This window comes from Ursus arctos, unplaced genomic scaffold, assembly GCF_023065955.2.
Source record: "Ursus arctos isolate Adak ecotype North America unplaced genomic scaffold, UrsArc2.0 scaffold_2, whole genome shotgun sequence".
Classification (NCBI taxonomy): Eukaryota; Metazoa; Chordata; class Mammalia; order Carnivora; family Ursidae; genus Ursus; species Ursus arctos.
Genome location: NW_026622874.1, coordinates 77,740,018 through 78,316,733, shown reverse-complemented (window position 1 = coordinate 78,316,733; position 576,716 = coordinate 77,740,018). Strand labels below are relative to the sequence as shown.

The 576,716-nt window shown below is 46.9% G+C and overlaps 4 protein-coding genes and 3 long non-coding RNA genes across 15 annotated transcripts; 3 read left to right on the top strand and 4 right to left on the bottom strand.

The window, feature by feature from the left end:
- Positions 1-279,970: 279,970 nt before the first annotated feature.
- On the bottom strand, positions 279,971-333,703 carry LOC113270754 (BOS complex subunit NOMO1). Its single transcript, XM_026520249.4, has 31 exons — positions 333,444-333,703; positions 331,035-331,124; positions 329,502-329,547; positions 326,649-326,749; positions 325,637-325,743; positions 323,464-323,536; positions 321,542-321,694; positions 320,875-321,012; positions 320,462-320,551; positions 317,520-317,625; positions 317,160-317,310; positions 312,642-312,816; positions 311,085-311,226; positions 309,904-310,035; positions 308,724-308,860; positions 307,147-307,234; positions 305,130-305,193; positions 304,165-304,260; positions 301,376-301,594; positions 301,205-301,287; positions 300,173-300,332; positions 299,922-300,048; positions 298,063-298,176; positions 297,064-297,191; positions 295,962-296,103; positions 292,617-292,700; positions 291,360-291,470; positions 289,416-289,517; positions 287,816-287,935; positions 283,377-283,469; positions 279,971-280,610 (listed from the first exon to the last, which is right to left on the bottom strand). Exons 1-31 carry the CDS (start codon positions 333,606-333,608, stop codon positions 280,479-280,481), a joined length of 3,669 nt encoding a protein of 1,222 aa, XP_026376034.1. The 5' UTR covers positions 333,609-333,703; the 3' UTR covers positions 279,971-280,478.
- A 2,544-nt stretch (positions 333,704-336,247) lies between these two features.
- ABCC6 (ATP binding cassette subfamily C member 6) lies at positions 336,248-384,223 on the top strand. 2 transcript variants are annotated; one of them, XM_026520257.4, is made up of 31 exons: positions 336,248-336,385; positions 337,491-337,673; positions 339,373-339,498; positions 339,632-339,760; positions 343,062-343,187; positions 344,362-344,423; positions 346,983-347,114; positions 351,384-351,587; positions 352,800-352,977; positions 355,734-355,895; positions 357,669-357,761; positions 359,235-359,438; positions 360,648-360,794; positions 361,443-361,530; positions 361,941-362,016; positions 363,724-363,850; positions 364,035-364,211; positions 366,335-366,502; positions 366,936-367,110; positions 368,622-368,697; positions 370,154-370,274; positions 372,026-372,233; positions 373,160-373,470; positions 374,406-374,605; positions 376,587-376,713; positions 377,465-377,566; positions 378,361-378,507; positions 380,260-380,418; positions 380,499-380,665; positions 383,163-383,357; positions 383,689-384,223. In XM_026520257.4, exons 1-31 carry the CDS (start codon positions 336,350-336,352, stop codon positions 383,795-383,797), a joined length of 4,515 nt encoding a protein of 1,504 aa, XP_026376042.2. In that variant the 5' UTR covers positions 336,248-336,349; the 3' UTR covers positions 383,798-384,223. The 2 variants fall into 2 exon arrangements, with proteins under 2 accessions (XP_026376042.2, XP_057171436.1); XM_057315453.1 differs by having other exon boundaries at positions 383,163-384,223.
- Positions 338,486-351,264, bottom strand: LOC113270757 (uncharacterized). Its single transcript, XR_008960483.1, has 6 exons — positions 348,316-351,264; positions 347,567-347,724; positions 342,030-342,178; positions 340,788-341,058; positions 340,329-340,482; positions 338,486-338,650 (listed from the first exon to the last, which is right to left on the bottom strand). It is a non-coding gene; the product is annotated as an uncharacterized LOC113270757 (long non-coding RNA).
- On the bottom strand, positions 358,321-361,161 carry LOC123002182 (uncharacterized). Its single transcript, XR_008960484.1, has 4 exons — positions 359,573-361,161; positions 359,206-359,471; positions 358,882-359,037; positions 358,321-358,528 (listed from the first exon to the last, which is right to left on the bottom strand). It is a non-coding gene; the product is annotated as an uncharacterized LOC123002182 (long non-coding RNA).
- A 4,590-nt stretch (positions 384,224-388,813) lies between the features above and the next one.
- Positions 388,814-520,028, bottom strand: ABCC1 (ATP binding cassette subfamily C member 1). 3 transcript variants are annotated; one of them, XM_026520254.4, is made up of 31 exons: positions 519,917-520,028; positions 481,277-481,453; positions 478,687-478,812; positions 474,184-474,321; positions 472,665-472,790; positions 461,197-461,258; positions 459,809-459,940; positions 451,179-451,409; positions 450,350-450,527; positions 448,847-449,008; positions 444,277-444,369; positions 442,286-442,489; positions 435,279-435,425; positions 433,534-433,621; positions 430,748-430,823; positions 428,481-428,607; positions 425,378-425,554; positions 423,195-423,362; positions 421,316-421,499; positions 411,920-412,010; positions 409,540-409,675; positions 406,454-406,661; positions 404,148-404,458; positions 399,793-399,992; positions 398,103-398,229; positions 397,440-397,541; positions 395,112-395,258; positions 393,090-393,248; positions 392,270-392,436; positions 390,988-391,182; positions 388,814-390,476 (listed from the first exon to the last, which is right to left on the bottom strand). In XM_026520254.4, the coding sequence occupies exons 1-31, from the start codon at positions 519,962-519,964 to the stop codon at positions 390,368-390,370; spliced, it is 4,596 nt and encodes a 1,531-aa protein (XP_026376039.2). In that variant the 5' UTR covers positions 519,965-520,028; the 3' UTR covers positions 388,814-390,367. The 3 variants fall into 3 exon arrangements, with proteins under 3 accessions (XP_026376039.2, XP_044247495.2, XP_057171435.1); XM_044391560.3 differs by lacking the exon at positions 519,917-520,028 and adding an exon at positions 502,833-503,063; XM_057315452.1 differs by lacking the exons at positions 388,814-390,476; positions 390,988-391,182 and having other exon boundaries at positions 392,428-392,947; positions 519,917-520,004.
- A 109-nt stretch (positions 520,029-520,137) lies between these two features.
- Positions 520,138-555,034, top strand: LOC123002185 (uncharacterized). 2 transcript variants are annotated; one of them, XR_008960481.1, is made up of 3 exons: positions 520,138-520,349; positions 521,236-521,396; positions 554,594-555,034. It is a non-coding gene; the product is annotated as an uncharacterized LOC123002185 (long non-coding RNA). The 2 variants fall into 2 exon arrangements; XR_008960482.1 differs by lacking the exon at positions 554,594-555,034 and adding an exon at positions 547,150-548,524 and having other exon boundaries at positions 520,144-520,349.
- Positions 555,035-555,131: 97 nt separating this feature from the next.
- On the top strand, positions 555,132-571,348 carry CEP20 (centrosomal protein 20). Of its 5 annotated transcripts, none has more exons than XM_026520258.4 (5): positions 555,132-555,215; positions 558,532-558,729; positions 560,739-560,823; positions 564,835-564,971; positions 569,358-571,348. In XM_026520258.4, exons 1-5 carry the CDS (start codon positions 555,188-555,190, stop codon positions 569,432-569,434), a joined length of 525 nt encoding a protein of 174 aa, XP_026376043.1. In that variant the 5' UTR covers positions 555,132-555,187; the 3' UTR covers positions 569,435-571,348. The 5 variants fall into 5 exon arrangements, with proteins under 5 accessions (XP_026376043.1, XP_026376044.1, XP_026376045.1 ...); XM_026520259.4 differs by having other exon boundaries at positions 564,835-565,011; positions 569,358-569,445; XM_026520260.4 differs by lacking the exon at positions 569,358-571,348 and adding an exon at positions 565,611-567,971.
- The last annotated feature ends 5,368 nt before the right edge of the window (positions 571,349-576,716 follow it).

Below are 576,716 nucleotides of genomic sequence, written 5' to 3'. Positions count from 1 at the left end.
GATGACACGAAGCACTCACTAAATATTATCTAGAATGAGTAGTAACATCTCTGGGAAGCCGGCAGATCTCCCTTTGTATCTTCCTTCCTCTGAGAAGACTCCCCTGCTCTCGCGCCCTCTCGGTCTGACGTAGATGCTCCTCCCACACACAGCACTCAAACCCAGTGCTCAGTGCGATCCCAGTCTCATTCAGCGTAAAAGCCAGTTCCTCCATGCAGACTACACGTAACTGACCCCCACCAGCTCTTCGACCCTCTTCACACTACTCTCCCCACCATGTGACTCTGCTTTAGCCACCCTGGCCTCCCTGCTATTCCTCAAACTTTCTTAGTCACTCTCCAACCTCGCCTACGACCCTCTCTTCCTAGGACCCACTTTGCCCCAGCTATTTGCATGGTTCCCGCCCTCCTTTCCTTCAGGAACTTGATTAAAACTCCATGAGTTTCTCCTTGGCTACTGTGTTAGGCTGAACATGGCTCCCCAAAGATGCCTACATCCTAATCCCCTGAACTTTATGTGGCAAAAGGACCTAAGTAGATGTGATTAAGAAGCTTATCCTGGATTATCCAAGCAGGCCCATTGTCAACACAAGTAGATGTGATTAAGAAGCTTGTCCTGGATTATCCAAGCAGCCCATTGTCAACATAAGAGGGAGGTAAGAGGGTCAGAGAGAGAGAGAGAGAGAGACTTCTTTCTGAAGGAAGGGGCCATGAGCCAAGGAATGCAGGTGGCCCTTAGAAGCTAGAAAAGGCAAGAAAACGAACTCTCCCCCACAGCCTCCAGAAAAGACACAGGCCTGCTGACCCATTTTGAACTTTTGACCTCCAGAATTGTCATGTAATACATCATACTATTTTAAGCCACTAAATTTATAATTTATTACAGCAGCAATGGAAAGGTCATATAGCTACCTAATCTAAAATCATGTTCTTCACCAAATGTGCATATACACACATATTTGCACGAAACACACACAAACACACACGTATGGCTGTGAGCACACAAAACACACACACACACACACACGCCTTACCCCTTTTTCCTGGATTAAAAGTTTTCTCCACACCACTCACCATCTGACAAGCAAAATAAATCAGGAAAACAGCACATATCTCCCGCACACATACACACAGAAATAAATGTTCTATGAAAACAGTGATTTTTGTCTATTTTGGTCACTGCTATATTCGTTGCACCTAGAAACAGGCCCGGCATTATTGAGTGGATAGACACTCACTAAATTTGTTGACTGCATGTCTTCTTCGTCTGAGCACTTATATATCCTGTTCTGATTAGTTATATAAAATCTGTCTCACCCCTCAACTTTCAGCCCTTGAAAGCAGGGACCTGTCTCCCTTGGTCACTGCTACATTAGCCCATCACTAGCACAGAACCTCGCCCCAACCCCCAGATGATCCCCACCAATGTATGGTGCATGAACATGATACCACATTCTATACTCCTGAGCCCCAGAGTTGTCAGAATTCCAACCTGTCAAGAACGCTCACATTTTATTTGATTGCAAATATGTTGAATTCCCAGCTCACTGAAGCAAGAAAAAAAAAAGAAGCCACTCAAGTCTGTAATTTACAAAGCAAATCTGCCCAGCAGAAATACTCATCTTCAGAAGACAGTGGATTCAACCATTTTTAAAAAGGGAGAAGAAAGAAACCCGCCCTGTTCCTCAGACTTTCCCGTTGTATTGTTTACAAACCTTCTGAAAGCAGTTTGAGGCCAAGGCTAATCATTTTGCTTCAAGGGGCTCATTTCCTGAGGCTGGTGGTACTTTTTGTCTGTGAGGAAGGAATGCAGCAGGCAGGAAAACTAAGACTGTGGCCAAAGTCCTTCTGGGGGAAAGGATATATGAAAATCCAGTTGATTCTACTTGGCTTGCTAATTAGAATTCTGGGAGTACAGGGGCAGTATGTCCCTTGGAAATCCTTGGAAACAATCAGATGAACAATTCAACTATCCCTAAGAGGGAATGTGCAAGGACGTATTTAAACTATATTATTTTCACTTTAAATAACCACGTAGGAAGAATTGGTGACCAGAAGTTAAATGAGGCAGGTCTGGGGGCGGGGAATCAGTATGCAATAGTTGCCTTTACTTTTTTATTCCCTTGTCAGATTTATCTCATCATGCCACGTTGTAAAGGACTCTTCCATGCCCGTTCCCAGACCCGTCTGTGGGCTCCTAAAGGGCAGGGACCATGTGTCACTTTTCATTGCATTTCCTGGCAGCTGCGATGGTGCCTGACACATTAAACTAGACACTGTGCTCGCTGGTTAACTAAATGAGCAGATGAGTGGATGAGCGGATGGATGAATGGATGCTTAAGCCAGGAATAAGTATGCTAGGTCCCCCCTTGCCTGATAACCATCACCCAGGGCACATGTGCAATCTACAGCATCTCAGACCTCCAACCTAGAGGCTCTGATTCCGCCTGTCTAGAGCGGAACCTGGGAATATGTTCTTGAACTTTTACCCCAGCAGCTCTGCTCCTCAGGAAAGCTTGGGCACCCTGTGCTGCATTCACCTGTTTCATGCGTCCTCACCTAAAATGCCCTTGGGTTATGCTCCCCCCTGCAGCAGCAGATCATGCTCACTTCAAGCCACTCGGTATTCCCTCCCGGCCACCATTCAACCGCTCCAACCTCAGCCTGTATTTCTGTTCTGGCTCTTCACCTGAGTGTTCAAAGGTTTCCAACCTAAGATGGAGATAGCGGGGCCCATGGCAATCTGCATTCTGCCTGACATCCACACAGTGACCACACTCGATTCCCTGGAAGACCTCGCATCCAAAAGCAGGGCCTCCCGGCTCCGATTCCCTTGCATACAGCATCCTTCCTCCCAGTTTAGTTGATGTACCAACTTGGGAAATGGGGGTGATCAGCACATGCATGTGATATGTTACAACTCAGGTCCCTCCTTTGAGGAATAAGGCCTACACGGTGGCTGTCAACCTGTGCTCTGAGGAGCCTTTAGGGACCCTTTTCATGCCGGGGTGACAGATCAAACTGGACATTAACTATCATCAATTCTTGGAAGTAGGAGGAACCTCAGAGGAAATTATCCTTTCTGTATTCATGGTCCATTGCTGCATAACAAATTGCCCCAGACCTTAGTGCAGAAAAAGTGTTTATCATCTCAGTTTCTCTGGGCCAGGCGCCCAAGCACAGCTTAGCTGGGTTCTTTAGCTCCATCTCTACGAGGGGGGAGTCATCGTGGGCTGACTGAGCTGGGGAAGGCTCCACTTCCTAGATCATTCACACGGTTGTCAGCAAGATTCAGTTCCTCAGTGGTACTGGACTGAGGGTGTCAGCTGATCTCTAGCTGTTGGCCACAGCTGTTGCCATGTGGGCTCTCCGTGAGACAGTCTATGACATGGCGCCTGGCTTCACAGTTGAGCAAGGGAGAAAGAATGTACAATCCAGATGGAAGGAACCTCATCTTTCTGTAACCTGATCTTAGAAGTGCCGTCCGATCCCTTTTCCTGTGATCCATTTATCAGAAGCCAGCTCACACTCGGGGGGGGGGGGGTTACCCAAGGATGTGAATACTGGGAGGTAGGGACCCTTAGGAGTCATTATAGAGGCTGCTCCCCATACCTCCTAAAGCACCCCCATCCAACAGCCTAGTCAGAAGCAATGCGTGTGATATGGTCAGACAGACCTACGTTCAGATCTTGGGTCTACCACTTACTATTACTCCTACTACTGAAAGTAACCATAAAAATGATGATTGTGTCCCCTACTACTTATTAGGCACTTTGCAGATCTTCACAAGCATCATTTATTTTATACTCACAACATGCCTTTGAGAAAGTGCTTTTATGATACCCATTGCACAAATGAGAAAACTAAGGCTTAGGAGAGCCCAGCATCTTGCCCAAGGGCTCCCAGTGAGTAAGGAAAGCAGCCAGATTCCAGCCTCTGTGCTTCAGGTGCTGCGAAGATTCCTCTGACCTCTCCCATGACAGACTCAGACTAACACTGACCAGCAAGGGCTAGCAGAGAGGAGGAAATAAACTAATCAAAGAATGGCACGTGGTCAGAGATGTATAAAGGAGATGTATTTTGTTTAACAAACATCTCTCGTGCACTTCATGTGTTCCAGGCACTGTGCTGATTCAGGGTTCACTTATGCAATTTGTTCCGTGATCATGCCAACCCTGTGACGTACGTGGTGGTAAATGCTCACGCTGGTTTATTAAAGCTAGACTGTTCTGAGAGCTTTATAAAGTTGGAGGACTCGGTGAGCCCTCAAAATGACTCTAGGAGGTAGGTACTTGGAGCAGATGCTGGGGGAGGCTCCCTTGTATCACTGGAGGACACGCAGGCCAATTCCCAGTCTCTAGCACCTGCTTCTCTGCCAGGGCTTTCTTGGGCTGTCAAAGCTTGCTTCACCCTCCCGCGTGGTATGCACTGCTGCTCCTCCCCTGAGAACATCCTTCAACAATGACTAATACCCCAGTGCACTCATCCTTCCAGAGGGCTAACTCTACACTGTGTGCTATGCAATGTCGACCAGAGTCACCTAGAGTGATTTCTGTGCTGCCTCAGTGGCAACTGGCTGAATACAAGACCCTTTCTGGCTGTCTTCCCTTCCCTGGCCCATATCCCTGCTGCCATATCTAGCTTTTCGGAGCCTTTGAGATAAATTACTTGTACACAAATCTTTGTCTCAGGGTCTGCTTCTGAGGAACTCAAAATGACACAATACTATTATTAACCTCATTTTCAGAAGAGAAACTGAGGCACAAAGAGGTTAAGTCACTTGCCCAAGGCCACACAGGTCACACAGATGGGAAGTGGTGGAGTCAAGATTCAAACCCAGGCTGTCTGGCTCTTAACATTACGCATCCTTGTGTTTTTCCTTCTGACTAAGCCAGGTAAATAGAGTCAGAACAGTTGCCTTATGGTGCCAGGGAGAACCCTACCCCAAACACTGCGTAACCAGTGGCCAGGCGTACACATACTTTCGGGTATGACTGCAAAGACCAGCTCCATTCTTCAGTGAACATGTCAGCTCCCCAACACAGCCAGCTGTGATCCCACTGAAAGATGTGATTACGGAAGCCATGTTAATAGTGTTATCATGTAGCAAGGATTTCTGGTGTGCCTGTAAACCTAAAACTGTAATTGCCAAAGAGAACTCATCCCCCACAAATCAAGCCCCTCTGTATTGACAATTACATCCGGTGTTGCATGGAATTTAATGCCTAAATAATGAAGTCAAAGAACAATGCTGGAGACTGAGCATTTGAATATACTTGATTGATTCATTTCTCGCTCCCATTTAATAACCCACTTAGTCAGTGACGGTTAAGTGCAGCAGACTTAGAAAGAACATAACACACCAGAGAGAAAACATTTCACAGATTAATAACTGGATGTGGGTACAAACTGGCGCTCCCCTAATAGCAGCACAAAAATAGGTTATCGTCAAAAATCTGGATTTAATGTTCCAAAATGGGGATTCGTGCTTTTCTTTTATACGGCTCCATACTTATCACCACAGGCTAATGAAACATAAATCAGAAATCGGGAGCTAATAAATGCAATTCTGGGGGAGTATTTTTTTTAATTTAATACCTTCCAAGATCGTGATCTTTGTTCAAGATCTTTAATGTTCAAATTACAATGTGTGAATATTAAGTATATTCGATTATGATTGAACTCTCCAAAAGGCTAATTTATGAACCCTGCAGCCTGACACATGTGCACCATTTAGAGGAGGATGTGGCCACAGTTCATTTATACCAATTTCTCCAGTACGGAGACAAACACTCTTAAACTGCCTGTACGAATAAAGTCGTGCGCATATGTATCTGGCTGGTTTGCTTGATTTGTGCAGAGGGATGTACAATTAAATGATATTGACTCAGTGTTTAAAGCAATTTTGGCAGGAATTTTGCTTTGGGGAATGTTCTCTTAAGCTTCTTACTTGATGTTTGAGTCAAGGAAAGAGGCGGTTCGCTCAAGGAAGGGTGCTTTCTCAGGTCAGACAGTGACAAAATGGGCTTCCTCTCCAGCCAGAATTCTCTCCAGCCAGAATTCTCTTCCTGAAATAATTTTATGATATCTGTGGGAAAATACTTTCCCCAGTGAACCCGGTTTTAATGTCAGCTGAACAACATCCCCCCCCTTTGATTTGTCATGAGATTTACCCTCATTTACCCTGTTTATCAAGGGATGGGCAAGCCCCTGGGTGTAATGAGAACTGCCTCATGTCATTCCCAGTGTCCAGCCAGCCCAGAAGGACACATTACTAAAGCAGCAGGAACTGGTGGAAGAAGAGTGAAAGTGTTTCCTGTGTGCTAGGAAACACTCTGTCCCAGGACAACTGGCTCCATTCATTCTCCAGGTTACTGCCTTTGGCCATAGCATTTTTTTTTTTTTTTATTGCCACAGAGTATATAGGATACCGACTTGGTAAAAATGAAACATGAAGTTAGAACTCAGAGGTTAGGGCAAGACTGGGTAAAATATAATGCAGAGACTTATACCTCAAGATCCTACACATTTATTCCAATGAAACCATCTGATTCTGAGCCCCCTGGCAGGCAAGGTATAAAAGGAAACTCATCCCTTAAATGATTCCCCAGGGAAGGCAGACATCTTCCTGGCCCTTCAACAAATACTGCCACTGACCTTATAAAGTGTGTCTGAAAGAACTGATAACCCTGCCCCCACACCCTGCCCTCCATATGCACACTCCTCCTGTGGGCAGGTTCTTCTTACTGAGCACACAGTGTCTTCATGCAATTTAGCAGTAAACTTATGCCTCTCTGGGTAGAAGTGGGCGCAGGCAAACTGATTGGGCCTAATGCAAGGGAGAAGGCACCCCTTCCTCCAGAAAGATGGAGCCAAAGAAAGGAAAACAGCTTGGCAAGCAAATGCTGGCTTGATAATAGCTTCCACGTACTCCTTTGTCTGGATGGTGCACAAGGACCGGGACTTAATTCTAAAACTTTTTCACACAGGGCTTCTAATGGGACCACAGAGAGATAAGATGGACAAAATTCTCAATAATGGGAATAATTTGGGGGTCCCTGAAGCAGTGTCTCAGCTTTTGGTGAAAGCCAAGAACGGTGTCTATGGGAAATTTAAGGGAAAACAATTCTACTGGGGCCAAGAAAACGTGGTCCTAAAATCCCCAGTGGTGTGTTTCAAAACTATCCTGGAGGGTATCGGACTGACTGTGCTTCAGCCTATCTTCCAAAGTACTACTTTTCTCAGTATATTCAAAATACTTCAGAATATATGAGAGAAATTGATAAACCATTCTGCTAAATCATGGTGTTAGAGGAAACCATCATGAGAACAATACCCAGCCCAGGAGCAGACCTTCCAGGATGGGTAAGAGACTCCTATCCTAAGCAAGAAGGTCCGAATGGAGAGAAGGCTGAAATACCTAGATAACAGCCACCTTCTTTTATTTCACTAAGCCCCCTCTTCCTTCCTTAATTTCATTTGTCTTGGGGGGCGTGATTTACTGAGCCATTCACGTGGGTTTTAGAGCACAGATACAGGCTGTAAGTAAAGAAGGCAGCCCAGAAACCATTCAGTTGTAGGGAGTGACGGTTAACACGAGTGGTAGTAGATTAAAGAGGAACGCCAGGGTTAAGTCCCGTTAGCCCTGGAGAAGAAAAAGAAGGGAGCAAGGGAGTAGAGGAATGGACCAAAGCTCTGAGACTTGCCACTTTGAAGCAGTCCTCTGTAACCCTCTGATAGTGAAAGGCCAAAGAAAGGCAAGTTCGAATATTAGGTTCTTATATTTTCCACAAACATCGTGCCACTCAGCGGGAAGGTTCCTTGTTGCAAGAATTCCTCAAAAGAGTCTCTCTCTCTGGAAAAAATCATTAGGAACACACTAATCATGAGGGGAGGGGTCTGTTGTTGGAAATAATTTATGCTGGCCATCCAGGAAGCAGTATGCAAATTTTGACTGTTCTGATTGGACAGTCTGGCAAGATGCCAACCAATGCCCACACCCCAGGATTTAACCCCTCCATCCCTGTCTTCATTGTCAGTGCGGGACCAAGACCCGCTCTACCTTCAGACTCAACTCAGTAAGCTTGCAGGAAATGTTTCACCATTGACTAGCTGGTGCTTGAGCTACAGAAATCCTCCCCTTGTTCCAGTTTTGTTCATGACCTCTCATATTATGGTCAACATCTGGAATGAACAACTAATAATTGCAGCAATGCCTTGAGGGGTTTTTGCCTATCTACATATAAATAGTGCTGACCAGAGCTGGCCACCAGCAACGGTTAATTTAATTTAGTATCCCTTGGCAAAAGAATAGTCATTGGTTTTCCAGCACTTTTAACCTTGGTAGACCCTTGGGAAATAAAAATTAGATTGAGAGAAAATTACCAGTGGTGGAGAACAGTATAAAAGTGACAGTAACATATATAAACCTCCGGCAGGAGTGGAATAAAGTGGCATATTGTTGTTCACTGGCTTCCAAAGTTCAATATTTCTTGTGTGATTTACACTTCCGCCATTGTTTCGCCCCCTGGAGTAATTCTGGCCACTCCGGGCAGCCTCTCCCAAGATGCACATCCTTGTTACTGTCAGAGAAGGGACAGATTACCTGGCTAAGTAGGGAGAGATGTTTGGACAAACAGCCATGAGAAAACAGGGCTCAACAAATAAGACTTTAAAGAGATGCCTGGAATGAAGCGGGTGAGTGTCTGGGACGGCTAAAGCTGACATTCCAGCTTTCACTACAGAATTCTGTGATCATGCTCCATGTGGGAGCTCAGCTCTGACCGGAGGTTCTGACTGGCCTGTGCAGCCCTCTTGGCCTCATTGCTCACCACAGTATGCCCCCCACTCCATGAAACTCCTTGTATTCACACACACACACACACACACACACACACACACACCTATACCACAGTTGTTTCTCTTCCCTGAACCTTTGCTCAAGTGGTATCCTCTGCCTAGACCACCCTTCTTCCCCTTCTCTATTTTACTTGTCTAGCTCCTAATTGCCTTTTAAAACTCGGCCTAGGCATCACCTCCTCTAGGAAGCTTTCCCTGATTACCTCCAGGCCATGTGAGTGCCTTTTTCAGGATTATCCTTCTGAACTTGCCACTTACATTATTTGTATTCATCTCTTTATGTCCTTCTATCTCACCTCCAGAACACATAATGAGACCACTGGGACCTCCCAAAGAACAGAAAATTTAAGTCCAGAGAGAGAGGTCAGGGTTCAAAACAGGAGATGGAGGCAGAGGTTAGGAAACTCCTGACATCTCTGACAAATTTCCTGGTATAGGGTTTTCCTTCAATACACATACCACAATTTTGTCCTTACTTTATCTGATTGATTAATACACACACACATACACACACACACACACACACACACGTAAGCCTGTAAGGGCAGGGGTCGCGTCCACCTTTCTTTCCCATATTTTCAGTATCTACCACAGTGCCTAGCACATAGATGGTGCCCTACACACATGTGTATAATTAATTAAATGGCTAATTAATTAATGAGCAGACATGAAATAGATCCGAGAGAAAAAGCAGAAATAAGGTCATAAATGGGTCTGAATTCCAAGGTTCATGTGTACGTGTCCACATGGCACAAGAACAAACAAGCATAGAGATGTATGGAGATGTATAGAGATGATGGATATTGAGTTCGAATTCCAATGAAATTACATCCAAGCCAGGGAGGGTCGGATTCTGAGACTTATGTTTAAACAAATATTGAAACCACCATGGAATTTCTTTTCCCCGAGAGGACCGAAAGCCCATAACTTATTGAATATAAACAGACTTAAATGATGAAGCTGTCTGGAATCCACGAACACCCTCATTTTACATGTAACGAGGTGGAGCAGGATTTTATTCACTTACCCACCGGGATGATAACTTCTCATGAAAAGAGCATCATATTTGTTTAGGAGACACTTTAATTAACAGTTTGGAGTGGAGCACGAGGCTCCAAAAGTCATGCACAAGTCACAACAGAGGAACACCAAAGTGCCTTGGATAAACGGTGATCACAGTGACCCTGAGGTTCTTTTATTTCCCCAAGCACTGTTGTGAGTTGAATTTGCAAGTCTGGGGCAGAGAAGAATTGCTCTGGTAATAGAAAAGAAGGGATCGAGGGCACTGCAGTGGGTGTGAGGAAAGAAAGACACATGGGTGATGAGACTCTAAGAGACTGGGGGATTTCTCACTCTGCTTGCTACAGGCGACATGATATAGACACTCGCTCCCTGTCTCCCTATAACATCTTCAGTAAATTCTCCTCGGCTTCTTAACGCTCTCACATGAGTAGATTTTTATTTGAGAGGTGTGAAGGGGGACTCAGAGACTAGTATACGTTAGTAGCTGACATCTGGATGTTAAAAGGATGAGGAAAAGGATTCTTAGCCGAGCTAGTGGACTTGCCAAAGAACCCTCTGCCAGCCACGGCCTGAACCATTCAGACCCATCAGAGCTTTATCCTCCTACATATTGAAGATTTCAACTAGCCCTTTAGCAGCGTGCTGCAGGCAAAAGGGAAGGAAGGATGAGTTCACTTTGGAGAGTTAATGTCAACATTTATTGGCACCTAATACATGTCAGACGGTTTACGTGGATTCTCACTTAAGCTTCACAACACCTCTATGGAATAATGTTATTCCTATTTTATAGAGGAAGAATGAAGAAATTTGGGACTAGGGAGGTAAACTGTTACAAGTGAGGCAGCCAGTAAGTATTACAACCAGGATTTGAATTCCCATAGGTCTTTCCACCATGTTAGGCCATCTCCTTATAAAAGCTGGATGATGGCTAAGGAAGGGGAAGGGGTGGAGTTGGGAGATGAGGCCACCAATTCAGGTAGAACCTTCTGGTAGAAACTGTTGCCATGAAGCACTTAACAGTACAGGGAGCTAAACAAGGTATGCTGGTAAGATAGATAATCATAAGCCTGGGAACCATGGGACTTACATTTGCCATAATCACCAAAGGGAGTCGGACAGCATGGTGCTGGAAATGCAGGCACTGGAATCAGGCAAATCCTCATTTGAATCATGGCTCTGATTTATTATCTAAAACATTCAACTCTTAATTTCCCTTTAGAAATAATAATCATAAACATAAATTTAACGATTAGTCAAAAGAAGAACAGCCCTTCTGAATTAGGGAACAACTGTCGCCAGAGAATAATAACCCTAAATCTCCCTTGCTGGATTTATGGCAGCCTCCAGTTCACAGAGCGTGAGAGCGCAACCTTGTCACTTCCTTAATTCCTAAAAATAAACTGAAATTTCTGCTGTCATTGGGATGAATCTTAATTCTGTGGAAGAGACAATGGCAAAAGTGGTAACTGTTTACTAACCTTGGGTAAATTATTTCACCGCTTTGAGACACGGGTCTGTCATCTGTAAAAGGGGGATAAGCATGCACAAAAGTTCGTTTTGAAGATGCTGTGAGATAAGCATGGAAGTGCTCAGCGTGGTGCCTGGCACAGAGCACACACTCACAGAAAGGGAGTGAGGGCAGTGACAGTGCCCATGATGACAACAATGACAGAAACAGTGATGCAAAGATGAGACCCCGATGAGACAATGATGTGTTGATGTTGATGTGGTAGTGGGTGGTGATGATGATGATGATGATTTGGTGATCGTGGTGACAAAGGCAACAGCGCCATGACAAGACCCTGATAAGCAGAGATCATGATGCTGATGTTTTGGTTGATGGTGATGATGTTGGTGAGGGTGACCGTGATGAAGGAAGAAGAAACAAAAAGGAGATAAGAAGGAAAACAGAAGAAAGGAGGAATTAAAAGAAGAAAGCCTAGGATCTCTGTAATGCAACAACTCCTAGGTGACTGGGTCTCACACAGCCAAACCCAAAGTGCTGTGTTCCCCCAAGAGATGTGCTCTCCCCGATCAGAGGAGCGGTACCAAGCACACCAATGGACATGGCCTCTGGGACCCTGCCCACTCCTCCCCCCAAGGAGAAGGGAAACTTATTATTTTGATTCTCTGTCTGAAGAGAATAATGCAGCCATGTGCTTTCTGTGAGGTGAAGCCAAAGCCATGAAGGCTAACAATATACAGGAATGAACCTCAAGAGCCTGGTTTCCAGGTGGACCGAGCCCAGGCCTGGCAGGACGTGGCCAAATCACCGTCTTGGTGTCATCATTCATGAAATGGAATTGAAGCCTTTACAAGCATTCAAAGAATACCAAGTGGATGAATAAGATCATATAAGAGAATGCGCTCCAAGTTCTCTCGAGTAGCAACTACGAATATCTCAAGTTTTAGGTAATTATAAAGTGCAGAATTATTCTAATGGTTGAAAGCATGACTTGTAGCGAGTTAATTAATCTCTCTGAATCTCTATATGATGAAATAGTAAGTTTATACAGCAGTACCTATCTTATAAGATAGTAACAAGCCTAAGTGAGGTGATCCATATAAAGACTTCAACATTGTGTCTTTCTTGCGGTAGCCTCCAGTAACATTAGCTGATATTAATACTAGCGTGGGAGACAATAAGAAAATAAAACAAATATATCCAAAATACAGAAGTGATGATATGACTCTCCAGCTTAAAACTTTTAGTGGCTTCCCCACAGTTCTAAGGACAGAGTCCTAATGCTTAATATTGGCTGGCAAAGCCCTTCATGACCTGAAGTCCTGCCTAACTCCCTCCACAACTAACCCTTCCCAAACTGCTTTTATGCCTCCCGGGCTTCAAACTCTTTGTGCACACGCACACTTCCATCACGCTGCCGGCCCTCCTAGAACACTCAGCCCCTACACTTGGGGGAGCTGCCTCTCTCCATGGCCCACAGCCCTTTGAATCTCCCAAGTTACAGCACGGTTGGGTAGTTTCCTGGTGATTTATCTGTTTCCACAACTACTTGGGATTGAGACGGGACACTGACTGTTAATCTTCGCCATCTATCAGAGCACCCGGCACAGAGCAGAGCCCTGTAAATGCTTGCCGAATGAAGGAATGAGTACCGTGATTGATGTTTGCATGGCACGCAGAGGAGGAGCATGGAAGGGGTCACAGGAAGCCTGATGGAGGATGATACCTGAGCAGGATCTTGATGGACAGGCAAGATTTATCCAGGCAGATAAAAAGAGTAAGAGCATTCCAGAAAGAGAGGAGAGCATGGACAAAGCACAGAAGCATAACCCAGCAAGGTGCATTGGAGAAACTTCCTATAATTCCATAGCACTGAAATCTAGGATTCCAGAGTAGGGTAGTGCAAGATGATGCTGGGTGGTGGGTGACATCAAAAAACTTGGCCTTTATGGTGTAAACATTGGGCAGCCATTGAAGAATTTAAAGCAGAAGATGAATTCGATCAGATTATGGCATGGGATTGGTGCCTGGGACCTACTATCTGATTATTTCCTGTTCTTCCCACCCTGCCATCCGGTTCTCCTTTCCTATGTCTTCCTGAATATATTCTTTCGTTTCCTACAGTTTATGTTTACACTTTTGTAGACCCAGGATGTCGGAGAATCATGAATGAAGCTAGGTCATCCCAACACCACCAACTGGGATTCGGGGATAAAATTCCATTCTGACACGGCTGAAAACGTTAACGGGCACTTCACAACATGAGGGCTCTGAAAATAAGGCAGATGGTCCAAAAATGAGCCAGGATTGTATTTTCCTGTTGACATAAAGGAACATGTTTGTCACTTGCTTAAAATAATTATTTACCTGAGCATGCCTGTGGCAACACAGCCTTTCCAATGATCAAAGCACTTCTTAAATTGTAAATACAACTCTTCTCATCTCTCCTCTTTCAGTGTAGAATACACACAATATCCATTGAACAGCATGGCTCATGAAGTTTTTCTAAGATGATGGTTACCAATTTCGAAGTCCCAGACTTCCCTGAGGATTAAGGCTAGGGTTAAGGTTTAAGTTTAGAGTTGGGGTTTAGGGTCAAGGTTTAACATTAGGGTCAAGATGAACTTCAAGGAAAATATTTTAGAATGATTATAATCTGAGCCACTTCGAAGGTCCAAAAAACGGGACCCAAGATTCAAGAGATTAGGTAGAAACCATGATATGAAACCGAGAATGAGAGGGTAGCTGGGGAGCTAATCATTGATTGAGCATGGAGACATTTTTGAGAATGAGGATTAATATCTTTCTACTAAGGCAGATGTCAGCAAAAATATTCTGTGAAGAACCAGATAGCAAATATTAACCACTTCGCAGGCTACCTACAGTCTCTGTCGCAGATACTCAGTTCTGTGGCTCAAGGGCAAAAGCACTCATAGGCCATACATATACCAGTAAGTATGGCTGTGTTTCAATAAAATTCTGTTTACAAAAAAAGCAAGTAAAATTTGGCCCTAGTACTAGGGTCTTTAAGAGCATGTTTGGTGATAGACCATAAAAGGACAGTCTTCTGAGAATTGAACGAATGTAGAGAGATGCAGAATGGAGATATTGGAAAGCAAGATCAAGGCTGCAGCATTATTACAAATCTAGATCCAGCCATACCTGAAACTAAATTCCCCTAATTTCTTCATTTATAGGCTCATCCTCCTCATCCGTGGTTTTGCTTTCCATGTCCAGTTACCCATGGTCAACCACAGACCAAGAGCAGATGATCGTCCTTCTGATGTATCATCAGAAGGTCAACAATAGCCTAAACACTATGTCAAAAGACCTACATCACTGACCTCACTTCATCTCATCATGTAGGCATTTTAACATCTCACATCATGACAACAAGAAGGGTGGGTACAAGACACTAAGATATTTTGAGAAAGAGACCCGTTCATAAAACTTTTATTACAATATATTGTTATAATTGTTCTATTTTATTATTAATAATTATTGCAGTAATCTCTTGCTATGTCTAATTTATAAATTAAACTTGATCATAGGTGTGTACGTATAGGAAAAACCACAGTATATATAGGTTTCAGTACTGTTACATCAGGCTTCTGCTAAGGATATTAGAATATACTCCCTGAATATAAGGAAGGTTGCTATATATGAAATAATAAATTATCACATTTGTTTATGCAGTATGAGTTGGGTTTCTATCCATTGTTTCTATCTTAAAAAGTCCTAATTGGCATACAGAACATCAGGGGGAAAGAAAAAAATTTCAGGTCTCATCCTAAATCTTCTGACTCCCATTTCAGTGCTCCTTCTTTTCAGGCAGAAATGAATACCCTAGTTGAGGTATCTTTTGTCCAGCCAAAGGCCAGTGTTGCCTCTGTGGGCTGGATTTTACTCCAAGAAACCCCTATTTCCTGGAGTATCATTAAAGGAAAGTATGTGCCTAAGAAATGCTGCCCATGGATGTGGAAAGTTGACCGAACAGCCCTGGAGGGCCAGATGGATTCCAGACAGCTGTGACTTGATGGAGGCGCTCCATTTGGCAGGGCCAGGGAGAGCCCAGCATGAACAGCATCAATTAGCAACCTCTTTTGAGAGAGGACGATTATAGCACATCCCTGCAATCAAGCTTCATGCAGCCACTACAAATAATGGTTATAAAGTCTCCGTAGCAACATGCAGACATGTTTGATATGAGTTTAAAAGAGAATAGCAGAATACACCAGAATTCTCATTCATTGCTGAAGAAATTACGAATTGGTACAAGTGCCCCAGAAAACAATTTTTGCCACATGTATCAAAAACCTTTAAAATAAAAAAAAAAAAACCCTCATGACGTTTGATTCAGTAATCACCCTCCTCTCCTCAAAGAATTTACCCCAAGAAAATAGTCAGAAATGCAAGCGTGGCTTTCTGTGCTAAGGATGTTCATCACAGCATTATTTATATTGGGGATAAAAGAAAATAGTGCCCAAATGCCAAAGGTAGGAAATTGATGAAATACATGACAGTGTAGAGCCACAGAAAGAAACATGATGACTGCCATCAAAATTACGATTAAGAAGAATCTCTAATGCCACGGGAAAATACTTACATTAACATGATAACCAGTAAACATGACGTGGTACAACTTTTCATTTTTACTTACCCAGATATGGTGAAGTGTTTGGGTTCGTGGACTCAGGGCTCCTCTTATGGCTTTATTTGCATGGGGATGCTTTTCTTGGGCTAAGGAGTAAGAAGGATTCCTAGAGAGAGAAGAAACGAAGGACAATTAAAAGGATGTCATAAGAGGTGCCTCGGTGGCTCAGTTGGTTAAAGTGTCTTGTCTTCAGCTCACGTCTAATCCTGGGATCCAGCCCCGCCCCCAGCTCCCTGCTCAGCAGGGAGTCTGCTTCTCCCTCTCCCTCTGCCCCTCCCCACACATGTGCTCACGCACGCACGCACTCTCTCTCTCTCATAAATAATTTTTTTAAAAAAAGGATTTAACAATGAAACTGCATCAGGTCCTCACAGTAATATTTTTGAGGCCTCCACTGAAGAGAAGTTCTAGGCAGAATTGAAGGATCATAAATGTTGCTTTTTGGGGAAGCCTTCTTCTTCCGCCAGATGACATATCATGCCTCTCATAAATGTTCTCAAAGCACTTTATATTTCTCATACAAAGCACAGAAGAGATGCTGTCAGCATATATTTAGACGATGCGCCACCCTCACTTACCAGTCCCGTCTGGTTGAATACGGCAGCAACGGTAAAGAGCATGTGGCTATTTAAAGTTAAGTGTAAATTAACTCAAATAAAACAAAACAAACATCAATTTCACAGTCACACCAGCCATGTTTTAAGTAGATGATACAGATAGGAAACATTTCCATCAGCACAGTCTTACTGGATCATGCTGTCCCACCTATGATTCCAGGTCTTGCTCACATTCTATCCCTAGTTCCTAGAGTCTGTCTGGCACATTACAGCCACTTCATAAACATTTCCTGAGTGAATACTGTAAGGAGAGGTCTTCATTAAAAGTAAGACCTTGGGGTACCTGGGTGGCTCAGTCGGCTGAGCGTCTGACTTTTCATTTTGGCTCAGGTCGTGGTCTGGGGGTTGTGCGATTCACCCCTACCTACATTGTGCTCCACGCTCAGCACATAATCTGCTCGGGAGTCTCTCCTTCTCCCTCTGCCCCTCTCCCCACCCATGCGCACGTGCGCTCTCTCTCTCTGTCGCTCTCTCTCTCAAATAAATAAAATCTTTATTAAAAAAAAGTAGGACCCAACATAGCAAGAGAAATAAAATCATACCTCCCCCTTAGATTTGTCCCATTTTCTAACAAAAACTAGTTATGAATACATTTCTTTGGTAAGCAATAAACAGAAGAAACAATGATAAAAGAGCTCTGAACTCAAACTTGATGTCCAGGTACATGGCATCAGCCCTGGCAGCAAAGAGGTCTGGGTGACACAAATCACGTCCAACTGCTCGGGACTAAATGTGAACTGGAAGCAGGCATCCCCATCCCTGGGACCCGGATGCTGGGGAGGACAGAGCCAAGGCCCTGCCCAGGGCGGGTCCATGTGCTCCTCATCACTGATGTTTTTCCTGAGAGCTAAATGAGAACAAAGCTAAAATCTTAATCAAATCCAGGGACATGAGGGTGGGGAGCTCCAGAGCTCTAGAAGACCCATGCTATTTAACCCCTGTAGGCTCCTCGCTGCCACACACACACACACACACACACACACACACACACACAAAGCGAACAGTTCAAGAATCTCAATGTGGACAGGCAAGAAATTGTACTCTCATACACCTCCTTCCCTGCTGGAGGTGCTCAGATAAATGCTGAATTAACAGCTAACTCTCAGTCTTGGAGAGCTGGTACCTCGTAAATAACATTCACTCATTCATTCAACAAACGTTGACTGGGCATCTACTGAGTGGCAGGCAATTTTTAGGCACTGGAGATAATACCAGTGAACAAAAGAGAAACAGACAAAAATGTCTGCCTTCATGAAGCTTACCTGCTAGGCAGGGTTTCAACTTTGGCTGAGTATTAGAATCATCAGGGGAGTTTTGAGGACTCCCATTGCTTAGGCCATACGCGCATGCGTGCGCACACACACACACACACACACACACACACACACACATTCTGAATGAAGTGGTCCAAGATAGAAAACTAGGAACAGGTAACTTGCCAGGTGGGCCCAGTGAGCAGGGAAACTGAGAACCACTGTTCTCAATCACAGTGGTTTTCAACTTGTGGTCCCAAGACCATGAGCACCAGCAGTATCTCCTGGGCACTTGTTAGAATGCAAGTTCTCAGGCCACTCCCCAGATGTACACAAACACTCTGGGAGGAGGGCCCAGCAAGCTGTGTTTTAACAATCTCTCCTGGTGACTCTGATGCCCGCAGAAGTCCGCAACCAATGCTCTAAGCAAAATTAACTGGGGAGATAAGTTTTTAAAGGTAAAAGACTCATGCACTCAATCTATTCCCAATCACAAGACGGGAATCACAAGAGCAGCCTCCTCAAGTTGGTACGTGACTGCCACACCACAGGGTTTTTAGATGCTCCCACCAGCTGCTCAAGGCCCTGCTCTGCTAACTGGGCCTCCTCCCCCTACCAGTTCCCCAGTTGGCAACTCCTCCCCAGCTGCCAACGAGCCTGGCATAGACGCCCTCTGGCTGCCATCCCCAGGATAAACTGCAGGTGCGACGGGCCGCCACAGCCATCTGAGGTCCTTATCTCCCACAGGGCTGCACAGACAGTGCCCACTCTCACACACTCAGGCCTGCCTCACTGTGGCACACACATAGAGAGCACCCCATTTTACACAACACACGTAAACACATTTTTCCTCTATCACAAATATCACATACACAAAAGCATTCACGGTCAAGTATACATTCACATCCTCGTACGTTGTTCTACACCCACGTGCACACACACACTGAAATCACACTGTACGAGTGATTCTCAAATTTGTCTGCATATTGGCCTCACCTGCAAGCTTTAAAAAATGCTGATGCCCAGGCCACAGCCCAGGCCACAACCCACACCAATTAAACCAGCATCTCTGGAGTTGGAACCCAGGTATCTGTTCTTAAAGCTACCCGAGTAATTCCAATGCAAAGCCAAGGCTGAAAAGTCCTGTTCTACACCATGACTAATAGAAAGAAGTAAGAGGGTCTCAGCTTCTTTCACAAAGGAGACAAGACCCATGGAGGAAACTGGAATTGACAGACTTCCAGAGGTCTCCTGGGAAGCCTCTGAATCACCATTATCTGCACCACACATCTGGGGTTTCTTTTTCCATTTCTTGTATGCCCGTGAGTCGAGGACCACAGGAACACACTTCGTCAAACAAGGTTGGCTTTACTGGCCCACTGCAATGAGGAGAATGGCCCACCATGAAGAAGATGCCATGAGGCATCTTAGTAAGAGAGTATTATTAGTATTAGCAGGAACTTGTTATGGGATCTGAGATGGTGTTGTGTGACTTGGGAAAGGTTGCAAGGGAGCAAGGCTTCACTCTGGACTGGATGTATCAGGAAGTGAGGATGATGATAATTCTATGATTGGGGGTCCTAATGAATCTTATCTGTGGTCAAGAGGAATGAAGTCGAGCTGAAGTTATAAGTGATAAGGAAGAAGTCACTCCCATAAGCCAGGAAGTAAGGATGCCTGGCTTTTTGTGGTTTTGACAGTGGTCCCGTTTTGTGTTCACCACAGGGTGGCCTTGTCTGATGTTGGTCATTTGTGCAACTGCCGATGTTCACCAGGAGAGCACCAAGGACCAGCTGTGAGTATGAGGTCAGCGCCTGACTGTCCAGGGCTGTTTTTCTCTTTCTCTACTCTCCTGTATCTTCCATGTTGACTCTATATTGTCTCTTTGCACTTTACATGTGTCTGCTTGTTCCTCTAAGAAATAACCCTCACCTTCTCAGCCTCCTCTATAATACACAGCACATACAATATACACAGCACATATAATACATGCCGATGTGTTGACAAGGGAACCTTCACTTTCTAAAAAGTATCCTGGTTTAGATTTGTAATCACAAAATCCAACTTTCAATTCCCACTTTCTACTTGCTAAGTGTACAACTTAGCAAATGGCTCAACTTCTCTGAGCTCTTCTCTGACTGAGGGTGACAGTCCCCGTCTGCCCCACTGGGTTTCTGGTGGGAACAGATGAGACAACTCTGAGAGCACAAGGGGGTGGCAAAGCAGTAGATTCTCATGAAAAGCACATAGGGCAGGTAACTGGAGTGGAGAGATGATTGGTTTGACCAATACCTTGGTTGGTAGCAAAAGCCAGTTGGCTGTGAGGGTCCTCTGAAGACTTAAGAGTGGGTACGGAAGCTGAATTACCAGGTAGAATGCCAGTCACCTAGGTGACCCTTCAGCTCTTAAAAACAGACTTCAACAGTAAGCAACTAGACATTGAACTTGCTTAGAAGGTCACGTCGCAACATTTTCTGAGTGCTTAGTATGTGTTGGGCATTATGATGCAGAAGTGGAAAAAAATACACTTTCTTCCCAAAGATGTTCCTAGTCTATGTGAGAAAGAAAGATACAAATAAACAACTGCAATTCAGCATAATAATAATAATAATAATAAAGAAGTACTTAGAAGGTAGAGTATAGCATACAGCAGGGAGGAGTTAATCCTATCAGGGGCTGGCGAGGAGTAACAAGGAGAGCTTAGGGAAAACCACACAAAAAGGGTACTGTGTCACCTGGGTTTTCTCAGGATGAGTAGGAGCCTGACAGGCAGATAGAGGAGGAAGTATTAGGAAAAAGTGACCCGTAGCAAAGGGGGCAGCAGGTGCAAAGACAGAAGAGTACTAAATACTCTGACGTGTTCTGGGATCTTGAAACACATTCCTAAATAAGTTATCAAGGGCCTATGAGACTGCCATGTTAACTATTACATCCCCAGGCCATAACAAATTGTCTAGAGCACTGTAGTTACTTACAAACGGAGGGAGCAATCGATGAACACTACAGCTGCTCCTATCAGAGAGGTCAGCCAATGTGACAGAATCCCAAACACTTACAAATGTATATGCATGGTATAGGCTTGCTGTACAGGTATAGTTACATTATATTTTCACTCTTCTGGTCCCATGTGTACAACTCTTTGGAATTAGCTATACGGTTAACTGGTTTCAACGCTCAAAAACCGGTTTTTTGAACAAAGATTGCACCAATATTGAGATTTCTTATTATTATTATTCAGTCCTTAGTTAGCTGCTGTCTTCAAATAACTTACTCAGGAAGGGTCTGACCCAAGGGCACAAGATTCCCTCCCCAGACTCCTCTTGAGTTTGGCTTCTAAAAAGTCAAGTTTAGTTCGCTATCTGTAAGATAACAGGCCACCAGAGAGCCCTGGGATCTTCCCACAGACCTTGCTTTTATAGGAGAGACTCAGAAGTGAATTCTAGGAGTAGCCGCCAAAAGACCTTTGGGCTTCACAGACCTCATGAGTGGAATCCCCCTGGGTGATTAAAACCGAAAGTGATCTCTCTGGTGAAATTTAGTGGGCGGAGAGGCCATCCTTTTAGGATATGCTCCCTACAGAGTAGAGGAGTGCGTACACTTCTACCGGGTCTGTAGCCCCTCTGTGCTGAACGTGCTACACAGCCAAATGGCTAACGAACCACTCCTGCACCCCTGCGAGTCAGCCATGTCCAGGGCCGGCCAGCCTTGAGACAAATGGGTCCCCACTGTGGCGAGCATAAAGCAGCACTCACTAACAGAACGAATGTCTCTTCTGGGTGGCTGAGGCAGTGGTGGAGACACAGACGGCCCAATGCATATAAAGAGTCCACATGAAATCATTTCATGAAATGGGAGCATGAGGAAAAAAAAGCTATGCTTTAAAATAACCTATTATTTTATTTTTTTAAGATTTTATTTATTTATTTGAGAGAGAAAGAGAATGAGCTGGAGGGAGGAGGCGAAGGAGAGAGAATCTGAAGGAGACTCCACACTGAGTGTAGAGCCCGACGTGGGGCTCAATCCCGCGACCCCAAGATCATGACCTGAGCCAAAACCAAGAGTCAGCCACTTAATGGACTGAGCCACCCAGGCCCCAAATAATGTGTTATTTTATACCCAAATTGAAATTGGCATATGAACTAAATAAATTAAACGTAAGTGGACATTTGACTTGTTTATCTCCATCTCTAGAAATTGATATTTTTAAGTTGGCCAAAAAAAAAAAGTATTTAACCATCTCATTAAGAAAATGAAAATTACTGTATATTCAGGGATACAGATATATCTCATACTGAGCACTGTGAAAGAGGACCTGGGGAATGAGTGGCTTTAAGACCCTGGTGCCATCCCCACATGCCACCTACACAGAGGACTCGGCACCCTTGGAGGGGTTCACATTCCTGGTCTCAGCTTCTCCCCGTGACCTCTCCTCTACCTCTTTGCATGAAAACTTGAGTTTCCAAGACTCTGTCCTTAATTATTTTTCTTTTTACTTTTTACATCAGGACCATGGAGGTATAATTTATGTAAAACAAAATGTATCCATTTTAAGGGTATGGCCTGATGAGTTTAGACAAGTGTATATGGTTATATAACCCCCATCCTGATCAAATATGAAACCCTAAAGAGTGTCCTCATGCCCCTTCATGGTCAGTCCTCTCTGTCACCATAGACTCATTTCGCTGTTCTAGGATTTAATACGCGTGGAATCAAACAGTATGTGCTCCTCCATGTCTGGCTTCTCTCCGTCAGAGTGAGGTTTCTGAGATTCATCCATGCTGTTGCACGTACTGGTAGTTTCTTCTTTCTCATGACTGCCATTATATGAATGTACTTCTATTCATTTATCCATTCACACGGTGAAAGGCATTTGGGGTTTTCCCATTTTTGAATATTATACCCACAATGTCTACGAACATCCAAAGTCCTATGCTGCTTTTGTCCAAAGTTGGAACACAGTTATTTCACATGTCATGTCAGGTTCTCGGACTGCCTACAGTGACTCCATTATGGGCAGGAGCACAACAGAATCTTCTTTAATTCCCATCAACAGATTTGCCTTCCTGCCCCAGACCTGCTGTCTTCATTTGCCTTGGGAATGTGCTATCTAACTCAACCCTTAGACACCCCTGCCTGCTGGCAAAAAGTATCCCATCAACCATGCTCCTGCCCTGAAAACAGAAAACAGGTATTTATGAATCAGGTGTTGGTGTTCAGGTTAACTTCCCCAGTGACCAGTCATGTCAATGGCACATACCCCCAACGTGATGCATGAGAAGGGCACTTCTCTCTATCTTTCCCCAAAGCCTATTACACCAGTCTAACCAGGAGAGGCCCAAACTGAGGGACAGTCTACAGAATGCCTGACCAGTACTCTTCAAAACTGTCAAGAAAAACAAAGACCAAGAAACTGTCACTGGACCAGAGGAGTCTCAGAAGACGTGATGACAAAATCTACCGTGACCTCCAGGACTGGATCCCGGAACAGAAAAAGGATATGAACAGAAAACCTGGCAAGATCTTCATTAAGTCTGGAGTTTGGATAATAATGATGTCCCTGTGATGGGTTCTGGGTTTTGACCAATGTACCATGATAATATAAGGTTTTAACAACACAGAAATCTGGGTACAGGGTATACAGGAATGATCTATGTCATCTTTGCAAATTTTCAGCAAAAATAAAATTATTCCCCCCCTCCAAGTTTTTTAAAATGTCAGACTTTAACATTTGAAGCATGTAAGGGCCAATCAGGTCATAAGCCTGAGACGTGTCCAACCCAGCTAACACTGCTATGCTGCCCACTGCACCTGCACTTCCTGGGAGAGGCAGGCTAGCCCCTGTCAGTCTGCACATCTTATCCACTCATACCCCCTTTGGGTAGATCTGCCTGGGATTTATGATTATTAAACTGCTGTCTTGTTGTTACAGCCAAAAATCCTTATTCTGCACAGACTGGCCAATAAACCGTCCCAACCAAGGAGAGAGAGGCAGGTCTAAGCCAGGAAGATATGTGTTGTAATGCACATTGAAGCCCAACTATCTCTGGGAAGAAGAGAAAGCCGGAGGGGGACACGTACCACCCAAAGCTTCTCCGTGGGCAGCAATACACAAATGCCCTGCCTTTTCCATCACTTTCCCTCTTCCCCTGGAAAACAAAGCACCCCGGTGTGGGCGAGGCGGGCATTTTACAAACCCCGCGCTGGACTCCAGTTTTATTTTCCAGGGTTAATGATCTAAATAAATCTGCCCTGCCTCACCTCTGCTAAGCTGCTTAAGAAACGATGCTTTACAGTCAACATAGATCAGATTGGTACTTTCTCCCTTTGAAAAGTTGCTGTCAGTAGTTCTCACTCTACCTAACGAACCAATATTAGTTTAACTACATGTTGTTGATTAAAAGCTGAGTTTTATGCAGGCTTTTTTTTCCTGGCGGGGGGGAGGAATATTGTGCTTGCAAAGCCCCCAAGTCCTAGAATTTATAGGCCTTCCTTAATGGATATGGTAAAATATCTTTTAAGGGTGTCCTTCCCTTAGGGACCTCATTCTCCTTCCGAGCAAGATCTGACCACAGATAACTTTCTATAGCCCGGGCCAAATGGCTTTCATGTGTGGGAGCAAACCTTTCATCCTGGGTTGTTAATTGTTTTTTCATCCCAAACCATTTTCTTGGCAAGTCAACATGAACTGTGTGCCCAAGAAGACAAAAGCCACAACTCCTGGTGGTTTCAGCCAAAGACCTAGGGAAGTGTCTTCATTTGGGTTCCTCCAGAAGCAAACCCTAAAATTAAGGATTCAAATGCAAATGATTTATTAGGAAGTGATCCAAGGACACATGAGTAGGGTGAAAAGAAGTGCGATAGGTAAGGGGAAGAAACCAGTATGAAGGGTATGTTACCAGGCAAATTACCACTGTGGGAAACTGGGGCTTAGCCATACTGGCAGACCTGGGACCAGTGTGGAATATGCACTGTTGAGTCATCAGGGCTGGAAATTGTTCCCCAACTTTCAGTCATTGTAGATTGGTGCCTAGTCCTGAGAGGTGTTAACTTCCCACTCCTTACAGTTTCCCATGAGCATGGGCAAAGTAGGCTCTAGGGACCACAAAGGCCCTTCAAGCAAAGCAGCCAAATTCCATGCAAATGGTGAGAGCAGAAGGGATGTGTGTGGGACACCAGAAGCACCTGCAAAAATAATGAGTCAAAGCAGGGATGAGATGGAGCCCAGCCTTCCAGCCCTCTAGCCATGTTGGGTAAATCCCATTTCTGCCTTTGGCAGCAAGAAAAGAGTCTGCCACATTTTTAACTATGGCAGGCCGGTAGTCCAGCTCCAGAAACTGCTATAGGTGGAATGCAATGTGCAGCGCTGTGGCTTCCCTTTCTCTCTGTGTGTGGTCCTAGGAAATGGCACAGTAGAAAGATGCCTGACCCAACGGGTCTGATTCTGCCAGTAATGGGGACCTTGGGAAAGCCACTTAACCTCTCTCAAACTCAGTTTCCTCCATCTGTGAAGTGGGGCTAATAAGAAGAATCTCGTTAATACCTGAATGAAAGCAAGTATTATCTCAAGTTTCTAATTGAGAAAACGGGAGCATTCAGTGTTACTGAATCAGATGAGATAATATATTCATAAGATAAATAGCAGCCTATGAAGATAAGGTAGTGTTAATAAGAACTTCGTAAGAGAAGTCTTTTCAAGACAGTCTTTTGGAGGATGGTTGCCAAAAATACAGCCATCCCAAGGCTGCTCTTGGGTTATTAAAGATATTGTAATCAATGTATGAGAATGGACACTAGCTGTAAAGGACTAATAGAAACGTAAAACCCAAACACAACCCATTATTCTTTTGTGGATCCTGTTTTGTTTTTCTTTTTAAGATTTATTTATTTCGGGGGGGGGGCAAAGGGAGGGGGGAGAGAGAATCTCAAGCCAACTCCCCACTGAGCACAGAGCTCTGACACAGGGCTCGATCCCAGGAGCCTGAGATCATGATCTGAGCTGAAATCAGGAGTTGGATGCTTAACCAACTGAGCCAGCCAGGCACCCCTGGATACTGGTTTTAAAAAAACAATAGTTAAAAAATACAATTTGAGAAAATTGTAAGAATTTAATTATGGACCAACTTAATAGAGAATATTAAAGAACGGTTAATTTTGTTAGGTGTGGTCATGGCACTGTGGTTACATAGGAAAATGATCTTAATTCTCTGGAGATGCAGAGTCACATATTTAGGGGTTAAGTGTTACGTGTCTGTATTTACTTTAAAATGATTGAGTAAAATATGGCAAAATGCTAACAAATATTAGGGGAAAGCTATATGGGTGTCTATTATACTGTCTCTTCTACTTTTCTATAAGTTTCAAAAGTTTCATAATAAAAACTTCCCAATGTTTTTAAGCAGTTTTTTAAATAAACATTTCAAGCATCAGAAAACTGGATAGCATACTTGGGATTTATCTATGCTATTATATACCAAACCCTCGTTCATTTATGTAGTTGAAATTTTCATTGAGATCATTGTAGGTTCACATGCAGGTATAAGAAATAACCCAGAGAGCCCCCACGTACACTATGCCGAGTTTTCCCCAATGGTAACATTTTGCAAAACTATAGTCTAATATCATAACCAGGTATTGATAGCAATGACATCTATTGATCTTATTCAGATTTCCCCGTTTTTTACCTGTGGGTATTTAGTGATTTGCGAATTTATCACGTGCGTAGGTACATGTATCCTTCATCACATCAAGATACAGAACACTTCTGTCACCCCAAGGATCCTTCATGTTGGCCTTTTAAACTACACCCACCTCGCTCCCCATCCACACCCCTCCCTGTCTCTAAGCCTTGGCTCCTCCCTTTCTAAACTTATGTCATTTCGGAAATGTTATATAAATGCAGTCATATGGTATGTAACCTAAAAAGTCAACAGGCAGTGAGAGGTAAGACTGAACTAGGAACCAGAAGATCTGGGTTTGAGCCCAAGTTCTGCCACTGGTAAATATACTTCTTAGGTATATTTCAAATATATTTATCTTGGCCTCTGTTTCTTCAACTGTAAAATCAAGCAGCCACTTGCCTTCAAGGGTACAAAGCTTGGACCAGGACACAAAAGCATGCCCTTGGCCAGAACCCCAATATGAATTGTGGCCCCTGGAGTTATGCAGGGCACTATCTGCACCTGCTTTCAGGCTGCCATATTTCCTCATTTTAAATGAATATGTTGGCATTTGGGTGTTTTCTCCATTTCTGCAAGTCTGCTTGAATCAAGCTCTCTCCTCCATACCTGAGAGAATATTCTGCTCTCCTGTGCTGATGTAGAACACTTCTAAGCCTGGGAGGTCCTGGACGGTGCACGATAAATCCACCCCCCAAATAAAGGCCACCTTGTGAGGCCCCTTGTCAGACAGTTAAAACTCTCCTGGTGACACCCCGACTTTACTGCCAACTTCTCTTACACTTGAACAGATGGTCTGACCTTTTCAGGGTCTGCATTTCACCTATGAAAAGAGGATATGCAACAACCAGAATTCCATGCCAGCAGAAAAGGGACGGATAGCTGCAGAGACAGGGTGCTTTGCACTCTTAACGTTTAAATAACGTGACATACTGCACCTCTCTTCAGCCAAAGTGTGACTCCAACGTCATCTAATTTATGTTCAATTATTTATTCTGCGGTAATGCCTTCTCCAATTACTAATAGATAATTGCATAAGAGGAAATGAAACCCAACATGCCAGGCTAATGTGAGATCATTTTATGGGCAAATTCCTGGCTTGGAAACACTTGCTGAAATGGGGCACAGGTGATTTAGTACAATGAAATCAGGGAGACAGGGCCCCCTTTAATTAGCTCCGTAACTTATTTAATGATGCATCGTGGATCTTGAAAGCTGTTATTGTTTAAGGGTTTAATGTGCCATACAATTCAGGGAAAGGAGGCTGGGAAAGGAAAAGGCAAAATGCTGACTTCCGACCCAAGGTCCCCGTGTCCCCTGCTCAGCACCACCCGCAGTCCCGGGGATGGTTAACTTACTTTCTTGCTCCCTTCTGTGCATCAGATGTTAGTGGGAAGATCCTGTGAGTAACTTCATGCTGCCATTAGCCTCAAAGTCTACTTTAAAACCTTGCCACTACATGGATTTCTACTTCCTGCCTCAACACATTCATAACCCACCACAAGGAACTCACTTTTCCCTCTGAAGTCATCCTTCATCTTTGGTAAAAATCAGAGTCCAAAAGAGATGAGCAAGAAATGTAATTATTTTTCTAACATGGAACTTTTTATTTCCAGAGTTCATTTCACAGGGAACAGCTCGGGAACTTTAGGGTTCTCCTTCCCCTGGGGTTACCGGGTTACCTCTAGGCATGCATGGCTTCATCTCTCCATGGACTGCCAGCCTGTTTCTCGCCCAGGTTTTCTAGGTGAGCGCTCAAGGGTAAAGTGCAGGCACGCCCTCCAGGTGAGCAGTGCCTGGACTCAGGCTTTCACTGTTTCCTGTCTGAGGCTGGCTGTGTTGCTGGCAGTGCCCCACTCCATAAATCTAAGTTCAGCTTCTCCTTGTACTCTCTTCTCATTCAAGTTAGGCACCTTTGGGTGGCTTTTCCATGTGAACCAACATATTGGGGATCACAGGCCACAGAATTTGAAACATGGAAGGAGATCTCAGAAAGAACTTGGCACTACTCCCTGTCCTTCACAGTGTAGTCAGTCAGGAGTGGCGGTCGACTACAACCACAACAGAAGAGCATGAGAGAATTTTCCAGGATACAGAACCAATGGAACGGTTCTGTACTCTGATTGTGGTGGTGGTTATAAGAATATATACCTATGTGAGAGTTCGTAGAACCTAGTCATACACAGAAAATTACTTTTTACTATATGACAGTTTAAAAGAGCAAAATTAACTTCAAAAATATAATAGAACTAGCAAGTTTGAGGGTTGAGATCCAAACCTTGGTCTCCTAACCCCTATAAAACTACTCCCCCAAACAACTACAACTTAGTTGGCAGAGCAGGTCCAGATGGCAGGAACACAGACATGTGAGACATGAAATGGGGCACAGGTGATTCCACACAAGTATTTATACAGGACATCATATAGATGACATATATGGGTGTATGTGTCCCTCCCATCTTGACCTGCTTTGTAATATATATTATATATATTCTTCTCCCAAGAGCTTAGCACAGAGTCTGGTATGCAGTGGGCACGCAAGAAGTAATTGTTGAATGAGAAAGAATGAGCAATTTGCATACAGGAAGCACCATGAAAGAACGCAAGTGAGATGCCAGGGACACAGTGCAGACAGCTTGAACTTCGGCCTCCAGCGCTCTACCTGCTGACTTGTACCATGCCCCTGCCAGGTGGGGGCCTGGCTAATTATCTGTGCTCATAAAATGTCAGTGCTGATGGAAGCTGTCATTTTTCTGCCCTTCAGCTTGGAGCCTTTCAAATCACCCATAGTGGTTTTTACTCTGACCCGCCCCTTGAGCTCCAGGCACAAATATGACTTGCAGCCTCGACAGCCCGATTTCAGTGTTTTCCAGGCTCTTCAAACTCCACATGGCCAACATGGAACTGACAAGCGCCCATTCCCCAGATAAAACTCCAAGCAAAAGCCAAGTGTCTCTTTCCCATTTCAGTAAATGGCACCACCCTTCCTGCAGCTACTTAAGCCAAAACCTCAAATGTCACCACTGATCACGTCCATTCTCCTCATCCTCCCATTGCCAATCCCTCCACTCCATCAACTGCCTCATCCTCTCTCCGCCCATCCTTCACCCCTCCCCTCCTGGTGTGCACCCCTGGCCTGGAGAACTCCCAGCTTCCATACTTGCCTTGCTGCAGGCCATTCTCTGCAGAAGGAACTGGTCTTTTAAATGTAAATCACAGCAGGACAGCAAAACCTACAGCGTTTCCCTTCATGCTTAGAATCCACTCTGGTGTCAGGCCCTCTGCGATCTGACCCCTGCCCTCTCTCCCATTCCATCTCTCTGCACTGACCCCTCTCTCACACGCCAGCCACTTTGCCTTTGAACTACACATCAAATATGCCCATCTCATTCTTCGGGGTCCCTCCCCTCACTGGTCCTTGGCCTGTACTCCTCTTCCCCTGGACTGTAGAGGGCTGCCTCTTTCCCTGCAGGTCTGACTTCAGATGTGAACTCCTCAGATAAGACTTCTGGAACCACCCACCCTGAAACAGCCTCTTTGAAATTGAAGAGTGTTTATTATTTTCATCACAGAACTGGATATTTTTGTTTATAAAAATAAGTCGTCTGTTGTCCTCTTTTGTGGGGTTCTTTGCTATGTTATTCTCTGTGATAGCTTCGTGCCAAGAACAGGGCACAGAGTAGGTATGCAGCAAATGTTTGATGAATGAATTGACAGGAAAGGAAATGCAGGCAACGCACACATAAAAAAAAAGTAACTGGTACAGCCACTTTGGAAAACAGTGTGGAGGTCCCTCAAAAAGTTAAAAATAGAGCTACCCTATGATCCAGCCATTGCACTACTGGGTATTTACCCCAAAGAGACAGACGTAGTGAAGAGAAGGGCCATATGCACCCCAATGTTCATAGCAGCATTGTCCACAATAACTAAATTGTGGAAGGAGCCAAGATGCCCTTCAACAGATGACTGGATTAAGAAGATGTGGTCCATATATGCAATGGAATATTACTCGGCCATCAGAAAGAACAATTACCCAACATTTGCAGCAACATGGACGGGACTGGAGGAGATTATGCTAAGTGAAATAAGTCAAGCAGAGAAAGACAATTATCATATGGTTTCACTCATTTATGGAACATAAGAAATAGCAGGGAGATCGGTAGGAGAAGGAAGGGAAGAATGAAAGGGGGGTAAACAGAAGGGGAAATGAACCACGAGAGACTATGGACTCTGGGAAACAAACTGAGGGCTTCAGAGGGGAGGGGGGTGGGGGAATGGGATAGACTGGTGATGGGTATTAAGGAGGGCACATATTGCATGGAGCGCTGGGTGTTAATACGCAAACAATGAATCGTGGAACTTTACATCAAAAACTAAGGATGTACTGTATGGTGACTAACATAACAAAAAATTTTTTTAAAAAATGAAATAACAACAAAAAAAGTAATTGGGATATCCTCAGAGAAATTCTCAAAGACTGCATAAGCTGGCTGACATATTCCAGAGAACACATTTAAAGGAACAATTTTAAGGCAAAAAAGATTTCAGTGAAAAACTATAGCCCAGGGGCAAGAATGCCCTTCTCTTTGTATGTTGTAACGTCAACACTCGACACTTAGGAGCTTCTTCCTTCAGCAAGTACGACACTTTCTCTGAGGGTAAAGAGCAGGGCATGTATTCGGGGAATAAATTAGTATGTTTATTGGGCTGCATCCTTGTAGACAGACCACTTGTCTCATCAAAGTTACAACTGTCTCCAAAGCATGGCAAAGGCTCTCCAATCGGCAATTTACATGGGCAAACTTAACATATTGTACGATGTTGATTTATGGTGACAATTAAGAACGTATTACCAAAGTCTATTTCACCATTAACATCCCTGGGGACAGGATAAGTTTTAAATCTTCCGGCTGCTTCCTCCCTAAAGGCTTGGATCTTGGCTAAGGATTTAGAGATTATAAATTTAACAAAGGATGAAAACTGCAAGAGGAGAGTCTTGAACAGCAAATAATGAGTTTAACCAGCGTCTCAAGTTCTCAGCAAGATTTATAATGCTTCCCTGCCTAAGGCCAAGGAATCTTTTCTTGTGAAGTTTATAGCGCTATCATTTGCTGTTTTAGATCCAGATGTGAGAGTCTGGCCCTGGGATGGGACTCTTTATGGAAGTCAGTGGTCACTGCTGCAGCAGAACTTTCCTTCTGAGGACCTTTCTGGAAAATAGTATAGTGACCAGGAGGCAACAGTTGTCACTTTCAAAGACCTGAAGAGGCACCTCTGGCTTAAACAAGTGGCTTGATGTACAGACCACTGTACTCATCTGATCAGAAAGCCCCGTGGCTACACTTCCAACACTCTGGGTTGTGAGAACTCTGGGGCGAACTGGTTCCACGATGACAGAGGATGGATTTTCACCTCTGGTGAGGTGGGGTCACCTTTGGGATCACCCATCACTGTAAAGGAATACTGGCAAAAGCCAATCACTATCGACTTACAAAGGAACTGACAAAGTCTGAAAGTCAACTGTACCTAGGTCAAACTTTCACAAAGTACAGCCCACAGACCACCTCCATCAGGATCACCTGAGGTGCTTTTAAAGGAAGAAAAACCACTATGCCAGACCTGTAGAACCTGGGGTTGAGGTCTAGAAACCCTCCTTCTTAACATGTTATACAGATTATTCCTATACACACTGAATTTTAGAAAATTCGAATCGAGCTTTATTGGGATGGATGAGAGCTGACCTCCCAAAACACCTGCTCTAGCCAAATCTCTTGGATGCCAATAGTAAGTCCTTCTCTTTGCATTTGGTTATTTTCCTCTGAAAATGCAACCATCATTAGGGCCTCATAGAGAGCAAGGGAGGTGAGATTCCTGAAGAATATTCATTTCTTCTGAGACATACACCCACCACTGGACCACCCACTAGCACAGCAATACTTCCATACAATCCTGCCCAGTTTTCACTTGAAATATGTTTCTACAGGATACTTGGCACTCCGCTAGGTGCTAGAATATTTTTAAAGATTAAAATAACTTGAGAACCTGAGTAATAAATATCCAGTAGAAGAATTTCAGGTACCATGAAGGCTAGTGGGGGGAAAGCATTTTAACTCTATTTATAGATAATACTACCCAAGAGAGAGTCATGTAAAGTTTGGCTTGCATGACCATATATTGGATACTAGAACCTAGCACATTCCGTGAGTCCAAATTCTCAATGTTGTCTGGTCATGAGCCTTTCAAAGCATGGCATTTCACCAAAAGTGAGAATCATCCACCAAGTGCAATGTGTATTATGTACGTACACACACACACACACACACACACACACACACACACACAAATATACATGCACGAATAAGCATAGGAATGTATTGTTCTGCTTGGTAGGGACTGGCAGAAGATGGTGGATACAGAGTTCACCCATTCCGATCACCAGAAGCTTAATTACAATAATCAGTAAGTATCAGAGTGCCTGGGTGGCTCAGCCAGTTAAGTGGCTGCCTTCTGCTCAGGTCATGATCCCAGGGTCCTGGGATCAAGCCCCATGTCGGGCTCTCTGCTCAGTAGGAAGCCTGCTTCTCCTTCTGTCCTCCTTCAACCCTGCTCATGCTCACTCGCTCTCTCTCTCTCTCTTCTCTCAAATAAATAAAATCTTTTTAAAAATACAATAAAAATAATCAGTAAGTATCTAGAAATACCAGAGAGCCATCTTTCATAACATAAATATTTACCTTACAGAATAAATTTTCATGACATGAACTGGACGTGATATGGCATAGGACGATGATCGTAACTAACATTTATTGGGAATGTACTTTGTGCTCACGAATTTTACATACATTGTGAGTGATTCTCATTCACTATGCTGAGTTAGGTAATGTTTTATCCATTTTACAGATGAGAGAACAAAAAATTTAAGTGACATTCCAAGGCTAAACAGCAGAGAAGTAAGCTTGGATTTGAGGCCTGACTTCAGAGGCAAATTTTTCTGAAAAGGCTAGATAATAAATGTTTTAGGCTTTGTAGGCAATACAACCTTTGTTGTAACTACTCAAGTCCACATTTCAACAGTCACTGGACAATAGGTGGCTGGTGCAAATAAGTGTGGCTGTGTATCAATAAAACTTAATTTATGGGCACTGAAATTTGAACTTCCTAGAATTTTCACACATTATAAAATATTATTTTGTGGTCTTTCCAACCACTTAAAAATGTAAAAACTATTGTTGTGGTTGATAGAAAAATGGATGATGGGCTAGATTTGGTCGGCAGGCTACGGTGTGCAGACCCTTGCTATATACCACTTTCAGGTCATGATATCTTGGGTGGATTTCTCAATGCCTTAGCTTCTTATTCTTAATCACCAGGCTATGACACTTTTATTGACAGTGTACAGTAAGTCATTTGCTCACCCACATGTTCAAATTTTCATTTAACAGATATTTATTGGACCATGCACTGGGCTAGAAGCTGAAGATGCTAGATTCAGTCCCATCCCTCAGTGAACTTATATTTCAATATAAGTAACAGACAGATAAGCAAGTGTTCTATGTCACAAGTGTCTGATGGCAAAGTACAGAGTGCTATGGGACAATAAACTTTGGAATAAGGAACTCAGAATGGCTCAAAAGCATCATGAGAAAGGCAGAGACGTTTGGGACATAGGTAGTTCCATACCAGGAGGGGGCCCCAACACATATTGTCACTCACGCTACTCTGGTTTGGCTCTTTTGGGAGACTGATGTATTATTTGAATCACAAAACCTAGGTCATTGCTCTGATTCCTTGACAAAAGATGCATTGCTTTGTGTTGCTGTGTAATACATTACCATACACTTAACAGCTTAGAACAACACATATTTATTATCTCACAGCTTCCATGGGTCAGGAGTCTGGAGATGACTTAGCTGGCTCCTCTGCTCAGGGACCCACTAGGCTGTGATCAAGGTATCAGCTGGGCTGAGTTCTCATTTAGAGGTTTGACTGGAGAAGAATCAGCTTCTGAGTTCATTCACATTATTGGTAGGATTCATTTTCTGTGGCTGTGGAACTCAGGGTGGCTTGCCTCTTCAAGGCTAGCAGGAGTGAGAATGATTCTTCTCAGAGTCATACAAATATAAGTACACATAAACAATTAAGGGAGTGACATCCCATCACCCTTGCCATATGACATAGCTTAATCAAGGAATCCATCACCTTTGCCATATTCTGTTGGCAGAAGCAAGCTGCAAGTCCTCCCATACTAAAGGGGAAAGGCTCTTCCGGGCAGTATTACCAGGAGGCAGAGGTCACGGGGGTCATCTTAGGATTCTGCTGCCATGAAGACCTCGGGCACATAGGACTGATACCGTATGTTGGTCATGTGGTCTTTGTGCTAAAAGGGCTTAGAACACACTGGCACAGAGGGGCTTGTTATCATTATCCTTATCATTTGCCACTGTCACTATTAAGAAGGTCCCATCCATAATTCATTCCACTCAGAGTATCATTCCTCTCTCCAAGGTGATCTGGGATATTGCTATGCAGAGAGCAACTTCTCTTCTTTTTCTCCAGGGACTTCCATGCATCACACTGAGTCCATATTCCCTTTGATGTCTTGGAATCTTTGAGCTGACCTAAAAGCTCTGTGCCATATCATTGTCTAGGCGGAAATGCTTCTGTCAGAGATGGGTTGTGTCAACTTGTGCCCATAGTCTCTAAGCTCCCAAATTCCAAATGCTAATTTGCTCTGATTCAACAAATTCATCTCAGAATCTTTTACTGCATGCCTCTTGCATGTAGGGGTTATGCTTTCTCCTTCTTGGTAGGTTCGCTCCAACTCATATCCCCAGAATTTTCTGCCATTCGACTGTTTTAATTTGTATTCAGTGTCACTGTTTCCCCCATTCTATTTAAGATTGACTCCATTTTTTACGAGCAGTATCTAAGGTTTGAAGTGTCAGAGAAATAGCGCACCTCCCTTACCCTCTCTCACACAGCGTAGGAGTGCATTTGACTAAGCTTTTTCCTCTCTCCCTCTTTATTTCCTACTACCTTTTCCTGCCATTGAGATTCAAAATTGCTCTGTGCCCCCCTCCTTAGAATCAACTCTCAAAAAAGGGTTGGGGGCACCTGGGTGGCTCAGTTGGTTAAGTGTCCAACTCTTGATTTCAGCTCAGGTCATGATCTTGGGGTCATGGGATCAAGCCCCACGTCAGGCTCCACGCTCAGTGGACAGTTTGCTTGAGATTCTCCCTCTCCTGCTGCCTCTGCCTTTTCATCCACTCACACTCACTCTCTCAAATAAATAAATAAATATTAAAAAAAAAAAGAAAAGAAGTGGAAAAAAAAGAAACCTCTGGTACTTTAGCTGACTATCTTTTCTTTTTTTGTGCTTCTGAGTTCCTGGGAATACTCCCTGATTCAAGTGATTGTTACTATATCATTAGTAATAATAAGATTAATATTGATGATATTAATAAAAACTGACATTGCTAGAGCTCTAATTATGTTCCAGGATCTGTTCTAAGACATAGATAAATAGATAGATAGATAGATAGATAGATAGATAGATAGATAGATAGATATAGAGATATGTAGAGACAGATAGATGATAGATAGATAGATAGATAGATAGATAGATAGATAGATAGATAGATAGATATAAAGCTTCTTCTACATGACACCAGGTCCTATGCTAAGCCCCACATGTAGAATGGGTTACCTAAACCAGTCCCATTCTTTTGCTCCCAGGGCTCACTCTCTGTTGAGCACTGAACCATATGATTGCCAATATTCAACCATTTTTTCATTTACAAGAGTGGCAATTTCATATGGTTCAACCTAATGACACGCATTTATATTAAATGATTATACAAACAGAAGTACAATTATTATCTAAGAGCCATGCAGAAAAAAATGTGGGGTTCTACGTAAAAGAAGAACAGGGGAAAACTGACTAAACCTCAGGTTCAGGATGGTGTTGGGGAGATGCTTCTTCTCCAGCCCTATGCTGCTTCCTGAGAGGGGAGAATCCCATTTATGCAACAGTCCTGCTCTCCCTCCAGCTTCCTCCACTGGTGAGTTAGGGAGAGGACTGTGACTGGCTCGCCTTCCTTCTCCTTCCTCTTAGCGGTCCACCCCCATAGAAATATCTGCTTTGCTTGCTCCTCCACACTTATGCTTTTCTTTTTATTGTGGCAAAATCCACATAACATAAAATTTACCATTTTCACCCATGTTAAGTATGCAATTTAGTGGCATTTAAGCACATTCACGCTGTTGTGCAACCGTCATCACCATCCATCTCCAGAACTTCTTCGTCTTCAGACTGTAACTCTGTCCCCATTAAATACTTCCCCATTCTACCTTCCCCCAGGCCCTGACAACCATCTCCACCTCCAGTCTCTAGGAGTTTGACTGCTTTAGATACCTCATATTAGTGGAATCACACAGTATTTGTCATTTGGCGACTGTCTTATTTCACTTACCATAATGTCTTCAGGGTCCGTCCACCCTGGAGCACGTGTCAGAATCCCCTTCCTCTTTAAGGCTGAGTCATTTGCCATCGTATGCACATACCCCATTTTCTTTATCTAGTCATCCATCCATCAGTGCACACGGGTTGTTGCTTCCTTTTGGCCAATCTGAAAAATGTTGCTATGAACATGGGGGTGCAAATATCTGTTCGAGTTCCCGCTTTCAATTCTTTTTTTTTTTTTTTTAAAGATTTTATTTATTTATTTGACAGAGATAGAGACAGCCAGCGAGAGAGGGAACACAAGCAGGGGGAGTGGGAGAGGAAGAAGCAGGCTCACAGCGGAGGAGCCTGATGTGGGGCTCGATCCCAGAACGCCGGGATCACGCCCTGAGCTGAAGGCAGACGCTTAACCGCTGTGCCACCCAGGCGCCCCAATTCTTTTTTTTTTTTTTTTTAAGATTTATTTATTCATTTGAGAGAGCGTGTGTGTGCACAGAGGGGCAGAGGGAGAGAGAGAGAGAAACTTGAGCAGACTACTCACAGAACTCGGAGCCCCACACCGGGCTTGATCTCACTACCCTGAGATCATGACCTGAGCTGAAAACAAGAGTTGGATGCTTAACCAACTGCGCCCCCCCGGGGGTTGCTCTAAATTTCAATTCTTTGGGGTATATACCCATAAGTGGAATTAATGAACCAGAAGGTAAATCTATTTTTAATTTTTTGAGAAACTACTGTACTGTTTTCCACAACAGCAGTACCGTTTTAAATCCCTATCAGCAATATACAAGGGTTCCAATTTCTCTATACCCTTGCCAGTATTTCTTTTCTTTTCTTGATAATAGTCATCCTAATGGGTGTCAACTGGTATCTCATTGTGGTTTCGGTTTGCCTTTCCCTAATGATGAATGACGTTAAGCATCTTTTCTTGTGTCTATCCGCCAATTGTGCATCTCCTTTGGAAAAATGTCTATTCACGTCCATTGCCCATCTTTCATCAGGCTGCTTGTTGCTGTACTGTAGAGTTCTTCACAGTATCTAAATATTAACCCTTCCACAAATAGAAGTTTTGCAAATACTTTCTCCCATTCCATGAGTTGCCTCTTCACTCCGTTGACAGTATATTTTGATGCACAAGTGATGAAGTTTGACGTGGCCCAATTTTCCTTTCGTTGCCTGTGCTTTTGGTGTCATATCATGCTTCAGTTTTACAGAGGTAGGCCCACCACTGGGGATCCTGTGAGGACCAGCGCCACCGGGGAATGCAGTTAATTCTGGGCTTAGTGTTAAGAATCTCACTTATCCACAGAATTGAGCCCTATTTTCCAACATCAGCTTTTCTGGTTTAACAAAGAGATATTTTGATCTCCAACAGAATTACTCCTTGCCTTTTTCTTAATTCATCTGGTACTAATGTATGCCTTTCTCCTAATGCCACAAGGATGTAGGAGAACGTGATTTTAGGAGGATATCGAAAGGACGCACAGAAGTTGATGAATTGAAAGGCGAAGAGAAGGGTAATTATTCGAAGCAGACAGAAGAGAATATACAAATGCCCTGTAATAAGAGAAATATAATGTCACTGAGCAAATGAAAAAAAGCATAAGAGGGGCTGGAAAAAGTAGAGAGAAGACAGCAAAGGAAACAGAGTAAAAGATGCAGTTCCCAGCCAGGAGCAGAGCCAGAGCCCCACATCAACAGGATCTGGTAGGATAGTGTGCCTGCCCTTGACCGGAGTTCAGCCTGTTTTCCATGATTCCTAAAGGTTTTCACTCATTGTTTATCCTCATTCCTGGGTATGAATGATGGAATCATGAGATATTCCCTAGAAGATGAGGATTCCTACTGAGTAACACAGATAAACATGTCATTTTACTGCCACCATACCTTAGGTCAAAAATGTCTTAAGTGGATAAGGAAACTCCCTTATGCCAAAAATGGGGAGGGGGGAGGGAATCACAGAAAAGAGGCAACACAAATTAAACTAGTTCAATAAAATGGTTGCACAGAATGGGAAGGAACTTTCTGAAACTGCCCCCTCAAAATTGTAAATGAACACCCAAAATGCATCCGGCCATTAGAAATATAAACACTTCCCACCGTATGAAGGCTCCTCAAGAAGTTAAAAACAGAACTACCCTATGACCCAGCAACTGCACTACTATTTATCCAAAGAATACAAAAACAGTGATTCAAAGGGGCACCTGCACCCCAATGTTCATAACAGCAATGTCCACAATAGCCAAACTACGGAAAGAGCCCAGATGGCTATCGACAGATGAATGGATAAAGAAGAGGTGGTATGTATATACAATGGAATATCACTCAGCCATCAAAAAGAATGAAATCTTGCCATATGCAACAATGTGGATGAAACTAGAAGATATTAGGCTATGTGAAATAAGTTAGAGAAAGACAAATACCATATGATTTCACTCATATGTGGAATTTAAGAAACAAAACAGATGAACAGAAAGGAGGGCAAACAAAAATAAAATGGGATAAAAACAGAGAGGGAGGCAAACCATAAGAGACTCGTAACTATAGGAAACAAACTGAAGGTTGCTAGAGGGACGGGGCGGGGGCTGGGGTAACTGGGTGATGGGCATTAAGGAGGGCACTTGATGGAATAAGCACTGGGTGTTATATGCAACTGATGAATCACTAAATTCTACCCCTGAAACCAATAATACACTTATGTTAACTAAATTGAATTTTAAAAAAAAGAAATATAAACACTTTCCAGAGCACCTGGGTATCTCAGTCGGTTAAATGTCCAACTCTTGGTTTCTGCTCAGGTCATAATCTCCTGAGTTGTGAGACTGAGCCCCACATGGGGCTCTGGACTCAGTGTGGGGTCTGCTTGAGATTCACTCTCCTTCTCCCTCTGCCCCTCACCCCACTCATGTGTGTGAACTCTCCTTCTCTTTCTCTCTCCCCCTCTTTTTCTCTCTCTCAATAATAAATAAGTAAATCTTTAAAAAAAAAAAAAAAAAGAAATATAAATACTTTCCCCCAGTCCTTGGCAAGGGGTTAGGATAGGTGAATTAGGAAGATCTTTTTCTTTTTTTAAGATTTTTATTTTTAAGTAATCTCTACACCCGACATGGGGCTCAAACCTACAACCCTGAGATCAAGAGTTGCACGCTCCACTGACTGAGCCAGCCAGGCACCCCAATGAATTAGGAAGATCTTAATAAACAACACTTCCCTCTGAGTGCTTCAGTCAATCCACGGCACCCAGGACTACACAGAGGTACATCATTTCTTTAATACTTGTAACTTCCGTAGGAGGATGGGTACCACCATCATCCCTGTCTTGCAGATGAAAACACCAAGGGATTAAAGAAGTGAAATGAATTCCCAACAGTCATCACACTACTACATAGTAGAAAGATTAAAAACCAGTTTTGTCTAATGCCAGAATTCACATTTCTAATAACTGTAACAACAGCCTCATTTGCATACCTTCTATTCCAGAGAATAGAAGAGGCAGCTTTGGCCAGCTTAGGTAAAAGACTTCTCCCTAAATATGAGTTTTTCACGTTGGTTTTTCCCCCTTTATTCAGCTACCTTCAGACCCTGATGATGGACCTCCAGAGTATGTACAAAGTTCTACTGAGTGACTGGGAAGGTGGAGAGAGAAAAAGGGAAGATGGACTAACTGTAAAGAAAGATGTGTGAGAACAAAGAAGACTAACAACGGAAGGAAGGGGAAGGGGTGCTATCCCCTCTCCAAAACAGCATCTATTTTATTTATTTTATTTTATTTATGAGAGAGAGAGAGCGCGCGCACTCGTGAGCACTGGGGAGGAGCAAAGGGAGAGGGAGAAACAGGCTCCCAGCTGAGTAGGGAGCCCGACAGGGGGCTCGATGCCAGGGCCCTGAGATCTTAACCTGAGCTAAAGGCAGACGCTTAACCAACAGAGCCACCCAGGTAACCCAAGAGCATCTATTTTAATAAAAGCTGGATAGCCCCAATTCTTTGTCATCTAGACATTAGCTTCTCCCACTCAAAAATCCAAAGGCAGAGTTAAAGACAGAGATTTAAAATAAGACTAGCTCTTTTTCATTCATTCACTTTTGACATTAATTTATGTATAATTAATTTATACCTGGCACTGTTCTAGGCATTTGGGATAGATCAGTGGGCCAGACAAGGATCCCTTCCCACATAAAGTCCTACTGAAGAGAAACAGAAAATAACCAATTACCAAAATAAATACAGTAGGCACAAAGGGTCTGAAATAAGTCTTTCTTGCCCCTCTATCACTCCAAATCTGGCCATTGTAATAGCATTTATGAAATGTCTGCTCTGCGAAGACTTGATTTTAGATGTTGATCTCATATAAGTCACAGGAGTGAATTTATCAGGTGGACACTGTTATAATTCCCATTTTACAGACGGGTAAGCAAAAGCTTACAAAGGAATCTGTCTAAAGAGCAATGACTAGTAAGTGGCAGATCCCAGATCTGAACTCAAGTAGCCTGATTCCAGAATCCGTGCTGTGAGCACTAGACAGACCAGCTCCTGGGAATAGGTTCCAAGTTATAAACAAGAGAAATGGACTCTATGTAACTTAAACAGAAAAGGCATTATCAGAAGAGTAGCCAACAGCTCACACAGTCAAAGAGGAAATAGAAAATTAGACTTTGAAAATGGGAAAGAATCAGGGGGAAACAGCCAAAATTATAGTTAAAATCTCACCCCAGGAGAAGCCCCGAGGAGTGTGTCTATCTCCTCCACAGTCCATGTCATGGTCTCAGTAGCTCTAGATTCAGGGTCCTAGGGAGGATCATGTTATAGGCTGAGCTTAGTCTAGAGCCCACCCTCTATCCTCTAGGAATCATGGAAAGCAAATACCTGGCCTTTCAGCTTCTACAGCAGAAGCAGTGCCCAGGCACGTCTCCAAGGCAGTCCGTAGCTAACTCCTTGAACACGGCAAGGGGAAAGTACCGTCTTCACGAGTTTCTGCCATATTGGTGCGCCACCTGCCCTATTTTCTGCTTAATATTTCTCTCCAAATACGGTCTATGTTTTTACTTAATTTACTTTAAGAGGAAACTTTATGTTACTGCTGAGGTTCGATGTGCTGGCTATATTTTGTCTTCTAATAGTCACTAAACTACACATAAAACTCTGCGAGTTTTTTCAGTTCACCCAGGAATCACCCAAGAGCATCCCGTGCTCCAGGAGATGCTGCTCTAATATAAGTAACCGCGTTCTCCTTTCCCAGGAGGATGTGTGAACGCCTGGTGACGTCCAGAGAGACTACAGGAGGCTCCGCGTTTAACGCCAGAATTCAGAGTCAGGGACCTCTGGGAAATCTGCCTCTGCAGGCTCCCTTGTTTCCTGGCCCACTCAACGGTGGCATTAAGGAACAAAGACAGTAATGCGGGCACAAGCCCCTCCTTGGGTTTGGGACATGAATGCCCTTCTCCGCATTTCCCGAAATGCTATTTAGGCTTCACATTTATTTCCTTTTGGGAAACAGCATTCAAAGTCTCTTGCACCCTCTTTATTTCCCTTATCCCAGACCCACAGACTTGGCAGACTGACCAAATAAGCAAATGAGCAAACAAACATAAGCCTTACCAAAAGCAGGGAGTGGGAATGAGAGATGGGGGCGATTTAGCTCAAGAAATGTACTCCTTCCCTTGCAGTTAAAGCGATGAGCAAATTTATTTACACAACATATATCCACCTAGGACTACCCTGGCACCGCAAGGATATAAATGCTGCATAAAAATGACTTTTCCTCTGCGCAGAAAGTTCTGTCAACAGACCTGCAGTGAATGCAAAGCAGGACACCCAGCTGGAAGGACAAGGGCCTTTGGAGGAAGCAGAGGAGGAGATGCCACACATCCCTGCCCTGCATGAGGATTCTCTCCCTTCCTCCCCCTCAAATCCCTCTTCCTCCTCCTCTTTTTACTCCTCCTCCTCTTTCTCCTCTCTCTCTCACTTTTCTCTTTCCCACCTCCTCCCTCCCTGTCCTCCCTACCTGTCCTAGAGGGTGCGGATGAGCAGGTGGTCAGGAGAATCCTGGACAGAGTTCCAGAGGGGCTGCATGGGAACTGGGGCTGCCACACTAGCTTCCCTGAACGGGGAGGGCTGCTCTCAGCACATCTCCTCTTCCACCCAAGACGCAGGCCGGCCACGGGAAATCATCTCAGCACATTTAGTCATAAATCCTCCTGCTTAACACAGTTGACTGAATGAGATAATCAATTAATTAATAAGTCGCACTGCTCTAGACTAATACATATGCCAACACAGCAAGAAACTGGAGAAGCACAAGGGGAAATGGAGAAAGCAAAGAGGCTTCCTCTGCAAGAGGAGAGTATTTACTTGGAGTGCGGCGCAAGTTCAGCAAACATCTGCTTATTCGGGATACGAGCAACCAGGGAACTCAAAATAAGCAGAAAGGTTTCCTGGAATTTTAAAAGAACAGTTGACGCTCTTAACCACAAGATGCTCAGGCCTTATAAGATCTTGAAGTACTCTCTGAATCAGAAGATTGTTTTCCCTATGGAGTTTTAGAATAAAGTGGGTTCCAGCTTTCTGAAAATTGGCCATAAGGGTATGTTTTCTGGGACAGTTTCCAGTTAAGGTGGATAATCTGTCCACCAAATACTCCCCTCTCAAGGATTCCAGGGCATGAGGGCGGGGCGGGGGTTTATGCTAGGAAGGCCGCCTTATGGTTTGAAGAACACTGACCTTGGCCTCTAGAAAACCCAGTGGGAACCCTGGTTCTTCACCTACCAGAGGTCGGAGGACTTGGGCAAGTTCTCAGAGCCTCAGCTTCCCAATCTGTGTAATGGGAAAAGCATTTCATCTTCACAAAGTGGCTGTAAGCATGAGGTAAGAAAGGTTGCCTCTGAGTGCTCTGGGGGTCAGGAGCACCGTTCAAATGCAAGGAACAACTACTGTCATTTATAACAACACACTGTCAGGTTTGAGTTCTCTTGTGCTCTCTCCCCTCTCTCTCCTTCCCTTTCTCTCCCCCTCCCAGGGAGCATCATAATATTCACGCTAACTATTACTCATGGAAATTACATCTCTCCGCTAGTTCTTCTTACGGAATAAATTTCATCAAATCCATTAAGATATTTTAGGCAATATGCCTCCTTTAAAGGTGTTATTAATCACGATTTTATTTCAAGATGTCGGTCTGAGGGGAAAAAAAGCAAAACCTTAGTCATTTGGTGAAGCAGTTTGAGAGTAGGGTGGGTTTCATCAGCCTTAGCCCACTCCTCTCAAACCGTCAGCAAATGCAGAAAGAGAGGAAGTCAAACAACCATGAAATATCTGATGAGGGAATAGAAGGCTGGCTGAAGACAAAGCAGAAGCTGACACCCTGCAACCCCCCCCCCCCCATGTATGCAACATTCCTCGGCACTCCTGGCTGCCCTAAAACTAAGGAAAGGACCTGCAGCTCATTGATAAGGACACAGTGATAGTGTGGACAGCCTTGGCTTGACGGTGGTGGGGCCTCCAGTGTCCTGCTAGTCTTCTTTGACATATGAAAGGAGGCTTTCTCAGCCTCCCTTTCTCCTCACCTCCCCCAACCCCATGATATATAATCAGCCACCTCTCACAACCCAGGACAGCAGCTCTTTCTGCCCATGGGTCCTGTCCCCATGCTTTAATAAACCATTTTGTACCAAAGATGCCTCAAGAATTCTTTCTTGGTCGTCGGCTCCGGACTCCACCCCACTGAACCTCACCTATATTCTACGACTTCATCATATCCAGCAAATAAGCCAAGGCCAAGATCTCTACTGTGCTTAGGAAAGCTGTAATAAGCTCAAAAGACAATGTCTTGCCCACAAACTCAATATCCACCCAAACGGCAAGTCTACACTCTGCTTAGCCTAAGGGAATGGGAATGTTCTGAGACTTTTTCCTATTACTCCTTAGTCGTCCAAGAATGGGCATCTGATCTGGGTAGAATACAGGCAGACAGACAGATGATGGGATAGATGCAAAGATGGATTCCATTCAGATGGGTTCTTTCTCCTATGCATGAGGGGTCACAAGACAAAGGGACTGAAGAAAAGTATGCGGTACGGCTGATTTAGAAGGAACCTCAAAATAATCTTGCCCCACCTTCTCATTTTTAAAAAACTGAGGCAGTGAGAGAAAACCAACTTACCCCAGGTCACAAAGCCACTACTATGACGGTTACTGATACCAGTAAATGGAATTTAGGTATCTACCGTGTGCCAGGTTTTGCACGGAGCTCTCTACATGTGGTATCTCATTTAATCCTTCCACAACAATCAGAATGCTGGTCTTAGGGATAAGGAGACTAAGGCTCAGAGAGGTGAAGCAGCACCCAAGGTCACTTGGTTGGTAAGAGGCAAAGACAGAACTGGAACCTGAAAGGTACCCTGGCCTACAGGGAACCCAAACCTCTGGTCTCTACTTTAGTAGAAGGTCTCTGTTCATTTTAACCTGAAATCGGAAAATTACCTTTTTTTTTTAAACGAACATATGGAAAAATATAATCTCCCCAAATCGTGCATTTCCTTTTTTCGAGTGAAGTCTGCTGCCAGCGCTGAGACGAGTTCGGCTGCGGCCGGGCTGTCCCATAAATAAGTCACGACGGGGCTGAGTCTGTGTGCCCGTCACTGTATATATAGTACAAGAGAGTGTCAGGGAACAGTCAACGCTCACCTCCATGAGCACATGTTTCCAAATTGCCCTTGACAGGTTAGGAGAAGAATGGTTCAAAGGGATGCATTAAATACCAGCACAAGTGCCTTGAGAGTCTGCCTTTCAGTTTCCTGGGGCTGGCACTTTGATTTCTTTCAATGCCATTTGCTTTTGCCTTTGCTTCCGTAAGGAAGGAAGTCCACAGCGACTCCTGGGGCAGCTGGTCTGGCTCCAGGGTCACTCTCCTTGGCCCTGGATACTAGCAGAACAGAACTATGAGTTGAGGAGGTACATGGTCTCTGAGGCCAAGAGAGGTGGGTTCAAATCCAGACTCTACCTTTTACCAGCCGTGTGGCCCTACGCAAACTCCTTAGCCACGCAGTTCTTCAAATATGAAATAGGGATGAAATGCTCTCCTCCAGAGGTGACAGTGAGGATAAATAAGTATATTGATAATAGCTCATGTTTATTCACTACTCATTATATTCCAAACTCTTCATTAAGCACCAAACATGTATGTATTACTCCTGTAATTCTCACAAAGAAATGGTGGTATTATTACCCCCAAGTCACAGAGAGGAAACTGAGTCACAGAGAGGTTATATAACCAGCCAGTTGTCTCCTAGCAGCCTTTGCTCCAGGTAGCCTGGTTCCAGGCTAAGATCCCTGATCTAAGACACTGTTAGTAGCACAGAAAGTGCTCACCAGATATTGGTTCTCTTTTGTCATTTAACAGCCTCCTAATTGCTCACCTATTCAGAAAGGACAATCCTCAGTGTCTTGGGGTAAGTAGAGCAGAATTACCATTTATGGACCCTCAGGTTTGTACCCAATGCTTTACTTACATTTTCTTATTGAATCTTCATAGTCCTACTGCATGTTAGGTCTTATTATCTCCTGTTGAATGTATGTATGGAGAAGCTGGGGCTCTATCCCTTGCCCCTATTTGCCAAGAGACTCTCCCAAGGCAAAGAGGGGCACCAGGACAGAAGTCCAAGTCTATCTCACTCTGAAGCCCACACCACACTGACAAACTGGGCAAGCCTTCATAACATACACCATCTAAATCAGCCAGGTCCTTTCCCCCTCCCCCACTTCACTGTTGTCCTGTAATGCAGAGCTTCCAAACTGCACCATGCATACGAATCATCCAGAGATCTTGTTAAACGCAGACTCTGATTCAGCAGGTCTGAGGTGGAAACTGAGATGCTGCATTCCTCATAAGCACCCAGACGACGCCATTGTTGCTACTGTGTGGACAATATTTTGAGTAAGGATGTCAGAGAGTCGTTCAGTCCCTTCATCTTTTCCATCTGCCATTCGAGACCCAAGAGGCTTCTAAGGGTATAGAACTGAGACTGGGAATTAGTTCCACCGTCTTTAGCTCAATGGAGTCAGTTTTCCCAACCTCCCCTGCCTCCCACCAATGCCAGCCTCACCACCACCATCACCATCATACGTGTATACTCGCGCATGGGGGCACACACACACACACACACAAACACACCCTCTCAGCCTCCCAAATTTTGTCTTTTTGTGCACATTTTATATGAAATCTTTCCATTATCAAATGAAAACTCAAATTGTTACTAGGCATATTTAACTCCAAAAGGAGAATTCCTCCATATGCAAAATGCAGCAGCCCTAGCAATTTACAAGTGAATAATGACTTAAGAAATGATAATCAGCCTGATGACATTTGGTTGTAGACAATTAAGTCTTTCGCAAAAAAAAAAAAAAAAAAAAAAAAAAGCCTTTCCCACTCTCAAATTTAAACCCAGGAGAAGTATTTACGGGGTTCTTCATAAAGTGGCCCTCTCTTGCTAGCCCATGATTTCATAGCTATGGTCCTCCGTCCAGCCTCATCTCTCTGTGCGTTCCCCCAAGACCTTCTCTGCCCAGCTCTGCTGGGCTTTCAGCTCCTTGATGGCCACGATCATTCCTACCTCAGGGCCTGACTGTACTCTCCTCTCTACATGGGGATTCCCTTCTCCCATATGTAATTCTCTGGAGATCTCTCTGTCCCCAAGCCCAGAGCTTCCTTCCATAGGGCAGGGTTTATGGTAAGGACATACTCACTGACCCTGCTCACCATTCCAAGAGGTTGACTTCACATCCTAGTCTCTCCAGGTGGGTCAACATTTTTTGGTGATCCAGCAAAAAAGTAAAGAAAGCAATCAAGGCGAAAGAATGTCACAATGGCTAGTAACCCAGGCCAGCTTACAAATCGCGCTAGAATAACCTCCATTATCACTCAGTCAAGGATTTCCTCCATGAATCAATGCCAAGGACAAGTGGAGCATTGTGAATTCACATTCTATTTATATATGCAGGTTTCAACAACACTAATAGAAGGTACTACCACCAAGAAGTTCTTGCATAAAAAACTAAACAAATTCTCTTTTGGTCATAGATTCAAACTTTTCAATGATCCCCATTATGGTCCTCTAAGAAAACTACTCCTGGACTTCCTTCCAGTGATTTTCTTTTCTTGTGACAGTGAAAATGTCAGAACTGCAACACCTCTTCTTCCTTACATGCTTGGCTCTCCAACCATCTCTCTGGCAAAGACTTCATCTATGAGCAGTTTATGACTGCCTAATTCTACTATTTCAATACTATTTATAATAACTAAACAAAATACACAAAATATTCCCTAGCACATAGAATCTCTCCCAGTTGTCACTCCCTGATAATAATTATTATAAGCAAACACTTAGTATGTGCCAGGCACGATCTTAAGCACTTTACATATACTAATTCACTAAACTTCAAAACAACTCTAGTGGTAGGTACTATTATTATCTTCCCTATTGTACCAATTAAGAAACTGAGACACAAAGAGGTAAAGTGATTTCTCCCAGTGTTATATAGGGGGTAAGTCTGAATTTGAACTTGAACTCAAGCTGTCTGGATCCCATACTCTTAAACCACTATACATTGCTACTCTTGTTTACAGATACCTGTCTACACATATTGTTTAACCTAATAATCCCTCATTTTAATTCATTTAACTCCTGATCAGCACGTTTCATCGTATATAATTTCAAATTGCCATAGAAATTCGAAGAACAAAGAATAGTATGCTATGAGAAAGAGAAACACTGGGGATCTAATTTTGATCAGGACAGTAAAGGAAGTGCTCTCTGAAGAACGAAACTTGAATGGGAACCTAAAAGATGAGGAGGGGCCAAGCACACGAGACCTCAGGTAGAAAAATGTTCTAAGACATGAGAATAGCTTAGCCAAACGCTAAAGACAGGAAAGCAACTGGCAGGCAAAGAACTGATCTACAAACTTGGTGGTTAGAACTGAGTAAGAGCAAAGTGCAGGGTGTGCAGGCAAGCAGTTCAAAGGATTTGGCAGTGAATATAGATGAAGAACCAGTAACCAGACAGAAGTGGAGTCAGAAACTATGGGGGGGGGTGGCGAAGACAAGAAGTCATTTAAATGTGTAAAGGGTGACAGCACAGGGGGGAAGAGACTTAGATACCCAACACAGATGGAAATGGTGTTCTATTAAAAGTTCCCCAGGTGACCCCAATGAGTACCACCTGATGTGATCCTTGAGGGACACTCATCAGAATGATAGAATTCCAGAATTATAGGGAGGGCAGATGAATGAAATGAAAAGGGAATAAAGGAAATCAGGCGATCCCTCATCCTCAACGCCAAACCCATTATTTTTCTCTCTAGACCTTTTCCCACCTTTTCCTTCCATCAATCACAATGGAAGTCCACTGGATGACAGAATCGCAAATAACAAAGCTGCTCATTGGACAGCAAGGGAACTAAGGATTGGAGTGGGTGACTCACACAGCCAGATGGCTCCATGGTTTGTCCCTGCCCCTTCTGTCCTACAGAACCACACATAGGAAACCCTGAAGTTGTGCTAGCCAGGGTGATACCCAAAAGTCAGCCATGGAGCCTCAACCCACATGGATCCCTCAATGGGTCTTGTTTGACCAACCTCATACAGCTACAAAATAAGGCTCCTCTTTCTTTTGTACTAGAAGTGTCAAGAGCCTCTCCAGCCATTTATTTGATGGAGAGGTTGCTAAATGTTACGGCGAACAGCCCCATCAGTCTGGGTAATAGCTGAGTGTTAGTGTCTGCTGAAACCCTAAGACCTCACCAACCTGCAAGGAAAAGTTTTCCTGACCTCCAAAGCGTGCTGCATGACTATCAGGAACATGAAGATCGTGTGCTGCGTGCACTCTGGCCTGGAGGTAAGAGGTATTCTACCTGAGCCGTGATTCTGCTGCTGACTTGATCTCTCCCGGGAAACTTTGACTAGAAGGGAAAAGGGGCTAATACAAATAACCCCACACATGGGTGCACAGCTTTTAGAAGCAAGTGCATCCTTTCAGAACTGGGTGACGCCCGTGAATTCCTTCACCCATCTAGCAGCTACTGTGGCTACGATTCTGCTTGCTGCTGAGTAACAACCGCAAAATCCCAGCGGCGCACAACAGAGAGAACTCACATAGCTGCTGCATCTGCAGGTCAGCTGATACAGGCTCAGCTGGGCCGGCTGATTTCATCGGGCTTGGCCCGAGTCATTGGCTCTGTTCTGTGTGGGTCTCATCCTCTTCTAGCTCTGGCCAACTAGCCCAGGTATGTGCTTATGATGACAGCGGGGATGCAAGAGAGCAGGCAAAAACACGTGAGGCCTCTTAAAGCTCAGGCTTGCAACCGGCACATTGTGACCCTCGTCTTATTCCATTGGCTAAGGCAGTCCACACGGCCAAACCCAAAGTTAAGGGACGGGGAAATATACTCCATTCCTTTGGTGCAGGGAGCTGCAAAGTCACGTGAGACAGGACATACACAGAGGGAGGAGCCAGTGAGTTGCTCCACTTGTCCAACCCGGTTTCCCCCTAGTTCCCCACTACATTGTGCCCCAGCTGGAATGAGCCCCCATCTACCTACCTAAACCCGACCTATTCTACAAGTCCCAGACCAACAGCCTCCCTCCTCCACCATATGGAGCCCCACAGCTGACCAGAGCTGTTCCAATTCTCTGGACCTTATGGAATGTGTCTCCTTCAGTGCCCGCGATGCTGGAGTTCAATCCGCGGGTTGGCGGATTAGGCTCTCCATGAAGGGGATGTGGTGCTGGTGCTTAGCTTTCCCAAGAAGAGAAGGAAGTGTTGATTGTCTCTGACAGAACTGTCTGACCTAAAACCCCTGGGGAGCTGAATCCTATGATTCCCTTTCTGGGGTCACAGTTGGAACCAATCTGTGGTCCACCAGTACAGGACGCTCTACTTTGTTGTGCTGGCCCCACAGCAGCACCGCTTGGGCACCAATGCCCACAGTGCCCCCTTCAGCTGGTGTCAGAAACTTCACTCTCCTGGGACCCCGAACATAGCGGGGCTCAGGAGCAGATATAATCGGGTCCCTCTAGAGGATTTTGAACCTCTCATGTCAGCCACGATACCTAAAACTTCCGTGTTGAAGAATGCTTCCCTCTATAAAATCAATGAGTGCACAGACAAGTGTGGGTTATAGACCCACACACCCAGACCTCAATTTAGATTTATTCAATCCACCTCCAACTATAAATATACTTTTTTAAAGTGAGAAAATTAGGTAGAAGAGACAAAAGTAGGAAAAAACCAGATGAAGCCCTAAGCATGACGAACACTCAACATTAATTACATTGCATTCCTGACAATACCCAGCATTCGAGGAGCTGGGAGGATAATAAAATGTGCGGATGGCCCCAGTTCAGCTTCTGCCACAGAGATCAATGGCTGAGCCTCCTTTCTCCCATATTTGGATCTTCCTTATCAGGCTCCTGGATTTTCAAGATCTTATTCACCTCTGGCTACAGGACCAGGCCTGCTGGGTCTCAAATACAGTCTGACCCCCACACAGATTCCCTCTCATCCCCCAGGGCCACCCTCTCAAAGTCCTGTTCTGCCACTTTCTTCAAGGCCGGAGGCAGCCCAGACCCCTGAACACCAGGCCATAGACTCTTACCTCTTCTCCCTCTTAAGTACCCAGGGACCATTTTGCACACACCTCTCAGCAGCAGCTGCAGCAGACACCATAAACCTGAGAGCAGGATTCATTAGCTCCATAACAGGTCCCGGTGCTCACCCTCCACAGCGCTCCGCTTCCTCGAGGTAACTGCGGGCTCCGGCAGAGAAAAGAGAAGAGAGAGTCCAGCATCCGCTGATACCCCACGGTGGCCCCAGTGGCCACTCGGAACACATCAAAGTGGGCTCCTGGCTCTGCAGGCACGAACCAGAGCCTGGTAGATGCACTTCCAGCCTGGCCGTGCTGCCGCTGCTCAGAGTACAATTTAGGACATTTTTTTCCATGCCGTTCAGGAAAGTGGGGACCTACAGAGATTTGCTAATTGGCATCGCAAGTCCTAGCATGCCCTGATCCCCGCAGAGCACCTTGTTACTCTAATTGTTTGGAGATCCATTTTCATACCCCAAGACCAGGGGCCAGAGACTCTGTAATAACCTGAAGACAAGAGGTGCTAAATGTTCTCATTGCATCTGCTCTGGACGGAATGTTGTTTGCCATTTGAGCCGTGCAGGCCAGGACAATTCTAGGGATACTTGTGATCTAAGAAATTCCTTCCATTGGGTCAGGGTCCACAGGAAGAAGGGATCCATCAGGGTTACCCCAAAGGGGGATGAGCTGGCGTGGGAGGCCATGGGCACTAGCGGCGGGGGCTCAAACTGACCCCCTTGGTCAGGCCAGAAACCTGACCATTACCTATAGTTCTTCTTCCTCTCTCCCTGACCAACTTATCAATCAGCAACGTTACCTGCTAACGTTCTAGAATCTGTCCCATCCTCCCCATTTCCATTACCGAAGCCTCAATTCATTTCTTACCTAGACTATTCTCTCCACTCACACCCCCCAGTCTGAGTCTCCAGCCCTCTAACCCAGGGAGTAGCAAACTATAGCTCATGGACCAAGTCTGGCCAGCCACCAGATTCGGTAAATAAAGTTCATTGGCACACAGCCACGCCCATTTGCTTGCATTTCGTCTATGACCATTTTTATGCTACATCAGAGTTGAATAGTTGCAAGAGAGCACGTGGCGCACAGAGTGAAAAACATCTACTATGTGGCCCTTTAAGAAAAAGCCTGCTGAGCTCTGCTCTCAGCCACCACCAACCGGCATGAGTTCAAGTCACTTGTCTCAGGATTCACCAACTGCTCCCCCTGTCAAATGGGAAAAATTAAATTCCTTGGTATGCATTCATCCATGCAACATACTTTATGAATCTTTACCTAGTTCCAAGATTACAAATCGGCAGCCCATGGGTTTCATCGAGCTGCTGTATGTCTCTTGTGGCCCACAGAGTCAAAATACTAAATTAATTGCCAGCTTTTACAAATCACGAGATTATACATCAAAGTTCAGATTTCTGATTTACCTTGGAAAACACGAACTCTGGCAACACGCAGCCCCTGTTCCCACACAGCATCCATCAGCCAGAATCAGTCCACATCTGCCCCTTTAGATGATGCCTGTGCTCTCCAGGTCACACAGACCCTACCACTCCCTAGTATCCTACACCAGGCCTGCTTCCCTCATGTAGGCAGATAAGTCTGACATTCTCTCTTTACCTTCCTTCTCTCTTTACCAGCCAGCCCTGGTAGTTCTCTCCCTGGAACGATTTACTATAGTTATACCCAAAGACTCAGAGTTCCCAAAGAAGCCATGCTCTCTCCCACCTCCACGCTTGTGCACACACGACGCCCTTGTATTAGTCTGCCAGGGCTGCCGCAAACGGAGTGGTTTAAACAACAGAAGTGTATTTTCTCATGGTTCTAGAAGCCGGAGGTCCAAGATGAAGGGGGAGAGCAGACTGGTTCCTTCTGAGGCCTCTCTCCTTGGCTTAAAGTTGGCCTTTTTCTCTCTGCATCTTCATATGGTCTTCCCTCCGTGTAGGTCTGCGCCCTAATCTCCTCGTCTTATGAGGACACCAGGCACACTGGATGAGGGCCCACCTAATGATCTCATTTCACCTTAAGTACCTTTTCAAGGACCGTACCTCCAAATAGAGTCACATTTTGAGGTACTGGGGGTTAGGAATTCAACAGACGAGTTGGGGTGGGGGACACCATTAGGCCCATACACCTCTCTTCCAGGAATGCCCTCCCCTACTTTAATCATCTGACAAATACTCACTCTTTCTTTAAGTGGCAGCTCAGATGCCCTTTCCATGGTGAGGCCTCCTCAGAAATCTCCTGCAGGATTTGCCTTCCCTCTTAGATTTCTTTGCCACTTGGGCATGCCCTCGCTAGAGAACTATCCCTTTGCACTACAATGATTTATATTCTCCCTTTTTTCCCCCACTGAACTGTGAGCTTCTGGAAATAGTAACTACTTTTTCACTTCTATTCGTTCAATAAATATCCACTGGGGCCCTACCTGTGCTGGGCATTGTTGATGCCACTGCAGATTTGACAGTGAACAAGACGGACTAGTTTCCTGCCTGCACGGAGTCCACACTCGAGCGAGGGAAAAGGGTAATAAATCAGAAAATAAACAAAAGCGGAAAATTTCACAGCACCATGCTTAAACCCCTGGGGACATTCAAAAGTCACTGAATGAATGCTGTAAGGGAAATGCATGCAAGAAGGGTCTAGACATCTCAGGACATTTTCAGACTTAGATTTCTGTGGTGTTTTGACTCTGAGCTGCTGAAGCAGTTATTACGTAGAATATCAGTCAGTCTCCACTTGTCCTGAAAGCTAGTGTCACTAGCTTGGGTCACTGCCTCCCTGTGTCCTTCCTTAAGTCGTGGGACCCAACACCAACCCCAGGAAGAGATGTAAGAACCAACACAAAGCCCACCAATGACTCACACTGCCCCTACCTCAAAACCCCCCAGAATTAAGGTCCGGTTGCCAGTGGCCAGACCCAGATATGGGTAATATTTTCCTGTGTGCAACTTCCAAGTAAATCTGGGGGGACGGGAGGGGTGGAGAGGGCAGGACAAAGGACTAGGCCTAAGAAGACCCCCTCTATGTAAACGATGTCCATTTCAGGAGCATCAGAGTCTATAACCATCTGTAAGGCAGTAATGGGTGATTTCTGGAAGTTCTCCACTAATACATGAGGAAAGGCACCAGCCACACCATAACCCCCACTCTGCTGAAAGCACAAAGCCAGTGGGAGCTCAGCATGGCCACCCATCATGTCCATTCCCTTCCTGTTTCCCACAATTCTTAAAAAGTGCTATTTGTGTATCACTGAATTAAAAAAATGCCTATTATAGAAATTTTTAAGTGGATTACAAAATTCACCCATGGATCTCCATGTCTTCTCATAATCATTCATACATATAAAATTCAGAAATCATTTCTGTCACATAAAAATTTATGAACTTATGGGTTAATGTTAAATTTATACATGAGTAGGAAGTGGCTTACAAATCCTAGGCACCTCACTCTAGAGCACATCTAGTGGTCTTTTATAACATTTACTGCACTTTATAAATATATTCCAATAGGGCCTGCATGTCAATTATCTATTGCTGGATGGTTTATATTGTTGGTGACCACTCTCGATGACTATATATATGATTATATTTAAATGATTATATTTTTTGGTATCTTGAGTTTCAAAGATTTATTTATAATATTAAATAATGAATTTTATTTATTTTTTTTGCAATTCTGCATTTGTTTTTTGTTTTCTTTATAATTTTTTATATTATGTTAGTCACCATACAGTACATCCCTAGTTTTTGATGTAAAGTCCAATGATTATATTTTCTATGCAACTATTGTCAGTAAAGAAATGGTAAGGCTCACCAAACTACCAAATTCTTATTATTTCTAATAGGTTTTAGTTCATTCCCTGAGATTTTCTATGTAGATATTCCCATCATTTTAAGTAATGATTATTTTGCCATGTCCTTTCCAATATATATCCTTAGTTCATTTTCTTCTATAATTACATTGGCGAGCAATCCCAGGGCACATGTAAATAATGAGAGAAAGAGTAGTTTGTTCCTATATTCAGTGGAAATGTCATTAGGGTTTCCCCACATTGACAGGCATAATATTGGTTAGCTGTTGGTTTGGTATAGATTTCTTTTTTTGGTTAATAAAAAATGCACTTTCAGATTCCAATCATCCTAATATCAGTAACAGATGTCAGATTTTATCAAATATTTTTGAGGCTCTACCATGATGATCTCAAGATTTAGAGAATACTTATTTCCTACACTACACATTTCCACAATCCTTTCTTTTCCCCATGTCACAGGGCCAACAGTAGAATTACTAGATCAAAGATATAAATGTTTGAAAGTTCTTCATACATTTTGTCAAACTGCATCCCCAAAGGATTGGGCCAACTGACACTCCCCACCGGCCCCTACCCCACAGGGGATGAAAACAGACTCTGCCGAGCATTGTGCTTCAACAACTAAAATCTCTGTCAACTGATAAGACTACTGAATGTTGGCCATAAAATATACAAGATATACCGCCTCTGTCCCGCTCTCCTACTGCCAACTCTTAAAAAATAATTGTTGGTCCTCAGGTTTATGGTACCTGCTGACATTTCATAAAGATTTTAACACAATTCCTCTGGAAGAGCCCTGAAGGAATATCTAGCACGATGATTGAGAAACACTTTGAGGTCACAGAACTATAATAATCTGAAAACGTTACATGTGCTTTTCCCAGGAAAAAAATGTGCACACGTGGTTTTTTTTTTTTTTTTCCAGAAATTTCCAAATACCTGCAGATCTCCTGAAGCTCATCAGGGGCGTGTCACAGACCCACAAGGAAGAAGTCTGACCTAGTCCAACACTTCTATTTTACAAATAAGGACAAATGAGGCCAGCAAATCCTGCTTTGGTTAAAAACGGAAATGAAGCCACTTTTGACTTGTTTTAAAGGCCTTTTCCAAAACTACCTGAAAAGAAGAGCATATATTAGTTTTCTGCTTTAAATAGATATTTTTATTTTTTAAAAGTAAAACATTTTGAGGAACAGCCGCATTACTGAACTTGCCGTGAAGCTTCCCAAGATAAACACTTTAAGGGAGTCCATATCCATTCTCATGGAGTAAATGGGTAAATGTGCCTGAGCAGGTTTGAGGAAATCCAGGGTCTGGTCCCAGCAGGTCAGAAAGTTAAAGGTCTATCCTGGAATAACTCATAAACCCTGTGAGTCTCATTTACCACATGTGTAAAATTGGGTAATAATAAGGTTGTAGGCTGTGGAGGGCTGTGTATGTGGGCTGTGTATGAGTGTATATTGTGGGTAATGGGGGGTTGTGAGTTATATGTGTGTTGCGGATTTTATGCATATGTGTGTATTTTTTGGGTTATGGGGGGGTGGTAGGTTGTGTGGAGGGAGTTGTAGGTTGGGTATGTATGGGGATTGTAGGGTGTGTGTGTGTGTGTGTGTGTGTGTGTGTGTGTGTGAGCTTGAGTGTATGTAAGGCTAACGGGGTAGGCTGGACCAGACTGTAGATGGCACAAGAGATGTTGCTGGTGCCCCAATGGTATCCCTTCTGCAGTGGAAGACAGCTGGCCTCCAAATGCCTGCACCAGTGTGGATTTCCTGAGGGTCTTCTCTGGGTCTGGGTCCCACTTTGGCCCCACTTTAGCAGGCCAGAAGGGCCAGCCAGTTCATGCTCTCAAACCCTAGTGGCCCCCAATCAATGACTGAAAAGAGTTGGAGGATAAATACCCCAGCTCTCCCAAGTTCAAGTTCTACACCCTTCCCAGGGGCTGCCCTGCAGGGTCTTACTTCAATTGCCCACTGCAGTAATGGGCAACAACGGTGATAACGTGCTTGAAAGTGATCTTCTATTGGTTACTTTCTTTTCCCTGTTTTACTTCCATACCCCTATCTGGGTGTTTCCTGAGATCCTTCCCAAATAAATGACCCCTTCTCACATCCATTATCACATGGTCCACTTCTGGGCAAACCCATGCTAAGACAGCCTTATAAGCCACTCTGGACTTGCCCCTGAGGGCAACGCACAGCCATAAGGGTTATCAGTGGGGGCATCACACAACCTGTTACGTGTTTTAAAAATTAAGTAAATAGGACCTAAGAGTCCAGGAACTTCCCGTAGCCCACAACTCACACCCCAAGGGAGGTGCCTATGTTGCTGATGCACAAAGTCTCCTAATCAAGGAAGGGTATTTGCCCACCTGCCAGGCACGGTGGTCCCATACTCCAGGGAGCAGGCGAACCAAGACTCAGATCCAAGCAACCTGCTTGACAGCCCCATTCACACTAGGATGCTTTCCTACAAACACCTTCAAAAGCGTTTGGCCCACACCAGTCAAGAAAAAGATCCTGGGCCAACTTAAAACCTGTCAGGCAGAGCTGTCATTTCCACTCAGCCCCCACTTGGAAAAGGGAGGCCAAAGCCACCTCCTGCCCTGGGATGGGAGCCAGGAGCCTGGTTTCTTTGCAAGTCAGGCAGCTGCTGGTGAACCTGCTTTAGAGGTGGGAATCTGGGCCACTAGAAGCTTCTGGTCCTGCCCGTGTGGCTCTCCAGGAAGCGTCATCGCCGTCAGGTGGGTAAAGAGACTGCCACTCTTTCGGTGTGATGGACAGCAGCCTTCTTGGCTGAGGCACCTCTGAAATTCTTCCCCGTCAGCCTCACCCTTCAGTGCGAATGAGAAAGGGCAGAGCCGCGGCCTCCGGAGAGCAGCGTGTGCACACATGGGAAGGAAGGAAACTGGAGGAGATGAGGCGCCTCTAAGCTGACAGAATGGACAGGACCCTCCCTCTGTGCTATGGTGGAGCTGTCCACCCCTCCCAGGACTGTTTCCTAGAGACCCAGTGAGCACCGGCCAAGCGGCAGTAACAGTGTGCAGCACGACACAGGCTCAACGCCAACCCCTGATAACCGTACTGTATACATATTCCTGAACAAACTACTTAACCCCTCCATGTCCTCCCTTATAAAATGAGGCTAATCAAACTTATTCCAGTGTTGCTGAGAGGCTTAAATGAGACCCAGTGTGTGGGAACCTGTAACAGGGTGCCTAACATGTACTGTTAAATATTCCTTTCCTTTCCCATTAGAAAAAGTAACACTTTTGCAATAATTCCTATATGCCAGGCACTGCAGAAAGTAAACTTCCCACACCCTGTGAAACAGGTCCTACAACTCATCCCATTTTATTGAATAGCAAACTGAGTCACGGAAATCATGTAACTGTCAGGAGTCCTGGCACTTCCGGTGGGAGCACCAGGGTTGGAACGCAGTGGCTCTGGCCCCAGAGCCCAAGTTCTCCCCCATTCCACTTGCTCCCCCCTTACAAGAAAAACAGGAAGCCCACCTGTCCCAGGAAGAACGCTTAAGTATCATCAGGCATCAATCGCATTCATCACTTGTTTATGCTAAGTTTCAAGGTGATGGGTGCATTCACTGGGGGGGTATATGCTGTAACTCTGGCTTCAAAACCAAACAAGCCAAAGTAAGGATGCCGTGCAGCAGTGGTTCACAAGGTACGACCCCCAGAGGAGCCGCATCAGCATCACCTGGGACTGTGTTAGAAATGCAAAGTCTCCAGCCCCCACCCAAATCTACTGAATGGGAAACTCTGGGGGTGGGGCCCAGGCCTCTGAGCAAGCTCTCCAGGAGGTGTCCATGAACACTAACGTCTGAGTGACACTGCTATAGTAGAATGTATGTTTCCTTTCTGCAGTAACTACTAAGCATGAAGAATGGATGGATGGATGGATGAATTGTAACACTGTTATGGTTTTATTCTCACCTGAGGTTGTTAGGAGACAGGGACAGTGGACACATAATGTCCACTGAGGACAAATTCATTCACGCATTCATTCATTCATTCAATATCCATTTTTGAGCACTGACTGGGCGAGGCAGTATGCTAGGAATGGCAGCATATAGCTAAAAAGACAAATGCACCAGCTTCCTACTTTTACAAGCAAACAATCTAGTAGGAGAAGCAGCTGTGTAACACATAATTACACAATTATTAAGTTGTGCTTGACGTAAAGAATATGAAAATGAAAAGGAAGGAGTCAGGAATGCATAGCAGGGGTCGCAGATCTCATCTTGGAGGTCAGGGGAAACCTCTCTGAGAAAGTGACATTTGAGTCAGGACACTGTCCCCTGAAGCAGATTAGAAGGGGGCAGCCAGCTGTGAGGGTGAGCAGGACCAACTACCCTGGCAGGGGGAGCAGCCTGTACCAAGGTCCTAGGGTAGGAAGATGCTCCCTGGGTAGTCTTAGGTGCACCCCCACCGGAGCCCTTTGAACCAGTTTTTCTGTGAATGCTCAGTGTTCCCACGCTGTGTGACTGGGCAAAGCCAGAACCTGCCCCACACACAGGGCCCCGTGGAATTCTAGCTTCTCTCAGGGGACTGTTTTCCCACCCACAGCGCCAGACAGAAGCTTGGCTTGCTTGCTGCACCCCTAAGCCAGCAGGTGGCGGTTCTGAGATCCCGTTTCACTGATGGGTAAGTCGTGCATGAAGCCGGGAGCTCCCCACAGGCAGGGGCGAGCTGGAGCTTTCTAGATCCAACTCCTGCTCATCACTTTCGCTCTGAACTTCCTCTAGCTTTCTACAAGTGCAGCTCTGCTTTCTTTCTTCTGAGCTTGGCTACATTTCTTTTTTCTTGTTATATCTTACCCAGAATTCCTCCATAATTAAAGAGAAGCAGTAAGAATGAATTTGCCACCTCAGCTCACTGTACTATACTCTTTAAATCCCCATGTCTACATTAGGTGTCACTGCGATGTGCTTCCAGAGGCTCACGGAGTTCCCATCTGACCCTGAACCGCCCAGGATTATAATCTCTACCTCAAGCTCCTCTCTGCCAAACTGCATGATCCCCCTGGCTTGCCTGCCAATATTCCCAGCAACTAAGACAGCCTGTGGCCTAAAACAGTGACTGGTAAATATTTTTGAGTGGATAAATGAGTTTACTGTTAACCTTCACACAATCCTACAAGGTGGAGAGAACACTGTTCCTCTTTTAAAAAGGGAACAGAGGCTCAGAGTGGGTGGTAACTCACCAGAAGTCCATCAGAGAACAGGCCGCAGATCTTCGAGTCAAAATCAGGGCTATGAGATCTCAAAGGCCTCTCCCCATCCACCACACTGCCTCTTCCACAGCCCTGAAACTCCAGAAGGGCTAGGCTTGTGGGTGAGGGCAACTGGATGGAGAATAGGGCTGCTTCTTTCTTCCAGCAGTGAGGACAGTGTTGTGTGATTGGAGGTGAAGGGTGTGAGCCCCGGGGCAAGGGGGAGTAATTGGGTAGTTGACAGAATGAGGTGAAGGCAGACATCCCCTCATTGTCGTAACAGAGAACACATGCTCTCATCCCAGAAATAACAAAGTTTAATCCCTCATAAAGATAGCACCAGCTCTGCCCTGTAATGTAAGGAGCAGCATGACCTTCCAGATGAAAAGCCAGCTCAGACTCGTGTGCCTGCCTTCAGGGTCATCTCCAGACTGAATGCTCCAGAGCTTGCAGAGAGGGCCTAAAAGGGACCAAACTGTCACCAAGAAAATCACAAGAAGGGAGGCGGACAATTCTCTGTGACTCTCCATCCAGGAGATCCACCCTAATTTTGTGAAATATTCAAAATTCTAAACCCTTAGCAGATTTGAAATAGTGGTTATTACCTCATCACCATGAAAGTTGAGCAAAGAAAAGCAGGGTACAGATTGTATTTCACAGTGATTTCGACCCTGCTTAAAAAGCAAAATAAAAATATGTGCAGCACGAAGAAGACAAAAACTAAAAGCAATAACATGAAAAACTGCAGGAGGAGTAGGACTCAAAGTGGGTTTTTTCCCCCTTTTTTCTATATTGCCATGAATGAACCTACCTCCTTGGAATAAAACAAAACTGCATCATAAAGAAATACAATGGTGCTTACTGAGTCTTGTTATCTATGTTGTCCCATTTTCCATAACCCAAGGAAACGCATATTATTAGCCTTGTTTTACAACAAGGGCAGTAACCTCTGATGGGCTACATAACTTGACCAAGTTATAGTTGATAAGTGCAAAGCCACATTTTAAAAATAAATGTTGACCTACTCTAAAGCATACTTTCCAACCTCAGCTGCACGTTAGAATCATATGGGAAGGTTTGGTTTCACTCATTTATGGAACATAAGAAGTAGGAAGATCGGTAGGAGAAGAAAGGGAAGAGGAAAGGGGGGGTAAACAGAAGGGGGAATGAACCATGAGAGACTGTGGACTCTGGGAAACAAACTGAGGGCTTCAGAGGGGAGGGGGGTGGGGGAATGGGATAGGCTGGTGATGGGTAGTAAGGAGGGCACGTATTGCATGGTGCACTGGGTGTTATACGCAAGTAATGAATCATGGAACTTTACATCAAAAACTAGGGATGTACTGTATGGTGACTAACATAATATAATAAAAAAATATTACTAAAAAAAAAGGAATCATATGGGAAGGTTTTAAAAATTTTGCTGTCCAGGCCACATTCCAGACCAACTAAATCTGAATCCCTCATGGAGCGCCTGGGTGGCTCAGTCAGTTAAGCATCTGCCTTCGGCTCAGGTCATGAGCTCCGGGTCCTGGGATCGAGCCCCACGTCGGGCTCCCTGCTCAGTGGGGAGTCTGCTTCTCCCTCTGCCCCTCCCCACCGTTTGTGCTCTCTCGCTCTCTCAGATAAATAAAATCTTTAAAAACAAAATCTGAATCCCTCAGTAACATGAGCTTGGTGCCGGTGACAGCAAGAATGTGGTCTTTAAAGACCAGCCCTATAGTGGGGTTCCTGGCAAGCCCAACCTCCAGCCCTTGGAGACAGTCTTTGTGCACCTTCAAGGCCTTCAAGAAACTCCTTTCTGCTTAAACTAGCTCAAATGCCTTCTGTTGCCTATAATCAAGAAAAAGTAACTTAACCCTTCTGAGCCTTTTTAGGAGGAATAATTAGCAGTATTAGGAATATAACAGAGATGTCCAGAGCTTGGAGGTTGAGGCTGGACTGCCTGCATTCAAATCCCAGCTCTGTCACTTCCACTGTGGCTTTGAACAAGTTACATCAGCTTTCTGAGCCTCCGTTTCCATGAAGTACAATGAACATAGTATATACTTTGCCCAGTGTCTTGAAGATCAAAAGGGAGAGTATAAATGGTCCTTTGCACACATAAAGCACTTTAAGTCTAGCTATTACTAAATAACTAAACTATTGTTGAGGTTGGCACTGAAAGCTCTTCCCTTCCACAAGACCACTACAACTCCAAGCTCCAGGAATGCTAATATCCATGCTTCTTAGAGGCCAGGCCATTCCCACCATCATCCCTCGGCCCTTGTGCCTCCTGCCTGGAATTGATGAGGGAACAGAAGGCTAGCTGAGGACAAAGCATAAGCTGACACCCTGCAACCCACCCCCCACACACACTCCTGGGTGGGATATGTGTGATATTCTTCCAGGAAGCTTCCAACTGTCTTAATGACTTGCTAGAGGGAAAAACAACTTTAACTGGACAATGGCAAGGCCTCCAATATCTTGTACGTCCTCTTTAACATATGAAAATCCTTTCGAAAGCTCCCTTTTCCTTACCTCCCCCAATCCCATAGTATATAATCTGCCACCCCTCACACCACCGGTGCAGCAGCTCTTTCTGCCCATTGTCCTGGCCCCGTGCTTTAATAAAACCACCGTTTTTGCACTAAAGACACCTCAAGAATTCTTTCTTGGTCAAGAATTCTTTCTCGGTCGTTGGCTCCAGACCTCATCCCACTGAACCTCCCCTATATCCCAAAACCCCATGGAATGACCGCACTTTTCTTTCCCACCTATCCAAATCTTTCAAAACCTAACTTCCCTCCCTTTTTCATGAAACCCACGCTGCTATTTCCCTTCTCTGAACCTACGTAGCATCTGGCAACCCCTACTGCATAATTTAGTACTTAATTATGCATTGCAGTGATAATCGCAGTATTCCATCCTAGATAAGTCCTGTCTCAACAGCTACACTGTAGACTTCTCAAGGGCAGGTTCCTTGTGTCATATATGTCTTGGTCAACCCCGCTGGGCTGGACACTTAGGAGGAAAGAAAAGAAAAATGTGTCATAATGAATTGATCAATTCAACAGATGCCAAATCAACGTCTCAGGTCACAGGCGTGAGGGGAAGGTCCGAGAGGAAGCCAGGAGTGGGTCTCCGGGCAGCCCTGAATTCCGCCCAGCTGACTGACTAGGAGGCTGTTCAGTAATTTGCATACAGATGACAGTCTACAAAATGCAGGTGCCTGCTTCTACACCACAGAGGCCAATTAAATGCTTCACATTTTAAAAGCAGACTCTTTAAGAAATGCCTGTGAGAACAATTAAGAGCACAAAACACAGTAAATGAAACTGGAAGTTATCAAAAGCTATTGAAAGAAGTTGGAGAAAATGGCCACAGTCCAGTGAATCAGGGGACAGACTATGGAAGCCAGGAGTACTGGCCCCGGTCCCTGCAGAGCCTCCCACAGGCCAACTGTAACAGAGATAATAACAGTGCTAGCCTCGTTTGGTAGTTGTTAAGATTGAATGTATTAATATATGTAAAGTAATTAAAACAGTGCCTAGCACTTAAGTGCTCAATAACAGTTGGTTGCAATGATTATGATGATTATTAATATGGTATTATATATGCTCCAAAATAGCAGGGACCTATTCCACCTTGTTTTCTCAGCACCCCAGCACTTCCAGAACACAGGAGGAAACTCAATAAATGTTTGTTGAGTGATCGAATTAAATGGCAAGCGAGGCTAGTGACACATTATGATCTGGAGCAGCCTGCAGACTGCCTACCCAAGTGCCTTATTAGCGCTCCCTCCTTCCTACAGCAAAGTCTCAGGAGCCCTTTTGTAAGTTTCAAGCCCAGTTTGATAGCCTCCGGGACCCCCTCCTGGCTCATCCACTCGGACTCTCCTGGCCAGGGGTCCATCTCCTCCACAGATCATCTGCTTCCTGCATCTTACCCAGCCCCCTTTGGACCTGCATGTTCTGAGCCCTCCCCCAGCTCTACGCTGGGACTCTAGAATCTTACCGGCCTGGGTTTAAATCCCAGTGTCTTGCTAACCAGTGTCCTTGGGCCATTTACTTCGTGTGTCTGACCTCAGTCTCCTCACCTGAAAAGTGGAATAATGAAACCCACTGATGGATATAAATGCCCATAGCGTGCCCAGCACAGTGTCTGCACACAAAGGGGAATGGCCTGATGTTAATTCCCTCCCAGTGTGCTACTTGCACAATATGGTGGAATCACCAGAGCCCCATAAAAACAACTGGACGAGCCATTTGGCTAGCAAGAGCCTGGTGATTGAAATCACGAGCATCAAGTCTGTTACTCCAAAAGAAAGCAAAACTTTGTCATAAAACTGAGTTGTGGTAGGATGCTAGGAAAAGCTGTTTGCCGCAGCCTTAACAGGCAAGACAGAAAGGGCACAGCCTCAGAGGCCAGGGGACAGGTTTATTAGTAGGATTAAAGCCAGGGGAGCTGCTGGAGAGTCAGGGTGGCTTATCAGCATGAAATAGTGTGTCTTCACAGATAAGTTCACCCACAGAGCAGCCAGGAGGCTACTTCAGAAACAAAAAATCATAATGGGCTACTGGGAGAGCAAATACCAGTAAGCACCCAGAGCCCTGGTCCATGATCTTCTGTAAGGAAGGCCACATCAGAAGCACCAGGGAAAGTTTTCAAGTACAGAATCCAGATCCCTCCTTAAAGTTTCTAGTGTAAGTGATCTCTAGCAACCTGTTCACAATTTTTACAAGAATCCCAGGAGATGATGCTAAGGACGTAGCCAAGTTTTGGACGGAGTTACAATATGAGGATTGTTTTATAATTAGCTCAGCAGCAATCCAGACACCTGGATTTATCCATCCATTTATTTAACAAATATTCATTATATGTTTTTGGTAAGAAAGAAAGAAGGAAAAGGTGGTCAGGTCCCTCATCAAGCTTACCGTTGACAAATGGAGACACTGACCAAAGAGCCTGACAATCAATCAATCATTCATTCACCCAAAAATTAAGTCTCTACCCCGCAGCGGGCCCTGTGCTAAGGAAGCAGGCCCTAAGAAAGTGGAGAGCAACAAGAAACTTAAGAGAAAGTAGTATTTTAGATCTTAACCTCTCCAAAGGAGACATCACTGCTTTCCTTCTCTTTTTCAGAATTATGTCCTATATTATTCTCTGAGAGGGGAAAGGAATATTTCCTAAAGTTCAGAGAAAAGATTATGCTTCTAAGAACACAGTCTGCAGGCTTAGGAGACAGGTTTACACAAATGAAATACTGACAGTATGTGCTCAAACGATACTAATGAGGTAAAAAAAAAAAAGTGAAGAGAGTAAAAATGAAAAATATTAAGAGCAGCAGTAATAATATCTAACATATTAAGCACTTACTACGTGCCAGGCATTGATCTCAGTGCCAAACAGACCTAAACAAAAATACATAGCCCTTTCATCTGCTACTGGAGCGAGCAGCAAATGCAGTAGCTCTTTGGAGAGGTAATTCCACAACAGCATCAGCAGTCTTAAAAAGCATTCCTGTCATTTGACCATGTTCCTTCTTTTCAGAAAGTGCATTCTTTGAAATTATCACAAAGGTTTCATGCACAAAGATGTGCATCACTGGTTTGTTATGGCACAAAACCTGGAAACAAACCAACTGTCCAACAGCAGGGGTTTCCTTAAATTATGCATCTGCTGCATCCACATAACGAAAGAATGAGGAGACTCTCTTTGTACTGACATAAAACCCCTGCCAAGATTTACTAGTAAGTGAAAAATGCAAGGTGCAGAAGAGTGTGTGGGATCTTTGAAATTTCATGTCACATGCATGTATCAACTTGGCAAAAATGATTTCAAGGATTTAAAGCAACATGCCAAACTATTATAGAATGTAATTCAAGGCGAGGACAAGAAAAGTTGGGAAAGAATGTGGGGAAAGTGTTAACTGATTTTGAGTAGTAGACCACTGGATTCTTTTTCTCCCATTTTCCTCTATTTCTAAATTTAGATGTGTGACAAAATGAAATATTTTTGTCATAAAAAAATTAAATAAAAGAAGTCATGGGTCCAGGCTAGGGATTTGCTTAAAACCTTACAATGCACACAAGAAGGGATTCATGATCAAGAAACAAACACCAAGGATTAACGGCAAAAAATGTCAAGAATATGGTCAGAAAGGCATAAATCCTAGAATAATATTAAAAAAAAAAAATCCCAAAAAGCCAAGGGCCTCTCAAAATTGAGTTTCGTCTCTCCAACAAATGGGAAAACTGGACAGCAACATGCAAAAGAATGAAACTGGACCACTTTTTTATACCATACAAAAAAAATTAAAAATGGATGAAAGACCTAAACATGAGAGAGGAAACCATCAAACTCCTAGAGGAGAACACAGGCAGTAACCTCTCTGACATCGGCCATAGCAACTTCTTACTAGATATGTCTCTGCAGGCAAGGGAAACAACAGCAAAAATAAACTACTGAGACTACATCAAAATAAAAAGCTTCTACCCAGTGAAGCAAACAATAAACAAAACTAAGAGGCAACTTTCAGGATGGGAGAAGATATTTGCAAATGACATATCTGATAAAGGGTTAGTATCACAAATCTATAAAGAACTTATCAAACTCAACACCCAAAAAACGAATAATCCAGTTAAGAAATGGGGAGAAGACATGAATAGACATTTTTCCAAAGAAGACATCCAGATGAAAAGATGCTCACCACCACTCATCATGAAAAAAATACAAATCAAAACTACAATAACGTATCACCTCACACCTGTCAAAATAGCTAAAATTAACAACACAAGAAACAACAGGTGTTGGCGAGGATGCAGAGAAAGGGGAACCCTCATGCACTGTTGGTGGGAATGCAAACTGGTGCAGCCACTCTGAGGAACAGTATGGAGGTTCCTCAAAAAGTTAAAAATAGAATTACCCTACAAGCTAGCAATTGCACTACTAAGTATTTACCCAAAGGATAGAAAAATACTGATTCGAAGGGGACACATGCATCCTGATGTTCAATAGCACCACTATCAACACCAGCCACATTATGGAAAGAGCCCAAATGTTCATCAACTGATGAATGGAAAAAGAAGGATATGGTATATATACACACAATGGAATATTGTGTGGAATATCAGCCATAAAAAGTATGAAATCTTACCATTTGCAATGACATGGATGGAGCTAGAGACTATTACACTAAGTGAAACAAGTCAATCAGAGAAAGACAAATACCATATAATTTCATTCATATGAAGAATTTAAGAAAAACAAAACAAATAAACATAGGAGGAAAACAAAAGAGAGAGAGAAATCATAAAACACTCTTAACTATAGAGAACAAAAGTGATGGTTGCTGGAGGGGAGGTGGGTCGGGGGATGGATGAAATAGGTGATGGGGATTAAAGCGTGAATGTGTTACAATGAACACCAAGTGTTGTATATAAGCACTGAATCACTAAATTCTACACCCGAAACTAATATTACACTATATATTAACCAGAATTTAAATAAAAACTTGAATCTAAAAAATTGAGTTTTAAAGGATCACTGAGAAGTTGTTTGGGGGGTTGTTTCTTTTTAAATGTGTTGGTTAGGACACTGTGTCATAACTTACAAGAACGCCAACTCCAACTGCATGAAGCAAAAGAGGGATTTATTGGGTTACAGAATTAAAAAGTCCAAAGGAAGAACTAACTTCTGGAATAGCTCACGAGCATCTTGACTTACTTTCTCTTAACTCAGTTCTCCACGGTATCAGGCCCCAGGTAGTGGCCCCTGGAAACCTAGGCTCACTTTACTTTACTACAAGCTGTTCTAGAAGAAAAGAGCCTCTGCTTCTTTCCCCAGCAGAGGCTAGAACATCTAAGACACACCAACTGGGTCACATGCCATCTCTGAACCAATCACTGGAGTCAAGGGAAAACGATGTCCTGATTGCCCAGGCCAAAACATACGGCATACCCTGGAGTCCAGGGTGTACTGAACACCATCTGAATCTCCTTCCGGAAGAAAAGCGGATACTAGAAGAGGGAGACTTGGGAGCAAAACAACAGGTGACCCCTGGGTAACAGAGAAAAGGACAAAATCATGCGTGACCATATCTTTGATAATAAAAAAAAGTGGAGCAAAAGATGAAAAACATACCATTAAGAAGAACAGGAAATCGAACATAAAGAAGAAGCTAGTATGGGCTCATTGCTTTAAATGAGTTCAGAGGCTAGAGGAACAAAGTCTCACAATTCATCGTTATGTCCATGGAGCTGCCATCAAAGATCTGGGCTTTGACATCTTTGGGAGAAACCAAAAAACTAGGGAGGCCCCAAAGGAGACAGAGAGGAGTTGAAAGTTGATAGCCGAGGACCACAGCCAACCACTGATTTCTGAAGAAATTGTTGGGCAGATCAAAAAACAGCAGATTTAAAATGCAGGCTTAGAGAACAGTTGATTAACAAAACTACTGGAAACTCACCAAGCGCTAAGTCTGCCAAATGCACTGTGTGGGATCACCAGGTTGGGACCTCTTGGGAAGACCATGTTAAAAACAGCACATGCAGTTTCCAGAAGAGCATTTGGGAATTAGAAAACAAGTTCTAGTGATAACTCTTTGGACAGGAGAAGAACATGAGTGTGACTGAGCAGCTGACTGGCTGGCTATCCGCACCAACTGAATGTCGGCATGGCTGTCCTGAGAATGGCTATCAAGTGTATTGACTGTGCCAAGAACCAGGCTGTCTCACAGCACCACCTCGTTTAAACCTCTAAGCAATGCAGAAGGTAGATACTTACTGGTGCCCTTTTACAGATGAGAACACTACGGCTTAAAGCTAAATAAAAATAAATAAATAAATAAATAAAAAAGGTCAAACTAGCAAATGATTGAGCGGGTATTCTGACCCAGATCTGTCCAACTGCAAAATTTTTCCTAATAAACAGTGTCTTTGGCTGATGTGGTATACAGTGAGTGTTCATAATTGGGAGCTGTTCTCATGAGCTGTTAGCATGATCCCAAACAAAACACTGCCCTCTAAGTGTGAAAATGTGCCCAGTTTACTTCTCTTCTGGGGGCACCTAAAAACTTAAAGGCGAAACCAAGAAAAGACAGCAGCCTTTTTGGGGCAGGAGGTTAACACCTGAGGTTTTGAGGGACAAAACTCTTGGCCAATGGCTTCTCTACCTGTGCCTGATATTTTTCTTTCCAGAAAACTGCTCATTTCTGTTCTTCTTCCTTCTTCCTCATCTTTTGTCTCCTTTTTCAGCTATCTACGCAACTCAAGATTTTATTTCTTTATCTTATTTGGTGTCTTAATCACCAAAATAATACATGCTTATCATCAAACTATCAAGCAACAGATAAGTGCATAGTAAAAAGTGAATGTCCCCATCCCTTAGGAAACTGCTGGTGACAGTCTGACACACAACCTTCCACAATATTTACTGTGTACATATAAGTAAACCATGTTTAATACAATGTTATATATGTATATAGAAGTAGTGAGACACACACCAGAAAGGCCAGCAGCTTTGAGCAGTCTCTGAAGCGTGCACCTCTCAGCGTGGACACCTCTCAGAAACCATATTCACTGCCTCTTATGCTCATTCCTCTACCAGTCAACAAATGTGTGAGTCCTACTATGTGCCAGCTGCCATGCCAGGTGCTCAGAATACAGCTGGGATAGGCACAGGACCATTCCTGGAGACAAAATCTGGATGGTGGGTCTCGGTTGCAGAAATACAATTGCCAAACACCTTCCCTGGGCCAGCCCTTGCAGAGGGTGTGGGATATTACAGTTAAAACAGACAAGGCCCCTGCTCTGAGGTGCTCATGAAATAGAAGAGACACATCAGAAAATTAGATTACTTAATGTCTGTTTTTTATTATATTATTATTAACTAAATTTACTGAGCATTTATTAGGTGTCAGGCACTACACTAGCACTTCATGCACATTAACTCATTTAATCCTCACATGGACCCTTTGAAGTAAGTACAATGACTATCCCCATTTCACAGATGTGGACACTGAGGCTCAGAGAGGACCACTGACTTGCTTGAGGTCTCACAACTGGTCAGTGACCGGGCTGTGACTCAAGCACTCAAAAGAAGAGGAGTCCTCCTCTTTTACTCACCGTGCTATTCTGTTCCACGGCATTCTCTTTTGCTCCGTCATCAGCAGATCCCTACAGACCCTACATGATTCTCCTCTGTTCCAATCAATTTGTGCCTGGGTCTCCAGATTTTAGGGAACAGCCTTGCTTGAACTATACTGATAGTCACAACAACTAAAATTGTGTCGCATACAACAAAGAATATTCCCAGGGTACCCAGCGAGACAGAAATAGATCTGTTAATAGTCTCCTGCATTCGACTTGAAAGGTTAACATTCAGGGTCACATTCCTCCCGAGCTTGAAGACCAGGGGCATCAACGTAATGAGAGGCGCCAGCACGCCGTGAGGTCTGGACTAGTGACCTGTGAGCTTCCATTGAGCCCTTAGGCCTTGTGATTTTTTTTGAGTTCAGCACGGCGAGAGAACTTAACGAGGATCTTGGTCAAAAGAAGTCTTGATCGTTTAATGAAAAAGGCTAACTGGTCAACATCCCACTATCTATTTATTTTCAGATCAACCTAAGTCATAATTCTATTCATTATCTTACTCCCATCACACCCCCGCCCCTGCCCTGCACCCAATCACTGGCGGCCAGCTCTACAATATAAATGTTCTACAGGGTCTCCCAGCCCTGCAGGATTCCCAAAATAGTGATGCCTTGACTGCAGAGGTGTCAGTAGCTAGCTCTATAAAAAGGTCTTTCCGCTGAGTCAAATGACTACTAGGTTGTCCCAACAGGACCCCTTCTTTCATCATGCCACTCCTTCCCTAAGCTCCTGTTCTCCATTCAGACCCTTCAGTTCATATCAACAATGCTCTATTGAGCTTCTACCATGGGCTGAGCACCAGACTAGGCTGGGGATAGAAAGATGAGACCAGGTCCTATAAGATCCACGGCACTCATCATCAGAAGGAAAGGGTAAACCGCGACACCAAAATAAAAACAGTACTGTGTTTTCCATGCAGTAATATAAGAAAAAGACAAGATAAAGGGGAAGGGTTATTTATTCTCTTACTGGCAAGGGTAGGAGATGACATAAAGAAGTTTCCACAGATGAGGGCAGCGGAGGAAACAAAGGAAGGAAACCGTTAAAGGACATGTTTGGTAGATCGGGGAGTGCGAAGAAGAAAAGAGGATCACACATAATTCAGGAAAGCTACCGTGTGTAACATGGGGGAGAAGAGTGGCAGGAGATGAGCAGAACAAATTGTGATGGTCCCCCAACTACTTTGCTTGCTTAGTCATTTGATTTTAGATTTTGAAATAATTTCACACTAACAGGAAAGCTGTCAGATTCACATAAAGAACTCTCAAATATACCCTTTCCACCTAGTTCCCCCAGTCAGTATTTTACTACACTAGCTACATCGTCTTTTTTTTTCTTTTTTTTTTTTTTAAGATTTTATTTATTTATTCGACAGAGATAGAGACAGCCAGCGAGAGAGGGAACACAAGCAGGGGGAGTGGGAGAGGAAGAAGCAGGCTCATAGCGGAGGAGCCTGACATGGGGCTCGATCCCAGAATGCTGGGATCACGCCCTGAGCCGAAGCCAGACGCTTAACCGCTGTGCCACCCAGGCGCCCCTACATCGTCTTTTCTATATACACACATTTTTGTGATTTTTTTTCTGAGCCACTTGAGAGTGAGTTGAGGTCATGATATTCCTTTACCCTCAACACTTCAGTGTGTTATTTCCTAAGACCAAAGTCACTTTCTTGTAACTACTATATAAAGTCAGGAAATTTATGTTGACTTAATACTTATTCATATTTAACCAATTTTCCCAGTAATTCCCTTCATAGCAAGCAAAAAGAGTTAACCGCCCTATTTTAAATTGGAACCCCAATACTGCCAACATGCGCTTGCCCTGATTTTTCTGGATAGCATTTACCACCATCTAACATACAACATACTGTTATTTTTAAAACTGTCTCTTGCCTCCTGCCACCCCACTAGAATGTAAGTCCTGCAAGGTCAAGATTTTTGTCAACTTTGGTAACATGGTCCCAACACCCAGAACAGTACCTGGCATGTGGTAGCTGTTCAATATTCTTTGAACGGCTGAATGGCTGAACAGCCAAACCTGGAGGTACCTCTTCCCAACCTCCAATTCCTTCTTTTTTTTTTTTTTTAACCAAAAATCAATGTGATATTCATGTAAAGAACATTGAGGCTCCATGTTACTGCTTTCCCTCCTTTAAAGTTCTCCTTTGGGGTTCTTTTGTCCCCCTGTAGGTATATGGTGCATATTTCCAGGGAGAGGGCTTAAACTATTCTATCCCAGAACAATTAGGGCTTCTCCTAAAGGAAGACCAAGTCAACTGAATCCCCTTTGGGCTCTCTGTATAGATGCAGAAGTCCTTGAAGTGCAATGCTATCCATCCCTCTGCAAATAGAGTTGGCATCTTTAAATCTAACTGAAAGATTAAAAGAAAACCCCCAACTAGAAGGTCAATGTATAGATTCAACAGTTAAATCAAGCCATATCCTTAAGCACATGGGACGCAAACCTTGTATTAAATCAAAGACTTAATCTAAGTTAAGCCACCCTGGCTGGGAAATTGAGCTGGAGATGTGTAATTAACATCAGCCATTCAGCACCAACTGCCCCATCTGACAGTCCGCGGCCTGAACAACCTTGTTATAATTTCCAGGGGACTTTGAGGATGTTCACCTTTTAGGTTACAGAGATGATGAGCTTGGCTTCATTCTACCTGACCTCATCTCCTAAGACTCACCCCTGAGCTCAAGACACTCTAGGCCCTTCGACTTCCTGGTGTTTCTCAAACATGCCAAGGACGCTTCAAGGTCATTTGTACCTGTTCTCTAGCCAACTTCTTGTTGGACTTTGCTCAAATGTCACTTTCTCAGTGAGAACTTCTCTCTTGCCCTATTTAATTCTGTAAGGCCCTCCTGTCCCTGTCACTTGTTATACCCCTCCCCTGCTTTATCTTTCCCCATGGCACATATTACCTGACATACCGAACATTTTACTTATTCATTCTCTCTCTTTCCTGCAGTAGGATGTAAGACCTATGAAGCAGGGGTTCTGTTTTTTCATTCATTGCTGCCTCCCCAGTCACTTAGAAGTGTCTGGTATATATCAGGCACTCAATACCTAATCTTTTAAATGAATTAATTAATTGGTTAGTTATTTGATTAAGTGATTAATTAAGTGGTTAGTTAATTCAGCTCATGTGTCTGGCCCAGTGTGACCAAAAGGTTAATAAAACTCCATTAAAGCCTGTGTTGGGTACTAGAGGTATGGAGTCAAAGAGGATCTACCTAGAAAAACCCAAACCCCAGATGTCTGTAATATCCCACCTGAGTCACTGATGTAGGTTGGTGCCGTTGGGACAAAGTTCACATTCTCTGTCCCTAGAGTTCTCATCTCTTAGACTCCCACCTTCACCCCCCCCCCAGTAGGTTCTCTAACCCTCCAGTGACCTAGAACTCCTTCCAGCTCCTCAAAGTCACCGGTTCTTCTCACATGCAACACCTCTTTTCCTGTAACAGTCTTCTTCATCATCCCCTGCTCTTCAAGCCTGGCCAACTCCTACTCACCAGGTGTATCTCCTACCTTGGAACTCGTCACACTCTACTGTAACCATCTCCATATGGGTCAGTCTGACTAGACTGTGGGTTCCACAAAGCCAAAGCCCTTCCTTCTTCTCTACTGCATCCCACGGTCCAGGACATTGCCAGACTCCTACTTGAATATTTGCTAATTTGGACAAGGCTTATCCTATTTCACCAATGGAGGTTAAGTATAGTGTAATGATAGCATAGTAGTGTAAGTATATAACTATAGCATAATGTATAGTAGGATACATTATACTCATAATAATACAATATAACGATAAGACAGACCATGGCCTTGAAACAGCTCTGAGTTCAAACCCCAACTTTTCCACATAATAGCCGTGTGACCTTAATAAAGTTTCTTAAGCCTTCTGAATTTTTTTCTCATCTGTGAAATGATGAAGATGGTAAATTCATAACCCATTCAACACCGTTCTCAGGGCTGAGGATATGACAGTAAACAAAGGGTGGTCTGCAGTGATATCTAAGCCAAGTCCCAAGTGATGAGAAGTTGCTGGCTCCCTTGAGCACAAAAGGACAAACATGTCAGGCACAAGAAAAGTCACACACTACGTCACTGAGGAAGGAACAACCTTGTAGTTTTCAGGGAAGAGGAAAGAAGTCCACTGGAGCATCTGACCTTCTGAAGAGCAAACCTCCTCTCTGCCCTGTGTCAGGCTCATCACCCAATCTGCTCCTGGTCTACCCAGCTTCGGACTCTGAGGCCCATCTCTAGCTCCCGGGAAGGGCACTGTTTCTCTGGCCACAGGATTCTCACTTCTTCCCAACCACAAGTCTCCCTCTGGTGAGTCCCCCTGTGTACTTCCCACCAACTCGGCCTTCTCAATCCCCGACATCAATGTGCCTTTGGGTGTCACTGTTAACCAGGTTTGCCTGGCTCTCGGCCTAAAAATCTCCAAGACAAGAATCAATGGGTAATGGGGAGATCAGTAAAATGTGGGAGACTAATAGTCCAGATCAAGATGCCACTGGGATCTAGTTAGGTCTGAGAATATAAAAATGTCTATGCTCCTCTACCTCCACTACCCCTAAAAGCTAAATTCTATGGTCTATACTACTGGATATTTTATCTTCATTAGTATCTGCTTTACTCTGGTCCTGTTACAGCACTGATTCTTAACTGGAAGCAACCCCCCCCACACACACACACGGTTATTTGGCAATGTCTAGAGACAATTTGGTTGTCACAACTGGCAACTAGTGGGTAGAGGCCAGGGATGATGCTAAACATCCTACAGCGCATGGGACAGCCCACTCCCATAATAAATTATCCCTGCCCCAAAAGTCAAAAGTGCCAAGGCTAAAATCCCTGCTCTCAAGTATCCCAGCCCACACACATATAAACATTAAGCATATATATAAAAAGATGCTAAAATGTATGTGTATGTAGAAAAATGCAAACTAAAATATTAATGGCATATTTCATACCTCATATGCTAACATGGCTCAAAAAGGACAAGTACAGGCAGGAACATGGGGATATAAGAACCGTCATGCACAGCTGGTGGGAATGCACACTGGCGTGGCCCAAGCAACATGTTACTATTTAATCAGAGCCAGAGTCGCAGATCCAAAGACGAGCAGCTCTGTAAGAAATTCTTACCAAGCTTCTTACAACAACATATATGAAAATAATCATTGTGATGTTATTTGTGGTTTTATAAAGTTAAAGGCCACAGGGTGTCCATCACTGGAGAAAGAGACAAGCAAAAGTAGATGAGTGAGCACCACAAAGTATTAGAAGTGACATGTTAGATGTCCATATAGCAGTAAAGATGGCCCTTACAACTATAATGCAAGGGAGGAGGGGGAGTAAAAAACAGCATGAGGTCATTAGGACAAGTCCACATGCATCAGTTTTTTGTTACTGTACGTATTGGGGAGAATCCATTGGCACAAGTACTTTGGAAAATTGTTTGCCAGTATTTACTAAAGCCAAATATAAACACTATGACTCAGCAATTATACTTCTAGAACTATACCCAAGAGAAATGAATGCTGTGTCTACCTGACGACATTTTCAAGAATGTTCATAGCAGTTTAATTCATAATAACCCAAACTGGAAACCCCAGTTGTTATTTATTGATGGATATACATACAATGGAATACTATACAGCAACGAAAATGGAGAAACCACAACTGAATGCAGCGCAGATGACTCTCACAGACATAACGTTCAGCAAAGAAGCAAAACACAAAAAGTATATAACATGTGATTCCTTTAATAAAGTTCAAAATCACACAAAACTGATCAATAGTGTTAGAGGTCATGACAGGAGTTCCCCTTGGGGAGGACAGACTTTAAAGATGCACAAGGAAGATTTCTGCAGTGCTGGGAATATTCTGTATCTTAATCTAGGTGGCAATTATACAGGGGTCTATACATATGCAAAATATCAAGCTACACATATAAAATGTGTGCTGTTTATGTTAATTATACCTTGACTAAAAATAAAACATGGAGGGGGCACTTTCAAAAGATACAGATTCAACTGACAATCCTAAGTCCTGGCAGACATGCAGTTTGGAATGCTCATATATTGCTGACAGGAATGCAAAATGACACAGCCAGTCTGTAAAACAGTGTGGCAGTTTCTTATAAAGTTAAGCATACACTTATAATATGGCCCAGTCAACCCACTCCTGGGTACCCTAAACAATGAAAACCTATGTTCACACAAAAACCTATACACAGATGTACAAATGTTTATTAGCAGCTCCACTGATGACCACCAAAAACTGGAGACAATCCAAATGTCCTTCAATGAGTGAACGGATAAACAAACATCCATAGCACAGAATACTATTCACCAATAAAAACAAACTACTGAGATAGGCAACAATCTGGATGAATTTCAAAGGCATTATCCTGACTGAAAGAAACCAATCTCAAAGTGTTACAGACTGCATGATCCCATTTATAGGACTCCCCTGAAAAGACAAAACTGTAGTGAGGGAGACAGCTCAGGGGTCACTAGGAGTTATGAGTGGAGACAGAGTATGGCTACAAAGGAAGAGCTGGAAGGAGTTCTTCAGGGTGATGCAAGTGTCCGGTATCCTGATCACAGTGAAAGGGCTAACGTGAAGCCATGCATGTGTTAAAATTCATAGAACTATACACCACCCCTCCCAAAAGAGTCAACTGTACTGCATAACCTAAAACATAAAAAAAATAACATATTGATTCAGAATCCTATTCCATAATTAATAGACAACTATGCTGAAATAAGACAAATAAGTCCTGGCACTCTAACATACCAAATGTATTATATACTTGAAAGTTGCAAAGAGAATAAATCTTAAGTGTCACCACAAAAAAGAAATAGTAATTTATATGACGTGACAGAGACGTTAGCTAACGCTATGGTGTAACCATCTTGCAGTATTTGAGTGTAGCAAATCAGTGCATCGTACACCTTAAATTTGTACCGTGTTACATGTCAATTGTATCTTGATAAAGCTAGAAACAGAAATGTATACGTGTGTGTGTAGTGTGTGTGTGTGTGTGTGTATACACACACACACACACACACATATATATATGCTACAGGAACATACACAAATAGAAAGATATCCATTAAGCACAAAATGGTGGCCTCCTAAGGGTATCAAATGTAAACGAATGAAAGCAAGATGTGGAGATAAAAGGCAGAAAAGCTTACAGGCAAATAAAACAGACACATTCATTGATGCGCCATAAAGATTAGCACCTAGGACTGAGAGAGGCACTTGTAGTCACGGCTGTAGTTCGTGATCAGCAAGGGGAAAAGACCATATCAGGCGGGTGTGGAGGGATCCATGAACAGGCCCCCCACATTCTCCCCGCCTCTCCCCAATCCCAGGGATCACATTGAACACGCTCCTACCTTGGGCAAAGATCAGCAACATGTGTGCAGTGTTTCTGCCCAGGGAAGCCAACTCAAAACTCAAAGTTCAGAGGTTTTATTGGGGGCTGGTCACATAGGCATAACAACCAGACACCGCTACTGAAATCTCAAGATTGTAAAAGGGAAGCAGGTATTCAGTGCCTCTGGTGGGCGAAAGAGCCTTACCAGCATTTGGAACAATCCAAAAGCTGAGTTCCCTGATGTCAGTCAAGGGTCAAGCCCAAAAGCATGCCCTTCTAAAGAAGGCAAGCTTCGTTCTGCTATGTTAACTCCTACTTGCTCTGGAGCCCTGAAAGACCAGTGCTGAAGCATAATGAGGCTTAGTCCAAAAGAAAAAGTAAAATAAAATCATCACTGTATCAAACACAACAATGGTTTGACCAAGATACAGCCATGGGCATTGTGCTGTGAGTCTGCTTTCAGAGCTGTAACCACAGGGAAAAGAAGCCCTACGAATGCTCCCACCTCAGCCCCATGAGGCAGATTATGGCCACCAGTGACAGGAGACAGAATGGACAGCCCTCCCCTTTTTTCATATTAAACCAGCACTGCCCTCAACAAACCGACCAGAATGTAGTTCTCTCTAACCTTTGCCTCACTATGTGACAGCCAAATTCACACCAAAAAAAATCCCTTAGCAAATGTTTAAAAACAGAGAAGCATAGAGGGGCAGAGAACAACTCCCAAATCTCCTCAAGGATAATCTAAAGATGGAATGATTTTCACCTCATGAAACAACCCACCCAGCACCACCCCCCCCCCAGTTGCAAAGCTTCGCAGATTAAAAGGAAAAATTCTCTGATGTTTGCAGATTCAGTCTTTTAAAGTTTCAGGAATGAAAGAATTTTTGCTCCCTAATGATAACTCTCAGTTAATAGCAGAGCCTGGGCTCTGTTTAGCAGAAGAACTGCCTTTATGTTCACTACAGTCTTGCCTCACCTCAAAGACAGATGCTCAGCAAGAACAAGGAGGCTGCAAAAGTCATAAAAAATTCTCTGATAGTAATTTATCTGTTCTGAGGTGTCAGTTCTTCTGATTATCATTTAAGTCATGTTAATGTGTTAACCAGGCAGGATCACAGGAAGGAAGGAAGGAAGGAAGGAAGGAAGGAAGGAAGGAAGGAAGGAAGATGGATACGTGAGTGGATGGATGGATGGAAGAAAGAACAGGTGAGTGGGTGGATGGGTGGAAGGAAGGATAGGTAAGTAGGTGGGTGGGTGGGTGGGTGGGTGGATGGATGGATGGATGGATGTTGATAGGTAGATACAGACAGGATTATATAGAGACAAATAGAGATAGAGATAAAGAGAAATGGAGAGAGGTGATTTATCCATTCATTCAGTAATTATTTGTTGAGTATCTACTAGGTGGTGAGGATGTAACAGTAACCAAAACAGGCAAACATCCCCTACCTTACTGGAGTCTAGAATGTCTTGGAGACATTCTAGAAAGAGGAGAGACAGACTATACACAAATAAATATAGCATATAGAACAACAGTTGGTGTTAAATGCTATGGAGAGGACAAATAAAAGGGAAAGGCCTGAGACTGGCTGGGAGGGGCTTCAATTTTAAATAACAGGACCAGGAAAAGACTCACTAGGAAAATGATTTTTGAATAGAGATCTAAAGAAGATTAGGGTATTCAGATTCAATTTTACTTTTTAAGTAGATAGACCTAACTACCTATAGAAAAACAGGCTTATGCCAAAAGTATCAGGACAATGAAAATCACGGAAGTTGGCTTAACACCAACTGGAATATACAGGAGATCATGGAATATAAATGCATAGTTGTTTGCAAGATTTAGATTGGAGAAGCATAATATGGCTAAGCCACAGTTGGAAGAAACTGATAAGCTATCACGAAGAAGGGCCCTCCAAGCTCAGGGTAACCAGATCTAAGTACTCCTTATGTCATAATAATGTCATCACACACAGATGGCTTCACAGGTGAATTCTACTAAACATTTAGAGTTAATACCTATTCTAGTCAACCTATTCCAAAAAATAGAAAAGGAAGGAAAACTTCCAAATTCATCCTATGAGGCCAGTATTACCCTGATACCAAAGCCAGATAAAGACACTACAACAAAAAAGAGAACTAAAGGCCAATATCCCTGATGAACACAGATGCAAAAATCCTCAACAAAATATTAGCAAACTGAATCCAACAATACATCCAAAAAAAAATCATTCATCGCAATTAAATGGAATTTATTCCTGGGACGCAAGGGTGGTCCTATATTTCCAAATCAATCAATATGATACATCACATCAATAAGAAAAAGGATAAAAACCATATGATCATTTCAATGGATGCAGAAAAAACATGTGACAAAGGACAACATCCATTCATAATAAAAACTCTCAACAAAATAGGTTTAGAGGGAATACACCTTAACATAATAAAGTCCATATATGAAAAACTCACAACTAACATCATACTCCATGGTGAAAAACTGAGAATTTTTCCTCTAAGATCAGGAACAAGACAAGGGGGGCGCCTGGGTGGCTCAGTCGTTAAGCGTCTGCCTTTGGCTCAGGGCGTGATCCTGGAGTTCTGGGATCGAGCCCCACGTCAGGCTCTTCCACTGGGAGCCTGCTTCTTCCTCTCCCACTCCCCCTGCTTGTGTTCCCTCTCTCCCTGGCTGTCTCTCTCTCTGTCAAATAAATAAATAAAATCTTAAAAAAAAAAAAAAAAAGACAAGGATGTCCATTCTTACCACTTTTACTCAACATAGTACTGAAAATCCCTACCACAGCAATCAGACAAGAAAAAGAAATAAAAGCATCCAAATTGGTAAGGAAGAAGTAAAACTTTCATTATTTATAGATGATATGATACTATATATAGAAAAACCTAAAGCTCCACCAAAAACCTACTAGAACTAACAATCAATACATGAATTTGGTAAAATTGCAGGATACAAAATTAAAATAGAAAAATCTGTTGCATTTCTATACATTAATAAAGAAGTGGCAGAAGGAGAAATTAAGAAAACAATCCCATTTGCAACTGTACCAAAAGTAATAAAATACCTAGGAATATACTTGACCATGGAGGTATACCTATACCTAAAAACTATAAAATGCTGGTGAAAGAAAATGAAGAGATGCAGCACGTGAGTGGCTCACAGTAGGTTAAGCGTCTGCCTTCAGCCCAGGTGGTGGTCCTGAGACCAGACCCTGCATTGTGCTCCTAGCTCAGCAGGGAGCCTGCTTTTCCCTCTCCCTCTGACCTCCCCCACCCTACTTGTGCTCTCTTGTTCTCTCTCTCTTGTGCTCTCTCTCTCAAATAAATAAATAAGATCTTTTTAAAAAAAATAAATTGAAGAAGACACAAGCAAACGGAAGGATATACCATGCTCATGAACTGGAAGAACTAATATTGTTAAAATGTTCATACTACTCAAAGCAATCTACAGATTTAATGCAATCCTTATCAAAATACCAACAGCATTTTTCACGGAACTAGAATAAATAATCCTAAAATTTGTATGGAACCACAAAAGACCCTGAATAGCCAAAGTAAACTTGAAAAATAAAAATAAAACAGGAGGTAACACAATCCCAGATTTCAAGATATACTGCAAAGCTGTGGTAATCAAAACAGTATGGTACAGGCACAAAAACAGATACACAGATCAATGGAACAGAAAAGAAAGCCCAGAAATAAACCCCAAATTATACGGTCAATTAATCTACAACAAAGGAGGTAAGAATACACAATGGGAAAAAGACATTTCTCTTCAACAAATAGTGTTGGGAGAACTGGCCAGTTGCATGCAAAAGAATGAACCTAGACCACTTTCTTATACCACACACAAAAACAAGCTCAAAATGGATTGAAGACCTAAATGTGAGGCCTGAAACCATAAAATTCCTAGAAGAAAGCACAGGCAGTAATCTCTTTGACATTAGTTGTAGATATATTTTTCTAGCTGTCTCCTTCAGCAAGGGAAACAAAAGAAAAAATTAAACTCTTGGGACTACACCAAAATAAAAGCTTTTTGTACAGCAAAGGAAACCATCGACAAAGAAAAAAGACAACCTACCAAATGGGAGAAGATATTTGCTAATGATATATTCGATAAGGAATTAATATCCAAAATATATAAAGAATCTAAACAAGTCAACACCAAAACACCCCCAAATAATCCAATTAAAAATGGGCAGAAGACATAAATAGACATTATTCCAAAGAAGACATACAGATGGCCAAAAGACACATGAAAAGAAGCTCAACATCACTCATCACCAGGGGAAGTGCAAATCAAAACCACAATGAGACAATACGTCATACCTGTCAGAATGGCTAAAATCAAATCACAAGAAACAACAAGTGTTGGCAAGGATGTGGAAAAAAAGGAACGCTCATGCATTGCTGGCAGGAATGTGAACTGGTGCAGCCACTGTGGAAAACAGTATGAAGTTTCCTCAAAAAATTAAAAATAGAATTACCACATGATCCAGTAATTACACTACTGGGTATTTACCCAAAGGAAACAAAAATGCTTATTTGAAAAGATATATGCACCCCTATGTTTATTGCAGCATTATTTACAACAGACAAATGATGCAAGCAACCTAAGCATCCATTAACAGATAAATGGATAAAGAATATATGGTATAATATGTAGAAATATGTAATATATATACATACACATACACACAATGGAGCATTACTCAGCCATAAAAAAGAATGAGATCTTGCCATTTACAACAACATGGATGGATCTAGAGGGTATAATGCTAAGTGAAATAAGTCAGACAGAGGAAGACAAATACCATATGATTTCACTCTTAGGTGGAATTTAAAAAGGAAGGAAGGAAGGAAGGAAGGAAGGAAGGAAGGAAGAAAAGAAAAGAAGGAAGAAAAGAAAGAGGAAGGAAGGAAGGAAGGAAGGAAAGAAAGAAAGAAAGAAAGAAAGAAAGAAAGAAAGAAAGAAAGAAAGAGAGAAACAAGAAAAGAGACTCTTAAATACAGAGAACAAACTGATAGTTACCAGAGGGGAGGAGGCAGAGGGGAGAATGTATGAAATAGGAGATGGCGGTTAAAGACACTTCTTGTGATCAGCACTGAGTAATATACAGAATTGCTGAATCATTATATTGTATACCCAAAACTAATAATAACACTATATGTTAAATAAAATTGAATTTTTAAAATTAATTCAGTAATTTTTTAAATGCTGTCACACAAAAGTTGGTGGGCATGTCTAATTTGGGGACAGAAATAGGTAGAAGCGTGGCACCAACCAGGGTTGATATAGATACCCTGGGGATGTACCAGGTGTGTCAAAAGATGGAACAAAGGGGCACCTGGGTGGCTCAGCTCATTAAGCATCTGCATTTGGCTCAGATCATGATCCCGTAGTCCCGGGATGGGGATCCAGTCCCACACTGGCTCCCTAATCAGCGGGGAGTCTGCTTGTCCCTCTCCCTCTGCTCCTCCCCAACTCATGCTCTCTCTCACTCACTCTCTCAAATAAATAAAGAAAATATTTAAAAAAAAAAAAAAAGATGGAACAAAAACAACAGGACAGTTGAAGTTCTATAAAAATATGGAAATCCAAGTTACAGGTACTTGAGAATCCCTGGGGATTTTGCAGGTCTGCTGCTTTTTTGGACTAGGAAACGACAAAGGTTAGTCTCAGAGGTACTTATGAGCCAAATTAGATTTATAGTGATCAATACAGGGGCCCCGAGTTCCTCCCATCCCTATATGCACATGCCTTTATAATGCAACTCTGCTCCTCTCCCCATAAAGGCAGGGAGTCTACTCCTCCGCCCTCTTTCACCTGAGCTGGCCAAGTGGTTTGCTTTGACCAATAAAAATCTCAAAGAGGTGATGTCATAGGAGTTCCTACCTAAGCTTCAACAGGCCTGCAGCTTCTGCCTTCTTCCTCTTGAAAGGCTCCCCTGCAGGGTGAGTACAACTTTAATTTTGCATCCTAGTATCCTGCATGCCTCTGCACTGCCAGGCCCTGCACCTTCCCTTCCAAGGCTTTGAAACGTGGGACAGTGAAAATCCTGAGGAGGAGCATGGGCCCTGTCCTCTGGGCCTGCGTCATGATTGGTGCCTCACCTTTCCTGTGCAGGTGGGGCTGATTAATGGCACTGTTAAAAAGAACCAGCTGCTACTCTCTGTTTCCCCTTCCTGCAGAGATCCTTAATTACTGGGCTTCACCTGTTGAGTCTCCTTAAGCGACGTGAGCGTGTATTTTTAAGTGGGAAAACAATTCATTAGCAAGTGCCAACATCCTAGAGGGAGAGCCCCCAATTAATTCGAGTACTGCTTTTATCAGAATGCCATAAAGCCAAAAAAAAAAAAAAGACCTTCAGCAGATGGTGGGGACTTGGGAGCCCACAGAGAAGGGGGAAGGGTCATGAGGTCAGACCACCCCCTTCTCATCTCCATCCATACTTTAGCATCCCCCCCTTGCTTCCCCCTTTAGCTTAGTACCTTGGGAATGACAGCACTGGCCAGGCATTCAGGTGCCACCCTAAAAGGGCCAAAACTGATTTTTACCATTTTTGCTTTAGCTTTGGCATTTTGTTAAAGAAATGCAAGGTCTGCAAAAGCCTAGCCTAGAATTATTCATACATATTTTGGCCTCGAATAATATGTCTGAAGGTATCAGAATTCACGTTCTAAGACAGTGGTTCTCAACCCTCATATCAGAGGAAATTTAAAATTTAGGTGTCCAGACTATGGATTCAGATTTAATTGGTCTGGCGTGTGGACCCAGGCACTGGAATTTTTTAAAATCTCCCATGACTACTCTAAGTGCAGCCAGAATTGCAAACCTCTCTAGCTTGTACTGCACTTGGATAGATTACGAAGTACTTTCTAAAGGATGGGTCCTACGCCTTATCACTGAATCACCCATGCCAAGCACAGTGCGCAGAGTTGGTCCCTGATACGTGTTATGGGAATAGAAATAATGTCACTGGATTCACTGATCATTTTTTTTTCAGTTATTTTGCCTTATACATAAATCCACGCATATGTGTGATCAAACAGATGCTGTGTGTGTGTGTGTGTGTGTGTGTGTGTGTGTGTGTGTGTGTGAAAAGAGGGAGAGAGGGCGAGCCCGTGCTTTTATTTCCTTATCATTTTTTGCTTGCTTGCCTTGCCCCCTCTCATGTCCATCCCTATCCCAAAACCCGTCCTGCCTGCAAACCCTCTATCAACAGTCCAATCAGTGATTTTCCATATATTCCCCGTCCTCATTTAATTCTAGGCAGACATATGGACATATATGAGCCTGGATGGTCACTGTGTGTTTTGTAGAAATGGGATCGTATCACACATACCAATTCCTTATAGAAAGCCCCCCAAGTCACCTGATACAGCCCTACTTCACTCTTCTTCATGGGCACAAACTTACTCATCCATTCCCCTATGAGAGGCACTCACTTTGCTTGCCATTTCCCCCCAGTCAGAAACCCTGCAGCAATAAACAAAAGGCTATCCAATGCTGGCAACCATCCTGTAAAGTACAAATGTCCACGTGGATCGTTCTTCCCATCCCCACACACAAAGCCAAATGTCTGCTGAGCCTGCTTTGACACCCTAAACCTCATCTCTGGCCAAGGAAGATTATAATGAATTATATGAGATCACGCATACAAAAACCACTCTACAGTCTACGGAATGCTTTGTATCAAAGTGGAGCATTCACATGGCATGGCCAGGTTCTCTGTGGCCAGCCCCATTCACAACCCAGCTCTGGCAGAAAGCTGTTCAATAGCATCATTAACAGCCCATTGATCCAATTACATTTCTTTCTGTTCCACTTCAGAATTACATTCTCTCGTTCCCCCCTGCAAGAGCCCAGATAGATTGCCGATGATCAGTGGAAGAGGTAGCTGCCATCAGGACTCGCCTGAAGGGCCCAAATGCTCATCTAATTGTGGCAAGGGATGAATTAATCTGGCTGACACATCAGGCCTCTCTCCTCCATGGGAATTTGCTATTTACTCTAGCCCTGTACTCTTTCAGGTGAGATGTAGGGGGGCAGCCAAGCTTGGTCAATCCAGGGGTATTGTGGGGCTACCCTCATCTGGCAGGTAGTAGGCACTTCATAAATAACTATTTAATTGGAAAATCCCTAGGGGATCATATACTGGGGCCCAAACCAGAGCAGATTGGTGGAATAAATGAAATTTGTCCAAAGCACCTCTTTGCAGGATAGGCCAGTATGGGAGCTGGAATCTGTGTCCAAAGGTAATGCATAAAATGAAAATACATTCTAGAATAACGCAAAGTCAAGACCTTGAGTGACACCTGAGGGCAAAGTAGAGGGAACTAAATACACATTCTAAGTCCAGTGGGAAAGACAATGAAGGAGAGAAATAGTAATTGCAGCAGAAAAGGAAGCATTCACTCACGTGACAACTATATATTGAATACCCAGCATATGCCAGGCACTGTGCTAAGTACTAATGATAGGGTGGGATAGAAGTCATGATTCCAGCCCTCACTGCTCATGGTCTTGTGAAGGAGACCAAAATATAAACGCACAGTCTTAACACAGGACAAGGAAGGACAGAGCTAAGGCCTAGGACAGAAGTAAACCCAGGGAGACTCGAGAGTACATGGGGAGGCACCTAAGCCAAAGAGAGGAAGCGTGGAAGGTGTCCTGGAGGGGGAGATGGATGTGAAAGAATTCAGACAGCTGCCGGGGAGGGGAAGACAGATTGGCAGATGAACAATTTACGCCATGAAAGGCTGCAGCCTCCTCTGCCACTTCATTCACCATGACTTCCACATTTGGACTCCTCACCAATGAGAATCCATGCCCATAAGCATATCCCTGGGTGCCACTGACCGGGTGCTTTCTGACCCCCAGGACTTTGTCCATGCTGTTCCCTCTGCCTGGATAGCACGAGCCCATCCTCCCTCTCCAATCTATGCAACCACCATCTCCACCTCCCAGCAAGGCACAGTCCAAACATTACCTCCTCTGTGAAGCTGTTCCAAATTCCTCTACTGGGAATTCATCTCTGCCTCTCTCCCTGAATTCCAATAACACTTTGCTTGTTCCTCTCTTTATAGTACACAGCACTCTTGACATTGTATTATAATTATTTGTGTATTTGTCTTCTCTCCTCTACTAAACTATGAACTCCACTGGGGCAGAAAACCTTGTCTTACCCACCTTGGTATTCCCACAGTGCTTTATCCAAGGCAGAGGCTCAATACATGTTGGATGAAGATTATGTTTACCAGATCCCAGGTAAATGGAAGGAAGTTAACAGACAGCACAGCTAGAATCAGTGGACAGGCATTATGGGCAAGCCCAACTTTCTAACACCTAAAATCGGCTGCTGGCTGAAGTAGGGTCTTTCTATCATTTGATAGATTCTTTAAAAATAGCTTGATCAGGTGACTTTCCAGCTTATCTAACCTTTACCAAGTTAGTGATGGAGAATGGTTGGTGAACAAAGATGAGAAAATCCCACAAACGGGTGAGCTAGGAATGGGTGTGAGTTGTCAGTGTTATAGCACCCGGGCTAGATGATACATGCAAGGGCATTTATTAGATTAGTAAATGCTTAAACAATTAAAGAAAATTAAAAAGAGTCATTCCTAGAGAAGTTCTGATGGTATGTCAAGAACAAGGGTTCTAATCAACCTAATTCTTGTGAGATCCATCTAAAGTGTATGATGTAGACCTTAACTGATCCCCAGGTCTGTTTGGTATGTCAGTCAGGTCAAGTGGTAAGGGCTTTCTAGAGCACAAATCTCACAATCTGCTAAAAACTTCTATGGCTCCCTAGTGCCCCAGGACATGCTCCGCAGTACTCAGCATGATGTCTGAGGCCCTAACTGATGTAGCTCATGCCAGCCTCCCCTCCACCTTTCCCCTGACACACTCAGACCAGGGGTCCCGATCTCAGTGGTCTACAGGGACACAGCAGAGGGGTCCTGGCCCCAGAGAAAACCATAAATGTATGTCCCAGTTCAAAAACAGCAATTTCACAGGCTCAACCCCTTCTTCCAATGGGAATACAGCCTCAGCATTGTGAGTGTTTCTAAGTTTTCAAATGAATTAGGAAATTCAGATTTTTTTTGTAGGATCTGCCATTTTTCAGTACTGGCTCAAAAATTTTTAAACAGTATGCAGGCCAGACAAACCCCTTCTGTGGTCCATGGATCCCCACCCTTTGCTTTACTTAGAATCTATTCTGGTAATCAACTTAGTGATCCTCTATAGTACTGTGCTTGCGCACCTCTGTAATTCCCTCCCTGATTCTTCTCTGCCTACATCACCCCTCCCACCTCCTTTTCCGGGATTCATTCCTGCTCCACCTTTAAGATTCCCTTTTGTAGCAGTTACTCCTACAGAATTATCCATTTATTTATACTTGTCTCTATTTTCACAATTTCTTACAATGAACATGAATAGCCGATGCTGTCACTGCTCTCCCACTCCTAGGATCCTTCTGATGTTGTCATGCACACCAGTCCCCAAGCCTATCTCAACAGCCTTGGCCTACTGAAACCCACTTTTTCTTTGTGCTTGGAGAGCCACAAGTTCCTGGAAATATATGTCCATAAAAGTACCCCTCATCCAATGAATGGCAGGTGCAGGGGTATAAATACTCCACCTCCCTTATCCCCTGATGAAGATAAATTCAAAATGTACTGTCTGCAGATCTCCTCTGTAGATTGAACACATGTTCTCCTCTGCAGGATTGTGCTTGTTATCACACACTTGCTTCTGTTTCTCCTGGAAACACTTCCTCACAGATCAGTTTAAAATGAGTCCTCATTCCAGGATCCACTTCTGGGATCTGCAAGAAACAGCTTCTGGCATGCCTCCAATGATCTCTACCTCCTTGTGTTCACGACATTGTGCAATCTTTTCCCTGGAGTACGACTTGCTTCTAAGTCTAAAGGTGAGAAGCGTGGCTTCCATGTTTAGGTTAGAAACAATTATAACTTCTATCTTGCTAGCACATTCTACTATCTTCCCATCTTGCATGCTTTTATAATGCAAGCTGCTTTTTGGGAAAAACCCATGTGACAAGGAACTGGGGGATGGTCTCTAGCCAAGAGCCAGCAAAGAACTCAATGCTGCCAACGATCACTGAGCCATTGGAAATGGATACTTCCCCAGTTGAGTCTTCGGATGAGACCAGAAACAGACCTTGAACAAGCCCATGATTGCAATCTTCTGCAAAACCATGAAGCAGATGACCCAGCTAAGCCACAGCTAGACTCCTGACCCACAAACACTATGAGATAATAAATGTGCATTGTTTTAAGCCTCTGAGCTTTGGGTGACTTGTTAAATAGCAATAGATAACTAATACAGGGTCTCAACTTTAGAAAGCATGTAATAGTTTTATAATTAGAAAATATTTTATTCCAGACATCTTCGCTAGAAAGCCATTTCTGCATCTCCAGGCCAGAGCTGTGTCCCCTCTGTCATGGTCCTTATCACATTGAATTTAATCACTGATGTCCCTTGCCCCTCCCCATATGTCTCCCCACCTCATCACCTTGAAGCCAGACCTCTAGGAGAGGAAAAGTCCAATATATGTCTTTATGTTACCACCTAAGCATAGTATCTGTTATATAATAAATGCTTAATGATGTTTATTAAAGTAATTAATTTCACTGTTAATTATTTCTACCATGAGGTTTTAACCAAATGACTCTCTATACTCTGTCATTCTCCAGATGCCAAATGAAGGGTAGAGCAGGCCATTGGTATTCAGCAAGATCTCCACTCTATGCATCCCCTGCATTACTATCTAAGCAGCTTCTCCTTCTCCATCACCAGGGTGCATATCAATTTCACATTGACACTTCCTCCCATCTGTTCGATTCATCTGTTGGACGGTCACTCGCTGCCACTTCAGAGCAACAGGGAGTTCACTCTTCCTTTCATACCCCTCTGGGAAGCTCAGGGAAATTATCTCTGATTGATGTGATTTCTTCTTTTGGTCCTAATGACAAAATTACAGTAAAATCCAGCCCTATTTTGCACCACACTTGGAAGAAATCTGTTCAGCTTTTGTCTGCCAACCACGACAAAAACTTGATTAACCAGGACTTAGCACACAGTGGTTTTGTTTGGGGGGCTTTTCTTTTCTAGTGAGCTGAGTGATAAAACTGAAAATGTCATTTATTTCCTCCCTTATTACTTGGAAAAAGAATCAATAGTTTAGCCCACATTGCTGCCCACTGTAAATAAATTCCCCCAAAGAAATTGAGTCTGAGAGAGATGAGCATCTTACAGGCCAGAGAACTAAAGATGCTGTTAGAAATTAGGTTGAATTGGCAGAGATCTTCAGAGTGTGGGGTTTTTATTTTAAAAAGTACTTGCTAACACTCATATTCCTTGTCTTTGCCCCTCTCCTAAAAGCAAAGGATAGAGTGTGTGTCCTGGTTATTCGAGAGTTCCAGATTCTTGAAGTCCAGCTCATATAAGCTGTACTGTATTTTAGTTAATATGGTGGAGACTCATTTACAGATCTCTAAATCCAAGCTGATTAATGTCTCATATTCTGCCTACTCATTGGGGACTCACAGTCTCCTATGCATCTTGGATCCTCCCTCCAAGACACATGAAGTTCCTTCCCCATTCCCTTCCATGGTCTAGGGCATGGTGAGAAAAGGAGATTTCTCTTTTACTAAACAATAGATCCTTTTAGCTCTAGGAGAGGAAGAAGAAGCCAGAATGGTAACTTGATATCTTGACCAAAATTCAACCTAAGGGAAATGGGGTGTCAAGAGGGGAAACAGATGATGAGCACTGACTCCGGGCCAGGCACCAGGGTGGAGAATGCAGGTTTTACTCCTGACTGCAGCTGGTGAGGTCTTACTTGATCTGGTCCCCTTAACGAATTTTCTGCCCATGCTCCTACATCCCTTAACATGCGACAGCCATGCTGGCCCTCTCCATATTCTTCCTACCTTGGGACGTTTGTGCTTGCTGTTCCCTATCCGGCAATGCTTTTCTCCAGATATTTCCACGGTTCACTCTTTGTCATCCCTCACTGCTCAATTCAGTGTCCTGTCAGAGAGGGTCTCCCTAGCTAAGTTGCCCACCCTCTATGCCCAGCCATTCTCCACCATGTTCCTTTACTGTATTTTCTTCAGAGCCCACTACCACTTTTAACCCACTTCTCTCAATTCTTGTCTGCCTCCCCATGAGAATATAAACTTCACGAAAGCAAGGAGGTTTCCTGCTTGACTGTCCTGAGACCACCATGTCAATACAAGCTTGCCATGTCCTGTGTAGAGTGAACTGAATAACTAACTTCCTCTTGAATCCTCCCCCAAGATAAGTATTTTTATTATCCCCACCTACACATGAGGGAGCTGAGGCTTGGAGCAGGGCAGTCAACTCCACACATTTAAACATCCAGGAGGTAAAGGCCCGACTTTTGACCACAGAACTACCTAATGCCAGAGCCTGAATTCTCCATCATACTAGGTACTGTGTGGGAAGACAGGAGATTATGCTTTAATCAATTGTTTTCCAACTTCCATAATGAAAAATGTCTGAGCAGCTGTGACAAGGAAAGAAAAAGTCTTTTATCAGCCCACAATCATGAGTATGTCATACCTGGGACGTGTCTTCCAAATCAAACATTGCTAATTTGTCAAATAACTGGATAGAGTGGAAATTTCAAGAAACCATTGTGCCTGTGCTTCTCTGCTTCATGCCTTTTCTTTGGGATCCCCTCAATAGGCAAATGAGGTCAAAGTAGAATAGGTGATGCAGGCATCTGTCTGGGATGGTTGTAGTAGATGGACCGCCGAGCCCTGTATTTGACACGGGCTATCTGCGCTCACCCCAAACCTCACTCAAGTGGCCACCCACCCAGCATGGAAGGAAGTCATGCAAAATAATGGGAAACGGACCCTTTGGTAGTTATTTTTCTGGGACCCTCTTCTTTTATTAACACCATTTGGGATAATATTCACCCCAGGGTCCTACCCTTTGCTTTACTTCTTGTCTCCAGCTCAAAGCTCAAAAGCCTCACAAGAAAGGATTGGATTTTACTTTGTGGATCTTGAAACTTGGGGCTTCCTAAAGATAGGGCCTGCATGCCACGCCCCCATCTTCCAGTCTTTTCTGAGCAGGACTGATTTTTGGGAACTGCTCCAACCGAGCTCTGGATCCCCAAACAACACACCCAGCTCTGGATATTCCCTACCGAAGTTCCACGTACAGAAAAATAATCAGTTACCTCACCATACTGACTATCCTGAAACTTCCCCACCTGAGTAAGGAACCTTATCTTGGGGACACAACAGTGGGGAGCTGCTTACAGCTACAGAACAAAGCGATACATTCTAGTTCAAAGGCAGAACTTGCACTATCTTCTCATTCCCATTTTTTCTTACTTTAAGTCTTTTTTATTAAGAGACTCATAATGTTCTCTATCTACATGACACTTTCCATCTTTAAACATTAACTAATTAATTGACTGAAATGGTATCTTGGGAGCATTTATCATCTATCCCATTAGCCAGAGAACCAGGCGACTGTCTATAAAAGCCGTTGAAGACTCAGTGGAGGCTTTGTCTTTCCACTTCCCTTCCCAGGAATGTTTGTGTGTGTGTCTGTGTGTGTGTCTGTGTAATGGAAAAAAAATAAAAAGAAAGGATTTTGCTTCTATAACCGCTATAAAAATCTACCTCTGGGAGACATGGAATTTCAATTGTGAAATAATCAGTCTTGGAAATTGTCCTGTCCTCCAGGAAAAGAAAAAATAAGTAGTTTAACAGTGATTGCCCTTCAAAACAATTACTAATTACAATGTCTATAAAGAAAAATACCCTCGATACCATTACTCCTAATAAAGCCAAGCGAATCTATAGAAAGGAATTAGCTGGCATGTCTAGAATCTGACAGGAGAGCTCTTGGGGGTCGGTTAGTAGGGGGCGGGGTGTGCTCCAACAGGCTTATAAACCTGAATCCAAAGCTTTAGGAAGCTTACCCCCTGGGGCAAGCCCCTGTCAGCAAATTGGGAAGATTAACACGTGCCTGGAGAGAATCAGGCCAGGACAATCAAGAGAGGAGAACCCAAGCTTCTTCCTGACCATCCTTGCAGGCCCTCCATCACACTTCTCCCCTGTCCCCCTCACCTCCTCCTCAGGCAGCTGCCACAGGGCCTGGGATTCCATTTACAAGGCACGTCTTAGGGGTTGAGCATCGCCTTCTCCCCTCGACCCACTGAAAGATGCAGAAATGCCTGGGATGGGTTACATCATGGCCTTAAGGCCTTGGAATGAGTTTGCCTGTCAGATCCCATCTGTTTGGAACAAAATGTGGTATGGGGGAAGGATATGGGAGGAGAGAAAAAGAGAAAAGGGGCCCACAGGAGAGAACAGGGAGCAGCAGGGAAGATGGACAAAAGGAAACAGCTGGTCTGGTTTCAAGTTCTCCACCCCTCACCTGCTGTGAAAGCAGGGTCAAAAGCCGGGTCAAGTCAAGTGAACCCTGATGCTTAGACCTCATATCCTCATCTGTAAAATGGGGGTTGGGAGCAGGGTGTGGGAAACCCAGTGTTTCAGGTGGTGATCATTTGCACACAACAGAAACCTCTCCAGCTACTTTAAGCAGAAAGCGGAAATTTATTAGCAGGGGTAAGGTGACTTAGAAAACCAATGAAAGCATTTCTAAGAACAAACCCCTGCTCACCAAATCTCCCTACCTTACCACGACTGGGGGAAAATACCACCTGCTACTAGAGGTCACCACGTCAGGAAGTGAATGGCTGCAGAACCACCCTGCCTCCGCAATGATCCACGCCAGACTGCGCCTTTCTCCCCTCTAACGCAGTCTGCGTACAATGTACAGCAGCACATCCGATTTGCGGAAGCTGAATCATAGCCAGGACCCTAGATGCAGGAGTCCAGGAAATGTGCTTCTTAGCTCCCCAGCCTCTGCAAGAAAAGATGGCACAGTTGACAGAGGCTGGAAGGGAAGTAGAATGAGACCGTGTACAGGGTTGTCAAGATAATTTAATGAGATGGTATTTATAAAGTGCTTCACAAATGCCTGGCCATTAGTAGGTTGTCAGTAAACATTAGTTTCCCTTTACTTTCCCCAAATCTTGCTATAGGCTGACCCTGAGAATCCTCCCAAAATAACAGAAGAAAAAAACCATAGAGCAGAGAATGGATCTTCCTAACTATGTATGAGTTACTTGGGCATCTTCAATTCAGCAACCTTGTCGAACTTCACAGTTATCCCCATTTAAGGCATTCTCCTACCTCCAAAGCTGCGATAATTTTAAACAATAACTTAGGGTTTTACACTTTGTAAACAACATTTGCAAAGAATCTTCCCTCTGGATAATTACATTTACTTAATCAATTTAACCAATTTTGGGCACCTACCAGATGCCAGGCAGATAGGATTCCTCCCTTTCAAAGAGTTAACAGTCTAGGCAGAATAATTGTACAAAACATATAAAATTACAAATTCTGATAAAAGCTAAGAGAAAAAAACAGGGCGCCATGAGCCAGAAAAAATAGGGTGAAACCAATACTGTTCAAAGAGTGAAGAAGGACTTCACTTAGAAAAAATATCTCAGCTTACCTGAAGGATAATAAAGGTCAACCAAGTCAACAGTGGGAGAGATGAACATTTCTGGCAAAGGAAACAGCAGGTGCAAAGACTGTATGTTTGAGAAACCAGAAGAATACCAACATGGCTTGAGTATCCTGAGTGAGGAGAGAATGACTGGTGCGGTGAGAATTACTGTGGCTGTATACCCCAGACTATTACCTGGGGGTGACATTTCCCCTGAGGTTAGAATCCAGACATGTTAGGCAATTAACATTTCACAAACACAACAATGGAAGCAATGTTCATGTACTTCACTGCATCTCAGTTGTCTCCTTGGTAAAAGAGAAAAATATTAATCCTTCGCTGGGTGGTCGTGCTAAACAGGCTAACAAGTATAAAGCTAGTGGAGAAGCTGAGCACATGTTCAGCACCAGCAGCAGCATCGTCATCATCATCCTCAGGGCCTCGCCACACTGTTCCAGAAAGGTCCATCAGTTCTGCCCCATCTGCATCCCTTCCGTATCCCATCCCCTAATCTAGCCTACGCATGGCAGAGGCACCCATGTGACACCCCTTACCTGGTCTCAGTTGACTGGACCGGACCAGACGCCAACCACCCCCTGGGCCTATCAGATTCTGACATTTGGAAATTTGCAATGGAGACAGAGGCTGAATTGGTCAGAACGTGAAACAGTAGAAGCTGGGACAGTAAGGTCATGAAGAGGAAGAGCCAGAGCCACAGGCAAGTGGAAAGCAATCAAGAGCAAAACGTGAGATCTTGATGGCAGACACTGGTCTACAGAGAGGAGGATGGAGCAGATGTGCAGAGATAAGCTCCAGAGAGCAAGATGGAGACAACGGTTGGTTAACAACATTCCAGGTCCCATGAGGTCCAGCTGCTACATTGGATTCCCTGAGAACCTTCTGTGTCCTGACAATAAAACTTCCTATTCACTTTACTTTCTTTGAATGAGTTTCTGTTCCTTGAAATTAAACAGTCACTGCCTGAGACACTCACCGAGGTGGCAAGCTGAGGCCACCCTTCCTAAAATCAGAGCTGAAATGCAACCCCATCTTGCAAACCATGACCATGCATCCCACCACCATTTCAAGGCTTTGTACAGGCTGTTCCCTCTGCAAAGAAAGCTCTTCCACCTACTTTCTGCAAAACAAGCTCTCAGCCACCTTCCAGACTACCCTCTTTGAGTATCACTTCCACAGACTCCCACTCTAAGGTGGACCTTGCTGGGGTTTCCATAGCTCTTGGAACCTCCATTTTGCAGCATGCAAATTTTTTGTCACTTGTCCAATGGCTGCCATGCCAGCAATGTTCCCCCCCACATGTACCTGCCCTATTTCCTGCTATGTCTGCAGGGTTTGACATGGTGTTGGGCACATAGTAGCCGCTAAATAAACATCTGATTCATAAGTGATCAATAGTATGAAAGGACCAAATTGACTTTTGAGCTATTACTCCGTCCTTCAAAAAAAAAAAAAAGTTTTATTTTAACCTACTGGGTGCTCTACCCTGTGCAAGGTGTTGGCAACACAAAGGTGCATTAGACAGAATCCCTGTGTTTAGGACTTCATCATCTAGGGAAACAGATGGGTATATATACACAGAGAATTTTATTATAATGTAACATTAGTATTAAAAGAGATAGAAAAATGATCATAGGAGTATTAAAAATAACTTTGGATGATGAGGAGGAAAGGGATGGAAGAGAGGGGTCCAAGTGTCCCCCATGCCACTGCTCCTCTGAATTTCCTAAGAGAATAAATGTAATGGACATCTGTTCTTTGGCTGCTCAGCATCTATTCTTTCCAGAAATAGCACCTCACTTTTTCTTTTGGAGAAACACCTGCCACCCTTTTTGTTCAAGTGGTTTAGATCCAACCAATCCAACACCCTCCCCCCCAGAGTCAGAGGCAGGTGTATGTCTCAGGTCTGGCCAGTTAACCTACTCTAATCCCACAATGATTGGTTCAGGAATAATGGGACAAGGGCTAGCCAAATGAGAGTCAGTCTCAGGATTCTTGCGGGGAAACCAATAAAAGACATAAGCTCTTTTTTCACTAGACTGAACCACTGAATCCTACCTTGGGACTATGAGGGAAAAATCTTCCCAAGAATGAAGCTTACAGGGAAAGTAGCAGGCCGGCGAGAAAAAGATGCTTCCGATGACACTGTTTGCACACCTGGGTCCAGCTAGATCTACCCTGGATTATTAAGTTATGGGTCAAAAAATTCTACTTTTTTTTTCCTAAACTGGAATTTCTCAACCTCGACACTACTGAATTTTTTTGCCTGGGTGGGGGTTGTCCTGTGCATTGCAGGATGGTTAGCAGCAGCCCTGGCTTCTACCCACTAGATGTCAATCAATAGCCATCCTCAGCCACAGCCGTGACAACCAAAAATGTCTCCAATCATTGCCAAATATACCCTGCGGGCAAAATCTCTTCCACTTGAGGACTACTGGTGTAAACCAGCTTGAATCAGATTTCTGTTGCTTGTACCCAAAAAGAGTCAAGACTGCAAAGCAACCCCCCCCCCCAATTCCCTACCTAATTTCCAGGAATAATTTTCACTCCTACATTTCTTTACTTTCCAGGGTACCTGAAAACATCTTTCTGTGGCCTTTGCTCTCCAAAGCCAGTCTATTTCACATTTTTAAATATTGGCGTAAATGAAAGTAAGTCAATCAGATCAAGAACAACTTAGATCTCTGTTCCACCGGTACTTTTCTAAGTGGCAGATTCGAGGACATCGATTACACCCTTTACTCCCCTTTAAAAATTTAAACATCATCCCTCATTTACTTTCTTTATTTTAGAATTTTCAACAGTCAATTTTCTGTTCTCCACAGACCTTGCCTTCGATGGGAAACTAATCAATAAGAAATTATATTTTTGCCAGGCTATTTTAAAGTAATGTAACCAACATATATTTCTCTCCCATTCGTGGCTTTATTGATTGTGAAATAAAAACAGAAAGCCGGTGGAGACTCCAGCCCACATCCCTGAGACTCCCACTTCATTACGCTTCACCACCAAGAGCTCAGCCAGTGGAGCCCGTTCTCCCGACGTCCTTACTTGTGTGTGAGGCTTGCATCCCACCACCGGCCTCACACTGTAAAGTGAAGCTCAGCTAGAAATGAGTTAGTCCTTCGGAATGAGGGATGGCAAGGTGGTAATTAACAGCAAAACTCAGGCAGATGGGTTGCACGCACTAATTCTTTTCAAAATTATTTTTTTTTCTGGAAGTTATTACTCTTATCATGACAGTGCTAACTCACCTTCTGGCTCCTAAATTAGAATATCCCTTGCAAGAAAATGTCACGTTGTGTTGAATAATACAATCAGAATGAAAGTGAATTTTCAAGATGAATGCAGCTACCATTGTTTCAACTGTCTTTTAAAATACCAGGCAGGATTGGGGTGCCTGGGTAGTTCAGTCAGTTGAGCATCTGTCTTCAGCTCAGGTCATGATCTCTGGGTCCTGGGATTCGAGCCTGCTTCTCCCACTCCCTCTGCTTCTCCCTGCCCCGCTCTTTGTCTCTTTTTCTCAAATAAATAAATAAAATCTTCAAAAGATAAAAAATAAAGTACCAGCCAGGAGAGCTTTAAAGACACAAGCAAAAGAGTCAGACATGTGGATCTATTTCATAGATGTACTTGTGTACCTGAAAACAAAGAAGATACCAATGAAGCAGGGAAAGACAATGGACAGGGAGTGCCTCTGACCAAGCATAGTAGGTGCTTGGTGCCTGGTGATCTCAGCCAGTTTCTCAGGGTGGGAGAGGGGCAGGGATTCTGCCGCTGAGACCATCAATAATACACATGGATCCTTTACTAAAGGGAGAGAAATCCATCCATTTGGGAATAGTTACTTGAGAGTATCTCAAGTCATTGAATAGAGGCACCTGCATGGGTCAGCAGAACATCAGGAACACGCTGACCAAACACCACAAAGCATATACATTCTTGCAGGCACCAGACCCACCTGGGCCCAGGACTCAGGTCAAGTTTGACCAAAGGAATCAGACAGTAGAGGAGGCCTGCCTGGATGTCTGGATGTGACAGAACTCCATTCCTGGCTGCCCCGCCTATGTACCACCCTCCATGATAATGATATTACAGCAAGAACAGGCACATGCAAATGAAGAGAGAAGTAACAGGACGAGACAACCTGACAGAGCTAATTCCATTTTGAGGGCAAGTACGGGATAGTGGTTGGGAGAGGTTCGTGCACTTATTGTTTCAACACAACGACTGAGCTCCTGCTCTGAGCCCCAGCACTGCCCTAGGCTCTTGGGATACAAACCAAAGATCGTGCACTTGAGGGGCATACTTTCTAAAAGGCAAAGGGTGAAATCCCGAGGGAGGTCAAGGGCTGTGGTTAAAAGGGACTACATTAAGCCTGAACACTTCCTAGGTCCTCTAAGCCTATAATAACTCCCACAGACTTTGGCAGAGGGGAGTGTAACAAAATGTTTCCTGCACCCACACGTTCTCCTCTACCTTACCTGCCAAGAAAGCAAACTCCAGGACAGGGAGATGGAAAAGCAGCTTCTCCTGGTGTGGCAGCAGTGAGCTTGAGCTGTGGCCAATTTTGGCAATTCTCTGCTTAGATAACTCACGCGTCCCTAGCTGCCATCAAAGAATTTGGAGCTTCCATGAAGCAGTCAGGATCAGTTCATAGGAGAGGTAGCCAAACAGTAAGAACTAGCCCATGCTGAGTGTGCTCCCTCCACCTCTTGAGCAGGTAGGCATGCATGCCCCCATCTCACAGATGAAGAAACTGAAGCTCAGAGAGAATAAGCGACTTGTGTAAGGTCTGAGTGACTCCGAAGTCTATGTCCTTTCTGCGTTACTACGCTGCCCCCTTCACTCAATACAACGCGACTCACTAGCACGTGAGCACTAATAAATCAGTGAGCTGAGTCTTTAACACTGCACCTATCCCCAGGTAGGGCACTGTGGGGACACGGAATTAAGGTAGGTGCAATCTTTGTTCTCCTGGGACTAACAGTCTAGTTGAAGAGACAAGGGGAGACAAGGGGAATAAATACTCATCCAATTTTTAACAGACAATACAGACATTCCACCACGCCCACCTTGTCTTCTGCAAATACTTGTGGCTCCTGGAACAGAGGGTGCTTTACACAAGCCTGCAATGCCCTACACCCTCTCCTCTCTCCCCCTCCCCAAATCCTCTCCATCCCCCACAGGTCAGCTCCTTTAGGAAGCTCCACTAAACAAACTAAGCTGGTCGGTTGCCTCTCTTTATGTACCCTGAAACCCCTAGTGCTTACCTCCACCAGGGAACATATAATATCCCTAAACAATGAGAGCATCAGTGAGAACTTCAGAAGTTAAGGAGGAAATAAAAGCCTGAGATGGGGAGGCAGAAAAAGATAAAGGCCATGAGGGACATGTATTCTGGTCCAAGGGGGGCCATCTATGAGGAAACTGATGGCCAGGTAAGGGACAGGAGGGAGCTGGAAACAAGGTAAGACATGGAAGCCAGTATACTCAAAAGCCAATTAATCCCAACGTTCTACTTTCACTTATTTTCTCTAAATGCTTTCACCTCAGGAATTATATATGATCAGCACAACTATGAGGTAGGCAGGAGATACTACCCTCCTCATCTGATGGAAGAAGAAACCGAGACACTCAGAGAGGTTAGGTGAGCTGTCCGAAGTCACACAGCATGAAGACCCTCAGGCAGCAGAACCACTTGGTTAAGATCACACAGTCCTGTGTCAGACAAAAAACCGCTCTCCGCTTCCTGGCTCTGTGACTTTGAGCAGGAGACTTACTTTCTCTAAACCTCTGTTTCCACAATTATAAAAAGGGACCAAAACTCTCTACTTCACAGAGTTGTTGGAACCATCAAATGATTCTATGAGACTTCAGTAAGCCCTTGACATCTGCCACAACAAACCTTTATCTTACCCATTACCACCTCAGCTTTTGTTTAGCTGAGTCCTCTGCAAAACCATTTATGTGAAACTCTGGTCCCAGCTTTCTCCAGAACCATTGGGGCTTCCTCTCAAAACGTGGTGGACAAGATGACTTTGGACCCCAAATTCCTGAGCTCTTGTCTGACCGCACATCCTCTTCCTTAAAAAGCCACTGGCTTCTCATTTCCTTCCTGAGCTGCCAGGAAACAAATACCAGAGGCTTGTTTTACGGAACGGTTTGGCAAATAATTAGTTTGCCTTCCACAAAGGCCAGAGTTCACTGCAGAGATATTTAAAACTCTACTGATGGCTTAAAATAAATATCACAATGGAGATGTCAAAATAGCAGTGTGTTCTAACACATGACATTTGTGGGGGGAAGAGAGAGTAAAAAATGTAAATGGATTTACCAAAATAATCTCAAGGTAAGACCTTTGAGGTTTTGCTACCATAGAAATGTCATATTGTTTCAAGTTTCTTTCTTTTTTGCGTGAAGTTTGTTTTCCTCCTTTGAGGGCAGTGAAAGGTTTGTCATGAAAAAGAATCAAAAACTTTTCTCAAAAAGAAAAAAGGTATAATTGTATTCTTTAAAGATCAATTGTAATAATTTTCAGCTGTTTCTCTATGAGCTGAACACAATTCCCAAATACAAATACAGCAGTCCGACCTTACCTTGCGGGGATTACATTCCAAGACCCCACCCCCACCTGCCGTGAATGCCTAGGAGTAGTACCAAATCCTTATACGTACCTTGTTTTTTCCTAGACACTGATGATAAAGTTTAATTCATAAATAAGGCACAGTAAGAGATTAACAATAATAACGAATAATAAAACAGAATAATTATAACAATATACTATAATAAAACTTAGGTGAATGCGGTCTCTCTCTTTCAAAATACCTGATTGCTCCGTACTCATCCTTCTTCTTGGGATGATGTGAGATGGTAAGATGCCCATGTGAGGACTTGAAGTGAGGTGCATGATGTAGGCGCTTGAGCTGATGCTAGGCTACTACTGACCTTCTGCCCACACGTCAGGAGGAAGATCGTCAGCTTGTGGACGGTAGTTGCCCGCGGGGTACCAAACCACTGAAAGCGAAACAGTGGATGGGGTTGGGGGGGCCTACTGTAAATGAATTCTCCAAATGGAAGATGTACTGAGTACCCAAGGGATGCTAAGTTCTGGGCTGGGTCTTTTAAATAGTTCTTTCATTTTAATCCTCACAGACGTTCAGTGAGGCAAACATGATTTTGGAGATTCTGGAAACCTCTGGTAACTACTCGAGAACAGGGGCAAATAAAGCATGCCAGGATTAAACAGGAGTCCATTTTATCCTGACTCAATGCTCTTTCCAGCACATCTCCAGAGCCTTCTGCTCCATCTAGACCTTTGAGGGCTAAACATCCTACATTATCAGGCAAGGCAACAAATACAATCTTAATAACTGTGGACTTTGTGGCTAGTATAAGTAAATAAAGGGTCAGTCTCAAAGAGAAGCAGCTCTAATAAATACCCATGAACTCGCAAATGTGTCTTCTTCCTCTGGCCTGCCTGGTATAACCTTTTTCTTTATCTCCTACCACTTCCCACTTGGCCCTTTATGCTCTATTAAACACCAAATCTCATAGACTACCCAGAGCTATTTATGTCTCATGTCACTGGGCCTTTGCAAATGCTGTTTCTTTTTTCTATTTTTTTTTTTAAAAGGACATTGAGTATCCTCTTTTTTTTTTTTTTTAAAGATTTTATTTATTTATTCGACAGAGATAGAGACAGCCAGCGAGAGAGGGAACACAAGCAGGGGGAGTGGGAGAGGAAGAAGCAGGCTCATAGCGGAGGAGCCTGATGTGGGGCTCGATCCCACAACGCCAGGATCACGCCCTGAGCCGAAGGCAGACGCTTAACCGCTGTGCCACCCAGGTGCCCCTGTTTCTTTTTTCTAAATGCTCTTCCTCCACAATCTACTTGGTGAACTCCTGTTCACCCATCAAAACCCTGCTGAAACATAACCTTGAGGAAAAAGTCTTCCTCATCCCTCTCCCACTCCTACACCCAGTGGAATTTATGAGTTACTCCTCTGTCCTCTCTCTCTATCATGCAATGCTCACATCTTTGTGATTATCACAGTGTTTGGGGTTTTGTTCTCTTGGTTGGATGTTTGGCTGGTTTGGCTAACAAATCTGTTCCCCTCACCAGAGTGACTTTCCTGCAGGCGGGAGCTTTGCCTTAATCTACCTCTGTGTCCCCCATACCCGGCTCAGTGTCTGAGTCAAAACAAGCATCTAATTGAATTGAATGCAAATTGGAAATGAAAACAAATATCGCAGAGAAGTAGGAGAAAGAGAAACAAGTGCTAATGTTGTGAACGTCTATTACAGGGCAATCAACCAGACCGTGTTTTCCTAATACAGATTATGAAACTGGCACAGAGGCAAGACGGCGCAGCAGTGGGGACTCATACTCTCTGGACATCTGCTGGGTGTCTCATCTGATCAATCCCCGCCTTGCCTAACTGATGATTTCATCTTTCACAAGTCGGAGGACGCGGCAGGGGAAATGGTTACTTGGCACTAAATCCTGGCAACAAGGAAACACTGGTTATAGGAAAGGGGTGGAATCCTTGGGAAAAGACAAACAGGCAGGGAATCTTGGAGTTAATGATGGTGCAGGAAAAGAAGAAAGAAAACAAGCATTCATTAAACACCTACTGTATGCCACCCACTTCGTATGCGTTACTGCACTTAATTCCCATGATCACCTCAGAAGGTGGGTCCACATCTCTTCCATGTGCAAAAAAGCAGAAAATGCACAAAGGAAAAATCACTGGCCCAAGGTCATCCTGTGCACATCTGTCTGCCTGCAAGCTTCTAGTTCTAACTTCACACCGTGTTGCTGAGCAAAAAAGGCAGGGCGTTGCCCAACCTGACAACCTGGATCTGAAGAGAAAGTGGCGTCCCTCCATATGGGCCAGGGGATGTGAGAGTGACAACACACACACCCCACAATCACAGAACCATGACACCGTAACTGTCCTTTCTTTGAGTCCGGGCAGCTTTCTAGAACAGGCAGCCACTGTCCTTTGGGTGGTGGCTCAGCTCTCGTGGAGCTCATGGGACCTCCTCTCACCAGACGCTTCGGGGTGTACCTCCATCAGGGAAAAAGCCCTGGGGGAGCCCCACACCACTGATGACACACCTACGCCTCCACCTCTGCGCAGAAGCAGCACGCATCACTTCCGTGCGCAGGACCCAATCTCCTGCCAGGGGCAGAGAAGCGCAATTCTCCGCCCAGGAGAAAGGACCACAAATGGTGGCACATCTAAAGTCCCTACCACAGCAGCTCTGTAAAAGCAAGAAAGAAAGCTTCCACGGGCAGCAATGACCACCTGACAAATCCCGCCTCAACATACTGGCCAAGGAGAAAGAAAACACAAAAACAAATATTAGCAACCGGACAGCAAAGCTCAAGTAAAGAGAAAGGGGACACTCTGCACGGGAGAATTTGGTAGAGATTCACAACCAAGAATCACCAAGCATGTGGCGAAGTTTGGGGCTTCGAACAAGGTCGCCTGGCCACAACTCAAGAAGGAAATGTGCAAAGTAAATGGGAATGTTTTAGCTCAGGTTGCTTTACCAAAAACCCCGTGGACTATGGGACTTGAACTCCAGTTCTGAGGCTGGAAGTCCATGATCAGGGTGTCGCCATGCTCAAGTTCCGGTGAAAACCCTTCCTGGTTTAGGCACTCTGGGGTTCCCTCTTCGTGGAATGCTCTTCTCAGGATCTGAGCGAGTGTCTTGCTCAAGTGTTATTTACTCATTGAACTCCCCCAACTGCCAACTCGAAAGGACAATAGCACTGCTGAACCCCCACCCTGCACTCTCTCTCCTCTTTCTTTTCGGTTTCATTTATTCTGCTTCTTGTGTGTTCTGCCCTTCAGGATGTTTGCCCAGAATTAGACGAACTTCCAGCCTAGAAACACCAGGCAAACAGTATGCACTTAGCATTATGTGTTGTTTTTGCTTCTGTTGTTGTTATAGTGACTTTGAATTTCTTTTCTCTGATCTGCTGCTTATTAACTTCCGATTTTAGCGACAGAGGATACCTTATTTCTAAATTCTGGACATCCCGCACCTTCTACACTTTTTACTCTGACTTTCCAAGACTGCAAGATGAGAAAAAATCTTGAGAGTTCAAAGAGCAACTCACTCTTCCCACATTATCTTGCTAAGACCTGTCCCTACTTCAACCTTACATCACATCACATCACATTACCTGCGCTTTGGAGCTGCCCAGACATCCACCTGTGGAAGGCGGCCACATCCAAAACTGTCCCAGACTCTCAGAATCATCAGCATACATTCCAGCTATTGTTATGCCTCTTCAACCACGGGTCCGTGTGTGGCTGTGAATGTCACCTTGTACCACCTCTGTGCTTTCTCAGGGGGAAAGGGTGCTCTTCAGTTAAGCTGGAATACAGCTCTGCACAAGCAGTATGGAGGTACACATACTGAGTTCTATCAAGTGGCCTTGCACTTGGTGAGAAGCAATGGTCTGCAAGTTACGACATCTAAATTCCTCGGACAAGTTCTGATTGCTTTTGCAACGTGAGGACAAAACACGGAGGTCATTTTAATATCAGGTTTTATTTCGACGAAAATATCAAAATTTCCAGAGGTCATGGAATAAGTATCCAGCTACAGATTATCTGGGAAATACACCTTTCATTCCTTTCAGGAAAAAGGGCTCTTAAACATTGGGCACTTTTCATTGTACCAGGCCCTATGATGATAGAAAAAAAAAAAAAAAAAAGCTATCCCATTTCCTGTCCACGATGAGGGAATGGCCAGATATGCTCCACTGGCTCCATTTCTCAGATCTAAAAATGAAGGTCCAAAAAGGTTAAGAGCATGCACAGAAGTGAGACTAGAAGCCAAAGCTGTGTCTCCATGACTCTCAAGACTGCTTTTTCTACTACAAAGGATGGGAAGTGGGAAAAACACACTGCTCAAAAAAATAAATGCACGGGAGTACTGGTAGACCTTCTCCTGTGTGATCCTTGAAGGAGCTGCTCCGAAGCCACCAAAGCCAGGACAAGGGGCTATGTTGAGTCCAGGTAGGCCCTCCCTTCATGTAGGAATTGACAGCTGTTCCTAGTTGACTTAGCTCATTGAAGGCATTCAATTGAATCCATTCATCCACAATTACTAATTGGTCTCCACAGGCCAACAAAAAAAAGGATCTGTTCATCCACTTGACCTTGGGACTAGCTCGTCCTTGGTCTCAGCACTCTCACTGGATCATCCAGAAGGAGAGCAATCCTCCAGGACATGCCTGAGAAACTGAGCACCTCTCCCCCAGAGCTGGCAGCTTTGGGAAAGCCATCAACTTAATATCATAAGAGATGGGGTGAGACAAATGGAGGGTACAGTACTAGAAAAACCCAAAAATAGACAGGGAGAGCATAGCAGCTTCTGTTTCCCACATTGCTCCAAAACAGTAGCATTCTCTCAACATGAATGTCTTAAGAACCAAAGTACCTTTTCCTCAGCCTTGATTTGTAAGTGGCTGGAAATACAGGGAAACAAGAGTGCTGAAGAATCTTGGCTGAGAGTCAAGTCTTGGCTGGGGTCTCACTCCCAAGCCCACTGCACACCAGCTTCAGGACTTGAGCAACTACTTCATGTCTCCAAGCCTCAGTTTCTTTATCTCTAGAAGAGGAATAAACCTAGCATCTCCCTGTCATCGGGTCGTGAGTGCTAAATGAAGAAATATAGGAAAGCTCTTGACACAGGGCCCAGCACACAGAAAGTACTCAATAAATGTTGGCTATTACTTTCAAGAAAGAAAAAGGTTAGCTAGTCTATAAATTTTATAGGCCAACATCAGCACTGGAAACAACTCTTTGCCATACCCTGAATCTTCTTTGCTTGATCGATATGCTTATGATTTCTGAATGTAAAGCATCTCTTAATTCACAGTTTGGGGGTCTGTGGGGTAGTTAATGTTCCCCAGGACGTTTCTTCCCTCTGCACCCTGCTTGAGTCATGTTCCTCCTGGACGATTTCATCCACATTATGGTTTTAGCCATCTACTCATTCCCTCAAATATTTATTATTTATTAGCCGCCAATCACTGTGCTCTGCACATGAAGCTAAGACACCATATATCCTGCTCATCTCCACCTGGATGCCCCAGATACCTGAAAACCAAAGTGTCCAAAACTTGACTTTCTATCTTTCTCTTAAAACCTGGCTTCTCTTCCTGCCTCCTTTCTTGGTCAGTGGCTCCACCAACCACTCAAACTGGAATCATTCTAGACTTTCTCTCATTCCCACATCCAACAGACCCTCAATTCTTACGGATTCCAGGTCTGAATGGCTCTCCCAGCCTCTTATTCTCCATTCCCAGCTGATTCTGACGCACACCCGGCGCTCAGAGCATCTTCTTTCCAACACTACGGCAGCCTCCATGTGGTCTCACTGCCTCCAGTCTCACCCAGCAGAGCCCCACATGCAGGGCAGAGTCATCCTCTGAAACATGATTATGAATCTGCCAATCTCCTGTTTAAAAACCCTCAAGGATTCAGGAAACCTCCAAAATAAAATCTCTGCTCCTCAGCCAGGAAGGCCCACGCTGATCTAACCCTGCCTACCTACCCAGCCCTCTCTGTGGCCACTTCTCAGCAAACTCCTTCCCGTGACATGCCACTGCCTATCTGCAAGTCCCCTGGAAGTCTCTTCCTACCTCTATGTCTTTGAATATGCAGTTCTTTGTGTTCACAATTCCCTCCCCCCTCCTTGGCTGCTCAGCTCACCCTCATCGTCATGTCTCATAAGTTCACATCCCCCCATAGGCCTTTGCAATTCTCACTCCCCAGGCTATGTAAGGCCTCCTTCCTATGTTCCTTCCAGCATGTTCCTTCTATAAGAAGCATGACCCAGTATTGTAACTTGCTCTTTTTTCTTTTTTTTCTATTCCCCCCAAACTAGACAGTCATCTCTTTAGGACAGACATACTATCTTTCTTATTTCCAATGTCACTCATTTTTTTAAGGATAAAAAATGTTTAAAAGTTTTTGCAACTGAGCAAACCCGAAATCTCTGAAAGCAAATGTTTTTTTTAAAGATTTTTGAAAGCAAATGTTTTATGCATATCAGGGGAATAATAATACTGATAATAACAATGCCAACTATTTTTAAGTGCTTAATATGACTAAACACTTTATAAGCATAGCTCATTTAATCCTTGTAACCACTCCATGAGGAGGTACGATTTTTGTTCTCTTTTTGGATGAGGCAAATGAGGCACAGAGAGATCACATGCGCACGCGCACACGTTTCAGAGTCAGGGTGGTACGGTTTCTAATGTGGTTCTGTCATTTACCTTCTACATGACTTCAACGAAGTTCACCTGGTCTCCATGTTTCTTCATCTCTGGGATGCAGATTTACTGTGATAATTAAAGTACTATTTATAAAACCACTGGCACACAGTGGACACTCCATGTGACTGCCTCTTTCCCCAGACAATGACCTCTGATAACTTGTCCAAACTCTCATTATTCGGGAACATTACTGCATTCTTAAAGGAAAAGTGGACATCTGGGTGGCTAGTTCAGCGCCAGCTCATCCAACAGACCAGCTCTGAATTTCTCCCCATCTCCGCTCCCCTGTTTCCTCCATAGCCTCCCACTGACACGAGCTTCATGGATAAAGTTAGGACTCAGGGTGAGTGATCTAGCATGGGATGAGAGTAAACCTAACACAGTTTACCTGATAAATACAAAAAGCCAAAAGCTTACCAGTTTGCTTTTGAGGTTGTGAAGCAAATGTGAAAGTGCTGGATGTGTATTTTGGTCAACCACATCCAAAAGGCCATTTCTACCACCACAGACCCACAGGGGAAGCCCAGAGATCTGACATAGGTGGAGATTTGCCGTGAGCAGATTTAAATGACAAGCTGTTTGTCTGGAGATGCGAAGCTGTCTTCCCATCAGCTCCAGTCCCCTCCCGTCCTGCCTCAGCCCCTCCCCAACTCCTCACAGAGGAATACATTGACATTTCGAAATGTATTGATTACAGGAGCAGACTAGATTTGGGCAGGGGAAGGGGGAGAAATTGATTGATTTTATTATTTGTGGGAGGAAAAAAGAAGAACAAACAACAGTGCTTTTGTTTGGAGGACAAAACCAAAATTATCGGTTGAATGGGGCTGAATTAAGCACTTAAAGTTCAATCTTTCCAGAGTGCTGACAATGCAGGTGGAGATCAATACGGAAACAATTTGCACCGTGGGGAACCTGGGCTCTGGTTATTAACAACTAATTATACCAAGTTTTCTGCAGGATTGGGTTAGTTCTCTTAAAAGTTGTGATACAGCGGGACTCACAGGCAATGTCCAGGGCAGAGATCTGGTTCCCAGAGCAGCAAGTCCACAGCTCAGGGCCAGGGAAGACACCTCTGCTCTGTGGAGCCCTCTTCACAGTTTGACACTCACAGATAAGGGTATAAGAAGCCCGCCATATTTTTAACAGAATTTTAAAATATGATTACCATTGGCAAGGCTGATCTTTAACCAGGAGCATCAGTATGGCCATACCAGTGGTTAAAATACTGAAATCCTTCCATACTTGTTAGTCAACAGCCATTCTTGGGACCTCCCAGACCCCTGCTCCACCCTGATCTAAGAACTAAAAGGTTAACACCGACATGGTAAGGGTTGGTTCTCCAGGATGCACCCCAACATCCATTCTGGGGAGTCAGTGTCCATATCCTATGGGTGGTTGAATATTTTGATTATGACCCTAAACACAGACAATGACTTTTTATGATCAGCTAGTTATTGATGTAGGAAAGATGTTGGGGTTTGGAGTCAACAGCCAAGAAAGAATTATTGAGACTTCTTTGGTGCAAAAAGGTGGCTTTTTTAAAGCACAGGGACAGGACCCCTCAGGCAGAAAGAGCTGTACTGGGGTCATGAGGAGTGGCCCATCATATACTTTTAAGTTTGGAGGAGGTTAGGGACAGAACACACTTTCAAGGTATTTTGTAAACAAGGTTTCCAGGACCCTGAGGGGGCTAGCTATTGTTAGGAAAAGGTCATTTATTACTGTTTAGTAAAAACTCAGTCATGAGACCCTTCAGATGTATATCTGTGGGTCCTATGCTTGGGGATGATGGCCAACACATATCTTGGGGGGTAGAGATAAAGGAAGGTTCCAAAGGAATTTTTATATGTTAAAGTAGACTCACAGGATCCTTGGGGGAGGGGGCAGTGTCAGGCTAAAATTGCCTTTTGCCCTTAGCAAAGCATTAACATCAAGGCAGCAGAGTCCCTAGAGAAAGGTACCTTTCCCTATTTCAAGGACTTGTCAATGGACTCTAAGGAAATTTAATTTTTTTTTCTTTTGCCTTTGTTTCAACATCAGTTATCAGCAGCCCGTCTACAAACCCAGATGCCTTCCTTTGGGGGGCATATTTATTGTATATACATAAAGTCATATACACACTATATGTATGCACACACATATACACACACACACATATATACATGTACACATATATTTACTTATATAGAGCTCCATGTGTAGTTATATACAATTACGTATGTATTACATATAGTTTTATATATATAAATATAGATCAATAGCTTAATAAACTTGGTACATTTGGGAGATATTTCCATGTTAGCACACATAAATTCCTCTCTTTAACAGCTACATGGCCCTCGATTGTAATTTAGCAACTCCCTTACTCATGGATATTTAATTTAGGTGGCTCTGCTTTTTCACTATTACAAACAACGCTGTAAAGAACATCTTGAACATATGTCATTCCACACATACCTGAACACTTCTGTAGAACAGATTCCCAGAAGTGGAAATGCTGGATTAATGGAGATGTATGTTTCTGATGTTGACAGGTCCTGAGAAACTCGTCATACTTTCTTTTATACACAAATGACAACACATGTGCCCCATTTACGTGGATGGTTTATAGAAATTAACCCCTCTCAAAGTGGTCTCTAGTCCACTTGAAGAGTGTCCACAATGTGTCCATCTGCATTTAACAATGAGAGTCCACCAAACTCTTTCATGTCTGCTCTGGCACACATTTGCCCACAAAGAGGCTGAGGGAAGCTTCACTGCTGTTTCAAGCCAACAGATTATACCAGATGCCCCCAAAGCTTCCAATCTGTTGAGCTGTCTGAGAAGAGCGAATGGCAAGACTCCCTCCAGAGCCTGGGAGAATGGCACCTCACTAACCTTGTGTCATCAATTGTTACCCAGGCCCTGAAGCTGCTTTGCTTGTCTCCAGAGCCATAAAGTCCCCCTGACAGTTCTGACAACTCCGGGCCACCACACCTTGACTGGGATACGCCAAGCCTCCCATGAAAAACAGCTGTCAGTTTCTGTCCCTCTAATCAGAGGACCTCAGACACAGCAGAGAGGGCTAGATAGAAAACGGATGCCAGTCTGTCCCTTCTGTTTCTCTCCTTCCCATAACAAAAGCTCCAGGGCCCAGGAGGAGACAGAGGAGGGAAGTATTGCTCACAGTAAAAGCATCTAAACCCTCAGCTCAGTCAGCCAAATGTCCCACTACACACGCATTTTTATTCATTCCACAAAGGACTTGAGGCAGCTTCTGAGAAGGTACACAACACAATAAAATTGGAAAATGCAATTAAAAGACAAAGCCAGGTGAAATATATATGCGATAAGAAATGAAGACCAAAAGGAAATGCATCTGGGTTCTGCACAATTTTTAGATACTTCAACTCCAACTGGACTCCAAGCTCTGTGGCCGCCAAAGAAAACAAAAGGCAGGGGGGAGTAGATTAGACTTATAATATCCAGACCCACAATGTGAATGAAGAGAGTTCCCATATTTCCCACATTTAGGCTTTAAGGATAATCATGAAGAAAAAAATAGAAAGTAAAGATGACACAACCCTCAGTTTCTCGTACAGTTCTGTCTTCTTTGAACATGGTTCTCAGGAGTTGAAAGCCCAGCCAATTTTCCTCCCCAACCCACCAGGCAAAACCCTTCTGAGCTGACTTGATGCACTGTGCCCCATTTTAGCTCCCCCCGCAATGTCTACTCCAATCAGACCATCCCTCACCCTTGTCTTCCCCTCCTCAGGGTGCTGCCCAAACCAGACAAAACCCTGAACACGTAAGACTCCCCCACCACGAACCCCTCCAAGACTCCCAGAGATCTGCTTAGTCCTCCAGTGAACATAGCCCTTCTTTCCAGCCACCTGGCTAACCAGGTATGTTTCTGGTTACTGTATATACATACTTCTCCTTCTAATCCTCCTACACACACACACACACACACACACGCACACATGCACGCACGCACGTGCACACAAGGATATGGCAGGAGGCCATTCCAGTTTGTCTATACCAGAAACCACAAAGAGTATTTTCACCAACCCCCTTCTTTTATTTTGCTGAGAACTGTTAAACATTAAGAAATATCATACAAAAATCCCTATTTCTCACTTTTTAAAAAATCGGGACAAAAAAAAATTTTTAAGTAAGCAATATGGTATCTCCCCATAGGTGGGGCTGAGTAACAGTTGCCCCATTAAACAGAGAAAGGCACCTTCACCCTGCCAGAGTCCTCACCACTCCCTATGCTTTACCTGTCACCCACTTCACTCATGTTTGCAAATCCCAGTCTAGGCAACTAATGCTTAAACTTAAAAAAAAAAAAAAAAAAAAAGAAAAGAAAAAGAAAAAATGGAAAAGGCAAATGGAGTGAGCAAAATTTCACTGAAAGACTGGAGTTGAGACCCATGACTTACCATCCATCTTATAGATCCACAAAATGAGGGGTCAGACTCCAAAAGAGAAACTCTCTCCACCTCTGACAAAATTCTTTCTTCTGACTGGCAGACGCCTTGCTTTCCAGGATGGGGGAATTTGCTGACATCTATAAACCATGGCAACTCTGATGAAAGGGTCAAGAAGGCGGCTCTCTATGATGGGGCCATTTCACTTTATTTTTTGCTGTAAAGGTCTCACCCTGCCAGGGCCCTCACCAGCACCGCCCCCCCGCCGCCCCCACACACACACAGGGTTGTGCCAGCACATTAGGCTGATGTAGCTACAAAAATGAACTGCAGGCTCAGAGGCAGTAGATTCCTTTTGCAGGCAGAAACAAAAACAAAACAGAGGAATTTTTTTTTTTTTAAGTCTCTTCCTTTCCTTAAAATAAATTGTTGCATAAAACCTGTAGCCTGTTCACCAGAGGTGGGCTGGAGTCCCAGGTGTGTCCTGGAAGCCAAGCCTTGAGCGCCATCTAGGTGCAGAGGGTGGTACCGAAGGCGACAAACCTTGAGCTTCACCTGCCAGATCTTGCAGACCCTTCCCCTCCACTATCCCATCTTCCATTGCCTGAAGGTATCAGGAGAAGCGATGTGCTACAGTGGGGGGCCAGGGGCGTTGCAGTCAGACCCTGTCACTTCATTAACTGTGGAGTCTTGGGCAATTTGATTCCTTATCTGCAAAATGGGGATAACTACGCCCATTTTACTGGGTGATTGGAGGATTAAGTAGGAAAAACTACATACTCTGGCATACAACATAGAATCAATAAACTTTCGTTCCCTTCCCCCACTGCCCTATAAATTTACTCAGCCCACAGCCAAGTAACTCTGGAAGGGCTGGTTTTGTTCATCTGCAAACCAAAGATGTGGGACCTCCAGGGTTGTTAGAAGCAGAGGGAACATAACTGATACAACTCCCGGCACACAGTGAGTGCTCAACTGCTAAGAACAGGAAGAGAAGGAAATTTTAAATCAGGCCTTGATCAGTTACAGGCACTGAGGTTATACAAATACATGAGATGGTTATAAAGGCAAATAAGACAGTCTTGTAGTGAGAAAGCCAAATGTAAGTAAAAATACTAGCTAATAAATTAGATGTATGAATAAAGTACATGTCAATATAGCCTTCAAGGCTGTATCCATTACTAAACTTAATTTCATATGCATCCAGCAACAAAGCATTCTCACTCCAAATTCTGAGCCAGGAGAGACTCAGAGAAAGTAAGGGGACACACCCTGAACTTACACTATTTATGTCCCTACCTCTCCTCTGTTCCTATTCCAGATCTGACCCATCCTCACTTTCTTCCCCTGAATGGATTCCCCATTTCTGCCACTGAAATAGAACAAATTTGAAATCTGACTCTTCCTTCCCATCTCTTGCATTTCCCCACCCGAGTACTTAATCGGCCTGGAGTCCAGTCTGTTCCAATTCTCCACGTCTCTCCCCAGTTAGACTTCTCCACTCCACCCGTGCAGGAGCCTTCGACCTGGGCTCTCTGCTCTCCTGCTCTTCTCCCTCCAATCCCTCCTGCGGGGACTTCCAGAGGGTCTCACGCTTTCAGCGGGTCCCACCACAAATCTAACCTCTCTAAGCTGCTCAGCTTCCTGCAACAAGCTTTTCCCAACTACACAACCTCGCAAGCACCTCTGCTTTCCCTAAACACAGACAGGTAGTTCCCAATTCTGCTTCTATAGTGAAATAACCCAAGAAGCTTTACAACACCGTTTGCCAATAAGCGCATGAACAGAGGCTAGACATCATTAGCCATCACAGAAATGCAAATCCAAGCTGCAGTGAGATACCATGTCCCACCCACTAGAAGGGACATAAAAAATACGGACAACAGTAAGTGCTGGTGAAGATACGAAGAAACCTGAACTGTCATGCATGCCTGGTGAGAATTTAAAATAGTGAGGTCACTTGGGAAAACAAAGCCAGCATCTCCTCAAAAGGTTAAAGCGCAGAGTTAACCATATGACCCAGCAACTCCACCCATATGTACATATCCAAGAGAATTAAAAACATATATCCACATAAAAACATATACACCAATGTTTATAATAGCATTATTCATCGTATCCAATCATACTGGACTAAAATTCCTGGAGTGCAGCCCAGGAATCTACACATTTGACAAGGGTAACTTTTCAGATATCTTGCAAGTTGACCTACAGAATCAAATGAGTCCAAGGTCTGTGTCACAGCCAGGAAGACCCGACCTTCAGGACCTGGCTGCATCCGCATCTCTGACTTCCTCTCTCACCACGTCTGCCCGGCCTGTGAAGCTCCACCAACACCCGGCGCTCCCGTAACAGAAATGACCTCTTCCTTCCCCTTCTCTTGGCTCCTCCAACTGGCTTCCAGGCCTCCACTCCAGCTTCACCTCTTCTGGCAAACTTTCCCTGGCCTCCCAACCTCCTACAAATGTACTTATGGGAGCCCAGTTCTTCTCAACCAGGAGCCACTGGGCTCTTCAGGGGACACCTGGCAAATATGGAGAGAATTCTCATTGTTCTAACGAGGGCTGGGGAGGTACTACTGTTGTCTAATGATCCTACTAACATCCCACAATACACAGGACAACCACGCGCGCACACATACACACACCCACACACACCAAAAAATTATCTAGCCCAAAATGTCAATGGTGCTGACACCGAGAAACGCTCCTACAGACTACTGTCATGTGAGTTCCTCAAGGGCAGGGAATGTCTAAGACTCAACCAGATAACCTCCCTACCAGGTACAGAGTCTGGCACACAGTAGAGGTGCAGTAAATATTAGTGGAATGGATCATCTGTTCCCCTCATCTAGCACTTAGGTGTGCTCATTTATACTCTACCTCATTCAAGAAAAGAATAGTAACTGTTAACAAAAACGTATACAATACAAAAAGGTAAAAGAAACAAGTGAGTGGGTCTTAGAAGATAAAAGGAAGCTATAGGTGGGCTACATCAGGTAAGCATCAGAAATGGTGATTACAGGGGCGCCTGGGTGGCTCAGTTGGTTAAGTGTCTGCCTTCAGCTCAGGTCTTGATCTCAGGGTCCTGTGATTGAGCCCCACATTGGGCTCCCTGTTCGGTGGGGAGTCCGCTCCTCCCCCTGGCTTGTGCTCTCTCACTCTCTCACTCTCCCTCTGTCTCAAAATAAATAAATAAAATCTTTTAAAAAAGGAAGAAATGGTGACTAGAGCCATAAGGTAGAGATGAGCTGAAATCTAACTCTGGGCTTCCTGCTGGCCATGGCAAAAAGGGAAACATGAGATTCATGGCATCCATCCAATAAAAATCCCTCAGCTCCTCAAGGGAAGCACAACTTCCTCTGCTGCTGACACGTGACAGACACTGGGAGAGAAGCAGGCAGCTCTCTCAACAACATCGAGACAGCGGGAGTCTTTCATGACAATTTCTTCTTACTCCCTCTGGGTCCTTCTCTCCTCCCTAACCTCACTGTCGTTGCCATGTGCTTGGTAGTTTCTCCCTACCCCTTGAGAAAGGATGAAGACAGGCATGCCACAAGCAGGAGACATAGAGGGGTTTCTGCAGCTGAATGTGCGTTGGGACATGTCCGCCATCACCATGAGAGGACCAAGCCCTGGCTAGCCCCCTAGTCCAAAGACAGTGAGACACACACAGAGTTGGGCAGACTCAAGCCAACCCACAGACCTGCGACCTGCCGCAGAACCACCCAGCTGAGCCCGTCCAAGCTCAGGTAAGCCCCTGATGACCTACAGCTGCATGAGCCAATCCAGATGCGTGTGGCAGAGCCTCCCCAGCTGTCTCCCCAGAGCCCCAGCTAAATTCATGTTCGACATGACATGGTTTGTTATGTGGCAGTATTCCAGAACTAGCTAACTAAGACATCTCCCTCATGCGAAGTTCCAGGACACCAAAAGCATGGCAAACGTAAGTAAATAAATAAATAGAAGCAATCTTGAGCTTATATTTAGGGAATGACTCCTTCATGACAGTCCAGATTCCCCGCCAAGGGACCACCACAGAGCTGGATACTTAGAGATAACTTGATGTAAACATGTCAATCAGCATTTGATTGGGAACATAACCAAGCCGAGGCATGTCAGCAAAAAGCTGCAATGAACCCAAGTCAAAATGCTTACAAAATGGGACAATCGACTGAATCAGTCTATGTAGACTCAGGTGTTCTAAATGCCCTCCATCATCTGAGATCTGCCAGAGGAGCTGAAACAGATGATGTGGCGGCAGGTTTCCCAGTCTCAGTTCCCATATCCTCCTGCATATGGTTGGGTCCTTTCCCACCACCTCAGACCCCTCGGGAAGAGATCCAAGAACTCTCTTGATCTCTCATTCTTGCATTGGCTCCACTTCCAATTCAGGGAGACAACTTCTGTACTTCCCTCCATTGGGTGACAGGCCTGGGGACTCTGGCTTGTCTGCTCAGGAATTAAAAGGCTCAGCCCCATCCACACTTATATTCTCTCAATTCCTCATGCAACAGAATGCTTAAAGGCATGAACTGTGTAGTCAGGGAGTCCTGGTGTTTCTACAGCAGCTCTGCCACCTTATGTGCTGTGTGACCTTGGGGAGGCACTTAACCTCTCTGAGCCTCTGTTGTCTTACCATAGAATGGACATGATAATACTTACGTACCTTTGGGTTGTTGGGCTTGAAAATGGTAAGATATAAAGTACTTAGCATAGCTCCTGGCACATAGTCAGTGTTCAATGAATGTGAGCTATTATCATTGGGCTTTGAATTCAGAGCAGACTGGTCAGATAGAGCTGCTGTGGGACGGAATGAGGAACAGAGGCAAGAGAACCTACTAGGAACACCTATTGTGTGCTGGCAGCTGGGCTGGGCACTTTAAATATGCTCTCCCACTAATCCTCACCACCAGGCCCTGCCTGGTTAGCACTGCTGCTGTAGCAGGAAATCAAGTGCGAATTTTCCAATTGTTCTGGAATTGATGACAGTGGCAAGTAGTTGGCTCCCAGCTCAGGGCAGGAGATCTCTGAGAAAAATTGCTCCTAGAGAGTATGATCATACATCCCATGCCTGCCCAGGATGGTCCCGATTTATACCTGTTGTCTTGGGATAACTATTAATAATTCCCTGCTCCCTTTCACACTCGGGAGTGTCCAAGTTTGGACAATAAATCATACAGTCAACTACCCTGGAGCTGGGCATGGGGATGGCCAGAAGAAGGGGGCCTAGCATCCCCATCCCTGAGCTACAGAACCACAAAGCCCCTTCAGTACTGTCATTAGAGCAAAGCCAAGTGAGGACTCTCGGAACGTTTACTGTAAACAGAGAATGCAAGAAAAGGATGAAGGGAGCATCCCTCCTCTCAGCCCTGTGCCCTCAGAGCTCTTCAGGGATGCCCGTGACTCAATGGTACAGGAGGAAGCCAGTGAAAGGCTAGGAGGCATCCAGGGAGTTTGGATCCATGGATGATGAAAGGAGCCCAAGACAATTTTACTTTTAACTTTTTGAGAAACCTGCATACTGTCTTCCACAGTGGCCGCACCAATACGCACTCCCACCAGCAGCGCACGAGCGTTGTTTTTTCTCTACATCCTCGCCAACACTTGTTTCTTGTGTTTTTGATTTTAGGCATTCTGACAGGTATGAGGTGATACCTCACTGTGGTTTTAATTTGCATTTCCCTGATACAATACTGTATGTTAATTATACTTCAATTAAAAAAAAAAAAGAAAAGAGGGGTGCCTGGGTGGCTCAGTCGTTAAGCGTCTGCCTTTGGCTCAGGTCATGATCCCAGGGTCCTGGGATCGAGCCCCGCGTTGGGCTCCCTGCTCAGTGGGGAGTCTGCTTCTCCCTCTCCCACTCCCTGTGCTTGTGTTTACTCTCTCCTGTCTCTCTCTCTGTCAAATAAATAAAATCTTTAAAAGAAAAGAAAAGAGCCAAAGGGAGGCAGGGCTGGCCCTCTCTTGGGGTCTCAGTGGCAGACGGGGCACAGGTAAAGCTGGAACCAAGCCCACCACCAAGGACAGAGCCACGGCAGCATTTGCAAGTCTTGAGCTATGAACAGACCTGGTGTCGGCCAGAGTGAGATCAGAAATGCCGGCTCACAGCAATGGCCTTGCCGAGTTACAGAAGGGATATGCCTGCTGGCTTCCTTCTCCCTCCTCCCCCTCAACACATCAAGGAGAGAGGTGAAGGCATAAAGGGGTGAACACCCCCCACTTCTTCAGGTCCCTGCCACTGGGAAGGGAGAGAACTTTTCACTGGATCTGAAATGGTAGGTTTAAGCTGGGCCTGACAGAGATTTGTAATACCTGAAAGGAATAAGAAAGATAAGGGACCTGCCACCCAGTGGGGTAGAGAGATTTAACACACAGTTGATAATAGGATAAAAAAAAAAAAAAAAAAAAAAAACTGCCCTGTGTGTGTACCCTGTGGAGTTGAAACTTCTTCCCAAATTACCTGTCATCTATTATATACAGGATAGTAAATGCTTTACACACTTTAGCTCGCTTAAGCCCCACAACAGTCCTTACCGCCCCCCATCTAACAGCTGAGGAAAAGAGCTAAAGTAACTTAACCTGAAAAACCAGCAGAGGGAAGATTCGAACCCAGGTCTGCCCATCTGCACCACCCAGCTCTTTCCCCAACAGCGAGCTGTTTCCTCCACTCCATCTGTGCCCGCCTCAGTCCCCAGACGTCCCCAGGGCCTCCTTAATTCCTGTCGTAGGCCATAGCCCCCACCTGGTAAATGGCACTCGGCCTCTGCGGGAGAAGATTCTAATTGCACCTGACCACAAGGTCTGCAGGGAGTTCATCAATTATTCCAAGAGAATATTTGCAATGAAGGCCTTATTGACTACAGTCCATTTCCTGAGCTGGCATATTTTTTTCTCCCGGTAACTGCTGCAGAGCAAGTGCAAGTACAGATCTTGATGCCTCGCTTCTAGGGCTCCTCGCTTACTGCCAAGCATACAACTTCGCAGTCTGCCTCCCAGTCAAGGCCATGGCAAAAGACACTCTGGTCAGAAAGTCCCATTCGGGGGTGCCTGGGTGGCACAGCGGTTAAGCGTCTGCCTTCGGCTCAGGGCGTGATCCCGGCGTTATGGGATCGAGCCCCGCATCAGGCTCCTCCGCTATGAGGCTGCTTCTTCCTCTCCCACTCCCCCTGCTTGTGTTCCCTCTCTCGCTGGCTGTCTCTATCTCTGTCAAATAAATAAATAAAATCTTTAAAAAAAAAAAAAAAAAGAAAGTCCCATTCGCATTAGGGGTCCCTGGGTTTCCACAGGAAAGGCACTTCTGTTCCATTCTCTGTGGGATTTCAAATGAATACCACGTTTCTTCCTCCCAGCCAAACCTTCTTCCCCACAACTGATTATTTGCAGTACTGTAATGCCCAATAAACAGAAACAACCCAAATGTCTACCAGTAGGGAAATGTCTGTATAAACCATGGTACATCCACCCCAAAAAGTGCTATAAAATCATAGTAAAAGAATAAGGAAGGGGCACCTGGGTGGCTCAGTCAGTAAAGCATCTGACTCTTGATTTTGGCTCAGGTCATGATCTCAGGGTTGTGAGATCGAGCCCCATGATGGGCTCTGTGCTGAGCGTGGAGCCTGCTTGAGATTCTCTCTCTCTCTCCCCCTTTGCCCCTCCTCCTTGCTCGCTCTCTCACACTCTATAAATAAATAAATAAACAAACAAACATACAGATTTTTAAGGAAAGAATAAGGAAGAGCTCAATACTCCCAATATGGAATGGTCTCCAATTTATAGTTTTTAAATGAAATGAACAAGGTTCAGAAGAGAGTATAGGATTTTATATAGGAAGGAGACGAGTAAATATAATTGTTTATATTTGCGAAATGAAATAGAAGGATAAACCAGCAGAAAATGGTCCCCTTGGGTGGAGAGAGTAACAGGAATGGAAGTGGCATGCTTGGAGGCAACGAATGGAGTAGAATACCAAGAAAGAAGGAGTGTGGGGTGGTCCACCCCACCAGATGCAGCCAATAAACTGCACTGTCTGTAGAGAATTTTAAATACAAAAATAAAACTCAGTACTAAACACAATGTGATGTCCTAAATTAGATTATGGATCAAAAAAGGGGGGCAGAAGGGGGCACATTAGTGGTAAAATGTGAATAAAGTCTATACAGCCTAGTATTCAGTAGTAGTATATCAATGTTGATTCCTTAGTTTTGACAAATGTATCATGGCTGCGTAAGATGCTAATCTTAGGGGAAACTGGATGAAGGGTAAATGTGGGAATTCTCTGTGCTAGATCTTTCCAGTTTTTGTGTAAATCGAAAATTATTCCAGAATAAAAGGTTTATTAAAGATATATGAGACACGCTGAATGGCATATGAATGAATAAGCATTTATGGAATGAGGGGGGGAAGCAACTCAAGGGCATCTGCTTTCTATTCCCACTACGTATTGGCAATGGTAAATAGTATTGGTGCCTGAGCGCCCCACTCCTGCCAGGGCAAACACTCACCCTGCACCCCTGCCTTGCACCCCCATGCTCTGAGGATACCTTTTTATTTTTATTTTTTTGAGTTTTTTTAAAAATATTTTATTTATTTATTTATTTGAGAGAGAGAGAGAGAGAGGGAGCACAAGTGGGGTGAGGGGCAGAGAGAGAGGGAAAAGCAGACTCCCCACTGAGCAGGGAGCCTGACCCAGCCCAGGACCACAGGATCATGACCCGAGCTGAAGGCAGATACCCAACCGACTAAGCCACCCAGGTGCCCCAGGATACCTTTTTATACCATTCTTGGTTTGGAAATATGTAAAGGCTTTATGTGTACAAAACTAAAACAAATTTTGAAAACAGAAAGGAAAGAGACATAATACCAGGCATAAATAACCCAAATCTGAGAATCATCAGCATGGACCCCGTGGAGTCCAGGTTTGGGCAACTCTTATGAAAATCCCATAGTGGTAAAAACCGTGGTGGAATTCAAATCCAGGTCCATCCAAGGAAAGATCCCAAAACTCTCAGATGGATCTTCTTGGGGGTGACAAAACACAAATAAAAGATCACAATGGGAACTTGCAGTTCTTCTTCTGGCCTTTGTAGAAGTGTCAACAGGGACACAGAGATTTCCTTACCGACAGGACTGGCACTTTGCCCTCACGTCAGCAGTCTGCTCTTCCAGAGAAATCAAGTTGGCAGAGCCTTGCCAAGCACTAAACCTAATGCCAAGAGGCAGTGGGCAGAGCAGAACAAAAGTGGAGGACAGGCCCTTTCCATTCAAGTCAACAAATACTTCCTTTGAGCATACTTATCTCAAGAAGCCCCCTCATCATGGAAACCCCCCATGAAGAACTCATCGCTGCCTCCGCTGCATGACTTTCATATTTAATTTCAAGACTCCTATTGTTGCATGTTTTATGATTATAGCCCCCATTTCTAAGCCCTGCAGATATCTGCCCACCTTGGAGCCTTCAAAACAGCTCCTTCCTCTGCCCCATTTGCCACGAGATACCTGCATGGCTCATCCCTCAGTGTATTCAGGTCTTTACTCACAGCCACCTGCTCAAGAGCCTTCTCTCATCACCCTATCAAAAGTGAGGCACCCACATGGCACCTGGGTGCCTCAGTGAGTTAAGTGTCTGACTAGTGGTTTTGGCTCAGGTCATGATGTCAGCGTCGTGAGATCCAGCCCCGCAACAGTCTCCATGTTCAGTGGGGAGTCTGCTTGAAATTCTCTCCCTCTCCTTCTGCCCCCCACCATTTGCATGCACTCTCTCTCACTCTTTCTCTCTAAAATAAATAAATAAAATCTTTTTTAAAAAGTGAGTCACCCACTCTCCATCCCCTTACCCACTGTTATTTATCCTCATAATGCTGTCTCTTGACATCTATCCCCACTTGTTGACAGGTTTTGTCTTTCCTCTTTGAAAGTTCCAGAAGAGCAAGTTCTGTTGATGATGCATCATTAGAGCCTGAGAAATAGTAGGTGCAAAGGCCCTGAAGTACACAAGACATGCTAACAGAGCAGGAAGAAGGCCAGTGTGGCAAGAGGGAGAGGGCTAGGCAGGAGCTACGGAGGTCCAGATCAAAAAGGCCTTTGTAGGCCATAGCAAGTGGTCTGGGTTTTATTCTGGGTATTGGAAACCAATGACCACTCTTCTCTTCAGAGTACAGTCTTTCCCCTCTGGCAAAAACTTTCTTTTTGCTTAGCCACGCCCAGTTTCCTTGCACAGAGAAGAAAGAAAAGGAGTCATTTTGATTCACAAAAGGACCACAACAAAAGTGGGTCTGTGTTAGATTTTGCACCAGAGTCCATTGGGTTCCTAGTTTCCAAAGATGACATTCTTCATGTGAAGAAGCGGGCCTGTTTTTCCTCTCCTGTAGGCTAGGCTTGCCTTATGAGCAGCTATGAGCATTGAATGGGACGGAAGTAAGGTGCCAGACCTTCTAAGCCTTAAGAGAACTGGCAACATTTACTTCCTGCCCATTAAAAACTAGCCGCCATGCTGGGAAAAGCCCAAGTCACATAGAGAAGACACATGGAGGAGAACTGAGGCACTTCAGCTGAGCTCCCAGCCAAGAGCTAGCACCAATTTGCAACCATGTGAGCAAGCCATGTTAGATGCTCCAGCCGAGTTGAGCTCCCACATGACTGCAGCTCTAGCTAACGTCACACGGAGCAGAAGGTTTGCCAGCTGAACCTAGCCAACCTCCAGAATCACAACAATAATAAATTAGTTTCAAACCAGTAAGTTTGGGGCTAGTTTACATGCAGCAATCGATAACTGAGACATTCAACCTAATAACTCCTGAGTTTCCTGGATTCCAGATTCTTTCCATGTAATTTAATAAGCCTATATTAAATGCACATCACAAACGAAAAATACATCATGATTTTAGAAACCTTAAAATAATCTGCTCAATGTATGTCTTAGAATCAAGAATATGACCACTAGATGACACACACATATACTCCAAGTTCTGTATCCTCCAGATTCCCACATTTACTTCAATTACATGCAGATAACGGAACAAATCTTTAGACAACTCAGACTGCATCTGCCTTATCACCTGGTTTGTTTCTAAATTTATTGCTTCTTCGGGGTGAGCAGAGGACATGGCCCCCTCTCTCTCCCCTCTCAGGGCATATTTCAATAACACTTCTTTTTGATGAACTAATACAAGACACAGAAGCAGTCCTAAAACTCAATTTATGGAAGTCAGAGTTTGGATTGAAACTCCTGATCTTGCCTAATTAATGACACATATTATTGCCCCTGCTCCCCTAACTTAAAAGCAGCCTCTAAACCTTGACGTGTTTTCCCAATGATAGAATGCAACAAATGAATTAATGTCCTAAGGGACCATGGCAGGAATAAAGGGAAAGCCACGAAAGATAGATGATGTCTCAACTAATTTTATGATTTATCGATCTCTACTTTGCTCATTTTGCAATGTGGGAGAGCTCATTTTTCTGCCAGGCCCACGCTGGTGTCACCCTTGCTAATAGATATGATTATCATCCCCAAAACTGTATTTGTGAGAATACAAAGTGTGGCTTCCCTTTGCTGCTGACCTCAGCAGTTTTTTTTTTTATTATGTGTGCCGGACCTGCCAAGAACCGAAATTGATGCACTTATCCGGGGACTCTGTTGGACGGTCACAGGCATTTTTCTCATTTTTCTTCCAAACAAGTTCATCTTTAAGCAAGTACAGATTCATGGTTTAAATTACTGAGTTGACACATCATCTGTTTTCGCTGTGTGTAACCTCACAAGGAGGATCTTTTGTGTGGTAGGAGAGTGGGAATGGGGAGAGATGTGTCTCCGCTAACCACTTCTGGCCCATGTGCCAACTTGAGTTTAAAGATGTATTTGTCGGGAAACAACACAAACTGATTTGGATGGTTGGACAATCCCATTCACCAAACGCTGACTGGGTACAGGTATTGTGCTAAGTATTCTGGGGGTGGTTAGTCATTCAATAAATACTTAATGGGCACCTACTGTATACTAAGTGCTAGGGTCACAGAGTGAACAAAATGGACATTGTCTCCTTTCTCATGGAAAATGTGCCCCAATGAGAATATATGAGACATGAAAAGCAATGACTAGAAGAAAGTGGAATAGCATGTATTCGTCAACTACCGTAGAGCTACGTAGCACACAGCCAGTGGCTCGCAACAATGGGCATTTAGATCTTGCTCGTGGATCTATGGTTTGGCCTGGGTTTGGCTGATCCATGCAGGGCTTGGCTACCAGCCACCAGTTCAGTTCAGTCTATTCCAAGCGTCTCTTCTGTGACTAGCAGGTTACTCAAAGTATGCTCCTCTTACAACCATGCTAGAGGTGAAGAGGGCAGGCCCAACAACTCAGTCACATCTCAAACCTCTGCTCATGTCATGCCCACTAATATCCTATTGGCAAAAATAAGTCACAGCCAAGCCCCAAATCATGGAGTGAGGAAGTAACCTTCACCGACAACCAGACGGGGAAGGGAATACAAATCTACTGGGCAATAATCCTAACTGTCACACAGAATGATGTGACTAAACATGGGCCCATAAACGAAGCACTCAGGAAACATAAAGAGAGCTGTGAACATTGTCTGACGGTGTCTGGAAAACTTCAGAGAGGAGGTGATGTTTGAGCTGGGCCTCAAATGAGTTACCTCAAATGGCACCAAGCTGGAAAGCAAGGAACATCTCAATCAGATTGGGTGTCACAAAGCCACACCTGTGATAAGCACACTCCCAAGCAGAGGGAGAACAAGTTCCCAGGAAGACACATTAGTGGTTTAAGAGTACAGGCTACAACGCGTTTGGGTGGGCGCACCTACAAGGATGCCACCAGGCATAAGGTGGGAACCAAGAAAATACCATTCCACATGCTATTCAGAGAGATCTGTTACTACCTCACACGTGTTAGGATGGCTATTATCCAAAGGAGAAGAGATAACAAATGTTGGGGGGTGGTGTGGGGAAAGGGGAACCCTTGTGCACTGCTGGTAAGAACAGAAATTGGTACAACCACTGTGGAAAATGGTATGGTTTCCTCAAAAATTTAAAAATAGAACTACCTGATGATCCCACACTTCCACGTCTGTGTATATAGTCAAAGAACGTGAAAACAGGATCTCAAAGATATCTGCACCCTCATGTTCACTGCAGTGTTATTCACAACAGCCAAGACACAGAAGCAGTCTAAGTGCCCCACAATGGATGAATGGATAAAGAAAATGTCACATACACACGCACGCACACAGAGGAATATTATGCGGCCATAAAAAGAAGGAAATCCTGCCACCTGTGAAAACACTGATGAACCTGGAGGACATTATGCTAAGTAGAATAAGCTAGCTACAGAAAGACAAATACCATATGATCTCACTTATAAGTAGAATCAAAAAAGCCAAACTCATAGAAACAGAGTAGCATGGTGGTTGCCAAGGGCTGGAGGGGGACAGGGCAGGAAAATAGGGAAATGTTGGTCAGAAAGTCCAAATTCCAGTTATAAGATGAATAAATTCTGGGGATCTAATGTACAGCATGGCTGTGACTACAGATGACAATACCAAACTGTATATTTGAAAGTTGCTAAGAGAGTAGATCTGAAAAGTTCTTGCCATACACATACACAAATGTTAACAATGCGAGGTGATGGGGGTGTTGACTAACCTTTTTGTGGTAATCATTTCACAATATATATGTGTATCACATCAAGCCGTCATGCTATATACCTTAAACTTAAACAAAGTTCTATGCCGATTACCTCTCAGTAAAGCTGGGGTTGGGGGAAGTTTCTGTGACTCAGTATATCCAAAGCGATCCTCTAGATTTGCCATGATTCTGCAACAGGGGGACTAGAGATTTGGGGGAGTCAGTCTGGCAAAGATAAAGCCTCAGAATTGAAGACCTGAAGGCACAGACCCATGTCTGCCCCCAACTAGCTTAATGATTTCTTTGCTCTTCAGCTCCTCGTATGTGAAATGACAGGAGTTGCACGACATAAGCGGATAGGTGCACCATGATAATATGGCGCATTACAGGCTCCTGAGTATCTGTTGAACAAACAAATGAATACCTAATGCAGCACTATTTATAATTATAAAATTGTAGAAATTGCCCAAAGGCCCTCAATAGGGCTATAATTAAATTATGGTATGTCCATACCTTGGAATATTATGTAGCTATGTAAAATTTTCTATTATAAAAATTCATTACTGAAAATGTGGGAAATACAGAAAGATGCCAAGAAGAAAATAAAACTCACCCCCCCCGAGATATGGAAATATGGTATTTTTTGAGTGTGTGGACATTATGTACACATGTGTAGTTAGCTAACACAACTGAAAGTGTAACAAACTTATGAATTTAGAGCCTGCTTTTTTCCCCTCTTAATATTATTTTGAGGTGTTTTCCTATATCTAAAGATTTTTACAAAAAAGGTTTAATGATCTGAGAAATTGGTACTAATTTTATGAGGGTGGAAAACTAGAAAACAAAATCACATATTCAACATGATTTCAATTATGTAACATTTTGTAGAGACAGGTATGTATGTGTTTTGTGCCTGTCTGCATGACTGAGTATAAGGAAGTATACCCAGTGTTAATGGTGGTTGTCTTTGGGTTTTGGGGTTACAGTTCCCTGTCTCCACTGGCTTCATTTCCATCTCCACTTGTGCACGCACTTACACACACACACACACCCAAGTGTCTGTACTGGTCAGGCCTTTGCCCATGCTGTTCCCTCTGCCTGGAATGCCTTTCCCTCATTTCTACTTATTTAAATTCTTCATATTTCCAAAAACCTCTTCCAAAAGGCCTTTTGAAAAACTACTACATGAATACAGTGAGAGCTTTGTTCAGACAAGTTCTACATAATATTCCAAGGTATGCACATATCATAATTTATTTAATGATAGTCCTATGGAGGGCCTTTGGGTTATTTCTCAAATCCAGGTCCCTCTCCTCACTGGCTGTGCCACCTTGGGCAAGTCAAATCATTCTTCTGATCCCAATTTTCTCATCAGTAAAATTATAATACTAGCTGCCTCAAAGGGTTGTTATAAGGATGAAAGGAGAGAATGTATTTCAAAGATCTGCGAAAAAGTGGTCAAGTTCATTTCAGTTAATGTCAACAAAGGTCAGGTCCCATGTCCTCCTTCCGAGCTTCAAATCTCTGTCCCATTTTCTGGGTAATATTTTGCCTATACATTCACTGTATTCTGCCAAAGTTTACTTTTAAGTCTCCTAGAATCAAGGATGATGCAATTGCTAAGAATATCACCTCCAAATTAGTCAGAGTTGGCTTGCATCCCAGCTCTGACATCTCCAAGCTGTGTGAGCTTGAGCAAATCATTTCACCTCTCAGAGCCTTGGTTTTCCCATGTGAGAAATGGGTTTAAGGTTTGACATTTGGAGGGCTCAGTGGATAACCTCTTAAATGAATAACCTCATAAAGCTCTTAGAACAACGTGTGGCACACAGGAAGTGCTAAAAGGGTTTGTAATTACTACCTCATGGGGTTACCATGAAGACTGAATGGACTTAGGTCTGCAAAGCCCACACTCAGAGTCCTGGCAGTAATGTAGCAAGCCCTCCATAAACATGAGTAGTATAATCCAGTGTTTGGTAAACAAATCCAATGTCCCTTTCCCCATGCCTTAAGCAACCATACAGATATTAGTCAATCCCTTTCAAACCAAAAAGCCTGTTTTCTCCAATTCTCTGGGGTCCTCCAGAGCTAATTTAGCCATTTTCCCCCTCCCCCGGACCCCATCCTAAATGGGCAGACTCCTGGAGCCAAGTGGGATGGTCCTCCACACCACAAGGGCCCAAGGGCCAGGTAACGAACGTCTGGCTAATTGGAAGCCAAGCAGAAACTGGCGCTGGAGGACAGCCGCCAGGCTTATTGCATTTCCTTCCCCCATAAAGGAACCCTACGGTCCAGCCCAGCCAGCTCCTCTCATCGACCAGCTAATGGGGTTACAAGATTCCACTCCCCAGGAAGCTGACTTTAATAATGGGATGCCAAGGAAAGAACGGCGCTCGCAGGGAAAGGGAGGGAGGGCAGGTGAGGGTATGAATCTACAGCTGAGTGACACATCCTATATGAAGTTGATTCATGTCGGAGCAAATCTGGGCAGGGACCAGCTGATTCCGGCGGTGAAGTTATTGCTCTGCCAGTTTAATATTTCGCCATCTGCTAACTGAAGGCTCCACTGCCTGCTGGGTCCTATAAAGACTTTTATTTATTATATTACACATGGCAACATCTGCCACCGGATGAGGCTGTACTCGGCGCCCTAATTAAACAAACACACACTCCGCCACGGCAGAGGGCCGGCTCTCACTGTGCATGAGCACAACTGCTGCAGAGAGTTAAAACTGTGAGTGTCCCGGCATGAGGAGTTTTCCCAAGAAAAGGCAGCGTGTGGGACGTTCAGCTCCCCTCCTGATGGTCGCTAAAGATTTACAGCCGATTAAAGCAGGCTGGAAAAAAAAGACTTAAAAGATAGTCTCGGTTTTAATCTCCTTCGCCCTGCCTCACTCCCCAACAGAACTTGAATGTTAGGACTTGGTTTGGCCAGCAGTCGGAATTCCTGGTCTGCTTTTCCTACCACATGGTCCCCGGCCATGCTACCTTTACATCCCCCTATGGCCCTCAGGAATGCCAAGTGTCCATGCTGAAACAAGAGGCCCAACAAGAGGCCCAAAAAATGAGTTCTAGGGGTTCCACTCAGTTCTTCACCCGTGTGCACTTGTCCAGTAAATACTGAATCCATTAAGTGACCTGGTGAATGAGGTCGACTACATTTCTGTCTCCATAAAACACACATTTGACTGGTGTCTTCGAACTGACAAATAAACAAGACAAGTATAGATTGTGATAAGTGCTAGGACAGAAATAAAGTGGGTGATGTGTTAGAGAGTGCCGGCCATGGGCTGGTATATGGTGGCATTCGTGTCCTACGGCTGCTGTACCAAGTTACCACAAACTTAGTGGCTTATAACAACACAATTTATTATCTTATAGTTCTGTAGTTCAGGGTCAAAATGAAGGTGCTGGCAGGACTGCGTTCCTTCTGGAGGCACCAAGAGAGACTGCGTTCCCCTACCTTTTCCAGCTCCTAGAGGCTACCTGCATTCCTTGGCTCCTGGTCCCTTCTTCCACCTTCAAAGGCCATAACGGAGCATTTCTGTGACCCTGTTTCCATTGTCACACTTCTTTCTCTGACTCTCCTCTTCTGTTTCCTTCTCCCACTGTTAAGGACTCTTACGATTCCATTTACCCTTTCCAGATATCCCAGAACAATCTCCCTAGTGTAGGGAGATTAGTAACTTTGATTCTATCTGCAATCTTAACTCCCCTTAGCCATGCAACCTAACATGGTCACAGGTTCCAGGGATTCTGATGTGGACATCCAGCAATGGGGAGTTTTATCCCATCTGCCATGAAGGGCAGGGGACTATTTTAGATACAACTGGACTTAGGAGGGCTTCTCTGAGATGTGACCATGAGAAGAGGTTGTAAGCGAAGGAAAAAGAAGTGCAAAGATCCAGTGGCAGGAAAGAACATGGAGTGTTAAACACTGTTAAAGAGAAGCTAGCTGTGGGCTTGAGGTCGTCGCACAGATTTGTGAGCGAGGGAAAGGTGGCCCAAGATAACCTAGAGAGGTAAAAGTGGGTGGGATCCTGCAGAGTCATACATGCCTTAACGGAGGCAGCCTGGTACAATGACTGAGACCAGACATCAGAAGGGTACTTACTTCCATTTAGCATCTAATTTTTAACAGACCCTGTGCCAGAACGTATAGGTTGATTATCTTGCTTAATTCCCCAAGTACATAACATATGCTTTGCCATTCCCATCTTATGGATGAGGAAGTAGTGACTTACACAGCTAGGCGATAGAGGACAGGACTTAGCCCTGTCTGACTGACTGCTGATCTGACTCCAAAGCCCAGGCTCTCCTCCCCACTGCAGGCTGCTATCCAAATGACTCGTCTTCTATGCATGTGTGACTATGAGGCCAGATCACTCCATCTCCCTCTTCTTCCTTCCATTTGATAGACAGGCTTCAGAACCCAAAGATAACATGCAAATATCCCACTTGTGTGTTGCTTGTTGCTACTTTATGAAGAGAGGTGCATTAAATTCCTCCTGTTTATCCTGAAGAGGTTGATTCATTGTGGAAATAGAGATTTTACGTTCTCCAATCCCACTAGGGAGGATATTAGTTGGGACACTTGGCTGAGTTGCTGGAATAAGTGACCCAAGACAAAATGGCTCAAATAGGATAGGGATCTATTTCTCTTTCACATATTGGGGCAGAGGTAAATATTCTGGGGCTGTCATGGTTCTTCTCCCCTTTGCAATCAGCCATGGACCCAGGTTTCTTCTCTTATCGGTCTTGTTTCTTCCAGATTATTGTCCTCATGATTGAATGAAACAGGCTTACCAGAACCCCAATGAATTCCCTGCCTGTAGGATTAGAGTAGAGAGGATAGAATGCAAGCATTTCCCTTTCAAATGACAGGACTTGAAGTCACAACATCACTTCTGCTTACATCCCATTAGTCATTACTTACTTATCCGTCCACACATAGCTGCAAGAGAAGTTGGGAAATAGAGTCTCTTGCTGGATGGTCATGTTCTCAGCTAGAGCTTGTGAGGTTCTACTAGAAACAGGAATAGGAGAAAATAAATGCCAGGGTATAAGTAGCACTCTCTGCCACGAAGGATGACTGCCCTCTTTGTGGATCTAAAGTCTAGTCCTTCCTTTTCCACTGCATATTGCTTAAAAAAAAAAAATAAATAAGGCAGTAAATGCCTATTGTCCAGAAAAGAGAAGCAAATTAATTTCTTTTTTTCTTTCAGAGATTTAAATAAAAATGGCCTGGCCCTGAGTTGATCTTCCTAATCCCCTGTCCCTGGAAACGGCACAGGAGTGGTGGATGGATACGCAAACCTGATCTGGAACGAGACCTCTTAAAGGGAGAGTCCTTGGAAAAAAAGCTCTGTGCATGAAAGAAAGAATGTGGTACCAAGAGCTGGAGCTGTGGGAGCCCAGAGAGTCAAATGCAGACGTGAGGGAGAAGGGTTACTCTAAGAGTTGAAGCAGGGAAGCCCAAAGGTACAGCTCAGTGCTCATCAGCGCCATCTGTGGCAGTGAGGAGCACTAACAGGCTGGCGAATCCCAGAGCTTTTTCTCTACTTAGGGGTGCTGAGGACTTCTTTGCTTAACAACGTAAGAACCCTGGTCTTACAGGGAAAACTTCCAATTTTTCACCACTGAATATGATGTTAGCTGGGGTTTGTCATAAAACCCTGGGATTCTCAGATGACCCATGGTAGAGGTTGAGGGAAGACCCAAAAAGGTAAGATGGGACCTCTGGCCAACCCAGGAGGTGGAATTTCAAGCAATTCTGATTTAATTTGGGGGAGAAGGGGCGCCTGGGTGGCTCAGTCGTTAAGTGTCTGCCTTCAGCTCAGGGCGTGATCCTGGTGTTCTGGGATCAAGCTCTGCATCAGGCTCCTCCGCTGGGAGCCTGCTTCTTCCTCTCCCACTCCCCCTGCTTGTGTTCCCTCTCTCGCTGGCTGTCTCTCTCTCTCTCTGTCAAATAAGTAAATAAAATCTTTAAAAAAAATAAAAATAATTTGGGGGAGAAAAAATGTGACAGTATTTGTTCTTGAGGTGTTTGTAGAAATGCTTATTTCAACAAATAAAAGAAGTGAAAATAAACATCCTCTGAAGATCCCTTTAAACAATTTGTAGAAACACTATAGGTCAATAAAATGTCAAAGATCTGGCTTATAAAAGCACCAAAAACCTCAAGAAGCACCAAGATGACCCACTAAAAACACTCCAAATGCAATCTGTGATCAAAATCCTACTTAAAAGACTGTTTACCTGAGGTCACTGGAGGACCAGGGCAGGGGAGTAAGGGACTTTCAGCGGGTCTTTGGGGCACATTTTTACAGTAGCATTTTCCTGACACTCACATAAGCCTGTGGCCTGTTCTCCACAAATGTCCATAAACGACCTCAAATGCTTCATCCACAAAATGGGATGAGTGCTCTAAGAGGTGGTCCATATTAAGTGTTCCGAGAACACAGGGAAGCACGAACCTGAGCTCGGCTCAAGCATGGTGTTACTGAGGAGGCAGCATTTGAGCCACATGTTGAAGGAAATGAGGGATTATGATGAGGAGAGACTGTGTGCAAAGGCAGGACGATGGCGGCATTCCCACTTCACTGAGCCTTTATCTCCTCAGCAGCAAAGTGGGCTACAAGGTTATGGGGAGGGTTAGAAAAACATCTGCCAAACACCCAGGACAGCATGTGTCATTAAAAAATATATATTTAATAAGTGAATATTCATTATTAAAATAACAACCAGTTATTGACTATAGCAAAGTGGGGCTCAAATCTGAGACTCCCACATTAGGCCAGTTCTCTAAAGGGAGACAAAGTATTCCCCAGGCTCCCCCCAGAAGCCAACTGTTAAATCATCTGTGCTGGAAAGATTTTCCTACGGAAGCCCTCAGGACTTTCCACATATTAAGATCAAACCTCCAAGAGCTCACAATCAAAGTCCACCGAACTCACTGGGAAACAAGCAACCGTGAGAATCAGCAGAAATAATAAACAACATATTTTTACCTCCACTGACTTCGGATACTGGGAACGTAGAAACAACCAGATACGTAATGTAAGATAATTGTGTTTAACATACGTATTTAAGGAAATGAAATGTGAAATATCAGAAAATGAGAAAGTAATCAAAGATGATCAAAAATGACCATAGTTGCAAAAGAACCAAACAAAAAGTTTAATAATATAAAAACAATGATAGACTCTGTTGAACTTAAAGACTCAGTTCAGATTTTTTAAAAATAGCAGAAAAGGGAATTGAAACTTGAAGACGCACCTGAAGACGTTCTCCAGAATGCAGCACAGACAGACAAGGAGATGAAAACTATTAACCATTTAATAGAGAGGTCAGACTCTCTATTAAAGAGGCTTACTCTCTACAGAGGTTCCTAAGAAGAGGTTAGAGCAAGACAGACTACTTAATACATGTCTCTTTGGAGTCCCAGGAGGAGAGAGTGGAGAGATTAGAGGAGATACAGTATATAAAGTGATAGTAGGGGTGCCTGCCTGTCTCAGTTGGTTAAGCATCTGACTCTAGATTTTGGCTCAGGTCATGATCTCAAGGTCATGAGATGGAGCCCCACATCAGGTTCCATGCTGAGTGTGGAGCCTGCTTAAGATTCTCTCTCTCTCTCTCTCTCAAAAAATTTAAAAATAAATAAAAAAATAATAAAGTGATAGTGGATGGGCATTTTCCAGAAATGGCAAAACATATAAATCTTCAGATACAATAAGCACAACATTATATAAACAAGAAAATAAAAAAGAAACCCATACGTAGATGGCAGACACACAGACTGCAACGAAACCGCAAAATATCAAAGATAAAGAAAAGACCTAAAAGCTCCCAGGGGAGAAAGATTTTAAAAAAAAAAAAAAAGGAAAAAGATTACCTTCCAAAGAGCAATCATTATGTCATCAACTGAGTTTTTAGCCTCAGCAATGAAAGCCAGAAGACTCTAGAATAAGATCTGCAAAGTTTCAAAAGAAAACAACCATCACTCTAGGAGCATGCACCAGGCAGACCGTCTTTTAAGAATAAGCGTGAGATCACATTTCCATACAAACAAAAACAGAGTTTTAACTACTAACAAATCTTCACTAAAGGAATTCTAAATGAAATGCAAAAAGAAAAATAGTGTAGAAAAAAGGTCCTGGGTGCAAGAAGAAATGAATAGTTAGCAAATAAACTCTTAAACCAGTAGGTAAATATAAAACATTGCCTTATTAAATATTAATAACATTCTAATTTGTGAGATTTAAAAAACATACAAAATTGGAACAATTGTAACACTGACATTTAAGTCAGGAGGAAGACACTGGCATTCAAGTATTGTGAAGTCCTATTATCTGGAAGGAGAAATATTTATAGTCTGATACCATTTTTACAAAGCTCAAAAGCCAGGAAAAATAAATATATAGAGAGAATAACGCATTTGTGATAAAGTTGCCAAAGCCAAAAAAGAACGAAAAAACGGAAAAGAGGATAGTGGATTTCTGTATAAGAATGGGGTGGGGATGGTACAGAGAAGTAATATCCAAGCAGATCAAGCAGTACTGATAATTTTAGTTATTAAGTGATTTCATGGATCCTCATTTTATTAACATGCTTTGTAACTTACATAACTCATATATGTTCTTTTGTGTGTTTCAAATATTGCCTTTAAATAAATTAAAAGATGACGCAATAAGAGGATAGGTTTCCTGAGGACAAGAACAAAACCAAAGTTCTTCTGTATCCAGCATCTGTTGTGCACACAGTGAGCCCTCAACAAATAATCTGCTTATGTTACTTCTACAGAATCTGTTCTTAGTGATTTACAAAAGGACAAGGAAAAACAAGGCCTCCCATAAGCAAATGGCAGGGAAGCAGAAGGGAGTCTAAATTCTATGATAATATAGTATATAATGTAGTGTCACAGGCATGATACTGGTAATATTAACAGAAGAATAAACCAGTTTCTCAGCCACCAATTACACTCTCTCTGTGGCTTTGGGCAGGAAGCCTGCCTGTAGCTTCTCTGGACTTCAGATTGTTAAATCATGATGGATGATCCCATAGGGAACCAAACAAGATCAGTGGAATGCATTCATTTGCCTGGCACCCTGGGAACTCTTTCATTTCCCCCAGCCCTGACGGCCTCCTTGCATTACGGTAGTAATGGGTCCATACCACGCAGACTAACAATGACATGGGAGAGAGACCTAGGACCACAAAGCTAGCATCCCAGGACAAGCCACAACAGCAGTTTGAGAATAAACACCTCTCGTGTAGTCCAAAGGAACAGAAGGGTGGCTGGGGGTAGCAGGGAGCGCACACTTAGGAATCACACACTGCGCCTGCAGTTTGCTGACTGTGTGTCTGGGGGTGGATTATTTTGCCTGTGAAAGACTCAGTTTTCTCATTAGGAAAATGGGAATAATAACATGTAATTCAAGGATTATACAGAAGACATCTGCTTGGTCTAGCACCTACCTAGTAGGTGCCCCCAAAATATCAGCTGCCTTTCCTTAGTAAGTTCCCTACCCATCTTCACCTCTGATCCCCAACTTTAAATAAAGAAGAGAGTGCAATCATGAGTGACAGAGAAAAAGAAATGCTATTTTAAAACTACTACTGACTGCAGCTGCTTCTGCCCCTAAGGGAGAGACATTATTTCTCTCCAGACTAAATATATTTTCTTTAGCAAAATTTTTTGATAGGCAGCTCTGGTTATGAAAAGTGAGGACCCCCCCAGGGCACAGTTTAGAAGGAGACCGTGAAACAAAGCGGTAGCTAAACAGCTCTGCATTATAAAAATGAACAGGAAGCCTGAGGTTTGACAGCATGCTGAGAAATGGGTGATGGGTAAAAACATACTGCCACCGCAACTCCCATCTCTACCAGACACCCCACTGTGTCCTCTTCCCCCTCTGTATCTCCCTCATTAGAAATCATCACCATCCTAGATATGGTACACTCTACTTGTATACTGTCTGTCTCCTCCACTAGAATACAAGCTTCGTGAGGGCACAATTTTTACCCTTTTTATTCACTGCTGCTTCCCTAGAGCCCACACATGTACCTGGGAAGTATGAGGTATTCGATGCGTTTTTCTTCAATAAATGATCAAAAGGGGAATACTGAGGCATTTGGAAGTAGAACTGCCACAGCTGACCCACAGATCAGTGGGAATAAAGGACTACTGTTTGAAGTCGGAGTGGAGGGGATGTTTGTTGTACAGCACTGCTGTAGCAACAGCTGACTGATACAGTTAACAACTGGGTTCACATATGATAAACATCACATTAAGGTTATGCGGCTGACTGAGGTTTTGGAGTCAGACCAGTCTGGATTTAATCCTGTCCCACCACCTCTGAGCTTTTTGTTTGCTCCACTATAAGGAGTAAATCTTCCCTAAGAAGCAATCAAATGATACATTCCACATGGGTACTGTAAGGATTAAATTGCCATTTTTCCCCATAATCACTCAATAAATGGCAGTAGCCATTGGTATCTGCTCAAACAACTCTGATGCTTGATGCGTTCACTTAATCTCCACGTAAAGGCAGTCCTGCTTTAAAAAAAAAAAAAAAAGGCATAGGATTTTGATCCTGTATGATATTTGAAATTAAAGATGTGGAATTTATGTAATATGTTCATCCAATAAATTTGCAAAATAAAATTCTAACACTCAAAGCTTATGAATCCAAAAGGTTATTCACTGAAAATTGGTGTTGCTTCCTTTTCTCCTTTTTTCATTTTTTTAAAGTAACAGGACCACATTTGATGAAGAATCATGAAAATTTGTAGATATTTTAACCCTTTATCCACTTTCTAGAATCTATGCTAAGAAAATTATCATAAATATTTTTAAAAGGGTTTATGAATGCAGATCTTTAATGAAGTATAATCGATAGGCATGCCATACCCTATTCAGAAATAGAAAATCACCACAGAATGCCATTTTCACCTAAATAACAACAACAAAAATCCAGATAAGCTACAAAACCAGTTTTTAAAAACCCTTCAGTGAGCTCAGGACACAGATAAATCCAAATGAACTAAATTCCAGAAAGCATGTATCCTTTTAGAGGAGAGAAGAAATTTACCACTGATCTTATCCCTGGCAGAACTACAGGAGGAAGAGCAGTGATAGATGGGGTAAGGAGAAAACAGCTGAACTCCCAGCAAACTAGTAATGGCCCTTCACAGGCTGGCAAGACAGATTAGAATCCCAAGGAACCCTGGTCATGGAGCAGGTCTTCACCCATCTTTGATCACTTTCTCAGAGGTCTTTACTAATACTTGGGGACAGTAGACCAAAGCAGGAGTGAAAGAAGCGAGAGACTTTCCCCTGAAACATGTAAAGCCCCCACAAAGTGAAAGGCAGCTGTTTTTTCTGAAAAGAAAGGAAAGAGTTAGGCAAGGCAAAAGAGCTGAGAATGATCCACCAGAAGCATTCTGGACAAGCTGTGAGGCAGAGATGCTCTGAAGCACACCAGACTTGCATCCAGCAAAGCACACCAGGCTTATACCCTGGAGGAAAGGCAGGAAAATTAAAAGAACATCTCCTCAAGGCATTCTGGACTCCACAAGGGGTAGAACTGTCCCCTTCGGAATACCTAGGGGCAGAGAACCAGGGCTAAAACAGATCTTACAAGGTTCAGAAAGCAGGGTGAATGAGACTGGAGAACAAGGAGAACATTCCAATGACTCCGAGGGCAGGCATCTAAACTTTAAAGCATGAGAAGTTCCTTATGGTGCCAAAAGCTAATGGCTCAGCTTTGACTCTCAAGCGGTTTTCTGTAATTTAACCAGTGTCCAGATCCCAGGACTCATTAAAAAGAAAGTTCTGATCCCACCATCAAAACAGCTGAAACCAGTAGTAAACTGAAAAAAACTTAAGCTGCAATGAAGTCCAGGCTGAGCTCAACTACGGGCCAGACAGATTCAGCTCCCACACTAATGGCCTAACACAAGAAAAGGCACAGTCTTTTCTGGAAGTAAATATTTTTTACTTTAGTCTTGTAGATATTTTTTATATCTTTGATATAAAACATCCACCAAACAACCAAATATTAAAGGACATTAATAATTTTTAAAAAGGAAAAAATGTGGCCCAGAGTTAAGAGAGCAAATAATCAATAGAAACAGACCCAGAAACGATCCAGATATTGAAATTATTAGACAAGGACCTTAAAATAACTATGATAAAAATGCTTTTAAGAATCTAATGGGGGATGCCCAGATGCCTCAGTCAGTTAAGCAGCTGCCCGCAGCTGAGGTCATGATCCCAGGATCTTGGGATTGAGCCCTGAGTCAGGCTCCCTGCTCAGCAGGGAGTCTGCTTCTCCCTCTACCTCTGCCCCTACCCGCCCCTGCTCGTGCTCTTTCTCTTGTGCACTCTCTCTCAAATAAATAAAATCTTAAAAAAAAATCTAATAGAAATGGTAAACAACATGCATAAAGAGACAGGAAATTTCAGCAGAGTTATGTTCAGCAGGAAATGTTAGAAATGTTAGTTGGAAATCAAATGGAATAATTAGAAATGAAAAATACAGTATTAGAAATGAATAATTTGTTAAATGAGCAACCTGGGGGGAAAAAACAGAGCAAACTATCCATTAACTGAAGGGAAGATCAATAGAGTACCCAAACTAAATCACGAAGAGAAAAGATGATGAAAAAATTAGAAGAGAATATTCAGCATCTGTGGAACAATATCAATGGGTCTAACTTGGTATCAAGTGGTGTGAAGAAGTCCCAGAGGAGAAGAGAAAAAAAATGGGGTGGATGATATTAGCTGAAAGCATTTTGAAATGGATGAAATACATAAATCTATAAATCCAAAAGTCTCAGTGAAATCCAAGATAAACATAAAGAAAATTAAACCTAAACACATCACAGTCAAAATCATGAAAACCAATGATAAACAGAAAATCTAAAAAAACAAAAAGAGCAAAATGACACATTATATAAAGGAAGGAAAATAAATAATGGCTGACTTTCTAACATAAGCTAGAAGACAGAAGCCTTTAAAGTACTAGAAGAAAAAGAAATGGAAGCAAAGAAATTGCATATAGCAAAAAATATCCTCCAAAACAGATGACATAATAATATCCTCAGAAAGACAAAAGCTGAGACATGCTGAAAGTTCTTCAGATTGAAGGGAAATTATACCAACTGGAACCCTAGATCTATAAAAAAGAATAAAGAGCATCAGAAAGGGTAAATATTTGTGTAAAAAGAAAAGACCTTTTGTGGACCTTTAATATTATGTCTATATTTTCTCTAATTATTTTTAATTAACATTGACTGTATGGACCAGAAATAATAATACTGTACTATGGGATTTACAGCTATATCACTATAGAAAAAAAGAAAACAAAAGCACAAAACACAGAATTGGACATAAGTGTAATTATACTGTACTATAGTTTTTACACTGTTTATGAAGTACTTAAATATTATTGGACAGTATACAGTGAAGAAGTACACTGTAATCTTTACAGAAACTTAAAAAATTACAAGAAAGATATAATCTACCTATCCACACAGGAGATAAATGTAATATTTAAAAATATACAATTTTCCCAAAAGAAGACAAGAGTGAACAAAGAAGTAAATGACAAATAAAATAAATATAAAACAAATGTCAAGATGGGAGACATAAACCTAATGATATCATTAATTACATTAAATGGAAATGGACAAACACTGTAATCAAAAGGCAGAGATTCTCAAATTGGATATAAAAAGCATATATGCTTTTTTTCAAGCATATATGCTTTTTTTCAAGCATATATGCTTTTTCAAGAAACACAAATTTATTATATAGATAGGTAAAAAGCAAAAGGACAGAAAAAATATACCATGAAAACACTGAAATTAAGAAATATGATATGACTTTGTTAACATCAGACAAAATAGCCTTTAAAACAAAGAGCCTGTGGATTAAGGACATTTCAAAATGATAAAAGGACCAACTCATTAAGAGGATAAAACAATGACAAACATATATTCACCTAACAACACAGTTCTAAAACTCATGAAGAAAAAAATGACAAAACTGAAAATAGAAATAAATCCACAGTCATGGTTGGACAATGTATGTCCTCTCCCAGTAATTGATAGAATGAGTAGACAAAGTATTCAGTGAAGATATAGAAAATCTGAACAATTCTATCAACCAAATTGGCATAATATTATAGGATACCACCTCAAACTGCAGAAAACACATTCTTTTAAAGTGAACTTGGAACATTCAGCAAAATAGTCCACATTGAGCCATATAACAAATTTTAATGGATATCAAGGAATTAAATCATACAGAAGAACACTATAGTATGAAATTAGAAATCATTAAAAATGAGATATCTAGAAAATCCCCCAAGTACTGGGAAATAAATAAACTTTCTTAACCCATAGATTAAAGAAGGAATCACAAAGGAAATGAGAGAATATTTTAAAGTGAATAATAATAAAAACTCAACAAATCAAAATTTGTGGAATAAAGCTAAAGCAGCTTACAGGAAAATTTATGGTTTTAAATACTTATATTAGAGAAAAATGTATTGAAATGATAATCTATCATGTCTATATAATATGTGATTTTGGCTACATCATTTAATCTCCGTTAAGACTGTTCCCTCATATATAAAATGGTGAAAATGACATTTCATAGTGTCATTTTGATAATTAATTTAAATAAAGCACTTAACATAAAAAAAGAAATGATAATCTACTCTTCCATTTTAAGTAAGTAGAAGAAAAAAATACTAAAGTGTAAATACAAAGTCTTAACAGTAATAAAGGGAGAGAGAAAAAGCAAATTATCAACATCAAGAATGAAAATAAAACACTGATACAGATCCTACAGATACTTTTTTAAAGATAAATATTATAACAACATTACGGCAATCATTCGATAACTTACATTAACTAAATGAAACCACACATTGCCAACCCTGAAAACAAAGAAAATAAATAACCCTGTATCTATTAAAGAAATTTAATGTTGTAATAGGAACCTTTCCATAAAGAAAACTTCAAGTACATATGGTTCAATAGTGAACTCCACAAAATATTTAAGGGAAAAAGAATATCAATTCTGCACAAATTCAGAAACAGAGGAGGAGGGATCACTTAACTTAATCTAGAAGACCAGCCTAACCCTGACACCAAAGTCTGACAAAGATAATACAAGAAAGGAGAATAAGAGACCAATATCTCTCATGAAGACAGACACAAAAATTCTAAACAAAATATTAGCAGAAGGAATCCAGCAATATATAAAAAGGATAATACATCATAACCAAGTAGGGCTTATTCCAAGAATAACATGAACGTCAGTAAATGTAATTCATCACACTAAGAGAATAAAAATCATGTGATCATCTCAAAATATGCAGAAAAAGCATTTGACAAAAATAACCGATCTTTCATGATAAAAACATTCAATGAACTGGAAATTGATGGGAACATCTTTAATATGATAGAGTCGTCTATGAAAAACCTACAGTTAATATCATAATTAATGGTAAAACATTAAACCTTTTTCACCTAAAATCAGAAACAAGACAGGGATGACCACTCCCATCACCTATGTTCAATATTTACAGAAGTTCCTAGCTAGGACAAAGGAAAGTAAAAGAAACAAAAGGCATAACGTTTGAAAAGAAGTAAACTGTAGTTTTTTATATAAATATTTCTTTAAACCCCCAAAGCAGAACTAATGCCCCCAAAATAATGAATCCTTTGAATAAAATTTGGTGAATTCATTCAATAGACCATTTCCCAGTAATCTGGCATAAAATTCCGTAAAAAGCATTAGTAAGATAGGAAAATGTTTGCTATAATCAGCTATAAAAGATGTTTCAGGGCAATTCTTTGGAAATAAATGGACTCATTATTAGATGATTTTTAAGGAATTATGTTTAATTTTGTTGGAAATAATGGTGATCTGTGGTTAGAAAATTTTAGAAAAGGTATTCTTTATAATTTGGGGCAAAGTTTTTCAACCTCACTGCTACCAACGTTTGGGGCCAGATGATTCTCCATTGTGGGAAGCTGTTCTGTGTACTACAGGATGTTTCGTGGCATCCCTGGGCTTTACCCACTACAGGAGCATTCCCTTTGTGATAACCAAAAACATCTCCAGACATTGTCGAATATCACCTGAGCAGGTCAAAATCATCCCCGGCTGAGTACCTGTGTTTTAGGGTTAAATATCATGATGTGTGTAATTTATTTTAAAACACTTCACTGGGGAAAAACAAAAAAACCACACACACAAGACAAAAGAAATAAAACAAATATTAGTGTTAATTCTAAGCCATCAAATTATGGGTGTTTATTATACATTCTACCTCTTTTTCTGTATGCTTAAAAGTTTCATAACAGAAATCAAAATAGTTGGGGTGCCCTGGTGGCTCAGTCAGTTCAGTGTCTGCCTTCGGCTCAGGTCGTGATCCCAGGGTCCAGGGATCTATCCAGCCCTGCATCAGGCTCTCTGTTCAGTGGGAAGTCAGCTTCTTCCTCTCCCTCTCCTCCAGCCCCCCCCTACTTGTGCTCTCTCTCGCTGCTCTCTCTCTCTCACTCTCTTTCTCTCTCAAATAAACAAAATCTTTTTAAAAAAAGAAATCAAAATAGTTGTAATACTCCATTGGGGGAAAATGCAAAACTCACAACTGTATCTGCACTAGGATTACAAATACGTAAAATTATGTGTAGAAAAATCCTCGAAGAAATCTATCAAAGTGTTGTGGATGAGTTAGAGTGTGGTTCATGGTTGATTTCCTTTCCCAGATTTTAAAATAACCTATAATTATATGCTCTTAGATGGAAAAAATTGACAAAGCTAAGAGTGTTGAAATGCAATATTATTAATCATTAGTGATCTAATATTAGAAGAGAATTAGCAGTAAACACAGCAGGGACAGGAAACTTTCAGGCTTGGAATCTCTCCTCCTTCTCCGCAAAGAAAGCATCTACAGGCACAATGGCTTTGAATGGGCATACATCTGCATAATGACTTTCCTTTGTTCTTTTCTTGCTGGCTAATTGAGTAACTTGTTAAACAAACATGCCTTCAGACTTCACACCAGATTAGAGCCCTTTGTAAATAAAATTATAGTTGGGAATAGGCTTCCCCTAGCTGGTAAATAAATTTAGGAATTTAGAGATTTGGCATTGCATGTCAGATGTCTAAGTGAATCTCACATTCTTCCACATTTACAAGTAACTGCCAAGCATCATCAGATGCCAAGAGCTCACGAAGCTGGCCTCACTCCCTGAGGCAGAGATGCCTCCAATCAAAACTCCCACCAGAAAAGTGGCCCCTTTCTCTCCTACCCGATTATGTGTGTACATATGGTCACTGATGTTGGGTGTGGTAGGGATATTGCCTGGTTTCTAGGACAAGAGCACTACCCTAATCTCTTAGGATTGTGCGGCAAAAGTTTCTTTCCCCTGAATGTAGGCATTTACCCGTGTTTCCTATGGAGCCAGGCATTTTTCTTATCACTGGTGTTATAATAGTGAACAAAACAAAAATCCCTGCCCTCACAGAGCTTACTTTTTAGTGTATTCTTATTTAAATTTCCCTAAGATCCCAACCTTCAGAGGATGGATCCTGGGTATCTTTAATCAAGAGCGAAGTTGTTTGGGCAGTGTATCTATTCTTCACATAAGGATAAAAATCTTCGTTCGATTTTGTACTCATCACACGCCATCAGTCTTGGACCATTTTGAGAGAAGCTGAGCAGCAAGTGAACCTTGAACTTTTCAGATCAGAATGGTATCTTCCCTAAGAGAGGAGGAAGGTGGACTTGGTCACTATGTCACGAGAAGGCAGCTGCCTGCTCTGGGGAATAAATGTTCCACCCACGATGTCCTCCATCTCTCGGGACAGCCAGCTCCTTACTTAAAATGCACCGATCAAGAGAACAACAAGTGGGATTAGCGGAGCCTTCAAGACAGGCTGCTTTGGTCTGAAGAAAATTTGCTGAATAATGCACTCACCTTCCGTGCCTCATTTTCGTCACCCATAAAGTGCAGATGAAAGGAATACTCCTCAGATCTGTCATGAGACGTAAGAAGAATGTTTCATGGGAAGCAGTAAGAATAGTGCCTGTCACATAGTAAACACTCAATAAATGTTAGTTATTCCTCACTAATATAGGATAATACAGGATAGCATATATAATATAATATAATATAATATAATAATGCTGGTTAGTTATGAATCATTATGGTCTTAGTTACTCACCCAGAAGCCCCAGTTACATCCTGAGCACCCACTATGTGTCAGGCACCTTGCTAACTGCTGTCTGTATGTTCTCCTTTAATCCTCCCGGCAGCCTGTGACAGAAATACTATCATCCCCATTTTACGGGTGAGGATACTGAGCTCAGAGAGGTGAAGCAACCCACCTGAGGCCACACAGCTATGAGTAGCATAGTCAAGATTCAAACCCAGGCCCATCTTACTTGAAATTCTATGCTCTCTTCCCAACACAACCTGGCTTCCCCATCTTCTGTCTTTCCAATGACGCTACTATCACTGAGCCTTCACCTTATCATGTTCTTTCAACAACTTACCATTCAGACTTTCTTAACTGGCAACCAGGTGTCTTAGTTCATTCAGGCCCTTACAACAAAATACCAGAGACTAGGTGGCTAATAAACAACAGACATTTATTCCTCAGAGTTCTGGAGGCTGCAAAGTCCAAGATCAAGGTGCTGGCAGATCTGGTGTCGAATGACAGCCCATTTCCTGGCCCATTGACAGCCATCTTCTCACTGAGTCCTCACATGGTAAAAGGGGAAGGAGTTCTCTGGGTCCCTTTATAAGGGCACTAATCCCATTCATGAGAGCTCTACCCTCATGACCTAATCACCCTCCAAAGGCCCCCTTCTAAATACCCTCATGCCGGAGACTAGGTTTCAACATATAAAGCAGGGGAGAGTGAGGAAACTAGCTGTGGCACCCCCAGCACCTCTGGACCTTTGACCACTGTCAGAATCACAAATGCACTCACCCTTCGATTCAGCAATTCTACTTTCAAAAATATATCTGACAGGTATTCACACACCTGTGCAAAATGACATACATGCAGTGTTATCCATTGCAACATGGTTTGTAATAGAAAAGGGCTGGAAGGAGCCTGAATGTCCATCAAGAGGGGGAAAATAAAATAAACCAAGATAAAGCCACAGAACAGAAAAACCTATCATTACAAATAAGAAAAAAGAACTCTTTCTGCACTGATGTGGACAGAGAAGGAAGATACATTATAAGTAAAAGAGGCAGCATACAGAACTGTCTGTGTCACAACGTAACGAAGGCATATATATTTGTATTCGCTTTTATATGCCAGAAATTCTACAAAGATAAATAAACTACTAACAATGGCTGCCTGTGAAAGGGGGTGTCAGAAGTAGGAGGGACATTTTTCACTGGATACCCTGGCATACTCTTATTTTTAAACTTTTGAATCATGTAAATCAATTGCCTACTTAAAAAGATGAAATAATTTTTAAAAATACATTTTAAAAGCATCATATTGGGAATCGGGGATCCGAGTAAGAGGAAAAACTTGGACAACTTACTTTACTCCCATCGGCCTCGTTCCTTCACCTCAGCAAAACCTCCAAGCTCGGTAAAATTGTCACCTAACAAGAGCATCACAGTTGCTGTCATTGCTCCCATTAATTAAATGCCCGCCATGAGCCCTGAAAAGACAGCCAGTATGTGGCAGAGTTAGCATCTGAACCCAGGTCTCTCTGGATCCAAGGCCTGTTTTGACCCCTATGGTTTGCTGCCTCCAATCAAACTGATAAACCGGCTCGTCGCCGCCCCTTCCACCAATGCCAACCACACGTGACCTGCTGCGCACTGTTGACTTCCACCAGGCCTAGCCCTCACTCGTTTCCCATCACCCTTTATCCACCATAGCTTTGGAAATGAACTGTTACTAATGGCTACTCATATGTCAGCCTAATGAATGGGATGCAGACTTCCATTAAAATAATGAAATTAGTGAGTTTCGAATCTGGTTACATCGCATGGCACACAGCCTCAAGTAATTACCACCCCACGCTCTTTCCCTCAAATTAAAGGCAGTTTATTTATTTTAGGTCTTTGGCTGGGCCATCTCTATTAAGCTCACATCATCTACATGGGGATGGATTTTTTTTTTTTTTGGCTTGTTTGTTTAAATGATGCTCAGGCTGCTCCCCTGATTAATAAAGTCGTCAACACAGCCAGAAGCCGCTTCTGAACTGTGCAAAAGCAAAGAATATAAGTCAAAGAATAATTCTTTAGGGGCTTGGGTTTTGTTTGTTTGGTGTGGGTTGTTTTTTGTTTTTTTGTGTTTTTTTTCTCTAAAGGATGGAAACAATGAGAAAGAAGCTCTTTGAGCTCCAGGAACTCCAATTATGCTGACATTTCTGCTGCAGAAATACACCAAGATCCATTTTGCAGGAACCCAGTGAACTAGCTAATCAGATTTCCTTGGATAATTTGCTCCAAAGGTCAGCTGCCTTAAAAAGTACCCAGTGCCTCATTATTTGGTGAAGCAGGCTGCACACAGACTAGGATTTGGAACTCAGCCTCCCATGGCAAGGAAGTAGATCTAGAATTTCTTAGCACAGACCCTGCTGCCCTGGCCTTGGCCAAAATTTCATCCAACTTTGTGATGAACCTACAGACAAAACCACCTCCAGAGAAAGCATCTGATTTGTGAGACCTCTGTTTCCAAGATGGGTCTCTCCAGGGTTCCAGAGGCACCAAAGATGGCAGACTCACCTGGAATTTAATGCCATTGGTAAATTTCAAGAGAGGTTCTCATTGATGTGGCGGGTGGGTGGCCAGACCTTGCTTAAAATCTCCAAATCCAATTCTACAAAACTCCTCAAATACAGTACTCCTTGAAACTATTGAGATTTAAAAAAGAAAAGAAAAGAAAAGAAAAAACAAGGAAAGACTGAAAAACTGACACAGACCAGAGGACACTAAGGAGGGAAGAGGACTAAGGCAACATGGGGCTCTGGCTAAGATCCTGGACAGAAAAGGGACCTTCACAGAAAAACTGGTGAAATCCAAATAAACTCTGGCTTTGAGTTAATAGCTAGTGTTGGTGCTTTAGTTGTGACAAACGTACCCCAGCAACGTAAGATGATAATCTCGGAGGAACTGAAACCGGGAACTCTCTGTACTGTCACAGCAACTTCTCTCTAAATCTAAAATTATTCCAAAATTAGAAAGAAGAATTTTAATTTTATATGCCATAAAAAACTCCACTGTGTATTATGTATAGTTTGATGAAAATAATTAAGTTCAAGTTTAGTCTACAATACACCTGACAGAGAGGTCAGAACACAAGACAAAATACATCAAATGCAGAGAGGAGGGCAACTCCTTTTATTCCTATTTATTTATATGTCTATAAATATTACCAAATATTTATCTTTTAAAATCCCAACAAAGACAAAAATAAACAACAAAAAGTAAAACCAAAATTAAAATACAATGGATGTTCACCCTCTGTCCAATGGGACAGGAAACACCCTGGTGAAGGAGCTGGGGTTCTCCGTGTTTGCTGAGCACTCCCAGCAAGCCTTGCCACCCTGAGGGATTACCCTAGGACGAGAAGAGCCACAAAAGCAAACGGAGCTGGTTCAGCTCCGAGCTTCATGGATTTATAGGACCTCTAGTCCCAACCCTCACCCTCTGATCCCTCCTCTCCCCTTTGAGCTACTTCGTGGAAAGAGATATATGGAGGCACCCACTGTGCCCCACCAGGTCAACAGACACCAGGTGCTGGTCTGAAGAAGTCATGGAAACCTCGGTGGAGGAGTGTCTGAGGGGAGTCTTGAAGGAAGAGCAGAGGAAGCTGGCCAAAGAAAGGGCAGAGGACTCAGGGAGAAAGGACAAGGCACCAAACCTCAAGACTTAGGTGCATTCGGGGAAGAAGACAAAATCGAGGTGGAAGGAGTAAGAAAGGGCTCCCTCGTGAAGGTATCTTAGTCAGCTTGAACTGTTCTAACAAAATGCCACAGGCTGGGTGGCTTAAACAACACACGTTTATTTCTCACAGTTGTGGAGGCTGAAGTCCAAGATCAACGTACTGTCAGATTTGGTGCCTAGTGAGAACCCCCTTCCTGGTTTCTTGGATGGCCATCTTCTCAGTCTCTCTTCACACGGTGGAAGGATCCAGAGACTAGCTCTAGGGCCTCTTTCATAAGGGCACTAATTCCATTCATGGGGGCTGCAGCCTCATGATCGAATCACCTCCCAAAGGTCCCACTGCCTAACCATCACACTGATGATTAAGCTTCAACATAAGAATTTTAGGGGGACAGAAGCATTCAGTCTGTAGCAAAGGTTTTGTGTCCTAAGCAGTTCAAATTTATCCTGAAGATGATGGGGAGTTCTAACCAAGGGAGTGAAAGGTGACATTAGTGTTTTAGAAAGATCCAACACATGCAACAGGGAGGGTGGATGGAAGGCAAGGCTGCAAGGAGTGAGGACACAACCCAGGCCAGAAGCACGAATACCCTACCCAGAGACAGCAGTAGGAAGTTTTCCACAAGGGATGTAGGGAGCTGCCAGGAGCAGAGGTTCCTACCACAGTGAGAAGTGAGGTTACTGTTGCTCTAGGAGCTTTGTAGCTCAACACCCATCCCTACTCGAGCTGCAACTGTCCCCTGCCACCCTCCATTCCACATTCCGAGTCTCTGCCCTGTACCATGCACCTTTGGCTGCCAAACATCTGACTCTCTGTTACACTGTACCTTAAATCATCAACCTAAAGATCTATTTCTGGCAAAAACCAAGGTAATCACACGGGCTTAACAAAGTTATTAGCAGTATCATATGAACATTGACTACATCTAGGCATTATGCTAGCCTTTAACCTGCAGGGAATGATATAGTTATCCCCATTTCACAGACAGGAAAACTGAGACTCCAAGAAGTTACACAACATCACTGCATAGCTCCAAATGAGGGCAGGAGTGGGATTTGGACCCAAGAATGTCGGATTCCAATCACCCATTCCTCATTGTCTCACTTTTGTTTTCTCCTTTCTCCTTTGTTGAATGTTTCCCTCTCCTTTGGATTCAAATACAAGACCATATGGCTAGACCAAAATAAAGTCTGAATAGCTACACCTAGCTGTTTTAGAAAATGCCCGGTCTTCCCTGACAGATCTCTGACATTCCAACACTCCAGCCGTAGAGCGGCTAGCCCAACAGCAAGGACAGCACTTCCAAATCTCTTTTCCAACGGATCAGGGGAACAAGGCTGGTCTGCCATCAAGTAATGTTTGCCTTTTCCTCATTCCTGAACAAACAAACAAACAAACAAACTATATGGATGGACGGATGGATGGACGAACAGATGACGGATATGCATTTACGAGTATTCTCTATTTTTAAAAGGGAACCTAGGAAACTATCAACAGTGGTTGTCATTCCCAGGAAGGAAAAGAGTAGTTGGCACAAGGGTGGGAATGGACACTACCTTTTGCTATAAAATCTTCTTTATCTTTCAAATGTTGAGCTACATAATTCCTTATAAATAAACAACAATAGAAGCACCTAGGTGGCTCAGTCTATTAAGCATCCAACTGGATTTCAGCTCAGGTCATGATCTCAGGGTCGTGAGATCCACCCCCAAGTCAGGTTCTGCGCTGAGCATGGAGCCTGCTTAAGAGTCTCTCTCTCCCTCTCCCTCTGCCCCTTCCCCCACCCCTGCGCATGCACATGCTCTCTAATAAACTAATTAATAAAATAAGATAAACAGCAATATAACAATAATTTTAAAATACCTTGTTAAATAGATATATGCATGAACGAGCGGCAGGAAGAATGAATAAATCCTAAAAACAGGAAACCTTTAAAATAAATAAGTTCTAACTGTTAAACAAATTTCCGTTTCTCTCCCATTGATTTTTCTTTCAGTCTTGGCACCAACTTCTACTAGGCTGTATAAGAATCCAACACAATGTGGTATCCAACTTGGCACATAATCAATTACAAAATTTGGTTATTTTAAGTCAAATCTGTCAATAATGTTGTGGTGTTTTGCAAGAGCATCTCGACTTCAAGGTTTGCCCGCACAAATCTACTCAAGGACCGCTCTGCAGATAGAGTGAGGAACAACAGGGCTGAGGCCTGGACATGTGATGCCACCCAACTTCTTTAATTTACTTTGTAATTTTCCTCTGGTGCATTAAACCCCACCTGCATGCTGGGCCTCTGAAGACTGCCCCCTGCACCCTTGGGGGAGCATAAGGAAGAGTTATGAGTAATCGGACCTTGCCAACGGAGAGACAGTGAGACAAATGACTTCCCCAGCCACCATCAATAGCATTTCCAGGAGGAAATGAAGAGAACTGGCTCTTGGCCGTAAAGGATTTATTGCTTTCCTTTCAATCGGTATGGAAATGGAGCAGAGTTGCTTCAAAGCATGTGGGGTTTTTTAGCTTTCCAAGAGGCTGCTTGGATTTTACACCCTAGAGAGGTTGACAACGTTCAATAAAACTTTATGGAGCTTCTACTGAGTTAGCATGGATCCCATGTCCTGCCCTCAAGAGATTCACACTCTAATCCAAGATATAAATACAATCCAAAAAAAGGGGAGGCGGCAAGTACCAAATTACTTGCAAGGAGGCAGGTATGTGACTTTCTCCTTCTGATTCCCCTAGATGTGGGGGTAATTTTTAATTTTGGTTGATGTGAATGGACTATCAGAGGTATGTGAAAACACCTGTGTTAACTGTGGAATACCAGACAGTTTCACTTCTTCTAGGACAGTTTGGAAGTCACAAATTTCTCATCAAGATAGAAAATGGAAACAAAGAAAAACCATGTTGGCCATAGGGTGTCCCAACTGACAGTGATGGCTCAATTGCGCCATCTTGTGGTGATCCCTGCCATCATCCCATGAGCAGTCCATGCCCTGGCCCCCCTCCCCAGCCTTCGCCCAAAAGTTTTGCTACTGGTGTGTCTATTGGTTCCAGCAAGCAGTGCAGAAGGGACCTGGACAAAACAGCATCCTATAGACTGTAACAATAACGAAAAGCATGTTAGAGTGGAGACATCTGAGCTGGGTCATAAAGGAACAGACATCCAGCCATTAAGGAGCAGGAAGGACGTTTCCAACGAGGGGTATGACATGCAAAGGTTGGCAGCTGGAAGAGGTCCAGTCCTATGAGGCAGGCAGGTCAGTCAGTCTGGGCTGGTGAAAACTCTCTTCAGTTGCTGTGGGTATGAGGCCTCCCTAGGGAGGTGTGGAATCTCTACTGTTTCCCAAGCACCCATCACCTCATGATTATGGGAGAGGATGTTTGCTTTCCTTCAGTAGCCCCACTCCCTTTGGGGTCTCCCATTCCACTGTCATGGTGTGTCTATGGATCTATACCATGCTAACCCATGTGTATTCATTAGTTCATTTAATTCTCCATCACCCGAAATAGAGGGATACCATTAATAACTCCTTTTTCCAGATTAAGAAAGTGAGGCTCAGAGAGGTGAAATCACTCACCCAAAGTGACTCAGCTAATAAGCAGCAGAGCCAGGATTTGAACCAAGTTCTCTGCCTGACTCTGAAGCATGCCCTTGTTCTTCATAAGGATGATCTCATGCGCAGGCCTCTGACACTGGGTGTGACAAAGACAACCATCCCATGTGAAATCACTCAATCCAGAGCACTTCTGTTTGCAACCTAAGCAGTGGCCAAATAGTCCTTCCGTGGAAAACTAAGCCTTCTGCTACAGCCCCGCAGGTTTGTGCCCTGGGCCTTCTTGTCACCTGGCCAGCAGATGTGGCAAAATGGGAAGGGCTGGGAGGCCTGAGCTCCAAATGTCAGCTCTGCCCCTGAGGAGCTCAAGCATAACATGTCTAAAACCGAGCTCCTGATCCCCAAAACCTGCTCCTCCCATGAGGACCTAATCACCTGCAACTCGTCCTCACTCGCCCTCCTCCAGCCGCACACTCTCCCTTATTCTTACTTAAACACAAAACGTTCCTGCCTCAGAACCAGCGCACTGGCCATTCTATCTGCCTGGAAATGCTTTTCCCTCAGATACACGGGCTGGCTCCCTCATCTCCTTCAAGTCTTCACGCTAACGTCACCATCTCAATGAGACCAAGCCCGGCCTCTACCACCCCAACCGTGTCCCCCAAACCCCTCTACTTGCTCTGTATTTTCCAGAGGGGTTGTCCCTTTCCACAGTACTATACAGTTTACTCATTTATTCTGTTTCCTGTTTCTTGGCTGCCTTCCTTCGCTAGAATAAAAGTACCCCTGACGTAGCTCTGATCAGTGAAAGGAAGGCAGAATGTACCTGTACACTCTTTGTCCTTCCTCAGCGTCCATGCCTGCTGCCATGATGCCTGGAGGTACAGCAGCTATTCTGCAACCATGAGGGTGGAAGCTGTATGGCAAAGCAGGAAGAGGAGAGAGCCGGGGTCCCAGATGGCATCTCTGACACTCTAACCAGCCATGGCCTGTCTACTGCCGAGCTTATTATTGCTCAAGCCAAGTGAAACCCTGCCCAACCACATTGTTAGAGTAAAGTTTTCCAATATTTGCAGCCTTGGGCAATGCTCTTGCCCCATGCAAGATATTGGTGAGTTGAGGGAATGAAAGTAAAATCCTTTAAGCCCAGAGCAGAGTATGTGCAAAGGCCCAAAAGTGCAAGTAAGCAAGGTCAAGTCAAGCAACATAAAGTTCAGTGTGGCTGGAATGGAGCAGATAAAAAGAAGGTGGTGAAGGATAAGGTTGCAAAAGTAGACAGGGCTCCCATCTAGTGGGCTTTTATAAATCAAATTACAGAAGCAGTGCAGAGCCGTCCTAAGTTACTAAGAAAAATTAGACTTAGTTTATATAAAGTGAACAATATATAGTGACTGCTCAAAAAGTGATAAGCATTATATCGCTTTTTGTTAGACCTTTTTACGGAGGTATGACTGACATCTAAAAAGCTATACATCTTTAATTTGTACAACTCGAGGAATCTGGGGACAAGTACATCCCTTGAAACCATCGCCACCAGAGAGGTCATAAACATGACCATCACCTCCCCAAGTTTCCTCTTATCCCCTTTATTACAATTGTCGATACCACTTTGTGTGTAGTAAGAACACTTAATATAAGATCTATTCTCAGCAACTGCTGAGCGTACAATATAGTATTATCAGCTAGAGACACTACACTACAGAGTCAATCTCCAGAACATACTGACTGATCTTGCATAACTCATATTTTATACCCTTTGACCATCACCTCCCATTCTGCAGAACAAATGAAACACTCAATAAAATGAAAAGATAACCTGCAGAATGCAAGAATACATTTGCAAACCATCATTAATATCCAAAATATATAAGGAACTCACACAACTCAACAGCAAAAGCACAAACAAATTTTTTAAATGGGCAAAGGACCAGAACAGACATTTCTCCAAAGAAGACATACAAATGGCCAACAAGTAGATGAAAAGGTGCTCAATGTCATTAATCACCAGGGAAATGCAAATCAAAGCCACAGTGAGATATTGCTTCATGCCTGTTAGAATGGCTATTATTATTTTTTTAAAAAGGTAAGTGTGGATGAGGATGTAGAAAAAATGGAACTCTTGCACACTGTTGGTGGGAATGTAAAATGGTACCACCAGTGTGGTAAACAGTATAAAGGTGCCTCAAAAAACTGAATAGAATAGCACTGCCATTAGATGTACTTCTGGGTATTCATCCAAAGGAACTGAAATCAGAATCTCGAAGAGATACCTGCATTCCCATGTTTGTTGCAGAATTACTCACAATAGCCAACAACCTAAATGCCCATTGGTAGATGAACAGACGAAGAAAATGTGGTGTATACATACGGTGGAATATTATGCAGCCTTTAAAAGAAGGAAATCCTGCTAGTTGCAACACCGTGGATAAACCTGGAGGACATTATGCTATGTGAAATAAGCCAGATGCAGAAGGACAAATACAAACTGATCTCATTTATATGTATCATTTTACCTCTGGATGAACACAAAGAACTCCTCCAACCAACTGGAGAGGCGTCACCTCATTTGCAAGCCCCCTGGAGATCACAGACACAGGCAGAGGGAATACAGTGCGGGGAGAGAAAGAAGAGAAACAACCGAGCCAGGACAGTCCAGACACCACTTTACTTGCGTTTGCCATGGTCAGGATTTATTCCCACACAGTGACTCACCCACAGCACCAACCTCAAGGCCCCTCTCTAATTGACTGTTCTGCCCAGTGACGTTCAAGATCGTCTCAGAAAACAGCAAAAACTCCAAGGCGAGCTGGCCTCCTTAAGCAGCCTTTCCCCTTCCTTCCTTGTCCCTGGGCTGTTTCCAGCAGCCGGCAGCAAGCACCTAAATGAGGGTTTGATCAATGGAGGCCAGGTTGATATTGATAAAGCGGCTGCAGTTTCTGCAAATCACCCAGCACTCATAGATACTGAAGATTAATCTTTACAAATACGGGGCAAAGGGGGAGAAAAAAACCAAGTCGATTTAGTTTCCGATTATTACTTTCTCCAGAAAGCACTGAAGAGTCAAAAGTTTAACTGATGTACATTAGACAGGGAGACAAATCCAGAAATATCACCCAATTACTCGGTAGCTTCTAGAAGGTATTTTTCATGACAGCAGGTGGGTTTGCCTTTTCTAAATTAGGAAGGAGACAAGACACCACTAAAAGGATGTTGACTTGGCCCGGTGCACAAGTGCTAACCTCACCGGACAAACTTAAGCCTGAATATCTGTCCTAGTCTACAGGGTGTCCTTGAAAACACATTTCCACTGATTTCCTAGTTATTTTTATTTTATACTGTATGTATCTTTAGAAACTCTACTGACTGTTCCTTCCTGGAACAAGATGGATTTTTTTTAATACAAAGAAATAATACATAAAAGTGCTTAGCCTTCCTTATGCCTCAGATTTCACATCCAGAGAGTGGGTACAAGCCCAGGATGTAATGTATAGCAGTTTCTCAACCCAAACACTGCTGACATTTGGGGCCAGATAATTCTCTGTTGTGTGGGGGGGAGGCTCTCCTATAATTGCAGGATGTCCAGTGGTATCCCTGGGCTCTACACCCACAGGTTACCAGCAGCAGCCACCTCCCCGTCACCAGTTGTAGCAACCAAAAATGCTCCAGATACTGCCAAATGTTCCCTGGGGAACAAAAGCACTTGTGTATAGTAATATGCAAGTACATAACAAGAGTTGGATACATGCCACTCGAAAAACCTTCCATGCTGTATTCACATAAGCAACAAAACCAAATTCCATACTTGGTGCCAGTTTTAACCCCTTCATTCATGTCCATGTCACAGCCAGAGAACCTGAAGAAGAAGTTTTGAAAACATTGATCACAATGCAGTTCCCTGAGGTCAAGTCCAGCTCCGTGGGGATGCATCCTGTCTAAGTGCACACAGCCCCAAGCTCAGAGGGCCCCGCTCTGCTGCTGGTGTCTTGAAATGCCCATTACTTTTTTTTTTTTTTTAACAAGGAGCCCCACATTTTCATTTTGCCCTGGGCCCTGCAAATTGTGTACCCAGCCCTGCCTGAGATATGTTTTAAACTCAGGTTCCTGGATGAAGTTATGAGCTCAAAGAGGTATCAGCAGCACCCCTGTACTCACTGCAGCATTAATCACAATGGCCAGGATATGGACCCAATCGAAGTGTCCACTGACAGATGAATGGACAAAGAAGATGTGATATGCACATGGTGGAATACTATTCAGCCACACGAAAAGGGAGGAATCCTTCTTTTTACAACAACACAGATAAAATTCAGGGTGAAATAAGTCAGAGAAAGGCAAATACTGTATGATCTCACTTAAATATAGAATCTAAAAAAAGTTGAACTCACAGAAACAGTAAAATGGTGGTTGCCAGGGGCTGGGAGGTGGTAGAAATGGGGAGATATGGGTCAAGGGTACAAACTTCCAGTTATGAGTACATGATAGGATCTAATGTACAGCACAATGACTAAGTTAATAATACAATTTTGTACACTTGAAAGTTGCTATGAAAGTAGACCTTAAATGCTGACCACACACACACACACACACACACACACAGGTAACTATGTAAGGCCATAATATGTTAACTAACCTAACTGTGCTAGTCATTTCTCAAGATACAGGATACCGAATCATCACATTGTACACCTTAAACTTACACAATGTTATTTGTCAATTATATTTCAATAATGCTGGAAATAACAAAAAAATAAATAAAAGAAACTCAGATTCCCAGATCCACTGTTTTTAATAGTTCCATAATAGTTATATAATAACTATAAAACAGTTATAAAATCCTACGAGAGATCTTCTCTGAGTCTCTGACTTAAAATGAGAGAGAAATTCCTCTTTAAAACCTAAAAATTCCAACCAAAAGTAATCTCTCATTTTCAATGCAGAATAAGTCCAGCAGACACACAAGATGGGTTAAAAGACAAAACTGTGACACCAGACTGAGAGGGTTAAGGGACTTCGTGGAAATGAATACAAAAATATTTAAAATATTTAAATTTTCTAACCTTTCCATTTTTACTTCTAAATGACCTAAGAAAAAAATCAGATCATTTGGAAAGAATGAAAAAGAACAATTTTTATAAAACCAAAATCAGATTCCTGAACTCTCCACTTGCATATAGGGGATGAAACTGACCTAGGATTTTCCTCATGGAAGAGGAAGAACCAGGTCCCTAGGATGAATATTTTGCTGGTTAGATTTTCCAAGCACAATTCACGTTGTAGAATTTGCTGAACCTGATTCCAGTTTCTTAGTATTAATCACTTTTTACTTGCACTCCAACTACTTCCCCACCCACCCCATTCCTTTCAAAAAAAAAAAAAAAAATGTAAAGCAAAGACCTAAACTCTTGGGAATTTTTATATATAGAGAGAGGAACTTTCCAAACTGCATTTAGATGCCACACTTCGTCAGCTGTCATGAAAACAAGACAGACAGTACTTCCCAGGAGCTGACCCAATGTAATAGTATCCTACTATACAGATCTAACATCATACTGGGTGAGACACACGGTCTCTGTTTTAGAAAGCAAAACAGGAGAGCATGCCAAAAATGTATTCCACTCACTTGACTGTATGAGTCCTGAAACCCATCTGGCAAAGGAAGAAATAAAACTTAGAGGATTTGGCAGAATCACAGAATGCAGGAAAATGTTTCCAAAGGGGGCCTCACCCGATACTGCAAATAAGAAGCGTGTTTTTGTCTAGAGGAAAAACATAAAAAATAATTTTGTTTTGTGGCACCCTTTTTTAAACTTGATCAAAAGTGAGTCCCTTGCTCTGCTGAGACCGTAGGAGTATTTAGGAAAGGAAACTGGGAGGTGGACACTGGAAAGAGATAACCTGTGTAACAAAAAACTAAAGGTTTGGGGTGCCTGGGTGGCTCAGTCAATTGAGCATCTGACTCTTGACCTTGGCTCAGGTCTTGATCTCGGGTGGTGAGTTCAGGCCTCGCATTGGGCTCCATGCTGGATGTGGAGCTTACTTTAAAAAAAAAAAAAAAAGAGTAAAGGTTTTGGAGCCCCATAAGAAAGGAGAGAGGGGCAGAGTTGGGGAGAGGAAAGAAGGATCTAGAAGCCTACATGTGCCAGTCTTCAGTGGAGTCCCATAAACTCACAACCTGTGAGTAGGCTTCCTCTAGGCATTGGGCAGGAACCCAAGTTCTGCACTGGGGCCCATATGGGATCAAACGGGCAGCATGGGGAATGCCAGAGCAAGAGGCAGATGGGACCCTGAGAAGAACCCCTTCCCTGAATTAGCAGGAACTAGCTAGAGTAAATTTTACCTAGGTCTTTGAGGATCAAACAAATCACAGCTGACATCCAGGTTACTCTCCTAAGTTATAAAATGTTTGGCAGTTTCCAACCTTGCGTTGGAACCATGCAGCACTGGAGGTCAGAAGCAGTTCTCAGCCACATCTGGATGCCTGAACACTGGTGCGACGGGCCTGCCGGGACACAGTCCACCCCGAACCTTACCATTAGTGTCTACACTTGCCCAGTCGCCAACAGCTAATATCTGCATCTCTTTGCTTGGAGCAGAATCCATTGACAGTGGCCCGGGCCCACTGTGCCTGTGCATAGGACAGGTCAGGAGCACCCGGGAATCAATACATCCCTGGGGAAAGGATTCAACTGGTGACTGACTGCAAGACTCCTTCACCCCTCAGGTGAGATAACTCCAGAGTGCATGTCCTACACTGGAGTCAGCAAACTTTTTGTGCGGTGGGCCGGACAGTGGAATTCTAGGCTTTCTGGGCCGTATGCTCTCTCATAGCCACTCAACTCTGCCGCTGCAGTGCAAAAGCAACCACACACAATACAGGCATGAACTCGTGTGAATGTATTCCAACGGAACTCTACAAGACCAGCTGGCAAGCCGGATCTGCCATGGGCCATAGTTGGCAAACGCCTGTTCTAGGCCATTTTCCAGAGTTAACCAGAGAGATTAAACTCTGTGATCCCCACAGTGGTAACAAACGTGTTAATGTACTAGTTTTCAGCTCCCTTCCCTTCCCAGCCTGTGCCCTCACCTCCTCTTCTCTAGCTTAATAGACTACTTCCACTCAAATCCTTCCTTGCCTCAGAGTCTGCTTCCGTGAGAACCCAAAATAAGACAGTTGGTTAGGGTACTTTTGGCTGCAAGTAACTGACAGTTGAACTAAAAGTGATTTAAATGACACAGGTTTATTATACCTTCCACAAAAAACCCAGGTGGTCCAGGCAGGTCAATTCAATAATGTCAGGGCATTGGGGGTTCTGATCCTTACAGCTTGCTGCCAAGAACAGAGAACACGCCAATGCCAAATGAGTCGCTGCTAAAAACCAGCGGGTTAAGCATGCCTGGATTAAGCCAATTGAGGCCCAAGCTCTGGGGTATGGGGAAGAAAGGAGTCCATCTTCTCTGGCCATAAAAGCAACTGGTACCTGAGCAAAATGAGGGTCCTCTCAGCAAAGAATGAGAAAAGGCTACTGGGTAGATAACTACTAACACATACCCAATAGCAGGTATTCAGTAAACGCTGTTTCAGTACACAAATGCATGGGTCAATGGATGTGAACAATGGACAGCAACTTTCCAAAAGAGAGATAAAGTAGAAGGGGCCATGCTGAACCTAGGAATGGTGCGGAATGCGCCCAGAGTGACTTGGATATGCAGGGGAGATCTTAGAGGCTTTAGATAGCTCGATTACGTAACTCAGAGCCATCAGCGCAAACTAAAGGGGGATGTGAAGGTGACTTCATTAAAATCAAATACAAATGTGTTCTTCCCTGGTTGATAATGGGTACAGCATTTTACAGTTCATAAAGCTCATGTCCATCCATTAATCTTACCACTTGATCAAAAAAGAAAAAAACAGGGAATAGCTGGGTCAGGTACCATAAAGCACAAAAGACTTCTGAGAGAGATTAAAGACTGAAATAAATGGTCTCAAGTAACAGAGAGTTCATTAATTGGAAAACTCAATATTGTTAAGATGGAAATTCTCCCCAGTTATCTATAGAATCAATGCCATCCTGCTCAAAATTCCAGCAGGTTTTTTGGAGGAATTGACAAAATGACTCTAAAATTAATATGAAAATGCTAAAAACCAAAAAGAGCCGAGGCCATCTTGTAGGAAAACAAAGCTACAGACTTATAATACCCAATACCAACATTTATTATGAAGTTTAAATAATTCACAGCAAAATGGCATGAGGGGAGACAGTGGAACAGAAAAGGAAGTCCAGAAAATGTGTGACAAAGACAGCACTGTGATTCAGTGAGGAAAGATCGTCTTTTCAATAGGTGCTGCAGGGTCAAGTGGATATCAATATCAAATAGCGACAATGAAATAGAGCGACTGGAACTTTCACACATTTCTCAGTGAAGTATAGATTGGTATAATCACCCCGGAAAACTGTTTGGCTATCCCTACTAAAGCTGAAAATATGTATACCCTGTTACCTAGCAACTTTCATTTCTGAATATATATGTAACAGAAATTAGTGCATACATCCACCAAAAGGTTTCATATAAGAATATCTGTAGCAACTTTATTAGTAATCGCCACAACCTGAAAATAGCCCAAACGCCCCTGAACTATTTACACAGTGGAATGATACACCATTAAAACAATGAAGCAGGGCTATGCACACAAAATGAATGAACCTTAGACATAACGTTGCACGAAAGATGCCAGACACACACACAAAAGTGCATAGAGTACATGTAGTTCAAGAATAAGCAGATCCACGAAGCGGAAGAAGTCAGAATCATAGTTACCTTTGAGAGATACTCACTGGAAAGGGGCTCGAGTGAGCTTCCTGGGGTGTTTAAAATGTTCTAGATCTACATGGTGGTTACATAGTTTTATACCTATGCCAAAATTTATCAAGCTATACACTTAGGGTTTGTACATTTCACTGTACATATGACCTACTTCACTACAGGAGATAAAAAGTCAAGGAGTATTGCTAAGGTCTGCTCAGGAGAGGATTTCCTGAAGATCTGGTACCTAGAGTCCTGAGGATTTAACTCCGTGCAGAGATAAAGCCTAGAATACTAGGAAAATAGACAAGGAGCACACCCTAAGTCTCGGCCCCTTGGGAGGTCATTGTTTGGTTCTTCTGGACAAGGTAGAGCACCTTGGCAGGCAACTGGGCAGTATGTAAGATACATAGACAGTGAAATAATCAGCTTGACCACCACAGAAAGTAGCCAGAAAGAGACACAGATCATGGCTAAAAGAGGAACCAACTTCTACACCAGAAGAACAGTATCCTTCACCAAATCACAGAGTAAATAATGGTAAGTGGCTTTTTAAAAGTGCTTGCTATATGCCCAGCATTTACAAGTTAGAATCCACTCATTGAAGCTTCGCAACAACCTAAAAATGCATCTAGTGAGTGGCAGAATTGAGAAGCAAACAGAAAGGTATGGCCCCACAAAATGCCCCTCAACAGGTGACTGGATTAAGATGATGTGGTCCATACATACAATGGAATATTACTCAGCCATCAGAAAGAATGATTACCCAACATTTGCAGCAACATGGACGGGACTGGAAGAGATTATGCTCAGTGAAATAAGTCAAGCAGAGAAAGACAATTATCATACAGTTTCATTCATTTATGGAACATAAGAAATAGCAGGAAGATCGGTAGGAAAAGGAAGGGAAGAATGAAGGGGGGGTAAACAGAAGGGGGAAACCATGAGAGACTATGGACTCTGGGAAACAAACTGAGGGCTTCAGAGGGGAGGGGGTTGGGGGATTGGGATAGGCCAGGGATGGGTATTAAGGAGGGCACATATTGCATGGAGCACTGAGTGTTATACGCAAATAATGAATCATGGAACATTACATCAAAAACTAAGGATGTACTGTATGGTGACTAACATAATCAAAAAAACACTAACAGGAAAAAAAAGGAAGGAAGGAAGGAAGGAAGGAAGGAAGGAAGGAAGGAAGGAAGGAAGGAAGGAAGGAAGGAAGGGCCCCAGAACTCATCCACCCAGCCCTATGCCACAGTTCTTAAGGATGAAGAGGAATCATGTCTTCAAGAAGCATTTCCTGCCCCCTTCTGTCCCTGCTGGGCTGGGTCTCAGGTCACACCTACACACTTCTCTCTTCCACAACACTCTTCACGCTCTCTTGTCCTTGTCTGGTTTTCTATTAGTTTCCAGAGGCTGCTGTAAGAAATCACAGCAAACTCAGTGGCTTAAAACAACAGAAATGTATTCTTTCCCAGTTCCCCAGAGGCCAGAAGGCTGAAATCAGTTTCACTGAGCTGAAATCAAGGTGTCAGAGGGACTTTGCCCCCAGGAGCTCCAGGGGGAATTTGTTCCTTCCCTCTTCCAGCTTCTGGTGGCTGTAGGCGTTCCTTTGCTTATGGCTGCACCAAGCCGGTCTCAGTCTTCATACTGCCTGCTCCTCTCCTGTGCGTGCAATCTCCCTCTGCCTTTCTCTTATAAGGGCACCCATGACTGGATTAACAACCCACTCCAATAATCTGGAATAATCTCCCTGTTTCAAGATTCTTAACTCAATCACACTTGTGTGTTCTTTTTCCTCACAAGGTAACATTTACAGGTTCCAGGGACTATAACCTGAGATCTCTGCGTGGCTCCTGTTTAGCCTGCTGTCTCTATTAACTTTGTCACTATCACCATTGTCTCTATACTACTATCACCATCTCTATATTATTATCCCTATCTCTATATTAACTCTGCACTCGTCAACAGCTGAGGCCATCTGTAGCCATTTTCAAATAGCCACACATATGGACACTCCTCCTATTAAAAGATGGGATCTACATCCTCTCCCTTGACTCGTGAATTCTGTGATTGCTTTGACCTATAGAATATAGTGGAAATCACACTGTTCCAGTTTCGGATCCAGGTTTTAAGAGACGGTCAGCTGTTACTTCCTATCTCTGGGAACGCTCATTCTTGGAACCCAGCCGCTATGCTATGAGAAATCCAAAGTATGTGATGAGGCCACATGAAAGTGCCCCAGGGAAACTGAGCTCCCAGCCAATAGCCAGCTCAACTGCCAGACATGTGTCTGAGCCATCCTGGATGGCCAGCCCAGTCAAGACCTCAGATGTCTCCACCCCCAACCACTATCTGACTGCAAGTGCAGGAGAGATGTGAAATGAGAAACACCTACTTCTCAGTCAACACAGAGTCATGAATGATAATACCAAATATTTGTTTCTGGCTAGTATGTGAGCAGGTCGGGGGCGGGGGGGAGGGTTATGCAGCAGCAGATGATCTAAAGATTATCTTTTTCACAGTTCCATACCAAGAACTCTGCCTGGAGGTCTTGACGCCCAGGGAAGGTGGAATAAATTAAAAACTACCAAACTCTAGACGGTATGGCCAAGAAGTTGGGCTGGAGATCAAAAACTATTGACATTAGATCCCAAAGAAATGACAAGGTGATGGGGTACAAGAGGAAGGCAGCGAAGAAACAAATTTTCTAGAGCCTTGTATTAGAGTTCTCCAGAGAACGAGAACCAATATTATACATCTATTACAATTATACAGTTCCTCATCATAATTTCCCGAGAGAAAGAGAGATTATGAAGAACTGGCTCACGTGATTATGGAGAAGCCCCACAATCCGCCGTCTGCAAGCTGGCGACCCAAGAAGGCCAGTGGTGTGATTCTGTCTGAGTCAGAAGGCATGAGAACCAGGGGAGCTGACAGTATAAATCCCAGTCCAGGGGTAGAAGATGAACTACTATGTCCCAGCTCAAGCAGCAAGGCAGCCTTCCTCCACCTTCTGTGCTATTCAAGCCCTCCAAAGATTGGATGAGGACCACCCACGCTGGGGAGGGGGATTTACTTTGCTGAGCCCACTGATTCACATGCTAATCTCATCTGGAAACACCTTCACAGACACACTAGAATAATGTTTGATCTGGGCATCCCGTGGGCCAGTCAGGTGGACACATAAAATTAACCATCACAAGCGTTGTTGGGGGTAAAGGCGAGCAGGGACAGTGTTGAGTGGGACCAGGTTCAACAGATTCTCAATGTTTACTGAGAGGTACACAGACTCTGCATATCGTTTCCTTTCCTTTTAACCCTTCTTTTAATTTAGTAAACAATGTATTGAGTACTTCCTGAGAGCCAAGCATTGGTTGAGGTGAAGGATATTCAGTGGTCAGAGAGTTCCTTCCTTCATGGAGCTCTGAACCAGAGTATTTAGGGAGACCTCAAAACCACAGGGAGGGGATTCAAGGACCCATTCCTGACCTTAATTACCTTCCTCGGCAGTTGTGCTCACCAAAAATCATTTTCTAAAATCATCAGACCGTTCAATACTACTACGTGTCCCTTCCAAAATGGATATGGTACCAGCAGTAAATCAGGAAGATTAACTTGGCAAAGTCCTTCCATTCATTCTGTGGCAGCTGTTACAATCTCCTGTCGTGGGGAGCTGGGGGGGGGGGCAGACCCCTTCTGTCCAAATGACTATGCATGCTGTGGGCCACAAGAACAGGAAACGATGGGTGCTAATGAGGCCAGCCTGTATGTGGGGAAAGAGTCAGCCCAAAGACAAGCTTCTCAAAGCCACTATGATGTGCCTTCCCCAAATGCTTCCACCATAATAATGCACCAGCCACGGCCTGCTCAGACCCTCCCCCCGGGGAACTTGCTCAAGGCAGAGGAGCTGACCAACGGTCTCCAGCGGCTGCACCTGTGGACCCACCATGGTGGTCATACCAGGTCACCCTCCCCAGGCCTTTTCCCAGTCAGTGACTGAACAGAGCAGGAGAGCTAGAACCAAGCTATTCTATCCCAGTGCTGAATTAGTCCAACAGGTAACTTTGTCTTGGGAAATGCCTACTGGCCTGGCTGAAACTTTCTCAGAACTATGCAGAAGTCCCCTTCCTTCCTCCTCTCCTTTCATCGGGGTCAGATGCGCATGATGACCTGAAGGCTCTCTCCCTGCCTACGCCTGCTCCCTCTCCTCTGTCCTCCCTAGGCATTTCTCCAATAAATGTCTTGCACAGTTAATTCCTGTATTGCCTCCTTCTCAGGGGACCTGAACTGACATACTATCTAGAGACTCGCTATTACTTTGCATTTTCTTTTTTTATTTCATGTATGGAATTTACATGGTTGTCACTTTGCTTCCTTTCCCCATTGTATATTACAATATGAGTGCTGTCTTATGTTATTATGCTTCTTGCATATTGTTTATAATCCATAATAGTCCATTGTATAGAAGGATCATAAGTATTAGCCACTCCCCTTCAGTTGGACACTCAGGGTCTTTCCAATTTTTTCCTAATTAAATGTTCCTGCAGTAAATGCTGTGTGGAGCTTCGGTAAGGTTTACTCAGAACATGTCAGTATACTGGGGACCTCTCCCCCAGAGGAAGCGAATTGTAGGGGCTGTCTGAGACAGAAGAAAAGGTCCTGCATGAGGAACCAGGAGACCTGGGTTCTTGTTCTGATTCTGCCATATCCGAGCTGCACAACCCTGGGCAAATCACTTTGTCTCTCTGGGCTTCTGTTTCCCCCATCCATCAAACAAAGATGACACTTGAGGACCATCTCCTGTGAATATCAAATGTATGTCATCATTTTCAAAAGATTTTGGTTACCAGGTGTGGGGAGGGTGGGTGAAATGGGGAGATGGGAGATGTTGGTCAAAGAGTACAAAGTTGTAGTTACGCAGTTCTAGAGATCTAATGTACAGCATGATGACTACAGTTAATAATACTGCATTGAACACTGGAAATTTGTTAAGAGAATAGAACAGATTTCAGATGCACTCATCAAACACACAAAAATGGTAACTTTGGGGGGAGATGATGTGTTAATGAGCTTGACTATAATAATCACTCCACTATGTATATCAAATCATGTTGCACACCTTAAATACATACAATTCTTATTAAAATATATATATAAATAACTGAAACCAGGGACCCAGAGAGCTCTCTCCCCCTCCTTCCACTATGTGAGGACACAAGAAGTCAGTTTCTGGTGTCTTAAGCCACCCAGCTCTGTGGTAATTCACGACAGCAGCCCACACAGACTCAAACAGTGAGAATCCAAGCAGGGAAATCATTGGGACATATTTTGCAATCAACCTACCACAGTGGGGCTCCGCATTACCGGCTCCTGGAAACGGTGCGGAAACGGGCTGTGAGAAGGAAGAGATATAGTGAGAGGGTAGGACTGTGGTGCTTGGGGGTGGAAGCTGCTGCTGACAAACCTGCCCCTCAACAGCATCTCACGGTAAGCCCTCCAGATGCAACATCAAGGTGGCCCCGAAGAACCACCAGCAGTGGCTTCCAGAGCCTGGGACCCGATCTCTTAGCTGGCCCAAGACAACCTTCAAGGAGCAACTGTCAAACCCCCTCCCCAATCTGGGTACAAAACCACATGCAGGAGGTTGCCCCCCAGGCTCGGAGAGCTTCCTGAGCCCTGCCCACAGCTATTATCACAAGCAAGTATGACATCCCTCCACAACTCTGTTGCTCATGTGTCCTCCATGCCCTTTCTTTTAGCAGTTATTTGGGAAGAGATGAAGCATTTTGCTTTAAAAAATAAAAAGCAACAGTCCTTTTTTGAAAATCAGCTTGAAACTCAGTAAACAGCCCTGCCGAAGGCAAAGGGAAAATGCTGAAAGTGATCCTGTCTGTCCAACTGCTCTGACCAAGACTCTTCGGAGCATGCTCCAAGAGGGAAAAACACACAGGGCTCTGGCACCAAGAGTCAGGGAACACCATCCGCTCACCTTTCCTGGGAGCAAGTTCATCAGACCATTTCCCTTCCACCTATCCCTTCTCTACCACTCCAAGACCCCACTCCCATTTAGCAACAAAAATACAGCCTTCGGTAGGGGAATAATTCTCTAAATAAAGATAACACCGTCCCTAGCACTCCCTCACCCTCTTCATCCTCACCTCTCTTCCCACCGTGCACGCACGCGCACACACACACACACACAAAATCTCATTTATCTTGTTGGTTTTCTCATCTTTTTCACACACCACACAATTGGGTAAATAAGTTCTGTGTTCAATCTTTTAACAGGGGTTATTCAATTTACTCAAGCCAATGTGAAATTTCCCCCTGGTTTCCATGACAACCTCTCAGCACATTCAGTCTTCACATAAATGAGTTATTGCTTTTATGTTCTCATACCCTAAGACAATGAGGAAATTAACATAATGTGGTCATACAGAAAAAAACAATCAAAACAATCACAATCCTCATATCCTCCCCAGAAATTCATAGATAGCGTTCTGTGAAAAAGAACCAAAGAGAAATGAGGCCTTTGCATCTGACAACACTGTTAACATTAGAGATTTCATTTCAGATGCATTTAAATGAAGCTAGACCATAGTGGGGTTCAAAAAAGTATATAGACAGAGAACCAAAATGAAGGAGAAAGACATGTAAAAGCAGAGACTCAAATCCACCTGCAGGCCATACATCCTCCCAACAGAGCTGTCACACTGGGCCTCACAGTCTGCACTCCGGCCACGTTAGCACTCCTGCCCCAGGACCTTCACACATGCTGTTCCCTAGGCCTGGCATTTTTTCCCATGTGATTCTCCCCATGCCTGCTTTGCTTAGATAATTCTTACTCATTCCTCAGGTCTTGGCTTAGAAAGTCACTGGCTCAGGGAAATCAGGTTTCACCACTTGTCAACAGTAGGTTGGATCCTCCCGTGTTATATATACCTTCATGGCTCCTGGTATTCTTCATTATTTCAGGTAGGTTTCCCCAGAAGCAGCTCCTAAGAGAAGGATTTGGAGGTAAGTGGGTTTATCTAGGAAATGATCCCAGGAAACACTGGCATGACAGAGGAGAAGCAGACAGGGAAGGGGAAGAAGCCAATCCAAGGTGTGTTGAGCAGCTTAATGTGGACAAGTGGAGCTCAGTCCCACTGGAGACTTCTGGGAGCCAGCACAGAGTATGCCTCAGCTTAGAGGTGAGGAAGGCAAGACAACTACGACTGGTTTACCACTGGTTGGGGTAAACTCTCCTGCGTGTGCATTTCCCTGCACTGCCAGGCTGCCCCACAAAGGCCAGCTGTAGAAAGCCCCAGCCACTATTGCAGGTACTTGTGGTATGAAGAGTGAGCTTCAAGACCTTATGGGCAAGGCACCAACAGCGCCTACCACATCTTCCAACGCAAACGACATAACTGTTATCTGAGCCTGGAGATCGATGGAATAGGAGACAAAGGGTTTGACTCAAAGCCAGCCAGCAAAATGGAGCCCAAATGGATACAGAGGCATAGGAACAGAAGAGAAACTATAGATTCAAGAGATATTGGATGTTGGAGCATAGGTTTTCGTCAAGGAGCTGCAGACTTTCTGGAAGGGGGTATCTAAGGTCCTCCCTGCCATCCTAAAATCCTCCACCATCTCTTTGGCTGGCCAGGGGCATATCTGGTAGACAGTTCAATCCAGGCAGTTCCAGCTCTCATGTCAAGAAAGAGCAATCTTTGGACTCAGGTGTAGGGGTGGCTGCTCCCCCAACAGACCTCAGAATTAACTCTCAACCTCTGTTTGGTGAACTTAGAGTCCTAAGCCTCTCCGCTTTTTGATGGTTCCAATTAGAGAAAGTAATCTGATGAACCATCAATAGGGAAATGCACCATTAAACAGTGATATAACCATTCAATCAAATATTATGCAACCACTAAAAATGATGGCTGCTTGGGGTAGGTATTCATAAAGATACGTATGTAACAGCATAATAACAGCAAATGTGAATTATGCTTGCTGTTTACTCATTGACTCCCCACACTAGCACAAAACTTCAACAACGGTGGGGATGTTTGTTTTGTTTGATGCCAGATCCTAAGCATCTAGGACAGGGACAGGCACAAAAATATCCAACAGCCAACAGGGTAAAATTCATTGTGTCTGGCATCCAATAAAAAACTACTCAGTCTACCATGGGTGGAGGCAAGGGCTGGCCTCCATCACAGCCAGCAGCTGCCAGGAGGGGCTGGGTGAGCCAAGTCAGAAGTACCGTGTAGAAGAGGGAGTTAAGATGGCGGAGGAGTAGGGGACCCCTTTTTCAGCCAGTCCCCTGAGTCGAGTTGGATAGGTACTAGACCAGCCTGAACATCCACGGAATCAGCCTGAGATGCAGGAAGATACATCTGGATCTCTACAAATGATCATCTCCAGCACTGAGTATTGAGGTACGAAGCGGTGAGCCATGAAACCACGCACAGATATCGGAAGATAAACGGAAGGGGGAGGGAGCCGCCGCGTTCGGGCGCTGGGAAGCGGTAGCCACCTGCATGGGGGAGTGGGTGGACTTGCGGACCAGCACCCGCGAGAGAGCAGACTGAGACCGTGAGCCGGGGAACGCGCACCACCAGACTGAAACGGAGCTCCGGTGTGCTCACTGGAACCAGACTGAGACCGGGAGCTCCAGGAGCACGCGGGGGCGGCTGGCAGTGTTAGAAACACAAAGGACAGAGACGCGCTGGCCCTGGAAGTGAGGGCTGGGACGCCAGGTGTGGGGCGCACATCCCAGGATGCTGCAGGGTTGAGCAGCACCAACAGAAACAGAGTTAAAGTGGCCAGAACATCAGTGGAGAACGGTCCGCGATCCCTCTGTTCTGAGACAGAGGCTGAGATTTGGCCACTGCTGCTCTGACTCTCAGAAGAGGCACAGCAAACCACCAGGGAAAGCCGCCAGAGAACAAAAGCCTGGAAACACCGGCTCACAGACACGGAGACTCTACCCAAACAGGGTTGCCTGAGTATCGGCATGGCAGGCCCCTCCCCCAGAAGGCAGGCTGAAAAATCAAGAAGCCCACATCCCTAGGATCCCTATAAAACAAGGGCACACGGCCTGGGTCCTGGTCAATAATTTGGGCTCTGGACAACCCCGCAACCCCTCCTTATCAGAATGACGAGAAGGAGAAATCCCCCCCAGCAAAGAAAAGACAATGAGTCTGTGGCCTCTGCCACAGAACTAATGGATATGGATATAACCACATTATCAGAAATGGAATTCAGAGTAACAATGGTCAAGATGATGTGTAGACTTGAAAAAAGTATTAACAAAAATGTTAATGAGAATATAGAATCTCTAAGGGCGGAAATGAGAGCAAATCTGGCAGAAATTAAAAATTCTATGAGCCAAATGCAGTCAAAACTAGAGGCTCTGACGGCCAGGGTGAATGAGGCAGAAGAACGTATCAGCGAATTGGAGGATGGGTTAGTAGAAGACAAAGCTAAAATAGAATCTGGACTTAAAAAAATCCACGCTCAAGAATGTAGGTTACGGTAGATTACTGACTCAATGAAACGTTCCAATGTCAGAATCATTGGCATCCCCGAGGGGGTGGAGAAAAACAGAGGTCTAGAAGAGATATTTGAACAAATTGTAGCTGAAAACTTCCCTAATCTAGCAAGAGAAACAAACATTCGTGTCTAAGAGGCAGAGAGGACCCCTCCCACGCTCAACCACGACAAACCTACACCACGTCACGTCATAGTGCATTTCGCAAATATTAGATCCAAGGATACAGTATTGAAAGCGGCCAGGGCAAAGAAATTTCTCACGTACCAAGGCAAAGGTATCAGAATTACGTCAGACCTGTCTACACAGACCTGGAATGAGAGAAAGGGCTGTGGGGGGCATTTTTTAAAGCTCTTTCAGAGAAAAACATGCAGCCAAGGATCCTTTATCCAGCAAGGCTGTCATTCAGAATTGATAGAGAAATAAAAACCTTCCAGAATCACCAGTCATTGACCAATTTCGTAACCACGAAACCAGCCCTACAGAAGATATTAAGGGGGGTTCTATAAAGGTAAAAAGACCCCAAGAGTGATACAGAACAGAAAGTCACAATCTATAGAAACAAAGACTTAACTGGCAACATGGCATCATTAAAATCATATCTCTCAGTATTCAGTCTCAATGTAAATGGCCTAAATGCTCCCATAACGCCACAGGGTTGCAGATTGGATAAAAAAACATGACCCATCCATATGCTGTCTACAAGAGACTCATTTTGAACCTAAAGATACATTCAGACTGAAAGTAAAGGGATGGAATATACCATCTTTCACGGCAATGGACCTCAAAAGAAAGCTGGGGTAGCAATTCTCATATCAGACAGATTGGATTTTAAACTAAAGAATATAGAGACACGGAAGGGCACTATATTATTCTTAAAGGATGTATCCAACAAGTGGATATGATAATTATAAATATATATGCCCCAGCAGGGGAGCAGCAAGATACACAAGCCAACTCTTAACCAGAATAGAGAGACATATAGATAAAAATACGTTAATAGTAGGGGACCTCAACACTCCACTATAAGAAAAAGAACACCCATGCAAAAAATCAACAAAGAAACAAGGGCTTTGAATGCCATACTCGACGAGTTAGACCTCATAGATATATATAGAACACTACACCCCAGAACCAAAGAATACTCATTCTATCCTAATGCCCATGGAACATTCTCAAGAATAGACAATGTTCTGGGATGCCTGGGTAGCAGAGTCATTAGGCGTCTGCCTTCGGCTCAGGTTCCGGGATCGAGTCCCACATCGGGCTCCTCCACTGGGAGCCTGCTTCTTCCTCTCCCACTCCCCCTGCTTGTGCTCCCTCTCTCGCTGGCTATCTCTGTCAAATAAATAAAAATAAAAAATCGTAAAAAAAAAAGAATCGACCATGTTCTGGGACACAAAACAGGTCTCAACCGATACCAAAAGACTGAAATTATTCCCTGCATATTCTCAGACCACAATGCTTTGAAACTGGAACTCAACCACAAGGAAAAACTTGGAAGACACTCAAACACTTGGAGACTAAGAACCATCCTGCTCAGGAATGATTCGATAAACCAGGAAATCAAAAATCAATTTAAACAATTTATGGAGACCAACGAGAATGAAAACACAATGGTCCAAAACCTATGGGATACTGCAAAGGCAGTCCTAAGGGGGAAATACATAGCCATCCAAGCCTCACTCAAAAGAATAGAAAAATCTAAAATGCAGCTTTTATATTCTCACCTCAAGAAGCTGGAACAGCAACAGAGGGACAGGCCTAATCCACACAGGAGGAAGCAGTTGACCAAGATTAGAGCAGAAATCAATGAATTAGAAACCAGGAGTCAGTAGAGCAGATCAACAGAACTAGAAGCTGGTTCTTTGAGAGAATTAATAAAATTGACGGACCACTGGCAAGGCTTATCCAAAAGAATAGAGAAAGGACCCAAATTAATAAAATTATGAATGAAAAAGGAGAGGTCACAACCAACACCAATGAAATTGGAAGGATTATTAGAAACCTTTATCAACAGCTTTATGCCAATAAATTAAGCAATCTGGAAGAGATGGAGGCCTTTCTGGAAATCTATAAACTACCAAGACTGAATCAGGAAGAAATTGATTTTTTAAACAGGCCAATTAATTATGAAGAGATTGAGTCAGTGATAAACAACCATCCAAAAAACAAAACTCCAGGCCTGGACAGTTTTCCTGGGGAATTCTACCAAACATTCAAAGAAGAAATAATACCTATTCTCCTAAAGCTATTTCAAAAAATAGAAACAGAAGGAAAGCTACCAAACTCATTCTATGAGGCCAATATTACCTTGATCCCCAAACCAGGCTAAGACCCCATCAAAAAGGAGAATTACAGACCGATTTCCCTAATGAATATGGACACCAAAATCCTCAACAAGATCCTGGCTAATAGAATCCAACAGTACATTAAAAGGATTATCCATCATGACCAAGTGGGACTCATCCCGGGGATGCAAGGGTGGTTCAACATTTGCAAATCTATCAGTGTCTTAGATTTTATCCAGAAAGAAAAATTCAAAAATCATATAATTCTCTCAATAGATGCAGAAAAAGCATTTGACAAAATACAGCATCCTTTCCTGATTAAAACCCTTCAGAGTGTAGGGATAGAGGGTACATTCCTCAATCTCATAAAAACCATCTATGAAAAGCCTACAGCAAATATCATTCTCAAGGGGGAAAAGCTGGAAGCCTTTTCCTTAAGATCAGGAACATGACAAGGATGCCCACTCTCGCCACTATTATTCAACATAGTACTAGAAGTCCTTGCAACAGCAATCAGACAACAAAAAGGGATAAAAGGTATCCAAATCGGCAAAGAAGAAGTCAAAATGTCTCTCTTTGCAGATGACATGGTACTCTATATGGAAAACCCAAAAGAATCCACTCCCAAACTATTAGAAGTTATAGAGCAATTCAGTAATGTGGCGGGATACAAAATCAATGCTCAGAAATCAGTTGCATTTCTATACACGAATAATGAGACTGAAGAAAGAGAAATTAGGGAATCCATCCCATTTATAATAGCACCAAAAACCATATGATACCTTGGAATTAACTTAACCAGAGATGTAAAGGACCTATATTCTAGAAACTATAAATCACTTTTGAAAGACATTGAGGAAGACACAAAAAGATGGAAAAATATTCCATGCTCATGGATGGGAAGAATTAACATAGTTAAAATGTCCACGCTACCCAGAGCAATCTACACTTTCAATGCTATCCCGATCAAAATACCGATGACATTTTTCAAAGAACTGGAACAAATAGTCCTTAAATTTGTATGGAACCAGAAAAGGCCCTGAATCGCCAAAGAACTGTTGAAAAGGAAAAACAAAGCTGGGGGCATCACAATGCCGGATTTTGAGCTGTACTACAAAGCTGTGATCACAAAGACAGCATGGCACTGGCACAAAAACAGACACACAGACCAATGGAACAGAATAGAGAACCCAGAAATGGACCCTCGGCTCTTTGGGCAACTAATCTTTGATAAAGCAGGAAAAAACATCCGGTGGAAAAAAGACAATATCTTCAATACATGGTGCTGGGAAAATTGGACAGCTACATGCAAAAGAATGAAACTTGACCAATCTCTCACACCATACACAAAGATAAACTCCAAATGGATGAAAGACCTCGATGTGAGACAGGAATCCATCAAAATCTTAGAGGAGAACATAAGCAGCAACCTCTACAACATCGGCCAAAGCAACCTTTTTCATGACACATCTCCAAAGGCAAGAGAAACAAAAGATAAAATGAACTTGTGGGACTTCATCAAGATAAAAAGCTTCTGCACAGCCAAGGAAACAGTCAAAAACACTAAGAGGCAGCCCACAGAATGGGAGAATATATTTGCAAATGATGCTACAGATAGAAGACTGGTATCCAAGATCTACAAAGAACTTCTCAAACTCAATACGCAAGAAACAAATAAACAAATCATAAAATGGGCAGAAGATATAAACAGACACTTTTCCAATGATGACATACAAATGGCTAACAGACACATGAAAAAATGTTCAAAATCATTAGTCATCAGGGAAATTCAAATCAAAACCACACTAAGATACCACCTTACGCCAGTTAGAATGGCAAAATGGACAAGGCAAGAAACAACAATTGCTGGAGAGGATGTGGAGAAAGGGGATCCCTCCTACATTGTTGGTGGGAATGCAAGTTGGTACAGCCACTCCCGAAAACAGTGTGGAGGTCCCTTAAAAAGTTAAAAATTGAGTGACCCTATGACCCAGCCATTGCACTACTGGGTATTTACCCCAAAGATACAGACATAGTGAAGAGAAGGGCCATATGCACGCCAATGTTCATAGCAGCATTGTCCACAATAGCCAAAGCGTGGAAGGAACCAAGATGCCCTTCAACAGATGACTGGATTAAGAAGTTGTGGTCCATATATACAATGGAATATTACTCAGCTATCAGAAAGAACGAGTTCTCAACATTTGCTGCAACATGGACGGCACTGGAGGAGATAATGCTAAGTGAAATAAGTCAAGCAGAGAAAGACAATTATCATATGATTTCTCTCATCTATGGAACATAAGAACTAGGAAGATCGGTAGGGGAAGAAAGGGATAAAGAAAGGGGGGGTAATCAGAAGGGGGAATGAAGCATGACAGACTATGGACTCTGAGAAACAAACAGGGCCTCAGAGGGGAGGGGGGTGGGGGAATGGGATAGACTGGTGATGGGTAGTAAGGAGGGCACGTATTGCATGGTGCACTGGGTGTTATATGCAACTAATGAATCATCAAACTTTACATCAGAAACCAGGGATGTACTGTATGGTGACTAACATAATATAATAAAAAAAACATTAAAAAAAAAAGAAGTACAGGGTAGGGCAAACTTTGACCAATAAACACAGGAGGCAGGAAGGAGTCAGCAGAACAATGACTCACCCTTCCTCCCTCACGATGGACAATTCCGAGATGCAGTAAGTCCATCAAGTTTCTCTAGAGGTGTCCCATCGGACAAGCTGTGTTTCTGTCAAGCTGTGGCCCACTCGGTCACAGGTGCCACCTTGCACATGCTTCCTCTTCTTCTCAGCCTCACTTCCCTCTTGCCATCATCTGTCCTTCCTTGGGATTACATAGCCCAATACAGCATTAGCGTGTACACTTTCTATCAGGTCCTGTTGCTAGGCAGAGATAACTCCTCCCAAAATCTGTGACTCACAGAGTATCTTTGGAAAGATACTGCTCTGGTTAATCCCTCAACTTAATGGCTTAAAACAGCAGCTATAGTTATTATTTCATGATTCTGAGGGTCAGGAACACAAGCAGGACCCAGATGGGCAAGTCCTCTGCTCTATGTGGTGTCCACTGGGGTCACTCAACGGTATTCAGTTGACTTCCAGGGCCCAAACAGCTTGGGTGACATGCTAGTTGCCTTGGTGGGGATCCCTGGAAGCTGGGTTCCACGGGACCCTTCTCCCTCTCCTGTCATCTCAGGGTCTCCGCACACATCTCTCCAGCAGGATCCTTGGACTTCTTACATGGTGGCTCAGGGCTTTAAGACCAAGACTTTGAAGAGGAGGGAAGCCCACTTAAAGGCTAGGCCCAGAGCCAGCATGGCATCACTTCTCTGGCACTCCTAGTCAAAGCAGTTAGAGGGCAGCCCAGGTTCAAGAGGAGGGGAGAAAGATTCCACTTCTCAATGGTGGAGTGTCAAAAAGTTTGCAGCCACCTACAGTCTCCAGACAGGCAGGCAGGCAGGCAGGCAGACACACACACACACACACACACACACACACACACACACGGGAAACTGGGAACAGGTGTGGAGTGAAGACAGAAGTATCGGGGTAGGAGGGATCCCTTCATCCTATTGGCAGGGTTTTCCATGGGCATGTATGACTTTTTTCAAAGAAAAAAATGTGGAGGAAAAGGAAGAGGAGAGAAACAATGTCAATACGCTGAATCCTCATCTTCTGTGGCAGAGAGTCAATAGAAAATGTCTTAAATTGATAAATCAAGAAACAGCTGCATAAGCATCTTATTTGAAGTTACAGAGATAAACACCAGAAGACCTAAAAATGGAAACAGCATTTCCAGCAACTGCCTCTGGGAGACAGGACTCAGGGAAGGGAGAGAGGAGAGAAGGGGCCAGGAACTGCTGCTTTTATTAGGAGCCCTTCCATTCCTGTAATTTTTACTATGTATACATACTACTTCGATAAAAAAAATTTTAAGGGGGAGAAAAGGAGGAAAAGTGGCAATGGTTCTTTTTAAAGCTATGTAATTAAACCCGAAAAAAGTCTCATTTTGCTAAGTGGGAAAAAAAAGTGGCAGGATACAAAACTATATTCATAGTACGGTTAGAAGTACATTTCATAAAGATAGAAAGAGAGGAAACATCTATATGGGGGAGGGGAAGACATGAAAGGAATGAACCTCCCCAAGTGATGGTGGGCTGGGCTTCTCTGCTGTGTTTCCCAAATTTTAGGCAATGTGATTCTCTTGCTTTCATAATGAAAAGAAATAAATTCATTACTTTAAATAAATGAACTGAGCAGCGATTAAATAAAAATGTCAGAAGAGTTTCTGAAGAACTCTCAGCTAGAACCTTCTTTAATTCCTGGGGCCTCCCAGCTGGGGTGATGGAGGAGGCCAGCTCTGTCCACAGGCTCTGGCAGACTCTACTCAACCAGGGCTATGGACTTGGTTATAACACCTTCCCAGAAAGAATTTAGTCCATGTACTTCTAATTCAACTGAACAATAACTTCTGTTAAGCCTCCAGTGTTTCAGTTCTGAATCTGAAATGCTTCTTCAGTCATTAAATAAATATTTATCGAGTACCGACTATGTGCTAGACAAAATGCCAGGGGCTGGGGTTACAATGATAGATGAGACAAGTAAAATCTCCATTACTCTGGAACCATAGTTTGGGGGAGGCAGACAAGCAATCAGGCAATTGCATTATATCTTAACAGATGCTTTGAGGTCATAATACAAGTGGGAGGAGATAACCCGGAAGGCTTCCTAGAAGAGGCCAAACCTAAGCTCAGACTCAAAGGATGAACCAGAGCAGATCAGGCTAAAGGGAGGGAAAGTATTTCCAGCATGGACTACACAGTATGCAACGGCTCAGAGACAAGAGAAAAGATGGCTAATTCAAGGAACCAAGAATGACCAAAAAAAAAAAAAAAAAGTCCCATAATCAGAACAGTCCCAAAGGACTCATCTCCTCTGGAGGCTCCAGGGCTAGACTGCCTAAACTAGAATTCAGCCCTGCCACTTACAAGCTATGTGACCTGAGTCAAGGTACATACCTCAGCTATGCCTCAGTCTCTTTATCTAGTATCTTAATCTGCTCAGGCTGCTATAACAGAAGACCACACACTGTGTGGCTTGTAAATCACAGAAAATTATTGCTCACAATTCTGGAACCTGGAAGTCCAAGATCAAGGAGCAAGGAGATTCAATGTCCTGGTTCAGATACAGCATCCAGCTGTCACCTCACATAGCAAAAGGCAGGAGGTCCCTTTTATAAAGGCACTCATCCCATTCAGAAGGGTTCCACCCTCCTGTCCTAATCACCTCCCAACAGCCCCACCTCTGAATACCACTTTGTGGGGTATAGGAGTCAACACATAAATTCAACAACAGACATTCAGGCCGTAGCACTGGGCTCTTTCTCTGTCTCCCCCCCCCACCCCCCGCCCCATCCTCTTTCCCTCACTTCTCTTCTCTCCCTCCATAAGCCACACCCACCCACATCCCGGTTTCAGACTTGGAAGGAGCCCAGCCTCAGTCACACACCTTGCAGGGATTCATATCCAGGCACCCCCACTCCAAAGGCTATGTGTTACACACCAGGCTACACCATGCACACTTCTCAGTCTACACTGTGGGATCAAGGATGCCAATGCCATGCCGGACACAGAGCCCCCTGCCCGGAAAACAGGTGAACCAGACACGGTTTCAGAGCGGGTGGGGGAGGTGGCGCCAATCTGAAGGATAAGGCAACAGAAGGCGACACAGCAAATCCCAATGCAGCCTGCTGCAGTCTGACTGCGGTGTTGCTGAAGAACGCTCCTGGGGGCAGAACGTGCACCGTGGAATCAGACCCAGGCCCAGCCCTGCAGGTCCTGTAACTTCAGTGTTTTCACCTGCATCGTGGTGAACCTCAGGTTCACCTCACAAGGTAAGATGAACTAGCCGGCCAGTGCAAAGTGTCCAGCACTGTGCCCAGCTCACACTGGGCACCTGATATGCATCCACTCCCTTCTCCCTTGTTCGAGGCCACCTAGTCATGAATGGCAGAGCTAGCCGCCTTCTTTTTTTTTTTTACCAAAATCAAAGAATGTCTGCAAAAGAGAAACAGCTACCCATAGCCCCTCCTGCCTCTCCCTTAATAGTTTATTTCTAAGTTATTCAATGCAAGAGACTTAGCCCAGCTAAAATTATTCAAAATCGACCTTGAGATCAAAAACAAATTGGCTACAGCAGTAAGCGATTGGCAAATGCAATCTAACTGCCCCAGGCGGCATTAGAGCCTTCCACGTTGACAGGAAGAGTCAAATGTGCATCTTGGAAAATTCCAAAAAAAAAATTAAAGGTCACCACATTTGTAGGCAGAATGGATTTTCCTGAGACCATTACAAACAGACTACCTAAATTACAAAGATTCTAGGTTTGACAGCTCCCAGGGGGGCTTCAGGTGAGGAGAACACCACTTTCGACTCACAAGCGTCCACACTGCTGCTGTCTGTGGCCATCTGAAGGTTCTGCCGTCACCCGTTCTCCCGCTGAAACTTCCCAACCTGCGCCTAATGGCCCAGGGAACTGGGAGTGCCAGACTGGGACCAGACCTGTGTTCCAAGGGTCTGACCAGGCAGGGAAGCCGAGAAGATGCAAATCGGTAAGATGGCTCCAAACATTTCTCTAGGGAGGGCATCAAGCCAAAACAGGAGGACCAAACCCCAAGGCCAAGTCTACAAGGAAAGGCTGGGCTTGTAACTGGGAGACAGACTGAGTTAGGGACACAGTCTGGGAGCTGGCAGGTGACAGGCTTGGGTAACAGCCTTGAGCAGCGTTAGAACACCTGCGCTGTCTGGTTTTATGGAGGAGGGGTACCAATATTAATAACAATAGCTACGTGCGCTCCAGAGCCAGGCACCATGCTAAACTTGTCCATGCATCTCTTCACTTAATCCTCACGGTGCCCGATGCATGGTGCTTGTTCCATCCCCATTTTACTCAAAATTGAGGCTCAGAAAGGCTTCTCCAAGGTCACACAGTAATCATGGAAACCCAGGAAATCTGGCTGCAGGGCTCAAGACCTTGTCAATGTCACTTAATTACATGTGGCAGCTCAGGTGTGTTAGCGTCACTCAAATAAATAGCAAAACTTAATTCTGAACAGAAGCTACAATTTGTACTTCGTTTTTTAAACAAGGAAACTAACACCCAGTAAAAGTAAGGAGAATACAGCTCTTCACGGAAGCTGGGTTCATGGGAGCAAAAAATAAAGACACATCCCAAATATGATATATTGGTATACACGACCATTAAGCAAGTATTTACTCCTTCCCATCCCTTCCACCATGGGAGGAATATAATTCCCTGCCCCATTAATGCTGGGCTTGCTTTGGCCAATGGGACATGGGCAGAAGTGACTGTGTACCAGTTTCCAGCTTAGGCCTTAAAAACATCAATTGTATTTGCTCACCCCCTGGAAGCTGCAAGGTTTTACCAGGAAACCACTGCTTCCCCAGTCTGGGCCTCAGAAGGAAACAGAGGGATCAGACCTGAAAGTAATCCTACAGTGTAAAGCAGACTCTCCACAGCCAAACCACGGACCTATATGTAAGACAGAAATGCTTATTTTTATAACCCACTGAGTTTTTTGTGGTTGTTTATTACACAGCTATCAGTGACTGATACATCTACACAAGGGTATGTATACACCTGTATGTATTATATAGGATATACAACGTGTGAAGACTGAAAGTACATCTCCATATATAGGAGATAGTATAGGGGCGCCTGGGTGGCTCAGTCGTTATGTGTCTGCCTTCGGTTCAGGGCGTGATCCCAGGGTCCTGGGATCGAGCCCCACATCAGGCTCCTCCGCTGGGAGCCTGCTTCTTCCTCTCCCGCTCCCCTTGCTTGTGTTCCCTCTCTCGCTGGCTGTCTGTCAAATAAATACATAAAATCTTTAAAAAAAAAAAAAAAAGGAGATAGTATAGGGCACTAATGTAGGATCAGGAGGAAGAATTAAGGTTGCATTCTTGCTCTGACATTTACTGGCTGTGTGTTTGGGGGGAGATTACTTGACCTCTCTGAGTACATTACCTCCTTTGTCACATGGGGATTAAAATTGTGCCTATCTCACTGGATTATTGTTGAGATTGAAGCAAAATAAAAGTATGCATAATGAGCCTAGCATAGAGCCTAACACATACTCATTTATTCATTCAACAATATTTACTGAGTAACTACCTTTGCCAGGCACTTTCCCAGGTTTTTAGAATACAGTGACTAGCTATAGAAAAGTGAGAACGTGAAACAGGGTAAGGACAACCAGCAGCCAAGGAAGACGAGGGAAGCGTTCCGTGTGAAGTACTCTGCACAATGCCTGGCACGCAATAAGTGCGATAAATAGTAGCCCCTTTTATTCTCAGAATGATTAGCATGCAAGAATGAGGTACTCAGATGCAGACAAAAAAGAAAATCAGCCTCTCGACTCCCCAGCAGACCCCTGTCCTTGGAAGCCTCAGTACACCACAGCAACAAATCAAGGACCCTCACTGGGTGGACACAGCCTCAGGCGCTTTTGAAGCTGACACACAAATCCTGCAAATCGCGCCAGCCTCATATGGTAGGGCTGAGAAGAGACAGGCCAGCTGCTGTTGGGAGGCTGGAGCTCCACCTCTCCATGAAAGAAGAAGGTTCCTGGGGCCTGAGCCATGCTTCAAATCCACTGATCACATCAAACACACGCTGCTGAGGAGGGGAGGGAGCAGCGAGGTGTTCAGAAGGTGGAGGGCAAGGTCAGCTGAGGGGGACCCTTCACACAGGTGCTGGGGAACCAGTGATGCTTCAGGTCCTTAGGTGGCGGAGAAACACACAAGCCTTTGCGAACACACTTACCGTGCAGTCCTTGAGGCCACCTCCTGTTTCTCAGTCCTAATTGGCATGTTTTCCCATCTCCTCAGAAACAGCCGCAGGAGATGGCATTACATAATAAAAGTGTGGTCTTCGGGGTGGGACAATCTGGGTCTGCATCCTGCCTCTATCACTCACCAGCTGGCTTCGTGGGCCAGTCATTTAGCCCAAGGAGCTACCCACTCCTATGTAAGGATTAAATGAGATAACCCTATAACACCTTATATGTAACATGTCTCACAAGCAAAGTGCTTACCACGGTACCTGGTACAAGGTAACTACTCAGAGTTGTGGCTCTTGTTAGTGACCCATTTTATGAAGGAGCACACTGAGACCCAGAGAGGACTCTGACCTTACCATCAAACCATGGGGTCTTTTTCCCCCCTCTACCACACCATCTCCAACTGATCTATTTCTCAAACAATCTCAAAAATCCCCTAAGGATGAATCTGGAGTTTGGTCCCTGTATCAATAGCGATTAGCACACAGTATGAATTCGGTGGTTGAAGAGCGTGATCAGGTCACAGGCTCAGCTGCTCAGAGTCTGGTGGTACTACAGCAGCCATCTGTCCTAGTTTGAGCACTGAAAGTCCCACATCCTGGGACACCAGTCAGAGCTGGGCAAAACAGGACAGCTGGGAACCCTGCCGGTAGCAGGCCTGAGTGAAGGAGGAAAAAGCCGTCCCTCCTCTGTTTGGGCCCGAGAAGCAATCCCAGGCACTGGTTAGGAGCAAGGGCCTGGAGCCAGTCAGTTTTACGTCCTGCCTCCATTGCTCACCAGCTCAGGGACCTTGGGAAGGATGACTGAGCCTCTCCATGCCTGTTTCCTCCCCTGTAAAAGGGGGGCTAACAGATTAGCTGACCTCTGGGGCAGGCTTTCTCACCTGCAACACTTCTGACATTCTGGACCAGATCGTTCTTTGCTGTGGGGGCCGTCCTGAGCATGATGCGATGTTTAACAGCATCCTTGACCTCTACTCACTGGACGTCCATAGCACATAGCCACCCCTGCCCCCAAGTTGTGACAATCAAAGATGTCTCCAGACATTACCAAATGTCCCCTGGGCAGCAAAACTGTCCCTGGTTGACAACCACTGGTCTAGTAAGTGTTGTGAGGATACATGAGGTGAGGTATGCATCAGAGAGTCTGTTTCTACACAAACAAATACACGGAAGCCCTGGCAATAAAGCAGGAAGATGGCAAGCCAAGAGATGAGCAGGTAGGACCCTGGATGGGCCAGAGGCAGCGCAGCCAAGCCACTGCTGGGTGCGACAAACAGCAAACGGAACCCGGCCTGGCCAGCAGCCCTCCCATGGGAGCCTGGACTTCGAGTTAGCCCCACGTGCAAAAGTGGAGAGGATTGCTCCTTGGTTGCTGGCACAGCACCATCACAGAGAGCAAATCCTCTTCTGTTGGATATATTCCTTCTCTCTCGGATGTGTATGTATCTCTGTGAAGTGAATTTCTTCATCAAACACTGACTGCTGGCTGTGCGCCAGGCAAACAGAAGTGAAAAAAAGAGACAAGAGGACCTGCCCTCATGGAGCTCTGAACATATTGTGATGGTTGACGTGCAGTGCACTTTTAACCAGGAGAAATCGTGTCGTGCAGAACTGACTCTGTCCCTGACGTTTTTCCCCTCAGCACTCTGCTTTTAAGATCCGTCCGTGCCCCTGCACGTACATCAGATCTAGTCTTCCAACGGTCGCGCAGCAGTGTTCTAAGACGGACTTCATTTGCCTTTGTGCCAGAGCTCTCTCCAGAATTTCTGTACCTGTAGACACTCCAAGGACTTGCCTTAAGGGGCCAAACCCCACTGAACTCACTAACATTGTGTAGACTTGAGAGGCTCTGCCAAAAGCTGCCACGAACCAAAAGCATCATGCCCCACGATCAGTGAATACCCTTGACCACTTTGCCCGAAGCGAACCTTGATTGCTAAGTACATCACAAAATCAGAGCCCCTGAATGCTGCAGTAGAGGCCAGCCCAATCTCCTGGCTTTACAAAGGGAAAAATGAAACTGAGGCTCAGAGACATGCAAGAAATGGCCAAGATTTTAGGCAGAGCCAGGTTTAGAAATTCCTGTCTACTGGCATCTTGTTCCTCTACAAAGCCCTCTCTGAGAGATCAGAAATTCACCCGTGATTTACAGGAGTTGGTTCACTTTACAGATTTTCCTCCATCTCTCCCGCCCACCACCACCTTCCCTATCTCATATTCCCCCCACAACCCCACCCTGCTTTTAAATTCTTGCTGGAACCATCCATTTTGCGACCAAGTGTTGACTTCAAATGATATATGAGACGATTGACATTTCAAATATTCCAGGCAGGATAGAGAATTCTGATCACAGCCCAGCCTGAAACATCCCCACATCTCCTCCTTACTCCTTCTGGGCAGTAACTGTCCCCCTACCAGCCCACCCCCTCCCCACCACCCCAACATTAATTTCCCCTGATTCATTTTTCATGCCTTTGAATTCTGCCTTTTCAAAGCAGAATATGTTTCTGTAGCTGTTTCTCATACCTCCCTTCCCCTCATGAATATTTCAAACGCAATAGTGATATGATCGCTCAACCTTAGAGGCACACCAACTTTATCTTATTTATCTTACCGAGCTGCTTCCGATCCCGGGATTAAGTCCAAAACATCCTTTGAGAGTTTGTTTGGGTTGTTTTCCCCCAGGCTGCTGCTGCTGCTGTTTATGTAAATTTTAAGGAGAAGAAGCCTGCCCCCTACCCCAGCCCCCACCCTGGGCACAGGCCCCGGGGCCCCAGATACCCTTCCTGTCCGTGCCCATCCTCCTCCTTGATCTCTTCTCAAGCCAAATGGCAAGTTTCCTAATGGGTCCCTGTAGTGGCATAAATCTCCCCTAACCTCCAGCCCAATGGTCCCTTGCAAGCAGGAAACTAACTCTCCATGTGACCTTGATTAGGTCATTTTGCGGTTGTGGGACCAAGTTTCCCTGTCTACAAACAAGGGATTGGACACGTGATCCTACAGTCTTCTCAGCTCTAAAGCTGCGTGAGATGTAGTGGAACAAAGAGCACAGGATTCAGAATCAGGCAGTGCCTGCTTCAAATCTAAGTTCTACTACTAAACTAGCTGGTGACCCTTAACTAACTGTGCCTATCACTAAACAAGCATGTGACCCTTAACTGTGTCAACCACTAACTAGCAGTAGGACAACTGTGTCTGCCTCTAGTAGAATGACTCTTACTTAGTGGTGTCTACCACTAACGAGTTAGATGACCCTTAATCCACCGTGTCTACCACTAACTGGCTGTGTGGCCACGACGTTGGCTACAGAAGCTCTTGGAGCTTCAGTTTCCTTCCTTGTAAAACACATTTGGTTACAATAGCTGCCCCTTGGGGTTGCAATGGAGTGATGGGCTGTCCCATTCAGTGTGTCTGGGACTGAGGAGGGTCCAGGGGCACAGAACGTTCTGTGCTAACACTGGGAAAGTCCTGGACCAGACAGGACTCGTTGGTAGGTTACAGTAAGAATTAGAAGTGAATCAGGTGACACGGAGACAACTGGGTACATGGATATAAATTAGAATATACCATTAATTATTGCTAATGGTTGTGGAGGAATTACTTTCACGTCTGATTTTTTCAAGAATTTTTACATTTCTCTTTTCTTTTCTTTTTTTTTTTTTTTTTTTTTTTTTTTTGAGAGACAGAGAGAGAGCACATGCACTCAAGGCGGGGCCGGGCAGAGGGAGAAGCAGACTCCCCACTGAGCAGGGAGCCCAACATGGGGCTCAATCCCAGGACCCTGGGATCACAACCCAAGCCAAAGGCAGACGCTTAAATGCTTAACCAACTGAGCCACCTAGATGCTCCCAAGATTTTTTACATTTCTTTTTATCAAAGCAATACAAACACATGAGAAACAAGACCCGAAATAAAAAGCAAAGCTCTCCTGCCAGGGCTCTGCTCCCAGGCCAGCCCCTCTCCCCAAAGGCAAGCGCTTGCAGCCCTTTTAGCTTCTGATCTTTCAGAGCTGAGCCTGCCACCCTCACACTCCATCTGCACCCCTGTCCTTGGTACTTCTGGCCTTAAGGATCAGCTACTCCAGGCACGGTGGTATCCTATGTGTAACGCTTCTATGGCAGGGGCACTGAGGACCAGAATGGGAAGTGGGAGCAGACCCTGGAGAAATCTCCGGGGATCTCTGGGGCAGGCATTAACTCTTTAGGTGCAGGTCATGGAGAGGCAGGAGGCATGGGCGGCAGGAGTAGCAGCTATTTACCGTAGGGTATTTCTACACTGGTGAACATTGGGGAGCAGCAGCTCTGCTTGTGAGGGGTTCACTGACTTCAGAGGTGAGGACATCTTCCAAGAAGAGAGACTGGGACAACACAAGCCGGACATGGCCCTCGGGGCAGAGCTACAGCCAAGCCACCCGGGACACATGCTTTGCGTCTGGGTCTCCCTGGCAACACCGTCTCCAGATCACAGTCAGTTGTTCCAGCTCAGGGAAAGGCCACTTGGAATGGGAGAGTATGAGCTCCGCAAAGTAGACGTAGTCATCTTCAAGGAACTGTCACCTCCTGGAGAAGTCCAGGTGGCAGAGCTGTCCAAGTCATGCCCTAGACAGGAAGAAGGCCTGGTACAGACCGTCAGTCCTCATTCGCATCACTGGACAGGTGAGTGGCCAGTTCACATTCCCAGCAGCTGACGTGTCCTGATGAGCACTGAGGAAGCGGTCACCCCCCAGAATCCAGAGCTGCGACTGAGAAAAGAGTCAAGCAGTCCCGGAGAGAAGCAGTCTCCCCAGGTGGGTCTTGAAGGGGGCAAAGAGAAGAGGGGACATTCCACACCCCTATGGTGCCACCTGATCAAACCAAAAGCCCATCCCAGAAAAGCCTGGAGTGTTGCAGAAGGACCCGTAGATTGGGAGGCCAGAGAAACAACTCTAGCCTTTATTCTGCTTCTGTTTTCTAAAGCTCGAGCACTTAAGGTTCTTTGGCTGCAAGCAAGAGAAGTAAAATCAAACAAAAATTTAAAAGTGGGAACTCACAGCATCAAAGAAATAAACAGAGTACCCAGACCTAAGGAGGTTCTAGGATCTCCCTGCCGGGAACACCTGGACCGGCTCTCCACAGCAGTGGTTCTCAGCCCTAGCTGCAAGCAAGAATCAACTGAAGAGCCTCTTAGAAACCACTGATGCTGGGACCTCCCCTTCAGAAGTTGGAGTTTAACTGGTGTGGGTTAGACTGTCTCACCCCAAAGATGCCCCAGTGATTCTCACGTGAAGTTAAAACTGAGAACCACCCTTCTAGGGATGCTACTCCAAGTGTGGGCCACAAACCAGCAGTGCCAGAGTCACCGTCACCAGGGAGCTCGTTAGCAGTGCAGACTCTCAGAGCCACCTGGACCTTCTGAATCCAAAGGTGCACTTTCACAGGTTCCTCAGCCAAGTTGTAAGCAAATTAAAGATTGAGAAGTACATGACTGGAGTGTCACGGAATGACCACTGAACATCCCGGAGAAGTTTCCTTGAGAGCAAAATCCCCAGAAGACAAGCATGTGATTGGCCGTGCCCTGGTCGCACTGTGACAGAGGTAGGGGAGCCAGCAACGATGCTTGGAGCCTCACCAGACCCACAGGCAGGAGAAGGGCTGCCCCTTAAAGGAGAGGATGCAGGGCACAGAAAGACTCCACAGGTCCAGCACAGCAACCCTGGACAAGTTCAGAGGTGGTGATGCCAGTTACCACTTATTAAGTGCTTACTGGATGCCAGGCACTGTGCCAAGGGCTCAACCAAGTTCATGTATGCTCCCTATAATCCACAGGACAGATGTCACCACTACTACTACTACTACTACTACTACTACTATTTCGTAAAGGAGGAAGGTAAGGTTTAGGGCAATAGTTCTCTACCTTGAGCATGCTCCAGAGTCCCCTGGAGGGTTTCTTAAAGCTCAGATTTCTGGGTCTGACCCTCAGAGACTCTGACTCAGTGCGTCTAGGACAATGCCAGAGAACCTGTATTTCTAACAAGCTCCCAGGTGACGCTGATGCTGCTAGTCCAGTCACACAATTCGGAAGCCAGGCATTAGCCCTGCAAGCCAGGGGAAATACAGTAAAAATCAAGTGAGTGACTTTTCAAAAAGCGCTAATGCCCTCCTAAAAAATAATGTCCAGTATTAGGCAAGTCCCCATTTTCACAAAGAGAAACCACCCAACTCCATTTAGAGAGCTGCTTTTCCCAGGAAATACAAGCATCTGGCACTTTGCGGAGAGGGCACCTTGGAGGGAAGTGGACCTGCTTAGAGATGTCATTAATGGGAATTGTCTGGAATTGGGAGAGTCGTTTCCCTCAGCCACACAACCAGCTGGGAGGGTGACAATTTCCTTAGGAGGAGGAGACTGGAAAACGTTAATACCAGAGCCCTGGCTTTTATTTGCAATGTGTAGCAATGCTCTTGCTCAAGTTACATCTTCAGCAAACTGCACGATGCAGCTAACCGTTGGATGGAGTTACCCTCAGCCAGTCACGTCCATCTTGCTAAAAAAAAAAAAGAATAACACTCGCAGAAGCCAGAATGCCCAGGTTCAAATCTAAGACCCAGCATTTACTGGCTATGGTAATTAGGCAAGTTGCTTAACCTCATCTACCCTCACCTGTAAATGGAGGAATCATTATGATTTCTAACCAATAGATTCCTGGAAGGAATACATGAGATAATGTGTAAAATTCTTTGTAAAAGAGCTGGAATATTACATGTTCCCAATAAGCCTATTCAACTATTACTATTGGTGGAAGTGCTACTGGTGTTAAAATATTGTTGTCAATACCTGAACTAGCTGGATCTCTATCAGTAACTGCAGTCATGATTCTAATATTTGACCCTCTCACGCTGCTAGTGGAAATGTAAACAGATTACAGTTTTCCTAGAAAGCCATTTGGCAGTATATATCAGGGGCCTCAACAAATACTCACACTGACCTAGAAAGCCTGCTACTAGGAACTTCCTCTAGGGAAGCAATCGAGTATGCGGACAAAGATGCATGCCCAAGGATGCTACCACATTCCTGCCAATAGTGAAAAATCAAGTATCTACCAACAGGAAAACATTTTTTTGAATTATGCTATGGTCATACAATGGAAACTCCTCAAATTATTAAAAATAACATTCACAACTTTTAATTGGAAATATCTCTGTTATAATGTTATAATTTGGAAAAATATATGTAAAAGTTCATGCAGACTACGAACTCAATTCGTAGTGTGGAAACATGCAGAAAAACAAAAGGAAGGGAATAATCCAAACGTTATCTACGCTGGGTCTCGGGACGGGACTTCTTGTGGTTTTGTCTATTTTTCTAGATTTTCATCAGCACTCATCTTCAGCATCAGAGAGCCTGGGTAGAATCTAGTACAGCACACTGCAGCAAACAAGATGTTTCTGGGCAGGTGCACCACAAGTGACAGGATCCCCTCGTAAATGTGGGTCACGTTAAGAGAGGGGTGTCGTGTTGGAGAGACAGAAGGGAGGTGAAGAGGAACAGGAGCAATGTTTCTCTGCATTCTGGAGAGAGACCAAGAACAATGAGGCAAAAGATAGCAGCGGGAGTGTTGAGCGAGCAAGATCAGAAGGTTCTGGGACGACCCCATTTGAGGTGCCACAAAACTGATCATTAACAGAATTAAAGTGACATAATACACTGACTGGGAAAGGAAACGGGGAAATATCCCATGGAAACACATGGCCTCTTTGAGTTTCCAAATGACAAAACCTCAACTCAAACTGACTCAATTAATTAACTCCGGGTGAAATCTGTCTTCGGGTTCAGCGGTGTATCTGTTCTTAAACAGTGCGGTCAGCTGGCTTTCTCCTCCTGCAGCTCTGCTTTCCTGTGGCTGCACCCTTGGGTGGGCTCTCCCCTCGACGTTTGAAGATGCCCCCCAGCAGCTCCCGGTTTCCCCTGCACCCGCTTTGCAACCCCCACAAAAAGAGAGCACGTCTTTCTGTGGTGATCTCACAGAAGTCCTGCGACTGACACTTGGGGGCCTAACTTACATGCCGGTTCCTGAGCCAGCCACTATAGCTAGGACAAAGGCATTCTCTGATATCCCCAACATGGGTATGAGACACCCCTTTCCCTGGAGTCACCCACACAGACTGAAAATGAAGAAGGGGACATTCCCCAAAAGAAAAGCGGATGCTGGCCTACGAAAAAGGGGTATGAGACTGAACAGCAAAATCAACAAAGAATCCCTATGCAGAGGATTTCCCCCCAGAAAATAAAGTACTCAACTTACCCCCAGATGATATGAGCAGGAAGGACTCAACCATGCCCTTGAGCTAGGGCCATGGTGGCGAGACAGGACTCCTCCCTCCATCCAAGGGACATTTGGCAATGATCTGGGGGAAGGCATGCTACCAGCATCTGGTGGGTAGAGACCACATATGCTGCCAAACACCCTATACTGCAGAAGACTAGCCCCTTAAGACAAAAAATCATCTAGCCCAGAATGCTGATCAATAGTGCTGAGGTCTGGAAAACCTGTACTAGGGTGATTATCTAGTTTACTGTCCAAACCAGAACGCTTCTGAGACAGACAAACCCAAAAAGCATGCATTTCAGGGACTGTCCCAGCAAACCAGGACATATGATCACCCCGCCCTCAATACACCATCCAAATTAGAGGTGAAAGCGCCATCGCTGGAGACTAAGACTTGGAGGCCATATTTCACCCTCCCATTTGGCAGTTACAGGACCACAAAGGTGTACCTCCCATGCAAGACATACTTCTTTACCCCTTCTGCCCTCTCCTAGTCCTCATGCTGCTGACAGTCCCTCACATCTACTTCTACGACGTTGCTAAGGAACACCAGGGTACACACACCAGCCTAGTGGGGTTGCCCAAAGGTCAGCCCAGAGGAGCAGCTTCAAGAAATTATCTCTGGCATGGCGTGCACTGCAGTGAGAGAGGCAGACTGCCTTGCCTGGTAGAAGGAATCCCACCCCAATTAAACTGCGTGAGCCCTGATGGGAAGGAGGCAGAGGAGCAGGGGAGCTGGGAGCCTCGCAAGCTGCTCCCGCCTTTCCCTTTTCATCTTGGAAAAGCCAATTTCAAACTTGCCTTGGGTCATAAAAGAAATTAACTTGATTCTCTCAACCTTGCTCAGAGTGGACACATGTCCTCCACTGGAGCATCTGCTGCTGGTAGATCCAGGGTGAGGAAACTAGCCCCTCGAAATGATTCCAGTTTCAGGACAGGCCAAAATCATTTACCTGAAACCTGAGAGGCAGCTGCCCAGAATTCTCTGGGCTGTAATTTTTGCTGCTAAGTTTCAAAAATGATTCTCTTAGCTAAGGTGAGTCCCAAATCAAAGGTTTACCCAAAGGGGCATGCATGGGTAGGACTGGTCCTTGGCAAACACCTGAATAAAATTCATCTTCAATGTCTGTCCATTCCCTCTTCATATTAATGAGCATGATCACGTTGAGCCCGGTATGTGCCATGCATGGTCCCGAAGGCTTTTACTTCCTGATTGTGACACCTGTTTGTGGCAGACATACCTAAGAACCCTCTTGTACAATCCTCTCCTCTGAGTGTGGGAGAACCTGTGACTTGCTTCTAACCAAGAGAATAGTGCAAAGGTGCCAGGTGTCCCCAATTATGTTTCATTACGTGTGGCTCCAGCTTAGCAGACTAGAGAGAGAGACTCCGTGCTGGCTATGAAGAAGCAAACCACCATGTGGTGAGAGAACCATGTGGCAAGGAATGCAAGCAGACCCTAGGAATGACAGAGGCCCCAGCTGAAAGTCTTGGAGAAATCCAGGACTCAGTCCTGCCACCACAAGAAAATAAGCTCTGCCAATAGCCTAAGTGATCCTGAAATCAGATCTTTCCCCAGTCTGTCCACCGATGAGACCACAACCCCAGCTGCCACCTGGACTGCAGCCTGGGGTGACCCTGAGCAGAGGACGCCGCTAATCTGTGCTCAAACTCCTGACCCACACAAACAAAGATAATAAATATAGGGAGGGGGTGTTATCTTAGGTTGCTAGGTTTGTGCTAATTTTTACACAGCAACAGAAAACTGATACACCATTTTCAGATGAGCAAACCAAGACTCAGAGATCAATGAGAAAGCCACAGCTAGCATACAGGTGATGAAGTCTGAGGCCACCCCTCTCCACCCTGCCATCACACATGTCCAATATAGGAGAGTGGGAAAAGCCATCTACATCAGGGTAGTTAGCCTGCAAACCAAGAGGCTTAATGTTCTGGTCTCAGCCCCGCCTGGTGTTCACTGAACACATCACTGCCCTGCTCTCAGCCTATATTTTGTTATCTATGAAACGGGTACAGAGCACCAAGCCCAGGGAACTTATTATATAATGCCCATGCTCTACTTCCCCAGACCAACGTTCCTATCTGGGCTTCAGACTCTGGGTCTCTCTCTCTTCACTCAAACCCTACTCTGAGCAAATGGTATAATCCATTTATGGAACACCAGCTATGTACCAGGGACTGGGCAGGGCCTAAGGAAATTCAGGAGAATCAGATACTTTCCCTAGGCTCAAAGCCTCATAATCAAGGGGAAGGGGAAAGGGAAATAAATACATCAGCAAACACAACTTGTATGTCAATTGAAACCTCCCCTTTGGTCTAAGTAGGAGATGGTCAAAGCCCATCAAGCATTCTGGCGCAGCCCAAAGCCCACCTCAGTGACTGTGTGAATTACCTGGAGTTTACACTCTCATTTATTGAGCTCCAGGAATCACCCAGGTGCTCCACAGTGTCATCAAGAACCCAAAGGCTTCCTGTCCTGCTCTGCCATCCTCTACATGGGATGAGGTCTCCTCTCATTGTCGCCAGATGGTGGCTGACCCATAAACTTCACATCTCCCACCACACATCTAAGGCAGGAAGGAAGGAGTGGGACTCTCTCTTCTCATTTAAACCTCTTTCTCTCAGGGAGCCCTTTAAAGCAGCCAGAACCCCCCCCCCACCTCATTCATCGGCCAGGACAGGATTACATGTCCATCTAGACCAACCACTAGCAAAGGAGAATGGCCTTCATGAATCATCCCAAAGGCTGAGGACAAGCCCCACATTCCCCAGGTACATTATCATCTGATGCCTGAACAAACACAGGGCTGTGTGAGCAAGGACCAAGGTGTGATGGCTTCTGGATCTGTTCAGTTAATGGTTCTCCTTGACACCCAACAGATGACCAGCTTTGAGGTTTTAAAACATCCCTCTGGCTGCAGCAAGAAGACTGGGATGGACAGGCCGAGAGTAAGCTGGGGACCAGCTAGAAGGCTATCCCACTAGTTTAGCAGAGGTAAGCAGGGATACAGCAGTGGACAACCCAGTAACTATCATGGAAATCCACCGTCTAAACCTGTTCACTGAAAAATAAAACCCTGAAAACCACACAAAACAAATGCATAGCTTATTGGATTATAAGGCAAAATCTTTGCAACCTCCTCTCACTGGCCAAGAATTGCAAATTTGTCAGCCCCACCCCCACTGGAAGGCCCAACTTTCAGAGTCATCCCTTCCTTACATTTCTTTATAGTTTTATTACCCACGTGTGTCTCCAGAGACACCATCATTGAGACTGGCCTAATTTTTTAACTTGATATGTCTTTCTTCTTTTTTTTTTTAAGATTTTATTTATTTGGGGGGGAGTAGAGGGAGGGAGGGAGAGAGAGAGAGACAGCCCAAGCAGACTCCCTGCTGAAAGGGGTGCCCAACACAGGGCTGGATCCCACGACCCTGAGATCATGACCTGAGCTGAAATCAAGAGCTGGACACTTAACTGACTGAGACACCCAGGTGCCCCTCTTTTTTCTTTTTTGAGTAAACTTTATTTTGGAATTCCGAATTTACAGAAGATCTGCAGAGATAGCACAGAGACCTCCCATTTTCCCCTAACCTAGCATCAGTTTCCACAATGTTACCATCTTGCATTATTGTGGCAATCTGTCGAAACCAAGAAGTCAATGCTACTATTAACGAAACCCCAGACTGCATTTGTATTTTACCAGTTTGTTCATTAATTTGTGTTTTTGCTCCAGGATCCCATTCAGGACACCACATTCCATTCTTTCTTTTATCCTTCCACCTTTACTGAAGGATAGTCGACAAATAAAATTGTATATATTAAGGATGTCCAACATGATAATTTAACACATGTATACATCGCAAAATGACAACCACGATTAAGTTAATTAACACATCCATCACCTCTCTTCGTTACTATGTCTGTGTGTGTAATGAGAACACTTGAGAACTACTCTCTGAGCAAATTTCAAGTATACAATACAGCATTATTAACCACACTCACCATGCCGTACCTTACCTCCCCATAACTTAACCATCTTATAACTGGAAGTCTACACCCCTTTGACCAGCATCTCCCCATCTCCCCTACACTCCGGAAACCACCGTTTTACATTCTGTTTCTATGAGTTTGACTTTTTTAGATTCCACATATAAGTGTAGTATGTAAGTAAGCTTTTTTCTTCTTCTTAGAGTCTACTTTATTTGATAAAATTCAAAAACTAAACCAGTTCACATCTTGCCCCATCCACCTCCTTCTCTCCGAAGAAGGCAGCTCCTCAGAGACATATAGGCTGTGGCTCAGGGATCATCCAGCATCTCCAGGTGGATTTGCTTTTCTCTGTCTGGCTTATCTCACTGAGTATAAAGCCCTCCAGCTTCATCCGTGTTGTGCAAATGGCAAGATATCTTTATTTTTATGGCTGAATAATATTCCTCTGTGTGTGTGTGACATTTCTTTATCCTTTCATCCATCAACGGATACTTGGGTTATTTCCATATCTTGGCTATTGTGAATTGACACTGGTTCTGGCAACAAGTTTTCTGGATATGACTCAAAAAGCATAGGCCACAAAACCCCCATTACATGTAGTTATCATGTCTCGTTAGGCTCCTCTGGTCTCTGACAGTTTCTCAGGCCTTCCTTGTTTTTCATGACCTTGGCAGTTTGGGGTAGTACTGGTCAGGAATATTGCAGAATGTCCCTCAATTTCAGCTTCTCACAATTATACTGGAGTTGTGCGTTTTGGAGGAGAATGCCAAAGAGGTGAGGTGCCCTTCTCTTCAGGATGCACCTTTCTGAGTTCCTCTTAATCTACAGATTTCCCCTCTACCCCTTTCTTCACCTAGTAATTGATCCATGGAAGAGCCCAGGGCATCTGGTTTGTAGTTACTCAGTCTGGCCTTCGCTGATCACTCACTTGTGGTACAGTTCAATACATTCCTCTGTCCTGTGATGTCACTGCAGGCTGACATCTGGATCTAGATCCTTAGATGGAGACAAACTCATTAGAAGGTACAGCGCTCACTCAAGAAGGATACAGCGTGTATTAGTTTCCTGGGGCCAACACAACAAAGTACCACAAACTGGGTGGCTTAAAATAATAGAAATTCATTCTCTCACAGTTCTTGAGGGCAGAGGTGTGAAAATAAGGTGTTGGCAGGGCCGTGATCCCTCGGAAGCCTCTACAGGAGGATCCTTCCTTGTCTGCCAGCTTCTGGAAGCCCCAGGCATTCCTTGGCTTATGGTAGCATCACTCCCATCTCTGCCTCATCCTTGCTGGTCTTCCCTGTGTCCGTGCCTGGGTCCAAATTCCTCTCTACTTACAAGAACATGAGTCAAGTTGGATTAAGGGTCCACCCTACTCCTGTACGACCTCATCTTCACTAATGACATCTGCAATGACCCTATTTCCAAATAAGGTCATATTCTGAGTACAGTGGGTTAGAGCCTCAACATACCTTTTGCGGGGACAAAATTCAACCCATAACAGGGTATCCCACAAAACCCAAAGAAGTACAGCAAGCCTTCATGGTAGAAACCAGCAGAGGCCAACACAGCCTGCCTCTGTCTTTCCAGGACTGCCCATCTGTCCTTCCCATGCCCCTGTTTATGACTTTCTTTCCCCACCCACCCCCTTTGCCCACCTCCACTGCTATAGATACCCATGGGCCAGACATGCCTGTGTTGTCATCAATCTTACATCCCCTCTACATTTAAGAACCCACCAGAGATCAGCTCAAAGACTCTAAATTCCAAGCTCTTGGGAGAGAGTCCACATGACCTGGCTTTGATACCGTATTTGCCCCCTGGTACAATAGGCCATGCCCAGTGCCAAAAGAATCCTATGTATAGAGTTCTGCATCTTCCAGCACTCTGGGAAGGGCGAGTTTCTAAAGAAGGAGAAATGGGGGTGGAAAAAAATTATCAGCTGAGAAAATAGTTGGTGGATGAAATGGTGTTCCTGGTAGAATGTACAAGACTGCTATATTCTGACACAGAAAGAAAACTCCCTGGATTCTCAGGACCATCTGAAAGGAATGTGAAAGCAGCTGAATTCTCACAGAAAAGGCAGAATGGAATCAGAAAAACACTGTTTTGTGACATTTGCTTCAATTCTATATCCCTTATCTTGGGGAACATGGTTTATATCATTATATATACTGTCCATGTTCTTCATCCCCCTGGACCAAAGTTCTAGTGTGTACAGTCCAAGCACTCCATTTCTGGAATGCAGTGTCAGGGACACTATCTTAGGAAGCTTGGGCTGTTATAACAATATAGCACAGCCTGGGGGGCTTAAACAACAGACATTTATTTCTCACAAGTCAAAAGGCTGGGAAATCCAAGGTCAAGGTGGCACCACGAGCAAGTTCTGGGAAGAGCTCTCCTGGCTTGAAGACAGCTGTCCTCTCAGTGTCCTCACAGAGCAGAGAGAGAGCATTTCTTCCATGTCTCTTCGTCTAAGAGCATGAACCCCATACATGAAGGCTCAACCCTCAGGATATAATCATCTCCCAAAGACCTCACCTCCCAATACTGTCACACTGAAGACTGAGCCTCAGCCTTCGAATTTGAGGGGGACACTAACATTCAGTCCCTAGCAGACAGTAAGGGAATGGAAGGCATGATGAGATTCATCTCAGGAAAGGCTGGCGCTAAACTGTCTGCATGATGGATGAAGCGCCATTGGTCCTCTGAGCCTGCTAGCTCCCCACAAGGACTCGTGCATCTGTTTCCTCCCCCAGAAGTGAGTCTAGCCCAGCATTTCATAAACAGCTGTTATCAGGAGCAAAAAGATACAGGAGGAGCTGCGGTGAAGGCTTAGGGAATGCTAGAGAAGCCAAGCAACCCAACCAGCACTTCTCCCTTAGCTTAACTTAAATTCATTCCACTATTTCCCCAGCAGGTGTGATGCATCTTCCAAATCACAGTTGGTCAAAGATTTCCTATGTCAAGGCACAGAGGAACAGGACAGGAAGAAGTCACTGCCAACATATTCTCCACTCCTCTCCACATGCGACAGACAGAATGAGATATTTAGCTATGTGCTCATATGTTACTATGGTGACATAACTTATTTACCCCTCATGCCAACTTTGTGTTATCCCCATTTTAATGATGAGAAAACAGAGGAACAGAAACTTTAAGTATGATGCCTAAGACTGCTCAATTGGTAAATGATGTATCTATTTGACTCCAAATTCCTTGTGCTTCTACATCAAGCCAAGCTGTCTACTGGACAACACTGGTTAGAGGAGACAGCAGGAAAATGGCAGATGCTGCCAACAGATGTCTCAGAAATAGTTTGTTGTAATTTTCACTGTGAACATCTCAGACGTAAGAATAAATGCAGTTGGCTGCATAATGATTTGCAATAGTCAGGATTTTCTCTGATGCAAATAAAACTCGAATCAAACTTGCCTAAACAAAGTACATATGGCTTCTTAACTTATACCTAGGGGTAGATTCAGGCATGGCTAGATCCAGGAGTTAAGATGAGTTCTGATGATGCAGACAGGAATCTGTACTTGACGTCTGAGCTCATTTTCCCTTTGTGAGGGCTTCATTCTCAGATAGCTCCTCCCATATGCCAATTCTCCTCAACAACTTTCAGCTTGTACTCAACCAACTTTGCAACTCCAGCGGACAGACACTTGGCTTGGGTCACACCAACTGATCCAAACCCAAGTCAATCACTGTGGTTAGGATGCTGGGTAAGTTGATGGTCCAGAACTGGATCCCACACCCACCCCTAAAAAGGTGGGTAAGAAAAAGTCCCTAACAAACCACATAGCCCAGACATATGGAAAGAGAAGGGTGACATTCATAGTTACCAACCAGCACGTCACAGGGACCCACCAGTCAGAGTGGACACTGGCTGTAAATAACCTATATGCCTGTGCGTGCTGCCTAAGTATGAACCCTGAGGACCAGTGATTGTGGGAAGTAAATATTTCCTACTGGGGGAGCAGCAGATGAATGCAGAACAAGCAAAAAGTACAGACGTCCTCTACTGAGCTACTTGGTGTGCCCTTCCCCCCACCCCATTTGCATGGCAAACTTCTGTTCACCCTCAAGAGCCAGTCAAAGAATCCTACCCTCCATAAACTTTTCTCTCTCTACCTCACCCTGCTCCACACGGTGCATTCCCTCACTGGGCCCACTTCTGGGCCTTATTTGCTACCTCTACCATACCACCTTTTCCACACTCCCTCAAGTTTTGCTTTACACATCCCTGAGTTCCTAGAGCTGGGCCTGCCTTGCTCATCACTTCTCTAGCATCTGGCACTGGGTCTTTCACATGGAAAATGTTCAGTGAATATACGATGAATGAATTAATGAATAAACATCTAAGTTACCCCATGGAACCACAGGGTAAAAAGAGAGGGAGGAGAATCATAGGAAGGAAAAAGCTTTCCTAGAAAAAAAAATGGTGGAGCAAGTAAGACAAATCAAAAGCAGCATCCAATACAAAAATAAGGTTCAAAAAGATGAAGGGGTTTCCCTAATTTTATAAACCTAGTAAATGGTGAGGTTGACCTTTCCCAAACATCCTATAGTGGAAGGAGGAAGGAGATTTCTGTAAAAATGTCAGGTTAATGACAAAATATTCATCTTCTGGAGTTAACCCCTGGAAGGAAACAGGAACATGTAGGGAGGGTGGTTGGTATATTCATCAGTATGTTCGTGTTACCCAGTAGAAAGCAGAGAACCCAAGGCCCCATCAGCAAAGAGAAGACCCTGGGGACACAAACGGCTAGGAGGGCCTGGGCATTCCCAAAGCAAATCCTCATAGGACTGTTTGCTGTTGTGTTGTTTTTTTAATTTGAGTGAGGGAGAGAGGGAGATAGATCATGAGCAGGGGGCAGAGGGACTGGGAGAAGCAGGGTCTCCGCTGAGCAGGGAGCCCGATGCGGAACTTGATCCCAGGACTCTGGGATCATGACCTGAGCTGAAAGCAGATGCTTAACTGACTGAGCCACCCAGGCACCCAACCCTCATATGTCCTGATGCCTCAAAGACGAACACACCAGGCTCATGTTATCTAACTTCAGCAAGCAAGAAAGGACTAGTCCGATAATATCAGCCCTAATCGCCTTGATCCCTTATGGCTGTCATTTTAGAGAATTAATATGCCACCCATGATTAATACTGCAACGCAGACACACAGCAAACTCTCACAAGTAATCCCAAAGCATAAATGCTGGGAAAACCCAAATTTGTAACAAATTTCATACATATTTTAGGTATTTGCTGAATTTGGTCCTTGGTAAAGCATGCGGCCACCCTCATCACAGAAATCAGCTTCCTCCCTGGGCCTAAAATTAGAAGCCACAACTGCCAGCTATGGGCATGGGGCTCACTACCTGCTGAGATCCCCCTCTTCTTCATCTTCTGTAGGAACATTTCAAGTTCTCACCAGCTCTCCTGACAGCTGCTCTGAAGGGAGGACAACACGCAGTAAGAGGGGCAAGTCAGCAGAGATGGAAGAGCCAAGCAGCTGAGGAAGGATCCTGAAGACAGTGGAGCCAGCTGCTCACCAGAATACCTCCTGCTAGCAGGTCTAGAGTCGAAACTCAGACACCCACAGAGAAGAACGTGATTTGGCAAAATTAGAGACAAGATCTAATGCCAGATTCTGAATTTTTACAGGGATCATAACACTTTACTTAAATGATTCATCTGGATCATCAACACACCCAAATTTCCAGTCACTCAGAAGAAGGACTGAAATAAAAAATAAGGACATTAGCACTGAGAAAAAGTTATGAAGAAAGAGTACTGCATGCTATGAGTATATTATGGTAGATCCAAATGGTTGGGGAGGGAGGGAGGATCCAGGTAGGTTTCCCTAAGGTCATGACTTTTAATTAAGAGTAGAAAGACAATAAGGAGTTACCCATGTAAAAAGTGAGAGAAAGCTTTCATTTAGAGATAACAATATGTGCAAAGGCCCTGGGGTGAGAAGGAGTGTCATGTGTTAGAGGACACTGGATGTTGAAAAAGATGGGAAGAATGTGGTAAGAGAGATAAGCTGGAGAGGCAATCAGGAGCTAGTTCACAGGATTGGGGAGACTCAGGTAAGTATTTTATAAGTTCACAGAAACTCATCAATTCTTCACAAGATGCTAATATGTATTTGTCGAGTTCTTGGTTTTATGTGTTTGGGATTTTTTTTGTCCATCTTACCCACTAGAACATAAGTTCCAAGAAGTCAAAGACCTTTGGTTCATAGCTCTATCACTAACACCTAGAACAATACCTAGAACTTTGGAATATTCTCCTGCTCACCACCACACCCATCACCCATGACCTCTCCCTCACTGGGAAGCTAAACAAAAGATGGTCTCTGCCTACAGTGACTATTATCAGGGTCCCCAAGATCACATTCAGGCCTGACAATTTGCTAGAAGGACTCACAGAACTCACAAAAAGTCATCATACAATGGTTATGGCTTATTACAACTGAAGAGATACAGATTGAAATAGCAAAGGGAAAGAGTGCATAGGGCAGATCAACATGGCAAAATAACCATTTTCTACCATCTTTCCTCCAAAGAACACCAATTCAGAAAATCATCCATGAGTGAGACAGCCTTTGTGGAAGTCCAGCTTTCCAGGGAGAAGTTCTAGCACAACACTAGAGGGGAAAAAAGTCTGAGATTGGATGTGTTGAAGAAGGTAAAAGGAACAATTTCACTTTATTCACATCACCCCTCCTACGGGGCAGCACAGCTCAGTGTCAGGGGGAATCTTCTTGGCCCGTGATTCCTCCCACAGGGGAAGTGAAAGCATATGAGTGCCCAGCTTCCTAAGCTGTGCAGGAGACTGCCAAAGAGTATCGCATCGTGTATTTGAAAGCCACTAGGTGAATAAACCTAAAAGTTTATATCCCCCTCCCAAATTTTTATAATAAAAATGGACAGAGGCACTGAACAGACATTTTTCCAAAGCAGACATACAAAAATGGCCAACAGGTACGTGAAAAGGTGCTCAACAGCACTAACCAACAGAGTAAGATATCACATCACACCTGTTAGCATGACTATCAACAAAAAGACAAGAGATAACAAAGCGATGGTGCAGATGTGGAGAAAAGCAACCTTTGTGCACTGTTGGTGGGAACGTAAATTGGTACAGCCATTCTAGAAAACAGTACAGAGGTTCCTCAAAAATTTTAAAGTAAAGTTATTATATGATCTGGCAATCCCACTTCTGGGTATCTGGGTACTTATCTGAAGAAAATGAAATCAGGGTATTTCACACAGATACCCACACTCCCATGTCCACTGCAGCATTATTAACAAGAGGCAAGGCATGGAAACAACCTAAATGCCCTTTGATGGACAATTAGATTCCACGAATATAATGAATTCAGCCATTAAAAAGTAGGAAATCCCGCCGTTTGCAATAACCTCAAAGGACACTGAGGGCACTATGTTAAGTGAAATAAGTCAGAGAAAGACAAATACTGTATGATCCCACTCATATGTGGAGTCTAAAAAAAAAGCCAACGTCCTAGAAACAAAGAGGAGAAATGGTGGTTGTCAGAGGCTGGGGAAGTGAGGTCATGTGGGTCAAAGAATACATACTTTCAGTTATAAGACAAGCAGGTTCTGGAGATCTAATACAGTATGGGAACTACAGTTAACAATACTGTATTGTATACTTGAAAGTTCTTAAATGTTCTCACAAGAGCAAAGGTAATGTGAGAGGTGACGGAAGTGCTAACTAAACTTACCGTGGTGATCATTCACAATACTCATGCGTGATATCACCACACTGTACACCTTACACATACCCAAAGTTATATGTCAATTATATCTCAAAAAAGCTAGAGAAAATGTTTAGAAACTTTTATAATTTTTTAATTTAAAAAAATAAAAGTGCATAGAACTGGGTCCAGGAGAGACCAGGTACAAGCTTCCCATTGTCCTCTCCCAGTGAGTCTTACAGATAACACCTACGTCTCCAAGCAAGGATGTGTGACAACACCTATAAAGTGTTGACAACCAAAGAAGCTCACCCAAGCCTTGGTGGTCAGAGTTTATACTAAGCGTCGGTCACACAGGCATGGAGCATCCTCATGGATGGTCTTAGTTACTCAGCCCCTTCAGAGGGCAAATAGATACCACCATGGGGCCCCAAGCCTGACACATTCACCATAAGTCACATTGCTAGCACAGATTATCTGGCATGTCCCAAAGACCCAGGTAAACAGAGACACTCTCATCAGGCAGTACATTCCAAGGATTGTGATAATCCAAGGATTATCTCCAGCAGCCAGTCAAGGGCCAAACCTTTCTTTGGAACATGCAGGATTTGAACACCCCAGACCTGGGGTGCACAAATGAGGAAGACGCTACACTCTTCAGTTTCCGGGCAGCAGAGCACACAACTGGAAAGCAGGTCAAAAGAAGACACATTCAGGTAGAACCCTCCCTACAGAGGACCTACTTCATGGGCACCAGAGACATTACCCCTTTTCAGGGGCACTTGGGGGCAGGTGTCTCTCAGCAGGCCAGCGGGGTAGCCCTCCTGCCCCATACCCACACCCTGCTCTGACAAGCCCATGAAAGGTCAGGTTTCGGGGAGACAAATGCAGGGATGGAAATCTGTGTGCAGGAGGTTTACTGGGGAGCAGTAACTGTAAGGAAGGAGGAAAGTCACACCGGGTAGAGGGAGGAGTGAAACTGTGGAACAGTTGCTACAGACATCTGAGGCAATCCCACAGGGAGTCTTGAAACCGGGGCACCCCCTTCAGAGGTATCCCAAATCGAGGCATGGGACATGACCTTTGTAACCCTCAAGAATCAGTCCCTGGCTCAAGATGTCTTTGGGAGGACAAAGGACTCCCAAAAACTATGTATAGTTCGGCAGAGGCACAACTGAACCCTGAGATGTCAGCGGCCAACTCTCCAGCAGCTGGGGCAAGAGGGCCGCCGTGGTCCGGCACAGGGCTGGTGCAGCACCCAGCAGAAAGCCCTACACCAAAGTGGGAAGAGAAAAATGCGAGAAATCTTCAACTGATTAAGGCTTAAAATTCAGGCTGCCTTGAGAATCCTGAATTGACTTTTTATCCAAGAACTCTAGGTTTGGGTTTAACGTGACTTGCCAAGACTGTGTGTATGAGCCCTGGAGTCAAAGGGGGCTTATGCAGGACTGGGATAAAGAAGGAAAGTACAGGGTAAAGAAGTTTAGGATAAAGGAAAAAACACATCAGACCTTGTGGAATGGGGAAACAGTAAACATGTGGGAGTTTGTTTTTCCCTGAGCGTAGGATCTCCATGGCACAGCGAAAAGCCCCAAAGATGTAACACATACACATCATTCCATCTCTCGGGCTGATGAAGAAGCCGGGACGGAGCACGATGGTCAGAGCATCTCTGGATGGTCACCGAGCTCCACCAACCTGATCTCCTTGAAGAAGGTGATGCTCCCTCCAAGGTAAATAAGAAAATGTTCCTTTTGAACTGAAGATGCAGTATTGTAAATGCCCATCCTCTGTACTCAGGGGCTCCGCGTCTAAGCATCCGTCCCACAGATGAACACACATCTGTACACAAGGTACGCTTACAGGCACAAGTCGCAGTGGAAGGCAACGGCAAACATCCCGAATGTTCACCATAAGGGAACCGGTTAATTGATACGCATCCCATGCTGGAATACTACACAGCCATTAAGAAGAATGAGGCACCTCCCCATGTACGGATGTGCAACAAATACATACTGTTTTGTGAAAAAATGAAGACACAGAATAATGTGTACAGTGTGCTGTTGTCTACATTTTTTAAAAAACTGGAAGGAGACTATATATACATGTATTCTTCTATATAAAGAGAGTATCTCCTGGTAAGTTTCAAGAGTAGCCACCACCACCTGTTAAGTTTGGGGAAGGGGAACCAGTGGTTAGGATGGGAAAGGAGACTTCCTTTTCACTGTACACTTCTTTTGTACTCTTTCAACTTTTTTTGCCATATGCACACATTCCCTATTTAAAGAAGAATTTTTTTTAACTGGAAACAATGAAAAATCTTATAGGCATGCAAACTAAATTAATTAGCCATTCCTATAGCTCCAACATGCATTTAAATGTGCGAGCATCCTGGCCTTCCAAGATTGATTGGCTGTAAATTGAGAACCTCAGCAATTTCTTTTCACCAGGACAGATGCTGACATTGTTCCTGTGATTTCACAGATGTTTGCCTTCCAGCATCTTTAAAATCGGGTTTCTCTGTCAATTTGGAAATCCCAAATTTCTCATATCAAATTGATATGACAGGAAAATTCAAAACCGTTATCACATTTTGAAAGAGTTTATAGTTGGCAACTAGCAATGGGAAGGGCAGGATGTTTAAGGAGCAGCCATGACATCTCCTCCTTAAGCCTTCCTGTCACAGCATGCCTCAGTTTACCTGACCAGGCTAGCTGAAGGGGAAGTTTGCATCAGTGTATCGACATGGGCGTTGGCATCTGGGCAGCAGCAGGTTCTAATCTTGGCTCCACCCCTCTCTAACTGTAATACTTTGAACCAGTAATTAATTTGGCCTCTTTCTTCTCATCTGTAAAATGGGAATTATCACCTACCTTGCAGTGTGGTTCTGCAATTAAGTGGTACAACAAAAGGAAAATGCTCGGCACCTGCCGAGCACTCTGGAGATGGTTTCTCCCTTCCCGCCTCCTTGACCACTTCCCCAAGCGTCTTTTCCTCCCTCTCCATGTCCATTTTTTGCTTTAAGACAGGGACTCTCATGGAATCCCTGGCTTTACCCACTGGTTAGACATTAGATGGAAACATTCCCCAATCCAGAATGCGACTTATGTCTCCATCCCCTTAGGACTCTGCTCTCCCTAAATGAAAGGAGGGAACACCAGCCACTAATAAAAGCCAAATCTCTGCTAATTATACATCTTAGCTAATAACGTCCAACATACATTGAACATTGACTGTATCAGGCTCCTGATAAGCATCTCACCTGCATCATGTCATAAAAGCCTCTCAACAATAAAAAGGCACGATTATTATTCTCATTTTATAGATGTAAAAACTGAGCACCAGAGGTGCTGTTAATACCTTTTTGAACATCTGAGTGGCAGATCTGAGAATCAAATGAACCTGAACCCCAACTACAGACACATCTTAAGGTCAAGCTGGGTCTCCCCACTTTGTTATTACTAATAAGGGACCATGCTCCCTTGATGAGTATGAGGCACTGATTAACTCTGCTCCCATGTTTGAATGCAATTATCCAGGGAGCGGCACCTGTAACTTGTGCAGCCATGGACGATGCAAGGCAACTCAACTCACGTCTTAGAGTCTTAATTTCCTCATTTGTTAAATGAGGATACCAAGGATGACAGAGGGGTCTTCAGGGAGATTTTTAGAAAAGAAAGTGCTATGGACTGCATGTTTGTGTCCCTTCACATTCATATGTTGAAGTCCTAATTCCCAGTGTTGGTATCTAGAGGTGGGGTGTTTGGGAGGTAACTAAGTTTAAATGAGGTCATGAGGATGGGGCCCCCATAATGGAGTTAGTGCCCTTATGAGAAGAGGAAGAGATGAGAGCACCCTCCTTCTCTGCCATGTGAGGACATAACAAGAAGGCCATCTGCAAGCCTGGAAGACGGTCCTCACCAGACATGTAACCTGCCGGCACCTGGATCTTAGACTCTACAACTGTGAGAACTACACATCTGCTGTTTAAGCCATCCAGGCTATGGTATTTCGTTCTAGCAGCCCAAACTGACTAAGATAGTGATAGATGGCTGGCCCTTCCCCCAACATTTCTCCTTTCCAATGCCCACCTGGAGGAAGACAATCAGGAAAGTGAAGGAAAGCAGGCCTCACAGACATGGGCATTCCTGTGCTGAATGCACCCACTACTGCTATTAGAAAGACAGCGAAGTCAAAGGAATTACATCCCTGAGAACATACAACAACTTGGGAAAACTCACTAAGGGATATTAGGGAGACACACACACACGCACACATACATGCACACATAAAATGAGAAAAGAGTTTTTTTGCTTGACTGAGTAATTTAGAGAACATTTAAGAGAACGTGAGCATGAAATCTCATAGCATGATTTTGTAGCCTGAGAGGTAATAACTGCCATTATAAAGCTGATGTTTACTGACTGGGTCATTTATGTCAAGCACTGGATCCTAGGCATATTCTGTGCATTATATCATTTAATCCTCAAAATACTACCACTACCCTTTTGCAGATAAGGAAAGTGCCTCTAGGAGAGGCTGAGTCACTCACCCAGTCACAAAGCTTCTAGTAAGTGGTGGAGGCAGGATTCGATCCCAGGTAATCTGATTTGAGATCCCATGCTCTACTGTAATTAATAGCAAATCCCAGTGGAAATTTCATCAGAATAAAATGCCTGCCCAGCCCAGCCAACCTTTCATTTATAATACCTCTGGGCCCTTTAGAGAAGAAAAACCAACCTAAAGAAGGAAGAGCTTGAGATGCCAGTTTTATCAAGGTCCCATGTGTAAAAGGATGGATGGTTCTGGCTGCCTAAAGAAGAAAACCAACAACAGTCATTTTCCAGGGGGAGACAAGATCCTCAGTCTCCCAGAAAGGATGAGTGGGTGTGGCCTGAGCTGATGGTGAACTCCAACTGTAATTAGACTGGGAAGTGAAGGCTGTCTTCAAAACGAATAAATGGAGATTTTGAAGCACTTAAAAAACTGTGTCCAGAGCAAGGGGCACCGATGCGGGAGGTCAAGGAGTCTGGCCTTACATGACAAACAAAAGGAAAACAGGAGGTAAGCAAGCGGTTGCTCCTGGAGGAAGCAGCTGTCTATTTTACTCTGTCAAGTGGCCTACAGTTGATGCTTTTGGGTCCCAAATATAATCAGGAACCCTGTCTCTGCAACACAGTCCAGCAACCTGAAAGTATTTGAAAAGCAGCTCCCCATGTATCAACCCAAAGAGTATCACAAGGCAGGTGCTCTTGGCTTCCTCAGGTCCAATGTCCTCATGCCTTAGCTAGTATTTTGAAAAGCCCTCTTTATCATCCTAAAAAGAAATTCATTGACAGTAGAAACGACCTACCCTTATTTTAACTAATCAACTGCTATTGTGCCCTGATTATAATAAAAAGGAAATATGAAAAAGGAATTTATAATGAAATAATTTATAGTGAAATAATACAGGTTTCCATTAGGAAGACAGAATGAGGTAGTCGGATGCTCACACCTATGTGTGGAGTAACTGGATGGGCCAATCACACAAACCCAAGAATGAACAGATATGTGTCGCTGTGGTGTGACTGCAAGTATCACGGTTTCCCAAAATGGCGACTCCTCCATTTTAACACTCCACGCAAAACAAAATGCAATCTTCTCTGGATGTACCCTGTAGCTCTGTTCCTGGGAACTTCGGTGTTCGTTCAGTGTTTATATGTAAAGCACAAGGTTCTAGAATCAGAAAATCATAAATAGGTTTCTAACTCAAATGAATGTCGAGTTTCTAACCCATTCAAATACCAAGCAGAATTTGGGTTTTTTTTGTTTGTTTTTGGCAGGACATCTAACAAAACTATCTCCTTCTACCTCCCATCACTAGGACAACCAAAACCATAGTTTTTTTTTTTTAACTAAGGTTTTCTTAAAAACAAAAAACAAACAAACAAAACAAAAAAACTAATCCTCAATGATACTCCCTAAAATCTCTTACCCGCATCCCCGGTTTACCTGCATTTCTCAGTTTCCCTAGAACAAACCCCAAAAGATCTCTCCTCCTCAGACAGCTGACATTATTTTGTCCCTTCCGTAACACCACTCAACCCTTTTCAAGCTTAACCCTCCATCTCTACTTTTCAGCCATCCTCACTCTTTTCCTTTCCTCTTTTCTTTTTACATCATAAATACCCCAGACACCAGCCAGGACAAGAGCTGGCCTCTCTTTAAAAGGTGGGGAAGGCTATGAATCCTCTCAAAATGAACCTTTCCTCCGCAGACAAAGAACGTTTGTGCCAGGCACCAACCTAGACCTTTGAGATACAATAGCTCTTGTTCACCTACAGGCGGAATGATTAAAGTAACGTGATTATTATTGAGACCAGGGGTCGGCGAGCTACAGTGTACAGTTCACATCCATAGTAAAGCCACCTGCTTTTCTATGGCCTTCAAGCTAAGAATCGTTTTTACATTTTTTTACATTTTAAATGAAGGAAAAAAATCAAAAGAAGAGGAATATTTCGTGATGCAAAAATTACATGAAACTCCAGAGTTCATCAGTAGGGTCTTGCTGGCAGAGAGCCACGCTCATTTGCTGACATGTTGTCTCTGCCTGCCTTCATGCTCTAAGAGCAGAAAGGAGTAGCTGCTATAGACACCTTATGGCCCAAAAGGCCGAAGAAATTCTCTACCTGCATCTTTACTGTAAAAGTTTGCTGACGCCTGGTTCAGATGCTGAACAAGTGCTTTCAATCACCTACAACGTGCCAGGCACTAAAATTATAGAAGGGGAAGGAAATCAACAAGAAACATTCCTTCTCAAAAAAAATTTTAAAAGCGTGTTATTCTGAATCATGTAGACTCGGGGTCCCATCTCAGCTCTACTGACCTTGAGCGTATTCCTTGACCTCATTTTCCTCATCTGTAAAACCGGGCTATGGATTGCCCACCTCACATGGATATGTGGATATCAAATGAGACATCCTGGGCCAAGCGCCTCGAAAACGGAAAGAAAATCCGCAAACAGCATTTCCTTTCTGGCTCCCCATCATTTGCCACGTTCGCCGAGAAAGCAGGCAAGAATGAGTGAGCGAGGTCATATCGTCCTTGTCTAAATGTTTTCTTGTTAGGAAGCATCTTTCTTCTTAACATCCTTTCCTCCATGAAAAATCCCCGTCAGAGGAATATTAAAAGGCCCTAACCTACAGTTAGATGGAAGGCGAGACTGTGATCTCACAGCTAAATCATTTCGGTCTGCCTCTATACAGATCTAATATCACCCCCCTCGAAAAAATAATAATAATATGAAAGTTGGAAAGTGGAAAACTTCATCCTCTGGAGTTTTCAAAAACTAATTCAGTTGTAATCACAAAAGATTGAAACGAGGATTCATGACACATTTTTCTTCCTCCTGGGCAGAGGAAATCTATGACTTGCATTTGATTTTAAATGTGATTCTCCTGCATCTTCAGTGGGCTTGATTGATAGAGCACATGAGGCCACTCAGTAAAATGATACAGTGGAGATCAAAGCATGAAAGATAATTTTTGCTGAAATGTCTGTAGCCGACGGTGAGTTATAAGCCTTTGTCTCCCACTTTATGGAACACAATTTCATTTAAAGCCGAAATCTGTCACTTCAGCATTGTTTATCGAAATGCATCCCATAATGCGGTCCCCTGAAGAACAGTGTCAAGTCAAAAGGTAGAAAATCAAATGGGTACAAACATCCCAGGACAAAATAAAGAAAGGGGAATGGCTTTCTATCTGCATAAATATTACCCACCAGTGATGCATCTGGGACAAGAAATGAAGTCATTCATCTGCAAGGTATATACGTGGTGTTGTCAGAGGTGCCTGACACAGCCCCATAAACCCCGTGAGTTCTACCTGGCAGCTCGTACATCTCTATTTGATAACTCTGCTTTATTCATGGGCCCACAAGGAGAGTCACAACTGGGTTTTTATCTCTGCACAACTTTTTTTTTTTTGGTTTGTTTTTTTTTTTTTTTTTTTTTTTTTTGCATTCATCCACTCCTTCAGTGCATCATGACTGAGGATCCACCCTGTAGAACTTACGGAGTTATACAGAAGGCAGGAAAGCAGATTACCGAGACCTTCAGTTAAAGGATCTGGCTCAAATCTAGTCACTCCCACTTTCCAGCAGTACGATCTTGAATAAAAGACCCTTCACCTTTCTGCACCTCAATTTCCCCATTATGAAGTGGAGGGCAGGTGAGACCACAGATGTCAAAACACTCTGTATGCTGCCAAGTGCCTCACAGATGAAAGCCCAAGGACAGCCCCATTCTAGGCACTGCCACCAATTTTGAAGGCTTAAGTTGTCACTGATTCCATGAAGGTGTCTCTGCAGCTACAGGTTGCTGGTCTCAGAAGAAAGGATTTGGGGAGAAAATGAACCCATTCTGGCGCCTCAACTTCTTGGCCACTAATTGAATCTATGATATTGGGAGAGTCACTTTTGAAATTCCTGGGCTGCCCTTAGGATGCCATATTCTGGAACCTTCCCAGTCTCTGGCCTCACGACTCACCATACCTCACAAGCTTTTCCTTCATTTGTTAGATGCTGCTATGCTTACCTAAGAAAGAGACCCTTCTTTGTTAAGGGAACCCCAATATTTAGGTACTGAACAGCCACATGATTCAGGAGAAGTGTGGCCCCTTTTGGCCCCAAGGAGTAAATCCTGACTAATCCAAACCAACCATGGTAATATTGACCCTCCCTTTCTGGTGACTGCTTTTGGAACAGGCATGTCACCACCTCTGACCAATGAGAGCTGGTGGAAGTATGCTGGGAGCTCTGGGGAAATTTCTCCCTGCTGTTAAAAAGGGATACAACTGGGACAAGTCTTCTCCTGTCTTTGGAACTGTTGTGTAAGGCTGTGATGTTTGGCACTATGGCAGCCATATTGTCAACATTGAAGACTGGGACAAAGGCCACACTCTACAAGTCAGAGCAGAAAGATGGCAAGAGTTCAAGTCTTTGATAATATAACTGAACTAGAATGTTGTACTATCCCAGAACTAGTAACAAGGAGGACCCATTCCCACCCCTAACGTGGAGGGCAAAGGAGAGGAAACAGTTGTGGAACCCAAGGAGAGGAGCTATAGCTGTCAGAGAGAGCTGCCTGGCAGGAGCTGTGGTCTCCAGGAGAGAGGCAGCTAACCCATGGCAACTCAACTGGGAAGAGCCAGAGGAATAAATACGCCAACATCTCTCTCCTCCCATCTTCTACTATCCTATGAGGGTCCTCCATTGGCCAAGCCCAACCAGCCACAAGAGAGTGAGGGAGCCCAGGTGATATAGTCCATGTAGGGCAGCCTGCTGGGGTACAGCAGGTCTGGGGCATGGAAAGTTCATCTGGAGGGGAAAATGTGAAACATCCAGCTCAGATGCTATCCAGAGAGAGGACAGACTAAGAGAATCTCTTTCACCCAGAACTCCTAGGCCTAGAGGAGCCAAAACTCTTTGGAAAGTTAATCCCACCTCACTGCCCACGAGTATCATTAACCAGCAGCAGGCTTACCCCAAACTCTGGTGTCTCCTTCGTCTGTACAGGTTTCCACCATTATTGTGCTCCTAAAGGAACTGGTCTCCAAAGCCCAGAGTAATCACAGAGCCTAGAAGTCTTGGGGCTTTCTGGCTCTGAAGCAGATTCAGGGCTCAAGAGAGCCAAGAAGCCATATCGATGCCAGAAATCTCGAGCCCAAGCAGACAACACAGTAAGCTGTCCCAACAGATGTGCAGGCTCTCTTCCTTACACCCCAAAAAAGCAGCAAACACATTTATTATTCACTGTGGCCCCTTCCCTTCCAACTGGTGGGTAGCCATTACTTTTAAGAGTTTAGTGGTATCCAATATCACAGTCTCTCCTTCATGCACAGGAAACAGAAACTCGCTCATTTCTGGGCAGGAAACATGGACTCAAGCACCCTTTCTTCTCATTTTGTGTCCACTAAGCCCTCAGGAAGTCATTTATGGCTTGTCAATTTTTAAATGGTTCCAGGAGGGGATAAAGATTTACCAGTGATAAGGAGTAAAAATGCAAAGGTTTTTATTGATGAGATATGCATGCAAAGTACATGACACAGTGCCTGATATGGAAAGAAACACTCAATAAATGCCAGCCATCGGTGTTGATTGTTATCATTCTTATTAACACTGGCCAGTTCTTGAGCATTTACTATGGGCTACGTATGTTATGGACGCGACCCTCATGCAACTCTGTTCCAGTATCTGTGGTATTTTCTGCCCTGTCATCTCTTTTCTAAGGACTGCCCCGATGGAGTTACTTGACCCAGGGACAGACACATCACCCAAGCTGGGCAAAAGGGTTCTGTGGGGTTTTGGACCTTAGGACCAAGAGAACAAGATTCATCTCACTCCTGCCGCTGAACCAATAAATAATAACACTTTAAATTTGTTTCATGGAGAATGTTGTTCTGCACAAGGGATGCAATATAATCCTGGAGAAGCGTCAATCCTAAAGCCAGTTGTCCAAGGCCTGGTGGTTGTCCTGCCTTTCTGGGGCCTCTTGTTCTCGTGCACTACCCAGGATCCTCCCACTAAGTTCCTCCTTTGCACTGAAGAGACTCTGATTTGGGCTTCTGGCACTTGCAACCACAAACATTCCAAATAATACACACCTTTTGAGACAGGTAGAAATGTCCCTACTTTGCAGATGAGAACAACAAGACTCAAAAAACAGTGAAATTAGTGATCTGCCCAAGATCTCCCAGGTACTAACTGGTAAAAGCTAGCATCCGAACCCAGGATCGTTTGGTTCCAGCGCAGGCTTTCTCCGCCCTATCATATCAGTTATCCTCAGAAGTTCTGGACTCACTTAGTTCCTCCTTTCCAGTATGAAATTTTTTAAAAAATGAAGAGGTAAGGGAGAGGCACCCAATACAGCCTTGCATTCAACGGGGTTGAACTGAACAGAGTTGAACTGAGTGTGTTTCCATCAATCTAAGCTACACACTCTTTCACATTTCATCATTTCTAAAACACAGTCATCTTACAATCAATGTGAGCATTTAATGTAGTGTTTCCTTTCCCCCAAAGAGCTGTTATCAAATCAGTGATCTAACCTGCAATCACTGGTACCTTATAAACAAATGGCAAAACGCTGTCACCTTGGGAAGGCACCCTACTTATTCCGACGATGCTGCCACTGTTGAAAACCCTTCTGGAATCCTTCAGGACTCCACTGCTTGCATGTTCACACACTGATGCAGCTCATCTTTGCAGCGAAAGAGACTCCATGTGCCCTTCTTGCTGCCGCTTTGTGCATGTACAGCTGTCGATAAATAGCATGTGGCAGCTGGTCTTCAAAGAAAAGTTGTATTTTGTAACCTCAGCACACTTGAGCACAGACGAGTCTCACTTATAAATACCCAATTTCAAAACCACTTAAATGGGGAAGGTTGCCTTAGTCCTAAGTGAAACAGTCTTTGGATGTGCGCTTCATCAGCTCATTGGAACTGAAGGATTTCATTTTTGAATCAGTTCAGGTCCAACCAGCGGCCAATGACTCACATATGCTGCTGGGGGAGGGGGCAGGGGGGAGAGGCAGAAAACAGGGGACTTGGTACAATCCCTATGGAAGGGAATTGAACAATATCGAAATCACAGATGTTCGTACCCTTTAGACTGAGAAATTTCACCCTGTAGAAACAGATATTACAAATGCACTTGCATACATGTGTACAGGATTAATAAGGAACCAGCTACACAAATTACAGTGTAGCCATTTGATGGAATACTACTCAGCTGTAAAAACAAAAACGAAAAACAAAACAAAACGGGGAAGAATTCTCTATACTTTTCTCTGTAGTTAATATCTCCCAAAAATATCATATTGAGGAAAGCAAGCTATGGAACAGTATGTATAATAGACTGCTTTGAGTGAAGGGGAAAAGAAGAATTTGTAGTTCTATTTGTTAGCATTCACTCATATAAATTCTAGAAAGAACCTAAGGAACTCTTGAGAGCGGGATGGACTGGGTATCTATTTGTTGAACAAATTCCCCACAACACTGCAGCTGAAACCACAAATGTTTACTGTCTCACGGTGGCTGTGTATCTGAAACCCACAAGCCACTGAGCTGGTGGTTCTGGCTCAGGGTCTCTCGTGAGGCTCCAGGTAAGATGGCGGCCAGGACTGCAGTCATCTGAAGGTTTTCTGGGCCTGAGAGGTAAGCTCCCAGGCTCACTCGTGGTTGCCAGCAGACCACAGTTCCTCACTGGCGATTAGCTGGACATCCCAATTCCTCCCCACATGGGCCTCTCCCTAGGGTGCCTGGGTGTTCTCACGATATGGCAGCTGGCTTCCTCCAGAGGAATGAATCCGACAGAAAGAAAGAGAGATGAGGGGGAGGAGGGAGAGAGAGAAGAATCCCTGAAGACAGACGGTGCAGTTTTTTATAGCCTAATCTCGGAAGTGACATGCCATCTCTTCTGCAACACTGGTTACAAACAGCGACCCTGTCACAACGTGAGAGAGGAAGCCACAAGTGTGTGAATGCCAGTATGCAGGGATCACTGAGGCCATCTTGGAAGCTGGCTACCTCAGGGGAGCAGGGACAGGAGCCAGACTTTTACTACACTTTTAATATCATTTCATTTTTGAACTTTGTATTTCCTACTCAAAACATTGGAATTTAAAAGCATGGGGAAGGGGGAAGAATGACCTCAGGGACAACCAGCAGCCTCAGTCACAGTTTGTGACTCCCTCTGATACAGCCATGTTTCTCAAACTGAGGCATAGGTACTCCCAGGGGAACCCTACTGTATCCCTGGGACACACAAAGCTATACAGTACAAACATGACCATCTTCCTAGAGCATCAAGAGACTTCACTGCATAAGTAATTTAAAACAGGACACAAAGCAGAATCCAGGATTCATAAATATCTAAGATAAAACCTAACACTTCAAAGGAACTTTCACCCTTGGTGAGACTGTTTCAGGTTATACTCCACTGAGCGTGAATGCATTCTCCTTTCTTCGTGGGGGCAGTTTGTTAAATGTTTTAAAACCACTGCTTTGGGCTAACTGCTCTCCAGAATCGCACAAGAAAATCGCTCTCATTACCATGAGGCAAATTTCATTTCAACAGAAGTGACAATAACAAGCTTCATCATCTGCCATTGTCACCTGGGTTGGCCACAAGTGACCTCCCAGCTGTTTTTTAAAAATCCAATCCACCCGCAGAGGGCCAACATGCTCTTAATTCTAAAGATTACTGGTAAAAGAGGCTGCTCAGTTCGTAGCTTTAGGGGCAGCAGCAGAGTAAGGCACATACTCCACAGTGGCTGCTTGGAAGTGGCAATTCTCAAGTGAAGGCATCAGCTTTGCTTTATTTTTTAAATCCAGCTCATGACCAGCAAATGGCGTTTGGTTTCCTTGCTGTTTCCCCATTTGGTACTTTTACTTCTCTCCCATGCTCTCCCCTTCAAACCCAAACTGAATCACGCTACCCACTGAACAACACATGGATGATAAAGTGCTAAAGGCCCTGGGGGCTGGCGTCTGATGGTCTGAACCGAAACCCTAACCTCCTCACTCAGTTCCTCTGTTAACCGTGGGCAAGCTCTTACCCTCCCTGAGCATGTTTCTCCACCTGGAGAAAAAGAAAGTAAATGTGTGCATGAGATCGTATTATGTAAACCTCATAGCCTGGACTCAGCATAGAACAACCATTCAATAAATATTAGCCAACATCACCATCACGGAAAAGGCTCCCGAAAAGTTAATTCTCATTAAACAATCAATGTCTATAACAGTAATGACTTCTGACCAACCAGCCCAATGGCTGACAAGAGCCTGATAAAACTTTACATTTGTTTTCTTTATAATACCCTAGAACCCCAATTCTCCAGAGTGAACAAGTATAACTTTTACAAGCAGACATAAAGCTGGCATTAGCTCTCTGTCTGTGCATCCTGAACCCCAGTAATGCGCCACTGATTTCTGGTTTAGCTGTTGCACCTTCAGAACATGGCTGGTTACTCCAATTACAGAGTGTCTCATTTTTTGTTGTTTTGCCTTACTTTTATATTTTAAAAAAAAAAGTAAAGTGAATACACACCCTCCAGACAGCGTGTAACTTTTAATGCTTGAGAGAAGAGAAAATTAGAAATGTTTCTTCTAGTTCAAATTCTTCCACTCTCTCCCATCTGTCTATTCTGGGCTCCAATATTCTGGAGAAAAAAAACGTAAGTGTCTCACTTTGTGTTTTCCCTCTGGACAATCAAGAGTAGAAGCAGGGGTGAGGTAGCCCTGCTACCGTGGAAGGATGGGAGAAATCAGGCTGAATTAGGGAAGTGTAAATTCTGCGGCACGTTTTACAACCCCATTAGTTATAAGCACATGAGGATTTCAAATCAAGAAGCATCCACATGCATACCCTTGGATTATTTAAGAGATAAGGCGTACCCAAAATTAGCATAGAGATCAGAGGCATGCAGTTGAGTGCTGCTAAAGTGGGCTATAAATGCCTGAAAAACAGTTGTTTTTCTCAAGAGAGCTTTACACCACTCCAAAATCTTGTTCAGGAAGTGTGAACTGTGAGTCAGATGAACCCCACTCAAGTCCTGGTTTGGGCACCTGACTGTAGTGTCGTCTTGGGGCAGCCCCCCCCCCACCTCTCCAAACCTTCGTTTCCACCACCCAGGCCTGCTAGAAGGATCAAAAGGGACATGGTGAGCAAATGCTCTCTAAATGGTAAGGTGCTGTGCAAATGCAAGACACCATTAATCCTTTCTTCTTAAGATTTATTTATACTCTGCCCCATTACAAAACAGGACTTGGGGTAGATGTCAGTAAGGCTCTTTATTTTATCTTGAATTTCAAGAAAGAAAGAAGAATCCTTGTTTCATGTGGGGGCATAAATACAATTTCCATGAGGACACACATATAATTACCTTACTTAACAAACCCTTGCTCAGATATAATGGAAAGATAAATTCCCCCTCAGTCTCATGGGGCTCGTTCACCCACACATTCCCAATTCACTGAACAAAAGTACTGCTGAGTACCTACTGTGTGCAGCACCCAGCACGATGTCCAGCACTGAAACACATATCACATACACCACCACCTACACCATCATATGCATAAAACACACCCTTTGCAAGTGGGAAGCACGTAGATTTTTGGAATCCCAGGGTCTTAATGCAAACTGGCTCCCAGCCCTATCTTTTCTCTTTGTGACTGTGCTTAAGCCTTCTCTGAGCCACCATTTGCTCAACGGAAACTGGAGAGAACCATCCTCAAAGCCTCACAGGATGACTGGAGATATGGAATGTCAAGGACCTAGCAGGGTACTAACAGATTTTCGACAATTGGCAGCTACTATCACTTCCCATCACTGCATATTTTGGTGCCTATTCTTAGAATACTTCAGACAAATCCTTTTTTTTTTTTAAGGCAACAAACAACAGCATTAACTTTTTTTGTTGTTTTAAATTAATATGAGTTCTCATAGTGTTTAGAACAGAGATCACAATGATGAATGCTTGCTTCTGTCTCTCTTTTAAAAAATTTACAGTCCTTACATGTGATATTTAATGTAGCACTTCGTGTCGTCCTACAAAGACTAAATTTAAATTGAAGGAGCAGAAACATGGGGAGACTCCTTGTTTAGGCTTAATTCGTATTTGAGTGTAATAAAATCCTATCCTAGAAGCTCAAGTCATAAAGCTAAAAGTCAGGAAGGAAAAGAATGGCTAATTAAGCACTGAAACTAAAATTTCTTTTTTTTATCGCTGTTTCGTTAAGACCTAACAATTGGTCAGGCACAGGGGCTTAGATGTGCCATTCTAGTTAATGGTTGGTTACAAATTTCCACCATAAACTCATCTTCCTTCCAGCGCCTTAAATTTCAGGCACTGGGAGCTAATAAGTAGAGAAAGCTCGTAGGCCCAGGGCAATCTCTCTCTCAATCCAATCTCCCTCTCAGTGCCCCCACCTTCCAACATGCCATAACTGTTTGTAAGAGTTCTTGATTGTGCGCCCAGAAATCCAACTCTAGCTAAATTAATCAAGAAAGGAATACATTGGGTTATCCAGCTGGGGTAGTAGTTTACATAAGGGAGAGATAAGAACCAGAGCTCCAGGGACTAGAAACAAAACTCACAGCCACCAACACATGGACTTTCTCTCCATTCCTCTTCTTCATCTTTGTTCAGCCTTATTCTCCATCTCTCTCTATAGGAGAAAAAGTAGATTCTGACAGCTCCATATTCACATCCTCCCTAACCTAGGACCATAATAAATTAATCCCAGAGGGAGACCCTGATGGACCCTGATTATGCTATGTGCTGCCGGTGGTCCAACAGACAGACCAGGCATGTGCCAACTGCCCATCACAGCAGATGCTGACAATGCCCATCCGTGTCCTTTGGGCCCTCATCATCCTCATACAAGCCAAAGGCATCCCACTGCAAGCACCTGAGACTCTCCACCTGAGGACTTGTTCTTGGCCAAGAGAAGTCATAGGAAGTAGAAGTCCCTAGCAGCATTCCTCAGGCAATGTCAGACAGGAGGTGGAAGATGGGTATCTCAGTCTTCTTACCATTCAGGGGGGACACTCTGAGGTGTGTTCCATACCATCAACCAGAGCTCACCAAAAGAAATGAGCCTCCGGTGCCCATAAAAGTAGCTTGCTCGTTACCACACCCTATACTGGCTTAAATTCCCTTATCTCATTTCTCCCTGTAAAGGTTAACTTTATGTGTCTGAGACTTGACTGGGCCACAGGGTTCCCAGGTATTTGTTCAAATATTATTCTGAGTGTGTCTGTGAATCGCTTCTCAGCCTTTTGGCTAAGATCAAGTGGAGTGTGTCTGTGAGGGTGTATCTCACAGATGAGATTAACATCTGAATTAGTAGACTGAATACAGCAGATTGTTCTCCCTAATGTGGTGGGTCACACCCAATCAGCTGAAGGTCTGAACAGAACAAAAAGGCCAACCTTCCCCCAAGTAAGAGAGGATTCTTCCTGCCCAACTGTCTTTGAGCTGAAATACCAGGTTTTTCCTGCCTTAGACGCCAACTGAGACATAAGCTCTTCCTAGGTCCTAAGCCTGCTGGCCTTTGGACTGGAAGTATATGATCGGCTCTCCTGGGTCTCCAGCGTGCTAACTCATCCTACAGATCTCAGCGCTAGTCAGCCTCCATAATTGTGTGACCCAATTCTGCATGCCAACTCCTTATAACAAACAAACAAATAAATAGATATTGTATTATATGTTTTATATTATAAATATGTACACAGGCTATATTATATCCTATTATGTTATAAATAAGTATGTGTGTGTACACATATCTTACAGGTTCTGTTGCTCTGGAGAACCCTAATACACATTCATGCTCACACCAGTGCTTCCTGGAGTCACCTTACACATAACCACTCTCACGCACATCTTCATTTCAGGGCCTGGTCTGGAGGAACCCAGCCGAAGACCCCCAGGCTGTCACAGGAGAGGAGAGATGCCTAGGACTGGCAGCATTGCTGAACCACACAAGAAGGGAGGAGTGCTACCTAAACTAATGGGTGCTGGGCAAATACAAGCTTAGATCTACCTTGGTCCTCATTGCTGCAGGGAAGGGGTGAAACACAGCTCTCAACAAGCATCAACCATGGAAGGTGACTCCTGGACTGACCACCTGATCACACATCTGTGTCAACTAAGATTTCTCCAGAAGAATCCATTCCTTTGTTCTCCGCCTGGGCTCTCAGTGACTTCTCCAGCAAGCACATGAGCTCCACGGGTCTGGCGTCCTGCTCTGTTCCTGTTTGGCCAATCTCTAGTCTTATCTCCCAATCTCCAGCTTTGCTCTTACCCATTCCATTCCATCGCTGAACTTGACTTTGGTAGTTTCAATTTATCAGGTGGCTTTAAGGCCAGGGTTGCAAACTTAAAAGCCCGTGGGGGGCAGATATGTAGTACAAACAAACAAAGAAGACTGGAGATAGGATGACAAGGCCTGGTGGGGACTACAGCAAACTGGACAGCATGTGCCTCGCCGAAGGAGACGCCAAGGACTCCATTCCAGGGGGCTTGCGGTAATGGAAGTGGAATATTGCCATATTGCCACTATTTTTTAAAGAGAAGCAAAAAAAACAGGTTTTTTAATATAAGATATACAGATTGTTGAATGCTGGTGACTAGTTTTTTATTTTTTATTTTATTTTTTTTTAAAGATTTATTTATTTGACAGAGACAGCCAGCGAGAGAGGGAACACAAGCAGGGGGAGTGGGAGAGGAAGAAGCAGGCTCCTAGCGGAGGAGCCTAATGTGGGGCTCAATCCCAGAACGCTGGGATCACGCCCTGAGCTGAAGGCAGATGCTTAACGACTGCACCACCCAGGCGCCCCCTAACTAGTTTTTTAAATGTAAATATTCCATGAGCCAAATCAGCTTTTCTGCCAGCCTGATGCTGCATGGGTCAGTGGTGGCCCTGAGAATGAGTCTCAGACTTCCCACTCTAGGGGGTGTAGCTGACCAGAAGCCCAGGCTGCTGTGCTCTGAAACCCATACGCTTCCATAGGCTGCTCGCTCCCTGTGATGACTGAGTACTGCAGGGATACTCCTTCCTGAGAGACACAAGGTTCCTGTCCCCAAAGATGGCTGGAGGACTCCTCAATGGCGATTGCGCCCTAACTTCCTTCCCTCTCTCCTTCACTGGAGGTGACATCTGCAGTGCCATCTGGGGGCTCTCCCAGCCTTCTGGCTCCATCACAGGCATTTCTCTTAATAAAAATCACACAGGTTTGGGGCGCCTGGGTGGCTCAGTCAGTTAAGCATCTGCCTTCAGCTTGGGTCATGATCCCAGGGTACTGGGACTGAGCCCCACATCGAGTTCCCTGCCAAGCAGGGAGCCTGCTTCTCCCTCTCCCTCTGCTGCTCCTCCTGCTTGTGCTCTCTTGCTGTCTCTGTCAAGTAAATAAATAAAATCTTTTTTAAAAATGTTTTAAAAAATCACACAGGTTTAATCCTACAGTGGAGTCTATTTTTCAGAGGAGCCAGACTAACACAGCATCTTGTAAATTCTTCCTTCAGCTCTGTTTACACTCACTTAAATCCTCTGAAGTCTGACTAGGTGGGTCTACTTCCATCCCAGCTCCCACTGCTGGGTTCTGACCACCACCCGCCCCACACCACTACAAAATTCCCAAGCTGACCCTCCACTCACATCTCAGAGGACTCCATGCAGGGTGATGAATTCGGCCCCTCCCCTGACTGCACGCAGGTCATACACATGGAATGACTCTGTTGCCCACACATAAGAACTTTTCACCAAAGACATGATCTGAACTTTCTTGCCAATACTCCTTGAGAACAAGAAAGCCTTCATGACTGCCTGCTTCTATTTACTTTCCAAATCCCTTATCCCTACACTCTACCTCCTGTGCAGACACTGTGAGGAATGTATTTCTGGAGAAACCATGCAACCTTTGTACTTGAACCTTTCTTTCATTTCCAGCCTTGGTAGTGTCTGCCTGTGCCCCATGAGGCCAAGAAAGGATGTAACATGCAACCCTGTCAGGACTCGACTGGTTACTTTATGTGACCAGAAATCAGCAACACAGTAGTGGACAGTGGAGGAAAAAAACACTGAATATGAAGTCAGAAGGATTCTCAGCCACTTGCTGTGTGATCTCAAACAGGTTACATAACGTCTCTGTGCAACCATCACATATCTATAAAATGGAGCTAGTGATACCCAGTTCTCAGAGTGAGTATGAGATCCAAATTGCATTCAGTAAAAATACTTTGCAAATGAAGTGCTTGGATTGACCCTTCCATTTTCAACCATCAGAAACAACCATTCAGCACATCAAAAGAACTTCCTCCTAGAGTGATGTCAGAAACATGGTTGAATATGTAAGTGTATCAAATCATCACGTTATATATCTTAAACTTACGTAATGTTACATTTCAATTACATGACAATCAAGTTTGGAAAAAAAAGAATTTATTCTTTTATTCTAATACTTAGCATTAGGACTTAAAAGGCTAAACACAGGCACAACTGAAGGAATAATGGGGGAATTCTAAACCTGGATTTTTGTAATACTTATACAACTCTACATATGAGCAACTGAAAATTGTTGAATTTTATGGTTACGGTGGGTAAAAATAATAGTATATATATTATACCTCAAAAAAGCTATCAGAGAAATCATAGAAAGAATGAGGATGACCTTCTCTTAACCACTCCTCACAATGGCCTCCCAGAGCTGTGTAATCTGGCCATTGCCTAAGTCCCCCGATATCACTGCTTACTATCCTTTCTCACTCACTCTCCTCCAGCACACTGCCCTTCTTTCTGTACCAGCTTATGCCTGCCTCAGGGCCTTTGCACTTGCTCTACTCTCTGCTCAGACATCTTTCCCCAGGTCATCACCCAATTGTTTGATTCCTCTCATTCAAGTGTCAGCTCACATTCTCCTAGATGCCTTCCCTGATCTATCTACCCCATCCAAGGGCACTAGCCATTCCCTACTGCAGATATTCTCCATCACATTGTTGCCAGTGTTGGTTTATTTAGAGTACTTCTTACTCTTGGAAATCTTTATATATTTGCTTATTTATTTTTGGCATCCCCAATGATTTTGTGAGCTCTATGAGCGCAGGGAATGTGTCTGTCTTGTCATTCCTGCATTGTCAGCACTTAGCATGGTACCCAGCTCATAGTGGAAGCTTACCAGATACTTGCTGAATGAATATCAAGAAAAGATGTGAATCTGATATGCTAACAGTCCAATATCACTAAGCTCAGTTTCCTCATCTGTCATAGGAAGACACCATCACTAGTCTCCCAGGGAATAATGTAAAAATTATATCCACTGTTAAAAGACTCCATAAATGCTGGCAGCCTTTCCTCCCAAACTTTGTCCCTTCTTTCCTTTCTTTCTAAGACTAAAATCAGAACTAAACAAACTATTCTTTAGAATGAGATTAGTAGCAAAAATTCAAACATAATCAACCAATTGCCAAATGACATCTGCTGATTAAATTTGCTCTTGTGGATGCTGCTCATGCTTCCCCGGGAGCGGCAGAGACATCGTGACCAGAAATGAGATTCAAGACAGGCATGGCCCAATCTCAAACCCCTGGGCATGAATCTGACAAAACCTTGCAAGCATCTGATTTCAACTACCAGTGTACACACCTGGTTTAACAAAATGACTTTTTCCCAACCTGAGAACAAGCATCGTTGACATGCAACAAAAGCTGACATTCTAAAGGAAAGCTAGAAGTCAGCAAGAAGAGTATCTTGCTACTTGCAAATCAAAAGACCAGACACTCAGAAACCTCTGAAATAAGACTGAAGAACAGACCTCTGGGCCAGCCCCTTTTATCATACAGTTAGAGAAACTGAGGCCCAGAGAGCGTACGTGATTGATGACAGTCACACAGCCAGTTTATACCAGAGCCAGGAATAGACAACGAGCTCTTCTGATCCCCTATGTAAGGTTCTTCCTCGTATTCCAGGCTGACTACAGATACAACCGGTACTTCTGTCCAATTTGCATCCTCTCCTTTGCTGGTAACAGCATTTCTGCTTTCTTTGGGGCCAAAAAAAAAAAAAACCTTCCTTCATTACTCATCCCTGTAGTTTGGGCAGAACTGACACCATTCCCTGGCACTACTTGTGAGCACATGACCAGGACTGACCAGTCACCATCTTCTACTTCCGTGGCCACGATAATTGGTTCAGAGATGGGCACATGACCCTAAATGTCTAACAAGAGTCAGCCCCAAAGATTCTGTCAAGGCTCTTGGCAATATAAGTGCTTTTTCTAAGTTTTTTACAAAGCTGATAAGAGGAAAGTCGGAGCTACTGATGACACAGGAAAGAGCCTTATAATGAAGTCAACATGAATGAAAACAAAGCTGAAAGCCACAGATCAGAGAGATTCCAAAGTACATCACCTAAACACCTGGACCCAGCTGTGTCTGAAGTCCAGTGCTGTTTGTGGGCTTTGGAGTTGCAGAACAAGAGCAAGATGTAACTGTAGAAGTTTGGCTAATATAGCACCTCACCTCTCATCCAATTTAATGGAATATAAAAAACACTACCAATTAAAATATACGAACAGCACTGATATACAAGTCCTGCTATTTCAAAAACAGAATTTTTTTTCCTCTTTTACTATGTGGCCTATGGAAATTCCTAACCCATTCTGGGTGTCAGCTTTTATCTCTCTCAAACGGAGCATGTACAGTATACCTTGCTTGCCTTGGGGGAAGTCAGATTACCTCATCCAGGAAAGTACAGAGAAAGGTATAAAATATTATTATTTTCCAAGAAATTCCAGTACATAAGTCCAAGAATATATGAACAAGGGCGTTAGAATCAGACTGATGGATTCAGACTCCAGCAACATCACTTACTTGCTGTGTGACCTTGGACAAGTAACCTAACCTCTCTCGCCCTCAGTTTCTTCCTCTTTAACAGGGAGACCCCGGATCAAATCTGCTGCATAGGACAGGTGTAGAAAGCAATAGATAAATAAAGTGCTAGATCACTTAGTGCTGGCAGAGCATAAACACTCAGATTTGGATTATGATTGTGGCTGATAACTATTTATTTGTTACCATAACAAATGTGGATGATACCATAACAAATGTTGCTAATGTTACTACTGTTGAACCATGTGTTCTACCACGAACGCAACTTCCTCCAGCCAAGAGGAAACTCTGTCCTACAATCCACCAGTCCCCTTAGCAGGAGCAGCTACATAGCTTACCAAGGAAATGACTTGAATTCTTCAATCAAGACAACTTCAAGGAAGAAAAATAACACACAACCAGTCCAGCTTCAACTGCCATTCAGGAAAGTTTCCCAATTACCACAACACTTCTGCGCATCAGATATGAATTATTTTAATTGCCCCATAAGACCGCACCGTTGAAACATTTGACTTGCCCAGAACTAATTGTCTGTCAAAAAGATATTTTGCAGCCAAGCAAATCGCTTAATTGGACATCTAATTTAATGGAAACCTTTTTTTTTCCTGCTTATTTCATGCTTTCTTCCCTTGTTTTGCCAAATTGCGAGTGCTAGGTGCTGCTTTCAAAAATCATTTTATCTTGGGTTTTTTTTTCCTATTATAAAAGTAATACATGTTCATTATAAAAAAACTGAAAAAAATTTTAACACAAAAGGAGAAAAAAAAAAAAAAACAATTGCCCCTGGACTCACTGCCCAGAGAAAGACTACTGAGATTTCAGCAAATTTCCTTCCCAATTATTTTCTATAATAGATTGTTCTACATAGTTAACAAAAACACATTCCGTTTTGTAGCCCGAATTTCCAGTTTATATTTTAAGTTGAATATTTCCACTTGCCATTCCAAGATCGTCAGAACATTTTTAGAAACAGCAGAAAATTTGCAACAACAGCCTGCTTCACCTCCCACTTAATGTTGGACCTTTGGGTTCTTTATGAATAAATTTTTGCTCATGTTTCAGATATAGTTTCCTTAGGAAAGATCTTCTCCTTACTGGAAGACAATTCTCCATGTATCTCTCATGTTTCTGCACACCTGGTATCAGCTTTTGTTCCAGACTATCTTTACAAGGATGTTTGTACAGCTAGCAGCGTTGGAAGACAGATGTAACAGAGCAGAAAGATTTGTTTGCTGGCCAGGATTATAAAGGACGTGCCTCCCTCCAAGGCTAAAACTGGGAGCACCTTTATGAAAAGACTGGGATCCCTCAGCTGCGATGCAAACCCACTGTGTGCACACCGTCACTGAGTCTACCTTCATGCCGCCCCTGCGGAGCTTAAGGGTCCGGGGGAACTGGCACAAACATGAAGCACATGCTTCTCACCATGCCAGCAATAATAATGCCCTTTGTCTCCGGCCCAGGAGTCTCATGTCTTCTGCCTGCATGCACTAAAACTGTGGCGGGATAATCTGCTAGCTTGCGTGGAGGTAATATGTCCAACCTTCAGAGTTCTTGACACTCTAAAAGTAAACTGGAGAGGTCAGGGGGCAGATGCACTGCTAAAACCCTTCATGCCTATTTCTAATCAGCTTTCCAACCTTCAATGTGAATCGCAGCCTAAAATGTGTCTTGTCTTCAGGAACAGATACACCTGCCTGACTTGAGTTCAGGGAGCCTCTCCTCTGGAGCCACGCCAGCCTCAGCCACCATTCCTCCTTCATGTCCTTTAAGATGTGTTTTCCTCACTACTCATGTCCCTCAGTTGAGCTGACTTTCTTTTCTGGATTACTCTCTTATGTAATAGAAAGTGGGTATGAAGGTCAGAATAAAAGAGAAAAGGGAGGAATCTGTTTAATTTCTACACAATGCGGAGAACATTTTGATGAGATAGGAGGCATCTGTTATTTGTGTCTACCAAGCAGCCCCTGCTCTAAGAAGCTCTCTGGGAACCCGCACTTTAGCCTCTGACCTGGCCACGTGGGCAACTATGTGAACTAAGCTTAGCCAATGAGAGTCTTTCTCAGGCACTTTTCACTGTAACCATGTGAAGTCTCTTCCATTCTGAAACAGGGCAGGTTACTGGAGCCATGGTTCTAGTTAAAGGGGGGTAATCAGAAGGGGGAATGAACCATGAGAGACTGTGGACTCTGAGAAACAAACTGAGGGCTTCAGAGGGGAGGGGAGTGGGGGAATGGGACAGGCTGGTGATGGGTAGTAAGGAGGGCACGTATTGCATGGTGCACTGGGTGTTATACGCAACTAATGAATCATCGAACTTTACATCAGAAACCAGGGATGTACTGTATGGTGACTAACATAATAAAATAAAAAAACATTAAAAAAAAAAAAAAGAAAAGAAAAGCAATCTGAAACAACAAGGCCACCAGAGTGAAAACAGATAGGAGAGGCACAGGGAATGGTTTACTGCACAGTTCCCATCGCCCCTCCTGCTCAAATGCACCCCTACCCTTCCCAGAGTTGGTTACTGGAGTCAGTGAATTCCCTTTTATTGACTAAATTACTTCTAATGACCTTTGCAACCAAAATGATCCTATTAATAGTAGCGGGAATTTGGTGAATGTCTCGTGTGCGATGCCCATTAATCCACCTAACCCATCTGCAATGTGGGAGCGAAGGTACTTATATCAACCACCAATTTACAAAAGGGAAGCTGAGGTTAGTGAAGTGAAATGACTTGATCACGGTCACTCAGCTTAAACCCAGAACCCGCACTCCTGCCCAATATGTTATAAAAAGACACATGACCTCTTTCGGTCTGCGGGGGAAGAGAGAACTGGGGACTGAAGGAGGAGAAGGAGCTCGGAGGAGCACTAATTAGGTCACCCTTCCCAAGGGGAAGAGTGTGGGGAGCGGTGACCCTGTGCAAGTCCAGCCAGCTCTCACATGCTCGGAGGCAGGGTGGCGCTCTCTCCAGCCATCCACGGTGCTATGGATTGAATTGTGTGTCCACCCCAAAATTCATACTGAAGCCCTAACCCCTCATACCTCAGAATGTGACTGTATTTGGAGACAGTGCATTTAAGGAGATAAGTTAAAATGAGGCTCTTTGGGTGGGACTCGAGCCCAATCTGTCCTTATAAGAAGACAAGGTCAGGACACACAGAGAGACACCAGGGGCTCGCACACACAAAGGAAAAACCACGGGAAGACACAGCAAGAAGGCAGCCACATACAACCCAAGGAGTGAGGCCTCAGAAGAAACAATACCTGCTGACCCCTTGATCTCAGACTCCCAGCCTCCAGAGAAAATAAACTTCTGTTGTTTGAGCCGCCCAGCCCATGCTATTTGTTACAGCGGCCCCTGCAAACAAATATATGTGGTAACTCATCACTGCTTCTGTCAGCTCCTGGAATACAGTAGGTACACACACACACACACACACACACACACACACACACACACACGAAGACTTTTAGAACAGAGAATCAGTGCACGCTGCTTCCATGCAGACAGGAGTGCACAAATAATTGTTCACTCAGGGAATCTGGTTTGTTTAGTTTCCATCCCACGAGGCCCTTCATACCCACTGGGGAAACACTTTGCGTGAACACCCTGTCACTCGAACAATCTACACCTGACAGTCGGGAGAAGCTTCCAAGTCAAATATAGACAGGGTGTTTGTCATCCAGCACCCTATCTGTATTTTGATACAGAAATAAATTCTATATCATAGTTTAACTAGAGTCTTGGCAAAGTCAAAAAAAAAAAAAAAAAGGAAACCAGCCTAGAAATGGAAAGACGTCAGGTAATGAGCAGAGGTGTACCAAGATACTGGTAGAGGATGTACCAACCAAGGGTTGGCCCCTCAGGAGTCAGCTCCCTTCTAACAGCAGGACTGCTGTGTATGGGTCTGTGTGTGTTTGTGTGTGTGAGAAGCACAAGATGACAAACCCTGGGGTCAGGCAACGTGATGGGGGGAAAGGTAGGGACAGAAGATTTTATGACTTTGGGAAATGGTTTTATATTGTCTGAAAAGCAGCAACCCAAAGCTTCAAGCTCACCCCAAAGGAAAATTAGGTCAGATTTCTATATATATTTGGATCTCATAAACATGGACATACATATATCCTTCTCAAAATTCAGAGGAGACCTCTGTTGTCCACTTCCTCAGAGAGCAGAGGTGAATTTACCATGAAGCTAGTGAAGCTTAGGCTTCTGGACCTTTCTCTTACGTGGGTCCCTTTACATGGTGTACCTCTGGAGAGCTCTAGGTGGGGAAGGAAAGCCAGGTTGCAAGAAAAAGCATCTCTAGATTCACATTTCTGATTAATTACCTATAGAGATCTCAGAAGAATAGAATGTAAATATCCAAAGGCTCCAAAAATTTGCTTTATTTTCTCATTCTAAACAAGTATTCCCTTTTGTGTCTAATTTTATATTCATAGTCTTGCGTTCTTTTTCCTGAAGAGAGATCTGTAAGCTTCAGGCCCCTCAAAACCTGGATCCACTTCTGCCAAAGTAGTATGTTCTGTGTGACATCTAGAGAAATCCTAGTAATTTCTGAGCATCTCAGATTTTCTGATACCAAGACAGCTTTGACTTTGAATATCCCATTGTCTAACTTTAAAGACCTTCAGGGGAAGCTAAGTCATAATCAGAGCCATAAAAGCTCCAGGCTAGATGGATTTGGGGATGAAGAATGGGTTAGCAGGAATGTCCTAAAATAATTAATTATACTGATGGGAAGAACAAAAGGTGAGGTTACTGTATACAGGTGTCTTGGTCCTCAAGCTTGTCAGTCTTCAGATAACTGTCAAATTCCAGCCATAAGTGGAGAGTAGAGGAGAATTAAAACCCATCACTGTTTGCTTACAGTTTATTTAATTAAGCCACTCTATCCTGAACTGACAGGTTTTTTAAAAATAGCCAAAGTAATCTACTCTTTGCTACATAATAGCAAAAATAATAGCTAACATTCATCATCATCTACTCTGTTACAGGTTTCCTATTTTAATACTCAAGCTAATGCCATGAAGCCGTTCTTACACTCCGATTTCATTGATGAGAAGGTGGAGCAAGGCGCAGAGAGGGTAAAGAGTTTATCCGAGGTCACACAGCTAGTGAGTAGAAAGTCGAACTTGATCCCTCTGATTTTAAAGTCTATGATCGTTCCTCTATCCCTCTCCCTCTGAACTCGATGACCACTTCCTACATGTGTAACAGCTGATAACCAGGATGCGCAGGGCTATGCTTCAGGAACAAAACACCTCTGATTGGCATTAACCTCAAACAACAAAATTGTATTTTTCACTCATACTACCTGTTTTTTACAGGTCAGATGGACGCTCTGCCCAGTGCTGACCTCACTCCCAGACCCAAGCATACAGAGCAGCCACTACCTGGAAAGTTGCCAGCAGCTACAGCAGAGAAAAGAGAGTGCAGTGCCTCACATACTGGCTCTTAAAGCTTCCACCTGAAAATCAACCATCACTTCCATGCCTATGTCAATGGCCAAAGCAAGTCACATACTCATGTCCACCACTAGTAGGAAATGGAGGGTCCTCCATGTGCCCAAAAGACAGAGAACCGGAAATGCTTGGTGAACAACATTAATGACTCCCCTGAGGCTTAAAAGACCTTACCATATTTTATTCCCATCCAGATAACATCAGATGGCTTTGTCTCTGGCTCCCCATCACAAAGGTGGGGAGGGGAGACACATAATTACCTACCGCTGTCCAGAAAGACTTATTAAAAAGTCTGAGTTTGGGGTGTTTTCCTTCTAAGTGTTTTCTATTTGTCAGACTCTTGTTCCAGCAGATAATTCTGTCAAGACCTATCAAAACCCAGGCTAAGATTTATCTATCCATAATGCCCAAATTCCTCATTCAGAAGAAAAATGATTCTACGAATATCTCCAACTTCATTTCCTTGAGCACGACCTATTCTGACCCTCCAACATTCCCCAGTCAGGGCTAAATATGCTGAGTCCTGAAGACGGAAGACGTCAGGACCCTGAGCTAATGGGACACAGAAGACAGAGGCTGCCCAAATAAACACCATCATGATTAGTCATTGGATATCCTATGTCTGACAAGTTATATCATTATACACTTATTCATTCAATCAATAACTATGTGCTGAATTAATAAAACACTACAGTTACAAGCACAGCTCTGCAGGAAGAGGACCTCTGTTCAAATCCCAGCTCCCCTGCTTATTAGCTATAAGATTCCTAAGTGCCTAGGTTTCCCCATCTAGAAAAATGGGGAACAAAATTAATGGTTATCTACTTCATTGGGTTGAAAGGATTAAATGAGCTAATATGTGTAGGTCACTTAGAACATCGTTATCTCCTTACAAAGTGCCGTGTAAATATTTGCTAGTATTATTACTATATGCCAGGCAATGTTCTATATAATAGAGAGACAGCAATGAATAGGACAGAGAAGACCCCTGTTCCTATGAAGCTTATATTCTAGTGAGGGAAAGACTTTACTAAACAAGCAAACCCTGATCCAGCCATACCTGAAGCTAATGCTGCATCCATGAACTTCCCAATTTCTTACCGAGTTCTTTTTCTTTTCTGATTTCCTGAAGGACTAGGGCCAGTTCAAGCTGAGTCTCCTTCATTTGTGAACAAAAGTTTCCTGACCAATGCAAAAGCCCCAAAGCCTAAGCTCTTCCTAGTCTGCCCGTCAGCCTCTTTTCAGCTGAGGGTCTGTTTGTACCTAACACCTCTCTGAGGGTCTCTTTAGCGTGTACCTAAGCCCACCCGTGTGTCAAATCTGTTACACCACCTGGTGAGGCCCTTGCGTATTCAAACCAGTCTTTAAACAGAATTAGAAATTATGAACAGTAAATTATAACAAGCATGATGTGAACCATCACACAAGAGAGCAACAAGATCTGTCTTGGTGCCTACAAGTTTTATGGAAACCATGACAATGTTTTAAAACCATACATACATATACACACATAGTAATTTACTAAGTAAATTATATCTCCTCATATTTTATCTAATTAATGCAGCCCCTAACATAAGAAGGATAACTTCTAATTGCCAGCTAATTCCATCAATAGAATGCATTTGTTTCACTCCTCCAGAGGCCCCTCCACATCCAGAGAATGCCTGCCACCCTGACAAGCAAAGAACAAGGAAGACAGGCGCGTCGGTGGGTGTTAATGAAATATGCACGGGTTTGGAGTCTGACGGGCCGAGGTTTAAATCTGGCTCCACCACTTATTTATTGTATGCCTCCGTTTGGATTTCCGCAGAAACAGACCCTGAGACAAGAATGCAAATGCAGGTGGTTCATTTGGGAGGAAAAGGAAACATGGTGGGGGAAGTAAAACAGGTGAGGGAGGGCAGGGAGTGGAAGGTGAACCATCAAGCACATTACCACTCTGGACAACCAGAGCTGAATCCTGCAGGAAAACCCTGGCTGAGACACAGCCAGTCATGTGCTGGTTTGCCTGCAGTGACGGACTGTCCAGAAAAAAAAAAAAAAAGAAAAAGCCCTGATGTGTCGTGTTTGCCCATTTCCATGGTGTAAATACTCCTTCCTTGGCCGATTTCACACTGATGACCTTGGGGAAAGACGCACGCAACCAGCCTTCGCACACTGTGGGCACGAGTGGGAGTAGCCATCCACAACACACAGCAGACCCTAAGAGAGGAACACTCCCCGGCAGAGGGGGGAGCTCCCCCAGACTTCACATGGTGGGCAAAGAAGGTACCAACCAGAGAAAGTCCTCAGGCAAAGAAACACAAATGCACTTGGCTGGGCAAGCAGACACACAAGTGCTGAGGGTTAGGATACGTGGGAGCATCAGAAGCACCCGCTACCTGTGTGACTGTGGAAGAGCTGCTTCATGTCTACCCCTCAGGAACTCATCTATAAAATGAGGGATCGTTCACTCTTGTCACAAATATTCATGGAGCACATACTATGTGACAGGCACTGTTGAGGCCCCCCGGGTTTTGACCTTGAACAAAACTCACGAAGTCACTGTCACAGAGCTTCCATGCCAGGGGGGGAAAGAGCCTCTAACCGTGCAAACCACAAAGTCACAAAGGCCATTTCAGAGTCAGAGACGGTGATGTGACAAGGATTAACTTGGAGGAAGGGGCGTGAATGGGAAAAACCCCCGAAAGGGTATGGTTTAGGGTGTGTGAGAACCAAGAAATGAACATGAGATGTCACGTGAAGGTGTGGGGATGAGCATTCCAGGTACAGGGCACTGCAGCTGCGAAAGCCTCGAGGTGGGAAAGCACAAGGGAATGGAGGCCAGTGTGGCTAGGGCGGAGCAAGTAGGTCAGAAGCTAACGGGGACAAGCACACAGCTACAGGAGGGATCAGGGCAGGTAGGGCCAGTGCGACTTCACGAGGGATGTGCAGAGCAACACACTCTTGAAGATCTGTTATGAGGGTGAAATGAGCTCCCCCGTGTTCACCAGAATGACTCACTTTGTTAGCCCAGGAAACAGTCCCATCTCAAATTTCACCAATTAATTTCATGCCTTCCTACTATGCTTCCAGGAGCCAGAAATCTAGTATATCCGTCTAGATTTCCCTTCCCATGGTACAAAAATCCTGAAGATGTAGTTAATCAAAAGGTCACTTCCAAGCTCAGGACAGAGAGGAACCGGAGGTGTCTGATCCACCTACTGGCCACCCCGTGTGCATCCCGCTCATCCCCAGGGCTGCCACAAGGTGTCGCTGCTGGCAGCCAGTTCCGCACAGCTGGGCTGTCTGCCTACTTTGTGAGGATACCCACGCGGTCCAGACCCAACACAGAACACAGCCATCCTCCTCCACCCTTCAGCTCCCGGGTGCCAACTCTTTCAACTTACATCCGAACACTAAAACCTTTCATTGTCTGTTTCCCTGTAGGGGCTCAGGATCCTATCTTACAGACCTGAGTTGGTGCCATCCCACTCTATTCCTGCTCTAGTGTAAATTGGGTCAAGGGCTAGGGCACCCCCTCTCCTCTGAGGTAATTTTAGTTCTGGAGTTTTGTTTTCTTTCTCTGCCATTAGGCAGTAGTTGGGAATATTCCCATCTCTCCAAATAGATTTCCACATCTCATAAAGATGGGGCTAGGAGAGGAATGAGAAACAACTGATTTTAATGACTGTATTTATTAAGCTTTTACTCCATGCCTGGCCCTATTCTGAGGAACATGAATACATATTTACATAAATGCAAATATAAATCCTCTTAATCATCACCATGTCATCCCATTTGACAGATGAGCGCACTGAGACACAGAAAGATTAAAATCCTTGCCCAAGATCATATGCAAATAAGTAACAGAAACACAACTTGAAGATAAGCAGTCTGACAAGAGAGCCCAAGCTTTTAAGCACTAGGCTAGCCTCTCTGACCCACCTCCTACTAGAAAATTCTCTATGCAAACTGATGCACCTTCCTCCCAGCAATCCTTTTGGGCACCAGAGATCTTGAAACGGCAGGCTTGCTCAGGTCAGAAAAGCTTTGTTGCACCTTCTTCTCAGAACAACTTACAAAACAAAGAGGGCAGACACAAGTGACTGACCAGGAGATTAAGCAACCTCAAGATTGTTTTCACCAAACATGCAACTCCAATTAATGAAAATCAATTTCTTGCAGTTTTTCTATTTTTCAAAGGCTGGCTAAGATTGTCTATAATGACGCTGAATCCTTGCATGACCCAAAGAAGACAAGTAATAGCTTTCTTGATGTCAGAGGAACCCTGTTATAAAGGACTGGCCAATTTTAATTAACACAACTGGAAATTCACTGCAGTATCTTTGTGAATCTGAAGTTATAAAGACTGGCTTAACGTGTCATAAGAACTGTGGTGGCATGCCTTCTTTTTGTTTATTTGGGGTGTTGTTTTGTTTTGTTTTGTTTTTTCAATTTCTTTGTGATAATCCCTAGTTCCGGAGAATGTCTGGTTTACACTGTTCCTTGCTTAGGGTAATTTGATTATTGGACCCCCTCACCTCCAACCAGCCATCTGGGAAGTGGTTCACTACACACAGAGCCTCTGCAACAACTAAGTTGTGGGTCAGCAACACCAATGCCATGGGAGGGCAACACACTGGGTACGCAAGACTAATTCCCTAATCCATTGAGCCTGCATTTTCTTTTTTTTTTTTTTTTTTTTTTTTTTTTTTTTTTTTAAAGATTTTATTTATTTATTTGACAGAGATAGAGACAGCCAGCAAGAGAGGGAACACAAGCAGGGGGAGTGGGAGAGGAAGAAGCAGGCTCATAGCAGAAGAGCCTGATGTGGGGCTCGATCCCAGATCGCCGGGATCACGCCCTGAGCCGAAGGCAGACGCTTAACCGCTGTGCCACCCAGGCGCCCCGAGCCTGCATTTTCTATCTATGAAACTGGATTAATCATGTTTTTCATTTTCTATATTTTATGATGCTCTGACATTTTGCAGCCTTCTGGACCCAGGGAGGGACTGACTGGCCCTCCCAGGATTAGCTAATTTCTATAGACAGCAAACAATTTGCCTTTGAGCATGCCTTTGATATGTGAACCAATCAATCCCCAATCCACATCCCCCTATCCACTTTCTTTTATCATATTCCCACAGTCTGGGACACTATCTCTCTGCCTTAAATCATACCAAGGCCAGGTATCACATAGGTACCTAGAGCCCACGCCTTCCAAGGTTATTCAAACTAGCCAATCCCATGTTTGCTCAGTGTGCCGACCCTGCCTTGTCCACGAAACCACAATAAATGCTTGGGCCCACACTTTCTCTTTGCTCCTCCGGCCTCCTGACTGACCCTGGTGCTTCTCCACGCAGCCCTATGTAGCAGGGCAGGCCCCTTCTGTTGGGAACTATAGGTAACAAGCTATCTTTACAATGGCAATCACTCTCTGAACTGCTGGTCTCACCAAACTTGAATAAAACCAAAATCCCAGGTACATTTTTAAAAAAGAAATGAGTACCACAATGCCAGCTTATGGTATTACTTGCTTCTGGGTAGCTAAAAGTGCCTAAATAAAGGGCAGATCTCTTTCAAAGAGGTTAATAAGGACACGTAAGATGGTACTGGGGGAAAGCGCTCTGTAAGGCAGAAGATCATAATTCTTATAACTCTGCCATTCATGGGCCGGGTCATCTTGGGCATGTCCTTTAATCTTATCCGTGCCTTTACCTCCAAGAGGGGAATAACAGTGTCTGCCCTACCTGTCCCACAGAGCTGCTGTGAGAACCACAGGAGAACAAGATGTGAAAGTTCTTTGTAAGCTTGGAAACACCACAGGGAGTAAAAATTCACAAGGCAGGAGCTCCTAGGAGGCAGGAGAGCCTAGTGGTTAGGAGCTGAAGCTTTTAAGTCAGGCTACTTGGGTCCAAATAACTTCAGGCAACTTAATTTCTCCAAGCCTCAGTTTCCCCACTTGTAAAATGGGTATGATAATAGTACCTTCCCACAGAACTGATTTGTGGATAGGATATGGTGAGGCATGTTCACCAGAAACACAGAGCAGGGTTGGGATTCACTGAAAAAAAAAAAAAAAAGATCTGGACCTCACTTCCCAGGAAGGATAGACAAGCTAAAGATCCAGAGAAGGGCTTTGCTCCCACACTCTCTTCTAGAATAAAGACTCCAGTGATTTGTACTAGTGTCTTCCAGCCATCGTCACCCCTGGAGCTCAGTCTCCACAGTATCTGACACCTGATCGGTACTCAGTAAACGTGAAGGGTTGCTGGCACTGAGAACAAGATGCTCAAGATCTCCCCTTCAGCCTCCCTTCCTACCAATGAGCAGAATCACTACTTGACCTCTCTGTCTACTGTACTGGTACTGAAATCTGTTTCCAGAGCCTGTGACCATAGAGAAGCCCATCAGATGTCCGTTGGCTACATCAAACTCAACTTGTCCAAAAATGAATTTATTCTGCCTCCCAAATTTACTCCATTTCTGGCCCCCTTTCTTAGTGAATATCGTCACCATTCTCCCAGTTACCCAAGCCAAAAACCTGAACGTGATCTCTGAGTCCTTCTTCCTTATACTCTACATCCAATCAATTGCCATGTTCTCCTTCATCTACTTCTTAAACCATGTGCTTAATTGGGGAATTCTCCTTTTTCATTTGGACTTGTCTACCTGATTGAATATGGCTTCCGGAGCTCCAGTCATTGCATCCAAATCCCAGGCCAGCAGCAGTAGGAATGGGCAAAAAAAAGGTATGCCCCTTCCTCTGAGAAAATGTCCATATACCCTTCTCTTTGCATTTCACTGGCCAAAACTAAATCACAAAACCATGGCTAGTTTCATCATACACTGGAAACTGTGGGTTTGGTGTTTGGGTTTTTTTGTTGTTTTTTGTTTTTTTAGCTGAGTCCATGCCACCCTAATTAAAATCAGGGTTTTGGTTTCTTTCTTTCCTCAAAAATTCAGTTTTAAAATCATTAAAAGGAATCAAGCAAGATAAGCATCCATGACAAGGGACAGAGGCCAAGCATGGGGTGTTGAAGCCTGAGATGGGTATATAATCTGAATCTAATCATGAGAAAACGTCAGACAATCCCAAAATGAGACACTTTATACAAAATAAATGGCCTGTACCCTTCAGAAAGACCAAGGTCAAGAAAGTAACAAGGAGACTAAGAACTCTTCCAGAATAAGACATGATCACTAAGTGCTACGGAGGACTCTGGACTGGATCCTTTGTAAAAGACATTATTGGGATAGTCAGCAGAACTTGAATGTCTGTAGATTAGATGGTGGCGATGTATCAGTGTGACTTTCCCGGTTTTGATGGTTTTATTATAATTATATAGGATAAGGTCCTTTGTTGTAAGAAATACACAGTGAAGTATTAGAAAATAACGGGCATCATGTCAGAAACTTATTCACAAATGATGGGGGTGAGGAAATATTTGTACTACAGTTGTAACGTTTCTCTAAGTTTGAGATCTTTAAAAAAAAAAAAAACAACCCAAAGAATTAGGGCTTTATTTCAGAGAAGAAAGAGAAAAAGGACTATGGATGTTTGGATATGCAGATAACAGGCTTTGCCACAGATGGTACTTAAATAATGTATCTGAGGAGATTATTCCAAGGAAGTAATATGTGAAGCCCAAGCCAAAGCTAAAAAGAGAGCCATCTATACGAAGAGCACGGAGACAAACTTTTCAGGCAGCGGAAACAGTATGTGCAAAGCAGCTGAGCTTGTTTCAGAGTTATAACCCCTGCATTGTGGTTGAAAATAACAAACAAATCAGCAATATGGTTGAAAATAAACTGTGATCCCTTCAGAAACCTAAGTAAGCGCCACAGTAAGCAGGCTGATCTATCAGTCAGCTACGGCCACACTAATGCTGTGTAACAAACAACCACAAATTCTCAGCAAGCATTTACTTCTCATTCATGCTTTTGTGCGTTAGCTCAGGCAACTGTGCTGAGGCTGCAGGTTGGCAGTTATGCGGGAGTAACTCTGTTCCATGAGTCTCTCAATTTTCCAAGGCCAGTAACTAAGTAAGGCACGTTGTTCTCACAGAGAAGGCAGAAGCACAAGAAGGCAAGCCTTATCACATAAGCACATTTCAGGCATTTTCTGGAGTTAGGTCTGCTCACATCCCACTCGCCAAAGAAAGTCACGATCAATTCAATAGTCAAAGGGTGGAGAAGTAACTGACACTCACCACCAGGACAAAGTTACGCGGCCTCACCCTACACCAGTGAGGTCAAGAGGGAGAGAATGAATATTTACTGAACAGTAATCTAATCTACCAGAAAGCTCAAACACTTCACAAAAGAGCCACGGTTACAAAAAGCTTCTATCTAATTTACTAGTGGGTGAGGAGGGAGGGTAGATAAATGACAAGGCCTTTTTAAGAATTTTGTATACCCCTAGACACACTTATTTTTGGAGACCTCAATAAACGGCATTGCAAACATATTACAAATTTACCTACATCCTGCATTAAATAGATTTTTTGCTATCAAATATTTTTTAGAAAATTTCTAAATTTTGCTTCTGAAATTATTTGGCAATAAGTGACTTAATTTTTGATTGGATATGATTTCTTGGCAATTTGCATATTCAGAAGCTCTTGAAAGTGGGAAACGTTAATCTACCAGCGTTTTCAGATGTAATGAAATCTCTATGAACACTAAATTTAACAATTAGCAATATTGACAAAGTAGCACAGCATGCAGGAAATTTTTTAAAATATTCATTAACTTCAACTTCACTGTTTTCTTTTTGCATTTTGGAGCCAATAATTTTTTGTGGGGGAGGGGGTCACAAACATTTTGGTAGACCCTTGAAAAACTCATAAATCCCAGAAAGACCCTGACCCTAATGGATTAACAACAAATATTTTGTGTGGAATCAAAGCTAATTGTCAATAGCCATGAAATGCATACCCTCCGACTCCAAACTCCTTGCCACAGAAAAATTAGAGCCACTAACTGCAATAGAGCCCAACCCATCCAGAAGCCTCTCTGCCTATGCAGGAGGGTGAATGGTTCGGGTTTGCTGATCTCAGAGGCCTTTATCACATTCGCAATGCCATTCACACTATATCCATTCCATTTGTAAGGCAAATAAAAATGTCATCTTCCAATCTTGGCTCATTTCATCTTATATGAGAAGTCTCCCTTCCCAATGCCTTCCTATCATTTCCCTGTTGTGATTAAAAAAAACAAAAGGTAATAAAAGTTGGCCTACCGATTGGTCCTCGAAGGACCACGATGTGATTGAAGGAGCAATAATTTACCCCAATGCCCTGAGGAAAGTTTGCTCAATAATGTAGCAGAGCTCAAGTTAATGGTGGCGGAGCTAGTTTCATTGATACCGCACCATAAACTGCTCGCTTTCAATTACTTATACACATATTAAAGGGGGGGCAACATATATTTGCAGCAAACATCTGTATGGACATGAGGTGTCACAAAAATTTAGCTCTCTGCCTCTCCCACTTTGGCAACATGAGAATAATCACCAACCACAGAGGAGATTCTGGAAATGTAATGAATGCTCACCTCTGTGGCTGTCCTGCATCGAGTGCCTGCTCTGTGCCAAGCACTTTGCAAGTGTAAATGGGATGGTGTAAATTCCAAATTTACGTTCCTTACAGTCCCCATCACCTATTTCAGCACATGGCACATGCTAGCCACTCAAGAAGTACTTGGGTGAATAAATGGAAGATTCTCTTTAACCACATAAGACCCTAAGGTGGGTAAAGCCACCCATTTATCAACACTCCATTTACAAGTGGGCAAGGTGGGAAAGAAAAAAAAAAAACACCTCACCAGCAGCAGCTCTATTCTCAAATAAAACTTCGTTCCTGAGTCAGAAGCCAGTCTAACCATAGAGAGAAGGAAGTCCATCAGTAGACTCAGCATGCTAACTCCCTTCACAAACCCTAACAGTCCACTTCCCAGGTGCCAGGAGCAACCCAATCCTACCATGCTATTTTCTGTCTTCCAATGATTTGTCTCTAGGCCCTTCTTAGAAAGTATTTTTATTTATTTTTTTTTGAGAGAGAGAGAGTGAGTGCATGCGTGAGTAGGGGAGAGGCAGAGGGAGGAGAGAGAGAATCTTAAGCAGGCTCCATGCCCAGTGCAGAGCCCCATGCAGAGCTCGACCTCAAAACCCTGATATCACAACCTGAGCCAATATCAAGATTTGGATGTTTAACTGACTGAGCCACCCAGGCATCCCTGTCTCCGGCCCTTCTTTAAGAGTAGGACTTCATGATCCCAAGCAAATATCTTAACTGCACACATTCTTAAAACAGCAAGTCATGTATTCACCCATGCATTCAACAAATATTTAGTGGAGGCCCATTCCAGGCCAGTCGCTAGGTCAGGTGCCAGGGATGCCGCAATGAGCAACACACACACTTGGACCCTGTTCTCACAGAGCTCGAAGTTCAGTGGAGGAATTAGACTAGAGATTAGTCAAATAAACACAGTAATAGATGTATGATCAGAAACCCGAGTCACTGCTCTGTAGGGAAGGGATACGGTCTGACAACAGGGAGTTATGGAAGGTTTCCAAAGATAGTGTCTGGGTTCTGAAGAATGAATAGGAGTTAAATGAGCAGCTAATGTGGATTAAGGTAGCACGACAAAAGCGGCAGCCTGTTCAAGGGCCCTCTGGCAGTATGTCAAACCCGAGGAGTGAGAAGAAGCAGGAGAGGAGGCCAGAGAGATGAGCAGGGACCCAACCATAAGCGAGCGTGTAAACCACGTTGAGGATTTCGGTCTTCATTCCAAAATCAACACAAAGCCATCAGAAGGTAGCAAGGCTTGATTAGCCAAAACCTTCAATTAGCTACATCCTTCTCTGCACTCACGTTTCAGGTAAAAGGAGCTGCAAAGTCAAAACACGAGGAGATGTGATTTCAGTTTAAAGGATTTCCTGGGTCTACCTCAGGTCAGTCGGTCTTTGGACCCATCTCAAACACTGTATTAATACACTATACACTTAATACACATTATCACATTTAATCCTCACAGTAAGATTTAGGGCCTATCACTAGCCCCATTTTACAGATGAGGAAACTGAGGCTCACCAGTCAGTAACTTGTCCTAAATGGTATAGCTAAAAGGGAGAGGACCCAGGACTCAAACCCACGGGATTCTGTCTCCAAGCCATTCTCCTACCCCTGAGCCACACTGCCCCACCAGGTGTCTTGGGAGCTAAGAGTATCAGAATTATAAAACCTGGGTCTCGGGATGGGCAAAACGGGTGAAGGGGAATGAGCGATACAGGGTTCCCATTATGGAATGAATAGGTCACGGGGATGAAAGGTACAGCATATACTCAATGGTAGTGTGTGGCATGCAGATGGGAGCTACACTTGTGGTGAGCACAGCATAACACAGACAGAACCTGAATCTGACTACACCTGAAACTAATAGAACACTGTGTATCAACTGTACTTCCATTTAGGAAAAAAAAACCATTAAAAACAAAAAACTCCAGTCCTGCAGACTCCTTAAACATCAAAGGACGTCTGGTAAGAGAGGAGATGTTTGCAGCAAGTCACAGCAGGAGATAACATTTGTATCAGACAGAGGAACAGCACGGAAGAGTGAACCTACCCAGTCCAGCCATAAATACGACAGGGAGGGAGGTCAGGGCAGACAGAGACCCAGACAGACAGGCCAGACTATGGTGGGTCCTGCATGTGCATTAAATAAAGCCTCAATAACATGAGAGTTAGGATCAGTAAGGCAGCCACAGACACAGTTATAGAAGACCATGTTTTCGAGGTGTGGCCCACTGGCGGATCACAGCAAGCTGCTTTATCAAACCTCTGCCTGTACTCTGAGCTTGAAAATGATGCCCTGTAGTCAATCGGCTTCAATTTGGGAAAGAGACAGACACAGAGGGAGAGACATTTCACCCACCTTTTAATAAATGTTACCAGGGGAGAGAGCTGGCCAGAATGTCCGGTATCCAAATTCTAAGACTCCACATCAGCTGTGGCAAGGGAGACAGTGGGACAAACAGGAGATCAGCCAGAATAACAAGTAACACCTTCAACAAGCCAGAAGAGTCATTTCTTTTCTTCGTTGACTCAGAGCCCTGGAGAAATGCCACAGCAATTTATAGAAAGAACAGTTAAAGGTAGACAGGGCCTAGATATTATTTCTGCCAGCTCACGTTAGTTCGTTTGGTAAACATTTTGCATTTGCAAGTTGACATGGTTTAATAATAACTGTCAATGCTGATGATAAATGCCACCATGATGGCGCAAATACCCTTCTGGGCTTAGGGAGGTGGTGCGGTGGGGGCTGACTTCCTGTCTCCTGTCCTTTTGGTTGTTATTAATAATGATGATGGTAATTCACATTTGTGTAGCTTTGTGATTTCAGAGAGCTGCAGGCTTTCCAAGAGCCCCTACCTACTGTACTGCATCTGTTCCCTCCACAGCAAGCAGTATCTGTTGTGGCCCCCTCTGGAACATGAAGCTTGACAAGGTCAGAAAAGGCCATACTACTTGGGGGTTTGCATTAAGCAGGAACCACAAACTAAAATGGCTGCAGAATACAGGCAGGTACATAAACAAAGAAGGAGGGAGGAATGAAGAGTAATAGGGAATGGTGGGGTCTGTGGCAAACCAGACTGCATGCCCCATTGAAAGGTGGGTCAGCTGTTTCTTAGCTTGTACCTGCCAGCTGTTTCCATATGGGAACACAGGCCCAATGCTGCCAGATCTTCCAATATACTAAGAGGAACTAAAAGGCCAGATACTATATACATCTCCCAATTGTTAAGTGATTACAACTGAATTTTTTTAAACATCATATCAATCAAACAAAATACATTTGAGGGCTGGAAATAGCCCTTGGGACCCCAGCTCGTGACCTCTAGAGGCACACCCAGAGGGGTTTAAGTTGGAACTTTATGGAATTGACAAAAGAGTTAATCATGATAGACAGAGCCACATTTAAAAGAACAACTCTTTACAGTTTTACATGTATTGGGATTCACTTGGTGGCCATTAACGGGAATCCAACTCAAACTGACTTAAGCAAAAACTGGGATTTAATAAAAGAATAGTTAAATGCAAAGTTAAACAACCACACCAGGCGGAAGACAGCTAAGAGGGTAGATGTCAGGAACAGCTGGAACCAGGGCCCTAGAGCTCACCAGGGCTCATAGGGCCATGTCTTTCACCTCTGTTTCCCTCTGCACATCAGATTCATCTCTCCCACTGCAAACTGGCCTCCTCCCCAACCACCAAAGTTCCCAAGATTGACATCATGGGCCTCCCGTCCTCAAGGGAGTGCTGAATAATATTCTGTCCTAAACACAACTTCTCCCCAAGGGAAGATTTGTGATTACACCGGCCTAGTGCAAGTACCCATAACTGCTCAATCACCTATAGCCATAAAGACAGGTATCATCATGGGCCAGCTTCACTGAGATGCCCTCCCCTGAGTAAGGCAACTCTGGCCAGGGGGGTCAACATGGAAGAACAGAGCAGCTGCCAACACAGTCATGCAGAGGGTGAAGCTGTTGCAGGAGAGAAGTTGGGTCCTGCACATCCTTGGGTCCAGACACCCATCACTAGGTCATTCTACATCAGAGACAGTGACTTGAAAGGAGAGGGACTACGGTAGGCACTCCACAAGGCTGCATAGCTCATTCCCCAGCTGCCAGGAAGTTGGCTCCTAACAGCTCACCATTGAGTCTTCCTCAGAAACCCCCGTTGGTCAAAGGGAGCTGCCTCACCCAAGGGGGAAGTCCCCATCTCATGATTAGTTAGTTAAGCACAAGGCTGAAGGCCTTCCCAGCTTCAGAGCTCCAAGTAGAATTAGCTGAGGCTTCCAGAGCCACCCTCTTCCCAGTCCAGCCTCTCCCTTTGCATCATCCTGCTTCCCTCACTCCTTCATAGAGTATCTCCCCTGTGAACTTCCTGCAGGCAAATCACCATCTCAGAGTCTGTTTCCAAACAACACAACCTAGGAGCTGCTATCAAGAAGGATCCCAGGAATTGTATTCTAAATGTGCTCTGGAGCAGCCTCAGTCACTGCTGGCTGGCAGGCAGAGCCCCCACGGTGGGTGGAATGCTGTGGCAGTACCATCGTTAGCCTTCCCACTAGACATGACCTGGGGCAGGGTACTTGTGGAAGGGGAGGTGTGACAGCTCAAGAGTTTGAGAGGTTTGGGAGAAGTCCTATCAGGTCCGGGTCTGAAATACATGGAGACAGAAAGGAAATGATTCAACCCCAAATCACTAGCACAGGACCTGTCCAGAAAATGGGGCTCAGTCATTGATGCTGAGAAATAGTCCCCCCTTTCAGGTTCGGTCTCTTTGCTCGCAAAAAGGGAGTCTCTTCCTGAAATTCCCTGTCTAAAGATAATAGGTAGATGAACAGATGGATTGGATGGACAGACACACCTGATGGACAGACAGTAATACTCCTCACTTTTCCATCTCAATGGGACAGCCAGAGGGAGGGCAAGAACCATCAATGCCTCCCATGGGCCCAACAGAGAGAGTACAGAACCCACAAAATAGCTTCAATTATGCCATGACCAGCAGATGCCCCCAGAGAGGCAAAAAGACCAGACCAGTGAATGACTTGGCCAAGCCTAGGGTGAAATGTGCATTACTCACTCCCGCCCAGGGCAGGCCAGAAGAGGCCTGGGGCTCCAGCCATGAGCCTACAAGCCCTGTTGGTCCACCACCCACTCAAAACCCCTCTGTGGACCCCCCAACAATAGGTTCTGATGCTCAGAAGATGCAGCTGAATGTCTCTACTCGTCACAAGGCACTTTTCCATCCATCATCACCCAAGACCTTCCCAAGAGCCATGTGAGGCCTACAGGCCATTTCCCCCATTTTACTAATGAAAAGCCTAAGGCTCTGGTAACTCAGTGGCTTGCTCCAGGTCGCAGAGCTGGAAAAGACGAGCAGGATTCCGAGCCCTATCCTCTGGCTTTTGTTCCTCTGTTCTTGAACACACCCAAGCCCACCTGGGTGGAGAATATGTGTATGAGACAACAGGTGCAGGGAAGCATTCAAGTTCCTATCTCCACCCGGTGGGTCCCTACTTGACTCACTGTGTTTTTATCCAATCCAGTTTCTATACCCCCACCGCCACCCCCACCCCAGGCCTTACCTGGGCCCTTCCACCCCGCAAACACACATCCAACCTCTATCACTCCACCAGGCTCTGCTGGAGGCCAACCTCTGCCCTGGTGGCCCCCCTAGGTTCCTGCCTCCCTCCCTGACCTTGGCTTTGGATTTCTGACAACCTAGGGTCTCAGGTTTAGATCAAAAAACCTCTTTGGGGCCCACAATCCCTGACTGTATATTTTAGGGAGCTTTCCTCATACTTCGTCAAGGCATAAAAGCTCCTGGCAAGACTAGCAGCTTCCTGCACACGGAACAGGGCTGAGCTACGGATCTGTGTTATGGACTGAATATGCCCCCCCTCCAAAATTCCTATGTTGAAGCCCTAACCCCCAATGTTATATTAGGAGATGAGGCTGTTGGATATTAGGAATAGATGAGGTCATGAGGGCAGGGAACCCACGATGGGATTACTAACCTTATAAGAAGAGGAAGAGAGAGATATCTCTCTCTCAGCCACGTGAGGACACAGCAAGCAGGTGGCCATCTGCAAGGCAATAAGAGTCCTCACCAGGAACCAAATTGGCCAGCACCTAGATCTTGGACTTCCAGACTGTAGAGCCATAAGAAATCAACATTTGTTGTTTAAGCCACCCAGTCTATGGTATTCTATTACGTCAGCCCAATCAGACTAAGAGAGGCTGCTTTCCATCTTTGAATGAAGCCCAGTACTGTACACACAGCCAATCTAGACTTTATTCAACACAGCATCCCTGCATCACCTGTGGGAGTCTCAGGCCAGGGAGATGCATATTGGGGATGGTGGGGGAAATGGGGGGAAGGATCAGACAGTAGCTGTCTAGACACAGTCTCCTGGCAAAGGCTCTGAAAGCCCTGAGTGCTGCTGGCCACACCTTTCTGGCACTCTGCACCTGCTCCCATCTCTGCCAACTCCCAACCCAACAACCACCCAGCCCTCCACCCACTCTCCCCTCAGACACTATGAGAATAGGAACCACTTTCCTTGGCACCCTCAGGACAGCCAGATGGCACCTGCCAGCAGCCAAGGAGCCAGACCCTGCCCACCTAGATCTCAAGGGCTGTCTGATCTCAGCCCAATCCACAAATCAGATCCTCAGGAGACCCAGAGAAAAACTGAGCTTCCCAGTCAGCTGGCCATGTGGTAGCCACTGGATGTTCAAATGTCCTAGAACATGAGAAAAAGGTAGGATCAGGCCTTGAAGAGACACAGGCCAGATCTCTCTCTTCCATCCATGTCTCCCATTAACAAGCCAGAGAAGGACCCTTGCAGGTCTGAGGGAAGAGGCTGAGGAAAGGCATTAATGAGAAACAGGGGTAAGGAGACCAATATGAAATATATTTGCTCATTATCACTCATATGTCTTGTGCTTTGGTAACCTTGTTTCAAGAAAATAAATTGTTTGGGGGCACCTGGGTGGCTCAGTCGGTTAAGCGTCTACCTTTGGCTCAGGTCATGATCTCAGGGTCCTGGGATCAACCCCATGTCAGGCTCTCTGCTCAGGAGAGAGTCTGCTTCTCCCTCTCACTCTCCCTCTGTGCTCCACCCCTCTCTCTCTCAAATATATAAATAAAATCTTTAAATAAAAAAAAAAGAAATTATTTGACCTACTCCCCAATCTTTCTGGATTTGCACAGGGTCTTTTTAAGAGTACTTCACTGGATAGAAAAGTCAGCTTTGCAGCCATGGAGCTGAGGCCATATTTATTGAGTTGGAAATTCACACAGCAAGGGAGCTTATGTTTCTGGGAGAAAGGGCAGTTTGCTACTGGAACCCCAAATTTGCCTTCACAAATGTCGCCTTATTTAACTCTTTTTATTCTGGTCACATGTAATTTTTGTATGGAAATATAATTGATATATAACACTGTATAAGTTTAAGGTATACAATGTGTTGATTTGATACATTTATATGTTGTAGTATAATTTCCACCTTAGCATTAGCTTATGCCTCCAATGCGTTATGTAACTCCTCACACTTTGCTTGACCTTTCTCAGGGTATGTGCTAAAAAGAGGCTATGGCTTCATTCTTAAATCCCCGCCCCCTCTTTGAGCAAATACCACGCCAGCACTCTGCCAGGTGAAAGCTGATATGAAGATAGAAAGCTCAATGGTCAAGGTCAATAATAAGGTCCAGATAATTCAGGAGACAGTGGAGTGCAATATTCTCTCAACTGGGACTTGCTGTAGATCCTCAGTGAGAATGTCTTTGCTTTGACATGGGTATTTAAACCAATTCTCTTGGGTGGTGGTGATGACCACGCAACGAAACAATGCCAGCAACACTGAGAGTCCACAGTGGGCTCTACAAGTCAGTCCTTGGCCAACCAACAGCAAGTGAGTAGCTAGTGTGGGCTGTAGGAAAGAGAAATGCTAACATACCCTCGAAGATCTTGTGCCTGCATAGGACAAAAAGAAGCCAATGACTGAGGAAGTGATTCTTGGCAGCAGAACTACTAAGGTAAATCTTGGGGAATGAGACTGAGAAAGGTAAAGAAATGCTTATTTTCACGGGCTGGTACAGAAAGGCTCTCCCCGATGCTACATGGGAAACAGGCCCTAGCAGACACCCAAGGGTATGTGGCCTGCCTGTGATGGACATGCAATTCTATTTAGGATCTGTTCTGATGCCCTCACTTTTTAGGCTTCCTGTTTCCAGCATCAGCTGACATTTAGGGTTTGAAAACTGACGTACAGTTAAGGAAGCCTTTCTGGCTAGAGCTCGCAATGACCAGATCTGTCCAGCTGCATGGTGCCTCAGCAGTTATGAATCCAGGTTTAGATGACCATGTACCATTAGTGCCGGCACTCAGAGTTAAGCAGGGGTGTGACTCCTTGAGCACCCACTGATATGGGAGGCCCACAGCAGTGATCCTGCAGGCAGGTGTCCCCCAGAGTAAGGGGGCTTCTCCCCCAGCTCCATTCTCTCCATGCCTGCCTATCACTATACTCATCTGAGATGCACCCAATTAGTAAGTTTGATCCTGTTTATCAGACTAGTACCAAACCTGCCTCCAGGCCCACCGCCTGCCATCCCCACCGAATGTGGAAGCAAGAGACACTGTCTGTGACAGTATGTCTCAGTGCAGTGGGCAATCTGGGCTTTGGAGGCATATGTCTGTGGCTAAATCCAGCTCTGTCACTCTCCGTGACTTTTTAACAAGTTAACCTCCCTGGAACTAAGTTTCCTTATCTGTAAAAGAGAACCTCAGTGGCAAGAAGCAGTGAGGGAGCTCCCCAAGGCCTCTTTCATCAGGGCACTAATCCCACTCACCAGGGCTCCATCCTCATGTACTCATCTCCCCCCAAAGACTTCACCTCCTGAAACCATCACTGCATATGCCTTTGTGTTTGGGGGCGGGGGGACACAAGAATTCAGTCAACAGCAGCAGCCAAGACTTTGAAGACAGGGCCCAGGGGGCCACAAGGGCATGGCAGAGGGAATACAGTGTGGACTTGGGGACTGCAGGGTTGGGGGAAGGATAGATAGACCTGGCTTCAAATCCCCGCTCAACCATTTACTGTCCGTGGGATCTCTGGCAAGCCCCTCAAACTCTCTGAGCCTCCACTTTCTCAACTGCAAAATGGAGATAGTAACTCAGGAGTGTCTGTGAAGATACGATGGGTTTTCTGCTTGTGGCACCAACCCAGGGACACATTCAGAGTAAACTTAGGGCTCTTTCCTTGCTGTAAAAACTGACCTTTAGAAAAAAAGAAAATGGGCCTGCCTAGCTATTACAGACTATTGCTTTTTCTCATAACCTGACATGATACACAAACATCCGAGGAAGCAGCCGGCGGGCACTGAAATGTCAATTGTAAGATAATTAGTAATCACTGCAAGTCCAGCCTTGGTCCCAAGGAAGTCCCTCCATCCCGGGGCTCCAAGCCAGGCTCCCAGAGCCCAGCATTCTGCTTTGGCTGATGCTGGGGCCCTGTCTCCTGGGGAAAGGAGTTTGGTACAAGAAAGAATCTTCATTATCTTTGCCCGGAAGCACCAGCAACTGCCTACAAAGAGCAGAACTAGGAATGAAGGGCGGTGAGAAATAAATTATTGCATTTCCTCCCTGGTGGATAGTCCATTTAGAAATGGGCAGATTCAGAGAAGTGTGTCTTTGTCTATTCCCTCTATTTCCATGATCCAAGAGACGAACAGGTGACCAACCCTGACTCCATCCATCAGTCAGCTCCCGTCACACATGTGAGGCAAAGGCTATGTTGGACCAAGTTCAAATGCAGGACCACATTTCCACCAGGCCTCTTACAACCAGGGGAAGCTGGGGGCTTGGGTGAGTCCATTGGGAGTGGGAGTGTTCCTCCCCACACCCCACAACCCTGCAGTTCTCTAGGTCTATAACTCCTTGAATCTGGAATTCAGTATAGTACATTTGTTCATTTACTCAGTATTTATCAAGCACTTACAGTGTGCCAGGATCAGGCTGAACAGGGAGGATTCAGAAATGACAAAGCATGATCCTTGCTCTCAAAGAACCTGTTCTAATACCGGGGTTCTCAAACTTAGCACTAATCACATTTTCAGTCAGATAATTCTTTGCGGGGCTGGGGGGGGGGGGGGCGTCCTGTGTATTATGGGATGGTTAGAAGCATCTCTGGCCTCTACCCACTAGCTGCCAACAGCAACCCCAGTTGTGACAACCAAAAATGTCCCTAAACACTGCCAAAAGCCCCCTGTGGGACATAATCCCCACTGCCTCCCCACAGTTGAGAACCAGTACTTTGATAGAAGTAGTATAGACAAAAGAGTGTAAGCTTTGGCGCTAGATGAACCTGGGTTCTCCCGCCTTATTTGCTGTGTGACCTCAAGGGAATTACTTACTTCCCTGAACCATAGTTTCTTTATTTGCAAATTATGGGTAGTTAGAGATGAAATGTATAAATACTGTAGCAGACGTTGTCAGTAGCCACCCAAAAGCCATCGTGTCCACCCCAATTCTTCTTGCTAACTGACGGAACCCCAGTTCTGTTCAGAGTCTTCTCTTAGGAATGATGGATCAGTCCCCTGTGGGGATGGGCATGGAGCCCAGAACTAGCCACTGAGATAGAAGAGGCATCTGGGGAAGGGGGCCCCCTGGGAAAGATCTCCCCTCTGATAAGAAAAAGGTTGATGAGGAATGCAGTGATTTTAAAATAGGTACACAAGTTCTTTGATACTCCTCCCTTCAAAAAATGGAAACTAACTCCCCTCCTCTTGAGTGTGGGCTGCATTTAGTGGCTCACTTGTAATGAATAGAAGGCAGCAGAGGTGACGATGTGTGACTTCCAAGATTAGAACATGCGAGGCATTGCAGCTTCCTACTTGTGCTCTCTCCATCACTCACTGTGGAGGACGTGGCTGCCATGCTGTGAGGACACCCGAGCAGCCCTGTGGAGAGGCCTGCAGCTGACAGCCAACACCAACTTGCCAGCCACGTGTGTGAGGCCTCTTCCTGCCCTGGTCAAGCCTTCAGAAGACCGCAGCCCCAGCCAACACCTTGAAAGAACCCTCACAAGACTCACAGAACGAGAACCACCCAGCTGAAGTGCTTCTGATTCCTGATGGCCACAGATACTGAATCTTTGTTCCTTTAAGCTGCCGAATTTTAAAGTAATCTGTTAGCGCAACAAATAACTCACGCAAGGAGAAGCAATCTGAACCTCCACACATCTCATCACCTCCCAATCCTGCCTGTTGACCTCACCAGACAAGGACATGAGGGGAGAGCCATGGAGGCTGTCTTGGGCCTCAAGAGGGAGGCCAGGAGAGTCTCGGGGATGCTAACCAGAGCCAAAGAAACAACCCCAAAGGCCCCACTTCCATCTTGTTATAGGAGGAAAACACCCATGTGCTTAAACCGTAGTTTCCTGGAACCTGTAGTTTCGTGCCTCAAGTCCAGCAAGTTCTAGGGAGACGGCCATTACTGATGATGCTCTGTTTGCTCTAACTTCCCAAGGCTCCTCTCATGAATTCCAGCCCTTCTCAACTCCGTGGTGCCTTATCCTGAACTGGAGAGGCCGGCGGTGATGAGGGATAGAAGGCACAGAACTGGGCAGTTTTGAGGCTGCCACCTTTCACCCTTTGTTCTGACATTCCCAGCAGGTCTGACATTCCCAGAAGGACCAAACTCCCATGCTCTTAGTCATCTTGGGCTGCCACAACAAAATACCACAGACTGGCTTAAACCAGAGGTTTATTTTCTCACAGCCCTGGAGGCTGGCAGTCCACGATCAGGGCAATGGCATGGCGGGTTTCTGCCAAGAGCTCTCTTCCTGGCTTGCGGACAGCCACTTTCTCCCGTGGTGGAAAGAGAGAGGCTTCTGGTCCCTCTTCCTATTATAAGGGTACTAATCCCCTCATGAGGGCTCCACCCTCGAGACCTCATCTAAACCTAATTACTTCCCAAAGGCCCCACCTCTAAATACCTTCATACTGGGGGTTCGGGCTTCAAGGGGACACAATTCAGTCCATGGCACGTGCCAAATGGCAGAAACTTCAATTCTCGATTCTGTGCACCAGGAGGAAAACAAACAAATGTTCCCCCTTCCCGCCCATCCTCTTATGTAGAGAGGGCTCTATATAGTTGGTTCTAAAATTTAAAAGTATATTTCTTTAAAAGAGGTAGGATTCTCTGCACTGTTTCTTATATTCCACGTATGAGTGAAACCATATGATAATTGTCTTTCTCTGCTTAACTTATTTTGCTCAACATAATACCCTCCAGTTCCATCCATGTCCATGTATATGGTAAGTATTCATCCTTTCTGATGGTTGAGTAATATTCCATTCCGTATATGAAACACATTTTCTTTATCCATTCATCTATTGATGGACATCTCAGCTCTTTCCACAGTTTGGCTATTGTGGACATTGCTGCAATAAACACTGGGGTGCAGGTGCCCCTTCTTTTCACTACATCTGTATCTTTGGGGTAAATACCCAGTAGTGCAATTGCTGGGTCATAGGGTAGCTCTATCTTTAACTTCTTGAGGAACCTCCATACTATTTGCCAGAGTGGCTGTACCAGCTTGCATTCCCGCCAAGAGTGTAAGAGGGCTCCCCTTTCTCTGCATCTCGCCAACATTTGTTGTTTCCTGTCTTTTAATTTTAGCCATTCTGACTGGCGTGAGGTGGTATCTTAGTGTGGTTTTGATTTGTATTTCCCTGGTGCCAAGTGATATGGAGCATTTTTTCATGTATTAAGTAGGGCACATGATGTGATGAGCACTGGGTGTTATAAACAACTGATAAATTTTTGAACACTACATCTGAAATTAATGATGTACTACATGTTGGCTAACTGAATTTAAATTAAATTTTTTTAAATTAAAAAAATAAAAGAGGTATGAGATGTCAATTAGTCAGGCAGAAAGCAATGAAAGCGAAACTAAACTGTTATGTCCAAGTCCAAAAGACCTGGAGCAGGGGTGGAGGAAGAATGGCAGAGGTAAAGTGTTCTCTGTATTTAATTTTACTTAATTTTATTTCAATTTAATTAGTTAATATATAGTGTATTATTAGTTTCAGAGGTAGAGTTCAGTGATTCATCGGTTGTGTATAACACTCAGTGCTCATCACGTCACGTGCCCTCCTTAATGCCCATCACCTAGTTACCACATCACCCCACCTACTGCCCCCCCAGCAAACCTCAGTTTGTTTCCTATGATTAAGAGTCTCCTATGGTTTGATTTCATCTTGTTTTATTCTTCCCTCCCTTCCCCTATGCTCTCCTGTTTTGTTTCTTAAATCCCACGAGTGAAATCATATGATAACTGTCTTTCTCTGATTGACTTATTTTGCTTCTATTTTAATAATGGGTCTCCTCCTACTAATTAATCAGACTTGGGCTCTGTGGCCCAGGGGCAGCCACCCACTCACTGGTGGTGATCGTGGCTTACTTCACCTCTTGGTGCCTTGCCTTCTTTACCTATACCGCAGATCCACATTCAAGGTGGTGATGTACAGAAGCGCTTAGGATGGCGTCTGGAAGACAGTGAGCACTTACTCACCTGTTGGAGAATTACGGCTATTGCTGCCATTGTCACCATTATTACCTTTTCCTAAGGAAAGAAGGAGGCCAGCAGCCAGACCATGGGACTGTCGATCCTCCAGGGAGTAGCCCAAAGAACTAGTATGAAGTAGCAGAATGGGGAAAGTGCAATGTAGCTCTAAACGCTGGGCCTCTAACCTCTTTGATACCTCCTTGCTCAGGTGTCCCACCTACAAAAGAGCAGATGGGATTTCCGTCTTGGGAGGACCACAAAGAATGTGTAAGATGTTTGAAACAGTGTCCTGAACACAGGTACTGCTCCTTCCCAGGCTCTGATGCCACCTGGGAAGAAGAGATGTGAGTTTCAGATACAAGAATGGATTAGGTCCAGGTTTTTTAGGACAGCGAAGACTGTCTTCAGTGAATAGATGAAGAATCTGCCTAAGAAATAAAACTAAGTCAAGACCTTAAAAGCAAGACATTGAATAAACTGGCTCTTGGAAGGAATGGTTCTGGGACCATCTGGGAGCCCTACTATGGCAAACACTACAGGTAAACATACAAGAGCTATGTGCCCTTTCTTCCTTATAAACCAAATTCCAACTTCCTTAAGAAACTGGGGCTCTCTGTGTTTCAAGTGAAGGAGGGCCCTCCCCAGTTTCAGAAGATGAATCTCAATCAGTCTTAGCCAGGGTTCGCAAACCATGGCCTGTGGGCTAAACCTGGACAGGCATCTGTTTTTGTGTGGCCCAGGAGCTAAAAATGACTTGTTCATTTTTGAGCGGTTAGAAAAGATCAAAAGTACAATAATATTTCCTAAAATTTTAAAGTTATGTGAAATTCAAATATCAGTGTCCATAAATAGGCTCGTTCCCTTAAATACTATATATGGCTGCTTTTGAACTACAACAGCAGAGCTGAGTAGTTACTACAAGCTGTGGCTGCAAGGCTAAAATATTTACTATCTGGTTCTTCACCGAAAAAGATCCCTGGCTCAAGCCAGAGTTTTTCAAACTTCATGTCCATCAGAATCACCTGAAAGGCTTATCCAAACATGGACTGTGGGCCTCAGCTCAGAGTTTCTGGGGTGGGGCCAGAGAATGTGCATTTCTAACCAGCTCCCAGGTGAGGCTGATGATGTTGGTCTGGGGACCACACTGTCATACTTCGAGAACTGCTGGTCTAAGCCAATCATGGTACATTCTATTGTCCTCACCAGTGACTGGCTGAGAAAAGGACATGTGGCACAGTTCTGACTAATGAGACTCAAGGAGGATTCAGCTGTGAGCTTCTAGGGCAGTGATCATAAAAGGGACAAGGGCAAGAGCTGCACCATCCTGAGACTGTGAGGAGAAGAGCAACCTGCTGCAAGCGACGAAAGCAGAAAAGTGGAAAGAGACTGGCTCCACCACTGCATAACTAATGTTGTGTCCCACTGGGTGCACTCACCGCAGGGTCACCTTCCACAAAACTATAATTGCCATTATTGTGTAAACCTCTTCAAGCTGGGTTTGTAGGAGTTGGAAGCCAAACATGTCCTACATGGTATCCCCACTCTGTGAAGCCCCACCCAGGGTTCCAACTCCACTCCCCACCACTGCAAGGACACCACCAATCCCAGGCCACAAGGGCTGCAGTCAGCATATGGGCCATACTACACACCATCCTACAATGGATAGGGCAGATCCAGGGTAGAAGAAAGAGCATTATTTTTGGAGCCATAAAACCCCAGGGTGAGCCTGAATTCCACTACTGTGTAACTGGGTGACCATTCACCCCATATTCCAAGATATGACTTACACAGTCCTCATTGCCTGAGGCACCCCTGTCTGTGGGTCTGGGCAAGGTCTTTTCCTCTCTAGTCCCTTATTCACCACCAGAGCTAGCATTTGGCAAAGCACTCACCAGGTCCCGGGCAGGGGACTAAGCCTTTCACCTACATGATCTCACTTAATCCTCAAAACAGCCCTAGGAAGTGAGCACCATCATTTCCCCCGTGTTACAGCTCAAGAAACAGAGGCTCCAGGAGGTTACGTGGCTTGCCCACGGTGGTACAACCCATAAGTGCAGAGAAAGTATTCCAGCTCAGATCTGTCTGGCTCAAGAATCCAAGCGTTTACATGCGACGTTGTAACACCAGGGTTAGAGGACAGGGTATGTGCAAGGGCCCTCAGTGCATACAGTGGCTCAGAAAACACTGCTGCATCTAACACAGGTCTCATTCCTCTCCTCACCTGCCGGCTCAGTCTAGAAAAGAGGGCGGGAAGTTAGCTCCTTTCAAAAGCTGGCCAGTTCTGACCAGTCAGCCAGAGTAAAGCTGACATGAGCATCAAGGAAAATATTGCAAGATCACTCAAGATGTGCACAATGAGACGGGGCCCCCTGAGAATTGTGGCAGCTGCATGACGGCCAGGGGCAGGGCCTGCCCGGCGTCTCGTTGGCTTTGGTTCCTGGGCTGCAGCCCGGCCTTACCTGCCAGCTTCCATGCCTGGCTGAGCATCCCCCGCCGCCCCCTCTGGCATCCAGCTGTCTCATCAGCCCCGCCGATTCCGCCCTGGAGAACTCGGAGGTTTGCCTTGCCCCTCTGGAGGGCAGGCGGAGGCAGTGGAACGGGCAGCAATTCCAGAGCCGTCACAAATTCTGGCTGAAACCAAACATGACAGATTTACCATTGGGCAGGCTGTTGCATTTATTATTTAACGCTTGCAATAAATATTTGCATGACCCAGCGCTGGAGGGAACGCTCTGTGATAACTCACTGCGTTTCCCTGCCAAACAGCACTGCAATCGGGTTCCAAAGCTGTGGCAGAGAATATTTTTACTATTCTAAGGAGCCAGGTGATGGCCCTCTGGTAGGAAACATTTTCTTGCCCGTCTCCAAAGAGGGAAAGGGAGAAGGGAGACCGTAGTTCCAAGAAGCAATTAGATGAGGAGGAGGATGAAGATGACAGCTAACATTTACCTCGAGCCTGCTGAGTGCCAGGCTCTGTGCCAAGAGCTTCCCATTCACTCATTCAACATGTGTCTTTGAGGGCAGGGCTGCCAGACTTGGCAAATAAAATACAGGACATCCAGTTAAATTTGAAATTCAGATCCACAATCAATAAAAATCCCATGTGATACTAGAAAATATTTGGTGTTTATCCAAAATTCAAACTTACCTAGGCACCCTGTTTTTCTCCAGTAACCCTCATCGAGGTTATGCCCATGACTGAACAGCAAAAGGGATTTATTTTCAACTGGGGGTCAGGGAAGGGACCTCTAAGAAGGTGACACTTGGACAGAGATGTCAATGAAGGAGATAACCATGACATAAGGTGCCAGAGCTCCAGGCAAAAAGAGCCCGTGCAAACGCCCTGGGGTGGAAAGAATGTTGGAGGGTTCTGCAGATAGATGTGGCCAGACTGGGGTCTGAACTTCTGAGGCCTGGACTTCTGAATCCAGATGTGACATGGAGGAGGAACAAGAAAAGGAGAAATTGCTTTCGACGAGAGCTGATCAGGTCTCGCAGAAAACACTCACGGAGTAACAAACCAGCTGCCTCAACAGAAACCTCCACCTCTTCCCTGAGTTGTTCCCCCAAGGCAGGCAGCAGAGGGAGGGGGGGCTCCCGCGGTGACAATGCTATCAATTTCCATTTTGCTTTTGCCAAATACAGAAAAGGACATTTCAAAGACTTTTAAAAATAACTTCCAAACAACTCAAGGGTGGGAAGGAAGAGAGAAATTACACTTGGCCTGCTCAAGAACAGTGATAATGACAATAAGTAATACAGATAAAAAGAAATGTATTTTCGCATATGTTATATCATTTACCCCTTAGCATTCTATAAGGCAGGCAGGGCAGATTGTGATATCCCTGAATCACAGTGAGGGGAGTGGAAAAACAGAGTCCAACAAGTAGGAAATGGCTAGGCAGGGTCTGAGGCTATGTTTGGCCCCAAAGCCTGGGTTCCCAAAAGCCCCCTGTGGTCTTGCCATGGACTGAATTATGTTCTCCCAAAATTCATATGCTGAAGCCCTAATCCCCAAGGTGACTGTATCTGGAAAAACAATTTAGGAGGTAATTAAGGTTAAAGAGGTCCTAAAGGTGGGGCCCTAATTAAATAGGACTGTGCCCTTATAAGAAAAAGAAGAGATCCCTCCCTCCCTCTCTCTTTCTCTCTCTCCACCACGTGAGGACACAGAGAGAAGGCAGTCATTTGCAAGCCAGGAACACAGCTCTCACTAGAACCTGCCCATGCTGCTACTCTGATCTTGAACTTCCAGCCTCCAGAGCTCTGAGCAATAAACGTCTGCTGTTTAAGCCCCAGTCTATGGTATTTTGTCATGGCAGCCTGAGCTAAAAGAGCTGATGTGAAAGCCAAACACAGCCCAGCCCTCGGCCAGCTCCTCTGGCTCACCCAGCTATGTGGAGCAAGATCCTCTCTTCCATCTCCACCTCGACCTTTCTGCCTAGCTGATGCCTAAAGGGTCTTCCCACCTGGCAAGCCCATCCCTTCACCCCCATAGGACTCACATGCCTCAGTGAACGTCAAACCTAAGTCCTGGCAGTAGAGGATTCCTCCTCTGCAAGGGAACACGGCGGGAGAACAAAGGGATCACAGCTTTGGCACTGAAAAACATGAGTTCAAATTCCAGCTCTATACTAAGTAGTTGTGTGGCTGTGAGAAAAAGACCTGAACCTCAGTTTCCTCTTTTGAGGAATGGGAATAACGCGATCCACCCCCCCAGGATCACTGTGGGAATTAAATGAGATGCTAAACATAAAATATCAGCACGATGCCTGGCACATAGTCAATGCCTGATAAGCAGTAGCTGTTAATTACAACAATGATAACACTCAATTTGTGGGATCAAATGTCCCTTCACTCAGCAAATTTTTAATAAGCACCTACTATGTGTTAGGCATTTGGGCATATAGCAGGCCACGAGACATACGATTCCACCTCCACAAAACTGCCAATACAATGGAAAAAACAGACCTATGGCACAATAAAAAAAGGAACATATTTGTAAAAAATCACGTATAAAAAGTTTTCAAGTGTTGAAGAGTGCTGTGAAGGAAGAAGGAGGCTTCTGTGAGATAATCATCTACTTGAGCATCAGAAAGGCCTCAGAGGATACTTCAGCCGAGATCTGGGGTGTGAAGGAGGCAGCCAAGCAAAGACCAGAAGGGATAAGCCTTCCCGGTACAGAGAGCAGCAGCACGTGCAAACCTCAAAAGGCTGGGGAGGACTGCTCTTGTCCTGGCGGGTGAAGGGAGGCCACTTCGGCTGGAGGCAGAAGGGAGATGCAGCTACAGGAGTCAGCCAGGATCACGACTTGCAGCATCTGCTAAGCCATTTCTAACTCACTCTGAAATGAAAGAGCAGCAGGCACTCAAGCTAACCTCGTAGCATGGTGGCTGGTACAGAGTAGGAGCTCAAGACAGGTGAGCTCGCTTCCCTCCCTTGGAACGGCCAAAGCAAATTAAAACGGCCCCTCTGCTTTGAATTTTTGGATTTGATTTTGCCTTGCCACCGTTTCTTTAAAAAGTGTCCACAGACTGGAGTTGGGGGGGATGAGATGGAGAAGGGGATGTGCGGGAACAAGCTCAAAATCAAACAAGCCAGAAACTCCTGGCTGGAAATTTTCTCTCTCCATCTCTGCAAGAATGGCCACATCGGTGCAACTACAGGAGAAAGAACTGAAGTCAGCAGAGCTTAGAATTCTTCCTCCAACCAAGCCCCAGATGCCAGGCAGGTAGTAAATCTGCCCCCATTCCACCTCCACCGTCACAGCCTGAGGACAGAGTCTGCCAACTCCATCCTGACACCAGACCAACCCCATAGTGCCATTCAAGGCGGGGCCACTTCAATGCCAGGAAAGCAAAGTATTGTTGGAAAAGAGCTGGGAGGGGGGAGATAAAAAAAGAGAAAGAAAGAAAAAACTGGCAATTGGTTAGGAGAGAGCCACAGCCTGAGTCTACGACAATATTCAGCATGAAGTTTGGTGTGACTCAGGCCCTTCTTGGAATTTTAAAATTCATTACATTTTATTTATTATTCATTAATTACCCACACAGAACTCACAGTAGACTCCAGGAATATGTATGACAAAATTATTTAATATAAATTTTAAATTGGGACTTGGAGAAAAATATTTTAGAATAAGAGGTAAAGACAGGAAAAGAAGAGGATAGAAGGTAGAAAAAAGATTTATAGGTCAGATCAGTTACTAGCTCTGAAAATACGGCTCTGAGTTCCCTGGAGGCCAAGTCAAAAAGGGCAGTAGAAGCTGTTGTCATGGTCTACAAGGAAAAAGACACTTAACTCTCTAGGACCGCACTGTCCTGCCATGTGGCCTCATATAAGTGATTTAACCTCTACCTGGACTCACTTTCCTCCTCTCCAAAAAGCTATGAGAAACTATCCCATCTTTGTGACTCCCTCATTAGGGAATAAAACACCAAGCTATAGTAAAAAACAAAAATGGATGATCTTCCTGTCTAGGCTCTGAAATAAGACTCCCAAACTCTAAAGTCTGTAAGAACTGGTCACTAGCAGAAATGATGGAAGCTGTCTGGGCATAACATAATAAGGAGTAGTGGTGAACTGAAGAGCCCATGCTCTGTCTAAAGGGGGCAGCTGCTTCTCACCTCTAGCTGATTATTGCCCCACAGGAATGCGGGCCCACAGTCTCATTTTTTTTTTTCACAGTCGGATTTTTAAGAGGAGCTCAAAATCAGGATTTTTAATGTAACCTCTTCTAACATGTAAATGGTTGCTTTTAATTCAAATTTACTTAAAACAGTGTACAGGTCTCCAAAGACAAGAAAAACAAAAGCAAAGATGAACTTTTGGGACTTCATCAAGATAAAAAGCTTCTGCACAGCAAAGGAAACAGTCAACAAAACTAAGAGGCAACCCATGGAATGCGAGAAGATATTTGCAAATGACATTACAGATAAAGGGCTGGCATCCACGATCTATAAAGAACTTCTCAAACTCAACAGCCAAAAAACAAATAATTAAGTCAAAAAATGAGCAGAAGACATGAACAGACACTTCTCCAAAGAAGACATACAAATGGCTGACACATGAAAAAATGTTCAACATCATTAGCCAACAAGGAAATTCAAATCAAAACCACGTTGAGATACCACCTTACACCAGTTAGAACAGCAAAAATTAACAAGGCAGGAAACAAATGTTGGACAGGATGTGGAGAAAGGGGAACCCTCTTACACTGTTGGTGGGAATGCAAGCTGGTACAGCCATTGTGGAAAACACTATGGAGGTTCCTCAGGACGTTAAAAATAGAACTACCCTATGACCCAGCAATTGCACTACTGGGTATTTACCCCAAAGATACAGATGTAGTGAAAAGAAGGGGCACATGCACCCCAAAGTTCATAGCAGCAATGTCCACAATAGCCAAACTGTGGAAGGAGCCAAGATGATCTTCAACAGATGAATGGATAAAGAAGATGTGGTTCATATATACACCGGAATACTACTCAGCCATCAGAAAGGATGAATACCCATCATTTGCATCGAATGGATGGAATTGGAGAGGATTATGCTAAGTGAAGTAAGTCAAGCAGAGAAAGACAAATATCATATGGTTTCACTCATATGTGGAACATAAGGAATAGCATGGAGGGCATTAGGGGAAGGAAGGGAAAGCCGGAGTGGGGGAAATCAGAAGGGGAGGTGAACCATGACAGACTATGGACTCCGGGAAACAATCTGAGGGTTTCAGAGGGGAGGGGGTCGGAGGGATGGGGTAGCCCAGTGATGGGTATTAAGCAGGGCACGTGCTCTAATGAACACTGGGTGTTATATGCAAATAATGAATCATGGAACACTACATAAAAAAACTAATGATGTACTGTATGGTGACTATCATAACATAAAAAAAAAAAATCCACAATGTACAGGTCAAACATAGGAAGGCCAATTCCAGAAAGAAATAGCAAATCTCTCTAGTGTCTTACAAACGGGTTTTTCTACCTTCAGGTTAAACTGCAGTCCCCAGACCCTATCTTCCCCCAGCTAAGCATCTCAAAGAAACATTTGCCCCACAAATATACAATTCTTTTTGAATCCCATTCCACACACAGTTGGGTTCCTACTGTGTTTTAGGGACAGTGAAGGATACACCAGGGTGATAAACAAGTGTCCAAGTAGCCAGACAGGCCTGGCTGTGTGCTCCATCAAGAGGCTGGCTGGCTCCCAGGAAGTTCTCAAGGTTTGGTGATGTCTGCAAAAATCAGCCTTTTCATCAACAAGTTCAAAGCATATTGCTGGATTTATTTCTACCAAGAGCCAGAAAACACCCATTCCTCTCCAAATCCTTTTCCCTCTGTCCAGCCTCCTGGAGGAAGTTTTCTTCATGGACCCTTGTCACTGCATCCATTGCCAATTCTATTCAACAAGCACCTGCCAAACGCCCATTGGATATGGGTACTGTGCTAAGAGTTGGGGAGTCAAGATGAATATGAGACCACTCGTCCATATTCCAAGTCTGAGATACAGATGCAACTGAACTTATTCTAGACAGTATTTTAACTGACAAACAGCTAAAGGATAAAATGGAAAGTGAGTTAACTTGACAGGGGTTTGAGCTGGAATTCTCCCACCCAGCAGCTATGTTATCGTGGGCAAGTCACCTACCCTCTCTGTGTCTATTCCCTCATTAAAAAAAAGTAAGGGACATAACATCACCTAACTTACAGTTTGCTGGAAACAGGACTAGCCCATATTGCAGCAAAGGTTGTACACTGCACAGTTCCAAGGGTGCTAGTCACAGACTATGCTGCAAATGGTTCCCTCTGGAGTTGTGCAGTAGCCAACATGGACAGCTGGTTGTCCCCAGTAGGGAAGCCCTGGTTAGAAGGAGTAAATACCCCATATAAAACAAACAAAGCAGAGCGTCTAGCACATTGTAGGGGCTCAACAAATGAAACTGTTGCATGTACAAAAACCAATGGGAAAATAAAACCTAGTTTTCTTAACTTCTCTTTTCCACTATCTTTTCAACAAGAACCTCACCACATAAAATGAAGCACTGCTGTAATCAGGGTCCCTCGGACTCAAGCTGAGCCCTTCTCATCCATCAGACGCTGCGCCTTCCTCCAAGGAAACACAGGTACCAGTCCTCAGCCTTGATTTATGCCGCTGCCATTCCTGGCTGTCAGTCTGTGGTGCATGTCCCTCCTTCCCCACCTGGCCCAGTCCAGCCTCTGGATTCAGGCTGATAGCAACTTGGCAGTCCACACTCTTCCTTGGTTCAGAGTGATTGTCCAGGAGGTGTATTTAAACGCTTAAATACAGCCGTCTGCGGGCTCTTGCCTGCTTATCTTGGAGGTGGTAAAGGCCAAGTCTCTTTCCATTGCAAAGCAACAGTAACACAACTGGAATCAGTTAAGCGAACGGTGAATTTGTTTCAGATACCGTCACGAGTCCGGGGGTAGAGCTAGGTTCAGGCACAGCAGGATTCAAGAGCCCAAACAATACTGTGGGATCGGCTTCTCATCTTTTTACTCTGCTCTCCTCCCCGGTGGTGCCACGTGGTGGTGCCTGGTGATCCCAGGTGTTAACACGGAGTAGATAACTCCAGCGGGGGGAGGGGGGGGCCGCAAACGGGAGTAGGCGGATATGGAGCAAAGACTCCGGGAGGGCCCGCCACCCTCTTCTCTTCATTTCGCCAGCTCAGCCCTGCAGGGGGCTTGCTTCTTAACCTCTGGGTCCAGCTTGTTGTTCGAGGTCATTGAGAAGGCGAGACAGCCGGCCGGGCAATGGCAGGCTACTCACCCCTGCCCAGTCCGGGGTGTGCCCTCCGCCCACTTTTCCGGCCCTTTCGAGGATGCAGCCTTGAGAGGGTAGAGTGGTGTTGACACCACGTGGAGCACAGATGTGACTGAACCCCACTGAGACCTCTAGAGAAACCGCAGGTGCTGGCCGGCACGTGCCAATCTACTCGTCTTGGGGCCGCCCAGGCCAAGCCTCCTCAGTAAGTTCCCTCGCCTTTTAAAACCGCCACCTACCCCTCTAGAGTGGCCTGCCTCTTCCTTCCGCCTCTCCTTGACTTCAAGGGCCACGTTCGAGTTTCACTGTGGGAACTGCTGGCCCTCACAGCTTAAGCCTGAGCTGCAGCTACACCTTCTCAAGCCCCCCGCCCCCCCGGAAGCCACCTCATCTCCCGCCCACAGCTCATGCAGAAGCCCCGCCTCTTCCTCTTTCCAAGGCTCTACTGCCCAGGGTTCATTTTCGGTCCCAAGGAAGCTGTCAGCCCTCTTGTCATTGGTGGAGCGTATTTGACTGTCAGTCCCTGCAGCCAATGAATGATCAAATTGGTTCCACTCTCAGCCCCGCCAACTTCTCCTGAAGGACTCATCTCTGGATGGTTTTTTTGTTTGCAAGTTATAGAAGCCCAACTTACCCGTAGCATACTAAAGAATCTGTAATTATTATTATTACTTTAATGGTTACTGTTATTACTAGATATAGCATTGTTATTGACATAATAGTATTATTAGTAGTATATTATTAGATTATTAGATGAAATAGCATCCTGTTATTTCTATCATTAGACATAATAATTAATAATAATAATAATAATTAATAATATAGTGGTTTCAGTATCAGCCCCACCAACTTCTTTTGAAGGACTCTTTCATCTTTGAAGAGTCTCTCAATGCTTTTTGTTGCAAGTGGTAGAGCCCAACTTACAGAATCCTTTTTTTTTAAGTAGGCTGCACGCCCACCATGGAGTCCAACATGGACTTGAACTCACGACCCTGAGATCCAGACCTGAGCTGAGATCAAGAGTCAGGTGCTTAACCAACAGACCTACCCAGGTGCCCCCAAAATCTTTAATTATTACTATTACTACTTTAATTATTACTATTACTAGTAGATATAATACTGTTATTTATTAGATATAATAATAGCATTTATTAGTAGATTATAATTATTATTAAATATAATAACATACTATTAGATATAATAATATTATCATTGTTGCCAGGTGCTGTGGGGGTAGAGGAAATGGGGACCTGCTGGGCAAAACCCACTAGGGGGTCAGAATGGCAAGGATGAGAAAGGGGGTAAAAGCCATTCTCATGAGAAGGGAGATGTACTAGGGACACTAGCATTTATTTCATCCTGAGAGCAAGGGAAACTTGCATGGAAGCCTCAATGGGAAAAAGCCAGTTAGCTGAGAATTGAGGCCCGCCCAGCTGTGGCCCTTCCAACATCTGGTCCAGATGCTGGCCATCATTCCTTCAGAAGTGCACATGCAGCTTTAATGAAGAACTAAAGCGAACAGTCCTCATGGACTCCCAGGAAAGGGCATTAGCATGCATTATCATCCTGCTCTGCCTGCCGGCATGAAATATGAAGGGGGTCTTTGAAGACACATCCGGAGTGTTTAGCAAATGCTCCAGAGCCGCTCATTTGAACGAATGCAAGACTCCTCATGTAATCTGTTACGTTGCACAGTTGTAGTTTGGGCAGGAGGTGGGATAAATTGACACTGACTTCCACATTATCCTATTTGTCCATTCTGCTGCCTTCTTCCAAACCTGCCCCCTCAATCCTGATTTACATCTTAAGATCCCCAGGGCTTGTGGGGCAAGAAAGCAGGCTCTACAATCGGTCAGAAGTGGGTTTGAAGCATAGCATTGCCACTTACCAGGTTGGCTGATCTTGGGCGAGCGCTCCAACCTCTCTAAACCTCAGTTTTTCTACCTGATAAGTAGAGCTAGGAATGTCTGCCTTGTAAGGCAGTTCAGAGAATTATAGATAACATACAGAAAGTTCTATAGTAGTCAGGGGAGAATGACTATGTTACCGTGTTGGATAAATCCCCAAATATCAGCAGCTTGGTGCCACAAAGGTTTTTTCTCATTCACTCTCATCCATGGAAGGAGCCCTTCCGTGATAGTAAAGAATAAAACCAAGTCATCAAGGGCTGTTAACACCAACAGAGGACAGATGGACAGACATACAAAGCATCTTGGTGTTACTGAGTCCCTAGTCTCTGGAGCATGCAACAACTCCTTCCATTCCATACGCCACTTCGATCTAGCTTTATTTCAGCCTGCTTTGGGTAGGTTTGGTCTCATGTAACGGAAGGAGATACACCGAGTCAGAGGAGCCACAGGGGATGCTAATGGACCCCTCGCTGAGTGCTCACTATGCACCAGGCACTGTCAATCATGTTTCCTGCACACACCCCAGGCACTGTTCTAGGCACTTCACAGTAGACCCATTTCTGCTCAGGCTCAGCTCCCCACTTCCCCTGTGCTGAATTAACCTTAAACTCTGCCTATGAGTCAATTATTAATCCCCCATGTCTAGATTAGGAAACCGAAGCCCCCAGAGGCAGACATGAGGCAAGGATTCAAGTACAAGTAGTTGATTAGGGAGGGGCAGAAGATACCTGTAGAGAAGTATGGACGAGACCTAGGAAAGAGAGGCAGCCAACTAAAGCCTATTCTTAAGACACCTCTGTTTGTGGGCTCTGCAGCCTCATTGTGTTGGGCAGCACTGTATGTCAGTAAGAAACATGTATCTCAGAGTCCTCCCAGCCACGAGGCAAGGGAGCCAGGTATTTACCCACCTGTCAGTCATGGGCTGGGGGATGCTCTCAGGAACATTAATTCCCAGATCCTGCCAGCCTGCCCCCTGCAAGGACAGAGTTGCATTCCAGAGCTTTGCAGAAAGCTCTCAGACAAGGAGAGACAGATATACCAGCCCCTGGAAGTTGACCAACCCTTACTGATGTAGCAAGGCTCGAGCAGGAGTGTGATGGTCAGTGTTTAACAACCGGTTCTCCTGGGGTGCCTGGGTGGCTCAGTAGGTTGGACTTCTGCCTTTGGCTCGGGTCATGATGTCCAGGGTCCTGGGATCAAGCCCCGTGTCAGGCTCCCTGCTCAGCGGGGATTCTGCTTCTCCCTCTGCCCGTCCCCCGCAAACATTCATGCTTTCTCTCTCACTCTCTGTCTGAAATAAATGAATAAAATCTTAAAAACAAAACAAAAACAAAAAACTGGTTCTCCACACTGGGGAGGAGGAAAAGTCCAGATTTGTAATGTTTGCTGATTTCTACGGTATAAATACTCCCAGGATGGCCAATTTCGAGCTACCAACGTGATGCCCATTGGCTTGCAACATTCCTGAAAATGTTCACAAAATTCCTGACAATTTACTAGTTGACTCTTGGGAGCCAGTACTCACCTACTCCAGCACACAGAGAAGCCAGAGGGACGTGGGTGGGGCAACAGGAAGGTCTGCTACACATGCCCGAGTCACACATCTATTGAGATGACACCCGGGATACTTCAGTACAGTAGGGTATGACCCCAAGTTCATGGTCCTTACATTCTACCATGGCGGGTATTGTTCATCCTTATTCCTTTTCAGCCTGAGGCTGGGCATAGATGGTGTGATGAACAAGCACTGGGGAAGAGAAAGGAGAAGCTGGTGCTAAAAAGAGAGGGCCAGGGGCGCCTGGGTAGCGCAGTCGTTAAAGCATCTGCCTTCGGCTCAGGGTGTGATCCCGGCGTTCCGGAATCGAGTCCCACATCGGGCTCCTCCGCTGGGAGCCTGCTTCTTCCTCTCTCACTCCCCTGCTGTGTTCCCTCTCTCGCTGGCTGTCTCTCTCTCACATAAATAAATAAAATCTTAAAAAAAAAAATTTAAAAAGAGAGGGCCAGAGCTATATATTAATACGGAGAGGGACTTTCCAAATCATCCAGTCTGACCCCAAATTGTATGCTGGGCTCTTCCTGATAGCATCCCTGCTCAGTGATCATCCAGCCTCTACTTGCACAACTCCTACGACAGGGAGCTCACCACTCCTCCAACAGAGGACCAGCCTTTGGAGAGTCCCACGTCACCAGCCCCAGATGGGGTTCAAGTAGCCAACTGTCTGTTAGGGAGAAGTCATTTCACTGTGTCCAAGGCAATGGATGGACTCGGCGCTGGAGGAAGGCACTTGAAGAATGAGCAAGCTGCTGGATCGGACACATACAGCAGATGAAGTGCCTGGTCCCCGACCAGCTTAAGCAATGGCTCCTTTTGTCAAAGCCACTCACCAAAGGGGAGACTATTACATGATAAATGCTGGCCCAGGTCAGACCAATGAAGCATCACATGCAGGGTTCTCTCTCTGACAGGGCTCCATGACTTCCCCCAGGCTGAGAAATAAAGGCAATGCTCCAACTTGCCTGTGCATGAGAATCACCAGGAAGCTTCCTGGACCCCACCCCCAGAGATTCCCGCTCGGTAGGGCTGGGGCAGGGCCCGAGAGTCTGCATTTGTCCCAGGCTCCCAGGTGGTGCTGATGCAGCCACCCCCTGCACCTCGACAGCACTGGCTGGAGCAGGGGCCGGGAGCCATCACTGGCCTGCCACCTCAGGGAACCCTGGAGCCCTAGCCCACACTACGCCTGAATGCCGTGGGGCACAGAAAAGAAAAAGCAAAGATCCCAAGCTTGAAGGAAACAAGCTTCTCCTAAGTGTTAATGTGAATGTGGTTCAAACAGTTCCGTTGTCATTTACTGAGCCCCTACTGTGTGCCAGGCACAGGACTAGGTGCCGGAGTGGGGAGAGAATCCAATAGTCACTGAGCTCATGAGGGCTTCCCTTGGGGAGTTCACAGCGAATGGAGGATCTTACATTCAGCCCCCATGTGCCTGGCAGTGTGCTGGGGGCCGGGCATACCGTGTTGAACAAAAGACCAGGCTCTGCTCTGGCACCGCTCAAACCCTCAGGAAGGAGGAAGACTCCTCCCCCCCAACCAGGACTGGGAAATAAAGCTGAACTGAGTTAACAGTAAAAACGGACAGCCAATGGATCAGACAGAACAGAGATGTTCAAAAGTCACAGAACGGCCCTTTTAAAGTATAAGATAGCAAGATGGAGCGGCAGGCTTGGAAGGAGTGACATCTTCGAAGGCAACATCAACAGAAGAATTTTTAGTATCAAGGGCCACCTGCCATCTTGTGAGTGAGTCCTAAGGCTGGAGGCTTACCTGGTCCTCCTGACAACACCAGAGGTGGGACTCTAGGCTGACCCTGATTTACAGTTAAGGAAACTGAGGCTCAGAGCTAAGGGTGACCTGCCCAATATTACACCGCCGGGAAATAGTGAGGCTTAGGGCTGTGTGGCCCCCAAGTTGTGCAGAGGCTGTAGAGAGCCTGGAGAGAACCCCAAGCATCAGCTGCAGGTCGGGCAGGGTGAGAGTCTTCCCCGGAGCTGGGTGGCGTAGAGCGTCATAGCTTGTGACTGAAGTCAGATTCCTGGCCTCGTCACCCCTTAGCTTGACTCAGACAAGTTACTGGGTCTCCAGACATGGAATAACCACATTTCAAGCATCCGATTAGCCCCCTCCAAAGACTGTAATATTAAAACTTTCCATACTTTCCTGACTTTTCTCCAGAGTCCTCTATGAAGAACAGAAGGGTCCCCCAGGCAGGGCAGTTCATGTCAATTCAACCTCCACAGCACATCCCAGATCCAACTGCCTCTCTGCGTTTCCACTTCCACCACTCTGGTGCAAGCCGCCATCGTGTCTCCTCTGGTTTAATCCAGTGACCTCCTGGCTGGTCTCCCTGCCTGGGCTCTTAATCCCCTACAGCAGAGATCAGCCAACGATGGCCCTTGGGTCAAATCTGGCCAGCCACCTGTGTTTATAAATACATATTTATTTTGGAACAAAACCATATCTTTTCACGTATGTACCATCTAGGGCTGTTTTCCCACCACAATGGCAGAGCTGAGCAGTTGCCATAGAGACCAGACATGGGGAATGAGGCCTAAAGTACATGTGTCCTGGGCTTTTGCAGGAAAAGTTTTCCAGTCTCTGCCCTGCAGTCCTTTCTCCCCACACTCATCCTTCTGAAATGGCAATCAGATCATTTTCCTCCCCTGCTTATAGTCAGTCCTCCAGTGGTTTCTAGGGCCATTAGAAAAAATCTCAGGTCTCTATCACATCTGCAAAGTCATAGGTGATCTCATCCTTGTTGATGTCACTGGTCTTGTCTCTCCTCACTCGTGCCCACCAGACTGCTCCAACTGCTATTTCTTGACCACCTCCTCCTTCCTACTCCTACCCTGGGGCCTCTGCATGTGCTGTCCTCTCAGTCTGGAATATTCTCCCCTCTGCTGGCTCCTTCTCATCACATAGGGCTCAGGTTTGAATGCCACCTTCTCAGAAAGGCCTTCTCTGAATACTGGCCCCAATCTAGAATAGCCCCAGTCACCATCCCATCACCCAGTCCTGTTTTCCTCTTGGCATGTCTTACTAACTAAAATGGTTTCATTTATCTGCGTGTTACTTGACCAATGTTGGTCTTCCCACTAGAATATAAAGGATGAGGTCTTTGTCTTTTTTTGATTCACCATATACCCAGGGCCTAGACAACTGCCTGGCACATAACAGGTACTCCCTAAGTTTTTGTTCCCCGAGTAAATGGCCTTGTCAATCCCAAAGACAAAAGAAAAGGATAATTACAGCAGATATGACTTAGGCTGAATACATACACACAAACACTTTCTACCAAATGGTTAAGACCTGGAAAACTAAAGAGCCATTTCACAACAATAAATGAGAAAAAAACAAAAACAAAAACTATTGCACCCAGTGCTGGCAACACTGCAAGCATCATTGTAGATGGCCATAAGCCCTTTGGAAAGCAATAAGGTAATCAGTGTCAAAAGCCATAAAAATGCTCACTCATTCAACTTGGTATCCCCACTCCTGAGAATTTAAAGAAATAATTCAACAGTACCAAAGGTTTTTTGCATAAAGGTGTTTACTGTTTTATTATCTGAAAAAACCTAGAACAAGTTAACTGTCCAACAATTGGTGCACACAGCCCATAACCATGATCATTAGGGAACTCAGTGGAGCCACACAGAAAAAGGATTATGATAAATGAAACAAATAAAACTAGAATATACGTTACAGCTCTGAGTACAAAAACTACTTATGAACAAGGAGCAGAAGAGAGCAAGAAATGATGGCAATACTTACTATGTGTGGCAGGGACTGTAGGCTACCCATCAGATTTGGTCCTTCCCTTTCTCACGGGGCACACAGCTGATCAGATTTCCCAGCAGCCCTTGCACCTAGGTGGAGCCACACAGCGAGCCCAAGTCGATGAAACGGGGTTGGAACCGATGTGCCACTTCCTCTGCTCTGGTCCATAAAATTCCACCACGTGTGCTCCACCATGCTGTGTCTCCAAGGTGACCTTAGAAGCCACATGTTGGAGATGGCACAGACGCTGTGAGCTTATGCCCCAAACAACTGTGTGTAACACAGACCAAGCCCTCCCTGTTCACCTGGGACCATCCTGAACCGTAACACGCGTCAGAAAGAAACTTATGTCCTGTGTGCGCCATTCGGTTTTGGGTCTATTTGTTACAGCAGTCTAGCCAACCCTAACTAATACCTTGATGCAAAGCTTGGTGGCTAATAGCTCAGGCTTTGGGGTTTGTGATCGTGGGAGGCCTAGCCGCTCGGAAACTCAGTTCCCTCACCAGTCTGAGAATCAACCAAAAAAAGACTATAAACTCCATAGTCCTGTGCCTAAGTAAAGAAGGAGCACAGTGGTTGGTTCCAAGGGTTCCATCTGGAAGCACAGCTACATCCTGCCCTTCCTTGGATTTTGGAGACATCTGCCTAAGCTAGGTCGAGCTGGGTCTCTAACCCTTGCAAACGTTGAGCGCTGACTAATACAACACTGCTCCAAACCTTAATATCGTCCCCCAACCCACCCCCTGGGGGGAGGTGGTCCAGACTAGGCAAACCCAGAGAGAGGCTAGCTTTCCCCTCGTGAGGCTTAGGATGGAGCCCGTGGCCAGTCACTGACCCCACCTCCTCTGAACCTTAGTGGCAGCGCCAGGTCCAGAAACCAAATTGACCCCAAAGCAGTCTGTCCCAAGACGTGGCCCCCTCCCAGTGCTCACTCAGGTCAGGCCGTGCTGTTTTCCTGGATGGAGAAGTCACAGACCAGCAGGCAGTGGTCAGTGGGCCGTGCCCAGGCTGAGAACATTTCCCAGACCAGATGGCATCTCAGGCAGGCTCTCAAAGCCAGCAGAGGCCAAGTGGTGCCCAAGAGGCCAAGAGGCCCAATATGGTGGGGATGGTCAAGAGTCCTGATGAACAAGGCATCCCAGTGCCCTCCTTCTTTGCCAGCTGGCCACCACCTGAGGGTCCCAGGGCAGCAGACAGGCAGATGCACTGGGCCAGAAGCCGGGCTCACGCGCACACCCCCACACACAGAGCCCCACACATAAATGCGTGTACTCACAAATAATTTCATTCACATATCATACATATAGATACGCTCCTTTCAAACTCAGTGCCTTCCCATAGCACAAGAGACAACAGAGCCATGGTATGGTGTGGAGGAAATCCTGGAGTCTGATCCCAGATTTTTTTATTTTTTTTGCATGTGTCAAAGGACAAAGATAGTTGACAAAACCCTTGAGTCACATCCCCCACAGAATCTCTGCCTGCCTGCAAACCCCACCAAACCAGCTCCATGCAGATGACCCCTCACACCCTTCCTCATTAGGACCCCAGGGATACCACTATTCTGGCAGAAAGATCTGGGTCTGTAACAACAAGGCACTGATGGCCTTGAGCCAGATTTTCTAGAAGCAGAGCTACAAATGGACTTGGGCAGATGTGGGTTTTTAAGGGAGGGCTTTCAGGAGAAGGAAAGTGAAGGCCACAAGAAGCAGAAGGGGAAGGAACGGAGAGAAAACATGCTCCATACGCCCTAGCCTTGGTGTGATGGGCCCCCCCTCCCCCCTGGGAGCCCTCGATCACAGACTGCGCCACCGTGAGGCAGGAGCCAGCAACCCCTCTTGCTATGTCCGTTAGTCACTGGAGCATGGCATCCGCTCTGGGGTGAGGCGGCTCCCATCTGGAGAGGGCAATTCTCTGGAACAGGGGACAGCTGTGAGCTCCTAGCAGCCAGCGCTCACGGCAGCTAGGGGAAGGGGGCCAGGGAAAGAGGAGCTGGGTGGGGCTCCAACTGGTATCTGCACCGGTGTAGACCAATGAAATTGTCCGACACTCTGAAAGGAAGAGGAGAATTTGTCTCTACCCAGGGATGGTTTCTCAGATATTGAACATCTGTCATGGTATGGGCACGGACCCATCAACCCCAATGGCTGGCTGTAAAACGTGGCCACAGCTACACCAGGGGATACCAGCCGACTGTCATCCCTCTGAGAAGGGATGATACCATGCAGTAAGCCCTGTAGCGGTTGCTCTGGGAGCATCACTTGACCGAATCCTCAGAAGCGTCGTGCACTACAACCATCATGCCCATTTTACTACAGAACAGCTTAAGACTCGGGGACATGAGGCAGCTCGGCCAAAATCAAACAGCCCAGGAAATAACAGACAAAGGACTTGCACTCGCATCTGACTGGCTCCAAAGCCAGTAAAAATTTCTACCCTGCGTCACTGGCTTGAAAGAGATTGAGAAAGAAAGCAAGCAAAAGAGCCCTGCTTTCAAGAGACAGGAGTGTCCCTTGGTGATGCTGGGATCATGATTTTATTATGTTCAGAGGGGAATGAAAGGGACAGGAAACAAGCAATGTGTGATCTCCTGTCATGTCAAGAGACGTTCTTTTCAGAGAAATGTACATTTCACGGAATCAATATGCTCTGAAGCCTCAGAAAGCCAATGAAGACATACAGCCCCGACCCCCGCACGTGGAAGCTCTGTTACGACAGACAGGAGAAATTAAATTGAATCATCTGGAGCAAGTAGGTTGTAAACATTCAATATTAATGATCCATTTCAGTCCCAAAGAACCTTGGGCTTTGCCCAGCTGTGTGCTCCGTTTTTAAAAGACCGACTGGTCCCGAGATGGGGATGCCTCGCCCTTCCTGTCTTCGGATGATGACAGAACCTGCGACCCTCTGCAGGACCAGACAGAGAGTAAATACTTTGTGGGCCATCCGATCTCTGTTGCAACAACTCAGTTCTGCAGTTATCACTCAAAAGTAGCCACGGACAATACAGAAGTGAATGAGCATGGCTGTGTTCCAATAAAACTTTATTGACAAAAATGGGTGGCCAAATGGATTTGTCCCTTGGGCTATCGTTTGCTGACCCCTGCCTATCTTCTCCTTGGCATTTTCGGGTACAGCAATGTGTGCAGTCTGCATGCTGGGCCATTTCCTGACTTGGGTTTTTTGTCTCATACCTCAGAGCCACTGGTTATGGCAGGGTCAGGTGACAGAGCTGAGAGGGCACGATACGAATTCACGCACACAAACTAAACCGGGTAACACAAGTACTAGGTTGAGCATACGACACTGCTGGTGTGCAACTTTTTTTTTCCCTTCAGCTAAGATGGCAGAAGAGATGATTTATTGTACACATGTTAATTCAGCCACCAACGAAAACAGAATGAGTCCCAAAAGTCACAGGTCCAGGGCAAAGGACTGAAAGGGACTGTTTTGGTATAAGCAAGGTCTCAAAGGTAGTCACTGCGGGGCACCTGGGTGGCTCAGTCGGTTAAGTGTCTGACTCTTGATCTCAGCTCAGGTCTTGATCTCAGTTAAGCCCTACAATGGGCTCCACGCTGGGTATGGAACCTATTTTTAAAAGGGGGGGAGGTGGTCATTGCCTTGGGATGGTGATGGATGTTACTGATCCATTGAATCAAGTTCTAGAAAGTAAGCATTCAGTCCAACAATTCGTAACAGTGTCCCTGCCCTTGGCTTTCCTTATTTCTGCTTCTGTGGCACGAACTGGCACTTTATTTGGACCTCTGCCTCCTCCTCCTTCTTTTTCAATTCAGCCTGTGCATTTGCTTCTTCCTCCACTTGGCTCTCATGGTTCAGAGGTTTCCAAGAAGATGGTGCTAAGGCTGAGAGCTCAACTTTTTTTTTTTTAAATCAATGTTTAAACTTTTCATTTTACAATGGTTTCAGGAAAATGGTGAACTTAGTACACAGAGTTCCCATGTGCCCCACTTATTAATTCATTATTATTATTATTAACTAAAATCCATATCTATTCAGACTTAGTTTTTACCTAACGTCCTTTTCTTTTCTATGCCAGGATACCACATTCATGACCTTGACACTTCCAGGGAACACTGGTCAGGTGTTTTGTTAGAATGTCCCTTGACTGGGATTTGTCTGATATTTTTCTCATTAGATGAGACTTTTTCGTTTGGAGGAGAAAGTTTGCAGAGGAAGTCTCAATGACATCACTTTGTATCAAGGGTTTGTACTCTCAAGATGACTTATCGCTGTTGACCTTGACCCTGACCACTGGGCTGAGGTTGTGTTAGGTTTCTTCACTACTCTTCTGTCTCCCCCTTTTTCACACAGTCCCCTTTGAAAGAAGTCATTACGAGAAGTCAACACTTGGGGAGTGGGGGTTATTGTCCATCTCCTGGAGGGTGAAGGAGCTACGTAAATTTGGAATTCTATTACAAGACAGATTTGTCTGTTCTCCACCATTTATTTACTCTTCAATCATTTACTTATGTCAATACAGAATCATAGGTACTTATTTTATATTTTGGATTATAATCCGATGCTACTTTATCTTGTTGTTCAGACTGTTCCGGCTTTGACCACTGGGAGCTCATTCAGTTGGCTCTTGTGTCCCTGGGGAATGCCCCCATCAATATGGCATTTTGTTTTGCTTTGTTTAGGACTCCCTTTTATGCTAAAGGAAAGCAAAGAAAGTCAGAAAGCACCTACTTTCTAACCCTGCAGGATGCTCCTGGCTCATCTTATGTATTTCCTACCCCTGTTCTAGAATTAGACATTTCCCAAGGAGTCCCCATTCCTTTTATTGGAGAGTGGTGTTTATTAGAGAATGAAGATCTGGGCACTAGGTGTTGGTTACTACTGGGATGGCATTCCTTCTAGCCACCCCCTCAGCTGAAAGAGCAGGGCACTAACCTATGAGTATGCACATACGAATAAATATTTCTCCATGCAGCCATCGGTATATATGAAGGTAAACATGAGTTCATACTGTGTCTCCAACTCTGATTCATTCCCACATGGATCATTCTAGCTCTTTGTAGCCTGTCACCTTCTACTTCAACAGTGAGAAACCTACCTCCCGCCATTCACTTGTTTAATTTCAGTATACATGTATGGTGGGTTGGCTATTCAACCATTTTTGACCTATAAAAATGGTAGTTTCATATGGCTCATCCTAAAGAGAAGAAAAGCATGAGTCGCTGACATGGTCTCTATATGAGTCCATGTGGATTGATCATGACCAGTATTATTACTAATGAGTACTCACTCATTCATCACTGAGTGGATGGAGTACCAACCACTCGCCCGCTACCCTCTCCTGGATTTCCCCCACCTCAGAAGCCACTTCTTGGTCTCTTTGGCATTTCCTTCCTCCTGCCCATCCTCTGAAGATTAACGAACCCAGGGCATGGCCTCTTTGGTGTTCCTCAAACTCACGAAGCTCATTTCCTCTTCAGGGCCTTTGCAGTTACAGACCCCTCCACCTGATGAGCTCTTCCTGCAGATCGTGGCGCAAGTAACCCCTTTCCTTCAGGACTCAGTTAAATGTCACCTCCTCAGAGGCCTTCCCTGATACCAGTCATCCTCTACCACATCACCTCTTCCACTTTTTTTAATAACACTCATCATTATCCAAGAAATTTCATTTACTTGTTCATTGCCCCTCCCTTCTTCCATCAGCATTCCGCTTCAGGAGAGTTGAGGCCTGCTTGTTCTTTCTCACCCCTAAATCCCCAGTACACAGAGCAGTGCCGGGCACAGGCTAGATGCTCAGTTAATACATGACTCCCCCTAAAGATCAAACCTTACAAAGCGCCCACTAGAGTAGAGGTCAGCAAACCTTTCCGAGAAAGGGCCTGATAATAAGTATTTTAGGCTTTGTAGGCCGTACAGTCTTTGCTACAACGCGTCACCTCTGCCATCATAGGGCAAAAAAAAAAAAAAAAAAAAAAAAAAGCCATGGACAATCTGTACCTGAACAGGGATGGCTGTATTCCCATGATGTTTTATTTGCAAACACAGGTGGCAAACCAGATTTGGCCCAGGGCCATAGTTTGCTGACCCCTGCAATTCACCCAATCCAAGTCTTAGAGCTCATCTTCCTGTGTGAACAGATCTTTGCCGTTACAACTAAGTATCAATTATCACTCAGGTGAGGCATTCCTGCAAGTATACAAGGAAAGAAGCATTTTTAGTAGGCAGCAAAATGTTCTTTCTCCCTATTCCTGCCCACCCAGCCCAGGAAAAGGAGGCAAGAGAGGCCCATCCCAACTGTGACCAGTCAGCAGCTGTTGGCCACCTCTTCCTTTCGGCTCAAAGAGCCATCGCACGGTGAAAATGCAGCAGCTATGGGCCTCCTTCCTCTTGCCAGCGGCTCCCCGGCAGAGACTAGACAGGGAGGGGCAGCCATCAGTCTCCAGAGGCCTGGATTCTGCACAGATCAGGGAACCACTTGTTCTAATGCATTCATCTGTTTTACAAAATCTTCAAATTCCAAAAAGCAAATGCAAGTGAGACTGATGTTTTCATCTACACAATGGAACAGTGAAAACAATTTCATCCATCCAAAAGGATATGTAAACAGGTGGCATCTTAAATGACCCCAGGTGTTCATTATAGCAGGAGTGCAGTTAAAATGTTCATGATCTAAACATGATCCCATCGTTGTGTCATGAAGCATAAACACCATCTCCCACTGACAGGCGGGGTGGTAGAGGTCACATCCTACCTTCCCCCACTCCACAAAGTTCTAAGGCTGGAAAGGAGCCTCCTGGCCCCTAGCACAATAGATTAATTTCTCCCTCCTCTATGTCATGATAAGGTCTTGGTCATTTTGCCAATGAAAAGATAACGCCCCAAATCGTTGAGTGACTTCAACCAGGCCTTGTCATCAAGTCTTAAAGAAAGTGGAGCTGGGGGGCACCTGGGTGGCTCAGTAGTTAAGCGTCTGCCTTCAGCTCAGGGCATGATCCCAGAGTCCTGGGATCGAGCCCCACATCAGGCTCCTCCACTAGGAGCCTGCTTCTTCCTCTCCCACTCCCCCTGCTTGTGTTCCCTCTCTCGCTGGCCATCTCTGTCAAATAAATAAATAAAATCTTTAAAAAAAAGAAAGAAAGAAAAGAAAGTGGAGCTGGTTTTTCTTGGTTTTGCTCACTCAACGCCTCCTACTTCTGTGCGGCTACCAATGGCATGATGTAGGCGTGGCTCGGGTCTGCCAGGCCCCAGCGATTCTGTAGTTTGCCCCTTCGCCAGGACTGACACCAGTGCCTCAAGATGAACTTCTCTTTCTGGTCCTACAAATGGGGATGATGTAAGGCCTGACACTGCTGGGTGACTATCTCCCAGAGAAGCACGACAGATCGGCCAGTCAAAGGCCAGTTTCCCAGATTCCACTCACAGTTAACTGTTGTCCTGTGTGCCTAGAGCCTGCCCCTCCCTGAGGGAGAGCAGTGACTGAGCAAAGGGCCTGGGGCCTGGTTTACACGTCTGTCAGTTTCCACAGACAGAGCCCATCTTGGAGTCCTGCCCATAGAGCCTTGATGGAGCAAAGAGCAAGGTCAACACAGAAAGGCAAGCAGAGCCAGGAGACTAAGACAGACCCTGGATCCAGCCATGTCTAAAGGCTGGATTTCTCAATTACATGATCAATGAGATGGCCCATGTTGCTTAAGCTAGTTGGAGTTATCTTTTACTTGAAACCAAAAGAGCCTGGACTAACACACAAGCAGAAATGCATCAGTTTGCTAGAAGTCTCTTAGTCACTGACCATCCGTGGAACAGTTCTGGCTATGTTAACACTGCAGAACAAGTTACCCCAAAACTTAGAGGCCTAATACAATCATGTACAGTACTCACAGATTCTGTGGGTCAGGATTTGGGAGGCACTCAGCCCGGCAGCACTCATTTGGGGTCTCTGAAGTGGCCGAGTCAGATGTCAGCTGGGGCTGCATCATCCAAAGGCTTGACTGGGGCTGGAGGGTCACTTCCAAGGTGCCCCACGCAGGTGGCTGGGAGGCTGGATGGGCTACTGACCACAAGGTTCAGCTCCTGTTCACAGGACTGCATGAGGACCCTCACGCGAGGCAGGCAGGCTGGCTGCACCCATAGACAAAGTGGGAGGCACAACACCTCTCCTGACCAAGCCTGAGAAGTCAGCATCACCCCCCATTTCTGCCTCATTCCATTGACAACACCAGGCCAGTCCCAGTTGGAAGAGACCACGTAGGGTCACTGGGGCCCCTCTTGAGGCTGGTACCCATCCCAAGCAACTACTACGTGCCGGGGGCTGGACATGCAGGTGAATGAGATACGGTTCTCACCGCTCATGCACACTCAGCCTCAGGCTCAACGGAATGCAACCACTTTGTCCCCCAAGTCCTGACCAACTCTTCCCATCAGGATGCTCCAGCTTTTAAGGAAAGGGAAATCCTATTAAGGAACTGGATTTAGTCTCAGTGTCCTTCTCTGTAAAATGGGAATGAAACATGTATGCCCCACAAGGTCATGAATATCGAATGAACCACGCGCATGGAGGGTGTAGCTCAGTGCCCGGCACATGGTGGCCACTCAAGGACGGCTGGTCTTTCCAGCTGGTGCTCTTCCCCCAGGACGGCACTCACTCACCTTGGCCTACTCTCGTCAATCTTCCTTCCTCCCAGGGAGACGGTCAGAGTTAACACAAGACTGCCTCTTCCCTCTGCCTGCCTGAGGCAGCCGCCACCCCTCCTCCTCTAGCGCACCGCACCTTCGGCCCTTCCCATCCCCCCACACCCTCGCTGGTGACTTGATAACATCCAAAACAAGAAAACCCACAAGAGCCAAGGGAAGTCAGCACCTGAGAATGACACTTCCCTGAAGGTCTTTGGGGTGTCCTCAGTGAAGTTTTATCGCCACTTCAGTAAGCAAAAATGTGCAAGCAGTGGAAGAACCCACCATTTTGGACTTTAAAAAAAATTGCCAGGGGGGAAAAAAATTCTCGGGGAACTTTGGTCCCATTCAAAACCCTCTAACACCATTAAGCTGTCCACCTCCCAGGGCGAATTGGAGGAATTCTGTCCGAGAGTGCCCAAAAATGAGAAAATCACAAACAGAATAAGCCCACCTTTCAAATGGACTGAGAAACGCACCCGTTTTCTACCCCCAGCCTGAGCAGAACCCTTTAGAAGCGCTGGCGTGTCGCCCGGTGACCCGCAGCCAGCGACGGGGGAACACTGCCACTTACCGGCAGCAGCTGGAACTGGCTGGACATAGTGACATTTAGCAGTATCTTCCACAAGCTCTTAACCTTTACACCATGTCAATAAAAAGCCCCATTAACATTTAAAAGGGATGTTTCTGGGTGTCCACTTGGAATAAGAGTTAGAAAACACTCCAAGAATTGGATTATGTAGCTCAACTATCCCAGATCTCAGAGAGTTGACTTCCTGCCACTGTAAAAGAGCAAACCCAGGAGGGGTGTCTGGGTGACTCCAGGGGTGAAGCATCGGACTCCTGATTTTCGCTCAGGTCATGATCTCAGGGTTGTGAGATCAAGCCCCATATCAGGCTCCACACTGAGCATGAAGCCTGGTTGAGATTCAATCCCTCTCCCTCTGCCTCCCCTCGCTTGCTTGTGTTCTCTCTCTCCCTAAAAAAGAAGAAAAAAAGCAAACTCATGACATGGCAAACAGCCAAGAGCCAGCAGCTAGACACGCGGCGACTCTGCAGGTAGCCAAGACTGGGGAATCCGCCGGCTGACCTTCTGCACTGGCAAGTGACACGCAACAAGACCTTGCACTCTCTTTTTCCTCTCTCCATTCCCTATCCTTCCGGACTTAAACATCACATCCAGGAAGCCCCGTAAGCCCTCAGGGGTATCAGACCTCTGCTCTGTGCCCCCAGACCCCCACGGCCACTTGAGCTTCCTCTGCCAGTAGGCCCTCAGGTCACCACATGGCCCTTGTCCCCTGAGCGGCCGGTCTTCCACTCAGTGATGGTGTGCTCTGTGAAGGTAGGCGCCTGTGCCCGCCGATCCATGCAAGCATGCATGCGCTCATTCACTGCTTACACATGCTCAGTACACGCCAAGCCTGGGATACAGGAAACGAAGCAGACGTGGTCCCGTCCTGAGTGTCACCGACTCCCCCACCTTCATACCCCCGGTGCCAGTCAACTGCGGCACTCAGTACATGTTGCGACTTCCTGCGGATCCCTTATGCAAACGCACAGGCTTCAAGCCTCGCCCATCCCACAGAGGCATTCTGTTCAGTTTGTGCGGTTATTTAATAAACTGAATTTGTCGCAAACATTTAAAACTCCAGTTTCACCCAAAACGTTGTCTTTCTGGCTTCTCTAGAACCTGAACGCACATTCCGACAGTGCACCGGTGAGCTGGAGCCCAGATGCTCGGGCTCCTTTAGACGGGGTGGGCACACGCCTCACGTTGCCACAAATCCTTCCCTCCTTTTCTCCTATGGCTGAGACCAAAGCCGGCTGCCGTGGGCCACCTCCCCCTTGCTGAGGACTTTCCTGCCCCGGCCCTTCACTCAGGACCTGTGTGCCCCTCAAGGCATCTGTTTATGACCCCTGCTTTATGCCACTGTCACCAAAGAGATACATCCGAGATGAGCTACAACACACATGAATGGGCGGCTTTATTGATTTTTACCTCCTCACAAGCCCTCCTAGTAGTAGTTACAGGTTGTGCAGTTTCCAGCAGGGATCTCGGACGCAAAGGGAGGTTAAGGGACAAGGCAAATCCGACAGGTCCTTCATTAGTGGACCAAAAACCTGTGTTTACTGGAATTCTAAAAAATGAACGCTGAAGATTAAGAGATACATTCTCACACCACTAGCACAGCTTAAATACTTTTTGACAAAAAATAATAAAAATAAATTATCTTCAACTCAGAAAATAAATTGTGCTCAGCAGAGTGACAGGAGGGTCCATTCATTGCATTGCACCGAGGGACTGGATGGGGGGAGGGGGGAGGGCAGGCCCGGGCAGCGAGGGTGATGGCAGCATGGGGCAGACAGCTCGTGGTGAGCTCAGTCGAACGCACGCTTGAAGCCAAGGGCGGGTGGTGGCCCCTTGGCGGTGGCCTGTCCTGAATGAGATTCACCTGCTCCTCTTCCTCCTCACGTCCGCCTTGTCTTCTGTTTCTTGGCTTGTCTCTTTGCATCTTCCGGGCCACTATTGTCAGAGGCTGTCTGGCCAAGAGCTCGGACGCCCTGCAGTCGACTTGTCAACTGCAACAGCAAGGGGATGAGCTAGAAAAAGAGAGAGAGAGAGTGAGGGGGGGGCAGTGCCAGGAGAACACTTCTGCCCAGGAGGACACTGGAGCCTCACATGTCAGTACACCTCCTTCCTCTGCCAGGCCATCACCCAGGTTCAAGACAAAGCTGAGACCGTTGCACCGGGAGGATCAGCAGGGACCGGCAACTGAGGTGTTAGGGAAGATGTCACAAGAGGTTTGTGGCCTTGAAAGGAGGCCTGGGGTTTGACAAAGTACAGCACCCTTTCTTGACAAAAACCCTCAACAAAGTAGGGCTGGAGGGAACATACCTCAACATCATTAAAGCCATATATGAAAGACCCACAGCTGATATCATCCTCAATTGGGAAAAACTGAGAGCTTTCCCTCTACGGGCAGGAATAAGGCAGGGATGTCCACTCTTACCACTTCTATTCAACATGGCACTAGAACTCTTAGCCACAGCAATCAGACAATGAAAAAAAAAAAGGCATCCAAATCGGCAAGGAAGAGGTCAAACTTACACTATTCGCAGATGACATGATACTCTATGTAGAAAACCCAAAAGGCTCCACCACAGAATTGCTAAAACAGATAAATGAATTCAGTAAAGTCACAGGATACAAAATCAATGTACAGAAATCTGTTGTGTTTCTATACACCAATAATGAAGCAGCAGAAAGAGAAATCAAGGCATCTACTCCATTTACAACTGTACCAAACACCATGAGATATCTAGAAATAAACCTAACCAAAGAGATAAAAGACCTGTACCTGAAAACTATAGAACACTTATGAAAGAAACTGAAGAGGACACAAAGAAATGGAAAAACATCCCATGCTCATGGATTGGAAGAACAAATATTGTTAAAATGTCTACACTACCTAAAGCAATCTATACATTTAATGCAATCCCTATCAAAATACCACCAGCATTTTTCACAGACCTAGAACAAACAATCCTAAAATTTATGGGGAACCACAAAAGACCCCAAATAGCCAAAGCAATCCTGAAAAAGAAAAGCAAAGCTGGTGGCATCCCAATTCCAGACTTCAAGCCGTATTACAAAGCTGTGATCATCAAGACAGTACGGGACTGGATCAATGGAGCAGAACAGAGAAGCCAGAAACAGACCCTCAACTCTATGGTCAACTAATCTTCGACAAAGCAGAAAAGACTATCCAAGGGGAAGAAGACTGTCTCTTCAACAAATGGTGTTGGAAAAATTGGACAGCCACACGCAGAAGAACGAAAAACTGGAACCATTCTCTTGCACCATCACAAAAAATAAGCTCAGAATGGATGAAAGACCTAAATGTGAGACAGGAAACCATCAAAATCCTAAATGAGAACACAGGCAGCAACCCCTCTGACTTTGGCCGCAGCAACTTCTTGCTACACACGTCTCCAGAGTCAAGGGAAACAAAAGCAAAAATGAACTCCTGGGACTTTATCAGGATAAAAAGCTTCTGCACAGCAAAGGAAACAGTCAACAAAACTAAAAGCCAACCTAACGAATGAGAGAACATATTAGCAAATGACATATCTACTAAAGGGTTAGTATCCAAAAATCTATAAAGAACTTATCAAACTCAACACCCAAAAAACAAATAATTCAGTTAAGAAATGCGCAGAAGACATGAACAGACATTTTTCCAAAGAAGACATCCAGATGGCCAACAGACACATAAAAAGATCCTTAACATCATCAAAGCATACAAATCAAAACTACAATGAGATAGCACCTCGCACCAGTCGAATGGCTAAAATTAACACAGGAAACAACAGGTGTTGGGGAGGATGCGGAGAAAGGGGAACCCTCATGCACTGTTGGTAGGAAGGCAAACAGGTACAGCCACTCTGGGGAACAGTATGGAGGTTCCTCAAGAAGTCAAAAATAGAGCTACCCTATGACCCAGCAACTGTACTACTAGGTATTTTACCAAAGAGGTACAAGCACCCTGCTGTTTATGGCAGCATCAACAACAGCCAAATTATGGAAGCAGCCCAAGTGTCTGTCAACTGATGAATGGATACACACACACACACACACACACACACACACACACACACACACACACAGAGAATACTACTCAGCCATCAAAAAGAATGAAATCTTGCCATTTGCAACAACATGGATGGATCTAGAGGGTGTAACGCTAAGTGAAATCAGTCAGAGAAAGACCAATACCGTATGATTTCACTCATATGTGGAATTTAAGAAACAAAACAGATGAACATGGGGAAAAAAGAGAGGCAAACCAAGAAACAGACTCTTAACTATAGAGAACACACTGAGGGTTGCAGGAGGGGAGGCTGCTGGGGGATGGGTGAAACAGGTGATGGGGATCACTTGTGATGAGCACTAGGTGTTGGGTGCAACTGAAGAATCACTAAATTCTATACCTGAAATGAATATTATACTATACATTAACTAACTAGAATTTAAATAAATACTTGAAACATTAAAAAATAATAATAAACTAAAAATTGAAAGAAAGAAAGAAAGAAAGAAAGAAAGAAAGAAAGAAAGAAAGAAAGAAAGAGGAAAGAAAGAAAGAAAGAAAGAAAGAAAGAAAGAAAGAAAGAAAGAAAGAAAGGAAGGAAGGAAGGGAGGGAAAAGAAAGAAGGAAAGACAGACAGGGGACAGGACTTGAGGCTTTCACAGACCCTTCCGGCCCCGAAACGTGCTAACTTCTGTAACACGGGCCCCCTCCCAGCTGTGCGGGAGGGCACTGCCCGGCACATGGCACTTTCTCACCAGGCCTCTGGGTTTCCTACCTTATCATGGTTGTAGCCAGCCAACAGGACAAGCAGCGTCAAAGGCAGGGCGATGTAGGACCCCTGTGCAATGTCTTGCTCAGGAAGTTTCCTCTGCAGACACCAAGAGCACCGTTGCTGCTTTACTGTCTCTCCACTCCCCCGCCACCCACCACCCTGCAGCCCACCCGGCCCACCTGGCCAGGATCCCAGCACCCCACGTGACCCAGCTCTTGCTCTCCACAGGCAGCAAGGGCAGTGACCTTGGTACATTTTCAGGTGAATCCTCTGCTACCCAAACTCTCCCGGCTGCTCTCTGCTGCTCTGGGGCAGACAGACGCCGGTAACAAGGCATGTGTCCTCCCCTACCTGAGCAAAGCAAGCGCTGTGGAGAGCAGGCAATTCCCGTGGCTGAGAAGGGCCACCTTGTGCCGAGTCCCAGCCACACAAAGGGGCTCTTTCCTACAAGGGAGTACTGGGAACACGCCGTGCTAGGCTCAGGTGCACAGTGACAAAGGAGCTGGTCCCAGAGATTAGCCCCAGTGAGGAGAGGAGGCAGGCTGCCACTTGTGTCCCAGTGGCCATTCGCCCCTTCTTCCAAAAGAACCCCCAACCTTCATCTGGGCCATCAGACTACACACACTTCCCGGCCTCCCTTGTAGCTGGGACAGCCGCGGAATTCTGGCCGAGGCTACACGAATGCCAAGAGTTCGGTAACACATCTGGGCTGTTCCCTAAAAGCAGTGGTGTGTCCTCCCCTCCTGCTTGCCAGGCATGCCACCTGTGAGAAGGCAGAGCTGCTAGGCGATGGCAAAGCCCCAAGAGGGGGGGAGGTTGGGTCCCTGATACTATCCCTGGACTGCACGGTCCTGGATGCTGAAAGAAGACAAACTTCCATCTTCCTGAAGCCCCTTAGATTTTGGGTCTCTGTATGAGCAAACAAACCTGCACCCTAGCTCACTCCACCCACACAAAGGAAACAAATAAATGGAGACTTTCAGATAATGATAGAACAAGTTAAGGGCACGGAGTACTGGTTTTCAAAGTATTGTCTGGAAACTCCCTCCCTTTCAGGAGATCTTCAAGGTAAAACCATTTTCATAACAACGCTATCATGTGTCTTTTTCACATTCGTGCTCTCACAAGTGAACTGTGGACTGTTTCAGAAGCTACGTGTGATGACATCGTCACTCTCACAGCTAATGGAATATAATAAATAAAGATAGATTACACACATATAAACTAAAACTCTCTCAGATTCTCCACAACTCTGAACAGGGTAATAGGGTCCTGTAACCAAAATATCTAAGAGTGTCTGGGCTGGAGAATGACTATGGGGCCATTTTACTCGAGATGGTTGAGGCAGAATGGGATGGTCTCTTAAAAGTCGAAGAATCAGGATGGGAGCCGATTTCCACCTCCAACTGCCTACTCCTGGATTATCTGACATGTCTTGGATCCCAGCACCTTTTCCCCAGAAATAAATACTTAATGGGGACGCTGCGGAGGGATGAAGACAGCAAGGCTCAAGTCTCGGGTCTGGCCACGTGACCTTGGGCAATCACAGGAAGCCTCAGTTCATTCACTATTAAGTGGCACTGATCCGAACAGCACCTACTGCAGGGGAATGTGAGGTTCAAAGAGATCAGCTACGTAAAATGCCAAGCAGTGCATGAAATAGTAAAAATGATGTGGTTCTCAGTTTGCACGTCAACAGAAGAGTAAAGCTGAGTCCTTATGCAGGCCTTCATAAATGCACAGTGCTGAGCCACCCATCAGGAAGCTGTAGTGTTCTAGAAACCATGTGATGTAAGACAAACCACCTCATTCTGAGTCCTAGCTCTGCTGATTAATCGCGGGGAGGTTACTTATTCTCTCTGAGCTTCTGTAAAAGGAACGGCACGTCCCAACAAGGCCTCTTGTAGGCATCAGCAGTGAATCCTTTGCACGGGCCCGGCAGGAACGGGCATGCCCTGCACGTGTCACTTGGCACCCTGGTCCCACATGCAACAAAGTGACAGAAGCATTCTTGGCAATAGCTATGGGGCATGGTGGCTGTTTGGCTGCCACCCAGCAGCATGTCTGTTCCCACCACCAGCTGCCCAAGTGTCTCCCTGGATTCAGATGAATCTCCTGGCGGGGGCCCTAGGGAATGTCGCAGACAGTCACCATTGGTGCCCTTTACAGGGACCCCTGCTCTCACTGGGCTGGCAATGTGCCTCCACACAGGGACAGATGGTTCCCTACATGCTCCTCTCTTTGGCACCTTCTAACCAGGTCTCCACTATGGGGAACGAGGAAAGTGCTTCCTCCTGGAGTCATCAGAAAAACTCTTTACTTCAGGTAAGATCATATTTGCCAAGTCACTGAGCACAAGCCCCTCATCAGAGATGCCCAGAAAGCAGCAGAAGAGCTGTGTTCAAATCCTAGCTCTGCTGTGCACAAGCCGGTGACCTAGACTGCTTAGTCTCTCCTTGGGTCTCATCTCTAGATGGCGGAAAATAATTCTTACCTACCTCCCACCTAGGATGGCACAAAATGGTAATTTGATTGCATGGAGGAAAGATAAATTTGGAATTATTCTTCACACGCTACACCAAGAAAAACTCCAAATGGATAGAGATGGAAATGTACAAAAGGAAACCATGCAAGTACCAGAGGAAAAAGAAATTCCTCTAAAAACTGGGAATGGGGGAGACTTTCCGAACTATGACTCAAAATTCAGAAGCAATGAGGAAAAGACTGACACATTTAACATAAAAAATAAAACAAATGTTTGCATAATGAAATGAAAAATGATAAAATGAAAAAACAAATTGGGAAAATAGGTACAACATATCTCACAAGGGGTGAGAATCCCTCCTAGACAAAGGGCTTCCAAAACAGATGAAAAAGACCAACAATCTAGAAAAAACTCAACACTTTCCAGAAGGGGAACAAGAAAATGATTCTTAAACACATGGAAAGATGAGAAATGCAGAAGACAGCCACGTGGAGGTACCATTTCTCATCCACCAGACTGCAAAAATTCTTTACTTCGACCACACTCTGTTGGGGAAAGGGGTGCTCTCATACATCGCTGGTGGGAATGCAAACAGGACGGCCCCATGGAGGGGAAGCGGCCCCATCCAGCAAGATGCCAGACGAATGACCCTGTGATCCAGCAACTCTACTTCTCGAGAGTCATTCCAAAGATGGACTGACAAGCATTCAAACACATGCACGCACAAGGCCGATCACTAACGGGTTATTTGTAACAGCAGGAAACCAGCAATAACCCGAAAGTCCATCCGGCAGGGGCTGCCTGAACATACTACGAATGGCCACACAGAGGAGTGCTATGTACCACAGCTGCTAAAAGGACCAAGGAGTAGCTAGATATGCTCCTCTGCACACAGCTTTTAAAAAAAATAGAATTCCGACTCTTCACGCTGGAAAGGCCTCCGACAGTGCCCAGTGCAGCAGCTCGGGAGCGGACTTCTGTTTTCTGTAGACGCGCAGGCTCTCCCCTTACTACCTACCTGTGTGTTTAATCCTCAGATGATTCTACCGCATGCCAGCTTTGGGAGGCACTGGTCTAAATAATTATCTCATGAATGTGTGTTCTGTTTGTCCCGTTGTTTTTTAGTCTGTTTGCTACGGGATCCAATGAGGTCTACATATTGCAAGCAGCTGATAAAACAAGCAAGTTTTGGGGCTCCTGGGTGGCTTCGTCAGTTAACCGTCTGCCTTCGGCTCAGGTCATGATCTCAGGCTCCTGGGATCGAGCCCCACGTTGGGCTCCCTGCTCATCGGGGAGTCTGCTTCTCTCTCCATCTCCCCTCCCCCTGCTTGTACTCTCTCTCTCTTCCTCTCTCTCAAATAAAAGCTTTTTTAAAAAATGAAGAAAAAAAATAAAATAGCAGAAATTCTTAAAATGGGCAAGTTTCTTTTAATCTACAGGTACCCCACCCATCTGTGTGAGTTTTTTTTTTCTCTCTTGCAATTTGCCAAATAAATCAAGCTCCAGGTTAATGTCCCGCAGTTTCCCACAACCTGTACTTTGTTGACTACATCCCTGAGGCATCCTTTATATGCTCTTGCGTCCTCTCTACTTCCTGTAAACTGGCACCTGGTTCTAGAAGTTTGGGCAGGTCAGGTGTCCCGTGCCTCCTGCTGAAGGACCACAACACCCCCATCACGACAACATGGTGACCCTTCTCCCAGAGTCACACCTGAGCCGCTGACCTAAACACATCCCCTGCCCTCACTGACAGCTTCCTCCTCAGAGGGAAATGAAGGCATCAGCACTTCAGAAAGCAGACAAGCGTTTAGGGAAATCCAGAATGCAAAAGGGACCCGAAGTTGGGGGCCCTCAAACAGCTGTCCTCCCTCCGCTAATAACCCCGGAGCACGGGTTGTGCGGTTTTCCTTCTCTCGCCGCCCCGATCGGCTGTTTCTAAACTCCCCCTTTTCCTTACCGTGGGATTAAAAATCAGGGTGATGTGTTTATGGTAGCCCACCGCCGTGAAAGAAACCTGAGGCAAGACGTAGTCATACTGGGACCTGGGGAGCGTGGAGTCCAACAGCACGACGTAGTTCTGTGCACAAGCAAAAATAAGTCACTTTTATAAAGGACTTTATGCTTTTAAAGAAATCCCCAAGTTCACACATCCAAACCGAGGTCAGCAACCTCAGAGCAGGAACCTCAGTGGGCTATTCCATCAGCGACAGCCGTGTGTCCCCGGCATCTCGGAGACGGCGTCGTCTGATAGAGCTTTCAAAGCCTGGGGCACTGCTGTATGAGTATATTCAACAGCGACGTAATTGTGGTCCTTTGAGGATCCGACTTTATGAAACACAGAAAGTTATTCCGAGCCATTTCTGATGAGGGAAATACATGATCCGACTGAGCAGACTGCTCTCAATCCAAAATGAGGTTGACTTTTAAGGGACGAAACTTAAGTGGCTCATTAGCCGGCAAATTCTAAGAACACCGCATCTCTGGAATGGTACCGGTGGCGGTCACAGCCCTGCGTGCGGAGCCCCAGCTGCGTGCTAGGCGCCATGAGCACTGCACGAGGCAGACGCCGCTCTGCTCTCAGCCACGGACAAGGTCGGGCTTACTGCTCCCACCTCACAGCGGGCAGTGAGCCCAGGTGGAGTCCGACCCTGAAGCCCATGTGGGTTCCCCAGAGCGGTGCTGCCTACGGTGGCGATTACAAAGGGCATCTCGAGAAATGGGGAGTGACTCCAAACGTCCACTGGAACCTTTTTCATTATTTTACAGCCATTTCCATTTCCATTTCCAGCCATTTCATGCCAAAAAAGGGCCACAGTTTATCATCCCTGGGGCAGGTGGTAAGAAGCCAAGACAGGGAACGTCATATGCAGGTTCACTACTGTCAAACACATGCCAGGCCCACGAGGAAAGAATCGAATTCTTTGCAAAGTTTGCTCTCACCATGACAACTACAATAGCTTGCTGTGTCCAAATACACTTGATAATAAACATTCTATAATCAGTAAATGATGTCCACCGTTAAGGCTTTGGTTAAATATTACAGCATTTCCTATATTATAGACTATCGTGCAACCATGAAAAACCACGTTATAAAGGTTTAATGATGGGGAAAAGATTTCTGATATATTCTTCACTGAAAAGTGCAGACTATAAAACAACATACAAAAGAGTCCCAGCCTTGCGTTATTAAAACAAATACACGTGTGAGTTTATATTTACACACACACAAGAACACACAATGAAAAAAGACCAAACAATACCTATCAGCAGGTGAACAGAGGTTCTTTCTAGATGATGGGATTGTATCTGATTCCACTCCCCCCCCCAAAAAAAATCTCCTGGCATGGATGTGCACTATTTTTGTAAACAGAAAAAGAGCAAATTAAGAAAAAATAAACCTTACAGAGCCCAATCTCCTTTGATTCTGAGAGCATGTCGACCGTTTCCGCAAAGAGGTATGAGGGGGTGGGGAAACGAGAGAAGTCTTTCCCTAAACTCAGAAGTGGAGTTACTCAGATGAAGACCCCGGCTGGAACGCAGCCACAGGTCTTCGTTACCTGGCCATCTCTGAGCAGCGGCGGGAAGTGGAAGAAGAGGGACTGGCCCAGGGAAACTGTCTGCATTGGGTTGTCAAGGTTTTCACTTTTATAAAGCTTTACCTGGAGGGCAGAACACAAAGCAGGGCATGCTTTTGAAATTAAAACGCAATAAACATTTCCTTTCAAACACTTCGCTTCTTCCTCGGGATGGCTTATTTCTTGGGAGGGGCGGGGGGCGGCGCAGAGAAGGCTCTTTGGCAACGTGGTTATTGGACAGAGAAACCACCCGCCCCCGGCCGGAATACATAATGCATTCCCCCATCCCCTGAGACTCACAGTTCTGTGACCTGCATAGAAATGCTACGATTTTAAAATCGATTCTGGCAACTCAGGTTAATGCTTAAGATGGTAAATAGTATAACGATAATATGAAGAGGAGTAGCTTCTACTATAGCTATAAATGCCGGGCAAGCAAGAGGCATGTTACACATACGTCGTCACCAACGCTGGCTCTGAAAGGCGTCACCACTACCCGACGGGAGGCCCCGAGCCTGCACCACCTAACGTGGCACGGTTTACATGTGGCGGCGCCTGGGGCTCAACCCACGTCACTAAGGGTCCGGCCCACCTGGCACAGTCTCTCCATATGCTGTACCCTCAACTCCACGAGTATTCCTTAAGCTCAAAACACATTCCCCTTTGGCATTTGGTTGTCCAGGCTGTTTCCAGAAGCAGTTCAGTCCTGCTTCTAGCCTTTCTCGTTGGCCTGTCTCATTCTCACGACCACAAGCAATGGAACAGGCGAAGGAGGTACAGTCCTGGCTGAGGCTGAAGGCTCTGGGGGCTCCTCCCTGCACCTGCCACAGGAGAAAGTCACAGTCGTCCTCTCCAGGGCCCAAGCTAACACTTTTATATAGAACAGACAAGTCATGGGTGTTTTCCTAAAATGAAAGTCACAGACTGAAGGCCAATGGGTCACATCCAAGACCACGTATGTGTTCTTGTGCCCTATATGGCGCTCTGAGCAAATCTGAATTCATTGCCTATGTTTAAAAACCAGGTGATTTCAAGTAACTCTAACTTCCAGCTTCTCTGGAAAATTGGGAAGTGATTCCAACCCTGGGCCAGGATTCCAACAGGACAACAATCACATGGAGACAGGGAGGGGGGTGCCATCCCCTCCCATCTGCTCCAGTTTGCCCCACGGCCCACCCAGTCCGCTTTGCTCTGGCCCTGCCCGCCTGGCCTCCATAGACAACATGCTTGCAAACCTGGAAGGAAGAGCAAGTTAAGAGGTAAGTTAAAACCTCAGCGCACATTCTCAGCCAAGTCTAACGTGTCATCGTGTATAAAATTACAAGCACCTCTGAGAAACACACTCCCATGGCAATTCACGGACATTTTTCAAGGGATCCTCGAGCAGGGTATAAACATTTCATCAACTGCAGACAAGATTTGGTTAGGACCTGAAGAGATCTTGACAGGTCACTGAGTCCCAACTCCTGTGTTTCACAGAGGAGGAAACCACAGTCTACGAGAATGGAGTGACTACCCGTGGCAGTGGGGTGAGCAGGACACAGTTCAGATTGCCCGACTCCTAGTCCCCTGCCCACCGCCTCCACCCTGGACAGAATTTTAAAAGTTACAAGGCACTCTGCCTTAAAATTACCTTTCCGCTTTAGACTCTAGGTTGTATGGAGCTTTCATTAGGCTGCTACAATGCTTCCAAAGATTTATTTCTAAGGCTAGCTAAACAAACAGTTATCTGAAAGTACAAAGCCTTTCTCTCCGGGCCATCAGCAACCACTCTCCCAGATGTACGCCAGGATTCTCAACCTCAGCCCTCGGCACCTCCACCGTCAGCAAGCTAAAGCGAGCGCCAGGCAGGCCCACACATCCCACTCCCACTCTTCTCAGAGCCGAAAAGAACACAACGTTCTCACCGTAAAAAGCCAGCCTTACCCATAATGTAGGGAGATACTCAGAGGAAGTGATCACGTTTCCACTTAAGTCAAATTGATTGATCTGCCGGAAAACTATGATGCTTACATCATCGATGTCGTTATTACCAACCTAGAAAGAAACCAGGAACAATGTTGGAGGCGAGGAAGCTGGGAGGGGAACTTCTACTCCAGCCGGTGACGTCCTAGGCGCTGTTTCATAGCAAACTTCATCTCTTCAATAGTCCAAGTCCAAGGGCACAAACTGACAGTAAGGAGGTGGGCTACGGCTGGCCCGCGACATGTTTACTTTGACTAGCACAGGATTTTTTTTTCTAAGTTTCCATTATTTGCCAACAATTTAAAGAGAAATTTCATACGCACAAAAAGCCAGATTTTCCAGGCTCTCTAGAAAACAGAGACAGATGTGTTTGCCCGGCAGCCATCAGCAGGAGCTGAGGCACAGCTGCCCCACGGGTGGGTGTGTGCCCTCCCGTTTGTCCCTTTTTCCATATCTGCCAACCCCTGGTCCCCACGACTGTCCGCCTGGCCTTAGCCACCATGGCAGGGAAACACGCAACTGTAAGATGCTGTCCTCATAGCCATTTCAAATGCCAAATGCCATAAAGACGTCAAGAAAATCCACTTCTCAGCCAGATGGTCCTAAATGGCCCACCCTCTCCTGCCCCTCATAACCTTCATGCCTAATGCCACCTAATCAAGCCACCAAGAGGCAGCAACCCACCCCCCCCACCATTCCACCCAAACCCTCCAGTCTAGCATATCAGAGTCACTCTGTGGGAGAAAAGCTTCACTTCAAATGATTCCCGGCTCCTTCTCGTGACCTGGAGAGAGAACTGCCTCTTTAGGGATCAATTAGCTAAGTCATGATCTGGAATATCCAGAGACTCCACCAAGTGGAAAAAACAAGGTCATCTGGATATAAGAAAATCGGGTGCCCTTGCCACCAATTAAGCCCATGCTGTCTTTATTACCCTCCCTTGATCTGAAATGCCACGTAGACCTTGAGATCCTCAACATGGAGAATGATGATCAGAGTTTGCCGGGGGGAGTGAGGAGACAACAGCTCCAATTTCCCCTCCGGATTCATGACAGCGTTGCTGCTCATTAAACCCCGCAGGAGATGCCGCTTGTGAAGACAGCACCATTCTAAGAGGACCCTTAATTAGGACCCAGAGCTCCCCCCACATCAGAGGAAAGGCAGGCAGCCAGGGGAGCGCTCATACCACCATCCAGCCGCCGCTGTTCCGTGGCTTACCGCGATTACCCGGTGGTGGGGGAGTGCCCGTTCGATGTGGTCGTTGCCTTCTGCCTTGAGCTGCACGTGGTACACACATCCCGGCTGCAAGGCAAACCCAGGGGTCAGGTCTCTAGCAGGGGGCTCGCAGCCCGGAACCTCATCCAAGCCTGCTCTGACCACAGGCCCTCACCACAACCACGTCGCCATCCCCACCCCACCCCCAGTCCCAGTCTGCGGCCCGTTAACCTTCTTAAGAGTCCCTTTTAGAAGCACCTGGTGAAGGAACATGTATCTGGACGTCTGCAGCTCCTTCAATCCCCAAGAAAAATTAGATTTGGCTTCCTACTTCAAAACTGCTAAGCACGATATGCTTATTCTGATAAAATCGTTCTTCCCTAGCCATCTACACCCGCCCCTGCCTGCCTATACTCGTGGGGTGACATCAGCGATGACATTCCCGAATAATTTCTGCCAAGTGCGATCTGAGAATTTTCTTCTTAAAAATACTTGTTCTCTCAAAAACTTTTTATTCTATTGCTCAGTTTTACAGGCATACATAAAGTTTACCAAATAAATCATTATTCTAAGAAAGCTTTCGGAGCAACCAATTTCTGATCAATAGCACAACTGACCCGCTCACACATTAGGATCTAAAGCATCAGGCCGAGTTCAGTGGTGTCTATATGCAGCTATCAGGGGACAACCCTAAGATGTGATTGTTTATTTTTAAACTAGCATGGATAAAAGAGTTCTGGTCTCCTAAAATAATGTGTGCTTTGATAGCTGTAGGGTCCGTTTTTTCCCCTTTCAAGATTCTGTCCATTTGGAATGTTGCCTGAGCTATTTTATAATGAGCACATGGCACCTTTACAAGACAATAAAGCTATTATTTTTTTAAAAACTGAGAACAAATTTATGATCGCCGGTAGACACATTCATTGACTTTACAGCTCAGTCAGGACTGGCAGTATCGGGTTCAGCTCAAAAGAGCTATTTGTACCCCAGAGAGGAAGGGACGAGAGTAGTCACTTGGGCAGAAAAGGGGCCGGCACTGCCTGCTAGCTCCCGTGGCCGGGCCACCGGGAGCCTGTCCGGGCAGCTGCTCCATCCCAACCGGCCCCGTCTTTGCTCAGGGCCCGGGCTGACGAACTCAGAGATTCACCCTCATCCTCTGGCAGTGGAATCTAGTGCCGCAGCTTCTCACCCAAGATCTCCTGACAACAGTGCGGGGAAAGGTGAAATGAATGAACGAATCCTGAGGCCGGGATCCTTAGAAAACCAATATGGGATCTCCAGCCTCGTGTCCTCTGGGAGACTGGCAAACTCGAATCCCAAACCCTGGCTGAGGAATGGCTAAGGATGTCCCCACAGAACTGTGGACTGGCACACGAAGGCATGGGCAGCCCCCAGGGCGACTCCAAAAACCAGTGAGAGCACTAATAAACGAACACCTATTAGAAGGAGGAGGAGGAGGGTGTCTTCAGAGCACCAACTAAAATGGAAATCTACTGCGCCGGAGAAAGAAACTATATTCGGCTTAATTACATAAAATGTGTTAAGTCGGTGAGTTTAGAAGAACACGTCTGGGCCAGCAAGACGCTGGGAGAATCCAGAAAGCGATGAAGATTTTGGGTCCCCGCAACCGAAAGAGTGAGGTAGGCCAAGAACACAGATAGAGTTCACCTGGGGGAAGGGAGGCTCTCCGAAGCCCGACCTCCACAGGCACCCACCCAGACCCCGTCTCAAGCTGCCGTCCAGCAAGCTATAAACCAAAACCTGAGCTGGCAGTTTGGGTGAGGGCCACCTCGAGGGAAGGTTCTGTTTGTCGACGTTGTCAACTACTCACTGTGGACAACTACTCACAAAGGACAAACCCCTTGCCTGAACGTAAACAGCTAAGCGATGACGGAGGCGGGATTCACACCGGAGCAGACAGAGCAGAAGGGCGTTCGTGCAGCCAACAAAGGACCAGCTGCAAAGGTTGGGCCTGCACTGAACTCGTGAGGCCAAGCACTGGCTCCCACGACCGGATGCTCCTCCCTGGGCCCTGGCGGCAGTGGCATGAGGCCGTGGTGTCCCGGCTGTCTGGTCTCCGTGGAACCACTGCCACAGGAAGGGAGCGGGCCTGGAGGCAGCACGCTCCTCGGGGGCAGGGCCCCCCCACAGGGCGGATGACAGCGAGAAAGGAGCATGGCGGTAAGGCTTGTGTGGACTCCTAAGCACGTCAAGGTAACCGTCACGTGGATGACTCTGCTGAGAACATGCCAGACGGAGGGAATGGTGGGCAGAGTGGGGTGCGCAGAACGCACCCAGTTGGTGTGCATCCAGCTGGACCATCAGAATTCCAGTCCTCCGCACAGTCAGAGAAGACACCCCCAAGTCCATCCTCCTCCTTCAGCTTGAACACCCCAAGCTTACCAGGCAACTTTCCAACCTGCCTCCCAGGTACCCCAGTTTCCGACACTGAGATGCCCCGGACATGAGTATTTTTATTTTGGGGAAAGAACAGTTTTGCCCCAACACATCTAAATACACTGGGAAACTGGCTTACGTTTCAGCTCACGTGATCTGGGCAAGCGTTAGCCTGTTGCGGACATCTGTGTGCCTGTCTCTGTGGTCAGCTAGGAACATCCTGTGTGTGAATCTGAAAGCCCGGGGACCCAAGCCCAGATCCAAGGGGCCCAATCCAGCAGGTGCTATCCAACGACACTCTCGCAGTGACCACACAGTACACGGGTAGTGTCCGCTGAATGAGCAAATGAATGAATGCACGAATACAAACTGAGGAGGCACCATGAATCCTAAACTGAATGTTGCAACTGAGCAGCCAAAAGGACAAATGAGTTGGTTGTGGCCCACACAACAAAGCTGTGGGTTTGTGGGATTTTTTTCTTTTTAATTAGTTGACACCTAAAAGTCAGGAGTTCTCACATGGAAATCTGAACTTCTGACTTGTCTTTTAACAATTCAAATGATCTGGCAGTGCTGAGCCTGTCTTCCCACGTGGCTATAAAGAGCTGGAGCAGAGCGGTAGCTGCCCCAGAGTTCTCTGCACTCCTCACCACTCCCTAGTGTCCACCCAGCATCCTTCGGCAGTTCAGACGCCTCTTCTGGCCCCAAAGGCATCTGGTCTACGAGCCCTGGCCTACGCCAGAACCGCCCAATGCCAGGCAAAAGCTGCACCAGACCCACTGTTTTCCAACTTTATTTTGCCACAAAACCCCAACCCAATGTGCTCAATGAAAGGTAAGCTGTGCCATGTAAGACAGGGATTAGGAGGGTTCCAGAGCCCTAACCCTCCAGCCCCAAACCTCCTTTCACAGTGTCAAAAGACCCACTAACAAAAAATGTCCAAAGTCTCACCAGCAATCCACGTAATCTGAACTTCCCCTCTTCATCTGTCACGGTGTCTTCTCCATAAATACTACAGTCGCTCTGTCCCACGGCCTCCACAGCTACACCCTGCTCTGGTTCTCCGTTCAGAGAAGAAACTGTACCGTAGCAACTAGAGTGACAAGAGAAGAAACGGAACACGATATCCCCATGGTTTCCTGACGCACATGAAGGATTTGTGGTCAAGTGTCCCGCGTGTATCAACAATTTACAGTACCAAACAGCCCAGGGGAGAACTGTACCCTGATGACCCAGGCACTCAGTCCCGGCCGTGTCACTTCCAAATCTGACCTTCCTGCCCGAAGGCTTGAGCCAGCCAAAAGACTGTCATCAATCTCTCTTCTTTTATGTTTGAAGGGATGCTCCAGAAAATTACAATTAGAAAGGGCTAAGCCTTATTTTAATCCATTTTATCTTATTTTCATTAAGCTGTATTTTAAATAATAACGCATCTAATGAAATGAAATCAGTTTCTCTCTCATGCCACATAGTCATTTGAAAATGGCCCATTTTTCTAAACTTTCTATCAGTCTTCACCTCAAGTGCTTCCGTATACCTTTACAAATACATGCGTGCGGTGGGTGAGTACGTAAATATACTTATAGCTCCGTAACACTGACACAGCTACGATACAGTATATCGTGTAAGTATACCAGCACTTGCGCAAACCGTCTCCGGAAGTGCTCTGAAACACTGGAAAACACGAACGGCTGAGACACAAGGAATGGAGGAAAACGTAACATTTTATCCTCTCTTCAACATTTTGAAGCCTTACTCGAGTGAGTTCATTTCCTCCTTCTTAAAATTTAATTCGAGTTTCAAGCTCTTGTAAAAATAAAATTTTTAAGCAACTAAACGGGCTCTCTCAGGCCAATTTCAGAATAGGGACTTTGTAAAAGAGCAGTAATTTGAAGAATCCGAAGAAAAAGGCAGCAGTTAAAACTCTCTGCACTTGCTCTCTCATCCCCTCTGGCTCCCGAATGGGGGTGAGGCAGAGTTCCCAGGAAACAGAGGCCCGAGTGGGACTCCACAGTCCAGGCCCAGAGGCCCGGGGAGCAGGCGGGCTGCGCACCTGTAGGCCGTTCGGTAGCCGGTGACGGTGATCTTCAAGTTCTGCCCCTCCTGCACCTCGATCATTTGTGAGGACGGCTCAAACCGGAACTCCTTCATCATGGGTTTGAAGTAATACTGGCCAGGGCTCTGCCGAGAACCAAGCACAAACTGAGTCTCTACTGCCACATCTAGCTATGGCTGAACCAGGGGCGACTACGGTCGTCGGGGACCGGAATGTGGCCACCAGAGCTCCAGGGCTTCCTGCACAGACAGAAACGGTGACTCTAACTCCCCCATAAACTAACTCTATCGACAACTCTAATAGTAGCCGGTGTTAGGTGCCCACAGTACCTCTGTGAAGCAGATGCCAATTTGAATTTTATAAAGAAACTGAGGCTCAGAGAGGTCAAGTAGCTCCCCTGAGAAGACACAGCAACTAAGCAGTGGAGGGAAGATCTGCAGCTGCACAGCGTCTGATCTTTCAGATACACCTCACCGCCTGCAGGCGATGTCCCTGTAGCCCTCACTTTATTCCCAGGACTCACGGAATGGCCAAGTAATATACACTTCCTGAGTCCCGTCGGTCAGGGCCCCGGACGACATCTCGAAGGGGACGGTGCTAGCCTCCCCCATGGGGACCGTGGTTTGCAGAAGAAACACAAGCTAACCACCAAATAAGCCTCGGCATTATCAACAACGGGATGCCGTGGTCTAGCAGAGGGACGCCTAGGAGGGGAGCTGCTGCGGCCAGGGTAATTAATGACATTGTCTTCGTGACAAGCCGGCGGCCAGAAAACAAGACATGTCGGCGGAAGGGAACATGAATCAGCAACATTAAGTTCTAGTAAGAGCAATACTCTAATTACATTTGGTCCCCTAAGCAACATAAAACACTCCACGCTGGGGCTCTGTTCTCACGTTGTCAAGCGATACATTAAGTCACGCACACCGTGTCCCCACGCTCTCGGGGGGGGGGGGGGGGGAAGACCAGCAGGCAGTAAATTATAGGACACCTTACCAGGTTGGAGAATGTCAGAATGCCATTGTCCTGAGTCAAGAGGTTGGAACGAAACACGCCACCGCTGAGGGATAAGAGGACCCCGGGGAGGGGCTGGTCATCTTCGGCCTTTATCTGGGGGCGAGAATGGAACAACAGAGCAAGGTGGACTCCTATTACCCACCGAAGATAACATTTCAAAAGTCAAGAGGTAACTCTTCTGGGTTGTGTTTCTTTTATGTGATCCAATGGGGGAAGAAGGTTTAGTCTTTGTCCCCAGGGTTAACTCATGTTAAGAGTTAGGCGTGCGGCCTTCCAGAACTGCCTCTACGTCCACACGAGTGTATAAGCATCACGGCTAGTGTTGACCGATGGGCGAGTTAACAGCGGGGGAGGGGAGGGAGGGCAGGTGGATCAAGCATGGGGCCCCACCACATGGCCCTGCAGCCCTAAAGCATCCTAAAGCAGGGGGCGACCGGCCACAGCAGGTGGACGGCCACCTACTTTTACAACAGAAAAGAGGGGACCATCGAAGCATCCTGGGACATGTGTATCTCTGTGCACTTAGGGTTTCCCCTAATCCTAGGGGAACGGTTGGGACATCATGCACTCCGAATTCAAGACGACACCACACGGCATGCCAAAGTGACTGTGACCACTTACAGTTCCGTGATTCATCCACACGCGGGACCCTACACGCTCTCCAAAAAATGGACATTGTCTTAACCACTGCGAATCTAACCTAAAACCCAGTGTTTCTACGGTAACTTCCTTTGCGTTCCTCAGTCACTGCTGAAGTTGGGCGTTTCTCCTATGTTCACCAGTCACTTCTACAACTCTGCGAACTGCCTTTTCCTATACTTAACTGTTCTTTTTTCTATGGGGTTGTCATTAGCGTATCGATTTTAGCAGTTCCTGATAATCTGGGGTATTACTTATGGTTTAAAGAGTATTTCTTGGTTGGAATGTCTTTTAATTTGCTTTAAAATGCATCCTGCACAAGAGAATTTGAAATTTGTACGTGATGTCATCTGTGTTTTTCCTTGAACCTCTATGTTGAAAATATTCACACTCAGGGACCTCCAGACTTGACTCTAGACACCACACACCATGTTTCTTCCCAAGAAGGACAGAGGGAAGAGAAAATGACATCAAATACCGCTCTAGGAACATTCTGTCCTTTTACACAGAACACAGTTAAGGATGAGAGCTTAAAACACTTGCCAAAAAGTATGCAAACAAGCTAAAGTCAATAAGTCTCCACACTACACTGGGTGAAAGGAAGCCCCCAAAAAGAGTACATCCTGTACAATTCCATTTGTGTAAACTCTAGAAAATGCAATCTGATCCACGGTGGATTGCATTCCATTGCTTCTGTCCAGTGTCGGGCCCCTGCACAGCGACCTGGAGTACACCGAACAGACAAGGCTCCTTTGAAATGCTTTTACCCTTCCATTCCTAAATAACATTCCGGTTGGTCTTACTGTGACAAGCATGTGCTGGGCAACCCATCACTTTCTCTGCCTTTCCCCTATTATTTCCTTTGCCTTGGAACCAACCTGAATTACCTTTTTATTTTCTAGGTTTGGCCTAGGCAAAGGTTTTTCTATAGTCAAACTCCAGGTCTCTACTGCGTCTTGGCTTAGATAAACTATTGACTCTTAACAATGGAATGCAATCCTCTGTGGATTAGAAAGCAGATCAGCAGGGAGGGGCACGAGGCGGGGAAGGGGTACAAGGAAACTTAGTGGGGTGCCAGATTGTCACTATTTTCATGGGTGTACCCATATGTTGAAATGATCAAATTATATGCTTTATGTGCAGTTTACTGTATGTCAATTATTATACCTCAATAAAACCGCTTTTTAAAAACATGTTACCTCAAAGCTTACGCCAGCCAAAGCATACGCCTTAAAGTCTCCGATGGTTCCTTCCACTGCGGTCAAAACGTAGCCTTCCTTCTGTGAGGATACGGTGTACTCCAGGTCACTGTGCAGGGGCCCGACACTGGACAGAAGCAAGCAGACGCTGGAGAGGGCTGTGTGTCACACCTGCAGGAGGCCTCGCCGGCCCCATGGAAGCCTGGGCTCCCCGCCAGGTCCCAAGCAAGTGCTTCTTCCTTGGGGCTTACCTGTAGGCACCTCTGTCATCAGTGAAGACTGTGATCAGGGGTGAGCTCGCCCCCTTTTCACTGATGACGATCTCGACTCCCTCCAACTCTGGGTGGATCTGGCCTTCCAGAAATAAGCCGGCTTTCCCATGGATCTCAATCAGCTTCCCCGGGCAGCTTTCTAAACAGGGAACAAACAGAAGAACAGGACTTAGCTGCAGTGGAAGGGGGCATTCTGGTTGGGGGCTTCCCACTAAAGAGGGGCCTAAAATGGAGGTATCTGAAGCTAGTTCCAAATGAGGTTAATATATAACAGAAACTGTAATAATCAGGGGGCGGAGGGGGGCCCACACCTCCCTCTATCCCTGAAAGGCCTTGCTCAACAGGTGGAAACATCAGGAAGCAAATCTAAAAAAGGCTTGGGGTTCTCGCTACCCCTCTCTCCGTTGTCACAAGGCCTTTCTGGCGGGTTAAGAGGCTATGTAGCTGGGCCCAAGGCGGAAGCTCACCCCAAAAGGGCTGCCCCCTGGAGAGCCACTCTATTCAGTATGCCCCCCTTCCAAACACGGATCACGTACATGCCCAAGATCTAATGAACCCATACCGCTAGAGGAAACGGTCGGAAGCCCAATAACAAATATTCCACCAGCCATCACTTCTCATTGCCTGGTCCTAAGAAGACCCTCCCTCGCCCCTACCAACAAATATCACACCACGAAGAGTTGAGACATATGATGGCTAATGCTCACGTATCAACAAGAGATGGCTTTGCTTTTTCACTTGCCTTTTGGTGGCAAATTAAAAATGCAGGGAAAACAGTTGGTGGTCCTTCTCCAAAGAGATGGCCCAAATTTTAATGACCAGCTACTTTCATCGACTGAGACCTTCCATTCACTCACTCACTCGCCAAGCAGTCACAGCTCTGTGCCGAAGGGGATTTAGGGAGCCTTACAAAGACAGTTACGTGATATCAACGACACGGAATACGTTTTTAAATGCAGGCAAAGGAACGGATGCAGAGACGTGTTGCGGGCTCACGGAGTTGACATTTACCTCCGCTGACGGTGGCTTCCATGGACGGGGGGTAGAAGAGCAGCTCTTTAGACGAGGGTGTGACAGTGATTTTCTCTCCAGACCTAAAACGATGAAGATACTTGCATGCGGCTGGCTCTGCCCTTTGTTAGGAAGGCCGTCAGGACGGACGGCAGCGTAGAGAGCACTTACCGTGCCCAGTAGGAGAAGTCATAGGAGAAGGGGCCCTGTAGCTCCTCTACCATCTCCTGGACGGGGGGCTTGCTCCTCCCTTCTCCCGCGTCTTCCTTGCCGTTTTTCTCCCGCTCCTGCCTGCGGCTCTCAATCTCGGCCAGCTGCTGCTCCCTCCGCAGCTCCTGCACAGATTTCAGGGGGCCTAGGACCAAGGCGGGTTCACTGTCAATGGAAGATCTGGAAGAAAGGAAGGAGCAGCCCAGAGCACGTGGTCACTTATCCCTGTAGTCGGTGGCAATCTGACATTTCAACAAGGAGTCATCCGTAAGGGAAAAAACAAACCCCTTATAACAGCACCACGGGGGCACACCCTGCTTCTGGTTTGAACACACCAATAGTTTTTTAAAAAATGAAAACTGAACTTCTCTGTGACGGTGGCAGGATCTAGTAGATCTTGGCTGGGATGAACTACTTTATGACTTGAAGAAAACATCCGACTTCCCGTGGGACGCAGAGGTCTTTGCATACCACCGTATTTTTTCATTCAACCTTAACTGAGAACACTGCTAGAGAACCGGTAAGCTGGACAGATGACATTCCCTAACCATGTGGAATCCATATTCCAGTGGGAAGAGGCAGACGATAGACTGAAAATGTCAAGGAAGTACAACGGAGAAAAATAAAGCAGTGTGGAAGGAAAGAGTGCTGGGAATGTGGGGGTGCTGTTCTTTATTGGGCTCCCTGGGTGAGGAGTATGGAAACAGCAAGGTCAAAGCCCTTGGAGCCTGAGAGGGAGCTCCCCTGGGGAAACAGCAAGGAGACTGAGGTGGCCTGGACAGAGGGACCCAGGGAAGAATCGGATGGGTCAGAGGGTCGTGGGGGAGCAGGTGATAGACTAGGGCTTCACAAGCCTTGGCATGGACCCTGGATTTCACTCGGAGTGGGATGGAGAGCCACTGGAGTTGCAGGCAAAGGCATGACATGATGTCTTCTTCCAAAGGCTAAACTCTGCCTTCCGCTTGGAAAACACACTGTCATGAAGCAAGAACCCAAACAGGGATGCCAGGTAGGATGGCTGTGGTAAAGATCCAGGCAACAGACAGTGGCTCAGACCAGAGTACGGAGGTAAAGCGCTGAGAAGGGACAAGATGGTGGGCATATTTCAATTGTAAAGCCAAGGATCTGTGCACGGACTGGTTGGGTACAGGATGCAGGAGAAAGGACCATCTAGAAAGATGATAAAGAGTGGGTCTGTGGAGGGCAACAACCAGGAGACCAGTGTGGGACCCGGGGAGCACAAGATCCCCAGGAGGGATCCAGGCAGCCATGTCTAGCTGGAACATGCATCTCATACAAGCCCCAGCACAAGCAAACAAAACCAAACCCCCTCTGAGCTTACAAGAATGAACTCAATAAAGACTGAAAATAAGGTAACACAGGGTCACGACTATAATTTCTAGTAAGAATATGAATTTCAAGTCCCACCAGTAATTGCTACTTTCCAAGCAGGAGAATAGTGAAAGGCATTGTTCCAGCACCAGGCACAGTTCTGGGCCCACAAGAAACATTCCCAAGTCCATCTTCTAGACACCTGGCTTCCTGGGGAAGGGGGCACCCCTTCAACCCATTCTCCTCAGTCAGAAGCCAAGAGCTGTCCCCGCCACTCATCCCGCCTGACCCCACTGGTCAGTGTGTTGCCACATCCTGTCAATTCCATCTGCTCAACAACGTCCCAGCCGCCCACTGCTCCCCAGCCCACTACCATCTGTCTGGCTGAACCCCAGCAGCTCCTACCTGGACTCCTGCCTCAAGGGATGTCCACTTGTGGGCTGCTTTCACCTGTTCACTCAGCAGCCAGGGGGAGCCTTCTGAAGCAAAAAGTCATCCCTCTACTCAAAACACACCATACTGTCCGTGCACAAAGCAAAGACCCTTACCATGGGTTGGCCCTACCAGCCTGCCTCCCCTGCGGGCCCCCCCAATCCTCAGGGGGCCCAATACAAAGTCCTCACCGTAGGTGCAACACCGTGTGCAACACCGTGACGACTATCGGTGTCCCCTGTGAGACCCTAAGTCCCATGAACACAGGGGCTGGCCCTGAACAGCGAAGATTCTCCAGACATTTTCGGCATGGATGGGGGAGTGGAAAAGGCGATGGACAGAGAGATGGAGACATAGGCGAAAAGGTCGCTTCAAGTAAGGAGGGAGAAAAGTTACTCAAGGTTTCCATTCTCTCTCACAAAGACGGTCATGTGGCCAAAATTCTTTCATTTCTCAAGAAAAACAGGGTGTCAGAGGCACCTCACCACACTGTAAAAATTCCTCTCAAAGGGAACATTCGCGTGAAGCTGACCCTCGGTGAGGGACTGCCTTTCATACACCTTCTCCCTCACGACCCTGTGTCTATCAGGTGCCATCTCTCCTTGCCCAGCCTTCAAGAAAAGGTCTCGAGAAAAATAGGCAATTTTTCTGAATTTGCTAAAACACTTGAAATACAGTGAACAAGGCAGAGAATTTTTCCCCCCTTAGCCAAGACAGGAAGTGTAAAGGGTTCAAACAGAAATTTAAGGCACTGAAACGAGCTGTCAGAAGGCTCTCCCTCAATCCTCAGTTAATTCCGGAATCATAAAAGGAGAGGACCAAGGCTGTGGTGAATTTACGGCTATGTCCAGTAAGAGGGAAGGCCATTTGTATACACACCTAGAGATAAGAAATCAAAAATAATTTCCCAAGTGTCTGTCAGAGAAGTCCCTGGGCCTCGTCCACCACCCTCCTGCGCTCAGACCACCGTGGAGCACGAGTCTTACTTGATCGTCACAGTGACATCCATCATTTTGTCAGTGGTGATAGTTCCAAGGACATGGTGGCGAATGGCTGTCAACGTCAAGATACTGGGTGATGACCTATAAATCAAGCGGAAAGAAAACACCAGCAACATCACCTAGTTGTTCCCAAAGGATCACAGACACACCCTTCATGGGCAACTGTTCTGACCCTGAAATATACTACATGAAATTGCTCTAAGTTTGGGGTGAGGTAACCCCTGACACACCTATCAGTGTTTTAAAGCATAAACTATTTTCGCTCTAAAACTTGACACCTCCAATTCCCGGTGAAACCCTCCAGGGTTTGTAAACAATGTAAAAATGGGAGGCTGGAGTTTGAGAAACTCCCATCAGTGAGGGCTGGAAGATTTAACCAAGATGGTATTTATGCCACTTGAAAACCTCAGCCTTCCATCCTGGGTTTACAGAACTCTGGGGAAAGAGATCGCAGCTCCATGTCCTCAATAATTTATCCAAATGTCGGGGCGCCTGGGTAGCTCAGTCAGTTAAGCGCCCAGCTCTTGATTTTGGCTCAGGTCATGATCTCAGGGTTGTGAGACTGAGCCCTGTATCGAGCTCCGTGCTGGGCAAGGAGTCTGCTTAGGATTCTCTCTCTCCCTCTGTCCTTCCCCACCCTCTGCTCACGCTCTCACTCTTTTTCTAAATAACAACAATAATTATATTATTATTATAATATCATATATTATACATATTATATATTTATAATATATATAAATATATATTATAAATATATATATTAATATATATATTTCAGATATATACATATCTGAAAATCCCTACATGGAAATTCTTTTTAATACCTAACTTTACCTCTTCCAGAAAAAAATATGCTTTTGTTTTTCAGAAATAACCAAAGAAGAGCTGTGTGCCCACTCTACTGCAGGGGAGGTTTACCCACGCCACGGGGCAGTGAACACCCAGCTTACGTGTCATAGGTGTAGAATGCTTGCTCAAAGCGGTGGCAGGAGCGAGGAGTCACCTTGTACACACCTGCACCCAGGAAATCAAAAGTCATTTTCAGAGGAGGGTGTCTATCACACTGAGCCCTCCCAGCACCGAAAGCCCACAGGCAGCGCCTCTCACTCGAACACACAACACGCGGCAGATGTGCTATTATGGGATCAGAGATGCTTTTCCACTGCCGGAAGCAGCTTCTTCTCAACAACCCGGTCCATTTCATGGCCCCTCACAAGCTCAGGATTTCATTTTCCGTAACTGAACAACTCACACTAGTTTCAACTGCACAGACCAAGCTAACGGGGATGCGCACACGAAGGAACAGGAAGTACATTTCGACCTCAAATGAGACCGAGAATTTTCCACTTAACAGATTCTGTTAAAGATCCAAAAGATAACCACAGCCTGACCTCCTTCCTAGAAACATTCCTAAAACAGAGCATGGAGCAGAGGAAAGCCCAGGAATTTATGGGAACAATCGCAGAGGACACTTTCATGCCACGAGTCTACGTAGGGTAACAGCTCTGACTAGGAGCGTATGTTGTTTGCCGGAGGAATACAGCATCGGGAAGGAGCGAAGCCTAACGATTTAGTCCCCCAAATGGTCACTAACCCACCTTTTGGCCACGCTTCCTACAGAAACCTGAAATGAGTTCCAAGTACCTCTGCTGTTTTCATCCCACCAAGGAAGCCCCCGTGCAACTCCTACCAGGAAAGAAATGGGTTTCTCCGTTCACTTTGCTCTTTCATCCTACAAATGTTGCCAGAGCACCAGCACCCACTACAGGCCAGGTATCGTGCTGGGGACGGCTACACAGCGGCAACGAGCGTGTACTCTACCTCGGGAACCCAGAGAAGTCACTGAATTATTCACCAGGAAAATGCAAAATAAAACCACCGTGAGCTGCCACTTTACGCCCACTGGGACGGCTAAAATCAAAAAAGACCGTAAAGGTCTTTTGTGAGGATGTGGGAAAACAGGAACCCTTGTGTGCTGCTGGTGGAAACATCAACGGGAACACATAGCCCCTTCAGAAAACTGTTCAGCTGTTTCTTTAAAAATGACACATAAATTTACCCTGTGACCCAGCAGCTCCATTCCTGGGTATCTAACCCAAAAGAAATGAAAACAGATGTCCACACACAGACTGGGATGCAAACATTCATGGCAACATTACTCATAAGAGCCAAAAACCAGGAATGTCCACCAACTGGTGAGTGGACACACAAAATGTGATCTATCCACGTGACAGAATTCAGTAACAACAAGGAACAGATCATTAATACCCTTCCCAACAGGAACTTCCACCAAAAATGTGCTAAGTGAAAGGAGCCACACAAAATACCACGATGGCAGGATTTCATGTACATGAAATGTCCAAAAAAGGCCAATCCATAGAGACAGAAAATAGATTAGAAGCTGCCTGGGGCTGGGAGCAAAGATTCCCTGTAAACATGCATGAAGAATATCACCAGGGTGATGAAAATGCTCTAAACCAGATTATGGTTATGGTCGCATAATTGGGTAGGTTTACTAAAAATCCTGGTATGTTGTAAATGGGTGAATGTTATGGCCTGCAAGCTGCACCTCAATAAAGTCGTTCCAAAGGGAGAGAAGCCACTGAAGGATTTTAGGCAAGGTGGGAGATGGTCCAATTTTTATCTTCAAAAGATCACTTTTAAGTCAGTTTTAAGGAGAGGTAACTGGCCCATGGTATAGTATTTTTCAAGGGGAAAGGGCCCAGCCGTCTCTACCCAACTCAAACCCCGGAGACCAAGAACGCTCTCCAGCCCCCAGCTCTAATTCTCTGGGTCGAAATATCACTCCCTCCAGCGGAAAGAGACAGAAAATCCAGGGTACGCTAACCACAACCGAAATTGATAGCAAGACACAAAGAGAACCCAGGGAGGAAAAAAGGCCTTTACCACAATCCTCGGTGCCTTTCCATTCTCTAACTCAGAGCCCATCAATCCTTCCAGACTCACCAGGCTTGGACAGGCAGAATCGGTTGACTCCTTTGGAGAGGTTATAAATCCCCACGTTCTCAGGTCCATTTCCATCCTGATAAAATTCCTAAGGGACCAAAGCCAATACAATGACTTACTAGGAGAGATGGAGACACCAAGATGATTAATAATATTTCTGTTTCTGAACCAGTCATGTGTTTTACCCATTAATCATTTGAGCAGTTGGGTGCCACAGGAAAATTAAAAACCTTCAAAAACTTCCCACAAAAACATGCTCTTTGTCATTCAATCAACTAATATTTATTGAGCACCTGCTATTCAACAAACCCAGGGCTGGGCCTTGGTGGCTGACGTGGCTCCTGCTCTCAGGGGGCTTACATTCTAATACAGGAAGACAGAAAATCAATGTGGTCAACAAAGAAAAGAGATTTCAGCTAATAAGAGCGGTGGGCAAAACAGCCAGGGAAGCAGGACAGAGCGGGAACGTGGCAGGAGCATCTCAGCTGGCTGGGCTCAGGGCAGGACCCCTCCTGAGTAGGCAACGTCAAGGATGCAGCCTGAATGATGAGAGAAAACCGACACGGGCACTGCTGGAGAAGATGCGCCGTTCCAGACAGAGGAACGCGCGTGTGCAAAGGCCCAGACGAGGGAACGAGCCTGGTGTGGAGGTGGAGAGAAGGCTGGTGTGCCGGGGCCTGGGCAGCAAGGTGGAGAGAGAAGAGCCTGGGGGTGAGGGAAGGGCCTTGCTGGCCACCGTTATGGAATGCGGATCTCATCCGGAGGGAAACAGAAACCCGCTGAACAGCTGAAGGAAAGGAACAACCTCCTAAATGTCCACCACTTCCTCTCGACTGGGTACCAGCTAACCCATCTCCTGCAGCCACGCTGCTTGTGGAGCCTTTGTCGTGAAGCAGTTAGGGCAATCGACTGGCACTGGAAACACAGGCTGCCATCCCTCCAAGGGTCTAACATGAGCGGTGGCTTACCTGCCACTTGGCTCAGTTTCTCCACCAAAACCTGACAATGACATCTGCCATTGCTAGAAGCCAAAAAGTTGAAACTCATGAATGGACCTAGACAGGCCTACACACCCATTCTCTTTCCTGAAACTCAGCGAGCACACTGCCTATCACGGAGACTCCGTCAACGAGACAGTAGGATCCGAGCCACTCTGTCCTTTGCCCCGGGATAAATATACCAGAGAAAATGACTCGGCGGGACCGACTGATAATAATAATAATAGCAGTGTACACCGAGGAAACCAAATACAGAAGAGGGCTACTTAAACTTCACCACAACCCCGAGAAGTGGGTATTATGATCCCAGGGCTACAAAAAACCAATGCGCTCCACACTACAGCCGTCCCAAATCACGCATCAGAGTTAGAATTTCACGTGGGGCCAGGACAAGAAAATCTCCCAATGAAGGCATCTTTCCACTAAGGGGTTTTAAAAGCTCCCTGACTGTGCTTTCCTGAATAGGGGGGTGAGTGGAGGGCAGAAAAGGACATCTGACTTAACGACGGTTATAATCTTCTTGGCATGCTAGGACCTTCCTGCTTTCCAAATAGGAGAACCCTCACGAGGCAGGCATACCAGAGTGATTGCGTGAGAAAGGGAACATCGCAGCATGTAGCCCGTCTGCCTGAACTCGATCGTTGACACGTCATCTTCCAGAACTTCCACCTCCAGACTCTTGTTTTTCCAGCACCAATCTTCATGCATGATGCTTACTGGAAAAGCCACGATACAGACACACATGGGCACAGAGCACACTACCTCCCTGAGTAAAAATTACAATGACTTAATTTTTTTAAATGTGTATGTGCATATATGTGCACGTGCGTGCACACACACACACACACACACACACACATATATAACTAGTAATGCTTAGAACAAGTAAGTACTGAAGAGAAAAATGAAACCACTGGTCATTAGCATCAGCAAGAAATTCGATAGTGTCTAAAGGGCATGCTCACAAGTCAGATATTTAAGGGACAGCAAACTTTTCTTGTAAAGGGCCAGGAAAGTATGTATTTCCAACTCTGCAGGTCGTGCAAATATTCAACTCTGCCTTTGTAGCATATAAGCAGCTGTAGATAACACAAAAGCAAATGGGTGCGGCTGTGTCTGAATAAAACTTTATTTATAAAAACAGGTAGTTGGCCCCCCGTCATAGTTTGCCAACACCTGACAGAACAGAAAATATAATTTCCCAGATAAAACAGCCTACTTTATAAGCTATTCACTGCCAGCTGCTCCAAACTGAGCTTCAAAAACGCAGAAAGACAGCCAGCGGGTGGATTCTCGAGAGCAGCAGGGAAAAGAGAGGAATGCTAGCCAGCACCTACTCCCCAGGCGCTGCACACACCGTATTTCATTTTGTTTTGCGCTCTACAGAAAGGCCGTATCACTGCTGTTTTAGAAGACGAAACTGAGTCTCAGGGAGGTCACACAGCTGCTATGTGGTAGGACACATCAGTGTTATTATTTCACGCCCTCTGTTCGGGCGCTTAGAAATAAAATGGCACGAATGAGGGCACGTTCCCCAAACAGAAGACGTACGTGGGCTGTCCTGACAAGGTGGCAGTGAGGGCAGGGAACAGCAGTTCTTGAATTATCACCCATTGCTAAATAACGCACGTTCAAGGTCAAGGGGCAAGGAAGACAAGTAAAGGTATGCAGCTGGCATGCAATTCGAGAGCTGAGTTTTGGAAAGTTTTGAAAGACAGGAAGTAGGTGAGGGCCACAAGATGCCGCTTTTGGTTCTTACTTTTGTATTTTCCGGGGAGCACGCTGTCAAAGGTGAACGTCATTGAGTTGACCTTGCCAGACAGCTGGAGACTCCGCTTCTCGCCCTGGCGGCTCAGCGACTGCAGCGTCACCAGCAGGTCACCACAGGTGTCTGCAGAGCAGAGACAGGAGAGCCTCGTGTGGCTGCCCTCGCCAGCCACAGTCCAGCTTCGAACCCTCCACCTCCGGGTGCTGCTTGCCACCGCATATGTCCCGAGGGCCGTGACAGCAGGCTTCCTTTCCAGCCAACACGCATCTGCTCCGCCCTAAGACGCATCCCCCTGTGCAGGCATCAGTACCCAACGACAGAGCCACCGAGGGTAAAAGTGACCCCATCATTTATGGAACACCCCCGTGTGAGCCGCAGAAGACAGGAGAGGGAAAACAGTATCATAGAGCACCTGCTAAGTGAAACGGAAGGTGAAATGGGGGAAGGAGTATTTATGGAGCACCAGAAGCCAGAGGAAAAAAGAGAAAGAGGATGGAACTTCACTGAATGCCCACTTCATTCCAGACACAGAACTGGGCCCTCTGTCATCGTAATCCTATCACTCAGAATAGCAAAGATTTACACGGCTCTTGCTGTGTTCCAGGTCCTCACATGGGCTATAAATACACTAATTCCTCTGATCCTCACAACCAACCTGCGAGGCAGGTACTGTCATTACCTGCGTAGGACAGATGAGAGACTCAAAGCACAGGGAGCTTAAGTGACTTGCTCCAGGTCACACAGAGAGGGGGCAAGCCCATGCAGTCTGGTTTCAGACTCTGTTCTTAACATCTGTGCCACACTGCCTGATGTGACTGTATTAAAGCCTCACTAAGACCCTCCGAGAGCCGTAGTATTCCCATTCTACAGAAGAAAAAACGGAGGCTGAGCTTACTATCTCACAGCTGGGGAGTGAGAGAGCTGGGAAAAAAGCAATCCATGTGTTCTTTCAGGAGCCAAAGCAAAAATACTCCAAGGGAAACGCATCCAGTGACTTGTGTGGCGCTTACTCAGAAAAAACTGTACACAATACAGACGCGAAAACCACTTCCGGGCGCGGATTCGGCAATTCACCCTGAACGCCACCCAACAGGGAAAAGCTCACCAAAATCCCACTTCTAACTGCCTACTTCTCTGAAACTATCTGTTCTCACTTTCAACTGACATCTTACCCAAACAAGAGACTTTCCCAGAAACTGATGCCAAGAACTGCACAAAGGCCACGTCCATCACGGGCCTATCGGTCACAGCAAGAGGGAACGTCTGGGGCTTCAAGGTCAGCCCTGCTCTGGTCTCCGCCTCAGGAACCATCACCTGCAGGGACACACGGGAGGACGTCAGTATCTGCGTCAAGGCTGCGGCTCCCCCCGCCTACAGGGCACCAGAACATTCACCAGAGCCTAAGGCTAAATATTTGAAGGACAGAAGTTTACTGCTAGACCTAGTTTTATAATCACAACAAATCCTCAAACAGGCCATGGGAAGAAAATGTGTTTCTACTCAGATCCAAAAGAACTAGCCTTCAGCCCTGCCACGAAGTGCGCAAAAGTCTATCTGGCATAACCCCACAGAGGCACATGGCTGTCATCAGTCACCTGTACACTGGGTGGAACCACACTAAGTCCCAGAACCTTCTCCTGGCTTGAGGCCACTCATGACGTAAGCTATGAACTTGTTAACGCTACGTGGATGTCCCCCTGGGGGAATCAGGCCACCTTCTTCTTTTTCTTCTGTGTCCTTTCTTAGGTTAAGAAAAGGGACTGGGGAACAGCCAGAGGTCACCTATGTCCTCCCTAGTAAAGATTACACCCCACAGTTGCTCCTCCTTGGAAATAGGTGGCTGGCTGTTGGAAAAGTCCCTTATGCTTCAAAAGGGCTTCCAAAGGCTTGTCAGTGGCCAACTTTACAAGAGCCAGCTGTCTGGTAAAGGACCTATGAACACACCTACACCCTTTGGTGAAAGGAGGGAAACCACTCTCCTCATGCCTCATCTCCTCGCAGGGGGCTCCCACTTGCTCTAGAGGACAGCGCAGTCTCGGGGGGGGGGGGGGGCGGCCTTTCCAGCCCTCTCCCTCCCCTCACCCGCTCTTCGTCAGGGAGGAAGAGCAGCAGCTGACTAGACATGTGGGAGCCTGAGTTCCACTGAGACACAGTGTTCCCTGTGGGCAGGGCCGTGGCACCGAGGCACAGTGAGCTGACCTCTGGCCCTGTCTCCTCTCTTGCCTGCTGCCCCAACCTGTGCTCAGGCCTTCAGCCGCCTGGTGAGACCACAGGCCAGGGTCCCCCCAGCTTCTCCACCTGCCTCAATGGAGAAGTCACATGGTGCCAGACCAGCCATCTTCATTTCAGGGCGAGGTGGAGAGACACCAGCTCTAGGCTGGCCTTGGGTGCCACAAGCCATGCTCTGTGGACTTGCCATTAATGAGGGTTAATTTGGGGACTTACGGATCTTCTATACTAGCTAGATGCCTAAGAAGGTGGAGGTGTGATTGGGAGCCTGGAGCTAACTCCTAACAAACATGGGGGACTGGAAAAAAAAGAGGCCTGTGTATCAGTTCCAAACTGGGTGCCTGTCTGCTCCACGGTGACATGCAGGAATGTAAAGACCTCAAAATAAGAAACTGGGAATAGAAATGTTCCTTCTGTCACCCCATTGTGGCTAAAAATAACCCTTTAAAAATCACTGCCTCTTCTTTCAAATATCTTAAATAGAACAAAACTCATCATACCTGGACTTTGTAGGTCCCTGGTTTTGCTTTAAAACAAAATGATCCGTGAGCATCCGTCTCCACGGTGACCAAAGACTTGTCCTTGTCTTGAGACGACAGGACAACTTTGTATTTACTCATCTGCTTGACGGAGTCAGGGAAGCGAATGATTGATATCTGGCCACAGACACTGAACCTGCAACAAGGGGACCATTCATTCCAGCATGAGAACTCAATTATCACAGGAAAGGCACTTACCAACCCAAACGACACATCCCTCTTCCTGCCCCGGTCCCGGGGAATAGTTTCGCCCTAATGAAGAGGCAGAAAAGCAGCCCAAATGACTCCAGCTTCAAAAAGCAACCGCTGCAAGGAAGACTGAGCCTCTCTCTGTGCAAGGGAAAAGGCACAGCGGAGGCCCACGGCGGGGCAGTTTCTGTGTTCTGGGTGACATCCGCAATCTCCCGCTGCGGAAGCAATTTTCAGAAAATCTGTCGATGATAAGAATGCTTCAGGTAAATTGGATCGTTGACAGTGCAGCAGCCTCGGACTGAGCCTGTAAGCAGCCTAAATCCCCCAGGCGAAACGGGGCAGAGGCATCAAAGACGCCTTCCTCGCATTGTGATCATATGTAATTCGTGGACAAAAGCGATCGGGGGGATGGGAACACAAAAGCAAATTAAATGTAAAATAATTACAAAGCCAAAATTGAACTGCTTACGAGCTAGGAGGCTCAGAAGCGACCTATGACTGAGAGGCCCCTTCAGGTAATGACCCGGATCGGAGGCTCTCAATGAGCAGTGCGCGCTGAGACGAAGGGCACGTGAGAGGCGTGTCCCCAAGCTGGGAAAGAGCCACAGAGACTGTCAGCCTCGAGTGACATTCCTCACTTTTTAGCAGCTGACGTGTTAAAGTGTAAGGAGACACCACAGCTGGAGGCCGCCACTGTATCCTCAGTTGACGAAAGATTATATTTTCTAATCTTAAGAATCATTTTGGATAAAAATCAGTTGCTACTTGTGACAGAAAGATGATAAGGAAAGGCAGCTTCAATGCAGGATAATTAGGGGGTACCCTCGACGCTGGAACACCCACCCTACTGTAAATAAGAAGGGGCGGAAAACAACAAAGGGGTGGGAGATAGTGTGTGTGAAATCTGAGAATGAGGACAAGCCAGTCACCTCTTTAGAGCGAAGGGACCAGTCTGCCACACGAGCTCACAATCCTGAGCAGGGGACAAGGAATGAGGGCCCATGTGCCCGGTCCAGCCAGCCACCTGTTTCTGTATGGACCGTGGGCTGGGAATGCTATTCCCACTTTTACTTCCTTTTTTTTTTTTTTTTTTGAAAGAGGCAGGTGGGCAGAGAGAGAGAAAGAATCTTAAGCAGACTCCCTGCTCAGTGGAGCCTGCTGATGCAGAGCTCGATCTCATGACCTGAGATCACGACCTGAGCCGAAATCAAGAGTCAGATGCTTAACCGACTGAGCCACCCAAGAGCCCCTACTTCCATACTTCTCAAGGGTTAAGAGGGGCAGAAAATCAAAAGAATAATAATATCCTGACACATAAAAAGCATACGAAATTCATATTTCAGTGTTCAAAATAAAGATTAATGGGAACACAGCCATGCCCGTCCATTTCTGAATTGGCTGTGCTGGGTTTTGTCATAGAGGCTGTATGGCCCGTGTGAAGCCTACACTATTTATTCTCAGGCCCTCTACAGAGAAAGTGTGCAAGTCTCTGATCTAGATTTGAAGGGCACACATTTTGGCTCTCACTTCCCCCTTCTGGGGACATTCAGAGTAAAAGGATAGAAAGGGAATACTGAAGAGTTATTAAGGAACTTTCATATTCTCTAGATTTGTGTACATGTCACAGAGAATGTCACAGTATTTGTTCCAAGCTGAACCTCTCTGCTTCTTTAAGTTTTACGTATTTTAACCATCTGGCCTGTTTCAGCTCATATTCTCAAAGAGAAGTGTCCTGTTATTCCAAACCTCAAATGTATATTGGTTTTGGTTTAAAAAAATAAACTAAAAAGCTGGTAGGATAGTGTTTGGTTATACTGAATCCCTTAAAAATTGATTTGTGTCAACAAATTCCTTCATCAGGGTTTAATACATTTATGGATAGAAATTGGTTAATTCTGGTGCATTGCGAGATTACTCTATTCTCATAATCATTTGGACAGAAGTCAAAGCATTTCCTTCTCAAATAAATTGGGAATTTTTTTAAAGTAAGAAATATAAATGAATTAAAAGCAAATGTGCTATGTTGGCCCAAAAGGAAAATGAATTTTCCCAAAGATGCTCGACGAATATTGTTTTTCTTTCTTTGACCCAAATATTTCACTTTAAGGAAAAAAATAAATACAAATATATTGCCCCATCTCCATGAATAGCACCTCCTCCATGTACACAATTGCTTAAATAAGAAATCTGGGACCCCAGCAGCACAAGGCCTGCTGACTGCCTCCCCACGTCATCAGTCAAATGCCATCTACCTCTCTCGCCCTCCCCTGCAGCACCCTGGTCCCGCCACCACCACATCGCCTCCAGACAACTGTCACCACCTCCTATGGAGTCCCTCCACTGTATAACCCTGGACTCCCTGCGATCTCTTCTCCACACCACAGCCAGGGGAGAAAAATTTTTTTTATTTTGAAAATGCCCTGATGCATATGACTCCCTTGCTAAAAACTCTTCAACGGCTTTCCACTGCATTTGGGGGGAAAAGCCCACCTCCACATCCGGCTGCAGGCTCTCCAACCTCACCAACTGCCTCCAGCTATGCTGGCCGCCTTTCAGAAAGCTCCTCTCCCTCCCCTCTGGGCCTTGGAACATGCTATTCCTGCTGCCTGGGAAGTGTCTCACTCAGCTAACTGTGAGTCCCCTGCGTTCAATAAACCAGTGAGGGTCCTCCCAGAGCCCCAGCCCTCTTCCCTGCACACCTACCAGAACCTACCATCACAGGTTACTCAGCTCAAGTCTGTCTCCCCAGGAAGATGAAAGCCCTGTCTCTGTCACACTAGTTGGGTTCACTGCTACACACCCAGGCTTTGTCAGAGGGCCTCACCCAGAGTTGCTCAAAAATGTTTATGAGGGAAAAGGAGGCAGGGCGTGAACCCAAAATGATTTTCTGAGCTCTAGTGAAACAAAGTACTGGCTTCCACCGGTGATGTACTTCCTAATCACCCAGTTGTCACAGAATCCCTGACCCTGACCCCCACCTGTCTACAGAAAATGTCACCGATGTCTCCTCAGTAGCCAAGCAACAGAGTGTACTTTCGGGGCTCAGCTCCTGGACCTCCCTGACCGTCAGGCACGACCTCATACCTAAACCCACTGCCTGGATCCTCCTGAGGCCACCCCTCAGACGCCGGCATTCCACTTTTGGCCTGCTCTTCTAGTTCTACCTGCTCTTACACATCTAAGGTTCTGGCTGCCACCGGGCCCCGACTCCCCAAATTACAATCTGTCCAGGCATCTGTCGAAGAGCGCCACCTAGTGGTCCTGCTGAACCCTTGGCACCTAACAGGCTCCTCTCCCTGCCTGCAGCCAGGGCACCACAGCCATTCCAAGTTTCTCAAACTGGGAACCCCTAAATACTTCACTAACCCACCCCTGACTTCCCTACAAGGCAAGCCCTCATCAAGTCTCTTTTCACGACCTCTATGCCCCAGTCTTGTCCCCTATGGAGTCGTCCCCCACCACGGCTGCCAGGGAGCCTCTTTGCAAACAATTATCTAAGCATGTCACTTCCATGCTCAAAATCGATTGCTGGCCCCCTGATCCCTGGGGGAGAAAGCCCCATTCTTCCAATGGGGTGTGACGAGGTCCTCTGAGACCTGCCCCTCCAGCCCCGTCACGCTCCTTGGCCTGCCCAGCGACACAAGTCGTATGCTCCCGTCCACAGACGCCGTGCTGCTCTAGACTGTGTGTGCCTTTGCTCATGCCGCCTCCCCCCAGGAAGATCCGCCCTGCTCCGCTCAAGTTAGAGTTCAGTGAGCACCCGGTGCCGTCTCAGAGAGAAATGGGGGCACCCCCGTGCTGGAGGTTACACACAACTGAGAGAAGGAGCTGAGATCTGACGCCAAGGCCTGGGTTCTTTGAACCACACGGTATCACTGTAGGACAAAACCACACAAATTCAACTACCGGATGTCCCCTCACATCCTCACAGTAAGTACAGCAAAGCAGGAAGAGCTGTCACATTGACCAGAAGCATCTTAAAACCTTCTCTCAAGCACCTATACTATCTTCCAAAGTCCTCACTTAAGCCATGGAAGGTCTTACAGATGTGGAGTCAGGCAGGAGACTTAGACCCATGTTAACTTTGAAGCAACACAACGCTCCCTAAGCAGCCGCATGGAAGTACCTTCCATCTATAAGACTTAGCACTAATCTTTCTCAGCCCGAACCTCTCACAGGTGTCGGAAACCCGATGTGGATCCCTGGCAGAAGCACAGTCAGACCGAAGGTAACCTTGTCCTCTAACGTCCACACTGGCACTGCCAGACCCGGACACGACGACCTCACCCTGTTGCAATGATGTCAGCCAGCTGAGGCGTGTTCGGTGCAATTTTGATGGTGACAGTTTCAAAGTATAGGTGTTCTTTCTGAGCATGGATGGTGTACGTCCCAGTGGTGATGTTCTCCAGGCGGAAGGAGCCATCGGCTTTTGTTTTGACTATAAAACAAAAAGATGCAAACGGAAGATGAGCCAAACACAACTGTACACCCCTCCATCTACACAGGAATGCTTGAGACAAAAAGCCGACATATTTTCACAGAGTCATTAAGGCTCTTTCCTTTCCGTTTCTCTCCGTGATCAACAACTAGCCCTAGGAAATACTTCCAGGGAGGGGGTGGGGGATGGGGAGCAATGCGGCTGCCCACCTTTGATTTGGTTATTCAGAGTGACTACTGCCTCCGGAACACCTTCTCCTTCGGGTCCATTCAAGACCCTCCCGGTGACAGAGAATCCCATGACGTGGAACACGGGCTGGAAGATGAAGAACAGGAAGGTTCACATGTGCCCGAGTGCAAAAGCCTTCCTCATTCACCCAGTGCTGCTCACGCTCGCCTGCCCAGCACAGCCGCCCACGCTGGAGCCCCGAAGGCCAGCCGGACCCCACCCGGCTCCCCTAGCTCGTGCTGTTCCCACACCGCTGCACTCTCCCCAGGGCTCTGTCTGCTTTCTTATACTGCAACACACGGATATCTGTCAAGTAACTGAATAAAAAAGACCTATGAGGCGCTTGGGTGGCACAGTCGTTAAGCATCTGCCTTCGGCTCAGGGCGTGATCCCAGCGTTCTGGGATCGAGCCCCACATCAGACTCCTCCGCTATGAGCCTGCTTCTTCCTCTCCCACTCCCCCTGCTTGTGTTCCCTCTCTCGCTGGCTGTCTCTGTCAAATAAATAAATAAAATCTTAAAAAAAAAAAAAAAAGATCTATAGGCTTACTCCCCCAGTTAAAGATCGTGGAGTCAAACTTGAGAGGGCCACCCCCCACCCTCGTTTTTCCCATCCCGTCTCCTCCCCTCCAGGTGCCCCCACTTTGGTGAACCGCACCACCCTCCCATCTCCTGACCTCAAACCCCAGCGTCCCCCGGGCCCCCTCCCCCCACTCCAACCTCAATCTGTCCTATGCATCCCACCCCACCCATGTAAGGTGTCCCATCTATTCCCACCACAACTCGAGTTCAAGTCCTTGTTCACTCCACCTAGGCCACCCTCCTCACGGTGCTCTGGGCTTGGTTTACCCACGTCTATGCCCCCACTTGTGAGCGCCATGGCTCTGCTCTCCCCAGGGTCGCTGTGGTCCAGCCACCCCGATCTCTGGGTCCTCAAGCTGACCACATGCATGCACCACAGGCACTCCTCATGTGGGCCTTTTACACCAGCTGCCCTCTCGACCTGGATCATTCTCTCCCACATCTGGAGAAGTTTGGGGAGGAGGCCGCTCCTTCTCATCATTCAGGTTTCAGCTCAAACCATCGCCACCTCCAAGAGGCCTCCCCTGACTATCCACCCCATCTCAGGGGCCCCCTGCCCCTGCCTCCCACCCTGGCCCCTCACTATCACACTAGCCCATCTTATTAGCTTCATTAAACTCTTACCAATATCTGAAATATCCTTGATTGATTTATTGTTTGTCTACCTCCTATTAGAATGTAAGCTCCTGGTACACAGTAGGCACTCAATAAATCACTCATGAATGAATGAATGAATGAATGCACTCATACCTACAACAGTGTTTGAGAGAATTTCTTAAAAATTAAATGGCATTTTAAAAACCCAGGTGGCCCTTCTTGATTCTTCTAAAAGATGTGGTTTATCCACGTACTGATTACTCTATTCACTCAACAACTACTTTTACGAGACGCTTACTCTGAGCCAGGCACTAAGTCACGTTAGGAATGCGTGAAGAATGAGGCACTACCAATGCGCCTGACCTCATGCAGCTTACAGGCTGCCCCCTGAAATTTCATTCATGTCTCTGCTTAGAAACTGGTGTTTGGTCGAGATCTGGGAATGTCCCTCCCCTGCCCCATCCTTCCATGCAAGCCCCTTGAAGCAAGCAAGGACACCTTCTCACCCCTACCCACCTCGAGTGTGCACAACCATCAAGAGCGCTTTACGGAATCTTAAAAGGCCGTCAGAACCCCACTGAGCATGTGACCTAAAAGCCTGTTCCTGCCAATTGCAGCTACTTCGATACAGTACTTCCAAATGCAACATTAAAAGAAAAGTGATTAAAATCTAATTTTTTCAATAACTGTAACACTGGGAGGTCCATTTATGAAAGACTGTTATTTTCTTTGGGGGATTTGCTCTATCTGGCAAATTTTCTACAGTAACCATTATCTCCTCCTGTAATTAAAGATATAAATGCAATGGAAAACACATTTGCCAATCTATTCTAGGATCTAGAGAGTTTTTTGGGCCGTGTATCACCCCAACCATCACCCCACCTCTCACTCCACCCCCCTGCAGCCCAAGCTGCACAGCCTCCCAACTGGTCCCTCGCTTGCACCTTGCCCCCTGCCAACCTCTTCCCAACATGGCAGCCAGAAGATCACACCTCTCCCATTCAAAACCAAACCCAGAGTGGCCCAGTGGGTCCCATACAATCTGCCCTCATCTCTCTCTGCCTCACTCCCTCCATGCCAGCTACTCTGGCCTCTTTGGGGTCCCCCTCCAACGCCCTCTAGGCACACTCTGGCCCCAGGATCTTTGAACCTGTCACTCCCTCCGTCTTAAACGCTCTTCCCGCAGACGTCAGTGGGGTATCCCGCCTCTCCCCCGCCCCCTTCAGGTGGTTGCTCAAACATTACCTTCACAGCGAGGACTCCCCAAGAACACCTGGGAAGACTGCCACCTGTCTCAACCATGGAACTGTGTCACCTCCTTTCTTGATCTATTTTTCTACGGAACACTTATCACCTTCTAATATACTACCTAATTTACCTATTTATAAGTATACTGTCTCTTTCTGCCATTAAGAGCTGGAAGAAGACAAGTTTGTGCCTTTTTGGGTCCCCACTGTCCCCCCACCCCTAGAACAGTACCTGACTTGTGTGAAACTGGCACTCAATAAACACACTTCATTGAACAAAGTAGGTATAACTGGGGCTCCACTTTCTCCACGTGGAGAAATTACATGAGAGTGGATCCCAGGCTAAAGTGGAACGGAGCACAAGATTCTGGTTTTTTCCAACAGCCCAGCCCTTCTAGATAAAGTATGAGTTGTTTGCTTCTCAAACATGTTTGCGACACCTGTGCCCAGGGATGGGAAACTCAAACACCTGTCCCTCCGAAGGCAGGGAGGTCTTACCTCAATTTTCAGGCTGTCATGTTCTACTGTAAAGTCACGTCTGGAAGGAGCGACATCAAAGGTAATCCTCTCCCCTCTATAGAAGGGAATCTAGAAAGAAGGGTCTGTTCATTACTAACAGCCAACAACGTGATTCAATATTAATACGACCCAGCAGGCCACAAATGACAAGGGGTTCAAGGCAAGCCCAGAGAAACTATTAATCATAACTGCTGCCGATCCTAAAAGAGGAAGGCCCAAAGTTTTTGCAGCTATTACTGCAGGGTCAGTCTCGTTCTAAATAACTACACTGAATAAAATGGTCACGTGACTGCAGGGCAATCATTTATTTCTCTTAACACTCCAATGGCATTGACTCTCACTGTGTCTTAAGAGTCTAAAACATACAAAGAATGCAAATCTCCTCCACTCACCACAGTATAGTCCCCACTTGGCAAGGAATAGAAGGAGAATGAGCCATCTTCTTTGGAGACCGCATAGCACAAATACACCAGACTTTCATCTTGGGGCTGGAAGCCGGGCACTGGTGAGATGTTGCAGCCCAAGACATCCTAAGCCAAGGCAGGGAAAGGAAAATGACATCCTTTTCCACTCGTATGTTCTGATTATCATCAAAGAGCCACACTACAGGAAAATTCTTACAAGTTTTATATCACAAAATACTTATTTCTGAACAGGACCTAGTAGTGGAGATAAAGCAAACAACGACTTTTACACTCAAGTTTGAGAAGTTAAAAACTGGCACAGTCTTATTGGGAAAAAATGACGTGATCATCATTTCCTACAACGGGCCACCATCCTGCAGTCAAGAGAATGAAGCTCAGGAAGGACAAGTGGCTGGCCCACGCAACAGGCAAGAGGCCGAGCTGTGATCTGTCGCACCTGGGTCTGACTGTGTACTTTCCACCACAGTCCACTCCCGCCACAGACATTCAATCTCTTGTGAGTCAACCAAGAAACGCAACGCTCTTAAATGTTGAGACTATACGTCCACTCTGACCTGTGTCTCAATAGTGTTCTTCGTCGGCAAGCCCCCTCCCCACCCCCAATCTCGTCTGTTCTTCGCTTTTCTTTACTTACCTCTTTGGAAACCACAGATGAAAAGAGAAGAAACTTCACCCCTTTCATGGGCTCCCCGTCGCTGCGGACAGAGCCAGACACATTGTAGCCGGCCACTATGAGGGGACTGGCGGCGTTGGCATTGGAGTTGGTTACCCGCACGGTGGTGCTCGCCTACGGAAGAAGGGGACTTTACCTTCCCAAATGACAAACCCTCAGTGTTTAACAACCACGAAGACGTGCTTAAGCTAAAATATTAATGGGAGGGGTGGGGGAGGAACACTTGGAAAATTGGGAACGTAGCAGGACCACACCCACGTGTTTGCGAGCAAAATGAACTGAAAGGAAATGTGGCAAAATGTCAACCATGATGATTTCCTTTGCGTGGTTAACATTTCACCTCTTTTACACTTTTCCACCTTCCAAATTTTCCACCTGTGTTACCACTCCTCTACGCTGTCTGATCTGTTGCGATTTTTGAAAACGAGCATGATTTACTTTTTTCCATGTTTAATGGTATATGTGCATATAATTTTAAAGCTGTCAAAGCACAGTTTACATACAGAAAAGTGCACATAGTTTAGGGGTACAGAGCAGCGATCTTCACAAACTGAACACGCCCTGTAACCAGCACCCCTCAGCTCATTTCCAGGAACTACTCGCCAAGGGCAATTGTTACCCTGACTTTCAACAGCGTGCTCTACTTTGAAACGCAATCTTATATTAATAGATTCAAATTCCTTTATACGTATGATTAACAGTATAAGCCTTAAAATTTCTTCGAATCGTAATGCATAAGCCGTGAGTTTTTAAAAAAAACATTCTTAACCCCCTGAAAACCTACAGTCATAAATAGTGTACAGGTAAGGCAAGGTGTGAAACCATACCATCAATTATAAATGCATAAAACCTACACCGGAGAAACTGAAGTAACGATTCCCATAGCTCCTTAGCAAGAATGAAACACAGCCTCAAAACTAATATAAAAGTTAATGTGTCGGAACGTCCTTTAAACCTTAACTTCGGTTTGTTTTCCTGTAGTGATTACAAACCCTCACCTGGTCTGTTTCTTCCTTTTTTGATCTTTTACCATAAACTACTTCCATCAAATGCTACTCTGAAGAACACCTACACAGACTCTAACCAGCTAAAGAAAGAAAAGCAGAAGTACAATTCAGGAGCCTTGCATACCTCGACATCCCTTTCTGCCTCCCTCTGTAGACATCAGTGTCATAATGAATACGGTGTTTGCCGCGCCATGCCGTCCTTGTACTTTTTTTTCTTACACAGGACTCTATCCATAAGTGCAAGTACCCTGAGTGTTTCTAATTACCGTATAAACAATACCGTGTTTTCTTACCCTTGGCAACTTGCCTTCTTCCCTCAATTTCATGTTTTTAAATGTACTCCTATTGATCCATGTAGCTCTGGTTTACTCGTTATTGCTGTCCTACAGGATTCTGGGTGACGAAACCCCACTCTGCTCTCCGCCTAATGGACATTGAGGTGGCTTGCGATATTTTGCTAGTACAAACAGAACTACAACAGACATTCTTTTACATTCTCCTTGGGCACACATACAACAGTTTCTAGCACGTTAAGTATATTTATAGATTGCTGTTTCAGGCTGGAAAAAGAACAACAAATAAATCTCACTAGGTCCTTCTGGTGTTGATTCAGCTTAAAATAGCTACAGTTAATAACAGACCTATTTCACAGCAGGAAGACAACATTGTCACCTAAAACCAAAAACAACAGAAGGAACATCTGCTACAGTGAGTTTTATCTTATAAATACCACCAAACCAAGCAGCAGCACCGTCTTTTTCTCATCTACTTCCAGAAAAACCATAAGCCCATTTCACATCCTGAACAGGACCCCGTATGCTTGTCCCCAAACCAGAGCACTGTTGGGACAGCTATCGACACAAATGAAATACTCACCTCTTTCAACGCCCAGGTTGGATGAGTTGCAAGAATTTCATAATCTCCGGGAAGAACCTTAAAAAATGCAAACCTAAGAAATACAAAATAACCAATTAACTTTCTTTCAACAGCCCGAGTGTTCTTATTTATGGCTAATACTAGAAGCATTAGAAAATAATGTTTGGATTATCAGAAACTTGCCATTAGCTGGTTAAATGAGCATAAACAAAATTAAATCCTCCACTCTATGAATCCACATCGGGGAGCACTTACTGAGTACTTTCTGTGTACAAGAGGTGTTCCGTGCACTGACAGGAAGGAGGTTTTACGTTTCCCTCAACCCAAGGATTTCTGACCTTAAAAACCAGTCACTGTGGTACAGCAGGGATCAGTGACAGAATATTCAAGTGCGTTGTGGCAGAAGTGATAGGCATGAATAGGCAAAGAGAAGGCAAGGAAGTGTCCAGGGGAACAGAGGTGGGAAGGGAAGAGTCCCAGGTGAAGAAGAGAGAACAGATCTGACAGGCCGAGGCCTATGCTAAGACAAGACGATGCTAACGGCGTGGGCAGGGTAAGTGATAACAAGCTCTGAATCCTAGGCAGAAGAGTTTAGCTCTTTTATCAGAAACAAACACAGTGTGAGCCATTCTGGGCTCCTGCACAAACTACAATGACCAAACCAGACTCCGATGAAGACCGGTTAAGTAACTATGGGCAAATCAAGACCAGAATGACAGGAGCTGAGGCTGGGCACACTGGCACCAGGATTCTGACACACTTAACTCTTCAAATGTGCAAAGCACCAGACAATGAGAGGGCTAATGCTAGTGAAATGGACTACAAAAAAATCCATCTAATTTCTTCTCCTGTGGTGGTATTTTATTATATCAAGTATTGCCTGTCATAATTGGACACGGCGTGGAAATCACTTCGCTACAATAAAATTTAAATTACTATTAGATTCTGGCCTTCGTGAGATTTAGCCTCTACTCCTGCAAGTTACGATCACTGTTTTAGTCAGTGACGATGAAGGAGATTCAACAAGTTCAAGTCCCTTTGCCCAGCGAGGTCAACAGCAAACTTCCGCTAGCCTAGAGAAGACAGAAGCCCCATGTTCCTCCTGCAGGCATCCATCAAGTAGAAATAAATGTTATCCCCACACTGAAAAAGAATTTCAACAATCCTCATTGAAAAACTGGATAGATAGCTTACTGACAGACTCATTATAAACTTGTAATTTGCAGTTAAGTCGGCTTTGTATATTGAAGGAGTAATGATTCAAATGCTTTCAAAATTATCAGTTGGAACTATTCTGAAATTAATCTTGGCACATCTGTTAACACTTACAACTCAACGATATAAATCCATTAAATAAATACTTGAAATCTGACTCAACAAGGTTAATTAAATATTGTCAGTTCCAACTACAAAATATTTTTGATATAATAGTGATAATATGATTTTTAAAAATCATAATTGAGGGGCGCCTGGGTGGGTCAATTGATTAAGTGTCGGACTCTTGATTTCAGCTCACGTCATGATCTTGGGTCGTGAAATGGAGCCCCGCATTGGGCTCTGCTCTGGGCATGGAGCATGCTTGGGATCCTCTCTCCCCCTCTGCCCCTTCCCTCTCACATGTACTCTCTCTCCCACTCTAGCAAAATTTTAAAATTCAAAAAAAATCATAATGGAGCAAATCTATATTGAGCTAACACTATTAAGCATGTATTCCATGCCAGGCAGTTTGAAATAATATTAATTTAATCTTCCTATTAACCTTAAGGGGAGGGTTCTACCACCATCATCATTTACAAAGAAGAAAACTGAGGCCCAAGGGCATTAAGTAACTTAGCCCCAGGTAAAACCCAGTAAGTGGGGGAACCAGGATTCAAACCCCGGTTTTCAGACTCCAGAGCCAGTCCCAACTGGCTACTATGATGGCCTACTATGTGCCAGGCTCTGCAGCAGGTGCTGTACAGACATTAGCTCATGTTTATTCATCCCGTCAACGCTGGAGGCAACAGGTCAGATGACTTCCATTTTACGGAAGAAGAGCTTGAGGCCCTGAGAGGCATGAACTTGTCTGCAGTTAAGAGGCCAAATAAGGATTTGAACCCAGGTCTCCCAGGTCCGGTCACAGGCTCCCTCCCTCCCCCGACCTGTGAGGCAGCATGACACGGGCATGACTCACTTTCCACCAGGCTGTGTCACTGTGGACTGGATCTTTGCTTCGGTCCCCGTGTTTCTCAGGGATACCTGGACTCCTGCAGGGCCCAGGGGCTGCCCTTTGCTGAGAACCTGCCAAGAAGAAGGAGGTCAGGACCCAGAACGGTAGCAAAGTTCTCCTCTTAGCAGCACTGTCCATCCCATTCCTGCTCCCTGCATGGAGCTTATAACCTTCTTTGGGTCAAAACTCCTTTGCAAAGATTACAAAGATTATGGATACCCTTCCTGGACATTGATAGGGGCTGAGTAAGGGAATAATACTCTGTTTCACCGATTCTAAGACACTATCAGCTAAAGATGCGCCATTATTTTCTCATCTACAGAGAAAGAAAAATGCCCATGATCCTCCTTGCTAGCCAGAAACTCACACATGAGGGCAGGACCACCTCACCTCACCAAGAGTGTGAAGGCAGAGAAGAAATGCACCTGCCATGAAGAAAAGGACAGCAAGGCAACTGGCACGGGTCAACCTCGGATGGAGAGAGGAACGATAACTCCCCTGAGAATCTGAACTCAGAGCTGCCACTCACACGGTTAGCCCTCTACACTCACACCACCGAGGGGCCCAAAAACTCCTGGAGAATCTAGTTTACTGCAACAGCTCCTGAGGGAGTGACCAAAGCAAATGCAAAACCTGTTCGCAAGAGGCCGGCTTCATTCACCCGCAGTGATTACAGGTGGCCGCGTGTCCTGGGGCCTGCGCTCCTCCCATCCTGCACCCCACACAAGGCCATCCCTGGCAGTTATCCACCCAGCCTTTACAGGGGATGACGAGTAACTTAGATCTGACCCCGAGAAACACCCACTCGCTTTGACACAAAATTTTACCTGTTCTCAGACTCTCTTGAACATTATTATCTATGGGTCCCTTGGGGGCTCAGAGTTCCCGTTAAAGAGTCCTACTTTTTTAAAGGTAAGAGAAGACTCATTACATAATACAGAACAAACGTGAAAACAACAAGGTTCCGAAGCCTAACCTTTCCGTTCACAGAGAACCCCGTGAACACGAAGTTGATGTCCCCGCCCTTCGTGCAGATGTCATTCACACCATCCACGTAGAGCTCCACGTTCGTTGGCTCTAAGAAATGAAGGAGGGAGGGCAGGGAACAGGGGACAAGACACGAGAGCCAGTTTAGTTCTGAGACAAGGTGGACCTGTCTAGGCAAAACACCTTTTCTTGGTTAACTTTCATTTTCTTTATTTTTGAGCACTTAATACACTCGCACTTAAAATCCAAAGGTACCAAGAGGGATGCAGGGAAGTCTACTTCCCATCTCTTCCTGTGGACACCCAGTTTCCCCCCAAAGTGAAACAGTGTGTGGAGGATACTATGCTTTTGTAACAGTCTTTCAGCTGAGCTGCAGCTCGGAGCCCCATCGAAATGCAGTAAGCACCAAACTGTGTCATTTATTGGATGCTTACCACAGACCAGACACGGGCTAAGATTATGTGCTCCTCACAGCTACTTTAACAGGTAGGTAATGACATCCACAACTGATTGAGGATTACACTGACACACAGAGGGGTTAAAGAACCCCCTCCCCAAAGTCACAGAGCTTGTGAGTGAGAGAGCCCCAATTCAACCTCCAAAAGCCTGGCTCCAAACGGCCCCCTGACCAAGTGCAGGAGGTCAGCCACATTAAACCAAGACCATAAACTCCAACACCCACAGGAACCAAGTAGGGGGACAAGCCACGTGGGGACTATGGTGAACGGGAAAAGGGAAGCCACTACTCAGCTTTTGCCAAATGTCAACCTTTTGAAGAAAAGACAGACCTCTGGATTTTATGTGCCATCTCCTGATTTTTCAATATCAGCAACTACTTCATTTTGTCTAAAAAACTGAAGAGGTCGTCAAAATAGGGTTAAAGTTTTTAAAAGGTTAGGTGGAGTATAAAGTGATTAAATAGAGAAAAAATGGGAAAATCAAGAGAATTTCGGATAAAATGAAGAAATAAGAGCGTGTGCGAGTGGGAAGATGCCAGTAAAAGAATGCACACAAGACTTGAACAGACACCTCACAAAAGAGGCTATCGAAACGGCCAGTAAACATACAAAAGAAGCATTCACTCTCACTGACCATCAAGCAAATGCAAATTAAAACCACAACGAGATACCACCCCGTTACCAAGGGCTGGTGAGACTGTGGGGCACCTAGGACCCTTCCACACTGCTGGAGAGCACAATCTGCTACATCGGCCTTGGATATTTAACACTATCTACTAGAGCTGGGCGTGTAAATGTTCTCTCGCCCAGCAATTTCCCTCCTGGTACAGACCCAATGGAAATGCAAACACACAAAACCAGGTACCGAAAGACAGGAACAAGGACATTCGCAGGAGCACCATACTTAGCGGCCAAATTCAAGAAGTGGCCCAGATGTCCATCAACAGAAGGGGTAAATCACTTTACGCTCACACAGTAATCGAATGAGCGAACTGAAGCCACACACATAATACAGATGAATGTGATGAACAATGGCGAGAGAAGGAAACCACACACAAAAATGTACCCCTTTAGGATTCCATTTATATAAAGTTCAGAATAGACAAGACTCATCCAGAACTTTGGGAGGTTGGGACAGGGGTCACCTGCGGGGTGGGGTGGGGCAGTTAGGCAATGCCTGGGATGGGGCCCTACTGGGTACTGGTTCCAGCTCGCCATCAGAGTAGAGGTTACATGGGTGCGTTCACTTGGGGAACCTTCAAGTGATAGCCTTATGACGAGTACACTTTTCTGAAAGCATAATTCAATAAAAAAGCTCCTCAAAAGAAAAAGCATGGGCAGGAGGGGAGGGGGCTCAAACAAAACACTCCTACAGGCCGCGGATGATCTGCAACCCCTGTGTGAGCACCGCATTGGGTTTCCTTCCCCTCCAGCTTTCTGGAATGCACGGGTCAGGTGCCCCCGACGAGAACTTCCCCCACAGAGCCAGATGAGCTGTGGGCTGACCTGAGCTTCACTTGGCTTCACTTCGTGATAGCAGGGACTAAATTCTTCCTCCTCCAACGCACGAGCAAGCCTGACACTAACAACCATGCCCTCCCAACCCCTCTCCCCAAGCAACAGAACTGGGATCGCGCACATCTACTCTTTGGAAACGTCAGCTGTGACAGAGCAGAACCCTCTCTTCGTATCTCAGGCCCATTCCCGTATCTCTGGCTCTGCTAAAAGGCAGATATATCAGGAAAGTTTTGAGCTTTTGTTTGTATGGGTGCAGAATGCTTTTAAGTATTTATTCATTGCTAATTATGTGCCGGTCTTTCTCAGTCACTGGCCCATTAATCTTCCAAGTTAGGTGTGAAGCAGCTACCGCCACTCTCCCAACTCCCTGGCAAGAAGGCTGGACACCGACCCAGGAGGAAGTAACTTGTCCAAGGTCATCGCAGAACAAGTAATGCCCAAGGTCGCCAGATCTTCTGATCTCTTTTGAGAAGCAGATCTGAACTTCCATGTGAAATCTCACAATGTTTAATACTGCGGTCCTAAAAAACACCAAGAGGGCTAAGAGACCATCCTGGGACTCCTGACTTCTAGATACTGTTCTGCCGTCACTTTCTGAATGGAACTACAAAAACAGAGCTTCCTGAGAAAGGTTCGGGAAAAGACACCTATTTCAATAAAGATGACGGAAAACCTCAGGGTAGGTCCAAGATAAATCCAATCTACTCTAAAGTAACAAGGAGGGGAAAAAGCTCTGTTCTGCACTAAAAATGAATCCTTAATATTTTAACAGCGTCTGCACTCCGCCAATTTAAATTAATATTTGGTATATAATCTAATCCTGTAAAGAGTATGTCTGATTATGTCTGATTATTCAGTTAACTTACCAAAACTCCAACCTAGGGGAGGCTCAATCTTCAGAATGAAATCTCCCTAAGAGAGGGGAAGAAAGATAAATGGATGAAAACTGATGACCTCTCAACTAGTTTAATACAGTTCAGCGCTACTGTTTAATCTAGCATTTTTACACCTGCAATGAAATTCTAAGCACACCCTGTGTTCTAAGTAGCTGTGGGCTCCCTGATTGCCTTCAAGGCCACAAGCTGAATCTAGATGCCCAGAAGTCCCCATTCAACCAATCGGGAGATACCAAGTTAACACCCATGGAAAAGTTCGAAAGGCATTATATTCAGCCACTCGTGTTTTATACCCTCCTATGCCCAAGGTTGCTAGTGTCCACGTGTATCCTTAGAAACGAAAGTCATTTCTTAAAACTGGCTGTTATTCACACACCCTGGTTTCTTGAGATTGATAGGAATAGTTAAAAAACAAAACAAAACATATTTTAAGACCCACCTCTGGAAGTCAGCCCTATGTACTGTGCCTAAAGATGTAAGTTCAAGAATATTCAGTGCTGTGCTGTCAGTAAGAACTTTTTAAACTGGGAAATGCCTCTATGCCTACCAACAGAGAAGTAGTTCCATAAATTACAGTTTTGATTTGATTCCGACGTGCTGTGCAGCCATTAAAAAGAAGGCAATAGATCCATACACGCTGACGTATCAAGATGCTATCATAAGGAAAAAAATTAAATTGCAGAATAATTCCTACTGTTTAATTCCATTTGATATAAAAAACAAAATCAAAAGTATTATGCATATTGATTATTTCTGTAACATGCTACAAATCTGTTTCCAAATAAAGAATTGAAATGGGGAGAGGAAACAGGGCGGGGGGTGGGTGGTAGGAGTGGGGGGGGGAGTGCAAGTAGGGGAAGGCATGGATACACATCTTTACACACATGCATATATGTGGCCATCTTTTTAATCTTAACACAGAGAAAGCAGTCTCGGGATCCACAACAAACTTTTATCAGTGGTTATCACTACAGAGGGATGAAAAACTAGGGGGTAAAGGTTAAATTTACTTCATGAACTTCTAAGGACCTTGTTTTGTTGTTTTCCACGAAACTCATAAATTCACGTTATCACTTGTATCATTTTTTTAAACAGTATTTTAAGGTGCTTACAAACTTAACCCTATTAAATCAGGGTTGCTCAGGGCTGGCACTGCGGACATCTGGTCTGTCCTCTGCAGCATGATAGGTAGCCCAGCTTCATCTCTGGCCTCGACTCACTAGATACTGGAACACTCCCCCAACCCCAAGCAGTAGGAACAACCGAAAATGTCTCTAGACATTGCCAAATGTCCCTGGAGACACTGAGAACCTCTGTATTCAATCAAACCAGTTTATAAGCTGTCTCCCTCGAAATGTGGCCAGCATTGTCAAATTCCACTAATAATTTACAAAAGAGACCAGCTTTTGCTCATGTGGTAAATCGAGGCTGCTCGGGTTAGTACAGTCCTGTGGGCCACATTAACTCCTTCCCATCATAAACCACTACAGCAGTCTCTCTTACCTTATCATACAAGGGGATCATAAAGTAACCATTATTAGGAGCACAGTCTGTCTGGTATTTCAAAGTCCCATGCTTGGTATACAACTTTATCTAGAAAGCAAGGAAAGCAGAAAAGTCATAAGAGAATTAGCTAAGTACATTACGCAGAATGCATTCAGTCAGTATGCATTTGCTGAGGACCTACTATATGCTGCTATTAACACCATGCATTAGGGACAGAGTAAATATTCCCAAAATAATGTGATTAGAGATTTTCCTGGTTAGAAACCATCTAAACACTACCCAACAAGTCAATTTTTTCAGTTTATTTTTAGTGATTGTCTCTACGTTGTCTCTATCTATACAAAATTTTCAAATTCACTGTTAATAAGGTGCTTATTAAAATGCAATCCCCAAGCCCCACTTCTGTTTCTAAACTAGAAGGTTTGGGGTGAGGGCCAAGGACCTGCATTATTACCCCAAATGATTCCCAATACTTGGGAGTAACACTCATCTAGAAACTTTTAATTTTCTCTTTTATTTTCATTCTCAGGCAAAAACAAATCAAAAGACATTTCATATATGTCTTCTCAAGGATCTCTAAAGCTCTTGCATCCCAGGCATTTCCAAACACAATCTGTTAACCTTTTAAGATGTTCAAGCAAAGTCTGGGTCTTCCATGTACTGTGTGACCTTGGGCAAGTCATTTAACCTCCTGAGGTCCAGTTTCTAAGGGGTAAGAAAAGAGCCACTCCCCTTCCTGGTGATTATACAGATTCTATGCATATTAAGCACCTGACAGCATGACTCAAAAAAAAAAAAAAAGAGTAGTATTCTTATTATTTTACTGTATTACTGCGTTGTACTACTAACATCTCTCTGCCTTTACTTTTCTCCCAGAGCCCCTAAGAAACTACAAGTTGCAAAAAGCCTGCAAGGCACTTTCTGAAACCGCCTCTGCCCACACACTGAGAGGCAATCTAGCAGGTGACATGGGCACCCAGCAGAACCTGGGGACCTTGCCACTGCCAGCGGGTAGATTCACTAAACACCTGACTTAAGATCGAAAACAGCAGAGAAGCCACAGACAGAGGGGTCTTGAAGGTGATAATTATCTTCTTTAGGAAATACACCGAACTGGGTTCTGCTGTTTCTGTCCCAACGCCATTCCACAGGAACAAAAATTGGGATCTGGAACAAGGCCAGGTGAAAAACCTAGTGGGGTGTGGAACCAATTTTCGACCAGATTTGCTGAGAACCTCAGCAACCAGATTTGTAGAACATACTGGTTTAACCCTTCACTGCAGCTCTTCAGCTGCCAGAACTGGAGAAGCTCGAATGTACTTTCATTCAGCTTTTGGGGTCTTAGTCCCCACCCCCCAGTCCCTTCTCTTTGGCATCTCCTAGACCCTTCCTTTTTTCTCTTTCAAATCTCCTTCTCCCGCCCCATCATCAGTACCCTCCTAAACAGAGGCCAGCCCTCTGGCCCATCTATCCTGACAAGTGACCTTCCTCTTCACAAAAGCTTTCTGGGTCACAATCCCACTGGGCTGATAATTATGTAACTGCATGGGGCTTTACAACTTAATAAAAAGACTTCTGCACAAATCTCTAGTGTAATTCCAATAACTACCCAGTAAGGCAATCAGGGCAGCTGATGACTCTCCATTTACAGAGGAAAAGAGAGTCCCCAAGGGAGGAATGGGGAGATTAAAAATAGAGATTCCCAGCCCCAGAGATGCCAACAGTCATGTACTGGGTCAGGACTTCTGGGAGGAGAATCAATGCCCTTTAAAAGCATCCCTGGGGGGGTTTGAGGAGGAGTGGATTAGAACCTTTGGGGGCTCTGAGTTGTGGGACTAGGGGATAAGACTTGCAGTGTCTAGGTTCTGGAACAGGGGTTTCAGGAAATCCAAGTTTCAGGAGTTCTGAGCTTTGAGGATCTGGGGTCTGGGTCCTGCTGAGAGTGGGTTTTTAAGAGATTTGGGGCCTGGATTCTGGGGACGGTCAGAGTCCCCTATCATCTTGGATCTGCATTGTGGGTTTCTGAAGGAGTTTGAGTTCTGAAGAACCTGGGGTCCTGATTTGCGGGATCCTTCGTTTTGAGTGACTTGATAAAAGCTATGAACTACCAACATCGTCACCAAAAATGTCCCTCACACCCTCCTGCGCGCACACCTCGAGGCCCCCAACCCCACTCCGCAGCTGACCCCACGACAGGAACCTCCACCCTAGCGCGACAGGGAGGGGACGCGATGGTGGAGAGCCCGCGTTAAGCGAAGCCTTCAGGGAGGCAAGGACTCCTAGAATATGGAGCAGGTGGCAACCGCCTGGTGGATGAGGCGAGGCCACCGCAGGCCGCAGAGGTTGAGCGACTGGCCCAGGGTCACACGGTGAGCTCCGGCCCGGGCCGCGGGGTTGGGCGCTCACCTCGATGAGCGAGTAGTTGATCTCCACGTCCGACTTGACGAAGCCCCCGCAGCCCACCACGATGTCCTCGGAGCAGCGCGCCGGACCCACGCCGCTCAGCAGCAGCACCACAGCGGCGGCCACTGCCACCGGCCCCGGCGGCCCCAAATCCCCGCACGCCCGCATGGTCCGGCTTCTGCCGCCCGACCCGCCGCAGGCCTCCCGGTCCCGCCCCTTGCTCCGCGCGCGACCCGCGGCTTCCTCTTCTGCCGGCGGCTGACAGCCCAGGCCCCGCCCCCCACCGCCGCGCGTGCGCGCTCGGGCCCCAAGCCCACCGCCCCACACAAGTTAACTACGACGCATGCTCAGCAACAAAAGGAGATCATTTGTGCCCTCTGGAGGTCTGGAGGACTCCGCGCACCGTCTGGCAGGTGCAGTTGCAAGGTGCCCGAGTACAGGCGCAAACTCCAAAGTTGAATTATACTTTGGAATTCAATATCGCTGAAACTGGAAATAACTAAAGACTGTTGATCTAAGTATCGAGCAACTTTTCTGAATCTTTTTGGCTCATATATTTCACAGACGATATATAATCTCAAAAAACCCTTTAGGAACTTAAGTCGGTGCATTTTTCTGTGATAAATGATCAATGCTTTTTTAAAATCAATATATAGGTCATTTAAGGTCAGCATAATGTTAGAAAAGGGCATTTAAAACTTATTTTAATCTCATCTCTAATAACATTTGTATAGGAACAAATTTGAGGGTTTTCCTCCCCTAAGCCACAAATCAAGCAGTTAATTTACTTGGCATTGTCTGTGACCAGAAGCATGAATTGTCGGAAAATAAGTTCAAATCTCAGCATGCTGTGTTTTTTCCCAAGACTGAATGTATACTATGACGAAAACTGAATTTAACTGCAAGTCACCACATCAAAATAGACAAAAATTGCTTTTCCGACCTGATATTGGAATTCTTCTCTCTTGTACTAAAAAAGAATCAAGTGCTTTATTTTGATAGTTTTTATATTTTGTTTCTACATGACCAGATAAGAGAGAAAATTTCCCACTAGAATTTGCCATTGTGACTAAGACGTAAGCAATGTACAACTATGAATCACAGCAAGTTTAAACTATGCAATGGTCAAAACTTTCATAATGGCTACAATGAAATGATACATCACTGAGTATCTCAATCGTGAGCACATCTGATCTCAGTTTCTCACTCTGCATTCTCGAAATACAGTGGAATTCTCAACTCTTTGGTTATAAAGAGAAACTAGTTAAATTATTTTATTTATCAGGGTTATTTACTTATTTATTTTAGAGAGGGGAGGGGCAGAGGGAAAAGGAGAGGGAGACTCTCAAGCAGACTCCATGCTCAGCTAGAGCCCAATGTGGGGCTTGATCTCATGACCCTGAGATCATGACCTGAGCTGAAATCAAGAGTCAGACACTTACCCAACTGAGCCACCCAGGCACTCCTGGGGTTTGTTATTTATAAGTATAATTGGAACAAGTGCCCCTTCTTCTCCCTAGCATGAATCCCTGGCTTGTCTTGGCAAATCCCCAGGAGGTTGAAAGCCGCGAATTAGGAAATGCTGGCCTGTGGAAATTTCTTACCTTACAGAATAGGAAACAAGGAAGGGGGGAGTGTGAAGGGACTTGCCTAGGGCTCTGCACACAGCCATGTACTGTCCAGAGAATGGTAAGTAGGCTTTGGGATGCCTGAGTTCTGTTTTTGGCTCACCCAACTGATTTCCTCTATGTTCTTCCTCACTTCCTAAATGTTTGCCTAAAATTTCCACCATTCCCCTCGAATTCCTCTTCAAATATACAATAAAATAAAGCACTAGGACTGTGGCAATGCCATTTGGGGGCAGGATCCCAGAGAGAGAGGGCTCAAGCCTCCCCCTAATTTCCATCACCCTCCACCAAAATCATCTCAAATAAAGACTTAACTTATAAATGTAAACAGCGGACCTGCCACACTCAGCTTCAAAACTGAGTTTGTACTTTGTGTCCCTGCTCTTCCAGAAGACCCAGCCAGGAGGACAGCTGAAAGGCGCACTGACTTGGGCCTCAGACCAGGGTTAGGAAACCCAAAAGGGGAGCCCACACGGTGGAGGGCATGAAGGAGGACAAGGGTAAAAACCTGCAGAGAAGAGACCGGGCAGCGTGGGGAGTGCAGATGGTTTTACTGCTTTGTCCAAACTGAGTACCAGGTTTGTCTGAAAAAGCTGTCTTTTCATTTCCATTGTGAAGGGAATGCATGTTTGTGGCAGAAAGAAGGAAAACACACTTTGCTTTAGGACCCAGGAGAGGAAGGCAAAGATTTGACTTCCTTCACTACTTTCCCCAACATAAGCGTATACTTTTTTTTTTTTGCAAAAATACCATAGCCTATTTTGTATTATAATTTCTTTTTTTCGTTTAGCATGTAGCTCCCATCTTTCCATATTATATTTCTGATATGGCACTGTGAACCCCTGCTTAGTAACCTATGCATGAAATAACAATACTAATGCTAATAATCGCTAGTTTTTATTGAACATTTACTGTGTGCTAGACACGGTGCTAAACTCTTTATTAGTGATCTGAAAATCTTCCCACCACCCTGCACACAAGTGTTGCTGGAGGGCTTTACAGGGATGTCACTGCATTTTCTGGGGCTCCAGAATCCCCTCCCCCAGTGCCCGCTCGGGCCAGCCAGAGCGCCCCCTCCAATCGCCTCTTCTCACCCCTACTCGCCCCACCTCTGCCCCGCGGCTGGACCTTGCCCTGGGTTTGGCAATCCCCGGGCTCAAATCTCAGCCGAGCATACCAGTCCCCGCCCCTTCCAGGACCCGGAGCTTGGCGGAGGAGGCTACCCAAAGACCGACGGACAGACCGCGGGGCGGACAGACGGAAGGGCAACGCGGGCGCGCCATGGCTGCGCCTGCAGAGCCCTGTGGGGGACAGGAGGTAAGTGCCCCCTCCTGCCCCACTCTTTTTCCAGGCTGGGTAGATCTCTCCGACAGCTCTCTCAGGCGGCGATACTGGGGAGGGGAGAGACCCCCAAATTCCCAGCCATAAGAACAGCATGGGAGGGCGACCCGTTTAACATATCCCGCCCCACCCCCCAGCACCGCTAATGGGGCGTCCAGACCTCCCATCTGCCGGTGGCCTTTGACCTGTATTTGCATAAAGCCTCAGGACACCCCCCCCCACCCCCCGGCCTCTCTGGCTGGCTTCCTCTTTCATCCTGGCTCTTAGCAAAGGACTCTGGGGAGTGACGTTCAGGGGGAGGGAATGAGAGTCGCCAGCCCCCAGGATTTCAGGGGCCAGATAGTTAAGGCCTTAATAATAGTTGATGTTAATTGAGGGCTTATTTTGTGCCCAACATCCTACTATGTGCTTTAGAATGCAACCCTTAGAGGTAGAATCTCTTCACACCGCCCCTCCCCTTTGCAGGGAAGGAAACTGAGGCACAGGGAAGTTGAAGTTCACAGTGTTGGCCAGTGGTGAAGTGAGGAACAGTCAAGAAAGATAATGGGCCCCTCCCTTTCCAGCTGGATGACAATCACCCAAGCTATTCACTTTCTGGTCCTCCACTTCCTTCTATGCAAAATCAGTATTGATTTTGTATTGGTAATTGCAGTGCAGTATTGATCACTGCCTCTACTTCTTGGCATTGATGTTATTAGCATTAAAGGAGTTGAGAATTTCAAGGTATTCTAAACAGTGCTTGGAGTTTTTCACATCAATGTTAGGAGTCCAAAAGTTTGGGGTGCCTGGGTGGCTCAGTTGGTTAAGCATCTGCCTTTGGCTCAAGTCATGATCCCAGAGTCCTGGGATGGAGCCCTGAGTCAGGCTCTCTGCTCAGCTCAGCAGGAAGCCTGCTTCTCCCTTTCCCACCGCCTGCTGCTCTGCCTGCTTGCGGTCTCTCTCTGTGAAATAAATAAATCAAATCTTAAAAAAAAAAAAAAAAAAAAAAAAAGGAGTCCAGTAGGTTGCCTTGCCTCCTACTCAGGTGGGTTTGGGACCCCTGCGTTGTACCATCACAAGGGGGACCCCGGTGTTCCCTCAGGTCTGGAACTGGACGGAGCCTGAGCCCACTGCTGTCCACCTCCTGAACGTGTGCTTCCTGAGAACGGCAGGGGTCTGGGTGCCCCCGATGTACCTCTGGGTCCTTGGCCCCATCTACCTCCTCTGCCTCCACCGCCATGGCCAAGGCTACCTCCGGGTGTCCCTGCTCTTCAAGGCCAAACTGGTAACTGCTGCCTCTGGGAGCTTGGAAGCAGACAGGGGGTGGGAGGTGGGGGGAGGGGAGCGGGCTGGCACCGGGCTGAAAGCCCCCAGAAGTGGACATTCCTCCTTTCAAGGAGCACGCAGTGTGGGGACAAGAAGGGAACCTGTTCGTCAAACACAGCAATACTCCTAAGGCTACGGAGGCAAATCTCTGTGGAACAAGATCTGCCCCAGACAGATTTCGTGATCATAAAATCCATGCGTCTGCAGACACACGCATCCGGACCCTCGTACGTTCCTGGCCAGTTTATGAATACCATAGCCTGGCATTGCCCCGAAGTGTGCAGTGTCTCCTCCTGGGGTCCACGAGGTGATCTGAGGATTGCGCTGGGGTGAACTTTTTCAGTTTTTTAACAGTCATGCGTTGATTTTTATGCTTCTCCACTGGGAGTTCTAAAAACCAGGTCTTAAAATTGTTATGTATTTGTCTTTGCGTGTTACAAAAACACTGGCATTCCACCTGTGAGCCTTTCTGGTCATCTGCCCCCTTCTCCAGACTTCTACAAGAATGTCCTTCAAGGTTCATTTATTCCTGTGACACCTTGTCAATTTTTGTCCTATTGCTGAACACTTGTCAAGTGGTTGCCACACTCTTCCTGAAAGGCCAGATAGTATATTTGAGGCTTTGAGGGTCTTGTGGTCTCCACCCCAACTATTCTGCAGCAGGAAAGCGGCTACAGACAACACTGAATGAGTAGACATCACTGTGTCTCAAGTCACATTTTATCGATAGTCACTGAAATTTGAATTTCATATAATTTTCACGTCATGACATAGTATACTTTTTTTTGAGTTTTATTCAATGATAGAAAAATGTCAAAACCAGGGGCACCTGGGTGGCCCAGTCGGTTAAACCTCCAACTCTTGATCGCAGCTCAGGTCTTGATCTCAGGGTCGTGAGTTCAAGCCCTGCATTGGGCTCCACGCTGAGCGTGGAGCCTACTTAAAAAAAAAAAAAAGAAACATGTCAAAACCATTCTTAGCTCACAGGTGATACCAAGACAGGCAGCTAGTCAAACTCAGCCTGCCGGTAGTAGTTTGAGCCCTGCTTTACACTAACTGAGGTGCTTGCAGTAGTTTTTTTTTTTTTTCCAAATGTTATGTTAGTCACTACACAGTACATCATTAGTTTTTGATGTCGTGTTCTGTGATTCATTGTTTCTTCAATGCGCCCAGGTCCCATCTTCTCTCTCGTCTGCGTGCACTGTGTCACATTCTCTCGTTCAAAAGAGACCACTGCATCTTAGAGAAGGGTCTAGGGGCGTACCAGTCCCAACAGAGAGTTTCTCCTTGATTTAATAGGAGGGTTCAAAAGGGACTTGAAGAGAGTGGACCTTATTCACCTGCTGAGTGAATGTCGTTTCATGCCACTTCTCTATACTTAAGGCGTCTCTCCAGTGCACTCTGGCGTACCCAAGAAACACTGGGTTGGCTCAGGCCCCTGTGGCACATTATTTATGGACACTTACAGGTCAAGATCCATCTGCAGCAGCCCTACTGCTTTTCCCGAGGCATCTCTACACCGGCACTGTTAAATTATAACACTGATACCCTAACAGGTCCCTCATCCAGAGCTGCTGTCCAGATGGGCACAGGGTCACTGTCCAGTTCGCCATCGCCTTTCTTCTTGCCCACCAGCCTGATCTAAGCCTGTTTCCCAGGTGCTCGGGCTCGCCCTCATAATCCTGTGTGCCTCCGGTGTGTCTGTGGCTCTCTGGAGAATCCAGCGGGGAATGCCCCAGGCCCCGGAATTCCTCATTCGTCCCACCGTGTGGCTCACTACGATGGTAATCATGACCCAGGCTTGTTGGGCTTGCTTCTGGCCATGGCTTTTCCCGCCCTGGTGGAGGGCGTGGGGCAGAGCGGGGCTCCTCTTCTCCCTCACCACTTTAAGGGGCCCATCCTGACTCTCCTGTCCAGACCTTCGCCATGTTCCTGATCCACATGGAGAGGAAGAAGGGCGTCCGGGCATCGGGGGTGCTGTTTGGATACTGGCTGCTCTGCTTTCCCTTGCCAGCTACCAGTGCCGCGCAGCTGGCCTTGCAAGGGGTAAGTGGAGGCCCGGGGGGACCGATATGCCAGTTTCAAGCCTTGTGTCCCGTCCTTCCTCCTCGCCTTTCCACACACGACTTATTGTCTACACAGAGACATACACCACAGTTGCTTAAACTCCAGCAATGCATCAATGCACTCCCTCACACAGGTGCACACATCCTCCCATACATTTTTCATGGACACAAATTCCCACTGCCTGACACGCGCACGTCACACACTTTACTTGCACCCCCAACACACACCTGTTTTGCCCCCCTTTGTGCATCACACAACCACAGACTAAGACCCACACACCTGCACACAGCCGTCCACACTTGCTGCCAGCCAGTGTGTCCGTGTCTTCAAACTCCCACGTGACTCAGGCATGTGTGTCCCACATTCCCACGCTGCACATCCATTCCCACATCCTCCCACATGCCCCCTCCGCCCCCCGCCCCGGGCACTGGCACACTGTTGATTCACAACCGTGGGAGTGTCCCCGTTGAAATCTGAAAGTGGCCCTGTACACAGGGCAGGGCGCTCCAGATGGTAAGGGGCAGGGTTAGTGAGCAAGAGGACTTACGAGGCTTGTCCCAGGTGCTGCAAGAGAAGTAGATCTCTGCACCTGCCTTCCAGAACCTTCGAGTATAGAGGCCTTAATGGGGTTCAGTCACATCTACGTCCAGATGGTCTCCACGACACGTTACTCTTTCAAGTGTGTGTTCTTGCAAAGGTTCCTAGTGCGGGAAGAGTGGGTGGAAGTTACGTTCCAAGGAAAGCGGACGCAGTAAGGAGCCTGGCATTGCCCCCCTCCTGTGGCCTCCTCCAAAACACACCTGCACACACTCTTTCTGTCCGTGCGTGCACATTTCCCCTCCTTCTCCCTTATCCTCACCCACACGCTCACCCGCCAGAATGTGCTCATTCTGCATCCCCGCCCACCATTCTGTTAACTGTCCTGCAAAGGCACATTTGCATGTGAAGGGACACATGGATCCTTTTATCTGCAAAGAGAAAAGTAGCCTAGGCCAGGGTTTCTCACCCTCAGGACACAGTGGGCAAGAAGAGACGGGTGGGGGGGGGAGCCCTTCTTGCACTGTGGTGTGTTGAACAGCATCCCCAGCCTCCACGCACTAGATGCCAACAGCACACCTCCCCTTCTGGTGACCCAGAGTGTCTACGGACAGAGCCAAACGTCCCCCGGTGGACAGATTTGCCCCAGTTGAAAACTGCTTGCATAGACGGCCACACAAGACATCTGCACAGGCTGTAGTTCACGATTTCTCCAGCTAAATGGTTGCTCCATCCTGCTCCTGAAAGGCAAAGCCAGAGGAACACCATTCTGTCCTCGAGGACAGATGTTTACAAAGGCATCTTTGTAACTGAGTTTGTAACTGATGGGAAAATTCCACAGGCCATCCACTGATTTGTGAAAAGCAACGCTCCCACAGTTGACGGACACAGCACCGAAATAATAATATTGCAACCACCCACACTCTGGAACCCCAACCATGAGCCAGGCCCTGCGGAAGGCTCCCATCATGGCTTCATTGGATTCTCACAAGAACGCGCTGTGGCAGATTCTAACAGTCCTGTTTTAAAGATGAGGCAATCAAAGCTAAGAATTGCTAACGGCTTCCTTAAGGTCACACAGCCCAGGAGTGCAGAGCCCAAGTCCATCTCCCCCAGATTCAGAACAAACTTCCTGATAGAAACAGTGGTAAAAATGGCAGTAGAGGGAAGGTGGGCCATAATGTAGTTGGAATATCAAATTGCCTACTCTCTGCAAAAAACAGAAACAGAAGAGTATAGAAATCCAGTGGAGGAATTGCAGTTTGAAACTTGGGCTCTTGTTTTAAGCCACAAAAACTCAACTCACACTAGCTTAAGGGAGGAAGAGTCCAAAGGAATTTATTAGCTCGTAAAGGGGGGATCTCCTGGGCTTAGCTGATGCAGGTGTCCAGATGACACCAGATCTCCATTTCACTCTGTCTCTTGGCTCTGCCTTGTTAGCTTCGCTCCCCAGTGGGGTGGCAAGAAGAGCCACTGATTGCTCCAGACCTATGTTCTGCCAATGTAGCAAACCGGATGGAAGATCTCCCAATGGTTCTAGCTCTCATGGGCCCAGTGTGGGCCCGGTGTCCATTCCTAACGCAATCACAGTAGCCAGGGGACGGGAACATACTCCTTGATGAGACCTCAGTCATCTGCCCAGCCTGGAATGGAGTCAGTGCTGCATAAACCACACACCTGAGCATGGGAAAGCAAATTAAGGTGCTCTCACCTGAGGGGCAGCGGATGCCAAAGCAGTCGTGGCATGGCGTGTCAGCAAAAGCTCGTGGTTTGGATCAGATCCTCTGCGTATCCTTGAGCAAGGTGTTGTTGCTTCTTTGAGCCTTGGTCTCCACGTGAATAAAGAGAACAAGGAAACTCCTGCTGGGGTCAGGGTGGGGAAGGACTTGGTGAGACAATGCCGATAAAGACTGCTGCACAGGGGCGCCTGGGTGGCCCAGTCAGTTGAGCATCTGACTCCTGATCGCAGCTCAGGTCTTGATTTCAGGGTCGTGGTTTAAGCCCAGCACTGGGCTCCACACTCGGTGTGGAGCCTACTTAAATAAAAAGAAAGAGTCCTGCAAAGGCACGAGGCAGAGCAAATACATGCTCAATAAAACCAGCTGCCTTCTGCTTTTTTAAAAAGATTTTTAAATTTATTGGGGGGGGCACGAGCAAGGGGAGAGGGAAAAGGGAGAGAAAGAATCTCAAGCAGACTCCCTGCTGAGCACGGAGCCCAATGCAGGGCTCGATCTCATGACCCTGAGATCTTTACCTGAGCCAAAATCAAGAGTCGGACACTCAATCGATTGAGCCACCCAGGAGCCCCAAAACCAGTTCCCTTCTCAAACCAGAAAACACCGGCCATGAGCAAGCAGAATGAGAGATGGCGGTGGGGGCTGGCGTGGAGAAAGGCATTCCTTCATGGCACAAGGAAGGAAAAGTGTCCCCCCAATGCACATTCCAGGGGCTGAGGCCAATTATCACCTGGCTAAGGAGAAACACCTGTCCACCATTTGTACAGTCAGAACGTGTGTAAGTCAGGTATTCATCCATCGGGATGCCAGGAATGCGGGTACCCTGGCTTTCAGACCCCCATGGCCCTGACTCCCCGCCTGGGCACTGCTCTTGGTCTCAGAAACCCCACTCAGCCTTGACCTTCTCTCCCCTAACAGGTATCCTGCCCAGTCTGTGCTCTTTGCTGGCGTCGGGCTCAGACTTCAGCATGCCACACTCAGGGGGCCCTCTGCTTTCTCTCCCACAGGGTTTCCAGAATGACCCCTTCTACCACCTGTCGACCTACCTGTGCTTATCGCTGGTGGCGGCCCAGTTTGTGCTGTCCTGCCTTGTCGATCACCCCCCCTTCTTCCCTGAAGACCCCCAGCAGTCTGTAAGTTGCCGTGCCTCCAGCCCGGTGCCTCCCTTGTCCCTGTTCTACTTCTGGTCTCAGTCACCCTGTGAGACAGAAGGGAGCGAAACCAAAGCACAAGCCTTTAATAATGTTTTTTTTCATTCTTTCATTTAGCAGAATGGGCGTTGTATATCTACTCTGTGTCATGGGTTGGCCAACTTTTTCTGATCAGAGCAAGATAGACAATATTTTAGGCTATGTGGGCCATATGGTTTCCATGACAGCTAGTCAACTTTGCTGTTGCGGTACAGACAGTACATTAAAGGAGCGTGGCTGTGTTCCAATAAAACTCTATTTGCAGAGACACACAGTGTGCGGGATCTGGCCTGGGGACGGCAGTCTGCCAGCCCCTGCTCTGTGCCCCAGCTAGGTGCCGAGGATCTAGGATGAACATGTAGATGGGGTCCCCGTCCCCATGCAGCTAACAGCCAAGTCAAGGGACCAGACATTAACCACATAATTCTACAAACACGTGTGAAATTATAACTGGGACAAGTGCCCTGCAGGAGAAGTTCATGGCCCCTGAGAGTTGACAACAGGTAGCCCTGAGCTAGCCTGTGAAATCAGGAAAGAATTTTCCGAGGGAGAGATTACCTCAAAAAAAAAGCTCAGCTATGTGAGTAATCAAGTGAAAAGTACGGTAGAGCTTTTCTGTTGTATGAGAATGGAAGAAAAAAATAAAAAATTGATAATGAGCCGTGATGGCAAACAGGCAGTCTTGTGCCCTGTTGGTGAAAGGTGTAGATGCATGGGAATTTTCTGGAGCAGCAGGCAAGATCTCAGGACCGATCCCTCTGCACCTTCTCGCCATATTCCCTGAGGGATATTGTCGAGAATGTTGGTGTCTGTGTCATGCATGTTCCTGCTTTGAGAACTTCTTGGTCTCAGTATTAATAATAGTTGCTTCTCTGGGAAACTGTTCTTGTGGATGCTGTCAGACTTGTGGCATAGTCCCTTTTCGCCTTGCCTGCTGGGAAGCACCAAGCCCAGTGGTGTCCGCGTCCGACAAGTAGGCAGGGCATGTCAGTGAGCCCTCTCAGTACCAAGCTCATGGTCCGTTCATCCCGTCTTCCTGACCTTGGTTCCCTTGCCTTACACCAGCCATGGAACGTGAGATCGAGTCCTCCCTCCACCCTGTCTCTTGTCTTTACAGAATCCATGTCCAGAGACTGAAGCTTCCTTCCCTTCCAGGGTCACGTTCTGGTGGGTTTCTGGGTAAGTAAAGTCAAAGGAAAGGGGGCGAGATGGTGCCCCCCGCCCCGCATCTACTGCTCTTATTCATCATCACAGCTCTCCCCCTGAGACGTTTCCTTCTAAGCCTATCCTCCCAGCCTCGTTGCTTTCTTCTTCCCAGCCACGTTGCTTCTCGGTCAGATTTCAATGTGCCCAATATCCACATCCCATTCCCATTCCCCCACTAGAGTGAGGTCTGGGTTTGAGTCCCAGCTCTTGCTCTTAGCCAGCCCATATGGCAAACATTCAGGGTCTCAGTTTGCCTCTCTGTATAAGGGGAACAACTCTACCTTCATTAAATGTAAATTGCTTAGTGCTGGTACACAGCAGGTGCTCAACAAAATCATATCAATTACTCGGCTTCATGCATTCCACCAACACCTAAGAAGCACCTACTATGTGCTAAACCCCAGGGCTGAGGAGGTAAAAGACCACATTTTTACTCCCCAGAGGCCCCCAGGCTGGTGGAGAAGACAGATGTTTCTCCAGGGCCAACGCTGAGGGTGTGCCCACCTGCTGGGTCCCCTCTTGGCAACACTGCAGTCAGATCTTGGTAGCATCTGGATTTGAATCCTAGCCCCACCACTTCCTGTCTGTGTGACCCTGGGCAAGCTACTTAACTGCTCTGTGTCTCAGTCCCTGTGCCTGTAAAATGAGGATAATAAAAGTATCTACCTTGTAGGGTTGTGAGGATCAAGTGAAGTCAGTCTTGTGAGGCACTTAGCACAGTGTCTGGCCCTTAATGAGTATTGTACAAAGTGGTTGTTAAATGCACGCGGAATAGGATGCCCTGGGGGGAGGAATGGGTGGGAGGTGTGCACAGGTTTGCTGACCAGCTCTAGAGAGGACCTAGCCCTCTGTCTCCCAAATGTGGCATTTATGGACCGTTCTTTAAGCTTTTTGCCTTATTGGGGTATTATTTTCCTCTCTTAATGTCTTTCTTCTGGAAATCAACTCACTTTTTCTACTTTCATAAACTTTTTTAAAAGGAAACTTTCTATCACTGCCAGGTTGGAAAAATCTATTAAATCACTCGCCACGTAGCTCTCCTTCCCCCAAAATTCCAGTGAAAACCAAGCCATGTTAATAACTTCTAGATCAGCACTAGATTGCCTGACTTTGCCCTGGGTTAAACAAAAAAAAGAAACTTGGAGGGGCGCCTGGATGGCCCAGTCGGTTAAGCGTCTGACTCTTGATTTTGGCCCAGGTCATAATCTCAGGGTAGTGACATCGAGCCCTGCGTTGGGCTCTGTGCTGGGCATGGAGCCTGCTTAAGATTCTCTCTCCTCCTTCTGCCCCCCCCCCCAAAAAAAAAAGGAGCTTGGAAAGTCTCAGACTGGGAACTAAGAACGAGCATCAAATAAGACCTTCTCCTTGGTATTATCAGAAAGATCACAGAGATCTGAGAAGCAAGCAACACTCCCGCTGTAGAAGTCTATAGTAATTAATTTCTTGGGTATGTGTGTTGGTTCGCAAACTAGCCGCCATACCTGGAGGGCAAGGAGAGACTGAAGAAGGAGGTAGGCGATTCCTATTGGCAGGTGGCAGCTTTAATAAGTGAGGGGACTTATGAGGCTTGTCCTGGGTGGCCACAAGACAAGTGGATCTCTGCCCCTGCCGGCCAGAATCTTAGTTTATGTGGAGGGCTCAACGGGGTTCGGTCACATCTACCGTCCAGACGGTCTCAGCAACACGTTGCGCTCTCAAGGCTGCTTCCTTGCAACGGTGTTTAGTGCAGGCAGAGTGGGCAGAACATAACCTTCCAAGCACAGGGGAGGGGTGAGGAGACTCCAATTGCCCACATCCACCTTATAGGACAACTGGAGGTCACATCTTCTCCGTGACCTCCTCCAACACTATGCCATCTACAGTCATCTCATGTGCTCGTCTTAAGTGTTGGGAAACTCTTTCATTTTCAAGTGAGAAAATGGAGGTCTACTGATAGGAAGTGACTTGCCCAAGGTCACAGAGCTGGTAAGTGGCTTCATCTGACAAATTTTTTGCCCTATGTCAGGTGGCGAGGATATAGAGAAGGAGAATAAAGGTAAATACTCTTTGTCCCCATGGAGCTTACCATCCAGTGGAGGAGAAAGACACTCAATAAATAATCAGACCAAAAAAGTAAATTAGAATTGCAGCAAGCATTATAAAGAAAACTCAGAAAAAAGTTTATAACGGGGAAAGCTGAGGGGGGAGTTCAGGTGTCCAACTCTGGGCTTCTGACCCCTAGGGAGGTTTATTTCCATTGCCACACAGGTCGTCCCTTGGTTAAGTCATTTAATCTCTCTGAACCTCTCTTTGTTTTCCTCACCTGTAAAATGGGTCAATAGTTATTGCATGAGATTTAATGAGATGGTCTTTGTAAACTGAGAAGTGCCCCACAAATGTTAGGTGTGGTTAGGTTAATTGCTTTCATTTTCCTGAGGGGCCAGCAGAGGTGCAGAGAGGTAAAGTGACTTACTCAGGGTCACACAGCTACCAGGTCAGGACCCTGCAGGGGGAATGGCAGCGGGACCTTGCCTTGGTGACCTTCTTTTACAGGCTGGTCTGGAGGGGCTACAGAAGGCCACTGGGGCCAGAAGACCTCTGGTCACTTAGCCGAGAAAACTCCTCAGAAGAACTTGTTTCCCAGCTCGAAAGGGAGTGGACAAGGCACCGCAATGCGGCCCAGCGGTGAGTGTGTGAAAGATGAGAGCGTGGCCCCATGCCTGGTCGGCAAAGTTCATCATCTGGCCCCAAATACAACCCCAGACACTACTCTGGGCTTCACTGCCATAGTCCTGCCAGCAGATCCCACTAAGCATTAACTGACCAGGGTCAAGGGACGTTTCCTCCCAGAGTGCTTTGCAGGCTCCCAAAGGACACAGTGGGTGCTCCTCAGGACCCCCAGAAGGAAGCTTGAATGGGGGGGATGTCAGGCAGGAAACAGGCGGGTGCGGGGAGTGGGGGAGTGGAGGGTTGGGTGGTGGTTTATAACATGCACGCAGTTACTTACTATTTAACCTGAAGTACTGGTTTCCTGGTCCTCAGTTTTCTTATCTGTCCAATGGGCATGCCATCAGGCCCTGGCTCATAGCTCATGGGGGAGGGAAAAAAAGGATTTTGGAAAAGAATTTAGTAAATACCTCAAAAATGGTAAAAGCTCAAACAGTATCCGTTATCCAGAGGATTTCAAGCTCGTTCTAGTCCTGTCCACTCTGCCTCACTCCTGCCCTCTGTGGCATCTCTGGAAACTTCTGTCGTCCCCTCTGACGCTGAGGTACCCAGTGTGGGAACCTCTGACCTACAGAAAAGAGCAGTCAACATAGGATTCGTTAAACGTGAGTTAAATGCAGTCTTGCCATTGAGTAGCTGATGACCTTGGACAAATCCCATGACCTTGGTGTTTCAGGGGACAGACAAAAGTGACTTAGCTCTGTGGGAAGAGTTACAGGGTTCCCCGGTATACGCTAGGATTTCTGGTGGTTGGTGTAGATAGCTGAATCCTCCAAATTAGAAAAAGGGAGAGAGAACCTGTCTATTGGCTCACTAGTGGAGAAGGTAGTCTAGCCTCAGGTGTGGCTGGATCCAAGGACTTGCATAATATGTCCAACTTCTTTCTATCTCTCAGCTTAGCTGATGTCTGTTGCGTCAACCTGTGTCATATCCCGCCAGTGTGGCAACTCCCACAAAATGAGTGTCTCTCCTAGCATCCATATAGAAAATGCTAAGGACGACCTCTGATTGGCTGGCTCGAGTCGTGTGCCAATCAGGGACCAATCCCATGGCCCGGGGGCAAGACACGCCCCCCCCTTGGCGGTCCCTTCAGAGCCACCGTAGGGTGTGATTCCACAAAAGCGGTAAATGATAGGAGCAAATCAAAACAGCAACTCACTCTCCAGGCGTCCAGGCATATCTTGTTGTCCTCCCCTCCACTCATGCAAGATTGTTAAGTGGCAGAATTCTTTCAAAAGGGCCCTCGAGGTCCTGCCCGCTCTCTCCCAGCTGTGACCTCCCCTAGGGGCATGAGAACTTGGGATAGCAACATTCTTCACAACAGTTTAAGAATCCGTAGCAATTGACAGAAAGAAAGGAGGAAAGCATGGCCAGACGGAGATCCAGCTCAGTTATTTTCAGAGCTGACTGATTACCCACAGAGAGAACTTTGGCTTTCTTTCCTAAGTATTTTGCAATTCTGGGGGGAAGGGAGAGGGTGTCATCCTGAGAGGTCAGGAACCAGCCAACTGCCGACCAGATGAGGTTCGTAAGGGTATGTTTGTTCCACTTGGTGTTTACTGTTGTTGTTATTTGGGACTTTTTTTTTTTTTAAGTTGCCAACATTTAAAACATTAGAGACTTCATGTAAAAATCTGGAATTCTGGTCTCTTTTAAAGTAGACTGGCAGGGGACACCTGAGTAGCTCAGTCGGTTAAGCGTACGACTCTTGATTTTGGCTCAGGTCATGATCTCAGGGTCGTGAGATCAAGCCCCGCATTGGGCTCTGTGCTCAGTGGGGAGTCTGGTTGAGATTCCCTCTCTCCTCTCCCTCTGCCCTTCCCCTGCTTGTGCTCGCTCTCCAAAATAAATAAATAAATCTTTTAAAAAAATGAAAAAATAAAGGAGGCTGGCAGTGCCAGGTCACATCCCTAAATGGCAACAAGGGAGTGGATCTGGGTAGCAGCTGCCCCAGTGGACAGGGCACATGCTCTTTGACTTGCCACAGTCTGCACCCCTCCCTTTTGTTGGACCTGGCCACTCGCCCACACCCCCTGCCTCTTCCTGTGGTCATTTGCTAGTCCTGCCATTCTAGAGACCTCTCATGATGGTACGTGAGACCCGCTGGGAAGGAAGAAGCTGGCTACTAAGCCTGCAGGTTGAACACAGCGATTCAGAATTCTGGGGCAGGCAGCCAGAGCAGAACAGAGCAAGACATCCAGCTGGAAAGAGGCCTTCACAGTCACCTCCTGGCCCATCCCATTTAACAGATGGAAATACTGAGGCTCAGAGGGGAGGGGTCCGAGCAGGCATTTGAATCTCAGGCTCCTGGCTCCCAGGCAGTTTCTGTCCACCAGACCAGGTTGCCTTCCTCCCTTCCACACATCATTATAACTTTATGCACCAGGCACGCCCTTGGCACATGTCACACATCTGTTTTTTCCCATTCATTTGGCAAGTATTTATTGAGTGCCTACTGCGTTCAGGAGCTGAATGTGGGGAAAATACGAGCAAAGTCCACCCACCTGGCGTTCTAACAAGATGCATAAAGGTGAGGGCTGCAGAGGGTGAGCACAGCTTTGAAGGGAATGAACAAAACGATGGGCTGATGGGGAGGGGTGGCCAGGTGACAAGAAGGTGACATCTTTTTGGCATTCAAGACCCAGACACCAATATGTTTCTGAGCAGCAGGCCATGCCCTGCTCAGCAACAGACCCTCCAGAGACGCCAAACCAAACAAGAAGCTGGGCCATGGTCAAGGGGCAAGGCCTTGGCTTAGTGAAGTTCTGGCCCCCAGTGCTCACCAAGATCAGGGTTTTTTTTTTCCCTTCTTTCTAAAAATGTTTGTGAGTGGGGTTCACAAAGAGGTGCTATATGCACCATGAATTGAGATCTGGGCTCAAATCCCTGCTCGGTCCTCACTGTGTGACCTCAAGCAGCTGCCACCAGCTCTCAGAGCCTCTGCGTCCTCCTAGGTACAACGGGGAGCCCACGACAGCCACCAGGCAGGGAGTCAAGAAAAATCGATAACGGGGACAGGCAAAGGGCTGATCCCAGGGCCTGGCCCCAGGTCCCAGCTCTGTAAACAGGCACTGAAATTACTGCTAACCCCAGAGGTTGTCAGAACGGGAAGGAGCGCAGAGAGTGGGACCAGCCCCGTCCTTTCAAGCACGAGGACACAGAGGCCCAAAGAGGGCAGTCGTCTGCCCGAAGCCACACAGCCCCTGGGCTATCAGCAGCTGAGGACCTGCCCAGCTGGCTCCCCCCACCCCCAGCTTCCACCTGTAGTTTCATCCAGACCGAGAGGGCCAGGGCCACAGACGTCAGCTGTAATTTTAAACTGGTTCTAGACCAGCTCTAAACCACCTCCGGGCTAGCCCCTTGTGGGAGGGAAGAGGGGGAGCTGCATCAGCGACTCACAAAGTGCCTGGGCTCTGAAGGCACAGAGTTGGGATCAAATCCCAGTGCTTCAACTTCCCCGCCACGGGCCCTTGGACAAGTTCCTTCTAAACCTTCATCTCCTCATCTGTGAAATGGGCATCACACCTGCCTGCCAGCTTCCTCGGAGGACCAAGGCATGCCTGGCACACAGGAGGTGCTCAATGCGTGTGCATTCCCATCACCAGCCCGAACGCCTTAGGGCTGCCCTCCTGCCCGGCCCCTCCCCCACCCAGTTGTCTCATAAAGGGGTCCTCGGGGGACAGAGAAGAACAGGTGAGGGAGCACAGCTGGATCCACACCCACTCGTCCCCCTTGCCAGGAAAACGGCCCTGTGATTCCTGGTCTTGCTGGACGCTCAGCAACCACCTCTGACAATATTTAAAAGGACCGTCTTAGTCCATTCACGCGGCTCTAACAAAGTACCATAGACTGAGCGTCCGATCGACAACGGAAACTGATTTCTCGCAGTTCTGGAGGCTGGGCAGTCCAAGATCAAACCACCACCATGCGGTGTCTGGTGGGGCCTGCTTCCTGCTTCCTAGACGGCTGTGTCCATGCTCTGTCCTCACTTGGCGGGAGGAGGAAGGCGCTGCCTGAGGCCTGTTTTATCAGGGCACTAATCCCATTCATGAGGGCTCCATCCTTGTGACCTCATCACCTCCCCAAAGCCCCGCCTCCAAATACCAGAACACGGGGGGGGGGGGGTGTGGGGGGGTGGGTGTTAGGTTTCCACAGATGAGTTTGGGGGGGGGGGGAGACATTCAGTCTATTGCGATGACCCAGAGCCAATATCTCATCTCCCTGAAGACGCACCAAGGTGAGAGCAGCTAAAAGGAAAGGAAGCCGTGGCGTAGAGACCCCAGAGACGGAGCCCTTGCTGCAGCAGGAGGGGAGCCAGAGGGGCCCGCTGCTGAGAGCCCTCTGGCAGATGTCCCGCTCCACCTTCCTCCTGGCGACCTTCAGCATTGTCATCTGTGATGTCTTCAGGTTCTCTATCCCCAAGCTCCTCAGGTGGGTCCAGGCCTTGGGGATCTCACTGAGGCCGGCGGTCCCTTCCTTAATGGTGTCCTTCCGGAGCCAGGGTGAGGGGGTGGGGGGCATCAGCTCTCCTTCTGCCTTTGCCTAGTCCCCCAGAGCTCAGAGCCCTGGAGGGTGGGTGGAAAGGATACTGAGGAAGGGAAAAATAAATAAATAAATAAATAAATGAGAAAGCGACAAACCTCAGGGAGAGAAAATGAATGAACTCTAACCTGGCTGAATTGGTTAGCTTTTGCCGTGTAACAAAACAGCCCCAGAGCGAGAGGCTTACAACCGCTTCTTGGGGTCATGATAACGTGGGCCAACAATTTGGGCTGGGCTCCGCTGGGCAGTTCTTCGTTCCTCAGTTGGGCTCACTCAGGTGCCCGCGGTCAGCTGGGAGGCTGGCTGGGGACTGGCTGGTCTCAGCTGGTCTCAGCTGGGACAGCTGGTCTCAGCCCCACGTCATCTTTCACGCCCCACACTGTCTGCTCTGGCAGGGCTCGAAGACACAGAACGAAAGCTGCATTTTCTCTTGACCCCTTAGGCTTGGGGCTGGCACAGTCTCACTCCCACTGTGTTTTCTGGGCCGAAGCTGCTTGTGTGGCCGGCCCAGATTCAGGGACTGGCGTACTTGTTTGCTGGAGCTGCTGCAGCAAAGGGCTATAGGCTGGGCGGCTTAGGCAACACACGTTTATCTTCTCAGAACTCCAGAGGCTGGAAGTCCAAAATCAAGACTGATTTTATCCGAGGCCTCTCTCTTGGTTTGCTGTGTCCTCACGTGGCTTTTCCTTTGTGTGTGCATGCTGAATGTATCTCCTTGTGCGTGCAGATTTGCTTTTAGAATGACACCAGTGGGATTGGACTACGGTCCCACCCTAACGGCCTTATTTTAACTAAATCAGCTCCCGAAAGGCCAGAGCTCCAAATACAGGTGCATTTGAAAGTACCAGGGATTAGGACTTAGCATAGGTATTTTGTAGGGGCACAATTCAGCCATGACAGGTGGAGATAAAACGCTCACCTCTTGGTCAGAGGAACAGCAGTCATGTTGAAAATGAGTGCAGATGGTGGGAGGAATCACTGCAGCCGTTTTGGCAAAAATATCTACCACGCTGTCTGATTCTCCACACCTTGCCAGGCTCGGGCAAAGGCAACAGCCACACATGCCTTCTCTCACCACTTGTACCCTCCCTCTCTCAAAAGCCTTTTTCTGGAGTTTATGGGCAATCCCACGACTCCCGCCTGGAAGGGGTATCTCCTCGCGGTGCTGATGTTCCTCTCTGCCTCCCTGCAATCGCTGTTGGAGCAGCACTTCATGTACAGGATCAAGGTGCTGCAGATGAGGCTGCGAACGGCCATCATGGGCCTGGTGTACAGAAAGGTGAGCCCTGGGGGAGAGGGGTGGGACTTTCCCATCCCCCCTGCTTTGTCCCGATTTCTATATAAATGTTCTAGCCAAGAAGGGTCACATGATATCATGTGTGCCTGAAAATGCACTCATTCATTACTTTACTTATTTGTGGTCACTCTCACTACACTCTCACCTCCTTGGTTATTTCCCTAAGACCTTGAGTGATCTGACCCTGGGACTTCTCCAACTCTATCACATCACACACCTTCTCTCTTGCTCAACCTACTCCAGCCACAAACATACCAGGCAACCTCCCACCTCAGGGCCTTTGCATTTGCTGTTCCTACTACCTGGACACCCTTTGCATTTCTTTTCATCTACCTACCTTCCCCTCGTCCCCCCATGAGGAGAAGGGGCTAATCTTGGGGCTGTGCAGAAACCAGACAGAGGTGGGCTGTCAGCTATGTTACCAGGCAACACTGCTTATGGTAAAAATGACTCCCGACCCATTGGTAAATTCACTAGGGCTGAAAATTCTGTCAGTGGAGTACAAATACCTGGCGGGGAGCCATAGCTTTGGGCTTCTCTTGGTGCAGTGACTCGTATCCCCTCGGGAGCCCTGAAAGTGAAGTTCATGAGACTACCCGCCATAGATATTGGCTCCTGTGGGGTCTGGAGCACCTGAGCCAGGGCGCGCCAGTCCCCATGAGTCTCCTCTTGCACCTGCGCTGTTCCCCGGGGAAGAAGCGGTGCAGGGAGAACAGCTCCTGGATGGCTGCATGGACGGCTCCCCAGACTGCCTGGCCGCTGGGTTTCAGATCCATGTCTCCCCACCAAGCGCACATGAGCTCAAGCTTGGTGTGGCCCGGGTGGTCTTGAGTCCACCTGCTGAGCTGAGGCTGAAAGGAAGACAGGGTGAGGCCACTGCTCATCTCCGGAGAGGTCAGACCCCGGCTCTTCCTGCCGGCCTGCCTCCACATTAACCACATTAACCGTGTCTTCTTATTTTCCGCATCCAGTGGTTTGATATCCGGGGCGTTGGCAACCTTGGAGGGACTCCTCCCCGGCCCAGGGCTAGCCCATTCCTAGAGGTAGTAAATGACTCATTGGGCGCATGCTTTTCGCGTGCCAACCAACCCATCCAGAGCTCACCCTCCCAACTGCCCCCTTCATGGGGCTCTCAACACTCTGGGCTGCCACACACCTGCCCTCATCACCCCAGGGCCAGGTACTGGACCATGAGGGACAGCTCCTGAGCCCCAGAGCCCATCACGATTATTCAGAAGAGCCAATCCTGCTTCCCCTGCCTGGCCCTTCCTTCCTGTGAAAATCACAAAAAAGGCCCTGGCCCACAGTCTACCTTGCTAATAGGTAACAATCATAGTAATTATTATTACTGAATAATATTACTAATATTACTGAATAATATTTTAAAACATTTCTTCCTAACACTCCTCATAATTGTCATTAAAGAATGAGCTATGGGGCACCTGGATGGCTCTGTCGGTTAAGCGTCCGACTCCTGATTTTGGCTAAGGTCGTGATCTCAGGGTCCTGGGATCAAGCCCCTTGTCAATCCCCACTGAGTGTGGAGTCTGCTTCTCCCAATCCCTCTGCTCCTTGCCCGCTCATGCACGCATGCTCACTTTGCTCTGTCTCTCTCTAAAATAAATAAATAAATCTTTGGGGGGGGGGAAGAAGAATGAACTATGTAAGTCTTTAATTTCCCTTTCCAGCTCAAACTCTGCTCCTGGGAGAGCAAGCTGCCAGCCTCTGTCATTCACAGCTATATTCTTAGTACTCAGTTCACTGTGAAGCCCAAAATGAAGTTTTGGGGTTTTGGGGGAGATTTTCTACTCATTCTGGGCTCACTCCTTCACCCCCTTACTTCTTCCCTCACACACTCAGCAGAGAGGATTGCAAATAGAACCTAGAATTTAACAGGCTGGATGGGGTCCACTGTGACCCCAGGGCCGGGGCACATCTGGGGCTGCCAGAGAACCAGGTTAGGGTGTGAGGGGCACAATAAATGCCCACAGGGTTAGTCTGCCATCCTGTCTAGCTCGTGTCTGGCCTTGGCCATATCCCAGATTCCAAGCTTAGCCTAGCCTTTAATAAGCCCTCCAACTTTGGGCAAGTTGGTCAACTTCTCTGTGCCTCAGCTTCCTGGCTGTAAAATGCAATGAGTCATTCTGCATTTCATTGATTCTCATCTCACTTTTTTAACCCTTCTGAAATCAAGACGTGTCTTGTGTGTTTTAAGTTAATTGCATTGGTTTTTTTTTTTGTTCCATTAGTGATACAAAAATAGAGCATTTTATCCATGGCATTGCAGATGGAATGAAATACGACAGTCCCTGCTCTGTCTGTCTGTGGGATGTGCTCCAGCCCAGAAAACAGTTACACTGCTCACGTAGCACAGGGCCTGGGACGCAGGGAGCACTCAGCAAAGGACTACCACTATCGTCATAAACCCCAGGGTTTGACGTGTTATGCTACTGACTTATCCCTGCAGGGCTCTAGGGATCTCAGAGCCTTTCCGTTTTTGTCATCTCTGAATTGTCACGACGGCCCCTGGGAGGGCGGCTCTGGAGGTTTACTGGCCCATTTGACAGATGAGTGCACAGAGACCTACCTGTGCCAGCAAAGGCAGACAAGCTTCGACTCAGGCCTGCCAGACTGCGGTGCCCCTGCTCCGTCTGTGCGGTGGGCCCCCCTGCCATCCCCCACTGCACTCGTCCTGTCCTTCCCTCAGACTGAGGTCTCGATCCTCCCACCCTGCCCAGGTCCTGGTCCTGTCCAGCGCTTCCAGAAAGACCAGTGCCGTGGGTGACGTGGTCAACCTGGTGTCCGTGGATGTACAGCGACTGGTGGAGAGTACCATGTACCTTAACGGGCTGTGGATGACAATCATCTGGATGACTGCCTGCTTTGTCTACCTCTGGCAGGTATGCCGTAGTTCAGAGACCCTGGGGCGGGGGTACCAATGGCATATTGGTGGTGAGCGTGGAATACTCCCCAATACCATTCAGTGGCATTAGGTCACTGTACATCATGGTCACTCTACATCCCCTCCTACTGTCCCGACCCCGTGGGGCACAGGGCCAGGACCCCGTCTGACTTGCTACCTTGTGTCCAAGGCCCGGCATGCAGTAGGCACACCTTCAAACAGTTCCTGACCTGGAGTACATAAATATTAGATGGGAGGGGTGCCCGGCTGGCTTAGTCAGTTGAGCGTCCAGCTCTTGGTTTTGGCTCAGGTCAGGATCTCACAGATCACAGGTTGTGAGATCGAGCCCCAGGTCAGGCTCCCCACTGAGCAGCGAGCCTGAGTGAAGATTCTCTCTCTCTGCTCCTTCCCCCTCTTGAACATGCTCTCACTCTCTCTCCTCTCTCTCTCCAAATAAATAAATAAATCTTTAAAAATAAACAAATAAATGTTAGATGTTATTATCAGGAAGAGAGAGGGCAAGGAAGGACACTCAGGAAAATGCAGAGTGTACGATTGGGCAGACCCCCTGACTCAAGCAAATCTGCAAAAGTCTCACCCATCGCTTCCCTGGCCTTTTGGCAGATGGTCCCCTGACATTAGAGGGTCACCCTGAAATCTGGCTAACGGGGGAGTGGTGGACATCAAAGTTGCCACAGTTAGCATTTGTAGTATGTTTTCCAAGTGATACTATTTTTGCCAGAGAAAGCTTCACCTTCTCTTCACCTTTCTTGGATTATTTTCCCAACCCTGGCTGGGGGCTTTTTGTCTTCTGGGCACTTCTCCACTTGGCCACTAGGTGGCACAATTGTTGCATAAATGAAACTGGCTTGGTCGGTTGTCAAGGAGATTACGGAACTGGTGTCCTTACAGACACAGAAGGGAAACTGAGGGCCTTGGTCTGAAGAGGAGTGGGGTTTGTCTAGAAACTGGGTGCAGATGACCTCGGGTGGAATTTCAAACAGTCACAACCCCCTAGAAATCACTTACCTCATCCGCACCCCATTTTCCAGATAGAGAAACCAAACCCAAGAGGGAACATAACTGTCCCAAAGTCACAAAGCTGGGGGGGGGGGGGGAGGGCTGCCAGACAAAATACACGACGTCCAGTTAAATACAAATTTCAGAGAAACTGAATAATTTCTTAGTATAAGTATATCCCAAATATAACACGGGACATACTTACACTAAAAAGACATTCGTTATTTCATTTGAAATACAAATTTAACTAGGCATCCTATGTTTTGTTTTGTTTTTTGCTAAATCTGGCAATCTTGTGAGGGGTAAAACGAAGACTAAGATAATAATTGACTGTATGACACGGGCACTTACTATATGTGATGGGCAACGATTGCCCTTTCACAGACGAGGACGCGGCAGCTTAGGGAGGGTAAGTAACTTGCCCAAGGCCACACCAGTAAGTGCCAGGGCCAGGATTTGAACTCAGACCCTGATTCCCGAGATCCGACTTCACCGTTCTGGCCAGGCATGCACCCTTGCACTGTCCTGTCTCGAAGCATGACCTACTCGAATATGCCTCCAGCAGCACTGGGGGAGGGGCACTGTTCCCCTCCATGACAGAGGAGGACTCCATCCTCAGCAGGCGTCCGGTGGCTGCTCGCCTCAGCTTCCCTGGCGTCCCTTGCCTTAGGACACAAGTCTGACCAAATCCCTTGGGATCGTCAGCTGGGCCCCTGGGGATGTCCTGTGGCATCCCACCCTCTGTCTCCAGCTTCTAGGACCCTCTGCCCTCACTGCCATCGCTGTCTTCATGAGCCTACTCCCTCTGAATTTCTTCATCACCAAGAAGAGGAAACAGCATCAGGTGTGACATTTGGGAGAGGGGACACGCTGGGCGGGCAGTGGGAAGGGGAAGCCAGCAGGTCATGGGACTGGCATTGGCGCAGGTGCAGGGAGTGAGGAGGGGAGGGGGGACATGGTGGTGTGAGCCTTTCCCGTCACTCAGACCTCCGCCTTCCACCCAGTACCCCCATCTCGGTGGATGGCAGCTGCACCCCTCGAGCCTTCAGGGCACAAGCCAGTCATGGGTCAGCTTTCAAATGCATCTTTTTTTCTCACATGCCATCTGTCAGCAGATGCATCCAGAATGTTGCCCCTGCCTCACGCTCCCTGGGGCTCTGCTTCTGTCCTCATCCCTACCTGGGCCTCTTCACACACCCCTCTCAGCTCAGAACCATGATGGCTCCCATCGCCTTCAGAGTCCAAGCCAAAATCCTGTGGTGGCCAGTAGGCCAGCTGTGATCTGGCCTCACCTCCTGGCCCTCTGCCCTGGCTCACTCCACTGCCCCGACCCTCAAGCTCCACTCAGGGCCTTTGTGCCCCTGGCTCCCTCTGCCTGGAACGCCCTCCTCCAAGACGTCCCTGTTTCCCCCACCCCAAGCCCTCACGGGCCCCCAGTTACCATAGCAACGTGTCCTTCCCTTAGCACTCAGCTGCTCATCCACTTGGCCTGTGATGTCTGATTCCAGAGCACTTGTCATTTTGTACCTTGCTCTTCCATTTGCTGTCTCTCTTTCTTAAGACTGGAACCCTCGCACCAGGAGGAAATATGCACTGATGTGATCTCAGCTTCTAGAATGATACGTGGCACTTAGAAGGAGGGAGGGAGGGTAGAAGGAGGGAGGGAGGGAAGGAGGAGGGAGATCGGTCTCACACTGTTTCTGCAGCCTCCTGTCTGGCCTCCTCTAAGACATTCTCCACACCTGCCCCTCCTTGGTGAAACACAGGGAAACAGCCTGAACTCCTCCGCCTGACTTCCAAGTCCCAATATGGTCCAGGCCACCTCCCCCTCCCCTACACCACACTGCCTGTCCTCTGGGTCATGCTGTCCCCTCCATCTTCCCCTGTCCACCTCATCCACCCATTCTTTGTGCACTCAGCATGCACAAAGCACCTCCTCCTCATAGCTCACATGTCACTCTCACCTCCAGGAAGCCTTCCAGATGGCACCACACCCAGGCTGGTTCAGGGCTCCGACTCTTCCACCCCTTCCCTGGTCTTGGGGAGCTTCCCTCTGTGATGGCACATCATCTGTCACCCACGATGAGGGCAGAAGCACGGGGACAGAAGGGAGGAGACACCTGCAGTGGTTCAGGGGCAAGATGACAGTGATTTGGGCCAGGATGGTGGGGACAACGATGCTGAGAGGCAGACAGCTTGGGGCCAGGCATGGGGGAAGAATCAACAGCATTTGCTGAAGGTGGGGTGTGATGGTTTTGCAGAAGGAGAATTCTTGAAGTTTCCCTCACCTCTGCCCTCCTCTTCCCTCCGGTCCTAGGAAGAGCACATGAGGCAGAAGGATTCTCGGGCACGGCTCACCAGCTGCATCATCAGGAATATGAAGACAGTCAAGTCCCATGGCTGGGAAGGAGCCTTTCTAGAAAGAATCCTGAGCATCCGAGGCCAGGAGCTGGGCGCCTTGAGGACCTCCAACCTCCTCTTTTCTGTGTCTCTGGTGTCCTTCCAAGTGTCCACGTTTCTGGTGAGCTCACCTGGTCTCTCAGCAGAGCATAGACTAAAAGAGGAAGTGCTTAGGGGGATGAGGTAGGTGGGGCCCCCTACCCTCCAAGATCCTGGAGCTCCTCTTTGCAGACCACCCCATCCATCAAAATGTACCTCTCCTGGATCCTTCTCTCTGCCAGGGATCCTTGCTTTGTGCTGAGTTAGCTAACCAATTAGACCATTCCCCTGAAGGTGGCAGTGGCTAATAAGGTCCGTCATTCTCCTGTAGAAGGTTCCAGGAATCTGGAACTGTTGCTGCTTCTGGCACGAGGATGAGGCAACAGGGGCAGGAAGCTGCAGGGGGAGAACCCCACGTCCACATTAACGCCAGCTGACCCACGGCCGCAGCGGCCCCGCATGGGGCACAGTGCCTGCCCTGTCCTCCAGTTCATTCCACAGATTGCCACCTGATCTGCTTCCTAAAGCACAGCTCTGACTCCGCTCATGCTGTTGCCGACAAACTGCAATGACTCACTGCCACATAAATAAATAAATGACCCAGACTCCTCCTAAGATATTCAAGGCTGGTGGCAGGTGGGCCTTAACCAGTATTTCCAGAAGGATTAGAACCCCCCACCCCCGGGGGGGGGGTGCATCTGGTAACACTCAGAACCACCAGTACCATCACTCAGAACCGTGAGAGCTCCCCAGGCAGGATCACTGAGTCACCATCGCACCAAGTGACCATCGTGTCATCACCAAGTGACACCTAGAACCGAAACATCACCAACACCTAGAACTGACATCACCCAGTGACACCCAGAACCACAGACGCCACCAATGCCCAGGGCCCTCCCTTCGAGTGCTGCGGATACCTGCAACTCCAGGGTCATCTCCAAGGCCTTCTAGGACCACAGGTCCCACCCATGTCTAGAACCTCCCACATGCTACCAAGATCAAACGGCATGATGTCCCCAGATGCCTGGAACCCACAGCTGCTGGTCCTAGAACAGGGGCTGCACACGCAGCTCCCTTCACCAAGACACTTGTATTTTTTAAGAAACACTTGCACAGCTGCATGAAGTAGGAGTGAGGCCAGGGGGACTGGCAGACTTTGGGGTGAGGGGCAGATGGAGGAGACCATTCCAACATGGTGGGCTTGGCCACACAGGCCCTCGGAGATGTCCCGCTTGCTCGGGTTCCTGGGCCAGGCCCCCAGCTCACTGTTACCCCCGGTGTGTCCCCGCAGGCTGCACTGGTTCTGTTTGCTGTCCATACGCTGGTGGCCGAGGAGAACGCCATGGACGCTGAGAAAGCCTTTGTGACCCTCACGGTCCTCACCATCCTCAGAAAGGCTCAGGTTTTCCTGCCCTTGTCCATCAATTCCGTGGTCCAGGTGAGGCAGCGGGGTGGGGAGGCCCTGTGGGGGGAGCCTTGCAGGGGTGTAGCGGGAAGGCCCGACGCCATGCCGCCCCACACTGCCTACACTGGAGGAGGCCGGACAGGGGAGGGAGGAAGAGGCAGGGAGACAGAGCAGGGAAGCAGGGAGGGGCAGAGGATACAGCGTCATGCCAGGCCACCCATTCCCTTTTCACAGCAAGCATTTTTATGTGGATTCTCTTCCCTTGCTGTCTCTACTCACACTGCGCTGTGATGGCGATGAGAGCAAGTGGTCTCGCTGACGCGTCCCTATCTAAACGGCCGCCCTAGGTGGACGAAGTTTGGAATCATTTCTGATAATGGTCTGATGACTCCCTTGGAAAAGCTGCCATCCTCCTCCTGGGTTTCATCTGCAGGATGGCAGCCCGATTGTCCTTATTATGCTAATTAGGGGAGAGGAGCTGGGAGGTCACTGTCACCATCGTGTCCCCACCTCCATGCGCACCATTTCCTGTGACCCCGAAAGCTTTGTGCTAATGCCTTGCAAATGCATCAGGCTTGGGCCACCAGAAGCTTTTCCACATCCTGAGGCATCAGACACCCAGAGCCTGAGTTCCTTTTTTGCTCTTCAGGCATCAGTGACCTGGGGCTTTGGTCTCCGCAGGCCCGGGTGTCCTTTGACCGTCTGGCCACCTTCCTCTGCCTGGAAGAAGTAGACCCTGGGGCTGTGGACTCAAGTCCCTCCAGATGCTGTGAGTGCAGAGTTCAGCTGGAGGGGTGCGGGAGGGATGGCGGGACCAGCAGCACCCCTGCAGCCCCCCCCCCCCGACCAAATGCCAGGGTCCTAGCTGGGGGGCTGCTGGCGCCAGGATGGCACATGCGGATGAGGCCGTCAGCCACGTACTGTGGAAACAGACACAGTGATGCTGCTTTCTCCCCATGATTCAGCAGCAACTCGTGAGCACCTACTGTGTGCCACTCTGGGCAGATGGCCGCAAACCCTCTAACCGACCAGGCCCTTGCCCTCATGCAGAAAGGCCAGGCACATAAGCATGGCCATGTGTTCCTCAAGCTAGAAAACAGACTGAGAGAGGGCATGGCCCTGTTGCGCGATGAGACTCACCAAACGCGGCTTGGCTGGCTTTCCCCTTTCTGCCCGCAGCTGCTGGGGAGACGTGCATCAGCATCCACGACGGCACCTTTGCTTGGTCCCGGGACAGCACGCCCTGTCTGCACAGGTACAGCACAGCCTCCCTGGTAACTACCTTCCCGTCAGCAGGAGGGAGATGCCAGAGGTTCCAGCAGCTTCCAACAGCCGGGCGCTGAAGGGTGGGTTAATCTGAGCTGGGGCTGGCGGGTAAATTGGTAGGACCAGCCCCGGGCAGAGAGTTTTGGGGAAGCGAGACTCCTGGAAATAGAAGAACAGGGAGTATGAGCCTCCCCGGTCAGGGAGGAGACACCTCCCCGCTCCCCAGACTGGCCAAGATGACACCGAGAGGGGCCTGGCCAAGAGGAACCCCACGGCCCAGCCTTACCTGCCATATCTGCTTCTTTGCCTTCTGTGTCGGTCCCCGGGTTCATTGTCACCTCCAGCCCCCAACCTTGGCTGGGTCTCTGTGACAGAAAACCCCAGCCCAACCCCGACACTCTGCAAGAAGGGAAAGAAAATACACTGGGCAGTGTTTATGTCGATTGTCAGTCACTCATTCTGTAATCTTTATTAAACGCTTGCTGTGTGCCAGCCGCTGCTGGAGGCCCAAGGGACAGAGTGAAGGAGACAAACACAGGCACTCTTCCCTTGGGGCTGACCTACCTTCTGATGGGAGCACACAAATGAGAAATCAGGGTAAGGGAGTGATGTCGAGGGAGAGGTGTGATAGTAAGGTCATGATAAAGGGAAGGAATGAGTCTTGCAGCTGTCTGGGAGAAGAGCTTTGTAGGCGGTGGAAACAGTAAGTACAAAGGTCCTGAGGCAGGAGTGTGCCTAGATCAAGTTTCCTCTGTCTCAGCACTGTTTATACTTAGGGCTGGAGATTTCTTTGTTGTAGGGACTGTCCTGTGCTTTGTAGGATATTTAGCAGAACCTCCAGCATCTACCCACTAGCTTTTAGCAGCAAACCCCACCAGGTGTGACAAATGACACTTGAGGGGGGGCATAATCCCTCCAGCTTGAGAACCACTGGCCTACGGTCTTTGAGAAACGGGAGGTCAGTGTGGCTGAGGAAGAGCAGCTAAGGGACAGAGCAGTAAGAGGTTGGACATCCTTCATGAATTGCTGGGACTTTACCTTTTCTCCTGAGTGAAACGGGGAGCAGAGGGCTTGAGCCAAAGGAGCCTCATGATCTGCCTTGGGTTTTAACGGGTCCCTCTGGCCACAGGGTGGAGGATGGGCTACGGCACACGGGCAGGGGCAGAGGGCAAGTGGTGACCAGCCTAGTGCAGTAACCTAGACAAGAGCAAGGCCGGTAAACCGCCCTGCCGCAGCAGTGTGTGCGTGTGTGTGTGTGTACATACGTGTATGCAGGTGTTCATAGGTGCAGGTGCGTGTACACATACAGGTGTGAGCATATGTGTGCATGTGTTAGAACAGATGTGCTTGTGTGTTTGTGCAGATGTGCGTGTGCACACGTGTCCGTGCTCGCGTTTGCACATGTGTGGTATGTGTGGTGTGCATGGTGTGTGCTTGCCTGACTTTGTGTGGGAGGCTGCGTGCGTGTATGTGTGTGCTGTAGTGTGTGTGTGCTTGTGTGAGTGCACGTGTGTGCATGCATATGCATGTGCATGGGGAAGGATGGCTGCTTGAGTCGCCAGACAGGGACCGGGAGAGGGAAGGACCTCTGGATGAGTCTCCAGCGGAAATGCTGGCTCCGTCTGGGGTTGCCCAGTCCTGTGCAGACTCAGACTGGGCCCTACCCAGGAACATGTTTCCCCTCCTGTGTTGCCAGGATCAACCTCACTGTGCCCCAGGGTCATCTGCTGGCTGTTGTCGGTGCCGTGGGGGCAGGGAAGTCCTCCCTGCTGTCTGCCCTCCTCGGGGAGCTGTCAAAGGTGGAGGGATCGGTGAGGATCAAGGTGAGGCTGCCCCCTTGCCTGTCTACTAGAATGTCCCCCATTATAAAAGCCCTCTGGCTCCTCCCCATGCCCCCCACTCCTGCCCCCTTCCTCCCTGCCCCTCCCCACTTCTCCACCTTCTCCGAAATCGCTCCTACCTCCATCCCTATCAGCCTCTTAATGGCCAAATGAGTTTGCATTGTAGGGTTCCGTGGCTTACGTGCCCCAGGAGGCCTGGGTCCAGAACACGTCCGTGGTAGAGAATGTGTGCTTCAGGCAGAAGCTGGACCCGCTGTGGCTGGAGAGGGTTCTGGAGGCCTGCGCCCTGTGGCCAGACGTGAGCAGCTTCCCTGCAGGGGTCCACACCAAAATTGGGGAGCAGGTGAGGGTCTTGGGGACTTCTTGGCACAGAGAGGCATCAGAGCTCCGGACCATTTGCCTCCCTGACCTGTGGGGCCATGTGGAGGGAGGGACAAAGAGGAGACCAGGGAGCAGGGAAATGGGGCAGACAGAGGGCCTCGCTCAGGGCTGAACACATAGGAAGAGCTCAATCAATAGTGACTAATGAGCGAATGATTGCAAATAGAGACAAAAGCAGAGGTGTGGTAGGGATTGGTGGAAAGGGGTTTTCAGCAACAGGGAGTCAGGAGACCTGGGCTCCCGTCCTGCCCTGCCCTGCTTTTCTGGGTGACATTGGTCAAATAGCTTCCCCTCTCTGGGCCTCATCAAAGGGTCTGGGGCAGAAAAGTCCAATAGACAGGATATAAGCATCTGGAGTTACAGATTGGGGAGGGGTTAGCAAACTATGACCCCCCAAGTCAAATCCAGTCCACTGTGTGTTTTTGTGCATGAAGTTTTTTTGGGACACGGCCACACCCAGTCATTTACCCAGGGTCCATGGCTGCTTTGCATGACAGGGGCAGAGATGAGCATTTGTCATGGAGACTAGGGCTTAAATAGTTACTGTCTGGCCCCCTACAGAAAAAGTTTGCCCTGCCCAGGATTAGGGGATTAGGGAGGGGAGAGTGAAAAGGTAGGAGCAACTATTAAGGGAATGAGTGGGTTTCCTGGCTAGAAGAGGAGAGGGCCCAGGAGAGGGTCTGGAGGAGCCCGTGTGCAGCTAAGGAGTGTCCAGGGAGGAGGACGGGGAGGGTATTTCAGAAGGAAGGAAGGTTCCTTCACCTCTGTCCTGCTGTCACATCCTAAACCAAACCAATGCTCCCCCAGGAACTGCCCACCCCCATCCCCAGTGACCAGAGCTCCATCCTTCCAGAGCTCAGATCCCAAACCTTGGTGTCATCCTTGATTTTCCTCTTTTCCCTACACCCATACATCTGATCATCAGCAAATCCTGCTGAGTCCACCTTCAGGGGAGACCCAGAGTGTCCTGGTATCGTTCACCATCAATCTTCCCTACATGGCTGCCCTGCTTGTTTCTGTCTTCACTCCAGGTACGCTAATCCGGATGCAGCAGCTAAAGGGATTCTGTTCAAATATAGGGCACACCACATCCTTCCTCTGCTTGGAATCTTCCCAAGGTCATCCCACCTCCCTCAGAGTCAAAGCCAAAGTCCTGACAGTCGGTAACAAGGCTTCTCAAGGTCTGGCCCCACTTATCTGACCCCATCTCCTATCATTGCTCCCCCTTTCCTGTTTCACCCCAGCCACATGGATCTCCATGCTGTTCATGAAACACCCAAAGCACGTTTCCTACCTCAGGGCCTTTGCACCTGCTCTTCTCTCTGCTTGTAAAGCTCTTTCCCAGGGGTCCACATGGCTCATCCCTCACTTCTTTCAGGTCTCAACTCAAATGTCCCCTTAGTGGAGAGGCCTTACCTGACCACCACCTTACCCAGCACAGCAACCCTCCTCATGCTGGTTCAGCATACACACTAATTCTACTTTCTTAGTCTTCATAGCACATAACACCTTCCCGCAGGTGATATATTTCACTTGTTTGTTATTGATGATGTGTCTCCCACCCCACCCTCATTACAGTATAAGATGCATGAGAGCAGGGACTGGGTCTTGTTCATTGCTGTATCCCCAGAGCCTAGTACACTGGGTGTATAGTAGCCATGTGGAAAATGTGAGTGGAATGAACAAACGAATGAATGAATGAAAAAAAGAAAGAAAGAAAGAAAGAAAGAAAGAAAGAAAGAAAGAAAGAAAGAAAGAAAGAAATAGAAAGAAAGAGAAAAAATAAGGACTGGGTTGAACAACAGGGAGATGACTGGTGTCCCTGAGGAAGGCGGGACCATACGATGGGGAAAGGAGAACGCAAGCCAGATTCAAGGGACAAGTGGGTGGGAGGAGAGGACGTAGGTGCAGAGCGTGTGGACAACTCCTCCGGGAAGCGAGGCTGGGTGGAGGCCGAGGGGGACGCTGGCTCGAGAGCAAGCGTGTGAAGCTGGCAGGTGGCCCCAGGGGACAGGCACAGCGAGCTGGCCCTCACTCTGATGAGCAGTTGTACACCAGGCCCCTGTCCCTCTGCTGTGGCCACAGGGCATGACTCTCTCTGGAGGCCAGAAGCAGCGGCTGAGCCTGGCCCGGGCCGTGTACAGGAAGGCTGCCGTGTACCTGCTCGATGACCCCCTGGCGGCCCTGGATGCCCACGTTGGCCAGCACGTCTTCGACCAGGTCATTGGGCCCGGTGGGCTGCTCCGTGGGACGGTAAGTTCGGGGAAACGTGTCAACGTTCACAGGGCAAAGGCAGGGGACGTCCTGACCCCCGTCTGCCCGCCGTGCTCCTCGAGTCTCATTTTCCTCTACAATGGTCAGCTCTGGCTCTGACAATGCCGCATGACAACCGACCCCCAATCTCAGTGGCTTATGACAGTTAATTCTTGCTTTCGGGTCATGGTTAGACTATTCCAGCTCAACCTCAGGTCACTGGCCAGGTTTGGGGGAAGCCTGTGTCTCCTTGTTTTGAGACACCGCTTGAAGGAGATCCTCTGTTGCTCTGCTGGGCCGTGGAGAAAGGGAGCAGGAATACAAGGAGGGGAGCTCTCCCCGCGCTGAGCCCCAGGACACTGCCTGCCCCTCCCCCCAGCTCTGGAAGACTGGTCAAACACAGGAGTGTAACTCCCACCCCTTCCCTGCCCAGACACGGATTCTCGTGACCCACGCACTCCACGTCCTGCCCCAGGCTGATTGGATCATGGTGCTGGAAGACGGAGCCATCGCAGAGATGGGTCCCTACCAGGAGCTTCTGCACAGGAAGGGGGCCCTGGTGGGCCTTCTGGACGCAGCCAGACATCCAGCAGGCAGTGGAGATGCAGGTATTGGCTGTGCTTTGCTGGCTGCCTGTGCCTGGCTCCTGCCACCCGAGGGGAGAAGGCTCCCAGGATCCCCCTGGCGTGACTAGAACCCTCTGGCCACAGCCTCCGTGGGGGCCCAGGCCTGGAAGCAGACGGCTCTCCGAGGAGGACATCCCTCCCCTCAGTTGGAGCCAGTGACACCTTCTGTGAACCAGGGATGGGGCTGAGTGCGTCTACGGATGTTACTTCGTGAGATCCGGGCCACTGCCCAATGAGGCACGTGCAGCCTCTGCTGCCCTGTTACTAGTGAGCACACTGGGCAAAGACGAATTTTCTGAGGTCACAAGATTAGAATGTGGGGGTGTTCAAATCTGACATCTGGGTCCTAACGCTGCAGAGGCAGAGCAAGGTGGTCACCTGGTGGCTAGAGACCAGAAGGCCCACGACACACTAGCTGGGGCTTTTGGTTTTTTTGTTTGTTTTAAGATTTTACTTATTTGTCAGAGAGAGTGACCTAGCACGCACAAGCAGAGGGAGAAGCAGGCTCCCCGCTGAGCAAGGAGCCCAACACGGGCTTCAATCCCATGACCCTAAAATCATGACCTGAGCCGAAGACAGACGCTTAACCGACGGAGCCACCCAGGCGTCCCGTAGCTAGAACTTCTAATAACCAGAAAACACAATGCGTGCTGCAAAAATGACCACACATCAGAAGTGAAGCCGCTGATGCGAGCCCCCCCACGGTGACTGGCTCCTCCCATGCATGAGCTCATTTAATCGTCGCAATGCCTCTGCGAGGCCAGAGCTGTCTTTGCCTCCATTTCACAGATGAGAAAACCAAGGCCCAGAGGTGAAGGAACTGGCTCAAGCTCACGTGGCTTCTAGGTGGTAGCGCTGGCCATTTGAACCAAGCAGCTTGACGCCAGAACATGTGCCTTTTCATGAACAGGCTGGATGCTGCCCTCACCCCAACCACCCCCCCACCATGACAAAGCAAGGACACACAGTCAGGGGCCCCCAGCCCCAGGCTTTGCCTTGGCTGAAAACATCTGTTGAGCACTGGCTCACCCTGGTAAAAGTCCAAAACGTTGACTCACCATGTCACCCTCCTGGAGCTTGGAGATGGAACCCATCTGGCTTGGGGGACGGTCGGATGAGGGTCCTTCCTCGGGGAGGTGACTCCTGGGGTTGGCTGGCAGTTACTAGAAAAGAACATTCCAGGCACAAGAAACTGCTGGGGCAAGGCTATCAGAGGGAACATGGAGCAGTTCACCATGCATAGTATTTGCTACTGCTTTCCAGCCCCAAGTTCGTAGCACGTGTGCAATCATGTTTGCTGAGGGAAGGAAGGGAGGGAGGGAGGAATAATGTTCCCAGAAGAACCCAGGGAGGGTGGAGAGCAGTTGCAGGAGCCAGGTCAGAGGAGAGATGCTCAGACAGGTGAAGGCCATATAGCCAGCAGATGTCAAAGCCAGTGTCTGGACGCCGAGTGCTGACCCCCATCACGTGACGGGCCTCCTTTGACCTTGCAGAAACAGAACTCACGACCGAGTCCATGGACCCCAGAGGCTCTGCCGGACACGGGAGGCCCGCAGGTGGACCTGAGAGGTGAGTCCGCTGTGGTGCTGAGTGCAGGGAGGGCACGGGCTGAGGCCGTGGGGCAGGGTCCCTGGGTCACCAGCTGCATCTCAGGCAGCTAAGGGCGGCCCAAACTATTCCGGACCCCACCCCTGTTCAGTGCCCACCGTGGTGCTCAGCTGCGGGATTCTTCACTTAAAGTATTTGATAATCAACCGGCCAAAATGATGAAGTCCTCAAGCGGCCAGTTCATAGAATGCCCAGTGTGCCCTCAAACATGACGAATGCCTTACAGTTTGTCAGGTGGGCTTGTTGCCAGAGGGGAGCAGGGCTGGCTCCAAAGAAAGCTCCTCGCCACAGGTGTTAATGACCTGCTTGGTCATCGTGCTTGACAAGCTTGCCGCACAAAGGGCTTGAGTCTACACTCATGGGAGCACTTGGCGCAGGCCAGAACACACGGGGCAGGGGGTTCACCGGAAGGCCTGCTGTCCCCTTCTCTCCAGCCCCCTCTGGCCAGGCCATAGCTGGACTCATCGGGGGCTGCCTGCCACAGAGGAACCGAGCCACCCGGTGCTCTTGCTTTTCACGAAAAGTGATTTTGTAAAACACAACAGTGGACCCCTGGGCGCTAGGCAGTGTGAGCTTAAGTGTCAGTTGTCGGGGGACCCCAGGGGGATCTGGAGGGGCCTTGGTCCCTGGGGGTAAGTAGAGGCTGGGCACAGCTTCTCCCCATGCCAACTAGCTACCCAGAGTACGTCTGGGTCACACAGTGGACAGTCCCACCTGTCTTCACAATAATCTTACGTAAGATCAGATAGATGATAAAAATAGATAGACAGACATATAGATAGATATTCACAGATGAACATATAGATAGATGATAGACTGATAAATGATGGATGGGTAGAAGATTGAATGGTAGCTAGACAGGCAAACATAGACTAGCCCCATTTGACGGCTGAAGAAACTGAGGCGCAGACAGGATAAGTCAGCTGCCCATGGCTTCACAGTCAGCAGATGGCAATTCACGTTTAAGGTTAAGGCAGCCCACTTGTCCACAGATGAAAGGAACATACAAGAAATCCTCAATGTTGAATTGTGCAAAATGGACATTCTGCCAAACTGGACTGATAAATCTGAGGGTAAACAGCAGGGGCAAACAAAATGATTGTAGCAAAACTTAAGCCAAAACAAAGACTCGGAAAAACCACATTCCAAAGTTGGGCAAATAAGTTCATTCAGTGGGACAGCATCAGAAGAATAGGCTGGCTCGCCTCTGGGGTACGAGGTGGCATTTCGCCGGGCACCACAGAGGGAGGACAGAGCACGACGCCCCGTGGTGCTCAATATGCTAGTAGAACGAACGTGTGAGTGAACAAGTGAGTGGAGAGTGTAGCTCAGGGTTCATTGGCTACCAGTGGCCTTGAGGGTCCACACACAGCCCATGGACAGACACTGATTTGTCCTCCTTTCCTCTCAATGGCAGGTCCTTGAAGTTAGTCCCCGAGAAGGACGGCACCACCTCAGAGGCCCAGTCAGGGGATGCCCTAGAGGAGCCCGAGTGGGCAGGACGGCCAACAGGAGAGGACGGCGTGCGGAAGGGCAGGGTAACCACCAGCTGCTCCCTCCCCTCTGTGTCCACTGCTACAGCTGCCCACCCCCCTCCACCCCTCAGGGCTCAAGACCTCCCATCAGATACAGCACTGGGAAGGGAGCGGGGAGACTCACCTTTATTGAACACCTGCTGTGTGCCAAGTAAGACTCTAGACGCTTCATGTTTCTTAATGCTTACAACCACCCTATACTTAGATGATGGTAGCCCCATTTTAGAGATGAAGAAACTGAGATCTTAAAGAGTTTGTCTGTGTTCTCATAGCTAGCAAGGGAGCAACCTGGGACTCAAATCTAGGACAGTCAGAATCTGCAGCTTATACTATTTCTTTTCTTGTATGCTGCTTTGTCCACCCATCCATCCACCTACCCACTCATTCATTCCTCACCACCCACCCAATCCATCCTGCTTATCCATCCAGCCACTTACCACCTAATCAGTCATCTACCCATTTCACCGAACCTCCCACCCATTCACTCATCCATCTATTTATTCATCTTCCATCCATCCACCCGTCCACCTACCCATCTTCCATCTATCCATCCACACACCCACTTATCCATCCACCCACCTCCCTATCCATCAACCCATCTTCCATCTATCCACCCATCCACTCAGTTAACCATCCATCCACCCACCCACCCATTCATCTACTCATCTTCCATCTATCCACCCACCCACCCACTTACCCATCCATCCATCAACTCACCTATGCACCCACTCATCTACAGACTCACTATTTATCCATCCACCCATCTATCCATTCATTCACCCATTCACCCACTCACCAATCACCCATTGTCCCACCCAACCATCCACCCAGAACACATTTATAGAACCCCCATTACATACCAGGCAATGTCTCTGCTCTGGTGGAGACTGTATACTAGTGGCGGGAGACAGTCAGCAAACAATCGGGCTACTAAGCAAGGTAATAGCAGATAATGATAGAAGCTATAAAAAAAAAAAAAAAGAAGGGCAATGAGATGGGGATCAGCCAACTGAGGGTCAGGAGCCTGCTTGGATTAAGATGCTCTGAAGAGTGACACTTGAGGTGAACCCTAAAGCAAGGGACCAGCCGCAGAAAGAGCAGTGGGAAAGCATTCCAGGCAGAGGGAACAGCAGGTGCAAAGTCTCTGAGGTGGGAAGGAGCTTAGGGTGCCAGAGAAAAGAAGAGGCTTCCCATGAGACCAGCAGATAGTGAGTAGGAGGTAAGGTCAGAGAAATGACTAGAAGTTTGGAATTTCTTCTGAGAGCAAGAGAAAGCCACGAGCAGGTCAGCAACAGCAAGATGGGGTCGGGTTGATGTTTCCAGAAGTTTGCGCTGGCTATAGCCATGTGAAGAACTTCAGATTCATGGGAGCTGGACCTCAGGCAAGGGTCTTAACCTCTTCGTGCCTTGGTTTCCTTATCTGTCAGGTGGGAATTATGATGGGGGCAGAGACACATGCCTGTCCTGTAGCCTGTGTTCAATAAATCACTCCCAAGCCAGGAAGGGCCACAGCCTGTCCCCTTTACGGCTCTCACGGGCCCTCTGAGGGTTCTGCAGGGGAAGGGGTCTGGAGGCGAGGTGGGGCCTGAAGGAGAGATGGCACTGCTGGTGGGAGGCACCGAGAGAAGACAAGTAAGGTCTGCATCGTGGTTCCATCTGCCCTGTCGATGTGTTTTGAGGGCCTCACGTGGTCTTTCCTCCCTTCCTTCCCCCGGGGCCTCTCTCTGCCCCTGTCTCCCCTCCATGTGCTACAGGTGAAGGCCACCATGTACCTGACCTACCTGCGGGCTGTCAGGGCTCCCCTCTGCCTCTACGTACTCTTCCTCTTCCTCTGCCAGCAAGTGGCCTCCTTCTGCTGCGGCTACTGGCTGAGCCTGTGGGCGGACGACCCCACTGTGGACGGGCGGCAGACACAGGCGGCTTTGCGGGGCTGGATCTTTGGGCTCCTGGGCTGCCTCCAAGGTACCCCTCGCCGGCCTTCCTTGCCCTTCATCCTCCCAGCCCCCTCCAAGATGCTCAAGGCTCCCTGCTCTGCCCGTCCCTGGATTCCCCTGTCCTCCCTGGACATCTGGGCAAACATCCTGGGCCCAAGTGCAAACCTGCATCCTTCAGATAAGACTTGGGGGAGTGGGGGATATGGCACATCCCCCCCTCTCCTGGAGCCCCGGAATCTGTACCAGACTCATCAGCAAATAAATGCAGGATCTTGGCCCCCCGTGGTTGGGAGCAGCTGAGGACTCAGGCGGGGAGAGGCCATCCTCGGCGTTTGGATTGGCCAGGGATAAGACAGGGAGGGAAGTGAGCCGCACCCTGAGCACACGGATCAGCATTGGGAGGAAGGGGGTATATTAGCTTCCTAGGACTGATGCAAATTACCACCAACTTGGTAGCTGGGAACAACAGAAACTTAGGTCTCACAGTCCTGAAGCCAGAAGCCCACAACCAAGCTCTCGGCAGGACTGGTTCTTCTCAGAGGCTCTGAGGGAACATCGGTCCTGGGCCTCTCTCCCAGCTTCTGTTAGGGGCCAGCAATTCTTGGCTTGCAGTATCTGTACCTGTCTTCACATCACCTTCTCCGTGCCTCTGGGTGTCTCTTCTTCTCGTAAGGACACTAGTTGTTGGATTTAGAACCCCCTCTAAATCCAGGGTGATATCATCTCAAGATCTTTCATGGAAAACAAATCTGAAGATCCTCTTCCCAAATAAGGTCACATTCTGAGGTTCCTGGTGGCCTTGAGTTTGCAGGGTGGGGAGGCACACTATTTAACCCACTGTAGGGTGGTTCCGTCAGGGGACTGTCAGGGTGGTCAGATCATAAGGTGGCCACCATGCGGTGGTTGGGGGGTGGTCTCAGCTCTCATGCTCTGATACCCTCTCTCTCTCCCCAGCCCTTGGGCTGTTTGCCTCCATGACCATGGTGCTCCTAGGGGGAATCCGGGCATCCAGCCTGCTTTTCCAGAGACTTCTGTGGGATGTGGTGCCGGCTCCCATTGGCTTCTTTGAGCGGACCCTCTTCGGGAAACTGCTGAATCATTTCTCCAAGGAGACAGACACAGTCGATGTGGACATCCCAGACAAAATCCGGTCCTTGCTGATTTATATCTTCGGACTCCTGGAGGTCATCCTGGTGGTGACGGTGGCCACCCCACTGGCTGCTGTGGCCATCCTGCCGCTGCTGGTCCTCTATGCTGGGTTTCAGGTAGGGAGAGACTGAGCAGGTTCCTGGGGCCAGCTCAGGTCAGCTCAGGCAGTCGTCTGTCTCTGGGCAGGATTCCCTGTACAAGCTTCTGCCCAGTGGGCATCTGGGCACCATCCCTAGAAGAATTCCCAGAGGCAGAGACACCACAATTTGAGACACCACAACCTACAACCACCGCTGTCTTCTCTCCAGTCTTCTTGACTTGGCTTGGGGAGGGACAGTGGAGGGGGCAGGCAGAGGTGGGTTCAAATCCAGGCCCTGCCACTTACTTGCCATAGAGATCTGAACCTGCTTTGTCCCTCCAGGCCTTAGGTGTTCCCATCTGTCAATCGTGAAGCCCATGAACGCTCTCCTCACGTTAATAAATACTATTTGTAAAGAGCCTAGCACACAACCTGACGCCAGTCCTCCTTGCCTGCACACAAGTGGCAACTCAAACCAAATAACATTGCGGATTACTTGTTCCCAGGGCCTGGTATGGGGGCTCTGGTTAAGGGAATGCATTCCACTTGGCCAACTGCCTTCCGTGTCCTTTATGGTTTTGTTCCCACAGGGACTGGCCCTAAGTGAAGCAGGTGGCCTCAGAGCTGGGAATGAGACATTCACACCAGGAGTGATTTCTCAATCCTGGCTGTGTCTGAGAATCACCCAGGTTTTTTTTTTTAAACATACCTAGGCCAAGGTGACCCCACCAGAGATTCGGACTTACTCGTTCTGGGATGAGGCCACGGGAAGGTTTTAGAGCTTCCCAGGTGATCTTAAAAAGGACAATGTAACTCTGATTCTGCAAGGAGATGGGAGCCCAGAGACAGGAAGCAACTAGGCCAAGGTCACAGAGCAAGCTGGTAGCAGAGCCTGGTCAGAAAGTCTGTCCTTGAGGCTCCCCTGTGCTTCTGTGTCTGTGACTTCTCCCCTCCGCACCTGTCCCACTGCAGAGCCTGTACACGGCCAGCCTGTGCCAGCTCAGACGCCTGGAGTCAGCCAGGCACTCGCTCGTGTGTTCCCATGTGGCCGAGACCTTCCAGGGCAGCGCCGTGGTCAGAGCCTTCCGGGCCCAGTGCCCCTTTATGGCTCAGAATGACACACACGTGGACGAAAGCCAGCGAGTCAGTTTCCCACGGCTGGTGGCTGAAAGGTAGGAAGGGCCTGGGGGCAGAGAAGACACCATACTCCATCTCTGTCCCCACAGAGTAAGACCGAGGGTCCTACTGTGTGGCCAGAGAGCTCAGTGGCCTGCCTAAGGTCACACGGCAAGGCGGGGATAAAAGTGAGACTGCATACCAGGCATGCACTTGCCTCGCGCCGGGAGTGGGTGGAATGTGGCCTGAGGCATCCCCCGCAGCAGGTGGGCAGGAGGTAGAGATGTCCACAGGAGGGAAGAAGCCTCTGTGGCCAGGCCACTGGACCAGCCTCTGTTGCCTCGGTGATAGAGGAGCTGCACAAGCCTTCTCAGCCTCCTTTCGGGAACGCAGGCTTTGAGCACAGACAGGCATGGGCTCCAATCCCAGCCCGGCAACTTCCTCGCTGGGTGATCTTGGGCAAGTTACACACCTCTCTGAGCCTCCTTTGTCAAAGGGGGATGGCTTTCGTGGGGTGGCCGTCAGGATTCAGGAAATCCACTTGGCTGGTATTCCTAACAAGCTTACTACGTGCCCCACACAGTTCTGAGCCCTCTACATGGATTTATTCATTTAGTCCTATTAACAACTCACCAGGCAGAGACTGTTCTAGAGATGTTGAGTCTCAGGCACAGAGAGATTCAGGAACTTGCCCAGGGCCACATAGCAAATGTGTGGTGGACTCAGGCTTTGAATCCAGGTGCCATAGTGTGGAGAGGGCCAAGCACACAGTAGGCACTCAACAAATGTGAATTCCTTTCTCCTTCATGCCCCGGGTCCCTGGCCAGCTGCAGCTTTCAGGCCGTGTGGCTGTGGGCAGTGCCCCACTCCCATATGCCTTCTGGGTGACCTGTCCTGCCTCTTCTTGGGGTCCTAGCCTAGGGAAGAAGGAGCTTATGAACATTTAGAAAGCACCTACTATGTGGGTGGCCCAGTGATTTCCGTGCTACATATGGCACATCTCATTTAATCCTCTCAACTCTAAGAAGCCAAACGGTACCTCATTCCACAGATGGGTAAACTGGGGTTTAAAGAAACAAAGGAACTGTCTCAAGGTCAGCCGCCTAGGAAGCGGCCTATTTATTCATTTGTTGGCTGCCTTGTTGAAAACCCATGATCTGTTGGAAGAGGTTCGTGCTTTCTGGTATCTGGCAGGGCGATGTGGCTTCAAAGACTTGTTAACTTGACAAGTGAGGACAGCAATAATCCACTTTGTGGGGTTGTTTGGAAACGAGATAGTGTATGTAGTAAAGCTCAGAGCTCCCTGAAGACAGGGATTTTAAAACTGGATCACACTGTGTCCCCAGCGCCTCCAGCATGCACAGCATACAGTAGATGCTTAATATGTGTTTGTTGAATGAATGAATGGTAGAGTAGGAATCCAGTAGGAGGGGTTGCATATTTATTCATCCACTCAATATATTAGTCATGGAGCACCTACTAAGTGCTGGGTCCTATGCTAAGTTACTGGGGACAGAGTCATGAACGAGACAAAGCCACTGCCTGCGCCGAGCTCAGTCCGCCGATGGAGACTGATGGTCACGGACTGAGTAAATAGTTTTATTATAAAGCGTGGTAACTGCTATAAAGTTATCAATTACATGTGAGAGAGAAAGGGAGGAACAGTCCAGGAGGGCTCTTAGAGGAGGCAACATTCAAGCCGACGTGGCCATGAAGATAAGATGGAGGTTGGGTTCAGGCAGGGGGAGCACAAGGAATATGGCCAGGCATATCCCAGGGACAGAAAACTGGCACCATGGCAAAACTTCACTTGAGCACCTACTGTGTGCCAGGCTCAGAGCTGGGCACAGGTGAGACAGGAAATCGTCAACCTCCCCCATCCACTGAGCTTGGGTGGGGCCTGGGGTGTGGAGGGGGCCACTGCTGGGACCCCTGTGGGACTCAGGCTGGTGCGATGACCAGTCCCTGTGCCCCGAGAAGCAAGTCCTGCACAGAGGGCCCCCCGCTGACCCGGCTCTGACCTGCCTCCCCTCGCAGGTGGCTGGCTGCCAACATGGAGCTGCTGGGGAATGTGCTGGTGTTGGCGGCCGCCCTGTGTGCTGTGCTGAGCAAGGCCCACCTTAGCGCCGGCCTTGTGGGCTTCTCGGTGTCCGCCGCCCTCCAGGTATCCCAACACCCAAGACACACAGACCCCTGCCAGTGGGACCTTAAAGGAGCCGAGTCCAAACTGCCAACCAGTGAGGAAAATACAGCTCTGCAGAAGCTTAGCTGGGGTGACCTTCCTGGACCTTGAGCCAGAGACTTCCCTCACAGAGCCTCAGTGTGCTCATCTGAACAATGGGGCAGTGATCTCCTCACACATTGTAAAGAGTAGTTGGGATAAAGTATATAGAGTACATTACCCATGCACTGCTAAATTCTGTTAACTATTAATGACAATATTTAATGTCAGATCATATCTATGAAGCAAAAATATATATCTAAGTAGCATTCTTTATGAATGAAGTGTTGTTCTAACAGCTTTACATATACTAACTCATTTAACTCTGCCCACAACCCCATCAGGGATACTCTCGTTAGCCTCATTTTACAATGAGGCAAAATGATGGGAAATCAGGGGATAGAAACCTCTCTGAATGGAAGTCAGCAGACCTGGGTCCTGCTGCGTGTCCTTGGGAGGGCCACGCACCCTCTCTGGTCCTTTCTCCCCACCCGTATCAAGATGGGTTGGACAAGTTCTTTTCTACTCTGCATACTCCAGTTCTACTGAAGGAAGAGGGGGGTCCTGGCAGCTGCAGTCAAATCCCATCCCCTCGTCTGTCCCAGGACCTGGGGGGCTGTCTCCAGGGGCACGGCTACTGCAAGCCTGTGGGCTGGCCTGGCTGAAGCCAGCCTGAGGTGTTCTCTCCCACCAGGTGACCCAGACAATACAGTGGGCTGTTCGCAGCTGGACGGACCTGGAGAGCAGCATCGTGTCGGTGGAGCGGATGAAGGACTATGTCCAGACACCCAAGGAGGTGATGGGTGGAAGACGGCCCGGGGGTGTGGGCCCAGGGATAGATCTGCTCCAGGCGTGAGAGCCCCGAGCACGGGAAGCTGGAGCTACTGCCAGGGCAGGAGTGATGGCTAAGAGCAGAGGGTCTGGAGCCAGGACCAATCTTTGTTCCTTTGCTTCTTCCCTTGGGCAAAGCAGACCATTCCTCTGAGGGACAGGGGACCATGAGTGAGAGCACTGGGACAGCAACGTAACAGCAGCATGCTAGCAACATGACAAAGGCATCCCAGCGAGATTACAGGAGAGAGGAGTGACAAGGCGAGGCGACAGTGTGGGCATGCTGGGAGGGGCATGAGACATCCCACGATGAAGGACTGCGGGTCAGGCACACTGTGGGCACTCCATACGTGCCCACTGCTCTTACGGGCCCCCTGACACCTCCAGGGGGTGGAAGGCCCGTTCAAGGTCACAGAAATAGCCCGCGGCAGCTAATGACCCCTTCCTGCACAATCTCGCCTGCCTCACAAAGACAAAGGGGAGTGTCTACCCCTTCTAGAGGAAGAGAGGATATTATCTGACCATTAATAGCAGCTAATAATAATAATAATAATGGAGTAGCCAATACCAGCATTATTTTTATAATCCCAGATACCACTTGTTTTTAGCTCTGCTGTGTTCCATGCCCCCCACGACCCTTGAAAAAAGCAGTAAATATGCCCATTTTGAAGAAGAAGAAACTGAACCTCAAAGAGGTGTGCCATTTCGTGAGACACCTCGGAGAGAGGCTCCTCTGACCCCCTGCCCCTCCTGCCCCAGGCGCCCTGGAGGCTGCCCACCTGTGCAGCCCGGCCCCCCTGGCCTCACGGAGGGCAGATCGAATTCCGGAACTTCGGGCTGAGATACCACCCCGAGCTCCCGCTGGCCATCCGGGGTGTGTCCTTCAAGATCCACGCTGGAGAGAAGGTGAGCGGCTCTCGCACATCTTCCTCCGCAAGGAGGCCAGACCCAGGGTGAGCACTGCCCAGGGTCCAGGCCCTGAGCACCCACTGCCTCCTCCACACCCCACCTCAGCTCCCCTTGTCTGCAGACCCACCACACCCTAGCTGAACTGACAGTCTCCCACAAAGCTGCCACCATCTTGGTGAAACGCACCACTCGCCCACCTTGGTGTCCCAAAGAGACATCTCCGCGACTCCCTTCATTCTTTTTGCCTCTGACATTAGTTGAACACCTACTACGTGCCAGGGCAGAGGGCTGAATGCTCCACATACCTTATCCAGTTTGCATGGCCTCAGCTCCTGGCTTTGCTGTGGCTGACCTTGGGCAAGTCACGTCACGTCTTAAGCTCAGTTTTTCTACCTGTAAAATGGAAATCAGAATGTCACTCTCCTAGAGATGTTGTGAAGTTTAACTGAGTTAATACGTAGAAACTGTCTGGAACAGTGCCTGGAACATAGCAAGCGCTGCAGAAATGTTTACCAGTGCTTTTATTAATTATCATTTGCAGTTTTACTCTGACAACAACCCTATGCAGGAGTACTAGGATTATCCCATTTTACAGATGCTTAGTCCCATCAACTCCCCACCCGGTTGCACTTCCCTCCTGCCTCCCCCTGGATGGCTCCAGACCCCTAACTGAGCCCCCAGCCTCCCATTTCACCACCTCCAGTCTGTTTTCCTACGATCTTTATTTCAGTATGTCATTCCTGTGCTTGAGACCTTGCGTCTGCTCCCAGCTTCTTTTAGAGGAAAGCCCAAACTCCTGACCTTGGCCGAAGCCTCCGTGCATCGGCCTGCTGGGGCTTAGCCAACACTTGTGGAGCAGCCAACTCACTGGGCCATGTGGGCACCCGGTGCTGCCCTCGGGGAGTTTACAGTCTAGCACTTAGTGTAGTTTACCTGGACTCTTCCCCCTCCCCAAACTCCTATTCATCCTTCAAGATGCCACTCAAGAATCCCCTCCACCATGAAGCCTTCTCTGATTACCCCATTAACCCTCATCCCACTCCCAGGCAGCTTCAGGCCCAGAGTTTGATTATAGAGGGGGCTGGCTCATCACACTGTATTCAAATGAAGTGTGCTCAGCTGCACTATTTCCCAGAGCAGACAGGTAGCTCTTCGGAGCAAGGACTCCTTAATTTCGGTGCTCCTGGTGGCGGGAACAGTGCCTATCCTACAATGGGTGACACGTCATTCACTTCTTAAACAAATCGTGCTGAACCTCTGTCGGGTGTCAGACATTGAGAATGCAACAGTAAACACTGAGGGAGGATGGGGGGGGGATACAATGATGGGCGAATGGGTGAGAGGAGGAGCTATGGCTGGGCTGGGACGGGAGATGGATGGAAGGATGGGACACCGATAGGTTGGGATGGGGATGGAAGGAAGGATGAGGATGGAAGGAGGGAGAAACGGAAGGGTGGGGGGATAGTTTGAAGGGTCGTGGAATGGAGGGAAAGATGGGAGAAATGAAGGGACGATAATGATATACAGAAAGAAGGTTGAATAGAATGGGATGGGTATACGGAAAGGTAATCAGATGAGAGGACACAGGGACAGATGGAAGGACGGATGCTTAAAGGATGATAGATAGACAGATGGATCTCGGATGCAGGGTAAACATCTCACAGAGATGCTGGGGTCTCTCTGGCCTGTGGCCTGCCTTCCTCTGGCCAGGCCTGGTCAGAACAAGCCTTGCCTCCCATCCCCTGACAGGTGGGCATCGTTGGCAGGACGGGGGCTGGGAAGTCCTCCCTGGCCGGAGGCCTCCTGCGGCTCCTGGAGGCGGCTGAGGGGGGGATTTGGATCGACGGGGTCCCCATCGCCCACGTGGGGCTGCACACGCTGCGGTCCAGGGTCACCGTCATCCCGCAGGTGAGGTCTGGGGGAAGGGGGTGGGCAGAGGTGAAAGGCACGGCAGGGCCCGGCTCTGACCCACTGCCCCTTCTGGCCAGGACCCTACCCTGTTCCCCGGCTCTCTGCGGATGAACTTGGACATGCTGAATGAGCACACGGACGAAGCCATCTGGGAAGCTTTGGAGACGGTGCAGCTCAGAGCCGTGGTGGCCAGCCTGCCGGGCCAGCTCCAGTATGAGTGTGCCGAGCAAGGTCACAACCTGAGGTAGGCTTGCCCCCCCACCCCAGGACCTGGGAGGAGCTAGGGGGAGAGGGGAGCGTGGCCAAGGCTCCCCCCAAATGCCTCAGCCCTGGGATAATATGCCCTGGATATCTGCCTCCCCTGTGGGACCGTCAGCCCCGTCAGTCAGTACTCACAGTATGAATCCCATCCCTTAGCAGCAATCCCAAATGCCAACACAGTCTCTGAAGAGCCAGTTTCTTTTTCCTAAATTCAGTCCCTAAATGTATTTGGGTGACAAAACCCAGCTTTACCGACACAAGGCTACCGTCTTTCTTTATCCCGCTCAACATTTATTTTGCTGTAAAAGTACTGTGTTTGATATTGGTGCTAAGGCCACATTTACTGAGGGTACCAAGTAACATATGGTATATGTTTTTTCTGTCTTTGTGAGAGAGAGAGTGCGTGCGAGTGGGGGTGGGAGAGGGAAACAGAGAGAGTCTCAAGCAGGCTCCACCCCCCAGTGCAAGCCCAATGTGGGCTTGTTCTCATGACCCTGAGATCATGACCTGAGCCCAAATCAAGAGTCCCACACTTAACCGACTGAGCCTTCCAGGCGCCCCTGGCCTATGTCCTTTAAAATAAATTTTAATTGTGGTAAAATACACATAAAATTCAGCTTCTTTACCATGTTTTAATGTACAACTGGTAGTGTTGAACTGTTGAGTACATTCCCACCATGGTGCAATCCATCTCTAGAACTGTGTCACCTTGCAAAAGTGAAACCCTGTACCCATTAAGGAAACCATTCTGTTTTCCCCAGCTCGCAGCCCCAGCAGCCATCATTCTGCTGTGTCTAGGAATTTGGCTACTCTGGGTACCTCATTTACGTGGCTGGCTTATTTCACGCAGCACAATGTTCTCCACATTGTAGCAGGTGTCATAACTTCCTTCCTTTTTTTTTTTTTTTTAAAGATTTTATTTATTTATTCGACAAAGAGAGACAGCCAGCGAGAGAGGGAACACAAGCAGGGGGAGTGGGAGAGGAAGAAGCAGGCTCATAGCGGAAGAGCCTGATGTGGGACTCGATCCCATAACACTGGGATCACGCCCTGAGCTGAAGGCAGACAATTAACCGCTGTGCCACCCAGGCGCCCCAGAACTTCCTTCCTTTTTAAGACTGAACGATACTCCGTTGTATAGAGAGACCACATCTTTCTTCCCCATTCATTCATTGATGGGTACTCGGGTTGCTTCCAACTTTTGGCTATTGTGAATAATGCAGCCAGGTGTATAGGTGTGTGCTTTTTTCAAAATCAAGACATTCCGGGGGTGCCTGGGTGGCTCATTCGGTTAAGCATCTGACTTTTGATTTTGGCTCAGGTCATGATCTCCGGGTTATGAGATCGAGTCCTGCACTGGGCTCTGTGCTCAGCAAGGCATCTGCTTGAGGTTCTCTCTCTCCCTCTGCACCCACCCCCACCCCAGCTCACATGCACGCGTGCTCTCTCTCTCTCTCAAATAAATACAATCTTTGGGGAAAAAAAAAAAAACAACTAAGACGTTCTGGATGCTAAAACCCATCTGCCCCCAAAGGTGTTAGGGTCAGGGGCTGGGGGTGCTAATAGTTTCCAGACACTGGAGATGTAGCATAGCTTGGTGGTTAAGTGTTCAGACATGCTTCAAATCCAGCCTCCCCCAGTTAGCAGCTCTAGAACCCTGGGCAAGTTATTCTTCTGGGCCTCACTTTCCTTATCTGTAAAATGCAAATTGCAGTTAGTATCTCCTGGGGTTCATGCATCAAGTTGCTGAAACAGTGCCTGGATATAGGGAACAAAAATTCTTCCCTGTAGTCCTCAGAGGGACATTCTCACTAATCCCATTTTGCAGCATTTGGCAGAGGAGGCCTGAGACTTGCCCGGGGCCCCCAGCACGGCCACAGTAGCTCCTGGTTCTCCAGAGACACTGCTGGAAGGCCTTGCATTGAGAAGCAGCAAAGCACGGCAGGAAAGAGCCCCAGACACCCTTGGGTCTCGAGGGTCAGGGGTCTGACAGACCGTGTGACCTCACGCTTCAACTTCCCCGTCTGTAATTAGAGTAGGAGAAGCTCCCGGGTGCTGAGGGCTTTCTCCGTGGTAAGCACACTGCAGAGCACTTTTATGGGACTTACGATGTCCTCACACCCTCATTAGCCACAAGACTCGTTAATACAGTAACCACCTTGGTGGTCATCGTGAGAAGTGACTTAGCTTATGCACACGCACTCACTCGTGTGTCCGACACCAGGTGAAGACCCCAGAATAAAAATAGAAATAGCCGTTTCACCGCTGGGGTTTGAATGTCTTGCCTCGAGTCACCCTGCTCAAAAACGGCAGGATGGGGATTGCTACCAGCTCTGTGGACCGACCCACGTGTAGATGTGCACGTGTACCCCCCCCCCCACTTTTGCAGCTGTCGGGGGAACCCCATCTGTGGGCAGACCCTGCCAATCCTGACATGCAGGCACACAAATGTCCACCCTGACTCTCCCACTCATTCCCAGTGTGGGCCAGAAGCAGCTCCTGTGTCTGGCGCGGGCCCTGCTCCGGAAAACCCAGATCCTCATCCTGGATGAGGCCACGGCCGCCGTGGACCCGGGCACGGAGCTCCAGATGCAGGCCGCGCTCGGCAGCTGGTTCGCCCGGTGCACGGTGCTGCTCATCGCCCACCGCCTGCGCTCCGTGATGGACTGCGCCAGGTACGCACCCCTCTCCCGGCTGGCCCTCGGGGCTCCCCGGGCCCCTGCCACCCCCGCAGCGGCAGAGGAAGGCAGCAGGGTTTCGAGCCGGGGTGGGGGGGGGGCGCTGGAATGGATTATCGAGTGCCCAGTCTGCAGGAGTTGATGCCCAGAGGGGAAGGGAGGAGGCCAAGGACTCATGCCCAGCAAATGCGTCCACCCTGCGTGTTGGGGTCTGGAAACCACAGGGGAGGCCAGACTCAGCCAGAGCAGACACGCTTGGCTTTCGGCAGCAGAGCGCCCAGGACCGACTGTGCTGGTAAGAGCTGCTCGTTTCCCTCTACGCCTGCAGGATACTGGTCATGGACAAGGGGCAGGTGGCAGAGAGTGGCAGCCCCGCCCAGTTGCTAGCCCAGAAAGGCCTGTTTTATAGGCTGGCACAGGAGTCAGGCCTGGTCTGAGCCCTCAAGCCTTGCCTCGTTGTATCAGCCCAGAGAGACTGCTGTGCCCTGGGGGTGCCAGTGACCGGGGTCATCAGTGGCACTGCAGGGTTGGGTCTAGACCCCTCTGCTCTCTGGGAGGAAAATGGCAGAGGAAGTGGCCCATCATCACAGATCCGGGAGGACACGGCAACGCCCAGGTCGGTCTGATCCAGCTCCGTCCACCCGGTCCACCCCGGAGCTAAAGTTGACGCTGGCTGCCCAGGGGCCTCACCTGAGGGACTCAAAAACCCGCCCATGCCTGGGTGCCAACGCAGACCCTGGAAATCAACATCCCTGGGGCTCAGGCTTGGGCTGGGGCAATGGAGCGTGTACCTTTTACAAATAACCCCCTTTATTTTGAGATGGTTGTGGATGGACAAGCAATTATAAGAAATAATCCAGAAAGTTCCTGGGTAGCTTTACTCTGCTTCCCCCCAATAACACCATCTTGAAAAACGGTAGTACAGTACCATAACCAGAATGCTGACGTTAGTACCACTGGCCGATCTTGTGCGGACTTCCCCACTTTAACTAGGATTTGTGCACGGGTGTGCACACACGTGTTTCTGCACAAGCTCCTGCACTCGCCACCACTGGTTGGGATGCTGAACACGTCCAGTACCACCAGGACCCCTCCGGTTGCCACGTTGTGACCATACCTGCCGCCTTCCTCCCGCCCGCGGCCACACGCTGATGTGCTATTTCTTAAGTGTTTTTAAAGCTCCCTGTAGGATTCCAGAGAACTCCACACCTCCTGCTGCCGTTCCTCCACACTCATCAATGAGCCCCAAAGGGTGTCTTGTCTGAACCGACACACAAGCCACCACCCCCCACACCGAGAAACAGGTCCGAGGCCAACACCAGCACATTCACTGCCAAAAACAAGATTTGCGGAGCCAGGGACTCCCGGGCCCCCCATGGAGAGAATTTGCTCAGGGCACACATTTCATGTGTGTGAAAGACCAAAATTCAGCTCCTGGGTGGGGCGCAGGGGGAGCCCCAGCAGCGGGTGGAACAGCTGGAGAGTGTCCGCGGGAGACCGCTAGAAGCCTGAGGACCCCGGCAGAGATGGTCGGGTGTTTGCTTCCACGACGGGGAACAACACAGCACTGCTAAATCTGGCTGCAGGCGCGGGAAGAGGGAGCAGAGTCTAAAATAGCCTGAGGTCACACAGACACGCTGCGGTGAAGGGCAGCATGAGAAATGAGTCCACGCCTTGGATGGGAACTTTCTGGCAGCCCGGGGTTCCTCCGGACCTCATGGCCTTGCTACGGGGATAAAGTTAATACGTGGAAGTGTTCAGAGCTGAGCTGGGCACAAAGTCCTTGCTCAACCAACTTTCACTGTTATTGTCAACACTATTCTGTTTGAGGACCTCCTCGGGTCCTCCATGGGGGAGAGGGTACAGACGCCAGGATTTTTTTTAACCGCATCGCTGTTGACGTGGGGCTCATTAATTCTGGGTCACGCATTGTGAGATGTTCGCCAGCATCCCTGGCCTCTTCTCACTAGATGCCAAAAGCATGGTCATCTCCAGTCATTACAAAGATGTCTCTAGATGCTGCCAAAGGTCCCCTGGGGAATCAATCACCCGGCAGAGAGGTACTGGGCTAACCCAACCCACCGAACATCCAGCTACATGGACAGTGGCTGTGTGGGTGTATCAGGAAGGGCCGGGGGACACCTCCCCCACTCCCTGTCCCAGCCGGGCCACAGGTCCACCCGGTGGAGGGTTTTCAGCCCGGAGGTAATGAAATCTAACTCTAACTGCAGCTTCTGCATACGTCCCTCTGCCAAGGTGTGGCCAGCAGCTCATCTGGATGCCTTCCAAGTGGGGTCAGAGGGCTGTATTCCTTGCCCGCCCCCAGACCTGCCTCCAAAGCCTGCCCCCACCATTACTAGCACCTACCAGCTCCGGTTTGGAAATGTGGAAAATGAGGCTCAGAGTTCATGTGACCTGCCAAGGTCACCCGGTTTGTAAGGGGCAGAGCAGGGGGTGGTTACTGTCCTGGGTCTATTTAACACCACGACCCAAGGCATCGCACGGGGGTTCCTGCGCAACCTGGAAGGACAGGAAGGGACCAGACGTGGCACTTTGCCTGGAGCAGGGCCCCTGGCATCCGGGCAGACTGACCGCAGGCAAAAGCAGCAGCAGGGTGTTTGGCAAACGCACTCGGGGTCATTCGAGGGCCACCACAGCCTCTTTCTTGGAGGGAGGTGGTTTGCCAGCAAGCGGAGTGTGCGCCATGGGAGCCAGCATTGACGAGGGTGCGGGGGGCCCACACCACGGCTCCCCGGAGACCGTGCCACAGGCTTGGGGGGGGGGGAACACAGCTGCAGGAAAAGCCGTGTACAGACCTGTGGTCAGTGCCCGTCTCGGTCGGTCCTTTAACCTCCCGTGTCCCCTCGTGTCACTGCAAACGCCCACCACAGCCTTTCAGTGAATCCTTACAAGGCAGGGAGGAAGGTACCATGGTTATCACCTTACCAGGATGCGTTCATGAGGCCCCTTTCGCAGACGAGAAAATGCAGACAGAGCATAAGCGGGTATCTGAACCTGAGTGGCCTGGCGCCAGAGCCCATGTGCTAACCACCTTGCTGCCTCGTGCACACTTCTTTAGGTCTAGAATGTCAGCTCACTGACAGCTGAATTCCACTTTGGCAACACCCCCTGAAGGGAAGGAATGAGCTCCTTTCCTTTTCTGAGGCAAGGAATTTGTTCATATGTGTTCACTCTGCTTCCCAGCCCCTGGCATGGTGCATAGCACATGGGAGTGTTCCATAAATAACGACTGCATGGATGGATGATAGACAGATGGATGGATATAGGGACGGCTGGATGGGTAGAGGGATGGATGGATCGAGGGACAAATGAATGAATGAAAGGCATCACCATGTAGGACGGTGTCCTGAGGGCCAGGCGTGGCGCTGGGTGCTTTACCTGGCTCGGCTTCCCTCCTCACAGCCACCTGGCCAGGTGAACACAAGGATCCCAGCTGTACCCACGAAGAAAGCGCAGCTCCTGAAAGGCACGTTCTAGAGGCCCCAGTGACGTCACACTTGGCCCAGGGCCCGGCATGGAGAGTTGGGTCTTGGATCAGAGAATGCAGTCACCGGGTGCGAGCTGTGTGCCCATGGTGGGTGTTCATTAAGGAGTAAACCAATCAAAGCCTTGTTCTCGGGGAGCTGCCACTGTAAAAGAAAACAGGGAAGCACCCAGCCATGCTGACATCTGGGGAAGCGGGGAGACACAGGGCAGGGCAGTGCCCAGATGCTGGAGGAACAGCAGAGGGGCGTGTGGCTGGAGGACCTGTGAGGTGGCTGGAGGGGAGCTGAGGGCAGAGGTCACGGGAAGCTGGGGTAGCTGGCTGTCGCCAGATGGGGACCACTGGAGGGTTATGATGGAGTGTTTTTACAGGTGCATGAGGGCTACTGGGTGAACAGACTGTATGGGAGTGGGGTGGGGGTGTGGCCAGGGCAGCAGGAAATCGCTGAGGTGGCTGTCCAGGGGCAGGAGGGAGGTACCCACAAAGCAGCAACAGGAAGGCAGGGAAGTGGTCAGATTCTGAGTGCTTCGCTGGAGTGTGCTGAGGGACCCACACAGGAAGCATCACACCAGTTCTCCACTCCTCTCTGGCCTGGGGATCCCTTTCCACGGGAGCGAGGCTGAGCACCGAGCCCATGGCCTGGCACATGGGAGGTGCCCCCTTTGCTCCTTCCACAGCAAGGAAGCACTTACCTGGACGAGCGGGGGATCAGGCGCCCCTGCCCCCGCCTTGGGGCTTCTGACGCCACCCTCTCCGGGGTTAAGGCTGCATGCGGCCTCCTCTTCAGGAAGCAGCAGCGTGAGCTTCAACCCAGGCCAGCAACCCTCCTGAGGACCGGTTGTCCCACAACGCACACCCACAGGCACACACCAGGTCACACGCTTGGGCCTGGTTAGGACCTGACCTGGGACCGCACATCTAAAACTGACACCCCAAGTGGCACGTCCAGATACTTCCCTTCCAACGGGAGTAAGCTGACCAGCTTCTCTTTACTGAGCATGTTCACGCTCCAGTCGCGGACGCACGGCAACGCTGGACAATGGTGTCAGTGGTGGTGGGGCGTGGCGAGGGCAGCAATGCTGGAGGGAAGCCCGGCAGCGCCAGAACGCCCCCTCGCGCGGTTACTCAGTACGTAGTTTCAGGGTGCAGCACACATGGCTTGTTCCCCAAATACAGCAATTCTTCACTACCAAGACTCACCCAGTGCAAACTCAAAAACCTAACACGCCGGCCTCACTTCCCCGCTAGCCACAACTCAGAAACCACGGGAACGACCACGGGAGGAGGTTCTGCTCTTCCTTACGCACCCCAGCATCTCCCAGCTTCCTTTGCGGTGCGGTTGCGGCCACGTGACTGATCCTGGCCAATCAGCTGAGTGGAACGGACTTGCGTAGCTTCCGGTTTGGGGCACTTAAGAACAGGGGTGCGTCATCTGACGCTCATCAAAAAATGCACGGGAAATAAACCCTGGCTTTCATTTCCTAAGAGTTCAGGTCTGGTTCGCTACCACAGCATAGCCTGCCCTATCCTAACGCAAGGAGATTTTCTAGGGTAACTTTGGCCACGTGGGACTTTTGCTTGACTTGTGTCTTAGAGGACCAAGGCTGTGCGTGCCACAACAATCCCGCGGGGCAGGTGTGATCAGCCCCATTTTACAGACAAGGCAGCTGGGGCACAGACGTGCAGTGACTTACACAGGGTCACACAGTCAGCAAACCGTGAGGGCAGAGTTCAAGCCCAGGCTCTGTCTACCGTGCCATGCCGACTCCCTGCTAAACCCCACCTGCTTCTTCACCTCTAAGGTCTGGTTCCTGGACAAGAGCTCCCACTGGAGACAACGGTTTTGCCAAAGAGAAAGAAAGAAGCAGCCAAGAGGATAACCCCGTCCAGACTTCTGAAGGACATGGCAGAACTCTCTGCTAATGCCCCAAAGAAAACAGAACAATTATTCAGTATGAAACAAAATAATTTTTTTACTGTAAATTATTTGCAAATGTTCACGTTTCCAGTGTTAAGTCATTAGAAAAAGATCCCCAAGAAAAACTTGGTTTATCTAATGTGAAAGAATGGTATAACTTACAAAAAAATAAATATATATTTCCACCTAAAAGAAAAAAAAGATGCTTCTCTGGGTGTGAAGTCAGCCATGTAATTCATAGCGAGTATGAATCTTGGAGCAGCAGTGACCTTCCTCTGCATCGTGGGTCTTGCTTTGGTCTCTGAGAAACCTCGAAGGACTCTGCTTCTCCGTTTTCTTCCAGGAACACGTGGACCACCTGTCACATGGCGGCCGCTGTGGCTACTCCCTGGGAATGCTGCTCCCCAAACAGCACCTCCGCCCAAGAAATTAAAGTCGAGACTGTTTTCTCCCTTGGAGCAGCACTTAAAGCCAAAAAAACAAAAAAGCCAAAAAAAAAAAAAAAAAAGAGAAAAGAAAAAGCCATCACTGATATTCGTGAATGGGTTCTTTTCTTGTCCTGGAAGTGACTCGGTCAGGAAACGTCAAGTTCTCCACACTGCCATCCTTCAAGCTACCCAGATGCCAAGGGCGAGAAAAGAAATCTGAGAGACTCAACAGGGCTTTTTTCAGTCCCAACCAGTCGTACCTGGGAGGTACCTAGCGCTCCTGGCCTTGGCCGTTTCATCACTGCCGGCAGATCTTCTCTCTCAGGGACTAGAGCACTAAAGCCATCCTAGCCATGGGCAGAAAGAGGAAGCAAGAAAGCAAGGAGACCGGAGTGGATGAGGAGCTGAGCGGCCAGGCTGGGGAGTCGGTACTGAGATGATCTCCGGGTCTGGACAGCCCAGAAGTCCTGCCGAGTCCCATTAGTGAGAAGTCCGTGGACAGGAGGGTACCCCAGCCTGGGAGGCAAGTACCAGGAGAGCAGAGCTGGGACGCGGGTTCCCAGCGTCTAAGCGCATGGAAGACCAGACGGTGGGTAAGAGGAGCGTCCTTGGCCCTCGGGGTACTGCCCGAGGTGAGAGCAATCTTCCCAGGCCCCTCACCTCCCACCTGCAGCCCCAAGGAGACAAAGCACTCTGGGGGGTGCCGGGGACAGCCGTCGGGGGCCGGGGAGCTTCTCAGAGACAGAATCTGTTGACTTTGGCTGGAGAGATCTGAGGCAGTTGGCTGGATTTGGTCACTAGCGTAGTTTATGAAACCAATTTCTCTGGCAGTCTGGCTGCCGAAAGGTCCTCACGAGCACCAAGAGCACGAGCGTGCATTCCCAGGGGCGGGAGAACATACGTGTGTCTTGCAGGGGCAATGGAGGCAAGGGCGGGAGCGTTCTGGGTGGGCTGCATCTCTGTCTCTCCTGCTTCTTCACGGCCAATTCCAGCCCGGGGGCCACACGGTGGCTCCTTTGTGTGTTTTGGTTTTTTTTTTTTTTTCCGTTCAGTATATAGGAGGCTTGGGCTCCCAAGGACGGTGCCTCAGTACGTCATCCCCGGACGCTGGCGTGTTGGCCCTGCTATTCTGACCAGATGCGCCCGCTCTCCAGGCTCACACCAGGCCAGCGTCTTTGGCCATGCTGTAGAAAAGACCCCTCTGCTGCAGGAGGGCGGAGGGCTGGCCGCACTCCCGGATCTCTCCCTTGTCTAGGACGATGACCCTGCAAGAGGAGGAGACACAGACGTGAGGGCAAGGGGAGGGTCGGCACCTTGTACCCTCAAGAGCCACCTGAACAAATCCCTGCTTTGGGTCAGTCGCCTCACACCTTCTGTTAGGACTGCTGCAGTAGCCTTCTGACTGGCTGCCTTCCTCCACGCCTCCTGCTCAGAGTCCCGTAACGCCGACCCCAAGACTGGCTCTCACCTTTTCTACTTCGTTCCCAGCACCATTGGGTGTGTTCCTGTGTTTACTGTCTGTCTCCGCACCCAGCCCCCAACTGTTCTAGAAGGTCCCTCAGGCAGGCTCCTTGTCTGATACCTCCCTGCTGAGTCCCCAGTGCCTAGAATAGGGCGAGAATGTGGCGGGCACTCCACACGTGTGTATGGATTGAATACATGATGGAGTGATGTCAGAAATACCCAGGGGAAAGGAAGGGCTGTCACTACACACAGGACGGTGCTGAACGAATGGGGACATCCCCAGGACCAGAGTGTCTGTGCGGGGAGCATCACCTTGTGTAGTCCATGATGGTATTGAGCCGGTGTGCAATGGTGAGCACGGTGCAGTCTTCAAACTGCGTCCGGATGGTAGACTGAATGAGGTCGTCCGTCTCGAGGTCCACGGCCGCCGTGGCCTCGTCCAACACAAGGATCTTGGTCTTCCTCAGCAGAGCCCGGGCCAGGCACACAAGCTGGCGCTGCCCAACACTTGACCAGCACAGAAAGACCAGGAGACACAGGGTCAAAACCATCCCGAACCCTGAGCCCAGGCCGGAGCTGGGAGAAGAGGGAGGGGACACTCGGTGTGGCCAAGACCAGGAGAGCCCTGCAACTCCCCGTTCCTCGCACCTGCGGCCACGGCAGACATCAGGGACCGCTCAGGACAGTCTCGCTGTGGAGCTAGAGTTGGGCTCGGCATCGTGCTCAGAACAGGGCTCAGAGGGGAAATCCAAAATAAGTGACCAGCTGAGCACGGCGGTATGACAGGTCACAAAATGGTCCCGTATCTGTGCCTTCTCTAGGGTCCTCCCACTTGACTCTGGACTCAACCATGGGTCTTGCTTTGGTCAACGGGATGCTGGCAAACAAGGCGACAGAAGCTCGCAAAGGGAACGCACACCGGGGCCTGCTCACTTGTGAGCCTCTGCTATCGCCCTGGCAATGTGCTGGGGCTGGTCTGCTGGTGGATGAGGGACGTGGGGAGCCGACCCTCACGGCCCCAGCAGACCCCCAGCCATATGAGTGAGCTGAGGATAGCAGAGCTGCCTGGCTGACCAGCCCTAGTGTCTGAGCAGTGGAACACATGTGAGGACTGGTGGTTGGCTGTCACAGGGACGGATGAGGCATGGAGGGCACTGGGGCAGGACTCAGGTTCCCTGTGGCGCCAGGCAGGGATACTTGAGCTGCTGGGTCACGGGGGGATCCTGGGGATCCTGGGAGAAGGGCCAGGGCAGCTGGGTCAGCGGGTGGCGACTCGGAGGGCTCAGGAAAGTGCTATTTACTGACCGAGAAGGAAGTCTTTCAATAGTTGAACAACAATCCCTCTCAACTGACTAAACCTAGTGTAAGAAAGGAACCATGTCAGCCATCCTGGTTTTATACCTCATGGTGCGATGAGAGTGGACTGAAACCCATTTTACAGATGCTGAAAGTGAGGCTACAAGAAGTGAAGAGAAAATGGCTCATCTGCGGCAGAGCTGGTACGCAAACCTAGGCCTGACACAGATGTAAACGGACAGAATCTTTAAACACCTCGACAGAGGAGACCCGGTCCGGGGCTCAATCCCCTGCCTACCTCAGGTTCTCCCCGCCTTCTGCACACTCGTGGTTCAGCTTGTCGGGAAGGCCGGACACAAAGTCCTTCAGGTGAGCCAGCTCCAGGGACGTCCAGACTTCCTCATCTGAGTACCGGCTGAACGGGTCCAGGTTCATGCGGAGGGAACCCGAGAACAAAACAGGGTCCTGTTTGGGGAGAAGACAGCAGATGGCAGGTGAGGCTCACGTCATGATGCCTACACCTGGGGCAAACAGGTGCAACGTGAACAGTTCTAACCAGAATCGCTCAAGATGGGGTTCCAGCGTTCCTTGGGATCACTATTTCTGGAGATGTTAGTAATTGGGGGAAAAGGTTTGGAAAACTCTGGGTTAAGTGAAATAAAATAAACTTCTTTTGGCAAGACTTCCCAGAGCTTCCAATACACGGAAACTTCTGGAAGGGAGAAGCAGCACGGGTAATTCCTAATCGTAAAGTACTGTGGATTCCTCCCTGTTCCCTGCCTCCTAAAGAGAATCTTAGAAGAAATTTTAGATAAAATAACAAGACAAGGCAACACATGAGGGAATCACACCTACAGCAATCAGCCTAGAAAATTCCTATTTCTTGCCTGGCTCTTGGAAGGCTTATTCCTGTCCTGAGTGGAGCCGGCAGGAGTGAAGGAATGATACCCGGTTAGTTCCCACTGTGATTTATATCCTAAGAGGAGATTCAATGGCAAAGAGACAGTATCATTTCAATGAAAATAATAAAGGAGGAATACATCTACATTTGTCCCGAACACATACACACATACATCATAGTGCGCCCCACTCCCGCCCTCGGTGCACCCAGACCCCACCTGCGGGATGATGGTGATCTTGAAGCGCAGATCATGTAGGCCAATCTTGGCAATGTTGATGTTGTCAACAATGATCTCCCCCTCAGCAGACTCATTGATCCGGAACAAGCCCAGGGTCAGGGACGACTTCCCAGCTCCCGTCCGCCCCACGATGCCAACCTGTGGGATAGGAAGGGCCCAGGGTGAGGTGAGGATGCTCGTGTCTGGGGGTTACCTCCCGCCTGCCCCCCACACAGGGCCCACATTTCAGGTGTCTGCCCTAAAGTCGTTCAGTCATCTGGCTGACCCGATGCCCACCATATTCCTCCCTGTCGGCAGCTTCCCAGGGACACTCCTCCAGGAGCTGTGTTGGCCAAGGGTCAAGGACTTCCTTCTCGGGGAGCCTTCCTTCTCAGTGGGTTAACTGTCTGCCTTCAGCTCAGGTCATGATCCCAGGGTCCTGAGATCGAGTCCCATGTCGGGCTCCCTGCTCAGTGGGGATCTGCCCCTCCCTCTCCCTCTGCCCCTTCCCCAGTTTGTGCACGTGAACTTTCTCTCTCTCTCAAATAAATAAATAAAATCTTAAATTAAAAAAAGGGCTTCCTTCTCTGTGCCTCCTCTTCTTATAAGTTAAAACGATATTCAGCTCTTTTGATAAGTTAGTACAGACCTCCAAAGGCGACAGGGCTCAAGGAGAAGGTATTTTCAATAAAGCCTTATTATTTTCAACTCTAAATAATGTTAATAATCAGGCATTTTCCCCCATACTGTTTTTCAATCCTTTGATGGTGAGTTTCTCATCCCGAGCTGTCAAAGTAGCTCAAAGATTCAAGCAGATACCCCTGCACACCCTCCCTCCATGCCAGCTGCAGAAGCAACAAGACGTTAGGGACAGGACCCGGTCTCCACTCATCCTCTCTTCAGGAAATGGGGCTCCCTGCTCAGTGGCCAATGACTGACATTCCTGACATCCAATTACAACTCTTGCCTTCTCATCTGGGCTCTTGAAAGGCAGGCCTCCTCCAGCCTCTAACAGAAATGTCACAGAGCTGAGTCTCATGATGGAACATAAGCCATACAACCTCAGCGAGAACACCACCTACTCTGTTCATCCCCTTGTTATAAGTTAGAGAAATTATCTCATGGGAATGGAACATTCTGAGCCTTGGGATAAGAATGGTTTAGCAAACACGTATGTTCAGAGATGAAAGAAACCCTGTCCTCTCCTCTGGCAGACAGCCAGGAAGACCCTTCGTCTGATTCCTGAGGAGGGTCTAAGGGTCTCAGAGGAACGACATCTTCCAGGAACAGCTTGGGACTAGGAATACATTCCAGAATTCTGACAACTTCACACGTTCACTGAGCCATCCCTAGTAGTGATGATGGCATCTTTCTATTCTCGAGGTGGCAAACTCGAATGCCTACAGGGGCCAAGTAGGCACATATGTGAGCTGGGGAGGGACCGGGTGAGCTGGGAGGCTCTCGTCTAGAAAGAACCAGGGAGGGAGTAAAAGCCCAGTGTTGTTAGATGTACTGATGTTTCAAGGAAAGCAGGAAATTCGGGCGCCTGGGTGGGCTCACTTGGTTAGGCATCCAATTCTTGATTTTGGCTCAGGTCATGATCACATAGGGTCATGAGCTCCAGCCTTGCGTTGGGCTTCACACTGGGCATGGAGCCTGCTTAAGATGCTTTCTCTCTCCCTTTGCCCTTCCTACCACCATAAGCGTGCATGCTCACTCATTCAGAAAAAAAGAAAGAAGAAATGGATTTTTATATAAGACATACCATATTTCAGTATTTGCAACGCATTCAGATCTTTTTCAAAACGTACCTGCAGGCCTCATCTGGCTCCCCACTAACAGTATGCAATGCGGCTGGGAAACTCTAGCAGCTTCTACTTCCACAAGCCCCTCCCAGAAAAGGCCACGCTACCCCACGGAATTGGACTTTGATAAACTGAGGAAATGATGTGCCTGGTTATACCTGCCTGGTTGCAAGCGACGCCCTGCTATGAACGGTTAGGGGAAACGAGGTGCACCCACCTTTTCCCCTCCATCTATGGTGATGTTGATGTTTTTGAGAACCAAGTCCAGGTTTTCTCGGTAACGCAGGCCGTAGTCTCGGAATTCCACTCGGCCCACCTGAGGCCAGTCACTGGGCGGAGTCATCTCCTCCACTCGCCAGGGAGCCTGTGGGGGGGGGGGAGGGCAGGGTAAGGAATCTGAGGTCCGTCTCAGGAGCCTCAAGGCTACAGGTGAGCTGGCTACACATCCGCTCTGACCTCATCGCCCTCCTCTGGCTCCCTCTGCTCCCCACGAGGCTGCACTATTCCTCAAATGCACCTGCGTGCCCTGCTTCTGGGCCTCTGCACCCTGCCTGGAAGGCTCTTCCCCAAACTCCCCTCTGGGCATGCTCCCTCACGTGCTGCTGATCTCGGGGCTATTCAGCCCACCCCCTGGCTCTGTGCCCCCATCACCTCCCCTGCTCCATTCTCCCTTACACCACGTGGCACCTCCTAGCACTTGAGGTGTGCTTTCATTTGCTTATTCTGTTCTCCATGCCCCCTGGAATGTCCACTCTATGAGGACAGGTTCATTCACTGTTCACTGCCATACTCCAGGGCCCACAGCACACAGCAGGGACTCCACGAATATTTACGGACTGAACTGATCAATGAGTGGTCTTCTCTGGACAGACACAGGGGGAAAGGTGTTACTCCAAATGCCTCCTGTGTGTGGAGGGCACTATAAAAGGAATGGCTAATGCTTTCCAAGATCACTGTCACATGACCTCATTTAATCCACACTATAGTCCCATAAGTGGGGTCCTTGCACAGGAGGAAACTGACACAGAGAAGGTAAGTCACTTGCTCAGGATCACACAGCCCTTATTTCTGAAGGGCTTCTTAGCTCAGTTCAACATTTCCTTAGCGCTACAACTGGATGTGCTCTGGGCCAGGATTGGGGCTAGCTTAGGGGAAGCTGAGAAATGGAGAGGATGAAAGAGAGCTTTCATCCTTTCTCCCCCATAAACTTGCTATATTAATTTTTCTTTTTTTTTTTTTACAACAAGCATATATCCCTTTTATAAATTTAGGTATATAAACGAAGGGAATAAGCTGTAAGAACATGGAGGGCACTGGAGAGAAGTGGATGGAACTTTCTAGCTAGAAAAATATATTCTATATAAACACATAAATATATATTTTTAGCAGTGGTAAGACCCTGAATGATCTTTACTTTCTTTTGTATTTTTCAAATATGTTATTCTAAAAACATAAAAATAAACAATTAAAAGAAATAAAAACATGGTACTTTCTAAAAAATAAACTTTATTTCATATTTTAAATGATGAACTACATGGCAGGTGAATTAGATCTTAAAAGCTGCTGTAAAAAAAAAAAATTTGGTGCAGTGGGAAAACCCCTTGTGTAATACATACTTATTTCCACAGGGGGCGCTCACACCACTCTGAATAATGCTCTCTGATGAAGTGGGACCTGGTTCACCAGCGTGAGAGCGTTAAGGATGGGGCATAGCTCATCTCTGCAGATCCCTCAAGACAGTTTTGACCAGGCCCCTGGTCTCATTCCCAAGGGGCACTTTCTTGGGAGGCAGTGTGCCAATGGCACAGATGCAAAATCTGGGTGGGCCATTTACCAGCCATGTAATCTTGGGAAAGTAACATAACCTTGTTGTCTGTTTCCTCACCTGTAAAACAGGGCTCATGACAGAATGGGAGTTACGAGGCTACGGGAAGGCTGTATGAATTACTCCATGTCAATGTGTGCTACAGGGCCTGACACCCCTCCGAGGGCACAGTATGGGTCGCTATCATTACTGGTGGTGGGGGGGATAGTGGTGTCTCCCCAGGCATTATTGTCCTATGGTTATGATCACTACCATCGCTGCAGAAAAAGGCAGTTTCTGCCAATGCAGCGCTGAAGTCTGGACACTGGGGCCCTACTCCCAGCTGTGTGACCTTGGGTCAGCCATTGTCCCTCCCTTGGCCATCCTTTGCTCCATCTATAACATGGGGACATTGGTTGAATAACTTCAGGGCTCCCTAAACTTGGGTCAAATCCTTACCGCTGGCGTCATTTTTACAATATCCACGTACTAAGCCTCTTGTTAGTGACTTTCCATGCTTTGAATCATCTCATGGGTACTTAATTTTTAAACTTAAAAGAGGAAACGAGTGTCTCATTTTCCATAACAGAAGTCCCCCATACAAATACGTGACAAGTAACAGAAGACAATTCTTGCTGAAGAGGACGCCCGTCGAAGGCACACAGGTTATGGCTGTGTGGACTGTCCGGGTTAAGTTACACAGAAGAGGTCAGGAGAGGCCAGGCCGGGGGCTGGCTTTACCTCTTTCTCCGTTTCTGAATACTCCTTCAGCCTCTCCACCGCCACAATGTTGGTCTCCATCTCGGACGACATGCGAACCAGCCAGTTCAAGTACGTGGTCACCTGCGGGTGGAAGGGTCACATGGAGCTTCTAGAGTGAGCACAGGTTGCCTTATCTTAGGAAAGTAATTATGAATTATGGAATGTGTTAGGTAAGAAAGGTCCAGAAAACATCAACCTTACGTATCGCCATCACCCGGACGGGCTACACTGTACTGAGTAAGTAAACACATTTCAAAATAACCCCTGGGCCACATAAGTCATCAGAAAGGTCATCAGAAAATATTGCAAACTAGATGGTAAAGGGAAATACCATGTATTCAAATTTGGGTGACCAAGCTAAAGCCGTGACAGGAGGGAAAGTCATAGACAGATCTGCATTTTTCCTACAGCTGGAGGCATCCTGTTGGGTCTTCAAGGGGTTTCCTTGACTAATGGGGGAATCCTGGCCACGTGCCTCATCTCCCCCCCAGCGCCAGTGGGTCACCGGACTTCTCAAACGCCACTCAGCCCCCATCCGCTCCCCCAGCTCCTGCCCAGATTCAAAGTAAAGGTCCAAGAACCTGACGACTGACTCCCCCATGAAGAGAATTAGAAAATCCAGCTGAGAGCCCCACCTCTTACCTGCAGTGAGTATGACACGGACAGGCCCACCAAGCCGGCGCTGAGACTGTGCCTGGAGATCACGGCGAATAGGGCAGCGAACAGGACGATGCAGTTTCCTACACACTCCAGCCGCACAGCCAGCCACCTGTCCGCAGACACACAGGTGGACAGACAGACAGACAGACACACACACCTGGAGTCAGCTTTCCAGAGATCCGATTTCTGGTTCAAGTTGGGGGGGAAGGGGGCACTTTGCTAACTGCAGTAATTTCCCTTAGAGTTCCCGAGAAAGGCCTTCTCTGTCCGCTCACAGGGGAAGGGTGGCTAAAGGGACACGGCCTTGCTACTTCCTCATTAATCGGACAACCCCAGGGATTAAAACAGAGTTCTTCAGAATCCGACTTCCCAGGAAACTGGAGCTTGCCTTGTTAAGAACCAAGTTTTTCTCACTGGAAGCTTTAAAATATACCCATGTATACCCATCTTTAAAATGATGTCCTGGAAAATTCCTAAATACTAAGAAGTCATCAACTGTAAGAGGCACCACTGATTTAAAATAGCCTTCCCTTGGGGATGCCTAGCTGGTGATCTCATGAAGCCAGATCGGTGGAGCGTGCGACTCTTGATCTCGGGGTTGTGGGTTCGAGCTCCACACTGCGTGTAGAGATTACTTAAAATAACCTTCTCTTGGCAGGAAAGGGGGGGGAGGGAGAGAAATAAGCTACTATTTTCAACGTAGCTGTAATGTTTCCAGAGCCAGATCATCCTCCTTTAAGAAATGTTAAAATGTATTATTTTACCTTTTAAAGTATAAAAAGATATATTATTGGTTTAAAGCTAACTTCTGTAAGATATCCCATGGCATTAAGAATACTAACATTCTGAGGTATAAAGCAGTTTAGGGAAATGGGGATGTTGATCTTTTTGTCACTCTAGCCCTTAAGATCATGTGACTGGTCCTCCTGGGGGTGTGGCTTCTCCCAAAGGCAGAGCCAGATCTGACAAACTCTCTAAGAACTCTTCAGAGGAAGGCAGGGTCTCCGTCAATTCATGGTCTCCCTGCCTCATCTTACATTAGAGGGTTATATTGTGTATGACGGGCTGACGGCTGGGTAGGATGGGTCGCTTCCAGGGTGCTGTCACCCCCTCCCCAGAATTTTCTATCCCACGTCTCAAAACACATATCAGGACTTGAGTGAAGAAGGTACCCTTTTAGGGATCAATCACACACTTTTCTGAATTTGATCAACAAGGAGCAAACTTCTGTCCCTTCTTTTTGGCTGATGCTATTCATCCAGTCATGATCTTTTGGGCACGGCAATTTCACGTGGGCCAACCTAAGACTGGGGAATGGCTTCCCGGGCTCATCACACGGGGGTGGGCGTGACCACCCCTCCACCGAGAGCCAGGACACAAAAATACTGGCTGAGTCTGCCCGTCACAGATGAACTTGTATCTTCAGGACAACGGCTAATGGAGAGCTTCGGCAATATTTTCTGACTCCGGAACAACTTGGCCCCGGCCCTTACCCAACGCTCGGAGCTGCAGCGCTCCTGTCTGCTTTCGATGGTCATTCTGTCCTGTCCTCCCGCCAAGTCTAACCAGCCTGTGTGTGAGGGCCTGAGCCTGGCTTCACACGCTCCTCCTCCAGGGATGAGGGTGAAGCTCTTAGTCCTCCACCTCCCCCCACGGGGCCTCGTGCGCCCACCTGTTGGCCACGATGCTGGGGTAATAGGCCTTCTGGTTCTCGTCCACTTTCAGGTCACTCTGGCGGATGAAGCGCTCCTGCTCCTCGAAGGCGCGGATGATGCTGACGCCCAGCAGGGTCTCGTTGAAGTGCGAGTACACCGGGGAGCGGCTCACCGACTCGAGGCGCTTCAGCTGCCGCGACGAGGCCACGTAGAACCTCTGGGGGACAGAACGGAGTCGGCAAGGCCCCCGTGGCCGAGTCCCTGGGGCTGCGCCGGAGACAGCCTGGACCAGCACGTCACCTCCGGGAGGCGAAGCGCCGGGGCCGGGCTGCTCTTCGCGGGCGGCTGTGCTCACTGCATGCACAGGGGTGACAGCAGGGGCGGAACGGGGACAGCAGCAAAGGCACAACCGTGACAGGAACTGAGGCTCACGCAGAGCCCACCCTCCTAGCAGAATTGTTTTTAATTTTTTTTCCCCAAGATTTTATTTATTTATTTGAGAGAGAGAGAGAACGAGCAGTGGGGAGAGGGAGAGGGAGAAGGAGACTCACCGCTGAGCAGGGAGCCCGAGGCGGGACTCGCTCCCAGGACCCTGGGATCATGCCCCGAGCCGAAGGCAGACGCTTCACCGACTGAGCCAGCCGGGCGCCGCAGGCCTAGCATGGTTGTAAGTACTTTCACAGACATCGGCTCACTGAGCTCTCACCAGAGATCCAGCAGGCGCTCGCTCCTGCTGACGCTCAGTAAACCGAGGCACAGAGAAGCTCGCTGACCTCTCCCGAGGTCATGTCGCTACGAGCGGCCGAGCTGGGGCCTGGACTCGGACAGGCGGGCTGTGAGGGGCTAACCTGTGTGCTCTACAGCCTCCCCGAAGCCACTCACCTCCAGTGTTTTATGGCCCCAGTGGCGTGGCTTTCGGCACAGGTTTTGAGGACAACCAGGCCTCAGTTCAAACCCCGACTCCACCTGATGCCGTGGGCAGATGCCATCTGCTCTGCTCCTGCCCTAAGCAGGGCAGAAGGAACAAAAGCACCTCGCCCACTGGAAGCTTCGAAGAGCCATGAACAGAGGACAGCCTGGTCATCTGAGGACACAGTTCTTGTGGCCTTAGTCTCCCTATCAGTATCCCCATTCCAGACGTGCGCAGGATCCCACGTAACTGCAGCCACTCCACAAGCGGCAGAGGTAGACAGGTGAACAAGACCTGGAAACACAGGGTGGACAGCAACACGGCCTCCCCGCCTCCCAGAGCCGTTCTGGGGCAGAGACCTCCCACAGAGAGCAGGAAACCTAACAGGGGTTCTGAGGTCAGCAGCTTCTTTCTGGACGGCAGTGCACGCGGTAATCTGAACCCACACTTGGGCGGCCTCCTGGGCCCCAGCAACTCTGTAAGCTAACCCAGGACTATGCCAACCCGGGCAGCCCCAGGACGGTGGCTCTGCCAGTCCCCGAGGACAGGTCAGGTGACCTCTCACTGCCGTGAACAAACCGGTCGCCTCGGCCCTGCGGGATGTGCCGTGTTACCCTCAGCTGTGACACCGCCTCTCCTAGGCTTTCTTGCTAAGCATCCCGGATGGAAGTCATTCCCAAGAGCTTGCCCTGCTCAACGCACTCCACTTCTCATGCGCTCAGAATTGCATTTACTATACAAAGCTAACCTGAGACGTATTTGTGTTTAAACTCAGGTTTGTTTGTTTTTTTTTTTTTTAAATAACTATTAGCTTCCCTTTTAAACTCCATTCCAGGAGACATAATCCACCCCCCAGACTCACCTTACTCTTTCAGAGACCAAGTGCCCAGTGCTCGTGAATAAAAATAATGCTCAACACGCACCTGCCTGAGCCACTCAGCGGGCTGTGAGCTAAGGTACCCGGACCTGTGGCTGGGAGGTTATCATGGAGGCCAAAATACTCCCCAAAGCAGAAATGCCTCCTTCCGGCAACAAGGAAGCCCCAACACAACTCCACGTCGTCTTACCTCTTGCATCACCTTTATATAAAAATGACTTGCTTGTGAATTAAAACAGTAAGGGATACCCATTTAAAAATTTGGGGGGATGATATAGATGGAAAGATTAAATAAAAACTAAATTATGGGGGTGCCAGGTGGTGCCGTCAGTTAAGTGTACAACTCTTGGTTTCGACTCAGGTCATGATCTTTGGGTCCCTGGGATCGAGCCCCAGATGGGGCTCGGTGCTGAGGGCAGAGTCTGGCTGGGATTCTCTCTCCCTCTGCCCCTCCCTCCCAGTCTCTCTCTAAAATAAATAAATAAATCTTTTTTAAAAATTACATTATGTCTATTATTCTGACATAAGCACTAAGATTATGACTACATAAGACTGAGATTATTAGAATCTCAGTGTACAACCTTTAGATCTTTTCTGAGGAAAGAAAACATATGTACATCTAAAACCCACTTTTTAATCAAGATAGAACATACATTTCCATCACACTGGAAAATGTACCAAATCTTCACAGCGTGATGAATTTTACATTTATTTACAACTGCACACCCACTACCTGACCAAAATCTAGAACATCTCCAGCATCCCAGAAAATTCTTGCATCCTCTGGGTCAAAACTCCCAAGCTGTTTCTAGTTTAGGGCTACCACAAACCAAGACGCTAAGAGCATTCTAGCACCTTTTTTTTGTCCTGGATGTATTCTCTCATTCCTTTTGCATATACATTGAGAGGAGACTGCTGGGCTGTAGAATAAGGGTATATTTAGTTAAAAACCATTAAAGAAAACCACAAGCAGGGCACCGGGGTGGCTCAGTTAGTTAGGTGTCCGGCTCTTGGTTTTGGCTCAGGTCATGATCTCGAGGTTGTGGGATCGAGCCCCGCATCAGGCTCCACGCTCAGTGGGGGAGTCTGCTTGAGATTCTCTCTCCCTCTCTCTCTCCCTCTCCCCCCACTTGCATACTCTAATAGATAAATAAATCTTTAAAAAATAAAAATAAAAAAATTTAAAAACCCAAATTCTCTCATAAACCCAACCCTTATTTTCCTTTCGCTGCTTCCCTTCCCAGCCATGCACATGCGCATTGTGTTTGCTTAGAAATATTAACAATGCGTATACAACAGGATCCTTTGCTGAACTGTCTTTGTTTTTTAAAAATAAAACCGGTGGTATTACAACAGCGTCTCCCTCATCGTCCCCGTTAACGGACAGCAGACCCGGCCACGCAATGGCTGCACATGGGCTCCAGGTGTCCTGCTGCGGCAGCTACGTGAGTCGCCGCTAACATAGCGTGTGGCTTGTTTTGTTCTTTTGACTTGGGCCCCTCAGGGAAATGTACGGCCAGGGTACAAACACGGGTCATATTTTCAGTAAATGCAGGATGAGTTTCCAAAAAAGCTGGTACCAGTTTAAGGAGAACACAACGAGGGCACGAGAACCAGACCCACTCACTCTGGTTCCACCTGTGTTCATGCTCGCCAGCCACTGGGCCGCAGCGTGCTGGAGTCTGGGGGCTGGCCGGCTGGACCAAGGCCTCCAGGCCCCACGTGAGCAGCCACAGCGCAGCTTGATATAGGGGGCACTTCGCGGTTCTCACTCTTACTTTGTGCTGCAGTCATTGGGTTCCCATCTAATTTGCTGTCCCCCACCAGGAACTGTGCTGCAGCTAAGCTTTTCAGGGCAAGAAGGGGCAGGGCAGCACCGTGGTCACCAACACAAGCTTTAGGATCAGACAGATGTGAGTTCGCACTCCCAGCTCTGCCACCAAGGCCTTAACACGCCCACCTACAGCTGCAAGCACAGTTTATGCTTCAGTAACCTAAGGGACCATGAGGACTCAGCTGTCACACACTCCCTTGCTCTGTTCCCCATCCTTGGTCCTCTTTTCTGAACTACAGATTGATGGCTGGAGCTCCAGCAGCCATCTTGGGCCATGAGATCAACTTAAGAATGAAGTCTTATACAAAGATGGGAGGACAAAAAAAAAGCAGCGATGGAGTCCAGGATATTAACAGACTTGTGGAAATGCTATACCAGCCCTGAATGGCCCACCTCTACATTTCTACCATGAGAGAGAGAGACAAACATCTATCCTGTTTAAGGTGCTGTTATTCACATCTCCACTTTCTGCAGGGGGCTTAGGACCTAAAAGTTTTCTGAGAACTCTCTTAATTTTAATAATCAATTTTACTAACAGTATTATTATAAATTATTAATACTATTATAATGAATTATAGCTCCGCTCCCTTTGATAGGTAGTTAAACCTGACAAAAACAAATTGAAGCCTCCTCCAGCAAATCCCCAACAGCTCCGCACTAGGGAAACGGCCAGATGAAATGACCCCTTAACTCACATAGAAGTAGCGTACACAGCAGGGCCCCTCCTGCACGCCGAGACCCCACCTCTCACCTGGACGAAGAAGTAGATGAGGCCCAGCGGCGGGATGATGATGGCAGCGATGGGGGTGGCCAGCAGGATGATGATGCAGGCGCCGATGACGCTGAACAGGGAGCCCATGAACATCTTGATGACCTGCGGGATCATGGAGTCCACCGTGTCCAGCTCCTTGGAGAAGCGGTTCACCAGGTTCCCGCTGGGGGTCCGCTCGAAGAAGCTCATGGGCGACCGGAGGACGTTCTGTAGCAGGTCCACGTGCAGGCGGCGGGAAGCGAAGATCCCCCCAATGGACACCGCCATGGAGTAGCCGAACACCGAGATACCTACAAATACTCTCAAGGTAAACACCACGATGGGACAAGGGCCAAGCTGGGGGCGGGGGGGTGGGCGGGGAGCAGCCATGTGGATGCAACAGGCCTGGACTCTCAGCTTCTAAGAATGATGATGAGGAGGAAGAGGAGGACAGTAGTGGCTATTACTTACTAAGGACTCACTACATATTAGACACTATGCAAGAGTGTTACATGAATCTACGTCTCACACTGACTCTGTATAAATCCTCTTAGCACCCCTTTTACAGAGAGAACAACACTCGTCAAGACAGGTGAACTCCTTTGCCCTCCAGAGAGTCAGCCAATCGGAAGCAGAGCTAGGGTTCCGACCCAGGCAGCCTGCTCCAAGGTCATGCTCTGAATCTGTGTACCACACTCCTCTAGACCAGTGCCATGCAAAGAACTTTCTGTGATGACGCCAGCGTTCTGTATCTACGCAGTCCTGTGTGGTAGCCTCTAGGCAGCTGTGGCTACCGAGCACTTAAAAGGTGGCTAGTGGCTACCAGAGTGGACAGCTCAGGTCCTAGAACAGATGCTGCTGCTGTGTGAGCCCAGGTAAACATCACACCCTCCCTGTGCCCCACCTTCCCGCAGTGACAGCTCGAGGCCAGTCCTTTGCCCTGTGGTTAGGGATTAAGAAATAGAAGAAATCCATGTCTGCTCTTCTGGAGATGATGAGACATCTGTGGCTCCCCCACACCACCCACAGCAGGGCACCTGTTCTTTGCAAAGATTTCACAGGGATGGAGAGATTTAACTCAAGGAAGCAGAGGCTAAAACGGTGGGCTCTGAAGCCAACAGGGCCAAATCCCGTCTTTGCAACCTACCAGCTGTGCGATCTTCCCACAAGTCACTCAGCCTCTCTGCACCCCAGTTTATCTGTGAGATGGGGACAATGACACTTAGCTTATAGCACAGTCCAACGTAAAGGGCAACGTGCTTAGTGCACAGAAAGTACTCAACAATATCAGATACACGTGTTTATGTCTATCCTTACGTATCAGACACTGAATGTACGTAGGTATGTATAGATGCCCGCTGTTTCACGAGCACCTGGACACACAGCTCACGTACCGTGTAGCACAGTGATTACGAGCACGGGCTCCTGGGCCAGAATGCCTCATTCGATGCCAGCTCTGACATGTACTTGCTGTGTGACTTTGCGCAACTTACTTAACCTCGCTGAGCCTTAGAGTCTCAATTTCTAAAATGGGTAAAATAGCTGCTACCTCTTGGCCCCGTGCTGCAAAAACACAGAGAAGTGTTGAGAACCTAACCAGGCACCAAGGAAGGGCTCAGCAGACATCAGCTCTTACTAATAATGCTGACATGTTTGGGGACCTTCCTGGGCCCACAGAAAGGGCGAACAGGGTTTCTCAACTTCGTCACTGCTGACATTTGAGGCTAGATCATTCTCTGTTGTGGGGGCTGTGCTGTGCACTGCAGGGGTCTGGCGACATCCTTGGCCTCTGCATGTTGGTAACGCTACCCCCACTCTAAAGCTGTGATGGCTCTAAGTACCTCCAGACGTGGCTAACTGTCCCCCGGGGACAGCACAGTCTGCACTGAGAACCACCAGCATAAACCAATTCCCACCCTCAGACAGCAGGTAGGAGTCCACAAATGAGACTTTACAGAAGCCCCATCACCCTCGCAGAGCAGCAAGAAGCAAAGGCCCTTGCTTGCCAATGCTTGGGGTGGGGGAGCTGCCTTTCTCAACTTTCGCATCTGTAAAATGGGCACATTAGACCTTCTCTCTGTCTCCCAGGGTCCTGTGAAACAAAGCATTCAAGAAATATTCACTCTACAATATCTGACTGTCTATTAAGGGATAGGTACTGTTCATGTGACTTCAGCTTAGTTTGGGGGTCCACGAAACCCTGACAAATGGGGGGACTCGACTCCATAATAAGACACAGAAGAAGAAACAGTTTCAAATGCCTAAATTGGGCAGGCAGGGCAGGATGGGAAGGGGAGGGCCCTCACCTTGCGAAATGCCCAGGGCTCCATAGACACTCAGCCGGACTTTAGTGTGCTCCTGGGTCCCATTGACGATGGGGTCATCTGTCCAGAGGCTGAGCCAGTAGTTAGAGGCCAGAGCCGCAACGTTGTTACACAGGAAAAGGAAGATGCTCAGAAAGGAGATGAAAAGTCCGATTGCCTTCATGTAGTCCCAGTACACGGACAGCTTGACCTGCAGACCAGGCGAGAGCAGGCACTTTGCAGGCTGCCCACACCAGCGCCCCCCCGTGGTCAGGGACTCCAGCAGCAGCTGGGCCATCCTGTCCCCCCAGCCTATGCTCATACTCATGGCACATTCCCCTTAGTTATCCGGCAAACAAAGTCAGTAGGAGATAAAGTCAAGATCTCTGCCCTCACGGAGCTTCCAGTCAAGTGGCAAGACAGGTTTTCGGCAGCCAGATAAATGTGTAATTATGGAGAAGAGCTGGGGCAGTGCAGGATTCCACAAGAGTATAAAAGTGGGCAGCTTGACCTGAGAGGTTTTCCCTGAGGAAGTGATGACAAAGAGTTAACTAACCAGGTGAAATGGAAAAAAAGGCACTCAGGGCAGAGGGAGCGGCATGTGTAAGGGCCCTGGGGTAGGAGCGAATGTAACATGTTACGGGAAATGAAAGGAGGCAAGTGTGGCTGGAACAAGATCGAGCTGGAGAAGTAGTGCTCAGACAACACAGGGGCTAGGAGATCCTGTTTAGGATTCTCAGCTTTAGTCCAGGACCATCAGGACGCCATCAAAAAGCAAATGGGATAGAGTGGCATGTTGCCAAGCACCCAAGTGTTTCCTCCCCTCATTTCCTCTGAACAGCGAACACCAATTCCACATCATTTCCACTGGCTTCCATTGGCTGGTGCTCACTTAGCCTGTTCCCCAGCAACACGAGGTGCCAAGACTTCTTCCACCCCCATATTCCCTGGAAGTTCCATGAGGGCTAAATAATGATGTGTGGTCGTCCAAAGGGCTGCCTGATCTCAACACCAGAGGCCACGGCCACCTGCTTTGGGCCAACACTACACCCACCTGCCTGGCTTGGCTTCAGCCAACACCAGGTATCCTTCCTTGTGTATGTGCTCATTGGCATTTCAAGCTTTTCACGCTGAATTTTGGGTCACAAAAATCATTTGTCTGAATTACAGCCTGGTTGAAAGGTAACAGGTGAAAGGCCAGAGGCCTCCTACGTCACTGAGTGCTTCTTTCTGACTTTTCTGTTTTTCAAACTGAAATAGTGGGGGGAGGAGGTGTCCCAGAATTGTGATGTTTATTGTCACCATTTGGCTTCGTCACGAAGCCAAGCAGCCTGCTGATCTGCAGATCCCAGAATTACACTGCAGGACTCGGGGACTCCTCGTGAGCAGCAGACACGGCGGGCGTGGGCTCAGAAATTTCTGAGTGTGAACTCTGGGTCCGACTCAGACAAGTGACCAGTCTGTGTTGCTGGTATAGAAAAGGCAGGCAACACTGGGACCCAGCTCCTCTGGGTGGTGTGGGATTACATCAGGGTGAAACAGGGCTGACAGTGCTTCTCTGGTCCTTGATTTGTGGTCGTTACTCTGGCTCCCGAGAGGACCAGCAAGAGCAAGGAGGGAGGATGCACTACAGCCACCTCTGCCCCTGGCCGTGGTTGTGAGGGGAAGAGGAGAGAAGCAGCCTGGAACAGAGGGTTCTAGAAGGTTCTGGATGCATCCAGGGAGATCCACGAAAACAGTGTCCCAGTCTCTCATTCCTGTTCCACTTCTCACGGGTGGCTTGTTTATGCATGTACTTCTTCTTCTTCTTCTTGTTTTTTTTTTTTAAAGATTCCATTTATTTATCCGACAGAGAGAGAGAGAGCCAGCAAGAGAGGGAACAGGGAGAGTGGCAGAGGAAGAAGCAGGCTCCCAGTGGAGAAGCCTGATGTGGGGCTCAATCCCATCACGCCCTGAGCCAAAGGCAGACGCCCAACGACTGAGCCACCCAGGTGCCCCTGCACTTCTTCTTTGAAAAATTCCATTCCCTATTTTTTCAAACATACCACATGTATTTTTAAAAATAAACTTTGGATCATTACTATCAACGGAAAATTACTGACATGTGCCAAAAGTAGAGGACTGTAAAACACATACAACAAAACACCAAAACAAGAGCTTGACACCAACTGTCCCTGTGACAGAGACAAGATGGCAATGTGTTAGTGCTCCGGACCTGAACGTTGTGTCCCTCCCAGTTTGCACGCTGAAATCCTAACCTCCAGTGCGATGTACACAGAGGAGGGGCCTTTGAGGAGCAGTCAGATCGTGAGGCTGGAGCCCTCACGACGGAATGAGTGCCCTTAACAAAGGGGCTCCAGAGAGCACCCTCGCCCCTTCCCAACCCTGAGGACACAGGGAGCAGATGGCGGTCTCCGAGCCTCGCTCTGAGCAAGCCCTCACTAGACGCCACATGTGCTGGCTCCGTGATCTCGGACTTGCCAGCCTCTAGCAAGTGTGAGCAATGAAAGCAGGTTGCCTGAGTCACCCAGCCTGTGCCTTCCGTGAGAGCAGCCCCAATGGACCCAGACACTCAGGAGATAAACGGGCACCAAACTCAGACTTTCTTACAATGGAATCGTTAGGGCTGAAAGACAAATGGAAACAAATCAATCCCGCCACACACACACACACACACACACACACACACACACACACACACGGTCACATGAGGTGAAGTGACAGAGGTGTTATCTTACAGACAACTTCATCGGATCTACAAGGCAGTGGAAAGGTGTGACTTAAAGCACCCATGTCACCTCCAGCCAACAAAAGCCCCCAGCCGCTCAGAGGAGGTGAGAGTCAGCCCTGGAGTCAGACTGCCAGGGTTCCAATCCTAGCTCAGCCGCCCCCTGGCTGTGACCTTGGGCGAGTCATCTAGGCTCTGTCGCCGGTTTCTGGTGCTGGAAAATAGCACTTGCATAGGCTCGTTGAGAGAAAGACATGATTTAACATCAACGAAGCATTGTGCACAGGACCCGGCACGCAGTGACCCGCAGTGATGCGGGGTGATGCTGGCCACAGCCCTCACTGGGGGAGCCAGCCCTCACCTGCCCCGTCTGAGCCTTGTCTGCCTCCACCAGCTTCCACGCGTCCTCATTCTTGGCCCCCGCTTTCTGCAGCTCAGCCGTGCTGGTGTGGTGGCGGCCAACGTCTCCGCTGTAGGAGGAGGAGTTGCTGAGCTGTCTGGGGAAACCAAGGCACATGGTGTCAACCAAATGGAAGCCTTGGGCAGGTAGGCAACTGCAACAAAGCACCAAACTAGCTCAATCTTCTGATTTTACAGCTGTGACACGCAGATGGGATTGGTGACACATGGCCCCACGGAGGAACCGTTCCGTTACGCAGGCGCGATTCAGAAAGCACCTCCTGCCCGCCAATGGTGGTCATCAGCTCTATACAGACGACACACTCTCACAGATCATGTGGCCCCACCTTCTCTTTAGAGACCTCCTCAAGATAGTCCCTTCCCTTCCTGGGGACTTGGAACCCTAGAGAATGACACAGGTGGATGGGTGTGTGTGTGCACGTGTGCACACACGTATGGGCATATGCGCAGAAACACCCTCTCTCAGCCGCAGCTCAGAGCCACACAGTCAAAGGACAGCGTGTGACTTCCATCCTGCTTGCTGACGCTCCCTACCACCTTCTTGGCTTGCATGCGTCAATGAAGCGAGCATGCAGCCTGGAGGCCCGGGATGCTGGGAACGGAGGGCTCCAGTTAGAGACTGAGGAAGGTAATACAGCCCCTGAGGAACAGAACCCTGCCAACAGCCATGTGAGCTTCGAAGTGGATCCCTCCCCAGCCCAGCTTTCAGATGAGACCCCAGCCTGGCGGACATCTGTTGCGCCTTGTGTGGGATCCGGAGCAGAGGAGCCAGCTAAGCGTGCCCAGACATTCCAAGCCATGAGCTTTGGTCATCAGTTGCAAAGCAACTGATATGCCCAGTGTTCCCTACGCTCCTGCTCAGTCCACCCATGGTTCTCCCTGGCAAGCCTCCCACAGTCAAATGCCCCTAAGTCCCAGGACCACCTGCAGGGGCTGCCTCATCTCAGCCGTCCCCACAAGTTCTTAGAGGGCAGCAACCATGAATGATCACACTGGCCACCTGCCTGAATCCTGGCAGTGCCCCTGCACGCCTGGGGCGAGGCCCTATCCTAAGTGATTTACACACATACACCTAGCTCACCACCTTGACAGGGCACCAACAGAGCAGGAAATATATCCACCTGTCCCACATAATAAAAATCGGAGTCAGGAGCACTTGGGTGGCTCAGCTGGTTAAGTGTCCGATTCTTGGTTTCAGCTCAGGTCATGATCTCAGGGTGGTGAGATCAAGCCCCACATCGGGCTCTGCACTAAGTGCAGAGTCTGCTTGAGATTCTCTCCCTCTGCCCCTCCTAGCTCTCTCCCTCTGCCCCACTAGCTCTCTCTCTCTCTCAAATAAATAAAACCTTAAAAAAAAAAAATCAGAGTCTAGGAGGGTACTACAGGCAGTGTTCTAATGGGCAGAGCTGCTCACGCCAATTTCCTTCCCAGCCCCATTTCTGTGAAAAGTCCCTACAACAGAGAAGTAACTGCAGGTAGCCCCAGCTCGTGCAATAATAAGTGAGTGCTCTTTACTGGGTGCTGATGGAGGAAAGTACTGTGCTAAGTGCTTCACATGCACTACGTGGAGTTTGTCCCACTACAGCCCTCTGCGGTAGGTACACCACAGACCCTGTCTGACAGATAAGGAAACTGAGGCACAGAGAGGTTAAGCAACAAAGTCCACGGAATGCTGCTCCTCTAAATCCCAAACGACCGAGCTGAAAGCAACCTCCTCTAAAGCAGCAAAAGCACAGAGCTTTGGAGCTCCGGCTCAGAGGCAGGGCTTGGGTTCAAGTCGCAGCTCAGTTTCTGACTCGCTGCATGACTTAGGGAGAGCATTCCATTTGTTCTCCTGTAAAATGGGAAGACAGGAGTAACTACCTTCAGGTTCAACAAACTGCACAGGGCTTAGCACCGTGCCTGGCTCCGCAGGGCACATAAAACGTGATCTTACCGTGACTATTTCGGTTCAAATGCCAGCTCTTAAGACCTGAACATTCTAGGCCCCTCTGAATGACTTGAGCAAGGACCCACATCTTGCAGGGAACTTGAGCGTCAGAAGTGCAGATAGATGGTTACATCCTGAGGCCTGTGTGAGTTGTGCCCCCTGGTAGAGCAGTGCCAGGCCCCGATCCCCTTCATGCCCCTGAAACTAGAGGTCTCCTAGCGATTTGGGAAAGGAGACAGAAAACCCTCATCTTCCATGCCCTGGGAGCTAAGGCGTTTTTCAGAAGCCAGCAGCTTGTGTGACCTTGTTCCTCTTCTCTCCCTCCAAGCAGGGGGCAGAAACACTGGCGCCTGGAGAATCCACACGAATGGGTCTCCCTCTCTGCTCATACCTCTTCAGCTGCTTCCCCGCGACATCCGTCACCAGCATGCCATTCTCCATCTGCTTCGCCTCCTTCCCTGGACTGCTGACACTTGTTAACCCTGTCACAAGAGAAGAAAGGGGGAAGGTGTGGTTTCCAGAGCTGGATGCCAAGACGCTCAGGAAAACCGGTCACTTGGACGGGACATGGTGGATAACCTGGCTACCAGGAAGCTCAGAAAGCAAGACGTGCTTGGCTGAGGCCACAGACAGGATCCTGGCACAGGGGCAGGAGGTCTGTGGGGCTAGCTGGCTCCCTTGGGGCAGAGATGGTGACTTGCAACCAACCTGAGGACCCCATGAGCACAGGGAACTGGCTGCCAGCAGTGACAGGTATAATGCAGTTCAGCACAGAGCATGAGAGCTGCACGAAACTTAGCCCAAGGGGCCAAAATGCAAGGAGCCATGTGGGCAACAGCGCACAGAGCCCTAGTCCCCAAGCATCCCAAGCAAAGGGGATACCCAAAATAAGTAACGACCCGTTCTGACAAGGGCATCAGCCAACAGGAGTCGTCTGAGGGCACCCCACCCCCACCTCCCAGAGCCAAGGGGTAACCCAGACCACGGGGAGGTCCAGAGGTCTGGGGTAGGGGGTACCTGGAGCAGTGCCATTTACCCTGACAACTGGTACGGCCACCCTGAGGCATACCAGCCAGCCAGCCAGCTGCCCCAATCCCAGGAATTACACCCCTGCATCAACACTAATCACCATTACCTCAATGACAGTGCCTAACATTTATTGCATGAGTGGTGGCCCCGTGCTGTGTTGAAATACATTATCCCTTTCATTTCCCCGACTACTCAGCGATGCGTTATCATTACCCCGGCCTAGCCCTGATCTCATGCTGGTGCCAGGAAGAGAGCCTACAGGAGAGACGCACAGCCTAGGGCTCCCCTGGGCTGGCCCGGAAGAGGAGGGGAGGGCACGCAGGGGAGACGTGGCAGAAGGGGACAAATACACAGCTCTAGGGGCAAGAGGGTAACCCCAGGAACATGCTGATAGAACTCGAACTGAAACCGAATGCAAAAAGGCAGGCTCTTTTGGACGATGACAGTCACAGGAAGAAATGGAAAACAAACAGCAGAGCGGGGCAGGGAATCATTGCCAGGTTGGGGGCGGGCGATTCTCCATCTTAGCTGTGAACGATGCAAGCACCCGGGGATGCCCCTGGCCGAGCTCTGGTCCCTGCAAGCACTCTGCCTGCGGGGAGGCCGGGCCACCATGCTGAGTCAGAGCGCAGTCAGGAATGGAGTGTTCTCTTACTTCCTAGCTGTGTGTACTAGGGAAGCAATAAAAGTCTCTGAGCCTCAACTTTCACATCTGCCAAGGGCAACTGACCACAGCTACTCCCTTTCTAAGTGGGATGAGTGAAGCCACACATGGTGCTTGGGAAGTGACAGACCACGGTGGTGCTTAGCATTACTCGCCTTTTTAAACACATTCTATGGATAATTCCGGGGTGCAGCCAATAGGGAGAATCACTGCTTTACAAATTTCTTTTAATGGCAGCGTCTTTTATTCTTAAAAGAAAAATAAAAGCACTAAACTAAATCAAAAAGAAGACTGCGACGAGCAGGACTTTTCATGCAGGTGCCTGCAGTCAGGGCTCATAAACGCACACAGCACTGGAGACCCAGGCCTAGCCTTGAACAAGCAGTGGGGGAAGGGATGCTTGAAAATATTCCCGGAGACACGGCCCGTGGCAGGGGCTTCAGAGAGCTCCTCGCTCCCACCTGGCTATGCAAGCCAGCCTCAATAAGCTTCAGACTTCCCTTCTGCTCCCTACTCAGGATGAGCCCTAAAGTCTGGATGGAAGACCTCAAAGTGGCCTCTCGTGACCCCCTTCTCCATCCAATTAGCACACAGGTTGATACACAAGCGGGGGTAGCTGGAAAGTTCTTTTTTACAAGGGGAGGGACAGAGAGTCTTAGGAAGGCAATGGGAACATGGGTTGGTCTACCACTCTGCCTTCTTTGCAAGGCATCAGCTCTTTCCTCTTCCTACAGCCTTTGCAGGCCACAGGCAGGGAGGTGGGGAAGGGCGCTGCCCAAGGTCAGCCCATCAGAACCCCTTCCCCAGAACTCTGAACCATCAGCGGCCCCCTGAGGCCCAAAGACAGTTCTGGCCGATCTGTCCTAAAGGAGTCTGATTCCCGGAGTTCCCATTTCCTGAGTCCTGATTGTTTGGTCTGGCCTCTGATTTCTGGGTGATCTGCTTCCCCTTCCAGTAAACACCCTTGTTGAAGCGGCAGGAGTTGGCTTCCGTGGCTTACAAAAGAGCCCTTTGTCTGGACCCTCAGCCACACCCTGCTCTCAAGGAAAGCAGGAGGGATGGGTCCGCTCCAGCAGCTGGTTCATGCCTTTACCTCACCAGAGGGAGCCAGGGCAGCCTTCCACAGTGAAACTCGGCTGAAAGACATCCCTGCCCCGGGTGCCCACAGCCACCTGCAATGACTCCGTCAGGCACACATCACCCCGCATTGCCCTGGCCTGCCTAGGTCCTGACCATGCCCAGGAGGTGAGGGTGGGATCGTGAAAATCAAACCGTGGGCCCTGCACTGTCCACCCACTATGTGCCAAGCACTCTGCAAATAGGATCTCCTCCAAGGCATGCTGGGTCATGGTCTTTTGACCTATAGGACAGTAAAGCTTAGCCCAGGCCACCCAGCCGAAGAGCAAGAGATCAGGCGATTCAGACTATCTCCCCAAATGCCCACCGCAAAGCCTGGCACACAGTAAGTGCCCAATAAATGTTCGCTGGATGAACAAGGGAAGGGGGTAGAAATGCAGACGGTAGAGGGCCTCTTTCTGAGCACCCAGCAACAGGCCCGGTCTGTCTACAGCCTCCTCCTGCAAGCACAGCTACATCTAACCCACATGTCACTGACCTTCCCCCTCCTCGTCCACCACTTTGCCACCTGAGAATTCACAAGATCCAGAACAGTGCTAAGAACCAAGGCAACACTCCCTCCCGGAACCCCCATTTAAACGCCCAGAGGGGATGGATGGAGGTCCTCTCCTAAGGATGAGGGGCATGGATGGCCAAGGGACCTGCAGCACCTGTGCCTCACTATCCCCACCCCACGCGTGTTGGGTAGATCCTGACAAGCACACCACATGGGGCCAGCTCTTTTGCCAAACACTATGAACGTGTTTAACCATAAGAAGATCTGGAAAACTGCAGGCCAACCCTCTCTCTACACCTGTTTTCATGGCAGCAGAGGGAAAAAAGTCAAGTGTTAGAGCTGGGCAGTGCAGGTGTGGTGGCTGGGAGACAGCACGGGTCTCGGCTCTAGCCCACAGGCTTCAGATCCTCGATGACAGATGCTACTCCTGAGGGGCCTGGGCCGCACGCAGCCTTACTCTAAGCCAGAGGCACACAGAGCCAAGGAAAGGAGAAGAGAAGGTGACTCGGCTCAGATTTCATCATGGCCCCTCCCAGGCTGGGATGAGGATGCCTTCTTGGGGTTCTCATACCCCCCCACGTTCACGTCCATCACTGCATTTAGCACCACCATGTCCTTGATTACTTGGTGTTTGTCTCCCCCAAAAGAGGGGAGACACCCTCAAGACTGAGCTCTTGAGAACACAGAGTACGTCTTACACACTACTCTATTCCCAGCACCTGGCACATCAGATGGCCAGGTGTGGTTGCACAAGACGTGCACTGTACAATCAACCTCATGGCACACAGCAGGCACTCTGTATACACCGGATATGCAGATTAACAAATGAATGGCCAGGTGAACAAGCAGAGCTGACCTTCCAGTGCCAGACTGGGCACCCCATGAGCCACCATGATGCCATCTCATAAGCCCATACCTGCAAAGCTGGTTTCTAAACCAGCCCTAGAGAAATGGGTAAAACTGGTGCATATTTTCCTCTAATCCGGAATATTTATATAGCTCTCTTAATGTTCAACGCTTACATAGGACATGTCTTAAATAATTAAGGCATAATGTATTCATTTGTTTAACAAATTACACTGAGCATCTACTGTGTGCCAGGCACTCTTTCCAGTCCTGGGGATACAGAAGTGACTCAAAAGCCCTCATGGAGCTTAAATTACGAGAGAGAGAGAGAGAGAGAGAGAACACACAAAGGAGTAGATCCAGCATTAGCTGTCACGCAATGTTTAGAGCTACAAAGAAAACTACAGCAGAGGAAGGGGAAAATGAAGGGGGCCGGGGCTGAGGGATGCTGGAAAACAGTTAAGAATTTTTTTTTAAGCAAAGGCCCAAAATCTGTAATCTAATAAATGTTTCTCAAGTGCTTCTAGGTATCAGGTATGGGCTGTCATGCTGACAAGCCTGGCACTGTCCATGCTCTTGAACCTCTTAAGTACCACTCCCGGGTCTCCGTGTCCAGCCAGTCATTGGCTCTTAAAGCCAGCACCTCAGAGCTCACTGTTTATTCTCAAGAAGGTTCTGGAACTCTGCTTGGGCATGGGCCAGCAGGCCAGCCTCCCTCGAGGGAAGAATCCAAGTCACTGCTTTACAGTCAACGCTTCGTTTTTGACCAAAAACGGAATTGACCGGCTGCATCACCCAGCCCAATCCACCCACGTAGGCCCAGAAAGTTCTCCATACTCAAGTGGAAGAAATACGGCCACTGAGAACAGCCTAAAGGAATGTGCTGTGTGTACGACGGACTCTCCAGCAGCTGTTCGGTGTTTATGACAGATATTTGTAACGGGGGGAGGTGCTTATGACCCACTATTCAGAAAAGCAAGCAAGCAGTATTGATGGCTGAGAGCGCGGTACGATGCTACTCGTCTCAAGAAGGCCGAGGCAGGACAGACACAGACAGCTCCTCTGACGGGTGGGTGAGTGGACGGACATTCTTTTTCCTGGTTCTCTGCGTTGTTCTGCACTTTCCAATGGTTTAAAGTGAGACATGCTGATTTTATGATCAGTAAAAAAAAAAAAGAAAGAAAAAGAAAACCTTTCGGCAAAGATCTGAAAGATGGAGAAAATGAGTCACGAGCTTGCGAGATGAATCGAGCACGGGTCTGAGAAGTGGGTACACTGTCGGAAAAACAGTCTTTCTCCCAAGACGACAGGGAAGAACGTGGTGCAGTGTGAAGCCGGGGCACAGCGGCTTTCCCAGCCTTGGCACTACGGACGTTGGGGCCAAATGATGCTCTGTTTTCCGGAGGGGGCGGGGGTGTGCTGTGCATGGCAGGCTGCTTAGAGGCATCTCTGGTCTCTACCCTCCACCTGCCGGCAGGGCCCCTCCCCCCTTCACCCCAGTTGTCACAACCAAAAATGTCTCCAGACATTGCCATGTGTCCTGGGAAGCACAAATGTTCCCCAATAGAAACCACTGCTCGAGACTTAAGGTTCCTAATAAAGAAACCCGAGTAAACAGAAATGTTCTTCACCTTCCAGGTACAAAGGCTCATGAGTGAATCTGTAACTCTCTTGGCCACCTAGGAAAAAAAAAAAAAAAGAAAAAAAAAGTTTCTGACCCATCAGTGTGATAAATATTCCTGGTGGGGGGGGTCAGCATCTCCCCATCTGATGCCTATTTCCTGGTACATCTGCTCTTCCCTACCCCAGTGGGGAAAGAGTCTCTCCAAACCAAGCACTCTCCCCCTTCAGCCTGGGTGTTCTAAAAAAGACCTGATTAATCCAACAAGGAAAAAAAAGTTTCCCTTTAGAAGAAGCCAAAAATGTGGTTCAAACAAATCCAAGGTCACAGGCTCTCGGGAGCTGGCTACGGCGGGGCAAGAACGGGCCCTGGTGCCAAGCTGTACCACCGTGCCGCCCCCAGCCCGAGAGAGCCAGAGAGAAAAGGGGCTGCCCCGTCTGAGTTCAGACCCGCAGGCTGAGGACCTGGGTGCGAGGCCACGTGGCTGCATTGGGAAAATGCCCCACAGCAGTGCGAGGGTGGCACATGGCATTTTCATTGCCAAATTAAGTGCTGACGTGGCCAAAGGAAAAAAAGAAAAGGGAAAAAAAAAGTAACTGGCAGCATTCTGCGGTTCTGCATCAACTGCTTTGGATCTGCTGGCAGCGGAGGAAGGGAAGGGGAAAAAACCATCTGTGGCCAAGAGTTTAAGGACGCTCCCTGTGCACCTGGACAGAAAGGAGAGAGACCGCGTCCTGGGAAAAAAGATTCAGTTGAACACATATGTGTCACTTGAGCAAGCACACGGGGTCTTTTTCACCTGACTGAAGCAAGTCTGTGAGCTACAGTGATCCTGAGGTTGCCCCACCCAACATGTGACCTTGGCTTGCCCATCAGAAGTTGTGGACTCGGCAGCAGGAGAGAAGCAGGCTAGACTTAAGGCAGAACTTCCCAACCTCGAGAGCTCGGACATGCAGGAACTCATCCTGATTAGGAATGAAAAGCTGAAGGAACTTCTTGCCTCAGGCTGGCAAAAGGAAATGCTTTGCTTTTAAAACCACTAGGGTTCACAGCAGCACAATTTATACCAGCCACAACATGGAAACAACTCAAAAGGGCATCAAGTGATGAATGAAAAACAAAATGTGGCATAGCATTCCCCAGCAACGGACCGACGTGAAGTGCAGACTCATGCTACCTCATGGGTGAGCCACGAAAACCTCACACGGAGGGAAGGAAGCCAGGCACAGAGTACCACACAGTCTAGAATTCCATTTATGTGAAATGTCTAGAACAGACAAATCCCGAGGCAGAAAGATGCGTGGGTGCCCAGGAGAAAATGTACAGGGATTGGTAACGGTTACAAGGTTTTCTGTAGGGGCAATGAGGATGTTCTGAGGGTGATTCTGATGATGGTTGCAGAACACTGAACATAACAAAAATCACTAGACTGTATGCTTTAAATGGGTGAATCGAATGTTATGTGAATTCTATCTCAATAAAGCACTTATTACAAACCTCTAGGACCCATATAGCAAACCGGAGCAGAGGAATAAATGAGCCCCCCACCCCCACCCTGGGAAGACACAGAGGCAACTGAAGGAAGGAGCAGAGGACTGAAGTTTAGAGGCCAGACTTGAGGTCCCGACCCCTCCAGGAACCACTGTGTGTCCTTGGACAAGCTGTTCCCCCTCTCTGACATTCAGTGGCTTCCCACTGCATGGAGACTAAAACCCAAACTCCTCACCCTGAAGGCCCATCTCCCACCACTGTCCCTTGCCCACCACGGTCTGGCCACACTGGCCTCCTTTTTGGTCCTTCAGCAGACCGATCCCACACAAGGCCTGAGGGATGTGCACCTGCTGTTCCCTGTGTCAGAACACTGTTCCCCAGATCTTCTCCTTGCTGGCTCCTTTCCAGGCCACTGTCACCTCCTCAGAAAGGGCTCCTCTGACCACTCCACCTGGGTTGCCCCGTGCCGCCAACACTCCACTCCTTAGCTCATCATCTGCGGTTTTTTCTTCAGAGCGCTTAGTGCTCTATGAAGCCAGTGCTTCCTTGATTCGTTTTTGCCCGTCTCTCCCACCAGATCCTAAGCTCCACGAGGGTAGGGACTTGTCTAGATGTTGTTCACTCTGTCTCCCCAAAACTGTTATGGGCTGAATTGTACCCCCGTTCCAAAGTCATAGGTTGAAGTCCAAAGTCCCCAGTACCTCAGAATATGACTGTATTTGCAGATGTAATTAGTTAAAAGGAGGTCATTAGCAGGGCCCTAATCCCACATAACTGATGTCATTACAAAAAGGGGAAATTCAGAGACGGGCACAGACAACACTGGGTGAAGACGAAGGCAGACACTGGGGTGAGGCCTCTATAAGCCAGCGAAGGCCAGAGAGCGCCGGCACACCCACAGAAGCCGGGCGGGGGGGGGGACACAGACCCTCCCTCGGAGCCTCAGGAAGAACCAATCCTGCCAACACCCAGGTATGGGGCTTCCAGCCTCCAGGACACTGAGAGATTACATTTCTGTCATGTGAGCCCCCCAGTCTGTGCTACTTTGTCAGGGCAACCCTAGGAAAATAACACAAGCATTTAACACATAGGAGATGCTCACTAAATTCTACGGAATGACTACATTGATGAACAATAAATAGCTCTTTCTCAGGGACCAGCCCCAGTCACAGAGACGGGAACCCAGCCGCCCCTGGAAGAGAAGGGACAGGTTTCCCTAAGCCTCGGCTTCCTTACCAGGTAACTGAGAGTAACAATTCTACTCCTTCTTGAGTCGCTGGAAGGAGTCCAGGAGGTAACTCCTGCAGAGAACAGGAGCCCCGGTTGGCCCTCGGCAAGCACTGGCTGTGTCTTAGCCTCCCATCACAGATACTTCCAGAACACCAGCACCGGTGCGAATGGCCCGAGGGGGCAGCCCTGCCCCTCTGGACAGTCTGAGACCTGCCTGGGGGCAGAGTGAATAAGGAACGTGCCCCGAAGGCTCGGGGAGTATGTCATTAATTAGCTCCAGGGGGCGCGAAATCAGGGCAGGACCAGTGACCTCTCTCAGCAACAGCTGAAGGCAAAGGAGAAAAGGTGTCAGATGACCTCTTCCCTCTCTGTGGGGTAAGAGCTCCAAGAAGAAAGGGGAGCAGAGGAGGCTTTGAGACTCCAGTCTGACTGATGAAAACACAGGGCAGCCTAAAGGTTGCAAACCAATCCCCTGAATTTTAAGCCAACCGAGAAGAGAGAAAAGATTCTCAGAAGTCTCTGCACAGAAGCCTTCAAAGAGGACAGGGTGAGGCCCTGGCTTTCAGAGCCCTGGCCTGGGTGAACAGGCAGGTGCAGTGGCTGGGGAGCGGGCTGGTCTGTGGTGACCTGGCAGGCACCGAGTGCACGGGGGTAAATGATGGGACTCCTCCCAGGGGAGTAATGACAGCAGTTGTCGCGTACAGAACACTCTGTGCCAGGCACCATGCCCAAGGCTCTACGGAACTGAGCACATTAAATCGCCACCAAACGCCAGAAGGTTGTCCTGTTGTTATGCTGCTTTATCAGTGAGGAAATTGAGGTGCAGAAGGGTTGGGAGAACCCTGGCAAGAGCAGCAGTGGGACTTGAACCCAGGTCTTGCCAACTGCCAGCCTGCACGCTCAGCCACGATGCGTCCCCCCCCACGACCCCAGCACCTCTTCTGGACTATGCCACATAGGTCACTGCTTCCCACAGCCTCTTAAGAGCCAGGACTATAATTATCACTGTCCCCATTCCTGCTATGAGAGCCCTGAAGCTCGGCAGGGCAGAGCCACCTCGCAGCAAAGGATGAGGACTTGGGCCCAGGTCCACCACCCTGGCTGTAAAGCACTGGGACCCCCTCCTAAGTCAGCCCTGAGAGCCCGAGATGGTCCGTCCACAGGGGTCCTGAAGGGGCTGGCCCAGCACTGATTAGGCATGCCGGAGAGGGGCTGGGGGAACCTCTGGGAGGCAGCGGGGGGGGGGATCAGCGAGGCACCCCGGGCACCCTACCATCATCGTGCTCGGCCTGCTCCTGCTCGCCGCTGGCATATGTGCGCAGGAACTCGGCGAAGGCGCCGTCCCGGGCCAGCAGTTCCTGGTAGGAGCCCATCTCGGAGATCTTGCCACCGGTCATGACGAGGATGACATCCACCTGGGGCAGGTAGCTGATGCTGTGTGTGACCAGCAGCCGAGTCTGTGGGCAGAACGGGGACCGGCGGGTCAGCGCCCAGGTGCGACTTGCATGCCCGGACACCTCGCTGGCCAAGCTTGGGCACCTGGGGAGCCTGGGGCGCTCTGATCTGTGGGTGCCTTCATTCAACACGTGCCTGCCAGGAGCTGGGGACAGCGGCGAGGGAAACGGGTCCCTGCCTCACACTCCTCGGATGGGGGAGAAATGATGGATAGAAGTACAACAAAGTGCGTGCTGGGTGTCACATGAAGCAAAGGGGACGGGCTGAGGGTGGGAGTTGCAATTTTCACAAGGGTGATGGCAAAGATGATTTGTGAACAACCACGGAAAGGATGAGGGGAAGGCACTGTGGCTGAATAAAAGAATGAACCCGATACAAAACAATTCACATGCAATGGATTAAATTTTTTAAAGTAATCCTCCCATCACAACCCCCCCAAAACACCCGCTACAAAATTTGTACATGTGTATGTATTTTATCCAGTTATGTCATGGTTGGGGACATTCAGCAAACTGCATGAATTGACCAACTTTTCCTTAAAGGGCCAAATGGTTAATATGTTCAGCTTTCTGAATCCTCTGGTCGCTATGGCAACGACCGGCTATGTTGCCACAGCGGGAAGGTGGCCGAACACAAGACAGAAAAAGATGATCTGGCCGTGTCCCAATGAAGCTTCATGTATGGACACCAGCATTTCAATTCAATGCAATTTTCATTTTCATAGGTCTCAAAATACTATTTTTCTTTGGATTTTTTCCCAATCACTGAAAAATGTGGAGGCCTTTCTTAGCTTAAGACAGCAAACCAGACTGCTGACCCCTGCTCTCAAGACAAGAACTCAGGTGCAGGAAAAGGGAGGGCCTTTTTTTTAAAATTTGCTTTACATATATTCTTACACCCTTTGATTTTGTTACCACGGGCATGTATTATTCTGTTAACAAAAATTTCTTTAAAAATTATGTTTGTACAGAATTTTTAGGGTGTGTATGGGAACACTTATGATAGGTTAAGTGGCACGATGCCTATTATATATATATATGATGTGCTGACCCTATTTAAAAAACCTTCTAAGACTTGAAAGAAATAAAATCTCTATAAAGTGGGATTGTGCACAATTGCTTGTTTGTTTCTCTTTCTCATGTTTTTCTGAATCTCCTCTGTTTTCCCCACGGGCATGTGCGTTACTTTTTTCTCCAGAAGAAAAAGAAAAGAACCAGTGCTCCCTCCCAACCACCCTGTAATTCCCCTAAAAATAATCATCACCATCAAGAGGTGAAGACCCATTTCCTGTCATGTTACGGTGCTATGGCAGTCTTCCTGCTCCCAACCTCTATCCCTCAGCCCACAGCCACCTCAGCAGGGAAGGGGGGGCTGCCCGCTCAAAGGGGATGGGATTTCCCTCTGTGAGGCCACCCCTGTAATTAAATCAGGAAGAGGGGGCTCTGTTGGCCACATGGAGACAAGGACTGCAAGCCAGTGTCAAGGACTTCCCCTAGAAAGACAAGAGCAAGAAAGCTGTCCTGGGAAGGTATCCAAGGGAAGCATTAGAAATGTGTTCTTAAGTCCAATTTAAAAAAAAGAAAAAAGAAGAAGAATCCTGGAAAGTGGGAGGTGAAGGAGTGACCAAGGGGACACATTCCGACTTCAGCGAAGAGCAAGCCAGCCAGACACCCGAGCCCTGCCCCTTCCGCAGGCACCTTGTTCCTCAGCATCCCCTTGGGGCCAATCACGTTTTCAAATATGTGTTTTCCCACATGGGCATCCACGGCCGACAGGGGGTCGTCGAAGAGGTAGATGTCGGAGTCACAGTACACGGCCCGGGCCAGGCTCACGCGCTGCTTCTGGCCCCCAGACAGGTTCACACCCTGGGGAGAGACACAGCAGAAGGGTGGGTTTCCCGGGGAGCCTTGCGACCTGCAGACAGGGAGCCCCACTCAGGGTGCAGCCGACACAGGCTGGCGGCCCTGCAGTGCTACACCGCCTCCTCTCATTGGAGCAGGAGGCAAAGGCGTGAGATCGTATCTGCGTGAACTGGGTTCAAGGCCCACCGTGGGGTCTAGCCTCAACCCTAAAATAAGCAAAAGAGAAAACCAGAGCCCGTGTGAGCTGCTGAGCAGACACGCAGCACAGAGTGGCGATTCAGCAAAAGGCTGGCTGGTGGCGGCAAATAATGGCAGGCTAAAGGAAGGCACCAGCAGCTGCGGGAATGAGCCTATTGTGGCCGCTGCTGTTAGAGTGGGTAACAGCTGACATTTTTGCGAGCTTGCTGTGATCTATACCACTCTCCGTGGAAGCACACAGAGCCGAGGCAGGCTGTGCTCTGGGGGTGCCAAAATCCAGCCCCACTCACCAGGAGGAAGGGCACTGATTTCTTTCTTTCTTTTTTAAAGATTTTATTTATTTATTTGACAGAGAGAGACAGCCAGCGAGAGAGGGAACACAATCAAGGGGAGTGGGAGAGGAAGAAGCAGGCTCCTAGCAGAGGAGCCTGATGTGGGGCTCGATCCCAGAACGCCAGGATCACGCCCTGAGCCGAAGGCAGACGCTTAACGACTGCGCCACCCAGCCACCCCAGGGCACTGATTTCTAATTCACAAGGAAGCACTCCATGGAGCCCACAGCAGCAGTCCCAGCCCTCCCCTGGCAACAGATTACTGAATGTCATTTCCACATGTGGGTGGGGAATCAAAGTGGACCCCCCGCCACAGGTTAACTGCCCAGTCTCCTGAGAGATGCCCGCCCACCCTAGGCACCGAGCTGGGGTCCTGGCAGCCAGGGTTCTTCTGGATGGCCCCTCTGGCCACAGCTCTTTGGCCCAGGGGCAGACACCAAACCCATTATAATCTCTCGCTCTAGATTTTGGTACTGGGACCTAGATAGGGAGTCTCCAAGGAGCAGAAGCAGATACGTGCATTAAAACAACAAGAACAAAAATTGCCCAGGCTCCTCTGCTAACTGCAAACCCAAAGAGCCCTACTAACAGTTGTTTTTTTTCCAAGGAGCTGTAGACTTCCCTCAAAAGAAATTGTTCAGCAACTAGAAAGCTGGGGGAGTCACCGGCTCGTAACTAAAGAGAAAGGAAAGCTCCTTGGTGCTGCCGTGGAACATTTGTACTCCCCAAGCACACACCAGATAACCATCAGCGGTGCTGGAACAGGCGGCCGGGCAGAGGAAAAAGCACATGCAAAGGCCCTGAGGTGGGGAGGGACTCGGGCAAGTCACTTAGCCCCTCCTATGCTTCTTCCTCCTTAGCCACCAAATGGAAATAACAGTAACTCCCATCTCATGGCCTTGCTGTAAGGATGGAATGCATATAAAATCTTTATCACAGTGCCTGGCGCCCAGTAAATGCTGAACAACTGTTAGCTCCTGTATCATTACTTTTACTAGGATCCTTGTTTTGGAAGGGACTGTGGACCTCTGAATCACTGATATGCCTCCCCTCCTTGTAGAGTGCCCTCTGTTATGTGATTCTGCGGTCACATGACTGCAAAGGTAGAGGGCACTTCCTGGTGCTTTGTCATTCAGTTTAGATCAAGTGAAAACGACAGACAATATGCTTTAAGGGATATCATGTGGGGTTTTTGTTTGTTTTTTGTTTCTTGCTCTCTTGGGCTTCACTGTGAGAAGACCTTCCCCCTGCAGAGCTACCATCCCTTCAGCTGAAGCCCCAGTAAGGTGCGTGGGGCAGACCCCAGCCAACCCCACAGGCTGGAACTGAGCTCGGCAGGCCTGCGCTGTGGAGCAGAGCTGCCCAGCTGAGCCCAGTGTGGGTCAGCCACCCACGGTCAACTCGCACACCCTCAAATTGGAGAAGTGTTTGGCATCAGCTCCTGGAATTCTGTGGCTGATACAGGGGCCATGCTGAAGCCGTACTGACCTTCTCACCGATCTCTGTCCGGTCCCCACTGGGCAGGATTTCTAGATCTGGGAGGAGGGCACAGGCTTCAATGACAGCATTATAATACCGTTCCTGCAGCTGGCGGCCGAAAAGGATGTTTTCTCGGAGAGAATCATTCTGAATCCAGGCCTGCTGGGGGACGTAGGCCACTGAGCCCTAGGAGGCACATACAGAAGGCAGCAAGACAGACAGACAGCCTTGGTTAACAAGATGGCGGCCAGCCAGCGCACCCACCGAGAGGGCCCTACTTCCCAAGATACTTTCAGCGCACCCATTGTTTCAGAAGGGGGGACATGGAGTCACGACAGCCTCAGATGCCGGAGCTGGGATCAGACCCCACACTAGGTCAATTACAGACTCTAGTATCAGGAATTCAGGAGTGGAAATCCACATTGGTGAGATTATAGTTCCGTGTTTACTAAGTATTCACTGAATGACTCCAGCAGAGAACAAAACTCCTGCTTCTCAAGAATAAGTCCCTGAGATGATTTAAAAAAAAAAACTATTTGATTACAGTTATGGTTAATGCTAAGAGAGAAAAATGTATGAGTCCTTCAAGAAGTCCTTTAGAGAGAGACCAAGTTTGGGTCATCGGGGAAGGATTCCTTGGGGAAATTTCCTTGATGAAATTTAAACAAGGACTTCAGTATCAAAATCGTCCACTTCCAAAGTTTAGTGCTGATTTCCATGTGCTAAAGTGCCCGGAATGTCATGAGAATAAGGGCTCGGGTGAGGGCATCTGTTTCACGTATTTGAGTAAGAAAGTTTTAAATAAGGACGGCCAAGTAAGGATACGTTGCTGTGACAAACGAGGTGGAAAAGCATTCCGGTCAGGGGCAACAGCATGGGCAAAGGTCCAGAGGCAAGAAGAACCTGGCACATCCCAGGAACAGGAAGGCCAGTATGACTGGAACATCGTGTGAGGGGGAAGACGGGGAGGAACGAGCAGGTGAGCAGGGGTCAGCTCACACCAGGCTAGGGGTCCTGGTGAGGAGTGTGGGCTTTACTAAAAGGGCAAGAGGAATGAGTGAAGATTCTTACCTAAGAGAATTCTGGGGGGGACAAGGTTGGGAGTGGGACCCAGGTGTCCTCAATCTTAACCTTCTTTCTCAGATAAATAACTAAACTGCTGACTCGAATACTCTAACTTACAAGAGGCCAAAACGTCACAAAGTGTCACCACAGAGCCCACAGATAATTCAGACATGGTGTGCACAGCCCCACCAAATAAAAATATTTGGAAAAAATTAATATTTTAAGCACATTTCTAGCATGCTCCTTTGCAGGGCGAAGCAACCCATTACAAATCTGTCAACACAACAAACCAAATACTCAGTGCACCCACCCTCAACTTCTAGATGCATCATTTTTGTATTTAAAGGCTTTTGACTTTAAAACAGTGGTTCTCAACCGGGGGCAATTTTGCTCTCCAGGGGACATCTGACCATGTCTAGAGAGTGGAGGATGCTACCAGCATCTAGTGGATAGAGGTCAGAAATGCTGCTAAACATTCCACAAAGCACAGCACAGCCCCCCACAGCAGAAAATCATCCAGTCCAAAAGGTCAATAGTGCCACGGGGGTAGAAACTCGCTAATGAAACAAGAACACAATGTGGATGGTTTGGAGTTTTCTTCCATCAACCGAGGTCACACTGCTCATTAATCTTACTTTAGTAACATGTACTTGAAAGCAGTGATGGGACATTTCTTAAATTAACAGCTAAATGTCATTAGTTTAGATCCAACGATTATAACGTGTACTTTTCTACTAATGCGTACCCGGCTAAAGGGCCTCATATAAACAAAGAAAGGATTTTGCTATGAAATAAAAACAACTGCATAAACTAGCATTCCCAAGAGGAGATTCCGAGAGACATCATTTCTGGGGATGCAAACAGTTGTTGAACAGATAATAAAGAGTGTGGGAAATACGTCTGGGACACACTGGGTTAACTGAACTAAGTTTTCTTCTCCTTGCGGGACTTCTCAGAGCCTTTACTTTTTTTTTTTTTTTAAAGATTTTATTTATTTATTCGACAGAGATAGAGACAGCCAGCGAGAGAGGGGACACAAGCAGGGGGAGTGGGAGAGGAAGAAGCAGGCTCATAGCGGAGGAGCCTGACGTGGGGCTCGATCCCATAACGCCGGGATCACGCCCTGAGCCAAAGGCAGACGCTTAACCGCTGTGCCACCCAGGCGCCCCTCAGAGCCTTTACTTTTTAATGTTTACTTTTAAGTCTCTGAGAGGGAGGGAATCTGAGTTTGCAGTATCTCCCAAGGCTGTTGGAGCCCAGAACTCTACTCCCCAAACAACTGCAAGACGAGTTTGCTGTAGACCATGCTCCAAGAAATGCTGGGTCAGCAAAACTTCGAGGGAAGCTTCTTACACCAGGGAAAGTCCTTCATGGGGATTAACCTAAATGCAAAACAAGGCTCTTGATTTCCAAGGAGACTCATCTGTTCACTAAGGCCACCTTTTAAACTCTTTCCTGAGGAATATCCCAACTTAGTTTAAAGTATGCCGTATTTTTAAAAACCAATAAAAACCATAGTCCTTCTTTTAGTCCCATATTAAGAACCCAAGGAATGCTCAGGATTTAAAAAGTTCTCTTAAAAACAATTCTCTGAGAAAATATCCCCAAGACACAAATAAAAAATTTTAAGTTTTGCTACATTTATAAAACAGAGATACAGAGAGAGATCCATGTACAGTAAGAGCAAGCCAGAAAGACTCATGCATGAAGAGAGACCACGAGGTGCACACTGAGGGCTAGAGATGCAGAGAGACCAAGAGACCGCGGGGGACCAGGGAGTACCATGTGTTTACTCAGTACTTACTGAGCGCCTACTACTTGCTGGGCACGATTCTTGGTGCTGGGATACAGCAAGAAATCAGTGACATCAACTCTTGCCTTCCAGGGGGCCCAAGAGAAGAGCAGAGAAAATGGGAGAGGAGGCAGTTCCTCGCTACTCTTATTTCCTGCATAGGGGCTGTTGTGAAACGGAACAGCATCGCGCTCGCCCTTCCTCTCAGGCCAGCAGCACCCCAGCTGCCCCCCACCTGCCCGGTCCTCGTCCTACCTTGACAGCCACGTGCCCCTCCACCTTGTCCATCTCGGCCAGGAGTGCTGAGAGCAGAGACGACTTTCCACAGCCCACCTGGCCCACCACGGCCACCAAGGAACCTTCCGGAATGGAGAAGGTGATGCTGAAATGACACAAGGGCTCTGCCTCAGCCACGCCCCCGCCTGAACAGGAGGCGGCCCACCACAGCTGGATGTACCCCGGGTGAAGAGAAGCGGAAGGCAGGGCTGTTACGGGCCCTGAAAGTCTGGAAATTACTTCCGCTGTTTTCCTCCCGCTAAGCTGAGTTCACTGACTGGTCTCAGCGGGCCCAGGTGTGTGAGGCTCTAGACAGGCACTGGGATGCACGCACACCTCAGAGAAGCAGGAGCAGCGGGAGACACCTGGGGCTGGGGTGGGGGGGCGGTCAGGTCACAATAAGGGAGCCGGATGGTGGAGTATTAACAATGCGGGTGCCCTGAGGGACAGACACCTCAACATGAACTCTGAGGGAAAGCGGCACCAGACACGGAAACCTGTGAACAGCTGAAGAGAAGGCCCGAAGGTGTGAAAGAAGAGGTGTGGTCAGGGACTGACATGTTGACGACACAGGACGAGGCAGGGAGAAGTAAGGCCGGTCCTGAGGAGGGGGCAGGGGGCAGCCACACCCGAAGACATCAAAGTTCGAGGTGCTAAGATGCTCACACCTCGGGACCTGACATGGATGACTGAGTCTCGGAAACGGGTCTGTACAGAAATCACCCTCTCACAGGTGGTGGTGCGCAAGTACCATGAGCTCAATGCTCGGCCAGCAAGACTGCCCGCCCGAGGACATGGGGCGTCGCTTGCTGCCAAGTCAGGGCTGATTCCATGCTTCCGGGGAGTGGCGGGCACCCCGAGCCCAGGGCCTCGTTGGGTTTACTTCCTTTGGCTGTGCTTTTCAATGGATGCTATCAGGTCTCAACATATTAGTGGAAATGCTGTCGGATTTTGCAGTGGTTCCAAATGGTCCCACCAATTACGCTTTTGTTCCCAGGCTGAGGGGGGAATGGATGATAGGGCCACAAAAGAACACAAAGCCCAGTGAGGCAGCCCCTGTGACTGTCCAGGTGGGGATGGGATATTTTTATAGGCTGAGGAGAGGAAAGGTTTGGATTGGGACAAGTTTTGGGAGTTCCAGGGTAGGCGTGGGGTGTGTGACTAGAACAAAAAGGCAAGAGAGACAAAGAGACAAGAGAGAAAAGCTAAAACTGAAGCAGGCAGGAGTTAAGTGAGACATAAGGAAGAACTTCCCAAGCATGCAGTCCCACCAGGAGTTTTCAAGGGAGGTGTTACAAAGATTCTTTTCTCTAGAGAGTTTTTCTCACCTCCTCCCACTTCCCGAGTTAACACACAGCAATAATTTGGCCACCCAGTGAGGGGATAATTGTTAAGGGGCTTGGAGGGAAAAATGTGGTCCCTAAAAAGGTCCCTGCGGCCCTGTATTTTGGGGACTCTTCTGGGGAAGCTTGACAGAGCCACCAAGCAAGGCCTCCCCAGTTCAGAAAGGAGGAAGAGGTGCTGGACCACTGGCCTGGAGAACCAGGTCAACTCCCCGGACACTGTATGCTTTGGGAAAATAAGGGCTGGGTGGGCAGGGTCCCAGACGGGGACATGGCAAGAAAGGGTGACTCAGGCAGCCAGGGACCCTGAAGGGGACAGAGAAAAGCGATTCCATCCCAAAAGCAAATCCCTGCTGACTAGAATTCCTTTCAGCAGACCCAACCTGGCCAATCCGTGTGCTGTCTCTCCTGGCACGTGATTGGCTCACGGAGGGGCACATGACCCAATCTGGACCAATAAGAGGCAGGTGGGTCTCCAGCCCAGGTAAGAGGTACACTCCAGGCTGATGGGGCTATTTACCATCATGAAGGGAGAGTCAGCTTGAGAAGGAAGCACCACAGAGGGAAACTGAACAAAGACAAGATGGCGGGGATCCTGAGGGCACTGAGTCCTTGGATCACGCTGTACCTGAGAGTGGCTCTCAGTGATGCAACCCAAAAATTTCCCTGTTTGTTGCCTAAGCCTATCCGTGTAGCGTTTCTGTCATTTATAATCCAAGGGAACTCTCTGTGCCAGCTCCTTCCTGTAGCCCAAGCAGGAATGACTGGAACTATTTCCCAGATGGGTAAACTGAGGCCCAGAAAGGCAAAGTGGCCTATGCAGCGTCAAAGAGCTAGAGCGTGGCTGGAAGTCAAACCCACATTTGACCAGAGCCTCGTGGCTCTCTCCACATCCTGGCTTACCCACTTAGCGTCGGAGGTTCGCTCCTGGCCCACGTGAACGTGGCATTCTTCACAGAGATGCTGTTTGCGCCCCCGCCTGAAAAACACCAGCAACAACATGTCAGGCAAAGACGGAAGTCCGGAGACGGAGCATCCACGGGAGGCTCTCATTTTTTTCCCCTAATCTTTTTAGTTCAATGCCAGATGCTAGACACTTGCACTAGGGCTTTATCTCCTTTCATCACAGCTGGTTTCTAAAGAACCCCAACCAGACCCACAAAACAGACGGAAACCACAACAGGGCTCTGCCCTGAACGCCAGGAGGTTGCACCACCCAGATACCCATCTGGCAGAGGTGGGGGGACCCCTTGGGGTTTACTTAAGGCTCCAGGAACTCCCTCACCCCATCTTGGCAGCTCTGGCTGGGGGGTCGAGCAGAAGGCAAGGTGAATAGGGAACAGGCAGTTCTTTCCATCAGGCTGACCCTTGACCCTGGGCCCTCACCCCATCCCAAGCCCTTCCCTTATGTTAAAGGTGGGGTCCTCAGCCAAAGCACCTGGATTGTAGGGCTGTCTCCTAACGCCTCTCCCTGCATCCCTTCTCCCTCCTGCCCTGCTCACATCACACAGCAGGTCAATCTTTCTGAAACACAAGTCATATACACTGAAACTGGAGGCTGTGGAACAGGAGGTGGGGTTTCACGGGGTGGATGGGGGAGGGAAGAATGATAAGACAAAGCCGGCTTTCTACGGACAACAGCAGCTCCGGAGTCTAAGCTCCAGGCCCTCTGTCTTCGTTTAGTTTCCCTCCCCTTCCTGTCCTTTTACTTCGTGTTAAAAAAACAAGTTCTGACTCTCCGTCTTGAGCCTCCTTGAAACTACCTAGAGATAAGATGGGCGTGTTTTTAAGCTATCAAAGAGAGAGAGAAATTCCCCTGTAACCCAAAGAAACAAAAACTCCTGGCAAGAGGCAGTTACTGGTTAACCTGACCTCACCTCCCTCACTCGCGCCCCACCCCCTGCCCCCTTGCAACACAGAGCAAGGAGGAAACGGGAAGGCGCTATTTAAGTAATTTAAGGAAAGCTACTTGAGTCAGACAAGCTAGAAAACCACCAGACGGGGCTGGGAGCTGCCAAGGTGACCCTGTCTGGCACCCACGGAGTGTGGATAAACATCTCAGAAAGTCAACCAGCCTAGGAAGGGGGTGCTGAGGCCTGGGGGTTTTCCAACAGGACACCTGCAGGGAGCTGGGAGCAGCTTCAGGAGCCTGCAATCACCCTGGGCTGTTCCACATGTCAGCCCTGTGTTATGCAGAGAACTGTGACCCAGGAGGAGATGGCACCGGGCCATCTACAGGACAGTGGGGGAGACTAGGTCCTCGGGATGCCACAAACCCATGAGCAAAGGCCAGGGATGTTGGGAAGAAGATTCCAGCATCCCCTGAGTAGGGATTCTCAACTGGGGGCAACTGTGCCCCCCGACAAAGGACATCATGTCTGGCGACAGTTTCGGTTTGTCGAAATTGGGGTGGGTACTACTGGGATCAAGTAGGTCGAGGCCGTCCGTGCTGCCCAGCGTCCATTACCCAGATAGGGAAACTGAGGCTCAGAGCAGGCAACTGACCTCAGGACGGCCCCAGACAAGAACGCTTGGGCCTCCAATGTCAGTAGGGCCCAGGCTGAGGAACCGGGCCTCTAGGGTTGAGCTGACAAGGTCCCAGATCCCTTGTCTCTTCACACTAGGGAAGTAACGACCACCACATCTGGGGAGCAGGCACTGCGCTCCGTGTTCAACACACCATGGAAGAGATCTGAAAGCCTACTGGGTGCCGGGCACTGCTCACACCAGTGCTTATACACCAGCGCATACACACATTCGTTCCTCAGCATAGGGTCCAATCCCTATGCTGCCACTGCCTAGCTGAACAGCCATGGGCGAATTACTTAACTTTTCTGGGCCTCACTGTCCTCATCGGTAAAGCAGGATTGATAATAATGAGATGGACCTCATACAGCTGTGGTGCTAGGCACACAGTAGGTGCTCTATAAATCTCCACAGGGCAACACTGTACAGTGGGTAAGAGCAGATTCCACTGACTGGCGATGGGTGTGAATCCTACCTCTACTTCTTATTAGCTGTGCGATCTCAGGCAAGTGACTTAGGCCAGTTTCCTCATCTGTAAAACGGAGGGTTTCCACAGCCCCTCTGTGTGCTATGCTGAGCACGGACGTCCTTAAAACACAATGTGCATGACGGGAGTGTCGTTTAAGTGAAAAGTAGTCACGGCTGGTGATGCATTGATATTTACTATTAAGTGCTTGGAGACAGAGCTAGAAATAAAATCCCCAGTCAGGGAGGTTGACTAGGAAAGGATAAATTAAAATAAGCTACAAAAGAAAGAACCCTACCAATAAAAATCCACATAACACCCTGACAAGGAAAAGCACCTTCATTTCTATTACCCAGATAGGGAAACTGAGGCTCGGAGCAGACAACTGACCTGCCCAAGTACACAGAGCTGGTGGGTTGGAGCTGGTCAGCCTCCAACGTCCTTGTCGTGCCTTCCCATCTGCCCAGAACAGAGTCAAGATCTGAGCCCTGGAACTGGCCCCTCGGCGGGAGGCCTCACCCCCCTGGCTGCCTCTCAGTGAGAAAACACCAAGAAAACAGAAGTTGAAGTTCACCCGCCTGGGATGTGCTAGATAAGGCGCGACGCCCACCCGGCTCTGCAGAGCTCCTGCTCCCTGGGGCCTCACAGCCAAACCCGAGGGGAGCCTCCGTGGCACAGAGGGACCCAATGCACACACCGTCTTTGATGGGCCTTCGCTCAATGCTGTCAGGCTCCAGCTCCTCGTGAGACAGAAAGATCCTGAGGCGTTTGAGGGAGACACTCGCCTACACAAAAAGCAATCGCAGGGTACAGTTATTTTTAAAAGTATTTTTGCAAAAACACAGCCTGAGGCTAACTTTCGGTGGTTTCCCTTGGGTGTCGAGGGGCCCACATCCTCCCTCATCTCTGGCGGCTCTCGTTTCCTACGAGAGTGTTCCGTAGAACGGGAAACAGAACGGGTTTTGGTTCTTGTCTGTTCTCCTTTCAAAGCCCATAACGGGTATTAAAAAGAAGGCAGGGGGATGGTCGTAGATGACAAGGGACTTCAGAAACAGTAACCAAACGCAGCAGCCCCGAGTAAGGGTACCAGCTTGCAAGCGGGGAAGAAAGAAGTCCTGGGGCTCTGCTGCAGGGTGATGACGTTCACCACACCGTGAGCTGCCTACAAGAGAGCATGTCATGGCCGCCACCAGAAAAAGGAAACGAACATCACGTGATGTGGCAGAGGCGCTAACGTTCCTGCAGTCATTCTTCTGCCACACACGTTGGCTACCTTAAATTCACACAGTGTGATACAGCAGTTCTATCTCACACAAGTAAATTAAAAAAAAAAACAAAAAACAAAAAACCACCAAAGAACAAGAGCAGAAGAAATGCACACTGAAGGATTTATGGGTGAAATGTCAAGAGGTCTGGGATTTGCTTTAAAATTCTTCAAGGGCGCCTGGCTGGCTCTCTTGGTGGAACATGTGACTCTTGATCTCGGGTGATGAGTTTGAGCCCCAAGCTGGATGTGGAGATTACTTAAAAATAAAAAAATCTTAAAAAAAAAATAACGAAGGAAGGAAGGAAGGAAGGGAGGAGGGAAGGGAGGAAGGAAGGAAAGAATTCTTCAGCAAAGAAAGGAAGGAAGGAAGCAGGAGAGGGGAAGACAGAAAAAGGATTCGATGAGCCAAGTGTGGCAAAATGTCGAATCTGGGTGAATGCTACACAGAGTTCGTTATTACACTATTTGTTCTCTAACTACATTTGTGTATGTTTGAATTTTTTCATAACAAAAAGGGGTTTTATTTGCTTATTTATTTTTTTAATGAAAGCATACAGTTGTACAACCAAATCTTAAGGTTCATCTGTCTGTGTAGCTGAAAATCGGACTTTCAGTATGAATGCGTTCAAATGCTGAGGAGAAAAATACGAAAAAATACCACGAGTTGGAAAGTGTAGGAGTTTCACAAAGAGTACAAGTGTGACTGAATGGACAGTTTCCTCACCTTACAGAGTCACTGCCATGGTCTTTAGGATTTCTGGGGGGTCTAGGTTGGGGTTTTTCCAACGGCTGGTTGAGGCCTATCAGTGGGTTATGATATCGGTTTAGTAAGTCATAAGATGCCGTTTTGAAAAAGCAGAGTAAGAGCGGGGTGGAACAGACTGCATCAGAACAGGCCGGGATAAATGTTTCAGAATCTTACAGAGCTCGGGAAACCTGGTTGTATGCAATATCCGTGTTGTACGTTCAAGTCTGAGCTCCCTGTCAAGAAGTAACATGCATTCCTTTCTTTGGGGCGTGACCAAAACAGCACGAAAGCCACTGCTGCCCAGCCTCTGACTCGGCACAGTGGGACGGGTAATGCAGACGGAACTGTATGGAGAGGGATCCATGTGCCCTTTTACTTGGTTTCCCCAGAGAACCCTTCCCTCCAGTCCCTCCAGCTGTGCCTGTACCTGCACGATGCTGCTGATGACCATGGGCAGAATATTCAGGGGAAATCGGAGGATGTTAAACAAGGCCAAGGACACGAAAGCTTTCTGGGCGTCCAGGATGTTGTTCTTGTCAACGGTCACGTAGACGGCAAATGTAGACAGGGCCACCTGTAAGCAGAGCATCCAGCACTGACTTGTGTCCCTGCGTCACAGACACAATCGCAGGAGCAGCTGCACTCCCCCCAACCCCCTGCAGAGTTCGAGCCCGCCCTGCAACAGGCCGCTGGAGGAGCAGAAAATGCCTAAAGCAGTGTCTAGCACACAGCAGACACTCACTAAACACCCAAAGACCGAACCAGATAAATGGGCAACCAGGAGCTGCAAGTCCCGGCCCCTGCCCCAACCTTCTCCAAAGCACGCTGGACACACATTCTGGGGACGCCTCAACACCACCCAGCGCAATTCCACCTCCGGGCCTCTCCCCTGCAGCCTCTCTGCCTGAAACAACCTTCCCATCGGATGGTGGCCTGGTTCCACCCTCCGGTCCTTCAGAGAGGCTGCCCTACCCCTCCACCCAAAACACCCCTGCTCTTGCTCTCTCTCCTTTTATCCTGGCTTATTTTTCTTCAAAGCAACAATCACATCCTTTTACTGCAGTACCGTATGTATTTACTGTCTGTCTCCTGCACTACAGTGGAAACAAAGGCAGGGACTTTGTTTTGCATACAGGGGTATCCTCAGGGTCTAGAACAATCCCTGGCACACAGGAACACCTTGGGCAAGGTGCCTCCCCGTGCCTCACATGTCTCATCCATGAAATGGGGTTGGAGGTGGGACAGTTAACGGCACTATTTAAAATTCATCCCAGCTCACAGAATAATTTTATACCCCCAGGAAAGGAACATTAAAAAAAAGGGGGGGGGGGAAGCAAAACTAACAGGCAAAGGTACTCCCTTCCTCACAAAGTTAGACTCGCATTAAGCCCTGTGGTGGTTTCTGGGACTCTACTACCCAGGCTCCCAGCCGACCGAATTTGGGTTCGGATGTTTGAGACAGCAGCTCCTCACCTCCCTCGCCAGGGGAAAGGGAGGACACTCCCAATAATCCAGGGCCGGGCAGCTCAGCTTGGGAGGGAGGTATGAGATCAACGGGTGGATTCCCGTGACTCTCCTTTACTGCTAGGGACAGACAGGTGCCAGGTGTCACCAGGCGAGGCTAACAGCAGGCATCCCACGAGATCACCCAGAACATGCTATCGGAAGCAATCTGCACAACCCCGGACCCCGAGAGATGGACGCAAGTCCCCACGCCCACATTATCCCCAGGATCCCAGAGCCATTAAAGAAAGGCTTTCCCTGTGAGAAATCAACTGCCCAGGTCCTGCCTTTCTGAGCTCAGAGCAGAATGCCTGGAAGTCAGGATACTGGCGTTTGAGCCCTGCCTCTGCTGTGGATGTGGCCCAGTGCACTTGCAGGGTCACAGTCACCTCGTTTCCTTATTACCTACTGGAAGGTAACACAGCTTAAAAATGAAAACCAACAGCTCTGTCACGTATCAGCTGTATGACCCTGGGCATGTCACCTCCCCTCTCCAAGCAAGCCTCGGCTTTCCTATCTACAAAATGTGAATCAGGATACACCTTCGCAGGGCCGCTGGCAGCAAGAAATCAGGCACTTATGCCAAGTGCTTAGCACACTGCCCGGGGCACAGCAAAATGCAATATATGGCAGCCGTTTTTATTCCTGGCTATAGGACTCAGTCCAAGCTCCTTGGTCCATTCTTCCAAAGAAGCTGTTAGCTGGGTCCCAAGAGCTGGGCGCTGTGAAGTCGAGCTGGTTCCTTTCTGGCTCTGACATTAACAAGCTGGATGACGCACCAGCCTCTCACCTAAAGATATTCTTAATCAGAACGCCCCGAATATATCCCCACAAAGGAACAGTATTCAGCCATAAAAAGGAATGCAGCACGGAAACCTGCTATGACACAGATGACCCTTGAAGATATGATGCTCAGTGAAAGAAAAGCCAGAACACACAAAAAAAACACGTATTGTGTGATTCCAATTGATAGGGTGTGTCCAGAACAGGCCAATGCACGGGGACAGAAAGCAGATGAGCGTGTGCCTGGACAGGGGGAACGGAGAGTAACCGTCAATGACTACAGGGTTTCCTTTTGGGATGACGGGAACGTTCTGGAATTACAGAGTGTTGATGGTTGTACAACCTTGTGAATATATTAAACACCACTGGGTTGTACACTTTAAAATGGTAAATTATAGCTCCGTAAAAATAGTGAGAACAAAAAACCCCACCTCTCTAAAGTCAGTCCATTTTACTTTGTAGGGAAGCCAAAGTCTTGACTCTGGCCCCAGGGCCTACCTGGTTTGTAAAATCCCTTCCCTGAAACTGGCCTGAGCTCCTCTCCGACCATTCTCCCCCCAGCTCCTGTTCTCGTCCCACCAGCCTCCACGGGGCGGCACCGTCCTGCCACAGGTTTTTGCACGTGCTCCTTCTGCTCACTGGTAGAAGCCCCCCCCCCCCCCTCCACTGGGCGCTCACTCAAGCGTCACCATCCTATGTAAAACTGCAAGCCCTCCCTATCACCGTGGCCTGAATCTTTTTCTTTTTCTTTTTTAAAGATTTTATTTATTTATTTGACAGAGATAGAGATAGCCAGCGAGAGAGGGAACACAAGCAGGGGGAGTGGGAGAGGAAGAAGCAGGCTCATAGCAGAGGAGCCTGATGTGGGGCTCGATCCCATAACGCCGGGATCAAGCCCTGAGCCGAAGGCAGATGCTCAACCGCTGTGCCACCCAGGCGCCCCCCAATCTTTTTCTTTTCCATAGCCCTTCTGACAGGTTAGTGTGCTCCATGGCGTATTTATTATGCCTACCGTTGATGGTCTGTCTCTCCCAACTAGAATGAACCGCCACTCCCCGAGGGCAGCCATTTCTGTCTGTATAGCCACGGATCATGGCCAGATACTCCGTGAACGTCTGCGGACGCACACACAGGTGCACAGATGGGTGGGCAGGGGCTGGATGTGCCTGGAGGCAGAAGAGCACACACCCAGAGGTGTCTCCTCAGGAGTGGGGAAAACCAGGCCCCAGGCGTCTCGCCACCAGAACACACCGTCATCGGGGTGGCCGCTGGCAGCACAGAGCAGACAGAGGGAGGAACATCACGTGGCCCATCAGTTCCACAGCCCTGGCTTCTCCAGGAAGTGGAGGCCATGCTTCATCAACAAATAACTGGGCGCCTACTGCGTACCAGCACCATGTGGTGAGGAGCACGGCAGGCTTGGCATTCCTGAGACTCACGGTCTAGGGGAAACAGGTATCAAGTGAGTTCTCTTCAGCAGGGGGTATTTGGACGTGTGTGGACATGAGTGCCCCGTGATGGGTGAGAGTCAAGGATGTGACAAGTTTTTTGCAAACAATGAAGAACAAGTCCCACTCCAAGAGCTAACGGTGCCTCCCTGCTGAGACACGCGGCAAACAAATGTACCATCTACACCAGCCCAACTCCTAAGAAACCTGATGTTTCTTTGCATGGATGTCTGTTTCTTCAGTCTGCCAAACATCCACTCCTGTTTCTGCTAACAATACTCCAATTTTCTTCTGGGGGACAGAACTTTCCCCCATCTCAGTCTACGAGCTTCAGCCATAGATGAACTGCTCGTGCCGCACCCCAAGCTCCCACAGAAGCCACACAACCCTCGTCTACCCAAGCATCCCGTCTCCTTGGCCCCAGTGATTCGGGGATAAGCATGTGGCCAACTGCAATGCCACAGTGGGATCCAATCCCACAGCTTTGTGGTGACTAATGGGAAAATGGGCTAATGGGCCCTCTCCCCAGAGCGGTTACTCAGATGACAGGATGAACTGTAATTATGTGGTGAGCAGCTCCCTGACAAAAGAAAACACCATGGAGAATGCAGAGCTGAGAGACAGAGAGGGGGGTTATTCCCTCTGGAACACCTAGATCCAGCCATGCCTGAAATCCCAGTCATGCTCAAAACCAGCGATTTCTTATACTTTTCAGTTTTGTGACTCAAAAATCCCACTTTCTTTTTTTTCACTCTACTCAATTTGAGTGAGGTTTCTGCCAATTGCAACATAGTTCCTGACTAAAACAGTTTATTCAAATCTTTGACTCATTCAGTTATTCCCCTATATTATATTACATTTACTGAATGTGCACCATTTGCCAAGTTCCCTGTTTTAGGAATACAAGGATAAAAAAAAAAAAAAGATAAGGTCCCTGTATGATCTAATCAGCAGAGAAGTACACAATGGTAATTACCATTCTACATGGTAATTATCCTTATGAAGGGAGATAAGGGTAAGTAGAAAGCAAGAAGCTCAAGAATCTTCCAAGACTCAAAATGCTATATTGACGGCTGTCTGGGGATACTATTTTAGGAAAGTGCATTAAGTGTACATGATTGATGCCAGGCTCTGTATTTCAGAAAAACAGTCCCATCAATCCCACCAAAATGGCATCCCCGCTCTTGTCTGACCTCCCCGGGCCTCTGTCTTCCATCACACCTACCGGTGGGTAAACACCTCATCATCCTTGAAGCACAGGAATTCGCCAGTGGAAAGAACATGCAAACACCTTTCAAGGGAACCAAACGCTACATATTTTATCCTAATGTAGTCAGAGGTTTCAGTGTCTCAGCCAGAGCCAAAGTCCCCAACTGACACCCAGGCTCATCTGTTTCATGCCAAACAGCTTAACAAACTCCATCTCTGGAAGCCTGTTGCCCCTGCCCTTCTCCCCACCCCCATACTGAGTGGCAAATTCAAGGTCAAGAAAAGCCAGTCGTGCTCTTAAGCATTTGTTGCCATGGCCTCCTAATGGAGACTAGGACGGGAGATGTTAAGTGAAAGGTCAGCACATTCTGGTGACAAGGTAGGAAACCGGACACTCGGTCAGAGGACCCAATGTGCAGAGCCAGGGGTTATGGGAAAAGACCCCCCCACCCCAAGTGTAATACAACCCAAGTGTTAAACCCTGTCACTTTCTCTCTCTGGCTGCACAGCTTTTCCTATTAAAAAAATGCAATTCAAAATGCTTTGGATTTCTGCATGACTTGCCATCATGTGTGTCCAAGTAAATAAAAGAGACACATAAGTTTCGTTACATTTACGATGGATAGTCACTGTTATGCTGCAAATACGCAGAAGAAACCGGTACAGAGAGAGAAGCTAGGTGATGGAGATCTGTGGACGAAGACAGACCTGCGGTTCCCAACTGGAGGGACACCTGGCAATGTCTGGAGATACTTCTTGTCCCAACTGGGGAGGTGGGGGAACAGGTGCCACTTGGTGTCTGTGGGGTTGAGCCCAGATCCGCTGCTCAACACCCTACAATGTGCGGGACAGCCCCTCTCCACCCAAGAAACAAAGAATTATTGGGTCCCAAACAGCAACAGTGCCGAGGTGGAGAAACCCTGTCCTGGACCGTTTGAAACAGCTTTAAACAGCTTTAACTAGTTTTACCAGGGGAATGCATTGTTATGCCTAAAACAAAACCTATCACATACACAAAGGAAAATATTTCACAGTTATAAACACACTGAGACTATTTCACAGTTTAAAGGAAAATAATCAAATGAACACTCTACATAACTACCACGCAGTCTGATGCTTTTTACTTCTACAAATCAAAGGAAGCCATCAGAGATCCGGGAAAGCTGGGGAGACCAGAGTGTTCTCAAAGAATGACCTGGCAGAACCTTCTAGCCTGGAACATTGGCATGTGTGAGCCGGAAAGGATCTAAGAGAACTCAGAGTCCCAGACCGGCTAAAAGATGTCACTTCGTGTGCCAGTTCCAGTCAGCTGACAGTGGTCACTGGGAGGGTGGCCCGAACAGAACTCGGTAGGAGAGAACCCCACGATGGGTTGTGGATGTCTACTGTGGGCACGGGAGTGGGGGGGCGGCAGGCAGGGGCCTGTGTGACACCCCCGTGGCCCAACCCCTTCATGTTCCATATGCGAGAATCCAGAGGCAGGGAGGCAGACTGACTAGCTTCAGGTCACACCATGAGTGGGCAGCCAGGTTCAGCAGGTACCCCAACTCTAAGCCAGGGGTCCACACCTGTTTCAAACCCACCACGGGCTTTGAATACTTTTACATAATTAGATAATTTTTTCTAAATATCAAAATATAGTATTTCATGACACAGGAAGCTTATGTGAAATTCAAATTTCAATATCTATAAAGAAATTTGTACAGGAATGCAGGCACACCCGTGCACGTGTGTATTACGTACGGCTACACTGCAGGAAAGAGCAGATGCAACCGAGAGCCTACAGAACATCTACAATGTTCCCTGGCGGGTCCTTGGTAGAGAAGTCTGCTCACTTTTGCTCTTTGCCAGTGTTTCTCCAACACTTTGGAGGAAAGGCACAGACGGAAGGGAAGACAATATACTTTTCATTTTATGACTTTCTGTATGGTTTCAATTTTTTTCTACCAACGAATGACAAATATTTGTTGAGCACCTACTATGAGCTATTTTAGGCACTAAGGGTATAGCAGTGAACACAGAAGACAAAATCCCTGCCTTCCTGGAGCTGCCCCTGGAGACAGACAGACAGACAGTAAGTACATTTTAGAGTGTGTTTGGCACTGCCAAATCCCCGGCTTGTGACTGGTCGGCAACACCACAATGTCACTCGACTATGGCATCAAGAGCACAGTTTAGTTCTGCTGCCATGTTTTTCTTACCAAGACTTTCTCTGCGAAGGAAGCAGAGAGACCTGCCTGACGTTCTGGCACAAATTTCTCATCTCATGAACCTATAAACAGGCAGATCTCGAACTGGCTACTTCTAAGTATCCCTGGGCTGGAAGCTAAGTGCTGTGAATAAAATAAAGTGGGGGGGGGGGGGTGGCCATTTTTCAAAGCAGTGGTAGGAGAAGGCCTTGCTGAACTCGTGACCTTTTGAACATATTCAAGTATGAAAACACACCAAAACCCCCAACGAGGTGGGCCAGGGTGAACGTGGCTTCACTCACCAGGAAAGGTGTGCAGACCCAGGTGAAGGTTCCCACAGCCGCCAGGTAGGCCGACTTCTTGAGCACCTTCAGCTCCTCCTGCCTGATGGCCAGCACCTTGTCTTTGAAGGCCAGCTCCCAGGCATAAAGCTTGAGTACTTTGATCCCGTTGAGAATCTCATTCATCAGCTTGATCCGATTGTCTTTGCTCTTCATGTGGGCCACCTTCGCAGAGAAGAGCAGTCAGCACCACAGCGGGGGACCCACTTCTGGCCCCAGCAGCAGGCCAGCACATCCCCATCCGTGAAGGAAGGGTGCAAAAGCCAACCCTGAAATCCCTATGAACCTTCCTCCTCTTGACCCTGAGAGCACAAACGACTCTTCTTACCAAGGGAAAAAACCGGCTTTGGATCATGTTAAACGGGATGTGGAGACACCTATTAAATTTAGATTTGAGAAGCAGAAAGAAGAAGAACCCCTCAGGTGTTCAGGGAAGGAGGGCAGGGACCCTACTCCGCTGATCGAAGTGGAAGAGAGGTAACGATGCTGGGTTTTTTTGTCCCCCCCCCCGCCTTCCTTAGTTTCTCTACTGAGCCATACTGCCTTTTGCACTTTTCTAAGCATTGGACACGCATCTGGCCACTTCATGCTCACAAGAACCCATCACTCAGGGCTCTGGTCACTCCTGGGTCACGGATGAGGCTGCTTTTTAAGTCCTGTGAGGTCGAAGCCAGCGACTGACGCTGTTTCAAAAGTGGGCCACTCAGGGAAACCTACATGGCATCGGGAGGACGAAAGGTGACAGGGCCCCTTCCTTGCCTAATCTCCTCCCACCTGCACCTGTTGAGGTGCACCTCGAACCAAAAGGCCCAAGTCCTGGGACTCATCTCCCCTCCTGCATCATCAACGTGGCCACGTGCTCTCACTTCCAATTCCACAGGCACATCATTAACAGCCATCAACAGGGGAGCAGAGAAATAAACTCTGGCCCCTCTCAGTTACGGACCATTTGGCGCCAGTTCAAGAGAATGAAGTCAGATTATAGGAAAGATCCCTGAAACGTGGTGTCAAATGATCAGACCAGGCTGCCAAACGGACCCATGCGTATAAAAATACACGCGGTGGTAACATCACAAAGAAACACACTTAGGCCCACCAAACCTAACTGTATAATCAGCTCTCTCTATAAATACACGGAAAGTTCTAGAAGGGTTTGCTCCAGCATGCTCACTGGGAGGGAGAGGATAGGGAAGGGGATATCCCCTTTTAATCTATACACTTTTCAACGGAACATTTCTTATGAAGAGAAGGCATGAGCTCTGTTACTTGGACATTTAAAAACTTAAGAAGTACGAAACATTTCCAAAAATAGTTGAACACTACGCCTAGCATAAGGTAAGAGGGGAAAAAGTCAGAGTAATTTTTATTCAACTCTCAAAAATGCACAGAAAACACATAAATGACTGGATTCCGTGGGAAATAAGAAACTTCTCAGAGACTCACAGATGTGATTTTGGGCACTGGCCTGAGATCTATTTCAGGAGCTCTCAACCTTGGCTATCCATTGGAATCACCCAGGAAGCTTTAAAAACTGATGCCCGGAGTGCCTGGGTGGCTCAGCCTTTACGCATCTGCCTTCGGCTCAGGTCATGATCCCAGGGTCCTGGGATCAAGCCCCGCATCGGGCTCCCTGCTTGGTGGGAAGCCTGCTTCTCCCTCTCCCACTCCCCTTGCTTGTGTTCCCTCTCTCGCTGTCTCTGTCAAATAAATAAATAAAATCTTAAAAAAAATAAAAAACAAAAAACTGATGCCTGGGCCCCCCCCCCAGATGAAGTGAACAAGAATTCCAGAAATGGAGCCCAGGCATCAGCATTTGGGAAAGCTCCTCAGGGGATTCCAGCAGCCATGCGGGGCTGAGAACCCCGGGGGGCTGCGAAGAACTCAGCTAAAACCCAAATGGAAAGGCCCCAACAAGAGCCCAGCCTGGAGCCCTACGGAGACAGACACCCTACCTGGTAGGTCTTGGTCTTCATGGCCATCACGGCATTGAGGGGAACCATGAGGATCATCACAGCCACCCCAGCCAGGACGGATGGGCCCAGGTTCTATGGAAGGAAGAGAACAGAGGCCTTCAACACAGGGCTTCTCTGGCTGAGCCAGCCGACGCCGACCCTGCAGACCTGGCTGATTGCCTTCAGGGAAGCTATGTCACTTTTACCGGACGATGGGCTGTTAAGAATTTTCGGATTTATTCCTGAGCATCTCCTGGGGTCTCACAACCCCTTTAAGAACACGCAGGTCCCTTACCTGAAACCCTGGAGGCTAGGTGAGTTTTGGAAATTAGAACTTTAGAAAGGTGGGGCGCCTGAGAGGCTCAGTCGGTTGAGCCTCCAATCCTTGTTTCGGCTCAGGTCATGATCTCGGGGCCCTGGGACCAAGCCCCATGTGGGGCTCCCCGCTCAGCAGGGGGTCTGCTTGAGATTCTTTCCCCTCTCCCCCAGTCCCCCCCACCTCACTCATGCACACACGCTCTCTCCCCCAAATAAATACATCTTTTTTTTTTTTTTTTTTTTAAAGAACTTCAGAAAGGTAATAAGGCGTTGAACAGAGAAGAGTCAACAAAGCCAGCCTGATGGTTTATCTTGTTTGAAGGCCTGCTTACAAATTTGGCCCTTGGCTGGCATCTGGGAGCTTGGATTTGGGGAGGGCTCCTGCTATTCTCAGAACTGGTATGAGTGGTTCACTGGGATTCAACTCTTTGTACAAACAATAATGGTTTATGCTGAACCCCCCACCCCCTTTGTCTTCTGGAAGTCTAGAAGTCTGGTATGTGCCAGGCAGAGGCTTCCTGTGTGACCAACCCCCAATAAAACCCTGGGCATTGGGTCTCTATCAAGCGTCCCTGGCTGACAACATTTCACACGTTGTGAGAACTGGTTGCTAGGGAATTAAGTGCATCCTGTGTGAGTCCGTTGGCAGAGGACTTTTGGAAGTCTGTCCTGCTTCCCCCTGATTCCTCCCCTTGCACCTTCGCCCTTTGCTATTACTGCTGTAATAACTTAGAGCCATGAGTCCTCCTAGCAACTCATCAACCTGGCATGGTCGTGGGGACTGCTGACACAGGTGTGTCCACATACTGCATTACACGCCCCCTGGGGCCCTAGCACAGCACTCGGTAATCAAACGTATTGATTTCTCCGCAGCAAAATAGGAATATTCGCACTGAGAGGATAATCAAGATCATAAATACTTCCCATCAGGTCAGGTCAGGTTATGGTACCACATGAGTTAAGGAAAACTTTCAGAGCTTTTGGATTTGGTGATATGCAGACAAGAAGTTGTAGACTTGTTCTACTACCCCAAATGCAGACAAGGAAAGTACCCCTGAGATAGGTAAGAGGCCAAGATAAGATACAGATCTCTGCCTTTTAACTTCCACACCTAAAAAGAGACAGCTTTAGAAACTGGCCCAGTGCACGTACTCAGGGGATACACACAGATGGAAATAGAGGGTAATGTGATTTTTATCTTCACCTTAAGCATTCGGAAAACCAGGAATGCTAGTCTCTTCCAAGTCATCACACACAGGGGCACCACTCCTAGTCTCCCCAAAAATGCTGCTGTTGCTCATAACGGTTTCTGCGAAGTATCTCCACCCGGTGATGATTTACCCACCTTCACGAATGAAGGTGATTTCTACCAACAATCTAAAGCCTTCAGAATGAACTCTGAAAGCAAACACTAATTAAAAGACACTGAGTGGGGACGCCTGGGTGGCTCACGCCTTCAGCTCAGGTCATGATCCCAGGGTCCTGGGATGGAGCCCCGCATCAGGCTCCCTGCTCGGTGGGAAGCCTGCTTCTCCCTCTCACACTCCCCTCGCTTGTGTTCCCTCTCTCACTGTCTTTCTCTGTCAAATAAATAGATAAAATCTTAAAAATAAAAAAAAAAAGACACTGAGTGTGTCTATACACCAGGCACCATTCTATGAACGTAACCTGCACTGACTCACACCTTCATCGCAACATCCCTATGATGAGAGGTACCATTACCAGCACCAACTTGCAGATGAGGACACAATGAGGCTTAGCGACAGTAAGTACCAAGGTCACAAACCTAATCAACAGATGAGGCAACATCTGAACCCAGGCAGTCTCACTGCTGAGCGCACAGCACCATCACTATCCTAGACTGTGTTTTTAATGATCGAACGGAGAAAGCCTATTTTCTATCGAAACCAGTGGTTCCCAAACAGGGAAAAATTGCCCCCAGGGGACATCAGGCAATGTCTGGAGACATCTGGGTCACAACGGCCAGGGTGGGAGGGAGGGAGGGGATTGTGTTCTTGGTATCAGTGCAAACAGACCAGGGATGCTACTGAACGTCCTGCAATGCACAGGACAGCCCCCCACCAACAAAAAACTACCTGGCCCCAAATGTCAATAATACATTCAGCACCCCTCATCTGAAACAAAACAATGTTCTTAACGGTTCATCAATCAACTCTGGAGGCTGATTCTAAAAGAAGTGTTTCAAAAATATTTCACCCGTGGCTGACATTTCTCAAGTGGATACCCCAAGATGTCGGCCCAAAAAGACATTTAAGTTCTGATATTTATTTCTAAGTTTCAGTACTAGAAACAATTTATAATCACTCATCTTCTGCTGTACAAACAGACAAAAAAATGTAAACTACAGTCAAATCAACGGATAATTTGCTGCACACCTAATAGGCACCAGGCCCTGCTGGGACCACACTCAAGGGAAATAAAAAATAAGGCAAAAACAAGACACTGAGGGGCACCTGGGTGGCTCAGTCAGTTAAGCGTCTTGACTTAGGCTCAGGTCATGACCCCAGGGTCCCAGGATCCAGCCCCGCATCTGGCTCCCTGCTCAGCGGGGAGTCTGCTTGTCCCTCTCCCTCTGCCCCTCCCCCTGCTCATGTGCACACACGCTCTCTAATACATACAAAGAATCTTTAAAACAAAACAAAACACCAAGACACTAAGCCCATGAGTAACCAACACACTTATCAGGAGAGGAGGGGCAGCTATACCGAGCAGCAAAAAAAAACTATTCTAGAAGGTAATATCAGAGGCGCTCCTATACTAAATTATTGGGATTTTAAAAAGGAAGAAATCCATCTAATCGAGAGGGAAAAGAATTTGGATATGGCAGTTGTCACAGCCTTGAAAGATGGTAGAACTTCATCCTTAGCGAAAGAGAGAAAGGAATTCCTGGCAGAAGGAAGGCACACGGAAAGGCTCAGAGGTGACAAAGGATAAGGCATGTGTTGGGGAGGCCATGAGAACCTCATTAACTTTTCATTTTGGGAACTGCCCCTCCTCATAAGGAGGGGCTGTCAATCACACCTCCACACTATCACCCGGGGAGAGGGCATGTGGCCCAGGCTGGCCAATCAGAGAACTCTGCCTCCTGGTTCACAGTGATTGGTACAGGGATGTGACTGGGGCTGTGCCCAGTCAAGCAAAGGGCTCTGTGGGACTCGGGCTCAGGAAATGAGGAATGCAATAGTCTCTTTTCTCTGACACTGCTCTTGGGAAAGATGATAAAAGCCTGAAGGTATGGAAGCCACCGAGGGAAATCCCACTGAGAATGAAATCACCTCAGAGGCAAGTAGGGCCAAGAAATGATTAAAGAGTGAGCCTGAGTCCTTACAGTACTGTGTGAACTCCTGGATCCATCCATGCCTGAAGCCATACCCTGTGCTTTGCAGTAAAATGCACCCACAAAATTCCCTTTACTTGCTTAGCCTATTTTTTTTTAAGATTTTATTTATCTGACAGAGAGAGAGAGAGAGAGCGTGCCCACATGAGAGAGAACACAAGCAGGGTAGAGGGGCAGAGGGAGAAGCAGACTCCCCGCTGAGCAGGGAGCCCAACGCCAGGCTCTGTCCCAGGACCCTGAGATCATGACCTGAGCCAAAGGCAGATGCTTAACCAACTGAGCCACCCAGCACCCTGCTTATGAGATTATTTTAAAATGGATTTCTATCCCTTGCAGTTCAGAGAATCTTGACCAACACGGTTCGAGACTAGTGAATAAAGGAATCTGGTTAGTGTTTGGGAGGAAATACAGTGGGAGAAATATGGTGTTTATGTTATAAGGTTGAACGAAGGACAAATACAAATAAGTGTCATGCCACCAAAAAGAGCGTAAATCCAACAACCAAGGAAACAGATAAAATATCCAGGAATTATCCAACAGACCAGAAAATAAAATGTGAATGATGTCAAGAAAAAAAACCCCAGGGGCGCCTGGGTGGCACAGCGGTTAAGCATCTGCCTTCGGCTCAGGGCGTGATCCCGGTGTTATGGGATCGAGCCCCGCATCAGGCTCCTCCGCTGTGAGCCTGCTTCTTCCTCTCCCACTCCCCCTGCTTGTGTTCCCTCTCTCGCTGGCTGTCTCTATCTCTGTCAAATAAATAAAATCTTTAAAAAAAAGAAAAAAAAACCCAGTGAATTACAGAGGTTCTTATCACCAACACCCACTCCCTCACCCCCACTGCCCACGTGAGGTGGTCCCTCCCTCTGTGCAACGAGAACGACGTCAAACACACACCAGCCACAGGAGGTAGAGAGCAAGGATGACTTGCAGAGGAGCCGACCAGATCATGTTAATGTACGTGGCCAGGTCCATGAATCTCTGGGCGTCCACAGACATGAGGTTGACAATCTCCCCGACGGTGGAGGATTTTCTGGCTGAGTTGGTGATCACCAAAGCCTGCAGGACAACAGAGAGGGAAAGAGAGTGAGTGTGGCAGGCGAGAGCCCGGGCCCTCCCCCCAGGCCCATGTGGGAAGAAGACAGCTCAAGAGTGGAAAGCCTCTCTCTCTTCTCCAGCCTTGCAACATCTGAACCCAGGCAGTCTCACTGCTGAGCCCACACCACCATCACTATGGAGACCCCTATTAGGTCTCCCAGCTCACCTGTCCCAGCTGAAGCCCCAGCTCTTATCAAGGACGCTCACTCTCTTGTCTTGACTTCTGCAATACAGAAGGGACCCCGAGGCCACCTAAACCAGGGCTTCACACACTTTAAGGTGCACACACATCACCATGGAAATTTGTTAGTGTCATTTCAGATTTGGTAGGACTGGGGTGGGGCCTCGGACACGGAATTTCTAACATGGTCCCACATGATGCAGATGCTGCTGGTCCACAGGTTTCACTCAAGGACCAAGATCAAGGTCAGGGTTTCTCAACCGTGGCATTACTGACATTTGAAGCTGGATATGTCTTTGTGGACTGGCCTGTGCCTTGTAGGGTATTCTAGCATCCCTGGCCTCTACCCACTAGATGCCTCCGCCTCCAGTTAGGACAACAAAAAACATCTCCAGCCATTTTCCAAACATTGTCCTGGTTCTCAAACATGGTTTCACACTATCACCCGGAGAATTTAAGAAATTGGTGCCCAGGTGCCACCCTCAGAGATCCTGATTTTGTCGGTCTGTGGTGCAGCCTGGGCAGTGAGAGCTGCTGAAGTTCTCCAGGCAAGTCCAACTTACAGACAGGGCTGAGAACCAATAAACTGGCCCACATCTCCTGACTATCTGCTAGGCAGTCTCTTCTCAACACATGGGGTCAGGCAGTGTCTTTGCCCCAGAAGCTAAGAAACTGAAAGAACCAAGAAATTCCCTCAGAGCTGGACGTGCACGAATGCCTGCTAAGTACTCCACTATCCAGGGAAAGGACCACCTGCTCAGTTCAAATGCAGAGTTGAAAAAGCTCAGAATATCAACACCAGAACGACGATTTGAACCTGGATTTTCCCAAGCCGAGTGCCACCTAAGAAATTCAGTTTCGTGCAGCTTACACAGGCGTTAAGGAGCTGCTACACATTACCTTTGCTAAGGTCTCTTGCCTGATGGTCAATCCTTGCCAGCTGCCGTCATGTGGGCCACCCTCCCACTACTGCTCCAGAAGCTGGGCTTGAAACCCTCACGGTGGCCCTGGGGTGATCTAGCCAAGTCCCCAAAGATTCTGAGGCTACAGCAGGAGAGGTCAATGTGAGCCCCCGGGCGTCAGGCCCCGCCTTCACCTGCCTTCCGGCCGACCGCACCCACCTTCCGGTAGACGGCCCCGATGACGGCCGTCTTGATCCTCATGCCGCTAACGAAGCAGATGTGGAAGTACTGGTGCAGCACGAGGGTCTGGAGGCAGGCGCTGACGAACAGCAGCACGGTGTAGAAGTAGCCCTGCCAGTCCGGGGCCTTCTGATCGTTCACGAAGTTGATGAGCAACCTGTACGGGAGCAAGGACAGAACGATGGGAGCCTGACGCACACGCACAAGGGAAAAGTCCTCACACTTCCGCATCTCGACTGTCTCCCGAGCCAGGTGAGGGGGGTGTTACTCGTTCCATTTCATGCGTGTTAAAACAAACCCACAGCGGTGATGGGACCGTGCAGGTGGCCCAGCCGGCTGGTGACAGGGTGCCCGAGCCTTAGGCTTGTTGTACTGACTGCTCCGGCTCATCACCAGTCGGTGACCCGGAGGCGACCAGAGAATATGGCAAAAAGAAGCAGTATGTGGCGCCCAAGAGACAAAAAGAGAGAGGTAAACAGAGGAGGGAGGGGACCTCCTTTGTGACTTTCTCTTTTCAGGCTGCAGTTTGATGCAATCTGGCTCATTTTCTTGTTCTTGATTTCCCTAGACAATCCTTCTCTTCTCTCCTTTGGCTTCAGGGGAAATTGGTTTCTGTTACTTGCAACCAAAGTGGCCTGAGTTCAGATGGTATCAAAGCAAAGCATTAGGCAAAGCGGGTGAAGACAGAGAGGCCTGGCTTTAAGCCCATGGGAGTGTGCCGCGTTACCCCAAAGCAGAGGTTAGGAGTACTGTCAGTGGAAGGTCAAGAACACAAAGACTTGCCCCGCTGAGCGGGAAGGGGTCTTACTTTAAGATCTCTGGGCCAGCAAACATCATCAGGTCATGGAGGGCCTTGAATAAGAAGCTCATGAGGAAGTAGGGTCCAAAGGTCTTGTATAACACCTTGAAGAGAGATGGCTCCCGCTCCTTCTGGGGGGACTTGACAATCAAAACCTCAGCCTCCTCATTCACATCCACCTGCGAGCCCCCTTTGGGCTTGGCGGGATCCTTGGAGGAGTACGCCATCTTCGCCTGCTGCCTGGAACACAAGGAGTGTGGAGCAGTTGTGGGGTCTTCCAGGGACTCTGCCAGCTGGGGGAAGGGGGCCAGAGCACTGCGCCCCTCGGGGAGGCCCCGCCAAAGAAAACCAGTCACTGCAGAGAAGGAGCTGAGCACGCTGCTGAGGAGCACAGACTCAGGACCCTGGCCAGCCAGCTATGTGACTGTCAGGCAAGTTCCCTAACCAGCCCAGGTTCATCACCTGCTAAATGGGGATACAAGTACGATCCCGCTCAGGGCTGCTGTGAAAATTAAATGGGTTAATATACACAAAGGGCATTGAAAAGGGTGAGGTCCAAAGTGATCTACAGATTTGATGCACTCTCTTCTCAGAATCCCAGCTGACTCTTTTTTTAAATAGAAAATGATAAGCTGATTCTAAAATTCATACAGAAACTCAAGGGACCCAGGATAGCCAAAACAATCTTTAAAAAGAAAATCAAAGTTGGAGAATGCACACTTTCCGATTTCAAAACTTACAACTGTGATCAAGATAGGCATGAGGAGAGGTAAGCATTCACACACACAGACACACACTATCAATGAAACCAGAAATAAACCTGACTGAATTCTGACAAGGGTGTCAAGACCATTCAATGGGAAAAGAATAATCTTTCTGGGGCGCCTGGGTGGCTCAGTCCATGAAGTGTCTGCCTTCAACTCAGGTTACGATCCTAGGGTCCCTGGGATCAGAGTCCCAAGTCAGACTCCTTGCTCAGCAGGGAGTCTGCTTCTCCCTCTCCCTCTGCCCCCACCCCGGCTCATGCTCACTCTCTCTCAAGTAAATAAATAAAATCTTTAAAAAAATTAAATAAAAAAGAGCAATCTTTTCAACAAATGGTACTGAGAAACCAGACAGCCATGTGCAAAAGAATGAAGCTGAACCCTATTTCACTGCATATACAAAAATTGACTCGAAATGGATCAAAGACCTAAACACAGAATTACAACTACAAAATTCTTAGAAGGAAACAAGTGAGGGCACCTGTGTGGCTCAGTCAGTTAAGCATCCAACTCTTGATGTCGGCTCAGTTCACGATCTCAAGGTCATGAGACCGAGTCCTGCCTCAGGCGCCATGCTCAGCAGTAAGTTTGCTTGAAATTCTCTCTTTCCCTCTACCCCTTCCCCAGCTTGCACACACATGTGTGCACTCTCTCTCTCCCAAATAAATAAATAAATAAATAATAAGGAAAGGTGAAAATCTTCATGACCTTGCATTTGGCAATGGATTCTGAAATGCAACACCAAAAGCACAAGCATATAGAAGAAAAAATAAGGTCAACCAGACTTTGTCAAAATAAAAAAAAAAATGTCATGTTTCAAAAGACGCAATCAGGAAAGTGAAAAGTCAACCCACAGAATGAGAGGAAATATTTGCAAATGAAATATCTGATAAGGGACTTGTAACCAGAACATGTCAAGAACTCTTACCACATAATACAGAGGAAAAAAACCAACCCAATTTAAAAAGGGGCAAAGAAGATACGCAAATAGGCCATGAAGTGTTGCTTGACATCATTTGTCATCAGGGAAACATAAACCAAAACCACAGTAAGATATTACTTCACACCCACAAGGTGTATCATCAAAAAGCCAGATAATAACAAGTGTCTGCAAGGAGGTGAGAAACTGGAGCCCTCACACAGGCCCCTGGCATAATCCCCTCTCACTCAGACGACAATATAGCAGAAACAATGGAGTGTGTGCCACTTTCAAGATTAGGTCATAGAAAACACAGTGGCTTCTGTCTTGCCCTCTCTTGGGTCATTCACTTTGGACAAAGCCAACTGCCATGAGAGGAGGACACTGGAGGAGCTCCATGGTGAGACGGTGCCAGGAGCCAGCACTGACTTACCAGTCACATGCAACCTGCAAGCAGAGCCTACAGCCCCAGTCAAGCCTTCAGATGATGCGGCCCCAGCTGAAATTCTGAGTGTAACTTTAGGAGATGCTGAGCCAGAACCACCCTGCTAGGCTGAATCCCTGACCCAGAGAAACTATGTGAGATAGTAAATGTGCTGCTAGGTTTGGGGCAATGTATTATGCAGCAACAGACATACCTCCTAGTTCTTGTCTCCCAAATTAAAGTCAAGTCAACATCTTCAAATGGCCTGCCATGGGCTCCACTACTGAAACACATGCTTCATCCTCACCTAACCAAACATTTGTAATTTACAGGATCCTTCCATGGCATGAGTATATTGAACAGTATTCAATTTCAGAAGGCTCTCCCTTGTCACGTCGATGCCACACACTTGACTATTTAAACCACCTGACACTCTCTTGGCAACCATAGCCTTCCAATCTGCCTCGGCTCATCCCCCACCCCAGGAAAGGACCAGAAAAATGGGAATCTCCTCCATGCTCTGGGGTTAATTAGGCGTATGTCTTATCTGCCCCACTCCCAGGATATGTGTGCACATCCATCCACTCTGTCCACATCCCAAAGGCCCTGACCCATGCAAATGACCACCACTGGGGTCTCCTCCCTACTCCCTCATTTCCTCCCACTCTTGTTCCCTGACAGCCAAGCTCCTGCACAGCAGCCAGTGGGACCTTCCTAAAAACACATCGTCCCCCTACTTCAACTCATAGCTTCCCACTGAATCCAGAATAAAACCTAAACTCTGTGAGAAGTTGTGTAACTTCCGATGTGTGCTGTCACAAATGACCACAAACTTAGTGGCTTAAAGTAACACAAACTTACTGTCTCACAGTTGTGGGGGTCAGAAATCGGAAGGGGGCCCACACAGCTACATTCCTTCTAATCTGTTTCCTGGTGTTTTGCAACTTCTAGAAGCCTCCTACATTCCCAAGCTTGTGGCCCCTTCCTCCAATTAAAAGCCAGTTGCAGCTGCAGAGCATCCCCCCACTCCCCGACCTCCTGTCTCCTTTTACAAGGACCCGGTGATCTGTCAGGCCCTTTGCTTTGCCATGTAAGGTTCTGGGGATCAGGACATGGACATCTTTGTGTATGCATTATTCTACCAACCACACTGTCAATGTCACCATGGAAGATCTTCCCTACTCCCTTCACCGACCTGCCCTAAAGCTGGGTTTCTGACTGGGATTTTTAGTATAATTCCTTTTAGTACATGCAGGCCTCCTTGGCAAGGAAGAAAGAGGGCCAGGCAGAGAGGAAGGGAGTGGCTCAGCCCTCCCTGTTCATTCTCTGTACCACTTCCTAAGCCAGACCTGGCCCTGGGCCTGCGTGGGCTGCTGGTGACCCAGGGCTGTTTCCAGTGGCCAAGAGACAGGTGCCAAAGGGTCAGGGGGAAGGTCTCGGGCAGGCAGAGAGGAAGAAAGCTCAGGCCTGGGTGGACAAGGTCAAGAACAGTGGGAAGGATCAGGTAAGGCCAAGTCAAGAAAGAAAACTATCCCATGAACAAGAGACCTACAAAGGAGGGAAGTGCTCCAGGAGGGGAGAGGAAGCAAGCGGGGCATCTGCGAGCTCTGGCTGGGAGGGGAAAGGAAAGTTGGAGGGGAAAGGTCTGAGTCAGGGGAAAACCGTCCAGAGCAAGGGAACAGAAAGGGGTGGGTAAACTGAAGGCTGGGCAGAAAAAGGGCCTCTCTGAGTAGATCAGATTCCAATGTGGGCAGAGATGCCCATTGGTCACTTGTCCACTAATGAACTAAACACATGTTCTGGGTCAAACTCTGGACAGAGCCCTACCATCACAGAGCCTCATGAGATGAAAGAATTAGCAAGCATGACTTCACAAGACTCTGTTACTGGTGCTCTCTTGGGGGCTTCCCAGTGGAGGTGACATCAAAGCAGTGACCTGCAGGATGAGAGAATCAGGAGAACGAAAGGGTCCTGGGCGGGGGGGAGCAACAAGATGAGCAAGGCCTGGAGCTAAGGACTGGAAATCAGGTTTAGCAGTCCTCCCACGAACAGGCAAGAACCTCAGGGGAGCCTAACAGCACTGGGAGCAGACTGCAGGGGGCTTGAACCGACCAAAGAGCAGCGAGGCGCTACTGAGGACTGTCTCACTTGTCGCGAAGGCTTTTAGGAAAGGTCAAATCTCAAGCTTAAAAAAGGTCTTAGCTCAACTGAAATTTCTACATTTCTGGATGTCCTCTAAGCGTCCTCCTGCTCTTCGACCCGTAATAAATATCCAATATAACACGGAAGAGCAGACCTGACCTACAATTGCAGAGAATGGATTTTACAAACTTGATGCCCATTTTCTCTCTTCTTAGCACTAAGGATATAGGGAAGGACAGTTTTCAGGGACAGCATGTGTCGTGTGTGTGTGTGTGGGTGTGTGTGTGTGTGTGTGGGTGTGGGTGTGGGTGTGGGTGTGTCCCCCCCCCCACCCCCTGTCCCCAGGTAGCCCTGCCAGGATTTTAAATGTGTTGCTTAGGAATGCAAATGACTCAAGCTTTCCTCTACCACCACCATACCCATTTCTCAAGTCCCCCCCTCCACCTTTCTGTTTCTGTTCCTCAAAAACAGAGCTTCTCAAAAGGGGTTGTTTTGCAAATGACACATTCTGATTGGCAATTGACTGGGCCAGACACCAGACCTTCTGTCTTCTGTAACCTACAGAACTTCAGTCCCCCAAAAAAGAGCCCAAGAGGAGTCTATGTAAGTTGAAAAGCCTGCCTGAAATTACCCAGGTGTGGAATCTAACTCTGTTTTCAGACATAAACCCATAGTGTGTATTTTATTGTTGTTGCAAGTTGAAATACACCTCGAATTTTTTTCAGGAATGCAACTACTATTGAAAGGAAGGGGAGAGGGGCACCTGGGTGGCACAGCGGTTAAGCGTCTGCCTTCGGCTCAGGGCGTGATCCCGGCGTTCCGGGATCGAGCCCCACATCAGGCTCCTCCGCTGTGAGCCTGCTTCTTCCTCTCCCACTCCCCCTGCTTGTGTTCCCTCTCTCGCTGGCTGTCTCTATCTCTGTCAAATAAATAAATAAAATCTTTAAAAAAAAAAAAAAAAAAAAAAAGGAAGGGGAGAGTGTATTTCATGCAGAACTTTGCCAGGCGTTGGCCACGACCCTGCAAAACCTCTTCGTGAGGGGGCCGAGGGTGGTTCTAGAGATGTGGAGGGATCTGCAGCTGTCACAGGGGCAAGCAGCGACCCTCTGTTCCGTTCTCCCAGCGGGTGCCTGAGCATTTACTCACTGAAATAGACGTGGTCTTATTACAAATCCCTTGTTTCCGTTCTCCTTTAAAGCCTAATGAGGGCATTTTGTTAATTTTTATAATTTTAGCTATATGGGTGCACTATTTTTATTGACATTATTACCTTAAAGTAACTGCACTGATGTTGGAAAATCTTTATATTCAAGGGAAGAGTGAGTCTGCTAGGTTCAGAACCACAGTTCAGCATGGGCGTGTTGGCGGTCTGTGTTGTTTTTTGTTATTTTCTGTTTGTATTCCTTTACAAAATGGAGACAATTAAGCAAAAATGGTCACCCTGTTTTTAAGCACGTTTTCTGCTTTTTAAATATATATGTATACAGCTTTATTAAGGTTTAACTGATGTATGCTCAATTGCACATATTGGAAGCGTATGAATTGATGATTTTTGACCTATATGGATACATACATCTGTGAAACTGTCCACAAATTCAAGATGGTGAACACATCCATCACCCTACAAGGTCTGTCAGGGCCCCTCTATAGCTTCTCCCTCCTACCAGCAGCCTGTTCCCCAGCTATGTGAAGAGGCCTGGCCACAAGATGCCACACCAAGGAATCCCAGCTGAGAACAGGACTTTCCCTTCGCCCACCATGTCCATAGGGGTTACAGGTGCCAGATCTGGTTTGTGCCTCTGCAGCAGAGCCAATGACTCACCTGCCAGTGACCCAAGACAGTGAACCCCCAAGCTGAGAACCAAGGTATTAAGAGAGCCAGTGCCTCTCCGGGTGGCCCGTGTTGGAGCCCAAGGAGCCAGAGCTCACCACGTCCTCACAGGCAAGATGGGAACGCCCAACCTGGTGCCGCGTCCAGATGAATCAACACAACTTGTATACTACTACCTGCCCAGGGTTTACCCAAGCCCATGACAGGGCTTATCCATGATGTGTATCTCACTGAATTGTCAGAAAGCCGAGCAGAAAACAGGGGCTCTGGGGCACAAAGGGACCTGAGCGACAGCCCCTAAGGCCCCCACCCTGGTTTCCCTGCCCCCTCTCTCACCTTCCCCAGGGCAGCCGCAATGGTTATAAAACAAAACTCAGGACATGCCACTGGCATGCATAAAACCCACCTGTGACTTCTCACTGCACTTAGGATCAAACCTTAACTCACTGGCACAGCTGGTGAGACCCCTGCAAATGCTTCTCCTACCTTACCTCCTTCCATTCTGGCCCTCACACACTCCACTCAGGCCACACTGTCCCCCCTTCTCCATAAGCACGCCAGACTCACCTCTACCTCAGGACCTTTGCATGAGCTGTTCCCTCTGACCATAAACCCTTCCCACACACATGCACTCGACCCACTACCTCCTTCAACACGAAATTCTGCTCAAATGTCACCTTCTGAGCAAGGCCATCCCCAAAGACAGCCACTCTTGCCCTACTTCCTTGCTGTAATCTCGTAAAACTCGACGTTCTCCAAAACTTTCCCCATCGGTGTATGTTTGACTCCTGTCCTCTCTGTCTCCTATAAGGAAAGTAAGGTGGCCCCAAACGAGGAGTCTGTTTGGTCCCACCGTCTGAACACAGAGGGCCTGAACAGACCGCACTGTAGCAGGAGACGTCAGATCTACTGAATGAATCAGTTAAGGGCTGGGCTGGCGCTAGAGCTTCTTGTTCAAGCCCAGTCCTCCTTCCATGGAGCCTCGGGGGCAACCTCTCCCACACCATCTGTAGCAACCTGCTCATCAAGGATGCCACTGGCCAGGCTGGGGATGGAACCAGGGACCCGCCCATCTCACGATGCCTGCCCACAGAGCCTTATGCTCAACCTGCCTCCCCTAAGACAGTGTCTCCTGTGTCCATGGCCACCCCAAATGGGCCACCACCTCAGTGTCACAAGGGCCCCTGCTCGTGTCCTAGTGGCCAACGGCACAAATGTCCCCAGTTCCCACCCGCCAGCCAGGCCTGACCCAAGACCTATAACTTGGGTGTTCTGGCAACTGAACCTCAAGCCCTAGGTTTTTCTTCTGGAAAGACAACTGGTCTGTGGGAAACGCCGTACAGCAGGCTGGCACCATCGTCAGCCACTGCTAAGAGGTCAGCAGTAGGCCCACCCCTTAAAACCACAGGAGTAATGACAGGCACTGCTTGTCCTGCTCCTACCACCACCCTCTACTGTCCCCATGTCACTCACAAGTTCTCAAATGCCTCCTCTGGACACAGGACACACGCTAAGTCAATGACCTACACTCCTGTTACAGCCACTCTACTTTCTTACCAGCATGTAATACAATGCTGTTTCATATAACTGAGGACGTCTTAGGTCTGACGAAATCAAGTATGTGCTGGGGAGGCCCTGGCCTGATTCCCAAAATAAACTGATGACAGAGGTCACACGATGGCACACAGCTAACGTGGGAGGAGTGTCTAAAACTCAGGATACCGGGGCTCCTGGGTGGCTCAGTCGGTGAAGCGTCTGCCTCCGGCTCAGGTCATGGTCCCAGGGTCATGCGATCAAGCCCCATGTCCAGCTCCCTGCTCAGCGGGGAGCCTGCTTCTCCCTCTGCCCTTCCCCCTGCTCAGGCACACCTTCTCTCTAATAAATAAATAATCTTCAAAAACAATACATAAATAAAATTCAGGACACCAAGCGTGAACCATAATACAAACTACGGGCTCAGGTGTGATCATAATGTGTCAGCATAGGTTCTTCAATTTCGACAAATGTCTCATTCTGCTGGGGGACACGGAAAATGAAGGAGGCTATGCACGTGTGCAGGCAGGGGCTACACAGAACCCTCTGTGCCTTCCACTCTAAAAACTTTAGTCAAAAGCACCTCTGATGGGGGCTTCTTTGGCAGAACACCTGCTCAGGTGACGGGCTTGGTGTGTTGAAGCCAAGACACTGAGAAGGGCAAGAACACTCAGGACGCCAGACGCTCTCAGTGAGACCAGCAAGGTGACTGCTGTCTCGGGCAGGGTGGGGTCGCGCGCCCCAGGCACGCACTTGCCGAGGGCCCGAGCAAACAGCATCAACAGCCGCTCCGTGCACATCTTTCACTCTTCTTGTCTACCCACTGCCTTAGCTACGTGGAAGGCTCTTCCTGGATTCTGCACATGAGCCAACCATGGCTAGGAAGAGCGAAGCAGCTCACCCAGGACCATGAAGCTAGTAAGCGGTGATGCCGCCACCATTCCGAGCCATGGTGGCAGGAAAGGGGTGACCGGGTGGTCCTAGAGAGGGCCCGGCTCTCCCCTGTGGCAAGAGGCTCGCACTTACCTTTTGGATTTGGCACACTCCTTCTTCCAGTTCTTTACCAAAACGGGCACAACTTGTTCTGACGTGTCCTCCTTATTCAGGGACCAGAGGTCAGTGCTCTCCAGGGGCTGGCGGTAGCCCCGGACCATCAGCCTGGGGCCAAAACACCAGGGGGAGGCGATGAGAGTCAGGAGGAAGAGGATGATGACCCTCGCTGCCCACACCGCCCCCTGCCAAGAACAGCAGCACTCACTTGAGAAAATCGCAATATGCACGGGACGTCTGGGCACATTAAGTCATCAACGCTAATTCTATTAGGTCGCCTAGGGAACATGGCCTCATTTTTTAAAGACACACAATATTCAGGATACAGATATGACAATGGCTTCCATTTACTTTGAAAAAATGTGTTTAAGACTCAGTGGGGCAAAGCATTAATAATTGTCAAATCCGAGCGATGAGTTCACTGAGCTTGATTAGACTAGTGTTTCTACGTGTTTGGACGCTTTCGTAATAGAAAGTGAACCTATCACTTTAACTTGTTTTGAAATCATACCAAACTTACAGAAAAATCCCATGAATCGTATGAGGAATTCCTACCTACCCCTCCCCCAGCTCACCGCTGCTAACGTTTTGCCACATCTGCTATACTATTCTCTGTCTCTATGTATAAACATCCACATACAGACTTTTTTCCAACCCCTTCAGAATAGGCTGTGGACTCTATGCACCTCCACACCTCAATGTTAGTGTGTAGCCCATTCAGGAAAAGGGCATGCTCTCACAGAGGAGAGCGATTCATCAAAATCAGAAATACAAGCCAGGATGACATGATCTGCGGACCACACTCAAATGACCCCAACTGTCCCAGAGATGTTCCTTAGCTGTTAATTTGAACAATATCTGATTTTTTAAAAAGTCTGTGCAAAGTTTATAAAGATAAGGAACAGTGCTTATGAGGGGGAGAAAGATTCATAGAATCCTGGGTAAGAATGCTGACAATGTGCAGAAAAAAACGGACAAGAAGGGAGCTTAAACTGAGTGTTGCCGCAGGTGTTTTTGGTTGTGGGTCAATGCATGTTTCCCTTACCCACCCACATTTCTTATGGGGCACGGGTATTATTTTTCTAATAGCAATTTTATTTCTCTGAAACAATGCCAATAACTGTATTTATACCTGACATTAAAAGAAAAAAATACCCAAATCCAAAAGCCAAGAGCGCACGGCTTCTAAGTGCCCTGGGTGAAGCCACGCACAGACGTGTAAACCGTGTATGGTTCACGCACGTCAAGTCCGTGCACTGGGCACAAGGTCAGTGTCTGAGCCCCAGGCGCGGGGCAGACACGCTCAGCACACAGGTGAAGGGTGATGGAGGGACAGCGGGCCCAAGGCACCAGGCTGGCCTTACCCTGTGATCCACCAGAAGGTGACTCTGGAAAGGAAGGAGGCGCTGGATTCCGGGCAGGGATTCTAGTGGAGAGAACACACGGGGTGGGAGGAAATAGGAAATGGTCAGTCAAACTTCTCATCTATGCCGGCGCTTGGCAACAAGCAGGTGAGCAGAGCGGTCTTACTCTCCAAAGGACCAGGAGTCACCCTCACACCGATGACTCACACCCCTAAAGGGTGTCTCTCCTGATCCGCAGTAACCTTCAAAGAAACACATGGCAGCTCCCCAGTTTCACCCAGGAAATATATCCTGAGTGTCTACTATGTGCAAAAGTGGTACCGTGTGCCACCTACCCGCCCTGTCTTATATTCATTCCCACAACAACCCGGTGAGTGTGGTGTGCCCATATCCCCCGACGTTACCCCATTCATTCACTGATCATTCATTCAACAAATATTGTCTGAACACCAACTACTCTACAAAGTGCCAGCATTATCCTATATCCTCGCAGAACCTTATGAGGGTGCTAATTACTATTATTCCTGTTTCATTCATTCATTCAACAAATATTTTCTGAGCACCTATGACATGTCCAGCACCACGTATATAAATCTGAGCAGACACAACCCTGCCTTCAGGAGGCCTGTAGTGTATTAGAGTAATAGTAACACCTGCTAACTTCTCTACTAGCTAGCTCTGTTCTAGGTGCTTTACACGAATGATCGCATTTAATCTTTGCAACCATCCTACTAAGTAGTTAAAAATATCATCCTCACTCTGGAGTTAAAGAAACAGAAGAGCAGAGGGACAGAATGATCTCGCCAGGCTCCCGCAGCTAGAAGCAGGGGACACAGACTGTGAGCCCCTAACAGGCTTCAAAAAGAGACATCAATCAAATGATCCTGTGAGCAAACACACAACCCCAACTGCAGTGAGGATCGTCCCCTGAAGCTAGGTCAGTGCACCAGTGAGGTCACTGGTATCTTAGGGAGATCACAGCAAGAGAGCCGATAAGTGGATGGCGGCTGATCCAGCCGACAAAGGTCAGAGAAGGTATCCCTGAGCTGGGGTCTGAAAACCGAGTGAAGGAAAACAAGGAAAGGGGAGGAGCAAGGCGGTCTCGGCAGCGAGAGAGTGTGTGCAAAGGTCCTGCTGCAAAAGGGAGCATAACCTACTCCGGGAACCAAGAGGCAGCTGAGCAGTCTACACTGGAGGCCATATAAGGGATTTTGGTCTTCACTGCAAGTGCAAAGGGAAGTCATCAACACATTCCAAGCAAGCTCTCACAGAACCTCTTTCCCAGAGGCACAGAGATGAGCTCCAACAACACACACACACACACACACACACCAGGAAAGGGATGTCAGCATGGAGCCTCTGAGACCACACCCGAGGGCCAACTTTCCACATTGATACATTCAGGTCTATATTGTGAAATACATGCTTTCGTGAAGGGGGGGGGGGCACCATGCAGTGATGAGGTCTCTAACAGAGGAGGCCGCTCCGCATTCCAGTATTTTTCAGAGACCGCACTGGAGAGCCGGACAAGCGCACACGTTCTACCAGAGTGCTTTTCCATCCAGGATGCAGGTGTTTTACAAACAACACCACACCTGGTCCCCACCTCCGAGAGATTCCGATCAAGCTGGTTTGGGGTGGGACGAGGGCATCAAGTTTTTCTGTTTGTTTTTCACTCCCAGAGTCTCCTTGGCAAAGTGGCTTGGCAGGAAATGTCCCAGGTAAGCCTTGAATGTCCTGTCACACCTGATATACCACGGAAGCTAAAGACGTGTGGAGTCAAAAGGCCTCAGAAACAACCAGAAGTGGCTCCGAACTTGCCCAAAAAGGGATGATGTGAGCCTCGATCAGGAAAGTAAGTAGAAGGGACTGTGACGATCATATATGTTTAAAGACACATTCTCACAATGACACCGAAAAACAAAAGGCAACCCCTTGGTGCCGTTTATGAAAAGATGCACGTGAACCAAGCCGCCGTCTTAGAAAACAGGGAAAGGGCAGGAGACAAGCGTGTTCTCCACGTTTTCTAAATGAACTTCACTACAGGGTGACCAAAGAGATGAGGGGAAGTGTCTGCATAGAAATAGTCCAACCGGGACACCTGGGTGGCTCCGTGGGTTGAGCGTCCAAGTCTTGATTTCGGCTCAGGTGATGATCTCAGGGTCATGAGATCAAGGCCCGCATAGGGCTTTGCACCGGGTACGGAGCCTACTTAAGATTCTCTCTCCCCCTCTCCCCCTTGGCCCCTCCTCGCCTAAAAAATAGTCCAGCTAATACACGAAGGATGAATGACAGAATATTAAGACAATGAGCCATTTTGCAACCACAGTGGATTATTGGAATACCTGGCGATACCCAACAATTATTATGAATGCTTTTAGGCCAGAGAGCGGAGTCACTGTTATACTACTTAAAATCCTTATCTTTCAGATATTCTCACTGGGGAGAGCTGGGCGAAGGGCAGACAGGAATTCTACTACTTCTGCAACCTTTGGTAAGTCAAGTTTATTTCAAAATAAAAAGTTACTAGATATGTTTAAATCCCTATCTTTCAGAGATATGTACTGAAGTGTCTCCACAGTGAGGTGCGTCTGTTATACGCTGCTGTCTACTTCTGTACATGTGGGGAAGCTTCCAGCATAAAAAGCTAAATGACAAGCTTCCCCAGTGACGCCAACCCGCATCATGGGCCCAGAACCACCGGGCTCCACTCTGGGGCCACGGGGGTGTCAGGAGGTTCCCAGTCCTGCCTGCGCCGGATTCCAACCTGTGGAGCTTGAGGAACACGGGTGGGCCAGGGTCCCACCCCATGCCAGCTTAGATCGGTGCCTCTGGGCTGGGGCCCTGGCCTCAGGAGATTTATAATAAGGAAATCAGATGCTGTTTGCCTCAAAGACCTGTGTTCCAGACCAACCTAAAGGAGAGTAAGTTCAGACTTTGGAGCCAGGTTTCAAATCCCCGGGATGCCATTTTCTCGCTGAACGACCTGGGGCACGTCCCTCCACCTCAAAGCCTCGGTTTCGAATCTGGGAGATGGGAGTGGTGCGTGTGGCTGCTCAGCCGACCTCACACGACTGCTAGGAGGGACAAGCGAAATGAGTCTGTGGGACTGTGCTGTAAGCTGGAGCTTTTCCAACCCAGGGCGGCAACGTTATTCTCAGGGGAGGCGGTGCCATTTGCTCTGGAGGCTGGTGGTGGGTGGGTTATCAGGTCAATCTCAAATGCTCCTCAACTGCAGCCCAGTTCCACCCCAGTGTGACAAGGTGGGGTCCCAGCGGGGAAGGGGAAGTGGAAAGGGGGTGGGACACAGCTGACAATGACTCATTTATTTCTTGAGCAAATATTTACGGAGGGCCTACTTAGATGCCAGGAGGTAGCTCAGGGCTGGGGACAGAGCTATGCATGAGACAAGACAGCGAGGTCCCCACCTGATAACGCTTCTCACCTGGGGGTGGGGGGAGCGCGGGGTGGGGGGGGGATGGGCAATTAGCAAGCCAACGGGAATAAATATATAAGGATCAACGGGAGCGCCACAACAGAGAAGAGAAATGAAGGTGCCAGAGAGAGCTGGGGGCCGGGGACTTGCTTACGCGGGAGGTGGCCAACAGCAAGGAGGTCAGAGGGAGGCTCTGAATCCCAGGCCGGCCACTTACCAGCTGTGGAACCTTAGCCAAAGTACCTGGTGATGAGATTAAATGAGATGAAGCACGTTAAGATTCCTTAACATGTACCTGGCACACAGTGAAAGCTGGAAGACACAGTATTAATACTAAAATCTGAAACAATAATAATGTCTTCTATTTCTCGCAGCCCCACGACACACCAAGCACCGTGCCAGATGCCTTCCATAAGGGCTGGCAAAGAAAGGCCCACAGGCTGGCTGCTGGTCAATAAAGTGTGATTGGCACACAGCGATGCCCGCTCATTTACATACTGTCTACGTCCGCTCCTGAGCCACGACGGCAGACGTGAGTAGTTGCAACACAAACTACGTGGTCAGCAAAGCCTGAAATATTTACTGTCTGGCTCCTTACAGAGAGAGCTGGCTAGGCTAAGCCCTGCTCACATCACAGCTCACAACACCCTGAAACAGGGGTCACTAAGGTCACTAAGGCATAAAACCAGAGCTCAAATGACGGCCTTTTGCCTCCAAACCTGGTCTCTCAGTCTCGGCATCAACGTGGAACATCGCTGTGCGAGTTACAGACCTTGCAGAGATGCCCAGTGGAGGGGCAGGTGGGGGCCGAAATGCAGCCTGTGTCCACCTCAATGAGACCCCCCCGCCAAGTCCCGTGCCTGTAAGGGGCTGCATCAGCCCAAAGGAGGCAGGGCCGTGCCCCAATTCATCCACCCACACAGGGTACAATGTCTTTTTCTCATTTGCAAGGCGACGCGGAGCGAACAGCAGGGTGTTAGGCACACGCACAACAGGCGAGGTCCCCAAATCCTGGCATTCTCTCAAAATTAGGCAACTCCAGCCATCGGGCAGGAACGAAGCAACGTTTTGACTGTGGAATCGAAGGCAAATTCATTCCCTTTCCACCCTCCCATATACAAACGGAGTCGTACCCCTGAGACTGTAAGAAACGATAGCCCTGAGGGAAAAGATTAATCCTCACTCTGGCCAGTGAAAATCCCAGCTGCTGCGAGAAAATTCTCCCAGCAAATGCAATGAGATCGCATTGTTTACAAGACCATTTCACAGTTCCTAATTTGCATGCTCCAAGAGCTTTGTCCAATTCGCCTCCTCCCTCCTTTGGATCCAAACAGGGATTTTCAGATTATGAGAAGCCACACCAGGCCGACAGAAGGCCCACGTCACCAGCACAGAGAAGGAAACCTCTAAGTTTGGTAGCTGGTTTCTGGAAGTCCCTATCTGACACTGAAGGCCTTCTATGATCATAGACAATTCGAATTCTGAAGTAGCCAAGAACTGCTAACTAAAGAAGAACAAAGGGCATGGGTGCTGGATGAGAACCCAGATGATATCCTGTTCAACTGAAACCAAGCAAAACATTCTCAAAGCTGCCAGCTCCGGGCATCCCAGCCACAGAGGCTGGAGCAGAGTAGCTCCCAAGCCAGGATGGGGGAGACTTATTACCGGGTCCCCCATTCACTCAGAAAGGAGAAAAGTTCGGACAAGCCCTGAATGAAGGGCAGAGGGAGAAGAAAGTCTGATTTATGCAACGTACGGAGAAAGCCGCATTCTTTGGCATCTGTATCTGGCACTGGCTGATTTGGCAGAAACCATGTGGCTTAAACCAATTTGGTACAATAGCCCCAGGCACTGGTTCTTCGAGGACCAGTCATTCATGAGCTCACACCAGGCAGTTTGGGGACGCTGTCTGGGTCCTTCAGCACTCTGGCCTTCTTGTCACACCGTCTCTGGATCCCTGCACCGCTTTTCTGGTGTTGATTCTGCTTTTTTTCTTGTTTCCTGCTGGTTAACTCCCACTCTGCACTGCCTTCACACCCAGCAGGAAGGGGGTGCGTGATACAGCAGGACAGCTCAGGGCAGGGGTGCTCCAATGTGGCCCCCCCCACCAGGAGACACGGTGCCTGGGGAATCCGTTAGAAAAGCAAAAGCCTGGGTCCCACCAAGATCTACTGATGCAGACTCTGGGGGTGGGGCTCAGTGGTCCATGGTGTACCAGGCCTCCCAGGTGATGCACACTCCGGTGAGCTAACCCAAGAGAAGGGCTTCTGATCCAGCCTTGTGAACGCCACCACTCTGGCCCTCTGTATTCTCACCTGTACAATGAAGGGAGACTCACAGTCCTGCCTCATCCAGATGCTTCGAAAGGACTAAGTTTAAAAAATAAATAAATAAATAAAAATAAACCAACATAGAGGGTTGCTGTCCAGCTCAGCCTCCCTCCCAACCCACTTGCGCTGCTGGAATGGCTGTTAAGTGCCACTAGCCTCTCCATGTCCCACGCACCCCCCTCCTTTCAGCCGGGGGGGTCCTCCAAAATACCTCCAACCTGAGCATGTCACTCCCCACACTGAGAATCTTCCATCAGGTCAAGATCGTGAGTCCTCACGGTGACACACAATTCTCCTTGACTTTGCACACTCGGCTCCCTGGCCCTTCCAGCCCAGCCAAGCAGACCACGCAGCTCCCAAAACCCACAAGTTCCTTTATATGGGGGGGTTTCTGCACATGCTCAGTCCTCTGCCGGGAGCACCTTCCCATGCAGCCTTATTGGCCTGGCCGATGCCTCTCACTTTTTGGACGCGGGCCCCTCCTCCCCCGGACGCTGGCCCTGGAGCCCCAGGCTGAGTTGGGAACCCCTCCTCCGGCCCCTCCGCCCCCAGCACTTTCCTGCCTCAGAGCCCACTGGCGAGCCCACAGCCCTCTCCTCGATGGTCAAGTTTGTTGATTTCAGTCCTCAGAGTCTGGCTGAGCACCGGGCACCACCCCCAGCCCCACATGACAATGAATTACTAACGACCGAAAGCATAAAGGAGAAAAGCCTTAAACACGGGGTTTATGACGCTTTCCTAAACAGTCCAAGCTCTGTGGCTGCCTCTGGGGTGTGTGGGGTAGAGACGGACCAGGAGGGGCGGCAGGGAACTTTCTGGGGTCCTGGTAATGTTCTAGATCTTGATAGGGGCTTGGATTACTCATTTGTCAGCACACGTCAAACGGTCACTTCACACTCAGGAATTTCACTACGTAAATCCTGCTTTTTAAGGAAATACGAGAGAACTGTTACACAGACATGGAACTCTAGCTAATGGTTTGCACGGTGAAGTGCTTGGGGGAAGGATACTAAGGACTTTGGAGTAAGTTTGAGATACCAAAAAAATTTAGCCGGTTGGCGGGCTGGTCGGCTGGCCGTCCAGAAACGTGATCAAGCAAGGTTAGCAAAATGTTAACAGTGAAATCAGACTGGTGAGTAGATGGGTGCTGTGTCATTCTTTCAACTTTTCTGTGAGTTTGACATGTTCCCAGCAAAATACCTGGGGAGGGGGGATATACTCCATTTATGGACAGGGGTAAAATTACCTCTTACGCCAAATGAGCGGAGCACTTTTCCTAAACGTGCTAAACCACACTTTTCTACTGTGAACCACCCATGGATCTTGTTAAAATGAGACTTTGACCCAGCAGGGCTCAGTCGGCCCAAGACTCTGCATTTCTTTTTTTTTTTTTTTTTTTAATGATTTTTTATTATATTATGTTAGTCACCATACAGTACATCCCCGGTTTCCGATGTAAGGCTCGATGATTCATTAGTTGTGTATAACACCCAGTGCACCATGCAATACGTGCCCTCCTTACTACCCATCACCGGTCTATCCCATTCCCCCACCCCCCTCCCCTCTGAAGTCCTCAGTTTGTTTCTCATAGTCCATAGTCTCTCATGTTTCATTCCCCCTTCTGATTACCCCCCCTTTCTTTATCCCTTTCTTCCCCTACCGATCATCCTAGTTCTTATGTTCCATAGATGAGAGAAATCATATGATAGTTGTCTTTCTCTGCTTGACTTATTTCACTTAGCATTATCTCCTCCAGTGCTGTCCATGTTGTAGCAAATGTTGAGAACTCGTTCTTTCTGATAAGACTCTGCATTTCTAACAGCACCTGGGGCCTGCTGATGCAGCTGGTTCGAAGACCCCACTTTCAGAAGTGGGGGGGGTCTACGGTATGACCACGTTTGCCTCTGATGCCTCCAAGTGCAAACGGAAACACCCTCCTTCCACCTGCCCCACCCTAAGCAGGGGCCTCAGGGCCAGCAAGCTGAAGGATCACAGGCTGGGGCTGGACAGGAACCCCAGGGGAGCCCTGTGAGGCTTGGTCAGCCACTCCCAAATTCCAGGCAGCCCAGGGCCTGGAGGAGAGAGGGGAGCAACCCCACCAAAAAACCCGGGCCAGAAAAGACATCTGAGTCATGCAAAGGGCACAGGGCCAGCTGGGGAGGACGCCGGCTTCGGTGACTCAGCAGGAGAGAGCCCAGAGAAGCCCAGCGCTGCCAGCTCCCCTGGAGGCCCCGCCTGATCCCGGCCACGCCGGAAGCATGGCTGAACGCTCCCTCCAAGGACAAGCAGCATATGACCGAGGCTCCGACCTCAGGAGAGCAGCTGGGCTAGACTCTCCGCATCTTCAGGGCTCCACTGTGATGCAAGCCCTGAGGGTGCTCGGGATACAGGCCGAGAAAGCACCCGCCAGTGTCCTCCCCTGCTGATCACAGGCCTCAGATCCCAGCGTGAAGGGGCTGTGGCGAGCACCAAATGCAGCCTCAACCCATTTTCAAGAAGGCGGCACTGAGGTTCCGGAAGGAGGAGGGACTTGCCTGAAGTCACAAATCTAAGTCACAGATCCTGATTCTCAGGCTTCCCAGGCTTCATCTCGACTGGAGTTACACGGCTGTTTGTCCACTCGCCCGTTCGATGACTGTCCCCTGCGAGGCCACAAGCTTCCTGAAGATACCCCGTAGACTGCACTGTCCAAAGACAGCCAGACATCATCGGCCATCCCATGAGCTCTTCTTATGACAAGAGCTGACCTCTCCCCCATCTAGAGGTGGGGGCTGTGTCCCCACCCCTTGAACCCCGGCCGACTTTTGGGATGGCCTCCATCGAGAGAGTGTGGCAGCAGTGACACTATGGGACAGGACTGGGTCATAAGCAGTGACACAGCTTCCACCTGGCTCTCTGTCTGGAAACACTCGTCCTGAGACGCAAGCCACCGCACCGTGACCTCACCCAGGCTACAAAGACATGGACCGTCAAGTCCATTGGAGGCTCGGGCCGGGGGCCAGCGCTAACCACCAGACACAGGAGTGAGGCCGGCTACTGTCGGAGAGACCCCACAGGGGAGCCGCCCAGCTGAGCCCGGGCAACACCCAGCACTATGAAACCTGATAATACACTGCTATTGTTTTATGGAACCAAATTCAGGGTGGTTTGTTATAAGTAGTAGATAACTGTAGTAAGACACGAACCACACCGACCTCACACCCCGCTGAGTCCCCAGAACCAAGCACAGTATACAACAGGTGCTTAATGAATGTCTGTTGAAGGGATAAAGGGAGCCCGGGTCTACCCAACTCCAACAGGGGGCTCCTCTTCCGTCACACCGTGTTGCTTCCACCATCAGATTTAGGGTTAAGTTAGAGTCTAACAGGCCGACCATCTTCTCTAAGCTTAGATTCTTAATAAAAAGAATGGCTCGGGACAAGAGTCAGGGTGTCCCCGGCCCCTGCAAGCCCAGCCTCCAGCTGCCCAGGTGCGGCAAAGCAGGCCCCAGCCCCGGCTGCTGGGAACGCAGAAAGTACAACGGGAGGAAGAAGCCAGCTCTGCGAGCATCCAGGAAAGAAGCAAAAGGAACTTACTCAAATCCCCAGAGGGAACCAGAAATCAGAAACTCCCTCCCCCATAGAGCATCTGAGACAGTCCCCTCTGGAAGGCAGGTTTTCAGGTGTTACAGGGAGCCTGGGGAGCCAGGTGAGCTCCAGGTCGCCCTGCCAGCTTTCCCCGGGCTCAGTTTACCCTCAGAGCAGCTCAGGGTCTGCACCCACTCAGGTGAGGATGACTCGTCCTGTGTGCTCTCCAGCTCCCCAGCAGAGCCTGACATTTAATAAAAGTTTCCTGATAGGGACACGCCACTGACAAACACCCACACCCAGGTACGCAAACACTGATGTACAGGGGATCCAACAGCCGTAGATGTCAGAGCCCGTCCTTCCTGCCAAGCGTGAGCTGGGTTCCAGTGGGTGCCCCAGGCATGGTCACTGCCCTTGTGAACTTTATACACAAGCACACACACACACGCACAAGAACACACAAACGCACACATGCACGCAAACACATTTTCGTGCAAACACATGAACATAAATACATGCACGCACACACACACAAACACGCACAGACAGCTATGTGCACAAACACGCACACACACACACACACAAGCACACACACACTTTGCAAATTTCTCCAACACCACTCCTCCTTGAGCAGGGAAGTCCAAGATTGGGGCCTCTCAGAACACATACTGGGACACGGGTTTCAACAAACACGTTCGCAAGTGTCAACCTCTTCCGAGCCGATTCCCCACAGGTGCCTTCATCACCCACAAAGGCAGCCTCGGCCTTTTGCTGAGGCGCAGGCCAAACCCAACAGAACCACAGCAGCTGAAAACTGCTCTGGCTGCAATTTCACCAGTTAACAGCTGACTAACCACGAACAAAGTGTCAAATAAATGCTCCACAGGTTCCCCTCCCACTCAGACTAAAATACAGTGGCTCAGGCAAACACAGGCAACTGTCCCCACCTGTGAGATGCCATGTCTTGGCTGTCTCTGGCCTCCCACTGCTCCAGCCATATCGGCGTTTCCTGCTGTTCCCTTGACATTTCATGGCAGCTCCTGCCCCAGGGCCTTTGCACTTGCCACCCCTCTGCCTGGACCACTCTTCCTCTGGGTATTCACTCAGCTCACTCCCTTGCTCCAGTGAGGTTTCATGAGGGAGGCCTTCCCTGATGGCTCCTATCACATCGTAACTGCCCATGACCTTCAACCAACATATCAATTTCCTTTCCATGCTTTCTTCTCCTCCACAGGATTTACTGCCACCTAACTGACAATACTTAGCTCCTGGGTTACTATTTGTCCACACCCCCACCTACCCGCATGACAACACAGGCCTCAGGTGGGTAAGAACTGCTTTATTCACTACCACAGCCCTGCGCCCAGATTGGGGCCTTGCACGTGGCACTGGACAGAGGGAGGGAGGGAAGAAGGGGGAGAAAGAGGGAGAGGGGGAAGGAGAAAGGAAGAGAGGGAAACAGGAAGGAAGAACAGAAGCAGCAACAGGAAAGGACTATGTTCCCTTTTATTTCACCAGCTAGAACACTGGCCCTATCTCCACCCCACCCACTCACATCCATGGGTACATACAGGATTTCCCTGTGCCCCAAACTGACAGAACAGACCAACTCAAATCCCTCAGGGGCCTGACACAGACAGCAAAAGAAGGAAGCAAGATTATATAGTGCAAGAGGGAGTGGTGGGGATTGCAGTACTTTAGTAGGGCCATGCACCCCAGCTGAGGTCAAACTGCTGCTGTGGGGGATAATGGTCCTAACACTGTCAGAACTTCTCGTTTTTCTAGAAAACGTGCATAGTTACAATTTATGGGAAATTTCCTACCTTTTAAATGTTTGCTCACATGTTCTAAAAACACTATGGCCATCAAATGAGAAAACCTACATGCCTGCAAGACACAGCAGTTTACAATTATGAGTCCGATTCCCTCCTTAAGTCCCCCTAGCCACAGCTAGGCCTCTGTTTTTCCATCTGTGGAATGGGACAATGATAGGACCTCTCTCTGGGCCTTTTGGGAAGATGGAATGAGATCCCAGGTGGACGATATTGGCACAGAACAGATGTCTAATCCACAAGAGCTGGCAAGGTGCAGTATTTTCACACGCATGTGCACACACACGTCTCTGATCACACTTACGGGGTCGTGGATGGTTTCAGAGAACAGGGGCGGTCGGTCCGAGATGCAGGACAGCACGAGCTGCATCAGCACGAGGGAAAAGTAAATGTAGAAAGTGACATCGCGAAACACGTCGATTTCAGCATCCTAAACGTAAGCCGAGGAAGAGAAGATCACTTTCTGGAAGCAGCCTGCCGAGGCCGGGGGAGCAGGCAGCAGACCCAGGAACAAGCCCTCCTGCCCTGAGCCACCTCCCCCAACAGAAGAGAGGGGGTTAAATCACAGTGCAGTCCCGGATGCCCGGTGAGGGCGGCCCACGTGGTGAAGGGAGGCTCAGGCGTGGGGATGAAGCAGGCCCACATTCAAGGCCTGGCTCCACTCCTATCGGCCCCCGGATGTTGCCAGCTCACTCAACCTCTCCGCACTTCAGTTTTCCCGTCTATAAACAAATCGGCGGTTCTGAGTCGGGGGCGATTTTGCCTCCCGGGGAACCCAGTGAGTGGAGGCCAGGGATGCCATGCTCCCCTCCCCTCCACGACATCCTACAAAGGTCAGGACAGCCCCTTACGACAAAGGCATCTCTGGCCCAAAACATCAATGAGTGCTGAGGCTCAGAAACCCCGTCAGAGTAATTGTGAGCAGTCAATAAGATTACTCATGAAAAAAAACCTTAGTCCCTGCCTGGCACCTTGGAAACATGACCTCAATAAATGTCGGCTACCCTCAGTACTAACCACCATCCATACTGAACACTGCAGGGGCTCAATAAAGGTTCAGTTACTGACTAGCTGGAAGGAGGCGGAGAACAGCAGGGTAGAGGGTAGCGTCTGAAAAAGCACACTCCTCCGAGTTCCCAGGAGCGGCGTATGGCAGCCAATGGGAACGACTTCTTAGCCAGAGTGCTGGCTGATGGCACTGAGGTAACACAGGGACAGGTATCGGGTCCCATAGGGGGGCAGCCGCTCTGCAAACACCACTCCCCACTCAGCTCTGTTCCAGACTGACGAGATCTAGAGCTGACTTGCCTTGCTGTTCACGGCTGACAGAGGCTCAGAGGGTGGGGTGCATTTGCCCATGGCTCCCACCTCTGGAGAATCCACATGGGCCCCTGAAGCTACCCAAGTAAGTGGGGCCTTGAGGAAAGAAGGTTCTAGAACAAAGTCTGGATGAGCTAGGGAAATCCCAGGTAAAGAAGCTGGGCCCAGGTAGCAACCAACCTCTAGTTCCCATAGCAATGCACAATTTCCACATAAGCTGGAAGGAGCAAGCATCTCTTCCAAGGGGCCACTGCAGTAAGATGTGGAATAAGGGGGGCGCCTGGGTGGCACAGTGGTTAAGCGTCTGCCTTCGGCTCAGGGCGTGATCCCGGCATTATGGGATCGAGCCCCACATCAGGCTCTTCCGCTATGAGCCTGCTTCTTCCTCTCCCACTCCCCCTGCTTGTGTTCCCTCTCTCGCTGGCTGTCTCTATCTCTGTCGAATAAATAAATAAAATCTTTAAAAAAAAAAAAAAAAGATGTGGAATAAGGCCACCACTTACCTCTTTTAAGGCAGTCATGATTTTGGATCTCAAGATGGCAAGGGCACACAGTAGGGCTACAAGCCAGAAAGTGAGCATGATCCCCGAGGACTGGACTCCCTTCCTTCTCTCGAGTTGAATTAAAAAGGTAGCAAGCAGCTGCAAGAGTGAAACATACAATAGGAGTTGTCAGAAGACCAGGCCCTCATAGTCCTGGAAGATGTTAGTCCTGGAATAGGGCTGCCCTCAGCTCAGTGGCACCAAAAAACAGCCCGGGGAGGAGTGGGCTCCTGTACCAGCTCTGCTCTTGCCTTGCCTGGGTGACCCTGGACAAGTCACTGAACTTCTCTGAGCCTCCGCTGCCTCGTCTGCAAAAGAGAGAGGACTATATATAGCACCTAACGTGAAAGTGGTGGGAATTTAAGGAGACCGTGTATAGATCTGGGATAGGATGGCAAAGTGGAGGGAAGCTCAGTTTACAAGAGAGAGGCCCGCTTTTTCCTGAATGAATGAGCATGGCTGAGCACCAATAAAACTTTATTTACAAAAACAGGCAGGGGGCCGACCCTTCATTTACAGGTAGTCCCAGCCCTGACAGAGACTAATTATTGTCCTTCGGGCAACAGTGAAATCTGTTCTCTTTCATAGGAGATAAAGGTTCTGTTATCTGCCTATATTTATACATCTCATCTGCAAGGAACTTTATTAGAATGACAGAGGGTGGGGGGAGCTGGGATTTTATTTCATTCCTAATATCTGAAGCTATTACTCCATTTCACACACGACTTCACGATCAGGGAGAGAAAATAAGCAATAAGACGGCTTTTTCTCAAAAGAAGGAGAAAGGCCACGGCCATTCCCCTGACAAGCAGAGCTGGCCTCAGGAGAATCCCCAAAGCTGGTCATGAGGCAGACTTCCGAGGAGCTAAAGGTCACCCACGGCACCTGCCCTTACTCCCCAGAAGCACATCCGCTTGTCTGTCCTCATCCATCCTCCTGGGGGGCCCCCCATCTCCCTCACTTCCCACATTTAACCCATCAGCAACTGGCACTGCCTCTGCCACCAAGGCCGATCCTCAGTTCGCCCACTGCTCACCCTGGCCCCAGCTCCCTCCCCTTGTTCTGGGTGACCCCATGGGCCCCCCCACTGCTTCCCAGCTTCACCTCTTGCTCCAATAATCCAATCCGTTCTCCACTCCTCGGCTTTTCAATACACAGAGCCAGACATGCCACACCCTTGCTCCAAACGTCTCCCTTTAAAACTGGGGGTATTAACTTGGGGTGCAAGGACAGGCTGTGGCTAGAACCCAGAGGTCCGTGAACTTGGATAGGAAAACAATCACATCCTCACTCTCCCTCAAATCAGCACCACCGGTCATTAAGTGAAGGCAATAAACCACACAGCATTAGTGGTCCCTGGGGCTCTGTCACCATTAGAAATTGTATCTGAAAATATACAGGTGAAGATGTCCCCCACGATCATATACGGTCATCACGACTTGGAAATTAAGGAGGCATCCTACCTGCTGGTAGACCTTGATTTGAAATGCACGTACGTTTTTACTTTTTTAATCATTTGCTAACTGTGTTTTTATGCAGTTGGTTTTCCAAACCCGGTGCCCTGCGACTGAACAATGGATGACAACGTGTGATGAAACCACACCATCAAACACACAGTACGACTAAACTAACAAACACCTCTGGACACACACAACGGGGCTGAACTGCAGGTCTGAGAAGTCAGCCTCACACAGCCCCAGGCAGCAGGGCGCCATTCATGTGACATTCTGGAAAAGGCAAAGTGACAGGGGCAGAAAACACACCCACGGTTGCCAGGGCATGGGGCCGTGGAGGGAGGGGCTGACCACACAGCGGGGGCAGCACGAGGGAACTTTTTAGGGCAATGGGACTGTTCTAGATCTCGACTATGCAGCTGGTAGTTACCTGACAGTGTGGCTTTGTCAAAACTCATGAACTTGTATTTAAAAGAAAGTGAGTTTTACTATATTTAAATTAAAGCTCAAGTAAAAACACAGACGTCATCACAAAATCTTCACATATGTACGTGTGTGTATGACTGGTTTCCTTTGTGATCCTTTGTATTTATGTTAGGAACATGATCGTCAGACCTGACTGGCAAAGGAGAAAGGGGCCTGTGGCACAAAAAAAGTTTTAAAACCCACGTTTGGGAATGCCAAAAGAAACAAAACAAAACCCGCTCACCCTGAAGCTCAAGGTCCTACAGGGTCAGCCCTCTGCCCTTATTGCTGTCCCGCTCTCCTCCTCTCCTTCCTCCCTCTTCCTCAGCCACAGAGACCAACTCCTCCATTTCTCCCTCTGACCCCAGGACTTTTGCACGTGCCATTCTCTCCAACTGGACAGTCCTCTGTCTTCAGCCTCTTCAACCTTTTAATATCCTGCTCATCGTGTGGCCTCAGCTCCATCACCCCTTCTTCTCTAGCCCCCAGACCAAACACATTTGCCAAACTTCATCCCCATGGCACTTCGCACAAGAGCAAACACTTTGTGCCTTTTGGGGGAATCAATGAGTATCCGTTTGCACAAATGGACATATGTTCCATGAGGACAGGAACTGTATCTGTCTTATCTCCAATTCCTGGCACACGGTAAGGATAAAAATATATCTGCTGACTACTGGCATCCCATATTCCTAGTACCTGTATACTCCTGCCCCTAGGGGTGTAGAGAGAATGTCACCGTAGCATGAACAGCAGGGCTGATCCTTTATTCTGCCACTGAGCCCACAGGGGAAGAGAGATACTGAGGCTCTCACAGGCCTGTTCACCTCTTAGCTAGCTCAGAGCCTCAAATGGCATACAGCTCGGTGACCCTCAGCCCATCACACGTGTGTCCCCAGAATCACATACTCATGAATGAAGAAAAGACCAGGAACAGGGAAAATTTAGGGAGTATGAGCCCCTCCAGCCGCAGCTAGTCTACCTCTGCACCTTCTTGCCCAACATACAGTCTAAGACCTTCGGGCCAGCAAAGTCAAGCTCTTCATTTACCAATTCCCTTGACATGTTTATGGAGTCTTATTACATGCTAGGCATGGTGCCCGGCTATGGGGACACAGAGGTGAACGAAGCCCACAGGGAGAGCCAGGTATTGGCAAAGAACCCCACAAACAGTGGTGCAGATGCCGGGGTATGAAGCCAGTTCTACCACTTACTGGCGGTGTGACCCTGGGTCAGTTCCTTCACTTCTCTGTGCCTCAACTGGCTTATCTATGAACATAGAAATAATGAGCAAAAATCCCTAAATGAGTTAATATGTAAAGGGATAAGGAATGTTATCAAGTGCAATAAAGATTCACGGCCACGGGGTGCCTGGGGGCTCTGTCCGTTAAGCAGCTGCCCGTGGCTCAGGTCAAGATCCCAGAGTCCTGGGATGGAGGCCCGCACAAGGCTCCCTGCTGAGTAGGGAGCCTGTTTCTCTCTCTGCCTGCCACTCCCCCTGCTTGTGCTCTCTCTCTCTCAGATAAAATCTTAACACAAAGGATTCACAGCCCTCCGCAATCTGGCTCCAACTTGCCTTTCCTTTCCCATCTTCTGTCACCTCTGCTGTCCACCCCCTAAAGCCCCACTCCACATTCCGGCTTCACAGATGGCCACTCCTTCAATCCCAGCCTCTAACCCTTCCTTGGACTCACTGCTCTCCCAGCTCAAAACACCCTGCCCCGAACCTGCTTCCCTCCTCGTTGTCAAACACGCAAGGGCTACGCTCGCTGCGAACTTTAGGACCAAGGTATTGGGTGCATACGCGGGAATGGCCCTTAATTCGGAGCACATCACTGTGGCAGGCGGGCGCTAAAACCATGGCCTCCGCAGCAACCACCCCCCACTCAGCTATGCATTAGCTGTATGACCCTGAGGACATTTAATGTCTCTATGCCTTAGTCTCCTCCCCTGCCAAACGGGGACAAGGTTGTTCTGAGAATAGATGAATTCTAATTTCTAATGTCAAGACACGTAAACCACCAAGAACGGTGCCAGGCACACATTAAGGACTTACTTAAAATATGTCAGCTGTGAGAAAGCCGTTGCCCTGGCTGTGTTTCCCACATAATAATGGACCCCCATGAGGCAGGGTAGTTTCCTATTCAGCTTGGCATCCCACCCGGTAAGCCAGAGGCTGAAAACTCAAGAGGCAATTAGGTCCCAGACAATTAATATAAACGGCTGAGCTAGCCAGTATGAAAGCAGCACACAGCAGGCACCACCAAAGACGGCGCCCACCATTCAGCCGCAGTGGCAAGGATGGCAACAGGGCACGGTGAGGACTGTGGCCAAGCGCACAGCACATGCACCTTTAAAGGCTGCACTCATTTCTCAGCTCCGGCTGATTGTTGCTCCAGAAGACGATAAGGCTGGTATTGCCATCTTTGAATTTTTCAAGAGAAGCCAGATTTTTGCATTTTTACTGTGAGATCTTCTCATTTCTACACACTGGCCACTAATTTTGGCCTCCACAGTGCCTGGCAGAGAGCTAGCTCCTACTTACCATAGTGATGCCCAAGAGGGTTGGGCTGACCAGAAACACCGGGGCCAGGAATTTGCCCCAACTTCTTTCCCAGAAAGAGTAGAAGAGGTCTGCCCAGCAGACGATCCACAGCAAAAATCCCAAGGCCTGGAAGAGAAGGACATACATGTCTTACAACATTCACCACTGGAACTTCCCCCAGTCCCCCTGCAAAAAGCTCAGCCTTGGGGGGACCAGCCAACCCCTGAACTATTAGCTGTGGTCCTTAGATACAGCACATAGCCTCTGGAGCATGTACAAGTCCTAGGTACGGGGAGCTACCCTCTGGGCCATCACGCGCTAGTCTGTAACCAGTGTATGATGCCCTCCTGCACCCAGGGCATGACTGTTCGTCTGGTTGCTGTTCTTCCCGTCCCCGGAAAATTCAAGAGCTCAGTCTACAACTTATCTCCACCTGCCACCCCGGACACTTGCGTAAGGCACCTCACACAGTAAGCACTCATTCAACAACATTCACTGGGGACCTACTAATGGGCCACATACTTTTCAAAGCGCCAAGGATACAACAGTGAACAAAACAGACAAAAGTCCCTGCCTTCGTGAAGTGGAGATTCTAGTGGGGAAAAAATGGGCAAGAAACAAACTAAAAAATATACACTATAATGCCAGAGAGTGATAAGTGACGTGAGGAAAAATAAAACAGGTAACAGGGCGTGGTCAGAGAGGGCCCTTGCCATCAGGTGACATACAGGTAAAGAGCCAAATGTAGACATTTGAGGGAAAGAACAATTCAGTTCCAAGGAACAGCAAGTGCAAAGGCCCTGGGGTAGGGAACAGGTGTGACAGGTTTATGGCTGCTGTGGAATGAGCAATGAGTGTGGTAGATGGCTGGGGAGGAGCCTGGGGCCAGATCAGGCTGGCCACCGTGAGGATTTCATTCCTTGTGGTGAGAAGCTAATGGAGGCTTTTTGAGCAAGGCTTTTGTTTGTTTCTCTGTAAAATCTGTTTTACACTTTAAAGGGAGATGTTGCTCCCCCCAAAAAGTACAAAGTGCTCCCAAAGGTCTGAGATCTAGATAGGATAGGGAGATCGTTAGGATTTTGCGTGGTATGAATGAGACAGGTTTGGATGGGGGTACTGCAGGCAAAGCGACAGCTTCAGTAAAAAACATCCAAGTTTTCCTGTTTTGGGGGAACCAAGTCTTGGGAAACAGCCTTAAAAATGAAGTGAGATGCTTGCTAAGTGGAAAAGAGAAAGTGGAATGAGGATCGCGACACGTAGCTGCTCTCCACATGTCTTCCCTGAGAATGCTTATTCTCGAAGGGGAGAAACGGCCCCTGTACAGTGGAGAAACCAGGCGGCACTTTGACCAACGATCAAAATGAACCCCCTCAATCCGGGGTGGATGAACATTACAGCTAGGTGTAATACCCTCCGAGGGACCCAACACCTGTTCCGTGGTTTTCCAGCCAGACACGCGTTACCCTCACCACGAGGATACATCATGCAGGCTCGAGCTGAGAAACTCCCTCTAAAACAACTGGCCCATGCTCTTCCAATACATGTCAAAGGAAGCTGAGGTGTTCTTCCAGATTAAAGAAAACCCAAGAGACACCATGACTAAAAGCACTGCATGAGGGGAGCCTGGGTGGCTCTGTCAGTGAAGCATCTGACTCTTGGTTTCAGCTCAGGTCATGATCTCAGGGTGGTGAGATCGAGCCCCACGTCGGGCTCTGCTCTCAGCGTGAAGTCTTCAAATTCTCTCTCTCTCCCTCCCACTCAGTCTCTCCTCAAATAAATAAATAAAATCTTTTTCAAAAATTAAAAATAAAAGCGATGAATGAATCTAGACTGGATCTTGAAAGGGGTTGGGGGAGCGGTCCTAGAAATTCTAGGACAGGATTAGGACAAGTGACAAAATTGGAACATGAACAGATTTTTTTAAAAAAGTATTATGTCCACGTTAAACTGCCTGAATTGAGTAACTGTACTGTCGTTACCTATGAGAATGTCCCTGTTTCGAGAAAAGACACACTGGAAGAACCAAGGAGTAAAGATAGCACAGATGCTACCGGTTCTCAGATGATTCAAAAAGAATAAATCATACGTGTGTTTAAGGAGAGAGGAAGAGCCAATCAAAAAAAGGGTGGCAAAATGTTAGAACTTGGTGACCGTGAGTAATGGGTGTTCAGGGCTGTGGGCAGTTCCTGGGGTCCTTCTTGCCACCCTTCCACAGTTTGAAATTATTTCAAGGTAAAACCTTTTTTTTTTTTTTTTTTAAATAAAAAAGATAGCCTCGGGTCAGGTAGGAAGACCTCCTGATAATCTCTCCAGGTCGAACCTCCCACGCTCACTGTCATAATGAGGAAGGGGGGTCCTCAGGGAGGTTAAAACATGTGCTCAAGGTCATACAGCTAGGACGAGGCAGAGCCTGCATCTCCACCCACATCTGAACCCAGAGCCTCAGCCTTCACCCACCACGTCATAAGTCTGCCTTCTAGAAAAAGGAACTCGGTTAAGTAGAAGAAACGTGTCAGTCTTCACCAACCACCGGTCCCCAACCCAAGCACACCCCACTTCCCCCACCAGGAAGAAATCCCAAGTGACTTACAGTTTTGGTTTTGTTGAGATAGGTCATCTGAATGTAGCCCCGGTCATGGCGTGAGAGATAGAGGAAGTAGAAGGGGAAGCAGACCCAGAGGTAAGAACAAGGCACCCATACGAGGAACGTGTTCTGAAAGCACTTGGTGAAGTCGGGATTGCTGGTGTTCCACGTGACATCCCACGCCTGCAGACAGAAACAGATGCAGGGTCAACGGGCTGCACCAAGGAGGGACAGGCATCTGTGTGGAGATCAAAACCGCAATATGAGGGGGTTTAAGAGAACAGACAAGACCCTACACCCGGGGCCCTCTCGGGTAGAACGTGCGAACTAGAAAGATCAGGAGCCAAAAAGACAATGAAATAAAAAATAAGGCATAAAGGTAGGTCTCATCTCACAGAACAGGTAAGTCCTGGGACCTGGGGCAAGTTCTACTATCGTATAAAAGATGGAATCTGGGCACCTGGGTGGCTCAGTCATTAAGCGTCTGCCTTCAGCTCTGGTCATGATCCCAGGGTCCTGGGATCGAGCCCCATGTCAGGCTCCCTGCTCAGCAGGGGAGTCTGCTTCTCCCTCTACTACCCCTCCCCTCTGCCTGTGATCTCTCTCTCATGCTCTCTCTCTAATAAAATCTTTTTTTTTAATTTTTTATTATGTTATGTTAATCACCATACAGTACATCCTTAGTTTTTGATGCAGTGTTCCATGATTCATTATTTGCGTATAACACCCAGTGCTCCATGCAATACGTGCCCTCGTTAATACCCATCACTGGCCTATCTCAATCCCCCACCCGCCTCCCCTCTGAAGCCCTCAGTTTGTTTCCCAGAGTCCATAGTCTCTCATGGTTCATTCCCCCTTCTGTTTACCCCCCCTTCATTCTTCCCTTCCTTCTCCTACCGATCTCCCTGCTATTTCTTATGTTCCATAAATGAGTGAAACCATGTAATTGTCTTTCTCTGCTTGACTTATTTCACTTAGCATTATCTCCTCCAGTCCCGTCCATGTTGTTGCAAATGTTGGGTAATCGTTCTTTCTGATGACTAATATTCCATCGTATATATGGACCACATCTTCTTAATCCAGTCATCTGTCAAAGGGCATCTCGGCTCCTTCCACAATTTGGCTATTGTGGACAATGCTGCTATGAACATTGGGGTGCATATGGCCCTTCTCTTCACGACATCTGTATATTTGGGGTAAATACCCAGTGGTGCAATGGCTCGATCATAGGGTAGCTCTATTTTTAACTTTTTGAGGGACCTCCACACTGTTTTCCAGAATGGCTGTACCAACTTGCATTCCCACCAACAATATAAGAGGGGTCCCCTTTCTCCACATCTTCTCCAACATTTGTTGTTTCCTGCCTTGTCCATTTTTGCCATTCTAATTGGCATAAGGTGGTATCTCAATGTGGTTTTCATTTGAATTTCCCTGATGGCTAATGATGTTGAACATTTTTTCATGTGTCTGTTAGCCATCTAAAAAACAAAATCTTTTAAAAAAAACATGGTGTCTGCCATTGAAGAAACCCGGAAGGTTTCTGTCAACTGAAGAGTCCTTTCGTCACTATGCATCATTCCACTTTACAATCTTGCCAACTGAGGACTTCAGAAAGTCGTCTTTTTTTTTTCTTTTAATGTTTTTTTTATTACATTATGTTAGTCACCATACAGCACATCCCTGGTTTCTGATGCAAGGTTCGATGATTCATTAGTTGCGTATAACACCCAGTACACCATGCAATACGTGCCCTCCTTACTACCCATCACCAGTCTATCCCATTCCCTCACCCCCCTCCCCTCTGAGGCCCTCAGTTTGTTTCTCAGAGTCCATAGTCTCCCATGCTTCACTCCCCCTTCTGATGACCCCCTTTTCTTTACAGAAAGTCGTCTTCTTTGTCCCTATCACTGCCATCGGCGCCACCAACATCACCATCGTTGTGACCACCACCGCTTCCATCATCATCATCATCACGGCCATCACCACCACTAGCAGCCTCAGCATCATGGGTAATGACCAAATTGCAGTCCTCTGTGCTAGGCTCTATTCTAAGTGCTTTATCTGCCGTATCCCCCTTGATTCTGTGAGTACTTCATCACCCCTTTTTCAGAACAGCAAGCAAAGGCACAGAGAGGTTTGGTGATTTGTTCGAGGATCACACAGCAGGTAAGATCTGGAGCCCAATTCAAACCCAGTCAATTCGGTTCTGAAGTCCCTACGGTGAACCACTAAGGTATCCAGCCTCAGAAACAGATTGTTTCAATTGCTTTTTAAAGAACCCACGTGTGTTTCACTAGAAACATGCCAGATAGATAAGCGGACACATAATAAAGAGATCGGGTATATCAGCCCAAAAATAAACTGCAGCCAACAGTTAGGACTTCTGTAAACGGAGAAGTGAATTCAGGTCCTGATTTGACCACTGACCAGTTCCACAACTTGGGGGAAAGTTACTACCCTCCCTTATGGCTTTAATTTCCTATTTCTACCACGACTGGGTCAGATAAGATCTGACACAGGTGGCCCCCCAGGCCAATTTGGCCCACAGCTGGTTTGTTGTTATTGCTGTTGTTTAAGCATCCTTTTTTTTTAAAATCTGAGGTTAGCTGCCAGCATTTTAAAATCAGAAAATTTCATATGAAAGTGTAGATCTGGCTTCTCTTAGAAAATGAGAAAATTTGGGACACCTGGGTGGCTCGGTCAGTGAAGCAACTGCATTCGGCTCAGGTCATGATCCCAGGGTCCTGGGATCGAGTCCTGCATGGGGCTCCCTGCTCGGTGGGGAGTCTGCTTCTCCCTCTGCCTGCCGCTCCCCCTGCTTGTGCGTGTGCGTGCTTTCTCTCTCTCACAAATAAATAAATAAAATTTTTAAAAAGAAAATAAGAAAAATATGATAGCACTGGGCTCAAATTCCTGCTTCACAACCATCAGCAGGAGCTGGGGAGCAGCCCACCTCAGGATGAGGCCCGTGGGCTCCAGCTGGCCCCAGGCCCCATGCAGCCTATCTCCCTCCTAGCATTTTCTCCCCACCACTGGACGGTGCGCCCTCCAGAAAACTCCTGCTATGTCTGATCCCTACAGCCTCCCACAATCAGGTAAGTGAGACCACCGAGGAACTCCAAAAAACCAGGAAATCTTACGGCTCTGATTCAACCGTTCAAGCCACATTCAAGACCGTTGAAGAAAAGAAGGTAATGGGAACAAAAAGATCATTTCACTTAAAAAACACGTTTGACAATCTGATCCAAGTAATGCTCTGAGCTACTCAGGAAAGAGACCTAGTCATGCACAACAGTGTGAGTCTGACACGTACACTTCAAAACGGCTATTAAGATGGTCAGAAAAGAAAGGATTTGACTTTTAAAAAGAGCGAGTGAGCGAGCTCTGGTTCTAAACCAGGTACCTAAACTGCTTCTTCAGAGGTGTAATTATTCTGTGATAGAAACAGTTATTTCTCCAGCACCAAGAACAAGAAATCATGTAAAAATAAACCTTAAAAGGTCAATGCACACAAGGGGATTAGCTAGGAAACTTCTAGACACAAAGAAATCCTAAAAAATGACAAAGGTCATGCCTCTGTGGATTTGGGCATCTGGAAGACAGTCTTGTACATAATAAGTGTGGTATTTATCAAAGACTGATTATTTTAACTGGTTTCACATCACTTGTAATTCTTAAGGTGATGGTGGAAAAGGGGATTAAACTGTTGGTGGTTATTAAATACAGAACCGTTTCTGAGCAGCTGCCAGAAAAAGCACATTCCAAAGGAATTTGCCCTTCTAGTAAAAACAATGCTGGGCCTTAATATATGCAGTTATGTATACCAGAAGCTCGGTTCCTGTGTGAGACATTTCTATAACTTGATCCTTGCCCCAATCTTTCCTTGCCTGGACTACTGCAATAATTCCCTAACCATTCCCTGCTTTCAGCCCTCCTGGCCCCACTCAGTCCAGTCCTTCCCCACTACAGCCAAAGTTATCTTACCTATCTGGACATCCATACATGCATCCATAGATATGTATCTACGCACCCAGCCACTCACCCATCCATCCATCTACCCATCTGTCTAGCCACCCACTCCCTTCCCATGCATCCATGCATCTGTCCATCTACCAGGCACCACTCACCCATGTATCTACCCACCCATGCACCAACTCACCCATTCATCTACCCACCCAGGCACCACTCACCCATGTATCTACCCACCCACGCACCAACTCACCCATTCACCTATCTATCCATCTACCCACTCCCTACCCTTGCATGCATGCATCCACCCACCCAACATCTACTCACCCATGCACCCAACCAACCAGGCATTCATTCATCCATGTTCCTATTAATTTACTTTTAACAGGTCATAAGGTCTATGTGTTAAATTTTTTTCAAACTACACAAAATGGCATACATGTAGTGAAAAAGAAGTCTCCCTCTCTGAATTTGCAACCCCCCATCCCACCCCCCAGGCAAAACTACCATTATTAACATCTTGTGCATCCTTCCAAATATCTTCCAGATAAAGTGTATCAATTTTGTTCCCCCAAAAAGTACAATACATAGTCCTTTCTGTACCTTTTTTTAAACTTAATATTAGAAACCGATTTTTTCAGTAACAGATATGTTCTATACTTGAGAACTTAATTGTATTTCTTTTGAATAAAGGTAGAAGTGACAAGCCATCTTCCTATCCCAGTCCCTAACCCCCCAGGGTCCTGTCTCTAGAAGCACCCATGATTGGTGTCTTGTGAGTACCTTCCAGAAAATATTTTATGCATATATATTAACAAAAATACCTATTTCTGTTATCGAATGAAGGAAGCACACTCCTCACACTGTTCTGTACCTTGCTTTTTCTTTTAAGTTTTTTTTTTTTTAATGTAATCCCTACACCGAACGGGGGGCTCAAACTCACAACCCCAAGATCAAGAGTCACATGCTCTACTGACTGAGCCAGCCAGGCGCCCAGCTTTGTTCTCTTAATAACACCCTTGCACTGCAAATGAAGGGCCTCCTCATTCTTTGTTCCAGGTACTTGGTCTTCCACTGGATGATGGACCCGACTGTATTTGACCAGCCTGCTGCTGACAAGGGCACTGGGTTGCTCTAAGAGACCAACAGTGCAGCAGTGAACTGATAACCTGGTAAGTGCCTCATTTCACACACGCTAGCATATTTATAAGATGACTTTCCAGAAGTGAACCTGCTGGGACAAAAGGTGCATGCATCTGAAATTTAGACACTGCCCTCCAAGGGGATATCAGTTTACACTTTACCTAACAAGGTACAAGGGTGACTCCTCTCCAAACACCATGTATTACAAGCTTTTTGATCTCTGCAGATGTGGGAGTGGAAAATACCTCACTGTAGCTTAAATTCCTTTTCCCTTTATAATGAGGGAAATGGAAGATCTTTTCGTGTGAGTTTGAAAGCAGTAAGATTTTCCGGCTCGGAAGAAAAGTCAGACTTAAACATTTGTTTTAATAAATGGGACAGATCGGATTGTCCTCTCTCCTCTGGGTAGCAACCTCAGATGGCTCACAATCACGTTCAAAAGCTGATCCTTGCTATGCTTCATGAGGTCTTCCCCATCGGAGCCCCGTCTGTTTCTCCTACAATTTCTCCCACCCTGTTCCCCAGTGTGTCAACTCAGGCCTTCACTCAAAGAAGCATTTGCCATGCATGTGTCAAGCATTATTCAAGGTACTGGAGATTCGGGAGGGCCATGGTCCCTGCTTTCAAGGCACTCCCTAGCTGCTGGTCAAATAAATGGTTCTTTGGGATACCTCTTGCTAGAGGCTCTCCCTGCAATGTCATTCTGCTGTAACAAACTCCTACACATCCTTCAAAACCCAACTTGGGTATCTCCTTAGGAAGCTTTCCTCCCCACTCTCCAAATCATGAGACCCACCCCCCAACCTTCGCAATGGTTTTCTTACCTGTCACAACTTCTGTCCTACAAGGACCACGCAAGGACCTCAGTGCCAGGACCATGTGTAACTACTCTTGACTCCTACCCTCCTCACCAGGCAGGTACCCAGAAGTTACTGAGTAAATGGCTCATGCCATGCCTCACCTCCCTGCCCCTCCAAACATTATTTCCTACTTTGCTTTTAAAAAAATAACAATCGGGGAGCCTGGGTGAGTCAGTCATTAAGCGTCTGCCTTCAGCTCAGGTCACGATCCCAGGGTCCTGGGATTGAGCCCCATCTTGGGCTCCCTGCTCAGCGGGGAGTCTGCTTCTCGCTCTGCTCCTACCCCCGCTCCTGCTCTGTCTCTCTCTCTCCTCCTCTATCAAAAAATTAAATAAAATATTAAAAAAATAAATAACAATCCATCCAGGTAGAGCCTGGCTACGACCCTGGGCTTCCTGGTCAGGTGGATGTGGACTGAAATTCGGGCCCCGACCTCCTGCGAACCTGGGCAGGTCACTTCACTTCTCCAAGCTCAGTCTCCTCCCCAGGAAAATGGTCAGGAAAACACAAGGGCCTGGAGGGGTTTTGGCCAGTAGCAAACGGCACAGTGTGTGAGAGGGGCTTCACACAGAACGGCATACTCTAGAAACAAGGGGTGACTGCTAGTAGCAGACGCCAAGAATTCACTATAATCCCCACCACTGCCCCCGGCACGGCCCAGACGCGGGAGGCTTAGAGGACAGGCAAACGCTCGAGTTAGGAAGTAAGCAAGAGAAAACCGGGGAGCATCTAAGGACACACAACTCCTGGCAAGGAGAGGCCAAAGAACGCTCAGCTCAGCGAAGGCAGACGTCAGCCCTTTGGAAGGCAGCTTCCTGCTCCAAGCCACATGCCCACCCCGACCTGGAGGGAGAGGCCGGAGGGAGGGGGGGGTGCATGTGAAAAGGGGAAATCTGCTTGTGAAGGTGAAATTTCACGGGCGGCCAATATGCCACCTGCCCCCACCCCACCTCAGCCACCCAACAGCAGCCCTGACAACTGTCACCAGAGTGAAGACAACAGCATCCGGGCCTCCAGTGTGTCCCTCGCTGGCTGGGGCTGTAATGAATCTTCTGTACAGAGAGATCCCCTTGGCCTCCCCTGGAGACCAGCAGTGTGACCCTGCTGTTTGGGGTTTGGACAGGAAACAGCGAATGCAGGCCACTGGAAGGCTTAAGGAAGGGCGATGATTCACGGAGAGTCTGCCGGCCAACTCGCTGCTCGAGACCCCAGAGCCGACAGCTACCCTGCTCTTCCATCCAGCAGCTCTGCCTCTGGATCCAGGAGCTTCAGAAACCAGGCTCTCTGATTCTGCTAATGGAGCGGCCATCAGCCCAATACTGGTGACAAAATTCAACCCCAGGAGAAGCGAGTCCAGAAAACAGTCACCAGCGCTGACCCAGGCCCGAGAAAATCTTGATACAGAAAGTGCATCGCTCCCCCAACCCAGGCTTCTCTTCACAGGATACGACTGCTTCGTCACCCTTTTATGGGTGCCCCCCTCCACCACCACTCTCAGCCCTGATGCTTGAGGATGGGGGTGGCACAAGTTCAAGGCTGCTTGGCCCATGAGGTCTGGGAGTTCTTAACATTTCACTGAGTGCTGTCAACTCATACCCTTCTCTCTCAGGGCAGAATAATGACAACCAGCACACTCTGAGCACCGATGTACTAGGCATGTCCCCCAGTCCTCACAAGGACTGCTGCTATGCCCATTTCACAGATGAGGAAACTGAGGCACCAGGAACTAAGACAGCTTGATCCACATCAACCCAATCACAGCAAGGACACCACTCTCTTGTCCCCAGTGATGCAGGGTGAGGATGTACAGTTTACAGGTGCCTTGGCTATCTATAAGGGAAGCACCGAAAGTTGGGAGGGGAAGGAAGGAGTGTCACCTCTGTGGAGAGTTGAGAACGAAGTGGACATTATAAAAGGTGGATATGACAGAAACTGGCACTTGGTGCCACGGGTGAGGGGAAGGGAGGTGCTGCTGGATCAAACTTATCCTGTAGTCCTCCTTCCCACTGGACCTCTCCAATAAATTCACTTGTGTTTATGCAAGTTTAAAATGAATTTGCTCTCTCAATACAAAGCATCCTAATAACACAAATTCTGATCCACTGAGTCAACTTCTATACAACAATACGATTCAGAATTTGACATGCATGAATTTAGGGTTTATACCATTACCAGTAGCATACTTCTGGGTAAATCAATGATCTTCTGAGGCTCAAACAGCCCACCAGCAAAATGGGGCTACTACTGTCTCCTCCCCGAAGGACCATAAAAACCCATATAAATGTTGATTATTACTATTACATACAAACTCTTCAGATGATTTTTTTAGGGTCCATTTCTTTCCTTCTGTTCTCCCCTTTTCCTATTCTCCTTCTCATCACTTCACGCCATCTCCCCAAAAGACTATCTATCCCTTTGTCTCCTAGACCTAGTTTTCTTCTCTATTTGCCTGTGACCTTAGACAAGTTACTGAACCTCTCTGAACCTCATTTCTAAGGCTGAGAATACCTATCTCCTAGAGCTATCCCAAAGATCAAATAAAATTACATACACACAGGGTCCCACACACTCAATAAAGGACTATTGTCAGTAATCTTAAGTCTTACATCAGTAATAAAAATAAATGAAGTTTATACCATTATACTCTTAAGATGGTGAACTTATATTGTTACTGATAATAATACCACCTAGCATTAACTGAGCACTAATTATGTGCCAGCACTATTTCTATGCGTCTGAAGTGAGTTAATTTGTTTAACCTCTATGACTACCTAGAAGGGAGGTTTTATTTTGATGCTCCTTTGTTAGATGAAGGAACAGAGTCAGAGATGAAAACTAAACTGCCACAGGTCACCCAGCTTGTATGTGACGAGGCTGGGGCTCAAACTTAGGAAGCCTGACCACTGAGCTGCCCCCCACCCCCACCCCGTGCTGGCTCCTCGTGATGGGGCACACGGGAATTTGTGCAGGGCCTTCTGGAGCTGTGCCTGTGTCTATGAAAAATCTGGGCCAAGAGGAAAATGTGTGAGTCCTCCAATCATCACTAAGTGCAGAACCCACTCCCTGTCCTCACTGCCTACGGCTGCTGTCACAGATCACCAGCAACTTGGCGGCTTAAAGTAACACACTTGTTGAATCCTACAGTTGTAGAGGTCAGGAATCTGAAAGGGGTCTCCGTGGGCTACGATCAAGGTGTGGGCAGGGCTGTGTTCTGTCGGGAGACTCTAAGGGAAGACCCATTTCCTTGCCTCTTCCAGCTTCGAGAAGCCGTCCACATTCCTCGGATCATGGCCCCTTCTGCCATCTTCAAAGCTGAGAGCATCAGACAAAGTGCTGGTCAGGCTGACACCTCTCCTCATTTACGCTCTGGTGTCTCCCTCTTCCACTGACAAAGACCCCCATGATGCCTGGGCCCATCCAGATAACCCAGGACACCGCCCTTCTCAAGGTCGACCATGAGTGGTAGCCTTATTTCCATCCGCCGCCTTCATTCCTCTCTGCTGTGCAACATCCCATATTCAAGGGTTCAGGGGACCAGGCCAGGGGCACCTGTGGAGGGGCAGTTATTCTGCCTACACGTGCCCTCAGGTTTCCTTGGGTCCCTCCTCAGCTCCGTTCAATGGTTCTCACACAGGCAACATGGCTGCCTTCGGCTGGGTCAGGTCCAGAAGCCACCCCAGGGCTGCCAAGCTCCACAAAGAGTGGTCCTGATGCTGACCAGCCCTTTCAGTTCCATCAGGCCGGTCCCCAAAGTGCCGTCTGCTGGGGTATCTCTTCGGCGGGGGCCCCACAGGGCTTCCCCCCACAGCCTGCCACTCCGGCCCGGCCGACAGAGCTTCTAGAGGGACGCCAGGCCAGGGCCTGCAGGGACAAGGGAAACAGCCCTGCCCAGGGCCCTACTGGCTGACCTCGGGACAGGAGGGATGGCTCCAGAGAGGAGGGCAAGCCAATGGTCAACACAGGAGGGTACGCAATGACAAATCCGAACCGCGGCTCTTGGTCACTTGCATCTGGGAGTGAGGGTTGCTCTGACCTCTTTAGTTACAAGGACCTACTTTGAATGTGGCATTCCAGTGGGGTCTGAAGGTCCTTTCCCCCATGTGATTGTGTCAGTAATTCATGATAGGTGGCTTTCTACCACTCAATGGACAATTATGTATCAGGAGACTACCATGTTCCAGTAACATGTGGAGGTCAAGTTCATACTCTCAGGGGATCATTCTATTAAAACAGGCAAATACTAAACAGATAAATTAACAGCTATAGCCATGTCCAATGGCAGCACATGCCCTAAAGAAGAGTACAGGGGGGCAGAGAATAATGGTGGGGGCTGGATGCTATTTCAGAAAAGAGCTCTGGGCCAGGACGATAGTCGAGCAATGACCTGCACATAAGAAATTACGTGGCACCTTCCTCCATCAACAGAAACAAAAAGACTGAAGGCTTACGGAGGGGGTTCTTAGCGGCCTGTGCCAGGACCGAGCCAAGTGCTTTACATCCCATGTGATCCTCACTAACAACTCCGGGAGGCAGGCCCTAGAATGAAACCCATTTTACAGATACAGAAACTGAGACCGAGTTTCGCAAGCAGCATGGGGAGCCAGGAATTTGAATCCAAGTGTAGATGCCTCTGTGTTCCTAGAGAATGTTCGGTTTGCATTTTTTTTTAAATCACATGCATGTACTACTGTTCCCATTTAAAATTGGTATAAAAGGGTATACAGATGCTTCTAAAGGCAGGGAAATTTTCTTAGAAGGATACAAAAAAAAAAAAAGAAAACCTCTAAAAGCTAACAGGGACTATCTCCGGGGGGCAGAGCTAGAGCTGCTGAGAAGACACTATTCATTTTGTTTTATTATCTTTAGCACTGTTTGTATTTTTCACTCTGCATGTACCGATAATAACAAAAGGAATTCGCATTTTGAATAAATAAACAGCAACAGCAGGAACTTAAGGGCAGACATTTCTAAATGCTGGGCTGGGAACAAAGAGGAAGCACATGATTACTGGGCGCCCAGTAGTTGAAATGTCTGGCACAGTGGTAAGTGTTTTCCAAGCGTGAGTCCACTCAAACCCCTACAAAATCAGGACTCTCAGAACTCACCCTTTTCGGACCAGGGGATTCTGAGGCCCAGAGACGTCATGGAGCTTGCAGAGGGTCACAAAGCCGGAAGGAGGCAGAGCCAGGCTTTGAACCCACAGAGGCTGACAGTGAGCCCTAACCTCCCAGGCTGCACCGCCTCTCAGCCAGGTGCTTGGAACTCTAGCGGATTTGCAACGGCCACAGCCTCACCGCCCAGCCTGAGCCAGCCTGGAAGGTGACATTCTTTGAGGCAGGGCATCAACTACACGTCCTCAGGCCTTAGGGAGTCCAAGTGCATCTGTGCAGAATGGAGAAGCAATGTTTTGACCCAGACATGGAAATATGCTACAACTGCCCCCACCTCTCCAACGGGCGCAATGCGAGGGGATGGTTAAGAACACAAGGTTGGAGAGTCTAGGTTCCAGTTTCCACCTCGTCACAGATCTGAGCCTGAAACCTGGGTTTCTCAACCTTGGCACTACTGGTATTTGTAGCCAGAAAATTCTTTGATTTGAGGGGGCTAGCCCGTGCATCAGAAGATGTTAAGCAGCGTCTCTGACCTCTGTCCAAGAGATGCCAGTAAGCACACATCCCATTGAATCCTCACAAACAACTCGAGGAGGCAGGCGCTATAAACCCATTTCACAGAAACTCAGGTCCCATAACCTGCAAGCAACATACACGGCCAGCTGTGACGATCAAAAATGTCTCCAGACATTGCCAAATAGCCCCTGGGGAGGCAAAAATTGCCCCTACCACCCTAAAGCAGCGGCCCCACCAGGCCTCAGTTTCTTTACCTGTGAAATGAGACTAGTTCTAGAACCCAGCTATTACAGAACAAGCAGGAGGATTAAACATGACCCAAAAGGTTCCAGGTTCAGTTCCTGGCCAAGAAACCAATAAAAACAGGTTTTGGTTGGTTGGTTGCTAGCTTGCTTCCTTTCTTTCTTTTCATTCACTCATTCACTCATTCATTCATTCATTCATTCATTCTCTCCATCACACAACAAGTATTTATTGAGTACCTACTCAGTGCCAAGCTCTGGACTAATCAGGGGAATGTGGGGATAAATCAGACATGGTCCCTGCCCCCTTGAGACTCCTACAAAGACAGAAGGTCACAACTCATAACTGCAAAGAGCACTGTTCGCTATACAGGAAAGGAAAGGCTGTCGGGACAGCAAGTAGCAAGGTGAGGGTCCGGGAAGGTGACATATCGGCAGAGCAGAGTGCAAGCATCAGAAAGAGCCAAGTGAGCAAAGATGGGGGGGGGGGGGCATGTCCAAGGCAGAGGGGCGGCAGGGGCAAAGGCACAGGGGAGAAGAGGTGTGCGTATCCACCTTTTCAAAAATGCAGAGGGGAGGGAGGGAATAAGTAAGATGAATACAAGCAAGAGCAACAAAGCCTAGGGCCCTGGAGTCGGAGGGCCTCAGTTTGAATCCAGCCACCAACACTCACTTTTGCCCCCTTGACCTTCAGAAAATTAGCTAAGCTCTCTGGCCCTGGTGTCCTTCATCTGCAAATACATCTAATACGGAATCTGCAGGGCAGACGGCAGGGTCAAGGCCTTAGCTTGCACAGAGATGTCCCATCAGCTCTGGGCAGCTCAGGCTGGGGTCTGCCACGAAGCCAGGGCGAACCCATGGGGCCACAACTCAGGCTGATCAGAGCGCGACTAGGACAGAAGCCTGTACAAAGCACGGACAAGGAGCCAGGCACTGTGCTGCTGCCTTTTTCTTTTTTTTTAACTAGGCTCCACATCCAGTGTGGAGCCCAACGTGGAGCTTGAACTCACGACTCTGAGATCAAGAACTGAGCTGAGATCAAGTCGGACGCTTACCCGACTGAGCCATCCAGGCGCCCATGTGTCTGCTTGAACGTCCATCGCTCTGTTTCGTGGTCAGAGCCACGCCCTATGAGGCAGGTCCCGCATCGTCCCCATTTTACAGAGAGGGACACAGAGGCGCACAGAGGCAAGAAGACTTGCCGGAAGGCACATGGGTGGGCCCTGGATTCAAACCCAGACAGGCCGGCTTCAGGGCCCCAGCAAAGGCACAGAAGGAAATCTGTGGGACACAACTAAGCAATGAACCCCGTCTTTGAGGAGCAGAGGTGAGGTGACTGGTCGCTTACAGAGCCATATTCAGAACCAATCCGAGGGCAAGGTACCCGGCAAAGGGACAGCTCGGAAGCAGAAGCAGGCAGAGAAAAGGAGTGCAGGGGAGCCGGTAGTCAGGTCAGTCGGTCAGGGCCTGTTGGGCTTCTGGACATGAATTCTGTTTACAGAGATGGCATGGGGCCTCCGCTTTCCCCGGCACAGGCCAGAGAGACTGGGAGGTCTAAGGCTGCACCGCGAGAGGCCGGTGCAGCCCATGGTGGTGTGTGGGGGGAGAAGGGCAGAAGGTGCCAGCGTCACGGGGGCTACGATGGCCCGTGCCTGCTGCTGGGCTGAGCTGCGGCCTTTCCTCAGCCTCTGACTCACCAGAGCTAAGAATAAAGCCCAGAAATATTAAGGGGAGGTGGGGGGGGGTGGAAGGGCCACATCCAGACCTTACCCCCAGCCCCCAGGAAGGCAGGGCATGGCCCTGCACAAACAAGAGCCCCAAATCCTCACTGAACCCTGACACCCAAAGTGCAGAACAAAACATCTTAGCAAGACAGGGACGGGGGGTTACCTGCCAAGCCACAACTCCTGTCTTAAAAGGACTGACAGCCAAGCAGAACACAGAGCCATGGCTGCCTGTCACAGGTGTCCAAATGTCAACAGCAGCAGGCAGCGTGCTCCAACCTCCCTTGACCCCAACTCTCCCCATGATGGGCCCCTCCCTATGAAGCACACACCTGCCCTCATGGTCTCCATCCGGCCCTGACCGTTTCTGCTGACTTTGTCCCCAGCCACTTCCTCTCCTCTGATCAGACTCTGGAGCTTCACGAAATCCTCCATTTGATCCCATTACAGGGACAGGAGAGGGGTCAGGCGTGTGCCAGCCAGAGGAACAGATCTGGGGACACAGCAGTCTGGGGACACAGGACACACAGCATTCATCCGTTTACTGAGCACTGTTTCCAGCTGCAGAGGACCTAGCTGTGAACAGCAGGGCAAAGGGCCTGCCCTCCTGGAGCTGACAGCCTTGTAAGAGGACACAGAATAAACAAGAGAAAAGGAAAAAATATACACATATAAAATACATACATATAGCATGTATAAATATACACACATGCACGTATATGTGTGCATATGTGTGTATGTGTGTTATGACAAAAGGACACAGAGAAGTGGCAAGACCTTACTGAAGGGGTCTTTTAGTAACACACTTAAGAAACCAGGGAGTAAGCCAAAAGACCATTTTGGGGGGGAAAACCCACAGGAAACAGCAAGTGCAAAGGTCCTGTGGTAGGAACACATCTGGTATTTTGCAACAACGAAAGAGATGCAATATACCTAACATTAATGGGAAATGAAGTCAGGGAGGAAGGCAAGGGACAGGGAGGGACAGACTATGCAGGACTCACAGGCCATTACAGGCATTTTTAACTTTCACTCTGAGTGAGGTGGGGACCATGGATTTCATGCCTTCATCTGATTTATTTTTTCCAGAGACTGGTTCTCTGCAAACTTGCCTCCACAAGTTTTCCCGCACAGAACGTCTGACAATGTTGAGACATTTCTGGTGTCACTGCTGGGATGGAACTTACAGTGTGGGCATTCTGCAGGCAGAAGCCAGACAGGGATGCTGCCAAACATGATACCGCAAGGACAGCCCCCCACAGGGAGGTGGTCAGCCCTAAAGAGCAACAGTACTGGGGCTGAGAAACCCCATTTAACAGATTCCCCCCATCAAGATTAGAATCCATACTCCCCAAACACGCCCCTTATCTGGAAGAGTTTCGGCTTCTCACAACGTGTCACTGGGCAAGCAACCAAGCTCAGTTTCCGCAGCTGTAAAGTGGGGATACCAATGGAATGAAGCAAATAAGCACGCAATTAAGTACAGGCCGGAGCATACAGCAGGCGCTCAATAAATGTCACGGCTGTTATTGGGATTACTTCCAGATCTACCTCTTCCTATGTCCCTGCCACATTTTCATGAGTTACACGCAAAATATTATCATTTTAACATGCAGTGTGTGCATGGTATCGCACCCAGCAAACAGTGTGGAGGGAGCCAGCCAGAGGCCAGGGCTGGCTGTGCCCTCACCGAGCTGACGCTCCTTCAAGCCTCCGTACCCCTGGCCATTGTGGCCCCACTGCACCCTGCCCTAGCCCAGCCCTGAATTAACCCAGCCCCACAGCACTTGCTCTGCTCATCAAGGGTTCTGCTCGCCCAAGGCCCAGGGCACTTTCTAAAGGACAATCCCTGCCTCCCCCACAGGGAAGGTGCTTTGGAAATGTCATTAAATGGCAGAAGCAGGGGCGCCTGGGTGGCTCAGTTGGTTAAGTGGCTGCCCTTCAGCTCAGGTCCTAATCCCAGGGTCCTGGGATGGAGCCCTACACCCGGCTCCCTGCTCAGCAGGGAGTGTGCTTCTCCCTCTCCCTGCTGCTCCCCCTGCTTGTGCTCTAATAAACAAATAAAATCTTAAAAAAAGAAAACAAGTTTATAAATGGCAGGAGCTGGAAATAACAGAAAATATCAACTTCTTTTAAAATTGATTTTAGAAGGCAGAATGAGACTCCAATTTAAATATATGCGTGTGTACAAATATATGTGTATATTTGCGTGTGTGTGTGTCAAATAGTAAAAAGTTACTCTTGCCTCCCTCTCCGCCTGCAGGGTCCCGGGCATCCCGTTCCCACATACAAACCCAACCACATCTGAGTTTCCTGAGTACTCTTCTGGAATTCTTTAGGCAAATACAACTACATAGTCTTATTTTTCCATTTCTTTACCCAAGAGGTTTACACCAAATCCGATGACTGTATCTTGACGTTTTCACTTAAAAAAAAATGATCTTGGAGGCTGGCCTTGTCCTCACTTCTTACCTTCCTCTGGAAGCATCCCCACTCCCCCGCGGAATGGGCGGGACACCGTCTATTTACCCAGGCCCCTACTGCCCACCGCTTGGGTTGCTGCCAATCTTTGGCTATTCCAAACAATGATGGGAGGAATCCCCTTAGAAATTACTCCTCAAGCTGAAGAAAACACAGAAAGCCTGACCCGAAGGTCAACAGCTTCACTTAATCGCTACTAAAGCCTTGCAGGCGGAAAGCAAGGTGGTGCGGGTTAAGCTTGATAACCCCGAGATACACAATGAGAATCATAAAAGCGGTGATGAAGGCTGGCCCGGCCATCCCTGTGGGAATCCAGTCTGTACAATGTCACGAAGTGTATCGGAAGGAAACGGAATCCCGATCCCGGAGAGCGATGTGCACCCCCACGTTCCCTGCCGCATGGCTCCCAGCAGCCAAGATACGGGAACGACCGTGGCGCCCGCTGGCCGATGGAGGGATAAAGGAAATGGGATGTGTGCAGACCCGATGGGGTATCATCCCAGCGCTAACCGATAAGGGCATCCTGCCGTGGCTGACGACACGGGTGGACCGTGAGGGCTTTTCGCTAAGTGAAGTAAGCCAAACAGAGAAAGGCCAAAACCCCGGGCACCTGGCTGGCTCTGTTGGTGGGGCATGCAACTCTTGATCTCGGGGTCTCCTGAGTTTGAGCCCTACGCTGGGCATAGAGATTATTTTTTTTTAAATACACTTTAAAAAATAAAATAAAGGGGTGCCTGGTGGGCTCAGTGAGTTGAGCAGCGACTCTTGGTGTTGGCTCAGGTCATGATCTCAGAGTCACGAGATCGAGTCCCACGTGGGGCTCCATGCTCAGGGGGCGAGTCTGCTTGAGGTTCTCTTCCTCTCCCTCCCCCTTCTGCCCCGCCCCACGTGTGTTCTCCTTCTCTCTCAAATAAATAAATAAAACCTTTAAAAATAGATAACAAATAAAAATTTAAAAAATTAAAAAGCTGGACTCCTAGAAACAGAGAATGGTGCTTGCCAGGGGCTGGGGGTGGGGGAGACAGGGACACGTTGGTCAAAGGGTAAAAACCTGAAATTATAAGATGAATGAGCTCTGGGATCTAACATACAACATGGTGATAATAGTTAACAATACTTATTATATACTCGAAAGCTGTTTTGAGAGTAGATCTTAAAAATTATCACCACTAAATAGGGGGGAAAGGGTAATAATGTGAGGGAACGGAGGTGCTGACTAACCTTACTGTATAATCACTCCACAGTATACACATTTATCAAATCATCACATCATACACCTGAACTTTACAGATGTGGTAAGTCAACATCTCAATAAAGCTGGGCAAAAAAAAAAAAAAATCACTAAATGCAGGAGTATGCATTCCTGGTGGCTTATAGCTCTACAAATATTATTTTTTAAGATTTTATTTATTTATTTGACAGAGCGAGCGAGAGAGCATGAGCAGGGGGAGCAGCAGAGGGAGAAGGAGAAGCAGGCTCCCCACTGAGCAGGGAGCCCAAGGCGGGGCTCGACCCCAGGACCCTCAGATCACGACCTGAGCTGAAAGCAGACACTTAACCAGAGCCACCCAGGCGCCCCCAGTTCTACAAATATTATTATATAATGTTTGATTTTTAACAAAATAACAGAAACCATCTAAACCTATAGTGTCCAATATACTAACTCCCTCACTGGGCTACTGAGCAGTTGAAATGAGGCTAGACCAAACAGAGAAGGGCTATAACACACGCTGGATCTAAAAGACTTAGCATGGAAAAAAAAAAACCCACAAAATATCTCATAAATTACACGTTGAAATGCTAACATATTGCCTATATGGAGTTAAATAAAATATATCAGACACCCGGCACCAGTAGGTTGAATGTCTGACTCTTGGTTTCAGCTCGGGTCATGATCTCATGGGTCATGGGATTGAGCCCCGTGTCGGGCTCCACGCTCAGTGGGGCATCTGCTTGAGATTCTCTCCCTCTGCCTCTGTCCCTGCTCATACATGCTCTCTCTCTCAAATAATAAATCTTTACAAATAATCATTAAAATCACTTTACCTGCTTTGTACTTTTTTTTTTTTTAATGTGGCAACCAATTAGAACCCCACACATGGCCTGCCTTCTATTTCTATCAGATGTTACTGGTTCCAACAGTGGATAGTAGAGAAATCATCAGGGAAACGACAGCACATGGATTTGCTTGAATAGAACCTAACCACTCTGGTATCTCTTTGATAAACAGGAAGTCCTTTTATGAATATGAAATAATCAAAGTAAAAAGTGGTGCACCACTAGAAGATAGGGGATTCATTCAATCCATTCCACACCTGGCAAATATCTTTTGGGTTACCCGGGTTACTAACCAGGCTCCTAACCGGTCGCCGGCCTCCCCTCCCGCAGCAAAAGGGATAGCTTTAAACTGTAACCCAATCCTGATGCTCTGCCTGAAGCGCCTCACTTGCTGCTCTTGGACCATTCTATGCCTCAGGACCTTTGCACAATCTGTTCTCCCTGCCTGGAGCCCTTTCCCACTCATTGCCCTGGCTTCAACTCAGAGGCAGCCTTCGGGCCTCAACAGAAGCAGCCCTTCCTCAGGGAGGCCTGCCCCCTCCCCACCCCCATCAAGCACATTCAATCCCTCATTTAACCACCTCATGGAGCTCCACACATTTATGGTGGAGCACTCACATACAGTCATTAAATACGTCTTTCAGATAGTACTTGATATTTTACATGCTATCTTAATACTTTAATTCTACGTATATTACCGAATATACAATACAGTATGTAATACATTATGTATAATACACGTGCCTAACAAAATTCATGCAAATGCCATTTGCATAGGTCAGGAGTTGGCAGACTACAGCCCATGTACCACATCTGACCCTATGCCTGTTTTGTCCCCCAAACTAGGAACGGGTTTCACATTTCTAAATACAAAATGTAAAAGAGATGATTTGCCTGCTGCCAAGTGCGGTCACTTGATTTCACCCTGCCCGCAAAGCCTAAACTATTCACCACCTGACTCCTTCCAGAAAACGTCTGCCAACCCTGGCCATAGGTCAAACATCATTGAAGGTCAGGAATTTCATATGACCTGACCTGACACTGTTTACCTTGAACATGATTTTTCCCCCTCTCTTGCCCTCCCCTCGGGCTGTCAACTCGACAGAGGCAGTGAATGCCCAGGTGGTGGGCCTGGATTGTTCACCTCCCACCTACCGCAGCTTCTGGCACATGGCAGGCACTCAGAAGCACCTGGGAAAGCTAGAGACCAGACACACCAGAGTCTCCCCAAACGATAAATTAGATGCGGCCAACATCTGTGACCATCACACCAGGCACACGGCCGGCCAGGGCTGAAGGACACAAAGACAAGTAAGGTCCCAAGATCAAGTGCGGTGATGGATGCCCCGCTCTGTGACTACGCAGAAACCACCAAACTATGTACTTCAAATGCATGACTCATATTGTCTGTGAATTGTATCTCAACAAAGCAGTTTAAAAAAAAAAAAAAGATGAATAAGACCCAGGGTCAATTTAACTATGTGAATTCTCACCTCCCATATGCTGTCTTTGGAACCTAACGTTCCCCCTCTTAAAAACAAACTAGTAAGGACACACCGGCCCCACTTCATCACCTCGGTAAGAAGATACATCATCTCGACAGGGCTCGTTTGCACTTGTTAAAAAAAAAAAAAAATGTGAATGCAGTGTCTTTTCCCATTGCTATGTTGCTTGTAACTAGATTACATGCCCCCTTAACCCGAGATTTCTCACCCTTGGCACAGTTAACATCTGAAGCCAGACAATTCCGTTGTGAGGCTGTCCTGTGCATGGTGGAATGTCCGGCAGCACCCCTGGCCTCTACCCCCCCAGATGCCAGTAGCTTCCTCCCCACTCCGAGTCATGACAACAAAAATGTCTCTAGAAATGTCCATGTCTCCATGGGGGGGGGCAAAATCACTCCAGTTGAGACCCATTGTCTTTTTTTTTTCTTTTTTTGTTTATTTGAGATCTCAAAGAATGAGCAAGAGAGAGAGAGCGAGCACAAGCGGGGGGAGCAGCAGAGGGAGAGGCAGAAGGAGACTCCCCACTGAGCAGGGAGCCCGTTGTGGGGCTCGATCCCAGGACCTCAAGATCATGACCTGAGCTGAAGGCAGATGCTTAACCAACTGAGGCACTCAGGTGCCCTGAGACCCACTGTCCTAATAGTTTTTCTATACAGCCCCACTCCTTCCACCAATACCTAGTGAGTCCAAAGACCATCCATCTGCCTGTCCACTCACTTAACACATTTACTGAGCCCTGCTTTGTAACAGGAGTGGAGCCACGACATCCACCTTTGTATCCTGCCCTCAAGCAGCTTAGAATCTGGTACAGGAGGTAGGATGGGTACCTCAGTAAGTGTAACGAAAGATTTTAAAAGTACCAAGGGTCACTGAAAAGTTACACATAAATGACAAGAGATCCCCAGAACAGACAGAGGGGTTACTTCACCTAGCAAAGGGGAAGAAAACTCAGGTTCCTCGTCCTCACAGCAGGGACAACACCTGCTTCTCAGAATCACCATGAGGATTAAATCTACATTACATGATTTCATTTTCATCCCCCAGTGGGATGTTCCCATCTTGCAGAGAAAGCAGTCAAGGCACAGAGAGGGAAAGCAACTTGCCCAAGGTGGCACAGCCTGGAAGTGGAAGGAGTGGAAGTTAACACAGGCAGGCTGGCTCACCACTGCAAGTCCTGCTTCCCTGAGAAGTCAAGCAGGGGACAAGAGATGGGCACTTGGTGACCTATTAGCGGCTGTCACTGTCATCGTTTCCACTTGGGAGCTCAGGGCAGGTTTCCCGAAGTAGGCAAAACCTAAGGGCCGCAAACATGCCAACATGTGCCATTGTGGAGACGGGGCAACAGCGTTCTAAGGGGATCGCAGAGCAGGAGCCAAGACAGTCACTGGACAAGCTTCGGGTGTGTATGCCCATCAACAAGCAGAACAAAGCACCAGGAGGGGATCGGGTGACACACAGGGCCAGGAGGACAGGCCAGGGCCTGAGCGAGTTAAGCAAAGGAAAACCGAAGCTCCTGTTGGGATTCCCACCAGGAAAGTGCTGCATCACCCATACGTTGCAAAAGCGCCTGAGCATTGTGAAACCGAGAGCTAAGTTTCTGGCTCCCTCTTCTCAGTCCCTTCTCTCCAGAACAGCCCCAAACAGGAAACTGGGAAAGCCACTGTCTTCCTCCAAAAGTCCCCCGAGACGCCCCGGCCCCCTGGCCCAGAGCATCCGAGCTCGCCCTCCTCCCTACGCCACGGTCTCTCTGTTCTGAGCGGAAATCCCAGCTGCGTGTTCCCTGTCCGTGCCAGACTGCGTCGCAGCAGGGGGGAGATGGACGCCGCAGGCGGTAGTCGGGAGCTCTGGCTTTGGTGCCGACGCCCGGGTTCAAGACCTCGCACAGTCCTTCCTGGCTGTGTGCCCTTGAGGAAGTCACTCCACCTCTCTGACTTTTGGTCACCCACCTCTTACCTGACTGTGAACCCTGTGTGCTGGGGGACGGTGTAACCGCCGGGGGCCGAGTTCACCTCTGCCACCTCTACCACATTGTTACTGCTACTGCGGTCACGACAGCTCAGAACGCCATGTGCCACAATGCCGAAGCCACCCAAGAGCCTGGGCCAGAGTCATTTGGCACAGCCTGCTGGAAAAGACTCCACTCTGGCCCAGCCCGGAGTCCTTCTGTCCCGCCGCTGACCTGGAAGCACCCACAATGGCTATTTTAAAACAGGCCACTAGGGACACTCCCATCTCGGTGCCAGGACGGTGCCACGCCTAAGAGCCCGGACTCTGGGCCAAACAGCCACGGTTCTGTCCCAGCTCTGCTACAGAGGAACAGTGGGACCTTCAACAAGGTACACAACCTTCCTGGGCCTTGGGTGCCCCACCTGTAAAATGGGGACAATAGTCCACCAACTTTTTAAGGCTGTTTTGAGGGTTCAATGGAAAGCATTTCAAAGAGGGCCTGGGACTCAAGAGCACCAGAAGGGTTAGTTAATACTAACTAGGTTATCAGTCTTAACGTAGCCCTGCAAGGCACAGTTGTGCCCCCACGGCAGCCCATGACACCCTCCCCCAGCCTCTGATGCTCTGGCCGGGAAGGTCTCTCACTGCTCTTCTATCTCACCCGGCTTCTTCCCACCAGCTCTGTCCTGGGCCTGGAATGCCCCCGCGTGGTCAGCTCCTTCTCATCCCTCCACGGCGGCTTCAGATGCCAGCTGGTGCAGAGGCCTCACCCATCTAAAGTGCCCATCTCCGCCATTATTCACCAAGACCCAAACGTGTTATTTCCTGCAGCAACCCCCGTGTTTCTGTTCCTATAGCACAGGGCAGGGGTTCCCAGCCAAACTCTGGGTGACTTCACCTCTGTTTCCCCATCCATAGGATGGGAATAACCCCAGTCCCTTCTCCATAGGTTATTTACTGTCGGGATGAAAACCCCACACTCATAAAGCATCTAGAACATTCCCTGGCACTTGGCACATGCTCTAGAAGTCTACGCTCCCAACTATTTTCCCTGTGGAGTTCCAAGTGTCTCTTTCCCTCCTACCTGGACTCTCCCCAAAGCAGGACCAATTAGCCTGCACACAGCAGGTGCTCATTCAATACGTGTTGGACAAGCAGAAGGAGTGAATAAATCTATCTGAAGGGCAACCCGGAAACATGCAAAGAAAAGCCAGAGACTCCGTCCGGCCTGAAACCCAACAAGCCCAGTTATGGGCACAGGTCCAAAGGAAATAACTCCAAGAGCAAGAAAAGGAGCAATCTAGACACGCTGGCCCTTTCACAGCCAAAACCAGGAAGCTCCCAGGCAGGGGAGAGCAAAGCAAAAGAGGATCCTGTCGAAAATGACCCAGTAGTCACAAACCAAAGCGAGGAGCCACTCCCAGCCCTGCAGAGGCCATCAGTAGCAAGGGGCAGGCACTGGCCCCTGGGGTCCATGCTCTAGACTAAGAACTAGGGCAGAGACATCATCTACAAGTAAGGACTGCCTAAAAGCCGGGTGCGGGGTTAGGGGAGGGCTCCGATCAAGGAAACGGTGCTTAAGGAGGAAGGGGAAGGGGGTGGCTTTTTTTGCTAGAAAGGTTTAGATACCGTCATAGCAAAGCCTTCCCCAGCCCAGGCACAGATCACAGCACTGTGCATGCCTCATCTTGTCTAATCCCTAAAACAAACCTCTGATGACACAGGTATTATTACTGTTCTCCATGTTACAAAGAAACTGAGGCACAGAGTCCAAAGGTTTCCTGACTTGAGCCAAGAAGGCCGTGTTACCCAGAGAAGCAGAAGTTAACAGAGGCTGACGGTGGGGGGGAGGGGGGGACGAGACACAACCTAGACCCATGTCACCGCCCGGTACTTCCCCATCTCAGCATCCTCCAGGATCCTGAGACTCCTCTTTGGACCAGAGCAAGGGACTGCTGTGTAGTACTGAGGATGATGACAATTTCAACAATGACAAGGGATGAGGAGTGACAGTAACAGCCCCTAGAAATGGGGCTAGCACACTGGTCACACTGGAACTTTTTTAAGTTTACAATTCTGTGAGGTAGGCACTGCTATCATCCCCATTCTGCACATGAGAAAACCCAAGCACAGAGAGGTCAAGTGACTTGTTCAAGGTCACACAGCCAGCAAGCAGCAGAACCGGGATCTGAACGGAAGCTACACTGGCAACCTGGACTCTTATGTCCCTCTGAGCATGTTCACAACTGTGGCCTCCGTGAGACAAGGAGGCCGCATGTGTCACTCACCAGGGGTGGATTTCCAGCATCAGGCCTAAGGCAATAAAAGGATTCACAGTAGTGGGAAGAAGGGAGGGAGGGACTGGAAGCTGTTATAATGCATCGATTGTAAAACCGACGTTGTGTGGGGGGTGCCTGGGTGGCTCAGTCAGTGAAGCGTCCGGCTTCAGCTCAGCTCATGATCTCAGGGTCCTGGGATCGAGCCTCGCATCAGGCTCCCTGCTCAGTGGGGTGTCTGCTTCTCCCTCTCTCTCTGCCCCTCCCCCTGCTTGTGCTCTCTCTCAAACAAATAAATCCTTTCTAAAATAAATAAAGAGGGGCGCCTGGGTGGCGCAGTTGTTAAGCGTCTGCCTTTGGCTCAGGGCGTGATCCCGGCGGTCTGGGATCGAGCCCCACATCAGGCTCCTCCGCTGGAAGCCTGCTTCTTCCTCTCCCACTCCCCCTGCTTGTGTTCCCTCTCTCACTGGCTGTTTCTCTCTGTCAAATTAATAAATAAAATCTTAAAATAAATAAATAAATAAAATAAGATAAAATAAATAAAGAAATAAATAATAAATAAATCCCATGTTTCTTTGCATTTTCCTCTGACACCGGTTCCTCCCAATCCGTGCATCCTACCACCTTCTACTGGCCATTTTTGCATAGCACGGCATCTCTGAAAGTGGGATGCGTGTCACAGCTGCCGGCCTTTTGGAGTCGATGAAATGCAGGACAGCCCAGACGCTTTTCTCATCGAATTCACCTTTAGGGACAGCAAGAGGCTTTTTCCTAAGTTCCCAGAATCAAGAAGGGAAAATGAAAAACTGCCCTGAGAGACAGTCATCATCACCCCGGCCCCACCTCCTCACTACTGCTCCATAACAGGGCAATTAACTTCAAGGGGGGGGGGGGGGCGGTAATTGTCAAGCTACCTGACCAGGCCAGCTGGGGCAGAGCTGCCAATGGCACATCCGACCACATCCCCCTGCCAGCTGCCTGCTTGTCTCCAACTGTTCCTTCCCCAGGCCAGGCTGTTTTTGCCAAAGCCAGGCAGAGCGGAGGCAATAAAATCTCCCAGTTGACAAAGTACAGCCCTTTCCAATGGGCATGGTCACCAACAGGCCATGGTGTCTGCCTGGCCCCACAGGAGAAATCCTCTCGGAGCACCTTGGTGGCTCAGTCGGTGAAGCGTCTGCCTTCAGCTCAGGTCATGATCCTGGGGTCCTGGGATCAAGGCCCACATCGGGCTCCTCGCTCGGGGGGGGGGGGGTCTGTTTCTCCCTTTGCCTCTCCCCCGCCCCTGGCTTGTGCTCTCTTTCTCTCTCAACTAAATAAACAAAATCTTTAAAAAAGAGAGAGAGACAGAGAAACCCTCTCTGCAAACACAGCGTGCTTTCTGAAACCCACAGTCGGGTAGGACGTGCCTGGCAAAAGGGTTAAGAATTTCAACCACTTCAGGGTCCATATGCTCCCTTCTCCCCAGTGTCCGTATGGTCCTCGGGGTGGGGGTGGGGGGTGAGCAACAGTATCCTGAATTCATATCCGCTTGTAAACTACTACACGGGTTTACTGGAGCTCTGACATCAGGTGTGGGGACAGGCCTGAAAACCACTAGCTGGCCACGGCTAGCTGTATACGGTGTCACACATACACAGTCACCAGTCACCCAGAAAAGACAGAAGTGCACAGAGAGTTAGCCAGCTAGCAAACCATGACATGACCCAGAACGCCACAGCCTGTGGCCTGAATCCAGGCAAGGACTTCTCCAGCTCAGCATCGGTGAAATGTGGGCCCTCCTAACTTTGTTGTCGTTGGGGGGGGGGGGGCGGGGGGAACTTCCCTGGGCCTTGTGTAACAGCAGCATCTACCCACTGGATGCCAGGAGTACCCTCCTTCCGGTTGTGACGACCTAAAACAAATGTCCCCCGGGGGCAGAATCACTGAGTGCTGAGAGCCTCAGATCTGGGCAGTTTGCACAATACCCTCTTTTTTCATTTCAGTAACAACCTCGTTATTAGTTATTCGGTAAACACATGAATATGGCCACCCTTTGACTTCGCATGTGTTCTAAAGTGATAGACAACTGTGTCTGGGATACACTGATTTAGGTTTAAAAGAAAAAGTGAATTGGTTTAAAGGAAAGTATTACGTAATTACATACGTGGCAGCCTCTCCCAACTCCCTATTCCACCTAAAAAGGCAGAAAACCAAATGCTCACTTTCCCTTGTCTACCCTGTAAGTGGAGGTGGTCAAGCCCAGGGCAAGACTATTCAGGAAATCCTCAGAGACCACCGACTGGGGACAGGACATGGGTGAGTGCCCAGTACCATAAGCACTGAACCTCAGAGGTTCCATCTCCTGCAAGGGGGTCCGTGACATGCCCCTCCAACACCCACCCACTCAAGACTTGCTTCCCATTTTCCCAGGAGCTGCCTGTGCAGAGGCTAAAACAACAAGGCTATGACCAACTGCCTCGAGAGGGAACAATTATTAGCAAATTGCTTAATTAGGTTGATGTTGACATTTCATCAAGTAAAGATGTTAATTAAAAGTGGGTCATATCCAAGATGCATTAGTAAGTGAAAACCAAAAAAAAAAAGAAGAACAGGGGTGCCTGGGTGGCTCGGAGGGTAAGCATCTGCCTTCGGCTCAGATCATGATCCCGGGGGCCTGGGATCGAGCCCCACGTCGGGCTCCCAGCTCAGCGGGAAGCCTGCTTCTCCTTCTCCCTTGCCATTCCCTCTGCTTGTGCTTTTTGGCTCTCTCTCTGCCAAATATATAAATAAAATCTTTTAAAAAAAATGAAGAATATGTTTTTACAGGATCCCATCCTTATTTTTAAAAGATATTATCTATTTAGCATAAGGGGAGAAAACAGCTGATTTGAAAGTTAAAACGCCAATCTGTCAATAAGACATTATCTCCAGAAGAGTGTCATCATAGAGGATTTTCACTTTTTAATACACTTGTCCTGTAAGGTTTCATATACTGTATCTCTTATGATATCAGACCAAGAAGAGAGTCCAAGAAAAAGTTCCTTTAAATAATTCAGGGGCGCCTGGGTGGCACAGTGGTTAAGCGTCTGCCTTAGGCTCAGGGCGTGATCCCGGCGTTATGGGATCGAGCCCCACATCAGGCTCCTCCGCTATGAGCCTGCTTCTTCCTCTCCCACTCCCCCTGCTTGTGTTCCCTCTCTCGCTGGCTGTCTCTATCTCTGTCAAATAAATAAATAAAATATTTTTAATAAATAAATAAATAAATAATTCAATCACTCCCATGTTTATGGTAACAGAAAACCAGGAACTTTCCAAGTACGCAAATGTCAGTGGCTCTCAGAATTGTCACAACTTCACTTGTATGCCATCCGTTTAAATACTTCAGCAAGTCTTCTTACTTCTGAACTACAAAGAAAACAATGGGGAAAATGAATTTCTCCACACATCAGCCCAATTTCAGAGCTGATACCTGATACCCGGGTATGCCTCACCCAGACCCGGAAAACACCACAGACACCCAGGAACACCACCACAGACACTCCGCAACAACTGGGCCAATTAACCTGAATTGTCTCAGATGCTGGGGACAGATGTCTGAATCCCTGCGGTCAGACGGGGCTCTTTTCCAACTCTGCCAAGGCCTGCACGGGACCAGGGGTTGCAAGGAGATAATACACCAGAAGAGAATCATGACACCCGAAATGCCCTCTCCACTGCCCCCGAATATCCAGCACTGTCCCCTACGGTCCAGCCTCCTCCAGAACCACAGGCAGCATTTGCTCGAGCTCTGCTAAGCACCCTCTACGCCTCACCTCTTCCTTCCTACTGTGTAACACATGCAACATCACCATGATCCTCCCCTTTACGGGTGAGTCAACCCAGGCTCCCAGAAGTTAAGTAACTAGCCCAGGATCACATGCTGGGAAGCGGTAGGACCGACGTGCAAACCCGAGCTCCTGAATCTGGCCTCTTGACCCCAGCCATCTACCTCCCTGGGTTTCTGTGGAGCTGTACCTTCTGGTCTAGGCAGCCCCCGGCCTTCAGCGACCAATGCTCATCACTCCCTGTGGCCCCTTTGAAAATAAAGAGGGTCTGACTCAGGGCTGAGCCCTTTCTCCAGCTCCTACCCCCGCCAAGTATGCAAGTGAACTGGAGGAGAGCCAGCAGACGCCAACACCGAGTGTGGCGTGGCCCACCCAGACCCCAGAGATCTCCGTGGGAGAAAAAAAGATAAGAGCGTCCCAAGATGCTGTAACAGCAGTCCTCAGACAGAGTCTAATCTACCATATGTCTTTTCTCCCTGGCCTCGTTAGTGACTTAATGATCTTGAGGAAGATGCCTCATCAAAGGGCTCCTAGATAATCTAACCAAATTAGAACTGCCAGGTCACCTTCCCAGCAACCAGCAGCTCCAGCTTTCCTCGGGGCCACTGGTCTCGAGCCTCTAAGGCTAACTGGAGGGACCAGAGAAGACGCTGTTACTAATACGCACCCATCATCTGCCCACGGTAATAAAAACAACCATAATAATGGGTATCCTTAGACCGTGCTAGAATGGTGAAGTAAGCCAACCCCTTTAAAAAAAAAAAAAAAAAAAAAAAAAAAAAAAGCTCGAACTAGAGCGGAATCGTTTCAAGTGTTCTGAGATACTCGCTCCACTCCTGAGAATACGCTCTCAGAACTAAGGCAACAGGCATTCTCCACGTGATACTCATTATAATGTTTTCTTTAAAAGAAAGAAAGGAGAGACAGCAATCTAAATGTCAAACCACAGGTAATAATTATGTAAATTACAGTCCACCAATACAAGGACCTATTGCTGTGACACTGTATAATTTAGAAAGTTTTATGGGAACGTGGGAAAATTCTTACACCAGTAAATGAAAAAACAGGAAGATTGAAAATGGTCCTGCCCTGTCCAGCACACCCTTGCTAACCACACACAAATCTGCACAAGAATCAGATGTTAACACGCCAATAAACAAACGGTGGCTTGTGGAAAAATATCTGGGACACTCATGACAGACAAAGGGGCAAGATTCCCAATATATCAAGAGCTCCTCCCAATTTAACAGGAAAAAGGCAAACCAGTGGAAAGATGAGCAGAAAAGACACAGAAAACAGACGCACAGAAAAGAACACACATATCACCAGGAAATAGGTTGCAGGGACGCTCAGTTTCTAACCAAAAGAGAAATGCAGGTGAAAGTAAGATTTTTTTTTAATCCATCGAATTAACAAATTCAATGATGCCCAGGGCTTGGGAAGATGCAGAGAAACGGGAATTCTCATTCATTGTCAGCGGCAATGAATTGGCTACATTCTCCTTTCTGGAAAATAACCAGCGAATACCTACTAAAAAAAATTTTACACAATTTTGACCTATATATGAGGACGCTTTCGTTCACAGGAACGAAAACCGGGAAATAATGCAAGTGGCAGTTATTAATAGGGAAAAACACCGAGTTAATTATAACAAATCTATAACTTGGAATATCAAAGAATTATAAATAAGTTATGTGTTTTTTATATAAATTCAATCAGCCAACATACAGTACATCGTTAGTTTCTGATGTAGTGTTCAATGATTCATTACCTGCATATAACACCCAGTGCTCATCCCATCACGTGGCCTCCTTAATGCCCGTCACCCAGTCACCCCCCAATCCCTCTCCCTTTCAGCAACCCTCAGTTTGTTTCCGGGAGTCCAGAGTCTCTCATGGTTTGTCTCCCTCTCTGCTTTCTTCCCATTCCGTTTTCCCTCCATTCCCCTATGATCCTCTGAGCTGTTCCTCATTAAGTTATGTTGTATTAAAGACCGTGTCACATATCACAGAAAGATTATTATGCAAATAGTGAGATTCTATGTATTGATATGAATCACATGTTCAGTAAAAATAAAAAAACAGAGCAATGATTTTAACATAACCCCTTTTATTTAAACACATTTATGTTTGTGAACGTTTCTATGATCCCAGAAAAGACTAGAAGACGACCTCGGTTTCTGGGTAGCTCCAGGGAGCATCAGGTTAACACTACTTTTAAGAATCTCTGTGATGGGGGCGGCTGGCTGGCTCAGTGAGTAGTGCCTGTGACGCCTGATCTCAGGGTCATGAGTTCAAGCCCCACACTGGGCGAGGGGCCTACTTAAAAAAATAGATAAATAAGTAAATAATAAAACAACTCTCCCTGTGATGTTTATTCTTTAACAAGGAGTGTTGCTTTTGTAAGTAAGACAACGGATGAAGCCAGAAGGTTTATGTGTAAAAGAAGTTAAATCGAGCTGCATTAGCAGGATGGGATTCTGAGTAAAACTTCACATGCTGTTAAATTGTTCATGTCAAAGCTCTTTTGAAATGACAGCGAAGACAAAGAATGCTTAACACTGAACCCTATCTTTTTAAAATGGGAGCAAAACCAAGCACTCTCCAGCCAGAACTCCCTGGAATACAAGGTTTAACTCAGCCAAACAAAAATCCTCTCTGATTCAGGGAAGCAACGTGAACCTGGTCAATTTCCAGCTTGCTTACTCTTGCCTCAAAGGCCAGGAACACAACAGGTGCTTCATAAATGCTGGTGGGTCCATTAGTGGACAGCAACCACCAGGCACTCAGAGCTATCAAATTTTCAAAGCACAGATCTGTGAACCCAGACTTTCCTCAAGGAGGAACTTATTCTGCTGAGTCATTTACGTCAACCTGCAGACCTATGCAAAAATGAGTACCCAGCAATGCTCCAGACAGCACTGTATCCTGCCAAATTTCTGGAACCAACGCCAACAGCAGCCAAGGTAGGACTGAGGTAAATGTAAGGCACAGTCACAGAAGAATGTCGCTTGTAAACAAGTGTTATTTCCTTTTTCTTTCGATTTGCATGGACTTAACGTAGGAAAAAAAAAAATCAACCTCGGTTTTTAAGTGTAGGGAGCAAAATACAGAACATTATTTAGAATATGAACCCATCTGGGGCACCTGGGTGGCTCAGTTGGTTAGATGGCTGCCTTCAGCTCAGGTCATGGTCCTGGGGGCCTGGGATGGAGCCCCTCGTTGGGCTCCCTGCTCAGCAGAGAGCCTGCTTCTCCCTCTCCCTGCCGCTCTGCCTACCTGTGCTCTCTTTCTGTCAAATAAATAAGATCTTTAAAAAAAAAAAAAAAAAAAAAAAAAGACTATGAACCCACCTAGGGAGGAAAAAAAGATATATGTACCCTCTCACCCCTTCATACATATTTGCATATGCCTGGCATTTTTCTAGAAGGATACCCAAGAAACTATCATCAGAGGTACCTCTGGGAAAAGAGGGAAGGGGGGTGTACTCAAAACGTTTACTTTCCTTCTGTATTCTCCTAGACCATTCGCCTTTTTTAAAATGATACTACAATCCAAATAGTTACCACGCAAGATCTTCATGCAATCAGCCAGATCATATCAATATCTAGTTGGTTGTTTTTAAGACTCTATTATTTTTTAAGTAATCTCTACCCCCAATGGGGGCTCGAACTCACAACCCTGAGATCAAGAGTCGCATGCTCTTCTGACTCAGCCAGCCAGGCACCCCTCAACATCTAGTTTTAAAAGAAGAGTTTCCTAGCAATTTAAAGGAAGTCATCTCAACCAGTCATGAAATGCCATTGGAAGAGAATCATGGGCAGCTGGGGAGTGGGGAATCCCAACTTGATCTGACCCTGAAGGGTTTTCAGCTCTGGTTCAGTAACAGATGAGACTCACACACAAAAAAAGTATGCTCTGAATTTAATTGTAAAAACCTGAGACTCATTCCAACATAAATGGATCAGAAGCCCAGGCCTCTGCAAGTACGGCTCTATGTCCTCGCCAAGCTTCCTCTTTGGAATTTTCAGGCCCTTATTACCACAAGCCGTTTTATTAGCACTTTATGCATTTCTGCAGAATGCTGCAGGCAAGATTTTTATGAGATGGGCTCTGTAGTTCCTTTGAGTTAAACTCTGTGATACTTTGACCACTCCAGGCACCCCAGGGCCTTTGCACTTGTGGTTGTCGCTACCTAATACTTCCTTCCCCTAGTCCTTTCACGGCCAGCTTCGCCATGCAGATCACAGGTCAAATGTTACTTCCTCTGAAAGGCTGTGCCTGAATATCCCTCTATCACAGCTGGTACCCCACCCCCAGTTCCTCCCAGTTAATGTCTCTGTGGCACTTCCTACTGCCCAAAATTGTCTTGGTCATTCCTAATGTAAGCTCCATGAGCACATGCCCCTCATCTACCTCGTTCATGGCTGCATTCCCAGGGTCTAGAACATAATAGATGCTCACTTCACAAAAGACTGACTAAATGAGTAAGAAACGGCTGTGGCAAGAACAAGCGATCAAATCCAGTGTTTTTAAAGAGCACTCTGAAGCTCTTCGTACTGGGAAAAATGAATAAATGCTCTCCAAAGAGGAGGACTCCCCCAATCAAGGAGGCCAATAAAAGGTAGACTGAGACTCTCAGAGAGGAAAGGGAAAAGCCCCATAAAACGTCCATTACCACCTCCCCAGTCATCTAGACCCATTTTCCAGGACTTGGCAACCTTGACCAGGGCACGAATCCCACAGTTAAGCTGAGGGGACACTTCAGCAGAACCTCAGCTCTGTGACTGTCCACGTCTCCTGGGGCAGTTTAAAATGAGGGAGTGAAGCTTCCAAGCCAACCTCCGTCATCACACACCCTCCAGCCAGAATGGACAAGCGCCGAGAAACACAGGCCCGGGTGGGAAACAGCATGGCAGAGCCAGCACGTTCCTTCTCCAAGTAATTGTGGAGTTTAACCTCCTTACGGTCTCATTAAGCTTCTCCAAGGCAACCCTGGTAAACCAATTACATGAGAAGTTCAACGGCCTAAAATCTCGCAGGAAAATGCAAGGATGCGGGCAAGTCTCGCCCCAATGTATTCTCCAGATCCCTCCACACCAACGGCTGTGTGACTTCAACACCCAAGGGACGTGTGGCGATGTCTGGAGGCATCCGTGTTATCACAACATGGGGAGATGCTGCTGGGGCCCAGTGGGTAGAGGCCAAGGGTACCGCAGCGCAGCCCACAGGGCACAACAGAGAATTTCCTGGCCCCAAATGTCCCAAGTGCTGAGGTTGACAAACTGTGCTTCACACCTACCACCCCCGTCCCTAAACCGGCTCCCTCAAGGCCCCCTCCCTCGCCCCAACCCTCAGCCTTCAAGCGTTAAGTACAGGTTCCCTGCCTCCATCAGAAGAGACGCTGTCCCAGTTTCCACGCCAGGCTGGGGGAAGCCCTCGCCTCAGGATGTTCAACCCCTTGTCATTATTCCAATCCCTTTTATGAGCACGTTTTTTTTTTTTTTTGCAAAATGTTCAGGCAAGTTTTGATGGGCTGGAGTTTTACTAACCATTAAGATAGGATAATAAAAGCTAGACCTTATCCCACCATGAAAATCTAGAGCCAACAGACACACCAAGATGCTTGCTTCAACTTCCTCGGGCAGCCGCGATTAGTCTCTGAGGGCCCCCACCAGCCAACATGACCTTGATGGAGCCAGGGGTCTTTGCACCATCAAACTAACAAGTCGGACGGGCCCCAGGCACTTCACCAGAAGCCCGGGCTTCGAGGCAGGCAATGTCCACGCAACTAACTGGCCACAGGTGAAGGAAGCAGACCAGGTGAGAAAGCACAATGGAAAAAAGCGACCAACGCTGGGCTCTAGAATTGAAGCCACAAAGAGGAGAGGGAATTGTGGCAAACGGGGGCCAGCAGCAGGCCTGTTTTGGGAAGGGCAGCCCCAGCTGACCACGGCCACATACAAATGCAGGCCCTGCTGCTCTCAGAGCTGCTGATTTCTCATAAGTCAGAAATTCATATTTTTCTGTGAACTCTTTCAAAAATCAGTAAATAGTAGCAATGACAGTAATCCCTAAGTGAAAGAAAGCCAAACCAGCCCAGTAGTGGGCTGGATCTGGACCTCCCACGCTCAAATTCAAATGTTGACTGAACCTATATGTTTGAGGCACTGAGTCCTGGGAGAGGGAAGGAGGGGCAAGGCTCAGGGCTAACCCTTCCAAGATAGACTATGCCGTCAAGCGTGGAAGCCAGAGGGCTCAGTCTCCCTGGGTATCCATTCCAGACAGGTCAGTGACTAGTCTGTCCTTAGAGACCTCTGGAGAGAGGCTGCAGCCCAGCTCAAAAGCCATGCCAGTGCTTCCTGTCATTTATTCCTTCCACAAATATTTACTGGGCATCTACTAGGTCCTGGGCACCATTCTAAGTGCTAGGATTATGGCCATAAATAAACACAGGCCAAAAACAAAAACAAAAACAAAAAATGCCGCTCCTGTGGACTTGACTTGTTGGTGGGGGTTTACAGAGAATAAACAAAATAAGTAAAATATCTGATGTATTAGATTGGCTGGGGGGGGAAGGGTAGAGGAGGGAGTGCAGGGAAGGACTGCGGGCACAAGGAAGTGGCAGGGAGTCAGAGAAAAACTGCCTAATGTGACATCTGAACAAATATTCGAAAGTAAAGGAGCATTCCATGCAAGGGCAAAGGCCCTGAGGCAGTCTAGTCATCTGTGTGGCAGGAGTGAAGTGAGACAGAAAGTGGCAGGTGAGGAGCTCAGAAAGGTGACAGGGTCAGATTCTGTCAACTCTTGCAGGCCTAAGCCTTTTGGCTTCTATCCGAGCGAAGTCTGGAATCACTGCAGGATTTCAAGCAGAAGGGGGAACAAGCCCCACTGGCTGCTACGTTGAGATGAGTCTCTAGGGGTCAAGGATGGAAGCAGGGAGAGCAGTATGGAAAGAATGTTCAAATCCTGGAGTGAACTGATCCACAATGGCTCCGGCCAGAATGGTAGCTGGGGGTGGGTGGTGGTGAGAAGCTGGCAGATTTGGAAACATTTTGACGAAAAAGGCAACAAGATGTGCTGACAGCTGAGATGAGGAATGGGAGGGTAGGGAGGGTGGGGAGGGTAAGGAGGGGTGGGTCAAGGATGCTGCGGGTTTGGGGCCTGGGCCTCTGAGGACAAGGCTGGTATTAACTGACATCAGAAGGGTCTGATGTTCTGTTTAGGACAGGCTAGGTTGGAGCACTGCCCCCCCCCCGCCCCCCAGTTAGAGACATCAGTTTCTAAAAGTTGAATCCATCACCACATTCAAAAGGAAAGCTACCTCCAAGAGTATCCCCAATGGAGCCGGGCCAGCTGGGGGAAGGAGAACAGGACAAAGCCATAAGGCAACCCGGGAACCCCGAATTAGCTCTTGCCCTGCCCTGTCCTCTCACAGGTTTCCCCTTTCTCCTCCCCAAGCCATTTACCATCTTACCTTGGGCCCATCACACTGCCACTCCGGGCCTCGGATTCCTGCCTTCCTGCAGGAAGTGGGGTGAGGGGAGGACCCCATGATTCCGGGGTCCCTTTCAGCTCTAAAAATCCAAAGGAAGGGAGAGGGGGGAGACTGGAAAGAGGGGTAAACAAAAAGGGGAAGAAGACAGGAAGGTGGAGGAAGGCAAAGGGATGAGTCTATAAACCAACAGAAAACTTGGGGGATGGGGGAGCTGGGGGTGGAATTTGGCTCTTCAAAGACTGTTGTAAAGCCAGGAGGAGCTATTAAGGGACAAATTACATGGACTCCCAAGGCCAGATCCTACCTCGGGGAATTTCTAATAGCTTCTAAAATATTCCTGTTCTCCCACCCCTTGGCTGCTGATTCAAATATTCAGAGATTTACTGAGTTCTCCAAGGCAAATACCAGCTCAGGAGCCAAATACTAGCAGGATTCCATGAACGGCAACATGGATCTCCTACGTCCATTCACCCCCAGCCACAGCAGGTGCAGCAGCAAAAACTAACTAGAGAATTCCAACTGGTGTCGACTGCTTACAATTACCGAGCACTAACTGTATACCAAGCAGCAACATTCTACGTATCTGCCAAGGATTCGCTCATTTGTTCCTACATCACTGCTCTTTGCTTGGTATTGTCTCACCAGCCCCATAGGGAAACTGAGGCATGCAGAGAAGTAACTCTCCTGAGCTGTAGAGCCAGGATTTGAAGCCAGGGGACGCAGGCACTCTGCTCTGAGGCAGTGTGCACTGCTTACTAATTTTTTTTTCCACTTTTTGACATTTTTCCAATTTTTCTACACTGGGTCTACAACATAATAAATAATTTTTTAAAAGTTAACCCCCAAGGAGAGGCCCAGGCCCATTCTCCCAACCATCATACAAACACCAGCCGCAAAACAGCACCCTCCTGCCATCAATGATGGAAAAAACAAGCCAAGTGTTGGTGAACTTGGCATCTATTTGGGTAACGAAGCTCCTCCTTTCTCATCTCAGAACATTTACCCGGGTGAAGGGGGTTAAATCAGTGGAACCCTCACTGTGGGCCATTTCCACGTTCTGGTTTTTCTGGACATTTCGTGAAGCTCAGAGGCAGGCACTGGCCCAGGAACAAAGCTCTGATAAGAGTCTCACGTGGGCCAGTCCTTTAATTTCTGAACACACGACCTTGGTCAGGGAGAAGGCAGGCATAAATCGGGCGAGGGGGGGGGGGCAATCCCTTCCCTACCAATTGAAGAAAAAGTGAGTCCAAAGAAAGGACAAGCAACTAGAAACATACAACTTCATCTTCAGAAAGAACGAATAAAAAATAAAAAAATCTGTTTAACTCTGTTCAGGGCACAGGCCAAGGCTCTTACATAGATGATCTCATTTACTCTTCAAACAACCATAACCATAAAAAGCCCCAAATGTTAGGGCTTTTTTTTTTTTTTTTGGATCCTGCCCCCATTTTACAGATGAGGAATCTGAGCACAGAATGGTGAAGTGGCTTGGTCAAGGTCACACAGCTTAACTGGCTGGGAGGCCGGCCTTGAGTACGCCACCCTAGAAAACACAGAAACTACCTTCTTTCTATTCCATTTGGTTTCTCCTGCTACCTGGAAGCTCTCAGGCAGCAGTGACCAGTTCTCAAGCTGGTGCCAGGCTCCAACCCCCCCACCCCCACCCCAAACTGGGGCATCCAGAAATCCAGAAGGAGAAGAGACAAAGTCTGCAAGGTCAAAGACTGGGCAAAGAGGGAGGGCTGACAGTGAAGACCAGCCATTGCCCTCCCCATGCAAAACCACCACCTGATCATTTCTGCAGCAAAAAGTCCAAAGAGAAAAAACCCAACTGCTTTTCCTGGGTGAGGTTCTTAACCTAAATAAACAGAGAGCACCCCCAAACACACTCCGCTTTGGAAAACCTCGTTAATCATCGACTGGCAGTTGTCATCAATAAAGCACATCCTGATGCAAAATCTAATTTATGGTTGCCTATTTTTTCCCCCTGTGTAACCTAGGAGAAGAAAATAAACAAGGATACACTCCAAAATTCACAGCAACACTAGACCAGATCCCCCTCTGGGTCTTTGCAGAAATAATCTTGGTGCTGTTACACCTGGCATAGGAAGCTGGGACTCCACAGGTTTTTCCAGAGTCCTACTTTGCAAATACTCTGTTCTCCAATCCCCCCCAGGACCTGAATGCAAAAGCATCTCTCTGATTTCCAGCCTGAGAATAAATCTGATCCCACCAGCCTGAAAACTGGAGACATACTGAGGTGTATTTGGTTGATATCCCCATTAATAAAGCCTTCCCCTGGGGCCCTCCGGGATGACTTTTTCAAGGCTCCAAAGGCAGTCTGCAAGAAAGGGCCACAAAACGGGACAAGGAGGTATTTTTGGATGCTAATCACCAGCTGGAGACAGCCAAAGCTGTTTTTCTCTCCTGAGTCCTACACAAAAGGGGAAAAAACTATCACGTCCAGATTTGCCTATTGTTTTTACCAATAATCAAGATAGTGTGACACAGACGTGCCCTCCTGGAACAAAGGGGTAAATCGCATTACAGGGAAGCTAAATAAAGCCCAAGACAGTGGGGATTAAACCACAGAAAGTGGACTAGGAAGCCAGGGCCAAGCACAGCACTGAACACGCAAAGGAAAACTTGCCAGGGCAAAAGCCACGTGCATCCCCACAGAGAGAAGCCTCACATTACAGAGGTGTGACGACAAAGGTACCAGGGTCCGGGGCATCCTGGGGGGGCACCCCAAAACTGACCCAAGGGTCAGGGGAGACATGGCAGGAGGGGTGAGCAGCCCTACCTTCTTCCCTAGCTGTTCCCCCAAACTTCCCTAATTCTTCCCGTTGCCCCAAATTCTCCTATAGTAATTAAGGAGACAGACAGAAAGTAAAAGATGGCAAAAAAATACGTAACCACAGGAGAGTCACGTTGAGGTAGCACAACCGGGAAGGGGGCAAACATCCCTTCCCACAGCCCGCGAGCCTCTTTCCAGCTCAGACCTTTAGGAAAGGGGCGTTCTTTGTGAAAGGGGAGACCCCAATCCACAACGGATAGGATACCTTAATCCAGGAGACAACCCCCCTGTGCTGCCCGCCCCCGCCCCCCATCCCTGGCGTCCCCTTCCGCGGAAGGTTATTTTTAATTGCAGGGGGCAACCGCAAAGCAGGAAGCCCTCTCCCCCAGGCTCTGGCCCCCCACGTTTCCCCTAAACCCCCGGAGCAGGGCACATGCAAAGCCCCCGCCCTGCTTCCCGGGAACTGAGCCGCCCAAGTTTCCACCCACACCCCCCCCCCATCAGCGGCACCCGCGAGGGGCCGGGAGCGGACCCCCACCCCCCACCCCGGGGCTGGCTGCAGAGCGGCGCAACGCGGCTCCGAGCGGCCGCGGGTGCCCGGGGGGCTGCGGGCCGGGCCCGCCCCGCCCGCTGCTTCCCCTCGCCGGCCGGCCTCCCAGCCGGCGGCCGCCCCCTCCCGGCGGGCCCACGCGGCCCAGGCGGCCGCCGAGCACGTACCCAGAAGGGGTCGGAGCCATCAGCGCTGCAGAAGCCGCGGAGCGCCATGCGGCGGGCGGGCGGGCGGACGGGCCCGGCGGCTGGCGGCTGCTGGCGGCGGCGGCGGCGGCGGGAGGGCGGGAGGCAGCGGCGGAGGGGGCCGGGGCCGCAACACCGCCTGGTTGGCCGGCGCGTCACGGGGATGCGGCGCCCCGCCCCGCCCCGCCCCGGCGCCCCGCTCACCTCCTGCCGCCCGGCGCGGGCTCGCGGGGAGGTTGCGCTGCGCCCCTCGGCGCCCTTCCCGCCTTCCCCGGCCCTACAGCCCCGCGGGAGGCCGGGGCGGAGGCGCGTGTCTTTCGACAGCGGCGGGGACCTCTGCGGCCGGACCCTGCCGCCCGTTTTCCAGTCCCGCGGTGGCGACGGCGACAGTAATAGTAACACCGGGAGAAACCAGGTACTGAGCCCTGGGCCAGCCCCCAGAGTGCCAAACGGCTTAGCTGCGTCCTCATTGGATCCTCAGTAGTGGCGCAGAGGTTGAGTGACTTCTGCAGGGTCTCCGGGCCAACCCCGCCCGCTGACGCCAGAGCTGACAGAGAGACAGTAGGAGGGGGATACACTTCGTAGTCTACCCGTCACAGATGGAGAAACTGAGGCCCAGAGAGATGAAGTGGCTTGCCCAAGGTCACACAGCAGCCAGTAGCAAAAGTGGGATTTGAACCCATGACCCATCTGACACCAGAGCACTCAAGGCCCAAAGACTCCAATCTCCATTCCAAACAGTTGTCGCCCCCGACATGTGTACAAAACACCTGAGGCTCAAAGAGGTGAAATGACTTGCCCAGGGTCACACAGCTGCCGGTTGCAGAAGTGGGATTTGAACCCAGGACCCATCTGACACCAGAGCACTCAAGGCCCAAAGACTCCAATCTCCACCCCAAACAGTTGTCGCCCCTACATGGGTACAAAGTACCTTGGCATTTTCTCCACCACCTGTGAGCAGCGCTCAAGAAACAGCCCTGTTATTGATCTTCACCTTAAGAGGTAAAGACACTGAGGCCTGGAGACATACAGACCTTTCTCAACTCCTGTGGGGGTTACATGGGATAAACCCTGGAAGTTGAAAATATCCTAAGTTGAAAATGCGTTTGATGCACCTAAACTACCAAACATCATGGCTTAGCTTAACCTACCTTAAATGTACTCAGAACACATACATTAGCCTACAGTTGGCAAAATCATCTAACACAAAGCTACTTTATAGTAAAGTGTTGAATATGTCCCGTAATTTATTGAGTACCATACTGAAAGTGAAAGAATGTTTGTCCATGTATCCGTTACAGGTGCTCTGGATTGCGTGACTGATTGGGGGCTGCAGCTTGCTGCATGGTGAGCAAGTGTCACACAGCATCTCACTAGCCCGGACAACACCCAAACTCAAAATTCGACGTCCAGTTTCTGCAGAATGTGTATAGCTTTCACACCATCGTGAAATCAAAAAATCGTAAGTCAAACCGTCATTTAAGTCTGGGACCATCTGTACACATAATGAACAAGTATTTACAGTCATGGGGCTTCCTAAGGCCGTGTTCTTAGTAAAGAACATGAATTAATTTAAATACTCACAACAGCCCCATGAGGTGGTGGTGGTGGTGGTGGTGGCGTTGTTGTTATTATTATCCCCATTTTGTGGTTGAGGAGACTGAGCCCAAAAGAGGGAGAGTAATTTGTCAGGGATTAATTTGTCAAACAGGAGGTGGCTAAATCACACGTTGAACTCTGGCAGACTGGTTGGGAAGGGAGGAATCTGTAACGGTGACCATTTTGCCATATCGTCTCAGAACTGGTTAACATCCAGGCAGTCAGTGGTACAGGAGCTGGGGCGGGGGCCTGGGAGTCTAAGCTTTCACTGTGGATACCCATGACACCTTTCTTCCCTCATCTCCTCCTCAATCCCCTGCCTGATGTATAGTTTCCATTACACACGTGTGCACGCACACACACACACACACACACACACACACACACACACATTGGCTGCACCAAATAAAACAAAAAGAGAGATTGAATATGAGACCCCCCCCCACAGGACCTAGGGAGGGAGATAGGATTGGTTTCTATGGTTTTTTTAAAGATTTATTTATTTATTTATTTATTTTAGAGTGAGAGATTGGGAGAGAGCATGAGCAGGAGAGGCAGATGGAGAGGGAGAGAGAGAATCTCAAGCAGACTCCCTGCTGAGCCTGATGCAGGGCTCGATTTCATGACCATGAGATCACAACCTGAGCTGAAACCAAGAGTTGGGTGCTTAACCAACTGTACCACCCAGGCACTCCTCTATGACTTTTTTTTTTTCTATTGGCCCAGGTTCCTCTGAGAGTGTTTTTAAGGTACGATTACTTTCAAGTGATAATGCTCCTTGGGTAGTTGCTTTGAGATTTATACATTCAACAAATGCTTACTGAACATCTATTATAGGCCAGGTCTTGCTAGGAATGAGAGAAAGTTGCTGTTCCTATGGAGCTGAAAGTGTTAGGGTTGTTTTTGTTGTTAGTGGTGGTTTTTTTAAGTAAACTTTACACCCAACGTGGGGCTTGAACTCACGACCCCAAGATCAAGAGTTGGACGCTCCACTCACTGAGCCAGCCAGGTGCCCCAAAATGTTGAGGTTTTCTCAAGTATTTTTTTTTTAATGGTAGGGGATCAGGTTGATTAAATAATCACATAAAGAAAGGCCATTTACAGCTGTGGTAAAGGTAGGAAGAAAAGTGGAAGAGAGCCAATAAGGGTCCTGGCTTGCTGGCAGTGGAGGTCAAGGAAGGCTTCTGGGAGCATGGAGATTTGAGATGAGATACAAGTGATGAGTCTGGTGTCAGGCCTGGACTGTGTTCCAGGCTGCAGAAAACAGAAACAGGACAGAGCAGGTCCTCAGAAGAACTGGAAGACAGTCTGGGTGGCAGGAATCCAGAGCAGAAGCAGAAGGGACCCATCCGGGGCAAGAGGCATCAGAAGGGGCCAGAACTTGCAGGATCGTGTTGGCCAAGGGAGGGGTTTCAGCTCGGCCCTAAGAGCCATGGGGAGCCACTGGTAGGTTTTCAGCAGGGCAAGACAGGGCCAGGTGTGTTTCCGTTTTCATCCACACATTTTGTTCATTCATTCTTTTAACAAATATTGATTGAGCAAACATAGGAAAAGGTTCTTAACATCATTAGTCACCAGGGAAATGCAAATAAAACCCCAGCCATGACAACCTACTGGAGTGACTACATTGAAAATACCACGTTTCTGCCAAGATGCAGAACAAAAACTCTCCTACTCCATTACCAGGAGTGTAAATTGGTTCAACCACTTTGGAAAACTGCTAGGTACTTTCTGCCCAAGCTAGACACACAACTACGCCGTGACACAGCAACTCTGCTCCTTCCTGGGAGGAGAGGAGTGCTGATGTGCATTGAAAAACATTGATGAGAAATGTCCATAAGTTTTATTCAAATAGCTAAAAACTGGAAGTAAGGGAGTGGCCCATCAGTAGTCAAAAAGATGAATGAATTGTGGCATACGCACACAGTAGATCACTACACAGCCAAAACATTTTTGAAAAAGAATCAGGGGCTCCTGGGTGGCTCAGTCGGTTTAACCTCTGCCTTCAGCTCAGGTCATGATCCCGGGATCTTGGGATCAAGCCCCGAATTGGGCTCCCTGCTCAGCCGGGAGTCTGCTTCTCTCTCTCGCTCTGCCCCTTTCCCCTGCTTGTGCTCCCTCTCTCTCTCTTTCTCAAATAAATAAATAAAATCTTTAAAAATAAATAAATAAAAATAAAATAAAAAATAAAATTCATTGAGCTGGACACTCAAGGTGGTTGTACGTGGCTCTATAAGAGATATACCTTACATGAACATTTAAACCAGAAAATAAGTAAATACTGAGTGTACCATTTTCCAGGAACAGAAATGGAGGGTGAAGTGACATGAAGTAATGTGCAGGGTCCCATAGCTGGGATGTGGCCGAGAGAGGCCCAGCCCTGCCCTGAATTGCCAAGCGCTTCCTGAGCTCCTCCGGCCAACCCAGACCTGAAGGCCCTCCCTTCTTCTCCCCGTCCCCTTCCTCCCCATCTTTGACTCCTGTACAATGAGAAAAACCCGAGACCCAGCAGCTCTGGGCCCTGGGCCAAGGCCACCCGACTGACAGCCAACAAAATAGCTGGTGATGAAAATGCAGGATCTAGATTTCAGGCCCCGGCTGCCTTGGTAGACCGTGATCGAGAACTCCAGCAGAGCCAGCAGACAAGAAGGACAGGGAGATCCTTTTGATTTCTCCCTGAATCCTAGCATCCTGTTCCTGTTTACTCTTCACTATTTGCAGGCGTCATGTTATTTATTTGCTCTGTAGAGGCCTCCTTGGCCACAGTCCTGGAAGGTACTAGCTACTGCCACCCCTCACATGAACTGCTACACCAGCCTCTTTCTTGGTGTCCTGTGCCTGGCCCTCCCCACTACAATCAGAGCTCCACACAGCACCAGAGGGGTCCTGAAAGCAAGAAAGGGGTCCTAAAGCAAGCCAGAGGGGTCCTAAGAAGAATGTTACCCCCGCCTAAAGCCTGCCACAGCCTCCCACCATGCTTAGTACAAAAGCCAACCAGATATGATCCTGTGATTCTGGGTATGCACCCACAAGATTCCAAAGCAGGGACTCGGACAGATATTTGCACCCCCATGTTTCCTAGCAGCATATTCACGAGAGCCAAGAAATGGAAGCAACCCAAGCATCTGCAGACCAATGAATAAACAAAATGTGGTAGATACATACAATGAAAACTATCCAGCCTTAAGAAGGAAAAAAATTTCTACACGTGCTACAAACTTGAAGACACTCTGCGAAGTGAGAGAAGGCCATCAAAGACGGGCACATACCATGAGAGTTCACTTACGTGAGGTTCCCAGAGTAGTCAAGCTCATGGGGACGGAGAGGAGAACGGTGGTTGGCAGGGGCTGCAGGGAGGGGAGAGGTGGCGAGTTCGTGTTTAATGGATGTGGAGTCTCAGTTCTCTGCAGGAGGAAAGCACCTGGGGAGGGATGTGGTAAGAGCTGCATAACAGTGTGAATGTACTTAATACCACAGAACTGTCCCCTTCCAAAATGCTCAAGACGGCAAATATTATATTATGTATATTTTTGCCACCATCAAAGAAATAAGAATAAAAGAAGCAAAATAGAGGGGCTAAAAAAAATCCAACGAGGCCGTCTGTGACCAGGCTCCTGTCCATCTCCGATGGCAATGCACCCCTTTGTCCTCAGTCCCTGGGTGGCAGCCACACAGAGGATGGCTCCTAGAACACACCAAGCTCATGCCCACCTCTGGACTTCACCGCTGCTGATCCCTCCACCTGGAACCCTCTTCCTCCACATCTTCAAGTGGCCCGTGGTTCCCATCACTCGGGTCTCGGCTCCAATGTCACCTCCTCAGAGAAACCTTCCCTAAAGAACTTACCCTGAGTAGAGGCCCCTGCGTAGCTCTGTCAGTTAAGTGTCTGCCTTCGGCTCTGGTCCCAGGAGGCTCAGGTGGTGATCCCAGGGTTCTGGGGTTGAGCCCTGTGTCTGGCTGCTTGCTCAGCAGGAGCCTGCTTCTCCCTCTGCCTGCTACTCCACCTGCTTGCGCGCCTCTCTCTCTGGGTCAAATAAAGAAATAAAATCTTAAAAAAAAAAGTACTTGCCCTGAGTAGCCCCATCCCCTCTACCTCATCTCCTGCTCTATTTTCTTCATAGCATTTAACACTCTCTGAAAAAATTAAATTGGCTCTTCTCTCCTCCTAGGATAAGGACATGACCTTGTTTCCCTTCAGGAACTCACATCAGGCAGTGTCCTGGGCAGGAGCTGGCTACTACCAGCCCTTTGGTTTTTTGTAAATAAAGTCTCAGTGGAATACAGTCCCCTACATTGCTTTATGTGCATTGCTTTATGCATTTTTTTTAAAGATTTTATTTACTTATTTGTCAGAGAGAGAGAGAGACAGCATAAGCAGGGGGAATGGCAGGCAGAGGGAGAAGCAGGCTCCCTGACTGAGCAGGGAGCCTGATGCGGGACTCAATCCCAGGACCCTGGGATCGTGACCCGAGCCAAAGGCAGACACTTAACTGACTGAGCCACCCAGGTGTCCCTGCTTTATGCATTTTTTATGGCTGCTTCAGCCCTACAACCTCAGAGCTGAGTAGTTGCAACAGAAATAGCCAAGTTTGGGGAACAGCAGAGAACCTAGCAGGGTTGGAGTGGGTGGAGGGAGGGAGTGCGGAGATGAGGCCAGATCAGGTAGGGCCTCTCCGACCAGAGAGAGGGAGTAGGACTTGGCTGCTTCTTGGAGCGAGGTGGGAAGTCATGGGAGGGAACTGAGCAGAGGGGCGCTGTGACTTAAATTAGGTTTTAACAGGTCACTGGTGGAGAATAGACTGAAGGTGGGCTTGGCAGCCAGAGGGGCAGTGGAAACAGGGTATGATAAGAACAAAGCAAAACAGGTCCGTGAATAATGGGGCTAATATCAGCCTCGACTGCAAAGTGGACCCAGGGTCGTGTTTCCCTGAAACGACAAAGTGAAGTTACTGTGGACTGTTGTGTTCAGAAAGCCCTCATCTGACTTCTCCATGTACAGGTGACAGATCTTCCAGGGGAGAGAAAGGTGTTTCCTTGGTACCCATAGAATTTCAAACTGCAAATTTTCCAGAATGTTAGAGAACAAAATTTCTCAGCTAGGAAGATGGGAACGGTTGCTCAAAGAAGGAGGTCACTTTGCCACCTTAGAGATGCAGAGCATCCTCGGGAGAAATACTGCCTCTTGTTTCCTTTGCAATTAGTTTTCTTTTGTGTGTTATCCCAGCCGGAAGAACGGCCAGGCTGAGTTTTGCTTCTCTCTGTCCACTCTTCGCTTGCTCACAATTAAAGATCATTCACGGCATTCTGTTCTTTGGTCCCTTCAGTGTATTTCAACCTAGGATAGTCCCCCACATTTTGTTGTTGTTGTTAATGTTGTGTTGCTAAAGAGAACAAGCCAATTATACCGAATATCACACATTCCAGATTTCTCCTTATTTTCTTCCTTGGAGTGGTTTATTTGTTCCTCTGTCTCTTATATATTCTGTGAACTTTACTTTTTAAAAATCTTTTTGTTTACTTAGAGAGAAAGCACGGGCACAAGCAGGTGTGGGGGTTGGAGAGGGGCAGAGGGGGAGAGAGAATCTCAAGCAAACTCCCGCTGAGCGTGGAGCCCGACTGGGGGCTTGATCTCACGACCCTGAGGTCATGACCTGAGCTGAAATCAAGAGTTGGATGTTCAACAGACTGAGCCATCCAGGCACCCCTATTCTGTGAACTTTAGATCTGAAAGCTTCATTGGATCCAGGTGAGTAAACATGCTTTCTGAACAGGGTGCTGCTGGCAAGGACAGTGTTAAGAGGATCTGTCTTCCACGTAGACTTAGCACCCAGCTCTCTCCTAGATGGTCAAGCAAGAGAAATGAAAACGGATGTCCACACAAAGACTTGTACTTGAATGGGCGTTATTCATAATAGCCCCCAAACAGGAAACAAGCCAAATCTCCGTCAACAGGTGAATGAAAGACAATTGGCAATACATCCATCCAGTGATAACTGCTCAGCAAGGAAAAGGAAGTACACCTTAGATCCCTCTCAGAATCATGGTGCTGAGTGAAAGGAACAGGTCGAGAAGGGCCACCTGCTGTACATAGTCACAAAAAGCAGACCACTAACTGCCCAGAACTTGGGAAAGGAGGCATTACCTGCAAAGGAGCATGAGAGAACTTTCTGGAATGATGGACATTTCCTTTCTGTATCTTGAATGCGGTGGAAATTACACAGACATATACATTTGTCAGAACTCATCACAGTGGCTACTTTAAATGGGTGTGTTTTATTGTATATAAATTACATCTCGGTGGAGGAGAAAAAGGAAATCTGGTCAGGTCTCTGCGTCGGTGTGTTCTCTCTCCTAAAACCAATACCCCTGAGAAAGTGCCCAAGGTCCAAGGTGTTCCCTCCTTTACAATTGTTCTTCCTCAGCCTCACAAAAGTAAGGCAATACTTCTTACTGAGAAGTATTTCAGAACTTACTGAGAACTTGGAAGTGCTGCCGTATAGAAACCTGGATGCCAGACAAAGGCATTGTGGGAAATCACAGTGTGTGGCTAGGAAAGAGAATGATCCCAAGGACCAGATGACAAATCCTTTTGCAATACAGATGGTTTCCTGTTTGCTTTCAGTCCCCCTGGAGGAAGCATGGCTTGTTGAGCGATAGGTGACTATAAATAATTTCTTTTTTTTTTAATTTTATGTATTTATTTTAGAGAGAGAGAGGGAGAGAGCACAAGCTGGGGGAGATCCAAAGGTACAGGAAGAGATTTCAAGCAGACTCTGCACTGAGCGTGGAGCTGGACATGGGGCTTGATCCCACAGCCCTGAGATCATGACCCGAGCCAACACCAAGAGTCAGACACTCAAGCAACTGAGCCACCCAGACGCCCCTACAAATAATTTCTGATAATGATTTATAATGTGATACGTGGCAAATTACATAGGAGTCAAACACTATGACCTTGAGTCACTTAGCAAAGATAATATTTCTATTCCAGTCTCCTGTTTATGTGAAAAACATTTCTCAGTATTTACTTCTATAAAAACAAAACATTGGACTAGCACTTATTCTAAACTCTGTCCCATTCCAGCCACAAATAATATGCATCCACAGGTAGATGAACCTGAAAAAAAATACACATAAAAATAGCCAGCCCCATTCATCTAATTAAAAGACTTATTTAGGGCACCTGGGTAGCACAGTCGTTAGGGGTCTGCCTTCGGCTCAGGGCGTGATCCCGGCATTCCGGGATCGAGTCCCACATCAGGCTCCTCCACTGGGAGTCTGCTTCTCCCTCTCCCACTCCCCCTGCTTGTGTTCCCTCTCGCTGGCTGTCTCTCTCTGTCAAATAAATATTAAAAAAAAAAATACTCAAAAAAAAAGACTTATTTAGAATGAAACATTTTATATATTGTACATCTGAAACTAATATTACACTGTAAACTAACTAGAACTTAAAACTTTTAAAAAAATAAATCAAAACGAAAGAATAAAACATTTTAATATATAACAATTACTGATCACAATGTAGTATGGTTATATTGTTTTGATCAATTATTTTCAAATAATAATTGCAGTGATAATTCAGAGAAAAATTTTAGCGCTTACAGCCTTAAGAACACAGGACACTTTTCAAAAATTAGACCCCTTGGGAGAATAGGACTTTAAAAATAAATAATTAAATGTCACTACACATACATATTTTTTTGCAAAGAAGTATGATCAGGTGATTAATAAAAAAAAGCCTTTCAAATATACTACCTTAAGATAGAAGTCTGTGGGGGAGGACGAATGGAAATACGAGTTCAAGGAGGGGGAAAAAGAGGAAAATAAAGTTTCCAACTGTTAAGAGCCTGTTCTGGTATTTTTTTCCCCTACAAAATTTTCCGTTTGTTTTCATGATGTTGTGTGATTCTGCTCATGGATTTTGTTTTGTTTAGTTTTTATTTCATAATCATAAACTTCCCTCTGCAACCCAGCTAGACTTGGAGGGGAGCAAGGAGAAGGAACGCAGTCAGCAATGGCGATCTTCTTGCTGCTCTGGCCTTTCCTGGACCCAGAGCACTCCGTGGCTCCCGCAATATTCACGTCCTCTTTCACCTTGCCAGAGACCACAAGCTCGTCATCCAAACACTCAGTCTTGGCAGCGCAGATGCAAAACTGGGAACGCGCTTGTTGTCGGGTCCAGTATTTGCCACGGACCGGATGCCAGGACCTGTGTGTTTCAGGATGAAATTGCCATCCTCAAATTTCCCCCCATAGATGGACTTGCTGCCAATGCCATGATGGCAGGATCACCATCCTGGCACACAGATCCCGGAATAATCCTGTGAAAGCAGGAACCTTTAGAACCAGATCCTTCCTCCCCAGCGCTCAGAGCACGAAAAGTTTTCTGTGGTCTTTGGAACTTGGTCTGCAAACAGCTCGGAGGAGACACAGCGCAAGGGCTGGCCATTCATGGCTGCGCTGACCATGGCTGGGCGAGGCTGGTGGTTCTGGAGTGGCGGCTTCTGCTCATGGATTTTTTTTTTTAAACAATGATGGCAGGTATATTCAAAAGCGTGAAGTAAAAGTTATAGTCTAAAATATGAATATAATAGTTGGGAAATGAGGCTGCAGCTGTTTTAACTTATGATAGGGACGTCTGGGTGGCTCAGTTGGTTAAGTGTCTGCCTTCAGCTGAGATCATGATCCCAGGGTCCTGGGATCAAGTCCCAAGTGGGGCTCCTTGCTCAGCGGGGTACCTGATTCTCTCTCTGCCTGCCACTCCCCCTACTTGTGCGCTCCCCCCCTCCACTCCCCTGTCTCTCAAATAAATAAATAATATTTTAAAAATTAAAAATAAAAGAAACTTAAGTTGACGTCTGTCAACTTAAAAATGTGCAAGGGGCACATGGTTCTTAGAAGTTCTTTCAGGAGAAACACAAGGAAAATACTTGAAGATCACTAAACAAGACCTCTGTCCATCTACTGAGCAGTACCCGTGTACCAGGCAAAACACTCAAAATCAAAACTGACAGGGTCCCTGCTCTCATGGAGCTGAGATCTAGTAAGTAAGAAACAAATAAAAACAAAGGAGAGAACAACCCAGTCTCAGGAATTGGTACTTTAGGAAACACAGTACAGGTGACCCTTGAACAATACAGGGATTAGGGGCGCCACCCCCTCCCCCACCCTGCACAGTTGAAAATCTGCGAATGACTTTCGATTCCCCCAAAATGTAACTACTAAGAACCTACTGTTGACCAGAAGCCTTACTAATAACCTGAACCATCAATTAACATAGATTCTGTATATTTATTATATACTGTAATCTTACAATAAAGTAAGCTAGAGAAAAGAAAATGTTAAGAAAATCATAAGGAACAGAAAATACACCTACAGTACTGTACTGCATTTAAAGAAAAAAGTCCACATACGTGTGGACCTGCACAGTTCAAACAGGTGTTGTTCAAGGGTCAACTGTAAATGTAACAGAAAGTTCCTTGGGTGAGGGAAGGGTGAGTGTTGATGGGAGAGGGGCAGATGGGTTGAACAAGGTAAGTCTTGTCCACAGGGGAGGTGACATTTGAGCTGAGACCTGAATGACGAAGTTGTCAGGAACCATAGAATCTGGGGAAGAGAGCTTAGGAAACAGCAAGTACAAAAGCCCTGTGGCAGGAACAAGCTTGGTGTGTTCCTTGGGTGGGGGAAGGGTGAGTGTTTGTGGGAGAGGGTCAGATGGGTTGGACAAGGTAAGTCTCACAGGGGAGGTGACATTTGAGATGAGACCTGAATGACGAAGTTGTCAGGAACCAGAAAATCTGGGGAAGAGAGCTTGGGGAAAAGTAAGTACAAAGGTCCTGTGGCAGGAACAAGCTTGGTGTGTTGCAGGAACAAAAAGAAGATGCCTGTGACTGGCGTATGGTGACCCAGGGGGAGTACAGACAAGCCAGGCGGGGGACTTGTAGACTGTGCTATACAGTCTGAATTTTATTCCCAAGACAATAGAAATTCTTTGGAACAGTTTCTCAACCTCCACCCTATTGACATTTGGCCCAGATAAGTCTTTGTTGTGGGGGACTGTCTTGAGCATTGTAGGATGTTTGGCGGCATTCCTGTCCTCTACTCACTAAACTCCAGTAGCAGCCCACCTCACTGCTCCTTGTGACAACCAAAAATGTCTATATTTGGCCAAACATTGCCAAATATCCTTGGGGGGGGGGATATCCCTACAAAGGGATACTACACAGCCACCAGAAATGGTGATGCTGGTCTACACCTCATTAGTGGATGAGCAGGAAAACACTCATGACCCCAGTGAGTCAAGCAAGATTGAACACATTTTATCTCTGCTCCCTCCCATAACCTCTCTGAAATGACCGTCAAGGTATAAGAAAGGTTTAAATTAATGAGGTCAAGGAGAACAGGAGAGGAAACAACATCAGATGAGGAAGGGGGACACAATTTTAGCAGAGGGAAAACAAGTGGTAAGTGAGTTAGCCAAACACAAAGATGGAGGCCAGCAAGAATGAAGCTAAGCCCCACCGTCGAGGCCAGAGGAGTCTGAGAAACCAGTTACACGTGGAGGCTATGTGAGTTGCAATGGAAAGCGGAAGTGCTCTGTGGAAGTCAGTAGAAGGAAAGGCTGGATTCCTCCCACCCCATAGAGCAGGTGACTACATCTTCCCCAGCCACAGCGTAAGACAGAAAGTGTTAGCTGGCCTGGATGTGGGGAGAGGCATAGCGTGGGAAGGAGTGGGTCGTGGAACTGAAGACAGGAGAATTAAGGGAGAGTGTACCTAGGAAAGATGAGACCCCTCCACCCCAAGTTCCCATCCCTACTCTGCTCCCAAAATGATGGCAGTTAGGCTAAGACCTCTGAAAAGTCAAGATTGGCTAAGTCATGCTGTAGTTATATAACACTTGAATCTCAGTAGTTCAAAACGACTAAGATCTATTCTTTGCTCAAGCTTCGTGTCCTCATGGGCTGTGTCCACTCCGTCTGTTGGAGCAGTCACAGTCTCAAAGGTGGATGGTCGCCATGCTGAAGGGAAAAGAGACGTTCCGAGGGTCCCGCATTGGTCATTAAATACTCCAGCTTGGAGCGACACACCATTTTTTAGATGAAATTCCAATAGTATAAAACTCACCATTTGAAAATGAACAATTCTTGGGGTGCCTGGCTGGCTCAGTTGGAAGAGCATGTGACTCTCGATCTTGGGGGTATGAGTTTGAGCCCCACATGGGGTGTAGAGATTACTTAAAATTTAAAAATCTTTTTAAAAAATGAACAATTCAGCGCTATTAGTACCTTCACAAGGTTCTATAACCACCACCTCCATTCAGTTCAAAACATTGTGATCACCCCAGAAGAAACCTGTGCCCATAAGCAATTGCTCCCCAGACCCCTCTCCCCCCCACCTCCAGCAGACATCTGTCTGCATTACGTCTCTATAGATTGACCTTGTCCAGATATTTCATATACATGAATCCCCATTACTTGTGGATTCCATATTTCTGAATTTGCCTACTTTCTGAAATTTACTTGTAATCTCACAATCAATACTTGTGGCTGCTTTCAGGGTCATTCGTGGAAATGCACAGAGTAGCAAAAAATTTGAGTTGCTTAGCGTGTTCCCAACCAAGGTCAAACAAGGCAACACTCTTCTTGTTTCAACGCTCAGGACTCTGAACACGTATCCTTTTTGTGGCGTATTTGGTGCCGTGTATTTTGCATTTTTGTTGGTATTTTTTGTTTGTGATTTCACTTTTAAAATGGTCCAAAGCATAGTGCTAGAGTGCTGTCTCGTGAGCTAGGAAAGCACACGTATTGGATAAGCTTTGTTCCGAACATGAGTTATAATGCAGTGGGCTGTGAGTTCAATGTTAATGAATGAACAATATATATGCAACATGGTTTCTTTAAAAAGAAGCACATATAAATCAAGGGGTTATGTATTTTTTTTAAGATTGTTAAATTTATTAGAGAGAGAGAGAGAGAGAATGCGTGCATGTGCGTGAGCAGGGGAAAGGGGTAGAAGGAGAGGGAGAATCAGACTCCCCGCTGAGCAGGGAGCCCCACACGGGGCTCAATCCCAGGACCCCGAGATCATGACCTGAACTGAAGGCAGACGCTTAACTAACTGAGCCACCCAGGCACCCCAAGGGTTTATGTATTGATTAGTTCATAAAAACGTTGTGCCCAGAGGCTCATGGGAACTGTATTTCCCTAGGAACAACGATTCAGTATGCACTAATTTGGTGTTCCCAGTGCCTTTTCTGAACATTACGACCATGAATAATGAGGTTCAACTATAAATGGAATTACATACTATGCGACCTTTGGTCTGGCTCCTTTCACTTAATGTAGTGTTTTTGAGGTGCGTCCATGCTGTAACATATGTCAGAACTGCATCATTTCAATGGCTGGATGACAGGCCATTGTGTGAATATACCGCAATTTATTTAGCCAGTCAACAGTTGAGGGACATCTGGACGGTTTCCATCTTTGGGCTATCGCGAATAGTGCTGCTATCCACATGTGTCTACAGGCCTTTATTTGAGTACCTGTTTTTATGATTTTCGATATCTACTTAGGAGTGGAATTGCTGGGTCATATGGTGACTCCATGTTTAATTTTTTGAGGAATGAGTGTTTTCCACATCAGTTGCACCATTTTACATTCCCCATAGCAGTGTATGAGGATTTCAATATCCTCACATCCTCACCAACATGGGTTATTCTCTGTTTGGTTATTTGTTTTCACTGTAGCTATCCTCCTGGGTGTATTTGCATTTCCCTGATGACTAATGATGTGGAGCATTTTGTTTCATACTTGTTGACTATTTGCATATCTTCTTTGGAGGAGTGTCTATTCAGGTCTGTCATTTATGTTTTCATTGGGTTGTTTGCTTCCTTGTCCTTGAGGTGTAAGTGTTCTTCATATATTCTGTATACTAGGCCTTTATAAGATACATGATTTGCAAATATTTTCTCCTGTTCTCTTGTCTTTTGACTGTCTAGATAATATCCTTTGATGCACAGGAGTTTTTAATTTGTTAAAGTCTGATTTGACTTTTTTTTTTTTTTTTTTTGCTGCTTGTGGTTTTGGTGTCCTAAGAATCCATTGGTGGGGTGCCTGGGTGGCTCATTCATTTGAGCATCTGACTCTTGGTTTCAGCTCAGGTCATGATCTTAGGGTCATGAGATCAAGCACTGCATTGGGCTCCACGCTTAGTGGGGAGTAGCTTGAGGTTCTCTCCCTCTCCCTCTGCTTCTGCCCCTCCCCCCGCACACGTTCTCTTTTTCTCTTTCTCTAAAATAAATAAATTTAAAAAAATTTTTTTAAGAATCCACTGGCAAATCCAAGATCATGAGAATTCACCTCAATGTTTTCTTCTAAGAGTTTGTTATAGTTTTAGCTCTTATATTTAGGTCACTGATCGATTTTGAATTAATTTTTGTTCATGGTGTGAGGTAAGGGTCCAACTTCATTCTTTTGCATGTGCATATCTGGTTGTCCCAGGACCATTCATTGAAAAGACTGTTCTTTCCCTCAATGAATGATCTTGGCATCCTTGTCAAAATCACTTGGCCATTGGTTCGAACTATCTACATCGTCCAGGACAACTCAAGGGATCAGGTATAGTTGAAAGGAAGGAGACTAAAAATACTTGGTAAATGAAACCAATGACTACCACAGCCTTCATGGAGGAGACAGCAGAATTCTCTCTAGGAAACTAAGTAGCTCAAGAGGAAGATCTACAGATACTGATATTTGGAGCTCTCCATGATAGGCAGGGGTCCCTCACATCTCCCTATGATGGAGCTTGCTAGTCTACAAACCTCTCTTCACAGCAGAACTTTCCAGAAGCTTTTTGCTCCTCACTCTAAAACATGAAAAGGCAGCCAAAGACTCCAGATATCTGAGAAAAGCTTTTATTATGAAAGACAATCCAAAACAACTAGCAAAAAGGGATTTGGAGAAACAATGACAATGAATGTAATAAAGTCCCCAAAAGCTACCATAAACATCATGGAGAGATATCAGATGATATATCATTCCTAAAACAAGATCAAGACATCCTTTAGTTTTATTTTTATTTTTTTGAGTAAGCTTGAACTCATGACCCTGAGATCAAGACCTGAGCCAAGATCAAGAGTCTGACACCTAATTGACTGAGCTACCCAGGTGCCCCTGTAAATACTGGAGTATTTAAGGTGAATTCATGACCTCTGTAAGTTATCTTAAAATATTTCAGCAAACCACAACAAGATACCACATTGTATGTTCTAGAATCGCTGTAATAAAAGAGACAGCGATAAAAACAGATGTGGGTTCTGGTTTGTCTTCCTTCTCCCCAACTCCCTGTGTAGCTCTTTGTTCCCGCAACTGATGTTGCTGATCCTACAGCAACTTGAGGTCCTCCGTCCAATACAGAGGTCGCAGCTGTCCACTGAATTCTCGACCAACTGCCACAGTTGTGTAAGGTTTAATCTCAATAACACATCCCACTCACACTGATTCTATTTCCCTGGTCAAACCCTAAAAGTTGGTACTAATTATCTGAGGAAAGGCAGCCAGGTACCCATCAATGCTACTGCACACATAGGACATCTCTGAAAGGCCTTCCCAGCCACTAGTAACCATAGGATGTTTGGAGGGAGGGCCTGGGAGGTCCAGGAAGGTCCAGGGGTAGGGAGATTTACTTTGCATGCATTTGTTTGTTTGCATTTTTTTTTTACCTTGTGCATTTTTCAAACACATGCTCATGGTAAAATACAACAGCATACAGAAAAAGCGCATAATATGTGTAGCCTGCGTAGTCGTGTCCCATCGTGGTTTTAATTTGCATCTCCATGATTACAGAGGAAGCCAAAGACTTCTTTCTATGTTATAAGCCCTATGGATTTCTTACTGTTTGCAAGGGCATGTTAAAATCTTTGACCATCTTTCTACCAAGCGTCTGTCTTTTTCTTAATGATTCAAAGCAGTTCTTTGATTGGTCTAGGTATAAATTGTCATTTATATAGATGGTAGATATCTTCTACTCCTCCGTGTGTGTGTGTGTGTGTGTGTGTGTGTGTGTTTTAATCTTCTTTTGAAGAAGTTTCTTTTGATGAAGAGAGTTTCTAAGTTAAGTTCAGTTGAATTTATCAATTTCTTTCTTTTTTTTAAAGTTTTATTTATTTAAGTACTCTCTGCACCCAACACGGAGCTCGAACTCACAGCCCCGAGAGTTGCATGCATGCTCCTTCAGCTCCTCTGACTGAGCCACCGGGTGCCCCTCAATGTATTTTTTTTTTTTAAGTTTTGGAGGTAAAATTTAGTGATTCATCATTTGCATATAACACCCAGTGCTCATCACACCCTCAATGTATTTCTTTACTGCTAGTGCCCTGTGTGTCTTGTTTAAGTCTCCTGGTAAGCCTTGATACCCAGTAAAGCAAATCTTTCACTTTGGTTTCCCCCCACCCAAGAGTATCTGGCTATTTTTGCTTCTTTCCATTCCCATATAAGTTTTGGGATCAGATCATCAGGTTCTGGAAAAAAAAAAAGCTGAGATTTTTGATTGGGATTGCATTTGATCTATAAATCACTGTAAGGGGAATTGATGCCTTTCCATCTTGAATCTCCTGATCAATTAACATGGTATTACTCTTCATTTACTTAGGTCTACTTTAATGTCTCTCAAAAAATTTTTTTACAATATTTCAAAGAGGTTTTGTACATCTTTTGCAAGATGTTGGATCTTTTTATTAGGTACTCCTTGGGTGTAAGAAGAAGACTTGCTTTTCACTCTTTTGAACTGTGTGAATTTTTTTTTTACCATAGGCATATATTTTTCAGAATGAATTATTAAGATTTTAAAATCAGTACTGTATCATCATTGCTTGAAAATTGAAACTCTAAAGAGGTACATATTAGGAAGTCTCTCTCCTATGCCTGCGTCCATTTACATAACCCCGACTCTTTCCAAGCGGTAACTGTTATTATTAGTCTGTTGTCTATACTTGCAGAATTTTTTAAAAAATATTTATTTATTTATTTGAAAGAGCCAGCGAGCACGTGCGAGCGAGCAGGGGGAGGGGCCAGAGGGAAAAGGAGAAACAGACTTCTCACTGAGCGGGGAGCCCAACTTGGGCTCGATCCCATGACCCTGAGATCATGACCTGAGCTGAAATCAAGAGTTGGACACTCAACCAACTAATGCCACCCAGGCGCCCCTTCCAGAATTCTTCATACACACACCCATAAATCTATATTTCCTCTTGGTATGGTCTGAATATTTGTGGTACCCTCCAAATTCATTTGTTGAAATCCATATCCAGTGGACGACAACAGTAGGCAGGGCCTTTGGGAAGTGATTAGGTCCTCAGAGAGGAGCCCCCGGAAATGAGATTGATATCCTTACAAAAGTGACCCCAGAGAGCTCCCTGGTCCCCTTCCACCACGTGAGGATACAGGGAGAAATCACCAGCTATGCACCAGGAAAAGGGTCCTCACTGAACCATGCTGGCACCTTGATTTTGGACTTCCCAGCCTCCAGAACTATGAAAAATAATTTTTTATTATTTATAAGCCACCCAGTCTGCGGTATTTTGTTATGGCAGCTTGGGTGGACTAAGACACCTCTCTTCTCAAAACAGATGCCATAGATTATGTATCTTTCTGACAAAATCTCACAGGCAAGGCAAAAACACAAGGGACCAGTGGCTGTGTTCCTTACATTGAGAAGAAGCTGAGTGTGCAAATCCCAAGAAGTTCTGATAATGGGATCCCTGGAGAGGCGTTCCCCACTGTTACACTCTCTTCTCTGAACAGCCTTTTTAAATTTTTGATCATGATTTATTAAGTTACCAAGAGCCAGGCCCTATGCTATGCTAAGGACTTTATATACTCCACCTGTCTTCTCTTCTTCACCAGCAACCAGGACCCACACACCCATCCAATTACAGAAGGCACAGTGCCTAAGGCCATGATACTTACTTTTAGGGCCCCATGAAAAATACTTGAATTCTTTTCAAATCAGAAAAAAACGATAAATAGAACTCTGCCCTTATTGTATTTGTCTTTATAACAATACAATCATAAAATATAGTTTTAGATTGTCTTTTATGGAGGAATGAAACCCCACCAGCAACCTACCAGGTGGGTACTACTGTTATACAAATTATCCAAGGGAGAAAACCCAAGTCTGAGAAGTGCCTTGGCCAAGGTCAGACAGCTGGACAGTGTGGCAACAGGGACTTGAACCCAGGTGTGGAGGACCCTGCCATGGCCACCAAGCCAAAGGACCTCCAGGTCAGCCCTTTTCCTACCCAGGGCATGTGTCTGGCTGGAGCTGGGAAGGTTTATGCTGGGAGGAGAAGAGTTAGAATTCTGAGATCTCATGCAGTCTTCAAATATCTTAAGAGCTGTCACATGGAAAGAGATTAGCCCTGTTTTGAGTAGTTCCTGAGAACTGAGCTAGGATAGGTGGAGTGAGGTTGCCGAAAGTAGATTTTGATCCAGTGAGATAACGAACTTCCTGGGAGTAAGAAGATTCCTGGCAGTGACAATTTCTCCTGAAGACCAAAGAGGGGCGTATGACCCTAGCCGCTGACAAGAAAAGAATTCAAAACAAGGCTCTGTTGGAGAGGCTCACTGCCTTGGGAGGAGATCTGGATGAGAAAGAGATGAACTTTCATATCACTTGGACGTGGAGAGTCTACAGTTATAAATATGAGCAGTTCGTCAGTATGGGGGAGGTGGGATCCTCCCCACCTGTACCCCAGTCTCACGAATCCTTATTGAGTCCTCTCATATACCATAGGAGGGTGCCTAAGGGAATAGACTCTTTGGAAGAGCTGTTGGCAGTATCTGTTACTATTTAGACTGTACCTGGGACTTAGCAGCTCTATATGGAGGAATCTGTCCTATGATATAAACACACAGATGAGCAAAGGCATTTGCCCAAGCGTATGCCACAGTATGCTTATAATTGCAAAAGACTGGCAACAGCTTGTGTGTCCATCAGGGAACTGGTTAATTGGATGACACAGGATTGCTATATTGTGAGTGATGAAGACCCCCACCTTTGAGGATGTTGCTCTTAGGGAGGGTGGGGAGGGCATCATACAATTAATAAACATCCTTAATAAGTTAAATCATGCCGCACAGTTAGAGACTGGCGGGGGCTACGTGGCATGGAGGTGGGGGCAGGGTACAATTTTAAGTAGGGTGGCTGGGGGAGGCCCCACTGAGGTGACATCCGACTGAGAAAGACCTGAGGCTTGGTGGGACGCCTGCCCCTTCCTGTCATTCTTTTTTCAAGTTTGTTTTGTTTTGTTTTGTTTTGAAGTAGGCTTCTCGCCCAGCGTGGGGTTTGACCTCACAACCCCATGATCGAGGATAGATGCTCCAACTACTGAGTCAGCCAGGTGCTCCCTTCCTCTATTCTAAGGGGAAATTTGCTGTGATAACACCTTTGATGGGCCTGGCATCCAGCAGGCCTTGGAAGGACTATAGTTCACTTTAGTCTTGAAAATTAAAAGAAGCTCACAAAACTAAAAGCATTTCAGTTTGCAAACCAAGAGTGGGAGGGCTTGGGGTCTGCCGACTGTCTTATCTGCTTCCCAGAAAGGAATTGAAACATCTCATTGGAGGGAAAGGTCCTGCCTGTACATCCTGTTCGCCTGCCTGCCTTTGTAGCAATCGGCCCATTGTGTTTCCATCAGTTTAACTGCCTGGGGAGGCTCCTCAGCTCCCTTTGTACTTGATAAGGGCCCACAGGGCCTCCTCCATTAGGCAATGATGAAGCCACTGGTGTGGAAAGTCTCTCCCTGGACAGGAGGTCACTAGTCAGCAGCTCCTTAAACCACAGGAGTTGGTCCCTATCAATACATTTATTCTGTGTCTTGGCAACAGACAGATGGGAGGTACCAAAAGGATCAGTTGCTTGCTTTCCCTGACTCCAGGCAGGCCTTATCTGGTTCCTTCTAAAACTGTGCTCTAATGGGGTCTGCTCTGGTTTACATGTTACCTGAAGTAGAGAAAGGGGCTCCTTCAAGGGAGAAGAGACAAATAGAATTTTTACACAAAACCAGAAATAAGTATCCCAAGACACATCAATACATTCCCAATGGAGGGATGAGGAAAGGCTTCAGTGGCACCAACAACACTGCTGGTGGGACAAGAGAGGACACAATTGGGGTTTTGACACGGAAATGGGGGATGGTATCCTAGGCAGAAGGCACAGTTAAGAAAAAGGCATGGAAGCTGCTAACAAGGGAGCATATTCGAGCTGTTCTAAGTAGTTCCTTTTGTCCAAAGCACAGTGACAAAGAAAAGAATAAATAATAGTGATAACTAACATTCCCTGTGCACTTGTCTGTGCCTGGCAGCATTCAAAAGGCTTTCTACTCCGTCTGATCCTCCCAACAATCCTGTAAGAAAGTATATTAATATCCCAACTCTCTAGGTGAGGAAGCAGAGGCAAAGATACCTTGATAAATTGCCCATTTGTGGCACCACCAATAATAATAACCACAATAATCAACTGCTACTGATTGATCACCATGTCCCCTGAGTGTTGGCTGTACCTCCTCTGATCTGACCCTCGATGTCCAGGTGAGGAAACTGGGGCTTGGGTAAGAGTAAAATTTTTGTATATTATTGAAGCTAAGTTGGTATTAATTCTCACCAGCTTGTTATAAACTAAGATGTTAATTGCAATTCCCGGGGCAACCACTAAGAAAAGAACTGGAAAATATATAATACAAGAGATAAGGGAATCAAAATGGTATACTAGGAAATATCTATCTAATGACCAAAAAGTAAGCAGTCATGGGGGAATTGAGGAATAAAAAAGATACGACACCGAGAAAACAAATAGCAAAACAGCAGAAGTAAGTCTTTACTTACCAGTAATCACATTCAATGTAAATGGATTAAACTCTTCGATTAAAGAGCAGGTCGACAGAACAATCAAATAACACGAACCAACGTTATGCTCACTAGAGATCCAAAGACACAAATAGACTGAAAGACAAAGGATAGAAAAGGTATTCCACGCAAATAGTGGTCAAGAGAGCTGGAATGGTTATACTGATATCAGGAAAATAAACTTTAAATAAGAAATTGTTACAAGAGACAGGGGCGCCTGGGTGGCTCAGTCAGTTGAGTGTCACACTCTCGGTCTCAGCTCAGGTCATGATCTCAGGGTTGTGAGATTGAGCCCTGCATGGGGCTCAGAGCTCAGCATGGAGTCTTCTTGTCCCTCTCCCTCTCCTCCTCATTCTCTCTGTCTCATAAATAAATAAATAAATAAATAAATAAATAAATAAATAAATAAAATATAAATAAATTATATATATATATACACAAAGAAAAGGTAGTTTATGATACCCACAGATCCCAAAAGAAAGCCTTCCATCCCATGGGGGAGGGAGCACACAGGGGTGTCCCGGGGGCAGTCAGGAGCTAGAGGGATAAGGCAGAACTGTGGGCAAGAGGAGCCTTTATTGGGGTTTCAAAGGGAAGGAATGGGAGAGGCAGAGTAATAAGGCTTAGGATTGGTGAGTTCGAATAATTTCAGCAGGCTCTTGGGTATAGGAGCTGTCCCGAGTTGTCTGATACCTGGCCCTGTAAACTATAAAACATTGCTGAAAGAAATGAAAGAAGACCTAAATAAATAGGTCTTTTTCATGTCTTTGGTTTGGAAGACTTAATAGTTTTAAGCTGAAAGTAGTATATAAAGGCAATCTAATGATTTAATGTGATCTCTATAAAAATCTCAATGTCCTGGGGCGCCTGGGTGGCTCAGTCGGTTAAGACTCCAGCTCTTGGTTTTGGCTCAGGTCAGGATCTCAGGGTCATGAGATCGAGCCCCCTGTCAGGCTCCACACTCAGCACAGAGTCTGCTTAAGATTTTCTCTGCCTCCGCTCTGCCCCACCTTCCCTCCCCCACCAACTCTGCTGTCTCTCTCTCTCAAATAAATAAATAAAATTTTTTAAAAATCCCATTGTCCTTTTTAGCAGACGTGAAAGACCCAAATGTAAAATTTATATGGTAATTTAAGGAACCCTGAAAAGCCAACAGGATCTTGGGAAAGAACAAAGTTGGAAGACTCACACTTTGTGATTTCAAACTTTCTATGAAGCTACAATACTTGAACAGTTTGATACTGGCATAAGGATAGACATACAAATGAATGGAATAGAGCTGAGAGTCTGGAAATAAGCCCATGTATCCATTGTTAATGGATTTTGACAAGAGTGCCAAGACTGTTCATTGGGGAAAAGAATAATCTCTTCAACAAATAGTCATGGAACAACTGGATATTCACATGCAAAAGACGGAAGTCAGACCTTGAACTCACATTGTTTACAAAAATTAGCTCAGAATGGATCAACAACCTAAATATAAGAGTTGAAACTATAAAATATTTAGAAAAAAACCTAGAGGCAAATCTTCATGACCTTGGATTTGGCAGTGGCTTCTTAAATGTGACACCAACAACACAAGCAGCAGCAACAACAAAAATAGATTAATGATAATAATAACGAATAATATTTTCCAGTTTATCAAAATTGAAAACTTTTGTGCACCAAAGCACACTGTCAGGAGAGTAAAAAGACAACCCACAGGATAGGAGAAAATGTTTGCAAATCATACATTTGATAAGGCTCTGGTATCCAAAATGTGCAAAAAAACCCCAAAATGTTTACAACTCAAGAACAAAAAAAACAAGTAACTCCATTTAAAAACAGGCCAAGCGTTCGAAAAGACATTTCTCCGAAGAAGATACTCAAATGGGGCACTTGGGTGGCTCAGTCAGTTAACATCTGCCTTCAGCTCAGTTCATGGTCCCAGGGTTCTCAAATTGAGCCCCACATCGGGCTCCCTACTCAGCGGGGGAGTCTGCTTCTCCCTCTCCCTCTGTCCCTCCCTGAGATGGTACTCTCTCTCTCTCAAATAAATACGTAAAATCTTAAAAAAAAAAAAAAAAGATACTCAAATGCCCAACAAGCAGATGACAAGAGGCTCAACATCGTTAGTTACTGGGAAAATGCACATGAAACCACGATGATGTCACTTCACAGACACTAGGATGACCACAGAAAAAACAAAAAAAGAAATAACAAATTTTGGTGAGGATGTGGAGAAACTGGAACACTTATGCACTGCTGATAGGAATGTAAAATAGTGCATTCTCTGTGGAAAACAGTCTGGCAGTTCCTCAAAAAGGTAAACAGACCAAAACAAACAAACAAACAAACAAACAAACAAACAAAAAACTGCCATATGATCTAGTCCTTCCATGCCTCGTCATATACCTCAAAACAGAAAACAAGTGTTCAAACATTAATTTGTACACAAGTGTTCCCAGCCTCTTTATTCATAACAGTCCAAAAGTAGAAACGACCTCAGTGTCCATCACCCATTGACTGGATAAATAATGTCTAGTCGATTCAAACAATGGAAGAGTTCTCAGCCACAAAAGGCAGTGAGGTCGTGATACGCTTGACAGGGTGGATGAATCTTGAAAGCCACTAAGTGAAACAACCACTCACGCATAAAAAGCCACGTATTGGATGCATCTATTTATATGAAATATCCAGAACAAGTAAATCCATGGAGATGGAAAGTAGTTAGTTGTTGGCAAGGCCAGGGGGTGGGGAAGCAGGGAGTGGGGAGTGGCTGCCTAATGGGGATGGGGCTTCCCCTTGGGGTGACACGAATGCGCTGAAAAAGATGGTGTTGGTTGCACAATGTGGTCGATGTGTTAAAAGCTGCTGACTTGTATCCTTTAAAATGGTGATTTTTACGTTATGTGAATTTTACCTCAATCGGTTAAGAAATGAATACAAATGAGACCCAACTCAAAGAATGGGATATGAGGAGAGTTTTGCTAAGTGTTTCCAGGCAATCCTGGATCTCTGGAAGAGATTCTGGAAGTTGTGTTTTCCTCTGACCATTGTGGTGCTTGAATGGGATCCTTGAAAGAGCTTGGGTCACCTCACCAACCCTTTAAAAAATGGCGTCCATCTATGGGGGAGGGTATGAGGCCATCACTGGCATGCAGTTCTGCTCTGTGCCCTGAATAAATACTACCCACCGAGTAGGTAGGTGGGGGTTGCAGTTTTCAGCCTGTGCTCTTCTTGGGATGTGGTTGAGTCTTCTCAAGGAGATGTTTTTTTAAAAAGTTGCACTGAGGGGTCCTTTCACGAATTTGCTGGAGGCCACCATATATGCAGCAGCAGCCTAGAGCAATGCATGAAAATATAAAGAAAGAAGGCCAGGGACCCAAACACAAGTCATGTTTTAAACCTGCTAAGCGTCTGTACATCTGGTCATGTTTAACATTAATTTTTCTTACCAATAGGGAGAATGGATTTGCATAAAAAAGTCTAATCCATCACCCTAAACCAAAATCTTTTGACTCATGTATCTAAAATGTCCAGTGATAGGGGGCCTGGCTGGCTCAGTCCGAGGAGCATGAGACTCTTGACCTCACAGTTGTGAGTTTGAGCCCCACGTTGGGCGTAGAGGTTACTAAAGTAAAATAAGGGGCACCTGGGTGGCTCAGTCGGTGAAGCGTCTGACTTCGACTTGGGTCATGATCTCAGGGTCCTGGGATGGAATCCTGCGTCAGGCTTCTCATTCAGTGGGGAGTCTGCTTGTCCTCTGCCCCTTCCCCTGCTTGTTCTCTCTCTCTCTCTCTCCCAAATAAATAAATTAATAAAATCTTAAAAACAATAATAATAAAACTAAATAAAATAAAACATCCAGTGGTAAATTCGGTTTCAGTCATGGTCCAGGAGCTCAAGAGCCTCACCAACCTTACTTGGTTCTGCTTTTCTCTTTGTTGGTGACACTGTCAGCCGGGTTCTTCTCACTCACGGTCACAGATGACACCCAGCATTGCCAGCTAAATTCTTGCTTGTTATCCCCAAAGAAAGACTACATCCCTTGCCCAATAGCTCCAGCCCATGTCTTGAGTGTGAATCTCATTGGCCTTGCTGGGGTCACATGTCCATTCCTGAGCCAATCATTGAGCTGGGTGTGTGTGGCGCGTTGTAAGTGGCTAGAACTGGGTCTTATGCACATTCCTATAGCCACTCTGAAAGGGGAGAGCAGGGAGTTAATAGTTCCCCAATGGAAGTTTAGGATGTTGTTGTTGGAAGAATGGACAATGGAAGCTGAGTGCAGACAACAGGTGTTTAGGGGATTGTTTTGTTTTAGAGAGGGAATGGAAGGAGCAGAGGGAGAGAGAGAATCTTAAGCAGGCTCCCTGCCCAGTGCGGAGCCCCATCTCACAACCCTGAGATCATGACCTGAACCGAAATCAAGAGTCGGATGCTCAACGGACTGAGCCACCCAGGTGCCCCAAAAAGCAACAGATGTTTAAAGCACATGATGAAGCTCTATGCAATCTGCCTTTTTGAATTCACTTTGTGCCTCCCTGTCTCTCTGACCTTGTCACTTGAGCCTGCTTTCACTTCCTCAAAGGTGCTCAATGTTTCACCTCGGGGACCTTCCGCACGCTGTTCCCTGTATCTGAAATGCTCTTGCACCACTGTACCTGGCCGACACCAACTTACCCTTTCGCTCTCAGCTCAAGCATCACCTCCCTGGGGAAGCTTGGCCGTTTTATATAGACAACTGTAACTCCCATAGCACACGCTATTCTTATAAGGTGACTTTGACACTCTCTGCGCATCGAGATGCGTGGCCCGTGTTCCCCTGCCTTGAATCCAGGTGAGCTCGAGCCCACCAGAGTGCCACGACGTGACTTTGGAAGGAGTGACATTATGTGACTTTCATAAAAGGTGGAAAGCTTCTGCCTGGCTCTCTTGGGAGGCTCACTCTTGGAACCCAGCCACCATGCCATACGGAAGCCCAAGTAGCCATGGCAGGGCCCCCCCAGGGAGGGGAACTGGGATTCCTGGTCCCTATCCCTGGGTGACAGCCAGCTGATAACTAGCTCTGACTTGCCAGCCAGACATGTGATGAATGATCTGAAAAGTGGATTCTCTGCAATCTTCACAACATCAAGTGAGAGAAGCCAGACATAACAGGCCATGTATTGTCTGCTTCTATTTATATGAAATGCCCAGAATGTTAATATCTATAGGAACAGGAAGTAGAGTAGTGGTTGCCAGGGGCCAGGGAGAAGGAAGCACAGGGAGTGACTTTCAATGGGTACAGGATTTCTTTTTAAGGGAATGAAAATGTCCTGGAATTAGATCCTAAAGATGATGGCACAACTTCGTGGATCGACTCAAAACCACTGAGTTGGACCGTTGAAAATGGTGAATTTGATGGTACGAAAAAATGAAATCTTTAAGAAAGTCGACCCGCCAATCCCAGCCAAGCTGCCCTGGCTGATGCCATGTGGAGCACAGACTCACTGTCCAGGCCCAGTTCTGCCCAAACTGCAGCTTTATGGACAAAAATAAAAGTTGCTGTTTTAAGCCACAAAGTTTGAGGATAGTTTTGTTACAAAAGAATAGATGCTGATGCTCATAGACAAGTTTCCCCCAGCCACCTCCACAGTGTGGGGCAGGGTCCCTGTTGTCTCTGTATTTATTCTAGCTCCGCTGTCAGTGTGTGTTTAAATATATGACTAATTGCTGTCTTCCTCATTGACAGCTCTGTGCAGTGTCTTGAGCAAGAACCAGTCCCCAGGGGTGTATGTACCCACAGTGTTTGAGAACCATGCGGCAGATATCAAAGTGGATGAAAAGCAGGTGGAGTCGGCTTTGTGGGACATGGCCGGGCAGGAAGATTAGGGTCACCGGAGGTACCTCTCTTACCTGGACACTCACGTTCTACTGATGCATTTCTCCACTGACAGCCTTGATAGTTTGGAAAGAAATTCTAGAATAATGGTCTCCGGAAGTCAAGCATTTCCGTCTCGACACACCCATCAGCCTGCCTGGGAACAAGAAGAGTCTTCAGAATGAGGAGCCCGCAAGGCAGGAGCTAGCCAAGGTGAAGCAGGAGCTGTACAGACCTTTTCTACCTTCCTTCGGGTTCATGCTTGAGGCACACATAACTCGCCAGCATTCATACCCACTTCTGAGTGACAACAAAGCTGAATAGATAACCAGGACCCAGCAGTGGTGTCATAGATAGGAAAGTCAGAGCTGCAACCGGCCAGGGATGGGTTTGTAAGAGTGTCATCAAGAGCCGGTGAGGCAAGGGTAACCCAGCCAGACATCGCCTTGCCTGGCTGGGTTCAAGACTGGCTCTGCCACCCATCCCCTATGTGACCTTGAACAAAGTGCTTGACCCTTCTCTGCTTGGGTTTTAGCAGGTATATTCTCATAATGAGTGGAGGTCGGAGAGCAAAGAAAAGTCTTACCTGCGACAAAAATTTGGAAAATTGGAGGAGATTTTGGCGAGGGCATCAGTATTATACTACATTCTTCTCCAGCATGAAGAAGTCCTTATTGTATGGATCCGTGAGTTCACTGAAGCAACCACACATCACAGATTTGTCCAGTCCAGGTGCGATATCAAATAATCTGCAATAATATCTGCAATAATCTGCAAATAATATCAAATTATTTGCAATAATGCAAATGAGATGGAAAACCTTGGAGCTGGCGTTAGACTGAGAGGGTGGTCAAGTCTCTGCCCAGCTGTCTGAACTTCGGCAGGTCACTATGCACCTCCCCCCGCCCCCCGCCCCAAGCCCTCCATTCCTCTTCGCACCCTTAAATAGCACCTACCTCCTGGGGATAAATTAAATGGTGCATGCAAAATGTTTCACAGAGTACCTAGAATAGGGATGACTACTTCAAAAACAACAGCCGCTACCCTTTTTTGGAGTGTGCTCAGCGCAATGATATTGCAAATAAAGACAGAAGCTATTTCCCCCTTAATACATGCAGAAAGAATTTGAATTCTCTGGGATTCCGACCCATCCCTTTGAATCAGCAGTTTGGATTCGGTTGCCATAGTCTTAGGGGCCATGAATGGCCAATGTGGAGGCATGTCGTATTTTCAAAAGTTGCCTTGACTTGTCTGACAAGGAGATACTGTTTCTATAATGTAGTTGACTCCAATTTGTAAAATTCCATCTACAGATTTTTTTTTCTTCCTAATTTCTACAACCTCTTGCTGCAGGTCCTAAGAAAAGGCATGCCCACCAGGAGGGGTGACTAAGTCTTTGTAAGACACTTGACTGGTTTGAACTCAACTCTGTCCAGCTGGGTTCCTCTGATAAAATACATTTCAGCAAGAGTTACCTCTAGAATTCCTGAATCTCTAATCCTTTTTGTAAACAAGGCATTGAGTAAATGTATTGCTCATCCCCCTGAAAAAGACCTTTAGAAAGTGGCGCTCTCATTTTACACGGCAGATCCATTTTACTTCCTCCAAAGGGCTGACATTAATATCCACTGCCTTCCCCAACTCCCCCCTCCACAAAAAAAAAATTCCTCATTAGAACCTCCCACACATCAACATTCCAATGTGAGAACCATGTCTATGCCACAGCTCAGAAGCTGGAACCTGTCATCTCCATGGGTTGCATTTTCTCAGTCACCAGAGGCAAGGCGGGGGTACAATCCCAGCTCCATCACCCTGTCTACTTGCTCTGGCTGGTTACTTCTCGGAATGTCAGTTTCATCTGTGAGAGAAACTGCCTTGCAGACCTTCGTTCATTGGGTCAATCTGCCAATGTGTGTACCAGAGATGATCACTATAGGCAAGACCTCTGTCCTGTAAAGCCATCAATGTGGGCGCCAACTGTGAAATAGAATCGCAGCCCAGTGCATGTGGGCAGCACTGCCACGGGGGTGGTGCAGGGTGGGGGAGTTCTGGAACCATCTGAGGATGACTTATGCTCAACGTTCCTGCCACCCTCCAGGTGTTGTGCAGGGAACGCCCTTTGCTCCAGAATTCCTGAGTGATGAGTCACCCTCGAGAACCTGGGGAAGTGGAGCAGAGGGGGGAACCAGAGGCCCCCACACTTATTACGGGTCTCTGGGATTGAGTCACACATTCCTTGGGAAGCTGACTGTGGTGCATTTGTTAGAGAGGGCCATTGGAATCAACATCTAGAGAGGGGGTTTGGGGGAGGGGAGGAGAAAGTTGGACGGCTCCACAGTCCCCAAAAAGGCCTCAACCTACCCCCTCAGGAAGCTCTGAAGTTGAGGAGATCCCAAAGAATTGTCCCAAGCTGGGGTAAGGAGGCTGGACCTTTAGACCCTAACATGGCTCAGGCACTGAAAGTGGTCTGCCCCAAGGAGGGGGCATGACCCTGGGTTTCGGAGGGTGTCATGGGTCTGGTGCATCTCTACTTGGAAGCCTTCTCTTGTCTCCATACCTTTCCCTTTTCTCAGTCCCTCCCACCTCCCAAAATAGATTGAGAAAAAGAGCCTAACCTGGCCAGGGAAGTTTTAGGAAGAGCCGAGGTATAAACTGAGACTTGATGAAGGAGCAGAAATCAACTAGGGAGGAGGAAGGGGAAATTTCTGGATGGACATGTGCCAAGGCCCAGCAGCAAGAGAGGGAGGGAAAGGAGGGAGGAAGAGGGAGAGGTGTTTCTCACTTCAGGATAACCAAAAATAGCTGCATAGGGGTCGCTGGACTTGGGGTCCAGTCATGACTTTGCCAAGTGCTCAGAAGTTACTTAAACTCCCCAAATGCCAGTTTCTCTGTACAAACAAGGGTGATTGATACTACCTGCCTCTCAGTTGTTTTTAGGATGACAAGAAATAACACACACATAGTAAGGGCTTCCTAAGTGTTAGGTGTCGTGTTCCTTATTATTGGCTATTGCTCAGAAAATATTTATTTATTTGTTTGTTTTTTAAAGATTTTATTTATTTGACAGAGATAGAGACAGCCAGAGAGAGAGGGAACACAAGCAGGGGGAGTGGGAGAGGAAGAAGCAGGCTTATAGCAGAGGAGCCTGATGTGGGACTTGATCCCATAACGCTGGGATCATGCCCTGAGCCGAAGACAGATGCTTAACCGCTGTGCCACCCAGGCGCCCCTATTGTTTTTTTTTTTTTAAGTAGGCTCCACCCCCAGCACAGAGCCCAACAAGGGGCTTGAACTCAGGACCCTTAGATCAAGACCTAGAGCTGAGATCAGGAGTCAGACGCTCAACTGACTGAGCCACCCAGGCGCCCCCAATAATGGCTGATCTGTTCATCGGATACCCTTTGCCTGGAAAAATGATAGAACAAGGAGTCAAGAGTCAGCAAACTTTTTCTTGAAGAGCCAGATTCAATATTTTAAGCTTGTGGCCATGTAGTCTCTGTAGGAACTACTCAGCTCTAATAGCATGGAAACAAGCACGGTCCACACATAGAAGACAGGCAGGGTTGCATTCTGGTAAGACTTCATTTCCAGAAACAGGTGGCGGTCCCATGTGCCAACACCTGAACCTGTATTATTAAGACATCAAAACAAGGTTCTGTGGTTGAAGGAGACATTTCAGGTGTCTTTCCCTGCCTTGCTCAGAACGTTCTCCGTACACACCAGTTCCATACATCCGCATCGGTTTACAATATCAACTAACGATGAAATAAAAAGTGAGACACAATGATAAAATTCTCATCCTGTCATCATAAGACCTCAGGATTCAGATTCCATGAAGCTCATAAGCGGCCATTTATTCCACTTGAAATGATCCATCGCCATGAGCTTGTGTCAGAAAACTGACGGCAGTAATGAGGCATCATGCAGGGACTCTGCGTTGACTTCACATAGATATATGAAGGTCATTGCCCTTGCTTGGTTTAACCCAAAAAAGCAGAATCTGAGTCAAGGGCTGATTTGCATATAGTTTATTTTGGGAAGAATTCTGGGAAACTGTGAATGGGGATACTGAAGAGGGAGACGCCTATGCAGTGGTGGGTTATTGAGATGTTCACTGCCCTGGGCTCAGTCCCAATAGAGATCCCATAAGGAACTACCTAGAATATGTCTCAAAAATGTCCACCCAAGGGGCGCCTGGGTGGCTCAGTTGGTTAAGTGTCCCGCTTGATTTCGGCTCAGGTCATGATTTCAGGGTGGTGAGATCCAGTCCTGTGTCGGCTCCACACTCAGCACAGAATCTGCTTGCGATTCTCCTTCTTCTTCTGCCCCTCCCCCTGCTTGTGCTATAAATAAATAAGCAAAGAAGAAGTGTCCACCTGAGACATGGATTATCCACTCTCTCTCCTTGGTCAAAGGAGGTATTAAATCCCTTACATTTCCCAGAATTGAGCATGTTAAGGTACTTCATGCAGTCAAGAGGAGGCACAAAGAGGTTGCCCCTGCACATACCAGGTTATGCACAGTAATGCGTGCACATAATTGAATCAAAATTTAAATCAGATTTAGTCTATGGATTAAGACATACATCTCTCTATGACCATTACTGTCTAGCATTCCAGTCCTCCTTCTCAGGGGCAATTTTTGCTTTACTTTTTTGTATATCTTTCCAGAGGTATTCCAATGTAGGCAATCAAATGCTTAGTATTTTTCCTTTCTCTAAACCATTGGTGACATACCGCACACTGTCTACTGGACTGTGATTTTAAAAATTTCTATCTGTGCATATTGCTGATGATTACATATGTATATGTTTACAACTCTTTCTTCTTTAAAATGACTGTTTCATTTATGACTGTACCTTAATTTACTTAACCAGTTTCCCTACTGATGATATTGGTATTTCCAGTAACTTTGAAACAGTCAAGTTGATTGAGGTATCCATGCAATAAAGTTCATTCTTCCAAGTGGACAGCTCTATGAATTTTGATCAGTGCATACAATCAAGTAATCACAACCAAGACATAGAATAGTTCCATGACTCCAAAAATCATCCTAGTGCATCCTTATGGACAGTGCCCTTCATTATCTCAGCCCCTGGCAATCTCTGATGAGCTTTCCATACCTTTTCCAAAGGGTCTTTGCCTTTTCCAGAATATTATGTAAGTGGAATCCTACATGATGTAGATTTTTTTAAAGATTTTATTTATTTATTTGACAGAGAGAGAGACAGCCAGTGAGAGAGGGAACACAAGCAGGGGGAGTGGGAGAGGAAGAAGCAGGTTCTCAGCAGAGCAGGGAGCCCGACGTGGGGCTCCATCCCAGGACCCTGGGATCACGCCCTGAGCCGAAGGCAGACAGGACCCTGGGATCACGCCCTGAGCGAAAGGCAGACGCTTAACGACTGAGCCACCCAGGCGCCCCCATGATGTAGCTTTTTGAGTCTTGTTTCTTTCACCAAGCGCGATGCGTCTGAGATTCATCCACGTTGTTTTATGTATCAGTGGCCAGCTCCTTTTTATTATTGACCCTTTATTATCCCATGGTATAGATATACACCATAGCTCATTTATATACATTCACCAGTTGGAAAGTTAGGTGATTTCCAGGTGGGACAATTACGATTAAATCTGCTACTATTTCATACTAGATTTGTGTAGAGATAAGTTTTTATTTCTCCTGGGTAAACACCTAGGAGTGGGATTACTGAGTTGCATGGTGAGTATATGTTTGGCTTAATCAGCGCTAGCCAAACTGATTTCCAAAGTGACTCTACCACTTTGTTTTCCTACCAGCAATGAATGTATACTCACTAGCCTCTGGTATTGTCATTGTCACTACTTTTGATTCTGGCCATTCTGATGGGCACATATAGATTTTGTCTACTATAAACAGTGTTACAGTGAATATTCTTCTGTACATATCCTCGGTGATTAGATGTGAGCGTATCTGTAAGATATATTCTTAGAACTGGAATTGGTAGGTTGGAGGGTGTGAAAGGTTGATTAGATAATGTCAAATAGCCTTCCGAGAAGGTGGGGCCAATGTACACACATACCAGCTAGGAATGATAATGCCTGTTTCCCCACATCCTCACCAACATAGTGTTTTAGGTGATTGCTGTGTGAGTTGCTGGTGAGAACTTGAAGTAAAGCATTAGAGCTGTGCCTGTCCTATACAGAGTGGCAAAGGATGTTATTGTATGATTACAGCTACCAATCAATCAATCACATTATTATTGGCCTCTCTCTCTGAGTTTCTCATCAATATATCCAGGAGTGCTTTTCTCTGAGGAGCTCAAACATTCTACCTATGGAATTTGGTTAATCCTCATAAATCTTTTCAGATGTTGGCCAGGAATTCAGGCTCTGTGGGTTTTACAGAATAGGGAAATGGGACAGAATAGGGCCTTTCTAAGTTTACAGAATAGATCTGTGTCCCACAGATTAATCAAAATTAATCTACTTTGGAATGGGAATGGACTCCTCTAGGTTACAATGGCTTTCAAACTTTTTTTTCACTGCTACCCGCTTTAAGAAATACACCAAGAATCAGGATACACATTCATACCCAAAACAAAAGTTTCAAAAAAACCTACCCCAATACTTATTTGTTTTCTGTTTGTTCCATCCCATTTCATTGAAAATATGTTCATTGGGAGCTACTGATAAATAGATTTCAAAACCTACTATGTGTTGACCTACTAGTAGTTTAAAGGGCACTGTTCTAGGATTCTAGGTCACAGGTGTTGGTCTTCTTGGCAAAGGAAGGAATCACAGAACTGGATTCCTAAATGCAAGCCCAGAACCTCACACTCAGTTTGGGTAGATTATTCCCATGTTCCTTCTTCTTCATTTCTTTGGGACAGTAGAGTTTATTTGTTCAATTATTCACAAGTAGCTTTTGAACTCCTCAGGTGTGCTACCCATTATTAAGTGCCAGTGGAAGAGAACAGACTTTGAAGAGCAAGAGGCCTGCCTGGATTCAAATCTCAACTCCACCATTTGCTGATCATCTTGGTTAAACCTCATTAGTCATCAAAGACTCAGTTTCCTCCTCTGTAAAATGGGAGTCATAATAGAGAAATCAATGAGCCAACGCGTGTAAAGCATTTAGCACAGTGTCAGGCCCGTAGTAAGGCTTTAATGCAGTGGTTCTCAAGGTGTGATCCCCAGACCAGCAGCACCAGCATCACCGCAGAACTTGTTAGCAATGCAGTTCTCGGATCTCAACCTGGATTGACTAAATCAGAAACCCCAATGGTGGGGCCCTACGATCTGTTTTAACATGTCCTTTTTTTTTTTTTTTTTTTTTTAAGATTTTATTTATTTGACAGAGATAGAGACAGCCAGCGAGAGACGGAACACAAGCAGGGGGAGTGGAAGAGGAAGAAGCAGGCTTCCAATTGAGGAGCCTGATGTGGGGCTCAATCCCAGAACTCCGGGATCACGCCCTGAGCCGAAGACAGACGCTTAACGACTGAGCCACCCAGGCGCCCCTGTTTTAACAAGTCTTCCAGGTGATTGTGAGGCACGCTCAAGTTTGAGAACCACAGGCTTAATACATGGTAACCACTGACAGTCCCCGAGGCTGCAGAGATGAGCAGTGGGCAGATCATGGAAGGATTAATAAACTAAAGTGAAGCACTCAAGAGCCGACAGCACCCACAGGTGAGGGCTCTAACCTGTCTCAGTCCCGGCTCCTGCTCCCACTTCCCTCAGCACCTAGAGAGCTCGCTGATTGGTAAGATCCCTGGGCACAGTTACCACCCCAACCCAGGAGAGAGAAAACTGAAAGGGGCGGGAAGGAGCGCCGCGAGAGCAGCGCGCCTATTGGCTGTAGACCACACCGCATAGCGGGGCGGAGCTGCGCGTGCGCACGGCCGAGGCGGGCCCCTGAAGGCGGTTGAAAAATGGCGACAGTCGCCGAACTGAAGGCTGGTGAGTGCGAGTGGGAAGTGTGTCGGGTGAAAGGCGTCTGGCCTTCCGCCTGTGAGAAGGATGGAACGAAAGCAGGGCGCGCGGAACACAGAGGCCGCCTTTTCGGGGGTCATTCTGCGGCGTCAGGGCCCGCAGAGCGTCCTGCTGGTGTGGCGTCCGCTGCGCCGGGGCCCTGGGTGAGGGAAACGGTCGCACAGGGGCAGTTTGGAAACCAGCTTTGAGCTGGCGGAGGAGCTATAGGACCCACAGGTTCCTGAGAGGTCTATAGTCCTGTACGTTGGGCCTCTGGCGCGTTTGTCGGACCCCGCTCGAGCCGAGGCTTTGGGCCGCAGCTTTCATTTAGGACTGATGATACAGTACCCACATCCATTATTGGGGTTAGATGCAACTCCTAAACCTTTTGCTGACTTGTCTCACGGAATCCTTGTAACAACCTGTGGCGTAGGTCCCGATCTCCATCGGGAAAACCTGGAGGTAGAAGGTTGCCTGGCCATTCTGTATTTTTCAACGAAGTTCCACAAAGGTGCGAGTCATTAAATGGGTAACGTTTTTGCACCGTTGGTTTTAACGCAGATGACCAGGCAAATAATAGTAATTATAGGTGACTGAGCCTTAAATGTCAGACACTGCCCAGCTCCTGGGTCACCTATTAGTCTATGTGACAACCTTAGGCCCATTTCATAGACTTGGAAATTGAGGTGCAGAGAGGTGAAATAGCTCGCCCAAGGTAACTTAGCTAGAAGGAAGCTGTGCGTGAGAACTTGGATATGCTGCACTTGAATTCCAGGTTTTAATCACCGGGTGATACTGCTACCTGATTAATAAAACCGGTTCCAGTGTTCAGGGACCTTGGGCTCTAAATCAGTAATTTTTAAAGATCTGGCAGAGAGGGGTTGAATTTCTTTGAGGATAGGATTCAGTAAGCATTGATACAAATGTGTATTTGGGGCACTGGGCTGGTGAATAGTCATAAAAAAGGCCTGCCTTTATCCACAAGAACAGATTTTGAGGTGAATCTGAGCACCCTCCCTGCACGAAATACATAACACCTGTAATACTGCATCAGCTTCAGAGGATTTAAAGATACTTTGGGATATTAGGCCAGGTTAAGAACTTCTGTCTGAAGAATTTGTTACGGTACAGAGTTTTAAGCATAATTAAAGGAAGGGCAAAATGGTATGGAACTGAAAAAGAAAATGTAACACGGGATTAGGAATGTCCTACGCAGTTGTATCCCTCCCTACATGTATCCCTTTGTTTTTTCTGCATTCCCCAGTTCTGAATATGCTTTGTGTTCAGAGAAACTCGGTGAGAATATATTTCCGGTCAATGATCTTACATTGTATGGGCTTTTACCTCCCCGCCACTTCGCGGGAGGTGGGGAGGGGCGGAGGGGCAGAGGGAGAAAAAGAATCTTGAGTAGGCTCCATGCCCACTCTGGAGCCCAGTGCAGGGCTGATCTTAACACCTTGAGATCATGACCTGAGCCAAAATCAGGAGTCAGTCCTTAGCCCACTGAGCCGTCCAGGTGCCCCTGGGCTTTTACCTTATTACAACATTTTCACATTTTTCCACCTCACTTGGTTCTCCCTCTGAGAGGTAGAACTCATTATGTTGGAGAGGGCAGCTGAGGCATGAGCTGGTGATGAGACAGGATAGGCTTCCTAACTCCAGCTTCTTTCTCATTTCTCTGCTGAGTTTGAGGCTGTGCTGTGTGTAAATTCAAAGTAATAGGGACAGGATCCTGGCCAGTGAAAAAAATCTCTTCCATCTAATTTCCAAAGATGGAGTTAGGAAACTGGGGTTTGGTTATGATCCCAAGAATATGAAAAGGCTGGACCTTCCTTTTATGGGCCTATTACAAAGTCTGATTGGGTGATAACTATACTTGCATACCTGCCAAAAAGGTTGAGGGGATGATTTAAGAACAAGGGGCAAGAAAGGTTAAAATTTAGTCTACTTTATGTCACTGTAATCAGATGACCCAGGTTTTTGTTGTTGTATCTTAAAGGGATTTTATGTTGGGGCGCCTGGGTGGCATAGCGGTTAGGCGTCTGCCTTCGGCTCAGGGCGTGATCCCGGCGTTATGGGATCAAGCCCCACATCAGGCTCCTCCGCTAGGAGCCTGCTTCTTCCTCTCCCACTCCCCTTGCTTGTGTTCCCTCTCTCGCTGGCTGTCTCTATCTCTGTCAAATAAATAAATAAAATCTTTAAAAAAAAAATAAAAAAAAAATAAAGGGATTTTATGTTTATGCCTACATGGATAAGCTCCTTGGGCTCCATTTATGAATTTTTTTTTTATTTTGGTGTGCTTACTTGGTGCCTTTGGCAGGGCACAATACAGTATTAATTTATGTACCAATAGTATATAGTACTGTATTATAATGCTCCCAGGTAGTATTTATTGAGCTCTTACTATGTTCTAGGCACTGTGGGTGAGATGTGTTGATTGTCTGGATTTCTTATTTAGCCATTAGGGACAACGTGAAAAAAAAAGGTTCCAGACCACTGCAAGGAATGATGCCAATTCAGCTGTATCCCCATCAGTGTCCATACTAGTATTTATAGTTAAATCTCATAATCACAACTAATATTACAATATGACCCTTGCTCATCAAGAAGAAGTTAGATTACATTCAGCATATATATCCCTGATTCTTTAAGATGGCAGTGATAGAGCCACGTGTTAGATTTCTATCTAGGCTTACAATTTCAAAATCCTACTAGTTTTTTTAGGAAGTTACTCATAGGTGTCTTTAAAAAACAAACAAAACCCAAAGAAACACTTTTTTGTTCAGAATGGGCCATTCCCCAAGGGTTCTGGGTATCAGAGGTTTTTATCAGAAGACAACAAATTCCTTCCTTTTATGAGATGTACTTGTTATCTGTAATTATCTTTCTAGACCAGAGGTTTTTAGTGACACGGAACCTGTCTGCAGTGATAAACGCTCTTGAAAATATAGGAGCCAGGGTAAATTTCAGGCCCCAGTAAGCCAAGTATAATTCTGCTGATTCTGTGCTGTTTTTTCCTCCCTCACTGAAGATGCATGCCAGACTATAGCTTCCCACAGTGAGGATGCTAGAAAGAGAAACTTGAATTTGCTTAAATATATTAAAATAGCAAATCATTGCAACTTGAGAACTTTATTTTTTATTACAAACATGATGCTAATCGGATAACGTCCATTCAGCACATTGTTTAGATCAAAACAATGGCTATTAGGCCATTTACCTTTTAAACATTTTTCTTCAAAGTATGCCTAAGAATAACCAAATTTATTCTGCAATTGAAGCATTCATGTTTTATGTTTAACAGTTTTAAAGGACACGTTGGAGAAAAGGGGAGTATTAGGGCTTTTAAAAGCAAGGATCCGAGCTGAAGTTTTCAGTGCCCTAGATGATGAAAGTGAACCCCGACCACCATTGTCTCATGAAAACCTTCTAATTAATGAACTAATTCGGGAGTATCTGGAATTCAACAAATACAAGTACACAGCATCTGTCCTTATATCAGGTAAGAGGTTATTATTACTTGCCTGAAACAAAATCTGTTTTTTCCCTTCCCTCACTTCTCAGAAAATGTTTAGGCTGAAAATCTCATTCCATTATCACACAGTGTCATCCGAGTGACTGGGGCATAAAAATCTCCTCAGCTCTTTCCATAGCTTTGAATACGCTGTCATGGGGCTTATTGTATTGTAGAGGAGAATGATACCTAAACACTTAAACTAAGTGCGTGCTTTGAAAAATCATCTGTATTTCCTGATACTGAGAATAAAAAGTTGTTTACATTTTATCTTGTTTGCTGCCAGCTTTTTTCTATGTATATGCTTTAAAAATACACACAGTTTCAGATGCTCAGTCAGTTAAGCGTCCGACTCTTGATCTCAGGGCCATTGGTTTGAGCCCTGCTTTGGGCTCTGTGCTTGGCCTGGAACCTACTTAAAAAGGATTGGGAAGGTAAACTCCAAACTCACTGTAATGATAGGAAGGAGAGAAATGGTGTTGGGGGGAGGAGGTGAGCAGTTAAAGGGACATTTATCTCTTATATTTTATTTCTGAAGAAAAGTAAATAACTGAAAGGAATGCACATTAATCAAGATAGACTTTCCTTTGGGCTGGAGGGAGAAATGGGATTGGAAGGATTGCTTTGTTAAAGGTTTAATCTGTGCTTTAAGACTGTGTCATGCCTCATCCAAAAAAAAAGAGACCATGAAGTAGATTTTGGAAAAGAGAATGAATTCTTTGTGATGTTGGAACTTTTCCATTTAATAGATTTTTTATTAATATTCTGGATCTTTTATTTAACGTTAAGCACATACCTTAACTGAATAAAGACTGGTGATTTTTAGTGATTTAAGGATCTTCAGTATCAGCCTCCACTTTCCTCAGTTTGTTATAGATGGCGATGTAATACTGTTAACACTCAGAAAAGAAGAAAATTATGAAAATATAATGAATTAGGTCTTGAACCTGGGCTTCCCTAGAATGAAATGTAGTCACAGTAGTCAAGTTTCATGTTAAGTGTCTTGGCTTTTTTAAAAAACTGAGGTATAATTAACAATACACCTTTTTTTTTTTTTTTTTAGTATACAGTTCTATGAATTTTATCAAAAGTATACAGTTGTGTAACTACCACCTCAATTACAATCACTTAGAGAATATTTTTATCACCTCAAAACATTCTTTGTGCCCTGTTGTAGTCAACTTCTTCACCTACCCCAACCCCTAGCAACCACTGATCTGTTTTTTTCTGTACCTATCATTTGCCTTTTCCAGACTGTCATATAAATGAGCCCATTCAGAATGTAGCCTTTTGAGTCTGCTTCCTTTCACTTAGCATAATGCATTTCAGATTCAGCTGTGCTGGTTTTTTCCCCCTGAATAGCATTCCTTTGTATGGCTGTGCCGATTTATCTATTAGTTGATCGCCAGTTGTGTGTAGTTTTTGGCAATTATCAGTCTGCTATAAACATTCACACGAGTTTTTATGTGAAGGTAAGCTTTCATTTCTCTTGGGTAAAGTGCCGAGAGTGGGATTGCAGGTTGTGTGGTAAGTACATGCTTACCTTTATAAGAAACGGCTCAACTGTTTTCCAAAGTGGTTGACCATTTTGCTCTCCTACTAGTGAAGCAAAATATGAGAGTATCCAGTTGCCTTGTATCCTTGCTAGCACTTCATATTTGGGTTAATTTTACTTTTAGAATAATTACCACCAAATATTGTTACTGTCCTGTGTTTAATTTGTAAGCTTCTTCCAAAAAAGACTTCTGAAGTCCAGTATGCAGAAACATGGTCCCAACCAAAAATTGGGGGATTTAAAAAATTAATTTGTGTTAAACTCTATTAAGTTATACATATAACAGAATGATATTTTGAAAATCGTAAAATCCCATACAGTTGGATCTGCCTTGGTTGTGCCATCATCACTCTTCCAAAATCTGAAAAATCTGTATAACTGGTAAATGGTTGAAATCATATGTGCTTTTTAGATGAATAAAGACTCATGATTTTTCCTCTAGAATCTGGTCAACCTCTAGTTCCATTGGACAGACAGTTTCTCATCCGTGAACTAAATGCATTTGAAGAATCAAAGGATAATACAATGTAAGAAGTTTTTTTTAAATAAAGTTTTTAAAAATAAAAACTTAGTAAGTTTTTAGATATTGTATTGGACTCATAATCACATAGTAGTGGTTTTATTTCATTTTAATTGAGCAGGTGTTTATTTGGTTCGAGTATGTGTCTAACACTGCACTAAATCCGAGGTGTGTAGCAATAAACGGGGCAAGGCCACTGCTCTCTGGAGCTAAAAATCGCATGGTTTCAGAGGCCTGAGCATCTGTCTCACTAAGGGTCACTCTTCTGGGCTTCTGGATGCATTCCTTTTTTTCTTCTGAGGCTTTGCTCTGTCATTTGTTTTCTTCCTCATGATGAACTCTTCCTCCTGATTGTATCCTTCACTTCTGCTTAGGAATACACTCAGATCTCCAGAAAAACCGGTCAACTCCTTTTTACCACTGAACTTAGTGAAAACCAACTGTCTGCTTTCATTTTGTTATTCTCCCCTCTTTTGCCTTCTCTGCATATTAAATTCTTCCTTCACCATTTATATTGAAACTATGCTCTTGAAAAGAAGGCTGACCACTTTCTATTAGTTTCTTAGTTCTATTCCTACCTCAGAGCTGCTTAAACTTTTTCCAGAGGTTCCCTGAATGGCGCAAAAAAAAAAAAAAAAAAATTGTACCTAGGAGGCTCAAAGCAGCCCCCCGCCCTAAAATTTCTTTGAAGTCTTAAGTTTTCCCTTTCTAAAAATTTCTTGAATTTTTTTCTTTCTGCTTCATGGTATAATTGTTTGTTTTACTATAAAACTGTTATAAATGACATACCATTTAAATTGAACTCTCTCACAAATCTTTGTACAATTAATGTTCCAGGATCGTATGCCACCTTTATCCTGTACTTTGTCCCAAGTCCCTGGCACCAAGAGTGGGTGTGTATCTGTATTTGTAATTTGAGAAGCTCAGTTTTACTTCAGTTTCTGTCACATTTTGTAATAGTGACTATTCTCCCTTAAAACACGTTTTGTCATTTGTCTTTTATGAACCTTTACTGTCTTAAGTTTTTCTGTCGCTAATAGTGTTCTTAGTTTCTTCATTGACTCCTTTAGGGTTCGTTTAAATCATGAGCACTCCAAGTTTTGTCCTTAATAAAACTTTTCTTCCTGTCCCCGTGCCCACTTTTCTAAGTATGCCTGAGTCTTTAATGATGCCTCCGTGCTTTAAATCTGACAGATCCCCTAAATTACGGACCCACATTTCTGCTGGCATCACAAACTCAGTGTGTCCAAAAATTAAATGTGTTCTTTTCACCTTCTTAAACCCCCCTTGTAGGTTCTTCATATAGCCATTTGGGTCTTAACCTCAGAGTCCATGCACATTTGTGACTCCTTACCCTCTCTCTACCAGTCAGTCACTCTGCGGGTTCCCTAGTCCTTCCCACTGCCCTGCACTGTTCAGAAGCCATCTGTCTGCTTCCTCTGTCTCGAGTCACTTTCTTTCCCAATTTACCTTCATGCTGCCAACAGATGGCTTTCTGAAAGGCAGTTACTGCTTTGTTTAAAACATTTTCATTGTAGCGCTGTCTGGGCAGGTTAGTTGGTTAAGCTTCTGACTCTTAATCTCAGCTCAGGTCTTGAGTTCAAGGCCCACGTCGGGCTCCACTTCCATAAAAACAAAAAAACAAAACCTCTCCATTGTAAAGTTTTCAGATTTTAAAAAGTAATACAGATTGAATAGTTGAAATTTGCTAAGAGAGTAGAATCTAAATGTTTTCTCACCCATGAAAGTAACACACACAAAAGTAAATGGGTGAGGTGATAGATACGTTACTTAACTCAATGAGGGGAATTCCTTCGCGGTGTGTGTGTGTGTGTGTGTGTGTGTGTAGCAAATCATCATGTTGTACACTTTAAATACCTTACAACTTTATTTCTCAATTATACCTCAGTAAAGCTGGGGGGAAAAGTGATATAGAAAGTAAAGCAAATACTAGATATATGTGCTGGTGTGAACACAAAGTAGCTCTCTGTAAATACATAGATGTTTTTCAGGAAAACGTAAGAATTTTTACACAAAGTAGGATAAAGTCAGAATAGCCTTTGAGTTTGTGCCAAATTTGTGAAGAAAACTAGTTTTCAGAGTTTTCGTGTTTCATCATTGCAAATAAGATATGATAAGCCTGGACTTCAAAAAAAATTCTCTTTTTTTTAACTTTTATTTTAAAAAATCTTAATATCCATAAATTTGTGGGTTAAATATGCAAGCTATATATTTTCTAATAATATTTAAAAGTATCTGAATCTTAAAAATTTTAAATCTTAAAACTTCATTGATGTTATTTAAGAACAAAATTGTTCAAACTTAAAAATCTTGAACCAGTTAGCTCTTTGGGAACCATGAATTTAAAATTAAACAAAAGGATGGATCTTACATTATTGGATATAAGAGTTCCAATATAAGATATTTCTTTCCTAAGAGTTGAGGCATCTTACATATAGAAACTTACTTTCCTGCTTTCCTCACGGGCTGAAGAGGTTGGCATGCAAGCAGTTAGTTATTGCTGCATAACCGAGTGCCCCAGAATTGGGTGGCTTGAAACAACAATCATTTATTATCTGTGGTTGGTCAGGAATCTCGGGGTGGTTCTGGTGCTCTGCATTTCTCAGGAGATTCCAGTTACGAAGTAGCCTGGGAGGTCCTCATCTGAAGGCCCGGCTGGGGCTGCAGGATCCCCTTCTGTGTGGCTTGCTCACGTGGCTGCTTGCACGAGTCCCCCATTCCTCCCATGGATACCTTTCCCTGGGACAGCTCGAGTGTCCCCATGACATGGCATCTGACTTCCCACAGAGAGAGTGGCCCAAAGAGAAGGCACAGAGGCAGCCACCGTACACAGTGCTTTATGACCTAGTCTTGGAAGTTGCACAGCGCTGTCACTGAATACCTTATTTGGTTCATAGAAGTGACTTGAGCCCACACTCCAGGGGAGGGCAGTTGGGCTCCACTTTTTGAAAGGAAAGGATTGTCATACTTTAAACTATCTCATCAACTATTAAATAGATAGCTTGAAAAAATCAGTGAAATTGTATCTTCAATGATGAGATTGGAAATGAAACCATTTCTGTTGTACCTCTCTTCATTTGTCAGCAAGTAGCTTCCTTTTGTGCTGGGGTACTAATAGAAATCACCAGGCAGAATATTGTCATGAAAAGAATATGGGACTTGAAGTTCAAGTAGAAAGTTTGTTTACTTACTGAGGAATCTCCAGCAACTCTTCCCTGAGCTGTGGTGGTCTCATTTATAAACTGGGATGATGATTAGGACATCCACAAGGCGAGGATAAAATGGAGTGAGGTTAGAGTGTTTTGTAAACTGTAAAAATAGCTTTTTTTTTAACCTGCCCTCCCTCCCTAAAAATAGCTTATAAAATGTTAGTTCTTACTCAATTCCTGAATAGCTAACATTTATATACTATTTAATATGTGCCAGGCACAGTTCTAAACGCTTGGTATTTATTAACTCATTTAGTCCTCAGCAACCCTAGGAGGTAAGGGCTACACTCTTCGTCATTTATAGAGGAAGAAACATGTATCAGGCTGGGGACATTAAGAATCTTGTTGAGGTCATATGGGGAAGTCAGAATTTGAACCCAGGCAGTCTGGCTTTCGGGACATACTTTAGGCAAGGATTTATTCACCCAGTAAGTGTTTACTGAATACCTCTTGTATATCAGACAGGGCTAGGCAATGAGAAATCACAAGCTGGACTTGAAAGTTGAAAGGCAGAATTCCTGTGGCTTGATGGATTGACATTGTATTTCAGTTTAGTTGATGTTTAAGTTGTTAACATGGGTTTTTTAATTGTCTTTCGAGTTAAATGGTACTCTTAAATTTAAAAAAGCATGAATAGTTTGTGATTTGGATAGTAGCTGTGCCTCTTGTCTCTTTTAAGTCTGGAGAATTACCTGGCCGTTTTGGTGGTAGAGGCTACCTTAAAGAAGAGAGTTAAGCTTTTCCTATATCTGCAATTTTAATTGATTTTGGTTTTCTTCCTGCTGCAGACCTCTTTTATATGGAATTTTAGCTCATTTCTTGCATGGAACTAAGGATGACCTCCAAAATTCATTTCTGAGAGGGTCTTCACTTCAGCCTCCAAACCCAAATCTTGGCGGACAACCTAGCAGAAGAAAGGAAAGGGGTATGAATTTCCTGGGATTCATCATTTAGCTGTCAGCAAGGTTTTTTCCTTTTTTTTTTTTTTTTTTTTTAAGTAATCTCCATACCCAATATGGGGCTCAGACTCAAAACCCCGAGATCAAGAGTCACATGCTCCACTGACTGAGCCAGCCAGGTGCACCAAGCATTTTTTTTTTTCTTAAATATTTTTCTCTCGGGGTTCCTGGGTGGCTCAGTCGGTTAAGCGTCTGCCTTCGGCTCAGGATCCCAGGGGTTCTGGGGTTGAGCCCCATGTGGAGCTCTCTGGTCAGCGGGGAGCCTGCTTCTCCCTCTCCCTTTGCCTGCCAATCTGCTTGTGCTCTCGCTTGCTCTCTCTCTCGCTCTCAAATAAATAAATAAAATCTTAAAAAAAATTTTTTTTTCCTCTCAGGAATTTTTTCCTGAGCTTTTGAGTCATTGTTTAATTCTACTTTAATCTAATATAGTTTGAGTCTGTGTTACTTATCCTCCAAAAAACAAAACGGTTTTTGGAAAGAGAATCTTGAGGGGGTGGGGAAATGATTGGACAAAATTCTTAGATATTGTTTCTATGCTGAAGTATGGAAAAACCTGATTTTCACATAGATTTTTATCAAATCGTCACTTTTTTTCCCCCTCCAAGATTGAAGAAAGGCAAGATTGCCGAATAAAGCTAGAGAAGTCACGGGTGTCTATATCCTTTGCATTTTTAGGATACTGTTGGTGGAAGACTGTAGTTACCTACAGATAACAAATTCCTAGAAGAATAGTCTCTATTTCTTTCAGAATGTTCACTCTTGAAGTGAGCTTTCAGTTGTTGTGATCACATCAGCAAGAGGATCTCAGTTTGATAATCTAAACTGAATGGTTTATAGCTCCTTCTTTCCAACCTTGGTAGAGCTGATCTCTTTCTAAGAAGGACAGTCAGAGGTGGGGCTCAGGCAGCAGATTAGCAGAACAAATCTAAATCTTGAATGTTGAAATAAACTTCTAGGAAACATCTAAAATACAAATTGCCTTTCATAGTTTTCATAAACTGCTGTGAGCAGTGTTGATCCCATTAAATATTTGCTGTGTCTCCTAAGATCTGAAAATGAAGTATTTGTGAAGCAAGGTGACCTCTTTTGCGGGTGATTTCTGATTTCACTACGAGTTACTCATCTATGTATCTTAGAATGCTGAGCTGATGGACCATCGCAAAAGAAATCACCCCTACCTCCTTACTTTACAGTTGAGAAAACCAGGACTGAGAGGTTAAGTGATTCCTCTAAAGTCTGCAGCTGATCATTTTTAGCAGAATGAGTGCCTCTGAGTGCCATTCCTGTATACTTTTCCACTTAAAGAATGTAAAGAAGTTTTCCTAGTTCCCTTTCCAGGGCTTTGTAAAGAACTGTCATTAGTGCTGACTATTTGACAAGTACTTAAAAAGCAAAAAAAAAAACCAAACAACCCCACAAGTAGACGAGTAAATCTCTAAACATTCAAATAATACAACATAAAGTTCCCTTGACTCTCTTCCCTCTTGTCTCTCCCTAACTCCCCAGTCTCCCTCCCTTCCGTAGAAGGTCCCTGTTAGCAGCTTGGGAGGGGGAGGTCTCCTTCTGGACTCATTTCTGCGCATGTAGATTTATATGTACAATGTGTTCTCCTGAGATTTGCTTTGTTTTCCCTTGTCAGTATGTGTAGAACTACTTCGACCTCATTCTTAACTTTGTGTACTATTGCTAGTATTGCTAATCAACCCTTACTGATGGACTTTTATGTTTTTAAGTTTTTGCTTTTACCATATCGTAATGTAGAATTATTTGTCCATACAAGTATTTCTCTAGATGCCTAGAAGTACAGTTGCTGGTTCAAAGCATATGCATATTAAAAACGTAGTAGATATTGTCTAATTCCCCTCTAAAAGGCTTTCCGTACCAAGAATATATGATAATACCAGTTTCTCTATTTAATTGCCACCAAGGGGTATTGTACATGTGAACACTTGCTAACACAGCAAACCCGTGACATGGGTACTTTCAGTCCCATAAGGAAAAATGACCTCTTGAGAAATCACTTTTCTGGCTTGAAAGCTTTTTATTTTTATTTGTTTATTTTCAAGCGTACAATATAGTAATTCACTTCCATACAACACCCCAGTGCTCATCGCCTTAATCTCTGTGGCCTGGTAACCATCAGTGTGTTCTCTATAGAGTTAAGAGTGTCTTTTTGGTTTGTCTTTTTTCTTGCTTTGTTCATTTGTTTTGTTCCTTAAATTCCACATAAGAGTGACGTCATTTGTATTTGTCGTTCTCTGACTTATTTCATTTGGCATGATACACTCTAGCTCCATCCATGTCTTTGCATGGCTTGTAAGCTTTTTACAAATCAATCTCATTCATGGCTGATGACTAATAAAAAGGTTACAAATAACAGAGTATTTCTTAACCCAGCTCTGTTCTTTCGAGACGTGGGTCACAGAATAGCTAGTGGTAGCTTTACACCACAGAGGTGGGAGGGCTGGAGAGTGGGTGCATGTGGGGGTGGGGAAGAGAGAGAAAGAGGGAGGGAGGGAGAGAGGAGAGAGTGCATTAGTTGCTTTGGGACCTTCAGAGACGTCAGAGAATCCAGTTCAAGTCAGTAGAGCTTTGGGTGTGTGTTCTGTGGAAGCTCCGTGGCAGGCTCGGTGAGGATGGCTGAACTAATAGAAGAACAGGGATTTTGCAAATTATTTTTCTTGACCATCAAAAATTTTCTTGATAATGGTGAGCTCTTTGTGCGATGATTCGTGAAGAATTAGCAGCCACAAATGGCATTTTGTCCCAGTAACACACTTCAGCATTTACTTCAGCGTCTACTTTCTCAACTCTAGCCTACTGTTTGTGAAAACATGTTTTCTTGACAACGTGGAAAGGCTATGAAAATATTAAAATATTACTATCCAGATTACAGTACCTAATCTCTACAGAAGCTCATCGAACTGAGATGTGACACACTAACATGAAGTTGTCTTTTGTGTGAACGTAAGTCTGAAGCAAGTCAACACGAAAGCCCTTTTATCACGGCTCCCAAAGAGCTGGCAAAATGAACAGGGTTTATTGTGTCGACACACTTGCCTCTGGGATGGTAACCAGTTCGTTAGGGCTGCTGATGTCGGCGCTCGAGCTAGTGGAGCCACTGTAGGTTCTTGCTGTAAGTAAAAGACCAGATATGTTATAACAGAAGACCATCAGCGGTGCAACTTTACTGCACATCTGTGAAGTGCATGAATCACGTACTTCTTAGTAATGCTTTTCTAGAAAACCTAAACTGTCTGTGGCCTCAGGATATTGTTAATTTTGTTCTGTCCAGCAAAGCTGCCTAAAAATGAGGGAGATGGTGATCCGTGGTCCAGACTTACAGTCTCCAGTCTTTATGAGGATGATCACCTGACGGGCTCTAGAAGGCCTGCGTGTAGAATCAGGTTGTCTTTAGAATTAGAACATCCAGGATGTGTTTTTGGTGCTAAAATTACGTGTTTCTAACAACTGTCTATATTTGTATTCTTTTTCTCAAACTGTCGTCAAAATCATAAAAATGGGTTTTTCCAGCATAAAACTGTCTAGGGAATGTTTTCAGTTTCTCACAATTTCTCAGAATTTAGTCTTTGCCTTGCATTTTTGTTGCATTTGGCTATTAAATCTCTTCAGGTTCTTTTCATACAGGGCACTTCTACCCTCTACCCCTTTCTCCCCATGACAAAAATTCAGCAGAAGTGACTAGGACCCCTTCTATCGCCAGAGCACAGGGTGTGGGCACAGGGGCTCTAGGTTCTTCTGAACTCTCATGGAGCTTTATTGTTGTGTCTTCGGTAAAAGAACATTTTCTACAATTTCTTGAATATTTTCTGTTGTGGGTAGGAAAATGTAAACTCTGCTGGTTTTTTTCTTGCCACAAGAGGGTGCTGCTAAGAGGCATTTCTTTTTTTTTTTTTTTCTTTTTTTTTTTTTTATGTTATGTTCATCACCAGACAGTACATCAGTAGTTTTTGATGTAGTGTTTCTATTTGAAGGTGGTATTTTTGAACTTTGGCATCCCTCAAAATGCTAATGAACACCCTGTCCTTTTTCTCAGATTCCATTCTTTACATACCATGTAAGAGAAGTTTGTAACTGCTCCTTACACGTGGGTTTGCTCCACGGTGCTCTCTATTCCCCTAAAAACACTTGACAGTGAGTTTCTAGTACTAAATTTTTCTGATTTCTTCCATAATGTTTTTTAAATGGTGAGTTTATTTCATTGTCCTAAGCCACCTAAAGAACTCATAACGATATGTAGTACGTAACATCCAAAAATACATGTAGACATGTCTGTACACTCCCTACTTTGACTTGGGGTAAGTATTGACTTTGGTTTCTGTTCATTTCAGATGACCACCTAAGAACGGAGAAGGGGAGTAGTACTAACATAGAAGATCCTCTTGTTTCTCAAGCAGTGAAGAGATGACATTTCCATTCGGGGCATCTTTTTTTCTTAAAATTGTGTGTATTAAGTGACATATTTATTCTCCCAACATTACCAACATACATCACTAATACTTGTCCTTTGTAGAAATTTGAGTTTCTGCAAAACATTTAGCCCCTCCTGTTTTACTACATTTGTGAATAAAAGCTAACTCTGTCATCTAGCTTACCGGATTTGACTCGAAAGAAAATACATTGTTTTTAGAAAGTATTTTAAAGGTTTTTAAATTTGTGAGAACTGGAAGGAATTTTTAGTACCCCGTATATTTAAAAAAAAAAAAAAATTCAGGTCTTTATAGTCATATGCTCTGCTCTTTAATAAGGTTACATTAATTAAATTTCCTTCAGGATGGAATTATGTGGATTTGTAGAAAAATCCATTTGTGTTTTAAAAAAACATTTAAAAGAACATTAAAGCCAGAAAAAAAACGAATTCCTATGAAGTTTGGTTTTTTGTTTATGATTAGCAATTTTTCAGATAGCTATTTATAATTTGGTTTAAATATCTGAATTACTGTCTATATTTGAACTTTTTTTTTTTTTTTAAGATTTTATTTATTTATTCGACAGAGATAGAGACAGCCAGCAAGAGAGGGAACACAAGCGGGGGGAGTGGGAGAGGAAGAAGCAGGCTCATAGCGGAGCAGCCTGATGTGGGGCTCGATCCCATAACACCAGAATCACGCCCTGAGCCGAAGGTAGACGCTTAACCGCTGTGCCACCCAGGCGCCCCTATATTTGAACTTTTAAACTAGGTAACAATGTGCTTTTTCTTTCCTTAGACCATTTTGGCTTCTACTGGAAGATTTAATTAAAAGGTAGAGGGGGAAATAATTCTTTTAATTTTGCTGTAAGTAAAACAAAGAGTTTATTTTATTATATAAAGAATGTGGAATAAGCATGAAGAGACAGGCTTTAGGAGACATACCAGAAAACACCTTTTAAAAGATGGCATTGTTGAACCTCCATGTGGCCTTCAGTTGTGCAATCACAAGGTGAGCTCTGAAAGAGCCAGTCCCTACTTATCTGCACTCATTGCATGTGAGTTTTGTATTCTTGGGATAGAAAAATGGTAAGAACTCTTCCTGTGCTATCTCTAAGATGCTATTTTGATATTTACTGAGATATTTTTATAACATGGAATCTACAGACTTATGTCACTGACAGCTGTGATATTTAATAGCGCCTGATTGGCAGAAGTCATAAAGTCTTTTCAGACAAAACTGCACAGCTGCCCATATACCGACAACATTTAGCTGAATGTTTTCACAGGGCAAGTGAGAAGGGCTCTAGGTGGCAAAATTGGCATTCTCTTCGGGATATTGATTCTGTGCTGTCTTTTGAAACTTTTGAGTTCATATTTGGTGTTGGTCAGTGTTCAGTCCTTGCAGATGAACTAAGAATTTTTATCTGAATGCAGAAAATTACTAAAGAAATTCCCTTAAGCCATACTTTATAAGTCAGAGGATTTTGAGAGGCCCTATTGATGAGCTAGAATTACAGATATAGATGCAGAAGTACCACAAGGGCTCATTTCCATTTTTCAAATCAAATCTGTAGTATCTGATAACAATTATGAATTCCATTGTATCGTACGTGGGAATATAAATATCGGAATTATTCTCAGAGGACTTGGTTTACATCCAAGGATGTTGGCAGTGGACGCTAAATTTACCTCAGGAATTACAGTCATGCAGGAGTAGATAATGAAAAAATGCTGGAGTTTATAATTTTGGTTACTGATAGAAAATCATCACAATAGAAGCTGAACAGAATTGTCACATGTAGTCTATAGTGTGTTTGTATGCATTATTCTGTAACTTGTTTGTGCCTAGGCAACTTTTATACTTCCGATGTATTAATAAAAAAACAATTAAGCAGCTCATCTTTGTGCAAAGGGTGTCCCTATGACTCTTCTGTCATCAAGAAGTGGGCACCAGGATGGGAAGAATGTTGGAGGTGGCTCCCCAGGCCTGCCTTCGGGATCTCCAGCGCCCTAGTTGTTGGAGGGAATAGAGTGAGGTGGAGGGAGGGAAACTTTTCCTGGTGTGTGTGCCCTTGGCATCAGCCACATCACCCTGCAACACTTACTCTTCATCCAGGAGGCTGATGGTGTCAATCTCTGAGGGGACAGTATTGTAACCTGGGGGGGCCATTTAGGGGTTAGAAAAAGCATATTTAGTAGTATGTTTTTATATTTGCAAAAGAGAAAACCACCTCTTTTCAAAACAGATTTTCATGATTTCCACAAAGGACCTTAGGTTGAAAATTCTGCTCTAGAAATTTTTATACTCAGGATTTTTGAACAGTGTCAATTAATTTATAAGCCAGTCTTTGAAAAAGGTGCCTGGGCTGAGACATTAAAAAAAAAAAACTGAGGGAAAGACAAGACAAATAAAAATACAGAGGACCCATTAACTGTTCTCATACTTCATAAACTAAATCAGTATATCATTGCTGGTGGTTTTCATGGGGTTGTTGGGAGAAGATCTCTTCCAGAAATAGGGAGAAGTTTTAGGAGAAGATTTGGATTTACAGAAAAATAGGATGGGAATTGAGACTGAAGAGGAGTTTAGGAAAACTGGAGATAATAACACTCGGGCAGTCTAAAAACCCACAGGAGCAGAGGTGGCGTTTGAAGATGATAAATTAGCTTAGCATATATGTTTGCACAGAGTAAACTGATAGCTTTATAATTATGTGCAAGAACGCAATTGTATATGACTCACATGCCTGTATGATTATATAAAATTTGATGTGTTCTTTCAACCTAAAGCCAAGTGTACATGAAGGATTAACATTGTGAGAATATGCCTTTAAAGGCATTTGGGACAATGCTTCCCAGCCACTTGGTATTTGATTTTTGTTAACAACCATTCTGCAAGGATTGTGTGGTCTTCGTTCATTTTGTTTTTTAAATGAAAGGTAAAACTACCTTTTTCAAAACATACTTTTTTATTTTTTAAAGATTTTATTTATTAGAGAGAGAGAAAGAATGAGCAAGGGAGTGGCAGAGGGAGAAGCAGACTCCCCAATGAGCAGGGAGCCGGACTCAGGGCTCAATCCAGGACCCTGGAATCATAACCTGAGCTGTAGGCAGATGCTTAACTGACTGAGCCACCCAGGCACCCCCCAAAATAGACTTTATTTTTGAGAGCGAGCTTAGGTTCGCAGCAAAGTTGAGTATAACGTACAGAAAGTTTTTATATACCTCCTATTCACCCCCCCACAACTCATGCCCCCCACCCCACCCCAGGAGTGGCACATTTGGTCCAATGGGTGGACCTACACGGACACATCATTATCACTCACAGTCCATCATTTATATCAGGGTTCATTTTTGGTGCTGCTCATTCTGTGCACTTGAACAAATGCATAATGACAGGTATCCACCATTCTAGTACCACACAGTATTTTCACTGCCCTCAAAACCCTCTGTTCTGTCCGTTCATCCCTCCAGCCCCCCAACCCCTGGCAACCACAGATCTTTTAACTCTTAGTTTTGCCTTTCCCAGGATGTCGTATAGTTGGAATCCTACAGGATGTGGACTTTTCAGACTGGCTTCTTTCACTTGGTAATAATACACGGCAGATTCCTCCACGTCTTTTCATGGCTTGAGAGCCCGTTTGTTTTTAGCACCAAAGAATATTCCATCACCTCGGTGTACCACAGATTGTCCATTCATGTGCTGAAGGGCCGCTTGGTTGCTCCCAAGGTTTGGCAATTACGGATAAAGCTGCTTTCAACATCTCAAGTGCAGGCTTTAGCATGGACGTCAGCTTTTCACTCATTTGAGTAAATCCTAAGGAGTACGATTTGCTGGTTCATATGTTAAGAATATGTTTCGTTTTGTAAGACACTGTAAAACTACTTTTGAGAATTTTAGTACCCTTCCTGATGGAGGGTGGAGAATCTGGAGTTACCAAGACAGCAGAATCGGAAATTGATGAGGGAAAGAGCATCGCAGGTCAATCTGCCATGCGGTCTTGTCCTGGAGAAGTGTGGTGCCATCATGAGAGAAACAGAAGTGCCTTTGTGCAAGAGATGGAGCCGAGCCGGGCTCGTGGCCAAGAATGATGTCCCTTCATTCACAAGGAGGCACAGTGCTGTGCAAATCTTGGGCTGGAGGACTTGAGCGCTGCTACACTTTTAAATAATTAGATTGTGAAGCACACACAAGAGTAAACCATGCTTGGACCCGATCTTTGATATTATTAAAAACTGGAGGGAATCACATTTTGGGGCTTTCTGAAGCCAACAGCAAACACAAAGCTATTTGGTAAAGAGGGAAAGACTCCAAGAGAGAAATTTCCCCTCTGCCATCTTGTTTCATGAGTTCATGGAAACTCCCATTACACAGCACCTCACAAAGAAGACAAGCCAAGGAAATTTACTGGACAGCTCTCGAAGTAACACTTTTTTAAAGTATTTTTCCCCCTTGATCTTAAAGTAACTGGCATTCGAAAAAAAACAGGCATTTGACTTCATTATTGTAACAATGCGCTTTTGAAGATTCAAACATCTGAGCTTCTGCACTGGACAGATAGTTAATGAATGACTGTTATGTACACATACTGTCCCCGAGCACTTGTAGAATGTACTGGAAAGGTATGAAATACTTTACATAAGGCCTTCACATGCATCATCATATTAAACCCAGTAAGGTAGTTGAGGCAAAGATTCTGTCCATCTGTGCTCCTCCTTGGGAAGACACAGTCTCAGTTCACTGACTGTCCTGTGGCTTCTGGTCTGATGCCTTGCAGATCATGTGTAAACCTCCCATCTACTTAACACGGACTCGATCAGACGTGTGGAGTTGGAATTCCTGCTCCAGCACTAACTAGCTATGCTACCTTGGCTTGTTACTTAATTCACCAACCTGGTTTGTCAACAGCAAAATGGGAAAAAAAATTTTTTAAGTACCTACTTCCTGGGGTTGTTATAAAGAAGAGGAGAGAGAATGCAGTACAATTCACTGTTTGTTTAAAAAATAAACTCCCCATTTGTTAATAATTGCTTATAAGGATTCCTGTTAAAATTTACCAGCAAGTTCTTTAACGAGTCAAATGCAGCTCCTTTGAAGTACCAGTGTTAAGGCCTCCAGTAAAGATGCCAGCTCTCACTTTGAAGCCAGCACGTTTGATTCTAACAGCCTGCTCTGGGTTCTTTCCAGGACTGGAAGATGGTGGTCAACTTCACTCTTCCCCTTCCATCACCCTCCGCTCGGCACCCTGTCCGTACCAGCCAACGCAGGGACAATTTCCACTCCTTTTACAGTGTAGACAGTAAAAGGCACGTGGAGAAGCAGCTTATCCATCATTTTCTGAAGATCTTTCCCCTAGCTGTGCAGTCAGCTGAACTCTGGTGGATCTTGACTCTGATTTAGGTCACTTGCATGCTTTCAGGGGTGAGAAAGCAGGAGAGCTTGACATTGGAAGCATGAGGAAATGACAAGAGGGTCTGAGATGCTAAGCCCTGCAGCGGGGACCCTGTAGGATGGACAGGCTCCCAGGCCTGTAACCCCTACTTGGTTTCAAGTTTGTTGAGAATAATAACAACTACCAGGAAGCAGCACAATATGTTCATTTTACATGGATCATCTCAAGGACTGTTTACAAACAGGTAGGGAAATTGAGTCACGGAGGCTTTAAGTGGTACTGGCCACTAACCTCAGAGACCTGTTTAGCTCCTAAGCCAGTTCACCCCGGAAAGGCATTTCCCTTTAAAATCTCTCTGGAAGTGAATCCTGGCAACGGTGGGCTCCAGTCCCAGCGAGAGCCTGGGCAAATCTCTGCACACCTCTAAGACCTCAGTTTTCTCACCTGCAAAAGGGGTATTAATACAGCCCCCCCCCCCATCTGATTTGGTTACCAGGGGAGGAGTTGTAGACCGAGGGCACAGAGCTTGGCAGGGGTCTTTCCACCGCCTCTGACCCTCTCCCCAAACCCTCTGGCCGCCGGGAGTAGCTGGAGCCCGCGTGGGCCTGGGGGCTGTCCCCGCGCGGCGCTGTCGCAGCCACGGGAGGCAGGGCCCCCTCCCCCGCGCCCGCCGCGCCGGGACGCCGCTCGGCACCATATTTAGTCAGGGGGAGCGGGCAGCCCCGGGCTGGTATGCGGCGCTGGGAATTCCTGCAGGAAGGAGCCCGCGCCTGCCCTTTTTGGGTTGTCGCCCGCCCTGCGCCCCCCGTCGCGCCCCAGGAGGGAGGACCGGCCCGGGAAGCTGGAGCCCGTGCGGGGCGGGGAGCGGGGCGGGGAGCGGGGCGCGCGGGTCCCTGTCCTGGCGCGGGGCCAGCCCACCGCCTTGGCTTCCTTTTATGGCCTGTGTGCGTGCGAGCGACAGAGACCGGGGAGAAGACGGAGAGCCAGGGAGAGAGCCAGCCAGAGAGATCTGGAGCCAGAGACACGGGGCCAGAGACAGAGGGAGACATCCGGGAGAGACACAGAGACAGAGACAGAGGGAGACTTATGACAAAGTGAGAGAGAGAGAGACAGTGATGGGCACAGTGACATACAGAGTGACCGCAAGACAAAAGCATGATGGAGACACACTGTGTCAGATGTACGAAGAGAGAGAGAGACAAACGCAGGGGGAGGAGGGGAGAGAGAGGTCCTGAGTTTTAAGTGAAGTTTTAAGCAGCTTCTTCATTTGCTAGAATTTCTCAGGGGAGGAAAGGTCGGGAATTGCAAGGGCGCCCATTTTCTCTTTGAATCCTGACACCATCTTGCAAATTACATAAACGTACCCTCCCCAACACACGCACCCATTTTTCAGCTGCGGACACTGAGGCTCAGAGCAAGGAAATGACTTGCCTGAGGTCAAGTAGTCAGCGAATGGCACATCCAGGCCTGAAGTGACAGCAGCGGGTTTTTTTCCCCCTTCTTTTGCTGTGGATGGAGGTGGGGATGGCAAATTGGGAAAAATAAAAAGTCCCCCTTTCCGAACAATTCCCAGCAGTCGGGGCGGGGGGGGGGGGGGGCTCCTGCCTCGCACTTTGCAAAGTTCAAAAAATCCCCTTTCTCTACACTTCATGCAGTACGGCTGGCCCTGTGTCCAGTCAGTGGAAGGGGAATAAAATGGGGAGTGGGGCGGGGAGGTGACAATTCAGACCCCCCCCCCCACACACACAGACACACATCCTCCGTGGGGAAGAAGCGGTTAAAATCCGTGCAGCGCGCTGACCCGGCGAAGCCATTCTCAAGCATCCCCTCTAGACTCTGGCCGCTCGATCCCTTTCTCTGGGAATCAGAGTTTCGGTGACTGTCCC

Bases quoted from the DNA above. Each gene is read 5' to 3' on its own strand.
- LOC113270754 (XM_026520249.4), bottom strand. From the start codon at position 333,608: ATGCGGGCGTGCGGGGATTTGGGGCCGCCGGGGCCGGTGGCAGTGGCC. The intron at 310,036-311,084 runs GTAAGATGTCAG...TCTGCTCTGCAG, and splicing joins TGGGAAAGTCTCTTGTTTGG to ACACCTGTGGTGACCTGCTG. The intron at 307,235-308,723 runs GTATGCCTGCCT...TTGGTCCCTTAG, and splicing joins TTTCTCACGCAATCACTCTG to GAATTTTATCAGGATGGAAA.
- ABCC1 (XM_026520254.4), bottom strand. From the start codon at position 519,964: ATGGCGCTCCGCGGCTTCTGCAGCGCTGATGGCTCCGACCCCTTCTGG. The intron at 451,410-459,808 runs GTAAGTGCGAGC...CTTGTGTTCCAG, and splicing joins GAGTGTGCCAAATCCAAAAG to GCAGCAGGCGAAGATGGCGT. The intron at 406,662-409,539 runs GTGAGGGCTGGC...CCTGGTCTGCAG, and splicing joins ACAAGGCTCAGACGGGGCAG to GTCAAGCTGTCCGTGTACTG.
- CEP20 (XM_026520258.4), top strand. From the start codon at position 555,188: ATGGCGACAGTCGCCGAACTGAAGGCTG. The intron at 555,216-558,531 runs GTGAGTGCGAGT...TATGTTTAACAG, and splicing joins AGTCGCCGAACTGAAGGCTG to TTTTAAAGGACACGTTGGAG. The intron at 564,972-569,357 runs GTATGAATTTCC...TGTTCATTTCAG, and splicing joins TAGCAGAAGAAAGGAAAGGG to ATGACCACCTAAGAACGGAG.
- ABCC6 (XM_057315453.1), top strand. From the start codon at position 336,350: ATGGCTGCGCCTGCAGAGCCCTGTGGGGGACAGGAG. The intron at 357,762-359,234 runs GTGTGACATTTG...CTCCGGTCCTAG, and splicing joins AGAAGAGGAAACAGCATCAG to GAAGAGCACATGAGGCAGAA. The intron at 364,212-366,334 runs GTGAGGGTCTTG...CTGTGGCCACAG, and splicing joins ACACCAAAATTGGGGAGCAG to GGCATGACTCTCTCTGGAGG.